Source organism: Ambystoma mexicanum, chromosome 2p (genome assembly GCF_040938575.1).
Source record: "Ambystoma mexicanum isolate Mex_15411 chromosome 2p, UKY_AmexF1_1, whole genome shotgun sequence".
NCBI classification, from domain to species: domain Eukaryota; kingdom Metazoa; phylum Chordata; class Amphibia; order Caudata; family Ambystomatidae; genus Ambystoma; species Ambystoma mexicanum.
The window spans coordinates 1304822823-1305399538 of record NC_090923.1 but is presented as its reverse complement, the minus strand read 5'-3'; the positions used below and the strand labels follow the sequence as shown (position 1 = coordinate 1305399538).

At 46.1% G+C, this 576716-nt stretch overlaps 1 long non-coding RNA gene across 1 annotated transcript; it reads right to left on the bottom strand.

Annotated features, from left to right (window-relative positions):
* Nucleotides 1-117639: 117639 nt before the first annotated feature.
* Nucleotides 117640-542480, bottom strand: LOC138567447 (uncharacterized). Its single transcript, XR_011302209.1, has 2 exons — nucleotides 542265-542480; nucleotides 117640-121088 (listed from the first exon to the last, which is right to left on the bottom strand). It is a non-coding gene; the product is annotated as an uncharacterized lncRNA (long non-coding RNA).
* Between the last annotated feature and the right edge of the window lie 34236 nt (nucleotides 542481-576716).

The window sequence follows — 576716 nt, the reverse complement described above, 5'->3', positions numbered from 1 at the left end:
TGACTTGGTCTTCCTTTTCTCTGCCTTTCTTTCCTGGATGAGGAAATCAATCTGTAGAGCAAGATCCATAAGTGCCTGGTAAGAACTAGGACGTGCTACCCTGGCTAATTCATCCTTAGCATCTTCATTTAGCCCTCTTCGAAAGAGGGTGAAGCAAGCTTCAGAAGGCCAACCCGCTTCTTTAGCCAATTGCTTGAATCGAGTTACGTAGGTGAGCATGTCCTGAGAGCCTTGCTGGAAATCGAGTAAACGTTCTTGAGCACTAAAGACCTGTTCTGGGCGGTCAAACATAGTCTTTAGTGTTTGAATGAATCCATCATAATCATCCAAAAGGGAATCTCCAGTTTTAACTAATGGTGTGGCCCAGGCTAAGGCATTCCCGGAGAGGTGAGAAATAATAAAGCCCACTTTAGCCCTGGGGGTGGAAAAATAATAAGGTTTAAAGGTAAAGTGGACCAAACAAGAGTCCAGGAATCCTCGGAGGGTTTTTGCACAGCCGTCATATTTGTCAACAATGCCGCCCAATAGCACGCTGTCCTTTGAGGCAGAGTCACGTGAAAATACCAATTGTTTCAGCACGACGTTCTCCGCTTTCAAGTTCTGTACTTCGGTCGATAGTTCTTGCTTGCCACGCATAAGATCCTGGATGGCCGCCTCCATGTCTGTGTCGACTTCGGTCAGGTGGCGTCTCAATCTGACACAGGTTTCCCCCCTTCTCACCTGTCTATGTTGTCTGATGTCCTCTTTAGGTGGAGTCTTCTTTCGTATGGTTCGGGACTTAAATAAGCCCGCTCGGCCGTCCTCGGCTTCCAGATTACGTTCAGCTTCGATGTCCAGGATCACGGGAAACTCCGGGAGTATTCAAGAAGGAGTTGGGGGGCACGCGGAAGCGACGCAGGGATTCTGGGAAGTTAGGAATTAGGGAAGAAGTCGGGAGAAGGGAATCCAGGGGCCAGGAGATAGCAAGTAGCATTAGAGAAGGTTCGGAGCACACGTCCGATCACAGCTAGTAGCAGCGTTGAGACGCACAGGGCCGCGGGGGTGTGGCTTCTTTATAGAGGACGGTGTGTAGAACGTGAAGACTGGCGAGCAGCGTTCTGAGCTGGCTGCCATGTTGGTAGTATTATGGAGTGTAAGGCCCGACGTGTCAGGGACCAGGAGGCCTAGAAGGGGTGAGTTTGATGGTTCATGACGCATGCTTTAATACTGCCATTTATTGTGGCATATACTGTTTGTAAAACCATCACGAAAAGAAGTTGGAAAATGCTTGTATGCAATGTTGGTGACTTTGTGCATCTTTTAGATTTTTTCCTGTGTCACCCTACAAAACCCATTGCAAAGTGAAGCTTTTTACCCACATTTTCACAGAAAGTATGCTGAAAATGCACGATTTTAATCCTATTTTCTATTTAAAAAATGGTCTCGGGGGAGCACTTCCCCAAATCCGTCTTCATTGGTCAGGCTCCCTCGTTGCATTCAGCACGTTTGCATCTTCAGGGAAAACATTTACTGTCTGCCAATAAAAAAAGCAACCAGCCACCACTGTGCTATAGGCACTTGCCTCTTCTGTGATGAAGGTGGCTAGTGCAGGGTTGAATAGTTTAAAGCATGGTGGATTGCGGGTTCGTTGACAACTTTTAATGCTGCTTCCTGAAGAGTCCTCCATGCTGCTCCATTTTGTAGTAGTGACCTTAGAGATTCGGTCCTTTCTGAGAATGTCGGGACAAACCTGGCAGACTATCGGCCAAACTGAGGAAAGACTGGAGTTCTCCCTTGCTTCTGCGAGCTAGGGCCGCCGCTATGGCTTTAAGCAGGATTTTAATTTATTTTATGCTTTCAACAGTTATGGCGTCTCCACAATGTTGGACAGATTCTGCTTGGAATATACCTTTTTTTGTTTTCTCTGGCTAATATCTGCAAAGCGGAGTCTGTGCCGGCTGGCTCTGGGTGCATTGTTGTGTCTCTGATACGTTTGTCGGTATATCATTATATCATCCTGGAAATAGAATATGTTCCAGGCGTCTTGCAGGAGGGAGCCCATCATGCCCTGGAGGATGGATGAGACAGAATTAAGTCCTGAAGGCATCCTTGTATATCCGCATTTTTTTAAATGTCTTAATGAACGCTGTCAGCGACTTGGACCATTTGTGTACTTTGATATGGTGCTGGGCATCTGTCATGGCATTATGGAGAACTTCAGATATGCTGGGCAGTAGATAGCTGTAATTTACTGTGTCGTTGTTAAAACTTCTCAGGTTGGCACACAAATGAAGTTGCTCGGGAGACAGTATTTTGATGGGAACGATTGTTGAATAGTACCCTGCTTTTTCAGCTTCCGTAGCACATCTTTGCAGACTTGATGGGCTGTTGCTGCTGCATGGTGCAATTTGTGGTTCACTGGTATGGCTCCTGGGCGGACGTCTCTTTGGTGGGTGTATTTCCTTACACAGCCCCATTTTTCTGTCAATATTTCATTGTGTTGGTCAACTATGTTTTTCCACATCTGTGCATCCAAGTACAGAACTTGCTATTCACTACAAGGATCAAGGGTTATGTTTAATTTGGTTTGGTCATGCCATCCTGGTACCACCAGTCAATAGGTGTAAGTATATGTTTATTTTGGCTACGCAACCTTTCAATTCAATGCGCATTGGTCAATGTCCTTGAAACTTGACTGGTGTGCTACGTAGGCTGGAAATTCAATTTCTTTACTCTGATCTGTTCCTTTCAAAACATGGTTTTGTGGGTCGGTACTGGAATGATGGAGACGTTTGACCCAGAGTCTATCTTTAACTTTACTTTATTTCCATTTACTTTTACTCTGCAGTGGGGCAGTGATCGCTTGACATATGCAGTTCCTATCGCAAGGATGAGGTGGCACTTATCATGACCAGGGTCATCAGTTCATTGTGGTAATGGAGTTCTCTCTTTTCTGGTAGCAAACCTTCTTATAGTGGCCCAACGTTGCACAGTTGGTACATTTACTGGCACTGCATCCGCAAGCTTTGACGTGTACATATCTATGTTGTGTGTTCCCCCTTGACTGTCTTTCCTGGAGGGATCTCACTATTTGTAGTGCTTTGTCTAAGGATATGTCTTTTTCAGTTATGTTGTATTTTTCTTGTACTTTGTGATCATTGGTGGTATGTACCAGGATCACTGGATCTGACAGATATTTGAAATCAACGAGGATCGCCATTTCTGTTAAGATGGCACTGATTTGTTGGGGGTTTATACACTACTATATATTTTTATTTTCTGAAGTAAAATGTTAAATCCGTTTTTGAAACGGATTTCACTTGAATCCAGTAATATCAAAGACATACTAGATTTCTAAACCTGTTAGCTGCGCTAATCTTTAACTTTCAGATATATATTTATATATACATTTGTGATGTCATCTTGGATGTCCTGTGTGTTAGTCTTAGCAATGCACGTAGATGGTGCGAGTTATGGTTGCTTAGTTTACAATAATTGGGGAATGTGCAGTGTTTTTTGGTTTCACTGTGAAGTATAACATCTCTTTAACAACGTTTTTTTTTACTGAATGTACATATATATATGGCAGGGAACGAAAACAAGGGGGTTAAACATGTGATGTCATCAGTGATGTCATCAATGACATTTGTGATGCCATCTTTCGTGTTCTGGGTGTTAGTGTTAGCAGTGCACAGTGGTGATGGCAGGTATGGGGGCTTAGTTTACCATAACTGGCAAATTTCAGGGGTTTTTCGGTTTTAATTTGAACCATAATGGGGAGGTTGACATTTTTTTTTAGTGAAGTGCACAGGTTTTTGGTAGGGAAACTTAACCATAACGTCCCCTCAACAAAGTTTTTTTTGTAGTGAATTTTACAGGTTTTTGGAAGGGGAACTTAATCATAACATTGTGTCAATGAAGTTGTTGTGCTGCATATACACTGTCATCATGTGATGTTGGAAGATATGTAGTATAATGTACGTACTTGATATACATTTAACATAGAACATACAGAACCCCTCCCTATTGATATTATAAATGGACGGACTGAGCGCCTGTTTGCGGAGGGGGGCGGACGGGATCAACATTACCCAAAGAGGCAGGGGGTATCTGAAAATGTACTATTGTCTTACACAAAAAATGTGCAACGTAGAAGAAGGACATACACACATTATAAGTAGTAATAAGTAAATATGGAAACCTGAACGTGTGAAACGACACATTTAATAACCATGTAGAATGAAATGGATGGTACCATAAAAAAAAGGATGCCTCCATCGTAATCACTTCACAGAAACTCTGCAGCCTGGACTGACAGTGGACGGACGCAATAGGACGAAGGGAAATTACATCAAAATAGTGAGTGAAGGTTATTTATTTGTATGTGTGTGTATTTCTTTTGGCATGTGGTGCAGAAATAATAATTTATTTATGTTGTTTTGACACAGAAATGGCTAGTACTTTGGAGTGGCTGGAGGAGAATTTTCCACCTTGGGGAAATGTCTGAAGACAGTGACAATAATGGTACACAGTGTTCTGCATGTGCAAAATAATGATCAGTATTTTATAGGCATTTAACATATGCATATTTGTTTTGTACAGACCAGGAAAGAAAAGAAGAAAGGTCAACAGACGAGACAGAAGAAGACAGGATGAAAAGGATTGAGCAGAAAATTGACATACTAAATGAGAATTTTAAAAGTTTAAGGGAGTTTGTGGAGCACTGTGTGAGAGGAAAAGTATGTTACCACTGTCCCACCTGTACCTGCCCCGCTTCTCCATTCCCTAGTGAACCATCCCCAAACCTTCAAGAAGAAAATAGACGTTTTGACGAAACATCCATCCCTTCTTCCCCTCACATATCTTCTCCTCATAACCAGCCCATTTTGAATCCTAATTCCCCTATATTTGTGTCAGTATCTGCTTCCCCCGCTATTTCTTTGGGTTGAAGTGTGTGTGAGTGTGTGTGTGTGTGTGTTTGGAATGTTTTTGTATAGTAGTTGTAGTTAAAGAGTTTGAGGAAAAAATGTTTCTTTAAAAAGACTTAAAATGTTCGCGAACAGCACGCCTGTTCGACCTATCCGTAAGGAATGGAATGTGGGTGTTGTAAAGGCAGTACACCTACCCTTACTAATGTCAAGTAAGATGGAGTTGATGTTTGACCGCACCATCTGTTCAAGTTGTGCGTACATAAACAGAAAGGGGCGTCCTAAGGACATTATGCCTCACCGTACCGCTTACAAATGAGATGAAACATATTCGTAGAACACACCAGGTGTCCGGGATGGCTGTATATGAGCAAAATGGGAGTGTGTTAAGGACAGTATACCTTTCTGTATCGTCCGCAGCCAAAATGGTGCCGTCCGTAGAACAGGCGCGGTAGCCGGCAAGTTCGAAGTCAAACAAAATGGAGTTATCCTAAGGACACTGGACCTGTCCGTACAGTGAGCATATCATGTAAGCACATGCGCAGTACAACCGTAAGTATAGCGAACATCGCGCCTGTCCCTAACTGTCCGTCTCACTTGTGTCGCACTTTGAATTAGTTTGAGAACCAGAACACGGTCCGTAGGACACTTTTGCGCATGCGCAAGTTTGTTACTCTGCATTTGCTGTCCAGCGGACTCCCATTTCTGTCGCGGATGTGTTCAGGACGTCATCATGTGCATGCACCCACGTTGAGCGTGTGGACTAATTTGCGCAGTTTGTGTTCTCCCGCAACAGTACAAAAGAACTTGTAGACACAAGGCAAATTATTGTAGAGTGTAAAAATATCATTTCACATATCCCAGACAATAGCTTACCTGAGGACTTGTTGTGTAAAATTTTCGTACCGCTTTGCAGTGATGAAGACGGTCACGAGGCACATCCCTCCACCCCTATAAATGGCCACACCCCCGAGTGATTCTTGATTGTCCTTCTAGATATAGAAGATTGAGGTGTACTGCTTTTACTGCTGTAGTGACCAAAAGGAAAGTAATCGGGATGGCTTGCATGGCTGCTGTTGGTTCATTAGCCTCTGCACCACCCCCAAACCCGCCGCCACCACCACCACCTTCCCAAGGGCCTACAGATAGATATATGGGTGAGGATGTAGAGAGCGAGGAAGAAGAGGAGGAAGAGAATGAGGTGGAGGAACTCTGCACTACGAGCACTCGCCGGGAGTTGTGGGTGTGGCTGTTGTTTTCCGTTTATGGGAACGTACAAAAAGCACGTGCGAACCTGGTGAGGTGTAACCAGTGCCAGGTGGTGCTGAGTCGCGGGAGACTTGGTGTGTACAGCTTTGGTATGACAACCATGAAGCGACACCTCACTAGGTTCCACGCTGCGGACATTCGCAAGGTAGTGCCATGTGAAGAGCGTAGTCGATTGAGTTCCTCCACAGCATCATCCGTGTCCGATCCTCACACCACACAAGACACTCCTGTGGGGGAGCACCTCCCTCCAGTTGCCTCGCAAACCATTCACAATGCTGTTGACCCTTACCTTTCAAAGGTGACAATAGTGTGTATGTATTGTGACGCAGTACTCTGCAGGGGGAGAGTTTTCAAAGTGCTTTTGAGGCTACGGTCACGAAGCACCAGAAGATCTGCTCCTTACCTAAGTAAAGCTCACCCTATATCTTTCTCTGTCCACTTGCCATTTCTTATCCCCGTGGCTGGTGTCCCTTCCTTACCCTCCTTTCCTATTCCCTCCTAGTGTGTCGTGTGCTGAGAAGCAATAAACGTGAAAACAACAAAAATTACAGAAAAGGCTCTTTTCAGAGCCGCCTTTCCCAGTTTAACAATAGAAGTATGAAGTGACCGTTGTAGACCCCCGCGGAGTTGTGGAAAAGTTCACGAACAGTCGTAGGGAAAAAAAAGGAGGGTGCAAGCGGAGAAAACACAATGAAGTGTACTCTGGGAGTAAGTGGTGGCTCTGAAAAGAGCCTTTTGGTGGTGTGTTGTGTGGGTCAAAAACTGTGGATTGGAGAAAACGGATTGTCACATAGGTTATTGTGAATTCAAAAGAGGTTGCAATGCATTTTGTACATTGCGAAGAAAAATCTGATTGCCAGCATATGTGAGATGGACTCCATCTCTGCGGAAAATGAAAGAGCTGCGAAACAAAATGTTTTCATTGTGGAATGAGGACATGCCAACATCTCTTAAAAAGGCACAAACAGCCTTATTCACATTGTGTCTCGCTTTCTCCATTTGTGGACCAAAAGCAGAAGAACGCAACCATATTTGTCTTTGTGCAATACGGAAAAAAAGCATTTGACAATTTGGAAACATGTCCATGAGCTTTGCAAGTCCTTCCTTCATTGCAAATTGCAAAGAAATTCGCCCTGCCAGTGCACTTCCACATGAGGAAATCCGAGATCTACAGATAAACTGCAGCTTTCTGCATGCACCTTCAACCAATGTATCCATGAGTCTCCCAAACTCCAGATAGTCTGTTTTCGAGCACGCAAAGCCATGGCTGTGTGGTCTCTTGTCAGGGAGAAGACAGTCTTACTAAATCTTGCCGTTCAGAACACTACTGAACTTTATTGAACAATCCCTAGCTCCGCTCATTCTCATTTGCATGTGTCTCCACCCCAGAATCCCCTTTGGTGATATGCGCTGGCTGCAAACCACCGCCATGTCTGCGGACATGTATAGGATCAGAGCGTGATGACGGTACATTAAAGTAATATTCCCCTTTTGACCCTTTAAGGCGGGCTCTGAAAAGAGCGATTTTTTTTTTTGCCCAGATACCTTACAGACATCTGTTATTTTGTTTATTCTTTTTATATTTTTTGTCCTTACTCTACTCCTACAACCATTACATAGCGTTCTCTAAAGCAAGCCTTACGTTCCAAAAGAACATCGCATTTCCAAAAGAAGATAGCGCAACACCATCTGCTTCAAAATAATCTGTATTACTTGGAACAATGTTTTCGTGGCTGCAGAAAAACATACCAGCTCGTAACATAAAAGCATGCATGCCGCGATTAATGATACATCTCCCAATACTTTGATCTGGACAGAAAAAATAATTGTTGTCCCATTTTACTCTAGGGAGTAAACCAGAAAAAAATATTTTCGCAGTTGGAAAGATGTTCATGAGTGCTTGAACCAACTGTTCCAAATCTGCCAACAAAGTATGTGAACTGACGTAGCCCAAATGGCAAGCACCGTAGGCAAAATTACCACATGAGGAGAGGTCATCGTACGTATGTCTCTGCAAACTTGCAGAATTGCCGCAACATTGGCATCAGTCTCAGCGTTCCACACCACCTCCACTCCTCTCACATCAAAATGGTGTGCCACATGCCTACTCTCGGCATAGTGTTGTAAGCCATGGACAAAAATGTCCCCAAGCACTAAAACCCTGACCCTCTCCACATCTGCCATCTTCAGTGTATGCACCGTCTTTCGACACAAAACAGTAATGTGAACATCTAATTGGCTGATGCCTACAGTCCCCTTTCCATGCAGGATTTGCTGTAGAAACCAGTATGTGACACGCCCTACCTGCGGATAAGCGTTGCCTACGTGCGGCACGTTACTCTTACCCAGTCCTTCCACCCTTTACACAGCGGTAGCAAATCGAGTCCCTCATTGGACACAACTAAGCAGTCACACAACCATCCACCAATCACATTGAACATCGCTAAATCTAACTCTGTCATCAACATTGAGCACTTCACAATTACTGTCGATAATTCTGAATGGAAATCACATATCATTGCAAAGCACCTACTTCACAAGCTACTGTGCAAGTGTTGCGAATTTCTACATACAGCTCCATGCATGCGCACATGCATGAGTATAGAGTACAGGTATGTATATTTTAATCAGAGAACATGTGCAACCCTTATGATTTAATTTAAACAAATTAATGCCGCTAAATGTGCATAGGCAATAGATACCAATGCTCCCCCTTTTAAGTGCAAGATGTCCGATTTATCATTGACAAATCGCACGACTTCTTAATGTCTTCCGCATAACCTATACATACGTTGCAAGCATGCCTATTTAGGGTGAAACTCGATTTTGTATTAGAAAATGTCGGAGTTGTGTACTGTGTACGGCCTACAGTTATGCTACTTGCAATGTTATCGCATAAGAAAAGTATGCATGCTTTTAATTTGCAAGTAGAATTTTTTTTCCTATCTACTACTATGCCCTATTGCTTACAAACCTCTCTCCTATAGATAGTACACCTTGTAAAGAACAAGTAATTTTCATAACCTTAAAATTGTTAGCAATTTTGAAGGACTTGCAAGTAACATATTGCAAATACCATGCAAAGGCGGCAGAGAGTGAAGTCAAATGCACACATGCACTGGGTTGAAATATGAAAGGAGGATGCTCTGACGAAAGATGCACAATTAATGTGTGCAGTATCATCACTGCTGTAAACACACAAAGTAATTCATTTTGTTTTTTTGAATCACAGTGAAGACTACTCTCCTGAGAATCAACAGCATCTACACTGCAGACGACATATCTGAAGAAACCTGGTCATTTTGCAAAAAAATAGTAAGTACAGTACAACCTTTAAATTGTAACTACTCCTCAAAGGGGCTGCGTGGGTTATTTGTTTAATTTGGGCACCAAAGCAAACATTGATTTTTGAACCATTTTACTTACAAATATCCATTCATTGAACAAAGAATAACAGGCAGAATGGCTCACAAATCCCTGTGTGTTTGGAAATCAAATAACATACGTAATCCTTAGAAGGCTAGATTTAGAAAAGAAGTTGCTGTTGCAAGTTTATGGCATTTCGTTTATTAATAATGCTTCTTGTCACCACTAGCCCACTTTGTACTCTCATCTGAAGTACATTGTAGTAGTATACAAACAGTAAAATAGCCTTACCAAATCATTGCAAGAGTCCAATGCACATTCATACACCATGACAAAGAGCTTCCCCATCAGACTCATGCACGCATGCACACAGCACACATACATTGTTCAACAGACTAAAGTATGCCTTCTTTTTTTCAACAGACACCAAAGAATGCCTACCAAAAAGCAACTCTGTAGAAAGGAACACAGAAGAAGAGCAAATAAAAATAAAAGTGCCCAATCTAAGCATCAATCTGTTGTAGAGTTTGTAGAGAATGTTGGAACAAACAAGCTAATGCAGTCGGTTAGCAAAACAAAGGAAGCTTCAACTACCGGAACATTACCTCCTCCATCAAAATGTGTCACAAAACACAAAAATGTTGGCAAAAAATCGGCTACCAGTACACCTAACAATACCCCTAATAATCCTGATAGTGTAACAAGAACCCATAGTAAAAAGAGTATTTTATCAAAAATGTTTAGTCAGCGAGTCCTTCAGAATCTACTAAGAAGAGGACCGAAATCATCCTCACCCCTTAAAACCTACTGTAGAAAGTTAATCCTACAAGCTCTCGTGGACAGTGCATTCCTTCTCAAAAGTAAGTTGTTTATATTAGTGTTAAATAGGATGAAAGCACTAACAAAACTAAGTACTAAACTACAAAAGAAACTCAGAAATAAACGGAATGTGAACAAAAAATAATTTCTTAAATGTTTGTGGTGGAGTCACACAACAACCACAGAACCATATTTTAATGAAGAAGCATACATACAAAATCAAACAAACACAATTGCCATCCATAGCAGTGGACGAGGGTATGTGAAAATCAATACTACCATCATGGAACAAGAAACGCTGCTTACAAAAGTATCCCCTGAAAACTCAGAATTACCTCTCGATTCAGCAGAACCACACCGTCCAGTATACAAATGGCCGTGCACATCAATGTGTTCCATTCTAAACAAAGCTTTCAAATCTTTACATCAGTTTCTCAACCAATATGTAAAAGGTAAAGACAAAAGTAAAATGAAAGTGCTGCAAAATATGGATATTTGTCCAGTGCGCAGATACACAGGACTACAAGGACATTCATTAGCCTGCATTTCTGGGCCTATTTGCAAAAGCACCTTCCATGATATCAAAAGGATATCAATACATCATTCAAATGTAAGAAATCTAGTGTATAAAATATACTATGCAAAAAATCCAGCTTCAGAATTAGGCAATTTAAATAACACTCTTCTGCATGGTACACCCAAATACTTACTCGAAGAAATTGACCGTATTCAGAGAAAGTATTTTGGAAGTGAAAGCCACTTACAAAATGCAATAGTTCTAGAACATAGTAGCAACAATTCTGCACATAGCAACCTTCTATTACACACATACAGAAAAGAAATAGTAACATTTAAAAGGTCATCGGCTGAAGTACCAAACCATGTGTGTGTGTGTTGCCGCAGAATAATTTACAAAAGGAACACAAAAAATGTAGACATAGCATACAAAATAGAAGACAATGAAGATTTTAAATGGTTTGAATTAGCTCTCTACCTTTTAGCAGAAAACAAATATGAACTAACTGAACGCCTAATTTGTTGCAGTTACTGTACTACAAAATTAGACAACAACCACACTCCTTCACGTGCTATTACAAATAATTTGGAATTGTTCCCACTACCAAAAATTCTGTACCAACTCAATTTGTATGAGAGCATAATAATTCAAACAGTTCACCCATTTCAAGCAATTATACGTCTTCATCCAAAAACAGCAAAATTACCTACCTCTGAATTGGTGAACGGCATTTGTGGCAAAGTAGTTTATTTGCCATTAGATATAGCGGAAAATGCAAAAAGAAAGGGTAGTAGGCGCCCCTCTCTCAAAAGAACAAGGCATGATAACCTGTTCAGTGGTTATTAACCACATTGAGAGTTCGCAGCCATTGCTTTTTGCTCACTGTACCTTCACAGATGGGAAATATCCATTTGCATATCAGTCTTTGTCCCGCCCACAAGGGCAGTCCAGCACCGAAATGCTATGGCAATTCCTCTCTGAACAAGAGTACCATCAGCAACCCCATACACGTGTTTCAGCCTTGTTGGGCATCATCAGTGAGGTGAAGCTGAGCCTCTCTAAGCACAGTGAGCAGGGAGTCCACGTCTGGTTGCCCCCAGGTAACATAGGGTGACCAACCACAAGTTCCTTTCAAAAATACAAAAAAAAGGGTAGTAGGCGCCCCTCTCTCAAAAGAACAAGGCATGATAACCTGTTCAGTGGTTATTAACCCCATTGAGAGTTCACAGCCATTGCTTTTTGCTCTAGCGGAAAATGTACACACTCTAGGAGTGCAACGTTCAATAGAGCATTCTTTAATAGTCTTGGTAAATGGTGTACCAACAAAAGACAAAACAATTTGGCGACAACTGGTGGACTAACATAAAGTTAGACAAGCATTGCAATATCTAAAAGACACTAACGAGTACTACAAGGAAATAAATATTGATGAAAGCTTAAGGGAAACAACTGAAATAATTCAAGAGCCATCAGAAACTGGACAATTCGAACTTCTGGATCCTGCTACAGTATCCACTCTTTTGGACCATTACACAATTCATCCATTGCATTCCAATGAAAGCATAGATGATGCACTAGAAACTTACCAAATGCGACAAACCAAAGGGACACCAAATAGTATATGGGAAAAAAGTATAGAAGCAAGTGCTTGTCCACTGCTATTTCCTACTGGCAAAGGTAGAAGATACGATGATCGACCCACTCAGATTGGGGCATCAGAATACCGCTCATTACGAATGTATTTGCAAGATCCCAGATTTAGACAAAATGTGGAATACATATTCCACCTACTCTATGAATATGTCAGCTACGTAGTTAATACAAAAAGTACAGGAAAAAGAGGAGGTTTTACAATCAACTATAACAAATTTGTTGCAAACATGCGTGGTAGAAAGGAATACTGGTTCCGAGTGTGTGCATTGTATGATCAGAAACCTTGGACCACCGACTTGGTTTGTTACGCTAAGTTGTGCAGAATATGCATGGGAAGATTTACATGAGTTCCTTCGCATAGCAAACAGCATCAAAAACAACATAGATATATTAACACCGTGAGAACTTTGCTCTCTAGATCCAGTTAATGTGTCAAGATATTTCCATCATCGTTTCATTGCCATGCTACACTTTATTTGCAATAAAACTGTTCCTCCCCTTGGAGAAGTGCAACACTTCTTTTGGAGATAAGAATATCAAGCGAGAGGAGCACCACATATCCACATGCTGTTATGGATCAAAGGTGCACCGAAATTTGGTCACGACAGTGATAGCACTGATTTTGCAGTTTATCCAAAAATATGTCACTTGTGAAATCCCTTCAAAACAGACATGTATGTTACGATTTGTTACTGCATGGGCAGATTTTACAATTTCAAAGACACAAATGTGGCAAATATTGTTGCGCAAATACAAAAACAAAGGTAAATACTACACCAAATGCCGCTTTGGTTTCCCTAGACCAGTTACAGAAACAGGTGAAGTAAACAACTTCATGTCTTCAGTTCAACATAGTGTTAAAGGTAAATTACCTTAGAACACGTATTACAAAAAAAGAAGGGAAGGGAAGAATCAAAATATATCAATGATCACAATGCAATCATTGCCCTCTTATGGAATGCAAATATAGATGTGCAGTACATTGCAGACAATTCAACTGCTGTTGCACGATATGTTAAAGCCTACTTAACAAAAGCAGAAAAAACAGAGCTTCAAGACCTCTGGGATGACCTAGCACCAGACAAAACATTATCACAGAAATTGTACAGCCTAGGCATAAAAATGCTCTCTCATAGAGAATGTGGCCCCTATGAAGTAGAAGATTGTTTAACCGGTACTGCTTTTTATGGAAAATCAGACAACATAGTATGGCTACGTCTTGGTCCTGCAAAATCTAGAAAAAGAGTGCTGAAATCATATGAGGACATACAAACAATTGCCAGAAAGGATCCCAACAGCCAAGACATTCTAAAAAACAATTTACTGGACACATACTATCTGAACAGGAGTAGCACTTTGGAAAGCATGTGTCTATACCACATAGCTCAAAACTTTGCATACAAAAATAATGTAAAACCCGATGAAAGCAAACGTAAATATGGAGTGACCGATTGTGAAGGGAGCTTAGTGAAACTTACCAAACAAAGCTTAATTAATCATGTAAAATTGTCATTAAAAACTCCTCAACAGAAAGAACTATATTACATGTCTCTGTTACAACTTTTCAAACCATGGAGAAAAGACGAAGACATACTAGATAACTATGACTGCTATAAAGATGCTTTCAAAGCAAATGAAAGCGCTATCACCGATGTGAACTTTACGCAGTACAAAACAATGTTACACAATGAACAGCAACACGAAGAAGAACTTCAGGCTCAACTAGATAAGGACACTTCCGACAGTAGTAAACCTTCTGTAACAGGAAGCCAAGAACCACTAGGACAGCCACTAATAGCAAATGAGGCAGAATTAGCTATCGCAGAAATAGAAAACACCATGTATCACTATCAAGAAGATACAGAAGCCTTAACTACAACAAGCAAAACTTAACAAAGATCAGTCCACCATTTTTGAACACGTAACAAAACAAATTGTACATGGTGTACAACACGAAAATAAATAATGTACCTGCCAAAATTACAAACCTATACTGCTGTACGTGAGTGGTGAAGCTGGATCAGGGAAAACATTCTTAATCAAAATCATCAGCAATTTCCTTCAACAATTGACAAACAACAAACTGTCAGCTGTTGTAACGGCCCCGCAGATTTAGCTGCCTACAACATAGCCGGTGTCACTTTACACCGATTACTACTGCTTCCAGTAGAGCATTAAAATAAATTAGACTATTACAAACTTTCTGCAGAAGCTGCAATGGAATTGCGCAGAGTATTGAAACAAATGAAAATGCTACTAATAGATAAAGTGAGCATGGTCTCCAACCTAATGTTGGCTTTGATTCAGCTCAGATTGCAAGAAGTACTTAAAAGTAACAACGAAGAACTCTTTGCAGGGAAACACATTATCGTTTTTGGAGATCTTCTACAATTGACACCAGTGAAAGGTGAACCTATTTTTAAAACCTTAGGCCACAAACTGTGCCGGAAAACTGTTGGTAGCATAGGTAATGTCAACCTTCGGCAACATTTCCAATACAGAGAATTAACTGAGAACATGCAGCAATCTGCAGATCTCACTTTTGCCAACAACTTAAAAAGTATTAGAGTTGGTGTACTATCGCAAGAAGCACAAGTTGTATTCAGACCAGCACATTCATGCACTTTATGGCAATAATGCATGTGCAACTGATGTTATGGAACAAATAGCGCACACAAATGTCAATTGTATGGCCTTAATGCCAACTCTTGCAAGCTGTTTCAAATTCAATGAAACTGTCACGCCTGTGCCACTGGCGCACACATTGGCAACCATCATCGATGATACGGTACTCGTTTATCATCATAATACTCTTTAAACAACCCCTATTCACATTTTGATCATTAATTTCCATTTGTACAACATTGGTACTTTTCTATTCAATTCAGCAAACTACATGTACCATAATGCACCTTACTTCAGCTATCAATTCCTGGCCATTCACATTCGTCTGTATTGGAACCACAATCCCCAGAAGCCCTAGCAATCAGTGCTGCTTCCACCATCTCAGGACGAGAGAGGGAGGAGGCAGATTATCGTCAGGTGTGCTGCTCCAGGTGCTGCGAATTAGGCTGCCTCAGTACAGGGCAGGGCTGTATTTAAGCAGCTGCCTGCAGGAGCTCAGTCTCTTGCATCAAGAGTCCTCCCAGCCCCTTTTTGCCTGTGCCTCAAATTTGTATGCTGTTCCTGCTGCTGCATTTTCCTGCTTTTGATCCAGTGCTCCTCTGGGCTTCCTGCCTTGCAGCCTGCTACACTCTGCTGCCTACAGCCCTAGCCTTCTGGGCTCCCTGCCTCACAGTCCTGCTCCTCTGGGCTTCCTGCCTTGCAGCCTGCTAAACCCTGCTGACTACAGCCCTAGCCTTCTGGGCTCCCTGCCTCACAGCCCTGTTCCTCTGGGCCTCCTGCCTTGCAGCCTGTTACACTCCGCTGCCTACAGCCATAGCCTCCTGGGCTCCCTGCCTTTGCAGCCAGCTATCCTCCGCTGCCTATAGCCCGGGTCCTCTGGGCTCCCTACCTTGCAGTCTGCTACTCTCTTCTGCTTCCAGCCCTGACCCTCTGGTCTCTCTGCCTCAATGCCCTGTTCCTTTGGGTTCGCTCCTTGCTGCCAAACTTCTCTGGGCTCTCTGTCTGCCGCCTACTACAGCTCTCAGTCCTGCTCCTCTAGTCTCTCTGTTTTGCAGCCTACTACAGTCCTCTGCAATTCACTACAGTTTTTCTGCACCTTGTGCCATCCGGTACTGCAGACCTGCTTCATTGTTTGCAGCCCCCCTATTTCCTGGCTGCTGCTCCCTTGCTCTCTTCCTTGTTTGCAACCCCTTGTTCTTGATCCCTGTCCTTCTCTTTCTTGAGTCTTCTGTCCTCCCCTTTAGTTTACCCATTTCTATTGTACTGTTTTTTCCTTCTGCTAGATTTCTCTTAGACTTCCTTTTCCCTGGTTATTTCTGTTCTTGTCTCTTTTGTGTCTTATGTTGATCCTTTGTACAGAGCTTGACTGTTGGTTTCCGGCAGTCAACCTCTGCCCCTTCCCTTGTCGCGTATTCTGTGCTACAGACACCCACAGCTGTTGTTCCCAGCCATGAGCAGACAGAGTGGGCACCTGTAATAGTAATCTGTGCAGAAGGCTGGAGTTTCCAAAGGTCTGTGGAACACTCTTTTCCATTTCTGCATACACCCCAAGAGGGAATCCAGTTTGTTTGTATCTTTGTATTTTCCTGCCCCTTTCTGTTCACAACTACAGTTGCCTACTTTTCTTTCTTGTTGAGTTTCCTGCTGTGTGTGTACTTATCTGTCACCTTACATCAGCACAGCCACCCAAACCCTACTGGGGGCCCTGTGCCACTCTTGACAGAGTGCCATCATTGAAAGAAACAATGTTAAATAAAGAAATGCAACCAATAATGGAAATTAGCGCCACAGACAAACTAGACGTACATGGTATGACAGTACCCATGTGTGAGCAAGCCACAACAAGGCTAAATAGTTTAGAAAATTCAATCTCCAACACAGCTGGGCTGGAAAAAATATTAAAATTATCCTTAAATTGTAGAGTAATGCTTAAACCTAACCTTGACGTCGAGCAAGGGCTAGTTAATGGAGCACTGGGTACAGTTGTTGGCTTTCAATCATACCCACGTGACAGCAACATTCAGTTTGTCAATATTCCCTTTGATAAAGTTTCAGAAGTGAAAAGGATAGGACGCTCAATTGCTCGATTCCTTCAATTCAAATACATGCATGTACGTAGAGAGCAATTTTCTCAGTTACCATTCATAAATCCCAAGGTCTTACCCTAGACAAAGCATTGATAGATATAGGAAACACAGTCTTTAAGGAAGGCATGAGCTACGTAGCATTATCACGCTTACGTACACTTGACGGTCTTTTGCTAATGAACTTTGATGCAAGTAAAGTCAAAGCTGATATTCCTTGCATTCTAGAATACAATAGACTGCGTTCACTGAACACCCCTCATCTGAAACAATATCCTGTTCCAGATAATGTAAAACGTGGTAAAAGAAAACTAAATGAAACAGAAATGCAACAGAATCCAACAGCAAATTCCTCAAAGAAAAGAAAAGAAGCTAAAGTTTCATCAATTACCACAAACAAAGAAGAACCTATTAGGGAATGTAAACCAGGGACGTTGTCAAAGAAGGAACAGAAATTCCGAAAAATGCACTCAGATACAGAACTAGCTGGTCCATTCAAATTTACAAATGAAAGTGGGGTAAATTGCTATGCAAATGTAGCAATGAATATTCTATTGCAATTGCCACCAATTGTTAACAATATTTACTTGCACAGTACAGAACAATTGTGTTTGCAAATGTTAGTGCTTCATAGAAATGCAACAAGCAATCCTGACAACACATACAGTGTTCATGGAATAAGGCAAGAATTGGACGACTGTGCTAGAATGGTGAGATTCACTATGAACTCACAAGAAGATTCACAAGAATTTCTAATGTACTTACTATTAGTATTGGAAAACAAAAGCATACCTGTAAATGAAATCTTCCAGATTTCATACATGTGGAAACATACATGCACTCTCTGTAGCAATGTGTATGTTTCCATACCAAATTGTGAAAGCATTCCATTTCAGCAACTTGTACATAATGCAAACCATGGCAGATTATGTACTATTTGCAATTCAGAAAATCGCTCCACCTTACTGATACAATCACATCGTGCCTACATAATACTTATGCTTCTACGTTATAATGCAGATGGTACCAAAACAACTGCAAACTGACTGGATTCACACACGGTCAAGTGTCACTTGGAAAGAAAACCTTTACAACAATAGGTATAATCTACCATGCAGGAGCTACAACCAATGCAGGTAACTACACTGCATACATTAAAAAGAAATGCGGATGGTTCGACTGTAATGATAGCACCATTACTCTAAAGCAGAGATTGTCAGCTAATCTTACAAATGCGTGTTTAATCTTCTTAAAGTCAAAATTTAATAAATAATGTGTACTTCAAGATTGCCAAAAAATTATGTGAAAGACTACAAACAATTAGAATAGGCCAACAGGTATCTAACTGCCCAAGAGGATATGACAACGACACAAATAAATGAATATCACAGATCTGTAGGAACAAATGCACAGTTAGAATACCATAGCAAATTAAGGTTTTTTTTAATCCGACAAGGATTTATTTTCCCCAGGCCCAAGGATTAGAAAAGCAAACACAGAAACTGAGCACAATGCACAGTACACTGGTTTGTAAACTAAATATGTAAACTAAATTATTTTATCACAGAAATTACAAAAAGTGATACTTGTGCCAAGTACGCAAGGCATTTCAAAAATATATGTGGGTTCTGAACAAAGTAAGGAGTAAGTATATTGGCAGTCATTTTCTACACATGCAAATCTACACGTCTAATCTATGGTAGTAATATGCTGCCGTGGCTGTAGGCTGGCCCTTGCATCTTCGGTGTGTCCTACCATCTAGGCCTTATGATCAAGGTACAAAGAGTATAGTTCATAGCCGCAACCATCGCTGCATATCAAAACCATGGTCCTTGTAAATTAGCTACTTATAAATTAACTTTTGGGACCATCGTCTGCAGCCATGCAGCCAAGACACTAGGGCGTGCACACAACTAGCGCATTACACCACACCCATATTCACTTATAACTCTACTGCTTATGACTTCAGTCTTGGGTGCATGGCCTTTGGGCATGCAGTCAAGACTCTGGATCCTGGCCAGAAACACCACTGCATGTCGGAACCATTGTGCCTTGTCATTTCACTATGTACAAAATTGGTTTTGGGAGCATGGCCTTTGGGCATGCTCCCAAAACGCTACCCCCTCCCCACAGCCATCTTAATGATGTTGCATAGTACAAGTGTACCAATAGCTGTGATATGGTGCAGTAGTTTGTAGGCACAGGCTACAGACGTGAGTTTGATGCCATAGAATTATCAATGTATGGGTATACAGTATATAAAATTCATAGTTGCTTACAACTGCAGTGCTTATTACTTTGTTCAAATACTCTGCATCCTGGCCACTACTACCACACCATATGACATCCATTGTGGCATATAACCACACTACGTACAAATGTGCTTTTGGGGGCATGGCCTTCGGCCATGCACCCATGATTGCAGCCCCTCCCCACAGCCGCCTGAGTGATGCACTACCACATCATATCACACCCATTGTGCCTTGTAAGTATACTACATATAACTGTGCTGTTGGGTGCATGGCCTGCGGCCATGCACTCATGACTGCTGACCCTCCCCACAGCCACCTGACTGATGTTGAATACTAGGGGTGTCTCTGTAGATTTGAAATGCTGCACTGTTTGTGGGCAGGGCCTAAAATCTTAGGTGTATGTCCATACATTTCAATATATGGTTGTGAAGTAGCTTAAAACTCGAGTGCTTACAAGTTTCCTTTTCGGTGCATGCTTGGGTGTATGGCACACAGCCTGCAACCATGCACCCAAAAGTACACATCTTGGCCACAACCACCGCACTAGATAAAACCCATGTGGGCTTGTAAGTGAAGAGGTTATATTCGGCTATGCAACCAAGACTGCACACACTCCCCACAACCAGGTAATCGATACGCATTACTACGGGTGTATCCATGGGTGTGATATGCTGCAGTGTTTGTGGCCAGGGCCTAGAGTTTTGGAAGTAAGGCCTTTGGCCTTCGGCCGACGGCCATGCATCCAAGACTCTAGGCCCTGGCCACAACCACCGTAGCATGTGACACCCATGGCGGCATACTAATGAATACAATAACCATAGGAAAAAGTAATGCAATTATGGCATGGTGTCAATTCAATGTTCCCTAACAACACACGTGTCCTTACAACAGTTACAAGTTCCCTGTGCACTGCACGGACTGAAATACTGCCCTTATTGGACCCCTCATTTTCTGTTCGTACAAGGTGGCCATAGAAAATACAGGAGGTTATAACTTTGTTATTGGCTGCATGGCCTTCGACCATGCACCCAAGAGTGCAGGGTCTCCCCACAACCAACTCAGTGATGTGTGGTAGTGGGGGTTTTTCTATAGGTGTGGTATCCTTCAGTGCTTCTGGCCCGAGGCTTCACTCCTAGCTGTATTTCCATAGATACTACATGGGATGGGTGTGCAGTGGCTTGCACGCCCAGTACTTATAACTTTGTTCTTGGGTGCATGGCCTTCGGCAGTCGATATGCAATACTATGGGTGTATCCATAGGTGTGACATGCTGTGGTGGTTGTGGCCAGGGCCTACAGTCTTGGAAGTAAGGACTTCGGGCGTCGGCCATGCATCCTAGACTCTAGGCCCTGGCCACAACCACTGTAGCATGTGACACCCATGGCGGGGTACTAATGAATATAATAATACCCATAGGAAAAAGTAGTGCAATTATGGCATGTTGTCAATTTCAATGTTCGCTACCACTACGCGTGTCCTTACAACAGTTACAAGTTTCCTGTGCACTGCATGGACTGATATGCTACCGTTGTTACACCCATCATTTTCTGTGCGTACAAGGTGGCCATAGAAAATACATCATGAAGACCGACCCCCAGAACAAATGCAATTCTTACTGTCTGAACCTTTCCCAACGCTCTGTGACACAGCAAAAGAGTTTTATAAATATAGCATGTGTACGTGTCACGACCCTCGCCCAAAACCCCCTCTGGCAAACCCATTGGCCAGGTGGAGTCAGGACTCGGGCCTCTAGAGCCTGGCATCCTCTTCAAAAGCCCTCACAGGGCCAGTCCTGGCGCCTATGGCGCCAGGCTAATATACCATGAAAAACAATGTGCTTGGGAACTACTTTATTGTATTGCCAGCCAACATGGAGGCATCCACATATCGTGGGCCCTAAGAACCAAGCTATGCAGGCTAGTGTTTTGGGTGTGGTAGCCTAGGGACTACTTTACCTGGACTATTTTGTTGGGACTATTTAAACCACACCCGAGCAAGACAACACGCTTCGCGTTACTTTGCAGCTTGCAACGTGACACTCGCCGTGTCCAGCTATTCCCTCGAACCTTCGAGAAGCAGAACCTGCAAGGAGACAAAAGTAACATCATTAGCAGCAGCATCTTACCTGCAGTCTTGATCTTTAAACACTTGCAGCTACTGAGAACAGCTTCCTCGAATCTGCACGCCTCCCGGACAGAATGACCTGAAAGAGGAAGATAGAGGCAACAGTAAAGAAAGCAGTAGAGACATTTACAAATTACGAACTGCTCAAAAGGCTTACCTGGCTGGTCTCCTCTCAGCTGGCACCACTCCAGACATTCCACTCGCGCTGAAGAACACTGCGACCTACAAGGAAGGAAAACACAGGTTAGCAAAGGCAAGACTTTGCAGCGCTGCGCATAGCTCTTACTTACCGCATCATAGCGCTCTTAATGCACCATCATTTACCAGCGGGGCCCAACCAAGCCGGTTTGCCGTGCTGAAGCTCTGCATACCTAAGGGAGAAAAAAGAGACATTTTAAACAAAGAAAGGCATGCAGGATAGCAACAAAACTAAAGAACAGCAATAAGACCAACCTGAACAATATCAAACGGCCCGGCGTCAGTGAAGTAACTGGACCACACTCGCCCATGAAAGACAACGTGCCCCTGCAAAGAAGGCAGGACGGAGAGCACGCCTAATTCTACCACAAGGCAGAACCTTCCCCGCAGACCACATCAGGACAAAGCTAAGAAGCATACCAGCGAGTAACCCGGCTGGGTGGCATCCCTGTGGATACCAGGTGAGCGTAACAGTACGCTGGTTGTTGCTCCGCTATCGGCGGATCCAAGATTTCGGGCGCATCCAAACGATCTGACGCAGAACACGTCTCGCAGCAGCCAATCGGCAGAGACGTCACGTGTCTGCGGTCATGACGCCAGCCCCTAAGCCAAACGGTATCTTGTCCGTGGACCGAACAGGGAAGTGTGACCACGAAGCGGACATAGATATTACACATTTTTTCAGACCTACTTTTTGGTCATTTTAATGAAAAGTACTGCATGGAAGGTCACCAAATTTACAAAAGCACGCTTTCTGCACCAAGCCCATGTACCTGCCGCAAATTTCGTGAAAATCCGTCCAGCAGTTTGACCTGTAGCCGTGCGCAAAGTTTTTCCCCCATTCAGTCTATGGGCAAAAAAGACGTTTTGGGACCCCCCCCTATAGCTTTTGTCCCCCTGGACCAAACATCTCCAAACCATGCAAAACAATTCAGAGTGGCCCATATATTTTTTCTGCAAAATTTTGGTGACGATTCGTCCCAGGGGAGCGGAGTTATAGGCCGCCCAAAAAGTGCTCTTCCTTTGGAAACAGCAACTTAACCATAACTACACGGCCACTACCGTAGCCGTGTAATATATATATATATATATATATATATATATATATATATATATATAAAGCAAGTGGTATTTAATGCCACTGGTGCAGTGGTAAAGGTGTACTCGGGGGGGGGGGATTTTCAGATATACCACTGGCAGTAGTGGTATTTCCTAGTGGTGGTATTCCTGCACAAACCTCTACACCCTAATGAGGCCCTTTCTCTTTATTGTTATTAAGTTCCTGATAGTCTGTGCTGCTTCTAATATGTGTACTTTCTTTTTGGAAGTCGAGCATGGACAAACATGTTTTTGACAGTCTATGGCGGTGGCAGCATGATTAACCATCTCCAACACCTGCTTGTGAAATGACAGCATGTGGTCCAATTAAACCAGAAAGGTTCTTGACAGTTGCAGCCGTTGTGGAACATGGACCCATGATTTAGGCCCTATTGGATCTAGATTAAATGGCTGCCCCCTCTTCAGGAAATGTCATTTAGCACCCCTGCAGCACCCCACCCCTCTGGCAGGGCTTTGAAATGGAACATGGTGCACCTCACGTATCAAGGATCAGGATCAGACTTCTCTAGCTGCCATTTATCATCTTTAAAGTGCTCCCACACATGTATCTACTCTCTTCTCCAGAATTCATACTCTGAAAGTTATTGGGCCTCATTATAAGTCAGACGGTAAGGGGTTAGCGGCGCCGGTAAAGGTGTCGGCGCTGTCAAACCCGTACAGCCTGATTACGAGGCCCCCATGCGGGACCCGCTCTGCACGTCTGGTTTTACCAGACGTGCAGAGCGGGTCCCGCGAGGGGAAGAGGGAGCAAACAACGGCCCGCTCATAATCGGCCCGTTGTTTGCTCCCTCTCCCATTCCAATTCAGCCCTATGGGGGCTGAAATGGGAATGGGGAAGGTCCGGGCCCGGGTTCCTGAAGGGAGGAATTACCGGGCCCTCCGAACTCGGAATGGCCCAGTAATTCCCCATTCTGGGAACACGGACCCAATTTTGGTGGCAGCCATTCCACCAATAGCAGCATGGCTACCGCCAAAGTCGTAATGACGGCCCATGTGTAAAGCACCCGACTCCTCACTGTACTCTTCTGCCAGTTAGCAAGAAATCCCCTCTTTGAACCCTTTCCCTTCGAGAAGATATACCCTTTTCATTTTCTGCTTCACTTTGTCATCACCATGCATAGAAGATTGCTTCCTGTTTTTAAGTGGCATCCCTTTTGACCACGCCCCTGTGCACCCCTAAGCTTTCACTCATCTTCGTCATGGAGCCACAAATCTCACCCCTCTGCTTTCTCCATATCCTGCCCAGCTTCACCACTTTTCTTTCTTTCTCCATCAAACGCAGCATCCATCCTCCACCTGCCCAAACATTTACACATTACGCACGCTCTTGCCCAGCTCCACTGGCTCCCCATTCCCCAGAGCATTGCCTTCAAATTACTCTGCATTGTATTCAAAGCCATTCACCTCAAAACTCCATCTTACATTCCTGACAAACTCAAAACCATGACCCACACAAACACAAGACAAGTCAGTAAACTCATTCCACACATCCCACTCTGCAAACTCACATGCACACAAAAGCAAATATTTACCCACTGCGGACCCAGGCCGTGGAACACCCTACCTCTCCACATACGCAGTGCATCCTCCATCACCACTTTCACAAAGAGCCTCAAAAGAACCTGTTTCCCCAGCACCCCTCCACTGCTATCACCTGTCTATCCTAATCTTCCTATCCTTTCCTGAAAACATTTTGTAACTTCTTTTTTTCAGCTACCACCCTTTTCAATATTTGAACCACGTAAGGCACTCTGAGGAGCCAGCGCTAAACATAAATGAAAATAAATCAATCTTTGAAACATACTGCAGCTGAACTACCAACTACACCTCAAGCCATATCTGTTTGCCTTATGTAAGCCTAATCATTTGCAACAAGTATCAACTAATACCAACCACTTTGCCCCTTCCTTCATCAACCTAACAGAAACCTGCAGTTTGTAGGTTTGTTTGTGTGTTTGTTTTATTTATTTTAAAGCGCAACACACCCATAGGCCTCAACCCGCACACAAAACAGGACAATACAAATGACACATTAAATAATACAACATTATAAGGCAAGAACAGATCGACTAAGAGTCAAAACCCAATACAGGACAAGGGTAAATACTATCCAGGATCTATAATGAGTTTTAAGTTCAGTTAAGTTGTTCATAAAATAATTGCAGTTAGTTAAAAAGCTGGAAAGGTTGGTACGACCATAACCAATAATTATACAATCCCTATTAGCTTGAGTACACCATTAACCGATCTTCATCCTCCACAGAGCCTTTAGGTCAGAGCTTCTAACAATCCCTAGTCCAGTTCTTTGTTGCAGCCAAGCCAGTACCTTCATTCTGAGGGCGTCCTTAGGTTCAGGCCCTGATGGAGAGGTAACCTTGGTGATAATAAGGTTTCTTTGGTCAAAGACCAATTCTCTCTAAGTCTTATCATTCACACATCCTCAGACCATAGACCCTTAATATAAAATGCATATTGTTAACCAGTGACCCAAGCACAAGCAAGTGATGCTGCAATAGCGTTCTCATCTTCAACAATGCCTTCTTCCCGTGTGACCTGACATACCGCCACCGCTTTTGGCAACACAACCCTTGCAGCCATCCCAGTAGCTGCCTTTTAGTAATTTGTTCACAGAGCATGCCCTCAGTGTAAAGCACACCAGGAGCCTCCCCTGAAACGCCTAATTCTCTTTAGCTCCAAACAGTTCTCCACTTCACCAATAAGCCTCAGCCCCTAGAAAAGTACCCTCCTCTATGTGACCATCACAGGCCTCCACAGCTCCAGCCTCCCACCACACAGCAATATCCAGGTGCAAATGATCTCCTGAATCGGTCGTTCACTAGCATTACTGGGTCCACTAGGCACCCTCAGCCCTAGAAAAGTAAAAGTACCCTCATCCATGTGACCATCACATGCCTCTGCAGCTCCCACCTCCCACCACACATCAATATCCAGGTGCAAATTAACTCATGAATCAGTCCCTCACTAGCATTACTGGGTCACTAGCATTACCTGGTCTACTAGGCACCCTCCACCCTAGAAAAGTACCCTCATCCATGTGGCCATCACATGCTTCTGCAGCTCCAACCTCCCACCACACATCAATATCCAGATGCAAATGATCTCCTGAATCTGTCGCTTACTAGAATTACTTGGTCCACTAGGCACCCTCAACCCTTCCTACCTCTCCCAAACCAGTTGTGGTGATTAATTCACCTCACTACTAGTGCTTCCTCTCCACCTGCCCCCACACCACCCTTCTATTCAACTTGCTCTTTTTTGGCACCCTTTGCCATACACAGTTGTGGGGCGAAGCCATGCAGGGTGAACGCGCTGCAGGCCAGGACACCAGGAGAAGGGAGACCCGACGTCCGGTGGCAGGAAGTAAGACATCTGAGTGCTCCTGCCGAGACCAGACGTACAGTGAGAAACCAGCATGGTAGAACCAGCAAATTCGAGGAGCAGACCGCGAGAGCCAAGGGGAAGCCTGAAAAGCTTGCTGGTGTGGCCGAGGACTGGGACCCTTTCGGACTAAGTTAGAAGGTACGGGGAGTGGATCCAGGAAGGCACTGGGAAACCCTAGAGGCTGTGATTGGGAAGAAGTACGTAACCAGCTTGCTCATCCAAGTGGGGCTAAACAGAGAAATGAAACATACTGGTTGAGAGAGCACCCCAAAGAAACAAGAAGAGAGATAAGGGTCTGGGACCCAAAGGTTAAGAGGTTTGAAGAATTGTACATGCAAGACAATGCCTGGCAGGGTAGTGAACCAGGCCAGAGAAAGAGAACACCAAGGGGGGATAGAGAAATCCTTTGGAAAAGGTCAGAAGATGACCAACAGAAAAGAGAAACACTCTATAGTCAAAGTCAAGAGAAGACCAGGGTAAAAGAGAAATATCCTTTAGCAAAAGTCAAGAGAAGACCAGAAGAGGGAAGATCTATCCTCTGGTAAAAATCCATACATCATTGCGACTGTTGAAAGAGAGCCTGGAAGAGACTTGGGGAAGGGAGACACTTTTCCCATCTTGGTGGAACTGTAAAATAGTTGCCTGGAAAGACCAGGGGAAGGGAGATCCCCTACCCCCATTTGTGTGGAACTATATAGAAAGCCCTAGTGTTGGCCAGGGAAAGGAGGATATTCCCCCATCATTTATGAACTGCCTAAAACCATCCAGAAGGAAGGAGCCACACTTCAGGAGTTAGGGCGAAACCTGTTATATAGTTTTTCTTTTGAAGTGTAAAGGACGGAAATAGGTTTGGGACATAGGACAGTGGACTATTTACTTTTGACAGATGTTCTGACATCATGCTTAGTTTTATTTGTGGTAGGGAAACCCCTCTTAGCTATAGGGACAGGTAGAGGTCTCCTCAATATCTGTTAAATAAATGTTTATGCAAATAAGCATGCCACCTTAAAAAACCCAGAACCAACATTTCTGATAGCTAAACTGAGAAGGCAACAGCAATGACAGACCTCGAGCAAGGCGGTAATACAGCAGCCGTAGGACCCAATGCAGTGCTATTATGAGCTAATGATAAGTGCTGTGTTTTGGTGTTAATACCGTTAAAGCAAACTCCTCTTGTTTCTGCTAGTAAAGAATGAATGATTCTATGGTCGCCTAGTACTGGGCCTAGTATTGGGGCCCTTGAGAGCGTATGTTTGATACCTGTAAATGCTTATTCAGCTTTCAAAGTGTCCAGGTGTATCTAAGCATGCCATGTTTGGTAAAGCCTTTACAAGGGCAGCATATTTAAAGATCCACTGCCGTATTTTCGGAAAGGCTGCAACGAGAGTGTCTGTTAAATGGTCACCACTTGTGGAAATCTCAAAACCCAAATATATTCTCTTGTTTGACACAACAGTAATTTCTGATTGGAGGATTTGTGAGATTTGTTGGCTAATGCAATTAAAGGTCCCAAAGTATCTTGTTAACATGCTTTATAAGCGGTGATGCTAGGGGGAATACGAGTTACATTTATGGGGAACATAATATGGTCTAAATCTTTCTTTACAATATGGGAACATAATGCTAGGCTTTCTGTGTATCCCTGTGATAAGTGTGCCCATCTGTACATAAATGGGGATAGTTAAAGGCAGTAAAATATTGACAGTCAGCAATCATTGGGATAGAAAAGAAAGCAGAGCACAAACCAACAAACGTAATGCTCAAAGCTGAAGGTGGGATGCAAGCTAGAATAGTTGCAGTATATGGTACCACTGGGAAGGTAGGCAACACTACAGAGTTTATAGCTCAGAGATCCTGAACAAATCGATAATTGTCCTTACCTGGTTTCTTCACAGGAAGGGTAGGGGTATTACAAGGGCTAGTGGTTGGTACAATTATACCTTGCTTCAACAATGATTCAATAACCGGTGCAATGCTCTTTTGAGCTTCAAGGTGTAGTAGATACTGGGGAAGACTGGGTAGTGATTTGGAAGGATTTGGACAGGCCCTATGTTGTGTATTCAAAAAGCCTCATTAGCATGATGGGACCATAAACAGCTGGGAACTATAGATAGTAATTCAATGAGATCTTTGCTCAGTGAACCTCCAGAGGGGCCAGGAAGTGTGATTGATCCTTCCTGTAATGTGGCTAGAAGAATGTTTGTATTTTCATAGGGGACATATAGAAACACACAATCAGGGGTCATTGAATAATGCAATTCTGTTTGCATAGCAAATCATGTCATCAGAAATTAACAGGTGAAAAGGGACTTTAAAATGCATGTTGATCTGAAATCAGTCCCAGAGATAGAGAAATTTGATTCAGTTACAGCATGTACAGTGGGCTATTTTGAAATACCCGCAGGTTTTACAATTGCAGAAGCCAGGGGTGCAATTGGGAATTCTTTAGACCAGAGAGCTGAGTGACTGGCTCCAGTATCTATAAAACATTGTGTAGGTGTCCTTTGATCACACATTCAATGAACAATCTTCTTGATTAATGAGAATTGAGAGGTTAATGACAGTATCATATTATCTCAGGCTGTCCTAATACGAGTTTGCCATTTGTATGGCTGCCACTGCGTGCAGCTGGAAAGGTGAGGTTATAGAATTTTGGAATTGGGGCAGAGGTGTAAGGGTTTGCTGAGGTCTGTTAGAGCATTCCAATATGCAACATATCTCTTGTTTAAAAGCATTAGAGAGAGTACTACTTACTTGGGCTGAGCTTTGGAAAATTCTTTCCCTGTCCCACCCTCTCCCACACTCACCTCACCCGGATGCACTTATGCGCCTGCATTTGCTCCTGCACACCCCTGCACATGCCTCTTCCCTGATAGATTGCATTTATGTCATTATTTTCTTTTCTTTGTTATTGACAAACTCGGGAAGAGTAACTACTCCTGCTAAAATTTTTGTTTGCCATCGTACACAAATTAATTTCAATTGTTGTTGCAATTTCAGCTTTGGCCCTTGGCCAAACACTGTAGCGCCCTTCTCTTGTACGGATCTCTATAGGTCTTTCAATGTCCAAGTGCAGGGCAAGGGCACTTTCAAATGATCCATTTAGTCAGCTTTCAATTCACCTTGATTTGTTTGCAATAGTTAATTTTAGACCAATCATTTTCTGTGGAAGTTCCTCTGGTATATTTGCTATTACGCTATCTCTGGCTTGAGGCAAATCTTTACCCGGTTCTTGTGCTGGCCAGTTTTGATGCTCAATGAGCCACTGATGCACCTTCAACAGCACTATAAATGCATTAACTGATTCATATCTACCCAAGATTGTCGTAAATCTCCCCCCGTCACACCTGGGATCGCTTCTTGCTCTGTTCCGCGGGAGGATTCCTCTTGTGGACGGATCGGGTCTTGTATAGACTCACTCGAGTCTCGTCCGGCTGCAGATTGCATTCAGAGTTCCGGGAAGGCCGCTGTTCCAGGATGTGCAGGAAAGTAGGTAACAGTTGCTAAGAATGGGAATTCCAGGAGTCGAAAAGAGGGAAGGGAGAAGAAAGGAGGAAGAAAACCAGGATCTTGGATAGAAGATTCGCCGAGTCGCACACACACGTCAAGTCACTACCTAATGATAGCGTTGAGATGCGTGGGGAGTGGCCAATTTATAGGACGTGCCGTGTGCGACGTGAAAGCTGGTGTGAGGCAAGTCGCTTGTTGCGGCCATGTTGGGAGTAACAAGGAATACAAGCCCCGGCGCGATAAGGACCAGGAGGTCCAGAAGGGGCAAGTTCTATGGGTCATGACAAAGATAAATATGGCATTGGATCAGTGACATCACTTCCAGTGGCCATCTTGGATCAGTGACATCACTCCCTTCCTGCGGCCATCTTGGATCAGCACAATATCAAGCCGAAGGCCACAAGAGACTCCTCTAGTAACATCAATGAGGAAGAAATCACCTCATCCTAGCAAAACCAGGTACAAAGTCAGAGAGTAAAACCACTGATGGACTAGGCGATAAGGTGATGAGAGCGTGGGTCATCCCTTCTGAACTCACTCGGGACGTCCAGCCGTGGGCGTCCCAGTTAAGGGTGAAACAGCAAAGGGTGAAAATCATCCGTTGACCAGCCTGTTTGGCTCTTAGCCTATGAGCCTTTACTTTGCTGTGTTGTGTTTCTTGTCTGTAAGTACCTAAGTACCCATTATTGCTTCTTTTGAGCTTCAGCCTCGTCATGGACTTGTCATGCAATCTCTTCCTTTCCCTCCAACTTCTCTCTTAAGTCTCCTCCACTCAGAACTATCTCAATTTTCTTCCTATCCATATCATCTCTTCTCCTCAACACCACATCTCTTCCTGCTCCACTTATTTATTCCCAAAACCTACTCCACCCCTAACTTCCATTACACTTCCTCTCCTAGCATTTACCTCTAGCGCCTCTCTATTTCTCAGACACAACATTGCTATGTTTCTACATCTCACTCTCTTTCTATTGCTCTTTGGAATGGGCAGACTGTCTGAATAATAAACTCCTTTACCTCTGACTTCTTCTTTTCTCATTCTCCTTAGCTTGACCTCATTATCCTTACTGAAACCTGGGTCCCTCCCTCTGACTCTGCAACCCTTGCTGCCCTTCATGCCTCTGCCTACACCATCACTCACTTTCCCTGCTACATTTGCAGGGGTGGTGGTGTACAAACTACCTATCTCTCCTAATCCCTTTTCTCCTGCTAATTCTCCATCATTCGAATATGCTATCTCCACAATCACTGCCCCCCCCTTTGGCATACATAATATCTCTCTCTACCAACAACATGGTCCAGGTGGTCAATTCTTTGACCACATCTCCCAACTAACTGACTCTCTCCCTCCTGCTAAGCACCTCATTGTCATTGGTGACTTAAACCTCCCCTCTCCCTGTTGCTCTGTCCCCTGACTTTAACTCTCTTCTACTTAACCACTCACTCTCTTCTGTCCTCTCTCTGCTCACCCATTCAAAAAGAAATTCCCTTGACCATCTTCTTATCTCCTCTCAACTCACTGCCTCTAATATCTTCACAGATCCTTCTCACTCCGATCACTCTATAGTCTTTGCCTCAATCTCTAGTCCTGCTTCTTCCTCACACTCCATCTACTATAACTATTAATAAGTGCAAGTTTCCATCTTCCAAACACCATGACTACCTCTCTGCCCTACACCACTCTCTCTCCTCCTATGCTGAACTCACCTTTCTATCCACTGAAGAAGCCTTCATTAAATTTAACACTGCTCTTTATGCTCCCTTCTCTGCTCACTACCCACTTACTACTCACTCGTAAATAATCCTCTCCACTGGCCAGAATAACACCTCTCATCCGCACCCTGAAAACAAAACTGCAGAAAAACCTTTGCATTTGTTAAAGATCAAGACACCCCTATGACCTCCAACTCTATCTCACTGCTCTTCAGAACTATTCCTCTACTTTAGACCCTGTTAAACGTGACTTCTTTCTCTCTCTCATTTCATCTCAATCTCAACCTAGGTGCCGTCAAAGGTCTCTGAACTCCATTCTGTCACATTCTAAACCCACCGCCCTCTCCTATACTCTTTCTGCAAATTATCTTGCTCTCTACTTTACTTCTAAAACTTCAACCCTTCACAATACCTTCAGTACTTCACTTCTAACCCCTTCTCCTGCTCATTTTTCTCTGCCAACGCTACCCTCCTCTCCCGCTACTATGTCTGCCTTTGCCCTACCAAGCCTGATGTGATTCTTGCCCTACTCCTCAAAGCTAACCCTTCCTGTGCACCCACGGACCCACTGCCCCCACACATTTTGAAGCACATAGCTCCCAGTGTTGCTCCACATCTTGCTTCTCTCTTCAACCCCTCTCTTGACAATGCCACTTTTCCCTCATCCTATAAGACTGCTACTGTCATCCCTCTCCCTAAAACACCTTGTCTGGATTCTAACTGTCATGCCAACGTTCACCCTGTCTCTCTTCTACCACAGTATAGCAAAATGCTAGAGCAAGTAGTATTCAATTGACTCACTGAGTTCCTTGATAATAACAACCCACGAGACTCTCTTCAATCTGGCTTCCAATCTCTGCATTCATCTGAGACAGTTCTCCTCAATGTCAGCAACTTCATATCTTCTGCTCGTCTTGCAAACCTTTCATCTCTTCTTATTCCTCTCAGCCTCTCTGCTGCATTCAATACGGTGGACCATTCTGACCATCTGTCTACATTATCTCTCCTTGGCATCAGAGATAAGGCCCTCAATTGGTTTACTTCATACCTTGCCCCCAGACACTCTCAGGTGTCCTGTAACAGCCGTACCGCCCAACTTACCCCCTTACTGTTGGCGTTCCCCATGGGTCGGTCTTTTGTCCACTTCTCTTCACTCTCTATCCTTCAGCTCTTGGCACCCTGATGTCCTCTAATGGCTTCTCCTATTAACTCCTCGCTGATGACAATCAGATCTTCTTCTCCTTTCACTCCTTATCCAACAAGCTGTTGTCAAACTGTCTCTCCGCCATTAAATACTGCATGACGTCTCACTGGCTCATGCTCAACTCCACTACGATGGATGTTCCCTACTTCCCAGCCAAACAGGCTTTCTTTTCATCTACCCCTCTTCTTCTTTTCTCTCCAGATTACCTTCTTTAATCTGCTTTCGCTCGTAACCTTGAAGTTATCTTTGACCATCACCCATCTTCTCACTCTTCATATCCAAATCTGCCACTGCAGCCATACTCAATCTCCTCAATATCCCAAAAATCTGTCATCTTCTTCCTTTCAATACTGCTAAACAGCTAATATCCTCCCCAATCCTTTCTAGATCTGACTATTGTAACAGTCTCCTATATGGCCTTCCCAACTATGCTTTTTCACCTCTGGACAAAGTCCTTAACTTCATGGTCGACACAATGTTCAACTTTTCTCGCCTTTACCTCTACATCCTCTGCCCATCGGCAAATTGGCTGGATATCTATAACAACAAAGGGACCATCACCTTCAAAACTATTCATGGACTCACCCCTCCCTACCTATCTGCTCATCTCTCTCCTTACTCTCCTCCTCGCTCGTTATGATCATCCTCAGCTTAACTCATTTCCACCTCTGGAGTGCCCCGTGCTTCCTCTCTATTCACTCCCCTACTCTGGAATACTCTTCTTCTCCCACTCGGCACTACTGAAACTCTACCACTATTTAAATACAATCCCAAAGCTCTCCCTATTTCTGAAGAAACTGTTTCGTAGCACTCCACGCTACTGCATCACCCTGTTTTCCTCCCACCCTACCCTTCATGGACAACCCTATAGCACTTTCCCATCACCCCTCCATAAGTAATTCAGCACTTCCTCCACCATCCCGTTCCAAAGTCTTTCTGCCCTATCCTCATGCCTGGTTTATGTTTCCACCTTCCCCTGCAACATCTGGGGCCTCATTAGGACCCAGGCGGTAAGGGGTTTACGGCGGCGTAAACAGCACCGACCCTTACCGCCTGATTCCGAGGTCCCTTAGCGCCATGGCGGATTTAACACCTGCTTTTAGCAGGGCGCTAAGGGACCTTGTTGTTAATTACGCCACCGTAATTTACGGTGGCGTAATTAACGCCTTCCCCACTCCCATTATGCCCTATGGGGCAAAAATGGGAATGGGGAAGGGTAAATGGGTTAATGGGGACTTACCGCCCCGCCAACCTCGGAATGGGGCGGTAAGTCCGCCAACCACCATGGCGTAAACATAGTTTACGCCATGGCGGTAAAGGTACGACCCAGGCGGTAACTTACCGCCTGGGTCGTAATGAGGCCCCTGGTCTTTAAGTCACATTCTCTCACCCTATTTTAAAGGACCAATGTCCTCTGCTCTGTTATCAATGGTACATTTCGTAAGCGTTTTTGTGCCCAAAATGTATTGCTTTCCCTATGGTTTTTATAATAAAATACATTAAAAAAAATAAAAAAAAAAAAAAATATATATATATATATATATATATATATATATATATATATATATATATATATATATGGTCTCCCACTGTCCAGGGAGTATGCAGTGCAACTAAATGTCCTCCCTACCCCAGTCTGCTGCAACCCCTGGTAGCTGCCTTAAAGGGATTTGCAGTCGGGGTGCCAGGGGGGTCATGTAGGAATCCTGATCTAGTGTGCTGAGGGATAAAGGTTGAGGCTGTAGCACTGCTCAGGGGATATGCAGGAGGGAGCACCTGTTGCTGTGAACCGATCCATTGGCGTAAGAGAGATTGCTTTGGTGTTAGAGCTGCGGGGACTATTTCAGTGGCTTGCTGCGGTTGGTTCTTTGGCTGACGGGCAGTTGGTGTCAGGGCATTGCTGAGAAAAGCCATTACATCCTCCAGCCCTTTCCTTTCCTCTATTGTATTTAGGCATCAGGGGACAAGGAGATAGCTTGATGGAACTGCTCGCAGAGGCGTTAGGGAGAGCAGGTTCATTATTTGTTTATTTTTCAATTCTTTAACTTTATTTTTCAGCTTCTCATTAGAATCTTCTAGACCTCCAACGCGGGACTCGCTACATTTCTTAGAGACTTCTCCGTACCAAGCAAGATACACTTCCCATATGCGTTTTTTTGGGGTGATTTTTGTCCCCCGCCTCCAATTTTAAGGAAGCTGGGGACAGCTCTGCACCCCCAAAATTGCAAAATATCAAACATGGAGAGCGGGGGACACCCCTGCAGCCCCCTCTGTCCATGGTTAGTATTTCGCAACACATTCGACCAAATTGCCCCAAAGGCCAAATTACCCATGCAAAATTTGACTAAACTGGTCAATAGGTCAATTGTTTTAGGCCCAATAGGCTAATACGCTGGCCGTATCCTGCCCTTTTTGGATTCAGGAGCTTTTTTCAAATGCATACTTTGCATTCAAATTAAAGGTATTTTTTTTCCCACTGGGGATTTCTTAGATTTTTCCCACTGTCATATGGAATTCCATTTCTGTAAATACTTGCACGTTTCATGACTATATCATTATGAGTACATGAAACGAACGTGAGTGGCTTTGTTCAGGGGGGAACTTTCCCTTGACTGTGCTGTTCCCATTCTCATGCCTGCAGCCGGGGAAACTCTGCTCATCCAGGTGGCCCAAGGGAGCAATGAGATATCAGCCATTCAGGAGGGCAACTCTTCCATATGGCAGCCTAACATAGGAAGGGTATCACCCAAGCCGCTGGGGCATGAGGCTTACCTCCGCCTCCCCTGGCTTTCAACACTCCATCACGCGAAGGATCCTTGGTGTGGCAAGTCCCATTCCTTGGCAGCAGATTCTTTCATTCACTTATCATCTTTCGTTCATTTGCCCTGTTTATTCCCCACTTCTGTAACTGAAAGGGCTTTGTCCAACTCCAGGCCTCCAGTGCTGGAAACCTGACGGCTTTTCAGGCTTTCCCTCATTAATATTCATGAGCACAAATGTGCATACATTTAGAATCATTGTATGCAAATTTAACTCATGAATATTAATGAAGGGTATCCTGAAAATCCGGCCCTCGCGGCCTGGATTTGGACAACCCTGCATGACGGGTCCCAATTCAGATTTACAACTTTTTTCCCCCAGTTACTTCAGACTTTATTATGTATTGTGTACTGTTGCTATAATTCTGTGCACACTTTTAACAGGTTCCCGACATAAGGTTTACTTCGTTTCTGACCCATTCCTGCTGCCACGCTGTGTCTGCCCCTGCAGCTCTGAAAATGCGCTTATCACATCAGCCCAACCTTACTGGCAGTTCTCAGATGAAATCCAGACCGAGATTTCGAACGTTCTCTTACACCCCAAAAGTCATTGCTAGGGTGACAGAGGGGAGCGGCCCACAGCAGATGCTGCTGTCTCAAATGTGCTTTGCAATCCAAGGTCGCGGCATCATGATTGTTGAAAACAAACTGCCTCATCACGAGTTTGGTGGTAACCCTTAAATGCAGCGGTAACGCTATTACTGACGCATTTAAGGGTCCGCCAAATCACAGGTTTGGCAGGATTTATCCCCAGATCAGCTCAGAGCTGGTGGTAAATCCGCTGTGAATTTGCCAATTTTTTGAGTGCTATTACCACACGCTAATACCGGCAACAGTAGTAGCGCCGAAAATTCTCCATTGGGTCCAATGGGGAATCGGAAATTCCCGAATGGGCCCAATGGGGGAATGGGGAATTACCGTTCCCCATTTCCCCCATTGATGTCATGAGGCCCAAACACTTCAGAACTCCTGTTTAACAGCAGCAGGTAACAGAGTCAGTTTGATTTCATGCAATGCATTAAGTAAATTCCGATAGAGTAACCCTGTATGACAGGCGACGCTTCGCCTCCATGAGATTCAAAATATTTCTGTGGGTTATTCTGGACACATCTGGGGGTGTTACACATCACACCACATTCTTGTACAGTTTCACAGTACTCTGAGCCTGAAGGAGTTATGAACATCCGGTCTCTCACGCGCACCTTTCTACGTAGCGTGGTCACATGACTCTGCTTCCATCATATTGTATCCCTGCTTCATGGAGTCACCTGGTTTGTACTGGAACCATCTGCCTGCTTATGTATCACTATATCACGTGCCATATTTTTCTCACACTGACTGAAGCAGGGCCTGTCACTTTGTAATCACACAGCCTTATGTGTCTGAGTAGCAACCAATCCTCGGGCTTTGCGGCCCTGCCTCCTATGACGTTGCATTCAGACATGGCTACTGATGTTTATTCTTACTACCTTCCTACATTTCATTTAGACAATGCAGGTGCTTAGACAACCGTTCCCACATTGCATGGTAATGCTAGTGAGCAGTCATACATGTCACATCACACAGATGTGTTCCTCATGGCTTAGTCATGGTAAGTTCTCACCTTTTCATGAGTCCCTTGAGCATTCTTGACATGTCCCTCCGTGATGCCATTTTCTGTGATATCACTTCCCATGGTATCAATACATTCATTTAATCATTTGTATAGCGCCTTTCACCGTCTGCAAGGTATCAACACGCTGTAGCTTGAAAGCCCTCGGAGGGAACAAAGTTCAGAGTATGGGAAAAATAGGAGGTGCTAAATGCGTGATTAGGCAAACTAGGGGGGGCTTGGCAGCTCTCTCAAGAACTGGAAGGCATGAACAAATGCGGCAGTGTTGAGGCACAGCATGAACAAACAAGCTCTGATGTGTCATGCACTGCCATGCAATTTGCTGCTGTGAGTCATGTTACAAATATCTGTGATCGTCATGTGTGAGATTTATTTCGCAATTCAGTTGTTTACCGTAAACGGTCGCTACGAAGGATTTGCCAAACATCAAAATGTGTTGAATGCATGATACATGTAAACTGTGTGATTAGTATGCACGCCAGTGCATTAATCACCCGGTAGTTGCCTGAAGGGCAAGTACTTGTATAGCTTGCGTATGTCGCCGTGATGTTGAGATCATGCACACGTTTACATGATTTAATTCTCTCGGATGCAGCTGTGTATTTTGCTTAATGCTACTGTTCCACATGTAATATCTATGGGGTTAGGTCATAGGTTTGCTAATACACGACCCGGATTCCATCGAATTACAGGTCATATATCTTCAAAAGAAATAATTTAAAAGTATTATACACCTGCATGTTTACACCCCGCCAAGGTGTTGGTCGGTCGCATGGTAAAACAAAAGAGGTGATGGCTGGAAGGTTCAGAATTAATCTTAACCTCTGGCATTGCTTTGGGCAACCCCACTGACCATCGTTCTTCACCTGCCAAGCCATTACAGAAGGGGAAGACTGTATGCAAATCAGGCCTGGTCCCACCCCAAAAGGGGCAGGGCAGCCCGAACTGCTTGGTCACATTCCTTCTGCACGAGACTGCAAGCATCCCTAGCCATGTTTCGATCTCGTTGGGCCTCATCAGGGAGAAGTAGCTGAGGTCTCTAGGCCCAGCAGGCACGGGACCCATGTCTGGGCAAAACAGTCCCACTCGGGGTGACTAAAGTAAAATCAAAGAGGTGATGGCTGGAAGGTTTAGAGCTAATCATAACCTCTGGCATTGCTCTGGGCAACCCTCCAGACCATCGTTCTTCACCTGCCACGCCTTACAAAAGTGGAAAGTCCATATGCAAATCAGGCTTGGTCCCACTCCAAAAGGGTGACATATTCAGAAATATACAGACCCTCCTTAATGAATAGATTGTGCCTTACAAGCCAATGTACAAGACCACCCCCTGGTGTGATTCAGAATATTACTTACACATTTTCAAGTAGAATGATAGAAAGGGGTGTGTCATATAATGAAACAATATTTAAATCCTAACCATGGAACCCTTAGAAGAGGTGTAGCTGATGTAACCACGGGAGTGGTCTAAACACCCAGGGCCAGTGTCTCAAAAATGATCATAAATGAAAGGAGTGCAGACAATGCACTTGTTTCATTTGCGCTCATTGCTGAAATGCTCAGATCACCTTATTCTCCAACCATTTCAAGAGAGGCTGGACACTAGCATACAGATGTGCTGTCCAGCCCCCTTGCATACATTAGTGCCTGGGTGCCTGCTGCAGACACTAATGAATGGCAGCCTCCCAGCAACCACCTGCTTGCTGGGAGCACATTTCACTCAGACGGGCCATTAAAGGGCCCATGTCAGTGAAATGCTTGAGTAAAAAATAAAAATACCATTTCCATGCCTGTTTGGCAGATGGGAGGCACCGGGGGGGGGGGACGCGAAGCATTTCCCCGGGGGTTATTTTGGGCGCTGCACAGGCCAACAAGCTGGCCTGCGCATAGTGCACCCCCAGGGGTATTTAAGGGGACAGGCAAGGTTCGGGAGCAGGCGACGGTTAGGACGAGCGTTTGTCCAGGTCGCCTGTTACTGAGCCTTCCCTGCGGGCCCTTAGTGGTAGCGGTTAGCCAAGGTGAGGTAGAGTTTTTTTCGTGTAGAGAATAGTCTTGGGGTGTGGTCAGGAAGATAGTTAATTTGTTATATAACATTTTTTTTTTAAAGAGAAACGCTTTTTACATTCCTGTAGTGGATGTACCATAAATAAGGACATCCTTCTCACCTGGGGTGCGGCGTCAGCCGCCGGGTGTCTGATTGGGTTGCTTCCAAGTGGAGCGCCGCCGCGGTCTCGTGGTGCATTGCTGGGGACTTCGCGGGGTTTATCAGGAGCGGCTGCCGGTCCCAGCGCAGCGTGCTGCAGGGTCAGAGGGCATCTGCACCCTTCATCAGGAGCAATCAGGGGCTCATTTGGGCTCCGTGGGCGTTGGCCTGTGTCTAGGAGGGGGGCTGGCTGGGGGCCTGAAGGGTTCAGGTGGCTCATCAGGAGCGCATTGACTCTGTACCTCCGTTAAGGGGTATGTCAGATTTAGCTTGACAAATTTTCCCAAGAGAAGGAGCTGCTTCGCGCGCATTACTGCGCGGTAGCAGGTTGCGGCCAGAGGGGGCAGGGGTGATCAATTAAAGGGGCCGCGCTATTATTAATAGCGCATGACTGAAGGGGCGGCAGCCTTTCATTGAAAGGGCTGCCAGTGCGGTGCCTGGTATGTGCCGCTAGGTGGCGGTAGGACTTTTGCATCGGTTTGGTGCTGGGAGCAGGGGCAGCCTCTCTTTTAGGGGGCCTTCCCAGCCTCTCAGTGGTAGCGGTGCGGTCAGGATTTACAGAGGGTATTTTGGGAGAATTTTCAGGTGGGAAAGGATAATTAAAAAAAATAATAATAATAAAACTAAGAAATAATTAATAAATAAAACAAGGCACTCCATAAATAAACAAGCAATATAGGGAAATAATAGATAGTAGGAATTTTAATTAATCATATACAGATCTTTATAGGATAGTAATTATATGACAACCATTTGCTGTTAGGCTTATAGCAGGTAGCTGTCTACAGTAGTTTAAGGTCAATTTTAGGGTTCCATTTGGCCTGGGGAATTTTTCTGGCCTCCAATAGGTTTTTCCTTCCCTGTGCGGGCAACGTGCTAGGGGAATAAAGGCTTGGGGGCTTTGCTAGCAAATATTGGTTTTGGTAGAGCGGTGGGACAAGGGGCAAACAGAAAGGGGCTCATTGATGCCAAGGCACTAAGGGAAGCCCTGGCGATCATCAGCAGGGCATCCAAGGAACAGCTTGAGGGGGCGGTGGTGGAGGTTACGGGTGTAGGGGTGGCGGTGGAGAAAAGCCGCAAAGGAGAGCAGCGGCAGACGGGGTACTCGCAGCGGTGGTGGCATGTAGCTCTGCAGCTGGCAGAGGGGAGGTCTGGGAATCTAGGGGTAGGAGGATGAGGAGGGAGCGTCCAAGGAGGGAGTGGAGTTAGGAGAGGGGTTGGGAAGGGGTTCGGGGGACAGAGACCAGGTGGAGGAAGGGGATGTTAGGAGGGAGGAAAATACCTGCAAAAGAGTGTGGGTGGGAGGAGGAGAGAGCGGTCCCCTTTGATTAGTTAGGTTAGGGAGGGGTGTGGAACGGCCCCCCCCCGGCTAGGAGGATTTCGGGCGGAGGGCACAGAACAGCCCCTGCTATTGCAGAGGTGGAATATGGAGAGAGTTTAAGAACGGCCCCTCCACGAAATTCGTGAGGACAGTCTAGAGGGCACAGCAACGCCCCCAAGCGAGGAAGACCACAGGGTGGTTGAGAGGACCCCTCGCCCGAGAGAAGAGGACCAGGAAGGGGTTTCTGCAGCCCCGCAAGAAGTTGCAGACGGAGTGGCGGGGCGGACGCCCCAGGCTCACAACAGGAGGACCTGCCCGGCCCAAGCATGTGCTTGCAAACAGCAATGGTATTACATGGCTGATGATGAAGGGATGGAAGAATATGTGGGGCAGTGGGAGGATGAAGGGTACAGTGCTGTAAGGAGGAGGGGGAGGGCGCGTAGGGGGCTAAGATGGGAAGGGGAAAGACGGGAGCAAGAAGGGCTGAGGGGCCAGAGGTCGGGGGGATAACTGGCTAGGTGAGACTGCTGACATGCTTTGTTCCTGCAGCAGGAACCCAGTAAGGAAGGGGATGAGGAGCATCGGAGTGGAGGCCAGGTTGCAGACGAGCGATGGCAGGGCAGAAAGAGGTGAGCGGGAAGGGGATTGGTCAGCGGCATGGCAGAGGGGGGACACGAGGTTGGGGCCAAGAAGGGAAGGGTCAGGGTTGCAAGGAGTGAGGAGAGAGATTGGCGTACAGGCTACGGCAGCCTTGGTGGGGGAGAAGGACATTTCTTCGGTGGAGGTGCAGACAGATAGCGTGATTGAGCCCTTGGCACCCGAGGTACAGGTTACAGAGGAGAAAGATGCAGAAGGAAAGGGCAAGGAGAAAAAGCTGCCATACATGGGCATTACGAAACCCCTGGGAGCACATTTGATGACAATGACAAAGGATAAGATATGGGCAGGGGAATTTGTAGACGTGTTCAAGCTGCTTCATAGGGAGGTGAGAGCCAAAGAGGGTTCTAAAGAGGAGGAGAGGGAGCTGGCCTCGTGCCCAAAGGTACCGGTGACAATCGAGAATTGGACATCGGCTTTTATTGTCTATGCAAGTGTCTATTGTGAGAAATGTCCAGAGAGATGTGTGGCTCTGCTAAAGTACATGGACGTGATTAGAAAGGCATTCAAGGGTTTTGGGGGCTTTGCATGGGTAATGGTTCTGTGGGAAATGGTTTTGGGGTTTCCAGCCGAGCGATGGGGAAATGCGGAGCAGAATGTTAGAGGGATGTGCAAGGGAGAGTAAGAGGGGGAAGGATAGTAGGAGGCCGGTATCAGCAGCTCTATTGGGTAGGTTGTGTCGGGCTGTGGAGGGGTCTGCTGGTCTGCGTGATGTTTGCAACTTGCTTTACATGGTTGTTCTTTGGGGCCTTTAGGGTGTCTGAGCTGGTGGGATGAATGGGTGGAGTAAGTGGCCTGCGTTGGGAAGATATTTATTTTTCAGAGTTGGGCCTGGACATCAGGATTAAGAGGTCAAAGACGGATCTAAAAGGAAAGGGCTGTTGGGTGTTGCTGGGTTGGCAGGGTTGAATGAGCGCTATGGGTCTCCAGAAGGGGTGATCATTCATGCAGGGGAGAATGACCTAGTAAGAGAAAAAGCTGTGGCGCTGCTGAGAAAAATGAAGAGGGATTTGGTATAGGTCCGGGAAATGTGGCCCAATGCAAGTATAGGTTGGACTAAGCTGTTGCCACGGAGAGTATGGAGGGGAGCGAGAAGAGAGGGAGCAATAGAGCGGGCGAGGAAGGGAATAAATAGAGAGATGGTGAAATTTTGTGGCTTGGCGGCAGTGAAGGTTTTGGAGCACAAAGAAATAGTATATGAGGGCTTCAAGATTTTCAGGGAAGATGGCGTTCACCTATCAATTTATGGGAACAATTATTACCTTTTGGATTTGACTTTGCAGGTGCACGAGATAATAAGGAGTTGGAAGTAGAAGGAAGTTGGTAGGGGTGGGGCAGAAAGAACACCTCGGTGGAGGGTTTTTCTGTTGCCGGGGGCATGGCCCCTTTAGATGAGGGGGGAGTGAAGCACAATGGGGGAATAGCGTGGGAAATGATGGGGTGGTGCTGCTTGCACAAACGGGCTACCCCGGGGGAACAGGTATTGAAGATGGAGGGGCATGGCCCCGGGGAGAAAGCAGGATGCCTTGAGAAGATAGTAAGAAGACGGTAGGGACCAAGGGATAGGTAGGGAGGAAGTGGAACTAATTAATTATTTGTTTGTTGGGGGAAACTGAAAGTGTTGAATTATGAAATTGGTTGTTAAAACATTTTGTGTTAGTCTGCAAGGCCAGGGAGCCAGGTTAGCGGTTATTTGTGAGCTTTGACCTGTCACATTAAAGCAACCTTTTCCACTACAAGCAAGTCTGGGTGCTTTTGTGCAGTAAGCCCAAAGGGGGGGGGGACCGGGGGAATGCAAAGCATTTCCCTCTGGGTTATTTTGGGCGCTGCACAGGCCAACGAGCTGGCCTGCGCATAGTGCACCCCGAGGGGTATTTAAGGGGGCAGGGAAGGTTCGAGAGCAGGCGACGGTTAGGACAAGCATTTGTCCCCGCCCGCCCACTCTCTTTTTCTAGGTCGTAGGGGGTTTTTGTGGCCAGTTTTCTTGTGACAGGCTGGAGCATTAGTTGGGGAAGTTGTGATGTAAAGTTTTTGTTGCTAATGTGGCAGGTCAGCCTTGCAGCAGGTCATAGGAAGAAGGAGTTTAGTGTAGAGGGGAGTCCTAGGGTATTGAGGTTGTTGGTTGCGGGGGGCATGGCCCCTTTAGACGAGGGGGTAGTGAAGCACAATAGGGGAATAGCGCGGGAAATGATGGGGGTGGTGTTGTTTGCACAAACGGGCTACCCCAGGGGGAACAGGTATTGAGGATGGAGGGGCATGGCCCAAGGGAGAAAGCGGGATGCCTTGAGGGGATGGCAAGGAGACGGTAGGGACCAAGGGATAGGTAGGGAGGAAGTGGAACTAATTAATTATTTGTTGGGGGGACTGAAAGTGTTAAATTATTAAATTGGTTGTTAAAACATTTTGTGTTAGTCTGTAAACCCAGGGAGCCAGGTTAGCGGTTATGTGTGAGCTTTGGCCTGTCACATTAAAGCACCCTTTTCCACTACAAGCAAGTCTGGGTGTTTTTGTGCAGTAAGCCCAAAGGGCTTGCCAGTGTGATAGGCGCGGTTTAAACCGCGGCTGTCACACTTTAAAAGAATATCATGACAGGGACAGAAATAACTCGGTCAGGATTTACAACTCCTCTGCCCCTTGCACCTGTTTTAAAAAGCACAGGGAGATGACCCACATTTCTGGGCATTTAAAAACGCTTCCTGTTTGTGAATTCGGGATGTGCTTTCAAATGCCCAGAAACGCCCCCTTATTTGCAGAAATACACAAAGGGGTAAAAAGGACATCTAAGATCTGCTCATTCCGATGCCCCCTGGGAATTAGGCTGCTAATCGTTTTGGTGCAAGTGAGGAGGACGTGGTAGCACATCACCTGATTTGCACCAACAAAAAGATAGAATCTGGCCCCTAGTGTCTTGGTTGGCTAAATTCCTAAAAAGAAAGTACGATTACAGAAAGATTAGCAAATCAGTAAAGCAGTGTAGTTCACAGTTTATTGAGATTGGTTCATGCTACAATTGGCATCTTACATGCATTTAAATTAGAAACCATTTAGCATATCCTAATGGGTGCCTGGGGCCGTGGCTACTATCAAGGGTTCTTTAGGTGGTGGCTGGCAGGACAAGAGAAACTGGCATGAGGTCGTGCATCTGAAAGGGGCACACGGGAAAGCCTTAGATGATACTAACATCTGGGGATTTTGGGGGATTTTTCATGTGGGGTCATGTCGAAAATGATCCCCCTCCCTGATTCCGCCAAGAGAGATTGCAAAATGTGAACGTGCCGCCATCTTGAATAATATTTTAATGAATTGGGTAGCGTTGTTGTAAACACATTTAAAAAAGGTCAATTAACAATATGATCGCTAATACCAAGCTAGAAAATGCTCCTGCTGGAGTTGCCTACACTGAACATTTTATTCTGCTAAAAATGCCTCTTTGTGACCAACTCACAACAAAATTTCAAATCCTTAGCAAATTGTGGCTGCGTAGCTTCCATCTCCGCTGGCGTCCGGCCTGAAGATTCACAAACAACCCCCTGCTCACAGAGAGCAATTGTCGCTTGTCGCACATCGCGCCGGAAATAGCATTGTGATTCACCACGGAGATGCAAGGTTCCTAGGAGCAACGTCCATGGCAGAGTAGCTCACGCGGAAGTGAAATGCGAAAGAAGAACTGGAATTACACATCCAATGGCAGTAGCCGTGTCAAACGGGGGAATAGAAATGCTTTCAGGAAACACCGTTCAACAAAACCTTTAGAGTGTTCTGGAAGCCTTGCCCCAGTGCGAAATTCTATTTAGGTCAAATTGGAACAGGATCAGGTTTCGAACAAAGCAAAATGGACCAACTGATTTTCATACACCTTTTAAGAATCTGCCACAATTTGCACTTTTTTAGCGGAGCAAACCCATTTGACAAAAAAAGCTATGTGAATCAAGCCCTCTCTTCAGTTTGCAGCATCTGTGGCATATCAGAACCTTAAATGGAATATTCCATGTTACCTGGGAAACATGGTGTGATAATTAATGTGTATTATATCCTCAGAACATAGAGGGAGCATTTCCATTGGCTAATCATAGCACCGGTATAGCCCGGAGAGGGTTACATGTGATTTTAATGAATCACAAAACAATAAATTCATTTTGAATTAACTAAAAACACCTATAAAATAAAAAATGAATTCTTTGTATTTTGGGAGGTAGGGGGGGGGGGGTGCGCACGCTCCCCTGTTTTTTATTCATAGTTTTCCCCCTCACCCCCAAAACTACTATTCCCATTCTCATCTACATATATATATTCTTTTAACAAATTCGTTATTTTTCTTTTATAGATGTTTTCGGTTCATTAAAAATTCAATTCGTTGTTTTTTATTCGTTAAACTCACTGCATACCCCCGGAGAGTCGCAGATAGCTGTGCTCCCTCAACATTGTCTATGCAGTGTCTGGTGAGCAGGCTGGGCACTCAACCCTGTCGTTGCAGGGAGTATCGGAATGAGCCGTGCTTCCCGCACCATCCGCAGCCGGGCCTCTCTAGGCATAGAGTCCCAGGACTTCATTCTTGATCGGCCTTTCTGCCGGCCCTGTACCCATCCTCACCGGGCCGCTCCAGGCAGACGCGGACCGGGACTTCAATCATCATCGCATCCTGCGCCAAAAACGACTCGCCTACAACCTGGGACACAGCAGACAGATGTGACCCGTGGGTTGACTCTGCTCCCTGACACTGCCCTCATCATTTCCTGGACTGCACCTGGCAGATATGTTCTGGAGCTTTAAATGCAGCACAGCCTTTTGTCCCGGATCGTTCTCAGGTTGCTAGCTGAACGGGCTCCATTGCCCCAGCCAATTCCCTGCAACCCCCATGTCCCGCCCAGGCAGACACTGCTATCCTCAGTCCTGTGTTTCTAACATGGTTTTTAATCTCAAATTTGCTTTATAGACATCTCATGTGGGTTGTACCTGGAGTTAGGGACCCATATAACATGTTAAATGCCATTGCTGAGCTTGGGCCTCGTACCCTGTCTTCAGAGCCGATAACTCCTTGTACAGCCCTCATGCTAGGTTTAGTCATCTTAATTTTGAAAATTGAGGGAACACAACCATTGGCTAATCTGCAATTGCCCAAAGCTCCGTCAACGTTCCCTATTGGGCATTGCGCAGGCATGGTTCTTAGCACTGCACTCTGTGTTATCACGGAAGTGCCGTTATAAACCCTGGTGCTGGCACTGGCCCATCTACACCCTGGTAGCCACAGGCAGACATGGCCCGGGACGTCATTCTTGACAGACTCAGAGCCTATCTTCACCCAGGCCACTCCTACTCAACACTGCCCGGGACTACATGGACTTCATGGACCACAGGCTCCCACCACCATTCCTTACCTCCACCCGGGTCGCTGCTGAAAGATGCAACCCAGGGCCTTGACTCTACCCCACCACTGCTCCGATCCTTGTCTGGGCCTCATCTGACAGACAGGGCCGCCTGCTTTTAATGCAACACAGCCTCTTCCTCGCTCGGCATCCTCACATCATTGGCTTTATCTGCTATCTAGTCCCAGCTGATTCGTGCATCCTCCCAGGCAGACGCCTCACTCCCCAAATTCTTGTTTGCAACATTTTTTTTAATCCTAAATTCTGGGTGATAACTGGAGTTAAGGGCCTTTATACCTTGTCAAACACCTTCGCTGAGTTTGGGCCTTTGACTCAGGTTTCAGTGTAAAAGAACCACACCGGCAGTGCTTATACGGAAAAAGCCGTTAGAGAACGCCACATGTGCGGGCACCTCCTTGAGTTAGCATAGATTGGTGGTAGCATTTACTCTGAATGTGAGGCCATCATTTCGCTCTGCTAGCTCGCCGATGGCAGACAAGCTGTAGGTTCCCTGCATCCAGATGTGGAAGAGTTACAGGATAAATAGAATTCCAGTGGAGTTGTTACCGTTTTTGAAAGAAAAACAGACACATGTATATGTTTGCCCAAACAATTTGAGGTACCTTCCTCCCCTCCCTCATGTTTTTGTTTTTTTCTTTTCCCGAGGCACTATTTGGCCTTTTTGTAGATGTGACCACAATTGGAGCTTCGCTCCCCAATTTTAACAGGCTGTGTTCACCACCCTCACATCAAATAGAATCTTGCATTGAAGAAGGCTGGGCTTACTGCCTATTTGAGAGCCCTTCCGCCGAAACTCGCGTAGGCCAACTAGTAATGGGAAGCCAACATAAGAAGACATACTATTCATTTAAGCCATAGTGATGCAGCTTCATTGGCTAACGAGATATATCAGGCACATTGCACTTTTTCATTGTAGACCGGTCAATTTCAGTCATCAGATTCTAATAATTGTAAATATTTGCACCTTAATTGCGCTGTTTGCACCAATGGCCGTCATTTGCACCTTATTTGCGCTTATAGCTGTTTTTGCACATTCATTTGCATTACGGTTTGCTATTTGTATGTGGTGATGTCTTTAGGTAGTATGCGTGTATGCTTGTAAGACTATGTTTAAGAGTTGTGATTGATGACATGATACATGAATTGGTTTATGGTAATCAAATATGTTCTGTATTATACTGTGGTTTTTAATTGAAAAAAGTGAATAAAGTTGTCATTCTGACACTGCAGCTAATTTGAATTAACGTGGCATGGGTGATTCCTTTTTGTGTTGGTTCAGTGCCCATTTTGCCTGGTACGTCCATCAGGCTATGTTTATAAAGCGTAGTTGGCAACCTGGATGCAATGTTAGAATCCTGGAAGCAAATGAAAATCCATGGCTTACGGGCACTAATGGCCGATGTAGCCATGGATCCTGGTGGTGGTCAGGATTCCATGTGCCACTCCCTCCCAAGGCTGCACTCCTACCTTAGGGTTGCCCTTCTTCAGAGTCCTGCCATCTCCAACCTCCTTCCGCCAACCTGTCTCCATCTTCTATTTTGCTTTCTGCAGTGTCTGCTTTTGAAGTAAATGGTCCAAGGACATGGTTGTCCTCCTCCATGAGAAGAGAGGAGGCTAGCCCAGGACGTTGATGTCCACCAACTGCACATTTAAGTGGTCAAAGTAAAGAGAAAATGCACAACAGCTCTAAATGTGAAGAACACACATACCAGCCAAGGCATAGGGTGCGTCTAACCCAGGAATTTGTGTCAAACTGTTCCAAAAATTTGAAGTACATTTAGAACCTCTGTCTGTAATTATGATGGAAGGTATTCCAAAAAAGCAAATACATTGCTGAACAAATAGTGCTGCTAGGTCTATGGCTGATGCAATCCCTAGGGATGGTATGAGTTGTCCCATCTTGGTGGGATAATCCATCACGACCCATATAGTATCATAGGCCTCTTTTGTTGGAGCTCTTCAATGAAGTCCATAGGGAGGACATACCTGTCAGGATTAGTCAGGCGAGTACAAAGGCAGCGAATATGGCAAGGGAAATGTGCACCCAGGAACAACGACTCAGGTATGCTAGAACCCAGGAGTGCAAATAGAGTGTGACATCAAAACCAATATATGAAAAGGGATGTGGGGTAAGCACCTGACCGCGAGGAAAGTCGGCAAGCGCCTTACCCCCAATTGCTGTTACAGGTACTGACAGCGCTAAACCCACGTGGAGGGCAAGCAATGACAGGATCTGTGTACTAACACTCTTGATGGTATTACATAAGGGAACTTAAGAACTGTACTCACGAGGACGAGATACACCTCTTGAATGTCAGCTAGCCCACGAATCCTGTTGGTGAATCTGGGACCCAGAAAGGCTATAACAGCAATGGGAGAAGTAGGGAGGTCCAGAGGACAAGGGCTGAAGGCAGCCGGAGTGAGGCAGGCTGCCGGGCAGGGCAAGGGCATAGACTGGAAGGCAGCAGAGCGTGATCCGCTGCTATGTGGAGAGCCCGCAGGGCAAGGGCGGAGGCTGGAAGGCAGCAGAGTGAGATCCGCTACAATGTGGAGAGCCCGCTGGGCAAGGGCGGAGACTGGAAGGCAGCGGAGCGTGATCCGCTGCAGAAAACTAATACCTAAGTTGGAATAGGGATTACAACTTAGAGGGGAAAACATAAGCATTCACACAGGAGCTAGCTACCACCACACACCACACCTAATGATCAAATGGGAAATGGATGCAGAAGTGCAATGGAAAACATGGAATGGATCCTCTAGAAAGTAAGGATCAGGAGCAGGAAAAAACGAAATAACCTATGCAAACTTTTCCCTACCCCTCCAAGGAAAAGACAGGAAACTAAACTAAGAGGAAGGCTAAGGCAAATGGGTAACAGCAGCAAAGGACAGAGTCAAAGAAATATAGAACACAGACAAACTGGGCTGCAGCTAAAAGGGGAAAGCACTGAGAATTGCTGCCTGCAAACAGGGGAAGACAAAAAGGGAAATCAAGGGAGCAGAAATCAATTAGCGCATGAATCCGAAATTCAGGGCGGAGGAAACAAGAAAAACAGGAACTAGGAAGTAGGTACAAAGGCAAGGAACCAGGAACCAGGGACTAGTCAAAAACAGGAACACTGCAATCGATGACCAGCGCTGGACTGAAGTGAGACTGAGGCTTTTAAAGCTGTTTAACGAGCACACGCCCTGGTGTGCTGACTGCTGCACCTGCAGCCACAGGTGTTGCCTATCCTCCACCCAACCTTGTCCTGCAAGGGTGGAGGTGGAGCAGTGGGCCAGGCATTCTGGGAAGCACAGTCATTTGGTTAAAGAAGCATGCTGGCTGCCAAAAACCTGGAATGGATCCGGAAGGGAAGTAGTTTGGAAAATAGGGATTTAGCGCTCCCAATTCATTACAGCACTGTGGCATTAGGTTCGGAGGAAATGTCCAGCAAGGAATAAGCCCCAAAACATGCCCCCAAGTGGCGGGAACGGGAGCGAAGGGAGCGAGTCGTGACAGTATACCCCCTCCTACGGCCCTCTTCGGGTGCCCGCCACCCGTACGAGACTTCTTCTTTCCATGATGGGAGTGCTTTTTCTTTGGAGGCGGCACTGATGGAAATGGTGGCTTGTGGGCAAAGGCAGATGGGCTTCCATGATAGGAGTGTGTTGTCTTTGGAGGTGATACTGATGGAAACGGTGACTTCTGGTGAGGAAGAGACTCATGGTTCGAAGAAAAGCATGAAGAACTTGCAGGACCTGGAGCAGAGTTGGAAGGTCCAGGAAGCTCAGTCACTGGGAGTGGACCCTTGTAAGTCTTTGAGGAGGGAGGCAGGCTGGTGCAACTTGCCTTAGACGATGGTAGAAGTTCTGTTAGCCTTTCTGCCGAGAGCGGACATGCGGGAGGTGAGGAAGTTGCTGGCTTCAGGGAATGTTCATGTTCAGCCATTAGAGAAGGTTGCGGCTGAGGTAGAGGTTCAGATCTTCTTCTGTCATCCATCTGGGAAAAGGCTTGTGGTTGAAAATGATTAAGGTTTGACTGCACATATTCTACGCCTGGGATGCCTGGAAGTCCCATGGGTTGTACGAGGCTGGTACTCCTGGTGACAGTCGTGTAGCCACTTTGTTGCACGTTGGATACAACAGCAGGGACGTTTGGCATACTGATAGGAGTGATAGACACAGTACTTGGTATTTCAGGCACACTCGCAGAAGGAGCAATAACAGACACATCTTGAACTGCAGCAGTCATTCCCTTCCTTTGGCTACTAGCACCCAACTGGTGCTTCTTGGCGGAATTCTGTTGCACAAGTTCTGTAGGTAATACGCCGGTCTGCACCACCCCCTGTGCACACCCAGGTGAGTGGTTCTGACTCACCACTTGGTCCAGCTTGATGACTCTGAAGCGGGAGCTGGCAAAAGTCTCAAACTCTGATGCTGCATCTTTAGGAGGCTCTGATGCTAAAGTGAAGCAGTTGGGAGAATCGTCTTGTGGAAAAGGCAGGCATTCTGGTGCTCCTCCTGAAGCAAAAGAAAGGCAATCTAAACGTTCATCGACAGTAAATGTTTGGGATTCAGGAGGACTGTCTGGAGCAGTAGAAAATATAGCAGGATCTGATGGTGCAGACAGGTATACCTCTGATGTTGGAAGCGAAGTTAAGCAGGATACCGGTGTATCATGAACTGAAGGCAAACAAGCAATAAACTCTGGAACTGAAGACATGCATATATGATGGACTACCGGAGGCTCTCTGGCTGAAGGATGATCTTCTGGATGAGTCACTGTAGCTGAAGACAGGCAGGCCAGAGGAAACTTTGAAGCTGAAGGCATGCGAGTTGGAGCCATCTCGGTAGCTGAATCCAAACATGTCAGGGTCTTTGGGACTAACCCCGTGCATGGTGGAGGCTCTTGATTAAATGGCAGACATGGCAGCGGTTCATTGATTGAAGACACGTGTACCAAAGATGACTGCAGGGCTGTGGATTGGATCCTAGAAGAGTCAATGGTTGTAGGAGGACACACAGAAGTCTCAGAAGTTGATAGACACATTAGTGGCTCAGGAATGGAGGGCACCTTTAGGGCATTAGACTCCTTGGCTCCAGTAACCAAGGACTGAACTGTACCCTTGCAGTCCTTTTCTTTAGTGGGTGACACAGAGTCTCTTTCTTTGTGGAAGTCAAAATCAACCAGTGGAATCACCATAGTAAAGTCTCTGTTAATCAGGATTTCGTCAATTGTCCATTCCTCTGTCTTAGCTTCTGAAAGAGGCAGATTAACAATCAACAGTTCAGGAATCGCCTGCTGGTCTTTTGGTTCTGTATACTGTGGAATGAGTTCATCAGAACATGAAATCTGTACTGTCTCTGACTGTTCGTATTGATCAGAATTGGCAGAAGGAAGAGTGAACCCAGAGGTAAGATCGTCTTCCACATCAGCTTTAACATCTACTTCAGTCTCAGCAGCTGTATCAAGAGCAGGACCTAAGCCTACTGTAGTGACTGAATCTGTGTATGCCACCTTTGTGTATTGTGTTTGGAGATCAGAAGCTTGTATGTGTGCTAGCTCAGAATTATGACAGACTGCTACACAGGAAACTTTAGGTAAAGGAGTGGCTTGTACCTCTTCAGCTAACTGCAATCCCTGACAATCAGCAGAACAATTGTTAGAAACTGTGCCCGGATTGAGCGCTGTGCTAGACGAAAGACCTTCACTCCCAATAGATCTAACATCTCGACAAATATCATGGTTTACCAAAGTCTCTACCCTCAGGGGCTGAACAGTGTTCACTTCCTCCACATCAACAGATAAAGTCTGAGGTGTATTCAGTAAAGAGTGTAAGGTTTTGTTTTCCTCTTGTGCAGAAATGAGTTTTTGTCTTAACTCCTCAAGTTTAGCTCTTAGCATGCCCTGCATTAACTGTACATCACTATCAGTAGGCACAGGGGGAAGCATAGTGGCATCAGGGCTGGATCCTGCACTAGCAATCTGGATGTGCATCGATTGTACATTGTCCTCTACTGCTTGCAGGTTCTGTGATTTATAGTTCCTCTTACCAACTTGGTCTGTGTTTCCCTTAAACAAACTATTGACATTAGACCTCTTGGCATTAGGGACTACAGTATGTACCTGTGCAACGGAGTATGCGTTAGACTGAGGGTAGAAAACAGAAGTTATGCAAGAAACCCCTCTATTCTTTATGTTGGTATCAGGAAACTGTTCCATCTGAGGTGAAGCACAACTGGAATCATGGGGTTCAACAACCGAGGTACTCTCGTATAATAAGTCTAACAGTGTGTTGTTTTCTGCGGCTAAGGCTTGTGCTGACATAGAATCGGGATCAAAACCAAAGATAGAACTAGGATCAGGCCATGTAGGGTGTGCCTTCCTATGGGAAAAATACTTTGCACGTAAATGCCCATTCGTGACAAGGAGTTCATTGGAGTCAGGCCTAGTGATTTGATTGTCACAGGTAAATGTAGGGGAGGCCTTCTGTACAAACTTGTTAGAGGCCTTGCTGCCTTTCTTTCTTAAACTTGCCATATTCAATGGGAATTTTGGGCTGGTCATTCTGTCAGGATTAGTCAGGCGAGTACAAAGGCAGCGAATATGGCAAGGGAAATGTGCACCCAGGAACAACGACTCAGGTATGCTAGAACCCAGGAGTGCAAATAGAGTGTGACATCAAAACCAATATATGAAAAGGGATGTGGGGTAAGCACCTGACCGCGAGGAAAGTCGGCAAGCGCCTTACCCCCAATTGCTGTTACAGGTACTGACAGCGCTAAACCCACGTGGAGGGCAAGCAATGACAGGATCTGTGTACTAACACTGTTGATGGTATTACATAAGGGAACTTAAGAACTGTACTCACGAGGACGAGATACACCTCTTGAATGTCAGCTAGTCCACGAATCCTGTTGGTGAATCTGGGACCCAGAAAGGCTATAACAGCAATGGGAGAAGTAGGGAGGTCCAGAGGACAAGGGCTGAAGGCAGCCGGAGTGAGGCAGGCTGCCGGGCAGGGCAAGGGCATAGACTGGAAGGCAGCAGAGCGTGATCCGCTGCTATGTGGAGAGCCCGCAGGGCAAGGGCGGAGGCTGGAAGGCAGCAGAGTGAGATCCGCTACAATGTGGAGAGCCCGCTGGGCAAGGGCGGAGACTGGAAGGCAGCGGAGCGTGATCCGCTGCAGAAAACTAATACCTAAGTTGGAATAGGGATTACAACTTAGAGGGGAAAACATAAGCATTCACACAGGAGCTAGCTACCACCACACACCACACCTAATGATCAAATGGGAAATGGATGCAGAAGTGCAATGGAAAACATGGAATGGATCCTCTAGAAAGTAAGGATCAGGAGCAGGAAAAAACGAAATAACCTATGCAAACTTTTCCCTACCCCTCCAAGGAAAAGACAGGAAACTAAACTAAGAGGAAGGCTAAGGCAAATGGGTAACAGCAGCAAAGGACAGAGTCAAAGAAATATAGAACACAGACAAACTGGGCTGCAGCTAAAAGGGGAAAGCACTGAGAATTGCTGCCTGCAAACAGGGGAAGACAAAAAGGGAAATCAAGGGAGCAGAAATCAATTAGCGCATGAATCCGAAATTCAGGGCGGAGGAAACAAGAAAAACAGGAACTAGGAAGTAGGTACAAAGGCAAGGAACCAGGAACCAGGGACTAGTCAAAAACAGGAACACTGCAATCGATGACCAGCGCTGGACTGAAGTGAGACTGAGGCTTTTAAAGCTGTTTAACGAGCACACGCCCTGGTGTGCTGACTGCTGCACCTGCAGCCACAGGTGTTGCCTATCCTCCACCCAACCTTGTCCTGCAAGGGTGGAGGTGGAGCAGTGGGCCAGGCATTCTGGGAAGCACAGTCATTTGGTTAAAGAAGCATGCTGGCTGCCAAAAACCTGGAATGGATCCGGAAGGGAAGTAGTTTGGAAAATAGGGATTTAGCGCTCCCAATTCATTACAGCACTGTGGCATTAGGTTCGGAGGAAATGTCCAGCAAGGAATAAGCCCCAAAACATGCCCCCAAGTGGCGGGAACGGGAGCGAAGGGAGCGAGTCGTGACAATACCAGGGACCTATGAGAAATGCAGTTTTCATAGAAGACCCATGGCTTTTTGATGGCTCCTCTTCACTTGGTCATTGAGGGCCACCAGCACCATCGCCTCAACAAGTTTATTGTATTATGTTGTCCAGGATAACCTGTCACTTTGGTGTTGTGGAACCACTGAAGAGCAATACGTTGATGCTCCTGTGCAGGCAGATACAAGCCCCATTCTATATAAGGCTGTCTGTCAAGCATTCATAGCTTCACGCACCATGGATGCACATTTGACCATTCTCGTACCAGATCCAACAAGGAAGCAGATGGGATGCAAGCACATGCCATGTGTTTTCCGGGGATAGGATTAGCTCAGGATTGACTTGCCATGTGTTTCCTTCCCGAACTCGAGACAAGGCTTCTAGCTTTCCAAGCAGTCCCCACCCCCTGGCCAATAGGTGATGACAAAATCAAATTAAAGAGAAGAACATGTGCCATCAAGCCTGATGTGTGTTGGTACACTTCATTAAGGCTAATGCCTGTAAATTGAGGTGATCAGAGTACCCTAGCACCTAGTGTTTGGCCCCCTGCAAATGGTGTCTCCATTCCGGGAATGTCATTCACAGAGCAAGGAGTTTAAATTCTGTAAAAATATAGCAACGTTCTGTTGGATTGACCTTGGGTGACATGCACGCAACTGGAACCGTTGGTTCGGATCTATTTCTTTCTTTATTTATTTTTTTACATTTTCTTCCCCATGCTTTATTTCAACTGAATTTAACGACCTTAAGCAAGAAACATTTAATGAAACAGGAACATAACTGCAAAGATGTTCACAATGTACACTTCGGATCGTGCAAAGATGTTGTTGTCACATCGAGTCGTGATTGGCAAAGGTTCAAGCACTATGATGAAAAGTAGTGGTGACAGCAATGATTACTGCATTGTTCCCCAGTGTAATGACAGCACTGCCTTTAGTGACCCATCTGTATACATTGTTTGCTTGTACCAGAACAGAAGGTATGGCCTGAGCGCATTATGTCGTGCAAATATTTCCAGCACCTGTCATCGAAAGCCTTCTAACCATCGAAGTGGCTCCATGTCATTTCAACAAAGCAAATTATTTCAATGTAATTCACTTTGTTGAAACTACTTTGCCAAAGCACGAATTTTCTTTGGGGGTCCCACCATTCGCCAACCTTCATTATAACCCCCACCCCACCCCAAACCTCTTCCCACTCCTTTTATGCCTTACCCCCAAATAGATATATATATTTCGAAGTGTTGGTGAACTAATCTGCATGAAGTAAAGTACATCAAAGTAATTTACTTTGTGGAAACAACGGGATACCTTTAAAGTTTCGCAGAAGCTGGTGCTCCGCCCGTGACCTGGTGTAGCGGACTGCATCCAGGACCATGCACAACTTGCAGCTCCCATTTCTGTGCTTAACAAACCCATGCAGCACCTCTTTTGCTGCCAAATATACCTGTTCCATCCATCTTATTTTCACAATCTGGGAGTCTCCGTTGATCAGTGCGGCTGGTTTTGATGAATGTCCTCTTTTGGCAGAAGAATGATATTGGAATAGTTCACGGAATCCAAAGTTTTTCCTGATGGGATCATGAACAATATGATGTTTGCAGAAGAGGCATTATTTCAGCTTCATATGTTTTGTAGAAGTCCTGTTAGTTGTCGAGCCCTCAGACCTTCCTGCGCTCAGAGAAGTTATGGGTCTGTCCAATTCTTCCATTCTTTTTGGTTTAAATAATTTATTATTAAATACATTGGCATACAAGGCTAATTTGAATCATACATAAATCAATTCTATATAAATATCTTATGAAGAAAACAAACTATCTGATACCAATATATAAAGTAATAGAGGCCTAGCATGCCAAACCAAGCAGGATGAATCTTAATGCATAAATGAAACAGTTATACAGTATTTCAACATAAACTAATAAGTGCATATTATATATATTACGAAGATTGATACCAGACAAGACAAATGTAACGCTCACCTGACTCCCACGGAGGCGCTGGCCTGGTTCGCGCTGCTGTGACCTCTTCTAAGGTGATGCGCAGGGTTCGGAAGACGGACTGGACCGGGCCCCCAAATCTGGCTTGTCTGGCTCGCAGAAGTATACTTCTGTAGGCGAAAATAGGGGATTAACTGTCTGCGGGGTAATGCAATCAGCCTCCCACTTTCCCCTCTCACCCTCCTCGAAACCCTTCTGTGATTCCTCGTAGCGTCGCACCTTAGGGTCTGGAAGGACGAGCTCTCCATCCTGCTTCTGATGCAGGGGCGCGTTGGTATCCAGTTACTTCACTGGATTTTCGGATTGGTGAGAACCAAACTTGCTTGGCTTCCAGGTAAGTTTTTTGATAAGAGGTTCCCCGTGTGTCCATGCATTAATGTACTAATGCTAGTGTCTTTTTCCCCATAGGGGCCGGGGAACGGAATGCCGGGGAACAGGCACCGACCCGAGATGAGAGGTGAAATCCTTGTAGAAATCAGGTAAGTCTTTAATGAGCATTTTCTTTGGTAATGTCTTTTCATTCGCTCATTAACGCTGATGTCTCTTTTTCCCCTTAGGGGCCGGGGTCCGGAAATGCCAGGATGCGGCACGGACCCGAAATGAAGAGGGAATGAATCAACAGGTAAGTCTTAACATGGAGATTTAGCTTTCCTTATTCCCTTCTCTCTCTCACCTTTTGTTCTGGTCTTTTTCTCCCTAGGCGCTGGGGCGTGATTGCGAATCCGGATGATCGCTGCTGAACATGGAGGCGCCCTGTAAAGGTGAGTGGAATGCGGCGCTGCAGCGATCGACACGATGAGCTTTTAAATAAAAGTCTTCCTTTTCAGGATTGTCGGCGAGATGTCTCTGGGATGCGGATTTAGCAGGTAAGGACTTTTCCTTCTTCTGTTCTCTTCTTCTCTTCCTTTGCAGGTGATCCAGGATGCTGGCAGGCGTGGCAGCAGTCAGGATGCAGGAGCAGACACGGTGAGCGTCCAGCTGCTAGATGCAGAACAACGCGAAACACGTGTGGCTGTTCGGGTGGGGTTTAAATAGCCTTGGAAGAAGTTCCAGGTATGTATCCTTCCTCCAATCAGGTATATATCCTTCCCCGACCACGCCCGGATGGTAAATTAGTCCCACAGGTAAAGTAGTTCCTTTCAGGCCTCAAGGAGGCCAGGATCCTGCAGCATGGTCTGCATCAGGTAAGTGCACCCAAGCACTTCCATAATGAGCCTGGCGCCTATGGCGCCAGGACTGATGTATTTTATGAGCCTGGCGCCATAGGCGCCAGGACACTGTCCAAAGGGCCCCTATATGGGGTTGCTGGGTCCTTCCTTGGGGACTGGATGTCCGCTTTCGGGGACACAGGGCTTGAACCGTCTCCCTGGGTGCGGGCATCATGACAGCACTCTCCCCCAAGGCCCCTCCCAAGGTTGTTCCCTCCGGGGGTTTTGGTTTGTCTGGGAAGAGTCGGTGGAATTTCCTGACTAATCGAGGTGCATGCACATGGTCGCTGGGTTCCCACGACCTCTCCTGAGGTCCGTACCCCTTCCAATCAATTAGGTAGAACAGTTTTGACCTAAACATTTTTGGGTCTAAAATGTTCTTCACTTCGAATTCGGGCTCCCCATCTATTAGAATAGGTTCTGGAGGTTTGAGTAGTCGGGTTCCGGGTACCACTGGTTTCAGAAGTGACACATGAAAAACAGGGTGAATTCGCATACTAGCTGGTAAATCAAGTTTAACAGCCACTGGGTTAATTATTGCCGTAATAGAATAAGGTCCCAGATATTTTGGGTTAAAAGTTCGAGGCCCTTTGAGTGGTAAATGCCTGGTAACTAACCACACTTGATCCCCAATCTGATACGGAGGTGCTTCACTCCGATGTAGATCAGCATTCTCCTTGTATTTTCTCTTGGCTTGTTGTAAATGCAAAGTTGCCTCTTTGAAGGCTTGGGTAATTGTAGAATGCAGATGTTCTACTGCAGGCATTCCGAGGTTCTGAGGTGAGTCAAGGTTTGAGGTTCGAGGGTGATGCCCAAACAAAGTATAAAAAGGACTGTGGCCAGTTCCAGAGTGTATCGAATTATTATATGCGTATTCGGCTATCCAAAGAATGTCTTTCCAGTTGCTTTCAGATTGCTGTAACATACACCGTAAGTATTGCTCAAGGGTCTGATTTTGTAACGCTCACCTGATTCCCGTAGAGGCGCCGGTCTTGACTGGGCGTATACCGTATCTTCAAAGGTGATGTGTAACACACGGCTGGCTCTTTGGGCTGGACCTCTGTGCACTGTATGTCTGACTCGAAGGGGAAGATGTCTGCAGATAGAAAATATGGGATTAAGGAACTGGGTTATTGAATGTCTCTCTCTTCTTCCCTTTCTCTTCTCCTGTATAACCCCAAAGGTTAACGCTCTCACCTTAGGTAAGTGAACGATGTGCTCTCCATCTGCCTCGGGGCAGGGTGCTGTAACCAGTTTCTTCACTGGATAAGGGGAGCAGGCCTCTTGACTTCAGAGGACTGCTGTCCGTCGTTTACTGCACGAACGGTAAGTTTCGAGTAATTCTAATGTCTTTAAAGTCTTTAGTAATGATGTCTCTTGTTTTGCAGGGTTCCGGCGATGGCGGATGACGGGCTGAAGTGAGTTGAAGATGGAGCCCGTGTGATGAATAGAAGTTCCTGGAAGCACGTAAGTAAGCGCTTGTTGCCTGCTTCACGATGCGCTCTAACTGTCTTTTTATTTTGCAGTTACAAGTTCAGAGCGGCTGCAGGGTGCCGGAATACCCACTGGGTTAGATGTGGAAAGGAGTAATGGCACGTGAGTATTAAAGTTCCCCAATGTCTTTAAACGCACCTTGTTTTGTTTTTCAGATGCGGGATGCAGCGCCGAAGGCCTCCGGAGCGTGCGAAGAGTTGGTAAGCTTTTGTCTTTCAGATGCCGGAATGCAGTGTGAAGACCTCCGGAGCGCACGAAGAGTAGGTAAGCCTTTGTCTTTCAGATGCTGGAATGCAGCGCGAGGCGTTGGTGACAGCCGATGGACCAGGTAAGTGAAGAGCTGTCACTGAAGACCGTAATGCTAACCTGTTCTTTCTTGTCTTTATAGGTGTTGCTGAAGACTGGATTCAGGATGGTAAGCCTTTTTCCTTAGGCCGAGGATCAGATGCAGAAGACACGATGAGCGTTCTGCTGCAGAGGATGCAGAATAACGCAAAGCAAGATTCATCCATCGGGTGTGGTTTAAATAGCCTCCTGTAGTGCTTAGGTGTCTCCTTCCACAGCCACGCCTAGGTAAGAAAAGAGTTCCTGCTTTCCAGAAGAGTTCCAGTGTTCTGAATCTAGGGAGTGGCTCCTGCCCCACCCAACAGGAAAAGTAGTTCCAAACAGAAGAGGATCAGAGGCTCAACTGGCAGGCAAGTAAGCAGCATGGTCTGCTGCAGGTAAGTCCACCCAAGCATTATGAGCCCAGCGCTTCCAGCGCTGAGACTGGGCATATTTATGAGCCTGGTGCCACTGGCGCCAGGACTGGGTCCAAAAGGTCCCAATTGGGACTGGTTGGCACTCGGAACCTGGGTTATGGATCTGCTTCCAAGGGAGTTGGGAAAACCCTGACCTTTTGGAAGCAGAGATCATGACAGTACCCCCCCTCAAGGCCCCTCCCAAACCGGGCTTCTCCGGGGGTTTTGGCTTGTCACGAAATGTTCGGTGAAATCTTTTGATTAGGCGAGGAGCGTGGACATATTCAGCAGGTTCCCAGGATCTCTCTTGGGGGCCGTAGCCTTTCCAGTCAATTAGATAAAATAGTTTAGATTTGGAGATCTTGAAGTCCAGAATGCTTTTGACTTCAAACTCGAGTTCTCCATCAACTAGGATAGGTTTTGGAGATTTAGGGTTTGAGGTTGCACGGGTTTTAATAGAGAGACGTGGAAGACCGGATGTATCTTCATGTGCGGGGGCAAGTCCAACTTGACCGCTACTGGGTTTACTATGGTAGTGATGGAATAGGGACCAAGGTATCTTGGGTTGAATGTGCGTGGCCCTTTTAGAGGTAGATATTTGGTGGATAACCAGACTTGATCCCCTACTAGATATTGAGGAGCTTCCTTCCGATGTTGATCTTCTCCTTTCTTGTATTGTTCTTTAGCCCTTTGAAGGTGAGAAACAGCTTCCTTAAAGGCTTGGGTGATTGTAGAATGCAGGTAGTCTACTGCTGGTGTTTCAAGATCTTGTAGGGGATCCAACTCCGAGGTTCGAGGGTGACTGCCGTACAAAAGAAAAAACGGGGTTTTCCCAGTTCCCGAATGGACAGAGTTATTGTAGGCATATTCGGCTATCCAAAGGATGTCTTTCCAAGTTTTTTCAGTTTGTTGCAGCATGCAGCGTAAATACTGTTCCAGAGTTTGATTGGTCCTCTCGGTTTGTCCGTCGGTCTGAGGGTGGTGACTGGTCGATAGTCTCACATCAATTTGAGCCGACCGACAGCAACTTCGCCAAAAATGAGAAATAAATTGACTACCTCGATCCGAAATTAGAACCGAAGGAAAACCGTGCAGTCGGACGATGTTTTCGAGAAATTCTAGGGCCAGAGTTGCTGCTGTTGGCAAGCCTTTGAGCGGAATGAAATGCGCCATCTTGGAGAATAAGTCCACGATTACTAGAATCGTATTGTATCCGGAGCATGGAGGTAGATCGGTGATGAAGTCCATAGAAAGCGTATGCCAAGGGCGAGGTGGGATGTCAATAGGGCGTAAGAGGCCTGCTGGTCTTTCCTTTTGACTCTTGTTTTGGGCGCATACTCCACAGGACATTATAAAGTCTCTGATATCTTTTTTCCAAGACGGCCACCAGAAGTAGCGCTTGATCTTTTCTGAGGTCTTGGCCATACCGGGATGTCCTTCCATTAAAGAATCGTGATAACAAGAGATTACTTTTTTCTGTAAATCTGTGCTGGGTAGGTATAATCGTTCTTGGAAATACAATAAGTTGTCCTTTACTGCAAAGTCCTTTCCCTGCAGATGCCAATTCTGTATGTCTGCTGGAGTTACAAGTTGCCTGGCTTTATCCTTAACTTCCTCTATGGATTCTGTGGCGATTACAGCCAGAATTCTTTGTTCGGGAATGATTGGTACAGGTTTAGGGTTGATCAAGTGTTCTTCCACTCCCATCCGAGAAAGGGCATCAGCTTTACCGTTCTTTGTACCAGGTCGATAGGTAATTATGAAGTCAAACTCGGCAAAGAATAATGCCCAACGGAGTTGTCTAGAGGATTGGGCTTTTGCGGTTTTCAAATATTGCAGGTTTCGGTGATCCGTAATCACAGTAACGGTGTGTCGGGCCCCCAGCAGATAATGCCGCCAAGCCTTAAAGGCAGACTTGATAGCCAGAAGTTCCTTGTCAGTAATCGTGTAATTGATTTCAGGAGGCGAGAATTTGCGGGACCAAAATGCCACGGGATGCAACTGATTGGTTACCGGGTCCTTTTGTGATAGAACTGCCCCCATGGCAAGGCTTGAAGCATCAGTTTCCACGATGTAGGGGAGTTCGGGGCGAGGGTGTTTTAAGATTGGTGCAGAGATAAATTTAGTCTTCAAATCCTGGAAAGCTTGTTCCGCCTCGTTAGACCATTCAAAACGTTTGTTTTTCTTTAACAAGGCAGTGATGGGCTGGACTATTCGAGAGAATTCGGGGATAAACCTGCGGTAAAAGTTAGCGAAGCCTAACATGCTTTGCACACCTTTTACGGAGGATGGTGATGGCCATTTGAGAACTGCATCGACCTTCTTTGAATCCATACGCACTCCGCCAGGTGATAATATGAATCCCAAGAATTCAACTTCAGTCACGTTGAAAACACATTTTTCCAATTTAGCGAAAAGTTTGTGTTGGCGCAATCTTTCGAGGACCATTTTCACGTGTTTCCGATGTTCAGATTCTGATGAAGAATAAACGAGGATGTCGTCAATGTAAACAACAACACACACATCTATGAGCTCTCTGAGGACATCGTTCATAAAATATTGAAAGGCGGCCGGGGCATTGCAAAGTCCGAAGGGCATGACCTGATATTCAAATAGCCCATACTTGGTGCGGAAGGCCGTCTTCCATTCATCGCCCTCTTTTACTCATACCAAGTGGTAAGCTCCTCTAAGATCCAGCTTTGTATATATGCATGCTTTTCTGACTTGGTCCAGGAGTTCAGGGATCAAAGGTAACGGATATCTATTCTTAACGGTGATCTGGTTCAGGGAGCGATAATCTATACAAGTTCTAAGGTCTCCTTCCTTTTTTGGAACGAAGAACAAAGCTGAAGAAGCAGGGGACTTGGAAGGACGAATAAACCCATTTGCCAGGTATTGATCCAGGTATTGTCGAAGGTGAAGGTTCTCAGGTTCGGTGAGGGCATAAATTCTACTACAAGGAGGAGTAGATCCAGGTATCAGGTCTATCTGGCAGTCATAAGACCTATGAGGAGGTAGAGAGTTAGCCTGATCCTTCCGGAAAACATCTTGGTATTCTAGGTATTCGGGAGGTAACTGGGGAGTCTCTGAAGAAATTGCTGCCAGTGCAATACCAGGTGGAGGGTGACAAGTAGAGACACATTCTGGAAACTGGACCGTTCTTGCTCGCCAATCGATCAGAGGATTGTGTTTCTCTAACCAAGGTATTCCTAGAATAATCTGAAACTGAGGGGCCTTGATCACATCGAACACGATCTTCTCATGGTGTCCATCTTGACTTACTAGCGTCACCTCTTGAGTGGTATGCGTTACTGGCCCGGAGGCTATCTCCGTACCATCCACCGTAGTAATGACGTCCTTTACAGCCTTGGGACAAAGAGTTAGATTCATCCTCAAAACCATTTCATGATCCACATAATTGCCAATGGCACCGCTGTCGACGTAAGCTTCAATTGCATGTAATCGATCCGGATTATCAGGGCTAATGAGGACCATAGGTATCACGAAATGCGAGGTCACGGAACTGGTTTTCACGCTCGGCAAGAGGACCTCTATTCTTGTCGGGCGAGGTCGTTACCCTGCTCAGAGTTTGTAACTTTGGTAACTGCAGCTCCTACTGCCTTCTTGGCAGGTTTCACCGGACAGTCTCGAAGAAAGTGCCCTGAGTTTCCGCAATAGAGGCATAATTGCAACTGTTTTCTCCTTTCCCGCTCCTTTTGTGTTAGAGGACCTTTCAGACCCCCTATTTGCATGGGTTCCCCGGAGTCTACTCCTTTGGAAGGAGTTGGCGGTTTGGAAAATACTCGAGCATCAAACTTGGAACGATCGGCCTTCCTGTTCTGCAGTCTGTGATCTATTTGAACGACTAAGTCTATATAGTCCGAACAATCTTGTGGGGGATTCACTACTTGGGCTAACACATCTTTGAGCTCTCCACGTAGACCTCTATAAAACAGCGTAATCCTTTTGTCCTCAGGCCATTGAGTTTCCACGATCAGTCTGTTGAAAGACGCAATATAAGCCAAAAGGTCTTGATTACCTTGTCGCAACGAAAGAAGCTCATTGTCCAAGGCCTGCCCCTGTGAATGTCTTGCGAACAGTTTTTCCATACTGAGCTGAAAAGCTTGAAAATCATGGAGGACCGGATCATCTTGATTTACTAGAGGGATCGACCAGTCTGCCGCATTGCCACTAAGGTACGAAAGCACGTAAGCTACTTTAGCTTGATCAGTTGGAAAGGCTGCTGGCCGGCATAAGAAATGCAACCGGCACTGATTGATAAATACTGCAAACCTCTTTGGGTCACCAGAAAATCGTTCGGGCGGAGCCAGAGGTACATTCCCAGGTAGGTTGATCTGCACTGGATTCATAGAGGATGTAGAAGGAAGATTTCCCCCAGATGCGGGTAACGGGGTCTGTCCGGCTTGTGACTGTAGCAATTGTCTAGCGAGATCATCTGTTCGCTCCTTGGAAATAATCAGTTCTCTTCTTAGAGCGTTCGTTTACTGACGGGCTGCATGCACTTCTGCCCTTAGTTCCCCAAGTAACTGGGCTAGCTGGTCGGTATCCGAGGTTTCCATAGCGCCTGGACGGGAGTTTTGTGGAAGGCTTTGCGTTCTGTAACGCTCACCTGATTCCCGTAGAGGCGCCGGTCTTGACTGGGCATATACCGTATCTTCAAAGGTGATGTGTAACACACGGCTGGCTCTTTGGGCTGGACCTCTGTGCACTGTATGTCTGACTCGAAGGGGAAGATGTCTGCAGATAGAAAATATGGGATTAAGGAACTGGGTTATTGAATGTCTCTCTCTTCTTCCCTTTCTCTTCTCCTGTAGAACCCCAAAGGTTAACGCTCTCACCTTAGGTAAGTGAACGCTGTGCTCTCCATCTGCCTCGGGGCAGGGTGCTGTAACCAGTTTCTTCACTGGATAAGGGGAGCAGGCCTCTTGACTTCAGAGGACTGCTGTCCGTCGTTTACTGCACGAACGGTAAGTTTCGAGTAATTCTAATGTCTTTAAAGTCTTTAGTAATGATGTCTCTTGTTTTGCAGGGTTCCGGCGATGGCGGATGACGGGCTGAAGTGAGTTGAAGATGGAGCCCGTGTGATGAATAGAAGCGCCTGGAAGCACGTAAGTAAGCGCTTATTGCCTGCTTCACGATGCGCTCTAACTGTCTTTTTATTTTGCAGTTACAAGTTCGGAGCGGCTGCAGGGTGCCGGAATACCCACTGGGTTAGATGTGGAAAGGAGTAATGGCACGTGAGTATTAAAGTTCCCCAATGTCTTTAAACGCACCCTGTTTTGTTTTTCAGATGCGGGATGCAGCGCCGAAGGCCTCCGGAGCGTGCAAAGAGTTGGTAAGCTTTTGTCTTTCAGATGCCGGAATGCAGTGTGAAGACCTCCGGAGCGCACGAAGAGTAGGTAAGCCTTTGTCTTTCAGATGCCGGAATGCAGCGCGAGGCGTTGGTGACAACCGATGGACCAGGTAAGTGAAGAGCTGTCACTGAAGACCGTAATGCTAACCTGTTCTTTCTTGTCTTTATAGGTGTTGCTGAAGACTGGATTCAGGATGGTAAGCCTTTTTCCTTAGGCCCAGGATCAGATGCAGAAGACACGATGAGCGTTCTGCTGCAGAGGATGCAGAATAACGCAAAGCAAGATTCATCCATCGGGTGTGGTTTAAATAGCCTCCTGTAGTGCTTAGGTGTCTCCTTCCACAGCCACGCCTAGGTAAGAAAAGAGTTCCTGCTTTCCAGAAGAGTTCCAGTGGCACTGGCGCCAGGACTGGGTCCAAAAGGTCCCAATTGGGACTGGTTGGCACTCGGAACCTGGGTTATGGATCTGCTTCCAAGGGAGTTGGGAAAACCCTGACCTTTTGGAAGCAGAGATCATGACAGTTTTGTCCTCTCGGTCTGACCATCGGTCTGAGGGTGGTGACTGGTCGATAATCTGACGTCGATCTGCGCCATTCGACAACATTTGCGCCAGAAGTGGGAAATGAATTGGCTTCCCCGGTCAGAGATTAGTATAGATGGGAATCCATGTAGCCGAACAATATTTTCGAGGAATTCTTTGGCTAGGACAGAAGCTGAAGGTTAACCTTTCAAAGGAATAAAGTGGGCCATTTTGCAAAACAAATCCACAATTACCAGAATAGTATTGTACCCCGAACAAGGAGGCAGGTCTGTAATAAAATCCATTGATAGGGTGTGCCAGGGTGCTGGCGGTATGTCTAGAGGTTGAAGGAGACCGGCTGGTCTTTTCTTTTGACTTTTATTTTGGGCGCAAACACCACAGGACATCACAAAAGATTTAACATCTTTTCGCCAAGAGGGCCACCAAAATTGTCGTTTCACCTTTTCCTCTGTCTTGGCAATACCGGGGTGTCCCTCTATTAATGCATCATGATAACCGGAAATAACTAGTTTGTGTAATTCCTTATGTGGCAGGAATAAGCGTCCTTGGAAATAAGGTAAACCATTATCTATGGTAAAGTCTTATCCCTTTTGTATCCAATCCTGTAAGGTTGTAGGGTCCAGGAGTTGTTTCACTCTGGCTTGAATGTCTTCAAGCGTCTGTAACGAAGTCATGCCTAGAATCCTCTGTTCGGGAATTATTGGTACTGGTTCTGAGTTTGTATCAGATTCTCCCATTCCAATTCGGGATAAGGCGTCTGCTTTGCCATTCTTGCAGCCAGGTCGATAGGTAATCACGAAATCAAATTCAGCGAAAAACAAAGCCCATCGGAGCTTCCGTGATGACTGAGCCTTGGTGGTTTTCAAATACTGTAAATTCCGGTGATCAGTGATCACTGTGATGGTATGTCGAGCGCCAAGCAGATAATGCCGCCAGGCTTTAAAAGCGGACTTAATGGCTAACAGTTCTTTGTCCGTGATTGCATAATTAACCTCGGGTGCTGAGAATTTTCTGGACCAAAATGCTACGGGATGCAGTTGGTTGGTTCCGGGATCTCTTTGGGACAGGACAGCTCCCATGGCTAGGCTGGATGCGTCAGTCTCGACGACATAGGGAGATCTGGACGCGGGTGTTTCAATATAGGTGCGGAGGTAAACTTAGCTTTTAAATCCTGAAAGGCCTGCTCGGCTTCTTCAGACCATTCAAAACGTTTATTTTTCCTCAAGAGTGCAGTAATGGGTTGTACCACGCGTGAAAATTCCGGGATAAACCTGCGATAGAAATTGGCAAAGCCGGGCATGCTTTGAACCCCTTTTACAGAGCTAGGTGATGGCCATTTGAGGATGGCATCCACTTTTCTTGAGTCCATTCGGACTCCTTTGGGTGTCAGGATGAAACCTAGAAACTCGACTTCTGTGGTATGGAAAACACATTTCTCCAATTTAGCAAATAGTTTGTGTTGGCGCAGTTTTTCAAGTACTGCCCTGACGTGTTTTCTGTGATCAGATTCAAAGAGGAGTACACCAGAATGTCATCGATATATACGACAACACAAACATCGATGAGTTCCCGAAGGACATCATTCATGAAGTATTGGAAGGCAGCCGGCGCGTTACACAATCCGAAAGGCATCACCTGGTACTCGAATAATCCGTATTTAGTACGGAAGGCAGTTTTCCATTCGTCGCCTTCTTTAACTCGTACCAGATGATAAGCCCCCCGGAGATCTAACTTGGTGTATATGCAAGCGTCCTTCACCTGGTCAAGGAGTTCAGGGATCAGAGGCAGAGGATAACGGTTTTTAACCGTTATCTGGTTCAATGCACGGTAATCGATACAAGTTCTAAGGTCGCCTTCTTTTTTAGGCACGAAGAACAAAGCCGAGGATGCCGGGGACTTTGACGGGCGAATAAAACCATTAGCTAGGTATTGATCCAAATATTGTCTCAAATGCAGATTCTCAGGTTCGGTAAGGGGATAAATCCTGCTACAAGGGGGTTGTGAACCGGGCACCAGATCGATTTGGCAATCGTACGATCTGTGAGGAGGTAACGTGTTGGCCTGTTCCTTTTGGAAGACGTCCTGAAAGTCTTGGTATTCCGGAGGTAGTTGCATGGAGGCAGAGGCTACAGATGCTAGATTAATCTTCAGGTTTTCTGGGTAGCAGGTTTGTGTACAATCCGGGAAGGTTATTCTCTTAGCTCACCAATCAATTCGAGGATTATGTGTCTCTAACCAAGGGATTCCAAGAATAACCTGAAACTGTGGAGCCTTGATTACATCAAACACAACACCCTCCCGATGGCCGTCGGGACCAATAAGAGTCAGCTCAGTAGTGGAATGTGTTACCGGTCCAGAGGCAATTTCAGTTCCATCGACTGTGGTGATGACATCTTTGCTGGTTTTAGGACGGAGAGGGACGTTAATCCTAGAGACCAATTCACGATCCACATAGTTTCCAATAGCCCCACTATCGATGTATGCCTTTATTGCATGCAACCGCTTAGGCTGTTCTGGATCTACGAGAACCATTGGCACAATGAAATGCGAGGTCTGAGAGTTAGTTTTCAAGCTCGGCAAGCGGACCCCTACACTTGTCGGGCGGAGACGTTTCCCGAAACAGAGTCTTCATGGTTTTTATCAGCGGCTCCTACCGCCTTCCGGGGCGGTTTTGCTGGGCAATCTCGTAGAAAGTGTCCAGAATTCCCACAATAAAGACATAATTTTAACTGCCGCCTCCTTTCACGTTCCTTTTGAGTTAAGGGTCCTTTAACCCCTCCAATTTGCATAGTCTCAGAGACATCAACTCCCTTGGGATTAGCATGGGTCTTGACCAACACCCGGGTCTCAAACCTGGACCGATCTGCTTTTCTGTTTTGAAGTCTGTGATCCGATTGGACCACTAAGTCTATATACTCTGTGCATTCTTGGGGCGGATTTACAACTTGGGCCAAGACATCTTTAAGTTCTCCGCGTAGGCCTCGATAAAACAACGTGACTCTTTTATCCTCTGGCCATCCCGTTTCCACAATTAGTCTATTAAAAGTTGCAATATAGGATAGGAGGTCCTGATTGCCCTGTCGCACGGATAGAAGTTCGCCATCCAGAGCCTGCCCCTGAGAGTGTCGAGCAAATAACCTTTCCATGCTTGCTTGAAACCTTTGAAAATCACGGAGAATCGGGTCATCTTGAGTAACCAGTGGAACTGACCAATCGGCAGCGCAGCCGCTGAGATATGACAATAAAAGGCTACCTTGGTCTGTTCATTAGGGAAGGCCCCAGGTCTGCATAGGAAGTGCAAACGACACTGATTCATGAATACGGCGAATCATTTGGGGTCCCCAGTAAAGCGTTCGGGTGGGGCCAGCGGCATGTTTCCAGGTAGATTAATCTGCACAGGGTTACTGGAAACCACAGGAGTGGGGTTCCCTCCGGAACCGGGTAGAGGAGTTTGCCCAGCTTGACCTTGCAAAAGCTGTCTGGCCAGGTCATCAGTTCTTTCCTTTGATATTATTAATTCCCTCCTGAGGGCATTAGTCTCTTGTCGAGCGGCATGTACTTCGGCCCGTAATTCCCCCAGTAATTGGGCCAACTGATCAGTCTCAGAACTTTCCATAGCGCCTGGGTGGGAATTTGTAGGAAGGCTTCGCGTTCTGTAACGCTCACCTGACTCCCACGGAGGCGCTGGCCTGGTTCGCGCTGCTGTGACCTCTTCTAAGGTGATGCGCAGGGTTCGGAAGACGGACTGGACCGGGCCCCCAAATCTGGCTTGTCTGGCTCGCAGAAGTATCCTTCTGTAGGTGAAAATAGGGGATTAACTGTCTGCGGGGTAATGCAATCAGCCTCCCACTTTCCCCTCTCACCCTCCTCGAAACCCTTCTGTGATTCCTCGTAGCGTCTCACCTTAGGGTCTGGAAGGACGAGCTCTCCATCCTGCTTCTGATGCAGGGGCGCGTTGGTATCCAGTTACTTCACTGGATTTTCGGATTGGTGAGAACCAAACTTGCTTGGCTTCCAGGTAAGTATTTTGATAAGAGGTTCCCCTTGTGTCCATGCATTAATGTACTAATGCTAGTGTCTTTTTCCCCATAGGGGCCGGGGTACGGAATGCCGGGGAACAGGCTCCGACCCGAGATGAGAGGTGAAATCCTTGTAGAAATCAGGTAAGTCTTTAATGAGCGTTTTTTTTTGGTAATGTCTTTTCATTCGCTCATTAAAGCTGATGTCTCTTTTTCCCCTTAAGGGCCGGGGTCCGGAAATGCCAGGATGAGGCGCGGACCCGAAATGAAGAGGGAATGAATCAACAGCTAAGTCTTAACATGGAGATTTAGCTTTCCTTATTCCCTTCTCTCTCTCACCTTTTGTTGTGGTCTTTTTCTCCCTAGGCGCTGGGGCGTGACTGCGAATCCGGATAATCGCTGCTGAACATGGAGGCGCCCTGTAAAGGTGAGTGGAATGCGGCGCTGCAGCGATCGACGCGATGAGCTTTTTAATAAAAGACTTCCTTTACAGGATTGTCGGTGAGATGTCTCCGGATGCAGATTTTGGCAGGTAAGGACTTTTCCTTCTTCTGTTCTCTTCTTCTCTTCCTTTGCAGGTGATCCAGGATGCTGGCAGGCGTGGCAGAAGTCAGGATGCATGAGCAGACACGGTGAGCGTCCAGCTGCTAGATGCAGAACAACCCGAAGCACGTGTGGCTGTTCGGGTGGGGTTTAAATAGCCTTGGAAGAAGTTCCAGGTATGTATCCTTCCTCCAATCAGGTATGTATCCTTCCCCGACCACGCCCGGATGGTAAATTAGTCCCACAGGTAAAGTAGTTCCTTTCAGGCCTCAAGGAGGCCGGGATCCTGCAGCATGGTCTGCATCAGGTAAGTGCACCCAAGCACTTCCATAATGAGCCTGGCGCCTATGGCGCCAGGACTGATGTCTTTTATGAGCCTGGTGCCATAGGCGCCAGGACACTGTCCAAAGGGCCCCTATATGGGGTTGCTGGGTCCTTCCTTGGGGACTGGATGTCCGATTTCGGGGACGCAGGGCTTGAACCGGCTCCCCGGGAGCGGGCATCATGACAACAAACAAGACAAATAGTATGAACATTGACAGAAGTGAAGGAGGGGGATACAATTAGTTTTCTGTTGCAAATTAAGAGCTTGTGATATATGTTCTAAATAGTCCATGAACGACCTGCATTTCAGTTCATGTTTGCTTAGTAAAAGTGGGGATGAAGTATTACATTTCTCCATTTTATGAATATTACAAATAGAATTCCACCATATTTTACAATGCAGTTGATTAAGGTTTTCCCACTTGGAGGTAATAGTCTGGATAGCTATTATGTTAAAGAGATCAAACAAATATCCCTTATGATCACAAATGACTGGCATAATGGCTGCGCTTCCTAGATACAGAAATGAAATACAAAGTTCTTGAAGTAAATGAAAAATGGATGTTAACACACTCCATACAGCTTTCCAAAATATTTTTACATAAATACAGTCATATACTAAATGTCTGAACGATTCCTTTGTGCGTGAGCAGCTCCAACAGTTTTCATCTTGTGAATAAGATAGACGGGGTTATAAAGACTCTGTGGTGAAAGAAGTACAGAGTTTGAGCAAATTTGCCGAAACATTCACCATGGAAATTTCTTTCCAGACCAAGGGCCACTTCATTTGAGAGTCTATCAAAGAGCAATCCCGTTTCCATTCTAATTGGCTTTTCCATGGAGCTATATTGTCTGACGTAGATATAAGTATTTTATAAAACATTGATGCTTTAAGATTTTGATTAAGATTATGTTGCATCTTGTTATCTTGATGCATATTACCACAAAATACATTAGCAAATCATAATGACCAAATTTAAGTATTGCCGCAAAAAAAGTCCTTGGAATATGATATTTGATTACCATCTCATTGAAAGTGAGAGGTATCTCTTTAATAAACAGTTTTCCCACAAATGTAATACCATGAGAGAGCCATGGTTTCCAGCATATGTTTTTTGTTGATCTTGATTAGTGGATTCATCCAAATATATGGGGATACAAATTGAGATGCTTTAGAGATATATGGTAATAAATATGCTCGAAGATAGATGATGGTAGTATGAATACTGTTACAGGTTATAAATCTATTAGATTTTTTGATGTACGGGCAATCCGCTAGGATGTGGGTGGGGAAACCATTTCTCTCTCAAAAAGAAGCCAATTTTTTGGGTTCAATAAGGTGGGTATAAACCAAAGCTGGTCCTGACCTAGAACAAACGCTATGCAGTATTTTTTTTTATCCGGGAGACCAACTCCATCATCTGTTCTGGGGGTTTTGAGTTTATATGCTGAAATTCTACGCTTTTTCGTTCCGCAAAAGATCTTAAGAATGCATGAGTCCAGAGATTAAAAGAACGTAGCAGATTTAAAGAATGTAGCAGGAAGGGAAATAGGGAGCATATATAATAAATAAAAGACAATTGGAGCAATTGACATTTTAATAGATTCCAACCTTCCCCACCATGACAAAAACAAAGGGGACCACGAGCTAGTGAGATCTTTGACTCTAGTGAGGATGTTCGTGATATTTTTTTTCATAGTATCTTTAATAAACGGGGTTATTATAATACCAATATATTTAATCCCTGGAGTTCTGATTTTTCAATATTGAGTTTATAGCCAGAAGCTAAAGAAAATTGCGAGATGGTGGTAAGTGATTAAGGCAAGAGTCTGTGACATGTATTAGGAGTAAAACATTGTCTGCATAGGCAGCCTATTTTAACATGAATATGATCATGTTGAATTCCAACAATGTTTTCGTTTTGTCTGATTGTTTCTAAAAAAGGTCTATTGCCAAGATAAAAAGAGCAGGAGAAAGTGGGCATCCCTGGTTGGAATATAGTACTTTCACTATTGAAATAAAGGAATCAGGGTGGCCATGCCATAAGAGCGTTGAACAGAAAATCCTACTCCACCCTGTCTGAAGCTTTCTCAGCATTGAGTGCAATGGCTGTGTAAGGATTTGTGGATGTTTTAATTATGTTGATGATATTCATAAAAAGTCTAACATTAGCTGAAGATAGTCTTCCCTTGACAAAACCTACCTGGTCATTTTTAATGAGGTTTGGGAGAACTAAGATTCTGGCTAAGATTTTGGCTAGGATTTTACAGTCTGTTTTGCTCAAGGACATAGGTTTATAATTTTGGATTCATTCTGGATCTTTATTTGGTTTAGGAAAGACTATTAACATTGCTTCTGAAAAAGAACCCATGACTTTTTCATTAGAAATAAGGGAGGAATAGAGTTCAAGGAGTTTCGGAGTTAAGAGCTCCTTAAAGTGAGCAAAAAAATCTATCAGGAATCCATCTGGTCCAGGGGCTTTCCTTTTTGAAGATCTTTTATAGCATGATACATTTCATTAACTTGTAGGGGTGCATTTAAAGTTTGGAAATCAATTGTGTTATATGAATCTCGATGTATATTTCTGAGTATTATAATTTCTGATAAAATGTGGAGAAGGACTGGAGAATATCTTCATCTTTGAGAACTCTGTTTCCTTTTGATCTTTTATAACATTAACTCTGGTTTTATCTTTTTTAAATTTGAGGTATGAAGCTAATGATACACTTGAATTGTTGGACAATTGGTACATTTTTGATTCATACTTTAAAAGGTTAGCGCAGGAGTATTGCGTAATCAAATTGTTATATTGAATTTTTAATGTAGTAATTTGCCAAATAATTGAGCTAGTGTTGGTACGAATATAATTGTTTTGAGAATATCATCAGATTCTTGTTAAAGTCTTTTCCTTTTTTGAGCTACATAGGAAAAAATGTGGCCATTTAATACAGCTTTATAGCAGTCTCAGTTGTTATGGATGGAGGTATCATCATTAAGGTTTGCAGCAAAATAGTTAGTGTGTTGTTGTTGGATAAATTCAGTGAATAAATTGTCTTTTAAAAGGGTAGAGTTAAATCTCCATCTATTCTGTTGATGCACACCATACGAATTAGATAATTTAACGTGAACAAGGGCATGGTCAAACAGAATAATGGGTTCTACTGTAGCATCTAGCAGCCTATTAGTCAAGGATTTGGATATAAAAACATAGTCAATTTTTAAAAAAAGTGTTGTGTGGTGAGGAGTAGAAGGTATATTCCAGGTCTGTAGGATGAACTAGATGCCAGGCATCTATAAGACCTAATTCAGATACAAAGTTAGTGAATTGTATGTGGGAGTTTGTATTCTTAAAGCAAACATTCGACGTTTTGTCAAGATGAGGGTCAACAATCTCATTACAATCTCACACACTATGAGTTTAGTTGGACTGGATTTAAGTATATGGTTTCTTAATTGAGTCCAAAAAGTGGGGTCCTCATCAGTAGGACCACATACATTTAGAATGGTATATTCGATGGAGCGAATAAGGAGCTTGATCAGAACCCACCTGCCAACATCATCAAACTCTGTCGAAATAACTTTACATTGGAGATGTTTACTAATAAGGGTAATAACCCAATTTTTCTTCCCACATACTGCATTCGCAAAGACTTGCCCTACCCATAAACGTTTCAATTTAGCAGCTTCCAATTGGGAGAGGTGGGATTCTTGTATGCATGCTATGGCCTGTTTAGTCCTGTTAAAATGGGAGATCATTTGTTGCCTCTTGATTGGATTATGGAGGCCTTTGACATTCCACAAAGTTATGTTAAGTGACATTGGAGGCATTAGAAAGAATACAAATAATCACAAGCCTGGAGTTACAAAGTATTGTGAAATATATATGGGTGGCGATGAACTCTCTTTTTTGTTATAGGGGGGCCTGACTCTAGAGGGTGAACAGGTACTGGAAGAACAAAGTGCATAGTCCAAAGGCTACCCCTTTCATAGATGCATATGAGGTGCAGACTGACTTCCGAAGGCTAGGTTAACATATACTAGCCAATAGATCACAGAGAAGTATGTTAAAAATAAATCAAAGTTTAATCATACTAAAGAGATCATGTTAAAAAGGTCAACGAAGGTTGGGGCATTGGTTTTACATAAAGAAAAAACAATCAATTCTGTACGTTGTGTGGGTTAGTAACAACAAAGGTACAATTTCATGTACTGCTGGACTATTAACAGTACGTAATTATTGTCGATACAGCTACTAGGTGTTTCTGGTTCGGGTGGTGATTAAGACATCAAATTTGCGATGTAACACAGTTTATCTGATGTTCCGAACTGTCGTCAGGACAGTAAGAAGTGTTATAGACATGGACAGCTGATACAGTAGATTGCTCTGTTCATTTAAAAGGTTAAAAATAAAGTGGTTTTTAAAATGTGATCAAAGCCCTGACAGGTAGGTTTGGGAGAAATCTGTAGATGGTGACCTACCTAAAGTACTGTGTAAATTTAAGCCTTGTTTAATGTTACATATTTCCTTCTCGTGTGAAGTGTAGACTTTGTGCTGAAGCAAACGTGCTTCCCAAGCTAAGCGGAGAATCCAGGTCGCGCCCGCCGAACAGCTTACTCGTCGTTGCAGCCTCCCTTTCAACACAAGTCCGGTGACGTGCAGGCCGTGCCTCTGGAAATACGCACCTTCTTTGCACCGCTTCTGTATCACGGAAATATGCAGTTTCAGCCTCCGGAATATCGCCGATATCATCGGGAGAAAAAAAGTAGTATTTTTTAGCAGTTCACAGCATGTAGGTACCGCAGGAATATCAGTTATGTTTTCCAAGACGGGAGTTCAGAAATCAGGCTGCCATCTATTGCGGTGCTTGGCCACGCCCCGGTTCAGATCTAGTTTAGAGACAATACCGTGCCCATAGTGATTACAGATGCATCCGTCTCCATGATGTAATGGTGTTGGGATCAGGGTGCTGTAAAATAGGAACAGTGGTAAAAGTAGCTTTCAGATTTTCAAAGGTCTGCTGTGCCTCTGAAGACCAGCAGAAGGGGAATGGAGGTTTGTGTTAATTGCTTGAGTGGAGTGGCCATGGTAGATAAAGAATGCATGAAGCACCTATAATAGGTTGCAAAGCCAAGTAAAGTCTGTAGAGCCCGATGATATGGCAGAATGGGCCCGTCCGGAATCGTTTGTACTTTCACAGTACACATCTGTACTACCTTAGGGGTGGGCCAGAAACCCAAGAAATCAGCTTCTTGTAAATGAAAAAAACACCTCTCCAGTTTGACATGTAGCAGGTTCCCATGCACTCTTTGCATAAGTGTTTTAACATGCACCACATGTTCTTCCGGAGTGTCAGATTAGTTCACAATATCGTCAGGTAAATGATCATGAAACAATCAAGGACATCCTGGAATACCTAGTTTACAAAATGCTGAAAGGAGGCAGGAGCATTGCATAAGCTGAAAGGCATCACAATATACTCATATAAACTATATCTAATGCAGAATGCAGTCTTCCATTCATCCCCGTGACATATTGTGACTAAATTGTAAGCACTATGTAAGTTAAGTTTTGACAAAATTGTTGCCAATTGAATTTGATCTGGAAAACTGACATCAGGGACAATCGGTAGTGGCTCTTGATGGTCATTGTGTTGAGAGAGGGATAATCAGTACAAGACTTGAGATCACCTTCTCATTCAGAAACAAAAATAACTGCGACATTGCCGGGGATTTGCAAGGTTTTATCAAGCCCTCCTTAAGGATGAATCCAAATAGTCCTTCAATCCTTCATCCTCTTCCCTGCTTAATGAACACATTCTGCCATGGGATAAACTGCCCCCCTGGAACTAGATCAATGGGACAATGGAACCTTCAATGTGGAGGCAGATGTTTGGCTTTTTGTCTTGCTAAAGGCATCATCAAATTCTTGATCCATTTTAGGGAGTGTGATATCCACTGCTCCGATAATGTGGAGACTCATCCGGAGCTGAGACCAATGTACTTTGACTGCAGGAGATGGAAACATGGTCGAACAGTATGGAGAAAAAACTGAATGGTTTGCAGGATCCAATCGAAATCCGGATTGTGTTGTCGAATCCAGTTGATTCCCAAAATAACCGAAAAATGCGTAACAGATATGAGATTGAAAAAGATTTGTTCTTCGTGTGCCTGACTGGTGGTCTTAAGTAATTCACAGGTACAGGACGTGATGAGACCTGAGACTTGATCAGAACCATCAACTGTCCTAACGGTTTATAGGCGTTCTTTCTCTATGGCTGGAATGCTGTGTTGCTCGGCAAAAGTATCATCCATTTCCTGAAGTACCAGAGACAATCAAAATGGAGGTACTAGCCTGTGTGTTATCTGGTAACAGAAAGGTTACCGGTAGGAAGACAAGGAATCTGTATTCTACAGAGGACCGTATGTCAACCAGACTCGTCCAGACAGGCCCTAATCAGGATGAGTATGATAATTTTGCGACAGTCTTTTTTGTCTTTTGAGACAAAGGTGAATGTAATGCCCTAGTTTGCCGCAGTACAGACAATGATTGGGGGAGCACCGGTGTTCGCGTTCCTCATGGGATAGGGGTCCTCTGGTGGAGCCCTGCTGCATAGGCTTCGAGGTGTCATCAGATTTTCCTTTACTGCCATTATCAGCTTTGGTTGTCGAACCTAGTGAACTTTCTTCCCCCATGACATTCTGATAGACGTGTGTTGATCTGAGAACCAGAAGAAGCAATTCTGGATAAGCATTGGGTGTAACGGAACCACTGACAGGGCAGCTGTGGTGCAACAAAATGAAGTCGGCCCTTGTGGTTGCATCCAGAAAAGCTGTTGGGTGACAAATACAGTGAAGTATGCACTGATTTACAAATGTCCCGTATTTCTTTGGCTCACCAAAGAACCTCTCAGGGGGTGCCAAAGGAAAAGGCGGAGGGAGATGCACATGAGGCAAAGGGGGCGCAGCAGCCGATTGCGGTTGCTGAGCGGCTGCCATGTCATCTGGTGCAAACTCGAATTCTAGGAGAACGGAATGGGCGCTACTCTGTTTCGTGTCCATACGTTGATTGATGTTGGTATTGGCTGCCACCATATTTGTTCTGCGTGCAGCTATAGCCTGCACTAAGGAGGCCAAAGTGTCACAGGCACCCTCCATACTGTCGCCTTAGAGGAGCAGGAAGGCTTTTCAATATGTTATGCTTGTGGCCAGCAAAGCCCCTTGGAGGTAAAAGACTTTCCACCCTATGTGTAAAGGTGGAGGAATGTCCAAAGGCTCTTTCCATAGCTGAAAGGGAAGGATGAAGAATGATTACTACCGGAAGCAGCAGATACCAAGGATTCCACTGCTCATCCCCTCCCTTCCCTATCTTACCTCTGTTTAGTTGGATAAGGACCTTGGAAAATGGGTGAAGTCCAGAGACCAAGAGTCCCGTTCTCCCAGCACGGAAAAGAAAAAAAAAACAAGAGTCTGGCTGGACTTAACCCCAATGGCACAAATGGACAAGACTAGGGAAAGGGCCAGGTGGGAATAAACAACAGTAGTAGTTCAAGATGAGTCCCAGGTATCAATACTGAGAGTCCAGAGTGTGTTAATTCCAAAGATATGCAGTGGATATGCTGCAAAGATAGATTCAATATACCAGTTCCAAGGTAGTGTCAAAACCAAAGTCCTTTTCATAAAACCTAGGCTCAAAATCCCAGAAGAGCCACATGGGTACCAAACATGCCAAAACCAATAGAACACATGAAAAGGCAGAATCAAGAAAACAGACAGGATTCCAAACCACAATACAGAAGAACAAGGCAGGCAGAATCACCGGAACGCTGCACGTGAGCATCCAAAGAGAGCACTGAGAAGCCCGTTGTGCTGGCGAGCGCGGCTATTTACTTTCACTTCTCGGCCGATGTAAAGCACCATGATTTCATCACTGCTTTGGTTGTCATGAGGTATATTCCACGACCCCAGGAGCGATTACGGATCGCCATGGAAGACTCCGGCAAGACCGCTGGAGCTCATGCATGTCCGGCGCTGTGCGGGTTGTAGCATTTACTTGTAAAGAATTAGCAATATACCTTCACAAGGCTTCCACAAAGCTTTGCAGAAAGGCTGGCCCTCTAGTCCCAGATGTTGCCATTGCCATCGCCATTGCTAGACGCATATCAGCAAGGTTCTCTTGATATATTAACTGCACTTGCTCTGAAAGGTCAAAACGTTTCTAAAGAAAAGCCCCAATTGTGTCAATCCCAAGTTCGTTACTTTGGGCATGAAGTTGGCGGTCTGAAGCTTGTACAGGTCGTGGGTCCTCATTTGGGTTTTCCAAACAATCCCCCATCTTCTGAGATAAAAAAACTGGACGCTATCAAGTTGTCCTCTCCTGCAAAAGATCTCCTCTGTTATGAAAACCAGGGCACACAATTTCTGGGTATTAGTAAATGTAGTCATATCATATCAGCCACAAAGGAGGTCACTACTAATGGGGTTCCATTCTTTTTCAAAAAAGGGTTTTCCTTTATTGAGTCAGGTCATACCACATGCCAGGGAACCTACTTCATTTCAAGGACTTCCGCTTGCAGTTGGGCGTCCAATAGACTGGTCAGGTTCACGTTAAATGAGTTTTGCTTTGCCTACTTTTAGACACTACATTAAATGTTTATGACACTGTGACAAGTCATGAGAAATGATTGTTAATCAAGGTGTCTATAGAATTTCCACTGGGGGTAATGATTGCTACTTGGAAACGTCGATTTAACATTTTAAGTAATGCGGGTAACTGTGAGGGAACCTGTTTTTGGTTAACTGTGAGGGAAAAACAGAATTTGATGTACACTATAATGTAAGTACTTAGGGGCTTGACATGAACAGCAAAAGGCCCATCTATGCTGCACTCCATCTTGAACTGATGCATTTTAAAAGCAAGAGAAAATAACAAAATGTATTCATTGCATTTTTTTATTCTGCGGTGTTTGCACAATAAGAATTGTAGACGGCTTCTTGCCATGGATGGAGGGAGAACACACACTGATAACAGTTCCAAGTTAAGGAAAATACAAATGAGCGAAGAAACACAGCTGGAAACAAAGGGAGCATAATATGCAGTTAACATTACAATAATAGAAGCCTAGGATTACGAGATTCGAGGAATGGAACAACGAGGAATGGAACAACAGGCAATGGAGCGTGGCGGCAGACCGCCTGCAAGAAAAAAATACATTTACTGCTGAGGATAAGCTATGGTCTTGCCGATAACATTGAAATAAAACTTTTGATTGGTAGTTTTTTTTTTATTGGAAGGTAACAGCTTTGGAAACTTAGGAACTACATACATGCAACAAATGAAATTTATTTGTACTGTTAATATATTTTCCTAGTTTCCCTACAGTTTTTGGTAAGTCACTGCACTGTTTCCATGCACCTCTGCATGCTACATGTTTTTTGCAGGGTGCCTTTATATTTTATTAAGTGCTGTGTTATTTGGTGGAAAATATGATCATGCCTTAATTTTGTTCATGTTGTGATGTTTTTACTTGGAAGTGAAAAGACTTTGAAACCTGCTCCCTATAATATATATATATGTTTTTTTTTAGACTCATTTATTTTTCCACTTCGTGTTATGATGCTTTCAATAATATTATGTGAGTAAAATTACTCCCAAGGGGCAAACACTGCAACTGCCTCACAATATTTCAGGTACATTATTTGAAGGATCCATGTTAAAAAATGTGTTTCATGCAGTACCAAAGAAAACACACATTTGTCAGTGGTGTTTATTTTTAGGAAATGTGGAAGTTGTGGATGCAGTTTTTATTCTTTAGTCCAAAAAATAAATATCTCTCAAAAAATAAAAAGAAACAGCCTGAAAATTGATCCCAGCTGTACAAAAAGGAAAATACATATTTGCTTTTTTAATTGTATTAATGTGAATATGGTATTTTTCATGGCGATCCTTAAATAACTACTACCACTGAAAAAGCGACACATTCAGAGTAAGTAATCAGTATTAAATGATGCATAAAAGATCCTGCTTTTTATTTGGCATGCCCTGTGGCCTGTGACAAACCGAAAGTAACACTCAGACCAGAGGACATACTTCAACTCTTCTTTATTTAACTAAAAAAAGAAAACGCCCCCTTGCCCTACGGCTAAAAGGCAATTCTATTCCTAAGAAACTAAAACTAAGGTGCTCGCAGAATGTCAGAGTAACCAAAACCAGCCGTATGTCCTAACTTGTCTAACTACCTGGCCCTACCACTAGATAAAACAAAACAAAGCAAAGAAACAGACTTTCACACTGGGGTTTGTCAGCGGCTCCTATCTGACCCCATCTGCTTCAAACAATCTTCAACATAAATGTTTCTCACAGGAAACGCTTCCTAGCCTGGGTCTCCAGAGCAGATCCTACGCAGAGAAATAAATGTAAAGGTAAAACGTCACTCAGTCCTTGTAAATGTTCCTTTCAGAAAAAGATAAAACATCACTCAGTCCTTGTTAATTCAATTCACCAAAGCTTTATTTGCATGCATCCAGTGGGTTATTCAACCTATCTCTCTCCAAGTCTGTCATATTCTTGCTCCCTCGTGCCTTCCCAGTGTGGGCTAGCGTCAATGCTACACTTTTCAATTCAATGTTCTCACGATTCTCAGTATTATCAACTCTTCCTCGTAGCTTTCAGCCAGCATTTGCATCCCTTTCTCCTCTCCGGACTTGCCAATCTGATTCTATTTACTTTCTCTACTCTTTCTAGTTCTGCATCACTTGGGACTCAGAGTTTGGATTCCCCATCGTAGCAATTAACCGCCTGTTTCCCTACTTCCTGCATGGCCCATGTACCTGATTTCTCATGGCGCTCCCGGCAGGGAGGGTCGGTGATGCATGTGTCAGCAGCATTTGCCTCTGCCGGCCATTTGGTTTCCTCTTGTTGTGGCAGTCTTCTCTGGGCCTCGCCAGTGCTTGTGGCTCTCTCTCCTTCTCGAACTCTCAGAGCGGGGGGCTGAGGAGCATTCGCCCCAACGTTCCTGGACTTGGTGAAGTTGTGTCGGCTATGAGTCCACCACATCCTCTCTGTAGTCTCGCCTCCCGGGTTAAGTATGCAGAAAGTCGAGGGTTGGGTTAGTGGTGTCTGTATCCTGATACCAGGTTTGATGTCAGGTACTTCTAGTTCTGTTCGGGCTGTATCCCTGTGGGTGGGGTTGTTGCTGGCTCCTTATGGGCCGTTTCGCTGTGGTGGTGCTGCGCTGATCCAGCTTTATCGTAGTGAGTATTGTAAGGAGTGCCTACCATTTCCTACCATGGAGCGATAGGTGTGTCTGAACCTTTTCTTCTGGTGTGGAACTGGGTTGGTACTATCTATTCTCTTGTCTAATGTGACCATGGTCGGTTGAGGCTTTGAATGGTTCATGGTCGGAGTGCTGGTGATGGGGCGTCCTAGTGTATCTGTGTAGGTCAGCCTGTATATTCAGTCGTTAGTTTCCTCCTGTCATGACTATCTTTTAGTTGGTTCTTTGGTTTCCGTGTGGTGACTTCCTTGGGTTATTGTTTAGTTGTAGATTCTGTGTGATGGTGCATTGTGCTTCCCGCTGTATCTTGGTGGACATTGTGTAGTGTGGGTGCTTATTCTGTTTCTCACCCTCTGGATTGGTGCTAATGGTACAGGGTTTCCTGTTCCCTTGCTACCTGCCGTGATTAGGTCTGTTGAGGGTGGTTATAGTTTAGGGTCATGGTCCTATTGATGAATCGTCCAGGTGTTTCTGTCCTTTGTCTTGCTATTTAGTCGGTCTTTGGTCCTATTCCGGCTGTCTCCCGGTAAGTCATTTAGTATGTCGTGGGATATTTTCCTTAAGGTTTTTCCATTGATTGCTTGGGATGGATCAGGGTCTGTCTCTTCGTTCATCGATGTTTTAGTTGTGTGTGCCCCTCTGGCCGGACTTTCTAGTTATGACGTGAAGAGCCAAGTTTTGAGTAGTTTCCTGAATAATAGGTGGTTTCTTGTGTTACGGATGTGCTTTGGGAGGTCGTTCCAGGTTTTTGGCGCTTGGTGAGAGAAGGAGGATCCTCCAAGTTTTCTTTTGTGGTAGGGTTTCGGTTCCAGGCGGATGTCAATGCTTGATCTGAGCGTTCTTGTTGGTTGATGTAGGCTCAGTTTGTTTCTCAGGAACTCGGGGCCTTGGTTGTGTATTGCTCTATGTGTGATGCACATTGTTTTGAATTTTATTAATTATTTTATTGGTAGCCAATGTAGAGTTTTCAGCGCTGGTGTGGTGTGTTGTGTTCTCTTCGGGGTAGTTTCAGAAGCAGTCTGGCTGCCGCATTTTGTATGCGTTGTAGTTTTTTTAAAAGTCGTTGAGGCATGCCTAAGTACAAGCTGTTGTCGTAGTCTACTCTGGACATTATGAGGGCGAAGATGGTGGTTTTTTTGTTGGCGAACTATAGGAACGGTAAGATGCTCTTTGCCGCTCGCAGGAGGAAGAAGCATTTCTTGAGAAGAGCGTTTACTTGTGGCTCTAGCGTGAGATTATTGCCCATCAGAACCCCCAGGTTTTTTACAAATCCAGTAACAAAAAGTCATCTGCATAGGCGACCCACTTAATTGACAACCTGCTGATTTTAGGGGCAATTAGACCGCTCTTGTTTAAAGCACTTCCTGCTTGTGAAACATACAGATGAAAAAGGGTTTCAGCCAATCTGCACCCTTGTTTCAAACCATTGTAAGTTGTGATTGCATTCGACAGTAGATCCTTATTATTCAGCCTGAGTCTCATCACTGTGTCAGAGTAGAGGTATATTATTATGTTTAACATGCCTCTGTCTATCCCTAAATCAGACAGCTTTTCCCATAAGGTGGGCCATTGTTAGATCAATTGAAGCAATATATAATGGCTGTGTCGATTGTACTTTAGCAGAACTCTGTAATTGGGACACAAGTAGCCTGCCAACATCTGTCCCCATCGCTCTCTGGAAACCAATTTGTCTGCAATCTAATATGGAATGTTCATAGATCCAAATAGTCAGCTTCTCTAATACTATTGCTGTAAAGATTTTAGACTCAACATTCACCAGGGTGATGGGGCGGTAGTTTTTGGGACACAAACGGTTGCCCTTCTTGAAAATCAACAAAACATAGGACATTTTCCATGACTCTGGTGTCCTCCTGTTTCTACAAATGTCCTTAAACATTATATGTAAGCTACTCTCCCTCCACTCCTACATCCTCCATAGCCTATGTTGCCTGCGCATGCTGTGCCCTCTTTCTTTGACTCATTCACTCTCATTCCTCCCCAGCACTTAAGGCACTACCCCTCATAACCCCCACCCCAAAACACCATTACAGTCCACTCACCTCCTTAGCCTAGGAGCACTCAACTCCCTGCTGAAACCTCCACTCTTCCATGCCCAACCCGCAGCTCTAGCCACTACATTTAGCCTGTGTACGTATTCAGAGCACTTCGACTGTCAGTCATGGCCCTGGTTCATGCATCTTGTATTCTATGACTGACTAGGGAGAATTTTCCTTTCTGTGCTAATTTCCTCCCACCTTAGAGACCCTCAGCTCTTTTGCTCTTTTGCTGGACTTGGCACTTTTTTTTTACTCCTGAGTGAGTGGGACATTTTTCTCACTCATGTGTTTTTCCCTCATGTTTTCACTGTTTTTGGAGTCTGAAACGCCATAGGCATCTGCTTTTTGTATATTGACACAGCACCCTCACCCTTTGGATTTCTCTTAAGGTTTAAATACCTTTTCTTGGGTGAACTACGGTTCCCAAGAATAGTAAGGTGAAATTGATCTTACTTACCTTTTTACTTTGTATCTCCAGCACACACCATCTTATTTGGAGTGCTGGTAGGTTACCTAGTAGCCACTTATCCTACTTTCTCAGGTAACATTTTTTATTACCCTGACTACTTTAAATGGCTGGTGGCAGATGGATCCATTCTCTTTGCCTGATGGCTCCTAGCTCAGTTGGGTCTTTAAGTCAACTAATGGAATGAAGCGGGACAATTATTGAAAAGTTACCTTTACAATCTCTCTCTAGGAATAGTTTTGTGTTTTTTTAAAGCATGGTTGTTGCTGTTATTTTTTCTTAAAGTAAAAATGTGAAGAAAGCTTTCTTGCCGACAGATGACATCTGAAAAGTGTGGGTCACTTTAATGAAACTAGTTTATATCAACATTAAGTTCACATAACATTTTTACTCTTCAACACATTTTGCCTCGTCCAGGGCCAATGGTAATCTGGCCCACTTAATGCTGTGATGACCAGTACAATGAAGAAGGTTAGAGTAAAGCATGATGACCCCTGACCTTCTAGCTGATGGGTTCCAAATGAATGCGACATTGCATAGCTCATGAGGTAGTGGCATGTGCAGCGGCTGGGGGGATGGGTCACCTTCACAATGGCTAGTCATTTTTCCTAGGATTCAGAAACCTAGATCAAAACTGCCCTCAGAAGTGCACCAGCAAAAGCAAGGAATATCAAGCCACATTGGAGAATCTACAACCCCCATCTCTGCTTTATATCATTTTTAATTTGAAAGTTCTTTGGCGGGTACAGGAGCAACACTGAATCTGGTATTATATCCAAAAATGAATGTTTGAACGGTTAATGCTTGGGAAAAACAAGTTAGAATACAAATGCGTCTGAAAACCAAAAGTGAGAATAAATTGGAAAAAAGGCAACTTGTAACAATTATTGGGAGACAATGTAACAGATACAAAACCATGCCTCTTAGAGCTTTCATTTTCAAGATTCAATTTTCAATCTTTGCTTTTTCAAACGTTAAGCTTTCAAACAAATGACCTACGATCAGAAAAAAAAATCAATGCTCTACTTTAGTGTGAGTGATGATCCCTGCATCTCTAATGAAAGGGGCATCTGGCAGGGGGTCGCAACACAACGAAAAGGCAAGGCTTTATGTCGCAAATGCTACTTGTGTAATATAACATTGATGTAAATATTCCCCGAAAAGTCAAAACGGTCATCATGTTACCTTTTCCCCACACTAATTAATTAGATTGCCAGATCATTTAGGAGAGCACTATATAGAGCACTCTTTTTATATACCAACATACATAACACATTCTTCATCCACTACTCACCAGAGCCAACGTGTGCTGAAATTTAGTTGGAACTGCATTGGGAAATAATTTGCGAAGGTGTCTGGGGCGATGCTTTTTATTGTAGTGGGAAGCTTCGTACATATCGTCTGAGAAGTGCATGCAGAAGACGTGGAATCTATTGCCCCTGACGTCTTCCAAGACATCCTTGGCTCTGCTTTCAATCTCGGTCAATGGGAATCTGCAATTTGAAAGCCATCTTCTTATTAAATCTAAATCATTTGGGAGCACATGCAGGACTGTGCCAGGTGTTTTGACATGGCTCACAGTAGGGCTATCAAAAACAGATACATGAAGGCATTCTTGAAATGTCCATAAGATCTGTTGAAGAAATCTAAACAGTTATTACAATGAATAAAGTATCACTGTGAGCAAAGCAACAATCACATTGTTGTGAATCTCCCCCCGACTCACCTGAGATCGTTTCTTGCAGGGATCCGTGGGAAGATTCTTCTTGCGGGCGGATCGGGTTTTGTACAGGCCGGCACGAGTCTCTTCCGACTCCAGCGTGCATTCAGCGTTACAGGATACTCGTGGGTTCAGGACGTCTAGGAAGGAAGAAGCGGTCGTAAGGATAAGTGGATTCCAGGAACAGGTTGGAAAGAAGAGGGTGGAAGGAGTGGGAATAAGGGTCCAGGAACTTGGATAGCAGAAGGGTTCACCAAGCTGCGAAGTACACGTCTAGTCACTACCTGTTGATAGCGTTGAGACGCGCAGGTCCGCGGGGGCGTGGCATATTTATGGCACGTACTACGTCCACCGTGAAGGCTGGTGCGAGGCGTGTCACGTGATATGGCCATGTTGGGAGAAACAATAAATGCAAGCCCCGCCGCGATAAGGACCAGGAAGTCCAGAAGGGGCGTGTTCTGTGGGTCATGACAGCATGCCTCCTCCGAAAACCTGTTCCACCAGGTTTGCCCGGGTGTATGAGATGATATCTTCTGAGCAATCGAGGGGTGTTCAGGTTAGAAAGTGGTTCCCAGGTTCTTTCACTAGGAGGATATCCTTTCCACTCAACCAGGTATTGAAGTTGACCCCGTTTATACCTGTAATCGCATATTCTGGATACTTCATATTCCAGTTGGTCGTCCACAACCACGGGACTGGGTCTGCAGGATTTCCGGGAGGATCGGATGTAGGGTTTCAATAAAGAAGTGTGAAAAACTGGGTGAATTTTCTTCCAGGATTCTGGTAGCTTGAGCCGGAATGAGACTGGGTTGATGACTTCTTTTATGGAAAATGGCCCATAGTACCGGGGGCCAATTTGTTTGGTTTGTAAATGTTGTGGTAGTAGTTTCGAGGACAACCAGACTTGATCACCGACTGAATAAGAAGGCCCTGGTCTTCTCTTGGAATCCGCATAACTCTTAGTGTGTGTTTGGGCCTTTTCTAAATGTTCTTTGGCTTCCTTGTGTATGTTGATGAGAGTTTCGATCCAGGAGTCGACGGTAGGTACTGGTGTAGGATGTGGAAGAACAGAAGGTAAAACTGATAGGTGGAATCCTTGACTTCAATAGAAAGGGCTGGTCTTGACTGCTGAGTGATCAGAATTGTTGTAGGCGAATTCAGCCACAGGTATAAGGAGCGACCAGTCATCCTGTACCTTGGTGGCGAAACAACGAAGGTATTGTTCCAGGGTCTGATTTACACGTTCCGTAGCTCCGCTAGTTTGTGGTTGATAACCTGATGAAAGAGCATGTTGGATTCCTAGAATGCGACAGAGATGTTTCCAGAATTGTGAGATGTATTGAGGTCCTCGGTCTGATATGATCTTGGAAGGAAGTCCATGAAGGCGGAAAATGTGTTCCAAGAAGATTCCAGCGAGTTCTGATGAGGATGGTAGTTTGTACAGGGGTGTAAAATGAGCCATATGAGTGAACAAGTCAATGGTGACCATGATAGTCGTGTATCCCCTGGAAGGTGGTAATTCCACAATGAAGTCTGCAGCGATGAATTCCCATGGCCTTGTTGGTAGTGTAGGTTGCAGTAGGAGACCCGCCAGTCTCTTGTTATCGTGTTTCTTTTGACTGCAGATAGAGCAGGCTCGGATGTACAGTTGTACGTCAGTCTTCATTCTAGGCCACCAAAATTGTCTTTGTATAAAACGGAGAGTGTTGGTGATGCCACAATGTCCGGAGTGGAGGGTATCATGGCCGAGGTTTATTATCGTTTGTTGTAGTTTCTGTGTGGGAATGACTAGAGCATTATCTTTGAACAAATATCTGTCCTTGGTTCTCAGATTCCATGGGTTCTTCCTTGAAATATCCTTCCAGAGCTCAGAGGATTGGGTTTGCATCCGGACTTCTTCCAAAAGACTGACTGCTTGAGCTACAAAAATCGTGTGGGGAAACATCTTGGGATAGGCCCGATCTTCAATAGTTTCGTAATCAGGATGTCGAGATACAGCGTCAGCAATTATGTTTTGTGATCCAGGAACATGACTGATGTGGAACTGGTATTGGGCAAAGAAGAAGGCCCAACGGGCCTGACGACTGTTCCTACACGCCAAGGATTTTAGAACTTGAAGGTTTTGATGGTCCGTGCGGACCTGGACTGGAATTCTAGCTCCCAGAAGTAGATGTCACCATTCTGTGAAGGCTTGGCGGATGGCTAACAGTTCCTTTTCCAAGACGGAATAATGTGTCTCACTGGGAGTCAGGGTTCGTGAAACGTAAGCAATGGGGTGTTCCAACTTGTCCTCAAATTCTTGCTTCAAGACTGCTCCTATGGCGTAGTTAGAGGTATCCGTCTCTACTAGGAATGGCCGATTAATGTTGGGTTGGGCTAGGATGGGGGCTTGAGTAAACTCTGTCTTTAGGCGTTGGAATGCCTTGTCTTGAGGTGCAGACCAGAGAAAGCGAGTGTCTTTCTTCAAGAGAGCGATGTTCGGTTGAACAATCTCAGAAAAGGTGGGTATGAACTTTCGGTAGAAATTGGCAAGCCCCAGGAAGGATTGAACTTGTTTCATGGAAGTGGGAGCCGGCCAAGATAGTATGGCCTTTACCTTTGAATGATCCATACCAATTCCTTCTGGACTCAGGACAAATCCTAGATAATGAACAGAAGTAACGTGAAACAGGCATTTCTGAGGTTTGGCTAGGAGTCTGTGTTCACGTAGTCGTTGAAAGACTGCCTTTACATGCTCTTCATGCTTTAAAAGGTCTTTGGAGTAAATCAAGATATCATCCAGGTAGACGATGACGAAGAGAAACAGCATGTCAGAGAACACCCTATCCATGAATCGTTGAAAAACTGCAGGGGCATTAGCAAGTCCAAAGGGCATGACAAGATATTTGAAGTGTCCAAAAGGTGTTCTAGAGGCTGTTTTCCATTCGTCTCCTTCCTTGATACGAATCAGATGATAGGCACCTCTGAGATCCAGTTTCGTGAAGATTACAGCTCCTCTCACCGCTTCCAGGATATCCGAGATCAAGGGTAAGGGGTAGCGGTCCTTGAGGGTGCATTGAATTAATCCACGATAATCGAGGCAAGGTCTAAGTTCCTTGATGTCCTTCTTGGGAACAAAGAACAGCGAGGCTCCAGCTGGGGATTTCGATGGTTTTATGGTGCCATTTTCAAGGTTGGCATCCAAGTATTCTCGGAGGGCCTTTTTTTCAGGTTCGGATATGATAAACATCCTCCCAAAGGGAATCACTGCTGAAGGCTCTGTGTCTATGGCGCAGTCTTCAGGTCTGTGAGGGGGTAGAGCCTGAACTATGCCAGTTGAAAACACATCAGCATAACTTTGATAGGCCTTTGGGATCTGAATGATATTGGGAACCATGAGTGCCTCTTGTTGATCTGCTGGATTACTTTCAGACGATATTGAGGAGGGATCCAGGGATAAACAATGAGACAGACAATACTCTGAACCAAGAAACAAGGATCATGCTGTCCAATTGATGTATGGATTGTGTTTCTGCAACCAGGGCATGCCTAGTACCATGGGGTAGTGGGCTGATTTGATAATATCAAACTTGATCAATTCCTGGTGATGGTTTATTGAAAGTTTTATTTCCTTGGTCTGCAAGGATATGGGTCCTGAACTGAGGGGTCTTCCATCAATTTCCTCCACAGGTTGCATTACACCCCAGGCTTCATATGGAATGTGGTGCTTAAAGACCCAATCTTGATCAATGAATACTACCATAGCCCCACAATCCACCAAGGCCAGGATGGAGTAGGTCTCCTTCTTTGATAACGATAAGAAGGCTTGTAGAACCGCTTGGTTGTTCTGCCCAGGAGAGTTCAAGGATGGAATAGATGTGGAGCAAACATCTCTCTCTGGACACCTCGCTCCATCTAGGATCGGGAGCTGGCGTTTCCCGAAAGCCGTGCAGGGGCTAGAGGACATTCTATAACCAGGTGTTTATCCGATGCACAATACATGCACAAGCCTTCGTGGATCCTTCTCATCCTTTCTTGTGGGGAAATAGGTCCACGGAAGGCTCCTATTTGCATGGGTTCCAGGTCAGTGTCAGTGGTTGGAACAGAATCAGTTTTTACTGAATTTTTCTGGAAGGGCATTTTGGTCTTTTTTCTCTCTGCCTTTCTTTCCTGGATACGAAAGTCTATCTGCATGGCTAAATCCATAAGAGCCTGGAATGAGCTAGGACGAGCCACTCTGGCTAATTCATCTTTTATATCCTTGTTTAGGCCCCTACGGAAGAGAGTGAAACTTGCTTCTGAGGACCAATCTGCTTCCTTGGGCAATAGTTTGAATCTTGTGACATACGTTACCATGTCCTGGGATCCTTGCCGAAAGTCAAGTAGGCGTTCCTGGGCACTATAAACCTGTTCTGGGCGGTCGAACATGGTTTTGAGAGCCTGTATGAATCCGTCATAATCATCTAGGAGGGCATCTCCAGAATTGACTAAGGGAGTAGCCCAAGTCAATGCATTTCCTACGAGGTGCGAGATTATAAAGCCCACCTTTGCCCTGGAAGTTGAAAAATAATAGGGCTTAAAGGTAAAATGCACCAAACAGGAGTCCAGGAATCCACAAAGGGATTTTGCAGACCCATCATACTTGTCTACGACACCACCCAGTAACACACTCTCTTTTGTAGCGGAATCGCGAGACAAAACAAGTTGCTTTAATGCGGCATTCTCCGCTTTTAAGTTCTGCACCTCGGTTGTTAGTTCTTGCATGCCACGCATCAGATCCTGGATGGCCTTTTCCATATCGGTTTCAATGTCGGTCGTTTGGCGTCTCAAACTGTCGTGAATCTCCCCCCGTCTCACCTGAGATCGCTTCTTGCAGGGATCCGCGGGAAGATTCTTCTTGCGGGCGGATCAGGTTTTGTACAGGCAGGCACGAGTCTCTTCCGACTCCAGCGTGCGTTCAGCGTTCCAGGATACTTGCGGGTTCAGGACGTTCAGGAAGGAAGAAGCGGTCGCAAGGATAAGTGGATTCCAGGAACAGGGTGGAAAGGAGAGGGTGGAAGGAGTGGGAATAAGGGTCCAGGAACTTGAATAACAGAAGGGTTCGCCAAGCTGCAAAGTACACGTCTAGTTACTACCTGTTGATAGCGCTGAGAGGCGTGGGGCCGCGGGGGCGTGGCATATTTATGGGACGTACTACGTCTGCCGTGAAGGCTGGTGCGAGGCGTGTCACGTGATACGGCCATGTTGGGAGAAACAATGAATGCAAGCCCTGTCGCGATAAGGACCAGGAAGTCCAGAAGGGACGTATTCTGTGGATCATGACACACATAGCTTTGTTTGTAAACTTTGTTTTACATTTTTTAAACGTGTCTAATTATCACAGCGATCAAATTAGTCAGATAAGTAAAGTAGTCAGTTATGGTGCAAATTGTAATGTATTACTAGTCCATTCAATAAACTTTGAGCCACCAAAAGAAAACATGCACTGAAAAGATGGACTACAAAACATTAGATTCTGATACAATGCTCTGCAATGAAATGTGCTAATTCCATAGATAAAAATACATAAAATGTTCGATAATGGTGAACTCTTTGATGTCAATTAAAATGAGAATACAGTGTACATTGTGTATAAAACAATACAACCTTTCCGAGCAGCGATCGATGAAACTATAGAACAAAATAGTTGACAAACCCTTAGTTGAATGCACAGATGAGCCGATTGAGCAAGCCTGGTAACAAATAGATTGATGGCGATATACCTTGTGTATTGCAGAGATGTTCCCTAGTTAACTATCAATGTGTTTATAAAGGCTTAGAAAAGTGGGTGTGTATGTGAATGTGTGACGTGTTTGTTGACACCCACCAAGCATCAATGCCAATACTTGACATCCTCATACCCATGCACCCAGCCCACTCAGGAGCGCACAGTCATAGGTGCAAACTGCCATTTATACTGGAGGGGATGGATGGATGGGCGTGAGGCGAGCATACTAGGCCCAGAACAATGTTCAAGGGATACACACATATGTTGATTGCAGGGACTGGGTCTTCAAAGCGTAGTCTGGAGACACCGGGTCTGGGGAGGCCATGTGAACAATGGTCTCAGTGCGGCAGACCCCTTTGAGGTGTACATGGTGTTTGACACCTTGAGTGTCCCCATGCAACCAGCCCCGTCGGGAGCGCATGGTTTTTGGTGCAAACTGCCATTGATACTGGAGGGGGATGTATGGGCAAAAGTCGAGTGCAAAACACCACCCATCTACTTTCATGAACCTCCTAGATGGTTGGGTGTGTTGTTGACTTACTGAAAAATTCTAACTATTCATATTAACTCTTTTTTTTTATTTACTTTGATAATGTAGATAGCACAAACTAAGTACAAATTGTATTGATGCGGTTGCTGTGCTGTGTGTAAAAATCCCTTGTACGGTCCGCTGTCACTGGGGAATTTCACAGGAATGGCTCAAACGACACAGGCCGGTATTGCTTGTTGAACGCAAAATCCAAGCCTTCCATGAATCCACCATGAATCCACCATGTAAACGCACGATAGGCCACAAGCCTGTACCACCTGTGATAGAGAAACAGAAATATTTTACTAGAATGAACCACATAACTGTACTTATTTAGTTTGAAATGCCATTTAAAGTATCGAAAAAATTACAAATGTGAACATCCACTGAAGCAAGAACGGTTTGGGATCTAAGGAAATATTGTTTTTAAGTTCAAAGTGAAAGAAATCTAATTGTTCGGATGTTACATCTAGTGATGAATACCCTGGTGTTACATTAGTACGAGAACTCTATTCAAATTACCAAAATGAGACATTTGTCAGTGATCAATGGAAGTTACAATGATGTAGGAGAACAACATCAAATGTTAGTCGTCTCAGTGGTCATATGTACATCAGATCTAGAGTGTATTTACTCGTTACTTGGATTCCGAGGACGAACAGTTGCGCGAAGTTCGTGCATAAGAACCATCATCATCCGCAACACAGACCTCGTGAGGCAAGCTGCCCTGAAGTCATGCAGCTCGGTAACGCATCGCAGTGACGTGTCTTCTTCAGCTATGTAGGCCAAGCAGCCAGAGTTTTCTCGGCAGCAGCAGTTCTCCACCTTGGTTGGCATAACTTTATAGTAGTTTCTTTGCCTTTTGGGGTTCTGCTTTTTAGTGTCAGAACGGCCATTGATATGTTGGTTTTTACAATATTTGTTTTTAATTAGCTCATATATTGTCAACAAACACCCACATAAAACATTATATAACCTCAATGCAAATTTTTTACATTTATTTTATAAAATGTAAAACCGGGAGCCTTTGAACAGCAGGGTAGAAAGAAATACATCAATACATAAGAGCAAATAAATAATAAATACAATTTAAGATATGCAGAGGACAACACTTTATACTTTTATACTGTGTGTTATTACATCCCCTACACACAATATAATTCCATAGAACACACATATTTTGAAAAAATATTTCTTTGTATAGTAGTTTGAAAATAATGTGGCTTTTGGGTACTAGCGACATATGTCGCAATGGTCTAACAAAAGCGGTACACTTCTAAAGCTGTTTTCTTGAGGACTTTTTTTGGGTCATTTTCCCTGGTTGATCAAGTCAATCCTTGCCCCCCTCCCCCTTGCCTTTCTGGTGGCGGTGCTCGCTTCGAGTCCTGTTATGGGGAGGCAATGGAGGCTATTGCTCAGATGATCACGTAGAAGATGTTCCTTGATCGAATTCCCTGGTGGACAGACAATATCCTGATGATGCAGATTTACTAAAAATCAGAACTCTTGTGAAGTCTCGGGCAATCAGAAACTTTTCTGCTGCTCAGCTGTTGCCGCTGATGGGCACATCTCATACATCACAGGCTCCTTGTGACGAGGCACACATTCTTTGGGCCGCAACCCCTTGCTAACTTTTGCAAGGGAAACAATGTTTTTGAGAATTGTGAAATGTTGCTTTGACTTGATCATTGTAAAGCTTCTTCCATTCATCTCCCAATTTCTACTGGCAAATATGTAATTCATAGGCACCCCATTTTCCTTATGCAAAGTAATCAGCAAGTACAAACCACATCTTCTGCTTGCCTGGTTTGGCTGAAAAGAAAATGGAAAAATTGAGAAATAGCTCTGAGCAACAAACGCTGATTAAGTGCCTCATTCTCAGCTCAGGCTGAAAAAAGTGCCCTTTCATTGCACTGACCTACAAGAGTAAATCAGTGACTACAAGGAAACATTTTTACTGCAAAAGACGCCAGTATAAAAACAAAAACACTAACGTGCACTCTCATGAACATGAGCGCCTGTGACTCTTCTGACTCTTCTGAACACCAGTGGGTGGAGCCTAAGAGAAATGGAGCCTTGGCCAAATATGGGTATCCAAATATTCTGTTTACTGCTTGTTTAAGTTTGCGTCTTTTGATACCATGGCCGTGAAAGCCTCCAAAACACAGGCTGAAGAATTTTACTCAACTGGAGGGAAGACATCACACCAACTCAAAAATCGCTACATTGGCTATCAGACAAAAAAAGATAATACATTATGCATTGCCCACCGAGCTCTCCAAGGGAATCGCTCCAAGTTAATCCAAGGAAATATCATCCGATACCAAACAAAATGAACACTGCGATCCAACAACGATGTACTGCTAAAAACCCTGTGATACATCAGAAAGAGACTTTGGGGATCTGCCTCCTCCTACATAAAAGCCAAACTCCGGAGCTTACTTCCAAAGTGCATTCACACATTCCAGGATCACCCTTCAGCCTGGAGAACAATAAATACCTGTTTTCTCTACATACATTAATCAACCAAGGCCCACCATTAAGTTTATATGGGACTGCGCCCTAAGGCACCACCATGACAGCAGCAAAACAACACTTTAGGCCTCTTATTTTCCAAATGGAGGAGAATTTAACAACTTCAACAGACATAGAAGCGGTGTGTTTTTTGGCAGTGGGTCCACAAAGCCGGCATATGCATTGTGCTTTTTTCTAGATCTCGAAGGAATAGGATGTTGGTTTGTTGGTTGTTGGTTTGTAGGCTAGTTGGCCAGGTGGCTCGTTGAGTCCCTGCGATAGGTGACCACAGATGCGTGGCGCTCCACAGCATTAGGGTTCTTGGCACTCCCAACATTGAATTTAATAGTGCGGGTGTGTGCCAGGAGCACGGAGTCTGTGGAATCTATTAAGGATGAGAGAGTGGGCACATCGTAAGTTCTTCACTAACAGTGGAGAGCCAATTGTGAGGAGGGCCTTGCAATGCAGAGAGCGGTCAACTGCTGAAAGTCACAGGTAGAGTGGCAATGAGCAGCAGTACTGCTCTGATGGGCTGTGTATAGCATTCAGCGCTAGTGATGGCTCTGGGGTTGAGTTCAGTAACCCAGAAAATGCATCTCCAAACTTCCTACTAAGTGCCCGGAAGTGCAAGGAAGGTCCATTATATGCAATTCGGTTGAGCGCCGTAGGGGGGGACCTGAAATGGCACGTATAAGGTGAAACTTTATTGAGTGTATTGAGTACTGTACCATTTAGTACCATGAGCTGTTGAGTTGCAGGAGCCAAGGGTGCATTGCCTTCAGGACTAGCTTTTGCTAGGGTAGTGCTTGGTAGTGCAATTTTACATTGCTGCTGGCAATTATTTGCTAATTGCCTTTTCGAATTTACTCTGCATTTAACACTCTTACCTCGACTAGAGATCCTTGCATCAGGTTTAACTGGCCAACCATTCAACAATCGTATCTGCTTACCTTACAGTTCTAACCTTATTAGTCTATTACATCACTACTCCATTACACATGTTGTGTGGAGGAAATAGCAAAACAATTGCGTAAAACACGGGAAATCAGAGGCTTTGGAGAAATCAAAGGTACATGTGGTGTGATTAAAAAGGCTGCGACCAGCCGTTACTAAGATGGATATTGACAAGCAATTCTTCGAAGCTAAGCCAGGTGCCTACAATAGCAGGCAAAACTGAGGTGGTGTGAGCCCCTCAAATTTAGACCTACTTTCAGAATTTATGGTCGATTTGTCTGAGTCTGAGGCAGCCCTGATGGAGCTGTGGAAAAGCTGAAGCATTTAGTGTCTGATTTTCAAAGTTATTAGAGCTAGGAGAGCCATGGGAACCTGCCACCCCGGAGCTAAGTAGGTCGATGACTGGGAGTTGACTGAGGTCAACGTAAATAAGCCTATTTAACGTCTGATTAATTTAGAAAGTTTTCCATTCGATGGAAGATCGATTATATCTGTGCAGACTTTGTTGGCTGCATCAATGAGGCGCTATTCTTATTCAAAAGAGTTGGGGTAAATGTTATGTCATATTGACTAATACCACGCATCGTTACCACTTCAGGGGTGGTATTCAGGTGCTCATGTGGCTCTGCAAGAAAAGAGGGCGGAGGAAGTTAGTGAGGAAAGAGTGATTGGATAGGTTCAGAACCAGGAGAAACTGGCATCTGTGTGTGTTGTCTTGCACGACCTGGCTTGCTGTAACCGTAAGTTTTCTTGGTTTTAAATTTGGGTTTATGTTCGGTATGTGTATTATGTGTGGTTTGCCATGTAGTGTAATCGTGCAAGCGTGCGCACTGGCTTGTTGTATCCATAGTGGGAGTGTCCAGTGTCATGGCAGTATGTTTTGTGCAGGATAACGTGATGTTGGTGTGTGCTTTTAGTGCGTTATTATGTGTAGTTTGTGTATGCACTGGTTTGTTCAGTCCGTAGGGTAGGTCCAGTGTCCGGGATTTTTATTGTGTGCAAATGTTAGTTAAGTTAGGTGAGTGTTTGTGTAGTTTGACCAGGCCATACGAGGATATAGTATTTGTGGATTATGTGGGAGGAGCAGGAGTAGAGTGGAGAAGTAAATGGAGAAGTTTGAGAATACCGTATGACTTTGGGGAATATTTCTAAAGATATTGGGCCTCATTATAAGTGTTCCAGTCTGGGAACTACGGCACCAGTAAGCTTGCCGGTACTGTAGTTCCCGGACCGGCAAACTACGAGTTGTGCTCGCGGATGTCTTTATGCCTGCCAGGTCAGACCTGGCTGACAGAGCGGTACCCGCGAGCACAGCATGTCAGATACACCAGCACCGTTATAAACGGTGTCGGTGCATCCGACCTCCCCATTCCCATTCGGCCCTATGGGGCCAAACGGGAATCAGGAGCATCTTTTTTCCGGCACCCGCAAATGGACAACGGGTCCGGCAGGGCCGTAATGACCCGGTAATTGCACATTTGTGGGCGCCGGAAAAAAATTACACCAGCGGCAGCCGTGCCTGAATTACAGGCATGGCTACGGTCAATGTCATAATGAGGCCCACTGGCTTTTTTCCCGAACCAGACGGGGACTCACAGGAAGGCTGCAAAACTCTATATGAGAATGGATTTAAGTGTATGCAGATTGTGATGGATGTCTTGTCTCCGATAAATAGCTCCTGCAGCCAAGGAAGACCTGCAAGTAGGTTTTCTCCAAAATAAAATAATCATAGGGAAATGGTTGGTTCTTATCATGATGAAGGGAATACGCTGAAATCAAGCAGACACATCTGACAATTTAGTGTCACAATGGAATATTGAGGAGATTCTATGGCTTATGGTTTTCTTCATCTATAGGTACTGTGACTGGAAGTGTCTGTAATGGAGCTAAAAAGTACTGTAGTATTTCGTATGGAAGCAATCATGGAAAATCAATTTTATTGGAAGAAAGTCTCCACATATTAGAAAACGCCTTACTCAAGGTGGGATGAAACATAAACAAAGCTTCCAAAGAAGAACCTAGAAACCCGAAACCCCTAGGGAAAGGAAAGACACAGAAAAAAAATCAAAGTCACTGCTTACACAGGATATGCATTTAAAAAATATTATGGGAGCAGCGAAGCATTTGATGAGGGATGTCACCATTTAGACTGCAGGTTTTAATAAATGAGCCAGGGTTCCAAAAGAAGTCCCTTGGAATTGTAAAGGTTGTGCAAGCAACCCGGGAGTGGGGAGCAGGAGGGGCGGGGGCATGAAACCCTTACCCACGTTTGGTGTAGTCATCAGATGAGCCAGTGACTATTCAGCGTTTATCAGGTGAAGGTATTTTAGTTCTTAAATTGCACGGATTGAATCACCTGAGAAATAAGGAAGCTATAAAACATAATATATTGGTAGGATGCAGAAAGACAAACTAGGGATGTACCCTAAAAGACTGCTTTCATGGGAACAGAAATTCTTATGGACGTGTTTGGTCAAATTGTTTGCAGCGATTTTGAGGGTAAATGTTATCTTTGTCAAAGGAATGCCATTGGTAAGACATCTTCCAGACCGTATTTACTGTGATGGATGCAGTATCAGACTCTCTTTTGCATACTCAAACATTCGTAGAGTGGTGTGGCATACAACAGAGGAATTTTCCCTAGCTTGGGTCGAGGTGTATCTAACTAACGTAGTAATTACATTTCATCAACATGATGCTTGATATACTGGCAAAAGGGCACATCGTCATATGGGCGGTGGTTCTGTGCTATTCTGGCAATGGCGTGGGCGGGAGAGACAAAAGGTACTAAGCAGGATATGCCAATTATAGACATGAATCAGAGATTAGAGCAGGGGTTTGGCCTCCCCACAAAAGGTGACAGTGGAGTTACCCAGCCACGCCGAAGAGCCCGTTTATGTGTTGTGGGCTGCTTTCAAAGGCCCCAAACTGAAGTCCCTTTCACATAAAAAGCAGGATTGTTCAACGCTGACACAAAAAAAGGCGTTTTGTTTATTGGTTAAAAACAAACCTTAGACAGAAATTGATTAACCAAAAACAATATCAATAGCATTAAAATTAAGACTAAAATTATGTTAAAATTACATTTCATTTCAGTATTTCTCAAAGTTAGCAAATCACAGCTCAGAAAAATTTAAAAAAGAATCTACAAAAATATTTAAGAATCACTGATTCATGCACATGCTTTCTTCCATACATAGTATGCTGCGGCCATGATAACAACTGATTCTGCTCCCAACATAGTGTTCCAAAACTGGCCACCTTCTCTGTTAAAGTCATTTGAAATAAAATCGGCATAGCCTTTTGCATAGGACGTAGACATTCCTGGGCATTGCGTGAAAATATGACTAGCAGACTCTATGGCCCGGTTACAGAGGCAACAAATTCTTTTCTCCCTCTGCAATTTCTTCCATCTCCCTGTATGTTGAAGAGTGGGTACGATATTCATCCAGAGGTAAGTAATGAATCTTCGAATGGGGGCTGAATCGAGTTTCTCAGATAGGTACAGGGAACACTTCTACTGAAACCCTGTGTGCTGTATTCAGCATATAGTGTCATAGAGGATAGGCAATCAACCTTATTGCAATGATCGAAGACACAGGCCTTCTTCTTTAAGACAAGGGCCCAATTAGGAAGGGTTATGAATTCATTTAGGGAGAGATTCAGGTCAGTTAGCTGGGTATCTGCGTCCACACAGAGATGCAATAGAAACTCGTTCTTCCAAGACGGTGTGCTTGCAGAGGCTAAGTAATGTAAAAGAATGCTAGACTTGCTCATTGCCCGGAATCTTGTGATATACATGCTACTAGGCTGCATAACATAAGCCAACAAGATCTTAAAGATTGTAGGCCCAGTTCACACCGAAGAGCCTCCACTGGTACTGACTGCGGGACCCCAAGAATAGATCTTAATATTTTCCCTTGCAGTCTACTCACCCAACTCATCGGATGCCCTGGAACAGCAGCAAGGCAACATAATATTCCTGGCACTATACTTTTCCAATAAAGGGCCACCGGCCCCGCAATACTATTACCTCTCTTAAGACAGATTAATTGTTTTAAAAAAAAATGTTCTTCATTATCTTAAAACGTACATAATGGTTATTAAATTCCAACATAGGTGAATTACATATAGGAAATCCCAAATATGTATATTTGTCTACAACCTCTAAGCCGGACTGATTCATGTACCAGGAAAATGACAGCCTGCTAGAGCGCATATCAACTACCAAGATTTTAGCTTTGCAAACGTTAATGGTTATATTATTCCTGTGTGCAAATATGGCCATGCATTAGTGGATCGCTGCAGCCCGATTGGTGTATGATTCAACAGTACCATGTCGTCGGCATAGCCGAGCCAGAGCACTGGGTGTGTACCAATTTTTGGGGGAAAATTTTAGACCGTTTGAATAGATGGCCCCATATCACTCACATATAAATCATATAGCAGGGCCCAGAGAATGTACCCCAGCTTTATTCCAATATTAACCAATATTTCAGAAGTGGTATGCCCCTCCTGATTTCCTCAGACCACCACTGAATTATCAGAGTGTACTAAGATGATAAAATGTAATCATGAATAACCGATGCCCCATTGCCGCAGTTTATTTCAAAGCAAGGGGCGGGACACAGTATAAAAAGCTCGACTAAAATCAATGAAACACAGATGAAGACTGTCCTTTGGCATCTGTTTGCAAGATGAGATTACATATCCTAATGCACAGATGTTATGCATAGTTTTGCACCCCTTGCGAAAACCAGTTTGACAAAGTGGCAGCAGACCCATATCCAATTTCAATTTTGTACATTTTTTCAAAAGGATGTTCGCAAAGATCTTCTGGCAAGTATGAAGCATTGCCAAAAGGCGATAATTCGCAGGGTCACTGCGATCACCCCTCTTATGTACAGGGATCAATATGGACCGCCTGCAACTATCTGGAATAGCCCCTTCAATTCATATTTTACTAAGCAGTTTTTCCAGGACAAATGCCCAAAATTCCAGGTTTTTCTTTAACACTGCATTTGACAATGTGTTGGGCTGGCTGCTCGTGAATTATTCAAGGAGTTAATTTAAAAAATAATTTGTCTTGTGGCTGAAAGTGAAAATTGAAGGTCCCTTTCACTTGAAAAACAGGATTTTTAAACACTGACCCCCAAAAAACGGCTTGAAATGTGTATCTACAGTTTAAATGTGAAAATATACCACTACTAATAGGAAAGATTTCAGGGGAAAAGACATGGAGGCTGATTCATGGAATTTGTGCGCCGAAAAACAGAGACTTGTGCCACATTCTGCCCGCAAATCCCCATTCATTAAACAAGGATTTGTGGGCATAATGGCACACAAATCCCTGTTTTTAGGCGCACAAATTCCATGAATCAGCCGCATGGTGCGTGTTGATAAAAAAGTAATGTATATTGTGTTTCACATACAACATACCAGTGACATTTGAAAATCCACTTTGTTTTCATGGAAAAATGTCAGCCAAGGCAAACCCTTTTTGCTGGCTGTGGGCAAACTTCACAAGGAAATCCCCCACTGCCAGTCTAGATGTTACATCTCCCATCTAATTACCAACTGCAATAAAGTGTCCTGCTAAAGGTGTGGAAGACCAGTGTTCCCCCAGACAGGCTGGCTGTGAAGGCAGTTACTGCAGGACAAGTTCCCCTTGGCTGGAGCATGACCAAAAGGTGTGAAAATGGAGCAACCAACTTCAAAGCGCAAGCTGCAAACACAAAGAGAATAATACAAACTCTGGTTACAGGCTGGCCCAGTGAAACCATATGTCCTGGAGGCAGGGGAATAGCCATTTGTCCCACATGAAAATTCACAATTAATTTAAAAGGACTATTATCATTTAGGCCTTTTTTCTCAGAAACCATAAATTGTACTGATTGCATGTAGGTGTTATTTATTATGTAATGTCCAGGTGATTGTGATGATATAAAATTAATCCACCTGTGACTCCGGGAACTGTAATGGCCATCTAAGATGTGTATCTGGCTCATCTGACAAGGTTCCAAATATGAGAGTTGGTGAACGGGTGGAGATAACAATTAGGAATATGGGTGATAAATTACATATTCATTACTATTATGCTTTTTGTGAAAACAGCAGGAAATTGCCAGATAGTTGTGCAACAGGGATGTCATTTAGGGGTTTCCAGGGGTCGCACTTGCGACCCCTGAGGTCTCTCTTGCTACCCCTAAAATAAGAACAAAAAAATGTTTTCTTAGTTTTTTTCTTTAAATGAGGCTCTTGGGCTGTGGCCAACAGCATGTAGCTCTTTGTTTCTGCAATTGCTGATTTTCTGATAGCTATAGCCGGTAAAATAGCTTACTGGGGTGAGCGCTGGCTGCTGCACTGTGTGTGATCGTCAGGTTGCAGGGTCGACTCCCGGAAAGGTCAGCTCCACTTTTCATTCTATCCTGCTGAGGTTGATAAATGAGTAACAGCATAGGTTGGGGGATATTATATGTATTTTTGTTCTATATGAAGCGCTTAAGCATAAGTGCTATATAATAGCACATCATTATCATATGGCCTTTGATGTCTGCTTGCATTCATAGTCATTGGGCAATATGGGCCTATTCGCGCTGATATTAACAATACATATGGTGATCCATTCTTGTACGAAATATATATCACTGAACAGTGATATCTTAACCATATTTTTCGTATTGTACTTAGAAACAATGCTATGTGATGTCACTCACTGTTTTGTGTAGGGGTAAATGGTTGTGTTCCATCGCTTCACGTGATGTCACTTTGGGGTGGGGTCAAATTACATCACTTCCTGTAATGCCATCAGAGATCAAGATCCTTAGCCTATTTAACAAAAAATATTAATTTAATTAATTCCCCATTTGGCAGAACACTACATGGTGAATTTTGTTAAAATTCAAAATTAACAAAGCTCACTTCCCAGTGTGCGCTGAAAACTATAGCCTATATATTAATTGGGTAATCCTTTTTGTCCTGCTGACCCTGACTTCTTTAAGGAAGAGGGGTGTCTTTGTTCTTAAATGAGTCCAACCATGTTATCCAGCTTCGCCAACAAAGGCCTGTCAATGGAGGGGTTCTGAAATCCAAATTTCTGCAAATCATTTCAATTTTTCTGTCCGGCTTTCCCAACACAGACCAAAGTGGGGGTGGGGCGGTGTCTGAAAAACAAACCACTAAATCACAACCAAAACCAAAAGTGTGGTTGAAATCATAACTGCTATATGTATTTGTACCAATTTTGAAATCCTACTGCTAGCCTTTTAAGCCTGCAGGAAAATCAAAATCACACAACTCTACATTTATAATTATTTTGGTTATTGATCAGTCTAATTATTTCTTGAAGTGAAATTTGTAGAAAGCAAAGAATTGAGATTGTGTTCTTTTCAACTCACTTTTGTGATTCATTTATGCAGAGAGAAGTTGATTGTGTAGTGCCATGGATAACGTGGTGTTTACATTTACGTGCACATTTCTATTACTTTTAATTTAAATAAATACCAATATATTTCCTGTACACCGGCCTGGTTCCTGGCTCATTGTTAGCCCAGGGGAGGGATCCAAGGGGCATGATATGCGTGTGAAGTAGGGCTAAAGAAAATAATCTGTTGAACAGTTTGTTGTGTAACACCTTGAGTGGGGAGCGAAGGAACTCCCCGTGTTGAGGGTGGCTTCTCAATAAACTGTAACAAATGGTGGCTCCTGGCCAGTATTTAGCTGCCTATTTCTGACCCATGACAAGTACGTTGTGACAGACTATTCATTTTGATTCATATTGATGCAATTGCATTAAGGTGGAGGGAAAATCATCTTTGTCTTGTTAAAGTGCAAGGAGGACTTGACCCCTGAGTTCCAGAGTTGTATAGGTAAAAAATTAAGATTGGGTAATCATTTATTTGTGTGAGGAAATCAAGCAGGCTGACCACAAAAGTGATGGGTGGAAGGTTTCGAATGAATCTAAACCACTGGCAATTGCTCTGGGCAACCTTCCACACCACCGTTTTTTAGCCCGTCTGCGCCATTGCAGAAGGGGATCAGCCGTGTGCAAATCAGTCAGCAGCTGCCGCCACTGAAGGTAGCAGCCCAGCCCAAACTGCTAGGCCAGGTCCCCTCTGCACAGAAAACCAAGCAACCCCAGACATGTTTCGGCCTTGTTGGACCTCCTCAGTGAGGTGCAGCCTGGTTCCCTGTGGCGCAGCGAGCAAGGGACCCACGTCTGGGCATACCCTCTCTCACAAGGAGAAACAAACTGACCACAAAAGTGATGGGTGGAAGGTTTCGAATGAATCTAAACCACTGGCAATTGCTCTGGGCAACCTTCCACACCACCGGTTTTTAGCCCGTCTGCGCCATTGCAGAAGGTGATCAGCCGTGTGCAAATCAGTCAGCAGCTGCCGCCACCGAAGGTAGCAGCCCAGCCCGAACTGCTAGGCCAGGTCCCCTCTGCACAGAAAACCAAGCAACCCCAGACATGTTTCGGCCTTGTTGGACCTCCTCAGTGAGGTGCAGCCTGGTTCCCTGTGGCGCAGCGAGCAAGGGACCCACGTCTGGGCATACCCTCTCTCACAAGGAGAAACAAACTGACCACAAAAGTTATGGGTGGAAGGTTTCGAATGAATCTAAACCACTGGCAATTGCTCTGGGCAACCTTCCACACCACCGTTTTTTAGCCCGTCTGCGCCATTGCAGAAGTGGATCAGCCATGTGCAAATCAGTCAGCAGCTGCCGCCACCGAAGGAACAGGGTGATTTCGCCCCTGCATAAAGAACATTTTTGTAAGGTGAAAAAAGCCATTGTGACTACTGTACTAATTGGGGAAGCCAGGCAGCATCTCCTAGCAAAATTATTTCTTAAAGGAGAATGGGTTGATGACGATGCTGGAAACTGGCAAACTAGAATTGTGTGGGAGGTAAACTCAGTAAGCAATGATCTTTGCTTGAAGGTGGAACATTGCACAAAGCTCTTGGGGCACTTTCTATGACCACAACTGCTCGTGATGAACAAATACAAATGGCTCAGCTAACTGCTAAGTTATATTTTCATTTGCTGTTAGTAGAAGAACATTGGCAAAATAGTGAGCCTAGTAGGATGAATCAGGCTGGAGACCTGTCACAGGCGCAGGATCTTGTTCAACAACTCAGAGATGTGCTCGAAACACTACAGCGAGAGAGTGCAGAGCATGAAAACAATTGAAACCTGAAAATAGTCAATTAATTATTAAAGGGGTTGATTCCCAAAATGACCTTGATCAGGTACATCAGCAGGTAGATATTCTGAAACAATAGAGGACACAGTTGATTCAGAAAAAAGATCACTTGAATCAGGATAACAGCGTCCTATTACAGAGGATAAATCAGTTGGAAATGGAGGTGGAAAAGGGACAGTCAGGTTCTCAGGAACTGACCAGAATTAGAGAAGAAAGGAATGAGCTAGTAGAGTGAGTGAGGCAAATAGAAGCTGAACTATTAGAGGCAGCAAAATGTAGGGATGAACAAGAGAAAAAGATTATTCTCCTGAAGTAAAAGCACCTTGAATATGCACACAGCATACAAGGCTCACAGAGGGACAATGAATCACTACAGCACGAGGTGCAGCAAAGGATCGGTAGCTCAGAGCAGGGTGCTAGAAACCAATCAGGCCTTAGTGTCAGAATTAAAAAGCCAGCTCTCTGACTACCAACAGCAAATAAAAATAGGGAGACACAGGTGTGAGACCCTCATCAAGGAAATCAAAAAATATAAACAGGCCTTGAGGCACCCTTACCAATTAGGATATGGGACAAGTCCCACTGATCAAGGTGAGGCACCCTTCCCAACAGGAGCCTCATGCCAGTCATATACAACCTCTCATGCACAAAGGGGAACTGACCTCATGCATGGCACCTATCAGGAACAGGGTGACATGAGGCAGTTAGACTTACCCAGGCCTAGCCCAACTGATCAAGAAGGTCAGTCCCTGACTGATATTGATGAGTATTAATCTCTAACACACAGAAGGGAAAGTGGCTGGACCAGTGTGTCCCGGGAAGTAAGGATTAATACTGTAAGTACTTCAGACAATGAAAACTCTTAGTCAGGGAGTTAGATTGGCTGAAGATACGATTACAAAGAGACCACCTTGCCCGCTTCTCTGAAGGAGAAAAGCCAGACCCTCAGCCTAGGAAGGGCATTCTAAAAACCTCTGTATATTCAGGGGAATGGGGGGAATTCCCCAGACTGCCTGGTTGGATGGATGAGGAAGCTGGGTTCTATCCTAGGCTGAAAAAGAAATCCAGGGAGAGTGACCCAGTTGGTTCACTTTGGTCCAGGTGAGAGGAGTCCAGACCCCGTTGTTCTGGAGATATTCCCAGTTGTATAGAGATAGGGAGCACCTAGAAGACAGGGAATGGAGTACCAGTAGCAGCTCTCAGTCAGAAGGTGAATCGACTGTGGTGCAGAAGAAGAAAAATACAGGGAAACAAAGAAAGGGTTTTCTCAAAGTCCCAATAAGACAGATTAAGGCCATGCAGAGCTTTCTGACTCAATACCACAAGAATGCCAAGTATTTGGTATGTGAGCACCTGGAACTTTATAAACAGATAATGGCATCATTCCAGATTGGGAATGATGTGAATTGTATAGCATTTGCAGAACTGGAGGACTAGGATCATCATAAATGGTCCACCTATAAGGCAGCCATATTGAAACATTATTCCACCCACCGGAACCCACAAGAGGCCCGTAAGGCTGCATATAACTTGCATTGTGTGGAAGATCTTGCGCCTAGGGAGTTTATGCAGGAGTTAAAGCCAACATTTTCTCAGACTTCCTGGCGGGTCAACACCAATAGTAGGGAGTTCATAACTACATATTTCCATGTGCTCCTCAAATACATAATGACTCAGTTGGTACGTGGCTTTCACGAGCATAGGACCCTGAATTGGGTGATTGAACAAGCCACTAGGATTTATGAGGTCCAGAAGCCTGCTGAGAGCAAAAATACAGCCAAAACACCCAAATCATCTAACACCTCTGATGATGCAAAGGTGGCAGAGGTAAAAACTACCCCTCCATTAGCTCTGGAGATGGGGGGGCCTAAAAATAGCCCTCCTGCCAACAAGCAAAATAGAAAGCCGAAGGGACGCCCCAACCCAGCCCAATTGAATGGTAGTCAGGCAGGGGCCCAGAACAATGATCCCTCTGACCCTGCCACCTATATAAGTCCTAGGTAAAAGGATACTAAACCAATCATGGGCTATGTATACACTACCCCGGCCCAAGGGGGGACTAATCAGCTAAGTACTGCCCCAGGAAACTACCCTCCAAACTTCCCTCAGGAGAGAGGTATCACTCCACCTCCCAATTTGAACTTTTCCCCCAGATGTCCCCCAAACCAGAACTTCCAAAACAATCCTCCTCTCTCTCCCCGGGTCCAGGACAATAGATCCCTGAACCTGGGAGAAAGGAGATTCAGGATGGAAAATCATGGGGGGAATTTCCAGTACCCAAGCTACTCCAGGAGAAGGGACAGTTGCCCTTTTCGGGAGCAGCAGAGAAATGACTTGAGACCTCTCAAGGACCTCCCAGACACGGTCCAGCAACTGACCGATGATCTGGGGCGCATGCTTAGGGCTCAGTCCAACTCTCAACCTAACCCTGATTCCCAAAATATCCCTACACCCAGGTCTGATGCCACAGGGGGGAAATGATGGGAGGAAAACTCAGCCAAACCACAGGTTCCTGAGGAGGGGGCCCGGGTGGAGGGGAGATGCCAAGCCCTAGAGGAAGTTTCCATTCTCACCCAAACAGGACCCCTAAAAACCTCTCATCCTGAAAGAGCCTCTTCTACCCCCTGAAATGTTAGAACCCAAAGAGCAAAGGGAAAGTAGGAGAGGCCAAAAAAGAACCCAATTTGTGGAGGAACTCCAGATTATCCCCTTTGAAAGAGAAGAATCCCTGGAGGATTCAGGTAAGCAGACCTTCTCTTTCAAAAATGGGGGATCCCTCCCAACGAAAAATGGGTCTAAAAAAACCCTGACTAGGACGGAGTGAGCATGGAGACCGACTCAGAACCAGAAACTATTCAACCCCAAACATGTGAGCCAGACAGAAGGGTAAACGGAGGGGGTGTCGGTTCTCCAAACAGGTTCTGAGAACTGTTGCCAGGTAACGGGGGACAGCCAAGGAGCCAGAGAAAAGGAGGACTCCCCAACAACACCCATTGTGAGTTGCACCTTTTTTTTTATAGATTCCCAAACTCTGACACAGAAAACTGCACAAGATCACACAGTGTAAGAGGTCATTATTACGAAAATTACTACTGGGCTGTCAAATAACTCACACTTCCTTTGCACCTTGGAGGAGAAAAAAGGCTGATTGTATGCATTGATCAAGGTGCAGGGTCAGTGTGAATTATCAGCTCTGGTGGATACTGGACCAAAAACCACCACCCTGTCAAAAAGGGCCTTTGACCAACTAAACTCAGGATTGGGGAGGGCCACCAAATTCCACTCACACCACTTACAGGACAACTCCAAAATGTCAAAGGGAATGATATTTCCCTGAATGGTACATATCACATAATTGACCAACACTCTGACAATGTAGAGTTCAGTTTCAAGAATATCCAAGTCCCAGACATCACTGTCATCTCTGTAGGAGAACAAACTGGTGATGAGAACCCTCCTCCATTCTTGAAAATCAGCCTTCCACACAGTTTTAAGTGGCAATGCACACTGGAAGGGAACACCCTAAAATTTGACACCAGTCCTAAACCAAAAGAAACTTTGAGTCCCGTGAAACCCTACACGGAAGAGCCTGCTCAAAGTCTGATGGACATTCAGAAAAAGGGCGAGCTGTTGTTTTTTCCCCATTCAGTTAAATGAGGCAGAGGAGCTGATGCTTGCCAGTGGATGCAGTGGCGTAACACAAAATGTGGGGGCCCCCCTGCGAGCCATGCTGAGGGGGCCCCCCAACTCGGCAACAAATCACGGGTTGCGCCACACTCTGGGCCGGCCTAGACTGTCACGCTTGCACAATACGCATGAACGTGCTGCTGAAGGGGTATGCCGCACACTGCACTAGGAAAAAGATATAAATATGTGTTTTAATGCAATATACAGCACACTTTCTGAGATAAATTGGCTATAAAGCCAGAGTGTTTGCAATTGTTTTGTAGGGTAACACAATCCAATACATGCAAGTCACCAACAGTGCACAGGAACATTAATGCTTCCAACTGGCTGCACAATGTAGACCAGTGTAAACACGTAATAACATTATAGTACAGAATGCCAGGCCACATTTAGACAAACCTAGACTGTTTTCAGCAAAATGCCAGTCAAAGCAATAACACTCATCAAGAAGAGAGCACACAATAAAGCATGTGTCTCCATGGCCTCGAACAACATGGCCAAACTCTTTAAAATCTGCAAGGAACTGGTCAATCCTGTTGTGGACTATACCTCTTCTGTTCCCTCCCATGCCCTCTGTACAGCTCTGGCCTCTCATTTCTCTGCTAAATCTCAGGACATCCTGTCCTCTATGTCCTCTTCCTCTCTCGGCCCATTTTGGCCATCTCTTCTCTCCTCCTCCTTTTTCCTCTTTCTCTCTGACAACACCTGACAAGGTTTCTAGACAAGTCCGATCTATGAAAGTGTCGTCCAAACAGGTGCTCCGCTGCTCCTCCAGAACCATCAAAGCCCATATTGACACCCTCGCTCCAGCCTTGGCCGATTTCTGTAATCACTCTTTCGCCACTGCAATGTTCCCCTCTCCCTTTGAGCACTCCCTTGTGCACCCACTCCTCAAGAAGCAGTCTGCTGATCCTACCTGCTGGAAAACTATCGCTCAATCTCCACCTTTCCTGAGCAAACTCTTGGAAAAGCTTGCCATCTCCCAGCTTACTCTCCACACTGAATCTGTTGGTTGTCTCCATGACCATCAGTCTGGCTTCAGAGCTGCCAGAGGCATGGAAACTGCTCTCCTTAACACCTGTGCTGCTCTCTAACCTTGATTCCAGCATTCCTTCTATTCTCATCCTTCATCTTTCCTCTGCTTTCGACAGGGTCAACATCGCCATCCTGATCAATCGACTCTGTGAGAACCTGGGCATCACAGATCAGACCCTAGAGTGACTGGACCGCCACTCCGCTCCCAGGTCGATCGTGGTCCCATTCTCTCCGCCACCTCTCTCTACCTGTGGCATTCCCCAGGGCTCTATCCTCTCACGCTGGTTTTTCAACCTCTACTTAGCCACTTTGGCCTCCCTGATCTCTACCTTATCCTCTAACTTTCAGTGTTGTGCAGATGACTCAGCTTTCCTTCAGGCTCCCCTCATCCTCCTCTCCTCTCTTGCTCATTCCTGACTGTCTATCCACGATTCAGGATTGGTGCGCCTCCAACAATCTCTGCCTTAATGCCAGTAAGACAGAGATCCTTCTCATTGGGACCCTTGCCACTGTGTTTCCTCTCTCACTATAGCAGACCACCTTGGGCCCTCTTCCTTTGCCTTCCTGCGAGGCAGAAAACCTTGGTGTCATCTTCAACGCCACACTCTCTTTCTCTCCTAACATCTCGGACATCACCAAGAAGTCCCACTACCAGCTGCTCCTCCTCAAAGGGACTCTTCCCTTTCTCACTCTCCACCAGAAGCTCACTGTCTCTAAGCTGGACTACTGCAACAGCCACTTTCTCAATCTGTCTTCCTCTAGTCTCCTTCATCTGCAAATAATCCAGAACAGGACTGCAAGACTTAGCCTTGGCCTCAAGCCCTGGGATTGTATTTCTCCAGCCCTGAAATCTCTCCACTGGCTGCAAGGATCAAGTTCTGGCGCAAGGCTTTCTGGGGCCAGTGCCAACACTAAATCCAAAGCTCTCTTCCAAAATACCTTCTTTCTCTAACCCTTCACTCAGCTACCTCCAACTCTCTAAGGCTTAGACATTTCTCCAGGCAGAGAGTGGGGGTAGACCTCTCTCCTCTGCTGGTGCCTCCAACTGGAATGGCCTCCCTGCCCCTCTCAAACTTGAGGCGGACAACCTGAAGTTTCGGAAGCAGCTAAAAGCTTTCCTCTTCTCTGCTGCTTTCTCTCTCTCTCCCCCCCTGCTGACCTACCTGACCTACATGTCTGCTGGCTGGCTGCTTCTGAGTCCAGGCTCTTTCTTGATTGGTCACCCTTGCACTGCCTCCGGGCCTACCATGCACTTAGGGGCTGTAACTGTAACCCTGCAGTCCATTGTTCTCCTTGCACAACCAATAGCTGCTCTGCCCTGGCTGCACTTACTGAGAGCATTGCTGCCCTGTTTTCCCCTCCCACTTGCACTTCCCTGCTCCCTTTTCCCTTGCACTTCTCGTTCTCACAATGACACAAGGCCTAGTTAGATCGTTTGTCTTGTCCTCCCTCTATCATCCCTCCCTTGTGTACACTTGTGTACAGGCGCATTATAAATGACTTGAATCACATCATATCATTTTATCACAGATGCCCAGAAAAATATACAATGCTGCAGTAAGAAATGGCTAGACTGGCAGCACCCAAATGCCAATCTAGCCAGGTAATTAAAGTTAGCAGGACTACTTTATCAGAAATGTCCAGTTAAAAGAAAGTCATACCAAACTGAGGAATGACTAGACTGGCTAAATCAAAATGCCTCTCTAGCCACTAATACCACATATCATGCCTGCTTAGCCTGGACATGGACAACCATTATGATTTATCACACAATCCTGCCCCCCCACACATCCACTCTCCCTCCCACCCACCACCCCAACCTCCACAATCAGCTCCTTGGCCCAGAATTACCTCTGCGTCCCTCTTCTTTGTCCCAGAGCTTTCGTATGAGGCTCCTTGCCTCATAGGTAAGTACTGGGATGAGGAACTGCGGGACTAGGAGTGATGAAGATTACAGGTAGCTAAATCAGGCATTACCTTCATGTACCTCTACCTCTTCCCAGTACTTTTGTATGAGGCAGAGTGCCTCAAACACACATACTGCCTCGTCTATAAGTACTGGGACGAGGAAGAATAGGGCTAGGAGTAAGCAAGGCATTAAACACAAGTAGTAGCGCAACACCATTGAGTTGACTGGGCTTCAGCACTACCCCCCCTGACATTTTGGGCTATATTGACTCAACTTGGCTAACCTTTAGAGCAGTTGCCAGACCGAACAGAACACAGATTTTAAACGGCACCTGGTTTTTGCTGTTAACAAGAACACAGCAATTACCAACGTAAAGCATTTCACTGTTAGTACCTGCATTCAAATTCCACATTGTTTAGGCGATTGAAATCGTGATGTGGGTTTAGTACTTGCATGCCAGGGGAGTGATTGGAAGGGTTGAGAGGGAACAGGAGACTTATAGGAGAGAGTTAACTGCTTGTAACATTGAATCTGCACTAGAATAGTCTCATTAAAATGCGTAAATAATTTGGATGCGCCCACACAAATAAGTTTCCCCCTCCCCACTGCATGTGAAGTTAGCGCCTCTCCCAACATTTGAAGGGTTAGCCCCCCCGAAATGAAGGTTTTCTTGTGCCCCTGTACACAAGCACACACACCATTCACCTTATACACACCCAGTCATCCACACATTTAAGTGTGCACCCTTTCACCATACACTCACACAGGTAGCCACCTATACATTTATGTGTGCACCCTTTCACCATGCAGGCACACCCCCACAGCCACCCATACATTTAAGTGTGCACCCTTTCACCATGCAGGCACACCCCCACAGCCACCCATACATTTAAGTGTGCACCCTTTCACCATACACACACAGGCAGCCGGCTATACATTTGAGTGTGCACCCTATCACCATAGACTCATACACGCACACCTCATGGAGTTGAGGGGGGGCCCTATTACTTAAAAAAGAAATTGGGGCTCATTACGGGTCCAGCGGTAACCGTGCCGGTACTACCGGCGGGTTGCCGCCAGGCCCATAAAAAATTACTATGGCCTGACTTCCCGGTGCCACTGTGCTATTTCAAGTCCGGCGGCTGGGAAATCAGGTGCCGGTAATTTCGTTAAACCCCAGACTCCACGGGAATGGGGACACAGAAGCACCTGCACCATTGTTAACGGTGCCGGTGCTTCCGTGACAGGTCTGCCTACCGTGGCTGCTGTGCCTGGCAGGGTCAGACCTGTCGGGCACGGCAGCCCCACCAGGCAGACCTGTAATATGCCGGTCCGGAAACAACAGTGCCTGTAAGCTTACCAGCACCGTTGTTTCCGGACCGGCATGGTCAGAATGAGCCCCATTGTTTCTTTTTTAAGTCACTATAACTTCATTAAGAAATTATTTCAGTTAAGGACCGAACCATAATCAAAATAATTTCTTTACGATGGCTGAGTGGCTTCAAAAACAAACAATTTCTTTTTGAAGGCATAGGGTTCCCCACCCCCCCCCCCCCACCCCATGACATGGAGGCCTCCAGCCTAGGGTCTTCCATGTCATGGGGTACGGGGCCCTCAGACTTCAAAAAGAAAGTTTCTTTTTGTAGTCACTCTGCCTTCATAAAGAAATTATTTCTGTTACAGAAATGTTCTTTATGAATGTAGAGTGAATTTCAAAAGAAACTTTTTTTTTTTTTAGAATTTTTTTTTTTTTTTTTTTTTTTTACTGGGGCCCCCTCCCAGCCATGTGCTGGTGGGGACCCCCACACCGCGGGCCCCCCGCACCGCAGGGGCTGCGGGGGCCCCTGTTACGCCAGTGAGTGGATGCCTGAAAAATGGAAGGAGCTATATTAGCGAAGAAGTATTCAGGAAATTCCCAAAAGATCAGACCATTCCCACATTTAAATTGATTGACAAATGGGAAGTAGGTCTGGAAACCCCATATTGTAAACATCTCCTAACTAGCAGGTGCATACTGAAAAGTTCAATTGGCAACAAAAGCGTAGAACATAATTGTTGGTTTGTGAGAGATGTCCCTTCCACTTTTTATCTGGGAAGTGACATTCTCAATCAATTCGCAATCAATTTGGACCTGATTAACCCTAAAGCCTTGTCCTGACTGGGGGTGAAGGGGGTGGGTAACCCCATGGGCTTTGACAACATTGAAAAAGCATTCCGGTCAGCTCAATTGCTGCATTATGCCGTTTAAATTCTAGTGCGAGAAGAGGTTACCATCCCATGACAGGTGCAACAATTTACTCTCCCCTCAAAATTAAGCGAGGACAGAACCTCAAACATCAGGACGCATATATAAATCTAAAGTCCCATCTCCAAAAACAAGGTTTGTATTTAAAGCCGACACTTCTAGTAGACCTAGAACATGACACCATTCGAATATTGGTGGATAACAGCGACCCTCGAAGTATCACTTTGGGCATGGACACCTTTATTGGAATGGCGGTTCATGCCCAGCATTATTCTATTGATTTAGGTAATGTAATCATGGGACCAATCCCCCAAATGACTGTTTCGACATCAGCAACAGTATTCCTCCAGAAAAGATTTTTACGAGTCATGGAGGGAATTTTCCAGTGTACTCTTCCTGCCCCTACGGTGTGGAAGAGTTGAGCTGTGACATTAGGAGGGAGGAGGTAGTGTTCAGAGTCAAGGGCCACTATCTCGAATCCCCTGTGCAGGTTAACACCATCAAAAGAGATCTCTCCACCCAACTGGAGGATACATATGAAATTGCAAAGCCCAAGGTCTTCACAGGTTTCAAACAGATGGGTGAGGAAAGGATCAATATTGATGCCTCTGAGACAGAGGAGCAAAGACAAAAGCTAAAAAAGGTCTTCCTGGAATTCCAAGATTTCTTTTCAGTGGACTCATATTACTGTGGACGCACATCCATTCATTCAACCACCATTGCAAATATTCATGAAGCGTTGCTAAACAAAATCACTACCCTCCAAGCTAAAATCGAAGTAAAACAAACTTCCCTTGAAGCCCCCTTCACCTTGCCTGTCACTACCCACCACCAAGACCCAAGTACCCTTCAATTTCCACCTGTCACTGAAATGGAAACACAACAAATATTAAAAAACCTAAAACTCTCCAGATGCAAATGGGACGTCTGCCCTGCATCAAAGACTGTGCAGATACCCTCATACTGTTTATCACCACCTTCATCAATGCCTCCTTTGCCTCCAGCAGGGTCCCCATCTCGCTGGAAGAAGCATGGATCTTCCACTACTAAAAAAACTTTCACTTGATCAGGCCTCGCTGAGTAACTACCGGCCCATTACAACAGTGCCACTCCTGCTAAAAATACTTGATAGAGCAGTCAATATAAAAATTCAGCACTATCTAGAATCCTACCAAATCTTAGGCCATGGACACCTTCAAAGATGAAGGCAAGCTCTCTCCTTCTCCTCCTAGATCTCTCAGCCGCCATTGATCTAGTGGACCATAAAATCCTCTGCAGTCACCTTACCTCCGCAGCCAACTTCCTCTGCCCCCCTTCACCGATCACATGTGGAGTCCCCAATGCATCTCCCCCAAGCTTTATAACATATTCACTAAACCCCTCTTCGACCTCTTGGAGTCGCGTATACAAACTGCACTGATGACACACAGATCATGCTTCCCCTCTCAGGCAACCACACAGAAGACTCACTTACCTTAAACACAATCTACTCTACTATCCAAACCTGGATGGCCTTAAATGGCCTGCGTCTAAACGACAATAAAAATGAGATCTTGCTTGTTGGTTCCCCTTCAACCCTAAACAATATCAGTCCACTCTGCCAGTTTCAGCATCGATGAACTTAACATTGGTGTCTCAGCCTCAGTAAAGACCTTAGGTGTCTACTTGGACTCTTCACTTTCCATGACACGCCAGGTGTCCTACAGCACACAACTCATTAATGCTGCCAGACCTTTCCTAGCTCCAGCCAATTGCCTCACTTTTTCCAGAGCCATCATCGGGGCAAGACTTGACTACTGCAATGCTCTATATGAGGGCACATCCACTCGCAATCTACACAAACTACAAATGATCCAAAATAATGCCATCAGAGCGGCCCTCAACATCCCAAAAAGAGAGCATATTTCAGAAGGAAGAAAAAATGGACATTGGCTGCCAGTCAAAGAAAGGATCATCTATAAAACACTGGCTATCAGCCACAAATGTCTCTCAAAGACAGCGCCGCCCTATCTGTCTTGAAGTCTTGTCAAAGCTCAATCCTCTAAACCAGTAAGGAAGGCTTATGCGCACAGACTAGTCATCCCAATAACCAAGAGAGTAAAATGTGGAAGCTCAAGCTTTCCCTCAGTTGCCGCTCTCCAATGGAACGCCCTTCCTTCACACTTGAGAGCGCAACAATCTTATTGGATTTTCAGAAAGACCCTGAAAACATGGTTATTCACCTAAAAACGTCCTAACCATCTCTACTCACTCTGGGAGTGGCCCTCATATGTACAAATTCTATACTTCTGAATCTTGGAATTTATTTTTTTGTCGTTTTCCTCTGGTTTCACTTTTTACTTGGGTGGGGTTTTGATCCTGAATCTCTACTCACACTGGCAGTGGCCCTCATTCATGACTTTTTCTACACTATGCTTGTTACTACCATACATTTATTAAGACTTTAAAAGCATGTCTCACATAATTGACAAATACCTAATTGGCCATTGTGTAGATATATAAAATCTGATTAAATGTGAATATGTTATGTCATGGATTAATAAAAATTGAACTGATGGATTGTTAATTACTTTTTTAGAACCGTGAATTTGCACCTGATGAAGGTATTGTTTTCCCGAAACGTGTTGTGCTGAAATCTACAATTATAAAGAACCAACCTTTCTTTTACAAATTGGATTGTGTTTGAATTGTATAATTGGAATTATATTTTACATCATCATATGACATCCAATTGAAAAGTTGTAACACTACTATTTACATTTTGGCTGATTTATTAAGCAGTAAGGTGTGCAGGGGAGAGGAGTATCCATCTTCTTGGAGACTTTTTGGACTGTCCCAGAAAACTAGGAGTTTTTCTATTAGAAACTGTAGAAAACCGAGTGGGATGTAGGTATACAGTGTTATCGGTATGATGTGCAAGAGTATTTTTTTGTCCATAGATTGATCATTTTGAAACACAAGAGGACAGATGTTATTTTTTAGTAAGCTCTCACTTATAACCAAAGGGTCTGGAAGAAACTGCCCTATTTATGGAAAGCTATTTAGATCAGCTCTTGGGGCCTCACTATAGGTTGGGTGGTGTGGTAAAAATGCAGCGGTAATAGTGTTGTTGGGGAGAAGTTGGACCCCCACCAGGGCTTCTGGGGGTCCGAGCTATGGGAGACCCCAACACCTCCCATTTTGCCCAAAAAAAAATGCAGCAGAGTCCCAAGCAGGCAGCAACATGTTCCAAACTGCGTTTATTTCTGGGCAGCAAAAAAAGAAAAAACACACAGAGAGCTTCGTGCACAGCGAAAGTCCCGGCACTGTTTACCCCAGGGCTGGCTTGCAAGCCAGCTTTGTAACACACTGAAGGCTGACCTCACAGAATTGGACCAGCTCCCAGAAACCTATCTCGTCCTACTATTGGCTGCTAAGTGATAGGTTACCTATGTAGCCCTTATAGGAAGCCTGATAATTGGACATTGGATTTTAGTGTCAGTGGGTTGGTTTAGCTGCACCACCCCCATTACCTAACTCTGAAATTGTTGCAGTATGAACCTGTTCCCATCACTTTTAGCTGAACCAGGCTTTTCGCCCCTGGGCTCTCAGTGTTCATTGGCCAGAGCTGAGCCATTCTTGTTACAATTATGTTTCAAATGGTGTGTGAGTCTTGCAAAAATGTCTTTCGTTCCCAGGAAAAAACACTGGGCTCTGGATGTTCTGTCTGCCAGAGTTCACTGTCGTTCAAAGAAAGCAATCTCATCTTACTGTGCAAACTTGGCTGCTCCTGGGTTTGCGAGGAGCATTGCTGAAGTCAGCACGAATCCCCACTGCGGCTGGTGTTCAATGAGACAAATGCACTTGGCTGCTGGCTGTAATTTTCTTAAAACATGGCTTTACACTGTGCAATTAGATCAGGTTAATTCATATAGGCATCTGCAGCCTTTAAACAGGGATTCTTGTGTTTTGTAGATTCTGGTACTGCTGCATTTAGGCTAATGTAGCATGTAGGTGGCAATGTTGTGAAGTGGGTGTCTTTCAGCATATTTGTCACCCATGGGTGCGCTGGGGCCTGGTTCAAATGATAGGTGTGCTCCTTATTCTTCCTGCTGTTCTGTCTGTCGATGTGCCTGGGGTGAGGGGCAGGAGTTTGATGTCGATTCTCCCTCTTCAGTACTCCTCGTATGGGTAAGTTCTTAAACCAGGGTATTTTGTCATCTGGTAAGTAGACAAACTCCTCTCGTGGGGGGTGTCTGGGTCGTGATCCTCTAGGCCATGGTCTGGATGAGATTGGGGGGAGGGTCGTGTCCCATTCTCCCACTTCAGTCCCCCCTCTGGTCGACTTTGTCAACCACACCACCAATCAACATTCACCTCCTTCCATTCTTCATATCTTTGTCAATTCTTTGAAGTGTCCATAATTGTTCACATTGTTGTCGATGAACAGTACGTGTAGGAGTGTTCTCCTTCTGCGTTCCACCACGCTCACTTCCCTTCATACTTCCGCTATCTTCTCCCTTAGTCCGGCTCTTCCTTTCACCATGTCTCTTATTTTCATTCCAATCTCTTCTTCTGCTGTTCTCTCGCATCTTGCAATGTATCTTGATCTTGCACAATGATGCTGCGCTCGGTAGTAGTGCTTCCGTTATCACCTTCAATCGACCAGCCAGTAATGATGGCATCCATTACTATGGAAACGCTAGCCAGTTCTTGTCTTTCTGTGTTCACATGTGTATTCTGCTGAACAGTCTTTTGTGTGCTGGTACTTCATCCAATGTTGCTTCTGTCACGCTCGAGAAGTAATTCGCCCCCTCTTTTCACTCCTCTGCCTGTTTCTCTTCTTCCTTTGTTTGGGCTTTTGTTTCTTTGTTTAGTCACTTCCACTTGCTTCCGTTGTTTTCCATCTTGGGGAATGTGTCATGCTTCACATCATCCTTGGGCATCACCAACAAGGGCATGCTGATACGCACCAACGAACAGTCGCCTCCGCAATTCGGTGGTAGTTCCTCTTGATCTTTAGATGCATGTGCTCAATAGTAGTCCATAAGCAGTGATGTTGCTGCTCTCATCTCCCTACTTTCCTCAACCTTCTTGCATCCAACATTTTCGTCCACTTCTTTTCACTGTTGTGCTGGTAACATAAGGCTGGTGCCTTCACAGTATACGTCCTTCTTCATTCTCCACCCAAGTCACCATCTTCGCTCTGTGGTCCCACCATGTTAGGCACTTATTACATTTTCTTTCTTTATTTTTTTTTCTTCTCTCTTTTGTTTTTTTCTTTCTTCTTTTCTTTTTCAGCTTGCTCACTGGTGCATTTGCTAGTGGTTTCTTCTCTCTCTGGCCATTTGCTACATACAGTTGTTCTTCAATGAGCTGCCAGTAGTTGTTCATCATTGGTAGTGTCTTTATGTAATCTTCTTTCATAGGGGATTGCCTCCTTTTTTTCCATCAATCTCAATTTTGCTCTCTTCCCTTGCAATCTTCTTCACTTTTGGAACACTTTGAGATACATGGGCGTCGTGTTCTGCTGTAGTAATTGCTGTTGTAATCAATTCTCTCAATGCATATGTTATTAAAGAGCAGTCAGGACAGCTCTCCCCAGTGGTGTCCCTACCAATTTTGTACATGTGTGCATGTTGTTTGTTACTTCTGCTATGTGTGTTATGTGTATGTTTTACTCCCTTTGTGCCTGCGCTTACCTCTCCTTACTTTTGCAGCAGCTTTTTCCTTACCCACTGACACCGTAAGTCTTCCTGCTTGGGTTAGGGAATGTTAGTAGGGGATACAGCGGTAATGCTCACTTTTACATATCATTTTTAAATGACCACACCCCATTATTTTGTTCATCATTAACAGTCCCATCATGAAGATAATAGTCCTTATTGGCTGCCCATAACCACTTACGCTACTGGGTCCTTGCAGCTGATGAGATGATAAAGTTGCCTGCCTGAAAATCGCAAGAAAGTCGTTAATACGTTAGTACTTGTTAGCAACCTCAAGCTTTGCGAACTAAACAATCACTAAGGGCAAAATTGAAAACTCCCCCGGACACTTCTTGTTGAGGGTTTCTCAATGTTGGTCAGACAGTATATGCACTGTATTCAAGTTGGGGAAAAGTTTGGGCTTTGTATTCAATGTAAGCAAGGAAATATACTTCAGGGAAACGTGATCTAAGGGGTCTGGGTTTTCTGACATAGTGGGCAAATTGAGTGGGAAACTCTTCAGAATGGTTCAATGAGTAGGCCTCAGGGTGACTAATGGAAGATAACATTAAGGACATTTCCTACACAATTCTAACAGCATAAATACGCAACAACCTGCATGTGCGAGGAAAAGAGAAAGAACAAAACAGTGTTACAGCTGTAGGTGCACAAAATATAATATGAAACTCAATTAAACTTTGGACATGGGTGTGTCGGTCCCTATTCTAGTTGCTAGTGTGCGTTGGACCATAGGATGGCCATGTTTCCCTAACTCGGGAGTGTTCGTGCTGTTTTGCAGTTCATGAAAATCTCTTGGCCCTGTTGATCGTTGCTCCCTCGTTGCCAGGGTGGCCACCGCTTTGTAGGGTTTGACGCCTTACGTATTTAACAAAGTCTGTCAGGAGGGCAAAATGTCCCACTCTAGTCCATAGCCATTGGGTTTTAGTCGTCCGTTGTCTTCAGGCCTGCCCTTGTTCCTTTGTATCTGGCGAGAAATGAAAAAGAAGCGCTTGAGACCTGGAAATTTACATATTCTTCAATTCCTTGACCTAACCTCTATGCGCTACTCTTGCACTATTCAGTGTCCTAGTGGGAGTAGCCAAGGGTACATTTGTGCACCATCCTGTCACCACCTGGTGGCGTTCAATGGCAGTCTGACCGTAAATTGTTACACAATTCGAAATTTACCTAGAAAAGGGGTAGACAACCACTGTCCTGTAGCTGTATCCTTAACACATCTGGATCATCTGTACTTAATTTAGGTGAATATACTCATGACACACTTGGATCATATATACATAATTTAGGTGGTGGTGTACAAATGGGCCTTTGAGTCTTGTATTTACTGTACTTTACTTTAAGCTATTTATAGTGTGCGCGTTTTGTCCCGGGGGGGGCAGTAGGCACTGACAAGCTAAACAGGGAAGCATCAGGGTGGTAAAGCTGTCATATAGGGTGGCTGTGTGACTAAATTAAGAGGATCATGTTACTTAGTTAAGATAATCACAGGGTTTTTAAATCTTTTTTTCTATGGCTCCTCACAACTTCTCAGGGCATGCCCCGCAATGAACCTCAGGCACTTTAAGCTGGTACTAATGAAATTTGCTACCAATTATTCGCTACTTGTCCCTCTCCACTATTTTATTTATTTATTTATTTATTTATTTATTTATTTATTTATTTGTTTGTTTATTTCCTCTTTTCTTTCAATCCCAACCATCACAATTTACTCCCATGTCCTGTATCCCACTACATTTCCACTTGTTAAACCCTAGTCTATTAACTACTCATGTATTTAAGCCTAGCATGGTATTACTCCACTACTTTCACTATTGTTACATTTAAAAAATATATTTCTACTCCCAAATACAACCATTATTCTCCAATTCGTGCAGCAATGACCTCTTTCCCTATGTGTGTTAGCCAATGCATTTGTGCCAGTGCTGTGTTCAAAAGTGCTAGTGGCATTACCACTTGCACTGTGTTATTTTGTCACCAAAGGGTGTCTGTTGGGAACATGGATCATCCACCCTTTACCCGCACTTCTCTCCTCCCGTAGTGAACTGTCAATAAGATGCACGCCTCCCCCCTCAAGTGCACTTTTCTCTACCTTGTGTGTCACATTCAAGTGCCCTGTGTTATTTTTGTATGTTTGGGCCCAGTCTCCTCGCTGACAGATATGTGCTCAGAATGGAGCTGAATTTACTCTCTTGTAATGACTATCTTTATGCACCCCCCTCTATACCGTGCACCCCCAACATACCTAAACAATCTTCCTTATTTCCAACATGTGTATGCCTGGTGTTTAACAAGTTATAGCTTTCTCTGTTAATAAGGTGGTCATATCCACTCTGCTCATGATGTCACAAATGTCTCTTCCCTAATGCATGGCCTAGTCGCCCCACTGTCACCCAGAAAAGAAAATGTTTTGTTACCAATCACAACCCCTATGCAATTGTCCTCTGCAGTATTGAGTGTGCGTGAGTGTCGGCATGCGTCTCGTCCGCTCTGTCGCGGATGTGGAAATCAAGTTGGTCTTGGGCTGTCCTATTAAGGGTATAATGTCAATCTATGTCCTCTTAAATGTTTGTTCACCATCAAGAAGACCCCTTCCAGTCATGTAACCGGTACTGTTGCTATTGTGTCAGTGTTGTGTATGGGTGCTGGCTGCTGTGCAGTGCCCCTGGGTTGTGATGCTTGTGAGTCCTGGCATAGTGGTGCTGTCATTTGTTGTGTCTGTGTCTGTACATGTAGTGTTGACAGTGCCTGCGTTGGTGCTTGTGGTGTCTGCTGAAATGATCCCGTCCTTCCCCATGTATCCTCCCCACATGGGCGGTGCATATTGTGGTGGTTGTTGATACTGTTATTGTGATGCTTGTGCGTGTGAGTCGGGGCTGATTTTAAGTGCCCCTTCAATTGCATACTTTCATAATTTATTTTGTGCTGACTTGGCCTCATCTGCCTTTCTCTGCCTCTGCCGTTTGTTCAACCGTCTTCTCTTGCCACAATTTACAATGCACACAGTCAATTTCTAGCGCGCTATACTTCCTGTCTTCCTTCCATAACCCCATGCATGCTGCACCACCCCCTACTGAGCCTCTATCATATTTTGCTATTATGTCTTATTCATTCCTTCTCTCCTCCTCCCATCTCTTCCTTTCCCATTCCAGTGCAACCCACTCACTTATCACTTTTATGGCTCGTTCATCCTCCTGTTTTTGTATCCATTCCCTTGCCATCTATCCCTTCTCCACGCTCTTTTCCCATAAGCTCCCTCTCATCCATCCTCCTCCATTCCCTTTCTTCCTTTTCCAGTTCCCCCGCTCTCTTCCTGTCTCTCTCGCCTCGCACTGCACTTTCTTTTCGTGGTCCCTCTCCCGTCTCTCTTCTCCCTCCATTTGCACTGCCCAGTCAAGCTTTTTGTGCTCCTTCTCCCCACTCTCTGTTGCTCTTATTACTCCTTGCACCTCCCCGTTATCTTCCCTTTAAATTTAATTCCTCTGTACCTGTGCCTTCAAATCTGCTTTCATGCACTGCAGCCCTCCCTTGCTTGCTCCTGTGCTGCTAGTGGGTTGTTCTGCACCCTCCTGTTTGTTCTCTTTAGTGTATTATGATTGTTTGTGTGTGGTGTTTAAATGTCCTTCTGCTGCTTTAAAATCTCTCATAGAATGCATTCCTTTCTTACCATCTGTGTCCTCAAATATTACACTCCCGGAGGTACAGAAGGGTGCGACCCCTCTTCCCTCTGCTTGTGCTAGTTCAGCATCTGCTGACGCCTCGCATCTTCCCTTTCCTTCATGCGCACAGTTCAACTGTAGCCAGGTGCTTTTAAGCCTCTTCCTGTGTAAGTGCTGTGTATGGGTGTCAGTAGCAATTGCTGCACGCCTCTGGAAAAGTTGCCTATGGCAGCCATGGTCTTTTTTTATTTTCCTTCAGTACTTTTGAATATTTGCACACTATGGGCCTCATTCCGAGTACGGCGCTAACCAATGGCGCTATTAACGCCTTGTTTGACGCCGTACCCGGACCGGCAGAGCCTTGGTGGATGGCGGAATCACCGCCCCATTCCAAGGTTGGCGGGGCGGTGATTCCCCATTCACCAAGGCTCTTCCCCATTCCCAAATGAGCCCCCATAGGGCTCAATGGGGAAGATGCAAATAACGGTGACCGTTCATTACGGTCACCGTTATTGGCTTGCAGGCCCCTTTGCGCCCTCGACTTTAACACCTGCTCAAAGCAGGCGTTAAGGGCGAGGGCGCAGAGGGAACTCGGTGTATGGCGGTAAGGGAATACCGCCACCGGTCTCGTTACCGGTGGCCGCTATCCCTTACCGCCATACTCGGAATGAGGCCCTATGTTTTTTACTAATTTAACTTGGCATGGGGCTGTGTCCTACATAACAGTTGAAGGGTAGTCATTTCTCTATTATGTGATACCTTTTACCTCACCTCAAGTTGAAATTATCAATAGTCCGCTGTTCAGGGAGCAAAGTTAAAAAATAGTGTAACATTTCTCTCTCTTTTTTTTTTCTTAAATTTCTATCAGCCTTCTTGGCTCTACACCTTAGCCAGTGCACTCCTTGTGCAGCCCATCTTCACCAAACCATTGCCTTCTCCGGCACACCCCCACAATCTTGCGCATGTGTCTTCCACACACCGCCTCTTGGTCACCTCTTCTTCCTCTCCAAATCCACACCACTATCTCCTCACCATCAAAACTCTGTGTCCTATGCATCAATCTGAAGGTGACGTCACCATCTAAAGACACAGTACAAATGAACAGAGAAATGTGCATGCACAGAACAATAACCCATTGCTTCCAACCCCACAAAGATCCCAAAATAAAACCCCACAATCCCACAGCTGTCTTCCCGCTTCAACTGGAGCAAGGTAAACCACAATAAACTCTTATAATCGGACTGCGCACGCTGCGTCGCCTCGCGTGTGATACGCCCCTCACCAGGGGAGCTCAACCAGCCAATTATCTTCCACACTTGGGAACAATCTAGCTACCTCCTGCGGGGAAACATCATCCACTCACTGAACTACAACGCTCAATCAGCAGGGAACCTCATCTACTCATTGATCTACAACGTCAATTCATAGGAAAGCCATACCCCCATACATGTAATCGCCATCCAGACCAACCAGCGCGGCACTCCGTCCTATATGTGGGGAGTCACTACCCCACCCAATAGCCTCATAAACACAAGAAGGGACCACTGCAACCACTCCAGTCCCAACTACAATTCACGTGCCGATCACCACCAATACACCGAATTTTTGCGACAATGTACAATCTCCCACCACCCAATTTACAATACCTCCCCCCAGTTTCTACCCAAACAAAACAACTTAACATTTCTGCAACATACTGATCAACAATACATCATAATACTTGAAAGATTTGCCCGTTGTTACCCCATACAATCACACCCCTCCCTCAAAGCCCATGTTGCTGGTTGCTTGAACCTGTACTTACATTTCCTATGCTGCACTGGCACTTGCTCTGCTACCAGACCCCCCATCAAGGCACTTCACCGGACCCCTTCTCCTGCAGGGCTCTCACCTGCCCTCAAGCGGGGTATTTCCGAGTGGCCCCCGATGCCTTTAGCCGGTTACGCGTTTTCTGGTGTACTTCAGGTGCAGGCGAGGGTCCCACAGCTTCCTTGAGTCGGCGACAGGGAGTGCAGTTCAATGCAGGGCTTGTGCAGGCAGTGCCCATTCACCCATGTCTTACAATGAGCAATGAGCCTCACAGAGGGCACCAACATGTTGGGGAGAAGTTGGACCCCCACCAGGGCTTCTGGGGGTCCGAGCTATGGGAGACTCCAACACCTCCCATTTTGCCCAAAAAAAATGCAGCAGAGTCCCAAGCAGGCAGCAACATGTTCCAAACTGCGTTTATTTCTGGGCAGCAAAAAAAGAAAAAACACACAGAGAGCTTCCCGCACAGCTAAGGTCCCGGCACCGTCTCCCCCGGGGCTGGCTTGCAAGCCAGCTTTGTAACACACTGGAGGCTGACCTCACAGAATTGGTCCAGCTCCCAGAAACCTATCTCATCCTACTATTGGCTGCTAAGTGATAGGTTACCTATGTAGCCCTTATAGGATGCCTGATAATTGGACATTGGACTTTTGCGTCAGTGGTTGGTTTAGCTGCGCCACCCCCATTGCCTAACTCTGAAATTGTTGCAGTATGAATCTGTTCCCATCACTTTTAGCTGAAACAGGCTTTTCGCCCCTGGGCTCTCAGTGTTCATTGGCCAAAGCTGAGCCATTCTTGTTACAATTATGTTTCAAATGGTGTGTGAGTCTTGTGAAAATGTCTTTCGTTCCCAGGAAAAAACACTGGGCTCTGGATGTTCTGTCTGCCAGAGTTCACTGTCATTCAAAGAAAGCAATCTAATCTTACTGTGCGACCTTGGCTGCTCCTGGGTTTGCGAGGAGTATTGCTGAAGTCAGAACGAATCCCCACTGCGGCTGGTGTTCAGTGAGACAAATGCACTTGGCTGCTTGGCTGTCATTTTCTTAAAACATGGCTTTACACTGTGCAATTAGGGATTCTTGTGTTTTGTAGATTCTGGTACTGCTGCATTTAGGCTAATGTAGCATGTAGGTTGCAATGTTGGTGAAGTGGGTGTCTTTCAGCATATTTGTCACCCGTGGGTGCACTGGGACCTGGTTCAAATGATAGGTGCGCTCCTTATTCTTCCTGCTGTTCTGTCTGTCGATGTACCTGGGGTGAGGGGCAGGAGTTTGATGTTGATTCTCCCTCTTCAGTACTCCTTGTATGTGTAAGTTCTTGAACCAGGGTATTTTGTCATCTGGTAAGTGGAAAAACTTCTCTCGTGGGGGGTGTCTGGGTCGTGATCCTCTAGGCCATGGTCTGGATGAGATTGGGAGGAGGGTGGTGTCCCATTCTCCCACTTCAGTGTCACTGACACATTACCGCACCGCCCAATTCTGAGTTTGAGGTAAAGTACGAGGATTCACTTCCAGCTCTGAGCTGGAGGTGAATGTGCCAGCATTCTACCTGTTTTTGGCACAATTATTGCGGTGCAATTACCACCATGGTAATTGTGCCGAAAATGCCCCATTGAGTCAAATGGGGACTTACACTATTGCTGCCACTTGTGATCCGGGCTGAATACCGCCCGACTAAGTGGCGGTAACAGTATTTGCGTTGGGCAGTATTCCGGTGGATTTATGGTTGATTATAGCGAGGCCCTTAGAGTCTTCAAAGAACTGGGTAATCAATTCATTTCGGGCCTCTGTGAAATTTTGGAAGCACCTCCTTCAGCTCCTTTAAAAAAGAGACTAAATGTTCAGTGTAAACTCTTGAATATCATTATAGCTATACGTTTTTTGTGATGGTTAACTGGTTGTTTCCATGAGGGTAGACCTGCAAAATGAATTTTCCTTCTGTGTTAGGGCACTCTATTATAGATTATAGTTTTGTTCCAGTGTATTTAGAGGACAACGTTGTTAAGTTTGAAGTCAAGTTCTGAACGGTGTGCGACCATAACACCATAACTATAGAAGCTTTGATTCTTGTTGGGATGTGGAATAGTTGTCGCAATGGAAATAGGTTTTCCAGCGGCATAAAAGTCTATCCTAGACATCTGTGATGAGCAGAGAACTTAATAAAAGAGAAGGTGGTGGGTCAAGTCATTGTTTGCCATTTCATATGTGAAATCTCCTGAGGAGGTTATTATGACTCTTGATTAATTAAATATGAAATATTAAGTACAAAATGAAAAAGACTGGATACATGCTGATTTGATGCAGCGTGTCGAGTAGCCAAGTATACACAGAATGCAGCAATAAATGGCTAGCTTGGTTCAAGTAATAAAATTTGTATTCTGATGAAGTAGTATAGACATTTTCTAACATTGAAAAAACAAATCTATATCCTGAGGCAATCAGAGGTGTTAGCAGAGATAGTAAAACATTGTGATAAACCTGCCTTTTGTTGTACGGTTGCCAAATGCACGGCTGATATTAGTCCAATGTCTGATTGTTGATTCCATCTTCACGCTGGTTGAAGCATTATGCTTTCATATTTGCAAAGCACAGTCTGGGGCAAATGGAAAAGATCAAGGAGGGACAAAATAATATTGGACAAACTGAATGAGGGCGTATCTATATGTTTTAGGGTAATAAAACCTGTTGGAGTACAGACAATTTAATTATAGATAGTTTTACTTGTGACCCAGATTAGCGATCCGCAGTAATAAAATCAATTAAATTATTAACTTAATGACCATCCCTGCTTCCTGAACACAAGGCACTATTGTACCAATATTAAAAAATATGATAATTTTCATACATTTTGATATCAGCCAATTTCGCTTCTGGAATTTTCTGGTAAGACATTTATGAAATGGTTTACTTTGAGGGTGCAGGAGTATTCTGATGAGACCAAAATACGTCCATCTGCCCAGGCAAGTTTTCATGTTAGGTTCTGTGCAATAGATAATTGTATGACCGTGTCCAACTTAATTGAGAAGTACATTAGTATTTGGGCTGTTGATGTGCATGTTGTATTCCTGGATTTGAAATAGGCATTAGATCCCGTTAACATAAACATGGTCATCGGTAAATGAAGGAAAAGAGGCATAGCAGCTACATTTTGTAGGGTGATACAATTAGCATATAGCATAATATGTATAACATTACTGTGTGATAGAGGGACAGTAGAGTCATTCAAAGATGCCAAAAGACTATGATAGGGATGCTCATTGACCCCGCTATTACGTATTTTGCATTTGTCAGACTTAGATGTGGCTCTGGCGAAAGTCTTTGTTGAGCCTCTGAAGTGAATTGCCCCTAGCGATAGGTTACGGATCTATGCTGATGACACAGCTTTGTTCGATTTGACGCGTATGGTTGGCAATCATGTTTGATTAACGCCAGAGATTACTTATCTGAGTATCACTTAGAGTCAAATTTGCAAACAAAAACAAGGTTGTTTATTATGGTAAAAGTACTTAAATAGAAGTGATTTTGGTCAAAAAGTATGATTACCTAAGTATTACTTTTTCCAAGAATGTGCTTTGGAATGTGCATAATGCTAAAATGCTAAAATCAATCCAACAAAATAGAAATGATCATCTGCAATTTTATGATAAATACTATGCCTGGATTCCTAGGAAGTGTTATGAGCATTATAATATTAATGTGACATCTGCATTGCTGGACTGTGCAGAAATATGGAGATTCTCAAGAATTAATGACTTGAAAGTTCTGCATAATGTATTTATTTATTTATTTAGATGTTGATATATTGGAAGGAACAATACTCTTTTGATCACAAAGGAATGTACAATAGATAAGTAATCAGATTTGAACGAAAGAACGTACAGTAGATAAGACATAAAAATGCATTTTTACGATTTGTTTTCGAGAATCGTAAGTATTCACCCGTTTGCAATTTATGTTTGGAAACAGGTGTCTGACTGATTGCCTTCCAGGTGAAAATTATAATTTTAGATTATGCTTCTCAGATGTTTTCAGGGGACTAGTCAATCAAAGTAAAGCTGTCACGCACTCACCCCTCAGTGTTCCCAGTGTCCCCAATGCCCGTCCCCGTACCTCCACTCCGCCCCATCCTCTTGCCCGGTTCCGGGTCTCACGTGTGCTCTTCCCGAATCCCCATGTGCCAATGCGTGTGTTTCAACTTGCTGCCCACTCGTGGAGACGCCCGCTCCATTGGCGTGTTCCTTGGCGATTGCGAGACCGGCTTCACACCCCACTTCCGTGTCACGTGACCAACGCCTCACGCTCACGTGTTACTAAGGCACGTTCACGTGATGCAGTCGCAGGTCACGTGACGGTAAAGTAATATGCAGCGCCGGTATTTAAACAGCCGCATCGGAACACTCGATGCTTCACAGCTGTTTACCTGGACACTGTTCGGCGCTTTGCTTACTCACATTTGGCTTGCTTGGAAACTGACCCCGGATTGGATTAAGCGCTGCTATTGGATTCCCCTGGCTTCTGGCTTCTGGTTTATTGGATTTCTTGTTACGAATCACGGACTGCTTTCTGGACTACTACTTGCTTAATCCCTTTGGTACAACGTTTTCTTGGTTTCCTTGTCCGGACTTTGGCATCAGGTGGGCCCGGCACACGCACCACCGCCTGATCTACTGGGCTTACTGCCCTGTGCTGGGAAAGAAGCCCTGGTGGGTCACGGAACCCCTATTGGTTCAGAAGAATCACCACTGTCACTACTTGGTAAGACCGTTCCACTTGTTTGTTGCCTTGTTTGTTATTGCTGTCTGGGCTTGATACTTAACCGGTGCTTTCTTTACAGTGGTTCGGGGTTCCCAGAGGTCCGCGGTTCCGGAAGATCATCTCCCACCTGTGGCCTCAAAGGTTGTACAGAGAGTGATTTGGACTCTCTCTGTGCGGCACTTGTGGACAGGGGACTCTTCTGACTACACGGCAGTCAAGACACAACAAAAGCAAATATTTGTAATGGGTTTTTGCGATTCAGCAAAATCGAGTATTGTGACTTTTACTGGGATGAAGTCCTTTGCTTGGCTCTGGGGAATGGCAGGAACTTGACTCAGAGGGCCGGGTGCTAGCCAGTTGATTTTGGGCCTGGGGGTTGTAAGGGGAAAATTTAGCACATTACAAGGAGCTGTCTCATTGCCTCAACAAAGGCCATTTCTATGGGTCCAGTCTCTAGCCATAAAGCTGGTCCATCAGGAAAGCTCGACCGAGGCTCCTATGTGCTGGTAATAACTGACAAACTAATGAAAACCCTACTGCTCCCTTTCCCTTTATGAAACACCTGTTTTCTATAACTGACAAAGGTAGCAAATGCATTGCTACTGTTGCCAGTCACCAGGCACATCAAAGGAAGTAGATCGGATGTCTGTAGGAACACAGCCGCTCCAAAGACAAAATGTTTCAAGCCTATTGCTTCCCGAAATGGGGAGGAAACGGACACGGAAAGCAATGTTACAATTCATTGTCCACAGGCAAGTGAAGCGCCTGCAGCGAAAACAATGTGTCTCTTTGCCCAACTCTCTCATTGTTACAATGAATTCCTTGATGTTAAAAAAAAAACATACCCAGGGCATTTGCAACCTGCAATGGCAATGCTGGATGCGCAATGGCCCTCCGCTCAATGCAGGCAGATTCCGGGAGTGTCAGAGGAGGACATTGTACATTCAAAATGTTGGACAGGCCAGATAGAGGCTTGCTCCATCCCCAAGACCTAGATACACTCATAGGTTCAGACCCTCAGTAAAAAGATCTACCATGGGGAAGAGGAGGCAACACAGTTAAAATGCAGCCAGCCCCAGTTTCTGAGTGCGGTCTACTTGAGCAGGGTGGGGCTGGTGTTTAAAGGAGTTTTTAGCACAATACATGGACTGTGGGGAGTGAAGGCTGGTGGAGGTCAGAGGGAAGAAGGAGCCAGGAAGAGGTTGTGATTTTCCAGAGGAGGTGATAATATTAGAAGCAGGTGGGGCAATCAAGTGGTAGAGTCCTAATAGGAGGTGGTGGTAACATCAGGAGGTAGTGGACATATTTGGAACAGGTGGTCATATAAGGAAGAGGTGGTGAAAGTCTAGAGGAAGTGTTTTTTCAGGAACAAATTGCCAAGAACTGGAGGTGGTGGTTATAGCAGGAGGAGTTTGTAAGGGTTTTTAAGAGGAGGTACCATCAGGAGGAGGCAGTGAGCCCAAGGAAGAGGTTGTAAAAGATGGAGTAAGTGGTGACGAGGTGGTGACGAAACAGTAAGAACAGGGAGGAAAAGGGATGCTGCCTTGGCCCAAGGCAGTGTGAGAAAGCGGGTGGTGAAAAGATACCCAGGCAGGAATAACAGAGTAGTAGAAGATAGAAACCTGAAAGAAAGGAGCTCCAGGGGCACAATCGTGAAAATGGAGATTGATTCTGAGGACTAGAGACTGGCTTTGGGAACTTCTGGCTCTAACTTGAAACCCTATAGAAACTCGAATTGTACTTACAGCTGCTAGAGGCAACACAGTGATGCATCATTAAGGGTCTTCAGGAGGTGGCCTCTGGTCTGGATGTGTGGAGGTAATAGTGCTGGACAGCCGCAGGTGCAGGACCCCAGAAAGCCTGCATCGATCTAGGTCAGAAGGATTCGCTCATCAACAGGGGCGTTGCTAGGGGGGGCTAAGGGGGTTATAGCCCCTGATCTTTTGGTTGTAGCCGCGGATAAAATCTCAGGATCTACAGCCAAAAGATTAGCTAGCCCCCAGTCCTAACAGTTCAGACATCAGCTTAGCCCCAGGTCTTTTCCAGACCTGGCAACACCCCTGCTCATCACGAGAGGACTTGGCAACCGCAGGGTAAGAGACGTTGCCTGATTGGCACTGAAGCCTTTCTGTTTACTAGTTTTACTTTTGTGTTGCCCCTTTTGGCCCTTAAAGTAAAACACTGTGAATCTCACCTGCTATGTCCAGTTGTCTGTGCATCCCACCTGGCCTCTGTGATGCAATGCCTTACATGTGTAAAGGACATTTATGAAGCTACTCTAGCTTTCCCCCTAAACTTGGTGGTGTGTCTGGGGGGAATTAAAGCAGAAGTTTTGTGTTGATGCGGACCAAGAATAGCAGTTGTAGGACTGGGATAGATTTTAGAAATATGAGTACTCTTGTATTCCGGTGAGCTGGTCGAACTTTCCATTCTTCCCATTCAGCGTAGCGGGCCACTAAGGTCGGGGCTGGTCCGGCTGCTAACCGGTGTACCTCCTTGAGGTTAGATGAGGTGTGGTCCCAAAGTCGGCTGCTCAGCAGGAGATACTGTAACACTGGGTGAACAATATAGGGGGTTTGAAATAAACATGGTAAACTACAGGTCCCAGAATACACACAGGACCATCTATGTTATCTGGAAATCACCCAAATGTTCTGTGTGCTCAGTAAGAAACAATTGTAGAGAATTTGAGGGATAAATATTACCAACGCTGTAATTCTGCAGCACTTCCTAACACCCCTGGAATCCAGGTGAAGACTATTATGAGGGCCGTGAATTAATGGCATTTGCAGCATTAATTTTAGTCACCAGCAAGGGATAGCTGAGCAAAAACTAGGAGGCAGAGATTCACCTGAACCTCATGGAGGAAGTCCTGGAGAGACACTGGGGCTGGCAGGACCAGGAAGAAGCAGTACTGAGTTCTGCGTCCAAGAGAGTTCCGAGATGGCACGGACTGCTTAACGCCTTGCAGACCCACATTAGGGCTTATGAAACCTATCAAGACTTTATCCATTTGACACAACAAACTGATAATTATTTAAAGAAGGGGGTAACATGAACACAGGGAATAACCAAATAAGAACCCCAGATTCAAGTAAAAATAGGGAATAACCTATGGGAACAGAAAAGAACACTGATCTCCTTTTGAGGGAGGGGGGGAAAAGGCTGGGAGATCCCAGAGAGAGAGATCATTCTGAAAGAGGCAGACATGCCTGTCCTTGAATGGTAATACCTGACCGAGGAGATACTCAGAAATACGGCAGGATGAAAGGATCCTACTAACTTCTGGGGAAGATTGCTAAGGACTGGAGCAGAAGCTACCACAAGGGGAAAGGATGAAAGGGCGAATCAGGAGGTGGCGATCCACATCACCTGACCTTGAGGGAACTGAAGGGCCAAGAGCCTAGGATCTCCACAAGTATCCTTATAGAAAAAGGATTGGCACATGGCAGAAGGGCATTTTATTATTGGCTGCCTGAAAAGGACCAAGATGAGAGGCGTAGGAATACCTATCATCATGAGTAAGCCAAGGTGAAAGACCTACTGTGAATCCTGCACCACGGTCTGGTGGAAGAACAGGAGTGAAACCTGAAACCAAGGTCTAGTGAAAGCCGTAATGTGAATCCTGAACCAATGTCTATCTAGCAGAAGACATGGAGAGAAACCTGAAATCAACATCTAGAGAAAGGCCTACTGTGATTCCTGAACCCAAGGTTTGGCAGAAATCCTGAAAGATAACCTGAAAGGAAGGTCCCTACTGTGAAACCCACAACTAACGTGTGCTGGAAGACCAATTGTGAAGCTCGAAGCCCCTGTCTGGTGGAGTCCTGATGGATAATTGGAAAGTCAAGGTCTGTGGAGAACCTTACGGTGGGTTGGAACCCACAGTCCAGAAGAGCTGACTTGTTGTACAACCTGAGAGAAATCAGAACTCGGAGGTAGTCCTGATGTCCCTTGTAAAGACCAGTGAAATTTCGACAGGAAGTGCGGAAAACCAAGAGAACCAATGCCGGTAGGGGTCCTCAAAAGGACCATGAGCAAACAGGTGGCAACCTAAGTCCTGTTTCCAGATCAAACCTGTGAAGTCTGAAAGAAACCTCAAACAGAGTAACCACTATGAGAACATTTTCCAGACAAATCATGTTGTTTGCTGCTTTTTAAGAGTATGTTTTGGACTATTTATTTGGCTAACTATTGGGACTTGTGTTGTTAGACTAGAGTGGCCAGAAGGCTAAGGACTTTGTAATGTTAGGGTTTGGATTTTCAATTAGCCACCTGTTTCAAACCTTAGTTCTTAAGAGTATGGTGTTTCCATAGGAGACAAGGGTAAGAGTAGGGAAAGGCACAATATAGGGGAGCAAAAGCCCTATGTTGAACACTTATTTTTCATTTGTCCAGATCCCCACATTCTTTGGTTATAGCACATTATTTATTCTGTAGTGAAACCACTGGGCCTAACAGGTGTTAATCCCAACCTGTCTTGTATAATATAAAAAAAGAAAATACAAACTAAACATATTGAGTCACAGGACTCACTGCTCGGACTTCCACATTATACTAAAGTTAAACATCCCTTTATTAGAGAGAAATAGTTAACCAAAGTGACATCGCACACATTAGAAAGATAAAAAAAGATTTAAAATTGGGTACTAAAGCAGGGTCGTACTGGGACAAGAAATAGCCCCGGACACCCAGAAAAAAGTGGCCCACCCTTTGCCTCATGACCCTTGACCTCTGATGACATCACCGAAAGTGATGTCATTTGACTCCACCCCAAAGTGACATCCCAGGAAATAATGAAACACAACCTTTCACCCCTCGACAAAACAGCAAGTGGCATCAAATAACATTATTCCTAAGTAAACTATGAAAAATATGGTTATGATTTCACTAATGTGATATATATTTAATACAAGAATGGATCACCATATGTATCATTAATATCTGTGTGTATAGATCCATATTGTCAAATTACTGTGAATGCAAGCAGACGACCAAGGACAAATGATGGTATGTTATTGTATAGCACTTAGGCTTAAGCTCTTTTTTATAGAACAAATATGCACACAATATCGCCCAACCTGTGTTGGTACTCGTTTATCGACCTAAGAAGGATGAAAGGCTGAGATGACCTTGCTGGGATTCGAACCTGCAGATCACACATACATCGCAGCAGCGAGCGCTCCACCCACTGAGCTATCATATCGGCTACAGTAAAATGAGCAATTATTCTGTAGCGGATACCATTAAACTGGTAACTGAGATTTAACAGCAAATCAGTTAAGTTCATCTGCAGGTCTGGTGCAAAGTTGGCCGCATGTCAAGTCTTCATGCATCTACTTTCAGGCTTCAGAGGTTGGCAAAATAGGGAAAGCAGCGCACCTACAGGACATCCCATTCTCTGAGCACTTGTTACCTCATACATGCAAACAAACATCCTCAACAGCATGTCAGAGGATGGGAAAGATAGACAAATTACAACAAAGCATTCATTGTGGCACAATGAAGTCAATGGCCACTTGATGTACTATGGTCAAATATTTCTACACTGAACAGAAGCTTTTAGGCACAAGGATTTTGTCAAGTGACCGAGGGCACCAAGATGGAATGTCTTGTGATGATCGTAACGGAGAAAACGGCAGAATAATAAACATGCTATTACTGCAACTTGCGAAAGGCAAAATACATAGTCCGAAATGGATGCTTATTCTACTCTAAAATTGGTAGTTTATCACTAATACATATTTATCACTAATACAATAGCACAGCCACTCCAGGGGGCACTTTGCCCCCTGGAGTGGCGGCACCATGCCCCCTGGAGTGGCAGCAGGGTGACAGCCGACGGACCGGACGCGGCCCCGGGCCCTCAGCTTCACATGCTGCAGCAGCATGTGAATGATGCAGCAGCATCATGCATGCAAATCAATCATCAAAGCAAGGTAAGGTGTTACCTTGCTTTGATTAATCATGCCGTTGCAGGTGGTTTTTTGTTTCAAATATTATTATTTTTTTCAAATTTTTTTTTTTTCTCCTTCAAAACCGGCCCAGGCGTGGGCAGAAACTGCCCCCCAGCCCCAGGGACGATTTCGGCCCAGCTACGGGCATGGAGGCCGAAGGGCCAATCCGACCCTGTGCTAAACCCAGAAGCTGGAGGGATGTTAATGATGACGGGCACTGTTCAGCTGGACTGTAGACGATATCCCACATTTTAGGCCCCATCACACTTGGTCCATGTATCTGAGGAGGTTTTAGTTAAGACCACTATTGTTGAAATATGTAACTTCTCAGTTAACAGCATTGGAATTATTTTTGAAAACTGAGTATACATTAGTGAGATGAATTATGTATTTGCCACTTTTGTAAGACAGGCACTATTATTAAGGGGATAGTTTGTTACTTTGCATGTTTTTCATTTTGTATTCATTGTTTATAAGTTATTTTGTTACCCAATCTTAGGTGTTACATAGTTTGTATGTTCATTAGTGTCATTTTAATGGAGAAATCTGGAACAAATATCACATCTGTTCCTAAAAACCCTGTGATATATCAGTAAGAGACAGAGAGGATTGCCTTAGGTAACGCTATAGCCAAACACTGGATTTCCGCCAAAATGAAATTCACAAAATCAAGGATGACCTTCCTTTCCATAAAAACACTGGATACTTGTTTTTACAACACACCTTAACTAGGACTGTTTAAAGTTGGGGGACTTTGCCTTCGGACTTCTTGTAAAGTTTACCAGAAAACTTTGCAAACTCCACAAAGTTGCAATGTTTTCTGCAGCCACCATTTAATGCCCACAAATCGGGTTTTGCAGGTATTTAAATATGTATATGTGATTATTAGCATGATAAATGGTGCATTTCTTACCTCTGAAAATAGTTGTAAACGAAGAGCAAATTTCCGATAACTTATATCGATTGTACCAAGGAAGTGGGTGAAAGAAATGTTACGTTCAGGCCAATAAGAATGATAGAGACAAGCGTCACAGATGGCTCAAGGAATACGCCAAATCCTCGAGATGGTTCAAGGGTTTTATTGACAGCGTCGCCGGCCCTTTTTCTCTTGTCACGCTGTAATATTTTACACCCTAACCCAGACCTCCCTATTCCCTGGGTAAGTAGACAGAGAATATGGAACCCCATTGCCTATTCTCTAAATAGCTCTTCTTGAGAGGTGAGAGCCTAAAGGCCGTGCCTACTCTGCCTTAGCTCCTGTTGGAACTTCCTCTACTCTCCCTACGCTATCAGCGGGTTAGTCACTAAGAGAGGCTCATGATGTGCCTTGCCTGACTTGCTACTCCCTCCTCCACGCTACTACTCCAGCATCCCACTGCTACTCCTGTCTTCACACTACCACACCCTCCTCTGCACTGCGACGAGCGAACCCCCAAGTTCTTCTCAGTCACCCCTCTTTCACTCTCACATTCACTTTACATGTACTGCCTACACTCCCTCTCCTAATCACACTTTCTAGTCTTTCACTCACACTTCCAACACAGTACCACTTGCACTCACAGCTGCTTCACCTGGTCTACAATTCACCTCCACATTTTTCTCCACCATTGTTCCTCCTACTGATCTCTTGGTCTGCGACCTCTTCCTGCTCTGACCTCACCTCAAACCCCCTCACAACTTCCTGCTTCATGTGGTCATTTTGATCTCCCTTCCTATTGCCTGATTGGTTCTCTGTTGCTGGCCAATCTGGCCCTGCCTTGGGTTCACAATTACAGAAGGTATCACTGAGTGAGTTAAGCCACGCCCCTTTCTTCTGTTCAGGGCAGCCATGCTGCAACAATGGCCGCCTGCGCAGTTGATTCCTTAGGAGCGCGTGTTGCTCTGCTTTTAGTCCGGAGTGGTCTGGGCAGCCGCAGCAGTTCCGCTACTATTCATGCCAAGGCTCAGATTAGATGTGCGTCATCGGACACAGACGTGTACAAGCTGCAACTCCTCATTCGCTTTTCTCTCTCTCTACAGGTGGTGTTGATACGTGGCTCTCATAAGGCTGAAAGCCGGAGCATAGGAGCTCTACCACTCTTTCTGCAAGTTCTCTCTTCGCAGCTGACATTGGATTAACTGGCAGGGCATCTTTTGTCTGTGATCTATAGATTGCAGGCAAAAGAGGCTGCTATCCGAGGGCCGCAGACCACTGACGAAAACCCGCCATACGTCATACACGAGTGCGATAGGGGCGGACAGGCCGGAAGAGGGAAGAGGTGTCCGTGGACAGCAGGTAAATATGTATGTTAAATGTTAAATGTTAAAGGTATTCGTACCGCGCACCGTCACCAACGGAATTGGTCCCCAGGCGCTGTGGCGGATCTTTAAACAATAAAGGTGGGATGGGTTAGTAAGGTGAAGAAGGGAGTAGGATAGTGAGAGGAGTGGTGTTCTGTTGGCAGCTTCAAATCAGTATACACCGGGTGCTGAGCTTTGGTGCGGGTATCGGATCGGGGTCAGTCCGCGTGTGCTGTTGTTTCGGCTTATGTCTTGTTGCGGTGTTGTGAAGTGCGTGCGACTTGTTGTGCGAGAGATGGTTGTGTGAGTTTTTTGAGTGGGATAGGTATGCAGAGTTAGAGCTTATATTGGTTAGTGGGTTACCTGACCTTTGCCATGCTAACATTCATAGTTCTGTCTGAGTGTGACACCTGTTGGGCCTCACATTCCCATCTAGACGCGGCTGCAGGTCAATGTTTGGGACTCCATCCAGGTGTATGTATGTATGTATGTATGTATGTATGTTTATGTCTCTTTGTGTCTATGTGGAGGAGGAGGCTGCGCTTTGTGTGTAGTTAGGAAGGGAGGAGGGCGGGAGGGGGAGTGAAACCTAATTGAAAGTAAATTTCACCAATGCAGGTCGGACGGGATGTTCAGGATGAAAGCCTCACCAAACCGGCCTAAAGACACTGCCTTTTTGTTATGCAGCCTTCAACAGGCAGGATTTAGACATAGAACTGATTACTTGGGGCGCTAATGGGCTGGTGTTCCATAGCTCTCAACTCACACGCTTTTGGCGGGTGTCACCCGCCTTATAAAGGGCTGACTCACCCGCCAAGCCTCCTGCACGCCCATTCATTCCAATAGGGGCTCTCACCCGCCTTTGCAACACAAATGGTTGAGAGCTATGTTGTTCTGTGGGCAGTTCCCTTCATGATCGCGGTTTCTCTGGCATTTCTGACTAGCGCTTCTGTTAACAGGCATGGGCTGATGCAAATTGTTACTGCACATATAAAGGCTGACAGTCGGGGAGGGGACAGGAAATGGGGCCATCCCAACTGCCTCTGGAGTAGGACTGGCTTTGGATTCCTCTCTGGTAGGCCTCACATCATAGGCTGAGAGGCAGTGGCGGAGCCAGGGGAGAGCGGGGGAGGGGGGTCGACCCCACTGGCTCCCCTCTGGTGCCCAGAGCGCCCGCTGGCGCCCTATTGGCAGCCCCACCGGCACCAAAAGCTGCCTCCGTTACTGCTGAGAGGGGTGCCTGTGCCCTCTTGACAATGTCAGATTACAGACCTTGTCACATGAGCATGCCATGCATCTGCTGCAGCCAATAGAGGCACACCACTTTCACTTCCTAATTTTCACTTGTGACTGCCCTGGGAATAATCTTTCTTTACACCCTTGTGGCTGAAAGAATCTGGACGCATCCTTTAGTCTGCTCTGTGGTCATCACATTTCTTTTTTTTTACATTAAAAAACAGGTCATTCATATTTACATAAATTACAACAAATTCGTTTTTTGAGAACTTTTTTACATTTCAATCGGAGTGCTGGAAATGTGCAGATCAGATGAAAATATGCTTATGCCTGTTTACAATTCAGCTAAATGTACTTTAATTGTAATAAATGTAGGCAAATGTGGTTATGCCTGTTTTGCTTTCCACTAAATGCACTTATATCTAATAATTCACGTTGTAAATGTAGGTGATGCTTCTCTTAACAATTATGTTTTGTGAAATTCACACACATGACATGTTACACTTATACAGTAACTTGTACAGGGAGCTTTAGCTACAAGGATTGGCGAGAAATGTAATCCGATAAATTAATGGTGCTGGCAAAAAACATTACTGTCAGCATAGTCGGAGTAAAAACGGGAAACTCTTTCCACAACCGTGACCAATTAAGGTCCACCATTAACTTCGAACGGCACTACAAGTGGCCGCCATTACAGCAACATAACGACAGAAGCTGGACATAGCACTAAACCCTCATGAGATCTCAGAGTGGATCCCACCGCCCACCTTCGGCACTTTGCACTCGCCGACCCACATGCGACGTCCCTGCACCCTGTGTATGTGCCACAAAGCCACCTGACGGCACACAATATCCACTGCTGGACTACCCATCAAGCAGGTGCGACTTTGGCAACACACAGGACAAGGCAGGATTTAGCACCAAACCATCAATGAGTTGCCAGTGCCACCTAACTGTGTTTCGCCTTCCGGATGACAGCACTGACAAGCTGAACGCATGGTGCCAGCTTTCAGCAGGATATAGCACGGTGTCACTGGACAATCCCACAAGAGGGAGGGAAGCGCCTCTCAGAACCAGTCCCAAAGAGTCCCTAGGCATATCTACTGGTACTGAGATTCTGCGCCTAGGCCTCCAACTCGAATTCATACTCTATTTGACTCCCTGATGCCCCTGATGCCCCAGTGTCATTCGTGTAATTTGCTCCTACCTATAACACCGGGACCTTGAGGATGACAGGGTTCACAAGGGACCCCCAGCAGGATTCTGCCCTCTGTGACTGGCTTCTGCGGGCCCTCCCCTGGATCCATTTTCATCTGCTGTTTACCTGGTACCCATGGCTGCCTGCTGCGCATGGCTGCCCACCTCCTGGCGTTCTCCCACTCTGACTCAGTGTTGCCATCACTATGGTGCCTCAGGATGTCTCCTCAAAATAACCTTGCCCAAAGGCCACTATCACCACAATGTCGCCAATGAGGCACCCTTAACGAGACAGCGCCATGCCCATGCGCCAAGTTGCTGCTCAGAAACTTCCACTAAACTCTGCCCACACTAACATTCTGAACCACTACATTCAAACACGCCATAATCACACTAACTGAGCTGTTCACACATGGCAATTGAATACCCACTCCAACAGACCTCTAATATCAGAACCAGGGGTGGACTGGGAACGAAAAGAGGCAATGGAAATCATTTTCAAAATGGCGCCATATCAGCAGGCGCAACCCTTTTCCTATGACAACATTTGGAAATTAAACAGGTTACCACACAAAAGAGGTCCAGGGCACAGAGATCTCCTGAGTTTTCCATAGGCCAGTCTAGCCTTGATCAAAACACAACAGCTATCCAACCAGCGTACATATTACTCAGAACTGTCTCTCTATAGCCAGAGCCACCATTGGGGCAAAACTTGACTACTGTAACGTCCTTTTTGCTGGCACCTCGGCATAAAAAATCACACCAGACTACAAATCATTCAAAATAGTGCGCTCAGAGCAGCTCTGAACCTTCCCAAAAGGGAGCACATCTCCCATGCCAGGCGTGATGCTCACTGGTTCCCGGTCAAAGAACGTATCCCATCCAAGACCCTAGCCATAACCCACAAGTGCCTCTCACTCACAGCCTCTTCTTATCTTTCAGAAAAAGTAGTCTGACCCATTTCCTCCAGAACCAAGCAATCACACTTTTCCAATCAGCTAAACGTCACCACCTTCAAAAGGGCCAACGCTGGAGGCTCCAGCTTCCCAGTCCCAGCTCCTAAACATTGGAATGCCCTCCCTACGAACCTAAGGAATGAGACCTCCCACTTATCCTTCCTTAAGGCACTCAAAACTAAGCTCTTCAACTAGCCCACTCTACCCTCGTAGGCACACCCAGACCTATGTGCTAAGAAGGTATTGAGTTATCTCCGGCTCCCCTGTAACCATGGAACCATAGAGACCCCCTTTTTTCACTGTAACAATGTCACGACTAACCACGAACTGTCTGGTATCAGGCTCACTGTAAGCACCAACCACAGACAGGCGGTCTTGCTGTTTCATGTAACCAAGTAAGCCATGTTGTCTTTCAAGTAACTAAGTAAGCTTCGTTATAACGGCGCCACGATGCCCAGGGCCGCTTTGTGCGCTTTGTAAATGTAAAAAATAAATAAAATATCACAGTCCCAGCCAATGCATCCTAGCACCAAGAGCAGACAAGGCTTCCCTGTGGATACAAATGCCTCAATGCCTTCAACTCAAAACACCTGGAAAAAGACCAGCACACAGTACCCAGTAACTTCCGAACTGCACACATCACCGGAACAGCAAAGCTATCTGGCATTTCCCCCCGCACCCCAATCTAACCTCCCTTCCTCGCTTCAGATCCACCAACACCCCAGGCGACCATACAAATGGCAGCGGAGCACTGTACAATCCCAATAGCATGAGATATGAAAACACTGGGCCTCATTACAACTCAGGCGGTAAGGGTTTTACGGCGGCGTAAACAGCGCCGACCCTTACCGCCTGAGTACGAGGTCCCTTAGCGCCATGGCGGACTTAACACCTGCTTTTAGCAGGTGTTAAAATCCATGGCGCTAAGGGACCATGGAGTTAATTACGCCACCGTAATTTACGGTGGCGTAATTAACGCCTTCCCCACTCCCATTATGCCCTATGGGGCAAAATGGGAATGGGGAAGGGAAAATGGGTAAATGGGGATTTACCACCCCGCCAAGGTTGGAATGGGGCGGTAAATCCGCCAACCACCATGGCGTAAACGTAGTTTACGCCATGGTGGTAAAGTCACGGCCCAGGCGGTAACTTACCGCCTGGGTCGTAATGAGGCCCACTGACATTTACAGGATATGAATAATAAGGCAACTGCGCACCAAACACGAAGAGCAGTGTTTTTCCGGAAATCAGGTGTCAGAAAATGGGTTGGTCTTCTATTGCAGATTGTACAGGGTATATATATTTAAAGATCTGGATTTACCATTATGGAATTTTGCTCATTTGGCAGTGGCAGAGATCACTAAAATATTATAGGGGTCAGGGGTAAGGGGCATTCATGACATAACTCAGGAGGGCTGTTAACATACAAAGGAATATGATTGAAAACTTAAGTTGTGAACCTTCCAGGCACCGGTCACATCTGCTTGTGCAGGTCCATAGTTGTGATGAGCCTGCCCTTTGACTTCAAGCCATTGCAATTTCAGATTCAGATCCCCCGCCATCATATGAAGGCCATTATTGGTCTTCTCTTAGCGAATCAGAACGCTTGGCGCGCAGTCAATAACTACTGGTATTGACTACATTCCAAACATTCTGACTTCAGAACCAGACAGGCAAGCAGAAAGCTTTTATATGCATTACACTCAGGAAACAGCCGTGCAATATACCAGCAAGAATAATTTTTTCACTGCACCTTCAAGATGGAAGGCAACTTCCAGTTTAACAGGGTGTCCACAAATTAAAAATGCTTCTGTTCAACCAAGTTTCCAGTTAAATGCTTAACTTATAATGTCAAACTTGTTAATGAAATAGTGTAAAATAAAAGCAAGTTTACAAACACGTTTTGTCTATTTGCTTTACGAACTATTAAACTAACGTTTTTTTTTTCTTCACCACAAGTCTATTAATTCTATCTGCTACTAGTCTAATGCAATGACCAATCCTGAACCTATGGTCCTCGGCTTCACCCCGACCAATAACCTGTGAGCGAGTCTTTGGGCCTCATTACACGGATGGCCGTTAATGGTAACGGTGACCGTTAACCCTTATCGCCGTACTACGAGGTCCCTTTGCGGGTTGGGGAAGTTAACACCTGCTTTTTGCAGGCGTTAAAACCCAACCCGCAAAGGGACCTTGCTGCTAATTACGGCACCGCAAATTTGCGGTACCGTAATTAGCACCTTCCCCGTTCCCATTATGTCCTATGGGGCAAAAATGTGAATGGGGAAGGGCAATGGTGGAAGGGGGAATTACCGCCCCACCAACCTTGGAGTAGGGCGGTAATTCCCCTTTCCGCCAAGGCGGTGCCGGTAATTTACCGGCATAGCACCTTGGTCCACCGCCTACCGTGTAATGAGGCCCTTTGTCTTGCGATATTGACCCACTCCACTCCCTCAGTCTACAAGGCTGTAATACTTTATATGAAACATTATAAATACGCAATAGCATATATAAACTACACAGATAATAAACTATATACAAGAAACATAACATACAAAATAAGGAAGGTTTGTATTTATATAGGCAAATGGATCAATATTTTTCAAGAGAGCTAGGAGGAAATACAAAACGTGTGGAAAGGATGGACGGATAAACCCATCCAACATCTCCTCTCCACACTCTGCTTTCAATTCTATTGGGGAGGCATTCCTGATTCGCACCCGGTAAAGGCAGTCTGGCCAATCATAATTCCCCTTTCCTGGGCACGATTCTGCCATCACCGCCTGTAGCAGCGCGGAAAAAAAGCCATCGCCATTAAAATAGAAAAGAGACTAGGTCCCTTTTTGGATGACATGCAGCTATTTTTAACATGTTTTCAATGCCCGCTGACTTAGTCCCTCTTCCATTTTAATGGCAGCAGCCATTTTTTAAATCATTTGTTTTCTCTAATTGGAGATGCGCTCGCGCAGAGCACATCTCCCGTCGGACAAAACAAAAAAAAAAGAAAACTATCCGCACCCCGCACCGCCTCCTTTGCTCAGGCATACAAAGCTCGGGGTGGCGGGCTGTTAAACTCCAGATCTGCCCAGGCAGCAGGGCGTGAAAGCTATATTCACCTTGGTATTGCCAGGCTTTCAGCAAAAGCTCCTGCAAAGTATTACTTGAACTCATCTCTGAAGCTCATACATCTAAAAAGGGTATTCAAACCTTACACACTTATAAGCAGACCACCAGAGATCTAGATATTCAGGCAAGGCTGACTCTGCCTTTCATCGATATGCAGTGGATGACACGTGTACCATTGGGTTGGGCAATAGTTACATTGCTATTTACAATGCTGCGAAGCAGCTGGCACTCATTGGGAGCAGCTGGCACTCATTGGGAGCAGCTGGCACTCGTGAGGCAGTGAGTTTTGCTTGTGGCACCATGTACTCTGGACTGCAGTGGTGTTGATAGAGTGGGGAGGGTGAGCCCAAGGAGATGGCTGGTTAGTTTTCACTCCCTTCCTTGACCCCACATTTGGAGACCAACCCCCATAATTCTCCCAAAAAATATTTTGGGATGCTTTGTCCAGGTAAGCCCCACCCCGGTCATTTGTCATGGTGCATACTGAAGTAAGTATCGGAGCGACAAAACTCACCCACCCATTGCATAACAAATAAAATGCATGGCAAGGGACCTCACAAAACCAACAGCAAACCTGACGTGGACCAAGTTCGCCAACCCTGAATGTGGCCACGGTACTGACCGTAGCCAAATTTAATGCAACTGTCAACTAATCCTACTAAAAATTCAATATTCTGCATACTCACCCTCAAACTCTAAACAAAACACGCCCCTACCTATACGCACCACAAACTGCACGCACTCCACTATACCCAAGTTGAAACCAAACACAAGTACACACAAAGCGCCCATACACAATGATACCTCAACCAACATCACAAGAAGCCTAACAACCAAAAACAGACGAACTGTCAGTGACCGGTTTCCCCAAACTGAACCTGCCAACAGCACATCAAAGCTCCCTTGATCTTTTCCCTCTCAATCCTACTAACAACCCCCACTTCCCCCGCATCCTCAACCCCCTTCCATTGCAGATCCGCCAGGGTGTCAAGAGACCCCCCCCACAGGTGGCAGCAGTGCCTGGTGCAAGAGCAGACAACATAACATACTGCACTGATTGAGGTTAATCCAGGATTCATTCCACGTGCTTGTTGCTTGTCTAGTTCCCCCATCACGTTTGAATAATCGTGCTTTGTTTTTCGAGAATTATTAATAATTGTTCACGATCATGTGGAGCTGAAGTGTATTCTTTCATAATCAAAACTCGCTTATCCGCTCTTGCTCCATACCAAACAGGTAAATGCCCTTTTTTTTTATCTGCATACGAACATGAGTTGCCCTTTCAGGAATGCTCTCATCCCCTTGCCAACCATTTCCTCATTTCCCTGGCAACGCGCCTAAAAGCACAGCCTCGTGAATCATCACTCTCTTTCTTCACAAAGGCAGCAAAGCAAGTAAGCGAGGGTGATGTTAATAAAAGGCTTTACAGTTGCACTTTGCATTCTTTCATAGGGTGACAGTCACATTGCAATGACGTGGACTCCAAGGGTCATAAGCAGGGAAAATTGCACTCACGTCCTTATCACAGCCCTCTGATGAGAAGCAGTGGTGAAAAGTAAGAGCAGGGTGTGGTTTGTGGTCTCTAGAGTAACGCGCACACTGCATGCATAGTTATAAACCACTCCAACAAAAGAAACGACAGAAATAACACAAACGTCTGGTGTGTATTCTATATATGTATGAGAGGCTGCGGTGGCGGCCGGTCATTTTTTTAATTGGAGGGACGTAAAGGTTTGCTGCGAAGAATGTGGCGATAACTTTGCCTCGCAAGGGTCCCCGACACATCAAAGGGGTATTCGGAGGGTAGGCTCCCTCCAATACATTTTTTAAAATAGTGTGTTAAAATGGTGCATTTTCCAGCACATTGTCTATGAAACAAAGTAAAAAGTGTACAGAAACCCCTCAACAACCACACCAGAAAATATACAACCCACTAGGGAATAAGGCCCAGCACACCTCTTGCAAGGAGAACAAGTTTTATTTCCACAAAGAGTAAAGATGCGCCAGCAAAGGACTCTGCTGCCATGGAGCGCTCTGGCAAAATCAGGGCAGACAACACTTTGAAAAGGCACACCGCGTCATCAGTGACGTAAGTTACATAGGTTACAACTCCGAATGGCTGGTTGACGCAACCCTATACCTGCTCCATAAGGGACGCCAGGTCATTGGTCCGAGCCCCTTCTGTCCGTCTTCTTCCACGTGGGCTCCTCCTGGCGTTTTTGTTCGTGCGCAAAGCAGCAGTTAATAAGCCGAAGAACAATGCATTCTCTATCTCCACTATAACGAGCACCTGGTACTGCAGACATGGGCTAGGAGGATACTTTCAAGGTCACAATGCTTTGCAACCCCAGCTTGATCTCAGACATGTCAACACCCTTCCAAAGCTCCACACCCTGGTTTTTAGGTTTGTTGTTTTGCACTTCTCAGCAAAAATCACACGGCCCAGTTGTGGGAGGAAGCGGTTCCTGCTTTCAGCTCATTTCTGATCGATTGGTGATACATTCACGACCTGTGCCTACTGTCCTGGCTGCAGCACAGCGTTAGGCCCCACTTCAATATGGCTGCTATTTCTTAGACGGTATTTCACTCCAGTACACCCTATGCCCCCATATGCACTAACTCGCCCTTGGTACATCTCTTAACACCGCCCCTGCCCCTTATGGCCTGCCCAAGCATCTACATCCTATTCGGAGGCCTCCGCTTCACCCTGGACCTCTTGGGAGCCTGAAACAATCACCCTTGCTTCCCAACAAAGGCCACAGTTTGCAACCGATCCTGTATCACATGTAGCACATGAAAAAATCGAATGGATGCAAGTTACCATCAGTGGCAATTTTCATTTTCCAACAGTTTCCAGGTTCCTTTGTCCACAACATATGCCATTATAAAAAAAACATCACGTTGGCTGTACCCATACATGTCTATGCAGAATGCACCGATATATGCTAGTATTAACATATAAGAACTTGCTTCTGTTGCCTTTGCCACTAAAGAAATGCCAAGTCAAAGTAAGAAGACATTTGCAAGGTGGCAGCACTAATGCTGGCCAGTCCAGCAATGTAATAATTATTCTGTTTGCTTAAACCTTGATGGCCAGTAGCAAAATGCCATACACACTAAGAATATATGGCCAGACTGGTGTCATCAATGGAGTCCAGTTTAGCTCTGTAATAGCGTGCATTTGCTTTAGCCTTTTTCCCCCAGTAAACAATGCCATGCCACAGTAAGAAATGACATCCATACTTGCTGCACCAATGAAGACTAGTCTAGAAACATAGTAATATTTATCATGCTGACTTTACCTGTCCTACCATTACAAAAATGCCATCACACAATAAGAAAACATAACTAGAGTGGCTGCACCACAGTTGACCAGTCTGGCTACATAATAAGGCTCATCATATTTGCCCTACCATTGATGCCCAGTACAACATGCGATGCCACAGTACGAAAGTAGATCCAGATTGGCTACACCAATAAAAGCCAGTCTAGCAATTTAATAACACTCATCATGCTGGCTTTACACTTCATGCCAGTAAATAATGCTGTGCCACAATAAGAAAACATAACTAGAATAACTGCATCAAAGTAGGCCAGTCTATTAGTATAATAACATTCATCATGCTTGCTTTACAATTGTTGCCTAGCCCAAAATACCATACCACAGTAAGAAAGTCGATCCAGACTGGCTGTACCATTGAAAAACAGTCCGGCAACATAATAACACTCATCAAGCTACCTTTACCCTTCGCACCAATAAACAAATGCCATGCCACAGAAATGTCTGGGCTTGCAGCACTAATGCAGGCCAGTCTAGCAATATAATAATTATTCTGTTTGCTTAAACCTTGATGGCAGGTAACAAAATGCCATATGCATTAAGAATATATGGCCAGACTGGTGTCATCAATGGCGTCCAGGTTAGCCCTGTAATAGCCCAGTACAACATGTGATGCCACAGTAAGAAAGAACATCCATATTGGCTACACCAATAAAAGCCAGTCTAGCAATTTAATAACACCCATCATGCTGGTTTTACACTTCATGCCATGACAAACTGCTGTGCCACAATACGAAATCATAACTAGACTGACTGCATCAAAGTAGGCCAGTCTAAAAGCATAGTAACATTCATCATGCTTGCTTTACAATTGTTGCCCAGCACAAAATACCATGCCACAGTAAGAAAGTATATCCAGACTGGCTGTACCATTGAACAACAGTCCAGCAACATAATAACTAACACTCATCAAGCTGCCTTTACCCTTCACAGCAACAAACAAATGCCACAAAAAGAAAACAAGCATCACTAAATGGCCTGTACCAAAGCAGGACAGTCTAGCTATGTAATAACACTCATTATGCTTGCTTTACCATTGATGCCCAGGCACACATGTCACGTCACCATAAGAAAGTCGATCCAGATTGGCTGCACCAATGAAAGCCAGTATACCTACTTAATAGCACTCATTATGTTTGCTTCACCCTTGATGCCCAGAATGAATGTCATGCTACGGTAAGAAAGTATAGCCAGACTGGCTGCACCCAGTGGTCGAAGTGAGTGGGAGCTGTCAGGAGTGGCACTCCTCTACTTTTTTAAATTACCTTTTACAGCTCCTATACTTTTATTTTAAAAAAGAAACCGTTCCGGAATGGTTTCTTTTTAAAATAAAAGTGTAGGAAGAAGTTGAAACCTTCACTTTCAGTGCACTGCACTGAACCGTTCCCTTATACAGCAGGTACAAGTGTTTTGGGGGTATATTGTGTGAGGGAGGGGTTGTGGCATTGGGGTTTGTGGGGAGTGGGTGCAGGCCAGCAGGGAACATAGTTCCACTACTTCTTTTCGTACACTTCGACCATTGGCTGCACCATAGGTATGTCAGCCTAGCTATCTAATAGCACTTATCATGTTTGCTTTACCCATGATGCCCAGTATAAATGCCATGCTGCCAGAAGTCTCCCCCCAAATAAATGGAGACCCACTCCTCTTCAAACACGCAGTGAAGACACACATACTCAAAGCTCATGCACTCTCATTCTCACAGCATACACTCTCTCCTAAATGTAATTCTTATCATTTTAAGTCATTGCCATTGAATGGGGGAACATAGTCCGTTTTTACAATGCTTTACGGCTGCTGATAAAATGTAGAAATTCAATCTTTTGAATTTGAACAAACATGTGTGGTGGGAAAAGGTTGTTATAGGTCTGGACTATGTCCAATTCAAGTTGGTGATATCGCTGACATATATCAACCTTTAAAATTTTACAACATTGTTGAGGTGTACTATTATTTCTTCTATGTTTGGCCTCCGATGGCACTCTATATGGCCACATTCGGAATGCGCATTTCAATTCAGAGTCAAATGCGTCCCCCTTCTTTGGGACCACTACCAGTGGAGAAACTGATGTCATAGGCAACTTGGATGAAATTGCATTGAAGCAAGATATCAAGCTCACGGGATACACATTGTTGCAACTGGATACTTGTTCTCTGTGGATGTTGAGACACAGGTTTCATCACCTCCTCAATGTGCAGTTTTGCAAGTGTGTCGTTTAGTTCACCTAATCCCACAAACAAATGGTAAAAGAAGATCTGATGTATCTGGATAGTGGCGCGTGACATTGGTATGAGAGTTTTGGGCATTTTAAGATTTGGGGAGATTATTACGATCTCAGAGGTCAATGGGCCTCATTACGACTCATGCGGTAAGGGTTTTACGGCGGCGTAAACAGCGCCAACCCTTACCGCCTGATTCCGAGGTCCCTTAGCGCCATGGAGGTTTTAACACCTGCGTGTTAAAATCCATGGCGCTAAGGGACCTTGATGTTAATTACGCCACCGTAATTTACGGTGGCGTAATTAACGCCTTCCCCACTCCCATTATGCCCTATGGGGCAAAATGGGAATGGGGAAGGGAAAATGGGAAAATGGGGATTTACCGCCCCGCCAAGGTTGGAATGGGGCGGTAAATCCGCCAACCACCATGGCGTAAACGTAGTTTACGCCATGGTGGTAAAGTCACGGCCCAGGCGGTAACTTACCGCCTGGGTCGTAATGAGGCCCAATGAGACTGAATTCAAGAGCTCTTAAAAAACTAAGTAGGCAGCGTCCTGTCATCGAGCTTTGGTGCACATGGATAGCAGTTGCACCCTACTGGTATATACTTGCAGTGGAGGGTTTCTAATGGAACATGACAGCCTCTAGTTGAAGTTCATCTGCACTAATGATATTTACTGTAGCACCAGTGTCAACGATGAATGATTGGGTATACGATCCCATTGCTAGCGCCACTCCAGGGCCGTTTCCATCAAATGTTTCTTCCCTAAGGTATGCATATTCATCTGCCAGTGTTCATCATGCGCAGACAGGTTCTGAAGCTGTATGGTTTCCATGGCATCATTTGATTCGGTTTGTGTGGCGTGTGCACAGGTTGCCACCATGGGGGAAATGGTTTTCCTTCCCTGCAAACGATCTGGAAGTGGTCAGTCATTCCACATTTTGCCGTGCTGTCCGACTGCAGGGTAGAGCTTGTTGTGTGGAATCACAAATCTACACCTGAAGCAACAGAGTTAGCTATTCCACCCTTCCATTTGCAGTTGATGCAATTTCACTCAACCTAACAGCATAGGGACTAGGTATTAGCTTGATCTATGCAACCAGCTACTTCAAGAAAAACGGTCTAAATCGAAATCTTTCAAAGACCAAAATAGTGGCCTTTTGGTAGCAGTACACCCACATGTATATGGTTGATGAACGAAGTAAAGATCGAAGTATTGGGTACCTACTGCCATTTGCGGGTGGTTTTCGTAGGCAATTGTTCCTGGTTGCGGTATTTTGAGCTTGTGGAAAACCGTCTGTTGGCCTGACAAGGTTTTATTAGAAGTTCGGCGGGAACCGGCTCGATAAATGCATTCCGGTTGTGAATGCCAAAGTACACTCAGCCGTCCTATAAAGCAGTGAAATCTGGGGCAGTGCGAACCGCTGTGCCCTGGACTGTATTCAACATGTGTTCTTTAGGAAGCTAATGGGTCTGGGCCGAGTGCTCTTGGGGCGGCTTTAGAAATCGGTACTCCATGTATTAGTCTGCAGGTAGAATTAAGATTCCTGGAATATTGCCGGAAATTATTCTTAGGTTCCTCAGCAAACCCAAATATCGGAAATACTATGCATGGAAATGATGTCAAAAGGTACTGAGGCTGTCTATCCTTGGTTTAAGAGGTATGCCTCCATATGCAAAACATTGGGCTTTGCTATTATGCAGCTCCAGGTGGGCACAATTTACAAACAACAGCTTGAAGATAAAAGCCAAAGATTTGGAATTTGAACAGGCCATGATCAGTATAACGAACCTGTGCTCATTGAGACATTTAGCTACTGCCTGCAGCTTTATAGTTGTGGGTATGCCAGTGAGCACAATTCGTTCGCCAGCCCACAGGCGTAAAGTGGCCATGGTTAGACTAAATATCTTACCATTAAGCGACCCTCTTGGCTTTTCAAAAAAAAGCATTGCTCTTGAATAGTGGGGCCATCGAGGACTAAACCCACTTTTTGTTAATTTGTAAGACGCAGTTGAATTTAAGGAGACGGTGGTTGCGCTGCCACTTCGGTTTGTTTTGTCATGTACCGAGAATTGTTGTGTATCTGAGCTGTGTGTATACATTAGTGCCTCTTTTAAACGTCTGAGTAGGAACCTTTAATGAGGTTTTCTACTTGAGATGTACATTTAATGAACTCCAGCAGAATGTACATTTTTAACTGCCACTTCCTTTGTGCAGTTGGACTGCATTGTATTTTATTTTGTATTTATTATATTGCATTGTAAATGGTGGAAGCCGAATAAAGTTTTACTGACTGACTTCTGAAGCACAGCCATTGCTGAGACTCTTCAGAGTTGTTGCTAAATACGGCAGGAGGCAACCTTGTATCAAGGCAGCCTGTTTGCATGGCTGCTATACTCTCTTGTTTCTTTGGAACAGAAGCTACTTGGGGATCCACTTTTCATAGATTTATGCTCGGTCAATAATATCATCAAGGGGCAATAGTTTCTTTAGTAGATGTTCCTGGAAAGTGGATGTCATGCAACCCTCAGTAATGTAGTCTTATACAGGGATGCCATTTCACCAAAATGCCAGGGGTAGCGGAAGTGACATCACACGACCCTTGACTTCTGATGACATCAGAGGAAGTGATGCAAGTTTATCCCACCCCAAAGTGACATCGCGGGAAGTGATGGAACACGACCTTTCACCCTCTGACAAAGCTGGATGTGGCATAACATAGTATTGTTTCTAAGCATACTACAAAAAACATTGTACAATATCACTGTGAAGTGATATACCTTTATACAAGAATGGATCATCATATGTATCATTAATGTCAGTGCATAGAGGCCCATATTACCAAATTACTGTGAATGCAAGCAGACATCCAAGGCCAAACGATAATGATGTGTTATTATATAGCACTTAAGCGTTTCATATAGAACAAATATACATACAATATCACCCAACCTGTGTTGGTACTCATTTATCAACCTTAGCAGAATGAAAGGCTGAGTTGACCTTGCCAGGAGTCAAACCTGCAACCTGCAGATCACACATACTTTGCATCAGCGAGCGCTCAACCCACAGAGCTATCTTAATGGCTATAGCTATCAGAAAACCAGCCATTCCAGATAGAAAGAGCAACATGCTGCTGGCCACAGCCCAGGATCCTTGATTTAATTTAAAAAAAAGTAAAAAAAATGTTTTAGGGTTAGCAAGTGAGACCACAGGGGTAGCAAGGGAGACCTCAGCGGTCGTAGGTGCGACTCCTGGAGACCCCTTTATGACGTCCCTGGTCCTATGGCTTTTTTAATAATCCCAGCACCCACAGATTGATCCACACTGCATCAGAGCAAAGTTTCATGAAAGGATTTATTTAAAATGGGTTAACGGTCAGCCCATCCTCCTCTCTCTCCAGCCGACAGTCACCTTCCTGCCATGCTCACTCCCGCAGAGTCCAGTGGATCTTTTTGATGTGAGCATGCCAGCCCCACCCTCACACACCTTCTCTGTCAATGGCAATGTGGTTCCCGTCAGGGTGGATCCTCCTCCAAGCTCCTCTGATACCTGCCGCATACTGCAGCATCTCACACCACCATCCCACTTTATCACACACTCACTCTCACCCTCCAGTCATCCACGCAAACACCCACTCTGTCACGTACACACGCATTCCCAATGCACAAGACATCCACACCAAATCCTGATGACAACACACTCCCTTTCTTTTGCACCCACATGACTTTGACAAAGTGATGTCACGCCATTCCTTTCTTCATCACTTTGTTGCACACTCTTCCATCGTCCAGTCTAACTGCACTCCCTAGAACCTCAGCAACAACCATTTCCTTGGAATACTTAAAATTCCCATATGTACCCCTCTCAGTAATAACACTTTGACCTCACTCCCAGGCAGGAAATGTCTCTACTTAACAGCATTGAGCCTGTCGAGTCTCTCCTTGGCCTTTAGTTTACTTGTCATCATTCTCCTTGACACTACTCCCTCTTCCATCACTGTTAATCTAGCCGTTTCCATCAATGAAAACACAGCTTTGTGTTGGGCTTCCTTCCCCGCACCCTCACATACAGTGACCTCCTTGTTTTGGAGTATGGCACCAACCAACATTGATTTACTCTTGCCAGAACACCCTCAAACCAAACTCCCGCTACCCCCATCTCAAGTGTATGGCATTCATCAGCATCCTGTTAAATCCCATTCCTTTGTGGGTGGTGCAGAGAGGTTGCTGCATGTTGGATTCCGAGCTTGGACCGAAATCCTTCCAACTCCTTGAATACGAACTCTGGACTCCCTGAAATGAAGCTGAATGAGAGTGAAACAAGTTTGGGGATGCTTGTGGCCTTGTGCAGAAGGGATGTGACCTAGCAGTTTGGGCTGGCCTGCCCCTTTTGGGGTGGGACCAATCCTGATTTGCATATAGTCTTTCCACTTTTCTAATGGCTTGGCATTCGAAGAACTATGGTCTGGAGGGTTGCCCAGAGTAATGGCAAAGGTTAAGATTAATTAAAAAACTTCCAGCCATCACCCCTTTTGTTTTTCTGTAAGCACCTAGGGATTCATCACATACTGTCCCCCTAATGCTGCTGGCTTACCCATATAGAATTACATTGGGGTTATGGGTTTTCTTACTTTGTTCAATATTATCCCTGGAGACTCCATACCAGGTCCAGACAGGAGTATTGTTCTTAAACCCTTCCTCTATTAATTTCTTCAATTTGATTTCCAAACTGAGGAAAATTGGTTCCTATAATGGTATCATCCGGGAGTCCGGGTACCACCTGCAAATTCATGAGTGTTTCTCTACCTCAGATGTTAATAACAACAGGAGTTCTAGGGTATATTTCTTTGTCTCCATGCACACACGTTATTCTGACCAGTTTCCCCTTTGGCATCTCATCCGCATTGACTAAGCCTGTCTCACAGCTGTCTGCTTACTACCAGGGTCAACTAGAGTGGACACTGGGACTCCATTTACATTAGCTGGTTCATGTGTCTTAAATGGGGTGGATAAACAGAGACAGTTGCTAAGGTTCTCAATATCTGAGTTGTCTTGTTATTCTAGGACCTCCCACTATTCCGCAGCCATCCATCCTGTTTCCATAGGTTCTTCTTTTCGATATAAACTGTCTAGCCAAGCAGGCCTTCACCCCACATGAGAAGGAAGTTATTATTATTATTTTTTATTTATTAAGTGCATTATGGTTTTACAAAGAAACCTTTTTATATTATTAAATATACAAACCAAAAAGAGCATAAAACTTTACATCACAAAAACACAGAATTACCAGCAATATCATTGATAAAAGAATCATTGAAAAATCATGGAATAATACATTGTAAATCATCTTTAGTACTCATAAAAGGAAGCTAACTATCTATTGTGTAATGCTTTTTTCTATCAATGCTTGCTAAAAAAAGAGATAGTGCTATCAAAAAGAGTGAAAGCACGTTGTCGGAAAAGCAAGTTTAATTACATGCAAATGGCCAAAAGGGGTTAGTCATCTGAAAAGTAACAATTCCTTACCATGCCCAACAATGTTACAGCTTTTATACACAAAATGAGATCATTTACATAATTATACATATCAGTTTCAACGTCATCCCACAATCCCCATTATCTAACCCTATACAAAGAAATCTAATCATCCCCTACCTTCTCTAATCCCATCAGATATATTTACTAAGCACAAACCCCTTTCCACCTGGTCTCCTTCTAATCGGTTATGACATCCTGAAATATAATTAGTTTCTTTACTCAAAACAATTCAACAGTTGACTTGTGCCACTTCTCAGAGAAACTTTAACCCAGTATGTGATGTGCATGGCCTCGACAGGATTTCCTAAATTAGAGGGAGGAGAGAAAACAGTGACCATTCCTTTTGATTGCACAATAACCTTGTTATCACCCCCAGACAAACTGGCGTCCCAAACTGCCCCTTCAGCATTCCTTAGCCTCTCCTCATTGCGACTTCCATCTTAAATCACATGGCCTTCTTAGCAATATCCTGCTTATCTTTCTGAGAATCCAGATGGAACCATAAAACACTGGTTAAGCACTGCCCTTGAGTATCCATTCCATGCATTTATTGCCTAACCCCAATTCAACCTTCATAACCTAACCGGACCCCACTGGTCATTCAATTACAAGGCTTTGTGTTCTTAAGAAGTTTGTCCTTCACATCTACACATCCATCTGGCCATAAAAATCCAAACTAATAGTAATTCATTCCGTCCTTACCTCCAGAGACCATTTAGCCTGCTATGGTCTGCTTGACGTGGTTCGCTTCCTCCCACATTCTTGACCTGGTCATCCAAATACCCTGAGGCTAAGAAAGACGCAGCTACTGCAAACTATAAACTCTGCAGCCTAAAGCAGACTGTAATCTTTGAAGTGCTTACGTACAGACAGTAGAACTTATAACACCATGATATTCTAACTGCAGATTCAACGTAAGTCATCTCAAGTCCCCACATGTTCACATAAGATTACTGCTTCTTTGTTGTTGACAAACCCCTTCTCTCACAAGTGCGGAACCCCTCACAATTCAATTTAGACACTACAAAGTTGTTCCCCACAGATAACATTGTGATTACATTGTTGCTTGCTGTGTTGCTACTTGATGCAAATTAAAATGCATTCAAAACTAAATACAAAGTAACCCATATAATAACACATATACCAGATCCTCTAATTAGACAGAACACATTGTGTTTAAAAAACCCGCACCCTAGGCTAATACAACTCAGTAGCATAAACCTCTTTTTCCCTGTTGGGACATTGTACTTGTATCCCAACAGTCCCCCTTCAGTTAATATATTAACTAATCTATTCACATCTCCCTCTCTGTTAAAATCATCTTTGGGGACCCACATCCTACACATATCCTGCATACTCTTCCCACTATGAGCATACTCCTCTGGAGTAGAAGAAAAAAACAGACAACCTCCATTTCTCACACAATCTGCCCAATGCTCCTCATAATGATCTAAATCAGGTGGAGGATACAAAAAAGTATCTGGAGGCCCAATTTGACTCAGATTCATCACTGAATCTGTTTGTATGCTGATATGTTTTAAGATGGGAGTGGCCTTACCTGCAGTCAGAGTAACCGACATCATATGGTGGTTCCAGGTAGTTGGGCAGAACAGCACCTCAAAAGTACCAGACAGGAGCAAATAATCACAAGCAGGAATCCAACAATAGGCACTAACATCTTGACCGTTAGGCTTAATCAGGATGGGACCCAAGAAAACAAAGAGTCCAGCCATGTTTAGCTTTGTCTTCCAGCTTTGTTTCTCCATACCTGCACAACGATCATGCAATGCTCTGATGGCGTGACACAAATAGCCAATATCCAGTTCATTAGGAGGAATGTAGATGCAACTAGAGCTGCCAATTTTCTGACACACCCCTCCCTCTATAGCAGTGAGATCGAGCATATATCGATTTTGAATTGTCATCAGACGCATCTTCTCCTTAATGGATTTGAAACCATTTTCTGTGTGATTAACAAACTGAAACATCTCATAGTGGGTCCACTCGAGCCATTTGACATTTGCAGCAGCCTGAACATGAGGAGCCAGGAGAGAAGCAAAGAACGCTGCTGTTTTACTGAAAGGTTTATATAAATCTGTAATGTTCCTCAAAGTCTCTGAAGCAGATGATACAAAATAGTTACTTCAAGTGTGTCTCTGCAAAGTCCCTACCATTGTGTGTCCTTTGAGAGTCTCTAGTCCATCAGCACTTTGTAGGAGAGGGGGAAAGAGGACACAAATGTAACTTGGAGTGGCATATTTGGGACAATGAGATGAGCATCAGGCACTATAAAATTCGGCATATGCACTGTAGAGAGACTGCAGACACCTCTCCAAGTTGGTGGGAGCTGAAGATAGGCCAGTACCCACATACCCTGTATGCATCCATAGACGGCCCACCTGCAAGATCTGCGATTTGCATTAGTGCCCATGGGCACAGTTCCATCGCTCCTGAAACATAAGGAAAAGTGTGCTAGCAACTGGATCTCAGCAGGTTTTTTTTTTGCTTCAGACACATTCGTTTCTTGACATACACATTCCAAATCTCATAACAATTGACTTTCATTTGTACAACCATTTGTACAACTGCTTCTTCCGTGGGCACCCTCATTCCTTCTGCTCTGCAACTCTTCACCCCCTACTCCCTTCGATTGTGCGAAAGCATGGAACCTTCAAATTTTAGCTGAAAACATAGACTGCAACTCACATCTTCCTGCTCCCTTCTGTCCTTTTTGACACTTTCATATTCATCGATTGATGTGACCATAGTTTGTACTGATTGTCCTTGGAATAGGCCACATACTCTGCATAATGCTAAATGCACTAGACATTGCGCTATTTGAGGTGGCATATGTGATGAATCTGATGTGATCATCCCAAAGAATCTTGCCTGTAACCCTTCTCATATGGCCAGGGAAAGGCAGACGCTACGTAATCCTGACCATGGGGTTGGTGTTCGGCGGGAGGATCTCATTGGAGGGGACTCAGGTTAGGAAGACTCGGAGTAACCTCTTAATAATTTCCCTAATGTCTGCACAATATTGAAGGCTTATTGACGAATTGAGGATATTCATGTTAATTCAACCAAGAAACATTATGGACTTCTCATCCCATAATGCTCTTAGTACTGGGACGAGGAATAGAGGTCTGGAGTTACCATTACGTACTATGCGGTTGTCACTCACCGTACAGGGGTGGCCTGGATTGGCGACTACGTCTGTATGGTTGGTGATTTGCTTGAAGAGCTCGGGTTGGAGCCTCCACCCGAGCCTCCTCTCTGTGAGGGATAAAGATCTTTTTTATGATATGGCCCTCTACTGGTGAACAGTACAAAGGACCTGATCACTCAAAAGAGCGGGGAGAACACACCGCCACGGTACCAGCTGCAAGGAAAAAAGAGACCGTGAGTAACGGGAACCGGTAAGATGACAAACTATAGTCTTGCTCTGGTGTATACCTGATAAGTCCTCCCCCCTGATTAGTGGCTAGAAACACATAGACGCCTTCCTACCTAATGGTACAAAACAAAAGAAATACCAATGTGATAAGCTGGAATATAAACTCTTGATGAAGTACCCAAAAAGGATGATGTCAGATCTTACCAATGAAAGTACTGGCTCGACTTCCAGGGAAACGACGACAGGTATAAAATAAAAAAAAGGGAATTAGTGATTAGTAGGGAAACTAGACCCGGGCGGCACGAGGGGCGCTCTAGTTCCGGGTTGGTGCACAATCAGCGTAGCGTCCCAAGTGCACGTAAGCAATTAACAGGAGAAATGCCAGTACAGGTTGGAAAAGGGAAGTTTAGGATAGGCAGTCCAATAACAGCAATAAGTCACTAATTAGCGAGTGGAAAATTAACCTCAAAGACAGGAAAAGGAACACTCACATTACCGGAGGACCCAGATCCAGAGGATGTATAGCGAGTAGCCAAGGGTCTGGTACACAAGCTGACAAGCCAATAACAAAAATCGTAATCAGAAGCAGTCCATGGGAGTAACAGGGTCTGGTACACGGTACGGGAAGCCAAGGACAGAATCGTAATCTAACTCAGTCCGTGAGGGTAGCAAGAGGTCTGGTACACGAGTTGAAACGCCAGGAACAGAATCGCAAAGCAGGGAAGTCCGTAAACGAAAGCAGGAATCAAATTGGCACGGAAGCAAGGAAGAAGTGACTTCGGGGAGTAACTTCAAATAGAAGCAGCGAAGAACGTTTCACAGCTGCTTAAGTAGGCGGAGCTTCTCCATGACTGGAAAACATAGGTCACCTGACACAAGCATGGCAGCTTGGGAGATGTAGTCCCAATACAGGCACCTGTTGTCTAGTGACGCTGAAGACACCATCTAGCAAAAAACGGTGCAACAAAACGGCGCACACCATGCGGGATGGCCACAGTTCTGTGCGCAGTCCCACGGCGCCCGCAAGAGTGTTTATCCAGGAGCACGGGGAAGCCGAACCGCCGCATGCGCACAGGGTGAAGTGTGACAGCGATCTAGTGGTTGTAATGTTCCTCACCTGAGTGAGACCTTTAAATATTTAAAGGACCTTCAGGTGTGGGTTGAATGAAGGCAGCAGAAGCAGGATGAAGCAGAAGTCGGCGTTGCTGCTTTGCCAGAAAGCGGGATGCCATGTGGAGACTGTGGCTTGAAGTTGAGATGCAGAGGACACGCAGCGGGAAGCAGTGCTGGGGCCAGCTCTCCTGATGGAGAGAAGCACTCTCCACATTCTACATCTGTCTCTGGTGTACGGACAGCACCGGAGTGCATGTGGTACAGAGGGACATCATTGACAAACAGCACGGCCTGCTAGAAGCTGACCGTAGCTGTCAAACATGTGGACCGACCTAACGAGTAGTGAAGCAGGGGAAGAGGGTCCGGAGGAGATGCTAGCATCAACTGGTGAGTTGTCCTAATTGAGTTAACCCCGGGGCACTCCAAAACTGACCACTATACCAGGAAGTTAATTTTGAATACTGAACAGTTAAACATGTAATGAGTCAAAAGAGAGAGGGCGAACAGAAGCAGACTGTAAACTTTATTGTCCATACCAAAAAGGGACAATTCTGAAACAAAGTGAATATGACTTATGTGAAAGGAAAGGCCCAATAAGAGAACACTATAACCAGCATTGCCCAAGCCAAAGAAGGACGATATAAAATGGAATGGATACCAATTTCCCAAAGAGGGATATCCAAATAAAGGGCTTTGTTTCCTGCATTGCTAAAGCCAAGCGGTATCAAGGCAGACTGAATGTAGCAAACATAGAAGTTGCAAATTACATTGTCAACAGCCAGTAGGCTGTGTGTAAGAAGTCAGAGACAGCAGGGGAAAAACCTTCCTTGTAGAAAGGATCGAGGGGGAGAGAATTGCAACCTGCATTGCCAATGGCAAACAGATCAATGTAAGAATCATCGTCCTCTTGTGTATGAAAGAAGTTATAAGCCAATTGTGTTACAAGTCAAAACGCTTATTCCAGAAGATGTTGTTGGTTTAATTTCCCCATAAAGGAGTTAAATGTGGAATGTTGTGAACAAGCCTTACCACATAGTACAAGTATTAGTAGTAGGAGCATTATCCTCGTAGGTGAGTATACCAGGAAAGGGACAATTAGTGGTTAGTCCTGGCAGGCGAGTGGACCAGGAAGAAAAGAAGTTGAAGTACTATACCTCTGGTTGAAGGTTGTGGTAGAAGCAGCAGGCTGAAAAGAATTGCAATTCCACCATTGGGTTGTGCTGAACTGTTGCATAACCATCCTGACTAAAGTAAATCTTTTGAATGATTTATCCCAATTAAGGTGCTGTTCATGAAGAAGAAATGTAAAGTGTTGAAAACCGATTTGTTCTCACGAGAAAGGAATCTTTTTGCCATTGACTTTTCAATTTGATATATGAAGAAAGAGACCTTTCAATTTGTCATAAGAGTGAGAAACCTTGTACATGCATTTATTACCAAACCACAATTCGACCCTCACAACCTAACCTGACCCAACTGGTTATTCAATAACAAGGCTTTGTGTTCTCAGGAAGATTGTCCCTTATATCTGCACATCCATCTGGCCATAAAAACCCAACCTAATACTAATTAATTCTGTGCTCGCCTCCAGAGACCATTTAGGCAGCTCTGGCCTGCTTGACGTGGTTAGCTGCCTCCAACATTCTTGACCTGGTCACCCAAACATCATTGGGTTAAGAAACATTCAGCTACTGAAAACCAGAAACTCTGTGGCCAAAAGCAGACTGCAATCTTTGAAGTGCTCATGTATGGACAGTAGAACTCATAACACCATAATATTCTAACTGCAGATTCAACTTAAGTCATCTCAAGTCCTCACATGTTCACTTCATAAGATTACTGCTCCTCTGTTATCAAACCCCCTCTCTTTAAGCGTGGAGCCCCGTACACTTCATTCTAGGTGCTACAAAGTTGTCCCCCCCACAGATAAAATTGTGATTAATATTATTATTATGGCATTTAGTAAGCACAGACCTAGCTTCGAGAAGCTACAGACCGCTTTACAGAGGTATACACCAATACAAATACATAATTACATTACATTGTTGCCTTTTTATTTTGCTACATGATACAAACTAAAATGTATTCAAAACTAAATACAAAGTAACACATACGCCAAATCCTCTAACTACACAAAACTCATGCTAATTGCAAAATTGGGACTCATTACAAGCTTGGCGGTAGCCTTGCTGGTAAAACCGGCAGGCTGCCGCCAAACTTGCGATTTTTTCCGGCACCCGCGAACGGGCAATTACTGTGTCATTATGGCCCCGCTGGATCCGGCAATTGCCCATTCGCGGGTGCCAGAAAAAAATGCTCCCCATTCTCATTGAGCCCCATAGGGCTCAATGGGAATGGGGAGGTCGAATGCACCGGCACCATTCAGAATGGTGCCGGTGCATCCAACATGCTCTGCTCGCGGGTGCCGGTATGCCCGCCAGGCCAGTCCTGGCAGGTGGGCAGGCACCTGCGAGCAGAACTCGTAGTTTGCCGGTCCGGTGACAACGGTACTAGCAAGCTTACCGGTACCATTGTTACCAGACCAGCAAACTGATAATGAGGCCCATTGTGTTTAAACAAGCAACACTATAAGCTAATACAATGGAGTAGCGTAAACCTCTTTTTTCCTGTTGGCACACTGTACGTGCATCCCAACAAACAGGCCCCAGTGTATTTGAAGGTTGGTGAAAACATTTAAACGTAAATACATTATATATCGTTTAAACTCTGTAGTGCAATGTTTAGTCAGGCTTACTGGGGGAGAAACCTTGAGTGGCATATTAAACATACCTTTTTTATTAGACAATTCCTAAAGATTTTGAGAATGGTCCCAGTCCATAGTTTTAACGTTAAGTTTAGAAAGGAACATATGGATAACTCATTCACAGGGAAATCTAAATCAGGAACCTTCGAAAGAATCCAAACACGACTCTCTTATCACACAATAAATGTGATTATTTTGATTGTTTATAAATGTTATTAGCAATAAGACCAAACAGGGAATTCATGTTTTTCTTTGCCCAACTCACCCTAGAAAACAGCTCATAACGTTGAATCATCCAAAGAGCATTGAGAGATGTTAACCCCTGCTCATACCTTAAGGCCTCCACATGAACTGCTCTAGGTAGGCCCAACAAAGGAACATAACAATTTCCCTTCAACAGTATTAAGCCAAGGAACAAGGAGGCAATGGGCCTCATTACACGGTAGGCGGTAAGGGATTACCGGCACCGGTAAGGGCACCGGTGCCGGTAATCCCTTACCACCCTACTACGAGATCCCTTAGCGGTTCCCTTCCTTAACGCCAGGTCTGACCTGGTGTTAAGGAAGGGACCCGTTAAGGGACTTCAGAGCTAATAACGGTACCACAAATTGAGTTGGGGATTTACCGGGTCCTTCAAGGTTGGAATGACCCGGTAAGTCCCTATTCCGGGAACACGGACCCGGAATGCGGTAAGGGGGTAGCCATGGCTCTAATAGCGCCATGGCTACCGCCTACCATGTAATGAGGCTCAATGTCTCTAATCCATATAGGATTACAGGGATGATTCTAATATTATATATTTCAAGAACACCCATGAAGCTATGGCACCCTTTCCTGGTTATAAAATGTTTTATCAACCACTATTTCTTGAATTTCTTCTGAGACATTATTCTCTCATAAAAAGAGGTAGTCGGATGATTTGTAAAAGGAATTCTTGAGTACACATAGTTATTCACCACCTCCAAAGTCTCACCACCCAACTCCCAAGTGAAACACCTGTTACCATGAATGTTTCCCAATGATCATGATTTTGGTCTTCTGCAAATGTCTCTTCATGTTATTTGCAGAGGCAAATGAGTACAAGGCTTCCATGTTTCGCTGTAATACTATGAGGGTTCAATCTAACAGCACTGTGTCACTGGTGTTGGAAATCCATGGTATAGATTCCTTGGCAATATTGGGAGGGTGCTTCTGACAAGCTCTAAGAGACACATCTGTCTGCCATGTACACATTCAATAACAGGGGTGCCAACATGCACCCCTGCTTCAAACCATGGTTATTGCTAAAACATCTAGTTGTCCGGGCACCCTGCTCTACCCGCACTACAACAGTCGTGCTTGTGTACCTTTGTTTCATGAAATGTACCAATTTCCCCCATAAAATCAAACTCACTGGCATAATCTACAAAACATAAACACAGCTTTTTATCTGGATGATGTGAGACAGCCACCATTAAATACTGCAGTATCCAAATGGTATGTACAGTGTTGTGCTCTTTTTTGAATCCCGTCTGTTGCCTTTTTATTAACTTGTTCCTTTTAGCACATAAATTAAACTTGATAAGTAATAATGATGAGAACATTTTGCAACTCGAGTCAATCATAGTGAATAATGTATTGTTCCTGGGGTCAGTTCTAACTCCTCTTTTCAAAACCAGGATCAGAATAGATTCCCGCCGGCTATCTGGTATAACTCCTTGCCAGAGAACCCCAGTGAATACCTTATGCAACAGCTGAGCCCAAACACAGAGATTACTTTTGATCACAATGTTGGCAAAGCCATCAGGACCTGGGGCCCGAGAGGTCTTGATTATCTTGATGACACACATCAAATGCTCAATCTCAAATCCGTCACTTACATTGAGAGGCTGATACATGTGCTGAGTCAATAGGGCATCATTGGCATTAGGGTTATAATAATAATGACTGCTAATATGATCAATCCAGCAATCTCGGTAATGGGGATAACCTCTTATGTATCTTCCGCTAAGAACTGTCGGTAAAGTTACTGCATTTTTGTACTATCATGCATTTTGAGTAGGGTGAATAGGAACTTCAAGTTGCCATTATTGAGGTCCTGTTTGTAATTTTGGAGAGAATTTGTATACCAAGTGCATCATTTTATCGCGGGCCTCTTCTTGGCTCTCATGAATGGCAATTCCTGGATGGGCTGATCTCAGCGAGCAATTTTATCATGGTTTCCGGCAAACAATCAAGTCATAGCCAATCACCATTGGTGGGGAGAAATGTGCACAAATTAATTCCACTATGATTGGGGAGATGTATTTCACCACTGCCAAGTTTTGGGAGCAATCAATATCAGGAAGATCAATGTTTACTATATCAGACGTAGTAATAGAAACAGAGTATGGTTAGGAGATGTAAAATATGGCCACGGTTCAGAAAAGCGCTATCAGCCGTTGGGAACAACTCCACAGAACCTAAGGGAGAGACTTCTGCTGCATCAAACTAAGATGTCAGATTGGATAGAGATTATATTGTTTTCATAATACCTTCTTCATTCAGTACTCTGCCAATAGCCGCCAAACCCAAGGGGATTGAATATGATAGAACCAGAAGCAAAGCCCCATTGCAGCATCAATTGTCAGCTGAGATTCCTGAGCGGGGGAGAAGCTTTAAGTACCGCATTGCCTTTCATAAACTTCTGGATCCACATATACAACAGGCCTCGGGACCTATGATCCTGGCTATTGCCCCCTTGAGCGCCCACACAGGAAGGCTCTTCCCTCAGCAAAGGAAATCGGTTTGCGGTACTGACACAAATGACGCTTGCTTTATAGTTTCAGCAGGTACCTGTTTGTTTTCCTTCATAGTTCTTCCAAGCAGAACCTGCTTGCTTATGCCCCTCAATTGACTCTGTTTCTGATTCTGGGTTTTATTGCATTTACTGGGCCTTCTTTTCCGAGCTCCCCTTGAGGAGTCTACCTGAAAGTCTTCCATTGCAGCAACTGAAGGAGGAGTATGAGATTAGCTATAAGCTACCCTATCCCTAGAGTCTTCAAAATGTCTTGATTGCTCCGTATCCAAAGGTGCCAGGCAAGAGCGATGAGGACTAATAGTGCGGGTAGAATAGCAATCCCAACCATGCGCTCAGAGTTTGGTTTGAGTCACCACCACTATTGGCGAGTATAATGGCTACCACTCTGGCCAGTATTTTTTTCAATTCCAATTGTTCTTTGGCCATGTTACAGCATAGTCCAAAAACTGCGTTGACAGTTCTGGCTACGGCATTCAAGCTTGGGAGTGAGACTTGAATCATTTTCGAAAGTTCGTTGGAGCAGAGCGTCAAATCCAAGTCACTGTCAGAGATCTCTGAATCAGCTGCAATTTTTTCGAAATCAGGCAATGCCGACAAGTTACTGTCAATAATGCAGTCATACTCCTTGGAATTGGCAGCCCACTGACTGAAGGTGGTGGCACGCGCACCTAGTGACACCCTCTGGAGATTGAAGCATACATCTAGTAACAAATTGTTATTATCTCTGGTAGGTGACAAAGTTACTGCCTGAGAGGGAGGGGGCATATCAAGCCACAGAGCCTGAGAAGTGACCTCAGCTGCTAATTTTGGCACAATGTCCACCAGAAAAAAAACAGTGATCTTTGGCTGCTGTGCCTTAAGAAATTCTCTTTTATCCCTCTTCGAACTGGGGCCTGCACTGGTCACTAGAGACTCACTAGTGTACAGTAATCTCGCTCCTGACACCATATATAAGGGTGCAGAAGAAGGAGACAGAAAAGGAGGTGGCATGGTTGTTTGCAAAGATGTTTGGTTTGTATTCAAATAAACCTACCTCTAAGCTGTGTTTTTACTGCCACAACATAAACTAAAGGGGCTATCAGAATGTTGGTCACAAAACTTAAACTACACTATCCTGCGTCAAAACCCTACTTCTATCCCTTACACTCTACAACTAAGATAACTCTAAATAAATACAAACTTCCTTCACCAGGAGGATGACCCCCTCCTCCTGGGTGGGTGATGGAGGCACAACAGAGTTTTCTTGACAGAAGTTGGTCAGGGGGAATGACTCCTTTCCCCTGAAGTCAGACAAGAGTTTGCTTACAACATAAATGGCCAGGGGGAATGACTCTCATACCCTGGCGTAGAACAAATGTCCCTTTAAACTCAACCTGTCAGGAGGAATGGCTCCCTGCCCCTGACATAGGCACAAGTCCTGTTAGGACATGAGAATTACTCCATTCTCCTGTCTTGTTTAGCCTTTTCTTGAACACAACTGCACCACAGGGAATGACTCCCTTCCCCTAGTATTCTCACGACTTGTCTTTCAATAAATGTCTTGTTCTCTTTGCCAGGAGAAGGTCTCACAATGTCCACAAATTTGACACCCTTCCACTGGTTTCTGGTACAGGAGATGTACCCCCTGTTGGTCATTCACTCCTGACCTTTCACTTGGGCTCTCTTTCCAGATTTTGACAATGTCCCAATTCCTTCTCTTGGGTTCAGTGAATCCTGGTACACTATGCAGGTGAGGATAGATTCCTCGAGCATACTGTTCTCCTCGGTCAGGGTCCCAGAAGCTTGTTTAGGGGATAGTGGCCTTAGGCATGCCACTGAAACAAAGACATTCTCCCTCTACGTATAGTTCATGCTTCATAGAGTCTCTGAGCCTTCTCTGGTGATCAGTGGTCTTGTGCACGCCACTGAAGTAAGGACATTCTCCGTGAATGCACATTCTAAGTTTCTTAGGGTCCTCTACCCTTCTATGCTGGTCAGTGATCTTTTACATGCCACTGAATTAAGAACGTTCTCCTTGAATGCATACTTTAAGCTTCTTAGGGTACTCAACCATTCTCTGGTGGTCTTGTACACACCACTGGGACGAGGAAGCATTTCTTGGATGCTTACCATGGCGGTGGTTTCCTTTGTGTCCCCACCAGGTCTCCCATGCCCCCCTTTACCTTCATGCAGGATCATGCACTGCTCCTGTTCTTCTGGGGATGGGTTTTCCGCTTTGCTGCTTCCTGTCATCTTCTCCTTCGGTCAGTGGGCTCCACGCTGTTCCCACAGATCTCCCACCTTTGCGGTCTCTGCGTCTTTGTTGGACCGGCTGACCAGTGTCATGCCCCCACTCTTCTCTCCATGTCGGGCAGAGGGGTCCACTCCTCCAGGGGCCCCTTTTGACTCTTGCAGTGTTTTACGGTGTCGGCTGCTCCACCTGCTTCCCCTTATGACAAGATTCAAATCTCCTGGGTTCCTCGCTCCTCAAAGACAACATTGAGTATGTTTTGAGTTTTCTTTTTGTAGGGCTAGCTCCGCCTCCACCTATCATCAACATCTCCAGTGGAGATCGCGGGCACTCTTCATGATTCCGGTGAGCCACCTCGTGGCAGTACTTGATGGTGTAACCTTCATGCTATGATGTTCTTCCTCGTCCTAGTCCTTCCTACCTGGCTGGTTTCTTCAGTATCACAATAATACATGTGTCTGTTCTCTAAGGAAGACTTAGAGGGTGGATGTAGGACATGGGAATGTGTGGGGGTGATGTGATTTCCAGGGCTGCATCCTAGGTGATCGTCTTTGTCCGCAAGGAGGGAGTTCCTTCCCATGAGGTTCTCCCGCATTAAACCACCTCCAGGGGGACTATTGCATAGCGGCCTCATCTCTCTGCCTCATGGGAAGGGGTTCCCCCTTGGCGAGATGTGACAACACATAGTGATTCACCACAGTGTCCATACCTGGCCACCATATATATTCTCTCACAAACACTTTGATTTGGGTAATTCCCAAGTGACCTTCAAGTCCAATCTGAATTACCTCTTTCCTCACTCTTTCCTCACTCTTTCCTCACTCCCTCCGGAACTACCAACCAATATCCTCTATCTATCCTGTCATCCATGACACTCAACTCCTTCACCCAATTGTATGATTTAAATTCCACACCCAACTCCACTTCCGACTTTGGCCAGCCTTCTGATCAAAATTCCTTAACTCTCACATAAACGACATTATCTGAACAACTCTGCATTCACCTTTCCTTTACTACACAACTATCCACTACAAACCGCTCTCCCATAATTTTTAGAGTCTCATCCTCGGCATCCCCTTCATCACCTCACTCAAACTTGTCCCATTCCTTGACAGTGCATCTGCTACCACATTCTCTTTGCCACACACATGTTCAACCACAAAATGTAGTCCTTGCAAAGCTGTGATATTTCTGGATACTTCTTCTGTGCCTTTACTATTGGTATTTGACACTAGTGGTTTATGATCAGTCTTAAGCTTCAAGAACATTCCTCAGAGATACATCTTGACCATGTCAATCATCCAAAAGCATCCCAATGTTTCTCTTTCAATCACGGAATAGGGTCCTTCCACCCATTTGAGTGTTCTTGAGGCAAACGCTGCAGTACTTTCTTGCACTCCATTCAATTGCACCTGGCCTGTTTCACTTGCACCAGTGTGGATTATTGTCTCTGTGTCCTCACAGAAAGGTTTCAGTACTCTCACTGTAGCAATGTCTTTCTTATTATTGGCAAATTCTGCTTCACACTCTAGGGACCATTAAACACCCACACCCTTCTCAGTTAACTTCCTCAAATCTTGTGTTTTATCTGCCAGGTTCCTTACAAATTTTGCAAAGAACCACACCAATCCTAGAAATGATGAGACCTCCTTTTTGTTCCACAGGGCAAACATTTCTTTGATGGCATGGTTAGACTCCATCTTAGGTATAACACCATCCATTAATTTGTGAGCCACATTTGTCACTCTCCTCTGTTGGAATTTGCATTTACCCACACCGATTGTCAATCCAGCACCTTCCAATGCTTTCAGTATTTCCAATAACCATTGATCATGCTCTGGTTGGTTGCGACCCCACACCACTATGTCATCTGGCACACTCTCACTCCTTCCAACCTTCCCACCAGCTTGTACATAATTTCTTGAAAGGCGCTAGCTGCAGTAGTCAGCCCAAAAGGCATTCTCTTGCATTTACAAAGTCCCCACAGCATTATGAATACTGTCAATTCCATGGACTCTGGGTGCGAACAGATCTGATGATACGCTGACCAATTAATGAATATATTGAAGCTCCATCAATGTCGTGATGATTTCAGAAAGTTTTGGGAGTGTGCATTTTCCGGCTACAACGTTCTTGTTCAGGCTACGTAGGACAATGCACAGTCTGATGTCACTATTGCCTTTCCTCCCCACCACAATGGGGCTAAACCACTCTAAGGAATCAGTCTTAGCTATGATGCTTTCATGTTCTATCCTTTTCAACTCCTTCTGTACATTTTCTCGTAGAGCCATAGGCACCCCTCTTAACTGGGGTATTACTGGAAAAGCCCCATCCTATTGTTTGATTAAATGAACAAACACCTTCAACTTTTCAGATGTTTACTGAAAACTTGTAGTCAACATTCCTCCTCACAGTGCCTTAAGTGGAATGAGAAATTCAGGAGGGCTCTACAACTTCTCTTCATTTGTATTGGGGGCATGATCTAAATAGTGCTGGGCGGGGCCTAGCAAATACCCTTGAATTAAAAATAAAATCTCCCAAAATACATGGTTCAAGATTGCCTGTCATTTATATCAATGTACATATTTTACAATCTGATCCAAGCAAATAATGCTATTTGCTTAGCTGCCTAAACAACGCATTGGCGAAGGAATGGCAAGAGTGGGCAGTAATAGACTCAAAACTGTTGGAGGAAAATACATTAAAGGCCCAAAAGAAATGGGAGGAAATGGACTGGATTAAGACCCTTGAGAAAAAAAGATCAGGGTCACACCTAAATCCCCTACAAAGATCGGAAAGAAAACTGGGTTTCCTTAGCAAATATCTAATAAAATGCCCAGACTGGAGACTAAGGAATAGGTTTTTCAGACTGAGACTGAACATATTACACACTGGGGAAATCCTGGCGAGAAGAGGTTTGGGAGCCTCTTCAGTAAGTCTATGTCAGTCGTGTGCCAAGCCAGAAAACCAATCAATCAAACATCTGATGATAGAGTGTGAGGGCACGAGAAACTCCAGGCATCCATTTCTTAGTAGATTTATGTCTGATGTAACATACTGGGCAAATGACCATTTCTGGGAAAGCCTGATCGATGGTCACTCCCATCAAAAGAAGATCGCTGTTGTCAAGATGCTTGAGGACTGTAAGATAGATCTGTAAAATTCTTTTAAATATTGTTTACATTTTGTTTGAACTGGTTTGGATGCGAATGCTTTGCTTGTTAATTGTTTAAATTCTGTGTTCTTTTTTTTTAATATGTATTTTGATTTGAGATTTGTGAAAGGTTATATTTTTTTGGTAACCATATACCATAAAAAAAAATATATATATATATTTGCTTAGCTGCCTAAAAAAAACATTTTCCTCATATTTGTCAGACAGCTTGACAAATAACACGCATTACCCACCGCTCAGCCCCCCCCCCCCCAAACAGCAAAAACACACATTTTCTTTTCTTTTGCTGTGCTGGGGATTAAAACCCGAGCCCTGCCAGTATCACATAGCACTGTGCTATTCGTTAAGTGCTGGGTTTTGTTTGTTTCATTGAATAGACAGCTTGCCACGTAAAGCCCTGTTATGGGCTTTATGTGGCAAGCATTCTATTGAATGAAAGAAAAGAATTCCAGTGCCTACAAAATGGCGCAGCAAAGTGCTATTTGGTAGGTGCTGGATTACCTTTGTTTTCGTCAATACACTGCTTGCAGCAGAGGAAGCCTGTAACAGGCTTTAGAGAAGTCTATTTAATGAAACAACCAAAGTCTAGCATCTACCAGTGCAGTGGATGTGACACTCACTTCTCACGGACAGGGCTTCAGTTTAAATGACGGCAATAGGACAGGAAATAAAACAAGCATTGGCAATGCCAATTGTTTGAGCTTTTTTGTAGGCATTGGAAAGGCCGTTAGGTATTAACTGGCCATTGATAGTAGTAGATGCAAAATCGTGCAAATACATGGGCATCTAATAGCAGTGCCCGTGAAATACCTAACACTTAAACACAAGCCAAACATGGCAATGCTGGTTTTTAACGTGAATTCAGTGAAGGACACACATGGTGCTTATAACTAGTGGACTAGTGGCTGAATGCAGACCTGCGAGCTGAAAGAATTCCCATGAGAAGTGTTTTGGGCATGGGGGATGCAGGAACTGGGTGTCAATGGCCATAAATTGCCAGGCTGTGATGTTTTTGACCTTATTAACATTTACATGTTACCCATATGCCTGCCCCATGCAGTGCCCGCAGAACGATTTTTGTTAGAACTGAGAAATCCTAACCTATTTCATTTCCCTACAGAAAAACCTCCTGCATTGTAAGTGTATCTTCATGCACAACTTTGTAAGAAAGATCTTTTGTTGCACAATTTTAAAATAGCCATGCCCTCTCAAAATAATCGTGCCCTCAAAATCTGTTCCTAGCTATGTTGCATTTGCCATTACGCAGTTGCACTGTAGGATAAAGTTTCATTCCATCATAGCATTTCACCTTCTAGCGAGATCTGGTTGCTATGGAAACTGGTTGTGGCCCGGCATTAATACCGTCCTACAATGTACTGAGATATGATACAAAGACATGCAGCCGTACTCCTTTCTTACCAATGTAGCAAAACGTACGCTATTGAAAATGCACCCTATTTCTTGTCTTTTGATAAGGCCATGCAAGCTCATCTCTGTCTCACTAGGGGGGAATACAAAAAAACACCAGGTGACTGATAATTATGCCTCTGTTTTTGTATTAAACGAGAGACGGACAGGAACAGCTGTTATATATGCAAACAGGTTTTCGTCTGCATGGTAGCTTTAGCTGGGCAAGGTAAATGTTGTCAAATTAGGAAACAATGTACACATGTTATTTTTATTGAGGCCACAAGTGTGTACTTAAAATAAATTCAACCTTTATTGTTTGAGAATCTGTTCCATTTTTAATAAATTGTCTTCACCCGCATAGCTGAACCTTCACATGCATTTAATGATTAATTTACTGGAGGAAGCCTCATCACCCAAGGTCAATAACCTTCTCTCTAGTACCGGCCGCTTATGTTGTTGCAGAGGGGTGGAGTTGGTGGCGTGGTGCAGAGACCCACAAGAACCCATCCCAGCCAGTTGCAAATGTTAACGCAGCACACACTCATCACTTTCTCATCGTGAACACCACCCACTCAATAACACCACTGACCTTCCCAACATTTTTGGATCCCTTCACGAGTTCGTGCCTCTTAGGATAGTGCCCCGTCCCAACCCATGGTTAACAGAAACTACCCAGAATAATTCCAGAACCAGATGTAGACATACAGACAAACAACTTACGCAATCGTAGGAAAGGTAATGCCTAGTTCCTATTCGAGTAACGGACCTTAGCAACGCATCTTTTAAATCACTTGACTTGCTACATTTTACTTCCTTGCAATTTGTGTCTTACGTTATCTGGTCACCTATTCACTAGTGAGTTCTACAGAAGGTGTTGGTTGGCAAAGCAAGTACATTCTCTAATTGGCATTGAATGTGCTCGAAGTCGAAGGAGCAGTAGATTTATTGACACGCATCAAGATCGGGAACAAATGGTCCATATAACATCAGTTCCCCTGGAAACGGAGGCTGGGCACTCTGCACTATACAGGGATAGTAAACCTGCTGAAGTTTCTATTGCAACATTATCTTCATTAGTTCAAGCTTATTGGTTATATATGGAAGGCCAATGAATTAGAGCCACGAATCAAAGCAAGCTCACAAAATGCAAATTACTTCAGCTATTTGAAACAATTCATCATTTTATTTGGAAGATGAATGGTATATTTTCCATTCAAAGATGGCCGGCTTGTTTCCAGAGAGCTTCCTTTGTCAGGAAGGTCAGTAGACTCCTCTTCTTCCTGTGATACCCCAGACTCCCCTTCCTCCCCTTCCTCCTCACCTTGAAGTCTCCGGCGTTGAATTAGCGTTGGATTGTCCTTAGTTCGAGTCTTCACCCCTTTTTTTTGAGGATAGGGACGACCAAGGTAGGACGCCACAGTGACACCCTTTTGGGTGATCTGTGGCAACCCTCCTCGGGCGCAGTTATTCGGGGAAAAAGCCAATGGCACAAAAAACCCCGGAAGAATAAGATCTTCAAGCGTAGAGAGGTATTGGTTATACCTTCCGGAGGCTGCAGTAGAAGGAGAGGAATCGGATGAACACGGTCCAGTTATCGAAGAAATTCCAGGAAGAATCGGGTAAGATCCAGATCAAAGAAAGTTCCAGAACAATAAAACAGAAGAGGACTAGGCGAAGCAATCCAAATGGCAGGCAGAGGTCGGTACACGGGAATCAACAGGAGGTAACTCTGGTACAGATTTAGCAGACAAGGGCTGGACGAGGCAATCCACAAGACAGGCTGAGGTCGACTCCGGGATATCACTGATAGGAAAGAAGGAGGATAAGAGGAGGAACAAGAGTGGAGAAATCCTAACGGGGAGCAGACTAGAAAAGACGGAAAAAGAATAGAAGGAAAAACTCAAGACGGAAGGGAGGAAGGGTGATTAGATGGGAACGGAACCGACAAGGAGGAGAGGGCAAGAAGGCGGGGAAGAAAAACCTAGATGAATGGTCGGAGCGAAAGAAAGGGAAGAAGGAGTGAAACAAAGAATATGGAAGGGAAAATGTTGCTACTCAGGAAAATGACAGCGGCGCAGGAACAGGACGAAAACACTGTACGTTGCAACGCACCTGACCCCGGAAGTGAAAAGGCTTAAATACCGAGTTCAGGTACGCCGCAACGACAACTAGACCTGCACTGCACGCTCAAAATTTACGTGACGGAACCCGCTAGGGCGGGCGCAGCTTCCACTTCTTCCAAAGCCGCCAGTTTCCCTGCGGCGTGACATCATTAGAGACAGTCATCCAAGATGGCTCCCTCCATGGAAGAGCTCACACAAAATCAAAGAGTTCCGAAATGGGCAGGAATGGATGGGATTAGCCATAGGGATTACATTAAGTAAGGGCAGTGAATGGGAGGGATTGCAACTGTGTGAGAATATGGGCCTTTGGGTATCATGCATGCAATGGAAGGGGATGCAGAATAACTCTTACACCAAATAATCAAACCAACTCAGGAAGATGGCAAAGGTGTGTTTTATTAGCAATGATCTAAAACAGGGAGTTACAATGGACATCAATGGACGTTCGCTCGAGCTCTCGGTGCCTTTCTCATATAAACATCCTTATATGCAAAAAATACATCAGACGTGACTTCATACTAAGTGGCAAAAAAGAAAAACCTACGAAGGATTGTGATACGTTCAAGGGAACATCTAAGTATAGTTTCTATAAGGGCTTGGATTGTGATTTGCTATCTAATGTCATGTGGACAACGTATGCCTACCTCTAAAACATGTCATTTTTAACACTATTAAGTACACAGTATATCATTGGTCTTCAAACTATAAGGCCCTTCGTTATACAGCCCTTTATAATTGGTTGGCACACTCATGCCATGTCTGGAACATTCTGTTCACTAAGCAGGACGTAAGCTCAAACCCAGGAGCCATGAGGTGGACTTGACTTTACCTTCCCATCCAATTACCCCAACATCTCTCATCACTCATGCCTTCTGCCATGAAGATTGTCTTTAAACTTTAAACAAAGTATTCTTGTCTCTGGGAATATATGGGAGTGCAGGCTTTCACTATTGTTGTTCTAGGACTCCACGCTCAACTCTATTTCCATCCTTGGCTCACGTGACAGGAGACCACGATTTGGTTCATTTTGCAGCGTTTAAATGCCCTAAATGAATACAACTTGGCACGCTTGTTGTTCTTTCTTTGCACCTTAACAAGGGATGATTCAGCTTCTCATGATCACTGCCTTCAAGAATAGATAACTGACCATGGCTGCTTCAGCTTCGACACCAGGCCAGACAGCCTCGCCAGTTGTTTCCACAATCTCACCTTATTCTTGTTGCAACACAGTTCTCGCCCTTCCTCACCTTGGGTCCTGGCTTCCTAAATTCATGACACTGATGTCTAGTTTCTATTCAATGGTGGCTTTGTCTGCAGTCTATTCACTAAATATAGCCAGCTTCTAAGATTACTTAATCTACTTGCGTTACAGCATCTGTACAGTTATTGAATGGCTTGCAATCCTCTTTTCGCATATGGAAGTTTACTTGATCCTTAACTTCGTCATCAGTTTCTGTAAGATCCATGCATTCTCTTCAGCCAGTATTCTCAGGGTGTCACATTCGTCTTTCGTGACGTCTGCAGCTCCTCTTTTTGCTCCTTTTCATATTCCTTCAGGGAGTGCCTTCATCAGATTGTTGTCTATTCGGGGATACATTTGATAGGGTTTTCTTAGTGGGTACCTTCTTTCGAATACTCGCCGCGGGGTGCTCACAATTGCTTCTGTCAAGCATGGCCAAATCCCAGGCTTCTAACATATAGGAGGAAGGGGGGCAGATTTCCTGCAGAGGAATATAACTGCTCCTCTGTATTCCCCCCTCTGTTGGAGTCATCGACCACCTCTTCAATGACCTCTACGTCTTGATATTTTTTTTAAAAAAAGGCTTCTTTGGGGTCCAGATCTTCATCACCCCTCTCAGGTTGCCGGCTGATTTGACATGCTCATCTAAACTCCAGGTCACGTAGTTGCACTGTCCATTCGGATTACAATAGACCCATCGTCCCACATGCTTCTTATGATTCTTTGGATACAGGAACTTCGTTCCTTCAGGTGCTATGATGCATCGATCATGATCTTCATTCCTACTGCTTTCTTTGCTGTCTTCTTGCATTGGGCGATCACTATCCTGATTACACAGAATCCAAACATCACAAAATTGATCCAAAGGCTGATGCTGTGGCGGTAACGTTGGACACCCAAAAAGCATTCTACATGGTTTCATGGCAATATTTATGGGCATTGCTAACGAAAATGGGAGTAGGACCCAACATGATCTCCTATATAAAATTACTATACACAGAGCCTTTGGCTAGGGTGCTGGTGAACTCTATCCCCTCCTCTTCCTTCACGCTACCCAAAGGCACTCGCCAGGGATGTCCATTCTCCCCCATCCTTTTTGCACTCGCAATTGAGCCCATGGCTGGTCACGTGAGGGATCGACACACCAGCAAAGGTATTTGTTTACAAGACACGCCGGAAATTAACTCATTGTACGCAGATGACGTACTTTTATATGTCAGAAACCCCTCCACTTACCTAGACCCGATCATCCGAGACATAACAAAAATAGGCACGTACTCCGGTTTCGCCATCAATTATTCCAAATTGGAAATCTTTCCGCTCACTGTAGCAACTCAACAACCGGCATGCGAATACCCCCTATGCTGGTCCGCGGGTGGCATTAAATACCTCGGGGTTCAGGTATCATTATCCAAAGCCTCCTTATTGGCGGAAAACTATGAGGCAATGGCAACACACGTAGAATCCAATATGCTCAAATGGCGCAATCTCCCATTATCCCTTGCGGGCAGACTCTCCCTAATAAAAATGATAGTGGTTCCCAAGCTCCTCTACATCTTTGGTAACATACCAGTGTGGCCCGGGAAGCAATACTTTAAGAGACTTCTCTCGGAGTGCGCTCAATTTTTATGGCACTCTGGTGCGGTTCGGAAGAAGTGGCAGCACATGACCCTACCTTATGAGAAAGGGGGGTTTCACAGCCCCCGATCTGTTATTGTACTGGAACGCGGCGCAGGCCCAACATGCTGCCCACTGGTATACACACCTGAATCCACCCCCACACGTAAAGTTAGAAAAACTGGCTGGGGATTGTACCAACGTCATGATCTTACTACTACACCACACGTTCCAGTCAGATGCTCCGTCAGACCCAGTGGCTACTACGTTCAGGGCCTGGAGGAATATACTGCATACTAGGCAAAAACAACACCCATAATATAAGTGGCTTCCCATATGGCAATTCCCCGGACTCCCCCCCACGCACGACGAGCATCTCTTGCGGCACTAGGAAAACCTGGGATATCGGGCTCTAACTGACCTATTTCCCGATGGTACGTTTATCACTCCTCAAACATGGCGGCCCGGGCATTCCAACTCCGCGCTCGAGATGCTACAATATTATGGGCTGAAAGCAGCGGTACGGATGTTGTGACCTTCATTCCCGGACGAACCCCCTGATTCACCTGAACTCCAATACATATCGAATTCCGCAGGAAGCAGGGCATGATATCCTCACTGTACAAAATTCAGCTGGAAAAGATGGAGTTTATATCCCTTAAACTACGGGAGGCTTGGGCGGGGGAGCTGGAAACGGAAATCACTGATGAACTGTGGAGCAAAATGTGTGCACACACACGTAAAGTCTCTCTTAGTGCCAGATTCCGCTGCATACAATATAAACTCCTCAATAGGCTCTATTACACGCCGCACAGAGTGGTGAAATTTACACTCACCCCGACCCACAAATGCCGAAATGTAAATCCAGCGAGGCGGTCATATACACATGTTTTGGTCCTGCGCCGCGCTGAATCTGTTCTGGAGGGAAGTGACTGAGGCGCTCTCAGAGATAATTGGGTCCCCAGTATATCTAGACCCACTGGCCTTGCTGTTCGGAATCTGGGTAGGAAAAAATGAGAGGAAAATGTCAACATTTTTAAAAGTAAGTGCAATTGTCGCCATGAGATGCATATTGCAAGGCTGGAAGCGCCGCATCCCGCCCCCACCTTTAGAATGTGGTTGAAAGCCCTCACCTGGGTGCAAATGTGTGAAGAAGCGTATATCGGATCCCTACCCAAGTCATCCCGCCCAAGAAATGTATGGTCTGAATTCTGCAGCTACCTGAACAATAGAGATGAGGGCGAATGGAGCTCTACCCCCCCACTGGTCCAACCCAACTCTTTATAAGAAACGTGACATTTGTCCCCTTCTGTGCCTTCAAGTCTCCCCCGCCTGAAATGTCTGTAATAGTTACGATGTACTGTTATTTGTGCGCTGATATGATGTCTGTTTGTCGCTGTGCATTCTGTGATGCACCTGTCTTGACTTCCTGCCAATAAACAAAAGTTAAAAAAAAAAGAATCCAAACATCACCATCACCAATTGCTCCACGAAACATGAAGATGTTTGCCATCCACTGCAGAATCCATGAGAATATGGAAGCAAACAACTGTCATCCGTAAAGTCCTCTGTCTCGTCTTCCATCTTGTTATGCAGATTCGTTAGAAATGTTATGGCCTCTGTCAAGGTCCCATTCTCGTCATCGTGAGAAGGTTTGAATGTGCCACATGATGGCCCAGTTTTGGCAGAAACTCCTCCTTCTATTGCTGTGATCATGTCAAGGACATATCTGTTCTGCAGGGTCATTATTCGTATGGCCCACAGCTCTTCCTTGATAGCATTGAATCCCTTTAAGGTGGTGTTGATTGTCTGCAAAAGCTCCCATCTCATAATCTGCAACCACTTGGGATTGCCCCTCGTCTGGATCCCAGGCATGAATATAGTCATAAATATTGAATCAGTCTTGCTGAACAACCTGTGTTCATAAGGAATGGAGTCATATGCTTCTATTGACTTAGCTCAGAAGTAATTCTCTCTTCTGGTAAGATTGAGAAATTCAAGCAATCTTCTTTTTCTGAAATGGGCATCTACTTTTGGAAATTCTCCAATATTCAGGTCGCTCTGAGGAATCACTAATGCTGGAACATGGATGAGCACCAAGGAGTAAATCTCTCCCCAATCCTTGGGCAGCTTTATGTAGGCCCTAGGCCCACAAGCTCAATATCGATCCACGAGGACAGCGGTCCCTGTAGTTTTGCAGCCTTTGTTATCTCCCACATGCTTCTTTCCGTGTCTTCGGAAGCACATTGTCGCATTCACCAATGGGATCACAACCATTCAACCTGATTCATCTTCTACCCATGACAGTAGTTTGGCATGTTTAGCCCATGACTTCAATCATCCATTGTTCACTCTTTATACCTCTTGCACATATTCTGGCTTTAGTAGATGAGCTGCACAGGACATCAGTCTTCCTTCCCATCCCTTCTAAGACTTGAGTTCATTCGCAACATCCAGGTGATCCAGCTATTTCTGTTGTATCACGGAAATCCATTATCTTCATTTCTTCTACGACTACCGCTTCCTATCCTGTTGCAGGATACACAAGCATCTTGCTCTCCCATCCAGGTTCCTTTCCATCTGAGTAGTCTTGATATAATCATCCTGGAATGGAAACAACCATTTCGATCTCCATCGTAAAGTAACCCAACTACCCTGAAATTGTCCTCTGGTCATACATGTTGCAAGATTAATGAGGCACCTGACATTGTGTTCTGGGACTTCTCTGTGGATTAAAGTTTGCACTGTATTCATGGCACAGGGGATGAGAGCGCAGACGTAGCAACTCTCCTTAGAGGCTTTTTCCTCTAATTCCCTCATGTGCTGGTACCACATGTTATTACCCAAGCATGCTGCATCATCTAGATAGGTATTTATCCCCTCATTATCTTCCTCTGAATCTCTCCTGTGTCTTTTAGAAGCCTTGTACCATTCATGAAGTATATCAAAGGAAGTTCCCATAGTGGGAAGACCCATAGGGACCTTTGCCTCAGAGGAAGTACTAACATGATAGAGACTGTGAAAAATGAGGAACAGAAAGACAAAGAGAGTAATCGTACAGGCATATATTATTTACAAACTCATAGGCATCCATTTCTCGCACTACCCTGGTACTGTTGCACGTGTTCATTCTCCAGAACTGTGCCGGCTTCTACATTTCTCATCTTTAATACAATTATCAAATTTCTTTATACTTGCAACTGTAAAACCTGCTCAATTATTGCGATCAGAAGCTTTCTTATCAATGGGCCATTTTTAGGATCTTGTAAAAAGTGCGAATATCAATGTCTCTTCTGACAAGAGCAGGATAAGTTTGAAGTATAAACACAAAAACAGCAAGGATGAACATCACTGTCATTTAGTAACATATGTTTAACTGTTTAGAACAGGTATTTACCACGAAATGAATCCGGATACTGATCTCCTTTGCAATTTCTGATAAACTGACATTTAGGCATAGCATGAATGCTTCAATGCATTTCTAAAAGTTAATTTTTCAAAATTCCTGAAACTCTCGGCAAGTCTATGCACTCCTGCTAAAATATCTATGAGGAGTGTCCTTTTGAATTTCAGTTCAAGATAAATTTGTATCATCCACTGGTAGTTGCTTTATTGTCCTTCTTCTTTGTAATCAATCAAGTCTGCACACGCTGAAATTCTTCTTCTTGCCTTGCTTCTGGATCCGGAACGGTGGGAGGGTGGGTCTCACCTTTATAGGCTTTTACATCACTCAGGTGATGCCAAAGTGGTCTTCCTTGGACCTTTACAGCTGAAGGGGTTATATTCCCAACGCAAAAGGGACCATGCCACATTCTAGCAAAGTTTTTAATGAGATCTAGGTCTCCTACATATAACTTAGGTGCCGATTGTAGTTGGCTTTGGTTGGTTGTTGAATTGTTCTTCTTCTGTGTTCTGAGAACAACCCCCCTTGCGCTTCACTTGATCTGAAATGAGAGATATGCTAGAGGTCATACATGTCGAATAGTCGTGCAATTCATCACCTAAAGTTTTAGCTACACTCTGGGCATCACTTCTACTCCTAGATTAAGGTGTAAGTGACGTTCTCATACGCCGTCCTATCACTAGTTCATGAGGTGTGAGGTGATGGTCTGATCCTGGCTGATTCTGAAGGGCATATAAAGCTAGGGGTCGGCAAAATAGCCATCCCTTCTTCAAAGTAAATTTAATCTTAGCAATCCTTTCTTTAATGAGGCCGTTGAGTCTCTCACATATCCCGTTCGCTTGCAGGTGATAAGCTGAAGAAAATCTAGGCTTAATACTCAATAAAATACCTATTTGTTCAAATAGCTCATTAACAAAAGGTTGCCCAATGTCGGATCTCAGCACTTCACATACATCCCATCTCGGGAAGACTTTGCGCACTAAAAACTTTGCTGTGCAAGTGGTATCAGGGTGTGTACACAGACCTGCCTAGATCCACCTAGAGAGGGGGCACACCACCACTAATAGATACCTATATCCATTACATACCTGCAGCATATCGACATAGACAATAGGTAAATGCTGAAATGGACCATTCAGTCGAGGTATTACACCTCTAATTGTTCTCAGTGTATGCCCAGCATTAAACTTTTGACACACAATGCAGTTTAACACAAACAGTGCAATATACTCCAACAAATTCGGAATGAACCAGTCCTCCGCAATTGTAGCAGCAAGACTCCCCAAGCAAGGTAATGCAACTGTTCAAGCGTGACCTTTAATAATGCTACTGGCATCACCGGCTTACCAGGGCTGTTGTGTCGTCATAATGCTTCTCTGGGGATAAAGAACACTCCCTTCACTTCCATAATTACTGCTTTTCCTGCGGCGCATTTCCTTGAATCTCCATTAGTTGGGTTATCGATAATTTATTAAACCCTAATTGCACTAACATGGTTGTAACTACTTTTTCTTTAATACTCTCAGTATCAAAACTCGAAATATCTGGGGAATTTGCAATCCTTTTAGCTTCCTCGTCTGCGACTACGTTCCTGCAAGAGATGAAATCTGTTTGCTTAGTAAGTGCTGCGCATTTAACATCCACTATGGCCATTGGGAGTTGTAGTGCCTTAATAAGCCTGTCCAATAAGGATGCGTGCTGCACTGGAGTGCCGACTGCACAGAGGTAGCCCCTCCTTTTCCAACATGCTAATCCTGCATGTACGGTTGACATCACAAAGCAGGAGTCATTGTACACCGTCACTTCCTGCCCTTTGTGTTTCTTAAGTGCGACAATAAGCGCTACTAATTCTGCTCCTTACATTGAAAAGTGAGACGTTAGCCTTGCACTTACTACAACTTCAAATTCTCCATTTAACCTGTGTCTTACTACTGCGGCGCCTGAATGCCTTTCCCCACTAATCTGATCAATATTCGAAAAACCATCAATAAAGACAGTGCACCCTCCCCCAAAACATTCTCCTTAACTCTGGGTATATCATCATAAAATTCAACACAATTAGCACAGTCATGCACATGATCACCTTCATCTATTGGCTCAGCTATAAACATATATGGCAGGGTTCACCATTTTATATCTTACAATTGTAATTGTTGGATTAGAAATCATTACCTCATAAACTGAAGCTCTTTGCAATGTCAATGGGCCTTTGGGTTTCTCTGAAATGGCAAATACAGCATGCTCCACAAACAGATTCATGGAGCAGCCCATAACAATACTTGTAGATTTCTCAACTGCGAATGCGGCAGCAGCCAGTGATTGTTCACAAGGGAAGTGTTCTCTCATAAATGGGGCTAAAATCCCACTGTAATGCGCCAGAGGCTTGTACCCCAATGTAGTTCTCTGCATAAGCACTGCTGTCATGACTGTCCCATTTGTGTGTGAAAACAAATAAAATTCCTTAGCATAATTGGGAATTCCTAAAACAGATTGCTTTTTCAGCTCCTCAAACCCTTCCTCCATTTCTCCAGTCCATTCTATTTTTACTTCATCCACTTGTGCTTTCTTTAAAGCTTGCAAAAGGGGTCTTGGGCATGTACTGTAATCAAACACCCAGCCTCTAACATAGTTGCATAACCCCACAAACTGTTGCATCTGTTTCACTGTATTTGGCTTTGAGGTTTTCATAATCGCCTCCGCTCTTTCAGGTGTCACCGTCTTTCATTCATGTGAAATCAGCTGCCCTATGTATAACAACTCTTCTTGGTAGTATTGTAACTTCTCCTTGTCTACATTATATCCCTTGTCTTCTAGAATAGCCATCAACTGAATAGAATCTTGTCTGCACTCATCTTCCGTCGTGCTACAAATTAAAATGTCATCAACGTATTGTATCACTGCACTCTTAAGATCAATATTGCCTAAATCCATCTGTAGGACTCTGTTAAGGATTGATGGGGACTCACAGTATGCCTGGGGCAAACGAGTATGTTTCAGTCGAAATGTAAGGGAAGTCAAGTCTTGCGAGTCTTTGTGCAATGGGATCGTGAAAAATGCATTTTTTAAATCGATCACCATGAAATATCGAGCTGCCACCGGGATAATGCATGTTATCATCACCGGCTTAGGAACTAGAGGAAACTCTGCATCTACAATCTGGTTAACCGGTTTCATATCTTGTATAAATCTCCATGACCCTCCTTTAGATTTTTTGATCGGATACACCGCAGTATTACATGATGATTCCGATGATCCCTTGTTTCATCAATGCTGAAAATGGTCTGAAATATACCTTCATCAGCTTCTTGAGACATGGGGTACTGTTTTGCTCGAGGTAAAACTGCTCCTGGCTTAAGCTTTATTTTAACTTCCCCTATTCCCTTTAATAAACCTACGTCATGAGGGCCTGTGGTCCAAAGGACGGTTTGCACCTTCTCCAAGGCTTCCAGAAAAAATGCTGGATGCTGCTGCATTATCTCCATTTGCTGTGGGACTTATCTCTTTTCTATCCTTATCCAGTATGTGATACTTATTAAGAACACCACTTCATCATCTGTTTGGTCTTCCCGGAACATGTCATGATCATTGATTTCATTCAATATGTACCCTTCCTCGAGAGCTATTACTGTTCTCCATGGTCTACCTGCATTGTCTACTCCTTCGAGCATTGCCATTTCTCTTTGCACTATGGCTGCTTCTAATTCTATCAGGATAGTCTGTCCCCCTCTTCGCCCATAGGTATTTGTGGTCTAAACAAAAACTCATCAGGTATCCTCACAATATTTCCCATTCAGGCAGGTAGCCATGTCAATAGAATGCTCACTTCATACAGAAACGCCTCGCAGAGCCACTTGCCCTGTGAATACCAGTATACATTTGCCCACGTTTAAATATTGTATTCCTGGAGTGGAGCACACTATTCCTTGATCAGTGAATGAAATCGTCATGTTAAGTTTTTTCATTAAATCTCTTCCCAAAATGTTAACCAGTGTCTGTCATGAATATAACAAAGGAGAAAGAGGGCGCTAGAGAGCCAACCAAGATGGCGGCTCCCTAGCGAGCTCCGACGCCGCACCTTTAATGAATCCTGACATTTATTGATTCCAGGCTAAATCCATATAAAATTTGCCCCCACACGCCTCCCCGAGCAGCCAGCAACGAGGCAACTTGCCCCAAACAAAGACTCCAAATCTTTCCAGCGGTCCTGCCGTTCCAGCCAGCGCCGGCTGTCCTGGCCTCCTATGCGCGGGAGGGCCGCTGCTCCTTCGCTCCAGTGACGGATTGCCAGCGGCGGAGCCCAGCCCGGATGGGGATTGGTGCAGGGATGCGGAGCGGCGCTCTGTGATCGCAGCAGCGATCGGGCAGGACCACACAGCGGGGTATGGCCTGGTGCCTTCTGGGGCACGACCCGAGGTGAGCTCCATCTGAGGGGAGAGGCAAGCCCCAGGGACAGACCCACACCCATCGCGTCTGACCTCTGGTGGGGGCTCGCCCAGCCAGGAGACGCGGCAAGAAGAGAGGAGGGGCGGAAAAGAGACATGGGCGGCCGCACGGTTGGCTGAAGCCGTGCCGGCCCTGGGCCCCGGATAAGCAGAGGGAAGACGCGTGCAGAGAGGCCCGGGAGAGAAGCTGCTCACCAGCTGGCGCCATTAACCCAGAATAAACAAAGCACGTACCTCAAGTTGAGAGAGACCTGGGCCCCCACTCACCCCCTTGGAATCACCTGGTGGCCACTAAAGTCCACAGCGGGGGGCTAACGGCAGTCATCGCCTGAGGGGGGCCACCATTGTGAGAGCAGAGCAGCGACAAGAGGCAAACCTCAGAATCCTCTGAGAGGCCCCCACTGCCACAGAGGCTAACATCAGGGTCATCAAGTGGTGGGCCCCGACCCTCCGGGCCCCGAGGAAACTCTGCTGCATAGCACACAGTGAGGGAACTAACGGGAGCGGTCTCTCGGTCACCCCAGTCGCCGACCCCGGCCCAAGCGGGGGGCACCCCTAAACAAAGTGCAATTGAACCAGCGCACAGGTACTCAACCACACAGCACCACCTACTCCCACGAACGCCAGGCCAGGCGAGTGTCCCACACCACTGATAGCGCAGCCTTGTGCAGTGCCAAGACCCGCCAATTGAGACACTCTGCACCAACAGCCGTTCTCCCCCCCCGACCACCAAGAAGAGACAATTGCATCATGACCTGAGCCGGCAATCCTCCCCACTCCACAGCCTCCGTCACGTGCGGTTGACCCCAATGGCTGGTGAACCCCCTCAGACCTCCTCTAGACTCGAAGTTTCCCTACAGTGAACAAGGCCAAAAGCAAGTCGAACAAGCCTACACAAATGGGGAAAGCCGAAAAATATCAAAGGAAACTCACATTCGAATCAAGCTCAGCAGCCAAAACACCCCTATCAATCGATCAACCAGCCGATCCTGGGGAAACTCCACACCATGATAACGACACTGACCAATCCATAGACATCAAAGGGATCCTCCTGGAGCTAAAATCTGGCATCAGCAACATTAACAGTAAACTCGATAATCTATACGCCAAGGTTGACCAGATCCAACACTGATTAGACAAGCACAGCGACACGGCCGAGCAACGGATCTCGGACCTAGATGACCACACGCACCCCCTTGCATCAAGGATGTCAACAATGGAAACGCAAATGAAGGCCCTGGCAGCCAAAAATGAGGATCTTGAGGGGCGCTCACGCCGAAACAATATTAGGATCCTAGGGGTGAAAGAACACCAAATTGCAACAAAAATTGAGGACTTTGTAGAGCAGGTCTGTACAATACTGTTCAGAGGCTCTGCACTCTCCAACTTGTTCGTGGTAGAGCGAGCCCACAAGGTCCCGGCCAGTCGCCCAATCCCTGGAGAACCACCTCACACGATCATAGCTAAGCTTCTCAACTATAAAGACTGTGACACGTTACTGCACCTGGACAGGGAGAAGAGTGTTCTAAATTTTGAAGGAGACAGCCTACAATTCTTCCCAGACTTCTCCCCATCAGTACAGGCACAACGAAGAACATTCACTGGGGTGAAAAGACGGTTGCAAGATAACCAAATGCTTTACTCTATGCTATACCCAGCCAAAATGCGCATTCATCACGATGGGAAGTCCCACTTTTTCAATACCCCCGAGGAAGCAAACTCCTTTCTCGATACTTTGGGATGTAAATCCGGGATAATCAATCCGAGACCCTCAAGGAGAGACCGACCTGGAAGAGTCCCTCCATGACATCGCCTACCATGTGAAGGGGTCCAGTCCAACTCCACACGATCAACCATCTGGAATCTTCAAACAGCGCACTAAGGGAAGGTGCAACGGCTCTTGGGAAGCCACTAGCGCCCCAAGCGCAGCAGCGTTATGTGTTGGGTTTTTTAATGGGGGAATCAGTCAGGCGAGTTTGGGGTTGCCTGCGAGTGGGAGGCATACTGTTTGCCGTTTATGAGACGCGCCCACCGGGGACTCCTGCCCCTCTGCCTGCATTCAAGCTTTCCGGTCAGAAACTTCAAAAACGCCCATGGAACCGAAATACCCGCACCCACACCCCACTCTACAAATGAGCAGAATCACGCAAACATCATCTTAAGGGCTCCAAAACTAATCAATTGTGCTACCGTTCCGCTAAATTCAAGCTAATCACATGGAACATTAGTGGGGGCAACCACCCTGCAAAAAAACAAGGAAAATAACCCAATACCTCCGCAGACACCAAATTGACATTGCCCTGATCCAAGGAACTCATCTTCTAGGCAAGGAAAATCGTTGGGCATTACTCTTCATACTCCAGAGGGGTGGCCATCATGATAAGCAAAAACCTAAAATTCAAGCTCCTATCATCCAGCAGGGACGAAAAAGGCAGGACACTCCTCGTGCAAGCGGTCCTAGAAGGGACAGAGCTCATCATAGTGAACTCCTACGGCCCCAACGTCGATGGTGAAAATAACTTTGATTGGGTCATGACACACCTTGAGGAAGCTGGGTCAGCTCCAATAATCTGGGGCGGTGACATGAACACCACAATTGATCCTCAAAAAGATAAATCGTACCCAACATCTACCCAGCTCCGCAAGGCAGCACTCCAAATTCACAAAATATGCAAAGCATACGGCCTGGAAGACGCATGGAGATGCCAACATGGCTCCACCCGGGACTACACGTTCCACTCCTAGGTCCACAAAACAAGCTCTCAACTAGATTATTTTCTGGTATCCACTCAGAGTAAGCTGCAATGGAAACAATGCCATATACTTCCAAGGACAATATCGCAGTCACGCTGGAATGCACCCTCCCTGATCAATCAAAAGGAGATCATCACTGGAGGTTCAAACTGGGAGCGCTACAAGACCAAGTGTTTGAAGAGGAACTCTGCAAGAAGATCATCTCCTTCATAGAAATCAACCAGGACTCAGTGACATCTGCTGGAACACTATGGGAATCACTGAAATGCTACGTAAGAGGGGCTTGCATTTTCAAAGAACAGGGAATTCTGAAACTCATCAGGAGAGAGCTCAACGCCAGTGAATCCCATTTGAAAGAATTTGAGCATCAAAACCCAGCACCCACGGACCAGTCAATATTAGTGGCTTTAAAGAAGGAATTGGATATATTCTCTGAGGCAGCCAATTGTGAAATAAGATTCCTGACCCAAGGTCACTGTATCCGTCAATATGGCGAGGGGCAAAAACCAGGGGCCCTCCTAGCAAGGCTGATAGCAGCGGATAGAAAACCTTCACAGATAACGCAAGTACGTGACCCCAGAGGCCACTTTATCCACACGGACAAAGAGATAGCAGAAGTCTTCCACGACTTCTACCAAAATTTATATGAATTCAAATTCTGCGCCAACCAAGATGAGCTCCTGAAATACCTAAATGATATCGAACTATATTGGGTGAACACTGAGTTAAGAGAACCTTTGAATCAGCCCATAGCACTAGAGGAAATCCATCTCGCAATAAAATCCCTTCCGAGCACCAAAGCCCCCGGCCCTGACAGTTTGATCAGGGAATTTTATAAATAAATTCGCCCCCCTACTGGCACCTCTGCTATTGCAAGTATACAAGGAAGCTCTCGTAAAAGGAGTCCTCCCACCAACCCTTCGAGAAATGAACATGATCCTGCTACACAAAGCGGGGAAACCTCCAGAGGAGTGCGGCTCCTATAGACCTATCTCGTTGATCAATCTCGACAACAACATTCTAGCCAAGATACTGACTACCAGGCTACTCCCCTTGATGCCAGCCCTGGTACTCGCAGACCAGGCAGGATTCATCCCAGGCCGCAACACGACATTCGGTATTAGGCAAATGTTTGGAGTCATGGAGGCCCTGAACCCTTCAAGCCAAGCGGTGGCGAGCCTGCTGGATGCAGAAAAGGCATTCGACCCCGTCGAGTGGCCCTTCCTTTTTGAAGTCCTAAAGAGAATGGGTCTTGGGAACCAATACATTAAGAACATTACACTTCTGTATACTCAACCCCACTCACAAATAATTCTGGGGAAAACCCACTCACCACCTATAAACCTGATGAGGGGTACCCGACCGGGCTGCCCTCTGTCCGCAGTCCTATTTGCGCTGGTAATGGAGCCACTAGCATCAGACCTATGAGCCCGCCACATACACAGAGGCCTATACTTCGGCCCACACAAATTAATTGTATCCCTCTATTCAGACGATATCGCCCTCTATATCCAAGACCCCTCCGAGAACCTAAATCCAGTCATGCGGGACATCATCAAATTCGGCACTTTTTCCAGCCTGAAAATAAATAACAGTAAATCAATAATTTTCCCACTGACTCGAGAGACCCGGGAATTCCAAGATGACTTTGGGTTCAAATGGGAACACACCAAGATTAGATACCTAGGCATACAAATGGCCAGGTCCCATCAGAAGCTCTTCGATGACAACTTGGGCACTGCTTTAGAAACCCTCCAAGAGAAGGTAACCAGATGGAAAGCATTATCACTCACTCTTTGGGGCCGGGTATCCTTAGTTAAAATGGTGATTCTCCCTAAATTTTTGTACCTCTTCACGAATCTCCCTATATTAGTGCCCCAGAAATACCTCAAAAAACTGCATAGCCTGATTGTAGAACTATTGTGGGTGGGCAAACCAGCTAGAATGGCATATAAAACTCTGATCAACCAGTACAAAAAGGAGGTATGGCGCTCCCAGATCTGGAACGATATTACTGGCAGGCACAAGCCCAATTCCTTGGCCTTTGGTACGCCATTCACTTTCTACGACCTCACATCCAACTCGAAAGAGCATTAGTGTCTCCCAATAAGTGCGGTCATTATAGGACAAACTCGCATACCACATGCAACATTGAATACAGTACTCTCCACGATCGCAGTCTGGAAAAGAATAGCGCTAAAATGCAACATAAAGGTTTCCCCTCTACTCCCAACAAGATTCATCCCTGGGATCCCCTAACCCCAGAAAAAGTCTACCTGAACTGGACCGATAAACTTCAACTACGTACCATGGGAGACCTATTCCAGGATCAAAAATTCCTCACACCTGAACAAGCTAGGGCACGTGGCACCACCACAGCCCTCGACACATTCACTTACTTCCGCCTTAGAGTCACCCTCCAGGCCAGTTTCCCGTCGTTTCCACAACAGCCGCCAACATGGCAATTACAGTATCCAGTTAATATGTCTAAAAAAAAAATTCGAATGACAAAAATGTCAAAAAAATGTTACCGAATTTCTTTTTCTCAAATGTATTCTTTTTTAATTTACATGTTTTTTTTGTTTCACGAGTAAAAAAAAGGGTTAAAGAACAGGGGTTTGGGGGGAGAAACCCCTATTTCAAACAAAAAATAAAAAAAAAGACATAAAAAAAAAATTGGTAACATTTTTTCAACATTTTTGCATTCGAAATAATGTCATTCGAAATAATCACTATAAACCGGCAATTACTACACAGAGTGGTCCAGTCTCAGGGGGAGGGTAGACTAGTGTCCCTAATCTACAAAACCCTATTAACCGACACGGCCCCACTGCCAATCACCCCGAAAGTCAGACAAGAAAAAGCCCTGCAGTTAAACATCTCAGACGAGGACTGGGACTATATACTAGCTCAAACCCAAAAAGTATCACTGAACACGCGGTATAAACTAATACACCTAAAATACGTGCATCAAGCATATTACACCCCCGCCCGATTACATGCACATCATCCCACGTCACCAGCATCATGCAGCCGATGCAATGCCCCAGTGGCGGATTTCCTTCACCTGGCATGGTCATACCCGGCTATACACCAATTCTGGAAGTCGACCCTGGAGAAAACAGCAGCAATTATTGATACCCCCTTGGAACCAGATCCCAAGATCACTCTACTTGGTCTCACTAAATATTTACCCTCCCCAATCCGTAAACTAGCAGGACTGCTGCTACTGCTTGCTCAGAGAAGGATTGCAATGTCATGGGGGAAAGGTCCGATACCGACAATCCAACAATGGCAGATGGACATAACATATTGTCAAACCACTGAAGCGAATTTTATTAGGCTCCTGCCCCTTCATGCCCACCCCCCTGATATCTGGGGCCTGTATATCACCTATTTAATGTCAGCACCGGACCAAAACTCCTCTCGAGACTCCTCCCCAGGTCCCAGGGGCGGTGAGACGTCTGACATCCTTCTCCAAATCTGAACATGGCGCGATTAATAACATTAATTGACTACAAACCCGAAGCATGGTGGGTGGGAGGTGCGCTATGCAAGAGGAGGGCGGAGGGCCGGAGTGGTGGGTGAGGCATAGTCTCTTTTTTGGTTGTTTAAATTCAACTATTTGTGTTGTTTGTTACTGTATTTACGATGTTAAAATACCAAAAATAAAATAAAAAAAAATAAAAATAAAAATAAATGAATATAACAAAGGAACAGACATGTCACACTCTCCTATATAGACTGGTAATTCATTAGTAAAAGGAACGTGACTCATGGCCCCAGAGAACCCCTGAGCATTCATGGCATTCCGGACATTTGATATTTTCCCTCTCGTATACATGAACGAGTAGCTCCATTGTCTACTAGAAAAGAAAAAGATTTGCCTCCTATCATCACACCGACCCTTGGTTCCTCTTGGGAGTCTGGTGTCACAGATACTACTGAACACATCAAGTCACCCTGTGAGCTGTCCTATTGTGGGTACATCCCCGTCCCTGTGAAAGGATTTCCTCCTATCACAGTGACACCTCCTATTCTGGGTGTCAGCACCTGTCCTGTGTTTGCATACTGCTGTGTCTCCATAGGGGCTTGTTGCGACTGCCCTTGTTGTGGATTCATTTGCACTTGCTCTTGTTGCTGTACCTGCTGTAGTTGCAGCACTTGTATCTGATAAAATGTGTGATCTTTGGCGAACCCTTCCCTAGCTTGTGTGCTATATGGCGGAGGATAAGCAGTCCACCCTCTTGTAAATCGGCCATTCTGTACATTCCCTTTACTCCCACATACACGTGCAGTGTGCCCTGTCATCCCACAAGTCAAACATACTGGGGTGCCCATCTGACAAGTCCCCCTTGGTTAGATCCTCCCAGGGTACTCTGATTCTCATTCTGTGTATTCTGAAACCCACCTTGATTATTTTGGAATCCAACTCCTCCTCTATAGCCCATACATCTGATCATGGCACAAACTCTAATGCACCTTTATCCATCGGGCGCTGATTACTCGCCTGCGAAGCACCCATTGCTTCCTGTATTCGCAATCCTTCTCCACTTGTGAATACTGCTCCTTCTATGACACATTTAGACCATTTTTTCTGAACTAACTTGGCTTCCTCGATTTTCCTAGTCTCATCTTTCTTCTTATTTTTCTCTTGTAATAGCCTGCAATGGTGTACTATTGTCAACTGTATCTCAGCCCAAGGCTTCGCTTCCATCCCCACTTGTTTTTTCATCTGCCTCTGTACTGGCTCAGGCAACCCCTGGCATAAAATGTGGTAAAATAATGCCACTGTCTTTTCCCATGGCTCGTGAGTTTCAAGTTGCCATTTCTCCAGAATATCCTGAATATAAGCAATAGGGTCTTCATCTTCCTTCATTTTACATGTCATAATTGCACTCATATCTGATGTATTGGGGTACTGTACCCTGAGAGCCCTCTACACATCTGCTCTAAAATTATGCTCCATCATGCGCTGTATGTTTGTGCTGTCACACTTGAATATCCTGCTCTCCTCCATATGTCATCAGCTCTTTCCCCAAGAATATCTGCCAGGAGACATGTATGTCCCCTATGGCCAACGTGTTTCCTCCTGTCATTTTTTCGAGTTCATATATCCATTTTCCAACACCCGAACTCAAACTCAGGGGCTTACACTTTAAATTATCCTTGTCCCTTTGTGGCCATGGGATATACTGTGGTCTCGCTCCCCCTTTTTCAATAAGGCAAACCGCGTGAACCCTAGCCCAGAGTTGGCTCCCATCATTAGTTTATCCATAGCAGGGACAATCATCCCTGTCTGCCTCCTTGTTGGTAATGACCTTAACCTGCTCACATATGGCAGCGACTCTCCCTTCTCACTATACGATCGTCCTCTGGGATGCTCTGGGTATGCTATGGGATCTGGTGTCCTATCCTTAGATTGTTCCAGATCCGACCATCTTACTTCTTTATCCATTTTCAGGCTTCCTTCAGGGGTGCACACGCTCCCACCTTCTACCCCAAGACTGGATTCCCTTTCCTTGTCTGACACCTCTTGTCCCCAACTAGTGTACCTATTATCTTTCTCACCTTTGTCTAGGTTCAATCTGCTTAAAGTCAATGCTCTATGTCTGTGACTGAACTGAATTTCTTCTTCGCTTCATGATTGAAATACTAGGGATTTATCCCTCTTCCCTCGAATTCCATACTTGCTATCTTCCTTTAAGTCTTAATAGGCCTTATCGATCTTTTCTCCTATGCTCACCGCATCAAAGCTTTCTTCTTCCAATACTACTCTAGATGGCGTTGGAATTGCTTCCTTCATCACAGGAATCTCCTCTATTCTGTCCCATCATATTTTTGGGCTTGGCCCTACTGGTTCCTTACAAATGAGACTGGTATCAAGACCCCGCTGTCTTCTTCTTTGTTCTATTTCTTCATCTAGTTCTCTTAGCTTTCTCACATCCCTTCTTATTCTATCTTCCTCTTGCCTTTGTTCTTCTCTCCTTACTGCTTCCCTTCTTTCCTGTTCTTTCATGTTCTTCCTTTCGTCTCTGTAATCTTTTGTCCCTTAGTCTTTGTGCTTCCTCCTCTTCCCTCTTCCTTTCTCTCCTATCCCTATCTTCTATCGCTCTCTGTCTGTTGTCATACTTTCTTTGTTCTTCTGCCTGTTCTTCTTTTTTCTCTTGCTTCTCCTGCTATAATGTTCTCGTCGCTCCCTGCACTTCCCTTTCTGCTCATCTTCTTTCAATCTCTTCTCAAATTTTTTGTCTTTTCTTTCTTGTTCGTCCTTATCTTCTCTTTCCTAACCTCCTCGATGCTTTTCCCGTCTATTTTAAGTAATATATGTCCTCCCATCCATTAGTTCTGTACAAGCGCTATCTTGTCAGCTTTATCCTTCTCTCCTTTCCATCTCTTAATCTCCCTGTCTATTTCTGTCAACAGATTCGACTGTTCACTCATTTTTGCTTTGTCTTGTATAATCATATAGATCTCTTCTTTTCTCTTATTCTCCTCTGGACTATCATCGCTACTATAAGCGGGGGTTCGTATATTGGATTACTATACCCTGTTACTGCTTTCAACTCCTTTAAAGTGTGTAACCCTATTTCTTTCATACTAGCACCTTTTACTCTGGGTGAGGTAAGGGGATCTGAGGGCTCAACACCTTCCTCCTTACGCTGACTAAGAATCCACGCTTCAGGTTGCAGGTCTTCCCTTTCGTCCTGGTACATTTTCCAAAGCTCTAGAATCACAAATCTTTTCTCTAATTTCTTCCCCGTGTACACAGCGTGCAAGTATGTAGTCATGTGTTGCAATACCGCTTTTGACAATGATCCCCCTTGTGGCCATGGCATGAAAATTGTATCTGCCATGCCTTTCACCCATTCCGCACTATACTGTTTGAGCTTGGGCATATGCTTTGGTAACGTTTTACATAAGTGCACCAGAGGAGTATCTCCTATAATGACACGTCTCAATTGACTGTCAATACCAGATTTATGAAATAACATTTATACTTTTGCTTAAATCACCACTTTTTCAATAGCTACCTTTTGTACCAATCACTTTGCGATGCTTAATCACTATTGCTCCTCAACTTTTTCAATAACTTCACAACTTCTATCACTCTTTGATATTTTTGCTCAACAAACAACATACATGCTAGTCAACATTACAAATTAATAAACACTGTGATCACCTTTTTGTCTCTCACCTTTTCTTTTTACCCTATACAGGGTCTCAGACATCACCTTACGTAAACCTGTTTACGCATTATATGTTTATGCTGTATCCCCATTGGGATTTGAAATGTCTCCTTCTGAAATTCCCTTGAGCCAGGACTCTAGGTGCTACCTTTTCTTCATACAATATTTCCTGTTACTTAAAATTCATCACAATCCCATCCCCTTCATTTGCCATTCCCCTTAGTCTACTCACCATTTGTTCGTTAATCGATTTGAGGCCACCTCTCCTTTCGTTCGCAGAGCACCCATGGGAACCAGGTAGAGATTTAGTCAAAGGGGGACCTGCCACCATCTCAATTCTTCTTGCAAGTTTATTTCTATCAGCTGCTCTCCATAGGAAATCCAGCGATCTTCCGGCTAATTGTGGAGGATGCCCGATCGTCTGAAAATCTGGAGACAAACTAGTTTGGATCTTTTCCAACCATCCGCACTGCTACCTCATGAGCATATGGCCCTTTGAGTATGGTGCATGCAATGGATGGGGATACAGGATAACTCTGACACCAAATAATTGAATCAACTCAGCAAGATGGCAAAGGTGCTGTTTTATTAACAATGATCTAAAACAGGGAGTTACAACAGACATCCACAGACTTTCGCTCGAGCTCTCAGTGCATTTCTCATAAAAACATCCTTATATGCAAAAAATATGTCAGACGTGACTTCATACTATGTGGCAAATAAGAAAAACCTATGAGGGATTGTGATACATTCAAGGGGAACATTTAAGTATACTTTCTATAATGGCTGGAATTGTGATTGGCTATTTACTGTCAGGTGGACAACGTATGCCTACCTCTAAAACTAAGTAATCTTTAACACTATTAAGTACCCGGTATATCATTGGTCTTCAAACTATAAGGCCCTTTATTATACGACCCTCTATAATTGGTTGACATGCTTGTGCCATGTCTGGAACATTCTGGTTACTTAGCAGTACGTAAACTGAGACCCAGGTGCCAGGAGGTGGACTTGACTTTACCTCCCCACCCAATTAGCTCAACATCTCTCATCACCCATCCCTTCTGCCATGAAGATTGCCTTTGAACTTGGTCTTGCAAAGTATTCTTGTCTCTGGGAATAGATGGGAGTACAGGCTTTCACTATTGTTGTTCTAGTACTCCACGCTCAACTCTGTTTGCATACCTGGCTCACGTGACAGCAGACCATGATTTGGTTAATTTTGCAGCATTTAAATGTCTCAAATGAAAACAACTTGGCACGCTTGGTGTTATTTCTTTGCGCCTTAACAAGGGATGATTCCACTTTGCATGATCACTGCCTTCAAGAATAGATAACCGACCTTGGCTGCTTCAGCTTTGACACCATGCCAGACAGCCTTGCCATTTGTTTCCACTTACTCAGCTTATTCTTGCTGCAACACAGTTCTCACCCTTTCTCTCCTTATGTCCTGGCTTACTAAATTCATGACACTGATGTTGAGTTTCTATACAAATGGGCTTTGCCTGCAGTCTATTCACTAAATATAGCCAGCTTCTATGATTACTTAATCTACTTGCGTTTACAGCATCTGAACAGTTATTGAACGGCTTGCATTTTCTGCAATGCTTCGCACATGTGCAATCTTCTTTTCGCATATGAAAGTTTACCTAATTCTTAACTTTGTCATCCGTTTCGGTAAGATCCACGCATTTTCTTCAGCCAGTATTCTCAGGGCGTCACGCTCGTCTTTCATGGCGTCACCAGCTCCTCTTTTTGCTCCTTTTCATATTCCTTCAGGGAGTTCCTCCCTCAGATTTTCATCTCTTCGGGGATACATTTGATAGTGTTTTCTCAGTGGGTGCCTTCTTTCGAATACGCGCCGGGGTATGGTCACAACTGCTAGTGTCAAGCATGGCACAATCTCAGGCTTCCAAAATATTAGAGGTAGGGGGTGGAATTTCCTGCCGAGGCATGCAACTGCTCCTCTACAGGCCCCCCCCAGCTCTGAGGAGATCTAAACATCCAGCGTGTGCCCTGCAGAGTGATTTGGGCCAGAGGGAAGAATAGAAATAGAGAGTCTCAGAGGTCGAAAAGAGTCCAGAGTAGGGACAGGAAGCATCCAGGTGGATGTCATCTCCATTAGAAAAGCATTGCAGTCCCTCATTCACAGTCCATATTTGAAGCTCTTATGTTAATGAGAATAGTTTTGACTTTTAAGGTAGCGATTTCAGCGCCACCTAATAGCCCAAACTAAAAATAAAAATTGCGTTAGGCTGGTGGGTGTGGAGGGAGCTCCGGCTCAACTGATGTTTTGGGAGACTGACGGGGCTCACATGGGCTAACCCGAGCTCACCTAAAGCCCTGCCTCGACATCTCCACTGCATGTCACTTGCTATTCCGGCTTTTCAACTGTGAATAACTGCACAACTCCATCTGTATCTAAAAAGAAAAAATAAGTTCCACCTGTCATCCCATGGTAAAATATGATTCCCCTTTTATGCTACAAGCACTGTAGCGCTGGCCTAGCTTCTTTTGAATTTTATTTCTGCTTGAAATTGTCCAATTAAGTGAATGGGTACTTCTCCATAAGAATGTACTTTCACTTCTGTCTCCAACAGGGTACAGCATCTGATCTGCTGCATGCATGTCATTGTGCTTATCAGTGTTATAATCACTCCACTATCTATGAGGAACTCTTGTGTGCACGCCATTCACTTTAATACTAGCACAAAGCTTTCTTCTTTTATGTTTTCCTCAAACTGCACTGACAAGGTTTGTCTCGGGAGGATAGCTCAGGGGCAACGTCACAGAGCAAGACAGGTCCGATCCCCGGGTCCGTGCTTAGAAACCCCTGGGTGCGTTATAAATAATCATATATCACTTCCTCAGGCTCATGAACATTCTATTCACTGTTGAGTTGTGATACGTCTTGAACTCTTCTGCCTCTTCTCCGAACAAACTTGCAACAACGTTCTAGGCGGCATTTATGCACAATATGTTCACCACACAGCATTCCTTGTTGTAAGCTAGATGTATACTAGCCACACACCTTAAACATCTTTTAATTACTGACTTTCTTTCTATGACCACTTCGCGTTCTGTCCACTTTCCAACTTTGCTCACTCCTTCCTTCCATCTTGCCTGACTTCCTGCTTGTTTTGAAGAGTGGAAACAAATCAACTACAGTCTTTTGATCATTGAGACATGACTCAGAGAGTTTTCCCAAGTTTTTTTGCTACTTCAATGGCCCTGTCCAATTAAGAATCTTTCTCTCTCCACAATGCCAGGGGTAGCGAAAGTAACAAGGCAGTCAGCCTGTTTTTTGGATAAAACTACTGTGGTTTAGGGCAGAGTTATTTTTCAAAGTAAAAGAGAACTGCTGAGAGTTTCACCTCTCGCAGTGACAAGGCTGTGAGGGAAGACAGACAAGGATAGAGTTGAATTTCTGAGTGTCCCTTCCTCCTACCCGCGTCTGTCCCTATGTGGCGCTGATGTGCCGCCTACAAACAGGGGACAGGATAAGAAGATAAACTATTTACTTCTAGTTATTGTAATACTTTCAGCCTTTTCTAAATCGTGCCCATCAACTACTCTCTTCCACTATGTGTCTGTATTGGAAGAGACGAATAGCCAGACAAAGGTCAGTGTCTTAGTGGTTAAGGATACAAACATCCACTGGGTTGAACAAAACTTTACTGTCCCAGGGATTGTGTGTAAACCACATGCAACGAAGTTTAAAATTTAATATTTAAAAGAAAGACACAAACACAAATGACAGGAACTCAAAAGTTGAGTTTTGGACCAACAAAAAAGACAATGCCACTCCACTATGCGTTTTCCTAGATTTTGTTATTGCTGCATCTAGAGAGGTGAGGTAAAAAATTGCTCATATATAAAAAGTTTCATTGGTGTCTATAAATTGTTAAATTGTAGCAATTATTGTCTACCAGTTTCAGCGGCAACATGGGTGTTGTGGCCACTTTCTTCAGGACAGTCTTTTGGTGTTCAACAGTAAGGTAGGTCTAGTCTGTACATACCAAAGGTTGAAATTCAAGCGGAGGTCAGGGGTATACTTTACTGCCTCCTTAATGTGTCTTGGGGCTTGGGCAGACGGGTGACCCTGTGTAGTAAAGCAAAATATACACACGTCACCTTTTGGTTATTAACTGCCAATTAATGGCTGATGAATCAACAGTTATGTTGGTGTTATTCATTTTTCTTATACACAACGAAAGGCATGGTATGGTTCTTGCCTCTTATTATCATCCTCACTTTGATACTTTACATGTTTGCCTCTAATCCGTTTAAACAATGGCCATCATCAAAAGAACTTTCCTTGCATGTTTTAGCCTGTACATGTTGTTAATAATTTATACGTTCTACCTCATTTGGTTTTAACTAAATCACACTACAGTTGACAATTGCCCTACCTTTGTCGTGTTACTAAGTATATGGAGTAAGGGCAGTTCCCTGAAAACTCATTTCTCTGGCCCCCCCAATTCTTGTGAAGTAGCGGAAGTAACATCACACAACCCATGACCTCTGATGACATCACAGTGTCATTTGACCCCACCCTGAAATGAGATCGCGGGAAGCGATGGAACACGACCCTTCACCCCTTGACAAAACAGGAAGTGACATCATATAGCATTGTTCCTAAGTACACTACGAAAAAGATGGTTACAATATCACTATAATGTGATATAGATTTCAAACAAGAATGGATCGCCATATGTATCGTTAAGATCAGTGTGCATAGGCCCATATTACCAAATTACTGGGAATGCAAGCAGACGTCCATGGCCAGATGATAATGATGTGATATAGCACTTACGCTTTAGGGTTTTAAATAGAAAAGAAATACATACAATATCACCAAACCTGTGTTGGTACTCATTTATCAGCCTCAGAAGGATGAAAGGCTGAGTTGAGGTGTTTAAGAACAAACTAAATCATTGACTCACCCCCTGAAGTTAGGGTCACTGCTCAAAGTGTTAGACTTGTGGAACCCCTGTTTTTTAAAAAATGTTTAAGAGGCCTGAACAAGAAAGCCACTCCAGAAGCAAACACAGGCCAGGAGCTTGCATTAAAAAAAATTAATAATAATAATAATAAAAAAACACTTTTTAAAATGTTTAGGGATAGCAAGGGAGACCACAGGGGTAGCAAGGGAGACCTCAGGAACAACATGGCTAATGGAATATTTTCCATTTTAATATCTGTCCCATTCAACTGAACTCTCTCACTGTTTATACATCGCATTAACTTACTTGAGCAGCAGATTACAGCATCTTTTTCTGAAGCAGTTTTTTCACTTTCTCTTCTGAACGACTGCACCTTTGTGGCCTTATGGATCAGGTACAGGCTGGCAGCACTCGTTGCCAGTTTAATGGTACCAGTAGCCAGAGGCATTGCTAGGGAAGGGCTTAAGGGGCTATAGCCCCGGATCTTTTGGATTTAGCCCCGGATAGAATCTCAGGGGCTACAACCAAAAGGCTAGCTAGCCCCGAGTCCAGACAGTCCCGACATTGGTGTAGCCCTGGATGTTTTCCAGACCTAGCAAAACCCCTGCCAGTAGCCATGGATTGATCTGCACTGCACCAGAGCGGTATGCTTCATCAAATTATTTATTTAACACTGGCTGTAGATCGGCCTGAGTAGGCTGCACAGCTGGTCAGGCCCCTGTTGCCTTCACCTTCCTCCCCACATCCTCCTCTCTCGCTCCAGCCGCCCATCCATCACCTTCCTGCCGTGCCCATGCCTGCTGAGTCCCGTGTACCCTGCCGAAGTAGGCACTCCGGCACGACCCTTGCGCACCCTCTCTGGCAACGACATTGCTGTTCCCGCCACGCAGCATCCTCCTGCAGCTCAGTGGCTGCATCAATGTGGAGCCCTCTCTGAGCTCCAATGCTACTTGCCACTTACTCTAGCACCTCACACCACTCATCCCCACCCCAGCACATTCTCACTCTCACACCCCAGTCGTCCTCGCAAGCACCCACTTGCCAGAGGCAGAGGCAGCTTTTGGGTGCCAGACAGAGGCTGGCATCAGGGCGCAGCGCCCCCCTTCCTGTCTTCACCACTGCCACTCGCACACAAGCTCACAAACTTACTCGCAACGCACAAGACATCAACACCAAATCCAGACCACAACACTTTTGCCCTCATTCCGAGTTTGGAGGTAATCATGACGCTATTTGCGCCATGTCTACCTCCAATACCGGTACTGAGTCCACCCTGGTTCAATGGGGACTTACCGGTCTATTCCGACCTTTGCGGGACCGGTAAGTCCCCATTGAAAAAGCCATTCCCCATTCCCATTTCAGCCCCATAGGGCTCAAAGGGAAGGGGGAAGGCGCTAATAACGGTACCGCAAATTGCGGTACCGTTATTAGCTCTGAAGTCCCTTAACGGGCCCCGTCCATAACGCCTGGTAAAACCAGGCGTTAAGGAAGGGACCCGCTAAGGGACCTTGGAATAGGGCGCAAAGGGATTACTGGTACCGATGTCCTTAATGGTGCCCGGTATCCCTTTGCGCCCAACTCGGAATGAGGGCCTTTGTCTTCAGAAAAACATGCAAATTGCCAGTATGCGACTGTCTTCTGAAGTCTGTTGCCGAACTCAGCCATAGTCTTGTGCTCATGTGGATTGCATTGACTGAACACACATCGCTTCTAGTCACAGTTTGGCTGTACAGAAAATGTCTTAACGGGGGCCTCAGTCAGTGAGAGTGGTGTATGACTGTCAGATGCTGGCAGAGTTGTGATAATGGTTTTCACCACTCTCTCCATGGGATTTGTGACAATATCTGCCAGCCCAGGGTCTTTATCACAACCTTGAAATCTGTGAAGACATCAACTCATTGAACCCACCTCAGGTCACAGTTCTACTTGGGTTGTAAGTCAAAAGTGGAATGCTTTATCAGGAACAAAGATTGAGATATAAACGCAGGATGCCAACTAGTCCTGCGGCTTCCTCATTATCATTCATTCTCACGGTGCCATGACGTTCGATGGAGTGCCTGAGGCAGGGGAATATGAGCTAGACTATAATGTGTGGAGTCTACAGAAGCATAGCCAGGATTGTCTTACAAGTGGGGCCTGAAGCTAATGTAGTTGGGCCCACCACAGTGACATTAATATCTGTAAAAGCCCCAAAAGCGCTGCTGAGTGGGCAGTTACACATTTTGGGTGGGCCTTGCCCGCTCAGGCCCTACCCTGTCTGCGCCTCTGGTCTTGAATCTGGCTAGACGCAGGTGAGCAGCACCAAGTCCATGGGAAGGACAGCAGTAAGTAGCAACACAATGTCACTCCTGTGTCTTGAGCCTAGAATAGTAAGCAAAGAGCAGACGTGGGAATGCAGCTGCCAGGTCCACTTCATCACCAATTGTGATGTAGTTTAAACAGCGGTTGCACTGTCAAGGATAACATGCTCTCTCTATCAGCTTAATGCATTTTAATAGGAAGACAGTTTTCTGATATCAGGAAGCATGTGCTCACTTCCCCTTCCCCCGTGCCTCGCCCTAGTTTACCCTTCATCTTCCGCTTTTCTTGCCACTGTGGGAACACATAATTCACATGGGTGAGTCTACCGCAGCTTCCGAGGGACACAACAAATGGGAAAACACAAAGAGCTGCACGTGTAGGGTGCAGGGGTGGCAGAGGGAGCAGAGGAGGGCTGCAGTTCCAGAGGGGTAGATTCTGTTAACACAATCTCAACCAGAGGTAATGCAAAAGGCCACTGGAGAGTCAGGCTGTTTTAGGATGCCATAGTGACGTGAGTGAGTGCACCAGTGTTCATTTGGGTTTGGTAAAATGCAGCTTTTTTTTCGGGTGGATTAGCGTAACCTTCCACAAAGGAGTGCATGTGGCATGGTGGTTAGCCTAAGGCCCTTTAGTAATGTGCATATATAATGGATGGGATCACACAGATACATTCTGAGTACAAATAACCAAACCAACTCAGGAAGATGGCAAATAACTGTTTTATTAACAATTATCTAAAACATGGAGTTACAACGAACATCAACAGATGTACGCTCGATTTCTCTCAGCGATCTTCACACAAAACATAGCTTTTATATAAAAAATACGTCAGAGGTGACGTCATACTACGTGGCAATAATGAAAAACCTACTAAGGTTTGGGATTGGGTTAAGTGGAACATCTAAGTATACTTTCTATAGGAAATAGGATTGTGATTGGCTGCCCACTATCATGTGGACAACATATGCCTACCTCTAAAACATGTAATCTTCAGAAACATTAGATACACAGTTTCTCATTGGTTTTCAAACTATAAGGTCCTTAGTTATATGTATCACTTCAATTGGTTGGCACGCTCGTGCCAGGTCTGGACATTCGGTTCACTTAGCAGCATGTAAGCACAGACCCAGGTGCAAGGAGATGGGGAATGACACTACCCCCCCTCCAATTAGCCCAGCAGCTCTCATAACCCATGCCTTCTGCCAGGAAGAGTCTCTTTGAATTTGGCCTTGCAAAGTATCCTTGTCTTTTAGAATACATGGTCCTCCCTATCGTGTTCTGAGACTCGAAGTTCAAACTCTATTTTTATCCTTGGCTCATGTGACAGGAGACCACGATTTCGTCCATTTGGCAGGTTTTAAATGCTCTAAATGAATTAAACTTGGAACTCTTGGTGTTCTTTCTTTGCACCTTAACAAGGAATGATTCATCCTTCGCATGTTCGCTCCTTTCCAGAATAGATAGCTGACCTTGGCTGCTTCAGTTTTGACTCCAGGCCAGACAACCTCATCTTGCAGCTCCACGATTCTGCTTATTCTTGCTGCAACAAAACTTTCCCTTCCTGCTTCATGGGTCCTGACTTACTAAATTCATGATACCGATATCCAGCTTCTATACAATGGCGGGTTCACCTGCGTTCTAATCACTACACATAGCCAGCTTCTATGATAACTTGGTCTATCTTGCGTTTCAGTGTCTGTACAATTATTGAACGGTTGATTTTCTTCAGCACTTTGTGCACGTGTAATCTTCTTCCTTTATATTTCAGAGTTCACTCGATTCCTTACTTCGTCATTAGTTTCTGTAGGGTCCATACATTCTCTTTAGTCAGTATCCTGAGACGTTGTGCGTACTTTTTGTGACATCACTGGCTTATTTTCTCTGCTTCTTCTCCTATTTCTTCAGGGAGTTCCTCCCTTAGGTTGTCATCACTTCTGGGATACATTCGGTAGGGTTGTCTCAATGGGTATCTTTTCTCGAAAACATGCTGCGGTATTGGCACAACTGCAGGTGTCAAACACGGCACAATCTCAGGTCTCCAACAAATGGGAGGTAGGGGAGCAGGGTTTCCTGCAGAGGCATGCAGCTGCTCCTCTACAGTGGGAAGGCAGGAGACGTGAGCTAGTCATTTGCCTCCCCAATGACTGTCTGTCAGACGCTGCCTTTCCTGAGCAAGTCGGCATCTCCACCCCCCATGACCTGTGCAAATAACTGGTCAATCCCCACAGTAGTTGTAAAAAACCACAAGCTACCCCCCTCTCCTGTTTCGCTAATTAGTAGTTTGCTGAGCTGCTAGGTAGCTTACTGTGCTACAAGCTCCAACTATTTTGAAACCAAAAACACATTTAAAACCATTTCTTATTCCTGGCGACTGTAAGGAAGGCATGGTTTCAAAGTAAGACAGACGTTTGTGGAAAAGATTACACTCAATGGGCTGTCCGGAAGGTTTAATATACTACCTTAGATTTCTGCATTCAAACAACTCAGTTAAATTGAAGTTAGATCAAGAAGGCCACACAACTGAAAATGTCATGCAAAATAGGGGAGTTGAACAAGGCTGTGTAACAGCACCCCTAATATATAACTTATATGTTTACGATATCCCAGATGCAATAAATGATGTCAGCAATTGTCCACCGATAATTGGAAAAGCAAGTTGCCCAGTATTAGCTTATGCAGATGATTTGGTGGTATTTGACCATACCATCATATACTAAAAAGAAGGCCTCACATGTGCAACTTACAGTAGGGCAAGTGAACATTTCTTATGTCCCTTGGTACTGCTATTTAGGCATAGACTTTGAAGATTCTGGAAATGATGTTGCCTGCAAACAAACGCGCCGTATTAAAGCAGCACAATTGACCGCCTTGTTCGATAGATTTACTATTAGGCAAGGCGGCTTTACTTTGTGGGGGACCCGCCAAGTTTATATCCAGGTTTTTGCTCCGGCAGTAATATACGGCCTGGAAGCCCTTTTGGAGTCTGATCTGAAATGGCTACAGGTGCTTGAGGGCAAATTCTGGCGACGCGTCTTCGGTCTATCCCCTTCCGGTCCTATGGCCATTATCAGATTAGAATTGGGCCTGACTTCCTTAAAGGCTTTAGTATTGAAAAAGGGGGCCTTGTTATATCTTAGAATGACCCGAGATGCAAATAATGGACTATTAACAGCGGTCCACCAGGAATTAGAAAAGGAAAGTTCGATTGCCTCAACCGTTGACCAGATGAACAATCTATTTCGCGATATAGGCTGGCAACCAAGAGATGGTAAATACTCAGAGGAAGTAAACAGAGCATTGAACAGACTGTAACGCTCACCTGACTCCCACGGAGGCGCTGGCCTGGTTCGCGCTGCTGTGACCTCTTCTAAGGTGATGCGCACAGTTCGGAAGACGGACTGACCGGGCCCCCAAATCCGGCTTGTCTGGCTCGCAGAAGTATCCTTCTGTAGGCGAAAATAGGGGATTAACTGTCTGCGGGGTAATGCAATCGGCCTCCCACTTTCCCCTCTCACCCTCCTCGAAACCCTTCTGTGATTCCCCGTAGCGTCTCACCTTAGGGTCTGGAAGGACGAGCTCTCCATCCTGCTTCTGATGCAGGGGCGCGTTGGTATCCAGTTACTTCACTGGATTTTCGGATTGGTGAAAACCAAACTTGCTTGGCTTCCAGGTAAGTTTTTTGATAAGAGGTTCCCCTTGTGTCTATGCATTAATGTACTAATGCTAGTGTCTTTTTCCCCATAGGGGCCGGGGTACGGAATGCCGGGGAACAGGCACCGACCCGAGATGAGAGGTGAAATCCTTGTAGAAATCAGGTAAGTCTTTAATGAGCGTTTTTTGGTAATGTCTTTTCATTCGCTCATTAACACTGATGTCTCTTTTTCCCCTTAGGGGCCGGGGTCCGGAAATGCCAGGATGCGGCGCGGACCCGAAATGAAGAGGGAATGAATCAACAGGTAAGTCTTAACATGGAGATTTAGCTTTCCTTATTCCCTTCTCTCTCTCACCTTTTGTTCTTGTCTTTTTCTCCCTAGGCGCTGGGGCGTGACTGCGAATCCGGATGATCGCTGCTGAACATGGAGGTGCCCTGTAAAGGTGAGTGGAATGCGGCGCTGCAGCGATCGACGCGATGAGCTTTTAAATAAAAGTCTTCCTTTTCAGGATTGTCGGCGAGATGTCTCCGGGATGCGGATTTAGCAAGTAAGGACTTTTCCTTCTTCTGTTCTCTTCTTGTCTTCCTTTGCAGGTGATCCAGGATGCTGGCAGGCGTGGCAGAAGTCAGGATGCAGGAGCAGACACAGTGAGCGTCCAGCTGCTAGATGCAGGACAACGCGAAGCATGTGTGGCTGTTCGGGTGGGGTTTAAATAGCCTTGGAAGAAGTTCCAGGTATGTATCCTTCCTCCAATCAGGTATGTATCCTTCCCCGACCACGCCCGGATGGTAAATTAGTCCCACAGGTAAAGTAGTTCCTTTCAGGCCTCAAGGAGGCCGGGATCCTGCAGCATGGTCTGCATCAGGTAAGTGCACCCAAGCACTCCCATAATGAGCCTGGCGCCTATGGCGCCAGGACTGATGTCTTTTATGAGCCTGGCGCCTATGGCGCCAGGACACTGTCCAAAGGGCCCCTATATGGGGTTGCTGGGTCCTTCCCTGGGGACTGGATGTCCGCTCTCGGGGACGCAGGGCTTGAACCGGCTCCCCGGGAGCGGGCATCATGACACAGACGTATAGATCTCTGGGATTGGCTGGAGAATTTTGAACACCTTAAGAGTCTGAGTAGTTACCACTTTGCGCAGTATAGATTGTTTAATATTAGGAAAGCTCAGAAATACTTGAATATTTGTCCATCTGCCAGACTTAGACGGTTTGTATTGCTGCTCAGATTAGAACAATTACCTACGCTTATGATCACGGGGAGAAAAGACATGATTGCTACTGAGAATCGTATATGTCGTCTATTTAAAAACAAAGAGCAACTGGAGACGGCAAAGCATCTATTGACTGAATGCCCCGAGATGGCTAGCGTATTTTCCCCTCTCTTTGTCAGTTATGTCCACGAAAACACGCATATTGGGGAAGCTTTATTTTGACATCATTGTCTCAATTCTAACAGCATACATTTACTGACAGTCCTGTACACTATTTGGTTATAAATTGAAGTTAGATTGGGTATAACTCTTTAGATGACTACATTTATCATATGTAGGTAAATATTAAATAGATTGTATGAAATATATGTATATAAATTAGTTATTTTAATCTATTTTATTAATTCAATTCTGTTTTCTTTCTTCTTTTTTTTCCTGTGAAAGTCATTAATTATCTGTATTTAGATTGAATTTGGAGTATGAATTATTTGTATTTGAAATTGTATTTGGATTTTATATGTTATTTTAATGTTAAATTTGTGTAAAGTTTATGATTTAAACTATAACACAATAAAAATTAAATTAAATTAAGGTAAGACAGACACAAGGGACCACAGCCAAGGGTGTTTATTAAACTTTATCAGTGGTGTGAAAAACACCTATCTAAACATAAATCTAAGATGGGAGCAAGCTACGACCATCACATAATAATAATACAGTCCTAGAGGAGTCTAGTCAAATTAAAATGGCCAAACTAAAAAGAAAACGATTGCCAATCCTTACCGCTATGCTACAAATAGTGTGGGATAATGTTTACAAAAATGAAAAAGGTTTTCACAAAATGATAATTCAGGATGTTTAGGCCATTGGTCTCCTTTCCCCATGTTCCTAGCACAGGATAAGGTGGGTCCCTCGAGCACAGCACACTCTTGGGTTTCTTCGGCACAAGGTCACCGTTTCTTTTAACAACATCAGGGCCTTCTGTGCCCGAGTCTCTTTTAGTCAAAGTCTCTTGCCTCAGAGGGCCTGTTGTACCAGAAACAAGGAAAAAAAGGTCCTTTCCAAATATTCAATTTGTCCAATTTACTCTTCACCCTGGATCCTCCTCAGCTGAGCTCAGGTCCTATTTTCACAATTAGCTTCTCTCAGTCGGGTTCAGATCAACTTCATTCACAGGCATTCCTCAGTCGGGTTCACATTTGTCACTGCAATATCTTCTAGAGTGTCTTACTCTTCACCCAGGTTCCCCCTCTTCCGTTCTCAGACCCCTTTTCAACAATTTGTCCCCCTCAGCCGGACTCCAATTTCAGTTTGTAGTCAAAGACTTCAAATGTGCACGGGATTCAACTTAACCCGCTGCTGGACCATTTCGATTTCACAGTTCAATCATTTTTACACGCTTGGGGGGGTACCACACAGAGACCTTTGAGAGAGAACCCACGTGGCGCCAGCCCACTCTTTATCTGGTACCTCGGTGTCATAAAGTTCAATCGTATACAAGTTCTCTTTCTTCATACAATGTTACTGCTTGCAATCTTGAGCATAGCACTGTCCGGTCTGCTATCAGTTTCTTCAACTCACTGGCTGTGTTGAACTTGCTAGTGTTGCTTTGCTGCCAGAGTCAAGGACAGTATCATAGTGGCAATCGCTTCTCCCCGCCTTGGCTATCAATGCGACAGAGCCCTGTGTACCTTTGACACACACTACACCGTTCGGCAGCTGCAATTCCCGGTCTTGTGTTTCTTTTCCTTGAGGCTTCTTGAAAATCACAGTCCTTTGTAGAAAAGGACAAGGGTAGTTCCCTCCTTGTCATCCTTTCTGGTCTCATCGCCTTTCTCCTCGGTTTAAACGGCCATCTCGGAATTGCTGCTTCCTGGTGTGTTTTGCCTTGCTCATTTTGCTTTCGTGCTCCACCTTTTATCCGTGTAGAGAAGTGTGATGGAAGACACTCCGAGGACCCATCCTCCATTTTGCGCATCACGGCTGCGAGTCTCTGTGACAGTAATACTGATGCAGAAGGTGCCGGCGACGATGCAAAAAGTCAATTCCTGAACTCTCTTGACTTCTGTGTTGTGTAGGGTAGAATTGAGGTGGCATCCCTGGAGGCATGTCTGCCATTGACTCACTTCGTATGGTGACATTGTGCCCCTTAAACTGAACCTCTCCATTAGTTAACATAGTCACAGCTAAAGTGGTTGCTAAATTTTGCAAAGTATGCAGCTGCATACCCTCTCCCCACATATTTGGGGGCACTGGAGACTGAGGTAAGTGTGATATTGATGACACTGTGTCCACATGTGAAATGGGCGGAAGGACAGTTCCTTCCACAGAAGGGGAAATGCAGTATTGTGTCCCACCTTCCCGCAGGCAAGGGGTAACTGGAACTTGAGGCAAAGGTAGAGTTAGAGGCACAGTGTCTGATGGTGTCGGAAAAAAAGTGGTGATTAAATTCGGACCGTCACTCTTCTTTTTCAAGGTTTTTTTCCCTTTCAATGATGAGGCAGACTTGGAGTAAAACAACTCTTCCAAACAGATATTATAATTAAATGGAAAGGTAAGATTATTTCGAAAAGGGAACATAGAATATCATTTTTGTGGTATAATAACCAATTTCTGAAAAAAGGTTTTATAGAAAGCACAGAATCACATAATACAATTCTATTCAGCTTGGTCACATCTCTTCTGCACACGGCCACAAGTATCCCCAAACATGTTTCAACCTCGTTGGGCCTCATCGGTGAGGAGTAGCTTGGGTCTCTAGGCGCAGCAGGCATGGAACACACGTCTAGGCATACCGGTTCCACTCATGGCAACTATAGCAAAACAAAAGGGGTGATGGTTGGAAGATTTAGACTTAACCTCAACCGCTGGCATTGCTCTGGGCAACCCTCCAGACCATCGTTCTTTGCCTGACAAGCTATTAGAAAAGGGGAAAGACAATATGCAAATCAGCCTTGGTCCCACCCCAAAAGGGGCAGTCAAGCCCAAATTGTTTGGTCACAACTCCTCTTCATGAGGAAGTGGCTTTTTTTTAAATAATAAGGAAAATTAAATTGAAACTTTTCTTTTCGAGAATTGAATTTGAAAGTAGCCAGGGTGAAGAAGAACCTTTGTATAAAGAATTTTCCCATAATAGCTGTTTCAGCCCTGAAGTTCCTAGTAGTACATTCAAATGTTTCCATAAACCTGTCTTGAAAGACCTCAGGAAGATTACATTTGTGATTAAAAATCGAGATAATTTGTGGCAATCAGAGAGAATTGCCTTGAGTCATTTACAATCTAATACTGATATAGTTATGAAACCGGCAGATACGGACAGAGCCCATGTTATATTGAACTTGACAGACTATGAGCAAGACGTTGACCAGCAGTTGAATAATAATTCGACTTATTTGACATTGGATAGTAACCCCACCATGGAAGCACACACTTTGATTAATGAGACTCTGGATATGGCAGAGTCCAATGACTGGATAACCGAAAAGATTAAGTGCTTTTTGACTAGAGAATTTCCATTGATGCTGGTCTTTTATAATTGACCAAAGATTAAAAAAAGCTTGGATAGACCTCCAGGCCGCCCCATTAATAGTGGCTGCTGAGAGACTTTTGGAACCTTTGAGTAAATATATACATGAGATTGTTCAGCCCATAATATAAGGAACATGCACTTCTCTCAGGGACCCAGGTCATTTTGTAAGAATTTTTGACACAATGGAAAATTGGTATTCGTAATACATTATTGCGTTTACAATGGATTTTGTAAGCTTGCATACTTCCATCCCACATGTACATGGACTGGAATCCATGGATTGGTTTTTATTACAGTTTGGAGAGATCGCTGCCATCAACGTTTTTTAATTACTTTGTTGAAACAAGTTCTCATGAAAAACTTTTTCCAGTGTTGGGAAGCAGGGGCGATCATCCCAGGCCCCCAAGAGGTTTCGAATGTGACAAAGACCCAAGCTGGTGTTGTAGATACCTGGGGAGCACGTAGGGTGCAGGGTGAGTCCGTAGGAGCGGTGTTTGGGAATGAGATATAGCGAGAGTAGGTGAACAATGCACTAGATGCAAAATGCCATCTTTGAAAACAACAGATATCTTTGAATCAAGGCCTGGGTCTGCGCTGCAGCCAGGACAGTAGGCCCGAGCACAGAGCACCGACTGGGGTGGGAGGGGGACAGGCTAGGCTCACACAAATCCATAAACCTTTCTGTCTCATATTAGCAGCGCATATAACCCAGAAAGAATTTACCCTGCAAGGTCATGAGGGGGCCGAGAACTTCTAGCGAGCAGTTATCCAACAAGAAGGGGGCATGAGCCCCTGGCCCAGTCCGGCCCAAAATTTAAGACCACCAGACCATATAGCTATTTGAGCATGCATTCCTCACCAAGAGCACAAACAGAATATTAAACCACTGTGATTAATGCTGCAAGGTGCCAGAGAGGTAAAGTAACAAATTTAGTGTGCAGGATGGGAAGGCCTGGAACGGGGTTGATGCGTCTGGGATCGAAGTGGGGTTTGCTGAGATATGACTTCGAATGTAACCTTTGAGCCCAAGTCTGCAGTGCCAGGTGCACATCCGGCCTCGGATAGGGAACGTTATGAGTTGTATACTTAATCGCTAATTATAGAGCCCAGCACCAGATGAGGCCGAGAAAAAAGCCCCACGTGGAAGAAGATGGATAGGAGAAGCTGGGACCAATGACCTGGCATTCCATATGGAGCAGGCTGCCTATGTACAGGGTCGTGCCAACCAGCTACGTGCATCTGTACCCTATGTGATGTACATCAGTTATGACGCCTTTTGCCCTTATAAGTTGCTGTCCATGTTGGTTTCGTTAGAGCGCTCCGTGGCAGCAGAGTTCTTTGCTATCGCATGCTTGTTTTTACGAGAATAAAAACATGTTCGCCTTGCAAGAGGTGTGCTTGGCATTTTTCCCTAGTTGGCTGTATTTTTTCTGGTGTGAGCGTTGAGGGGCTTCTCTACATTTTGGTCACGCCGACATGATCCCATATTTTTCTGCACAGGACGGGGGCTTTCAGGCCTCATCTCTGGAGAGGCCACACAACTAACAGTGGTGTGCAGGAGCCGGTTTTACAGAATTCCTGTCTGCTCTTTTGAGCGGGATGTGGCTCCTAGGAAGGTGCAAGCCATTATTAGGACCCCGTGATGGAGGAGCTCGGGTGAACATGCAGATGTAAGTACACCCTTTGCGGGTGACAATAATGAGAGGGGGTGTGCTAATAGGGAAGGGGACGAAGGGGAGATGGATTGAGTGCAGTGCACGAGAGAGGGAGTGAGGGTGAAGAGTGTGTAGGTGTGTGTTGATATGATGTGATATGATATGGCATTTATAATGTGCCTATACACAAGTGTTTCGAGGCGCGACGATGCAAGGGAGGGGGAACAGAGGGAAGACAGACAGCAAACTTACTAGGCCAGGTGTCATTCAGATCGCGCAAGTGCATGGGAAGGTGGAAGGGGAAGTGCAATACATGGGAGAGGGGAAAGTGCATCACATGGGATAATAGACTATTAAGATAAATAACGGCCGGATGGTGGCAAGTGCAAGGTAAGAGCAGACATAAGTGTTTGTGGGGGAATGTAGGGATACAGAATACAGTCCCCAGGTGCGGGGGTTGCCAGGGAGGCAGTGCAGGCGTGCAAATGGTGGGGCCTGGGCCCAGGGTCACAAAGGGTGGCCAGCTAGCCAGTGCAGTTTCAGCCAGGAATTCAGCAGGGGAGAGGGGGAGAGAAAGCAGAAGCAAAGAGGATGATTTTGAGGTGCTTCCGGAACCAGAGATGGTTCTCCTCAAGTTTCAGGGAGGCAGGAAGACTGTTCCAGAGGGAGGCCCCTGCCGAGGAGAGAGATCTACCACTAACTCGTTGCTTGGAGAAGCGACGAACCCTGAGGGAGTGGGAGGCGGATGAGCGAAGAGCTCGAGAAGGAAGATATTTGGGAAGAGAGAGTTGAAGGTATTGCGGTCCCAGGCCCGAGAAGGCCTTGAGGACAATGAAAAGTGTTATGAACTTAATCCTTGCAGCCACTGGGAGCCAGTGCAGAGATTTCAGTCCTGGAGAGATACAATCCCTGGGCTTGAGGCCAAGGACAAGTCTTGCACTCCTGTTCTGGATAAGTTGCAGAGAGCAGAGAGTAGAGGCAGGCAGATTTAGATAGAGGATGTTGCAATAGTCCAGTTTAGAGAGAACCAGGGCTCTGGAGACTGTGAGCTTCTGGGGGAAGGAGAGGAAAGGAAGAATACCTCTGAGGAGGTGCAGCTGGTAGTGTGACTTCTTAGTGGAATTGAGTAGCGTGTAATGACCACGTGGGAATTTTTTGTTATGATTTTATTTTTATTGGTATAAGGATATTGTTGTTGGAATACGAGGATAGAAATAACAGTGTAGGATCCTTTCAGAGCTGTATTTTGTATGCGTGATGATAAGATACAAAAGTAGGGGCTCTGAATTATTAGAGAGCTTGGATTCCTGTGCCCAGTATATTTCGGGTGGGGGAATAAGATAAAGTAGTGTTTGTTGTTTTAGTTAGTTTTTTAGTTTGTTGTGTTTAGTGTAATGAAATATTTGTTTTTTCTTTCATAATTGTTGGGGCCCAAGGGAGGGCCTGCAGAAGAAGTACGAGTGGGGAATGTGAGGAGTGAGAGAGCGTGTGGAGGATACAGAAGAAAATGATGAGTGCAGACCCCAGGGTGGCAGCAGCCCCACCTCAAATACCAGTCAATTACCAGTCCCCGGGGCAACAGAGCAGCAGGCAACTAGAGGAGGTCTTTACCCACTGACCACCCACCAAGCCACAGGATATTCCAACCCAACATATGTGCCCACACCCGCTACACTGCCATCCCATACCACACGGATGACACAATACTTACTATCACAACACAGCAAGATACCAAGCCGCAGAAGGACCTAGAGAATGCATTAGAAGCAGTGCAAGTGGAATTGGCGAGTTTGAGGACTCTCAGAGAAGGGGAAAGCAAACATGGGTTTGGGGCTGGATAAATGGAGGGCCGGAGATATTTTGTTCAGGTTGGACAGCACTGCCATAAAAATTGTCTATGTCGAGAAGGGGAAGGGTAGTGACCGAGGAGCGGAGAGTGTAGGTTATGTGACAGCGAGGTCGGATAGAGATGCTGGCAGGGACTTGTTACACTGAGAGTGGGACACCATGGATGGGTTGGATGATGAAAAGGAGGTATAGGAGGTACTAGAAAATACTCGACGAGTGGAGAGTTAGTGTCCTGAACAGGCGAGGAACAGGTTTGGACGGATAGCTGTGGCACAGACGAAGGAAAGTGACACATAGAAAGGAAGGCGAGGAGTGGGCATGCAGCTGTCGCTGCTGCACAAAGGCTGCAGAAGGGTGCAATATGTACCCCGGGCCAGATGGATACAAATAATTTAATAAAAGCATTCCCGCCCCTCACTTCTGGGGCAGGCAAGTGGATATACGTATTCGAGAAACATATAGTAGGGATCATGTTAGCAGTAGGAGACATGAAAAGTTTGCTTGTGGCCATCGTGGGAGATCAGGCTGCAGATGTATGGGTTAAGGCCGGATACCCCAGAGTTAAACTAAACCATGACACACATGATGGGCCCCCTTTAACAATATTAGAGCACAGGTGTGAGATACTCTGGGACGTACACACCCCGACACGCCAGACTTGCAGTCCATTATGCAGTACATTATGGGGGATGATGAGGACGCCACACAGTACATTTTAAAGGTGTAAGAGATGTGGAGAGCGGAGACAGGAGATCAGTGGGACTGATTAGTTCCTCTTTTATATTTTGTCATTAAAAGGGAATTGCCCTCCAGCTTTCAAAAAAGGGTATCGAGGCAAAGGGGTGGGCCGAAATACAAACTATAATTATACACCATTGCAAGTTTGTTTGTTTGTTTATTTATTTAGTAATGCTCACCAACCCCTTAGGTAGCCGGCGCAACAGTATACACAAGAAATCTTAAGCTTAGTTATAGTACTTGGCACAAATATATACAATACATAGGCAAAAATATATATAAGAGTGCAGGGCATATCTTAAGATGTCCAGGGAAAACTAGCATGTTTATCTATATAGACCAATATATAATCAAATTTGTGAATCAATCTCATATTTCTCTATAGCATATAGAGCCTTGTAGGTAAGCATGCTCTGTTACCTAGTGTACAGTGTAGTTTGCGGATGCAAAGGTTCGGTATGGGCCAGCTGTGGTAGGCGTGTAAAGAGAGGGAAAATGAAACAGCACAGCGACTGCAGGCTGAGAAAGCGAAACTGGTTCAAAGGAAACTAGCTAAAATAGCAGTTGAAAGGGTAGCCGCAGCAGTGACACAGACAGACTCCGTGGAGCAGGCAGCAGCATGGACGGACATGAGGATAGCAGCATTTTGGCCCAAAGTGGGACAAAGCCAGTGGGGCAATGGGCCACAGCAGCAAAACCCTGAGGGGTACCAAGAAGGTCAGCAGTGGGGGAGAGGAGGGTTTTGAGGGGACAGAGGAAGGTTTGGAGGTATGGGGCCAAGAGCGGGCTAGGGCCAGTGCAATGTTGGGCATACAGGAGGTGGAGCCCTTTGCAGGAGAATGCAGGAGCAGAATGGGGACCAGGGCTGCAACCACAACCAGTTCAATTCCTGCCCCCAATGGCCACTTCCATCCCATACAAAATTCATCAAGCATGCACACAACTACCCCTAAGGCCTCCAAATGCACAACTGCCGGCACGCTCCAACACCCAAGTGCAAGCACCTCTGCAACACCAATCATACAGCAGATCTACACCTACACCCAGTGCGGTACCAAATGACAGTGGCCCCATACAGGGGGGTGATTGTGATGTCCGTAGAAAGCAAAAGCGAACATTGGAGCGCTTTTGTAGAGCATTTTTTGGGATTCATTTGTGGTAATATGGCATTAGACATAAATACTAGGTTAATGACACTATTTGCCAATAAGTCCTTTGGACGAGGCATGTTAGATGTATGTATACATGCACACGAATATACAAAACCTTACAACCTCGATGCACAGAAGGGGGACCGCTCCCCGCTAGCTCGCTAGACAGCGAGACAGCAACCACTTAGGCAATTGACCTGAGCAATGCGCATGCGCGTTGCGCGTGGAGAGCAGATTATCGGGGCTGCTGGGAGTCAAGGGGGCGCCCACTCTGGAATCAAGGAAATAGAAAATGGTGTTAGGAAGTAGAGTAATTTCTTGAGCGCTTCCCTCGTGACCCTCGATAGCAACTGACACAATTGCCAGGGGCAGCAGAGTTCAATCAGTAGTCATACCAGGCCAATGAAAACTGTCCGTGTCTGTGCCAGCAAAGTAGCAGAAACAGAGTCCTGGAGGCCTGGAAAGCATCCACACAACGCGGTGCAGTGAGACAGCAACCACTTAGGCAATCCACTTGAGCAATGCACAGGTGTAGCTTTTGTTGGGGTGGACCTTTAATCACTTTAACCAAAAACAGGCCCACCACTTAAGAAGCGAGTATACGGTTGTACATGAAACAAGTTTATTGTACAAAAGATTCGGGGAGCGGTTAGATGATGTTTCAGAACCAACCTAACCCAAGTCTCAACAATACAACATTAGTTGGCATTTTATATACTTTTTTGCAACAAAAACACTCCCAGATAAATGTTGTTACTCTCCGCTATGATTGGACAACACCTCTTCAAAGAGATCCCATCTTTCCCCAATTCTTCCATTTTCATTATTATCTTCAGATCATATTTGAAAACACACCTCTTCTTGGAATTGGTTGTAGTAGCTCATTACGTTAGTGCATCGTTTAAACATTAGCATTGAAAACATAATTCATTGCTAGCAGTATCTGGCCCAAAACCTTTAATCTTAAAGTATGATTGCACATGGTATTGCTGACTTATTTTAGAAAATAGAGCAAGGTCTGCTTAACAATTATTTCCCTTGAACTATAAATAGCTATCTCCATTCCGCAGACTTCTGGCACCTTTAAAAGACCTTCTAAGTTGTGCGGCTACACACAACCTCTGATAACCTGAAAAAATACTAAATCGAACAAATGACTTATACCCTATAATTATTTTAATACAAAGGGTAAGATAACGTCTGTTCCCTTGCAACTTTCCAATCTACAATGCTCCCACTTTATCGCACAAATTGAAACTCCTAAATAGCTTTCGCCATTTAGCTTATCCTGTGTTTTACTACTGACCAGAATAAACAAAAAACTCTTTTGGTTACGCTTTCAAACGTCAGGAGATTACATCCACTACATACCACACTTATCAGACCATAACCTCAAAGCCTTGAGTTTATGGTCTGATAAGTCTCATAGGTAGTAGATATAAACTCCTGATGTTTGAAAGCATCACTAAGAGTGTTTTTTTTATTTGGGTCAGTAGTATTTCTGCTGATGCCGACCGCAAAAGTTTGGGATTACTCATTTATCTGCCTTCTGTGTCTGAAAACCTGTTTAGAATTCAAACAAGCATTTTGCAAGAGAGCCATAACACCTATGTTCTGATTCATTGTAAAAAGGCACTTATATTGAGATTAATGAATTGCCCATGTATTTATATTTAAGGTACATGTATGTTTTTACATTTGGTAGATTTGATACTTTATCTTTCTGCACGCATTCTATCTAATTTTGTATCAGGTCTGAACAAAAAGTAAACCGCGCTCAGTTTGCGATACCCCCAACCATCAATATGGCACTCGCAACATGAATTCCTCATAATAGAAGGGACCCTCTTTGACAACCCTGCCAGTTTTACTACTTTACCTCTTCTCTGCCCTGTGCTGCACCAAACATCAAATGTTCTGTTGGGGGAAGTGTGTGAGGGGTACTTGCAATAATCCTGCCTGTGCAGCAATGAATGTTATACTTTGTTAGCCAGGCACTTTTACCGGCAGGCAACCCTTCAAGGTTTGCAGTTGTGTGTCAGTGGGTTAGGGGGAGCGGTCGACAAGAGTGAACACATAACTACATGACACCTTTTTTCCCAGCCACTTTTAAGCCCTGAAAATATCCCAGTAGTCTAGAGAAATGGCTATGTGTGTACCCGACTAACCAACTTCTGCTTTTTACATGATCTATACTATTAACATGCATTAGAAAGTTGTTGAGTTTTGCCCTGTAAAGATTCAAATGTTGAAATCCTTGCTTTCAGCACACTTCATTCTATGTTCTTGAAAAGTAATTGAAGTTTTAGTTTCAAACTACAAAGCCAAGTTTATAAGTACCAAAATGCAATTAGATGATGAGAACTGGTTTAGCATCTGACTACTTACATGCACTAATTTTAGATGTCTTTTATCTCCTGGTGGGTTATACATGTGATAGTCACCTGCTCTTAGTGGTCGTTTGATGCAGACATGCAGCTTGTTGTTATGCACAATGTACATTCAAACAAGAGACAGCATACCTTTAATGAGAAGATATTGCTCCTAAATCAACCATCTAATACAATGCCCTCGGTAAAAGACTGCATGCTTTTAATAAACACAGACATCACTCTCAGATCATCTTCACATAATAAATAGTTACAGATGGTGATTAGAGGAATATACATGACACTCAGCTCAGTTTAAAATAATATGCATAAAAAACACTCTGTTCTGTTTCAAATGATAGGTAGTTAAAGGCAGTCTGCTTAACACATGAGAAATGACCCATAGGCGCCAAGTAAAGGAGGAAGAGGGGGAAACTGCCCCCCTAATTATTTAGCAATGTGGGCAGGGGCAACACTTTGCCCCACATAGATGTTTACAGATTTTAGATTCTGGGTGTACCTCCTAAATGATACTGTGCAAGGTGCCTCTATGGTTGGAGATGAAACCGTGCTGGCTTTAAAGTGATGTACATGAGCAGCACTGTAGGTAATGCAGTGATTCTGAGCACAAAGAGGGATCCATGTCGGATGCTGAATTATTTGAAGGTAGACTGGCACGCCCTAAAGTAGAAAGCTACAAAGGTAGCTCAGCATGTGGAGTGGTAGTTGCTAAGACTTTATATGTTGAAATATGTCTGCAAGTTGTATGGCTTTTTGAAATTCCTTGTACAAAATAGTTGCTTTAAAATGCATGCTTCGGTTAGAGGGTAGGTTGGGATGAGGGGTTGCTCATATTCAGGGCAGCAGTGGTGGAATTTCTACCCCCATAGTGGAACTCAACAGTTGGCACACATGCACGCACTGATCAGTTTCCCAATAAATGCTGGCGGCACAACAGACGCATTAATTTGCTGGGGGGCAGTTTGACAAACAAAAACTTATTTGGAAGTGCACCATGCAATAAAACTGAAAGGAAGGGACACCACGGCCATAGGGTATTTGTGGGGGTAGTCTGAAAATAAAATAAACACTATCCAAGGAAAACTGGTGTATTGCAGTTTAATGAACCATATTTCCCCACGACACAACACAAAATGAGCAAGTCTAGTGCAACATTTCCTAAACGGCCGCATGTGACGGGTCACCCTTACCCATTCCTAGCCTTTTAGTCGACACCATTTGCATGGAGTAAAGTATAGTTTCAACCAGGTTTGGATAAACGCTGCTGCTGATTTTAAACCAACAAGAGATTTTTTGGCGCGCACACCCCACAACCTCTGCACTAAAATGACTGCATCTAACTTCCTGGTCCCAGTCCTAAAAAAGGAGGGACTTTCACTGAAGTAGCAAGCCTCCACTATCCCCAGAAGTAAAACTTCCCAGAAGCCCTACCTTTTGTTCTCATGCAGTTTCCCTCCTCAGCCTGGTTTTGTACCCGTCTCACGGGCACAGCTGTGCCATTTCATTCAGTAAGGTTTCAGCTAAGTCTTTAATGTTCTGTTTCAACGCACTTCCGAAAGGGTCTTTTTTGTTTTTTGCTATGACATTCTAAGGTGCACAATTATATAACAATAGTGTGCCCATCATGTGGGATGCCTGCTTTTCACCTAGATGCCCCCCCACTTCCTGTGATATTCGTGGCCCATCCAATCCTGTGGTGTGTCTGTTTAAAGGCCAGAATAAAGACCCCACTCCACAAGCAAAGGGCATGTAAACACGGAATTGACTGCTGGCCAAAGGAGCACCTTTACCACCCGGAAAGTGAATTATGCCAGGAGGTGTGGAGTGGCAGGGTACCAATTAGGGGGAGGGGCAAAGGATCAAATAGGGAGGGGGCACTTGCCCTCCTTTCCCGTCCCCTAGGGGCGCTGTGATTGTGAGTAAAGAGGGTGCCTTTAGGAATGCACCTAGCAAAGCACGGTACTCTCGTAGATTCTCGTCTTTGTTTCATAGCCTTTGTTTCATAGGCTATCCTGGTACAAAGGTTCCTTCTTAAGCAATTCTCCTGGATGCATATTTTTGTCCTGATGCTTTAGGCCTTGCCACACCCCAACGCTTTCCATCCCACTTAGAGCGCTGACCTGATGATATGCCGGACTGCTGGACCAATTCTTTCTGCCAGTGAGAAATATGCACCCCCACCCCTCATGGTTTGAGCACCATTGAGCTCCGTGTGTGATCCCCCACTGCTAGAACGCCAGGGGACCACTCCGGTGGTGATAGTGCACGGTACAAATATCTTTTAACATTAACTGGAGGAGCCATCACGGAACAACTGAATTGGGCTCCCGCCTACACACCCTGCACAGCCTTCCTCTCCCCAAGTGGATATTGATTCCAACGTTCGTAAACACTCTGGGTGACATGCTCATTGGAGTCACCGTAGGCACACTTGTGTGGGCTCCAAAGCTGGTTTCAAACAATTCTTCATAATGAATCACGCTGGAGCAGGATGCAGCACTGGCAGCCACTTGTAGCTTCGCCCCCACCGCCGCGGTTTATTGGATTGTGATCTGCCAGGAAAACAACTCACCAAACATATGACAAGAATCATCTGTTCTTGTCATCACTCTGTGCAATTGCTGGCAGGCGGCAGCGTGAAGGTTGGGGGCTTCACTAGCAGGTCCATTTTTATTTCCCAGCCTTTACTTCCTCCCTCGTCACAGTCCTTACTCTATGTCAAGGACAATGACGAGGAAGACCTGGACTTGGAGTAATAAAGATTACCAATAAGTAATTGGGCCATTAGCCCCTTGTCAGCCTTCCCCGTCACAGCCCTTGACATAGTGTAAGGACTGTGAGTAGGAAGACTTCAACTTGCAGTAATGAGGATTACCGACAAGTAATTTGGCCAACAGTCTATGCTTCCGGGTTAGAGCGATGCTCGAGCTCGAGGGTGCATGTATAACTGCAGAAAATGTTTAGTTTGGCTAATAGGTGGCGCTGTGTTGCTAGGTCTGGAAAAGATCCAGGGCTAGGCTAATGTCGGGACTGGGGGCTAGCTAGCCTTTTGCTTGTAGCCCCCGAGCATCTATCCGGGGCTACAACCAAAAGACCCGGGGCTGTAGCCCCCTCGACCCCCCCATCCTCCAACTAGCGATGCCTCTGGCATTACAGTAACTGCCACCTATAAGCCAAAACTATTGCATTGCAGTACAGGTAGGAGGGAGATGACATGTGAGAAGGGACACACAGCTTGTGGGTGTTGTTTGGTTATTTATTCACCCATTGACTGCCCTTGGCCATGCTAATCCCTATTGCCATTCCCACTTGCTATCTCTGCCCCTCCTTGCCCAAAACACCTCGTCCTCCTACTCTATCAAGCAGCCACATCCAAATGTAGCCTGCCAGTTTTTTTCTAAGCATTCTTCTGAGAGATAATGGCTTACTTGTTGCTGTAAATGGCTACTGGTGTAAGAAACATGCCTTAACCAAGTGTGCCTTCAGCCACTTCATTATTACCTACTCCTTGCACTGAAGTCCTGGTAAAAAAAAAAACAGCATTGACAAAGCCAGCAGTTGCGACTTATGTAGAGGTATTACAAAGGGTTCCATGTCATTTCATCGGGGGATGTTTTTTCGTGGGGTTTTTCACCGTGATTTTTTTTACAAAAAACCCATCAAACTTTTTTTTACAGTATTTTTGGGGGGGTTCCCCCAACTCCCCCATTTTCTTTCATTTGTATTTATTTCCAAACACCCACACCTCATTTATATAATTTGCTTACCTCCCCCTAAAAAATGTGATGGTTTTTTTCCCCAAAATATTTGTGGCAAAAAAAACATCCCGTGGTGCCTTACAAAGGCATTTTTCAAGCACTGCAGTCTTATGTCCAGGTTCTCAAACCATTTCCAGCTGTTGCAATCCTATGGCCAGGTAGTAACACATCAGTGCCGAGCAACTGCTGATCGCATACCCAAACAAAAGCCCAAACTGTTGGCTTTCCAATGCTTGTTATCAAATGGTTGGACGTGTCTGATTTCTCAACACGAGGCTCTCCGAATCAGTCCATCCACGATGCACCGTTTCCGTCTGCCTCCCCCTGCCTTTCAGAGAATACACAGGAAAATGTGTGCTGATCCTTGTATGCTTTACTCTAGAACAGAGGTCTGCAACTTTTGTCTCTGCAGATGTTTTGGACTACAACTCCCATCATCCCTGGTTCTATGTAGTTTTACTGACAGTCGTCTTTTTTAAATTTGGGGTTCCCCCCCCCCAAACTCCCCATTTCCCTATGTTATTAACCCCACCTGACACCTCACCATCCCCTTTAATTCCTTACCCGCCCCCCCCATATATGTATTTCAATGAGTTTTTTCTATGGAATTCTTTCAATAAAAATTCCATGGAAAAAACTACTGTCTGCAAAAGGATGTTGCACCCTAACCAGCATAGTCAATAGACAGAGATCATGGTAATTGTAGTTCGAAACATCTGGAGAGTCAAAGGTTGCAGATCCCTGCTCTAGAGGAACAAGCAATGTCATGTACACACAGAGAGGAGTTGTCATACTTCCATGTGACACAAAGGAGTGTTAGGAGCAGGAGTACAAAGTGATTGAAAAAGTGATGCAGCTGTGATGGTAGGAAATCTGCTAGTGATGGGCAATTATTACAATTTGTTCTAAGAAGACTTCCTGCTCTTTGCATATTAATACCATCTTTCTAGTCTGTGATTGTCAGTTTTGGCTAAGAGCTGGTAACATAATGTTGTAACTGGTACTTGCGCCATACAATATTTGGCCTTGCTGTTTCCATCCTGTTGTGCGCTCATGCTTCCAAGTATCGTTGTTCCACTCCTGGCTCTGTCAACTTCCCTGTCTGCGGCTGGAGGATGCATGCCATGCCCATCTCCCACAGAAAAACGACTAGGGCACATCTTCAGTGGTCTCCCTGGGCCGTTCCCCGACCTCTGCAGCACTTCACCTAAACAGCCTAGTTTCCTGGCATTGCTGTCAAAGTCCAATGGCGTAGAAAGTATGTATGCAAAAGAAGTACAAGGACTCCACTCTCCCAGCCTCCCCTACTCCCTAGTGTCCATCAATGGTTTCCAGGATGTAGAGCGGGGCAGGCCGGGCGAAGCAGAGGGACATTGGTTTTCTTGACACTACGGCATGAGAGTGGATCTTTGAACGGTATTGTTGGGCGGACCCAGGCATCTTCCAGTGAACCCAGTGCAGTGGATGCCTTGGCAGTCTGGCATGTGCCCTTTTCCCCTTCTGACAGGTCGCTTCTATGGAGGGGCTGAGCCACCACCAGACGGTTGGAGTTGCTGCTGGGAACATGCATGTCCAGGAGCCTAAAGTCCACCAGAATTCCTGCAGAAGAAAGGTCCATTACGCATTTTGAGTACGCCACGTGCCATAGGGCTGATCCGGCATGCATTGTAATCTGCCTTGAGCCAACAGGAAATTCAAGATGGAAGCGGCTTCTTCACACATCAACCTATTGGCTGCTGGGAACGTAGTGAGCAGTGAGTGATTGAGTTGCAGGAATTTCCATGGGGTTCTCTGGGTGTCGTAGGGCAAGACTATAACAGACTTGGAGCACCATACTATTCTTGGCACTTGTGCAAGGACGGCCTATTGGACACACCTTACTGTGCTATCTTGGCATGCTTGAATCTGGCCTTCCTGTACTAAATGGGTACTCTGAAATTTGAAATTACTGTGGTAACTGGGCATCATTGAATGTGGCCTTCATCTGATAAGTGGAAATAATGGGTATCTAGTCAATTCATCTAAACCCATTGCATCTAATGCCCCACCATCGAATTATATTCAACGAAAAGCACTACCATTGAATTACCTTTTCAATGACTATAATTCAATGGTATAATCGAAACTGGGGTTAGGGTTAGATTCCGGGTTACATTAGGGTTAGGGTTGGGGTTGGAGATAGGGTTATATTAAGGGTTACATTAGGGTTAGGGTTGGGGCTAGGGTTAGGGCTAGGGCTAGATTAAGGGTTACGTTAGGGTTAGGGTTGAGGCTAGGGTTAGATTAAGGGTTACATTAGGGTTAGGGTTGGGGCTAGGGTTAGATTAAGGGTTACATTAGGGTTAGGAAAGGGGCTATGGTTAGATTAAGGGTTACATTAGGGTTAGGGCTAGGGTTAGATTAAGAGTTACATTAAGGTTAGGGTTAGAGTTGGAGCTAGGGTTAGGGTTGGGGCTAGGGTTAGGATTAGATTAAGGGTTACATTAGGGTTAGGGTTAGAGTTCGAGCTAGGGTTAGGGTTGGGGCTAGAGTTAGATTAATGTTTACATTAGGGTTAGTGTTAGGATTGGGGCTAGGGTTAGGGTTGGGGCTAGGGTTAGATAAAGGGTTACATTAGGGTTAGGGTTCGGGCTAGGGTTAGGGTTGGGGCTAGGGTTAGGGTTAAATTAAGGGTTACATTAGGGTTAGGGTTGGGGCTAGAGTTAGATTAAGGGTTACATTAGGGTTAGGGTTGGGGCTAGGGTTAGATCAAGGGTTACATTAGGGTTAGGGTTGGGGCTACGGTTGGGGTTGGGGCTAGGGTTAGGGTTAGATTAAGGGTTACATTAGGGTTAGGGTTAGGTTTGGGGCTAGGGTTAGATTAAGGGTTACATTAGGGTTAGGGTTGGGTCTAGGGTTAGATTAAGGGTTACATTAGGTTTAGCGTTAGGGTTGGGGCTGGGCTTGGGGGTTGGGGAGAACCCCCCCAACATACCAAAAAAACATTAAAACATTACAAGGAGCCGGCCAGTGCTTATGCTACAGGATTGGAAAGTGTCTGATCAAGAGAAAAGATGGAGAGTAATAAAGGTATTGCGAGGACCCGCACTGCAGAAGGTACAGTTTTGGCAAGCATTGAGTCATGATCCAACTTCCCGGCAAGTGATGGATGCACTGGAGGGGCTTTTGGCACTACTGAGTCAGGAGGGGATCTAATGATGAGGTTTCATGCCACCTCTTTGAAACTGGGAGAGAAGGTGTCGGATTACCTGGTGAGGATTGAGCACATTTTTCATCTGACACGACATAGAGGAGGAGTAGAGACTTCCTGATTGAACTAGTGTAGATTGAAGGACCTCATCCTATGAAGAGCTACTAAGGTCAATAAGGGCACTGGAAGAAGAAACCGGTGATATCAATGTCCAGAGCCACCATATACAAGGCAGGATTCCAGCACCCAACAATGCCATTTCTCAGCATAAGCAGATTGAGGAGCTGCAACAGCTAGTTAGGAAATTACAGACCCAGTTCCTGATCAGGGAAAGCCCGAATGCAAATCAACATCGAGGCAGAGAAGTTTTCCCTTCATCTCGAGAAAGGGAGCATCAGGTATTTCAACGAGCACAAGAGCCTTGAGCATATTTACCCCAATCCTCTGCACCGTTACCACCATGGACATTTTTTTGCCATCGATGTGGGGATGGCAGCCACTCAACTCGACTGTGTAACCAAGACCTAGCGAACTGTTACAGACTACGGACTCGAGCCCGTCTTCCCCAAGGCATTCCATCTGGCCTCATTGGGCCCACCATGACCATCCTGGTTGATCTTGAAGGGCGAAGGACTGAAGCATTACTGGACAGTGGCTCACAGGTCACCATTGTATATGCGCCCTATTATTGTCAACATATGTCACATCTGCCCTTAGAACCACTGGAGGGGCTAAATCTGATTGGAGTCGGAGATGCTGCTTACCGATATATGGGGTATGCCTGTGTGAAGATCCACTTAAGTCAAGACGTAGCTACAGTGAACACCACCTTGAGCACCCTAGCATTAGTGTGCACCATGAAGAACCAAAATCCGAAGGTACCCCTAGTCATGGGCACCAACTCTGCCCTGTTTGGTAGGCTAGCCAAGATCTGTATGGAGATGGCAGGGTCACAGTTTGCACAATCCTCGACAATGCACCTGGCTTGCCAACAGGCCTATCTCAAGCAAAGCATGAAGAAGGCGGAACAACCTGAAGGGCCAGTGGGAGATGTGACAACCACCAACCACGTTCAATCTGACATACTACCCAGCCAGACAGTGATGGTGCCTTGCTGTGTGCACCTCCAAGGGCAAAACCGTTACAGGAGATTAGTGATGGAGGCTCCTGAAAATGAAGAACTGCCTGGAGGTCTGATGGTCCAACGGACTCTGATCAGTGACACTGGGCAAGGAGTAAAAAACATTAGAGTCCCTATCACTAATATTACAGACAAAACAGTGCACCTGCCCAGAGGTCTGACCATCGCCCAGTTTCACCTTGCTGACTTGGTGGCCCAGGCAACTGGTACCAGAAGCATATATCCTCCCTTGGATGTGGGAAACGATAATGCTTAGGGAATCCCTATTGTCCATTGTCGGAATGTGAAAAATATCATCTACAAGACCAGCTGTCCATGTGGGCAGATGTGTTTTCAACCAGTGACTGGGACTTGGGGGAAGCCAAGGGAGCATCACATCAGTTTGAAAAATGACACGCCCTTTTGAAAAAGGTCACAAAGCCTAGCGCCTTCTTATATGATATGATATGGCATTTGTAACGTGCTTATACACAAGTGTTTCAAGGCGCGACAAGGCAAGGGAGAGGGATCAGAGGGAAGACAGGCAACGATCTTACTAGGCCAGGTGTCATTCAGATCGTGCAGGTGCAAGGGAAGGGGGAAAAGAAAGGTGCAGTGGTAGGGGGAGAGGAAAGTGCAGCACATGGTAAAATAAATAACAAGATAAATAAAAGAATGGCCAGCTGGTGGCAGTGCAGGGTGAGTGCATACATAATTACTGGTGGGGGGACTGTAGGAATACAGAAAACAGTCCCCAGGTGCAGGGGTTGCCCGGAGGGCAGTGTAGGCGTGCAATTGGCAGGGAGGACATTGGAGGACTGATGTGGAGGACTTTAAGTGCCATCTTTCAGAATTCCTGCAGGAAGGTATCATCCAGGAGTCAAGAAGCCCTTATACTTCACCCATCGTGGTGGCACGAAAGAAGACCAATGATGTGCGGCTGTGCATTGATTACCGGTGTCTAAACAGTAGAAACCTGCCCGACCAATACACCACCCCTCGAGTGCATTAGGCTCTTTACTGTCTGGTTGGGAGCAAGTGGTTCTCAGTCTTAGACTTAGGAGTGGATACTTTCAGATCCCCATGTCACCCAAAGACAAAGAGAAGACTGCCTTCATCTGCCTTTCGGGTTTTACCACTTCACGTGAATGCCACAAGGGATATCGGTAGCTCCGTCCACGTTTCAACGCTTTATGGAAAGAACTGTGGGTGACATGAACTTACTTGAGGTGCTAGTCTACCTAGATGATGTGATTGTGTTTGGGAGGACCCTGGAAGAACATCATCAAAAGTAACTGAAGGTTTTGGATCATCTCCAGCAGCAAGGACTGAAGGTGTCATTAGAAAAGGGTCTGTTTTGCCGAACCAGTGTAAAGTATATTAGCCACATGGTGTCAGCCGGAGGAGTGTGTGTGGATCCTGACAAGATGGAAGCTCTTGAAACTTGGCCCGCCCGCAGAATCTGCAAGAGATTAGAAGTTTCCTGGGGTTCTGCAATTATTACCAAAGATTCATGCCAGGTTTTATCAACATAGCCAAACCACTCACTGATTTGACCAAGGGCTTTCCAGCCCCAAAGGAGTCTGCAGCCACGAGTGGGGAACGCATTCCAAGGCCTTGTACCATCCCAAAGAGAACTTTGGTCTGCGATGGAGTGCGGAGTGTGAGCAAGCCTTTGCCCAGCTAAAGAAAACTCCCTCAGACACGCCTGTCCTAGTGTATGCTAATGCTCAAATGCAAGATGTCCAAATGTAGATGCCAGCTACAACGGGTTAGGTGCAGTACTTTATCAAGACCAGCCGGGAGCAATCAGACCTGTGGCTTTTGCAAGGTGTCGGTTGAGCTCCTCTGAGGTGCACTATCCCACACACAAGTTGGAATTCTTGGCCCTGAAGTGGGCAGTGGCTGAAAAACTGCATGACTATCTTTATGGAGCAACTTTCACTGTGAGAACGGAAAACAATCTACTGGCATATATCCTCAAGTCCGCCAAGTTGGATGCTACGGGACATTGATGGTTAGCGGCTTTGTACATTTACAACATCCAGTTGGAATATCGCCCTGGAATCAATAATACTGATGCGGATGCCCTGTCCAGGAGACCCCCCGCCGATGACAGTGCAGAGTCTATCCAAATTGAGATGGCTTTTGTGGCCACTGCGAAGGGCATTGGTAGGACAGCAACTTTCTAGCAAGCTGAGCCAGCGTGTTTTATCGACTGTCTTGAGGGAACAGTTAAGGGGGTCCCCATGAGCTATTGCAATGCAACCAGTCTAATGGCTCCTGAACTGCCGCCATTGACCTAGGCTGAACTGAGACAAATGCAGTTGAAAGACTTGGAACTATGCAAAGCGCTGCACGCCAAAGAAAATGACGCTGAGGGACCACCGGACAGCAGAAACCTGGCCAATCACCAAATCTATTGAAAACAATGGAAATCTCTAGTGATGAAAGGTAGAGTGCTATACAAAGAGAGTCAAATCCAAGGGCGACTCATACACCGGCTTGTGCTCCCACGCTCACTGGCACTGCATGCCCTTCATGATCAACATGGGCACCTGGGAAGTGAACGAACACTGGAGTTGATCTGAAGCCAATTTTACTGGCCTCGCTTGGGCCCAGAAGTAGAAGAATATTGCCATACCTGTGCCAGATGCCCGGACAACTCTCAGCCATCCAGTCGCAGCACTTCAACACCTACATAGCTCTGGACCCATGGATTTAGTATGTGTTGACTTCCTGAGGCTTGAAATAGACAAAAGCGTGAACGCAGAACATTTTGGTAGTGACAGATCATTTTACCCGGTATGGCCAAGCATATCCCACTAAAGATCAAAAGGCTGCCACCATAGCCAAGGTACTTTGGGACACATTCTTTGTGCATTATGGCTGGCCTGCTTGCCTACATTCCGACCATGGGCGAGATTTCGAACCCAAGCTCATCAAAGAACTCATGTAGTTGATTGGGGTAAAGAAAACCAGGACATCCCCCACAGGGGGATGCGCAAGCTGAACATTTAAATCGCACATTGTCGGGTATGCTGGGCACGCTGCGTGCCAAAGAGAAACTGAAGTGGAGTGAACATGTGTCCACTCTAGTTCACGCATACAATTGTACGAGGAATGACAACACTGGGTTCACACTGTATCCGCTGATGTTTGGAAGAGATGCCAGGCTACCAATGCACTTGAGTTTAAGGGTCTACTGTTGTAGGGAACTACTGCAAGTATGTGAGAGACCTTAAAGACCAATTGTCCCTAAACCTTCCAACTGGCACACGCAGCTTCCAAAAAGAATGCGCAGCAAAACAAGAAGAGATATGATGATACAGTCAGATTCCATAATCTACAACCTGGTAATTGGGTGCTCATCAGGAATTTGGGGAAGAAAGGACAAACAAGTTGGGAGACGGTTGGGAATCTCAGGCATACCTTATTGAACGACAGTTCACAGGGTTGCCTGTATTCAGACTGAGAAGGGAAGGCACCCCGAAGGATGTAAAGACCCTCCACCTGTCTTGACCCTTACCCCTGTCCCTCACTGGCAAGTCAGCCTCCCAGCTAAGGCCAGTTTCTGTGCCTCCATTATAGCCTCAAAGCTCTTCGCACCTTATCCAAGACTCTCTTGGAGTCATTGCTGGCGCCTTTGGCGCCAGGCTCATAATCATTATGGAGACCAACATTAGGATGGGATTATTTACATAGGACTACTTTATTCGCGGACTTCAGCTAACATGCAGGCACTCACATAGCTCAGGTGCAAAGAACTGAGCTATGCGGTATAGTGTTTAGGGTGTGGCTGGGCCTGGGACTACTTTATCTGGACTACTTTATCTGACACTATTTAAACCACACCCAAACAGCAGAACATGCTTTGCATTATTCTGCTGTTTGCAGCGTAACACTCACCGTGTCTAGATTGGGTCTCCAGTGTTCCTTGATGGCCGCTTATCCTGACACCACAAACCTGAAGAGAAAGAGAACATTGTTAACATAATCTTACCTGTGAGTAGCCTCTTGTCTTTGACTCATCTCCGAAAGCAGATCTCGCTTACCTGAAGATACTCGACCCAGCGAACTCCATCATCCCGGCGCCGCCGGTCTTCTGAATACAGCAACCTGGAAAGAAGAGAGAGAAAGGCAGCATTAGAGAGTGTTTAATCACATTTCTTCCCAAACGACGAAAGCCACAAGATCCTTACCTGGTTAGTCGTCTCTTGGTCAGCATTATTTCGGGAACCTCACGCCGCTCGACGAGGAACACAGCGGCCTGCAAAGAAGGGAGAAAAACACAGGTTAGCAAAAAAAGGACAAAACAGCGCTGCGCACCACGCATTACTCACCGGACAGCATCGTGCTCATGACGCCTTCACTTGCTGGCACGTGCTCATCACCAATCTGCATGACCACGCCGAGACATCTTTCCATACCTAAGGGGAAGAGAAAAAACAGACATTATTCTTTAAATACAGAAGGACAAGAAAGAAAAGAACTAAATACAAAGACTGTAAAGCAGCAAACCTACCTTGTCAAAACAGAGTTGAAGCAGGCCTGAACTCCAGCAGGGCTCATACCAGTGAAGCAACTTGGTCGCTGCATGCCCTCCACAACTATACCCCCACTGCCACGAGGAGCAGGACGCAGAACGCACCATAAAGAATCAAGGTGAGGAGAAGGCCCCGGGGGAGGTTTTGAATCCAAAGGAGGTGGGAAGACACACTACAGGAGACAGTCAAGTCTGAAACCCAGTTCTCCTGTATTTCAGGCCTCACCTTCATCTGAGACATTACCCAGGGATCGGCGAGAGGGTTTGAGGTGCAAGTCATCCAACCAGGGCTGACTGGCATCCCTGTGGATACCAGGTGAGTGTAACAGAATGCGATGCCTAAACAAATAACATCCACCCGGGCGTCATGGAGACATCAGAGATTGACCAATTGGCTCAGTTGTTGGGACAGTTACGTGCCAAAGTACATTCAGCCAGGCAAGAACCCAACGCTCTCAGGAGAGATTTAATTGTTACTAAAGAACGTACCGAGGAATTAAGTACACAATTACTCCAATCACAGGCAGGACAGACCCCATTGCTTGGAAATATTCTGTCAGTACCAGCACCAACTAGCCTAGTACAAATAACCCTTCCTGGGGCAAATCCTTTGGCTCCACCTGAATGATTTACGGGGGATCCCAGGAAGTATGCAACGTTCATGGACCAGTGTCGTCTTCATTTCATTTGCAGACCAGGGGCCTTCCCTAATGACCAGGCGCGGGTTGCCTTTGTTTTATCATATCTGAGCGGCAGCGCTGCAGATTGGTTGGTGCCATTAGTAAGTCAGATGATCCATTGTTACATGACTTTGGGGGTTTCCAGATGAAAATGGAGAAACTCTTTGCTCCCCATACCCAAGGACAAGCATTAGACAACAAACTTTTGTCACTCCATCAAGGAAGTCAAGACTTGTTAACATACAAGAAACCTTTAACAGATTAGTCGTTGAATTTGGGTGGCCTGAAGATAAAAGAGCCACGCTATTTCATCTCCATCTGAAATCGTATCTAAATCAGTACCTGGCAAATGGATTTATCCGCCCGTCTAAGTCACCGGCAGCCGCTCCCTTATTCTTCGTACCAAAGAAGGAGGGAGATTGGAGGACTTGCATTGACTATTGCGCACTAAACCAGATCACTGTGAAAAGCCGCTATCCACTGTCCCTTATTCCCGAATTATTAGATCAAGTTAAGGACGCCCAAATCTATACCAAACGAGACCTTAGGGGGGCATACCATCTTCTTAGGGTGAAAAAGGGGGATGAATGGAAAACCGCCTTCCGTACTAAATATGGCTTGTATGAATATCAGGTAATGCCTTTTGGACTTTGCAACGCTCCCGCTGCTTTCCAATACTTCATGAGCGATGTCTTGCGGGAATTAATCGACGTTTGTGCCCTGGTGTACATTGATGACATCTTAGTGTATTCTGCTTCAAAACAGGACCATGTCAAGCATGTCTGCTCCGTTCTTGCAAAACTCTGCCAACATCACCTGTATGCTAAACTTGAAAAATGCTCTTTTCATGTCACCGAAGTGGAGTTCCTCGGTTTTATCCTCACACCAAAAGGTATCAGAATAGTTATACACAAGGTAGATGCCATTTTAAATTGGCCATCACCAACTTTGCTAAAAGGAATCCAGAGTATGTCGGGCTTTGCAAACTTTTACTGCCGATTCATCCCAGATTTTTCTCACATAGTGCATCCCATTACATCACTGCTACGAAAAAACAATAAGAAGTTCCATTGGACCGACGAAGCAGAGAAAGCTTTCCAAGAACTTAAGAAAAAATGTACTTCCGCCCGGGTTCTACGGCACCTTCGCCCAGACCTCCCTTATGTAGTAGAAATGGAGGCCTCCAGCATGGCTATGGGAGCTGTTCTCTCACAAAGGGACTGTCATGATTCCTGCCCCTCATGTCCCCAGCCCTCCAAGATGTCAGACTGGAGCCAGGCCACGGTCACCTACATGGCCCTCAAAGGCCTCTCCATCCCTCCAAAGACCCACTTGGAGTCAGACTTGGCGCTTGTGGCACCAGACTCACTCACTCCCATAGGATAACATTGGGGATTGGATTTGTAGTGCATTGATGGGGACAAGATGGATGCCCCCACATATTTCGGTTCCCAGAACTGCATGTGCAGTCTAGTCTTTTGGGTGTGGTTCAGCCCAGAGACACCTGGGATACCCAGAGACTATTTAAACCACGCCCAGACTGAGAAACATGCCTTGTGTTTTCTGCACCTGCAGCGTGACACTCACCATGTTCAGATCAGTCTCCAGTAGGCCTGCATCTTTCTTCTGCACTCAGCTCCTGCAAGAACACCGTTAGGAACAGCCTAACTTTGTGCTTCTGCCCATCATTCATCGCTTCTTTTGTTCTGCGGGCATCTTCGGCGGAGTCATTCCCATCCCGGCACGCCGTTTCCTAAGGAAAGGGGAAAAGAACAGAAAAAAGGCATTAGTAAGCATTCAGCAAATCTTCGCTTATTTTTAAAGACTGTACGAGCTTCAAACGCTTACCTGAATCCCTGCCGCTCTGGGAGAACTCTGTCTCTGGAACTTCTCATCCATCTGCCAGCACCATCAGCCAATCCCGTTCAGATAACCCTTCCTGGGGCAGTTCCCTTGGCCTCGCCCAAACGATTTACGGGGGAGCCCAAGAGGTTTGCAACGTTCATGAACCAGTGCCGCCTGCACTTCCTTTGTAGACCAGGGGCCTTTCCAAATGATCAATCACGGGTCGCTTTTGTGCTATCCTACCTGAGTGGTAGCGCCGCAGACTGGTCTGTACCCTTTGTGGCCCAAGACGATCCTTTGCTGCATGACTTCAGGGGCTTTCAGCAGGAGATGGAAAAGCTGTTCGCCCGTCGTACTCATGGGCAGGCATTAGACAACGAACTTCTGTCCCTACGCCAAGGGAATCAAGACCTATTAACATACATAGCCACGTTCAATAGACTCGTAGTTGGAGCAGAATGGCCAGTGGAGAAGAGAACCACATTATTTCATAGGGGATTGCGGGGGGAGCTCAAGGATGTTCTCGCACAAGTAGGGAACCCCCCGAACGACTGCTCAGAATTCATTGATCTTGTTGTTCAACTGGATCATAGGTTGCATGAACGAAGAGCTGATCGAACCAGACCGGACCCTCGCCCTATGTATGTGCGTTTAAAGGACAATATTGCCCGCACAACGGAAGGTTCAGGAGAACCAATGCAAATCAGGGGGGGTCAGATACCCCTTGACTAAAGCAGAAAGGGATAAAAGGAGACAGCAGCAGTTATGTCTGTACTGTCGAAGGTCAGGTAATTTCCTTAAAGAGTGCCCTGTGAAGCCACCGAGGAGGATGGTAGGGGCTACGGACAAGGAAAATACCATCAAGGAATCAGAAAACTTCCCAGCCTGGCAAGTGTAGGGGTCCACTTGTCGAGCGAAGAAAGTGAACTACAGACCTCCCATTTTGCACTATCTGAGGTCTTGATCAATCACCAACAACCATCTCAGATGCACGCAGTAAGAGCGTACATTGACAGTGGAGCCGTTGGGAATTACATTGACCAGGATCTTGCGGCAAAGACGGGGCTTCCGTTATGCCCTAAATCAACCACCGACACTGTTACCACTGTCGACGGCACGGAAATAGCTTCTGGTCCAGTTTCCCAATGCACTGCAGCTTTAACCCTTCTATGCCAGGATGGACACCAAGAATCTATCGTTTTCAACCTCATTAAGGCACCACAGTTCCGGTTGATTTTGGGAATGCCATGGTTGGTAGCTCACACTCCTCGAATCGATTGGCGAGCAAAAGAATTGGCCTTTCCCGAGACTTGCGCCCACACATGTTATCGCCAAGAGAAACAACCAATAGACACCAGAACCTCCACACTTGCGACTGTGGCAATCGGCACCCTACCAAGTGAATACCAGGACTTTCAAGATGTCTTTCAGAAAGAACAGGCTAATACCCTGCCACCGCATAGACCATACGATTGCCAAATCAACCTGATACCCGGCGCACAAATCCCTTGTGGGTGAATTTACGCACTCCCGGAACCAGAAAACCAGCACCTGAAGGCCTATATTGACCAATACCTGCCCAACGGGTTCATCCGTCCCTCGAAGTCTCCAGCAGCCAATCCTCTATTCTTCGTACGGAAAAAGGAGGGGGACTTGAGAACATGCATCGACTATCGCGCACTGAACCAGATTACCATAAAAAACCATTACCCCCTGCCACTGATCCCTGAATTGCTTGATCAAGTCAAAGATGCCCAAATCTACACAAAACTAGAACTGAGGGGGGCATATCACCTTGTTCGCGTAAAACAGGGGGACAAATGGAAAACCGCTTTTTGCACCAAATACGGCTTGTACGAATATCAAGTAATGTCCTTTGGCCTTTGCAACACACCTGCAGCATTTCAATACTTCATGAACGATGTCCTACGGGAATTGATTGATGTCTGTGCTCTAGTGTACATCGACGATATTCTAGTATATTCCGCATCAAAGCAGGACCATGTTAAACACGTCCAATCCGTATTGGAAAAACTCCGTCAACACCAGCTCTATGCCAAGCTCGAAAAATGTTCATTCCACGTCTCCGAGGTGGAATTCCTGGGCTTTATTCTCAGCCCGAATGGAATCCAAATGGATGTACACAAGGTAGATGCTATCCTGAACTGGCCAACCCCAAATTCATTCAAGGGGGTTCAAAGTATGCTGGGTTTTGCAAACTTCTACCGCCGGCTCATCGCAAGATTTTCACAAATCGTGCATCCCATCACGTCATTGCTAAGGAAAAGCAACAAAAAGTTCCAGTAGACAACAGAAGCCGAGGAAGCTTTCCAGGAACTCAAAGCAAGATTCACATCTGCCTCAATCTTACACCACCCTCGCCCTGATCTCCCATACCTGGTGGAAACGGATGCCTCAAGCATGGCTATGGGAGCCGTCCTCTCACAAAAGGACCCCGAAACTGGCCAGTTACACCCTGTTGCCTTCTGGTCGCGTAAATTCACACCCCCTGAACTCAATTACGCTATCACAGACAAAGAACTCCTGGCCTAAGTCAGCCTTTAAGGCATGGCGGCACTACCTCTTGGGCGCCAGACACACAATCACCGTAATAACTGACCACCCGAACCTCCAATGCCTAAAAACGTCAAAGGCCCAATCCTCACGACAACTACGTTGGGCTCTTTTTTTTGCTGAATATGACTACGTGATTACATTTCGACCAGGGGTGAAAAACGGGAAGGCCGTTGCCCTTTCCCGTATGGGGGTGGAAGAGCAAGGGTATCAGACCCCTGACCCAATAACAATCATCCCGAGTGACAAGCTCCTAGGAATCACAGCAACCATAACTCAGAAAGAATTACATGAAGAAATCCAAAACCTGATGAGTCCGGAGCAATTACAAGCGTGGAGTGCAAAGGATAACATTACATGATAAAAGATCAGTTGCCCTACTTCAGGAATCGTTTATTCTTACCAAACCAAGAACTACAAGAACAAGTCATGTCCAGTTATCATGATTCTTTGATCTAGGGCCACCCCGGAATCACTAAAACCCTAGCCAAGGTAAAATGAAATTATTGGTGGCACACGTGGTGTAAAGACATTATCCAATTCATCCTATCTTGTGGAGTGTGTGCTCAAAACAAGTCATCCAAGTAGAAACCAGCTGGGCTATTACAACCATTAGAAATCCCACCAGCACGCTGGCACACGTTGTCCCTCGATTTTATTACTGACTTACCACCCAGTCAAGGGTTTTAACACTATTCTTGTGGTCGTGGACCTATTTTCAAAAATGGCACATTTCATTCCTCTTAAGGGGCTCCCAAATGCTTCCACTCTGGCAAAGGTATTTCTTGAAGGCATCATACGGCTCCATGGGTTTCCTTCAGTTTTTGTCTCAGACCGAGGTACTCAATTCGTATCTAACTTCTGGAGAAAATGCTGCTCTATGGCCCTGATCGACATCCAGCTATCCACCAGTCACCATCCCCAAACAGATGGCAAAATGAGAGGACTAATCAGACGCTCGAGCAGTATCTGCGTTGCTTGTTACACCAAGCTGAAAGAAGCTGGTTCGACCTATTATGGATAGCTGAATATGCTTATAATAATTCCCTACACAGCAGCACTGGGCAGACACCCTTTTATACCATGTATGGCAGGCACCCACGTACTTCTGAGTTGGACGTTCCTACAACCCTAGAAATGCCAGCAGTCAAAACCTTGCACACAACCATTTCTCAAACCTTTAAAAGGGCAGCTGAACACCTATTTCAAGCTAAGAATCGCCAAGAGAAGTTTGCTGATCAACACCAAGCAAAGGCCTCCAACTACCAAGTGGGAGACAATGTCTGGCAGGCGTCTAAACACGTGTCCATTAAAGGAACCCGAACTTTCCCTCCAAGATACCTGGGTCCATTCACTGTCACCTCTGTGATAAATCCTGTGGCGGTCAGACTAGCTTTGCTGTCAAACATGCAGATTCATCCTGTGTTCCACGTGTCTCTCCTTAAACCTGTTCAACCTGGGACCCGGGTAGCAACGCCACCGCAGCCAGTAGTAGTCGCCAGGGAGCCAGAATTCGAAGTCAAGGACATCCTGGATTCAAAGTACGTCAGATCCAAATTATACTACTTAGTAGACTGGAAGGGGTATGGTCCACAAGACAGGACATGGGAGCCTTGTGAGTACATCCATGAACCTCGCTTGCTTAGACAATGTCATCAAAACCATCCAAAGAAACCAGGACCAGACAGAAGAGCCACCTTGAGAGGGGCGGCCTTGGGGGGGAGTGCTGTCATGATTCCTGCCCCTCATGTCCCCAGCACTCGAAGATGTCAGGCTGGAGCCAGGCCACGATCACCTACATGGCCCTCAAGCGCCTCTCCATTCCTCCAAATACCCACTTGGAGTCAGACTTAGCGCTTGTGGCACCAGACTCACTCACTCCCATAGGATAACATTGGGGATTGGACTTGTAGTGCATTGATGGGGACAAGATGGATGCCCCCACATATTTTGTTTCCCAGAACTGCATGTGCAGTCTAGTCTTTTGGGTGAGGTTCAGCCCAGAGGCACCTGGGATGCCCAGAGACTATTTAAGCCACGCCCAGGCTGAGAAACATGCTTTATGTTTTCTGCAACTGCAGCGTGACACTCACCGTGTTCAGATCGGTCTCCAGTAGGCCTTCATCTTTCTTCTGCGCTCAGCTCCTGCAAGAACACCTAGGAACAGCCTTACCTTGCGCTTCTGCCCATCATTCATCACTTCTTCTGTTCTGCGGGCATCTTCGGCAGAGTCATTCCCATCCTGGCACGCCGTTTCCTAAGGAAAAGGGAAAAGAACAGAAAAAAGGCATTAGTAAGCATTCAGCAAATCTTCGCTTATTTTTAAAGACTGTACGAGCTTCAAACGCTTACCTGAATCCCTGCCGCTCTGGGGGAACTCTGTCTCCGGAACTTCTCATCCATCTGCAAGAGGGAAAAGACACTCCAGGTTAGCGTGGAAACATCTAGAGGCGCCGCATACCGCGCTTACTCACCGCATTTCTTCTTCATAACCGGCATCCACGCTGACAACGTTGCAGCCCCTAAAAGACACAGAAAAAGAACTCAGTTCAATACAAATACGAAAGGGATGTATTGCGCATCGTGCTCTCACTCACCTTCAGCGCTACTCATCTAAGCAGCACGTCGCCATCCCCGAACGCCGGCCATCATCTAAGGAAGCAAAGGAACAAAGTTAGAGAACTGTTCAAAAGACTCATTATACTTACCTGTCGGACTCTTGCCAGTGAAGTAACTAGGCAGCAACGAGCCTGCATCAATCAACGCGCCCCTGCGCTGAAAGCAGGATGGAGAGCACACTTTCCAAGAAAACAAGCTGAGCTGTGGATCAAAGGGAAGGGTTGGACCCCGGAGAAGAAGGCGTTGAAGCACAGAGAGACAATAGGGAGTTAAACTCGCGGTGGACCCTCTTCTTCGCTGAATATGACTATGTGATCACATATCGACCAGGAGTCCGAAATGGGAAGGCTGACGCCTTGTCCCATATGGGCATTGATGAAAAGGTATATGTAACTCCAGATCCAGTAGCCATCATTCCAGAGGACAAACTCCTGGGCCTTACAACAACATTGACACAGAGTGAACTGCAAAACAAAATTCAATTCCTAATGGATCCCAAGCTCTCACAAGAATGGTGTGCTCAAGGAGAACTCTACACAATTAAAGATCACCTACTGTATTTTAGGGGCCGTTTATATCTGACAAGTAAGGACTTACAAAAGTAAATCATTTCCGGCTATCACGACTGCCTGATTGAAGGTCACCCTGGAATTTCCAAAACTCTAGCCAAAATAAAACAAAACTATTGGTGGCCCACTTGGCGTAAAGACATCATCCGATTTATCCAATCTTGCAGTGTGTGCACAGAACACATCTCAAAAGCAGAAACTAGCTGGTCTTCTTCAACCATTGGAAATTCCTCCCGCACCATGGCACACGCTTTCTCTTGATTTCATTACAGATCTAACTCCCAGCCAGGGATTAAACACCATCTTAGTGATCGTAGACTTATTCTAAAAAATGGCACACTTTCTTCCTTTTAAGGGTCTTCCAAATGCATCCAGCTTAGCAAAGGTATTCCTGGAGGAGATCATACGGTTACATGGCTTTCCATCGGTCCTGATCTCTGATTGAGGTAGTCAGTTCATAGCCAACTTCTGGAAGGAGTGCTGTTCAATGGCCCAAATTGACATTCGACTATCCACAAGCCACCATCCTCAAACAGATGGCCAAACAGAAAGGACAAACCAAACCCTTGAGCAATACTTACGTTGCATGTTACATTAGGTGGAAGGAAATTGAAAGGACCTGTTATGGATAGCTGAATAAGCCTATAATAACTCGTTACACACTAGCACTGGACAAACCCCTTTCTACACCTTATATGGTAGGCATCCATGTACATCTGAATTAGATCTCCCATCCTCTTTGGAAATGCCAGTGGGTAAAACCCTACATACGACCATATCCCAGGCCTTCAAAAAGGCGTTTGAAAACTTACTCCAAGCCAAGAACAGACAAAAGAAATTTGCTGACCAACAGCGTAGAAAGGCCCCCGACTATCAAGTTGGAGATAAAGTTTGGTTAGCATCAAAATATGTGCCCATAAAAGGAACACGGACCTTTTGTCCCTCACATCTAGGACTTTACTCTATTAAATCCATAATAAACCCAGTAGCTGTTAATCTAGCCCTACCACCAACTATGCGGATTTATCCTGTGTTCCACTTATCACTCCTGAAACCGGTGCAACCTGGTACTCAGGTTACAAAACCACCAAAACCAATAATGGTCGGCAGGGAACCAGAGTTTGAAGTAAAGGATATCCTGGACTCAAAATACACCAGATCTAAACTATACTACTTAGTTGGTTGGAAAGGATACGGTCCTCAGGACAAATCATGGGAACCTAGTGAACACATCCATGCACCACGTTTGGTTAAAAGGTTCCATCAGAATTATCCCACCAAGCCAGGACCAGGTAGAAGTGCAACAGTGAGAGGGGCCTTGGGGGGGAGTGCTGTTATGACCCTTCCCCTGACCCTCACTGGCAAGTCAGCCTCCCAGCTAAGGCCAGGTTCCGGTCCTCCATTATGGCCTCAAAGCTCTTCACACCTCATCCAAGACTCTCTTGGAGTCAGTCCTGGCGCCTTTGCCGTCAGGCTCATAATCATTATGGAGAACAACATTAGGATGGGATTGTTTACATGGGACTACTTTATTCGGGGACTTCAACTAACATGGAGGCACTCACATAGCTCAGGTGCAAAGAACTGAGCTATGCGTTATAGTGTTTAGGGTGTGGCTGGGCCTGGGACTACTTTATCTGGACTACTTTACCTGAGACTATTGAACCACACCCAAAAAGCAGAACACACTTTGCATTATTCTGCTGTTTGCAGTGTAACACTCACCGTGTCTAGATCGCGTCTCCTGTGTTCCTTGATGCCCGCTTATCCTGACACCACGAACCTGAAGAGAAAGAGAACATCGTTAACATAATCTTACCTGTGAGTAGCCTCCTGTCTTTGACTCGTCGTCGGCAGCAGATCTCGCTTACCTGAAGATACTCGACCCAGCGAACTCCATCATCCCGGCACCACATGTCTTCTGAATACAAAAACCTGGAAAGAAGAGAGACAAAGGCAGCATTAGAGAGCGTTTGATCACATTTCCTCCCGAACGTCGAAAGCCACAAGATCCTTACCTGGTTAGTCTTCTCTTGGTCAGCATTATTTCGGGAACCTCACGGCGCTCGACGAGGAACACAGTGGCCTCTGAAGAAGGGTGGAAAACACAGGTTAGCAAAAAAAGGACAAAACAGCACTGCACACCGCGCATTACTCACCGGACAGCATCGCGCTCATCGCGCCTTTACTTGCTGACTCATGCTCAATACCAATCTGCACGACAACGCCGAAACATCTTTCCATACCTAAGGGGGAAGAGAAAAAACAGACATTATTCTTTAAATACAGAAGGACAAGAAAGAAAGAACTAAATACAAAGACTGTAAAGCAGCAAACCCACCTTGTCAAAACAGAGTCACAGCAGGCCTGGACTCCCACAGGGCTCAAACCAGTAAAGCAAATTGGTCGCTGCACGCCCTCCACAACTACGCGCCCCTGCAACAAGGCGCAGGACGGAGAACGCACCTTATAAAGAATCAAGGTGAGGAGAAGGCCCCAGGGGAGGTTTCAAATCCAAGGGAGGTGGGAAGACACACTACAGGAGACAGTCAAGTCTTCAACCCAGTTCTCCTGTATTTTAGGCCTCACCTTCATCTGAGACATTACCCAGGGATCGGGAAGAGGGTTTGAGGTGCAACTAATCCAACCAGGGCTGGGTGACATCCCTGTGGATACCAATTGAGCGTAACACCACCAGTATCACCTGTTACCCATAGCGGATGGGGTGGAAATTGATCCGACAGTTGCCGGAGTTCCTCTTTCCCCCAGTAAGAGGATCACCAGAACCAATCAACAGGAGTCAATCCATGGGGATGTCTTATACCCTGCAGATCTCAGTACTGTACCGTATGTAGCATCCGGCTCAAAAGAGAAGGAAAATGATGAGGATGGAGAGCATCCAAACCTAGCAGCAGCCCAAAGGCCCTCAGACATTCAGGCCGGTCAAGAAGAAGAGTAAGGAGATGAACATTCTGAAAGTTTAGACATAGTTTACTGGAATGAAAGTGAAGATAAAACTCTGGGTCCCTCAGGCCTGTCCGAGAACAGGAGCGAGGTATCAACTTTCGGGGCCACAGACATTTTCGTCCCACCACAAGAGGAATACATATCCAGGCAAGACTCTGTGACTGTGGACAGGCCTCCAACATCAGTAGACCATCAAGAAGCAGAAGCTGAAGATCCTTCACAGACATATGGTGGGCTTCGGCGATCTCAACAAGAGGTCAAGCCAGTCAAAATGTTGAGCTACGATGCCCCTGAAACACAAACTGAAGCTATCCGAATGGGATTTCCTGTTCAAGCTACTACATGTACAGATTCATATGCTAATAAGCCAATCTGTTTTGCACAACAATGGTGAAATGTTCCGTTGTTATGGGATGGTAACTGTCAGTTTTTATGGTTTGTACCTCAGGATAATGCAAAAACCCTTAGGGACAAGGGTTTTGAAGCACCAGGGGATGAGTGTAAACTCGCATTTATTCAGGGTTTCTGTGTGAAAGGGACTGTGTGATGCGCGTTTGTTAGGCGGGCAATTTTTCTTTCCCTTTCGTGCTCCCTGCATGTGGGTTTCCCTGTTGGACATGTTATGCTTCACCAGTAGGGGGAGCGGGCGTGTGGTTGACGTGATTCCACCTCAGTTCCTTTCAGAAGTCCCCCGCTGGTTAGCAACAGGTGGGCAGGACCTAGAAAATATAAGGTGTCACTGTGTGGCGTGAAGAGACAGAGAGCTCTGGGTTCATCACAGAGGACAGCCAGGCTCCCTGCTGTGAAGGGACGACCCCTGAGGCCGTCCACATTCTGGGCCGGCATTTCTCTCTTCCCCATTCAGGGTCGAGGGCGTGTGCTGGTTTCGAGGACCGAGGGAGAAAGCTGGCAGGTGCTATCAAAGTGCCGCCTCCGCTCTGTGAGGGACAGAGCATAGTCGCTTTCTCCCCTTGCCGTGTGTTGACTGCGAGGTAGGGGGGGAAAGTGTGAGGGAGAGGAACTTTGGATTGGCATAAGTCGTTGCTGTTAATTTCCCTCATTGTGTCCTTTCCGATATACTCGACGGGCTGGAACCGTTCTGGTCCGCGTGGGACAAAGAGTGCCTGTTTTTGCTGTGGGCCATGCGTGACGTGTGGCTGAGGGAGTTCACCTCAGCCCAGTAAGGGGTCTACCTCAAGGGTTACTGGGGTAGGGTAGGAGGCCCAAGGAGTGAGAAGGAGGAGAGAAAGAAGGGGTGGTCACCGACCCGTTCAGTGCCTCAGCAAGGTTGCCTTCAGGGGTCATTGTTGGACCATGGATTTTGGTTGCGGAGTCCCTCCTTGAGTTCCCTACTGTGTCCGCCCTGGTCCGGGGATAAGCGTATTGCTCCTGAGTTGGAGAAGTAGTAAAGGAGCTAGCACTACTGCTTGTCAGGCTCTGTTCAGTTTACCGCATCGCACGTCTGTGGGGGCGCAGCCTCTCTCATAAGCAGGGTCCGTTCTGTCTGTTTAACAGTTAAGCATGAGGTGAAAGACAGGTGATGAAGGAGCATAACAGTTGGCAGGACTCGGGCCTGGCCCTCCATATTTGAACCTAACCCTGGGCACCTCATGGTGGTCCATGCAGTAATGGGGGGAAGACAGTGTTGGCTCTACTCAGCCTCAGATTTTATTTAAGAGTGGGTGCTCCCACATATATTCTGTTCTTCATGGACATAAGACCCGCAGCACCAGTTCCAAGGTATAAAAGGCTGAATATAATTCTCTCGGTTTTAGTCGCGTTAGTGTATATGTTTCCCAGTATTATAGATGCTGTGTGTCTTGTAGTAGTTTGCAGCTACTAGGAGGCTTAGGAATACTGGAGTGGGTTCAAGGGAGTACAGAGGAAACAGGAGGCCAGTACTCCTAAACTGATTGAATTGGTGCTATTTAATTATTTATTTGTCAAAGGTGAATGAACTTGCGACCAACACACATCCTCCAAGAGTACTGAATTGATGCTATTTAATTATTTATTTTTCAAATGTGTATGAACTTGTGCCCAATAACACCCATCGTCTGAGAGTACTGAATTGATGATATTTAATTATTTATTTGTCAAATTTGAAAGAATTGCACCCAACACACATCCTCCCAGAGTATTGAATTGATGCTATTTAATTATTCATTTGTCAGATGTGAATGAACTTGCACCCAACACACATCCTCCCAGAGTATTGAATTGATGCTATTTAATTATTCATTTGTCAGATGTGAATGAACTTGCACCCAACACACATCCTCCCAGAGTATTGAATTGATGCTATTTAATTATTCATTTGTCAGATGTGAAGGAACTTGCGCTCCATCACCCCTCCTCCCAGGTGACCCAATTTATGCTATTTAATTATTTGTTTATCTAAGGTAATGGAATTATGTCATTTAAGTATTTTTTTATTTCATGTACCAAATGAGAGTGCCCCTTTTAGAGGCACAGTGGTGTAATATTACTCATGTGATACCGAGAACCTGTTCTTCATATTCAGTTATATTACAAAAACTGTTCAAGTCTATCAAATGAAATAAGACTGTGACTGTTTATTTATGTGCACAAGTACAACTGTCAGTCATCAGGGCTGACCTGACATAGGAGAGGGCCAAATCTCCCTCAGGGCAGCCGGCATATACGGAAGTCTGCCTTCATAGGCGGATTCGTAAATCATCCACCTGGGATTTCATTTGCACATGTGTGCAGTAAGGTGTAAGTATCCCATGCTCAGGTGTCCTATAGGTTGCTGCTCACCCCTTCATACAGAATCGTAGGGAGAAACATCTTATAGGAGCAACACGATGCATAGACTGAATAGCAATTGTAAATCGGTTGAAAAAGAACTACATATGTGTGTGCTTATATGTGATCAGTGAAATATATCTGCTTTGACATAGAAATATCTTATTTTCAATAGACAAGCACCATCTTTAGATCGTACGACTGTACCGATGAATTACGTGTGTTCAGAAGTCCCTTACCTTGTTGGCAAGGGCAATTGTGTTGGTTTGGTCTCCGGAGGATAGCTCAGGGGCAACGTGCTCACCTTGAAAACAAGACGACATGGAGTACCACAGGTTCGATCCCCGGGTCCGCACTTAGAAAGTTTTGGATATTAAGCGCATTATAAATAACCTATCATATCATATCATTAATTTGAGAAGGCTTTAAGTCATCTATAGAGTAACAAGGCTATGAGGCATCTAGGATGGACTAGAGGATAAGGTAGAAAGATATTTCTCCCGTCATTGACCTCTAGATATCAAGTTTGCTTTTTAGGTAGGAAGGACACAATGGATCGCCACCCTGGAACAGTGATCGTAGTGAGGGGAACGTTTGGGAGCGGTGTTGCACTGGCGTAACAGGGGCCCCCGCAGCCCCCGCGGTGCGGGGGGGCCCGCGGTGTGGGGGCCCCCACCAGCACATGGCTGGGAGGGGGCCCCAGTAAAAAAAAAAAAAAAAAAATATTTCTAAAAAAAAAAAAAGTTTCTTTTGAAATTCACTCTGCATTCATAAAGAACATTTCTGTAACAGAAATAATTTCTTTATGAAGGCAGAGTGACTACAAAAAGAAACTTTCTTTTTGAAGTCTGAGGGCCTCCGTACCCCATGACATGGAAGACCCTAGGCTGGAAGCCTCCATGTCATGGGGTGGGGGGGGGGAGGGTGGCGAACCCTATGCCTTCAAAAAGAAATTGTTTGTTTTTGAAGCCACTCAGCCATCATAAAGAAATTATTTTGATTATGGTTCGGTCCTTAACTGAAATAATTTCTTAATGAAGTTATAGTGACTTAAAAAAGAAACAATGGGGCTCATTCTGACCATGCCGGTCTGGAAACAACGGTGCTGGTAAGCTTACAGGCACTGTTGTTTCCGGACCGGCATATTACAGGTCTGCCTGGTGGGGCTGCCGTGCCCGACAGGTCTGACCCTGCCAGGCACAGCAGCCACGGTAGGCAGACCTAGTCACGGAAGCACCGGCACCGTTAACAATGGTGCAGGTGCTTCTGTGTCCCCATTCCCGTGGAGTCTGGGGTTTAACGAAATTACCGGCACCTGATTGCCCAGCCGCCGGACTTGAAATAGCACGGTGGCACCGGGAAGTCAGGCCATAGTAATGTTTTATGGGTCTGGCGGCAACCCGCCGGTAGCACCGGCACGGTTACCGCTGGACCCGTAATGAGCCCCAATTTCTTTTTTAAGTAATAGGGCCCCCCCTCAACTCCATGAGGTGTGCGTGTATGAGTCTATGGTGAAAGGGTGCACACTCAAATGTATAGCCGGCTGCCTGTGTGTGTATGGTGAAAGGGTGCACACTTAAATGTATGGGTGGCTGTGGGGGTGTGCCTGCATGGTGAAAGGGTGCACACATAAATGTATAGGTGGCTACCTGTGTGAGTGTATGGTGAAAGGGTGCACACTTAAATGTGTGGATGACTGGGTGTGTATAAGGTGAATGGTGTGTGTGCTTGTGTACAGGGGCACAAGAAAACCTTCATTTCGGGGGGCTAACCCTTCAAATGTTGGGAGAGGCGCTAACTTCACATGCGGTGGGGAGGGGGAAACTTATTTGTGTGGGCGCATCCAAATTATTTACGCATTTTAATGAGACTGTTCTAGTGCAGATTCAATGTTACAAGCAGTTAACTCTCTCCTATAAGTCTCCTGTTCCCTCTCTACCCTTCCAATCACTCCCCTGGCATGCAAGTACTAAACCCACATCACGATTTCAATCGCCTAAACAATGTGGCATTTGAATGCAGGTACTAACAGTGAAATGCTTTACGTTGGTAATTGCTGGGTTCTTGTTAACAGCAAAAACCAGGTGCCGTTTAAAATCTGTGTCCTGTTCGGTCTGGCAACTGCTCTAAAGGTTAGCCAAGTTGAGTCAATATAGCCCAAAATGTCAGGGGGGGTAGTGCTGAAGCCCAGTCAACTCAATGGTGTTGCGCTACTACTTGTGTTTAATGCCTTGCTTACTCCTAGCCCTATTCTTCCTCGTCCCAGTACTTATATACGAGGCAGTACGTGTGTTTGAGGCACTCTGCCTCATACAAAAGTACTGGGAAGAGGTAGAGGTACATGGAGGTAATGCCTGATTTAGCTACCTGTAATCTTCATCACTCCTAGTCCCACTGTTCCTCATCCCAGTACTTACCTATGAGGCAAGGAGCCTCATACGAAAGCTCTGGGACAGGGAAGAGGGACGCAGAGGTAATTCTGGGCCAAGGAGCTGATTGTGGAGGTTGGGGTGGTGGGTGGGAGGGAGAGTGGATGTGTGGGGGGGCAGGATTGTGTGATAAATCATAATGGTTGTCCATGTCCAGGCTAAGCAGGCATGATATGTGGTATTAGTGGCTAGATAGGCATTTTGATTTAGCCAGTCTAGTCATTCCTCAGTTTGGTATGACTTTCTTTTAACTGGACATTTCTGATAAAGTAGTCCTGCTAACTTTAATTACCTGGCTAGATTGGCATTTGGGTGCTGCCAGTCTAGCCATTTCTTACTGCGGCATTGTATATTTTTTTGGGCATCTGTGATAAAACGATATGATGTGATTCAAGTCATTTATAATGCGCCTGTACACAAGTGTACACAAGGGAGGGATGAAAGAGGGAGGACAAGACAAACGATCTCACTAGGCCTTGTGTCATTGTGAGAACGAGAAGTGCAAGGTAAAAGGGAGCAGGGAAGTGCAAGTGAGAGGGGAGGGGAAAACAGGGCAGCAATGCTCTCAGTAAGTGCAGCCAGGGCAGAGCAGCTATTGGTTGTGCAAGGAGAACAATGGACTGCAGGGTTACAGTTACAGCCCCTAAGTGCATGGTAGGCCCGGAGGCAGTGCAAGGGTGACCAATCAAGAAAGAGCCTGGACTCAGAGAGACTCTGAGGGTAGCCAAGCAGCCAGTCAGTACAGCAGACAGGTAGGTCAGGTAGGTCAGCAGGGGGGGAGAGAGAGCGAAAGCAGCAGAGAAGAGGAAAGCTTTTAGCTGCTTCCGAAACTTCAGGTTGTCCGCCTCAAGTTTGAGAGGGGCAGGGAGGCCATTCCAGTTGGAGGCACCAGCAGAGGAGAGAGGTCTACCCCCACTCTCTGCCTGGAGAAATGTCTAAGCCTTAGAGAGTTGGAGGTAGCTGAGTGAAGGGTTAGAGAAAGAAGGTATTTTGGAAGAGAGCATTGGATTTAGTGTTGGCACTGGCCCCAGAAAGCCTTGTGGGCAATGCAAAGGTTCTTGAACTTGATCCTTGCAGCCAGTGGAGAGATTTCAGGGCTGGAGAAATGCAATCCCAGGGCTTGAGGCCAAGGCTAAGTCTTGCAGTCCTGTTCTGGATTATTTGCAGATGACGGAGACTAGAGGAAGACAGATTGAGAAAGTGGCTGTTGCAGTAGTCCAGCTTAGAGACAGTGAACTTCTGGTGGAGAGTGAGAAAGGGAAGAGTCCCTTTGAGGAGGAGCAGCTGGTAGTGGGACTTCTTGGTGATGTCCGAGATGTTAGGAGAGAAAGAGAGTGTGGCGTTGAAGATGACACCAAGGTTTTTTGCCTCGCAGGAAGGCAAAGGAAGAGGGCCCAAGGTGGTCTGCTATAGTGAGAGAGGAAACACAGTGGCAAGGGTCCCAATGAAAAGGATCTCTGTCTTACTGGCATTAAGGCAGAGATTGTTGGAGGCGCACCAATCCTGAATCGTGGATAGACAGTCAGGAATGAGCAAGAGAGGAGAGGAGGATGAGGGGAGCCTGAAGGAAAGCTGAGTCATCCGCACAACACTGAAAGTTAGAGGATAAGGTAGAGATCAGGGAGGCCAAAGTGGCCAAGTAGAGGTTGAAAAACCAGCGGGAGAGGATAGAACCCTGGGGAATGCCACAGGTAGAGAGAGGTGGCGGAGAGAATGGGACCACGATCGACCTGGGAGCGGAGTGGCGGTCCAAGTGGAAGTAGGTCAGTCACTCTAGGGTCTGATCTGTGATGCCCAGGTTCTCACAGAGTCGATTGATCAGGATGGCGATGTTGACCCTGTCGAAAGCAGAGGAAAGATGAAGGATGAGAATAGAAGGAATGCTGGAATCAAGGTTAGAGAGCAGCACAGGTGTTAAGGAGAGCAGTTTCCATGCCTCTGGCAGCTCTGAAGCCAGACTGATGGTCATGGAGACAACCAACAGATTCAGTGTGGAGAGTAAGCTGGGAGATGGCAAGCTTTTCCAAGAGTTTGCTCAGGAAAGGTGGAGATTGAGCGATAGTTTTCCAGCAGGTAGGATCAGCAGACTGCTTCTTGAGGAGTGGGTGCACAAGGGAGTGCTCAAAGGGAGAGGGGAACATTGCAGTGGCGAAAGAGTGATTACAGAAATCGGCCAAGGCTGGAGTGAGGGTGTCAATATTGGCTTTGATGGTTCTGGAGGAGCAGCGGAGCACCTGTTTGGACGACACTTTCATAGATCGGACTTGTCTAGAAACCTCGTCAGGTGTTGTCAGAGAGAAAGAGGAAAAAGGAGGAGGAGAGAAGAGATGGCCAAAATGGGCCGAGAGAGGAAGAGGACATAGAGGACAGGATGCCTGAGATTTAGCAGAGAAATGAGAGGCCAGAGCTGTACAGAGGGCATGGGAGGGAACAGAAGATGTATAGACCACAACAGGATTGACCAGTTCCTTGCAGATTTTAAAGAGTTTGGCCATGTTGTTCGAGGCCATGGAGACACATGCTTTATTGTGTGCTCTCTTCTTGATGAGTGTTATTGCTTTGACTGGCATTTTGCTGAAAACAGTCTAGGTATGTCTAAATGTGGCCTGGCATTCTGTACTATAATGTTATTACGTGTTTACACTGGTCTACATTGTGCAGCCAGTTGGAAGCATTAATGTTCCTGTGCACTGTTCGTGACTTGCATGTATTGGATTGTGTTACCCTACAAAACAATTGCAAACACTCTGGCTTTATAGCCAATTTATCTCAGAAAGTGTGCTGTATATTGCATTAAAACACATATTTATATCTTTTTCCTAGTGCAGTGTGCGACATACCCCTTCAGCAGCACGTTCATGCGTGTTGTGCAAGCGTGACAGTCTAGGCCGGCCCAGAGTGTGGCGCAACCCGTGATTTGTTGCCGAGTTGGGGGGCCCCCTCAGCATGGCTCGCAGGGGGGCCCCCACATTTTGTGTTACGCCACTGCGGTGTTGCACTACTTTATTTTTTTCTGTTTACCATTCCTCTACTGTTTACGACCATATTCACCATTCTATATAGAGGATTTGCCCGTCCATGTTCCTGTTTAAGTGTAAAGTTGAAATAATAATAGGTTACTTATAACGCGCTTAATACCGAAGAGGATTCTAAGCGAGGACCTGGGATTCGAACCTGTGTTACTCTGCATCGTCTTGCGTCCCAGATGAGCATGTTGCCACTGAGCTATATTAACTGTGTCAGACTTAGTTAAGGAGCGCGTTGCCACCGAGCTCTTCTACCCATGTCAGCCTTAGTTAAGGAGCCTCAGTTACTAGTCACTTTGACTATTGCAATGCCGCGGCCGTAACACCTTGTCACATGTTGCACTAGGCTTCCGCCTACCCACTCCCTTGCCAAGCCCACAGTTCCACTCCTTTTTTTGGTACACTTCTACCACTGCACTGGAAGCCCTTCAGCAGGGGTCCCACGGAAGCGGTAAAGGAGAGAGTAATCATTTTATGGGAGGTCACGGAGCTGGCGCAATAAGAAATGCATCCATCACACCATTTGCGAGTAGCCAGGAAGAAAGAATTCAAGCCAATGCATTGCGCCCTTTGAGGCCCTGCAGGCTTTCTTGCAGACTTCATAGCAAAAATGAAGGGTTCTCACCCACTAGTCCATGGGGATCAGTCATCCAGGTGGCCAGGAAACGGCCATCGCTTTTGGATCCAGTTCCTGGGTGTGGACCAGTGTGGGAGGATCACCTGGGTGAGAGGACTTTGGGGAGTGCGAGTGGGACATGCGGTATCCCCTTCCCTGTAAAACTTTTACCCCATCCTACCAGGTAGGATACATCGGAACTCAACCACAGCCCCCTTTCGCAACATGAACACTTTCTCACAGACAGCCCACTATGAGAGAAAATGGAGAAACGGTCAGGTTCCGACCTGGTCAGGTGTCTATTCGTTCTGCTTCTCGAAGAAATAAACAACAGAACGTGAAACAACACTTTCGCCATAACCGAATCCATAAGATCAATGGATACGGGTTGCCATGGTGACTTTGGCGTCCATTGCATCCTCCTCATTACGGACGGCGTTAGTGGCGTGATTTCCATGGTAACCTATTTAAACACTTCCGGGTTGTTCATTCTTCACTTCTGATTTTGTAATCAGCCACGACTATCTCTTGTGTGTACTTGTATCCTGTGTGCTTCTTGCCTTGCCTTGTTCTTTCCCACTTCCTTGGTATCCTTGTGACCCAGACCACTTACTGACTTCCTTTGCCTGCTGAATTGGATTTGTTTGTTTCCACGTGTGCTGAACCCGGGACGCTTCCTTACAGTCCCTTGCCTGTTGATTTGGAGTTGTTTGCCTTCACGTGTGCCGATCCCGGAACGCTGACTTACAATCCTCTGCCTGCTGATTTGGATTTGTCGCCTCCACGTGTGCCGAACCCGGAATGCTTACTTACAATCCCTTGCCTGCTGATTTGGATTTGTTTGTCTTCCCGTGCACCAAACCCGGAACGCTTACTTACCATCCCTTGTCTACTGGATTGGATTCATTTTCATCTCTTCAAGGAATACCTAGTATTGTCCTGAACCTTACCAGTCGCACCCTAGTGTACTCAGAGGAAAGGCACTGAACTTGAGACTGCCATCCTGCGCTGGGTCGTTAGGCATCCTCCTGCCGGCGGGATAGGATTGGGAATAGAGACTGCCTCATTCCGTTTAGGCGTCCTTGTGCCGTCGGTTCAGGTAGTAGTACACTGGGTGTTGCTTGGCATCACGTCTACGTCAGGACAAGTGGTAAGTCTCCCGCTTCATTGCATTCTACTGTTCTTACAATCTTTTCTAAAGCCTCAACTCCTGTCTTATGTTTTCTTAGCCTACATCTTGACCCAGTCTTGCTCGTTCTCTCGACCAGAACACCCTGGAATTCTTTGTCATCTGGTCAGTTATTATTGACTATTTTCTTCTTACCTACTGTATTGTTGATTCACTCTGAGGTCTAAGTTGTTCATCTTGTTTCTCTGAAGACCCTGGTCATTCGTGTGGTGTTTCTTATCTTTCAACTAATAGATCCCTCTGTACTTACATTGTGTGTTCAGAGGGTTACATTTGTAGAAAGAATTCTCTGGCTACACTACGGGTCCAAGTTTGGTTCCATCATTATGGATCCTGAGAATTCTGACACTAACACCCGACCCGTACACCTGGCGTGTCCCAATGCAATGGTCAGGCAGGGTCAGGCAATTACTGACCATCATACAGACCTGACTTCCGTTACACTTCCCCACACTGATAAAAGGCGGAGCACGAGAGCACACTCTGAGCGAGAAAAAGCACACAAGGAAACAGCAGTTCCAAGATGGCAGTTTAACACGAGGAGAAAGATGGCGAAACCGAATGGGAGCACAAGGAAGGAAGTTCTCTTGACCTTTTAGACAAGGAACCATTACTTTCATGAAGCCTTGAGAATAGAAAGCGTAAGACCAGGAAACCAGGTTTGAGAAATCCTGCATTGTGTGTTGGATGTACCCGGTGCCCTCCTGCGTCGATAATCAAGGCGGGGAGAAACGCCAGCTGCTGTGGTACTTTCCTTGGCTCCAACAACAGAGCAGCATCAGTGAAATCAACACAGCCAGTGAGTTGTGGAGACGATACAAGATCAGTCTGTGCTGAAGCCAAGGTTGCAAGCGGCAATATTGTATGGTGAGCGCTGGAACAAACATTGCATGAAACGTGTGTGATAACCAACGCGAGTAAAGTTGAACTGCAGAAGTGATTTAACTTTGAACTTTGAAACCAAGATATATGATACCTTTGACAGACTTGTCCGGCACTGCGCACCTGCTCAATCGAAGGTTTCTGTAAAGTGTCCAGCTGAGAGTTGACAAAAGTGAAAGAGTGGCAAAGAATTGTGAATAGAAGTGGTTCTGCAAAGGGTCAAGCAAAATTCTGTGTACAATCGAAAGTCTTCATTGTTGATCAAGTAAATAAGTTGATGGCAAAATAGATAAAATTGGTCCGAGCCCAGCAGAGGAAGATCATTTGAAAGCTTTGTGTTAAAGCAAGTTTGTGTTACAATAGATACATTGGTCTGAGCCTGGCAGAGAGAGACTGATTGAAGAATTTGTGTTAGAACGGATGCCGAGCCCGGTAGAGGGGAGTCCGGGGTGAACTGTGAATCACCGGAGAAACTGGATACGTGAAAATCCTGAGAATTTTGTGTTGAAGTGGATCTGAGCCCGACAGAGAGGGATCCGAGGTGAACAGTAAATCACCTAGAAAAGTTGTGCATAGGAGAATCCTGAAAAGGAAAGGAACTTTATTATTTGTTTGTTGCATCATGCCCTCTGAAAGAGACTTTGAACGGCAAAGAGACTTTGGCACAGAAGGCCATGATGTTGGAGTTTTGAACTGCACCCTCGTGCTAGAGAAGTGCTAAGCTCGAGTCTACTGCCTTATCCCGTGCTGAAAATGTGGGGAAGGGAAGCCAATGGTTTCAATATTATGACAGATCATTTATTGAACACTTTTCTTTTGCATAACATTGTTTCCCACACTATTTGTATTTATAAGTAAGGCTTGGCAATAGGTTTATTAGTATAGGCCCTTTTATTTTGACAAGACACCACTAGGATTGCGTTATTATTATTATTTGATGGTCATAGGTTGCGGCCATCTTTAGATTTAGGATTAGGATTAGGCATTTCTCAAACCGAATTGAAGTTCAATAAACACCCTTGAACTGTGGTCACTTGTGTCTGTCTTACTGTTGATACCATGCCATCCTTACATGAGACATCATACTTAAAGATAACTGTTGGCTTGCCAGTCCTTTTTGATAGCAAGGTTACATTACAATGTGCCCATTATTTTAGCATTTGTAAAGGGCAAAATCACCTAGTAGCACTGTCGGCTTGTCTGGAAGCATTGCAGCTCACTGACCGATATGTTGGTACAAGAGAGAGGGAGTAATCCTGTGTTCAGCAGTATACTGTAAAAGTGGTGGTAATGGAATTACCGGCACTTTTACCATAATGCTGAATCACAGCCAACAGTATTAACGTTGATGGTATTGCTGCTGACGGTATTACCGCCAAGATCCAAAAATGGTATTACCGTTTTATCACATGTTGGGATATGGCAGCAATACTGTTGAAATTGGGCAGTAACACTGCCAAAAACACAGCACAGTTACCTCAGGTGGAGGTACATGCATACAGGTGATGGAAATTAGGCTACAGGTACACCCAATGCACTCAGGAAGGGCACATAGGGCCCACTGCTTCCCAAAACACACTTTACTTTTCAACACCATCATGCTGCCACTGACTTCTGTGCACATGGACATGCAGCTGCTCCAGCTCCGCACTGAGCTGCAGGGGCTGGAAGAGCAAAATAGGGCAAAGGATGCAGAGGCGAGGAGGAGCAGTAGGAGGAGAGGGAGGAGGAGACACCATGCAAGTTGAGTGCCCATACCCCGAGTCAGGCCCTCACCCTGGACCTTCATGGACAACCAACTACTCACCCTGTGCCGGATGTACAGGAAGACCATTTCTGAGCTGCTGACCCTGATCCAGGATGACATAGAGAGCAGGATAAACACGAGGACAGCCTTACCACTGCTGCTGAAGTTTGTGTCGGTCCTGCATTTCCTGCCAACTGGCACCTTCCAGCAGACCGTGGGCACACTGCATGGCATGTCCCATCCGACATTTTCCAATGTGCTTGTGCAGGTGCTGAAAGCACTTCTGAGCCATGTCACCCGGTACATCTCCCTGTCCACCACCCTGGTCCAGGTGAATGGAATGAAGACACGTTTTTATGCATGAGCCCACAAGCCCAATGTCATTGCTGCTGTGGACTGTACCCTTGTGGAGTTGGTGGCACCCCGGGCATTGGAAGAGGTATTCCGCAGTGGGAAGCAGTACCACTTCCTCACTGTCCAGGTCACCTGTGATCCTGACCTCATCATCACACACAATGCCATGGTCCTGCGGAACAGCACACTGCTGGGATACATGGAGAGGCACAGCGGGCAGTGGACGTGGATATTGGGTGAGTACAAGTGCCATCACACTATTGTCGCAGTACAATTGACATGCCGTGTGAGTGGGGGATTACCACAAATGAAGATTGCATGCCTTGTCTAGGCCCTGTACATGCAGGACTTGCCCTCACATATGAAGGACTAGAACCCACAGGACTAGGACATGAGTGACAATGCTGCAGTAAATGAACAATGCCATTTCACCCACAGGCCAACAACACACACATTGGACTACAGGAACCACAATACAACCTTACACATCCCTATACATCTGTGTTTTTAAACTCTGGCCTAGTCCAGGGTGGGAGGTGGGTGTGGCAAGAGTCCTCAAAAAGGATTAAGATGATTGTTCTTAACATAAAAAAAGATGAAGGTGACTGATATTAACAGAAAAAATAAGCAGTAGAAAATCTGCACATATTTCAAAGAGCCTGGGCCCCTGTACATCCTTTGGGCCTCCTAAGCGGGGCTGATTCCTAAGTGGTGGCCCAGAAACACCATTTGAACTCCAGGGGGGCTCTGTATGAATACATTTGAAGAGCACAGCTTTACATGGAATGACACGCTTCTCAACTGCAACTAAGAAATGTGACACTGGCAGATGTCATGCATTGTATTCCAGTGACCATGGATGTTAATCCATCATTGAATAGACGGAGACAACCTGCACAGGAAAAGCTAAACACCCATCAGGGCATATACATAGGAGCAAACACACAGGCCCAACACAGGCACCATGGCATGCTTCCCTGCCAATCACAGACCCTGAAAGCGACGAGTGCTGACTCTGAGGTTTGTGCATGATGTACCCCCAGATTGAATGACTCCATATACAAGTACTCGAATGGGGAATCATGTTGTATGGCAATACTTGTGAAATGCATGCACAGACTGTCTATCAACATGCCATTATAACAGGTAACATGTCCACAATGCAATGACTGATACCTATGACCTTTGCCCTGGCAGGTGACTCTGGATACCCCCAGCTTCCATGGCTGATCACACCAGTGCAGAATCCACAGACGCCACAGGAGGTCACCTACAACAAGGCACACATCCGGACCATGCTCTGCACTGAACAGATATTTGGCCTGTTGAAGGCTTGTTTCCGGTGCCTACACTGCTGTGGAAGGGCCCTAATGTAGGGGCCAGATAAGCTTGGACAAATTGTTTTTGCCTCTGCTATGCTGCACAACATTTGCATCAGGCGGAATGTTCCCTGGCCCCATGATGAGGATCTGCCACACCCAGAAGAGGAGGACTCAGAACCTGCTGGTGCTGTGTTGCCACACAGTGAGCGAGAGGAGGGTAGGGATGGACACCTGGTTCTGCAAGAACTGATTGACAATTTCTTTTGATCACAATTGATATACACTTGCTACACATCTCTGTATATAGTCACATCATTAATTACACACGTGCACACAATAAGGAATGCCCTAGCATTGCTTTAAGTGAATAAATATATTTAATAAGGAAATGTGAAACAACCCTCCCCAAAATCCCTCCCTAAACACACTCTCCAGCAACCCTTCCTAAACGCCCTCCCCAAAAGCCCTCTCAATACACCTTACCCAAAACACCCTCCCCAAAAACCATCTCCTGAACACCATCCTCAGAACACCCTTTCAGTGTCTGACAGTTACCCTCGGTGCCTCTTGGGCATGGAGGCCTGCTCCGGCTCCTTGGCAGTGAAGTGGCACTGTGAGCAGCGTCTTGAGGTGCTGGGTTGGGAACCCTCTGTGGGTGCTCTGACCCCTGGGCCCGGATAAACTGCACTCTGTGCTGCATGCACTGATTTAGTGTCTCAGTAGAGGCTGAGCTTGCCTCTGTGTGCTCCCTTACTCTCTGACCTACTGAGGTCATTACAGAGGTGGCATGGACAAGGGAAAGGAACATCCTGAGGCTACACCACTACAGGCAGTGTCACATGGCCTGCATGTGTTGAAGCTGCTGGCCTGCCAGTGCCTCATTAGATGTCTGCCGCCTCTCTATGACATCTAGCCTCGCCCATACAGCTGCCATATTGTGCACGAGCAGAGATGGTGGGCTGTGCGCAGGGTTTGGGCTAAAGCATGGAGAATGGAAGCCCATGTCCTGCTGCTCCTCATCTTCCTCCTCCTCCTCATCGGTGGTGTGGACAAAGCCTGTGCAACGATGGACTGGTGGCTGCACTGCCCATGATAGAGAGGTGGGCATGCTGCCACCCTGAGGACTTGAAGTCAGAGCAGCGGCGGCAGCAGTGTGTTCCACAACAGTTGCTGGCTGTGGCATTGCAGTGGCAGCTTCAGTGGCAGCCGTGACACCTATCTGGCGGGGGAGGAGCCACTGAGCACCAGCCTGGGGATGGTGACATCCTCCAGGCCTGCTGGAGTTTCTGCTGCAGTGGTGGTGGTTGTGGAGGTGGCGGTGGTGGTGCTGGAGTCCTTGCTGCCCTGCTCCACTGCTTGCTCCCGCTGCCAAGGTATCTGGTTTGTGCAGGGGTAGAAGTGAATGATGTGCCAGCAGTGGAGGCTCCAGCTTCGTCACTGTCTGTGGACTGTGTACCTGTCGGTAATAGAATTACCTGCTCTCAGTTCTCTTGCAGACATGTCTGCAGGATTGCAAGACACCCATGCAACATTGTGTGTGTTCCAGAGACACACATTTTGTATGATTGGCATGGGTGGTAATGGTCTAAAGGGTGCTGCTACTTCTAGGTGGTGGTAGTGCTTGCTGAAGGTAAACAGGGTGTATGCATTGTACAGGGTGTATGCATGTGCATATTGCCTGTTGGCATGCCAAGGTGGCTTGTTGTTGTGGGTGCAGTGGGGCTTCACTTGCCAGCATGGACTATCATGGTACACATGGGTGCTTCTCATGTTTCCATGTGTTGGCATGCATGTTTTACCTACAGTGCATGTGCATTGCTACTTGTCCCTGCCTCCCTGGCACATGTGTGAACTCACTGTGCATTTGCTGAGATTGCCATGTGTTAGCCCATTCCCTTGCCCATTTTGCACATCTCTGCTGAGGGACGCATGCTTTTGGCCACTGCATTCACACATACGTGGGGCCAGATAGACTTACCACCATTGTTGTAGATCCCTGCTCCGGCCCGTGCACTCCTGCTCCCCTCTATGTCCTCCATGTGGAGGATGGATCTGGCCTTCTCCTCCCACGGCATGAGGATGAGGGGTTCCAAAGTGCCACCTCCTGTGGCGGCACTCTCCCTCCTCAGGTGTGCAATGAGGCTCCGGACTCTGCATTTCAACTCATTCCATCGCTTGCGACAGTCCTCTGCATCATGTGGAACAGTGTCTACCGCAGCCACCTTATCACTGACGGACCCCCATATCGCTGCTTTCCTCTCTGCAGAGGTCTTCCTCTGCCTGCTGTCAAACAGCACCTCTGCGTGCATGATGACCCCATCCACTAGGGCATTCAGCTCAGATGCGCTAAATTTGGCTTCCTTAGGCTGAGGTCTAGGAGGCGTCCCTTACGTGTTCCCTGAGACATGGTGAGTCTGGATGTTTGCTTTCAGATGCCAACAGGAAATGGGAGATTCAGTATGGATTACGTTTTTCAAGATGGCCGCCCCCATGCTTCCCGTTCTGGCAGTGATGTTATTTCTGCCAGCGGTAATACCGCCAGCAGTGGCAGCTGTAACAGTAATACGGCAGTAATTCCTTAGCGGCTGTAGCGCCCTAGGGAGCAACCAAACATTTGGTGCTCCCCCCTCGCTCAAGTGAACCCCCCTCCCTAAAGAGTGCCAAATGTTTCAATAGGCGTTGATGCTTTGCTTCAGCTCCCTATTTTTATTAAACACTTTCCGCCAGAGAGCGGAGTGCATTTAATTTCAGTAGGGCGCCTGCCACGCATTCTCCCACCACGCCAGCTCAGGGGAGACCCTGAAAGACTCCCCAAGCTGGCGTTGTGGGGGGGCTAATGGCAGGGCGCCCCAGGCGATCGCGCAGGTGGCCCAGCCCTAAGGCTGGCCCTGCATGCACGCTTATGCTTTAATGCCCCCGCACAGATGTAGTAAGCAGAACCCACGTTTCCCAAAGTTTTCAAACACAGCTTGTGCAAATCTATTGAGAATACGGTTCTGGCTGTGTGGTGGGAAAGTCCTTCCGGGTTCAGTTTGGCTAAACAAGTCTATTCAAGATTGCACAGCTGCGGCGTTGTCTTTGATCTCCAGGCAACGTCGAGGCGGCTAAAGACAAGGGTTGGAAAATCGGATTCAAGCCGAAGACAACCCGCCCGCTGTACGTGACGCAAAATGACATGACAATGTGCTAGTTACAGCATTAGGCTCAGACAGAAGATGTGTGACTTTTGTCTTTCCGTGTCAGGGACACCTGCTGCCTGGTGCTAATGTGCTAATTGAAGAACATGGTGTCAATTTATGTGCATGGCAATGTGATAACGCTGTTGCACATAATAGAATATATGCTGCCGAGGAGTTAACTAATTATGTCTCTGTTGTCTTAACATAATAGGCATCCAAATGTGCGCGTCGCCTTGAACTGTATGTGCGCGCGGTTACATGACTTGTGGAACAGGTGTGTTTTGACTTTTGCAGGTCATTTGAAAGTCAAAGCAGGAGCGGACACTGGCCAATAAGTAGGTAGGATGGGTGATGTGACGTGGCTTGGAGAGGTTACATTTGGGGTTGTTTTAAGTTTCAAATATTTTTAATAAAAAATACTGGCATTTATTATTTAAATACCGGTACTTGAAGTAGAAACCGTTTTAGGGTAATTATAATGTCTGTGGGAACGGTGAATACTGCATGCTACATGCACAGTACTAGTCATGGACATTTGCAATCCCTGGCAACACGAAATGTGCCCTTTGCGTGATATCCTGCCCTTTGATGACCCACCTGCTGTAGGGAGGATATTAGACAGCTACTTTTTTCCTATCCTGGATATGTCTGAAAGAAAACTAAATGCACAACTCCACTCTCTCCATGCTGTGGGCTTGAAAAAAAGGCATGTGGAGCGCTTCAGCCATGCCCCAGATATCACCTCATATTCTATCCCACAACGTTGGCACTTAACTCCCTCCCCTAAGGATATCCTGGCACTGTTCCTTGAGTTCATGTGTGCCTGTGGGCACATCACAGCCAGACCATTGGCAGCGTCGAGCTTTGGATACTGGACTTTGAAAAGGTAGCAATGAAGGGAGCTGGGTTTGACCCGCTCCGTCAGTCCACCATTTTCTTTTTAAGTTTTCATTTTCATTAACAATAGGTAGCGGTCTATGTTGCTTGTTGAGTATTTGTTGTAGCTCACCTGCAGTCAATACAGTATTTGCTATGTACTGTATATATTGTACATACATTCAAATGATGTACTGTACTTTATACTTATACTGGGAGAATGTAGATAAATAAGTATAGCTGGCGTCATGTTACATTTTTGTATTTAATTTAGTGACCCAATACTATAACTCATCAGATGCATTTGATGGAGAAATGAAAGCCCGGGATGGGGCTATTGTGCCAATGCTGGCATGACGTCTTGTGGGTAAGGTTTTTGAGGGAGACACAATAGGTGCCCTGTAAGGTGTGGAATTGCAACTAGTCCGAATGCAAAAGCCATCTGGCCCTGATTACTGGAGCTCCCTGCCTCCACTGCTGTGGGTAATGCAGGGAAAAATGAAGCAGTGGCCCGCCGAACTATGCCCCTCCCTCTAACTCCTCCGGCACCATTGGGCCTTTTAAAGATGTAAAATGTACAAGCAATAGATGCTAAACACAATTGAAACTGTCTTGACCACACTAGCCCTCGTGCCGCAGAAGACCTTGCCTGCGTGTAATGCTTTTTGTCAGTTTCATGAGTAGTAAATAGGAATGTCAAGATATTGACATCGGAAGCAGCATAGGCACTAAGCATCCTTCTGTTCCCATTGTGTTATCACGTCACGTGCAGTCAGTTCAGATTCTTCCTTACTACTCCCAGCAACCCAATAAATGTGGATTACTTAGCTATGCCATCATCCTTATATGGACCTCATTTTTTTCTTGGTTTTTCAAAGTGGAGGTAATTGAGCAAACAGTTCCAGAGAGATGTTCCAGATGTCGAGCACCTCTGGGTCCTGGAATCGGAACGTCATTTTTTTCAATGGGTGGGAGGTTAAACATCCCCCTTAGCCATACGCCTATTCGAAGGGGGATGTTACTTTTCCGGGTTCTGATTATTATTTATTTGCCACTATCAAACCTTTTTTTAATCCAAAAACGCATACATTCTTTTTTTTTTTTTAACACTTTGGGCAGGTTGTTAAAGAGTATATTTTCTTGTCAGCTTTAGTTCGATGTTGCCATGACGGGCAATCTTTCCCATTTCACCAACGTTTGATTTTTTCCAGTCAAAAAACTCAACACTGAGATCAGTCTCCCCTGACCACATTTACTAGCCCTGCTAAGCGATGATGAGTGCATCTGTTTCTGGTGTTCAATATGTCCTGTGATGGGCGTCCACAGAGTTCAGGCACTGATTTAGGTAAAGAGCAGGTCCGATAGCACAGCGAGTATAGCGCTTTGACATCTGTGCAGAGCCTGCTGATGGAGGCTCGAATCCCGGCGGGGTCAAACTCAGCCTTTCCTTCTTCCGTGGACGATAAATGAGCACCACACACCGTGGGTAATAATAAGCAGCGCTCAGATGCCTGAGGGTTCGTAGTGCTATATAAATGCAAAATTATTATTATTGAAGAACAGCCTTATTTTAATTCAAATATTCCTCTCTGGGTAAACTCAGGCATAACATTTCAGGACAGTCTTTTGCCTTTTCCCTCAGTTCAAATATTTCTCTTTAAAGTTCACACCATTTCAGAGTACACCCCTGTCACTCACAGTCTCCAATGTTCTTTAGCCAAAGTCCTGCACCTGTTGATAGTGGTATACAACCACAGCGATCCTTTCGCCAGGAGCCATAGGTTCAGCTGGAATTTCAGTTCCAATGGCAGACAGAGCTAACTGGGGGTGCAGGCTCCAATTTTCACAGAGTAACTTAAGAACACCTGACTACCTACCTTTCCTTGGTTCCTGATCTCTACCTCTGCATGACCTCTCTAGTCCTCCTCGGACCCTGATTCATCGGGATGCCACATCACCTGCTTGTTCCTCCTCTCACCATGGTTTTAACAACTTCTGGCCAGGGCTGCAACTCTAGCCCTTGTCTTGGGCTAGGGAGTCCCTCTCGCCTCTGACTGCTCTCCCTTGCTGCCACCTCCATAGCCCATTCTGCTTCTCTGGGTTCCCAACCTCTTCCCAATATCTTTCTCCAACCACCTCCTGCAGTCTTCATCCCACACTCTTCTAGCAACCATCTCCTGGTATCCCTCCTGCCGCCTCCTGATGTCTTCCTTTAACCACCCCCTGATATGTTCCTCACACGAATTCATGATCTTTCTCCTCCTACCACCTCCTGACTTTTCCATCCTACTAGCTCCTCTTGTTTTTCTCCTACCACCTCCTGATGTTGGTTCTCCCCCTATAGCCTCCCGCCTCCTGTTGGTCTGTCTCCAAACTCCTTCCTCTGCCTCCGTCCTGAATCGCAACTCACTCCAAATTCCTGGCACAATGCACAATTGTCTGTATTCTGTTACTTGGAAAGACCTGCTTACCTCAGGTTTGTGTTAGGCATCCTCGTGCCAGCGGGTATAGGATAAGTGCTGGACTAGAGACTGCCTTTGCACTTTTAGGCATCCTCGTGGCGGCGGGTATAGGATTGGTGCTCGACTAGAGACTACCTTGGCATCATAGACGTCCTCGTGCCGGCGGGTATAGTGCCACTGGACCATGAATTGACTTGGATGCTGCCTTCCAATTAACCACGCGGATAAAGCACACTCCAGCTACAACTCCTATAACACACACTGGTAAGACTTCTCACCCTTACTTTTCTCCTGTCTTACACAGAAATCTTTGATACTAATATTGCTCCTTATTGCCTACAGACTCCACCCTTATTGGAGACAGTTATTTGTTACAACTAACCTCCTAGGCATATTCCGCATTTACTTCAGGTTGGTGTAGTGGTTAATTTTGGTATCTGTTTATGCTATGTATTACAACTGGTAACTGCTTGTTCTTTCCCTACAGCCATCGGGGTTTCCAGTGTGTCCATATCATCTTTCGACCAATTGGTTTCTCAGTCTGTCCTATTGTACCCCTGAGAATCACATTGGTAGAAAGAACTCGTTTCTTCACGACGAGTTCAACAGTATCCGATTCTTCAGTATTCTGACACTGGTGCAGTGTATGTGTGAGTAATCCAAATGGCATCTAGACCATAGCAAAACAAAAGAGGAGGTGATGGCTGGAAAGTTTATAACTAATCTTAACCTCTGGCGTTGCTCTGGGTAACCCTCCAGATCATTGTTCTTCGACTGCCAAGTCATTACTTAAGGGGAAAGACCATATGCAGATCAGGCTTGAACTCAACCCAAAAGGGGCAGTCCAGCCCGAACTGCTTGGCCACATCCCTTCTGCACAAGACCACAAGAATCACCAAACACGTTTTGGACTCGTTGGGCCTCATCAGTGAGGAGTAGCTTGTGTACCCAGGCCCAGCAGGCATGGGACCCACGTCTTGGCATGCCTGTCCCACTCAGGGTGACTATAGCAAAACAAAAGGAAGTGATGGCTGGAAGATTTAGAATTAATTCTAACCTCTGGCATTGCTCTGGGCAACCCTCCAGAACATCGTTCATTGCCTGCCAAGCCATTACAAAAGGGGAAAGACCACATGCAAAACAGGCTTGGACCCACCCCAAGCCAGTCTACCATCTTGGATTTCCCAGCTGCATGTGTCTGTTCATGCTAGTGGATGATCACAAACTGCAGTGGTGCGGGGTCCAGGGATGTAATTTCACCAAAATGCCAGCGGTAGTGCAAGTGACATCACATGACCCCTGACCTCTGGTGACATCACAGGAAGTGATGTCATTTGACCACACCCCTACGTGACATCATGGGGAGTGATGGAACATGACCTTTTACCCCTTGACAAAACAGCAAGTGGCATCACATACTATTTTTCCTAAGTACACTACGAAAAATATGGTCGCCATATGAGTGTAATGTCATATACATTTCATACAAGAATGGATCAACTTAATCGTCAATATCAGTTTATATAGACCCATATTACTGTGAATGAAAGCAGATGTCCGAGGCCACATGATAAAGATGTGTTACTATATAGCACTTACGCTTAAGCTTTCTATATAGAACAAATATACATACAATATCATCTAACCTGTTTTGGTACTCATTTATCATTCGAACCTGCAACCTGCAGATCAAACACACATCGCAGAAGCAAGCGCTAAACCCACTGATCTATCTTATCAGCTATAGTAAAATGAGCAATTACATGTGTTAATGTTCTCAAAGTCAAAAAGCAAATTACACTCTGTAGTGGATACCATTAAACTTGTAACTGAGATTTAAGAGCAGGCCAGTTCATCTGCAGGTCTGGTGCATAGTTGGCCACATGTCAAGTATGCATGGATCTACTTTTCAGGCTTCAGAGGTTGGCAAAATACATACCATTGGGAGGGTTCATAACTGTGTATTAAAGAATTTAGAGTAGCGCAGGTTTAGCAGAGCACTCACATGGCATCCCGTATTCTGGGCACTCATTACCCCATACATGCAAACAAACATCCTGAACAGCATACCACGGAGATAGGAAAGATTGACACATTACAACAGTATTCATTTAGCTACAATTAAATCAAGGGTCACTTTATAAGCTATTGTCAAACATTTCTACACTATACCCAAGCTTTTAGGCACAATGATTTTGTCAAGTGACTTGGGACATTGAGATGGAATGGTTTGTGATGATCGCAAGAGAGACAACAGCAGGAGAAAACATGCTATAAATGCAAAACACATAGTTCGAAATGGATGCTTATTCTACTCTTATTTTTATACTAAGGGTACCTGGTAGGCCTTGATCTTCCAGGCTAATCACAACAATTACATACCAAAATGAACAAGATCTTTATGTCACCTCAGATTCCTCTAATCCATTTCTCATGAACGACTGATAATATATTTGTATTTATGTATCACACAAAGTATTTAAAAGCAACTCTTATATACACATTTTCCAAAACCACATTTAGGCATTCAAACACATTTCTATGACAAACATTAACAACTCGTTTGCTTTGCAGACACCAACACAGACCCACCTGTTCTAACTAGAGACCTATATCCAGCATAGATCCAATGAAATCTGAGAATGAGAATCCCTGATTTGTAACAGGGTTTTTTCAAATGCTTATTCTTGCTTGATCTACCCTTTCTTTACAGGGTCGTAATGATTTCAAAGAAAAGTCAATGCAGTGTGTTTCGGCCGTTTTATGAACCATAGCTGTGGTTCCAAACATTTGCAGCCTTCGTCAGGACGTGACCCATTTTTTTCAAATACAGCAATGTGTATTCTGTTCCTGAGGAAGTAGCCAGACAAAGCAAGCGGGGGTCCAAGTAGACCACTCAAGTTGATTAGGGGTGAGTTTGTAGTTTTCCCAAGCCTGAGGGATGCAGGCAGTTCCCTTCAATGGCTGACCTTTAGTTCTAGGTACATGCTCCCACGGATCTAACGGTCAGGAGCTTCCCAGTGGATAAATCCTTCCAGAGTGCCATGTATCTCTGCGTTCTGCCGGTTACAGTATATCATCTGGAACCTAACTATGTCAAGGGGCGGTGGGGACCCCACTCAAGCTGGGAAACGAGGCTTAACAGGGTGTTTGCCAGAACCAGTCCTGTCCGAGTGACGGGGTAGGGATTTGGGAGGGCGCCAGTCTCTGTACCCTCCTTATGTGCCTGGTTACAATTGGGAAGTACCCCTTCTAATCATCCCAAGCTTGCTTTACAACTTGCTGGACAGTGCTTTCTTGCTCCCATTTCAGAATGACGCATCCCAGAAATACCTGCGGCAAAGAACAGAGCATGCAACAACACCAGGGAGAGGTGCAGTGATGAACAAAGTGCTTGTGGAACATTGCTTGCTGTGGACTGACAGTCAGGATGCTTAATTCTGCCCAATTACGAACTCTGAATTAGAACTTTGCTGTATCACGTCCCCACTGCAAAACACCAGTGGACATATGCGTGAAAAGGGGTCAGGGCTTAAAGGGTTCTTGATGGATTAACACCGGTGTAAACCAACCCCTGGGGGAGAGCGAGATAGAGATTGGGCCAGGGAACCAGGTAAGCATATTGGGCATTTCAAAGAGAGGAGTGTAAAAATGGACACGAAGGACAGTGGAGCAGATCATCGAGGAAACTAGCAGAGCGAGAGTTGAAGGTGAGGTATTGCTTGGGTGTGAAAGTTCTTGTATGGTGAGGTAGGTAATTGAGTGGGACTAAGTGGGAGAGTAGGGGAGTAAGTGAAACTGAGTGAGAAATTTGAGAGAGAAAGGAGTGTGAGAGAAGAAGGAGTGGAGCATAGTGTAGAGGGGAGAGTAGTGGTAGTGCAGAGTAAATTGGAGGGTAGGATCAGTAAGGAGTAAACATGAGACACGATAACACCAGATGGGTAGACAGAGAGAGAGAGGGAGAGCAAATAGAGAGCAGGTGGAAGAGAAGGAGGAGAATAGGAGGAAGAGAAAGGCGGCAATTGAAATCGGAGTAAGAACAAGAGAGACCTCAGCAGTTGAAAGCACCAAATTCCTGTTTAGAAGACCATTGAGAACATCAGGTTAAGATCCACCTAGAAGACCCCAGAGGGAGTCAAAAAGATAAGGCTGTTGCCTTTAGGCTCTCACCCTTAGAATGCAAGATTTTACATAGTAGGGGTTACCGATCTCTGCTGACCATCTTTGGGATCAGGGAAGCCTGAGATAGGGTGGAGGGTGCCCACGAACTGATGAGAGAAAGAGGGATGGCCCGTAGATAGCCCCTTTAATCTGATAATAAACAAACGTGAACATTTCTTGAGAGTTGGTGCATTCTTGAGGCCATCTGTGACAAATGTAATGAGTAATAAATAGCACCTGACATTCTTATTGGTTTATTTTTAGACCCTTGATCTCATTATGTGAGCGTACAGCTTTTGCTAGGGTTTCCAATACTTTGATGATACTACAAAATGATCGGCAAAGGTAATTTGGTGGAGGACTTTCAATAGGTCGTTCATGTCGCATTGATTTATTTTTGCATTCAGATACTTATTGAACATTAATTCATTATTGACAAACATTGATGATGTATTATGGATATATACCTCCCAAATCCCCCAAACCCGCATGGTGAACAGATCAATCCTTTACAACTCCAAAAACCTCCTCCAAATCTCTTTATGAAGGTTGTTTTTCTTATTCCTGCACAAAATCACCTTTTCTAGCAAAGATATTCTATGCAAATCTTCCAACCATACAGATGCAGAAGGCAATTTCTCACTCTTCCATTCCTGCAAAACAATTTTCTTTTCAGACAGAGATGCCTTGTAGAACCAACACCTCTGCGGGAACGACAAATCTTCTATCAGACTATCCTCCCCAAAATAATGGTAGAAAAATCATAATCAACATCTATCATCAAAGCCTTGTTCATTGTCGTTCGTTCCAGAATACCCTTAATCAGCTACATTCCAAAATCATACACTCAAATGAACTAACCCTATGTTTACATCTCCAACAAGTTTTGAATTCAAGCAAACCCCTTTTGAAGACCTTCTGTGGTGTCTAGTACACTTTGTTCAATATTTCGATCTGTCAAACCATTTCCCCTAAGTTTGGTAATGTCAAATTCACATTTCTGCACACATCCTCCCACCTACATATGTTAATTTCAGATCCAATAACTTCTGACCATTTATCAAGCAGAATATCATTATCCTTTTTGTATTCCACCAGATGTTTGTAGACGTTTGACACTATATGACCATCCACTGTGAATTCCATCAACCAGTCTGCAAGATCCTTGTTCTGTCCTGGTATCCTCTCACCTACCACCCTCCTCAACTTTCTGTATTCGTATCTTTGCAATCCGGCAGATCACTTTCTGCAGTCAAATAATTGTAAGTGATCCATTGCCCATCAGCAAACAGGTCGACAGGCCACCCAATCTGACACAGGAACCAATTTGGCCAGAATATCGTCTTCCCCTAAGAAAAGCGATCTCATGCGTCAGCCATATTGATGATTTTGAAGAACAAAAGACTTCCTCCTTCATTAACTCTCCAAGTTTACACCAGCATTGCCTCAAGAACTTGGTTGGTGGGGAAGATCTACTTCCTCTCGCATCCTCCGATGTCAGGAGTGCTTTGGGTATCAGAGGGGTATACCTACCTGTCTCAGTTTATGTCCAAACATCTATCACATCTTCAATAAAAGGAATCAAGTGTCTCGCACTGAAGGCCAGATGATATCTTATAAAGTCTGGGACTCCCAATCCCCCTTTCTCACACAGGAGCTTCAGCTTCCACAACTTCAAACAGGGTTGTTTTCCATCCCACAAAAAAGGTTGTAACATGCTGTCGATTTTCTTCATTTGCTTTTTCTTAGCCATTGGCAGGATCATACTAAAGATGTCAGTGATTGCATTTTGTTTTCCCCGACAGACTCATCTTCATTTCAGACCATATATCTAGATCTATCTTCAACTTCTCAATTATACTTTCCAAGTTAACTTCCATCATGCAATTCACCTCTCTGGTTAACCAGATGCCCAAGTACTTCATTCTCTCTGGGCACCAACTAAATTGATGCTTGCTCAACTGTTGACTGGTACAGAATTCTGATGCAGCCATTGCTTCTGATTTTGTCCTGTTTATTTTATATCCTGAAAAATCATGAAAGGTGTCAATTGTTTTAATTGTCGCCGGAACCGACGTGTGCATATCCTGAATCTCCAGTAACATATCATCAGCATATAGCCATCGCTGTTGCAATGCCTCTCTAAATTGAACTCTCCGAACCTTTGGATCCCTTCTGATCTTCTCGGCTAAAGGTTCCATTCCAAGGACAAACAGCAACGGAGAGTGGACAACCCTGTCTCACCCCCCGCCCCAATTCCAACTCTTCTGATGACAAACCGTTTGTATTCACTGAGGCAGTTGTTTTTTAATACACTAGCTGTATCCGCTATATTAGATTGCCTCCAAAGCTGTAGCCCTTCAAAGCTGCCACAAGGAAGTTCCATTTTATTCGATTGAAAGCCTTCTCCGTGTCTAAAGAAATGGAACCGCCACATCTGAAGACAAATTCTGGCTTTCGAATAGGGTCAGGATCAACTTGCGCATGTTCAAACAAGCATGTCGTTCCTTAAAAAAATCTGCTTGACCAGGGCCCACAATCTAATACAAAGTGAGGGATGTCTTCTATGATGGTGTACGTCGGCCCGGTGTGCTTGCTATGGGGACATAGAGGGAAAGAATCATTAGCAAGCATGGTGGTGTGACGGTTCTGGTCCTGTGGAGAAGGTATGGTGAGTATGGCATGGGCGCATTGGGCAATGCCCTGCTCCCATGTGTATGGTTGTGTAGTGATGTGGCAGAGGGCCAATGCACAACAGGAGTTGGGGTAGGTGGCTGCGCAGTGCGGTGGTCTGTGTGGGCAGCTTTGTCCTGGTGTTTGGCAGTGCTGCAGAGCCCCGGAGCTTGTGCGTCCCGGAGGCTGGGGTGGGTAGGTGGTTGCCCATTGCTCCAGCGTCAGACCTCCACCAATGGCAAGCAAATGTACGTATTCATGGGCCATGAAAATTAGAGTGATTATTGGCATGCTGCACCTTGACCCGTTAATATATCTAGGATGTGCAATCTCACAGTTACACAACATACTTCTACAGTGGTCTGCGGGTCTGGGTTTGGCACAGAGTTGGATTACACTATCAGGTGTGATGGTGGCTCATATTACAAAACACAGCAGCATTAGAGGGCCTTTTGGTAAAACTAACCCATTGTTTTCCTTGCTATCCAAGTCCTGTGGGTTAATGGGCTCTGTCCAGAAATGTGTGTTAAACCAAGGATTAGTGATACTTATAAGTGCTTTGGTAGGTTCTTAAATCCGAGGCAGCAGTTTCCATCACTTATGGTCATTGAGATTGTGGCAGTCCCGTGTTATAGGGCATTGTGTTCAATCCCCATGTGTGGTAGATGGGGTCTGAGTGCCAAACAAACTACCTACTATAATTACTTTGTATTAGAGGAAGGTGCCTTATCTTTCAATCGTTACAATGCACATACCTAAACTGTTCAAAGATTGATTATTGGAAGTAGTGGATCCTGAAGAAGACTGTCAAAGTAAATAGGGCAACACAAAGTCGAAACATGTAGATCTCTGTCTAAAGTTATGAATGTGAAATTGCAAAATTAGAAAAATGTTAAGAAAGTCATGAGACTCTTATTCGGATAAAAGCATGTATCCAATACATTCATTTCTTTAACTATGACATTTCATTTGGACAACTTTTAATAAGAAATAACTATATGAGTGAGTGAGTGAATGTGATACAATTGGTTATGCATTTACAGAATGTTGGGTCTGACTTGAATTACAATTTGTTTGAAAAGTTTTTTGAAATTACAATTCATTACTCTAACAAAGCTGTACATTGTTGTTGTACTATCTATGTGCACTATGCCAACAATTGGCTGTATCAACCACATCTTGATTTAAATCTAAATATTTATTTGTACATATTGTATTAGTTTTGTGATTGTTTTTATGTGTTCTGCCTTTATGGCTAAAGCCGATAATAACGCTGTTCAATAACAGCAATTCATTAAAAATTCATTAAAAAAAGATGATATTTGCATACAGTATTGTTTTCTGCTTCATACAACAGGTGGCCACTTAGAATTCCTGACAAAGATTAATTTGAGATGTGTAAGAAAGTTGAGAGTACCTCATTTTTAGGCATGATATTAAGCATAAGCATTTAGATACCTACTGTGTATTAAGCTCTTTATTCAGAAGATGAGATGAGCAGCAGTTAAGGTACTGTAGACAGGAGTTATGTTACTGCAAACAGCTTTTATAATGTAGCTCAGGCAATCCGTGAAATACCCCTGCTAGAGATACCATATTTGAGTCCTTGTCTTTGCTATCACTTGAGTCCAATTATTCAATTGAATTGAACCAAGACTACAACTCCTAGAATGGAATTGATAAAGAAATGTAAGTCGAAGCTTGAGAAATGTCCTTGGTGAAATGGAGTCTTCTGTTAACCTTAGTCAGGGCTGGGTGAGAGATGGGACATGGGGCGGGCATTGAGTTAAGTGCACAGCTGCCTCTCAGTCATACTTAAACTTGAGTGAAGGTGTCAAGCAGCAGTGATTATCCATGCCAAGCCCTGAGTCTACCTTAATGTTGGTCACAATGTGGGAGAGGAGGAGAGATGAGCAGCAGCTGGCCACCGTTAAGCCACTGCACAAAGCACTCAAAGGGGTAATTATGGGGAATACAGTAAGAAAATTCAGGACTAAGTAGGAATCTGATACCACACGAAAGTAGAAATGGTACTATTTTGCAAGAGGGGCCTGTTTCTAAAATGATAATGACTAAATAGTTACCAAATAATCAGTATTACTGGAAATGTGTGATAATACTAACATTATTCTGATCAAATTTAGAAAAATTGACTATCATTGGTGGGGAGTATCGAACCCACACCTTCATGGGCTGCTCATTTTCAAAATGAGTGGTCTACTCTGTAGTTCACTATGGCACTGTATATGAGGTGGGCCTGAATGCTTAAGTGTCTGAAAGCAATGCTCCTGTGTGCATTGTGGACAGAGATTACATGTGCAGTTGTGAGGGCCATGTGAAGTCTTCAGTGATGTAGGGAAAGTTCTGTCGGATATGATTATTTTATTTTATTTTATTTTTTTATTTTGTATTTATCAAAAACAATTTGATTTTAACAAAAACTTAGATGACTTCTTCTTTTTCAACAAGGCATAGGCAATCTGTTTAAAATGTCTTACTTTACATGCAGTCATTTACCATTTGCTTAATCATTGTCCTTCTCTTTTCTTTATCAGCATAAAGGCATGTTATAATATTTTTAACGTAGCAATTGACCAGGCCGTTTTTTCCCCGCTTATTAGGCGAGGCCACCAAGTCTCTTCCTCGTGAAATGTATAAGGTTCTAGGAGGGTTGCCAGATAAGATTGTCTAATGCCTTGTAGTACTGGACATGATGTAAGTAGGTGTCGGATTGATTCCAGGGCATCCTCGCCTTTGCACAGCCTGCAGATGTTTGTTAAGCTTTTGCCTCTGATGTGTAAAATCTCATTTGTCAGCAGTAGATTTAGCCTTGCTTTTATGAAAAGCTGTCTCAGCGGCCTGCTTGGGAATTTTTTATAGATTGTCCCTGGATCGTTATATTTCTTTTGTAGAGATGGTAAGTGGGACAGAAGTTTGTTCTTAGCGGCCTTCTCTTGTGTAATGATCCACTCCAGTTCCTTTAATTTCCTTTTTACTTTAAGTGGGTTTGACAGCAGATCTTCATGAGAACAGGCAATGGCATTTAATTGCTCCTTTTTTCCTGTTCTCCTTGATGTTAACATTTTGGAACCTCCAGTTCTGATTTTGTTGGCCATCAAATTATACAGAATTGAGGACTCTGGAAGGAGGATTTTTCTGTACAGAGACATGCTGTTGTTGTCGACCGCTGTTTTTAAGGAGATCAGCCCCAATTATTTCCTCATTGCTGGTAAAGAGGTTGATTTGGGAACCGATAGCAGTGATCTCCAGAAGAAGCCTTCAATCATTGGCCAGATTTTGTCTGGTAACGTGGGCATAGCTTCAACACCATATGACAAGCATGGAATGACTTTTGTTTTATAGAAGTTTAGTGCTGGTAGGAGCGAAAAGCGCCCACATTTATTGTCTAGCATTTGCGCTTGTGTGGTCAAGGTGCGCGCTTTCAACCAGATAAAGCTTTGCATGCTGGATTCTTGCCTGCAGTTATCCAGCATGACCCCCAAATACTTGAACTTGGTGACTGTTTCAATCAGTGAGTTTTCCAAATGCCATGCCTTTCTAGGGACGAACTTGTTCTTTTTGCCCATGATCAGACTCTTCGTTTTACCTATGTTAATCTGGAGCTTGTTTTTGTTGATGTACTCCGCTAGATTGGTTAATTGGTGTTTGAGCTGATCGGGGTTTGGTCCATCACGGTGATATCATCTGCGTAAAGGATTCTAGGCACTTGGATTCCTCCAACCTTTGGTGGGAAGGCCTTCACGGCTTCTGTTGATTTCTTGTAGTCCCCTATAAAGGCAATGAATAGGGCCAGGGCCAGGGGGCATCCCTGCTTTACCCCCCTCTTTGTTAGAATACTTTCTGATAAGGCACCATTTCCGTTTAGCTTTACCCACATAGAGGTTTCCGAGTAAAGAGCTTTTATCGGTCCCATGAGTCCCATGATGTTGTTTGGGCAAATTGCCGCTTGAAGTTTATCCCAAAGTATCGGCCTTTCCACCTTATCGAAAGCCTGGGTGAGGTCTATGAAGGCTAAGAAGATGTTAGAATTTCCTTACAGTGACTTGCTCTTCAGAAGGCTGAGGATTAAAATGTTTATTGAAACTCCTGAGTTTTTCTGAAAGCTGACCTGAAAAGGGTCGTGTAGTGGAGCTCCCTTAGCCCATTGTTGGAATTCATGGAGGAATAGCAAGCCAAAGACTTTTCCTATACAGTCTAAGAGCGCAATCGGCCTGTAGTTGGATGTATTCGTTCTGTTGCCCTTTTTAAAGATAGGGACCACCACAGATGAGGTCCAAGATTGCGGTACTTTTTTTGCAGTGACGCAGATTTCAAAAACTTTACTGATAAATGGTGCCCATTCGTCCAAGAATGTTTTGAGGTCCACATTTGTCACTCCATCCGGCCCTGGCGCACGTGAGGCTTTTAGTTTCTGCATGACTGATTTTATGTCATCTTCATTAGAGAGATTGCACCATGAAGTGTTGGATTCTTGGGCTGCTGGTTGAGTCAACACCTCTGAACTCTGAAAGAGTGCTGAGAAGTGCGCTTTCCAAGTTTCTTCATGTACGCAGTTTGCTTGGGATGGTGAGGGGTGCGCCCCTGAAGTTTTGATCAGAGACCAAAATTCTCCCGTGTTTTTACTCACCAATTTGTTCAACATCTCTTCTGAATCGTTTTGATACATAGACAAATGATGGTTTCTCAGCCACGCTCTGTATGATTTGGCTTCCATACTTGCTTCTTTTTGAGCCATTGGGGTGTTATTATTTTTTTCCGTTCTTTTTAAGCGTCTCACCAAGGCTCTTCTTAGGACTAGTACCTTGTCATATTGATGGGTGTTGTATTCCGTTCTGGTAAGCTTTTTCCTGGTCTTGACTCTGTACGGGCTCAGCAGTGGCTGGTAATCCAGCGTTATTGCTGTTTTCAATCCGTTTCTCTGCATTTTTTTGGATAGTTGACCTTTAAGGCTCTTATTCTTTCTGCTGACAATTTGAGGCGGTTGCCTTGCACGTTGGATTCTATTTGAGATTCACAGTAGAGGGTCGCACTTTTTTGAATTTCCCATGTGGCCTTCAGCAGATTATGGTGGCTGGCTTCTGTCTTAATGATTTCAAAAGATGTTGCCAGTTTTAGCAAATTCTCTGAAGCAAAGATATAGTCAATCGTGGCATTAACGGTATCTCTTTCCCAAGTTGGTAATCGATTGGGATTAGGGAAAGCCTTATCCAAGTTGTGGCAGCCACGTGAAGCCATTAGGCCAGACCATCTCTCCCCTCTTTTTTCGGCTGGGGTCTTTGGTTGTTGTTTTGTGTCCCTGGTGGATGGGCATCTAGCATTTAGGTCACCCCATATTATTATGTGGTCCACTTTTAGGTCGGTGAGAATATGATCCAAAGTTTTTTCAATCAACCCCGAAAAGTCATTGTCTGGGATGTTCAAGGGGTTCCAGTACACAGAAAGGATTGCCACTGTTGTCTCTTTTGTAGCCTTGGTGTTCTGATCAAACATAGACCAGCTAGTCAGTACTGCCAGATGGTTTAAAGATGCCGACACCATTTTCTGAATGCAGACCCCACTCCCTGATTGGACAGCCAACAGGATCCCAGCCGATGGGCGGCCCAACACACCCTTTTTGGCAGGCGAGAATTCCAAGTGAGGTTTTTCCAGTAGCCACGTTTCCTGCAGAGTCAAAATGTCAAAATTGCCCAGGTTTACGTCGCCCTTTTTCAGCAGATGTTGATAACCCCTTGTATTCCATGAACCCATCTGCAAAAGGTAAGAGGCTGTGTGTGTTCCTTCAATCTCCCCTTTACTTGAACCTCCTTGCCGTGGGTTGCGGGTTGCTATTTCTTGCCGTATGCTGATAGTGTTTTGGGTAACCATGCCCATAGTTGTTTCATGGGAGATAGTGCTATTTCAGGTTTGGTCGACTGTTGTGTGTTTGTAGCTGGTATCGGTGAGTTGGCTCGTATTTTAAGAGCTCTTGACACAGATGACACCCTTTTCTCCCTGCTTTTTGGGCTCGTGTTCGTGGTCTTCAAGGAAGCTATGGATCCCTTTGATGGAACATTTCTGTTGCTCGTCTCTTTATACCTTTGTGCACTTAAATCTGATGGAATTCTGATTTCTTTAGTACTTCTTTCAGAGGGCTTTGTCATATGTCGGGGTAGCCTTTGCAAGCTATATATCTCTTCAGTTTTGGATGTGAATTGTGTTGATTTACTACAAGGGGTCTTCGCCGATCCCTCATCTCTTCTGTTCTGTTTAAATTTGGTATTGGCCATGATGGATAGGTGAAAACCAGGTTGTAGAAGCTCTTCTAAGGCCGTACTGATTGAATGGGGCAAGGCCGCCACGTTTATGTGGATATAAGCCTTTGCAGTCGATCCTCTGTGATACGGTTCTACCCTTGTGTAGTCCTCTGCTCTGAGACGTTTCAATGTAGTGATATTACTGAAAATCTTTCTTACCATCCTCCTGTTGAGCACCATCTTCTCATGGTTTTTGTGCGACTGCTCTAGTTTCAGGGTTAGAATTTCCAGAACTAGCTCCTTCTTGCTTGATTTGTGTATAATTTCTTTATCCTTTGATGAATATCTGCCATTTCTATGTTCTCTCTCAGTCAAATCGGCCTCTCTTTGCTGTTTTCTTCGCGCCTGTTCATGGTAGGACGATGAACCTGAAGCTCTTTATTCTGTTCATTTGGATTCTGTGTTTCCATATTCTTTGGGGTTATCGGTAAGTTTGCCTGATTAAAGTGCTCTCTAATTGCTAGCTGTCTTCTCTGGTGGTGTGACGGCTTACTGCATTTTGTCACTTTTTTCACTATGAAGGTCTTCAGATTCATCTTCCGACTCGCTGTGCGAGTACTGGGAATAATTCATGGCTGATTGATCCGCTATAAAGTCATTGATAGTTCTTGGAGAATTTGTCACAAGTTTTCGCTGGTATTTCTCCTCAACGATATCCTCAATGTAATTTCTAATTTGAGGCTTCTCTTTCTTTTTTCCCTTTTCTTTTTCTGTTTCCAAAAGTGAGTTTGTATTGCTTTCTGGTGTTGAGCGCAAAGACTTCTCCGGCTTCTTGGCAAGTTTCAATAGGACTTCCTTATTTGTCGTTTTTGGTTTGCCTGTGTCTCGGTTTCCCTTTACTTAAGGTAGTTCTCTGTTTTCTATGGTTGAGTTCTTTCGTGTAGTAGTTCCTTCCCTCTGGCTCTTGGCCTGTGTGGTGCTCTTCTTTGGAGAACTTGCTTTGAAAAAGAAGCCCTCAGGTAAGTTTAGCTTGGCCCCTTCATTGTTTAGGGAGGCATTGAATATGCTGTAGTTGCTTCCATTCAGGTCTTTGAGAGGTGCTGGTTTACCTTGAGGTTGCTCCATTTGTGTGGTTTGCGATACCTGCACCACCTTTATTGGCAATTCTTTGTTTGCATTGAGTGCGTTGATTTTAGTTGGCCCCACCAATGCGCATCTCCCAGTCGGGGTCGGACTGGCCCTTTCGGTCTTTCGGCCCGTGGCCGATCAACTTTGGGGTCCCCTGGGGCCGGTTTTCCGGCAGCCACCTCTGGGGCCGTTTTTTTTTTTTTTTTTTTTAAATGTCTTTTTTTTTTTTTTTGGCATGCCGGGCCAGCGGCCCCGGCCTAGTGTGTGTGCGCTGCTGAGCTGCGCCATGTGGAGCTCGCGTTGCGAGTATTCGTGGCCGGCGGGAAGTCAGATGGGGATGGGGGGAGGGGGAGGGGGAATTGGAGGGGTAGGGGTGGTTGAGCCACCTGGGATCAGGGCTGGGCTGCGCAGCAGGGCATGGCAGGGAGCCAGGAGGGAGAGGCGCCGCGCGCCGGCAGCACTGTCTGACTCTGCAGCACAATCATCATAGCAGCAAGGTAACACTAGATGTTACCTTGCTTTGATGATTGCATCTGCATCATGCATGCATCATAATTTATGATGCATGCAGATGCAGATGCAAGCATGTGCATAATTCATTCACGCCACGGCGTCGGTGGGCCTGGGCCACCAGGCCGGCGGGCGGCGGCGATGCCGCCACTGCAGGGGGCGGCGGCGGCCGTGACTAAGGCGTGGCAGGCAGCCGCAGGCTGCAGCCACTTAACTCCGGGGCTGCTGTACTCGCCTCGGGCTGGCTGGCTGCCCCGCTTCAAGTGTTACATATTTAACATCTACTGGCTTGGCTTGGCTGCTTCCTGTGCCTGCTGCTGGGCTGGGAGCTGCCCTGGGGGTGGGCTGCCCCCTTCCCCCACCAAGAAAGAAGTTCATGCCATATAATAACAAGTTGCTTTCAACTTTGCACTTTACAAAGTTGAAAGCAACTTGTGCCTGGGGGCTAGGGATGCGGCTGACGGCTGAGTAGACTCTGTGCCGCCAACGCAACGCCAAGTGGACTACCACGTGACTCTCTCTCTCAGACAGAGCCAGAAGATAAAGTTGGGCCTCTTCCTGGCCCTGACATGATTTTGGCCAGCGGCAGCCACCCACAAGACACAAGTCATGACTGTGACACCCGCCGTCCAGCACAGCAGCAGCAGGCCTTGGCCCTTGGGCAGTGTGCAGCAGTAGGACTAGGCAGCACCACTGGTAGTGGGCACACAGGGCACCGCACCGACTGCAGTGTGGCTGGCCTGGCAGTCAGAGCCAGGCACAGTCTCTACCGGCCCGCCTGACAGCCGCCCGGCTCAGCACTTGCTCCTCCACCTCTGAGTCCGAGGTGCAGTGCAGCCTCCGCTCAGGTTGGCCCGGCCCCCAGGCACACAGGCAGCCAGCAACAGCAGTAGAGAGAAGGAGAGAGACCCCCTGAGGCAGTCTGGATTGGCACTACTAGGTAAGATAATCGTGCCCCCATGATCTCTGACCCATGTGCGTCTGCCCCCTGAAGCAATACATTGCCAGCCAGGAACCAGCCCTTTGTTTGTAATTGTAACCCACATCTGTCCTCTGCATGCGATCTGCTCTGCACCTGACCCTCATAGTTTCTTTCCATGGGTTGGGGACATTTAAGCTCCTTTATTGCACAGTTGAGTGAACGTCCAAGGAAAATGATTCAATTAGTCAGGCTGCCATGCCACACAATCCTGCCGTTCCTGTTAACATGTTTTTCCTTATTAGATCCCGCGTGAATAGGCAGGCGGCCTGATCTACCAATATTTCTTCGAGTTTATCATAAAATAAATGTGCAATGCTGCACTGCAGACATTATCATCACCACGCCCACTTAAACACATTGCGCTAGCCTCCCGCCTCCTTCCAACCCTCCCCAGAGAGCGCCCCGATTATTCTTGCCCAGCCCATGGTCCAGGGATCTCTGCTGCTCATCACATCAGAATGTACAGATCTGCGTGACTGCGTCCTCGACTCCCACCCTCTGAGTCTGGCCCCACACCTCCTGGTAGGGAAGTACGGATGGATGGGCTGGGAGTTAAGAAAAAGCAAGTGGCCACCTTAATGTTGCAGAACGTGAGCCATCCAGACATCTACTCTGACCCGAGAGTCCCCCTCGTCAGCGTCCAGTGGCAATTATTAACGTAGAGCATTTTATTGTTAGAACCTGCATTTGTATATATTTTCAGGCCATGAAGGAAGTGTGCTATGCATATGGTGAGCAAAAGTAATTGGACGGGACCCATGCTTTGAACTGTAGGGTTGGTGTGTGGTGCAGAGCAGCACCGCCCTTTGCGCGGGCAGTGCCAGTGAGGCGCCCAACGTGCGCTATCGAGTCAGCAGATACCCCCATAAGCCCTCTGTGCTGTGCGTGCCCCGATCTCGCAAGCTCATGCCCCTTGCCAAGTTGCCAGTAGCAGTCACACTGCCTTTAAGCCACCCTATAGGCTATGTGATTGTGCAGTGCAAGGCATATCAGGTGATCCATCCGATAGTGTCAACTTGATACTCTCGGATGTTTCATATGCTGCTTGTCAACTCAATGCTTCATACCATAAAAAAGTTGCCTCTGTTATGCTGACGAGAACCCCCCGCCCCCCACCTCCACCCAGAATATAAGCAAGCTGCTGGTGCCTACCCAACCCATCCCCTGGACTGTGACAACGCATTTTTCTTTTTAATATACCCCCTTGTTCTAATATCAAAAGTCATAGAATTAACCAATTTCCCAACATATAACCTCTCATCAACAGTCGGTCAACCTGCTGGGCGACCATGGTAGCCCGAAACTGCAATGTTCTATTGATCCCTTATTGCTATCCTGCCTACCAATGGTGTGTCTTGCCTTGGGCACTATATGTGAGGATGCAACATGCCACCCGGTTTCGAGCGCATCTACCCTCGGCCAGCTGCAGGAAGAACACCTTTTTTTTTGCTGTAGCATTTAGAAAGTGGGCCACTCCTCCAAAGTTTGCCCTGCCCAAGTGCCTGCTTATTGGAATGTCTCTCGCCGCCCCACACAGAGTAGAAAATGTAACGTTGCCACTGCGCTTCTCTGTGAGTGATGGTGGTTAGGAGAAGGCACAGTAAACTAGTCCCAATTGATGTGTATGGAAATAGCCTGTCCTCGATAGACACTGTCATGTGCGCCATGTGACAGAAACCATGTTCACATCATTTAAGAGATTCGCTAATTCTAGCTATGTGATCCGTGTGTTATAGAAGCATCATTTGACATGCATTTGCATGCCCAATAGTTATCATGCTTCACATTGCAGGACTGTGTATTTAGTGATCTTTATTCTGCACTTCGATGCACATATTACAAGAACGTTACACAGTTGCTTGCAATGCAAATGTTTGCAGCAGTGCAAAAAAATGTACGCTTGCTGGTTTAATAATGCACAGCAAATGCTAACTACCTTTATTAATAGGGACCTGGTGAGTTGTTGCTCTACCTCTGTGTACCGTTGATATGTTAGTTGGCATTTGCATAGCACACATCTCCAACTGGTTTTGCTTCATAGCACTGTGATAAACAAATACACCATTATGAATGTGTCTTGACGCCAAGCACTTGTTTCATTACTGCAGGGCTGTCACTAATGTTAGACATTTAAGCCACCGAATTTCCAGCGCATTACTTTAGATCCCTGCCAGCAGAGAAGATTCAAAACCAAAGGTGAATTGTTAATTCTCTTTTTTGTACTGCCCACCACGGCTGCTGCTGTCTGAGTTTCTCTCTCAGTGGCAAGGGTGTTGCATTCCAGGAGAGTAATAGTGCCTCATTAGTGCCTGGGGTGGGTGTGGGAAAGCTGCATGCGTAATGCGTTGTATGATCTGAATTTTCTGGTACAGCGCATAATGGCCTGTACTCACCCATTGATTGCACAAAACCATGCTAATGTATATTCCCACCAAACTCAATCCTGGGATCTGAGCTAGCTCTACCAAGCAGTAACATCAAACGTTGGCCGGCTAGTGTTATCTAAGCAGTCTGCTGAGAGTTAATGACTCAATTTGTGCTGTAAAAGAGCCCCTGTTGTAAAAAAAAGTCTTAACCAGGTGTGCCTTTAGCTATTTGATGTATAAGTAAAATGTTTGTCCTTGCAATTGTTCCTTGATCTGAAGTCCTGCTAAAAACAAGCAGTGCCAAAGCCAACAGTGCTGGCTTGTGTATTGGTGAGGCATTTGCCAGGCACTGACATCAAATGCCCAGGTAGTACCATTACGGCAATGCCTGCCAAATGCCTATTCCATGCCAAAACGCTTGGCTTTGCCAGTGCATGCTTATTTTAGGTCGATCCCAACCACCCTGCACACATCAATGTTAACTACTACTAGGTGAATCCAAGTCATTGTATGCCAACATGTTATTACACTCAAATTTAATAATTCATCTCATTCTCCCTGCGATAGAATTTCATATGGGCAATACAATGGCAGCCATGAGGTGGAATTCGAGCAGGGATAGCAGTTTTCAGCAAGAGTGACATGGGTGGGGCAGAACTGGGACAAGAGGCAGGCAGCATGAAAATGTGTTACAGTGGTAATGTGTTGTAATGTAACAGACACATGAACCCTCCATGAGTACCATTTTCTGTAAAGTCGTGAATTGACGCGATTCACGGATGATGGTTTGAGGGCCACTTTTTTTGAGGCGAAGGGTGGGCCACTTTTTTGAGAGGGGTGGGCCATTTTTTTGGGGGTGTCCGGGCCTATTTCTTGTCCCAGTCCGACCCTGCTCCCAGTTAGTACAAGATTTTCCTCTTCTGCTTCACCAGCTTTTTTTTGGTCAACGGCTGTTATATACCCTTCTAGGTATATGAGCTTGGTGTGTATCATAGCTGTCATCGTCACCTGATCTTTTAAACTTTCGTTTATGGTCTCGTAGAGTTTATAGAAGGGGGTAATTGCTATGGTGATTGCAGACATTATTGTGGTAATATCGGGTTTCTTTATCGGCGTTTCCTTAGCCATTACTGGCCATTGGTCTCCATAGCTCTGACGCCGCTGGAATGAATTGGTGGAGAGTCATGGGAGTTGGCCCTCATGGGCGAGTCATGTTTTGATTGATTTGTCCCACTCTTGCGTGCTTGCAATCCCATATCCTCTAAGGTTCTTTCCCTCCTTTGTCTCTGTGGAGTGGCAGGTTCTCTTTGCTTATGCGTTTCTTCCGCATATTGTAGATTTTCATTACTTCTCAATGCTGCTCTTATCGAAACGGTCTTTGGCTCTAAAGTTTCGCTGCTGCTGCTTGTAGCCAGTTGAGCATCGCCGTATGATGGTTCATGAAGAGTTGTTGGATTAGTTAGCCCACCACCAGGCACAGTTTCTTTTGGTGAGAGGCCTTGAATGCTCCTGCTTTCCCTATTTGGCATCTGTTCTGAGACCACCTCTAAAGGATTTATAGTACGCATATCTTGAGGACTCGTCCTTTTGCTGCTTGACATCTCTTCTAGGGACGCGTCTGGTGGATTTGTGAACTTAGTAGGGCTTTTTTTATTGTCTTTTAGAGAAGAGGGAATTGCCTCAGCAGGCAATGGAGTGGCCCTACTCTTCTTTATTATAGTTTGTTTAGGAACTGAAGGAGCACCTGTTTTCTGCATTTTTGGTGCAGGTGGAGGTTCCTTTATTGCTTCAAGAATCTCGGCGTCGGAGAGCTCATCAAGATGTTCATGGTTTCTCTTTCCCTGACTTTTAAGGGCAGAATTCGCCAAGATGCGCTGCGTCGCCTTTTGAAAGAATTTTCTAGTTGAGGCTACTTGCAGTTTTTTGTGTTTAGACAATCGCCTGTGGGCCGAGTTTATTCTCCCCGGCGCCCGGGCACTTGAAGCCAATGTTTCTGATGTTAAAGAGTCTTTGCTATTTTCCTTCGATTGATCCCTATTCCCCATTACTGGATCAAGTTTCTTTTGGTTGTGTTTTACACTAACCACCTCCGGTGTCGATGCTTTCGTTTTTTTTCCTCCTCTGTCCGCATCAACCCTTTCTGAATCGCACTCCTGCAGTATCAATCCCTCAGGAGCGGCTACGCAACCATTTCCTGATGCCCTTGAGCCGTTCCGGAGCCGCTCATCCCTCCCCGCGGGCTGGAGCCACGCCCCTCGGGCACACTCGCGGCCTGTGGAGCAGCTGCGAGGGGCCGCAGAGCCCAGGTCCGTGCCTCGATGACCCAGGGGCACCCGCTGGTAAGTGTGGCTTCCACCTCCATAGTATCCAGATGTGTTATTAGTTGTTTATCCATAATCTACGACAATAGCAGTTGTTTTGGTGGGACGTCAAGTAGAGCGGACAGTTTAGGCGGAGGGAGTTCCTCGTTGATCTCGGAAGTCACAGGAGTCTTAAGCGGGTCCGGCGCTGGGTTCCTACCTGGCGTCAGCCCTCTGGCTGCCGATGGGGAGGGTGAGCTCACCGCCAGATTCCGCTGACCCTCTTTTGATGTTTGAAGTTTGTCCACCTCGTCCTCCTCATTCCCTGCATGCACAGGCTTTGGCTGGTTTTCTCCAAAGCAGTCCGTGGTGGTGTTGATCTGAACCGTAACTTGCAATTTAGTGTGCAGCTGTGTTGGGAGCGCGAGTCCTCCGTTCTGTTGATGTCGATTTGCACATAATTTTGATGGTGCCGACTGAAGTCTATTTCTTGCCGTTTGCAGACCCACTGGCGCTTCTTTCATGTCCAGCTGCAGTTTTGAACTACGTAAGCGCCTTTTATCGCCCTCTTCGGCGAGTTGGCTCTACGGGGTACTCAAAATCGTACTAGTAGCCAGGGTTAGAGACATGTCTAGCAGTCCTGCCGGCCTGACAAGGACTGCAAAGACTGCTCCAACCTCAGCGACAAGCTCCATGGCCGCTCTGTGGTTCACAGGGGTATTTATGGGTCCTCCCACAAATGTTGAGGTAGACAGCAGACTCAGTAGCTGAAGCACAGGAGAAGAGAGCTGCCTGCAAAGACTGATCCAACCTCAGCGACAAGCTCTGATTATTTATTCAGAACAAAGACAAAGAAAAACAGCATCGTCTCGCGAGTATGCCCACATCTTTCAAAGGAGTATGTCCCACCTTCTTTCTTCTTCAGATGCAATATGTAAACCACAAATGAACATTGATGAGTTTAAAATGGGAGTTTAAAATTCAGTCAACATACAGGGACGATGCAGACGTGATTATCCAAGGTCTTGGACTTCCTATAGCTTTCTCACATAATATCGCCATTCGCTGCTCATTCACTGCTCAGTGAAAAATCAGAATACCTATAAATACCTGTAGTAATACCTGTAGCAATACCTGTAGTAAGCCTTTACAGCAAACTGTTGAGCACCGGTGGCTCATTAGAATGAGGGAAGTACTATTTTACAAAAGGGGGATGGTCTTTAAAGAAACAATGGCTAAGCACCTGACAAATAGTCCATATTGGTTTCAGTGTGTATGTGACAATCCTTTATTGTGGGGTTAAAGATCAGGACTGCGGGACTGCAGGGGTCAGGCAAAGTTGCCTACTCTGTGATGTGACCTCTTGAGGTTCTATATGGTGCATCTCTCTTAGTCCAACCAGTCCCCCTGCGTCTATCCCATGAGGGGCCCCACAGCCGTCCTCACAGAGAACCTAACTCTATAACCCACCATGTGTTGCAGAACATAAGCAGCAGAGAGGGGCCCTTTACAGGAGAGTCCCTTGAAAGTTGAGGTCTCTGCAGACAGGCATGTGTTCTATTCTCTGTTCCCACCTTTTCCCACCACTACACTGCGTGTGATGCATCCCCAAGTACTCGTGTGGCTGAAAAAGGTATGCCTGTGTGCATTGTGGACAGAGCATGGATGTGCAGGCAGAGGGCATCCACTATTATTCAATCTCCACACACTGCTGCAAGTACACAGTGCAGTAATGCTGCAAGCTCGTGACATTGCCTACTCTTTGTAGGAGAGAGGGTGAGTGAACAGCGGATAGCCTCACTTGAGCCGCCACACAAGGCAGTCAGTGGGTGGATTTGTTATAGAGGAATGCTGTAGGCAAACCCTGAATTTAGAGTAGGAGGTCCTCAGAATAAAAAGTGACAATGCTTGCCTGGAGAACATTGCTTCAAAAATATGTAATTAGACGAGTGAGCAAGAAAAAAAGGGGGGAGGAGTTAGTTAAATAGTTTGGTTTTGAGGCCTTTGCGGAAAGCAGTGAGGGAGGTCTCAGCCCAGAAGAAGCAGTCTGTGTGCGAAAATATGTTGCCTCCAACAATAAAAATAGAACAATACTATTTTAGAACAACAGGTTTTAAACAGATTGGCAGAGTTGAACAAAACAAAAGAGGCTTGGACATCTAGGTGGACACCAAACCTTGAGAGGGTTGGGATTACATGGATGTGCTTTGGCCAGTTCCCCAAGGCTACCCAAGATAGCAGAGCTGCACCTCAATGTTTAGACATCTACTGTGCATGAAGGACTTTACCAGAAGAGTAGCGGAGCAGCAAAGACTTCAACTGGAGACCTGCATGCACAGGCCTGGGAAGGGGTTATGCCCCTCGTGACACAGAGACAGGTGGTGACCTTAGTAGTAGACCACCAGACCAACCACTAGGATGTTCACACCTTACTGAAGAGTAATTCCTGATCTACCCCTTACGCAGGATACCTGGACATGAGGGGGCCCGGGTCTTGTTAAGGCTGACGCAGGATGGGCATTGGGGATTGATTGCGTTTGATGATTTACTAAATTTATAAAGTAGAGACAATGACCAGAAATCCAGCGTCACGGCGCTGGTGAAAAGAGCAGAAAAATCACAATTCCTCATGCAATGCAAATTCCAGAAATGATGTATTACAATATAATCTTCATGAATGGGGTTAAAGTGCAAAGTGAGGCCATAGCTCCATCCGCCTAGGCATCCCAAAAGTGACTTCCCCAGTCCTAAAGATGACCACGCCCACAGGGATCCATCCTTTTTTCTTGCTGGCGCTGGATGTCTGTCAGCTGACCCGAGGGTTCCTCCTGACTCCCTAATTGTGCTGCTCCCCAGGGTAGGAGCACTCTTTCCCATTCCACTTGTGGTTTACACTCAATACGTGGCCAATATGCTCCTTCTTTTTCTTCCTCTTACTATTACTATTACTATTATAATTCACAGATATGATATATGATAGGGAGGGGGAAAGTGGGAAGGAAATGGAAAAAGACAGGTGACTACCGTACTAGGCCAGATGACATTTTTGGTAGAGCCGGAGAAAACAAAAGGTGAGGGAGAGGGGTGCAGAAAGGGAGGAGAGGATCAAAACAAGCGACTATCGTAGTAGGCCTGATGACATTTCAGATAGTGCTGGAGGGGGTGGTGGGCGGACGAAAAAAACAAGTAAGGGGAGGGGGGAGGAGACAGACGAGGTTGCCATCATACTAGGTCCAGGGACAATTCTGATATAGTAAGTGCATAGAAGAAAGTGAGGCAAGGAAGGGTGGAGATAGGAAAAGGGAGAAAGGGAGAGGTGGAGAGAACAGAAAGTAAGCAGTGAAAAGAGTGGAGAAGCAAAAGGGGAGAGCGAATAGAATTGCAGAAGTTGGTAATAACACATAATGTCGCAAGCCTGGATGCAAGATGAAGATGGGAGCAGCATGATTCAGGGCCACCATGAGAAAGGGTGGCGCACCGTGAATCAATGAAGTCCATAAAAGTCAAATCCAGCATTGACCACAAGACGGTGATGGTGAAACCAGAATGGATCAGGACAGACTCCTGCAGAAGTAGGCTGGAGGTGGGGAGGGGGAGCCGGGTAGAAGAATCAAGCAAAACAGGGAACACCTGTGTGTGAGAAGGGGAGGCAGAAGGGAACATCATGGGGGGACCAGAGGGGTGGGGATGGCCTGTGGGGACAGAGGGAGTAAACACATGTTGGTGCATGCTTACCTGCTGTGTGAGCAGAGGTTCGGGCCCTGGATCCTCCTGGTCTGAACAGGAATTGCCCTTTTCTTTGACGCCCCTGATCTAAGATTTAAGAGCAGGAAGGAAGAGGCAGGGCTAAGAAGGTGGGTGGTGCTTAGGCCATGTGACCAAGATCCTCTTACACCTGCTGCCCATCTGCAAAGGAAAAGAGTCTGGAGGGCTCCTTACGTAGGGAAAAAGGGCAGCAACCAGGAAGGCACCAGGTGGGCGGGGCTTGCTAAGTGGGGACAAAGAACAGCAACCAGGAAGGCACCAGGTGGTCGGGGCTTAGACCAGGAGATCCACTTGCAGTTGCTCCCCATCTGCAAAGCAAAAGAGGCTGGAGGGCTCCTTAAGTAGGGAAAAGGAGCGGCAACCAGGAAGACACCAGGTGTGCAGGGCTTGCTAAGATGGGAAAAAGAGCGGCAGCCAGGTCGGCACCAGGTGGGCAGGGCTTAGGCTAGGTGACCAAGATCCACTTGCATTTGCTCCCCATCTGCAAAGGAAAAGAGGCTGGAGGGCTCCTTAAGTAGGGGAAAAGAATGGCAACCAGGAAGGCACCAGGTGGGTGGGGCTTGCTAAGTGGGGAAAAAGAGCGAACACCAGGAAGGCACCAGGTGGGCGGGGCTTAGGCCAGGTGACCAAGATCCACTTGCAGCTGCTGCTCATCTGCAAAGGAAAAGAGGCTGGAGGGCTCCTTAAGTAGGGAAAAAGAGTGGCAACCAGGAAGGCACCCGGTTGGCGGGGCTTGCTAAGTGGGGAAAAAGAGCAGCAACAAGGAAGGCACCAGGTGGGGGGAGGGCTTAGGCCAGGTGGCCAAGATCCACTTGCACCTGCTCCCCATCTGCAAAGGAAAAGAGGCTGGAGGGCTCCTTAAGTAGGGAAAAAGAGTGGCAACCAGGAAGGCACCCCGTGGGCGGGGCTTGCTAAATGGAGAAAAAGAGCAGCAGCAAGGAAGGCACCAGGTGGGGGGAGGGTTTAGGGCAAGTGGCCAAGATCCACTTGCACCTGCTCCCCATCTGCAAAGGAAAAGAGGCTGGAGGGCTAGTTAAGTAGGGAAAGAGAGTTGCAACCTGGAAGGCACCAGGTGGGCGGGGCTTGCTAAGTGGGGAAAAAGAGTTTCAACCAGGAAGGCACCAGGTGGAGGGAGGGCTTAGGCCAGATGGCCAACATCCACTTGGATCAACACTATAGTCATCATAGTCTATTAAAATGTCTGCATACAAGTATTTATTATAGCTCACAATGAACTGAATGACTTTCCTCTGAACCCCCTTTTGTCAGATAATTTAACTATGCACAGTCGGGGCAAGGGTTGAGTGCAGAATCACATCATTTGATCGAGTTAGGAAGCCGGAATTTGATCCCAGGTTCCCTCATGAAGTAGAACACAACTCTACTATATTATCTGTAATTTTAAATCCAAAGTACAATGTTTTCTGCATAGTTGTCCGTCAAGAGCTAAACTAGTGTTCTGTTTAATAAAGCTGACTGGAACTCAACTTGACAATATATGACAAATCATTATAGAAACATAGTAGTCACAGCAAGTAGGATTACCTCCCAGCGGTGGAAAGAGCACATCTGAGCTTACATATCTGCAAATTGATTACAAAGTCAGCACCCAGCAACAAATATATATATATATATATATATATATATATATATATATATATATATATATATATATATATATATATATATATATATATATATATATATAGAAATACACTATTTTGTTCTCCATAGGACAACTTCAAATGTTAGGAATGACAACTCTATATATTACAAATAGAGAGCGTCACTAATTTACAGTAAATGTGAAGTTTGCATTCTTGTTCAATTGTTGAAAAGACCAGACCAACAGAGGTGACTATCTGAAAAAATGAGACATTGGGCCTCATTACGAGGTTGGAGGTGCCTTGCCGGAAAACCGGCAAGGCTATCTCCATACCGGCATGAAAATCCGGCACCTGCAAATGGGCAATTACTGGGGTATTCCGGCTCTGCCAGACCCGGTAATTGCCCTTTCGTGGGTGCTGGTATATTCCTATTCCCATTTCAGCCCCATAGGGCTCAATGAGAATGGGGATGCCGGTGCTACAGGATTTCTGTGCTTGCGGGTACCTTTTATTCCGCCAGGGCAGGAATTGCATTTTTTCTGGCACCCGCAAATGGGCAAGAACCGGGTCATGCCGAGCTCGGCGGACCCAGTAATTGCCCATTTGCGGTGCTGGAATCAAGGGCCTCTCGATCCCCATTCTGCCCCATAGGGCTGAATGGAGATGGGGACGTTGGATGCACCGGCACATTCAGAGTTGTGCCGGTGCATCCCACGTGCTCTGCTCGCGGGTGCCATTACACCCGCCAGGAAAAACCTGGTGGGTGAGACGGTAATGGCGACCAGAGCTCATAGTATGGTGGTCTGGGAACTACGGTACCGGCATGCTTACCGGTACCGTAGTTCCCGGACCACCATGCTCATAATGATGCCCATTGTCTTTTTTTCCATGTGAGTATCTGGATCTTGGCCTTCCCCATCAGTTTCATTCCAGCATGGAAAGGGTGACACGGGGCTGGGACTGGCTAAATGAAATAGGTTTTCTTCCACTCTGTTCCTGGCTCTGGAGAGTGCCAAACAGGACAAGTGTAGAAGGTTGGCCACTCATAGCGTGTCTGGGCTATTCAAGGGGCTGGTACTGCAATGAGGGAGCCTGTGGTTAAAGATCCCGCCTCCTTCGTCCCACACCCCCTTCTCACTTAATCCCAGTCTTATATCCTATCAAGGAGCTCATATCCTCCCTTCATCCATTGCCTGTTTTCTGCTCTTCCTGGGTGTACGTAAAAACAAGGATCCTGGAATGCCCATCAAAGCTGAAGAGTCTGAGATGCACAAACTGCTTGCCCGCTATGTATTTATCTATTTATTTATGCATGCATTTATTTATATACAGGAGGAGCAATGTTCTTTTTGATCACAGAAGAAAGTACAATAGATAAGAAATCAGATTTGTCATGAAGCAGTGAGCTTATTACAGTGGGGTGAGTTATAGGGGCATTCTGACCTGTTGTGGAGGGGAGTAAATGACACAGTCACCGGGGACAACATATAAATGGGCATACATCGATTAAGGACAATGAACATTAGACATTATAAAGTGCAGATAGGCGGTACGTCCAGCTGTGCTCTGGATGTGACCATGATGGGTTAAGTGTTAGAGTGGAGGCAGAGAAAGTGAGGGACAGAGCCAGGTTAGAGGTGAGGGGATCATTTTGAGCTAGCAGGCAGATGAGAGGTAGGTTGAGAGGGTAACTCGGAGTCAAGGAGGTAGGCTTTAAGTTTGGTTTTGAACAAATCCATGTGGACTGTTCCTCGGATGTCCGGGGGAAGAGAATTCCATGCAAGTGGAGCAAGAAGAGGGAAAGGGCGGAAGTGAGAGGAAGCACAGGGAGGGCAATGAGCTACAAGCATAGTCAAGGAGGCAGAGCAGAGATTACGAGAAGGCTTGCAGAGTTGGATAGAGGAGGGGCAGATACAATGGTGCCTTACCATGGTTAGATTTGTGAACCAGGAGAAGAGATTTAAGTCTGCCCCTGTTTTGTATCATCAGCCATCCATCCTGGTGACTGCACAAAGACGTATGCGTGAAGTGAGGGAGTTCAAAGAGAGTCTTAGTAGCAAAGTTAATGATCTTGTCTAGACGACAGAAAGCATAGTTGGGGGGGGACCAAAAAGGATGCTGGCACATTAGTCCAGTTTAGAGAATACAAGATTGGTTGAGAGATGCTAGGTGATGTTGAAAAGAAGGAGGGCCCAGATTTTCCTAATATTTAGGAGGTTGAGGTGAGCTGCTGTTCCAGTTTTGGAGATGAAAGTAGAGAAGGTGTGAGAAGGATCATAGATGACACTGACATTTCTAGCGAAGAAGAGTGGGGGAGAGTGTCAGGTGGGAACTGGATATGCAGAGGAAGAGATGAGAGCGAGCTTTTGGCCGGGAAGAAGAGCACCTCTGTTTGAGTAGGCACACTAGCGGCATTGCAACAAAGACTAAAAACACATCTGATAAATGTGACACAAGTACTCAAAAAGCAGGAAGCCCCAATACATGTGGCCTGGCTAAACATGTGCTGTTTTCTGTGATTTTTTGAGTATTGATCTAGTCACTCTTAATGTACTCATTGAATAACAGGTTAAATATCGAAATTGCTTGATACCAGTGCAGAAATGAAGACCTTCTTAATTAACTAAAGCACCTCGCATTGTTAGTGTTGTTTCTCCTCCTCACTCCTCACTCATTGTAAGCATGCTCAAAAGACTGCTTTTTGCTCCAGACAATTGTCTTTGTCTTCTAGGGCTTCATTATTTTATGCATAGCTTTATGAAAAGCATGCTTTTGAGCTACTTTGTATATCCGCAATATAATGCTCAGTGGCGATGATCGGGAGGTGAACTTCCAGGGATGACTACTGGGTGGGAGAGTGTCAAATTTGGCTTGTTAACCAAAATGGCCTATTCTACTCACACATTTCATGTAGAAGCAGTTGCTTCATTGTGTTTCTGATTTAGATGCTGACCCACTCGCTCTATACTGAATCTTTGCCCTTCTCCCAACTATGCTACTCGTTGTCCCTGTCTGCCATGATGCCTTGGTTTTGCACTTTGATGCCAATAAATAAATACAAAATAAGTTGGGTAAGAAATTGAGGGGAGCCTCTGGAAAGGTGGGCCTGGCCAATTTGTGCTAGTCGTGGTCTAGAGGAGGATTATGGGTGCCTTAGACAAGGGCCACCTGCCCCAAAAAAACTATGCATCACAAGGCCCTGCAAACACGTACTGTGGGCCACACATCATGGTTTCGGGCTGTCTTGTTTGCATTCAGGCGCATACTGCACATAAATCTCCCTCTGGTTCCGTTTTCAAATAAACTGCTATTTGTAAATAAAATCCCTTTCTGACTTACTATATAATCAATTCAATTAGCCAGTAAATCAACTTCATTCTGTAAATAAATGACAGGCCGGGGGTGCTTAACAGTTCTTAATTGCTCGTTTAGGGTTTCATCTCCCTTGCTGTCTGCCTGTTCCTTGATACTCTGTAGCTATTAATGCCCTGCAAAGAGGGGCTAATAGTATGCACATATTCCCTAGGGAGGCACCGGTCTCCCCAAACTAAATGCCATATCACTTTAAATGTGGGTATGCTGTCCAAAAGCATACTCAAGGTGCAATTTAGCCATGACGTCTTCAGTCGGCCCTAAAATCCCCCTGTGAGAAAGGCGAGGAGGACAAATCGTACCAATGTAAACTACTTTATGGTTTGCATACAATCAAAGAGCATTTTGGAAACATAAAAACAAATACAGAAATGTGTATATTTGACATATCTGTGACAGTAATTCAAGCCTGTAACCCTTCCGATCACGTAATTGACAATGGATTTTCTGTATATTTCATTATATTACAAGGCCCGCAGTAGCGGCCGTGTAGTTATGGTTAAGTTGCTAAACTCATACGGAGAGCACTTTTTCGGCAGCTTATAACTTTGCTCCCCCTGGAGGAATCTTCACCAAACTTTGCAACAAAAGTATATGGGCGGCTTTGAATTTTTTCGCCAAGTTGGGCGAGGTTTCGTGTGGGGGGGGGGCAAAGTTATAGGGGGTCCCAAAAATTACGCTGACCCATTTCCCTGTTTGCTCCGCGGACTGAAGTGTCATTGGCCCACGGTACGGCGTGATGCTGCCGAACATTGGACGCAGCCGGTGGTTGGCTGGAGGGAAGCATGGTGTGCATCAAAGTTTTTGGGAATCGCCACCATGGTGTATCTGAGGACAGTGCGGCGGCGGAAGTGTCTGGAAAATGTATTGTACGGCATGTGTTGGCGGTTAGAAGGGAGGGAATGGGTTGGGGAGTGAGAAGTGGTGCATGTGACATACGTAAGTAGGAGGGAAGAAGCCAGAGTGCCTGCAGTTTTCGCATGTATTGCGTCAAGTCGCGAAAGGCGAGTACTTTGTCTTGTGATTGGAGGCAGGTGTCATAACGGCCCAATAGGTTCTGCGCAACCTGTTTGCAGCAACCTCTTTCTGTGGTGAGTGGTGGTACAGCAATTTTAGAAAGGAAATGAAGTGTACATGACATAGGTTAGATGGGAGCGCGGGTGGCTGTGCTATGCGCTTGGAATGCGGTAGTTGAGCACATGGTGGCATTCATGGGTGTAGGAAGTTGCGTTGGGTCTGTGAAAGGATTACACTATTGTGTTCATGGGCGAAGGCCGTAGACCGTAGGGCATGCACTGAAGAGCGTTGCCCTTTAGCATACCCACTGCAGTAACGGAAGTGTGGGTGTGCATCCGGTACAGGATGGTCTTTGTATAGTGCGGTGTGTGCACATTGGTTGCAGTAGGGCAGTGTTGCGACCCGATTGTGGGCAGTGACACAATAGTTTGGGAATGGAAGTGGGGACGGCCATAGTATGTGAATGAAAGTGCAGAGGGGTGCAGGGGAGTGTTTTCTTTGTACATTATGGTAACTGGTGTAATTTGTTGATGCATAGTTAAATGGCTGTGCGCAGGATGGGTGGGATTGCTGGTGGAGTGCTGTGTATGTGGTTAGTCGAAGTTGGTGACATGGTGAAATGGAAGGTGCCATTATATAGCAGTGAGAGTGTTGAAGGCCTACACTGTTGGGTGCATGGCTGAAGGCCGTAGGCCATGCACTCAAGAGGCTAGGACTTTAGAAGTTGGTGACATGGTGAAATGGATGGTGCCATAATGTAGCAGTGAGAATGTTGAAGGCCTAGACTGTTGGGTGAATGGCCAAAGGATGTAGGCCGTAGGCCATGCACTCAAGAGGCTAGGACTTTAGAACACACACAGCTGTAATGCATTTTGGATTCTGCAGACCTGTAAAAAATGGCTGTGTAGCACATTTCAGACGCAATAGAGCAGGAAAAATGAGCTGCTATGTGTGCATGGTTGGTTTTGCAGGTGAGGACAGTTACAATATGGTAACATTTGTTATGAGTACTTGGTGATGGTGCTTTGAAAAGTAATGCAGTGTGGGCACTGGGTGCTGGGTTTACATACTGCTAGTATGGAATAGGATATGGTAGAAGTGCACCTTGCTTGAGCTTGGTTACCACGGTATGTGCTGATTTGTTGCAATAGGGTCAATGTTGTAAAACAGATGCGGTAGGTTGGTAGTGAGACAATACTTTGAGAATGGGTGTGGGTAGGGGTGGTGGAGGTTGTGGTATGTTTGTGGATTCTGTTGCTAGGGACCTGTTTTCACGAATGGGTACAATGGAGAGGTTCAGTATGTGATTGGTGGATTTGTGTGTACGTTGGGTAGGAGTGGTGGTGGTAGTGGAGTGTATGTGGATTGGGGTAGTTGGTGATATGGCGAAATGCATGGTGCCATTACGTTGCAGTCCGTGTGTTGAAGGCCTAGCCCATTGGGTGCAATAGAGCAGCAGAAGTGAGCTGCCATGCATGCATGTTTCTTTTCGCAGGTGAAGCCACTGTTACAAGATGGTGAAGTTTTTGATGTACAGTTGACGATGGTGAGGTGAAAAGTCATGCAGTGTGGGCACTGGGTGCTTTGTTTACATACTGTCAGTATGAAAAAGGATATGGTAGAAGTGCACCTTAAATGGGCTTGGCTACTATGCTGTGTGCTGATTTATTGAAGTAGGGCCAATGTTGTGAAAAGGTTGTCGGTAGGTTGGTAGTGACAATACTTTGTGAATGGGTAGGGTTGGTGGGGGCTCTGGTATGTTTTTGGATTCTCCTGATAGCAACCTGTTTTCGTGAATGGGTACAATGCAGAGGTTCAGTATGTCATTGGAGGATGCGTGTGCATGGTGGGTAGGAGTGCTGGTGGCAGTGGTTTGTATGTGGATTGGCGTAGTGGGTGATATGGTCGCATGCATGGTGGCATTATGTTGCAGTGCCTGTGTTCAAGCCCTAGCCTATTGGGTGCATGGCCGAAGGCCGTAGGCTGTAGGCCATGCATTGAAGAACCTAGTACTTGAGGAAACCCACGCTAGTAAAGCAATTTTGATTGTGTATCTGGTAGAGGGTGGTGACCTGTAGGGAATGTATGTGTAGTACATTTCAGACGCCATAGAGCAACAGAAGTGAGCTGGCAGGTGCGTGCAGTGTGGGCACTGGGTGCTGGGTTTACATACTGTCAATATGGAAGAGGATATGGTAGAAGTGCACCTTAAATGTGCTTGGTTACTATGCTGTGTGCTGATTTTTTTGAAGTAGGGCCAATGTTGTGAAATGGTTGTGGGTAGGTTGGTAGTGACGCACTACTTTGTGAATGGGTGTGGGTAGGGGTGGTGGAGGCTCTGGTATGTTTGTGGATTCACCTGATAGCAACCTGTTTTCGTGAATGAAGGCGTACCTGCGAAAGGGAGGCGGAACGGAGGCCACACAGAGACATAGATTCCTCTAGGCCAGCTGACATTGAGAGTGCACAAGTGAATGAGAAGGGGGAGGGCAAAGTGCAGTACATGGGAACAACAAAAAATAGAAATACATGCAACTACGGCCGGTGCTGGCAAGTGCAAGGATAAGTGTAGACATGAAGTGGTGGATGGACTGTTAGGGTTATAGAAAACAGTCCCCATGTGCTGGGGTTGGTAGAAAGCCAGTGCAGGGGTGGAACTGTAGGGAGAGAGGTGGCCCAGGGCACAAATTATACAGTGGGTAGGAAAGTATTGCACAATACTTTTTAACCAGGAAGTGAGTAGGGGAGAGGAGGGGATAAAAAAGAAGCGCATGGAAAGGTTTTCAGGTGTTTTCAGACCCTACGATGCTTCTCCTCAAGGTCCAGTGAGACAGAGAGCGTGTTCCACAGGGAGGCCCCAGCAGAAGAAACACATCTACCACCATCTGGTTGCATGTAGAAGCAACTGACCCTGAGAGAGTACGAGGCGGATGAGGAAGAGCTGGAGCAAGCAGATATTTAGGAAGGGAGAGCAGGGACCAGAAGACCTTCTGCATAACGCACAGGACTTTTATTTTACTGTTTGCAGCCACTGTGAGCCATTGTAGACCTTTTAGTCCAGCACAGATACGATCCCTGCCGTTCAGGCCAAGGACAAGTTGCGCACTCCTCTTATGGATGAGATGTTGAGGGTGCAGAGTGGAAGGTGGCAGATTTAAAAACAGCCTGTGGCAACAGTGCAGCGTACAAAGCACCACAGCCATGCAGACACTGACCTTTTGAAAAGTGACTGTAGGTTGCTAAGATACATTTAGTGGTGGCGGTAGTGCCTTCTTTTTACGAGTTATGTTGTAGGTGGGTTAGTGGGGAACAATTTTCATAGCATTGTTGGAAGGAAAGAACAGGGTTCCTGTTTCGCTAATATAGTGTATGAGATGGGTAAATGAAAACATTGCAAGCACATACCAACAAAATGGCACTTTATGGTAGGAGATAGAAGGAACATCAGTATGCTTTTTAAACATGTGGTGGATGCTTAGAGGCAAACATTGTGCGCGGAGGCACTTATAACAGAATTGTGAACATACTGCGAAAAACTGTTCACACCTTTCTTTTCTGGTGATGGGTGTTTATGTGGATGAATGTGCATGTATAACTCCTGCAATGTTTCACTGCACTTTCAACTGGACGTGCTTACCAATAACAGCACAAGTGCAGGCTGATTTTGTAATGGTACATCTGAAGTCTTGTGGAGAACTGACATTGTTAGATGCTGAAGTCTTGGAGGGCACTGGTGGATGCGTGTGTGAGTACTTAGCACTACCCAATAAGGACGTGGTGGGAAGAGGTTAGTGGAAAGGGAAGAAGGACTGTGCATGGTTTACTGGGGTGCGGTCCTTACGATAATTTGCGCGCTGCACATGCTACATTCTGCGCTTTTGAACATGGTGGCCAATGGAAATGCGATTGTTGTAATTGTCCAATCAGGTGGTTAGAGTGTGCGTCACACTAAAGGGCGGCCATATTTTGTTTCATTACTCTGTGTAGTGAGGCTGGTAGAGATGGCCAAACGCACAGTTTTCATAGTGGGTGATCGCTTTGTGCTAGAGCTGCTCCAGTATGCCGTGGAAAGAGGCCTTAATAGCAATTTCAATTTGGTCGAAGTGGAGACTTTGTGGTGTGGTGTTGCTGTCCGTACTTTCGACCATTTGTTTGAAGAATGTCGACGAGTAGCCACTTTAGGTACTGTACACATTGTGGTAGTGCATTATGGAGCATTGCTTTTGGGTTCCATAGCTTGTGCAAGTGTGTACCGTCAACTCAAAAAGATGATGAGTGCATCACATTTTTGCCACTGCAAAGGTGCTTTTCTCATGCATACCATTAATAACTATCCTAATGATTGTTGTCGGCAGCCAGAGGTGGGAAGGCGTCTTATCAACAGAAGCATGTGTAACGTTTCGCGTGCTGCTGGGATGTACTCATGTGACAAGTACAACATTAGTGATCGATATGTGCACCGTCTCAATGGAAATGGCATTTCATTGTCGCCCAGTGGCAATGCCATTTGGTTTTCCAATCTACAGGCTGCACTGAACACCGTATTGTTAGAATGTGAGGCGCAGTGCAACAAATAAAAACAAATATAATTTATAATTAACAATTATAAAAGCCAGAAAAAACAGTTATTACTGTGGAAGCTGTTTTAAAAAATAAAAATAAAACTTCTTTTTTAAGAGCCACCATTACAAAGGAGATCCCTTGGAAAAGTCAGTAGAAATCGCGACAGTTGCTGGGTTGTACTTGTAACATATGCCCCTTTTGCACATAGCCGCATTATATTTGGGACTGTGGAGGACACGGGATTGTGCACTATGCCTTCTGGGTGTGGAGTGCACGCACAGACTGTGGTAGGCGGTATATTTGCCGACCTAAATGCAGAGGGTGAGCTTATGGGTGTGTGTTGTATGAGTCACAGTGTATGCTTTGTGGGTGAATTGCATATATATTACTTGACAGTGAATGGAAAACAGAGTCCGGTGGGAGTTGTGTGGAGTGTAGCATGTGGGTTTGTACGCGTATGGAGCACCTACAACGAAGTGATTGTTTTTGGTTTGTCTTTGTGAGACTTTGGTGCCGCTCAATCACAACAATATCATTGTTGTTGATTGTGGAGGGGCAAATGAACACCATGCAACACAATTTTCTGTGCCGTTTGTGTTGAGGGAGGCAGTAGGACAGGTAATGCTTCTGTTTCAGATCTCCTGCATAATTGTGTATCCCATTATGCAGACACCCATATACGCACGTTATTTTTTGTTTGGTCCGAAAATGGAGAAAGTGCAGTATATTGTGAAGAACTGTATTTGTGTCTTTTTCTAACTTGTGCCATAGTAGTACTGTACAAATGGGAATCTATCGTTTCACAGCACGAACAGTTTCCCCCACAAATAGCGTTCCTATTGATATTACTGCATTTCCGAATTCTGCACTCTGTACACACATTGCTTTGCTGTTTCTACCTGTTTCCACTTGAGTGTTTTCCACAGTACCATGGTTCCTTCCATTTACCATACAATTGTATAGAGGGTATACGATGTGCGTCGCACTGCCTCCCTGCATTGCCACTTACATTGTGACACTCTGAAAGGAGCTTTATATCATAATCAGCCACAAAAGAAATTGCTAAAGGGACGTTATGGTGAAGGTGCAGTACTACAAATATAGCATGATTTTTAACTACACGATGCTAAAGCAACCTTATGTTTATATTGCCCCAATAAAAATCTATGAAACTCACTAACAAAAAATGTTGTTAAAGGGACGTTATGGTTATGTTGCACTCGTAAAAACCTATAAAATTCAATGGAAAAACGTTGTTACAGGGACGTTTTGGTTACAGGTAAACCCGAAACCCCCCAGAAATTCGCCAGTTATGGTAAGGTACCCAACCATAACTCACGCTACCACTGTGCACTGCAAGGACTAACACCCATTACCTCAAAGATGACATCACAAATGTCATTGATGACATCACTGCTGCTATCACATGTGCCTTTAGTTTTAATAACAAGCCTCCACAAGGGATTGTCAATATAATGTTGCCATACAACTATCAGAGGTGTTTGGGAGAACTATCACGAGGTACTAAATTCAGCACACAATCCATTGCTATAAACACCATTGCATTACAGACTTCTTTCCAGTATAGCAACCACCTCATGCAGAAACGTAGGAATTGTCTGCAGCATGCACCATAGACGTCCAATATTCAAACCCCCACCCTCTGTTTTATGCCTTTTATGTCTGTAAATAACTTTTTCTTCAACCGTATTGTTTTTATAATACAAAAATATTTATTGTAGCCTATTCTATGCAGCGTTTTCATTCAGTGGGAGCCATTTCATCGTTAAGACTGAGCAGGAGAGACTTCTTCCTGCGGGGAGGGTGGTGGGAACATAGAGCATATATAAGGTCAATTGGAGACTGGGACAGGCTGATATCTGGAATTGCCCACTATCAATTTTTCTGTTGCACCAACAAGCCTGAAGACCTCAGGCGGTCACAAGTTATTACGACAAACTCATGTAGCACTATGGTAAGTAGCCTCAAGTGTATTTTAGTCAGTTCCATTGTAAAAAGAAGGGTTTACAAGCCTTTTTTAAATTGAGACCGATGGAATGGATCAAAGTGCACCGTGTAGTGCATTCAAAGAAATGGGGGGGGGGGGGTGAGCCAAAACTGGACCCTCCAATCTTCTTCAGTGAAAAACGAGGTTGAACCAGAAGATTATCCTTATTTGAATGCAACGTGCGCCCAATAGGGCCACTCTTGATCTGAGAACAAATAGAGCGGGACATCATTAGACTAACATTTGTAGACCAAACTAGAGGTCTTAAATTGTATTCTCTGTGAAACGGGAATCCAATGCAATTTCCGATGGGCTGTAAAAATTAGCCTTTCAGTGAAGTCCAAAAACTGCACGCACTGTTCCAGTTTGCTTGAGAGGTGCCAGCTAAGAGACTGTTCTGGAGTCCGTGCTAATTCTTTCTGCCGCCTAGTTATTTGGACCTTAATTTGCTTCATTTACCTTCTGTTTGCATGTGAAAGCAGAGCTCCCAATACGATTTTGATGTGGGAGTATTTTACTCCCTATGTTTTTAAAGTTGGGAGTAAAATTTATTTTTTTAGGGAGTAAAAAGGTTGAGTGCAATCCCCAATTTTATAAGAGAGTAAAGTTTTAACTGGAAAATGTGATGTTTTGTAGTAATAATTAGTTCTTTGGACCCAGTTATTCATGCACATTAAATGTTGCCGTTTAACTCTGTATCAGGCAGTAATCGTAGTGCTTTCTTTCTGTGGAACTACCTACACTACTGGTCCAAACACATCCATGGAGCTGTGTGGATAAAAGCCCGGGCATAAGGTCATATGCGGCTGCTTGCCTATTTGTAGGTTGTAAAAGTGGCCAATACACAACATCTGTTGGGCTCTGTGAAGTATTATTGCATCACATGTGCCCAGAGTAGAATTTATGTGATTGGTTTCGTTTGATGGTGAAATGCTGCTAATAGTCCATGCTTGCCTCTGTGCTAAATGTTGACTTCTGAACAAGTATATTTTTGTATGGTTATCTGCCTTCAACATGTTTTTAGGTCCCACAGGCTGTACTCTAAATTGTATGCATAGATGTGCAGCTACAGAGTTGCAGGAAGGATTGTTCACTCTTGACTAAATCCTTGTGTTCAATGTCATTGTGTTGGTTGCAGCGTGATGTGGTTGGAGCTCAATGTTGTTCTGTTGTATAGGGAAGTTCTCTCAGGAATCTTATTGGTCCAGTCTATACGGCATGTATGTATGTATTTTTGAGCATATATGGGTGGATCCGAATTTTTCCAATGAGTCTCATTTTCGATTTTCAGACATTTGGAAATGTGAACTTCGCAAGTCATAAACCGCTATCTAGTGATCTTATCTGTTGATCAAGCGCCCTAATTTCAAGTGCCCTCGCGGCAGTAAGTCATAACACTGTTGACAATGACATGTCAAACCGATATGCTAGGCCTATTCTCATGACGGTGCACAGCACAGCCAAACTTTGGTATTTGCTTTGCCTGTGTACCCTGATCTGATGCACCCCCATTGCTTGACTCTGAATAAGTAGACTTAACCTGTTTTAAACTCATTAGCCTGCATTGCTCGTACAGAGCACGCACTGCCTAGCCAAATAGTGCCTGTAACGCTTACCCATAATTGCCTCACAGACCCGGCGGCCCTTCCTCTCTAATCTCGGTAACATGCTACCACGCTGGTCCTCCCTAAGGTCACTGCTCTCCTCATTACAAGTACTATTCTCAGTGTGGTCAATTACTAGGTCGTCACACCTACCACCTCCAAGTTAGCTGCAACTAGCTCCTTCACACCTCACCCATGGCCACCTCTGACAGATCTCCTGACACCTACCAAAGTACTGCACCTCAATACCACAACATCTACCTCAACGATCCGGCCCTATCGCTCGACCATTTCGCCAAAAAACCCTCACCCAACCAACCATGTCCTATCACTCTTAGAAACCTAAGATTAGGATCTAGACTTATGGTTAAGAAGGGACATCCCATGTACTTGAGCCCATACCTCAAAACTCATACGCACAGCCCGCCCCCACAAACGGTCACCTCACCCACGCCTCATCACCCTCAAATCATCACAGCTTCATCAAGCAACGTTAGTTTAATTAAAGCTGCCCTGATTAACGCAAGATCCCTAGTTGCGCACACTCTGGCCATTGCTGATCTTATCAAAACTCAGGAACTCGACTTCATCGCCATCTCCGAGACCTGGCTGCACGCGGCTTCCGGCCCGGCACTCTCATTGGCCATCCCCACTGATTACTCCATCATCAGATGTGATCGCACCTCGAGAGGTGGAGGAATTGCTTTCATCGCTAGAAACTCATTAGGACTTAGAACCATCCCAAGCACTAAGGTGGAAATTGCAGAGTTACTCTCTGTTAAGCTCGGACTCTCAGCTAACCAAACGGCTACCATCCACCTAATATACAGACCCCCTGGTCCACCCACATCCTTTGTGGATGATATCTCTACATTAGTACTCAACAATGCTAAATCCAACTCCCAAACCATCATTCTTGGCAACCTCAATCTAGGACACAAAGACCCTAATGATCCTGCGGCCCTCGACCTAGCTAATACCTTAACAGATTTAGGTTTCACTCACCACATACAGCAATCCACCCACATTAAAGGGCGGTCCCTGCTTAGTGACACCAATTGCAATATTAGCGTAATCTCCAATGCCCCTTGCTTGTGGTCTGACCACCATGTCATCACTTTCATCATCGAAGCAGCCCCACCACCCAGGCCTTTGGTCGCCCCAGCCACCTTCACTAGAAATAAAAAGAACATTACAACAGGAAAACTACTCCCCCTATCCTTCCCACACTAAATAACGCTCCTGACACTTGCTCAGACCCCACCAACCTAGCCGACATGTATAACCAGTCACTGCTTGCAGCCATCAACTCTATCGCCCCGCTCAAACTGAGGAAACCCAAACAACGAGCACACCTTAACTCGTGGTTTACTCCCCAGTTTAGAGTGTTACGCAAAGAGAAACGCACAGCAGAGTCACGCTGGAGAAGTCACCACTCCGACGCCCACAAGGACAGTCTTCTGATAGCCACCCTTAACTATAAAGAAGCTGTACTCCAGGCAAAAAAAGATTCTTATAATAACCGCATTATGTCAGCCCAGTCCAGTACTAAAGAACTCTTTAATATCCTTAAGGAACTCGAGACACCTGCAGCCCCCCATGACTCTTGCTCCAAAGACAACACTTGGTGCACCAATATTTAGTCAGCACTCCTGGGTAAAATTGCTACCCTGAAATCTAAAATCAGGGACAAACAGAAATCCCTACAGCTTGACCAACCACCGACCACACCTACACTTAATACACATTTAACCTATCCGCATAAACCTTTCTCCTTCTCCCCACTCACTACTCTCGAAGTAGAAAACATCATTAACAATTTAAAACCTTACAATTGCCAAGGCAACCCCTGCCCAGCACCTATTATCAAGAAAGCATCGCATGAGCTAGCCCCGTTCATTACAGCATTCATAAATGCTTCTTTCAAGACGGGTATTGTCCCCGACAACCTAAAGGATGCATGGGTTATCCCACTCCTCAAAAAACCCTCCCTTGACCCTAATATCCCAACTAACTTCAGACCTATCACTACAGTCCCATTCCTGCTCAAGATCCTGGACGGTGTATCCTACCTGCAGATTCAGGATTACCTCGAACTAAACAATCTCCTGGGCTTAAGACAATCAGGGTTCCACCCTAAACATGGCACGGAGTCAGCTCTGATCGACCTGAAAACTCAGATGGAGTCACTGAAGGACAATGGGAAGCTAGCTCTTCTCCTTCTCCTCGATCTCTCAGCGGCTTTTGATCTGGTCAACCACCAAATACTCTGCCAGCATCTCAAATCCACAGCCCACTTCTCCGACTGGCTGGATCCACTCATTCCTGAGCAATAGATCCATGAGGGTCTTCTCACCGCTGGCATCAGCGGATCCCTCCCCTATTCACTGTGGTGTTCCTCAAGACTCGTGTGTATCCCCTACGTTGTATAACGTATTCACCAAGCCCCTCTTCGATGTGCTTGACTATCTGGGTGTCTCCTACACTAACTACGCGGACGACACCCAGATACTCATCCCTATCATCCCTATCACAGGAGACTGACACCTGACACCAAAGGCCTTAACAATGTTTACTCGGTCATCCAGGCCTGGATGGCACAGCACAAACTTTGCCTCAACGATGATAAGACTTAGCTCTTACTTTTAGGATCAAATCATCGGCTCAACAAACTAGACCAGACCTACAAGTCCTTCATTATTGACGGCAATGACATTAAAGTCTCCAAAGATACTAAGACGCTAGGGGTCTATCTTGACTCCTCGCTTTCTCTGAACAGACAAATAAATGCAGTTAGGTCAGCTTCCGCCTATACCTGCAAACTTATCACTGCTTGTAGATCCTTCCTAAATTCCACCAACTGTATCACACTTGCCAGAACTCTTGTTATGGCCAAAAGCGATTACTGTAGTGCTCTCTAACTAGGGACCAGTCAGTCTACCCTTAATAAATTGCAAACTGTACAAAATAATGCCTTAAAGGCATACTCTAGTAAAAAAAATTATTTCAAAAATAGATAGCCCACATTAAAAAAAAAATACTAGCATCCTCCGTTTTAAAACTTCCTATGTAAAATTTTGAGATATTTAAGCTCAAAAGCAAGCACAAGGGCGCCGCCATTTTGTGAAATGGAGGCCCTCCTGTGCTGGCTTTTGCTGCACTAATGAAGGAAAAGCCAGCCAGCTGTAGTAAATAAAGTCTACCGCTGGGTGGCTTTCCCTTCATTAGTGCCGGGACTCTGAGGACGCGGACCGGAGACCAGAGCAGGAAAGCTGCAGCTGAATCTCGGTAAGTGCTATTTATTTATTTTTACAAAAAATAAGCACTATCTGCGTTTTTTTTTCTAAGTTTTCCGGGCTGGAGGAGCCCGGAAAACTTAGAAATAAAACTGCAGCTTTAAAAACGTTGTATTTATGTTTGCGGTCGCTTTTTAAGCGACCGCAAACATAAATACAACGTTATTGTGTTGGAAAACGCTGCGGTTTTAAAACCGCAGCGTTTTCCAACACAACCGTGTTGTGTCTGCCTGAATCTGCTTTACCATTTGGGGCTCTCGGGCTCCGGGGAGCCCGAGAGCCCCAAATGGTAAAGCAGATTCAGGCAGACACAACGCGGCGTTGCGGAAAACAACCAAGTTGTGTCTGCCTGAATCTGCTTTTCCATTTGGGGCTCTCGGGCTCCCCACGGGGAGCCCGAGAGCCCCAAATGGAAAAGAAGATTCAGGCAGACAGCGTAGCATTTCCCATTTGGGGCTCTCGGGTTCCCCACGGGGAGCCCGAGAGCCCCAAATGGAAAAGCAGATTCAGGCAGACACAACGCGGCGTTGCGGAAAACAACCGCGTTGTGTCTGCCTGAATCTGCTTTTCCATTTGGGGCTCTCGGGCTCCGGAGCCCGAGAGCCCCAAATGGAAAAGAAGATTCAGGCAGACAACGTAGCATTTCCCATTTGGGGCTCTCGGGCTCCCCACGGGGAGCCCGAGAGCCCCAAATGGGAAATCAGCTGCAGGTAGAAACACTACGCGGCATGTAAACACAACCGCGTGTGTTTCTGCCTGCTGTGGCTTTCACTTTGGGTCTCCGGTGCTCCACTGGGAGCACCGGAGACCCAAAGTGATAGCCACAGCAGGCAGAAACACACGTGGTTGTGTTGGAAAACGCTGCGGTTTTTCTTTCCAAGTTTCTCAGGCTCCTCCGAGCCGGAGGAGCCTGAGAAACTTGGAACGAAAAACCGCAGCGTTTTCCAACACAATAACTTTGTATTTATGTTTGCGGTCGCTTCAAAAGCGACCGCAAACATAAATACAACGTTTTTAAAGCTGCGGTTTTATTTCTAAGTTTTCCGGGCTCCGCCAGCCCGGAAAACTTAGAAAAAAAAACGCAGCTAGTGCTTATTTTTTGTAAAAAAAATAAATAGCACTTACCGAGAATCAGCTGCAACTTTCCTGCTCTGGTCTCCGGTCCGCGTCCTCCGAGTCCCGGCACTAATGAAGGGAAAGCCACCCAGCGGTAGACTTTGTTTACTACAGCTGGCTGGATTTTCCTTCATTAGTGCCGCAAAAGCAAAAGCCAGCACAGGAGGGCCTCCATTTCACAAAATGGCGGCGCCCCTGTGCTTGCTTTTTTCGAATTTTGAGCTTGAATAGCTCAAAATTTTACATAGGAAGTTTTAAAACGGAGGATGCTAGTATTTTTTTTTAATGTGGCCTATCTACTTTTGAAATAAAAATTTTTACTAGAGTATGCCTTTAAGGGCAACCTTAAACATCCCGAGACGCTTTCATATCTCCTCCGTCAGATCGGACTTACGCTGGCTCTCGGTAAGACAGAGAATTGCCCTGAAAACCCTAGCTTTGACTCACAAATGTCTGAGCAACAACGCCCCACTTTACCTGTCCGCTCGCTTCTCACGCCACATCTCCACTCGACCTACCAGAGCAGCCCAAACTCACAGCCTCATCGTGCCTAGATGCAAACTCCAAAAAGCTGGTGGGGTGAGCTTCCACGTCCTAGCCTCCGAACTCTGGAACACCTTGCCCACACCTATCAGAATTGAACCATCATTCCACTCCTTCAAGAACAATGCTATAACATGGCTGCTCTCCCAAGACTCATGAGACCTTGACACAGTCCAGACTCCATGTGGGGTACAGGACTGAATATACATTTTCTCTCCGCTCTGTCCCTGTATTATACGCTGTTAATGGTACCCTTCGGTACATGTATATATGCTGTATATTTTTGTAACTCACTGTAACTACTGCTTTTTGTAACATGTTTAAGAGTATGTACATGTTTATATCTGGTATATTTTTGTAACTTCTGTAACTACTGCTTTTTGTAACATGTTTAAGAGTATGCGCATGGTTGCCCCTGGGCCTGTTTTTTTGCGCTTTATAAATAAAATAAAATCAGCAAAAAAAATGTTTGCCATGTTACATGGTATCATGATGAATGCTTTATTTTCCAAGTTTTGCTTACTGTGAAAAATGTAATAAGTAGCTAATACCCCCTCCCTTACTACATATTTGTACTACTACAGAGAAACCATAAAGAGACCACAACGCACATAAATATGCCTATATACCGGGAAAGTAAAGTAAGCAAAAAAGAAGCAGTATTACCAGAACGTTTTCCTAACCTAACTGATTATCTTAATGCACACAAGTGATTGCTGTGTTTCAGAGCTGCTTCTTCCACTATGTACATGTATCACATGATGTGAATGAACCCTTAGGAAAATAGTGTAAGGGCATATGAGAAGGGTAAGGTCTACAAATATAGTACCCTTTGAATGGTCATTTTCTGCCTGTCAGTGAAGAAAAGCACCTGCCCTACATATATTAGTGAACGAAAAAAGAGGGAGCCAGAGATGTGATGGCATCAGCAATGTCATCAATGACATTTGTGATGTCATCTTTGAGGTCATGGGTGTTAGTCCTTGCAGTGCACAATGGTAGCACGACTTATGGTTGGGTACCTTACCATAAATGGCGAATTTCTGGGGTTTTTCGCTTTTACCTGTAGCCATAACGTCCCTCTAATAATGTTTTTCCATTGAATTTTATAGGTTTTTACTAGTGCAACTTAACCATAACATCCCTTTAACACGTTTTTTGTTAGTGTATATATACATATACTAGCTGTCCCCGGCCACAAGTTGCTGTGGCTCAGTCTGGTTAAATGGAAAAGAAAGAAACGAGAATGTGCACGTTTCTAATATGTTTCATTTGACAATGCTTGTGGGTAGTTTTTAATCACTCTGGCGGTTCTCCAAGTTGCGGCAGTTTACTTTTCTTGGCAGTGCAACACATTCCTTTGTTTTTCCATTTAATTTCAGAGCCTTGAAATAAGGACACACTTCAGTCATGGTGCCGATGAGAACATGCCCACTCAAAATATAATCATCAGTTGGGTTGTACCGGAATGCAAGGTGATTGTAATCGCGTGATTGCCGAGCATGTAGTCGTGTTTGACGCTGGCTGCTGTTTCTCGTTGACATCTTTTAGCCACTCTCTGCCTGTCGCGTTCATTTTGTTGAGAACGAAGTAGATCTGAAGCTGCAGAATGGGATCGCTGTGCTCGCAACCATGCATCCTAAAGTCTGGCTTCACGTCGCTCTGCTGCTTCCTCAGCACGTATTTGAGCCACCCTAAATCGGAAACATTGAAATGGAATCGTAAAATAGCGTGTGTTGCTTTACGTCCAACAGATGGCACTGTTTTTTCAGAAAAATCTGTTTTTACCTGTCACAGGTGTGACATCTATGTCTGTTGGGTATATAAAAACAAAGCGCCTATTAGAATGCAACGTTGTATCAAAATTTCAAAGCAATCAGTGAAGAACTTTCAGAGATTTAAGATTTTGAACAAACGAGCATTTACATTTTTATTTAAATAAGAATAGATATAGATTTGGAGAGAGTTGCCGTTGGGGTGCAGGTGCTGGCTGTCCTGCTTTAGAGTTAGATGGGCTCCCTGCAGGAGCGGGCTGGCAATTAGTGTAAGGTGGAAACTGCCCCGCGGGATGGCTGTGTTGTCGCTCCCATGGCACGGGCTGCAATATGCAAAAAGAAAATTAAAAAGAGAAAATCCTTTAGAATTCACCATGCCAGGAAGTGACAGAGCCCTGCAAGGCCTGCTCAGCGTCTATGTGAGTGGGATGAGGCACCTGTGGTGAGAGGGAGGAGAGCCTAAGCGGAAGAGGCATGTTCAGACAGCCCAGTGGTAACATACGCTTTTGAATGACAGATTCTGTGACACTGGGTTATGTTAGTAAGGAGAGAGGGCCTTCCCACCCCCTAGGCGATACCCGACAAGAACTAAAAGCAAATAGAGCATATGCAGCGAGCAAGGGGGAGGTGGTGCACATAAAGGAGGGAGCGCAATCACTTTAGTGCATGCATTACAAGCCATTTGGCAGACATAGGTGTGAATGGCATCTTGGCGTACGGCAGCCATATTTGAATTTAGGCCCAAGCACGGCGAACAGTAATTTGTGTGTTACTATTAGATCCCTTACATGAGTATGAACACCACCCCCACCCCTGTCATGTCTCACAGAGTCTAAAAGATCCTTCATTGTCCTAGAAGTTACAGGCCCTCGCGCCCTGGATAGAATGCGCCCTGCAAAGTCATGAGAAGGGAGCAGAGCACCTATTGGCAGTACCATCCCATGGAACAAATAGCAAGGCCCTCCTGAATCCAATGATCCCCCAGAAAAATATAGCTTTTCAATGCTTTTATCATGAGACCCCTGCATACCACAGGGCCATCCAAACCCAGACCACCGACCATAAACGTTTTACACCCCTCGATCGATCACTAAGATCAGAAGGCAACGCTATTGCGCTTTCATTAATGGGTCATGTGATTTGTGCAGTGAGGTGCAGGGTGGCAACAATTTATAGCCAAAAACGAAGGTGGAGGACCTTGGGAGTTGCTGGTCTATCTGATAGTGTGTGAAGCATGTGAGTTCGTGTGACCTTGGCTCTCTCCACAAGCCCATCCCTGTTTCTCCCAGGTGCTGTTACAATGATAAAATAACATTGATTGTGTTAGTAGCCAATTAATTGTTAGGCAAACTTCACCTCGGATGAAGAGACCAGCAGTGCCCACGTGGAAGGAGATGGACAGATGAAGGCAAACCAATGGCGTGGCATTGCATATGGAGCAGGCCCTACGCGTATGGGGTCCCTCCAATCTGTACTGCAGAATTGTACTATATATCATGATGTCATTAGTGACGTCTTTTGTGCGTACAATGGGCTGCATGTGCCTACGGAACCCAGAACATTCGGTGGCAGCAGAGTTCTTTGCTGATGCATTTCTATTTTGTAGAAATAACTACTTGTCATACTTTCAAGCTTCTCTTTGGCCTTTTTCCCCAGCGGGCTGTATGTTTTCTGGTGTGAGCGTGCAGGGGTGTGTCTTCATTGGTAATGCTGGCATCACTGCGGCCCATAAACCAATGGCCCCTCAGTAGCTTTTCACGATACCTTCTTGCTCAGGAAGTAAGGATACCTACCTTGTTAGAGTTTCTCCTCATTTCCATCTTGTAAGAATGCCTCCTCTATGTTCAGATGAATGTTTTGACCACTGACAAATGCATTGCAAAAAGAGTTTAATAGAGTTTAATAGAGTTTAATAGAGTTTAATAGCACCGTGAATAGCACCTGTGGATGTTTCTATATGTTGATTATAGTAACGCCTGTTTGATTTATTGTGGTGCCGACCTTTGCCAAAGTTGACAAATACGCACATAAATATGTACAATTCAGGTTTTCATTATTAGTGGACTATTAAGTGAGTCTGTGATCATTGTTCATTGCCTTGTCCAGAAGACTCTCATATGAACAACACAATACTCACACGCAAATCAACATATAGAGGTACAAAGTTGCAGGACACAGATACATACTTCCACATAAACTTTACACAGTCACAAATGCAGTGAAACAGGTAGCCATAGCCACACAGACTGAAACAAAATTACACAAACACATCCACACACACCCACCACTCCCTTCCTTGTCACCCTTACTGGCCCTCCCATTGCCAGCTCCCAGGCGGACTCTCCATGCAGTTCCCTGAACCCCATGCATTGAAAAGTACGTAGCCGACTTTTCACGAAAGTGCAACTTGGGAGCAGAATGAAAGCCAAGTACACTTAGCATCTTTAGCTCTGCATTGTCCAAATGCAGACCTAGGTGCCACGATTACCAGCAAGACCCTAACCACAACAGTGTGTCATGTCTGGCAGAGGCTGGCTGAAATATTAAGGCAGTCTAGCATCTGCATGTGAGCGAAGGAAATGGAAACGAATGAGAGGTAAACAATGGGATGGGCAATAGAAAAGGGGGCGTGGCAAGGAATTGGTGACTGAGCAATATGGGCACAGGAAAGGAATTAGTGTGAGGTAAGGGAAGGGTTAATGGATGGAGCAGAGGGGGGTGGCGGTCAGAAACCTAATTATAAGGGAAGAGGGGGACAAGGGGCTTAGAACATTTGGTGCAAGGGGAGAATTCCAGATGGTGTTGGGCTGAGAAAATAGGATAAATGAGACGGAGGTACCAATCTGGAAAGGTAGGTCGGGTGATTGAGCTACTGTTTCTGAAATATGTGCTTAAACTGAATGCTACTGCACTCGATTGTGTGACTGGCTTGACCCCTAGAATTTTTCTGATAAAGGGGTTCATATTTTCTTTTTGAGCGTATGCTTCTATTGGGATTTTGCTTATATATTTTATGAGGTTGCTTTATCATGTGACTTGGAGATTTGTACTACAGATGTATTGAACTGTTTGAAAGTAAGATTTAATGACCAATGTACTAGTTTAGTTCTAGAATAACAACTTTGCAGAAAATGTTTTCTTGGTTACAAAACTGAAGATGGAATAGGAGAAGATCAAGTCTCCTCTGCTGTATAAATTGTAAACCCCCACCTTCCATACTTCACACATGATGTGGTATTGAGCAAATTAATTGACCTCACTTTTCCTCTTTTCCTTATTTTTTGTGACTATCAAAATTAGGATTACCCAGCAGGGATTTTATTCTGTAGGGAAAATCTCATATTGGTTTATAATCTATAGTTTTACCCCACAAATAATTATCACATTAATTATTTATATAATGCGTACCGGTGGGGAGGCAGGATACCAAGTGAGGTTCTTATGTTATGAGGGTGGAGGGTGTGTTGTGGGGTGGCGAGGCAGGAAGCCAGGTATGGGTCTTTTTCCATGCCATCTCTTGTTTGACTCTTAGAGCGAAGCCATACCCCCTGGCTCGGCTCTAACAATTAATTCTCTTCCCTTTATTTTTACATTGGTTTAAAAATAAAGATGGGGTTGAATGGGAGGAGACGTAGCCTGCTGTCAAATTGCAAAGTGTGACACCATGAAACCTGGGCTCGAATGCTAGCTTACCAATTTCACCAAATGATATTATCCTGGTGAAATCATTTTACTATGTTTGGGATGTAAGGGAGATTTCCTGGGGGCCAGGAGTCTAAGAAACCACGAAAACAACTGAAAGATATGGTGCATCCTTTCTTCAGATTATAAAAGGAGAGTAACGTCAATAATAGATATAAAACAGTGATTCTTCAACGGAAGACAGACAGCTATCAAGGATTCAGCGAGCGTTAAACATGTTTCACCTTTATTAGGGATCATCAGTCCAGTCTCAGATGAAGCATTGTGGTTGGAGCATTGCACGTTGAGCAAACACCAGCAAAGATATACTAGGTATAAAATACTTGATAAATAGCCTGAATAAAGTAGGAGGTAAAATATGGCGAACAGTACTTTCATTACCGCAATGTTCACCAAGTATGTACTAAGCCGACACGTCAACTGTTACAAATACTTGCTCCAAGGTTTGGAACATACAAATCTCTTAGCTGTTTTAAACAGATAAATGAGGATTGTTTTTTAAACTGGGTGGTTGACAGGCATTTTGATTTTATTAATGTAAAAGCACCAATGGTCAAAAGAGAGAAAATATGGGATTGGAGACTACATTTTGATCATGTAAATAAGTTAAAGACATTTAAAAACATATACTGACTTTGCGGCTACTATTCATGTTTTTCTCCAACCACAAAAGTACATCTTGATGTTTCATTCGCACAAACACAGAACAGCTTTTATGAAATTGTGTTTTCAATTTATGGCCATTTGAGATCCTATATTAGGCATACCTTACTAGACTCTAATAAAACCTGTTGTCTCTGCAAAAATTCATCTTTTTAAAAATGGATTTATTGAGCATTAGTATGGCACCTATACAGCAGAACATATTTCCAGGTGTCACAAGACAAAAGGGGGTGGGGGGCAGAGGAGAAACAACACTAACGGTCCCACTAGGCCTTGTGACATTCAGATCGTGCAAGTGCAGTATCAAGAAGTGTAGGGGGGAGGGGCCAGGTCAGGGCGAAGGGTTGGGGTAGTGAGAGGGTGAAGGAGGGAGAAGTGCAGGGGGAGGGGGGAACGAGGGGCTGGACAAGTGCTAAAGGGAGCTCAGGGCAAGTGCCACGGGGAGCAAGGGGGTAGGGCTAATGTTAAGAGGGGGGGATCAGCCTAGGGAGGCTAGTCAGGGAAGAATGGCCGAGGGCGAGTGCTGGTGGGGGCGAGAGTGGGAAGACTGGACAAAATGGTTTCCCATGTTCTGCCAGAATGCACTAATCTTTTGATTTTACATATGCAATGTTTAGGTAGATTTGTTCATACTGTGGAATCGATGAAAACATGTTCTTTTTTGGCTTCGCTGGTTGGCAGGTACACAGGTGTCTCTGATCCTGAATGTGTGGCTTGCAGTTGAATGTAGACTCTGCTAGAGTAGGAATAATGTGTGATTTATTTTTCAATGATGCCGGGCTTTTAAAAATATTTAACAGATCATTCAATTGCATAATTATGAAATCGTATAATGAAGATAATGTGTGGATACTATTAATTGGAAATTGATATTCTTAATGGATTTTATGTAGTGCAGAAACTATAATGTAAACGGAAACACTTATATTTATATATACATATAAATCATTTGCTAGCTACTAAGACCACAAAGGTTAACGCACACAATATGCGTTATCCTAATGTCATGTGATATGATATGAGAGTTTATTTATATAGCGCCTATACACAATGTGTTTCAAAGCACTTCAAGGCAAGGGAGGGAACAAGGGAGGATACAATGACAATCTTACAGGCCATGAACAGTAAGGATGTGAAATTACCTATCGTACTCGGCCTGACGACATTTCAGATAGTGCAAGAGTGAAGACATTGATAAGGAAGGGAGGGGGAGTGTGGGAAGGAAATGGAAACAGACAGGCGACTACCGTACTAGGCCTGGTGACATTTCTGGTAGAGCCGGAGAAAAACAAAAGTTGAGGGAAATGGGTGCAGAAAAGGAGGGGCGGAACAAAACAAGTGACTATCGTACTATGCCTGACGACATTTCAGATAGTGCTGTGGGGGGGCACAACTAAAGAAAGGGGGGAGAAGGTTGCTATCATACTAGGCCAGGGACAATTCTGATTGAGTAAGTGCATCGAAGAAAGTACGGGGACGAGGGGAGGAGATAGGAAAAGGGAGAAAGGGAGAGGAGGAGAGAACAGAGAGTAAGCATTCAAAAAGAGTGGAGAAGCAAGAGTGGAGAGTGAATACAATTGCAGAAGTCATTAGTAACACATAGGGCCTCATTACGACCCAGGTGGTAAGGGGTTAACAGCGCCATAAAAGGTGGCGGTGCCGTTAACCCCTTAGCACCAAATTACAAGGTCCCTTTGCGGGTCAATACCTTAACGGCTGGTTTTACCAGCCGTTAAGGATTGGACCCGCAAAAGGACCTTGGAGGTAATTACGGTACCGCAATTTGCAGTACCATAAGTACCGCCTTCCCCATTTCCATTGAGCCTTATGGGGCAAAAATTGGAATGGGGAAAGGTCAATGGTGAATGGGGAATTACCGCCCCGCCAACCTTGGAATGGGGCGGTAATTCCGCCTTTCACCATGGCGGAATTGGTAAAATACCGGCGGAAACCATGGCGCTACTAGCGCCATGGTTATCGCACGGGTCGTAATGAGGCCCATAATGTTGCAAGCCAGGATACAAGATGAAGATGGGAACAGCATGATTCAGGGCCACCATGTGTGCAAACCTTTTATCATGTCCGCAAGATCACACATTTGTTGCTTTGTTTTTTTGGGGCAAACTTAAGAGGATGTACATAATGAATCAGTAATTCATGTTGTTATAATCATACATGCACCCCCATCCACCTCCGTTGTGCACCTCTGTATAATGTTAATCAGCTAACGCCCGCTGTAAGCTAGCATCACTCTGCAGACAACCTTTCTGCACAAAACACCAGATAAGTAAATAAATCAATACACGGTAATTGTTCAATAGGTTTGCCCTGCCTTCTCATGCAGGTTTGGATGGGGTAACAAACATAGTATTCCTGTTTTTTGCTGCCGGTGTCCATTTTAAAGCCTCCAACCTCCAGTCCTCGTCAGCATACCTGTCAACTCGCCGGCTTTTGGCAGCTGACACCCGTAAAAGTCAATTCCCTCAACCGCCAATCCAGTTGCCAGCCAATAGGCGTCAATGCAGAGCACACCCGCGAAGCATGTCTACACGTTGACGGTACACAGCCTCAGGCACCTGAAAGTTTGAACTGTAACACGCATGCAGTGGGTTGTTTACACATCACACTCATGACCCTGCTATGCACCTTAGGCCTGCTTCGTAGACGTGCGGTCTTAAATTTGGAAACACGCGAGCACGTGCATTTGGAAACCGGAGTCTGACGAAGTCGGTGCACTAACAGCTGTTACTGCTGAAATAGAAAAATACTCTGCGCCCTAAATATAGCCTTATCAGACAGTGGTATGTATACTCCGGCCTCCAGCGTGAACCGAATGACGTAATCATTTCTCCAATGAGCCTTCAGTGAATTCAGAACTTGAAAACACTCTGCTTCAATTTGAATGCGTGCGAGATTAAACTATCTGCCGAAACCGCGTGACAGGTGGGAGGAGTTGTGCTCTGTTTTGGATTTGAGTTGAGACAAGGGACGGTGCTTCTACCAGTGTACTATAGTAACAATATTAGTCAATAGGTATTTGACTGTGAAACCACAAAGTCAGCATTTTTTTTAAAGATCTTTATTTAAGCTTGACATATATAATTATTCAAAATTGTTACAATGACGAGTTCTATCATTACTGGACCTGACAATAGGTAACAGAGCTGCTGCGATGAATAGCCATACAATTTTGGCTTACATTTTAGTAGTTCCGAAAGTCGGACCAAATATCCTTTGTTCTAGATAACACTGGCCACATAGTGACGAATTATTCTTCACAATCATTAGCTCACGTTAGATCTTTTAACCACTCGCCTCTCCTAGGCACAGCTCCCTTCCACTCCCTCAAAATACATCTCGCTGCGTGTATACACTGGTGTTTTGATCCTAAATCCTGCACTTGCTCCTCCTCCCCTTACCTCCGCACTTTCCCCTTTCCTCTCCCCTGCACTTGCGCGATCCCAATGTCACTGGGCCTAGTAAGATCGTTGTCTTGTCCCCCCTTGATTCCCCTCCCCTGCCTAGTCGCGCTTTGAAACACTTGTGTATGGGCTCGCTATAAATAAAATATGGTTCTAGGTCAAAGTTTCGAATGCAAAGGATCGAATGACCAAAGAGTCGAATGAAAAGGACCAAAAACCAAAGGGTCGAATTTTTTTAATTTTTTTTTTATTTTTTGAGGGGTCCCCAAACACCCTTTTTTGTGGTAAAAAAAAACTTTTTTTTCCAAAATGGAAACCCAAAAAAAAATATAAAAAAAAAAAATTCGACCCTTTTTGTTTTAGGTCAAATTGACTCTCACCTTTGGCATTCGATCCTTTTGAATTCAGTACTTTAACTGGACACTATAAAATATATATCCTCCCATATTTAGATATCTCCTCTTACGTTTTTCTGGTATGGCTGCCCAAATAAACGGCCCATGGGCATCGCCTCGATAGGTCTGTCAGTCATCTCAGGGAATGCTTCACACACCTGACCCCAGAAACACATTAGTCTGGGGCAATCCCAGAGCATGTGCGTGCATTCTGCCTCCTCTTCTCCACAATGCGGGCATGTACCATTATTTTCGGGGTATGTCTTCCTGAGTTTCGCTGGGGTGTAATGTAACCTATTCAGTAGCTTGAACTGTATGAGTTTTAATCTGGTATTCATTGACGCATCTCGAGTGAGGTAACACATTTTATGTCAATCTTCATCTGTGAGTTCCATTTCCATATCAGTCGCCCATTTCCCTCTTACTTTGGATATTGTTACTGGTGCTGGAGTAGTGGGGGCCCACAACCCCCACGGTGCGTGGGCCCCGACACCACATGACCTAGGAGGGGGCACTCTCGAACTTCAAAATGAAATAGTTTCTTTGTGAAGTCGCTCTGCCATCATAAAAAAACATATTTCTGTTGCAAAGTAACGGAAATAATTTATGAAGGCAGAGTGACTACAAAAATTACCTTTTACTTTTTGAAGTCTGAGGGCTCCCCCACCCAATGACATGGAAGCCTCAGGCTGGAGGCCTCCATGTCATGGGGTGGAGGCAGCCCTATGACTTCAAAAAGAAATCGTTTCTTTTTGAAGTCACTCTGCCTTCAAAAAGACATTATTTCCATTATGGTTCAGTCCTGTAACGGAAATAATTTCTTCATAAAGTCAGAGTGACTTCAAAAAGAAACCATTTCTTTTTGAAGTAATAGGGCTCCCCTCCGTCCCCAGGCATGGAGGCCTCCAGATACTCTGCAGATGACAGGAACACACATTCCTGCCTTCTGCTGGTAAAGGCCTCGTTCCCTGGATCAACTAATTAAAGGTAAGAAAATGTATTTTCTTTAAATGTGTGTGCGTGTGTGCATGCATATGTATGTAATGTATTGTGTGTGAATGAGTAAGTGCATGATGTATGGGTGGCTGCCTGGGTGTACCTTTGTGAGTGTATGATGAAAGGGTGCACTCTTAAATCCAAGGGTGACTGGGTGTGCGTCTGTGAGTGGATGGTGAAAGGGTGCACACTTAAATGTATGGGTAGCTGGCTGTGCGTGTGTGTTTATGGTAAATGGTTTGTGTGAGTGCTTGTGTTCAGGGGCACAATGAAACCTACATTTCAGGGAGGGGGCTGACCCTTCAAACGTTGGAAAAGGTGTTAACTTCAGTGGGTGAGGAGGGGCAAACCTATTTGCATGGGGGGAATCTAAATTCTTTACACATTCTAATGAGAATATGCTAGTGCAGCTTCAATGTTACAGGCAGTTAACTCTCTCCTTTCCTTCTGAAAGCACCCATTTTAAGAACTGATGTGAGAATGAGTAGTCTCCCGTCTCCTCTCCACCCTTACAATCACTTCCCTGGCATGCAAGTACTAAACCCACATCACTATTTCAATTGCCTAAAAAATGATGCATTATACTAATAGTGAAATGCTTTATGTTAGAAATTGCTGGGCCTTTGTTAATAGGGAAACCCAGGCACCGTTTAACATCTGTGTCCTGTTCTGTCTTGCAATGGCTCTGTAGGTCAGCCAAGTCGAGTCAGCATAGCCCAACATTCCGTGGGCGGGAAGGGGCGATTGAAGCACTGTCAGCTCAATGGTGTCGCGCCACTTCTTGTGTTTAATGCCTTGATTACGTATTGGTAATCTTCATTACTCCCAGACCTAGTCTTCCTCATTCTAGTACTTGTGTGTGAGGCAGTTTGCCTCATACGCAAGTACGGGGATGAATTTGAGGGACATGGAGGTAATGCCTGGCATATTTACCTGTAATCTTCATTCCTTCTAGTCCCACTCGTCCTCATCACAGTACTTAGCTATGGGGCAATAATCCACATACGTAAGCACTGGGGCAAGGAAGTGGGACTTAGAGGTAATTCTGGGACGATAAGCTGATTATAGGTGTTGGAGTGGGGGGTGGGAGGGACAGTGGATGTGTGGGGGCTTGCGGTGGGGTGGGGATTGTGCGATACATTGTAATGGCAATCCATCTCCAGGTTAAGCAGGCATGATATGTGGTATTAGTGGCTTGAGAGGCATTTTGGTGCAGCCAGTCTAGTCATTTCTCAGTTTGGCTTGACTTTTTTTTTAACTGGGCATCTCTGATAAAGCAGACCTGCTAAGTGTAATTACCTGGCTAGACTGCCATTTGGGTGCTGCCAGTCTAGTGCTTTCTTACTAAGGCATTGTATATTTTGCTTGACATCTCTGATAAAATTACCATGATAAGTGTTATTGCTTTGACTGGCATTTGATGTAACCAGTCTGGGTATGTCTAAATGTGGCCTAGCATGTTTTACTGTAATATGTTATTACGTGTCTCGATTGTTCTAAATTGTGCAGCCAGTTGGACATGTTTTCACTGTGGCATGGCATTTTTAATAGCAAAGCATTACATTCATTAAAGTATTAATGTTTGTGTGCACTTTTGGCGACTTGCATGTATTGGATTTTTGGATTGGTGTTACCCTGCAAAACAATTGCAAACGCTCTGGCTTTTTAGCCAATTGTTCTCAGAAAGTGTGCTGTATAGTGCATTAAAACACATATTTATATATCTCTCCTAGCGCAGTGTGCGGCGTACCGCAGAAGCAGCACATTCATGCGTATTGCACAAGCGTGTTAATCTAGGCCGGCCCAAAGTGTGGCACGACCTGTGATTTGTTGCCGAGCTGAAGGAGGCGGGGCCCTCAGCATGGCTTGTAGTGGGGCCCCAAATGCTTGTTACTGGGGTCCTTTCCACAATTAGTTTGTAAATGTTAGCTACTATTATACGGCAAACACATGCATTTTATATGTAAACTACACAAGCATTGTCAGATATATGTGATTATTTGGTATATGAAAATTTTGAATCTGAAAATTATGAATTCTAAATTTTCGTAAAGGAAAAAATCTCTCACATTGCCACCTCCCATTATCTCTCCATCTCACTTACCCTTAATACTACCATACTTACCTCTGGCACCCAACTTAACTGTTCTCCTTCACTGCTATGCTCACCCTGAAACGTGAGTTCCGCCTGCCCATTGAGAGGTGGAACATCCGCCGCAGGGACCTTTTCTTCTTTTATTTTTACACTCTTTGTCCCCCACTTTCCTTTTAATATTGTCGATCAAGGGGAGCAGGGGACAACCCTGCAACCCCAGCTCCCCTTGATGGACAATATGGATTTAGTTTTTTTTCCAATGGTGAATTCAGCATTTTTGGCTGTACAATTTTTCTTTACAACTTTTTCTACCTATTCTGCATTCTGTGGTGGTTCTATCAGGTAACAATGACATTTTTTTGAGACGGCAGCCCGTGTAATATCTATAAGGATGAGTCACTATGACTCTCCTTCCAAGTCTGCATCATCAATAACTGCCCCTATGAAACAGGTCCCCAAGTGTGTAGTATCTTAATTTCTCTCAGTGCTGTCTAATCGCTGCATCCCAAGTAGGTGGGAGATCAGGGAACTTCCATAATGCAGCCAGTGTCATGGCCACTGGGCAAGGACCACTAGTTACATCATCTAAAGGATCCAGGTGGACCCAGTCCTGGCGCCTTTGGCGCCAGGCTCCTGAGAAAGTGTGCTCTGCACACTTTATTTCTGTTTCATGTGTTGTTTCCTTTCCTGCAGGGTCCCCACGTGCATCCAGTTCGGGCGTGGCCATAGGAAGACATTGGAGTGGCAAGGTGGGGCCACAAAGTGGAGCCAAGGAGGCGTGGCTGTGACCAGGCTATTTAAGCCTGCCCCGCCTGCATGCAAGACTTTGCGTTAGTATGCTTATAGCAGCGTAACGCTCACTGATGCCTGAAGTGCTCTTACCTGATTCCAGCAATACCCTCGGTTGAAGCGCAGTTTACCGGACTCCAGCAACATCATCTCCAGCACGTATCTTACCTGATTACAGCAATACCATCGCCTGAAGCGCATCTTACCTGATTCCAACAATCCCATCACCTGCAGCACATTTGACCTGATTCCAGCAGTCACCGCAGTCTCAGCGCATCCTCACCTGTTACGGGTATCTAAGCTACGTGGGAGCTCCTCCCGTCCACCATCCTAGCGGATCCATCCATCCAGCAACCGCCGGTAGGCCTTTGGTTAGCTGCCTCTCGTCAGATGTCGCCAGGCCATCCCTGCAGGAGAAAAGAACAAACAAGGTTAGAAACAACATAGAGACTTTACGCTAAGGTCGCGCGCAACACATTCCTCGCGCTTGACCTTAGAATCAAACTTACCTTCTATTTGGGACATTGTAAACCCCTCGGGCCCCATTTGGACTCGCTTCCAACACCGTGACTCCGCTGGGCCCTTCACCACCTATTGGGGGAGAAGGAAAGACATTACAAGGGTTACAGACAATAATCACAACAAAAGACATTGCAAAAGCATACAGACAATAATCATTGTTGAGAAACACTTACTTTTGAAGTGGATCATCCACAGCCAGTCTGGGCCGCCACGCACATGGACCAGTGAAGAGACTAGGTACCATTAAAGGCGCTCCTGCAGTTGAGAAGCAGGACGGCAAGCTCATCCTCATAAATAAACAGGTGAGACTATATGGGTAAACGCATGCTCACCTCATTCTGGGAAGAAGGGTTTGAGGGAAATCACAGTCCAACCACAGCATTCTCACAGCCTCTCGTATTCTCTCAGGGGCAGTGTCAGCAACCAGTGCGGTCCACACTACAGGAGCAGGGGAAGAAGTCTGATCCAGGGGAGCCATGTCCAGGGAGGGCTGCAACCATGCCCCAACGTCCCCGCAGAGACCAGGTGAGCGTAACAGAACGTGGAACCACTCCGAATCTCTGCCTGGGCATTATGTACACCTCGGAAACTGACCAATTGGCCCAATTGCTGGGGGAAGTACATGCCTCCAGACAAGAAACTAATGCCTTAAGAAGGGACCTTATTGTAGCCCAAGAATGAACTGATGACTTGGCAAGGCAGATGCTTCAGACTCACGCAGGGCAGGTTCCATTACCTGGAATTGCACAGACTCCTATCCCGCAGCCATCACCACCAGTTCAAGTGGCGCTTCCAAATGTTTTACCAGCAATCCTAACAAGTATGCCACAGTCATGAACCAATGTCGCCTTCACTTTTTGTGCCGTCCTAGGGCCTTTTTTCTAACTATAGCACAAGAGTCGCCTTTGTACTTTCATACTTGGGAGGCAGCACAGTGGACTGGTCTATACCATTAGTAAATCAGGATGATACCCTACTATGAAACTTTGGGGAATTCCAATAGGAATTGGAGAAATTGTCTGCTAGACACACCCAAGGACAAGCCCCGAACCATTGTCCCTCAGGCAGGGAAACCATGATCTGCTGCCTTATATTGCTACCTTTTAATCGTCTCAAAGCATGGACAAATTGGCCAGAAGAGAAGAGGACCACACTATTTTATCGGGGATTACGTGGTGAACTAAAGGATGTTCTAGCCCAAGTGGTCAATCCTCCTGAATGCTGTGCGGAGTACATCAATCTGATGGTACAGTTGGATCACAGGTTGCAGGACCGAAAAATGGATCGCACAAGAACTGAAGGGAGGTCTGCCTATATGCAACCCCAGGACAATCAAATCAAATCCCATGAACCAACCGAGCCTATACAGATTGGGGGATTACGGGCTCCTATCTCTAAGGCAGAGAGAGAAAAGAGGAGACAACAACAACTCTGTTTATACTGTGGAAGAGCAGGACATTTCCTCTGGGAATGCCCAGTAAAACCCCCCAAGAGAATGGTAGGTGCAACGGATAACGGCAACGAAGAAAAAGAACACAACCTGGAAAACTCCAATGCCCAACAAGCGTAGGGGTCCACTTGTCGAGCAAAAAGAAGGAATCTGTACAGACCTCACATCTGGTCATCCCGGTACTCTTAGTCAACCACCAACAACCGTCAAAGGTACATGCCTTGGAGGCATATATTGATAGTGGAGCGGTGGGAAATTATATTGATCAAGATATGGCTGCATGAATAGGTCTTCCCTTCCAGCAAACTCTACATTTAGAAAACGTCACAGCAGTGGATGGTTCTCAGTTGTCATCCGGCCCAGTGATGCAACATACTGACAAAGTCATGCTGATGTGTCAGGATGGTCATCGGGAAGACATCTCTTTCGATCTTATCGGGGCTCCTCAGTTCCAGATGATTTTAGGAATGCCTTGGCTGAAAACCCATAACCCTAGGATCGACTGGCGAACACGAGTGCTGATCATTCCTCAAGAATGCGCCAATAGCTGCTATCACAAAAGCATGAAGAGCCAGGAACTCAAGACAATGGGCCTCATTACGACCGTGGCGGTCCGGAAATAACGGTGGTGGTAAACCCGCCGCCACCGTTGTTTCCGGACCGCCTGATCCCGACCCCTGCAGGCGGGAGGTGATGTTCCCGCCAAGTCTGACCTGGCGGGTTTAACACCGCCCGCCTGCAGGCGGACGAGGAAACACCGGCAGCATTACAAGATGCTGCCGGTGTTTCCATGATCCCGATTCCCATTGAGTCCCATAGGACTCAAAGGGAATGGGGATTCACACCATTCCGTCTCCGTGATTCCCGGAAAACCGGGGTTGTGATGCCCCGGTAATTCCGGCAATCACGGAGGCGGAATGGTAATACGAGTCCGGCGTTAACCAGGCGGTTTTACCGGCTCGGTTAACGCCGGACTCGTAATGAGGCCCAATATCTATCCTAGGGCTCTCTGGTTCCCTACCCCCTGAATACCTGGATTACCTGAATGTTTCCAAAAGGAGCAAGCTAACTGTCATGCCCGCGCCGCTGGCACACGCATTGGCAACCATCATGGACTACTTGGTACTCATTTATCCTCCTAATACTCCTTGAACAACTCCTTTTTACACCTTGGTCTTTTATTTCCATTTGATCAACTTCGGTTCTTTCTTATTTTATTCAATTAACACATTTACCATAATGCACCTGGCTACAGTCCTCAATTCCTGGCTATTCTCATTCATCGTTATTGGGACCACAATCCCCAGAAGCCCTAGCAGCCAGTGCTGCTTCCACCTGCTCAGGACCAGAGAGGGAGGAGGCAGATTGTCTTCAGGTGTGCTGCTCCAGGTGCTGTCAATTAGCCTGCCTCAGAACAGGGCAGGGCTGTATATAAGCAGCTGCCTGCAGGAGCACAGGGTCTTGCATCTTGAGATCTCCCCGCTCCTGTTTGACTTGACCCTCTACTTTGTTTGCTGTTCCTATTGCTGCATTTCCCTGTTTTGGTTCCAGTGCCCTGCCGGGCTCTCTACTTTGCAGCTGATCACGCTCTGCTGCCTTCCAGCCTCCGCCCTTGGCCTGCCGGGCTCTCTACATTGCAGTTGATCACGCTCTGCTGTTTTCCAGCCCCTGCCTGTGCTCTTCGGGGTTTCCTACCTTGCAGACGATCACGCTCCGCTGCTTGCTACCTACCTTTTTCCGCTGGGTTCTCAGCCTGGCAGCCTACTACAGTCCTCTGCAGCCCTCTACAGTCAGTGACCCTGCTCCTCTGGGCTCACTCCCTGCGGCCCTGCTCTTCAGGGCTCCCTGCCTTGCAGCCGATCACGCTCCGCTGCCTTCTACCTACAGCCCTTGTCCTCTGGGCTTCCTGCCTTGCAGCCTACTACAGTCCTCTGCAGCCCTCTACAGTCAGTGGCCCTGCTCCTCTGGGTTCACTCCCTGCTGCCCTGCTCGTCTGGGCTCCCTGCCTTGCAGCAGATCACGCTCCGCTGCCTTCTACCTGCAGCCCTTGTATTCTGGGCTTCCTGCCTTGCAGCCTACTACAGTCTTCTGCAGCCCTCTACTGTCAGCGGCCCTTCTCCTCTGGGCTCACTCCCTGCTGCCCTGCTCTTCTGGGCTCCTTGTCTTGCAGCCTGCCTCACTCCGGCTGCCTACAGTCCTTGTCCTCTGGGCTCCCTGCCCTGCAGCCTGCACCTCTTCGCTGCCTACAGCCCTTGTCCTCTGGGCTCCTTCCTTGCAGCCTGCTCCCTCCGCTGCCTACAGCCCTTGTCCTCTGGGCTCCTTCCTTGCAGCCTGCTCCCTCCGCTGCCTACAGCCCTGCTCCTCTGAGCTCCCTACCTCACGGCCCTATTCTTTTGGGCTCTCTGTCGCCTACTACTAATCTCTCTCTGTCCTGTTCTTCTGGACTCCCTGCCTTGCAGCCTACTACAGTCCTCTGCAGTCCACTACAGTTTGCCTGCACCTAGTGCCACTCTTGACTGCAGACCTGCTTCCTACATTGCAGCCCTTCTGTTTTCCTGACTGCTGCTCCCTTGTTCTCTTCCTTGTGTCCTCTGTACTCCACCTTAGGTTATCTACTTCAGTCTAACTGCCTTTCCTTCATTTCCTTCTGCTAGATTGCTCATTGACTTCCTTTTCGCTGGATATTTCTGTTCTTGTCTTCTTATGTGTCTTATGTAATCCCTTTGTACAGAGCTTGCCCGTTGGTTTCCGGCAGGCAATCTCTGCCCCTTCCCTTGTCGCGTTTTCAGTGTTACAGACACCCACTACTGTTGTTCCCAGCCATGAGCATACAGCACGGGCCTCTGTTATAGCAATCTGTGCAGAAGGCTGGAGTTTCCTAAGGTTCGTGGAACACTCTTTCCCATTTCAGCATAACCCCAAGAGGGAATCCAGTTTGTTTGTACCTTTGTATCTTTTGCCCCTTTCGGCTCCCAGCTACAGTTTCCTACTCTTCTTTCTTGTTGAACTTCTTGCTGTGTGTGCTTATCTGCTACCTTACTTCAGCACAGCCACCCAAACCCTAGCGGGGTGCCCTGTGCCACTCTTGACCGAGTGCCATTCCTGACAGAATGCAAGACCCAAAAGATTCCTGGTCCATAGGCAGGAAAAGCACACACAGACCAAAGATGCCTTCTTTTCAGTTCAAGAAACCTCTACAAAGATCTAAAGTTTTTATAAGGACAGCAAACAAGAACCCTAGTTTAAAAGACAGACTAGTCCCAGTAAACAAAGGTTTACAAGCACAGTACTACACTCACTGGCACTCTGACGCTTCTATGCATAACTACTATGACATTTGCAACTATGATCCAGAGTCTCTATCTGTAGAAGAACTACAGCTAGATAACGAACTCTTGCAGATTTTGTTAGCCCAACCAGTGGAAGACACTCATGCGCTTTCTGGCATTTCTTTTGACACTGCTTCAACCAAAGGTGTTCCATTCACTGTGGCAAACTCTCAACCAGAGTACTTTATTGCCAAAGTGACATCCTCAAGATCAGCTTGGCAAGCTACACAACCTCCCCAGACTACCAATACCACTCATTTAACAGGACGAGACATTCAGTATCCTGAAGTTAGAGCTGCTAGCCCTGGGTACAAAAGACCAATACTGACCATCGGTTGTCCTAATGTTTCCCCTGTAACTACTAACTACGATAACTCTAAGGTCAGTCTTCAGATGGTAACACCTGGCTTTTCTGCTACATCAGATTCCGAAGTTGTAGAACTGGCTAATGGAACATACCAGTTTCAAGAACAGCTCTTGCGCCTTAAAAGACAAACCCAAGACCTCTATGATGAATTTGTCTATCTGCATTATAAGAATCTAGCAAAGGGACACAATTTACCAGACCATCTGACACTATGTCCAACACCCGACATTCTGTCTTTAGAGTTTAACAGATTAAGGCCTGTACTGGTAACACAGAAGAGGATACAGACTTATACAGAGCAGATGGAAGACCTGAACTTGGCATATACATACCAGTTACAGCTTGACACCGCTCATTCACTTACTAGCCACAGTAACTCAGGCTGTCGTTCAGATGGTGAAGAATTGACTCCTCCAGTGGGCCAGATCGCTCACACAGCCATTATGCCAAAAATCAGGTGTAATCATCTGACTGAAGATTCAGCTGAGTCAAAGGATTGTTCCGTTCTTGCCCTTGACGTCGGTCCTTTACTCCCACTTACAGCCTCTACTGAAGTGACCAGATCTGAGATGTATTCTGCTTCTATGAACATTGGCACTCCTGACCATGAGTCAGATCCTGAAACATACCCATTACATGTCTGGAATCCAACTTTGCCTACTGTCAATACCCCAGATCCATGTATCAACTTGGGCACACAAGACTTTACAGGCCAGCCTTCGGAAAGCTTACCCTTTCCTGGTCCTACATCCACCATGCTACTTGTTACAAGATCTGCAAGCCCAATCTCTGCTGCTCCCCCTGCTAGTACTCCTGAATCTGCTACTGATGCCACATCTCAAATCACTCCTACTGCAGTCGAAGCACCCCCTTCCTCTCTGCCTGTAAGGACAGTACCTGTTGCAAAGCCAGTTAAAAGCTCTCCTATTAAGGCTACAACTCCGGTAGATCCTGTTGGTGCCTCTGCAGCACCTAAACTACCAGTCATGACGCCATCAGTCTCAGTTGCGTCCCTGTCCGCTTCTGCTCCTGTGACACATATACTTCCAGCTGTTACAGCATCTGAACTTCCTACTGCCATTCCTGGTCTCCCTACAACTCATGGAGTTCCTGCAACATTTGTTACTCCTGAAGTCTCTGTCGCAAATCTTAAAGTTGCCATGGCTGCTTCTGACTATTTGGACGACCGTCCTAGAGCAACCACTTCAGCTGAATCTCTGGTTCCACCTTTCAGCGCTGTACCATTGCCAGTCCTAAGGAAGACCACTTCTTTCAAAGCAATATATGCCATGGAGCCTGCAGCACATCTCCATAGTTCCTCAGTTCATGAACGCAGTGTTGGGTTTCGGGTCCCTAAGAAGTTGTCTTTTCTGAATTCTACCTCAAAGGTTCGAAACATTGGTAATGTCTCCTCCCTTCAAGACTCTCACCTTGCAGTATTAAACAGTTTTTGGTGCTTCATGATGTGCCTTTTTGGTATAAGACTCTCTCGCGGTGTGACAGGCCTTGGACGTGCTCTTCTTGTTGGTCAGTCTTCAGGGCGCCCGGAGAGGGGCATGGAGAGGGGCATACTGTCATGCCCGCGCTGTTGGCACACGCATTGGCAACCATCGTGGACTACTTGGTACTCATTTATCCTCCTAATACTCCTTGAACAACTCCTTTTCACGCCTTGGTCTTTTATTTCCATTTGCTCAACTTTGGTTCTTTCTTATTTTATTCAATTAACTACATTTACCATAATGCACCTGGCTACAGTCCTCAATTCCTCGCTATTCTCATTCATCGTTATTGGGACCACAATCCCCAGAAGCCCTAACGGCCAGTGCTGCTTCCACCTGCTCAGGACCAGAGAGGGAGGAGGCATATTGGCTTCAGGTGTGCTGCTCCAGGTGCTGTCAATTAGCCTGCCTCAGAACAGGGCAGGGCTGTATATAAGCAGCTGCCTGCAGGAGCACAGGGTCTTGCATCTTGAGATCTCCCTGCTCCTGTTTGCCTTGACCCTCTACTTTGTTTGCTGTTCCTGTTGCTGCATTTCCCTGTTTTGGTTCCAGTGCCCTGCCGGGCTCTCTACTTTGCAGCTGATCACGCTCTGCTGCCTTCCAGCCTCCGCCCTTGCCCTGCCGGGCTCTCTACGTTGCAGATGATCATGCTCTGCTGTTTTCCAGCCCCCGCCTGTGCCCTTCGAGGTTTCCTACCTTGCAGCCGATCACACTCCGCTGCTTGCTACCTACCTTTTCCGCTGGGTTCTCAGCCTGGCAGCCTACTACAGTCCTCTGCAGCCCTCTACAGTCAGTGACCCTGCTCCTCTGGGCTCACTCCCTGCGGCCCTGCTCTTCAGGGCTCCCTGCCTTGCAGCCGATCACGCTCCGCTGCCTTCTACCTGCAGCCCTTGTCCTCTGGGCTTCCTGCCTTGCAGCATACTACAGTCCTCTGCAGCCCTCTACAGTCAGTGGCCCTGCTCCTCTGGGCTCACTCCCTGCTGCCCTGCTCGTCTGGGCTCCCTGCCTTGCAGCAGATCCCGCTCTGCTGCCTTTTACGTACAGCCCTTGTCCTCTGGGGTTCCTGCCTTGCAGCCTACTACAGTCCTCTGCAACCCTCTACAGTCAGCGGCCCTGCTCCTCTGGGCTCACTCCCTGCTGCCCTGCTCTTCTGGGCTCCTTGTCTTGCAGCCTGCCTCACTCCGGCTGCCTACAGTCCTTGTCCTCTGGGCTCACTGCCCTGCAGCCTACACCTCTTTGCTGCCTACAGCCCTTGTCCTCTGGGCTCCTTCCTTGCAGCCTGCTCCCTCGCTGCCTACAGCCCTTGTCCTCTGGGCTCCCTGCCTTGCGGCTTGCTACACTCCTCTGCCTTACAGCCTGATTTACACTTAGCTGTCTACAGCCCTGCTCCTCTGGGCTCCCTACCTCGCTGCCCTATTCTTTTGGGCTTTCTGTCCGTCGCCTACTACTAATCTCTCTCTGTCCTGTTCTTGTGGACTCCCTGCCTTGCAGCCTACTACAGTCCTCTGCAGTCCACTACAGTTTGCCTGTACCTAGTGCCACTCTTGACTGCAGACCTGCTTCCTACTTTGCAGCCCTTCTGTTTTCCTGACTGCTGCTCCCTTGTTCTCTTCCTTGAGTCCTCTGTACTCCACCTTAGGTTATCTACTTCAGTCTAACTGCCTTTCCTTCATTTCATTCTGCTAGATTGCTCATTGACTTCCTTTTCACTGGATATTTCTGTTCTTGTCTTCTAATGTGTCTTATGTAATCCCTTTGTACAGAGCTTGCCCGTTGGTTTCCGGCAGGCAACCTCTGCCCCTTCCCTTGTCGCGTTTTCAGTGTTACAGACACCCACTGCTGTTGTTCCCGGCCATGAGCATACAGCGCGGGCCTCTGTTATAGCAATCTGTGCAGAAGGCTGGAGTTTCCTAAGGTTCGTGGAACACTCTTTCCCATTTCAGCATACACTCCAAGAGGGAATCCAGTTTGTTTGTACCTTTGTATCTTTTGCCTCTTTTGGCTCCTAGCTACAGTTTCCTACTCTTCTTTCTTGTTGAACTTCCTGCTGTGTGTGCTTATCTGCTACCTTACTTCAGCACAGCCACCCAAACCCTACCAGGGTGCCCTGTGGCACTCTTGACAGAGTGCCATTCCTGACCCTAACACCCTGCCTCAACATAGAACGTACGACTGCCAAATCGATCTGGTGTCCGGAGCACAAATCTCCTGCAGTCGAATTTAAGCTCTAACAGAGCAAGAAAACCAGCATCTGAAGTCTTACCTGGATCAGTACCTAGCTAACGGATTCATCTGCTTGTCTAAATCTCCTGCCTCCTCGGCTCTCTTTTTTTTTCGTACCAAAGAAAGAGGGCGACTTAAGAACTTGTATAGATTATAGGGCACTGAACCAAATCACAGTAAAGAACAGATATCCCCTGCAAAACTGGACCTACGAGGAGCCTACCACCTTGTGAGAGTTAAAAAGTTAGATGAGTGGAAGACAGTATTCTGAACCAAATATGGACTTCTCGAGTATCAGGTCATGTCCTTCGTGTTATGTAATACACCGGCGGCGTTCCAATTCTTCATGAACGATGTGCTTCATGAATTGTTGGACGTTTGAGTTCTCATTTACATTGATGACATTCTTATCTAGTCAACGTCCAGGGAGGATCATGTTGGCCATGTAAGGACAGTTCTGGAGAAGCTTCGTCAGCACCGGCTGTTTGCCAAATTGGAAAATGCTTCTTCCATGTCACAGAAGTTATTTTTGGGCTTCATGCTTACCCCACAGGGAGTTCTCATGGACACACGCAAGGTGGATGATATCCTTCAGTGGCCATCACCAGCAACCACAAAAGGATTACAAAGTGTGCTTGGATTTGCCAATTTTTACTGACGGTTTATCCCAAGGGTTTCGCAAACAGTTCATCCAATCACCTCCCTACTGAGAAAAAATAAGAAATTCTTCTGATCCCCCGAAGCATAAAACGCCTTCCGGGAATTGAAATTTGCCTTCACCACAGCACCAGTTCTTGGGCATCCCCAACCCAACCTGCCATATGCTGTCGAAACAGAGAGCTCCAGCGTAGCCATGGGAACAGTATTATCACAAAAGGACCAGGACATGGGGCAATAACATCCCATAGCATTTTGGTCTTGTAAGTTTTCTGTGCCGGAATTAAACTATGCAATCACTGACAAGGAACTACTAGCAATCAAAGGAGCCTTCAAAACCTGGAGACACTACCTTCTAGGGGCAAGACACATGGTCACAGTTATCACAGATCATCGAAATCTGCAATACTTGAAAACTGCCAAGGCCCAATCTTCGTGCCAGCTCGACTGGGCTCTCTTCTTTGCTGAATACAATTTCGTCATTACTTACAGATCTGGAGGACGAAATGGGAAAGCAGACACCCTGTCACACATGGATGAGGACAAAGAAGCTTTCACAACATCTGAGCCAGTGGCTATTATTCCCGAAGAACGGATCCAAAACCAGATCGCTGCAACAGCCTGTTGGGAGGACTTAAAGACAGATCTCCAATCTCAGATGAACCAAACCGCTCAACAGGAGTGGATGGTTAAGGGAGACCAATACTCCATTAACAATGACCTACCCTATTTTCAAGGAAGACTATATATTCAGGAGAGGAAAATGTAAAACCAAATAATAGCAAATTACCACGAATCATTAGTGGAAGGACACCCAGGGATTGCCAAGAGTCGGGCCAAAATTCAAAAGAGCTATTGGTGGCCAACCTGGAGAGAAAAGACGTTGCCCAATTTATTGTGACTTGTGGCGTCTGCGCGCAGCACAAATCCCAGAAGGTAAGTCGCGCAGGGTCACTGCGTCCATTGACTGTACCACCAGCACCATGGCATACGCTGTCTATGGACTTTATCACTGATCTTCCTCTCTGCGACAGGGTTAACACAATCCTGGTCATTGTACACTTATTCTCCAAGATTGTAGACTTATTCTCCTCCGCTGAAGGGCCTTCCCACTGCTTCCGCTCTTGCCACTGTATTTTTGGAGCAAATTGTCAAGTTACATGGTTTCCCATCCATATTGATTTCAGATTGCGGAACACAATTCATCTCAGCTCTCTGGAGGAGGTGCTGTACGATAGCCAAAATTGACCTTCGGTTATCCACGAGTTACCATTCCCAAACCGATGGTCAAACTGAATGGACCAATAAGACCCTGGATCAATACCTGAGATGTATGTTGCAACAAACTGAGGAGTCCTGGAAAAGTATCATCTGCTTAACCGAATTTGCCTACAATGACTCTTTGCCACTAGCACCGGACAAACCCCATTCTACACAATGCACGGTCGGCATCCTCGAATGTCCTCCTTTGATCTGCTTGACGAACTGGAAATGCCAACAGTTACCACATTGCATAAGACCATTACTCAAACCCTTAAAGAGCCAGCAGAAAACCTGACCAGAGCCAAAGAACAACAGAAAAGGTTTTTAGACCTACATCGAAGAGAGGCCCCGCATTACCAAGTCGGAGATAAGGTATGGTTGGCATCCAAGAACATTCCATTGGAAGGACCCCAAGCCTTCCGTCCCAGGTACTTGGGACCCTATCCCATCAAAGCCATCATTAACCCTGCTGCCATGAAATTGGATTTACCAGCCAATATGCAGATCCATCCGATATTCCATGTTTCTCTCCTGAAACCAGTGAAACCAGATACTCGGATTAAAGCACCACCCGAGCCTGATATCATAGAAGGAGAACCGGAATACAAAGTCAAAGCCATTCTGGATTCCAAGATAGTGTGATCTAAACTGTACTACCTGATCGACTGGGAGGGTTCTGAACCTCAAGACCGCACATGGGAACCTGTTGAATTTGTCCATGTCACACGGCTAATCAGACAATTCCATCATAACAATCCCGCCAAACCATGATCAGGGGGAAGAGCGCCCGTTAGAGGGGGCTTGAGGGGGAGTGCTGTCATGGCCACTGGGCCGGAACCACTAGTTGTGCCAGGCTCATGAGAAAGTGTGCTCTGCACACTTTATTTCTGGTTCATGTGTTGTTTCCTCTCCTGCAGGGACCCCACGTGCATTCAGGTTGGGCGTGGCCATTGGAAGACATTGGGCTGCACATGCAGCATCCTCTGGGAGTGGCAAGGTGGGGCCATAAGGCGGAGCCAAGGAGGCATGGCTGGGACCAGGCTATTTAACCCTGCCCCACCTGCATGCAAGAGATGTGCGTTAATCTGCTTATAGTAGCGTAACGCTCGCTACCGCCTGAAGCGCTCTTACCTGATTTCACCAATACCATCGCTTGAAGCGCAGTTTACCTGACTCCAGCAACATCATCTCCAGCGCGCATCTTACCTGATTCCAGCAAAACCATCACCTGAAGCGCATCTTACCTGATTCCAACAATCCCATCACCTGAAGCGCATCTTACCTGATTCCAGCCATACCATTGTCTGAAGCGCATTTTACCTGACTCCCGCAATCCCATTGCCTACAGCGCATCTTACCTGATTCCAGCAGTCACCGCAGTCGGAGCGCATCCTCACCTGTTCCGGGCGTCTATGTTACACGGGAGCTCCTCCCGTCTGGCATCCTTCCGGATCCATCCATCCACCAACCGCCGGCAGGTCTTCGGATAGCTGCCTCTAGTCAGACGTCGCCAGTCCATCCCTGCAGGAGAAAAGAACAAACAAGGTTAGAAACAACATAGAGACTTTATGCTAAGGTTGCGCGCAACACATTCCTCGCGCTTGACCTTAGAATCAAACTTACCTTTTATTTGGGACATCGTAAACCCCTTGGGCTCCATTTGGACTCGCTTCCAACACCGCGCCTCCGCTTGGCCCTTCACCACCTATTGGGGGAGAAGGAAAGACATTACAAGGGTTATGGACAATAATCACGGCAAAATACATTGCAAAAGGATACGGACAATAATCATTGTTGAGAAACACTTACCTTTGAAGTGGATCATCCACAGCCGGTCTGGGCTGCCATGCACATGGACCCGTGAAGAAACTAGGTCCCTTTAAAGGTGCCCCTGCAGTTGAGAAGCAGGACGGAGAGCTCATCCTCATAAATAAACAGTTAAGACTACATGGGTAAACGCATGCTCACCTTATTCTGGGAAGAAGGGTTCGAGGGAAATCACAGTACAACCACAGCATTCTCACAGCCTCTCGTATTCTCTCAGGGGCAGTGACAGCAACCAGTGCAGTCCACACTACAGGAGCAGGGGAAGAAGTCTGATCCAGGGGAGCCATGTCCATGGAGGGCTGCAACCGTGCCCCAATGTCCCCTCAGAGACCAGGTGAGCGTAACAGCCAGTTGTAATATTGGGTTACCACATCAGTCATCCTAAATATTTTTTGCCATGCTGTAAGTGTTGACTGCACCGGGTCAAATTAGCAATTATCTTTGTACTCCCCTCACCCCCCTCAGTAACATTTTCAAATCTGCTTTATCCACCACTGCATGTTCCAGTTTGATGTGTGGCAGAGTGTTATCAGACCTGAACCAATATGATGCAAACTGTGCCTGTGCGGCAACCCAGTACAATTTGAAATGCTGCCCGGCAAACTTACCCACTGTGGTATGTTCGTGCAATTTCCTCCCATTTTTCCGAACTTCCCCTGACTGCCAGAGAAATGGAGACATCATTCATGTATGTTAGCAAAGAATGTCTTTCTAGGCCATATATATAAATTTAAAAATAGATAAAGCAGTTTGGGCAGCATTGCCTTCTCAAATATCCCCAGTCTACCAGCTAGCGACATTGCTATATGTTTCCATGTGCCCATTTTACCTGCCAATTGTAGTTCCTGCATATGGTAATTACCTGTATATAACAAATCCCTATTACTAGAGATTATGATCCCTAATATTTAGGCCCTTAATCTGTTCTTGAGACAATTTCAAATTGCACTTTCCGTGTGGTTTCACAGTAGCTTTAGTCAAGGGGAACATCTCAGATTTAGTATAGTTTATCTTGAAGTCTGAAAAGTTTCCAAAATGTGTGATCTCATCCATAATAGGGTCTAAATTGACTTGTGGATTCCTAATATACAATAGAATATCGTCAGCATACACTAATATTATTTCTGGTGGTCCAGCAATCTGGATTCCACGGCGTATATGCTGTGCTCTTATTAGGTCTGCCATGAGCTCTATTGCTCTATTGCTATCACAAACAATATAGAGGAAAGATGGCATCCCTGACAAGTCCCTCCTTCCAGATCTAAGGGTTCAGACAACATACTAGAACCTTGGCTACAGGGTGCACATGTAATATCTTTATTTATTCCACAATTTGGTTGCAGATCCAAATCTAGTTGATGTTGCAAATAAGAAATCCCTGGACCCATGTCAAAGGCCTTCTGCGCTTCTAGTGAGACCGCCACTGCAGATACCTGAGGTGAAACACTGGACATAACGTTAAATAAGCCGCATATATTTAATGTCGTGGATCCAGCCGGTATGAAGCCCGCTTGCTCCCGATGGACCACGTGAGGCATCAACAGTAGTATTCAATTTGCTATAATTTTAGCATATATTTTGGTGTCCACATTAATAAGCGATAACAGGCTATAAGTCCTCACTAAGATTCCCTGGTTTAAGACGTACCATTATAGTTGCTTCCTCAAAGTGGTCGGTGGTTAAAATCACTGGAGAGACTCTTCCCATATTTTAAGCAAGTACAGGGAAAGGATAAAAGCATATTCTTTACAGAACTCTGCTCCGAGTTCATCCGGTCTCAGTGTTTTATTTCTAGGGTGTTCAGTTATTACCATCAAAATATCCTCCACTGAGAATGGAGTATTTATTTGATCTCTCGCATTCACTGATCTAAAATATGTAACATGGGGATCTCTTCTAGTAAAGTAAATATATTTTCTTCCCCCTTAGGGGCTGGTGCACAATAAAGGTTCTCATACAATTCTTTGACAGTATTATTTATTTCTCGATCTGTGAGTCTCCATGACCCCTGATCATCTTGTATGCCTACCACATCCTCCGGCTTCCATTCAATACGCAACAGTTTCGATGGCCCCCTTCCCGGTGTCTCTGTCTCCCCATGTTTCCTGGCTGCCCTAGGCTTTGCATAATATTTACTTCCCCTGTCTGCATGCTTTCTAAATTGGTCTATCATCGATTTCATGCCCACTAATAGGGCCAGATTCGGAACAGCTACTTATTCCATCTCAATACCTTAAGCCTTCTTTCACAGGACGTGATGTCTCTCCTAATTATTTTAAGCACTCCCATTTCTTCAGACATAGTCATCCCTCTTATTGATACCTTAAAGGCCTGCCATACTTTTCCTACTGATACCATACCATTAACATTATGAGTAAACAGATATAATATCCAATACTCACCTTGAACACTAAATCCCGTAACACTGCTGACTTGAATCTGCTTATTCCTGTGCTCACCCAGGTGTAACGGTAACTGGATGGGTGACCAATCCAAGTAGGTGCCTGGATGAATCTCAATACTGATCATTCTTCTTCTTCTCATGTCGTGGTAAAAAAAAAAAAAATCTATTCTTGAGGCCATACAGTGTACCTTGGAGTTTTAAGTATAGTCGGTATCACTACATAATATCCCCACCAAAAATATCAACGTATATATGGTTGTCTGGAACAGCCATAGGTGTCATGACCACTGTGAGGGGGCACAAGTTGTGCCACAAGCAAGCTCCCACTGGAACCCTGAGGGCCTTAAACCCACTGCAAAAGGGCTCCTGGAGCCAGTCCTGGCGCCTTTGGCACCCGGCTCATATGTAGGAAGGAAGGGCTTTTAAAACTAGGTCCCATTTATGTACATGGGCCTTTAAATCCAACATGGAAGCACCCACACAGTCTAGTTCTAAGAACCAAGCCATGCGGTCTAGTGTTTTGGGTGTGGCAGGCCTGGAACTACTTTCCCTGGTACTACTTTACCTGGGCTATATAAATCACACCCTGACTGCAGGACACTCTTTGTGTTATTCTGTAACCAGCAGCGTGACGCTCACCGTGTCCAGCTCCTGGTCTTCAGCATCTTCCTGTAATCCTGCAAGAACAAGATTATTCTGTTTTACCTGAGAAAACATGATCCAGCACTCAGCTTCTCAACTAGGCTGCAATCTGTGGAAACCGAGAGAACAAGAAACATCACTGATCTGTGAGTACTAGCTTAAGAACTTCTGGCGAACCGCTACCACAGCTGCTGTTCGAAACATTGCGACCTGCAATAACGAGAAAGTGAAAAACAATATTAGAATGCGCGCTTCCAAAACATTAAATTCCATCAGTCTTACCTGAATTCCATCGCGCTACGCCACGCTTCCATCCAGAGCACCACAGCAACATCTGCAAAGGAAAAGAGACATATTCAGGTTTGCTTTCAATATTAAACAATCGCACAGCGCTGAATTTACCTTAATGGATTCCAGAGGCCTGTTTTTCATCGCGCTCTCATCCACTCACAGCACCACAGCGGCCTGTGAGGAGAAGAAGAAGAAAACACAGGTTAGCTTTAAAAGACAATAAAGGTGCTGCGCGTCGCGCTTTCTCTTACCCAGAAACGTACCTCTCCATCTGGCATGCCAGCATCAAGACCTTCGCACCTGAAAAGGAGGAGATAAAGACATTAACAAATTCCCACCATAAACAGGGCTAAGACTTACAATGAACAAACCTACCTGCCTACCAGTAGATTTGGGGTCACAGCAGGCCTGGGCCCAAGGATGGCGAACTGCACCAGTGAAGCAACTCGGGCAGCTCGCCAACAAACGTCAAGCGCCCCTGCACAAGAAACGCAGGACGGATAGCTCACCCTACAAATAACTAAGGTGAGAAAAGAACCCAGTGGAAGGGAATCGGTCAGAGGGAGGTGGGAGATTCACCCATTAGGGACAGTTATCACAAATCCGCCCTTCTGTAATTGCAGATTCATTATTCAGCACTGGGCAACTACGCATCCAGGGTTCAAGATCTCAGAGCCTTCCAGACGGACCCAGGGATATCAGGTGAGCATAACAATAGGCAATATTTTTGGGGGGATAATTTTTGTGGTTTTTAGGAGGGAGGGTTGCGGGGGTGTCCCCCGGCCCTTCAAAAATAATGCAGGGTTTGCAAAGGGTCCCCCCCACAGATTCCATGCCTTAATATCAGCGCAAAAGTATGGCGATATTTTTGTATGCCGATATATTTGTGGGGATATAACACATGGAACCGTATAGTCTTGTGCCAGTGGATGTAGTGTTCTTCATGTGTCACACATCTGCAGGCGTTCCATATTTTTAGATATTCTGCACACTGCCCTCAAATATTGGTTGTGTAGCAGAGCCGGTCCTATCCATCTTAGAGTTTAATACGGTGTTCATATCCTCCCACCCCCTATAGAACCGGCATCAGTGGATAAGTTTCCAATAAATCTGCAGTCTTCTCATAGAACTCTGGGTCATCGACATTAGGACTATATGTGTTCACTAATAAGAACTTAGTGCCTAAAATCCTGCAGTGTGTCACCAGCTATCTCCCCTCTGAATCTATATGGTTACACAGGTGTATACATTTCAGAGATGTGTGTAATCAACCCCCTGAATTGAGTTGAGTAGTTTGTGTAGTATCCTTCCCCAGTTTTGGCGAAATTATCATTCATACCCCTTTAGTGTGAGTTTCCTGAAGGAGGAGAATGTTCATTTTATGCCTATTCACATATGCCATAATCTTACGTGATTTAGTCGGATTTCCTAAGCCCCTAGCATTCCAATTTAAGACATTAATCGCTGTCCTTTTAGATATAGCACATTTTCACTGTTGCAGTATAGTGTTACATTCTGTGTACTGTAATCTATTGTAAACAGTAACTTTAGTAATGCAGTATTCTGTGCTTGCCAATGAAACATTTTATAACTTCTGACCCTACCCGTAAACACCCACCAATCCCTCACCTACTACCCCAAATTAAGGCGATGGCATCCCTTCCATACTCACCCAAAAAATAAAAACATTTACACAGCAAACTAGAATGTGGGGAGCCAATGCTTTTGCTACAGCTTTACCTCGCTCCTTGGACCACCCACTTCTCATAAAGGATTCTTATACAATAATTTACTACGTATACCCATTTGAATCTAGAGTGGCATTATCTCCTACACTCTAGACATTCTCCGAGCTTAGACCCATAGGCACCCTACGGGACTTTATACGTAACTTCTCTCATTCGATCCCAAGTAGGGTATTACTAGTTCTAACATTCAATTTCATGAGGCCTCATTACAACCCTGGCGTTAAGGGGTTAACAGCGCCGTAAAAGGCTGTGGCGCCGTTAAACACTTAACGCCAGATTCACACTTTAACGCCTGCTTTTTGCAGGCGTTAAAGTCCATCCCGCTAAGGGACCTTGGTGCTAATTACGGCACCGTAATTTACAGTGCAGTAATTAGCGCCTTCCTCGTTCCCATTGAGCCCTATGGGCCATGGTGAATGGGGATTTACCGCCCCGCCAACCTTGGAATGGGGCGGTAAATCCTCCATCCACCATGGCGGAATCCGGCATGGACCATGGTGCTAAAAGCACCATGGTCCAACGCCAGGGTTGTAATGAGGCCCATTGTGTCCATCACCCTGCTACGCCTCTGCATCTCCATTAGGGATGGATATGTTGGCGTTAATAAAAAGGCACAGTTTCATAAGGAAGTGTAAAAAAGAATACTCTGGCATTGTGTTGACTCCTCAGCCTAGCTGGGAATAACATTTCGTGTTGTACCTCTCTTTTCCTTAGCATTCTTTTCACACCTGAAAAGGAAGTCGCTCCATTTGGACCGCTGTTGAGAAGTCTGGATAAGTGTGAATATTATTCGGTTCATGATGCAATGCTTCTTTTTCTCTGGCCAATCGCAAAGTCTTATCTTGGTCTCTATAGTTCATCAGACGTGCTATAACCGGCAGATGTGGCGCTCCCTGTTTGGGTCTTGTCGCTGGCGTTCAATGTGCTCTTTCTATCACAAAAGTATTATAAAAAACCGGGTCCCCCAGGATTTTCCAGAGCAGGCATTCTATCAGCTCCTTCATTGGACATTGCCCTATCTTCTCAGGCAAGCTGATAATTCACATATTATCGCATCTGGACCTTGCTTCCAAATCCTTGCATTTTTGCAAGGCCATTTTTATGTCTTTGGGTGTTCTGACTATGTGGTTTTTAAGAGCTTGAATGTCATCTCCCACCGTTCCGCTTCTTGTCCCAGCCTCAGTCACACTTGCGCTTTCCTGTTCCATTATAGCCTTAAGGGAACTAATGCTAATTGCAATGGCATCCAATTTGTTATTAATTGAAGAAACACTGGTCTGTATACTGTGTAATATCTGGCATAGTTTAGGGTCTGCTTGCCTTGGCAGCCCCTGTGCTTCATTTGTCTCAACAACCACCCCTGGTCTGCCATTATTGGCCTGGAATCTATAGGCCTCCATATTGCTTTGTGTTTTGGCCCCTCCTCCACCTTTAGTCATGGTCAGGCTGACCTTTATTTTTAGTTTGCCTAGGTGTGCACTCTTTATTTTCCTATGTTGTCCCACTCTTCAACTAGGTGCCAGCTGTCTATTGCCCATAGGTTTCAATTTTATATGGAGAAGAATTTGGCGTATTTCTCTATACAGCCTCCTTGTTCTGGAGAGTGTATTATTATTTGGTTGCACAATACGGGTTGGAAGATCACGCTCCCTTTCCAACTTAGCTTTCAGTTCTAGCCTCAGCAGGCTTCTTCCTCGCCCCAGACGTGCCCACAGGGCCCCGCAAAGCTCTCCTATCCACCTCGCATGGTCACACGTGCTGCTCTGCATTTCACAGGGCTCAGCGTGCGCTCCTCCAGCACTTCGCTGCCAAGTCCGCCTTTCCTATCTCCAACCAGCCTCACCAGCCCTATATCGCTTCCTCCACTCAGCGCCACAGGATCGGTGCAGTGGGAGCTCTCACCTCTCCACTCCTCCGCTCAGCATATAATGCTTCCCTCTGTCTCGCTTGGTGCACCAGCACCACTCCTCCTCTGAGCTCCAACCGTGCAGCACGATACGTCGTGTACCTTCATCTCCCCTACTGTGATCCTCTCCAAATCTTTACCAGGTAGTCTCTGCACCTTCTCACGTCACCTCCACAGTTTTACAGACGCCAAAGACTCTGTTTAATGGAGTAAATCACGGATATATCGGGTGTCAGTAACAGAGGATTAGCAGTAGGCAGCCATTTTGCAGGCTGCTCAGCGCTGCCCCCAAAAAACCAGCTTTCTAATCTCAGCTGCTGAAACTGTGTGTTTCTAGTCGAATTACTTCCTCCTCCCTGTGCCTCAATGTTCTAATATTCCCCAAATTGTTAGTGATTAAGGCCAGTTTTAACACCACTGCCTGTTGGATCCAGCCTCCACGGCTCTGCGCGCGGGGAGACTGGATCGGTGAGGGCGCCAGGCCGCGCGGACTGCGTGACGCAGTTGTAGCCGGAGCGAATAAGACACGCAACACACACTGCTCTGGTTCGCCCAGAACTGCCACCCGTGCTCGGGGGCGGGGCTTTTATTTGAACACCCTGCGTCACCGCGTAGTGGGACGCAGGGCAGATGTAACATTCCTCCTTTATTTCAAACAAATTTAACTATAACCAAACATGTGCTATGCACTTCAATTCAAATGAATGCTAACAATGTTCATGTACCAAAGACCCTCCTTGCTACCAGTCCACAGGGGGCTGACTACCATACATAGGGCCTCATTACACGGTAGGCGGTAGGGGTTTACCGGTACCGGTAAGGGCACCGGTACCGGTAAACCCCTACCGCCTTACTACGAGTTCCCTTTCCAGGACCCGACTTTAACAGCTGGTTTTACCAGCCGTTAAAGTTGGGTGCCGCAAAGGGACCTCGGAGCTAATTACGGTACCGCAATTCGCGGTACCGTAATTAGCACCTTTCTGATTCCCATTATGCCCTATGGGGGCAAAAATGGGAATGGGGAAGAGCCTTGGTGAATGGGGAATTACCGCCCCCGCTCACCTTGGAGTAGGGCGGTAATTCCGCCATCCACCAAGGCGGACACGGTAAGATACCGGCGGCAACCATGCGCCATGGTTATCGCCTACCGTGTAATGAGGCCCATAGTCACTGAGCCTGGCGGGCGGTCTCGTAGCAGTTCTCAACCCATACCGCCCTCGGCTAGGGCTGACCCCCGCTGTCCCATTGGGTGGCTCACCTTCTCTGTCCGGCTCTCCCATGTCCGGCTCGCTCCACTGCTCCCACGTCCTGTCACCCGCTGCTGCCTCATCCTGGAGGGGCGCAGGCTCTTCTTCGTTGGACTGAGATGCTTCATCTTCTTGGTGGCCTTCAAAATCGGTCCACAAGTTGCATGGTACCGCCTTGAACCACGACGCATTTCGTGTCACCTGGCGGGATCCTCTCGTCACCGTCACCATGGCCCCATGCTTCGCACTGACGGTCCATGGGAGCTCTTCATATCTGGTGTCCAGTTTGGACCTTGTCGGATTTCGCAGCATGACCACCTGGTCGCCCACATGGTGGTCGGATGGTTTCGCCCTCCTTTTTGCACTCATGTGTGCATTGGCACTCGTCCTCCTTCTCTCAGTGCGCTCCTGATCGACATCATCCAGTGTTTTGCTGGAGTGATGTGGGATTGATGACTTTATAACGGTGCCATACATGAGGTCGGCTGGCGGGACACCCATCGTGCTGTGCGGGGTAACCCGGTAATTCCTCAGAAACCGGTACAGGTCAATTTTCCACGGGCTGGCGTTTGCCTTTGACACTCTCAGTACTTTGTTCAAGGTCCTCATGAAACGTTCCACATCGCCATTCGCCTGGGGCCATCTCAGCATGATGTGGTGGTACTTGATGTTCAGTTTTTGCAGATACTGTTTGAATTCCTCCCCCTGGAAAGGGGGCCCATTGTCGCTCTTGATAGTGGTTGGTAGACCATGGGTAGCAAACATTTTCTCAATGGCGGGGATGACCACCTCCGCCGCTGTGGATTCCACTATCTCGACCTCGGGGTATCGTGAGTGGTCGTCGATAGCCACCAAGAGATGCAGGCCTTCTTGCAGTTTACAGAAATCGATGCTGATGGCACCTCATCGGCCACAACCACGGTCTGCTGACTGAATGGGTTCCGGTTCAGGCGTGGCTCCGGTTATTTGGCAGGGTAGGCATGTACTTATTAAATGTTCGACCTGCTCGTCAATCTGTGGGAACCACACCCGGTTCCTGATCCGAGCTTTTGTCCGCGCCATCCCTTGATGTCCTTCATGGGCCAGTGCTATTATTCTCCCTTGTAGGCTCAGTGGGATGACGATTCGGTTTCCCCTGAGCAGCAGTCCGCTTTCTGTGATCGACAAGTCTTGTCTCACGGTGAACATCCCGAATAGAAAAACTTTTGCCTCGACTGTCCTGTTGTGGGTGTTCTTCATGAATGTCTTCCAGTCACCTGCGAGGATGGCGTCCTTCACGAGGTTGCAACAGGGGTCTTTGTGGGTTTCAGACTCGATGTCCTCGATGCTGACCGCCTTGGGTCTCATGGCTCACACCACCTGGCATATGTGCTCCTCGGTCTCTTCGGCCACTTGGACTTCTTGTGAGGTTGCCGCTCGAGGGTGCCTTGAGAGGAAGTCCGCCGGGTTACCGCTTCCCGGCTGATAAGCCAGTTCAAAATTGTACTGCTGGAGGTGCAGCAACCATTTCGTGATCCTTGCCGGTGGGTGTGACGACGTACCCATGAAAATTGGCAGTAGGGGTTTGTGATCTGTGATCACCGTGAATCTCCGTCCGTAGAGGTATAGATGAAAGTGGCGACACCCCATAGCACGGCAATGGCCTCCTTCTCGATATGAGAATACCGCTGTTCCGTCATCGTGAGAGCCCTGGAGGCGTATGCGATGGGACTTTTTCCCCCTCTTTGGTGACCTGCATGAGGATGGCCCCCAACCCGACGGGGCTCGCGTCCACGAATAGTTCCGTCGGGAGCTCTGTATCATAATACGCCATCTTCGTGTCAACGGACATGGACTCCTTAATGTTCTCGAAAGCCACCTGGCACTCCTGCCCCCATTCCCACTTGGTGTTTAATTTGGTCAGTTCACGTAGGGGCTCCGAGAGAGTGGCCAGATTTCGGATGAACCTACCGCAGTAGGTGGCCATGCCCAGGAAACTGCGCACTTCAGTGGGTGTCAGTGGTGGGCTCGCCGCTTGAATGTCCGCGACCTTCTGGGGGTCAGGGGAGATGCCTGTACTGCTGAATTTGTATCCAAAGAATGTGATTTCAGATTTGAGAAACTCACACTTCTCTTTGTGTATGGTCAGTCCAGCGTCTTCTAACCTGCCCAGTAGGGTCCGGAGCCTTTTGAGGTGTTCTTCCATGTCGTGCGTGTGAATCAAGATATCGTTGCTCACGTTGAGGACACCGGTATGTCCCGTATGACTTCTTGGATGGTTTGTTGAAAAACTTCAGCTGCAGACGAAATCCCAAAGCTCAGGCGTTTGTACCTCCGCAGCCCCAGATGTGTTGAGAAGGTCGTGATGTAGTGAGAGTCCCTGTGAAGTTTTAGCTGGTGGTATCCTGCTTGTAGGTCAACTTTGGAGAACACTCGCGACCCTGTCAGGTCGGCCACGATTTCATCTACCGTTGGTGTGATGTGGCGCTCCCGCTTGATGGCGGTGTTCGGGAGACGCATGTCTATGAAGATCCGGACTTTTCCGGGCTGTTTGGGCTTCCTTGTTACTAACATCGGGGAGACCCATGGTGTCGGGCCAGTCACCACCTCAATTATTCCGGCTTCTTCCAACGATTTGAGTTCTTTTTCCACTTGCTCTCGCATGTGGAACGGTGTTCTCCTGTGTCTCACTGCTTTCGGCTGTACCGATTCATCAATGTGAAGCCTGATGGTCTTCCCTTTCAGGCACCCTATCCCCTTCTCCAGTTTGGGGTATTGCTTCAAAATGTTTTCGACTTCTTGCACTTCATCTATTTGGCAGATAACTTGACCAAACCCAAATCCTCCGCTGCGTCCCCACTCAAAAGGCATTCGATCCCTGCCTTCACGATGTAGATCTTTGACCATAGCTTGTTTTCGCCGTGGACTAGAGTGGTGCGGAATCTGACAATGACTGGTAGGGGCTTCCTGCTGCCGTATGCAAACAACAGTGTGTCTGTGTCCTTCAGATCCGGTTGGGGTCGTAACGTCTGGAACATGCTCATGGGCATGACGTTGACGGAGGCTCCCGTGTCGATGGTCATCCAGACCTGCTGATCTTGAATGGTCACCAAACATTTTCGCCTTCGGAGGTTCTTTCTCTGCGGTGCCTGCCCCTGGTCCAACCCCGACACTAGGTAGACCTTCCTTCTTTTTCTCCCTTGTTCCTTGCCGGCTTCATGGTGTGAGCCTGGGACATCATCGCCCTCTTCCTCGGTCGATGAGTTGGCCGTTTCGACTCGCCTTGCGCTGGCATGCTTCTTCTTTTTGTTCCTGCTCTTTTCTTGGGGACCCTGTGGGGGCTGTGCCGTGGTACCCGCTGACCGGCACACCTTTGCATAGTGGTCCTTCCTACCACACGCTCCGCATATGGTACCTTGCGCGGGGCAGTTTCGCCACCCATGTCGCGGTCTGCCACACCATCCACACTCCGTGGGACCCGGGACACGTGGTTGCCACCTGTTTTGGGCGTAGCTGCCACCAGACTCGTCTCTCGTGAATTGTCTGTTGGTGACATGGGACACCATGGCTGTGGTGAGGGCGGGTTGCAGTTTGTGTAGCATTGCCCCCATGTTGGCAGCCCTGGCGTGTGCCAGTTCTCTTTGTCGACACAATTCGAGAATCAATTGGAGGGAGATGCCTTTCGCAGCAAGTACCATTCGTCTCAGCTTTTCCGATTGGATGCCATTGATAATTTGCCTCCGGATTTCTTTTTCAACCTTTGTGAACTCACAGGACATGGCTAGCTTCCTCAGCCATGTGTGGTAGGCGTCCAGTGTTTCCTCTTCTGCCTGTATGGTGGTGCAGAATATGAAAGTCTCATGGTCCGGGTTCAATTCGGAGAGGAAGTGTGCCGTCAGGGCATCTTTTGCAGTTGTGTATGGTCCTGGCCATCATCAACGTTTAGAGAGTTGAACATGCGTAGTACCTCATCCCCCACGTTTAACAGCAGATGGGACCTCATTTTCCTGGCAGTTGTTATGTCCTTGCATTCCATCGCCATTTCGAATTTCTGGATCCATAGCTGCCACCTGGGGCCAACTGATGACGGATCTGTGAAAGGATCAAACGGTTGGATCAAACCTGAGGCACTCCCTTGCGAGCGAGCCTGTGGTGATGACATCGTCAAGTTTGCCGCCAGTCTTGATGGTGTGCCAGGTCTGGGGGTGGATGTTCCGGTCGCCATGTTGTGGTTCGCCTGCCTCACCTCGGTGTGGGTCCCTGGGCAGCCCCTTCGAGTATCCAACTGGGCAGCAGTGGCGAGATCCGCCGCACACCACGTGCCAGCGTGCCGCCGTAGTCAGCCCGGATCAGCTTTGTGCCTCCTCCGATCTTTCCAGGATCTTCTGACCCCTGGGATGCATCTGCAGAGTTTTGTCGCCTCTCCATATGGGCAGACCGCCGTATGTAAGTTGGGCCAGGTTCGGGGATGCTTTCCCCTGAATGCGAGAGGAAAAAAAAATATTTTTTTTTTTTCGTGGTTGGGGGTCACGTGCATGTGCCCCCCACCGGGTGTCCAAAAATTACAAGGCGCTGGCCGTGAGCCATCCACAGCTCATCGAGCGCGTGCGTGTCGAGTAGTTCACCTTGTCGCCATTGTTGGATCCAGCCTCCGCGGCTCTGCGTGCGGGGAGACTGGATCGGTGAGGGCGCTAGGCCGCGCGGCCTGCGTGTCACAGCTGTAGCCGGAGCAGGTAAGACACGCAACATACACTGCTCTGGTTCGCCCGGAACTGCCTCCCGTGCTCGTGGGTGGGGCTTTTATCTGAACGCCCTGCGTCACCGCGTAGCGGGACGCAGGGCAGATGTAACACTGCCTAGCGCAATATTAACAAAACAATACATGCTTTAACGTCATTGGTAGGCGAATATGACTTTTGTGAAATAGTATGATTTTCTGATGTATGCCCTGCCCTCGGTAGATTTCATTTCAACTTCCTCCTGCGGGAAAGTACAGTCACAGTGACGTGCCAATAAAGCGTAGAAAACTAGCCATGTGTTCATATCTCCACAGTGGTGGAAATTGAAAAAATGTGGAGGGGGATCCCACATTTGGCGGGCGGTGGAGGCGAAGTTTGGAGGAGACGGGGTTCAGAGGGGATGGAGCTGGCAGTTGACCACCGATCAAAGGACATTTTCAAAATACTAGTTTAAAAGCAGCGCAAGGTCTTTCATGCTGCTTCTTTTCCAAATCACAATTCCACTTTAAAAAACTTGCATGGCAGTGCTTCACCTAAAATATGTTATCATTACAATAAAACGTTTTTATAGTGCTTCAAACTGAATTCCTCTCCCTTCTATGTGTTGTAACAACATGACTCCTTTTTCACACTCACTTTATGTATGCTGTACAGGGATGTCATTTAGGGGTTACCATGCGAACCCTTAGGTCTCCTTTGCTAACCCTGTGGTCTCCTTTGATACCCCTAAAAACATTTTTTTAAAAAAAATCTAAATTAAATTGAGGCTCCTGAGCTGTGGCCAGCAGCATGTGGCTCATTGTTTCTGGAGTGGCTGGTTTCTCTGATGGCTACAGCCATAAAGATAGCTTAGTGGGTTGAGCGCTCACTGCTGCAATGTGTGTGTGATCTTCAGGTTGTAGGTTCGACTACCGGCAAGATCAACTCAGCCTTTCATCCTGCTGAGGTTAATAAATGAGTACCAACACAGGTTGGGTAATATTGTATGTATATTTGGTCTATATGAAGCTCTTAAGGGTAAGTGTTTATAATAACACATCATTATCATTTGGCCTTGGACGTCTGCTTGGATTCTCATAAATTTGGTAATATGGGCCTATACGTGCTGATACTAATGATACATATGGTGATCCATTCTTGTATAAATGTATATCACTTCACAGTGATATCATAACCATATTTTTCATAGTGTACTTAGAAACAATGCTATGTGATGCCACTTCCTGTTTTGTCAATGGGTGAAAGGTCGTGTTCCATCGTTCCCCGTGATGTCACTTTGGGCTAGTGTCAAATGACATCACTTCCTGATGTCATCAGAAGTCAAGGTTCGTGTGATGTCACCTCTGCTACCCCTGGCATTTTGTTGAAATGACATCCCTGATGCTGTATACCTCAGTTTTGCAACACTGTAAATAAAAATGCAGATTAGATTAGACCAAGGTGGGGGATCAGAGATCTAATCTGCACTCTGCGAGCACTGTGCACAAAGACCAATCTGCTCTGTGTGTGAACAGTGCGCTCGCACAGGGGAGGGCAGATTAGAACACCGAGCTGGCCACCACCTTCGTGGGCTTGGTAATGCACTCATTCCCAGCCATCCTTAAAACGACCTTTGGACTTGTGTCCTTCTATGTGACATACATAGGGGTGGTGAAGCCAGAAAAACGCTCATGGCGCCAATTGGCTGGTCTGCCCCCTCCCCCTACCTGGTAATGTAGCGGGTGAGCGTTTTTTTTTAACAATCTGGTGCTGGATCTCAGACCCGGCAAGAGCCAGCCCAATGACCAGCGCTGTATCTCCAGTGTATAACCTTTGAACACAGTGATAAAGGGCGAGTGAAAAGATGATCTTAGAAAATGCAAGACAGGCCTCATTATGAAAGTGGCGGAAAGGCAACAATGGCGCCGGTAGTGCTACGGCGCCGTTGTTACCTCTCTGCCATATTTGCCTTGACTGCACGCGTGGTCTGACCAGTTGTGCAGACCGGAACCTGCGAGCAGGACTCGTGATTGCACCGGCACCATTATTAACGGTGCCGATGTAACCATGCTCCCGACACCCATTCGGCCCTATTGGGCAGAATGGGGATCGGGAGGCCGGCCATACCGGCACCCGCGAATGGGCAATTACCGGCCCATTCATCTGTTAATGGGCCGGTGATGACCCATTCGCGGTTGCCGGGGCCGGTAACAAGGGCACGACTACCGCCAAACTCGTAATGAGGTCCATTGCATATACTATTGCAACTACAGGTGGGGTGCTACGCTTCATCTTTCTTTTAATGATGCTATTTTTTCAGCTTGTACGTAGAACCTGATTCGCACCCGGAAGCGCATAAATGGACACAAAGGGCCTCATTACACGGTAGACAGTAAGGGATTACCGGCACCGGTAAGGGCACCGGTGCCGGTAATCGCTTACCGCCCTACTATGAGTTCCCTTTGCGGGTCCTTCCTAAACGCCTGGTTTTTCCAGGCGTTAAGGACAGGACCCGCAAAGGGACTTTAGCGATAATAACTGTACCACAATTTGCGGTACCGTTATTAGCGCCTTCCCCATTCCCATTGAGCCCTGTAGGGGCTCAAATGGGAATGGGGAAGGGCCCTGGTGAATGCGGAATTACCGGTCCCGCCAACCTTGGAATGGACCGGTAATTGCTCCATTCACCAGGGCGGAGTCGGTAAGATTTTGGAGGCAGCCATGCCGCTATTAGCAACATGGCTAGCGCCTACCGTGTAATGAGGCCCAAAGTCTGCTCATGCAGTTGTCCTAGCCGTTATGGTGGGGTCATGGATGCTTTGAACAGGTGCCTGGGGAGCTGCACGGCAAACTGACTGCCTCTAAATCAGCCGTGTGAGGATAACGACCAGTAAATCTTGAAGGATTAGTAAACCATATCATAGAGGTGCACGCTGCGTTACTAAATCCACACATTTCACACAGCAACATTTGTACAGTAATATCAATGCCTCAAAGGCACATGTGATGTAGAGAGAAAAATTCAGCACTTTGAGGTAAGAGTGCTTAAGCGGTATATATAAAAAACAGCAACATGCCTTAATCAAAAAGGTAGCACTATGCCTGCCTGCCCCCACGACCCCTCCCCACTCATCCTGATCCCATGTTAAAGGAATAGTGCGCTCAAAAAAGCATACGTGATCGATCGTGAACATTTTTCCTATGCATTTTACCATGGTTTTCCTCACTTTTACACATGCGAAAACGTGCTGGGCGCAGCCATCTTGTGTTAATCTTATCCGTGGATCGATCGGCCTAAGTTCAAGTGCGCTTGCGGCAATAAATCAAAACACCTGCTCCCGAAGCTGGCCGAAGGTCCTTTCCACAATGCCAATGCACGTCTCGTTTCAACGTTCTCTTTCCGCAAGTTATTGACGTGTCTCCATGGAAATGGCGGATGCCGCTTTCCTCAAGAAGTATAAACAGACCCTTTCAGATTAGGCATCACTCTAGTTTCTTAGTCAACAGATTCACTGTATTTAGTTTAGATCCCCCCGTGTCTCGTTTCTGCTCGGTTGAGCAATTTTACTTGTACGAAGCCCCTGCGAACCGTTACTTACAGTAGCAGAACTGATTTCACTTGTTACTTGCGTTTTGGTTAAATCTTTGTTGTACAATGTCAACAATACAGCCCTACCAGTACAAGCCTGAGTATTCAGAGGAGGAACTGATGGAAATAGAAGGCTGCCGAAATGATGGGGTATCAGACAATAGTTTGCAAGATCAATCATCCGAGCATGAGCCACAGCCGAGTCGCATGGAAGACGTTTCAACGTGGTGTACCTCCAATCGTTGCGAGGTAATGCCAACCGAGGTGGAGAACTGCTGCTGCTGAGAAAACTCTGGATGCTCGGCCTACATAGCTGAAGAAGACACACCAACGCTTTGCGTTACCGAGCTGCATGACTTCAGGGCAGCCTGCCTCACAAATTCCATGTTGAGGATTATGATGCTGCTTATGCACGAACTTCGTGGAACAGTTCGGCCGCGCAATCCAAGTAACGAGAAAATATACTCTAGATCTGATGTAATTTTTACTACCGAGACCATTTGAATACTTTCTCCGAATTGTGAACCATCTCTCTATAGAAGTGCAGCTCTACCTTCCCCAGCGCCTCGCACAGCAAGCCCACACACAACATCAATTCCCCCTGTAAGCTCTGTGCGAGCACTGTTCTTACGAAGGTCCTGCCATGCCCTTGTTACAATTCTGTAGTATCATTACCGAAAGAATGTGCTCTGTGAGAGCCTGCGACCGTGACAAGCCATATCCCAAGTGTACATTAATCTCGACTGAACTACGTGTGCTCTCTCAACCCCAACCCTTTCTAGTCCTGGATCCCAACAGCCCAGACCCCCAGTTGCTTTAATGCTGATACTCATCTGACCCCCTTCCACTGACCATTCCAGAACAACCACCACTCCTCTAATGCCGTGCATCAATATATTCTCCTAAAAGCAAAACACGTCCGCCTATATCACTTGGATCCAAGCAACGCAGATGGTAGATCAAACCTCTGTGGTGTGTTGTTATTTGGGGACTTCTGCAGTAAGAGTACCCGCCTTCATTTTTCTAATGGCAACTATGCCATTGAATTTCGGATGCACTTTTTAAATTTGGCTGCTACACTTCAGGTTCATTCAATTTAAATATGTAGGTTTCTCTTTCTCAGGAGGTACAAATTTGGCTGCTACACTTCAAGTTCATTCGATTTAAATATGTATGTTTCTCTTTCTCAGGAGGTACAGCGTGGTGGCCTATTGTTTCTTTACATGGTGGCTTTAAGGGAGGCTTGGATACAGCAATCGCCGAGTGATACCCGCCTGTGTCGTTCGAGCCATTCGCCACAAATTCCCCAGTGACAGCGGACAGTACAGGGGATTTTCTCATACTGTACTTCAACCTCAAGTATACAATTCATAGTTTGTTCTTGCCATCAACATCACCCAATTAAATAAAATACAACTCAGTAAATAAGGATATTTTTTGAGGTTTTTCAGTGATTCAAGAACATGCTCAATCTTCTATGAGTGCCATGTTAGAATGGTTGTTGCCCGGGTGGACTGTGAATGAATGGAGGCACTGGATATAATTTGCAAAGTGGTCCCATATTACACATTTTGATCTAGCTCCACGCTTTTCCTATGGTATAATGTGAAAATAAAATACAAAATAGGCACAGAGTGCAGAGGCACACTGGGAAATCTCCACAGTACCCAGGAGCCAGTCCAGCCCTGGTTGGTGCAATTTTGCGCTCACCTTGTCCCCATCCATCCCCTTTCAGTATCAATGGCATTTCACACCTATGACTGTGCGCTCCCAAGGGGGCTGGATGGGTGTGACCGCTCAAGTTGTCAAACACCATTTTACCAGGCGTGCTTACCGTGTCCCACGAGGGGACCTCGTAATGTGGCGGAACGGGTTTAACGGGTCTGCATCCTTTTGCGGCACCCGTTAACCCGTTCCGCTAGGGTCGTAATGAGGCCCACAGACATCGTTTGTAACCAAAGATGTTGCTTGCCAAACCGACTTGAACTGGATGATCTCCAAACAGCCCTTTAAGATGAATAGCAGTACCCTCGAAATAGATGGGGATGCAGATTCATACTCATGCATCAATTAATCAAGACAACTCAATAGTTTGGCAAAGTGAGTCCGTTTAATGATAAGTTCATAAAACGGGGAGTACAACAAACATCAGCAATCGCTCGATCTTCTTGCTCTCTTTACTTTTAGAAAAAACAATATTTATAGCAAAAACTCGTCATTGCTGAAGTACAACCTGCGCACGTACTAGTGTCATTCTATGTGGCAATCTTAAAAACCTAACCTGTAATGTGATTGGTTATAGGAAGGTAACTTAATATAGGTACTATATCTGTATATGGTAACGGGAAGAGGGGATTGGATAATCACTGTCAGGTGGGGCAACTAAGCCCTCCCTTCAAAATGGCCACTATGAACGTCACTAAAAGTACGATGTCCCATTGTCTCTACTCACTATAGGACCCTAGATTACATGGTCCACTATGATTGGGTTGGCATCAACCCCACTCATACCTTTCCATCTACGTCTAGCAGCACACAGAAAGAACATCCAGGTGCAGAGAAGTTTGTCTGCACCCAAGCTTCCCACCAATTATGCTACAATCAATCATTACCTCAGTAGTCATGTGTCAATTACTTCTTTGTAGTTTGGCCTTGAGTCTGCTCTGTGCTCTGAGAACGTTTAAGCAGTAGAGGCATGGCGGGGATCCATGCATAGGTGTGAAAGTTTCACCCTTCCAGCCTGCCTTTGTCACATGACTGGACACCGTGAAATCAGCTTTTCTCTGTGTCTTTTCGTATATTTGATTTAATTCTACCAGTTCTGTGACGTCTATGGCTTATCTTGACCTTTCTGAACAGGATCCTCTGTTCTCTTTTCTCCTTAATTGTATCCAATGTTGGCTTATTCCAGCCAGATAATACCCCGGCTTCTTGGCATGGTCATCCTTAGCTGTGTTTTGCTCTGTCTTGATTCTCGATTATCTTGCTGTGACACACTCCATTTGAGGCCTTTTGTAACCTTTCTTCAATTCTGCTCATATGCGTAGTGGACTTGCATTCATCCATAAAGTGCTTCTTGAGGTATATACTTGTAAACGTTGGCACTTGCCGCAATCTATCGACTATTTAGCATAAGCAAGCTTCACGATTTCTTTGCCTCTTGCAGTTACTTGCATGTGTGCACGTTTAAACTAACTAAATATCTTCATCATGTATGTGGAATAAGTATCTTCATCTTGACATCAACTTCTTCACCTTGGGCTCAAGATGTCACTTATCCATGGTATGTCCTTGGTATTTCGTCTCGAGTCAGTATTCTCAGATCATTTTCTATATGTGCGTCAGTCAGATTTCTTATGATGTCATCATTCATCTTCCTTCATTATCTTCTTTGCTTCTTCGGGTATTTCAAACAACCGTCATATTGTTTAGAATGAAGGTATGGCTTTTTTAATGGATACTTACTGTCCAGGTTTTCTTAGGTGTTGGTATACTAATAGGTGCTGTTACACTGATAGGCACTGGCCAGAGCCCATGTGCTGCTCTCTGCTGATTTAACTGTTCTTCATACGTCACATAGGGCCTCATCACGAGTTGGGCGATAATGCCGGCGCTAATAGCGCTGGCGTTATTAGCCCTACCGCCAACCCCACCGGCGCTATTACCAACGGATCACAGGTTTGGCGGAACGGGTATTGCCCATTCCCCATTGAGCCCATTCTGGAATTCCCCATTCCCCATTGGGCTCAATGGGGAAATTTTGCGCTTTTACCACCAGCAGATTTCCCGCCGGCGGTAAACGCGCTGAAAATTGGCAAATTCTCGGCGGATTTCCACCCAGCTCAGATCAGAGCTGGGGGGAAATCAGCCGAAGCCATGATTTGGTGGACCCTTAAATGCGGCAGTAACAGCGCTACCGCCTCATTTAAGGGCTCATGAGGCCCATACTTTGGTGTGAACTCAATAGGCAATAGGAGGGGGGCAACTGGGGTGGTGGGCGATACTCGACACTTCCTCTTCAGATTTCACATTGGAGCAACTAACATCTCAGGAGCAGCGTTGCACAGTCAGCAAGCAGACTAGTGATGCATTTGTCCAGTGGCCGGAAAATGAATGGAATGTCACATGCAACCCTTACAAAGTCAGCCTGGACCATTGCTACTTTGTGCAAGGTCGAACACATGAAAATGAAGAAAGTGATGACGCTTTGCAATTGTTTTCTAACCCCTTTCCACAATCTACACCCGCTATAAATGTTCTACCAAAAAAACACTCAAAGTTAGCTGTTTCTCCAATTCATGTTGAATTATCACATTGTGAACTGACAGAGGTTGAACCTTCAACAAAATTGACCAATGATCTTGCAGGCTATCTCGACTTCAGTTTGCAAAGTCTTGAGGATTTGTACATCAACGTCGACTCACAAAAATCAGTACTGCAGGAATATTGGCTACAAAAGGAGCAAAAGTACATTGTGTTCGACAGCTGCCTGATAGAGATTGTACACATGCTCAAATGCGAACATACAATCAGGGCCAAGATATACGGGGAGCAAATGGTGAATGTGTCTCGCGTATTACAAAGCACCAACCTGAAAATCCAAGCAACCTGTGTCCACCGCCATAATACATTCACATGGTCTGCTCAACCGATGCTCGGCAAAGTGTCAGCTGGGAATTTACTTTGTTCAGCAGCTTTACTGTTCAGCGGATCGACTTTCAGCATGATTTCCAGCTTTTGTCAGTTTGTGGGTCTTGAGTTCCTTGCTAAAACTCAATACTACAAATACCAAAGGGAATTCTTATTCCCTGGTATTAGTCATGCTTGGAATGTTGACCAGATGTCAATTGACAGCACATTCTCTGGCAAACATTTCTTGCTAGCTGGCGACGGACAGTGTGACAGTCCAGGATTTTCCACAAAGTACTGCACTTACCACATTCAAGACCTGGAAAGTAAATAAATTGTGCTTTCTGTCGTGTTGCAGGTGTTTGAATGTTCATCGGCTGTTGCCATGGAGAAACATGACTTCATCAAATCCATTCAACTTCTCCAATCCAGGGGAATGCAAATAGACGTGATAGCCACTGACAGGCACGTTTCGATAGCGAAGGCCATGCCAGAGCAGTTTCCACACATTCAGCATCAATTTGATGTATGGCACGTTGCTAAATCAATCAATAAAAAATAACAGCTTCTGGGAAAAAGAAGGGTTCTGAAAACCTTATAAAATGATGTCAGTCCATCAGCAACCATCTTTGGTAGAGCTCCAAAACTTGTGATGGATCTGTGGAAATTCTACTTGAGAAATGGCGTTCATTGATGCACCATTGTACCAATGTACACTCATGGACAGAAAATCAAAATTTCCACGAATGTGCACATGGACCTTTGGCGAGGGACGAACGGAAGAAGAAGTGGTTGGTGCCATGTTCACCTCCACACAAAGCACTTGAAAAGATTGTGTACGACAAAATGCTTTCCAAGGACCTGAAGGGGCTCACCGATTTCTATCACACTAGAGATTTGGAGGTGTACCATAATATGTTCCTAAAGTACAGTCCCAAAAGTTTGCACTTCGACATAGACGGTATGGAGGCGAGAACGAGATTAGCCGTACTGTCCCATAACAATAACGTTGGTAGGGATCAAGCGAGAACTTCAAGAAAATTGGGGGTGCCACGTTACTATAAGGCCTTTGCAAAACAAAGCAAACAATGGGTGGCCAAACCAATATACAAGGAAATGGATTTTGAATTTGTCAAAGATCTGCCATTGTCTGTTTTGGCCATGCATAGTCATGGTCTGGAAGCTGATTTTGTTTCCAGGGCCCATACAATGCCACAAAACATTGCAAACGAGCCTTGTCCTCCAAAATCCGAAATTGTCGTAAAGCGTAGTTCTAGATTTAAATGATTTTGTCAAAGGCAATCACCACAGAGAGAGGAGTAAAACAGGGGTGCCCATTAGCACCAGCACTCGATAATGCCTACATGGCAGATTACGCAGATACAGAATCTTCAGTCAGAATGTTCCCCCCAAAACTAGATGTAATGGAAATCTCTGGTCTCTTATATACGGACGACATTATCCTCCTAGACAGGACTCCTGTAGGGATCCAGAGGCAGTCGACGAATTTGAGTGAGTATCTGACGGCAAACAACCTACAATTGGATGCAGCAAAAACAAAAGTAATGGCATGGGAACCCCCAGGGAATAAGAAATATCCACAGGTAAATTGGTTCGCTGAAGGTCGGAAATTGGAAAAAGTAAGCTCCTTTAAATATCTAGGAGTCACGATAAGCCAATCCATGAAAGAAACAGAAATGAAAGATCTGCTCTGGTCTAAAATAAAGATATTGGCAAACCAAGCCAAAGTAGTGGACCGAAAATATGGAAGATTTTCAGCAGTGACTGTTCTTAACTTCTATAAAGTGAAGGTAGTCCTAGCTGTGCTATACGGGACCGATGCTTCGTTTTCACTCCCAGAGAAACTGTGGTCTGATCTGGAGAGCTTCTTCTGGAGAAAGGTACTGAGCTTGGCACAATCAACTCTGATCGTGCTCATTAGAAGGGAAATATGCCTGATCTCATTGAAGGCGATCCAAAAGCGAAACTCATTGAAGTTATATCGAAAACTAAACTAAAAGCATTAGAGTTGGTTAGTAAAGAGATGGAAAGAGGAAATATTCTGGCTTTAGAACTTTGGAAAAGCCAAAACATCAAAATTCTAGAATCCACAAATGCATCAGTTGAACGTTTGTCAACAAATCCAGACAAAGTGATGAAAAAACTCTTTGAGGTTGATTGGATACGTACAGGAGAAATGGCAAATGAATATAAACTGACAAAAACTTTTCCAACTACTCAGATGAAAATAAATGATGTAAGAAAGTACAAAAATCTAAGTAGAACTTTCATGCGCTTTCGTCTGAACCAACTGAAAACAAATGAGATACTGTTTATACGAAACCTTTCATTGACAAACAAGTGCAGATACTGCCACTCGGAGAATGTGATAGAAACAAGTAGACATCTTCTCCTTGGATGCAAAGGGACTAAGAGTGCGAGGTCAGCTGCTCTGGGAAAACTGCTGAACTCTTTTACTACATTAACAGAAAACGAATGGTGGCTGATCCTGACAAGTGGCGATGATACTCCCTGCGTGATTGGAGTAACCTCATTCTTTAGATACATTGATTTGGAGCACCGAGGATATGAGGCACTAGAAGGAACAGTGAGGGAGGGGACTAATTTGTATTGAAGTATGAGTAATACGTCTCCGTTGATGTTGAAAAGAACACCTATGGTGACTGTTATGAATTGGACCCCTTGAGTGAACTTTCTAAGTGATTGATATTTTGTAAAAATTGTTTTTTCCAATTTAAATCAATTTAAAAAAATGATTTGTAGCTCTTTGTAAAATGCGTTTGCATTCACATCTGGAGGTGTTATCAATGCCAAATCATAAATGCCCAAAAAATAATTTTGAATGCAAAAGCAACTGTATTTGAATTTTGAATTGTATGTGAATTGAATATGAATTTGAATTGAATGTGGGAGGGGAGCTCCACAAGGCTGCCTGATCTAAACAAGTAAGATTCCTTTGTTCAGCAGACTTAAATAGCACACATCAGTATATTTTATGGCATGGTGTTGAGGCCCTAAACCTATTGCCTGTCTGTTTTGGCAAGTACATTATGCCTCGATCAATTCATCATGTAATGCTTTCTGTGTTCTCTGTGGTATATTGGGGATTATGTTGATCATGTGCAATAGCCAATTTTGAAATGCATATTGATAAATTGAGTGCCACAATGGTTCAGAAGTTAGCTCAGTGTGTTAAGCACTCATTGCAGAGATATGTGTTCCTATGCAAGATTAGAATTGCACATTCCTGTAAGGCTGGCTGACCCTTTCTTATGTCTGAAGTTTATGAACCTAACTCCATATGTACTTGGTCTTGCAGCACAACAGGTGCTATTATCAGCAATGTATCTGCAGCAGATAGCGGTTGCGATAAAAACAAACATGTCATCCTTATGGTGAAGGTCTAGAAATTGGTTTGTTCAGATGGGGTGTTGTAAAACCTAGGTAACGACTTCCAATGATGAGCATAAACTGTTAGTCCAAGAGTGGAAAAGTATCCAAATTTGGAACCAAAGCATTTGTCCTTGTATCCTGGCTTTGCCAGCAGACAATACAGTGATCCTTGTCTCTTCATCTAATAGCTTGTACATTATTGTACTGTCTTCTGTAAGGTTTGCCTCCTCGGATGCCAGTGGCATCATTTAGCCCATTACTTGATCTTTCTTCTTATGTAGGCCATTTGAGTGCAAAGGGTGGTGGACAGAAGGGAGTGGACCAGATGGTGCAGGACTCGGGCAAGCATATTTTAAAGTTTGCTCTACTCTTTAAAGTTTTAAAGTTCTGCTTTACTCTTTTGATCTCTAATGGCAACACTATTTGAAAACCATGTCCCACTAATAATCTTTTAAAACGTTTTAAAGGGATTCCTTTGGTTTGGTGGAGGGGAGCCCCAAAGATGTCTGTGCCCAGGGCTTCAAAAGTGCTTAAAATGGCCCTGCCACCCAGGTATGCTCAGCCTTCTGACACACACAGTGTGTCACACACAGTGTCTGAACATGTGCGGTTCATTGATAAGACAGTTTACATAATAGTATTACATAGGGGGCGAAATGCTACAATAGTTTTTTTGCTCATCCGTCTATTCATTGGTAGCGTGTGTAAGTAAGGATCATCTCTCCATGTCGCTAATGCTAAGGTCTATCTAACTCACACAAGTTACATTGCGAAAGACACGATAATATGCTAGAGCCGGCTACTTCATCAACAGGTAATCCGCTTGGTTGAATGAAACAGTTCTAGAGGAGCTTGAGGTTAGCTTTGGAATTTAATTTGAGGGCTGATAAACATTGGTGCGTTTCATCAACACACACAATTCGTGAATGTAGGCACGTTAATGTGGCGCAACATATCTTTAGATGGATATTTCAAGCTGTCCTTCCTGTTCTGAAACACTGTCCCGCCTCAATCTTTTTTTCCCCCGCATTCTTTGCCGAAACCGAAAGCTAAACGTCTCGGCCTTTGAATAGGACAAGTGCCTTATTGTAATTTGGCCTTGAATGCTAGGCATCAATTGCTCGAAGGACATACGTTGTGGGGAATAAAAGAAAAGATAAGATAACTTTAACTCTATTGAGAGCGGACATGTACCGCCAAGTTAGTGTGAAAGTGTGTGATAAATCGTACAGAGCGGTTGCTTGTGGAAACAATCTAACCATGGAATTTCCAGAAATTATGTAAATTGAAGTTTACATGACATTTTTATTGGAATTAAAAACGAGTAGGGTAGGGTGCTGTATGCATGATAATTAATTGATGGTGGGGTAAACGTCCGTGTGCACTATGATCACTTTTCGAAGAGTAATCTTGGAGGCTTCATTACAATTACATCTGTCCGGGGTTCAAGCTGAATGGTTGCTATGTTTGTTCTTCGTTTTCTCTATGTGGTTCTCCATCCCATTGGGAGCTATACCTACTTCACAGCGTTCAAATTGTACGCAACTCGTGGTCTCAAGTAGTATACCTTGTTTTCATTTGTATGTTAAATATTGGTTGGGTTGTGCTTATGATTAGGTTTCGAACAGTTATGAGTTACACAGTAACTTGTTATATTAAAATAAAGAACGGCTGCGGAAATGTATTTTTATTGTGTTTTGTTTGCAGATATTTTGTACCGTACTGCCTGTGCCACAGCTTCCAGATGCCAGCAGACGGCTTCTGGAATCAACAGTGGAGGATTACCATAAGCAGTGTTTTTTCAATCAGCGTTATGTGGGACGATCGATATGGCCCTATATGTTAATTTGCGTTTCCGGCAATAAGGAGCAACATGTCAGCATTCATGATATAGAATGACGGAGAAGCAAGAACGTTCGGCTTTGAAAATGCAAAAAAGACTCGTGTTCTCCCACACAGAGCATCATTGAATTGTTTTGCTGATATGCCATATGGCAAGACAAGGACACAAAAGGACAAAGAACATCGTCAACTCCAATTTACCCGCAAAATTAAAAAATCGTTAATTTCCTGGACTTTATAATTTCTTGTGAACATTCTTTGAAAAATAGAAGCACTTGCAACATTGCAGACTGTTGTTGAAGTATTATTGCAATATTCAATAAGCAAATGCTATTTAGGGAAAGACAGAGAAGGTACGCTCTGTATGAGCATCTCTGTGTTTATCTTGTGTTTATCTTCCTGTTTCTGCGGGTGTGGGTGATGACGTGGCACGTTGGGCTACGCTGGCCCGGAACGTAATGAAAATAGGTGGAGCAGATTTTTGGGACAAGTGATGTCAGCTTTGGGGCGGGTGTTTTGATTTATTGCTGCGAGCGCACTTGAACATAGGGCGATCGAACCACGGATAAGATTAGCACAAGATGGCCGCGCACAACACGTTGTTTTCGCATGTGTAAAAGTGAGGGAAACTAAGGTAAGATACATAGGGGAAAAAGTTTACGATTGATCACCGGATGCTTATAGCGACTTAACCGAACGATCGGGACAATGCAATTTATGAGTACACTATTCCTTTAAATAATTACACTTCCAGCACGGCTCCTGAATTTAAACTATGCAGCTTTAGTAATGTTTATAAGCAAGTTAAAAACAAAGGAGCTTTTGCTTGGATTGCTATTACAGGTCTTACTGTGTATCTTTTTCTGTGAGTTCTCTGTGCCACAATCATTCAATACCTGTGGTTGGTGTCTGAAGGGTTGGGTGTTTGTGTCCACCCTTAGATAAGTGATAACGATATAGAGTTAACGAACACCTTGTTTATAGCTCTCATAGTGAATGGAAATGTGAAACTTTGCAGCAGTCACCCATTCATTCTGCAAAACTGAGAAATAAACGCGCAGAATAGAAGGACCGGGGGCCTAATTCTGGGACAGTGCAGGTAAAACCAGGACATCTGGTCACTCTATATTAAAGGAATTTGCAATAAAAAGGCAGAACTATTTAAAGATGCCCCACCCATGTGCATAAATAAGGACATGACTGGGGTTTGGCTGCCAAAACCAAAATATAACCCCTGTTCTGCTCCCACATAGTCCCCAACGTCTTCCATGCATTCCCCAGCTGTGAAAAGAAAAATGATGTCCCCTTTGAGAGCCGGCCCTACGATTTGCAGGTACCTGGGTGGCAAAAGAATTGTGGGGCTCCCTTGTTTGCATAGCAGAAACTGATGGTCAAAAAATGAGTCATTAATATCTGTGTAATTGAATAAACTGACATTCAGTATTTGGATTTTAACTGTTAATATTATATATGTGGCAATATCAGGAGTGAGGCGTATTTTGGAGTAGCCGACAGAGTAAGCTGAATCATTTGTAGAGACGGGTACCTCAAAAGAAAGTACTGTGACGAAGAAGAACAGGGCACAGAGAAATGAAGCTCTCCTGTAAGTAATCAAAGCCTACCTAATGTGAATGAAGGTTCCAAGGATGTAAGAGCAGGGATGGGCCCTTAACCAGACTGGGCAAAGTGCCTTTCCTGCAGCATTTCCTTAAGCTGCAATTGAAGCAAAGCCTATTTACCAGGAAGGTACTGAGGCAGTTAGAGTAAGCAATTCTGCAGGTCTTCACATGTTAATAATGGGACCCAAGACCCAAATAAATTGGGGGGCTCAGTAACATACAGACAGGGAATGAACATATCCTAAAGTGTAATACACACATTTCATTCAACTGGCCTTTCCTAATAGAAGAAAATGCAGAACAAAAATGAGCATTGTCTTTAAAAAACGTAATTGTCATTACCTGGAAGAAAACCAGCAAGGGGACATTGCACACCTTTTAAACCCCAACATCTATATTGAAATATTCCATGAAAGGAAAATACCAATACAAGACATGGGGCCTCATTACGACCCAGGCGGTAAGTTACCGCCTGGGTCATACCTTTACCACCATGGCGTAAACTACGTTTACGCCATGGTGGTTGGCGGACTTACCGCCCCATTCCGAGGTTGGCGGGGCGGTAAGTCCCCAATCCCCATTTACCCTTCCCCATTCCCATTTTTGCCCCATGGGGCATAATGGGAGTGGGGAAGGCGTTAATTACGCCACCGTAAATTACGGTGGCGTAATTAACAACAAGGTCCCTTAGCGCCATGGATTTTACCACCTGCTAAAAGCAGGTGTTAAATCCTCCATGGCGCTAAGGGACCTCAGAATCAGGCGGTAAGGGTCGGCGCTGTTTACGCTGCCGTAAACCCCTTACCGCCTGGGTCGTAATGAGGCCCATGGGCTTTGAAGACACTTTCATTTGGTTTTGTTGGTGAGTGCCCTGAGTGCTTGAGAACCTCGGTTCAAATCCTGGTGGCCGAACACTTGAGCAAACAAGCTGTTTTTTGCATGCCTGCCTCAATAAACACCCAAGGAAAATAGCGCCCGGATGCCGTCTGTCAAAATCAGCACAGGACCAGGGAGAACGTCTTCAGTCTAGCAACCGCGTTCCACATCCATGGCCCTGGTAAAGCATCACAACCAATTTGCCCTCTGATCCTTTCCGCTCCTTAGCCCAACGTTTGGCTTCCAACAATACTCTGTTTTATAAAGAGGACTTGAAAAGTGCTCCAGCAATAAAGTAATTCTATTAGAAATATGTTTAACAAAAATAGTACAAAAATAGTATTACTGACGAAAACAGGGATTTTCACCTCCAGAAAAAAGCTGGAGGTAAAACAGCCAATTTAGCGCCCAATCCGTGATAGGGCCGGCCCTTAAATGCGGCGGTAATACCGTTACCACTGCATTTAAGGGCTACAGCCCAACTCGTGATGAGGCCCAAAGATGTGGGTGAAATGTGACATTTTACAAACAAAAAAAGTATTTGACACACCAAAAACGAACAGATGAAACTAGAGAAATAGTTCAGAACTCTTTTTTTGTTAACATATTTTTTAAAACATCTTTTTATTAATTTTCAAGATTAACATAATCAACATTTCTCCACCTCTCCCCACTAGTCCCCCCAAAAACCCCATTCCCCAGCCGGACAAGAGTTCCTTCCTTTTCGGTGGACGTTTGTCAGTCATGAGCTGAATAAGTCCAGGATCCTGATTGTGTGTGGGCACCATTGCACCATATAGTCACTTTGTAGGAAGGACTGTACTGCCCCCATTCTTTCCGTAAATGTTCTTGACTGCCCTGAATCTTATATGTTAACCATTCCATTGTGACATATGACCAAACCTCTTGCAGCCAGTCATAAACCGACTGAGGGGATTGTTGTTTCCATTTTTGCGCAATTGCCAACCATGCTGCTATCAATAGGGCCACAAAGTTACATTTTTACATTTTTTCGGCACGTCCCTGGACCGGGGATCCCACATTTGGCAGAGCCATATTTTTTCTCCCACTTAGCCTGTGTCTTTAAACATCGCCTGCATCAGAGATTTCACCTCGGACCACAAACCTTTCAAACCCGGGCAGTCCCACCAAATGTGTTTCCATTTTCCCACCCTTTTACAGCCTCCCCAACACAGGCTTGATATTTGTGGATGCATAGCGTTTAGCCTCTCCGGGGTGTAGTGCCATTGGACCATAATTTTTACCCACATTTCTCTCAGTTGTATTGCCTTTTTCAGTTTTGGAATGACCCTCTAGGTTTACTCCCGTTGAGTTCTGGAAATTGTTTCCCCTAGCGTCTTTTCCCACTTATTCATATAGTTCCATTGGATCTCCTCCTTATCTGTATTTAAAAATGTATATAGGGTTGAGACGAGCTTCTTTGTGCCTGTATGAGCTGTTAAGTAAAGCTCAAAAGGGGTTTGATCCCTGGTCACTGCCTGCGGTATGGGTGGGGTCGACAGCCAATGTCTCAGCTGTACATATTTATATTTGTCTTTAGCGGTCAGGTCCAGCAAACATTTGCAGTCCTCGAACTAACTAATTTCTTTGTCCTGATTCGTGTCCTGCAGTCTCCCACTTTTTGTATGCCCCCTTCTCTTCGCCCAGCAGGAATTCCGGCAGGGACGTCATAAGGTCTCCCTTGCGACCTCTAAAAAAATAAAATCCTTTTTTTTCCCTTTTTTTTTTAATGCAAGCTCCTGGGCTTTCTTGTTCAGGCCCCTTAGAAAATAAGAAAAATAAGTACAGGAGTGCTACAAATGCCACAAATCTAACACTTTCAGCACTGACCCTAAACCAATGTCTTTCTGGAATTATATACAAAAATTACTAGACTCATTAAAGGTTTATTTCAGGCACACTTCAGGGGGTGAGTCACTGATTTAGTCTGTTCTTAAACGCCTCATCTCAGCCTTTCATCTTTCTGAGGTCGATAAATGAGTACCAACACAGGTTGGGTGATATTGGGTGTATATTTTTTCTATATAAAGCGCTTCAGTGTAAGTGCTATATAATAACAGATCATTATCATTTGGCCATGGACGTCTGCTTGCATTCACAGTAATTTGGTAATATGGGCCTATACACACTGGGGGTCATTATGAGTTTGGAGGTAGCTATGGTGCTATTAGCACCGTGGCTGCCTCCAAAGTCGTGTCCGGGTTCTCTGAATGGGGATTTAATGGGTCATTCCAACCTTGGAGGACCTGGTAAGTCCCCATTAAAAAAAACCTTCCCCATTCCCATTCAAGCCCCCATAGGGCTCAATGGGAATGGGGAGGGAGCTAATAACGGGCCCGCAAATAGCAGGCCCATTATTAGCTCCCTGGTCCCTTAGCGGCTCCCACTAAGGTCGGCTGGTTTTACCAGCCGGCCTTAGTGGGACCCACTAAGGGACCTCGGAATGCGGTGGTAAGGGGTTAACGGCACCGGCATTCTTACCAGTGCCGTTAACCCTTTACCGCCGCACTCGTAATGAGGCCCACTGATCTTACCGATACATATGGCGTTTTATTCTTGTATGAAATGTACATCACATTATAGTGATATTATAACCATATTTTTTGTAGTGTACAATGCTATGTGCTGCCACTTCTTGTTTTGTCAACGGGTGAAAGGTCGTGTTCCATCGCTTCCCGCGATATCATTTCGGGGTGGGGTCAAATTACATCACTTCCTGTGATGTCATCAGGGGTCAAGGGTTGCATGATGTCACTTCCGCTACCCCTGGCATTTTGATGAAATGACGTCCCTGAATTCTGTGTTTCCAAACATGGGTTTATAGGGCGCCGGAGCTTACGTTGGCTCGGCTCTTTTTGTTGCTTCGTCCCTTCGCCGCCCTCATCACTTCTCTGACTAGAAGGTTTGGGTGTCTGTGCCTTTACTCTCTCCATAGGAGGTCCGACAGTTGTGTCACGACCACCGCCCTGTCCTGATTTGCCCAAATTTTGTGTGTGTCAGTCGGGACCCATTATTTTAGTACCCACAGCTGCGCCGCCCCGTAATATTTACGGAAATGTGGAAGAGATAGCCCACCTGTGTGATTTGGTGCTGTCAGCCCTGTTCTCGCCACTCTGGGGGGTCTTTTTTCCAAATAAATGCCATCATTGTTTTGGTTAGGGATTTAAAGAATGACTTGGGGATTTTGATTGGTAGCGTCTGGAAGTAATACAATAATTTATATTCATTTTTATTTAGGTCATCCGGCCCCACTATGAGATCATCAGCGGATTCCATCTCTCTGTATCCTGTTTTATTCCCCCCAGTAGGAAAGTTCTCCCCAAATAGCTGTCCCTCTCATGCCGATAGGGTGATTCCTAGGTATTTAATCCCTCTGTCTGCTATCTTTAGGTTTAGGGAAGTTGAGATTCTTTTTATTGCATAACAGTCCCCGGCTAGAATTAAAAGTTCTGATTTCTGTCTGTTTATTTTACTCTTCCAATTCCTGCATCACCGCTTTCAGTGACTGTTCTGGGTCTGACAATGTCAGCAGCATGTCAACCGCGTATGCCATAACTTTATGGGATTTCCCCGCCATTTCTATGCCCTTGATAGTCTCTGTGTCTCGTGTTCTAATTACGAGGGGCTCCAAAAATAATACATACAGGAGCAGGGAGAGAGGGCATCCTTGTTTATTTCCCCTGGTTATCCTCAGTTTGTCGGTTACCTCTCCATTTATGGCTACTCGTATGCCAGGGGTATTATCATTGGCTTGTATCATTTTGATATACTGATCCCCAAATCCCATTTTCTTCAGAATGCAGAGCAGGAGCAACCACTCTACCCGGTCGAACGCTTTCTCTGTGTCTAGAGAAAGCAGTATAGCCGGGGTCTGGGTCATCCCTATTTTTTCCATCAAGTGTATCATTCTTCTAGTGTTGTCGTGGGTCTACCTTTCTGGGATAAAGCTTGATTGGTCTTGACCTATTATTTTGTGGAGCAGGAGTGCGGGTCTATTTGTCAGGACCTTCGTATACACTTTGGCGTCTATGTTGATTAGTGCTATCGGGCGATACATGCCTGGTGAGGTTGGGTCTTTTCCTAATTTATGAAACACCAGGACCATGGCCTCGTTCATTGATGGGGTAATGTTCCCCGTCTCTTTCAATGAGTTACATAGGTTAGTTAGTATCAGAGTTAATATTTCTATATACCTCTTGTTGAAGATCGCCTTAAAGTCATCCGGGCCTGGGGCTTTGTTCAAGGGCAGTTCTAGTATGGCCTTCTTCAGCTCCTCAATTTTTTTATCTTTTAACTGCTGTCTTTCGAGTTCAGTGATCTGGGTAATTGTTATTGTGTTCAGATAGGAGTCTTGCTCTTGCCCTGCGGGGTTGTCCGATGTGTAAAGTGTCTGGTAGAAGTCTTTAAAGATTTCCCCCAAATCTTCTGTTTGGGTTTGTAGTTTGCCCTGTTTGTCTTTGATTTTTTTTATCATTTGAGATTGTTGTTTGTCTCTCAGTTGTCTTGCTAGGAATTAATCAGCCTTGTTTGCCTTTGTATATTACCAATGTTTAAGGTAAAAGAGGTTTTTTCCCGCCGTTTTTTTCCAAAGTGTTTCCTGTTGGCCCTGGACATGTCTCAGTGCCTTGTTTTGGTTGTTTGTGGGGTACCGTGTGATCTCTGTCTGTATGTCTGAAGTTTCCCCTCTAGCTCTTTTTCCAATTAATACCTCTGTTTCTCTCCAGTCGCTTTGAGGGCAATCATCTGGCCCCTCATGACCGCCTTAAAAGCTTCCAAGACTGTTTCTTGTGATGTGTCTGCGGAGTCGTTAAGGCTAAAGTATTCTAAGATTTTCTCTTTAACCGTATTCTCCATTACAGGGACATGTAATATATCTGCTGTCCACCGCCACAGCCCCACCTTCTTACCCGCCAGGGAGAGTTCCACCCACAGTGGGGCGTGGTCTGATATCGATATAGGGCCAAGTTGTATCCCTTGAATTTTCTCCATAAGGCCAGAGGACACCCAGATGTAGTCTATCTTGGACATCACCTGGTAAGCGTTTGAGAAGTGTGTGTACCCATTTTGTTGGCTCTTTCTCTCCCACCATACATCATATAATGCCAGCGTTTCCACTTTGCGACGCAGGTTCTTTGATGGAGCCCCTTGTCCCTGTGTTCTGATCCCACTTCTGTCTAATTTTGGTTGCCAGGCCAAATTTAAGTCTCCTCCCATTACCATTTCCCCCGTTGGAAATCTTTCCAACTTTTCTAGAGTATCCCTCAGGAATCCACCTTGGCCCATGTTCGGGGCATATATTTATGCTAGTGTTATTGGGTGTTCTTCTAGGGACACATTAACAAGTATGTATCTCCCTGCATCATCCGCTATAGTGTTGTGTTTGTGAACTCTCAGGTTTTTGTGAAATGCTAGGATCACGCCCGCCCTCTTCCCTTCCACATTAGCTTGGAGTATGTGATTGTATCCTCTCAGGTAGATTTTCCCCTTGTCCTTAGCCCTAACATGCGTCTCCTGTAGCAATAGGATATCGAATGTCCCCCTTTGTAGTAGGTTTTCTACTTTCTTTATTTTTGTCAAGGTCTTCATTCCCCTAACATTGAGAGTAAGTATTTTTATCCCTCCTATGTATGGTCATTTATGCCGTCCTTTCTCCTTTCCTAGTTTCTGGCTTTGTTACCCCCCCCCCGGCTCACCCCTCTCTTCTCTCTTTCCTTCCCTCCCTCTGTCCTCCCCAACTTGTTGAACCAACCTCAACCCCATAATAATCCAGAGGAGGGTCCGGGTTCCTAAGACTGTTAGAGCATGCTGCCCCTCACACCCGACCCTCAGAGATCTCAGGGAAAACATTGTGGGGATTCCTAAACCCCACTTGGACTCCAGGTGGTGAACTCCAGGATTAGTCTGTTCCCAGGCGGCAACCTGACCGTGCAGTGTGTTATCTGTTGCCCCTTATAGGGTCATATACTGTTATTAGTTGCCTCTGGAAATCTGCTTCCTTTTGCCGCCTGGCTTTCTGAAAAAGTCACTTTGTGTTACTGCTGTATTTCTTTCTGTGATGGATTGTTTTCTGTTCCCACGGTCTCCTTCTTGTTCTGTCGTCGTTTATTTGCTTTCCCTCTTGCCTTTCCTCTTCTTGTGGCTTCAGAATAAGTAGGCCTTCGTCACAGGTGGTTACTCTGTGTTGTCTGCCATCCCATGCAAACAGCAGTCCGAACGGAAAGGTCCATTTATATCAGATTTGTTTTGCCACCAATTCTTTTACCACAGGGCCCATCTCACACCGTATTTGTAGTGTCAACTGTGCTAAGTCTTGGTAAAGCTGTATTTCCACCCTGTTCATTCAGATCTGCTCCATCATTCTTGCTTTATGTACAATTTGTTCCTTTTGGGGTATGAAGTAAGTGCCACCAGGACATCTCTGGGGCGTGCGCCTGGTTCACCCGTCCGACGTGGGCCTACGTGCTGGATTCTGTCAATATGGACCTCTTCTTCTTCACTGTTGGACAGTATATCCCTGAAAACTTGCTGTACCGCCTCTTTGAGATATTTTTCTTCTACGGTTTCCACCATGTTCTGGATGCAAATATTGGATCTGCGGGACCGGTTTTTGAGGTCCACGTACTGTAGTTCCAAGTTATGTGTGTGGTGGATCAGATGTTCTTGTGTTTCCCCTGATTGCTGCGCTTCTTCCTCCACATTCTGCACAATTCTCTCCTCCAGCGTGTCTGTTCGTTCTTCTAGCTTTGACACGTGTACCCTTACTTCTTGCACTTTCATGTCGTCTTTCAGTGGTTCAGCATTGTAGATTGATTCTCTTTTCCCCCTTGACTTGGTCATGGGGTCCATCGGGCGTGTGTTTTTCCTGGTGTCCTGCGGTCGTGAAGTTTCTCTGGCTTTGCCGTACTGGGGGGATTAGCTCTTCTTTCTATGGGAGCCTTTCTCCAGTTCTCCTCTGTCGGTGCTGCTCCGAGGGTGGGGGCGTTGAATTTGTGGTCACTCCTTAGCTTTGTTAACCTGTGTCTTGCCTCCTCTTACCCCTTGAGTATATGGGGGCCTGATGCCCTTTGAGCTATACTGGTCTCTTTTTTACGTGTGAGCGGTTGTCTGGGCTGCTCTTGTCCGCTTACGTCACTGCTAGAGTGTCTATCGTCCTTTTTTGTTATACCGGGGGAAGGAGCCCCTGTGTTCAGTGGTGTGACTTCACTTCGCATGTGGGAGGATGTCAAACCCTAAGTGCTATTGCCTCTGTATTGTGCCAATGTTACATGTCTCCTTATTGCCCAGACTTCAGGTGGAGCTCCTCTTCACTGTGGTGGAATTTCAGTGTTCCTGCAGACTTTCCCCCTTTATGCCTGCTCCCCCCGTGATATTAACCTTCCCTTATGGGGTTTGTATAGGTTTGGGCCCTATTGCGGATCCTACTTGTGGTGTGTTGTTTTGGCATGCCTCCAGGGGCTTTGTTTGTTTCCCCTCATGCTCACGACCTTGCTGCTTCGCTTTGAATGCCTCCTGCTTGGATGTAGCTGCCTGCTACTTCTCCCATTCAATTGGTGTCTTGGATTGAGTTTGTCTCTGTTCTTTGGCCCCTGGTGGGTGAGGGGGGAAAGCGTCAATCTCGTAGTGGGATTGTATTCATACACCGAGGGGGGGGGGGGGGCTGAATGGGAGCCATACCTGGTTTCCCCTGTTGCCAGCGGTTGGCCCATTGTCCTGCTCCTCCTCGTTCGCTCCTCCGCTGCTGCAACCTGCTCCTGAATCGCGATGGGGCAGCTGCTCCTCTGTTCTACTCACGGCCTCTTTGTTTCGTACTGTTCTCCTCCTTTCCCGCTTCCCGGTTTATTGCTGCTCCGAACGGGGGATGAAGCCACACTCTCCAGCTGACAGGGGCCAGGGTGCAGCGTTACTCTTCTCTCTCTTTCGTTTCTGCTGACCACCGTTCTGGGTGCCACTGCTATCCCTTCGGTCCCTCATCGTTCCCGACCTGTACTGGCCTCAATGTTGCTGCGCTGTCAGGCCCATCCCCCTCATCAGGACGCAGTTTGAGAGGTCCACTTTCCATGCTGTTGTGCCAGCCGCCGCTTCTCCCTGCCGGTTTTGGACTCCCCTTTCTCTCATTTGGTGCTGCTGTCCTCTGTAATTTAGTACCGGGCGGGCCTTCCTCCACACCCGTTCATGCAACGCGGGGTCCCGCTTTCCACGGTGGAGTATAGTCCTCCGTTTCTCCAGGCCCTTGTCTCCTTTCGCTTTTCGGCTTGCGTTGCTCTCCCAGTAAATTAGATCCCGCGGGGACTCATGTGCGGTAACACGGCTCCTGAGCTTTATTGTATCTGCTTGCTGTTGCAACCTGGTGGGAGAGACGCTTACACACATCTGCTTCCTCTAGCCGCCATCTTGAAGTCCACTCTAGTTAACACTTTTTAACTGTCTTCAATGTCATCAGATTTGGGCTGCAAACTAGTATTATTGGATGCACTTTCGGAATAAAATCCTCCTTTTGAATGCCTTGTTTTCTATTTTATTTTTTACTTATTGTATACTGTTTACAAAGAAACCTTTACAGAATTAATATCACTAAATTACATCAAGTAAGAAACCTTGTTACACTGTTTTACATATAAGCAAATGGGCTTGCTCTTAAAGGACACTTTGGTATTGAATTGTTTTACATATGTCCACAAAATATATAATTTTATATAAAAGCTTTCAGTTCATAGAGCCTTGTTATCAGAATAGGTACATAGAATTCATCTATATTATCAATTAAAAAAAAACCTGAATGATAAAATCAAGTGAACTCAACTCATCATAGACAACCCCACTACAGGGATTGGCAACCTAGACAGATGACATCAATTTCACAATATCTGTCTACACAATGGAATCTACATTAAAAAACAGACATGAAACCATTACATTCCTCCCAGTTAATCCGTCAAGCAGGGCAGAAGAATCGTAACAAACATTAGCAGCGCTATTTCTGCCAAAAATACATTTCATAACAAGGAGCAGCTGCATTATTTCCTGTAAATCCTAGTTTAAAGGTCAGTGGGGGGAGAACCCACTATAAAGTATCCCAGTCATTATACAGATTCAGAGATTTAATTAATGATGCAATCGTCAGTCCCTCACAAGTATTCTGGATTTATTATCGATTAGCACCCGGACCATATATAGCTGTCATCCCCCCTTACTCCCCATTTTACAAACTTGGCAATATGGATAGATATTTTATCACGTAATTCCAAGCATGAAAGTAGTATGTGCGTCAGGGTTTTGATTTCCCCTACCTTCTCACAAAATCAGCAGAGGGAGTTTATTGTTTTCCTTCTAAATAGCACTTCACGGGTTGGCAAAATGTTCCAGCATAGTTTTAGAAGAATCGTCTGATAGTCTCGGTTTGGGAACTGCAGAAAGAGGGGAGAGATGACCCCATGTTTCTTATGCTCACACTATAAATGGGGGGAGGAGTAGGAGTGGCATTGATCTATGGTTATAATCCAGTCCTGGATTAAATTAGTGATTATTTCCAGAAATTCGCCCAATTCAGCAATTCCCCTTTGCCAATAACCTTAACACCGCCTCATATTCAATAATAGGCTTCCATTCTTCGACACCATTAAGGTTTAAGTCACTAAAGTCCTCTATCAAACCCCCAGGGAGATCCCTATAAAGATCAGAGAAGAAATCGATGCATTGGGCTTCAGAGACCGCGTTCAATTGGCTAACAATAGCAGTGAGCTCTTGATCATTAGTCAGCGCCCAGAATGCTCTTAAATCTCTTTTCACTAGAGTATGCAGCATAATTTCAGCATCCTTTTGCAGCATTGCTGCTTTTCTTAGATCTGCAATAGTTGTTACACCTTTATTTTGCCAATTTGATTCTAATATTTATTTGCAGGCAATCCCAGCCAGAGCAACAAATCGATCTCAAGTTTCGATGCATGGAGGCTTTCTCATAGGCTAGGAAATGTTTCTGTGTTTGCGACTGGCGGCCTCTATTCTCAGATTAGGATTAGCCCTATCGAATATGCCACCCAAGAAATGTTCTAATTCCGTAATTTCTAATTTCTAATTCCAAAACATTAAGTTTCCATTTCAAGGAATTAGTCCTCATAACAGTGGTTGGTTTATTATTAAGGAACTCTATGTTCCTAGGAGTCCATCTAATCTATTTTCCCTGTCCCACTATTCTCAGATTGGCTAGATCCTCTTTAACTGTTTTGTTAACAAATATATTGAAGTCCACTTTCAAAACACTATGGTCACTCCACAGATTGGGAAAAATCTTAATACCTGTATTAAGATTAGAGGAGAATGTGTCCATACATATATAATCTATGGTTGAGGAACTGTCTCCTCGATGGCAGGTTAGTATTGTGGGGTTTGCAACATCCAGTTTTCTGTTCAAACAAACCAAACCCATTGACTCGAGCGATAGGTCCCACAGATTTCCCCCAATAGTGCTTGTACCTTCCATTAGTCCCACCTGGCAGATTCTTACCCAAATCAGTATCAGTATCATCGTGTGACAAGCGGCAATCTGAATTGAGGTCACCTGCCAGTATGACTCTGCGATTTGGGACATCACCTTGCCAGTCCTGGATTAAGTTAGTGATTATTTCCAGAAATGTGTCCAATTCAGCAATTCCCCTTTGCCAATAGACATTAATAAGGAGAATTTCAAGCATAGCCACCAAGGAGGAGGCTATAACGGCAAGGATCCCCAGTGGGAGGTTAGGCACTGTCCTAGATGAAAAACCTAAAGTCCTCTTGATTGCAATCATGAGACCCAACAAGGGTCTCTCTCCTTTATTATGTGTAGCAAGTTGGAAGAAAACCTCATAACCATCTATAGATAGATTAACTAGGTGCCATGTTTCTTGTAAAAAAATACAATTACTTTCTTTCAACATGGCAACGGTTTCGGGGTTCGATAACAGATGTAAATTCCCCCTAGTGTTCCATGACAACAGCTTCTGTTATGTGTCCTCCTCTGTCAATTCTTTAAGTATGGTATTTACAGAGGGGCAATCATTTCCACTGAGCGGCTGTAATTTGAGCCCAATCTTTGTTCTGTTCATTAGAGCCTCTGACCTCTTGCCTCTCTTGCCACAAACGGTGTCCATCGAAGTGAAACACAACCTTCAAATTCCCATCATAGTTAGAGTGACCTTTGAAGGGGTTTTGCTCAACCTCCAATATTTTAACCTCAAACCCTAGTTGTCCTAAAGTGTTGGATTCACCCATGACTAGATTCATTACCAGCTGGGAGCTAAAGTAGATGTTACATATCTCCCATTGATCTCGTTCTAGGAATTGTATCCTATCAAGATCACAGGAAGATAGGGTTTGGAATTTCCGCGAAGATCCTGAGGGCATTTCCCTGGTTAAGGCAGACTGACATGTTTGAATCCCAAAGGCTTGTCATCTGTACGATTTTTGTGAGTTGGGGTTCTCTTCTGAGATTCTCATTAATATCACCAAATAACCCCCTAGCACACTATAACTGCCATGCATAGAAGACATTTGACCTTCACTTACCTTGGCCCCCTCACGATACTATGGGAACCCACCATTCCTGGGCCCTGCGGTTTCCCTTCTTGCTGACTGAAGGGGTCTTTGTGGCGATCATAGATCCCAAATTTCTGTGTAACATTTGGCACGTACATATCCCCTAGAAACTTAACCTGTTCTGGGAACTGTACATAAGCCTTGACCTCATCTATTATTGGGTCAGACACTGAATGGGGCTGGCTAGGGGGGGAGCAGTTTCTCGAACAATCGCTTGGCTGCTTCGCTGTCTGTCAGTGTAGTATCCTTCTCAACCAGAGGGACAACATTCCTAAATGGTTCTTTCTCAACCAGAGCGGCAACATTCCTAAATGGTTGAGGTGTGATTATTGATTTGTTTATAATTATTCTTGGCACCCCACCCAGGGGGATTCCATGGTCAGCTAAAATAATATTCCCACCTGCTGCCGTATCTACTAAATTGGTTCCAGAACCAATCCTCTTAACATCACCGGGTATCACCCATGTGTTCACCCGTGGATCAGTCTGGATACCAATTTCATCCCTTTAGGGTTGTGCCCCCTTATTTTTGTGTGGTTCCGGCACCCTCTCCCAACTCGGGTATTCTCTCCTCAACACTTTCCTCTAGGACCAGTGTTATCACTTTCTGTAAACATTTAACCCCATTTCCTTTTTAAGCATGGTCTCTCGTATAGTAAGATTCCGAAGATATTTACGTGATGGAATGTCCAGTTGAAAAATATTATTTACGTTTTTAGATTTCTTGGCCTTGTATCCTTTTTAATTGGTACTAAATACCTCACCTTTCTTGTTGGTCTCATCTATGGTTAAATCTATGATATTAGATTTAAACTTGGCCCCATCCAGCTCATAAGCAGGTCTACCAAGCGAGGCACACAACCTAACCTCGGTTCCAGCAATGCATTCATCAGTAAGTATAAATCCTGAGCAGCTCACGTCAGGTACTGCCTGCTTAGTTGCTACTGGCGCACCTGACTTATCAGGCCCTTCTGATCTTTTATCAATTTACGTTGGACCATCCTTTGATGTATACTCAGTCCCCGTAGGCTTTGTTGCAGAACCAACCCATAATGTTTTTCGATTCCCTCCAGTCTATTATAGATTTCTGCCAAGAGTTCCGAATGTGTTCTGACTTCAGCCTAGATATTATTGCAGAGGTTCACAAAAGAGCTAAGAACCATATTTAAGGCTGATTCAGTGGGTTGCGTTAGGTGAATTCTATCGTCCACTTCCCTTAAGGTATGATGAACTGGGGCATCTCCTGAGTAATCATCACTGACCTCTGGAAAAAAGCCCCTTTCTCTAAGCCAATTCTGTTTTTTCGTATATTCGTCTTGTGTCAACTCGGTTAGAGACCCAACATGTGAGACATCACAGGTCTGCTGCACCACACTATGGGAGAGAGAGTCAAAATTATTGTGTCCATTCTCCTCCACAGCGAGGTCAGCAAACTCTATGATGCTAAGATCATGGAGTTCATTATCACCTGACTTCATTGCTACATCAACCATCAAATATAATAGATTTAATTTCAGTGCTAGTACAGTTTTTTTCTCCAAAATATTTCATGATTTTGTGTCCTGCAATGGGTGAAAAAGCAGGGAGTTTTCTTCAAGTTTTGTTTTGTCCCCACAGTATGTACCTTTGGGGTTACATAAACATCCTCATGGGTGAAGATACAGCCTCTGGCCAATCCCACAGAGGAACCATTAAGGAGTATAAGTTGTTTCAGTTTTTTATTTAGGGTCTTACCCTTCGGAATATGGTCCACTATCAAACTGGAAAAGCGGGGGACAGTACCATTAGGACTAATCCAAAATGAGCGAGTTTATTAGATTGAATGGGTGATTTGGTCGAACTTCGGCCGTTCGAAAAATTCATAATGGCTGAAAAGTTCGACCAAATCAACCATGGAGTGCTAAGGGCTGCGGGGGTGTCTCCCGCACCTTTGCTCACTATATTGTCAGCGGGGGTTGGCCACCCCGAAAAAGCCCCAAAAAACAGAAGAAAAAAAAATAAGGTGGGCTGCGGGGCCTGGGGGAGGGACCCTTGCTCACTATATCCCAAAAAAGCCATCTGGAAAAAGCAACACAAAAAAGGAAAGGACCCTGTGGCGCCGGTTCCCGATCACAGAAGTGAAAGTGAACAGGGGTCACAGGGACACTGCGAGTCTGCGGCCGCAAGTAGGGGGGCGTGGGCAAAGTTGGAAATGTTCAGGGGAGAAAAGACCGAAGGTTATTTCGGATAAATAATCTTCGGCCTTTTCTCCCTCAAACATTTGGATCTCAGGCTTTCAACCCCGATCCGTACCATTATCTTCATATAAGACAAGTCCCACCTGATTAGAGGCATCTGCCCCCAAATTATGGGTGAGCGCTGCCATCAATCGATATTCTCAATGGGGGTTTCCACTTCCACCCTAGGTATGTTGCTATTGTCAATGTAGCCAGCAACCTAGGGGAGGGCCAATGGCTCCAAGTCGACAGCAGCATCCTCCAGTTGATGGAATGGGGCAGACAAAGTGATAACCTAGGCCCAGCATTATGGATTTGGGCTATAACTATACTATCATCTTGACAGAGAGGGCCAAAGGCATTGAAAGCCTGATGATCACCTTGATATTTCACAGCTGCCATTTGAACAGCTTCTACAGAATTAAAGGCCAGCGACAAAGCAGTAATAGGATCATCATTAGCTGGTATATATTTTATCCTAACAGTAATTGCAATATGTTTTTTTACGTCAGTTGTATCATCAATATTCAATTGGTTCCTAAGTCCCTTTCACAGCATTCTAATTAAGAATAGTCCACAAGAAAGAGGAGGAAAAGGGAGAGACCCAACAAGATAACAACTATCAAATGGGGGCAGGTGGGGTCTTCCAACAAGGCAAAAAAAGGGTTCCAGTAAAATATCACAAATTCATGCATTTACAGTTTCCATATATAAAGGTCAGAATTCAATTTCATTATAACATTTCTAAAATCACAGGTTGCTAAAATTCAGGTTAATAAAATTTACAATTTCCAGATATGAAAAGTAAAGTTCAATTGCTATAGAATATTTAACAAATCACAAATTGCTGGAGATCATAAAGTTTACAATTTCCAAATAAGAGGAAGTTAGAATTCGATTACAATGTGTGAGTATCAAAAATTGACATGGTCCTGGGATTCCTATAGAACTTAGAGATTCCAGTTCCTTTATTTTTAAGGTCTAACAATTTATAGTGTTGCGATTTCCCCAAGCTTCAGAGTGTTAACAGCAACTCGAATCCGTATGTAAAGTACCTAAAATACCACGTAGCGATATTCAGCGGTTCCCCTATAAGGGGCTCAATGAAGCAAATACTGGCAGTCACACCTCAAAAGGTAATGTGTGCTTTCAGCAGTTCCCCTATATGGAAGCTCAAAGAACCAAATCAAGCAATGAACATGGAAGAATATTGTGAGATACATATTACAGCCACAAGGGAGCTCAAAATACGAGGCCTGCAGTCACTCCCCTGTTAGAGCTATTCGTAGAATATTTGCTGTTTGCTGAATAGCTGAATGGTAGCCTGAAAGGCACGCAGGTAAATGTTATCAGCAAAATGTGCAATCGCCCGCAGGGGAGCTCAAAGGACAATGCCAACAGTCACTCCCCTATGGGAGCCCCAAAGCTGCTGGCCAGGCAGTTCCTCATTAGCCTGGAGTGCACACAGAAGAAAGGTAACAACTAATACAGATATATCCACAAGGGAGCTAAAAGTATGACCCCGCAGTGGCTCCCCTCACTGGAAGTTCCAATTCCAAGTAGCACTGCTAACTCCCCAAACACAAATTAATTAGCAGAGGGGGAAATCAGAGCCGCTGCTTTGGTGCAAGAATGTATAGCTGTTAATTGATGGTGACCCTCACAGAATGGTTGTGGAATACATTTTACTCTTCATAGAGCACCAGAAGTGCGCTGACATGCATACATTGTTGCTTTCATAGGTGCAGTCATTGTTGGAACATCCTACGGTTTTTGGTGTATGGCTGGAGATTGTGCAGTGAAAAGTCTTGCAGTGTGCCCACTGGATGCAGTGTTGGAACACTGTCAGTATACAAGAGTGTAGGGTTAAAGTGAATCTTCAATGTGTTTGGACATTCTGGTTCGTGTAGCTTCCTGGGAGTAGGCCCAATGTTGTGAGGATTGTGTGGTTTGGTTGCCAGTGACATAATACTTTGTGCATGGAAGTGGGTAGTGGTGGCGGAGGCAGAGGTATGTTTGTGGAATCTGCTAACTGTTACATGTTTCCATGCATCGCTGTGTTATGGTGCTGGGGTTGGGTAGAAGTGCAGCTGGCTATGTTACGTTTGTGGATTGTGGTTTATGGCCACATGTTCTCATGCATGTCTCCATTATGTTGTGATGGGTGTCTGCAAACAGTAGACTCTTCTGTGCATGGTCAAAGGCGTGATGGGTGCCGCTCTGGATGATTTTGGATGCTGACATTGTGGTTTTTCCCCACACCTTTGTATGGAAGGTGCTTTGGAAGTACACGAAACGTGTACTAGGAGTGTTGAACGGTAAATATGGAGTGCTGTACAGAAATTATATTGTTGAATTCAGACTTCTTGGCTGTGATTGGTGCATGCATGCATGAATATTTCACAATCCTCTATGAGGGAGTGCTGTAAGAAGAACAGTGGAGAGGGGAGAAGGAATGCCCCTGCTTTACTGGGATGCAGCCCTCGCTTTAGCAGGGAAATCACACATGCCACATCCTGCCATTCTCAGAATGGTGGGCATGCGAATGGAACTGTGGGAATTATGGAATCGTGTGTCAAAGGTGTGGTTCACAGGAAGGGGCACTACTACTTTCTCCCAATAATCTCTCTGTAATGAGGTTGGTTGACATGGAGATACGCACAGTGCTGATCGTGGGTGATACATGTGCACAAGATCTGTACAGGTATGCCATGCAAAGAGGCGTTGCTGCTAATTTCGGGTTGGAAGGAGTGAACGCTTTGTGGGCCAGTCTCGATGCGTGGAGTTTTGGTGGGATGGTTTGCCTTTGCAGATATGAGGCCTCTATCGTTACTGGTGAAGTAGTTGTGATGCATTATGGAGAGCTACATTTGGGTTACATGTTGTGTGGACGTTTGCCCCGTCACCTGAAGAAGTTGATGACTGCAGTGATGCATATTTTTCCCACTGCCAAGGTCGTTTTCTCACATATTCCCCCAAAAGGAGTATGGGACCATGCCGGTGTACTTTGTCCCCAGCCACAGCTTGGAAGGTGTCTTATGAACAGAAGCATGTCTGCATTTATGTGCACTGATGGCATGTTGTCCACCCACTATGAGAGCATGAATTTCCAAAACATACACTGCTTTCATACAAATGGCCTTTCTTTGACCACCATTGGCAATATCATTTTCTTGTACACTGTGCACAAAGCGTTGCCCTTAATTCAGTAAGAAATGAAGGAGGAGAAGCAAACAGAAAGTCATACAAAGAGAAAAAACAAAAAAGGTGGTTTGCAAGCACGTAAAAAAAAGAAAACACGTAAAAAACATAAAAACAAAGAAAAAATAACACCTTTTCAGAAGGGCAACTAAAGACCCAATCGCCTACCCTGCTTCCCAATCCCCCCCTTCCTAACACGAAAACTCTGTGGATCACGCTGTACTTTCAGGATTACATGTGCCACATCCTGCCATTTTCAGGATGGGAGCCATGGAAATGGGACTGTGGAGCGAAAACACTCCTCAATAACGTTTGTGGTTGTGGTGTGTATGCAAAGAGTGTAGTCGATGGTCTCTTTGTACAAAGAAGTGCAGAAGGCTATGGTGGAAGTGGGCAAGGTAATGGCCAGGCATCCTGGGTGTATGCTTGAACTGTATGTTCTTGTTTGAAGTTTGTAACATGAATGCAGTGCTGTTTGTGAGCTATCATTTTTGAAGAGTGTTCAGTAAGTGGGGTACTGCGGGAAAAAAAAACCTGTGCAGTGTACAAGGTAAGTGGCTGGCATCCTATTGGAATGCTTGCATTCTGTGTATGATATCATATGATGTGCAATTGTATGCTAAGGCATGCGTAATGCGCCTTTACACACGTTTAGCGAAAGCGCAACAAGACAAAGGATGGGGGAACAGAGGGGAGACAGAGACAATGAACCTACTAGGCCAGGTGTGACTTACATCGCCCAAGTGAATTGGGGGGGGAGGGGAAGGTACAGTACAAGGGTAGAAGAAGAAATGACAATAAGTAAAAATACGGGCCGATTGTGCCAAGTGCAAGGATAAGTGCACACATCAGGTGGTGCTGGAACTGTTAGGGATACAGAAAACAGTCCCCAAGTGCGGGGTTTGCTAGAAAGGCAGTGCAGGGGTTCGCCTGGTGGGTGGAGGTGGCATGGGCCCGACATCAAAGAGTCGCCAGGTAACCAGTGCATAATCAGTTTATGCCAGGCAGTCAGCCGGGGAGAGGAGGAGAAGAAGCAGATGCAAAGAGAAAGGCTTTGAGGTGCTTCTGGAACCCGTTCTCCTCAAGTTTCAGGGTGGCAGGGAGGCTGTTGCAGAGAGAGGCCCCAGCCGGAAAAAAAATCATCTACCACCACTGGTTGCTTGCAGAAGCGATTGACCCTCAGGGAGTTGGAGGCAAATGAGGGAAGAGCTTGAGCACGCAGATATATAGTAAGTGAGAGTTGAAGGTATTGTGGTGCCAGGGCCCAGAAGGCCTCGTGCATAATGCAGAGGGTTTTCACCTTATTCCTTGCAGTCACTGGGGGCTATTGCAGACATTTCAGTGCAGAGGTGATACCATCCCAAGTCGCGCAGTCCTCTTCTGGATGCATTGCAGAGGGCGGAGAGTAGAAGCGGGCAGGTTTAAAAAGAGCCTGTTGTAATAGTGCAGCCTAGACAGAAGCACAGCTGTGCAGACAGTAGCCTTTTGGAAACATGCATTAGTTTGGTAAGATACATGCAGTGCCGCTTTTGCTGGCATATCTTTATGATTTATGTAGGAGCTGGAATAGTGGGGAAAACATTTCGTAGCATTGCCGGAAGGAACGTACAGAGCTCCTGTTTCAATATTACAATGTATGATATGGGTAAATGAAAACGTTGCAAGCACATACCACTGAAGTGCCACTTGATGGTAGGGGATGGGAAAAAAGACAGTATGCTTTTAAAGAACGTAATGGATGCTCAGTGGCAGATACCGTGTGCAAAGGCACTTATAACACAGTGGTAAACATACTGCAGAAAACGTTTTCATACCTCCATTTTATTTTATTTATTTATAATTTAATGTGATATAGAATGAAAAAATTCAAACTTTACACATGTTATATTTACAAAACCAAGGAAAAAGAAAATTCACTTTTTACATTTATACAAATAGAAAAAAAGGAATATAGGAAAAAATCAAAAAAAGAAACAAAGTGAAATATAAAATACATAAGTATCTATAAGTACATAACGCTTTTACAAGATCCAAAATCTTACTAATAATAATAATAAAACCTTCCTATAAAAACACTTTCAGTCAATTTAAATAAAAATGCCTAACACTTTTTCAATCTGTAGCCATATATTGTATAATGCAATAAAAAGATGCATATTAGATGTATTTGTACAATATAGCCAGAATTGATTTTCAGATATTGATTCCAGATTGTGAGCAAATTCTCCAAGGTGTTTAACAATTGAGGGTCTCATTTTAGGGCATTCGGTTAGTAGATGCTTAGCCGTCTCCAGGCATTCCGTTAGAGCACATATGCGACATATTCGGTCAGCAGTTGCAATTTTTTCCCTCGATCCCAGATTATAGAAAGTAGGTAATTGCTCCAAACGGAAGAGAATGATAAACCGTCTAAGCTTTACAGAAGGGCATAAATGCAGATATGTCTGAGGTTTCATATAACTATACAGTCGATGTTTTACAAAAGCACATGACTTTAAACATCCTAGATGTGAGAAGTTCTCCTGCCAGTCCCATAATTCTACCTTTTTCCCCAGGGCTACTAAAGCCTCCTGGGAAACAGTCGACCCTCTATTTGTCCAACCAATATCTCTCAGTAACTGGTTCATACTTTTCTGAAGAGGGGAAGAAGTATCTTTTTTACTTACTTCTAAATATATGGTAGCCAATAGAGGATTGGGAGAACTGCTCTTCATCTTAAGATAGAAGCTCACCCTTTTTTTAAGCACCATTGCTTTAAGTGAAGGTAGACCCAACTCAAGCCTTATCAAGGCCATAGGGACACTCGGAGGTAACCCCAGAATGCGACGCCAAAATTTTCCCTCCACCACTTGTAGCCAGGCTAGATCAAATGAGGTTAGGGCTTCCAGCCCATACGTGATCATGGGCGCGAACACCTGTATATACAGGTGTCTCGTCCCCCATAGTGTGAAGCCCGCCTGCCTACGGGTAAATGATGCAATGAATGCTGTTACTTGCTGCGCCCTTATTCTCCTGCCTTGTCTACACAGGGAATAATCACCCCGTGGTTCCATTTCAACTCCAAGGTAACAATAGGAGGGGGAATATAGTATAGTATTATTCTGCACCCAAAGCTCAACACGGGAGACTTTTTTCTTCGTGAATCTTATCACTTTAGTCTTGTCCAGGTTAATCGCTAACCCATTGATCTTAGCGTACTCCCATAGTGCTTCCGCGGAGCGCCTAATACCAGCAATAGTATTGTCAAAGATGACTAAATCGTCAGCATATGCTAACACTACGCACGGTACATCCCCTATTTTAGGGGGGCAGTTATTCACCTCGTCCAGCACTATTGGAATATCATGGACATATAGATTATACACGAGAGGTGCTGTGACGCATCCCTGTTTTACCCCTCTATCCTGTCTCACTTGTCTAGTCAGGGAGCCCTCTTGATTTAGTCTGAGGCACACCGTGGTATTATAGTGCAACTGTCTTAGATAGTACAGGAGACTACGCGGGCATCCCATCGCTTCAAGTTTCTTCCATAGCCTAGCTCTTGGAATAGAGTCGAATGCTGCCTTAAAGTCAATATAGAGGGCGTAAAGCGGGGGCTGGCCCTTATTGAACGCCCGAGCTCGTAATATATCTAACACCCACAAATTGTGCGTGGTAGAGAAACCCCGACGAAAACCACATTGAAACCTACTAAGAATATTAGCCTGTTCAGCCCAGTTTTGCAATTCTGTAAGTAAAAGTGCTGCAAAAAGTTTTCCCGTGATATCCAACATGGAAAGAAGTCTATAATTATTTGGGTCCGTACGGCACCCTTTTTTATACACCGGCACCAATATTGCTGTTTGCCATGTACAAGGGATCTTCCCCTGCGCTAGGACCTTTTTAAAGAGTATGGAGAGGAGGGATGCCCAAAATGTAGGATGGTTCTTAATGACAACATTCGCTAGGCCATTCGGGCCCGGCGCTCTGGAAGCTTTCAAGGTTGTTATTTTGTTAAGAATGGCCTCCTCCGAGGGCTCAAAGGGCTGAGGATAATAATTCATCATGGTTGTAGTTATTGGCTCATCTACTTCTCCTGAATTACGATCCAAGAGAAATCTTACCCAAGTTTCCTCTCCAATGGGATTGTCCAGCTGGTCCTTGACCCTCTCTTTGTTCTCCTTCAGTAACTGCCATATGTTACGCGAATTTCCAGAGCAGATGGTTTTCACCAGCCTCTGGTTTCTAACGTTCCTCTCTGTATTTCTGATCTTTCTAATACTAGCACTATAATTATTTTTGGCTTTCCTGGCTTTCTCATAATAGATAGTGTGCGCTATATTTTGTCCCCTGAGCCCCCGCATCTCTGCTCTAAACCTTCTTTTCGCATCACGAATTTCCTTGCTATAAGGCATAATCACACCTCCAGGCTTTGTCATATGATTTTTCCTAGAGGTAGCATGTAATCCTGAAAATCCCAGTATCCATTCCTCTATTTCATTAACATTTAACTGCTCAAAATAGGGGAGAGGTCCCAGGGCCGGATGTAAAAGCGCTTCTGTAGCCTTATTAATATTTCTCTCTGACCAAATAATTCTAGAGCCTGTATAGTTAGTTTGGATAATGCCCGTATTACACTTGAAAGCAGTAGGGAGTGGGAGTTGGAGAGAGCACATCAGAGCCGCATGGTCACTCCATTTATTGGCTATTACCCTCATGTCAGTCACTGTGGATAACATTTCTGGACACATAAATATGTAGTCTAACGTACTGATTGATGTTCCATTAGACCAGGTGTGTTTCCCCGGCCTATCACCCATTGTTCGACCGTTGATCATGGCTAAATCCCATGACTCACACAGTTGTAGCCACCCCATCCCTTCATTCTCTCTTTTATCATGTGTCATCCAGCATCTTTCATTCAATGCAGCGTGAGGGGTGACCAGCTGATCGTCCTTCATATGACAGTTAAAGTCACCCATCACCACTACCGACCGATTCCCAGGTCTTTGAGTCCAAAAGGTCAATACCTCATGAATAGCTTCTTGTAGAGCTTCCCTTATAGATGTTCCCGGGGGATTATAAAGGTTCATCAGTAAAAATCTACTGTGTCCATTATCGTTGGGGTAGTCAACCTCGACCGCCAAGAGATAATCAGTGGCGTTGACCTGAATCTGCCGTGAGTTGACCGTATTGACCACCCCTATAAAAAGTCCCCCGTAAGGACGACCTTTGTCCCCTCTTTTGGCGAATGTCTGATACACTACAAAACCGTCCAGCAATAAGAGGTTTATTGCCCAAGTTTCCTGAAGACATATACAGCTATTTTGCAGCAAAAAGTCCATAGACCCATCTGGTCTTAGAAGGTGGGCAAATCCCCGACAATTCCATGAAACAAAAGAAAAGCTTCAGAGATTCTGTGATATTCGTGGGAGAGCTTCCAGCAATGTTTTGAGAGCTTGCTGTATTTCTGATATCGCCATATTTTTTGGAGCCACTGTATTGTTCATATTTTCCGGCACCACTAGACTGGCCAATGGAGGTTGTGACTTCTCCATCATGGCTACCTCAGTTTCAGTGAGGTCTCTCTCCTGAGGATCTACATCGATGGCAATATCTACAGTTCTCAATTCTTTTTTGAATTTTCTGATCAACTGTGCTGAAGCTAAAAAAGTGCAGTGTATAGCAGAGACATGAGGATTAGGAACCTGTAAGGGTTCGATATACGAGAAATCATCAGATTTCATAACTCTCAGTTGTGGGATGTGATGCAGTCGGGTTAAGAATTCCGAACGCGCCAGCCAGGGATTTTTGCCACTGGGGTACAAATTCTTAATGTAACAAATGCGACTGGAATTACATTCCCCTTCCGAGCAGGTTTGCACGGTCCCTGTAGGCTCAGATGTTTCTGCTATGCCAACTAGGCTGATTTGGTCATCTGTGTCAGCTATAACACTTTCACCTTGGTCAATATCTTCCTGTGTGATGTCCTCTGTTTCAGCCATTTCATACTTTTCTCCTGGCACTAACCAATCAGTCAGTGGTCCCTTTGTTTTTGCGGCTCGTGCTACTGCTCGCGCCTTTCTTTTTCTGATTTTTTTGGAAGTTGGTTCCATAGCTGCTTTAGGTCTCCCACTGGGAGGTATAAATTCTATTGCTGCTTTCTTGTTTTTCAGGGCCCTTTTAGCCAATCTACGTTGTTTCCGCGTGAGATATTTCCCGGGACTATGCACAACTTCTACGTCCTCTACAGTTATTACTGACAAATCTTCTACTGGGGGGTTGTCCTCTGGGACCAGATTCGAGGCCACATCTTCGGTGGCTGCTTCCATTATCTCTTCAGCTTCTTTCATCTCCTCCATAGTTTGAAGGGCATCCGATAGATTTGCTTCTGTCTCATCCCGCGGGACATCCGTTCGCTCTAATGCCCTCGTGATGATATTAGTGTTTGTCAGTATGCTCCCTACCATTTGCAAAAGTATTTTAAGAGCAAATTGTAGTGAGGCCACAGACAATTGGAGCTCACTTATTGCCATATTGTTGGAGTGCGGACTTAATTCTTCATTATCCTCCTTTTCCGGATCATCCTCCATTGAGGCCATTGCAAGGTTAGGAGATGCAGAGAGACGTCCACAGCTGGGCACAAGATTGGCTTCTTCCAGAGAAGTATTAGTACTTTCTGTATGGTGGATGGAATTGTTATTAGCCTTTGCCAAGTTCTGCGTTGCCATCCCTCTCTGGATACTCAAACAGAGGTCCAATAATGAATTATTGTCAATATCCTCATAGTTTGTAGAATTTAACGAGATACTCTCCTTATTCCTTGATTCGGCTATTTCCTCGTTTATGGTTGAGTTGATCTCAAGTGGTGGATTCACTCCAAAAAAATCTGTGATGGCTCCTTGTACCACCGGCGTTGTTTTTAAATTCTTTTTGCGTTTATTGCCTTTCTTCTTATTTTCCTTGCCGTCACTCAATGGCCTAGTCTTGCCTTTACGTAGGTTATACATTGTCAGGGGCGCTTTTCTCCCTTGCTGGATATCCTCAGTGTGTTGATTCCGTACTGGGGTGGATGCTGAATTACCAGTTTCAAGTCCTCCTTCCGATGTGAGGAGTACTAGACTGTCCGCTACCCCCACTAGGTCAACACTACACTGGGGCTGGGGAAATGCACTAGGACTGCCCCGGCTTAGAGCTTAGAGCTTACCTATGGGGACGACTGTGTCTCGTGCCTGCATATTGCACCTATGGGGGCTCAAATGGGAATGGGGAATGGTTTTCTGAATGGGTACTTACCGGGTCCTCCAAGGTTGGAATGACCGGGTAAGTCCCCATTCAGAGACACCGGACCCGGACCCGTGTTTGGAGGCAGCCATGGTGCCAACAGCACCATGGCTGCCTCCAAACCCGTAATGACCCCTATTAGGCCTCATTACGAGTCCGGCGGTGGCCGTGCCGGAAAAACCGGCAGGCTGCTGCCGGACCGGTAATACCATTCCGCCTCCGTGATTGCCGGAATCATCGGGGCATTACAACCCCGGTGACCCGGTAATTCTGGAAGCGGAATTCTGTAAATCCCCATTCCCATGGAGTCACATAGGACTCCATGGGGATGGGGACCATGGAAACACCGGTTCCGTCTCTAACAGAGCCTGTGTTTCCATGTCCTCCTGCAGGCGGGTGGTGTTACTCCCGCCAGGTCAGACCTGGCGGGAGTGACACCTCCCGCCTGCAGGACTTGGAATCAGCTGGTCTGGAAACAATGGTGGCGGCAGATTTACCGCCACCGTTGTTTCCGGACTGGCTGACTAGTAATGAGGCCCATTGTCTTGACTTTGGGTGATGCCTTTCTGATAGATCTGCACAAGTATGCCCTGGAAAGACACTTTGATGGCAATTTCGGTTTGGAAGGAGTGGACGCATTGTGGAACGCTGTCTACGAATGCAATTTCGCCGACTTGCATGCACTTTGCAAAGACCTGGCCACTTTTGCTACTGCTGATGTCTTCGTCAACCACTATGGCGGCATGCATATGGGTTACGTATCTTGTTTAGGTTTGTTCTGTCGACTGAAGAGGTTACTAAATGTAGTGAAGAGGCTTTTTCCCACTGCCAATGTGCTTTTCTCATCCATAACACCACGAAGAGTATGGGACAATGCTCCTAGATGTTGTTCCGAGCCAGAGGCAGGAAGGTGTCTCATCAACAGAAGTATGTATACTTTTTGTCTGCTGGTGGGATGTTCTTCTGCAACAATTACCTCATTAGTTGTGGAAATGCTGAGTTTTTCCAAGCAAATGGCATTTCGTTGTTGCCCATTGGCAATGCTGTTTTGTTTGCCCGTCTACAAGATGCAGTGAAGAGTTTACTGTAACAATGTGAGCACAAGAAAACACAAAATCAAATAAAAACAAAAAAAAGGTGTTTCTCTACAAGTATCTAAAAAAAATATGCTCTTTTCAGAGCCGCCCTTTACAATGAACTTCCCCTACCATGGTTGCAAGATCGAATTTGAATGGGACAATACTTGCCAAGAGGCATTCCATTTTATAAAGGCGGAGCTCATCAACAACCGCAGACTAGCATTACTTCAACCCATAGAGAGAAAAACTGAGATAACGTTTGATGCCACCCCGGTGGGCCTTGGTGCCATACTCGCCCAAACCAAACCCAACCGACAGCTGAGCAGGCACATTTTCGTGCATGCAAGCAGAGCTCTATCTTCCACTGAACGTGCATACTTCCAAACTGAACGAGAAAGCTTAGTGGCCGTATGGGCATGTTACAAATTCCACACCTTTGTCATCGGACGGACATTCACGCTCATAACTGACCACCAAACGCTCATCTCTATCTTTGGCACCCCGAAAACCAAAATGCCTCCACGCATTGAGAGATGGGGCATCAGGCTCCAGGAATACTTCTGCATCATCCACAAGCCTGGAGGTGATGCAAACCCGGCGGATTACCTATCTCAGCACCCAGAAGGGCAAGGAGAAGAGACAATGGAAAAAGAAGCAGAACATTACATCAGGTATCTGTCAGAGAACGCACTTCCACTGACGCTCACCATCACACTATTTGCTGCCAAAAGCAGAGCAGACCACGCAATACAAGCAGCAGTGTGACTCACCAACACTAACAGGTGGAAGTATTACTGTAAGGAACCATTTGAGAATCGGGAAGTGGACCGAAAGGAGCTAGAAAGGATGGCCAAAATACATGGAGAGCTATCCACCACTGAACAAGGCATCCTACTGCGAGTAAGTCAATTAGTAGTCCCCAAATGCCTGAGAAAGACCATAGTAAATATAGCACATGAAGGACATTGAGGGATTGTAAATGCGAAAGAAATACTACACAATCAAGTATAGTTCCCATATATGGACGCAGTGGTCGAGGACATTTTAACACACTGCCATGCCTGTCTTAAAACTGAAGCAAACGCTCTCCCGTGTCCCCTGTGAATTGTAACATTACCACAAGGACCCTGGCAGTAATCAAACAGGTGCAGTCCACAGCTTTTCACAACATAGTGAGAGTAATAGACAAACATTTCAGCAAATGGGGGTGCCACTCATCGTGAAGACAGAAAATGGGCCCCCATTCCAAGCTCAAGAATTTAGGAAGTTTGCGGCCCACTTAGGATTTCAGCATCAAAGAATCACACCACTGTGGCCACAGGTCAACGGGATGGTGGAGCGATTCATGTCCACCATCAAGCGGACCAGACAGAAGTCCCTTCTCGATCAAACACCCCTTCCCCCAAGCGGTATGCCAAATGCTGAGAAGCTACCGGAACACACCGCATGAAGCCACGGGGAAGACACCAAAAGAGAGGTTATGATAAGATACAAACCCTGAAAGCGCTGAAAACAACTGGAGGACTACACCCCGGAGCAAGATGCAGAGATAAGAGAACGAGACGCTGAGAAGAAAATGAAAGCTAAGGAATCGGCAGAGCAGCGAAGAGGGGGGAAGGAACAGCAACTACCAATTGGATAGCCTGTCCTGGTACGGCAAAGAGAACAGAGAAAGACAGACTCGAGATATGACCCAGAACCATTCCCCATGACTGAAGTCAAAGGGTCGATGGTCACCGCGACAGGAGATGGGCATGAAATAACTTGGAATGCTTTGTTCTTCCGCTGGCTCCACACGTCCGAACCGGATACCCCTACCCCTGAGCCAACACAAGGAGAAGAACAAAAAGACAGGGAGGGCCAACTGGACGGGGATAGACAGGAAGCAGAGGAAAGACCAGGCGAGACCCGCAAATCACCTGGAATACCGGATTGAATGGTGAAGAGGCCATCACGCTGATCGAGAAAATGTGAGCCCGAGAACTCTCATGATAAGCAAGGGGGAGGTGTTGTGGGGCAGGAAAAAGTTTAAGGGCATTCCACATGACCACGGGTGGGCGTGGGATCCGGGTGGAAGGGGAGCAACAAGGGAAGGGAAAGTTTGTTTCATGATAGGAGAATAAAGGGAAGTAGCACACACTTCTGGTTCTGTGTAGTTCATGGCCGCAGGGCCGACCTTCACCATAACAGAACACTAGTGTGGGCTCCTGTTTTCCAGCAGGGATAAGACAACACCTGCTAATTCCCATGGTCTGCCGTTGCTCCCTGCCCCGTCAGAGCCACTGTGCCAGCATGGGAAGAAAATGACGTGTCCTCTTGGAGCCTAGGAAAAAGATCCATTCCGTAGTTTGCCCTCTGGTGTTTCCTCTCATGTCAGCCATGTCCCATGCTGCGTGAGGCAAGTATTATATAAATCAAAGAAAGCACCTGAAATTAAATAAGTGGCCGGAGTGGGTCCCATATTTCCTGGCAATAATTAGTGCTACTTTTCCAAGGAAAAAACAAGAAAAACCTTAACTGCAGTCCATAGCCCACAGCCCGTTAGTTTGGCCTGTGCTGTAGTGCCTGTGCCAAGGAAAAGCCCAGGATGAGCCCCGTCTCTCCACTCTTCACATTCACTGCAGTCTTAGAAGAGCCTAGTGTGCCTTTGTTTCTGTTGTGGACGAAATGGACGCTGTCCCCTTAAAGGAGAGGGAACAAGAGAACGGGGGAGGGAGCTGGGCAGGGAAGCGGAAGGGGTGGGGGGACACAAAGGGAGGCAGTAACGAGCTGAGGAATAAAGGAGTAAGACGTGCAAGCCTGGTGTCCTGATTTATTGAGTGAATGCATGTGTACTCGAGAGCAACAACTGGCGACGAGCCAAGGCCCACGCTCGCTGTCTCATGGAGGAGGTGACGCGGTCCAGGAGGAGGTTAGCAACTGCTCGCGTGCAGTGAGACACACGCTGTGGCAGGAGCAGGTGGCCAGCACCCAAAGAAAGAAGGTTGGCAGGACCAGCAGAGGTGATCGACGCCCACGGCAGACCAAGTGGTGAGGAGGACTGCAGGAGGATGCAAAGGCCAAAGGGGGTATCTGACGCGGAGAAGCGGAAAGAAGACAGGAGATGAATCCAGACGGCGCGCAGCAATAGTGAAGACCGTCGCCAGTGACAGAGAGGCAATGACACCAGCGGTGTGAAGCACAGCCGCTGGGAGGCAGTGAGGGGACCCCGCTCAGCCAAGAGACGGAAGGCCACGAGGAACCACGGAGGCACAACCACCATATTACAGCCCTGTATAATATACACCACACGGCCTTCCTGTGCACACCCACTAGAACGCGAGGATATGAACGAGAACGTTCACTACAGCCACACCCACTAGAACGCGAGGAATAGAATGAGAACGTTCATTGCAGCCGCACCCACTAGAACGCGAGGAACCAAACGAGAACGTTTGCTGCAGCCACACCCACTAGAACATGAAGATCTGAATGTGAACATTAACATGACCATCCATGAGGATGCACACCCGCTCATACACACACAAACGCCTGGACCATTTCCACAAGTGGGTGCACACGACAGCCAGTGCACCCACCCTGCCAGCAGGAAGTGCCTATCAGTATACAGGACCACAGAAACCTTGCCTCGCACACCCCGGAGGGCTGAAATAAACCACTCCACCAGCTCACACATGAAGGTGACCTACAGTGCATGAACCACCAGGCTCACCAACGCTCCCAAGAAGCACCTGAAGTATCAAAGAAAGATACAACGCAAAGAGTCACACCAGAAAGGTAAACATGTCCTAAGGAGGAGCAGGAGCAGCAGACCCAGCAGCACAGATTGTGGCAGGAGTAGCTCCCACAAACCCAGTAACATTCCTACACCGCCCGAACCCTTTCACCCTAGAACCACAAGACGACCAAGGCCAAAGCTGGCAGGAGTGGATGGAGGAGTTCGAAGAGTTCATGAGGACGGTAGGAAACCAAGATGCGCCCAACAAACTGGACATCTTCACGAATCTTGTAGGGAAAGAAATGAAAGGCATCATAAAAACCATGCCTACTCAAGAAAAGGTGACATACCAACTCCTTAGTGCCACGATCAACGGATGACTGGTAGTGCTCCCCAACCAATATGCACAAGCACCTCATGAGACATTTGGACAATTAATTCTGCGCCTCCAGAGGAAGATAACATACAGCGACTTTGGAAAATTCAATGACGACAAAGCCATCAGATTAAGGGTGATAGAAGGGTGCATATCATCACACTTCAGGAAACATCTACTAAAGAAACACCTCCAGCTGCAGGAAATAGCAGACCTCGCAAGGGTATACGAAAGAGTTGATGCCCAAGCAGCCAATATAGAAATCCCCAAGAAAATGGACACTGTGGCCACCATAGCTATCAACCCGCAGGGGCAGGCCCGATACCCGGTTACAACGATCCACCAGGATACGTGGAATACCAATCGCCGAGCCCCGCCAGAAAGACAATGCTACAGGTGCGGTTTCGAATTTCCCCACAAGGACCAGTGTACAGGCATCGGCCAAATGTGCATGAGGTGCACCCAGGAGAACCATTTCAAGATCATGTGCAGAGAAATAGCAACACTGTTGCCGGCATACAGACCGCCTCCACAACCGACTCCCAACAGGAGATATGATTCAACAAGGATGCCCAACCCATGGCCATACCCGGAGAGGAACAGTGGGAGAACCACCCACCCCCAACAGAAACACAGCGGTTTACCCACCACATCCAGGGTTCATACGCGCCGTCAAAAATCTATAGATGCTTTTCGATGCCAGGCTTTTCGAAACCTCAGAACACCTCTTCCACGCACAGCAAAACTAGGTGTAAAACCAGAGACCAGGACAAGAACTTTCCATGGAAGACCCGTACGAGAACCCCCCGGTGGAGGAAGAAACATCAAGCATGGAGCCATATTAAGAATATGACAGGAACAGCAGGGTCGATGTCTAGCTCATATACAAAACCTCTGATGATAGCACCACCCTGAAAGTAACAGTACAGGTAGGAGGACTCCATACCCCGTTCCTCATTGACACAGGAGCCACTGTGAATGTGATGAATGAAAGAACATATGAGACCATGGTGAGCACCTACCCGCTGCAACTGTCCCAGGCTTGCATCTTTCAGTGGGGAGCAACCCTTCCGCTACAATCCAAGGGCCAGTTCTACTGTGACCTGGTGCACAGAGGACAATGCATCCCAGCGACAATACACGTCATACACAACCCTGTGACGGGGAGATGCCTCCTCAGCTACAAAACAGCCACCACTCTACACCTCATCAACATCCAATATGACCAATACGAGAAAATCCAGGGCCTCCAGCCCCATGCGCAGAGCCTGTAGGCGATATCACAAAGGGAATTAGACATCGAGGAACTGAAAGTGATATTCCCCAACCTGTTCGAAGGCGTAGGTATGCTGAAGGACACTGTCATCCGACTCTATATCAACCCCACGGTACGCCCCATACCACAGCACCCAAGAGAATTGGGTTTCACCTACAGGCCCAAGTGACACTTGAGCTGCAATTATTGCTTGACAATGATATCATTGAAAGAGTCGATGGACTCACCCCGTGGGTGTCCCCCCATGGTTGTGGTCCCCAAATCGGACGGACGCCTACGTCTCTGCATAGACATGCAGATTCCAAACACCACAATCCAGAGGGAGAGACATCCCGGACCCAACATTGAAGACATGCTGGTGAGGTTTAACCAGGCCACATGGTTCTCCAAGTTAGACCTGGACCAAGTCCACCACCAGCTGGTCATCGACCCTGCCTCAAGGCCCATCACCACCTTCACCACACACGAAGGATGGTTCCGTAACAAGCGGCTCAACTTTGGAATATCATCGGCAGCTGAGATATTCCAGGAAACGATATGCCGGCTGATAGCACTAGCCACCAACGCTTTAAACTATAGCGATGATATATTAGTGTTTGACATCACCCAGAGTCAACAAAATGACGTGCTAAAGCAGGTGTGCATCATTCTACACAACACTGGCCTCACGCTCAATGGCCCAAAATGCGCCGTTAACAAACGCAGCCTGTGCTTCTTGGGACATACATTCTCTGACCAATGCATCAGGGCAGACCCTGACAAGAGCAGTGCCATCGTGAATCTGGAGGCCCCAAAGGACGTGACGGAACTGCGATCCTTCCTGGGAATGGCAGGCTACTGTGCCCGGTACCTACCACACTATGCAACACTTACCAACCCACTCAGGCAGCTCCTCAAGAAGGACCTCCCCTACGCATGGAACGAAGAATGTTCAAGGAGCATTCTGCACCATCAAACGTCAACTGGCGAACAACCAACAACTGGCATACTTCAACCCCGACTGGGATACCAAGATCCCGGTTGATGCCAGCCCGGTTGGGTTGGGTGTCATCCTAGCCCAAACCTACCCTGGGAATAAATCCGACACGCGCATAGTCACGTATGCCAGTAGAGCGCTCATCACCATCGAGCAGGCCTATTCCCAGGCCAAATGCGATAGCCTGGCTGCGGTTTGGGCATGCGAGAAGTTTCACCACTTTGTCATTGGGAGAACTTTCATCCTGATAACGGACCAACAAGCACTCCTTTCCCTCTTCAGGAATCCCAAGGTCAAGATGCCACCACTTATAGAATGGTGGGGTATTCAATTACAGGAGTACGACTACACCGTCGTTCACTAGCCAGGAGGTGAAGCCAATTTAGCGGACTACCTGTTGAGGCACCCCGAATGTGCACCGAAAACAGCATGCAGCTGGAAGCAAAAGCCTACATTGCGTACCTGTCTCTCAATGCCCTTCCCCCGGCTATCACAAAGGACCAATTTGCAGAGAGGAGTAGAACTGACCCCACCATCAAAGCGACCAAGCGAATACCAACAGGTGGCGAAATCTGACCACAGAATGCTTTGAGAACAGGGAGGTGGACAAGAGTGACCTCCAGAGAATGGCGAAAGTACAAAGAGAACTCACCACAACAGACCAAGGGACACTGCTGTGAGGAAATCAACTAGTGGCACCCAAGAGTCTCAGGAAAGCCCTAGTCATCAAAGCGCATGAAGGCCACAGGTGAATCGCCAATACGAAGAAAATTTAGCAAAACCAGGTGTGGTTCCCGTACATGGGGCCTCATTACGACCCAGGCGGAGGACCATGGTGCTAATAGCTAATAGCACCATGGTCCTCCGCCTGGGTCGTAATGAGGCCCCATGTACCATGGTCCATGCCGGTGTCCGCCATGGCGGAATGGGGGATTACCACCCCATTCCGAGGTTGGTGGGGTGGTAATTCCCCATGCCGCCATAGCCCTTCCCCATTCCCATTTTTGCCCCATAGGGTTCAATGGGAATGGGGAAGGCGCTAATAACAGTACCGCAAATTGCGGTACCGTTATTAGCACCAAAGTCCCTTTGCGGGTTCCTACTTTAATGGCTGGAAAAACCAGCCGTTAAGGTTGGGTCCCGCAAAGGGACCTTGTAATCAGGCGTTAAGGATTTAACGGCGCTGACACCTTTTACGGCGACGTTAAACCCTTAACGCCAGGGTCGTAATGAGGCCCATGGACACCATAGTAGAGGACACACTAAAACACTGCACACCGTGCCAGGTAACAGCAGCAGGCAGACCTCCGTGCCCACTCCAAACAGTTCCCCTACCTGATGGACCCTGGCAAAGGGTGACAATGGACTTCTACGGGCCCTTAGAAGAAGGAGGCCATCTTCTGGTGGCCATTGACGAATACTCTCGGTTTCCACTAGTAAAGCATGTCCCGTCCACTGCATTCCACCATGTTTCGGCAGTAGTAGACAAGCTATTCAGTGAATGGGATGTCCCCAACATACTAAAGATGGACAACGGCCCACGATTTCAAGGCCAAGAATTCAGGAAGTTTGCAGCACATTTGGGATTCCACCACCAAAGGATGACACCACTGTGGCTGCATGCCAATGACATGGCAGAACGAGTTATAGCCACCATAAAAAGGACACGCCAGAAAGCAGCCACAGATCTAATGTCCATGCCCCAAGCCATATCCCAAATGAGCTACAGGAGCACACCGCATGAGACGACCGGATGAGCACCTGCCGATCTCATGGTAAAATATAAACCAGCACCAGGGGGCGCAGAGATGCACTGATGCATCCGCACTGGTCTCCCCCGTAGGGCGCCGTCAGAGGGACTTGAGCCCCCCCCCTGACCTCCAAAAGTGAGACACTGACCCCCCCGCGGCCTGCGAATGCCCTGGAGCCCCCGAGCGCCCCAACTCTGAGCATCAGGCGTGCAGTTTTCGCCGAGTTCTGGCGTTTGCAGAGTGGAGGGGGAAAGGGCCCCGCCCCCACCCGCGCCGCAGCTCCGCGATAAATCAACGGAGAGCCGCGGCCGAGCTGGGGCCCAAAGGAGAGTTGGCGAGGACAGCGTTGGAAGTCATAGCGGCTGGACTGGCACCCCGGGAGAAGCCAAACCGGAGCACGTATCACGGGAGGCTGAGGAGCTGCAGCGGGAAGGAGAGCGGGCTCAGCGGCACACTAGGCGGCGAGGAGCCGGGGTCCGCTTCGGTGCCGGACGACGTGCGAGCGTCCCCTCCCCCGCTGACACCCAGGTGAGGGCTGGGAGGGACTTGGGTCCCCTTTGTTCGCCCGGACCTGCCACCTGGTGGGGCGGACAACGCTATATAGCCAGTTCCCTTACACAGAGACTCGAGAGATTACCAAGCAGGCACACGCTGAGGGCTCGGAAGGCCCCAACTTGACTGTTGACACCCGCCCGTCTAACCCTCACCAGGCGACCCCGAGAGCGCGGGCCTCTATGTGTGGGGTGAGGGAGCCGGAGCACCGCCCCCCCCCCCCAGCGGACTATTCGTCTTCTTTCCGGCGGACTCCCCCCTCCCCCGGTACTGCCGGGGAGCGGAGAACTACAACCCGGGGACCCTCTGCGTCTAGAGGGGAGGGCCCCAACTCACGAATCAGCATTCAGGGCGGAGGGGGATTAACCCGGCTACCTGCCGCCAGCTGCTGGGCCCCACCACAGTGGCCACCTCCAGGAGAGCACTTTAAGAAAAAGTACCCCGATAGAAGGCGGAGGTGGAGAGTGACTGCCCCCTGCAGTCCGCGGCCTGGAGATGGGCTTCCAGTAACCCCCCGTCCGAACAGTGTACACGAAGTTTAGGCATACTACTGTGTACACCCCTAGTTGTCTCCCCTCTGGAGTTCCAAAGTGGCACAGCGAAACGGCTCACTTAATTTGAACCGTTCAGGTGGAGACCTACTGGAGATGGCTGGGGTGAGCCCATGAACTGGAAGGAAGCCCTCCAGAGATTTCGACGTCAAGCTCTGAGCCCGCCGCCCGGCCCCGAGATGGCTGCCTCGACTCACCAGGAATTGTCTGATACTAGTTCGGTCACTAAAGGTATGGCAGCCCTATTAGAGGAAATAAGAGGATTCAGAGCGGACATAGCGATACGGCTAGACACCCTCGATAAAAAGGTGGACAATATAGACGATAGGGTCCAAACGCTCGAAAATAACATAGCCTCTAATGACATATTTGAAACTCAATTTGACATGCGCCTGTCGGAGCTCGAGAGGAGAGAAGAGAAATGCTCCCTAAAGCTTGACGACTTGGAGAACCGGGAACGCCACTGTAATCTGCGCTTCCTGGGCTTTCCTGAAAGGGAGGGGGAAACGCAAATGGACATCATCAAAGCTGTGAATGCGGTAGTGGGAACTCTTTTTGAGGGTGCAAATACGAACGAGCCAACTATTGACAGAGCCCACAGAGCGGGGGCGGCCAACAGAGGACCAAGGTCCATTCTCGTGCGATTCCATTATTTCGCGGAGAAAAGCAAAATACTAGAACTGGCACGTAAGAAGGGCCCGGTTGACTGGGAGGGGGCCCGGATATCGGTGTATCAAGATTTGTCCGCCCTCACCCTGGCGAGGAGGCGAATGTGCTCCCCACTAACGAAAATGCTCCAGACCAAGGGGGTTCGATACAGATGGGGATACCCCTTTTCACTTTCCTTCGAGCTGGAGGGATACAAATACGCTCTGGTTACGGAGGATGATATTCGCAGGGTGTCGGGAGAGCTCCTGGGTGAACCGAACAAGGACTTGGGAGAGCAAGAGAGTGTAAGAGACCCGGTCGGCCCGAAAAGGATAAAGGCTTCACAGGAGAGACGTAAAGTCCCAGGTCACAGGAAGTTCAGGAGAGTGGCCCCGGCGTCCCCTGGCCAACCTGACACTTGAGGAGCCAAGGGATGCTTCATGGCCAAGTTTGTACTCTAATCTGAAAGGGGGAGCGCTGTAAAAGTGTTTGCGATTTGGACGCATGAGGGGGTGGGGGGGCTCAAGTTGTGGGTATTTGGAGAGTTCAAGAGCCCGGAGGGGGGAGACATTGGTGGCCTGGCTCAGCGACAGGATGAAGCCGCTGGTTTACCAGGCGTTCAGGGGGGAGGGGGGAGGGGGGAGGAGGAAGTTGGGGTGTGTTCATCGGGGTTTGAGTTGGGGCAAGCCAAGCTCTTGGGTTGGTTACGTCACTATAAGTTGGTCTTTCAAGTATAGCGGGGGACGGAAGTACTGCGGGAGCACTGAAATTAGTTGCTCTGTGGAGAGAGACATGAGCTTTTACCATCGCTATAATGGATGACTCTCTACAATTTTTGACAGTGGGCTCGTTAAATGTACGGGGGCTTAACTCCCCCGCCAAGAGGTCGATGCTGGTGAGGGAGTTTACAAGGTTCCGACTCCATTTTCTTTTTGTGCAGGAAACTCACTGGGTTAGGGGCAAAGAACCGAAATTGAGAGCTAAGACGATTGAACAAACTTATTCAGCTTCCTTCCCAACTAAGAAGCGAGGAGTAGCATTACTGGTTTCCCCGGGGGCACATTTTGTACTCAAAGCCCAGAGGGCAGATCCGGAAGGGAGATATCTCATGGTCAAGGGGGAGGTGAGGGGCCGGTTGTTTACCCTGGTTTGTGTATACGCCCCAAATGAGGCCCAGGATGGCTTTTGGATGGGAATGAGAGAGAAAATTATAGCCTTCTCAGAGGGCACCTTAATGGTTGGAGGGGATTTTAATATGGTTCTTAGCCCTGAAAGAGACAGGAAATCGCCCAATCCATGTCCCAACCAGAGACTCCATTAAAAAATGGCTGAGGTATTCCAAACAGTTAACGAAGATCTAGGTTTGAGTGATACACACTGCACTAAGCAAGGACATGACCCTGAGTTTACATTTTTCTCCAGACCACACGCTACATTTTCCCGCATTGATTATATTCTAGTGGATACCACGCTCCGGGGAGAGGTCACGGACTCAGGGGTAGAGGTTGTTCCCTGGACGGACCATGACTTGGTCAGAATAAAACTTGGTATCCCCCCGGCCCCGCCACCTGGCTCCCTATGGAGATGTAACGATCTCCTACTGCATGACAAAGAGGTACGCCAATCCCTCCTAACAGATATTACAGAATATTTTTCCATAAATGATAATGGGGAGGTAGGGGTAGAGGGTGTCTGGGAGGCATTCAAGGCAACCATTAGAGGCGTTCTCATTGCAACAGGCTCGAGGAAAAAGAGGGAGAGGGACCATGAGGAGAAACTATTGAAAGGAAAGATAGAGGCCATCCAACCGGGAGGGAAATTAAAGATGCAAATGTTCCCCGGACAATGGGAGGAGCTTCAAAGGCTGCGCGCAGAGTTGGCCGATCTCCAGATGGGTCAAACGGAAAGAAAGCTGGCCTTTCTGAAGCAGAAATATATGGAAAAAGGGGAAAAAGCGGACAAAATACTAGCTTGGAGGCTCCGCGAACTCAGAAACAGTAGAAGGGTGAACTCCATCCGCTCTCCGGAAGGGGACTCGACGGTTAGAGACAGTAAAATTGCTGAACAGTTTCGGCTCTATTATCAGCACCTGTATTGCTAGGAGTACGCAGGAGACGGAACCGAGATAGATAGCTTTTTGGACTCGCTCCCAATTCCCGGCCTCACCCCAGAAAAAGCAAGCACGTTAGAACTCCCCATAACCCCGGAGGAGATAATAGACACCATATCCTCCTTGAAAAGTGGTACAGCCCCTGGGAATGATGGGTTCACAGTCAAATTTTATAAGACCTAGCGGTCTACGTTGGCCCCGTTTATGGCCAAGATGTTTAACTCGGCTATGGATCGTGGCAGCCTCCCACCCTCGATGATGTCCGCATTGATAGTGGTGATCCCCAAGGAAGGGAAGGACCCCTCCCAGTGCCAATCGTATCGACCTATATCCCTCCTTAACGTGGATGTTAAAATCCTGGCTAAACTTCTGGCGAGCAGATTGGCAAAGCTCCTCCCCTCCTTAATACACGGTGACCAGGTAGGCTTCATTCCGGGACGCCAGGGCTCGGATAATATACGGAAGACTCTGGACCTCATGCACGAAGCATCAAGACAGGGGGTGGAGGGCTATTTGCTGGCACTGGACTCCGAAAAAGCCTTCGACCGTGTCGAATGGCCTTACATGGGCAGAGTTCTTCAGAAAATGGGCCTGGGGGAAAACTTCTGTAGGTGGGTCTCAGCACTATATAATGGTCCTAAAGCAAGGGTTCTGGTCAATGGTGGCACATCGGATCCCCTGGCACTGTCCAGAGGAACCCGACAGGGCTGTCCCCTCTCACCTCTTTTATATGCTTTGGCAATGGAGCCTCTGGCAATAGCGATCAGAGCAGATCCAGAAATCTCAGGGATACGCTGCGAAGACTGCGACTTTAAACTCTCATTATTTGCAGACGACATCCTGGGCTACTTGACCAACCTCCAGGTTTCACTGCCCAGATTATTCAAGCTCATAAATTATTATGGGGCATTTTCGGGACTTAAGGTGAACGCGTCTAAGTCAAGCATTATGCCTATGGGTCTACGGGAGCACGATATTGGGAACAGCTCTGAAATATTAGGGGTAAGAATAGAACGAGTGTCCACTGGGTATTTGGGTACTTGTATTCCCAGGGACCTCTCACTGCTATATCAGTGTAACTTCCCTGAAATTTTGGCCAAGATTAGCAACGATCTCAAGCGCTGGGCACCACTCACTCTCTCCTGGTTTGGGCATATGGTCACGGTCAAAATGAATGTACTGCCCCGCTTGTTGTACCTCTTCGCGGCCCTCCCTGTGGTGATCCCTGAGGCCTTTTTCGAGGTTTTGCAATCTCGAATATTACAGTTTATATGGGATTGGAAAAGAGCGAGAGTTAAGTTCTCTACCTTGACCCTCCCGAAATCACACGGTGGGTTCGGTCTCCCTGACTTTAGGTTGTATTATAAAGCGGCTCAACTCCGGGTGATGCTGGAACACATGAGGGAAGACATGAGGACGTATTGGACGTATATAGAAGACACCCACACACACCCAAAAAAAGTCAGAGATCTGTTATGGGCTTCTCCCAGAACCCTACCTTCCCACCTTAGAACACACCCTACATTAGCGGTCCTATGGGCAGCTTGGAAGCCAAGTAAAGACAACAAAGTACTGTCATCCTGGCCGTCCCCCCTGACCTCCCTGTGGGGACCTCCTGTTAACCTAGACACCAGAGGTTTCCGAGACACTCAAGCGTGGTCGGACATGGGTTTGGAGAGGGTCTCCCACCTATCCCGGGAGGAGGGTTTCATAGATTACGACCAACTGTGTGAGGCGCTGGGCGACAAGCCGCCCTCGATCTTTGAATATCTTCGCCTAAAGGGAATCCTGACACACCCACGGTGGGCTGACAGCCTGAAACGCCCCCTTACCCCCTTTGAAGATGTTATAGCTAAAAGCGCCACCCGGAAGGGCTCCCTGTCTAAGTTCTACAGGGCATTGATAACGGCTAATTTGGAGGGCAGACAGCCCTTTAAGCGAATCTGGGAGGAGAGGTTAAATATGACGCTGGATGATCACACATGGAGGGCAATATTTAAATCAATATTCACGGGTTCCCTGTACACTGCTGCCATGGAGCACACTCCTGGCATCGCCCCCCGGCTACCCTGTCTAAAATGTTTGTAGAGGTCTCCCCCTTCAGCCCGAGGATGTGTCTCCAGAGGGGCACGTGGCTGCACATGTGGTGGGGATGCCCGGTTATTCAGGTGTATTGGTCGGAACTCCTCAGCTGGATAAAAGACATAGAGGGGTTCGCCCCTTCCCTCCTCCCCCTGGAGATCCTCCTGGGCGTCCCCACGCCGGAGTTGGAACAGAACGCTTTCCCGAGGGTCATTGGGGCCATGCTGAGGGCGGGGAGGCTAGCGCTGGCCCAAAAGTGGAAAAGCGCGCTTGCACCATCCAAGGAGGAGTGGCTTTGTAAACTACGGGCGATTTTCACTTATGAAAAGCTCACAGCAGTGAGAAATGACACAATCTCAGATTTTACCCAGGAATGGATGGCAGTGCTCCTTCACGATGACTGTATTTCGATGCGTTTATAAAAAGTAGGCTTTCTTATGTACCCTGTGTAGCCCTATTGGTACTGCTTCTGGAGTTGGTTCTTGACCCTCAGTTTGCCTTGACTCAAGCAGACCCCATGATGTCAACATTTGCAACAATGTATATAGTAATGTTTAAAGGTGCTCTCGGCGATTTCTATACCCCGCAAGACCTCGAGACTTGGTATGGTGCAAAAGTTGGCGGGGTGGAGAGGGAGGGGGAGGGGGGTGGGATCATAAGTAAAAAAAAAAAGAAAAAAGGTTGACAATGTTGTTCGTTTATTATATGGCAGGATGGGACTGCGAATGCACCCTTCCTTGTATGTATACTGTCAATAAAAACAAAGTTAAAAAAAAAATATATAAACCACAGACCCGACTACCGCAGCTAGAAGACTACACCCCCGCAGAAGATGCAGAGATCAGAGAACGGGAGGCCGAGAAAAGGAAGAAAGCCAAAGAATGGCTGGATCGAAAGCGGAAAGCCGAAGAACACCAAATCCCAGTGGGTGAGGTCGTTCTGGTCAAGCAAAGACAACAACGGAAGACCGACACAAGATACAAACCCAAGCCACTTGTGTAGTCAAAGGACCAATGATTTCAGCCCTGGGAGAAGACGGGGAGATAAACAGGAACACCTCGTTCTTCCGCAAGCTGTTTCAAGAGGACTCCGATGAAGGGACACACAAGGTGGATGAAGAAGAGGAACCCAGGGTGGATCCACCCGAGGATCCACCGCCGAAAGCGTGTGATGAAGAGGCCAGTGACCCCCAGAGTTGGCCACAGCGAACCATACGCAGCCCCCCGCCTCATCGAGGGGGGGATGTTGTGGATGAACTGGACAGTGTCCCCTTAAAGGGGCGGGAGCTTGAGAGGGAAGGGGACACAAAGGGAGGCAGTAACGAGATGAGGAATAAAGGAGTAAGACTTACGAGCCTGGTGTCCTGATTTAATTGAGTGATGGCACGTGTGCTCGAGAGCAACAGTTTCCTACTAGGAGCAGTATAAAAATAAATAAATCAAAAGGCACTGTTGCCCACAAACTGCTCTTGGGGCAGCCACAGGGAGCTCTGTGTCCTGCTGTGGAAAACCAGCAAACTATTGTCTGATGCCCCAGAAGGAAGGAAAATGAAAGCCCAATTTCATTGCATCTCCAAGCTCAGAAGTTCACTAACAGCAAGAGTAGAGATTCTCATCTGGGCGTTGCCAGCCCCACTGGCTTCTTTTTGTGCGTCATCTTTGGCAGATAGTTTAGCATCCACTCCATGGATGAAGATTCACCACTGGGAACCACACCCAGCCCATCCATTATATCAACAAAAGCCAAAACACCAATGATCAGGCTGGAAGAAACAAGTATAGTCACGGCCTCGAACCATAGCAGCCAACAATATCGTAACCCGCCAAGACCCACAGAAGGAACAAGCCCACGCTCATCTGGCCTCGCAATGATGCAAAGAAAGCTGGCTGAGTGGATCAGCCCTTCAGCTATGCCTGTGATGGGTGGGGCACTTATCTTGCTGCAATCCAGGCACTGTGAGAGGCAGACATATTGCCAAGAAAGAGGCTGAGCACTGCTCCGATGCACTGACTGAGTGAGTCACCCGCACCTTTCACAACAGGCCACAAGAGGCGTAAGAGAGGTGATAAGGCCTGCAATGTAACCTAACCTGTTCGCTGCCGTGTTTCAGAGGCCCAGGAAGAAAGTGGATTAACAAAGGAGGAGGCTCCCCCAGCCCCTCAGGACGCTCGATCTATACAGCCTGCAAAATCATACAGTGGGCCTTGTGCAGTTCGGAATCGGAACCAGTGCACGGATACCGCAGAAGATATGGAAACCGGCTATCTTGTTAGTTTTCATTTTAATTGTGGGGTGACCTATGGTTTCTGTTGGTTTAATTTTTCTTTTTAGCCCGAAGCTCTATTTTGAGTAGAAAAAGACAGCACGAATAGGGTTTTGAATCATTTGGTATCCGGGTGAACATAAAATGCCTGTTTAAATGACATTGGGTTGGCATTGCAGTGCCTTCCCACCATCAGGGAGCCGCGTCTGATACATCACAAGAGGCTCTGCAGGGACAAAGAAAAGAGTGGACGCTTCTGCATTAGTTCTCTATTCACTAAGACCTGTTCCTACAGTCAAGTATTTTTTCATCCTTGCTCAGGGATTTTCATATTCTTACCCACCAGCCACTGGCTGCCCAACTGATCCAAAACCTGAAACCTCTCACAGGCCTTTGATTTTCCTTCTTGGCCTCTGACCCTTGCCATGGTCTGACATGCATCCCTCAGCAGGCTTGCAGCAGTTTGTTCTCCCTTGATCATGATCTTAGCCAGTATCTGAGATATGGTCCCAAGGAGACAAGCATCTTTATTACTTCCACTGTTTCTGGTCTCTGCCAAAGTCTAAGGTATGGTCTTCAGCAGGTGTATAGCTCTCTCCCCTTTTGGCTTTTTCTCCACTCTACTCAGCCAGTATCTGAGATGTAGCCCTAAGCAGGCTTGCAGCACCTTGTTGTCCTTTGATTCTGATCTCCGCTAGCATCTGAGTTACAGCCATCGGACGGTTTGCAACACTTTCTTCTCCGGTGATTATAATCTTAGCCAATATCTGAAATACAGTCCTCAGCAGGCTTGCACCACCTTGTTCTCCTTTGGCCCTGATCTTAGTCAGTTTGTGCGATATAACCCTCATCAGACTTGCAGCACTGTGTTCTTCTTTGACCCTGATCTCAGCTAATATCTGAATTATAGTCCTCAGCAGGCTTGCAGCACCTTCTTCTACTTTGATTATGATCTTAGCCAGTATCTGAGATACAGTCCTCAGCAGGCTCGCAGCACCTTGTTCTCCTTTGATCCTGATCTTAGCCAGTATCTTGAGTTGTAGCTCTCAGATGGCTTGCAACACCTTGTTCTCCTTTGGCCGTGATCTTAGCCAGTTTGCCTGATATAGCCCTCAGCTGGCTTGCAACACCTTGTTCTCCTTTGGCCGTGATCCTAGACAGTTTGCGTGATATAGCCCTCAGCAGGCTTGCAGCACCTTGTTGTCCTTTGATTCTGATCTCAGCTAGCATATGTGTTACAGCCCTCAGACGGTTTGCAACATTTTCTTCTCTGGTGATTATGATCTTAGCCAGTATCAGAAATACAGTCCTCAGCAGGCTTGCAACACCTTGTTGTCCTTTGATTCTAGTCTCAGCTAGCATCTGAGTTACAGCCCTCAGACGGTTTGCAACACTTTCTTCTCCGGTGATTATGATCTTAGCCAGTATCAGAAATACAGTCCTCAGCAGGCATGCAACACCTTGTTCTCCTTTTATCCTGATCTCAGCCAGTATCTTGAGTTGTAGATCTCAGATGGCTTGCAACACCTTGTTCTCCTTTGGCCCTGATCTTAGCCAGTTTGCGTGATATAGCCCTCAGCAGGCTTACAACACCTTGTTCTCCTTTGGCCGTGATCTTAGACAGTTTGCGTGATATAGCCCTCAGCAGGCTTGCAGCACCTTGTTGTCCTTTGATTCTGATCTCAGCTAGCATCTGAGTTACAGCCCTCAGACGGATTGCAACACTTTCTTCTCCGTTGATTATGATTTTAGCCAGTATCAGAAATACAGTTCTCAGCAGGCTTGCAACACCTTATTGTCCTTTGATTCTGGTCTCAGCTAGCATCTGAGTTACAGCCCTCTGACGGTTTGCAACACTTTCTTCTCCGGTGATTATGATCTTAGCCAGTATCAGAAATACAGTCCTCAGCAGGCTTGCAGCACCTTCTTCTACTTTGATTATGATCTTAGCCAGTATCTGAGATACAGTCCTCTGCAGGCTTGCGGCGCCTTGTTGTCCTTTGATCCTGATCTCAGCAAGTGTCTGAGTTATAGCCCTCAGGTGGCTGCACCACCTTGTTCTCCTTTGGCCCTGATTTTAGCCAGTTTGTGCGATATAGCCCTCAGCAGACTTGCAGAGCTGTGTTCTCCTTTGATCCTGATCTCAGCTAATATCTGAATTATAGCCCTCAGCAGGCTTGCAGCACCTTCTTCTACTTTGATTATGATCTTAGCCAGTATCTGAGATACAGTCCTCAGCAGGCTTGCAGCACATTGCTGTCCTTTGATTCTGATTTCAGCTAGCATCTGAGTTACAGCCTCAGACGGTTTGCTACACTTTCTTCTCCGGTGATTATGATCTTAGCCAGTATCTGAAATACAGTCCTCAGCAGGCTGGCATCACCTTGTTCTCCTTTGATCCTGATCTCAGCCAGTATCTGAGTTATAGCCCTCAGAAGGCTTGGAACACCTTGTTTTCCTTTGGCCCTGATCTTAGTCAGTGTGCGCGATATAGCCCTCAGCAGACTTGCAACTTTATTACTTTCACTGAATCTAGTCGCTGCTAAAGTCGAAGATATGGTCCTAAGCAGGTGTGTTACTCTCATCCCCTTTTGGCTTCTTCAGTTCTCCTAACTCGAAGTCAGCAGCCTATACTGTGTCACTCTGCCGAAAAACATGGGCGTCTAGACTCCTCTTGTTGATTCTATCGATAAACTAATATAGTTTCTGGTTGGTGTTTCCCTGGGCTTTTTTTATTCTTGCTCAGTGAATGGCTTACTCCTATTGGTATGCATGTTCCATAAGGTCTTATTATTTCTCTTATTGGCATTCCTAGCTGACACAAATCATTCACCCTCCCTGCGTAATTGGTTTCACCTAACGTGTCTCCAATGGAGCCAATTCTTTAAAAGCCTTGGTCATCATATTGAATTCATGTGGAAGTGTTGCTGCAGCCAGAGGGGTCCACAGTGGAGTGTTCTGTTGCAGCAGTGGCTCTTCCTTGAGCTGCGCTGATATTCTTGCTCACGGAGTGAATGGTAGCTGTTCACAGGAGTTAGGGTTAGGGAAAGAGTGAAGCATGACGAAGATATCCACAGTGACATGTAAGCTCTTGCTGCCTGTTTGTCTGTCTCTCTCTCTCTCCAGACCAGACGTCCTTTGCTGGTCCGGCGAGGGGACTAGCATGCTAACAACAGGCCCGTCATTAATGGGCCCGTTGTTAGCATGCTCCCCATTCCCATTGAGCCTTATGGATTCTCAAAGGGGAATGGGGATTTTCCGGGTCTGGGTTCCCTGAATGGGGAAATACAGGGCCCTCCAAAGTCGGAATGGCCCGGTATTTCCCTATTCAGGGACCATGGACCTGGACCCGAGTTTGGAGGCCCATAGAGTGCATGGTATATGTTCTTGAACCTCAACATTGTAATCTACTAAAGCACATTAAAAATACTCAAAATTTAATTATCTTAGAGCATGGAAATTAGAGATACAAAACTAGAACAAATGAATAAGCCAATCAGAAAAGGTAAACGCTCTTTGAGTTGACCAGAGCATTAAATCTTGCACATGTTTCAGCAGGCTCGTCTGCAGTGACAACTTACATACAGAAAACCTAGGTTCCGATTGAGAAAACAACAACATCACCAATGGAAGTGCAAACATAATCATCAAGGACATAATTACAAAGAAAAAAACAACAAATGACAAAGAGAGGTGTTGTAATATATTGTGTGGGCCTGATCTATGTACATTTACCTGTGGGATAAACTAGTGACCACAACCACCTCTGCATGCACACATGCACACAGACATACCATTATAAAATGATGTGAATGGGGCCTTCCTTAAACATATGCCTTAGTCTAATGGAGCAGACACCAAAATAGCTTGCCAGGCTATGGGTTTTAAAGCCGAGTCCAGGCCTTCCTGGACCAGAAGAGTGCCATGGTCCCTTGTTCAGACCCTGATGTTCTTGTCTTTCCAGATGCCCCTTTTACGCAGGAAATGAGGGAGTACGCACCTGAAAGTGCCACATGATTTACCTCCATCCAATGAAATTAAATGTAGGCCTGGGCTAATTTATATATGAAGTTGAGGGAGAGTATGGGCTTTTCTGCTGACAAGAAGTGAAAGAAGGAAAGAAATCTCACATGAGACCTCTGTCCTATATCATATCTCACTGTGTTCCCTAACTTCTCACTCGCTGTCATACCTTGCTTTTTGTCACTGTTACTACAGATTTCTCTTCAAACCCCCTTGCCCTGTTCTGATTTCCCACTATTGCTCCTCTTCCTCACTTTCTCCTCTTCGCATAGCATTTTAATATTACATGCAGTTGTTGTTAAGCGTGATACAAGAAATCGGCATACATATATTCAGGAGTGGACATCAGAGTATTCCTTTCACGACATGGAGCTGGGAACAAAATCAACATGACCCCCTTTACCTCGGCACATGGAATAGGGAGTCTTTACTGTCATGAATCCTGCAAAGCCATCACGGATCCCCAGCCTAAAGTCTCCTCCCATGTGGCATGGGGAAGACCGCCGCTACCTGACCCTGACCCTGGGGATGGTAGTATGAGGGAGGATAGTATGGGGGGAGATGGCTGTCAGGGAGAAGTGGTGACCTCCCTGGGGGAGAAACTGTGTTCTTCTTATGAGGATGAGGATACCATGATTCCCAAATATCTATGGCATGCTGTCACTGCTCAAATCCCTTTCATGAGAAAACCCAAGGAACATTCTATGAAAAGCCAACTACACAGAATGGGCCTCATTCCGACCCAGGCGGTAAGTTACCGCCTGGGTCGTACCTTTACCACCATGGCGTAAACTACGTTTACGCCATGGTGGTTGGCGGACTTACCGCCCCATTCCGAGGTTGGCGGGGCGGTAAGTCCCCAATCCCCATTTACCCTTCCCCATTCCCATTTTTGCCCCATAGGGCATAATGGGAGTGGGGAAGGCGTTAATTACGCCACCGTAAATTACGGTGGCGTAATTAACAACAAGGTCCCTTAGCGCCATGGATTTTAACACCTGCTAAAAGCAGGTGTTAAATCCTCCATGGCGCTAAGGGACCTCGGAATCAGGCGGTAAGGGTCGGCGCTATTTACGCTGCCGTAAACCCCTTACCGCCTGGGTCGGAATGAGGCCCAATATGTTTTATACCTGGGGAATTCAGAAATCACATGTGACATCCACCAAGTATCATGATTCTGTCTTAGGTAAAAGTCTTAACCCTAATGTCAAAAAATCTTCCATTCACATAACATATCCCAGCGGTGATAACTTTCAGTTCAACAATCAGTCAAAATAAAATAACCATGGAAAACCTAAAACTATTATGGACTTCAAGACTCATAATGCCTATGGTACTGGGATGAGGAAGAAGAACAAGGAGTAAATGATGATCAATGGTGCTACTAAGAAGACTGCACGTTCTAGTTGCTGCAATTCAAATCACCTAAGTGGGACATTTAAATGTCGGAATCATCCACAGGTGATGGAGGGAGCAGCAGAAGCAGAGGCAGTCAGGAGAAAAACCAATGAAGACTGGAAAGCCACTGAAGACCGAGAAGCAGTTGAAGCAGAAGCAGAAGTGAAAGTGCCAGTAGAAGCTGATGCTGGAAAAGAAGGTGTGCAGTTTTGCAAAATATGTGCAACAGGAAGCGGAATCATGGAAGACAGCAGTGGGGAAATAAGACCAGCTGATTGGGAGAGGTGCTCCCGACCCACACAGAGTCGCTCAGATGTGCCGGAGGACGCAGAGACCTGACTGAACCTGTGGAGCACCAGAGAAGGGCTGTGCAGGCAACAACAATCGCAGGAGAGCTGCCAGCGGTATTGCCACAACTCAGAGGGTTTGACAGTTCACCAAAGTCCTGCCCACACCGATATTGCAACGGAGCACCACAGAGTGACACAGAAAAGCCTAAACAAACCAGTGAGTTGGTCTAAAGAGAAAGTTAAACCTGAGTCTCTCCGAACAGAAGATTTATCAGTAAAAGGCACTTTAGAATATCGTACAAGTAGAAAAGAAGGGCAAAAGGGGTGCAATTCTACTTTCATGAGATATCAATTTGTGGAAACCTGTAACCCACATTGCCAACAGCCAAAAGACTATAAAGAAGAGATGAAAAGGCAAAAAGGACGCAATTCTCCTCTTATAAGATATAATTTAGGGGAAACCTGTAACCTGCATTGCCATCAGTCAAGAGACTTTAAAGACAGGCAAACATTGCACAAACCTCTGCATATGAGATATTGGTATGGAGAAACTTTGAACAAACATTGCCACTACCAGAAGAGACCATTTATAGTTTTTATGAGGTTGTAATCCTTCTTTTCAGGTGAGTAAACGAGGAAAGGAACAACCTTGTGTGAAGTAGAAGTTAATCCTGGCAGGTGAGTATAGCAGGAAAGGAACAGTTGCTTTAAAGAAGGAATCTTGGTTGTGGTAAAACGTGTTGTGGAAAGAAAATCTTGACTTTATCATCCTGACAAAGTATTGCACAGAAATAATGGTTGTTATGATCTTATAACCACTTTACATATTTGGAAGTATACTTTGTGGAAGAAACAGTACTTTGGTTTTTAAACAAGTGCTTTGTGAAAGGCACATTTATTTACCAATTTGAAAGACATATTGGATGGAAAAGACAAATTGTGTTGAAATGAATAGAACTTTGTTGACACCAAACTCTTTCAAAAGTGTTCCTGAATTGATTGAGGGGAAGGTAATCAAACCCTGTATGCAAGGATTGTTTTGTGGAAATTATAATTTTGAAGTTTTGCACATTTTGTTTGAACTGAAAACTGATACACTAACACCTACAACCAACGTGCATAAGGTAAATGTAAGGGTCGGATAAATGTGGATACAAGGTCATCTTTATTTAGCTTTAGTTTGCTAGGAAGGAACATTCTTTTTAGGATAGGGACAGATAGGCCTTTACCTCACCCCTATTTACTTTTAATAAATATGACAAACATTGAAAAAACTACAACTTTGTATCCGTCTCTCATTTCTGATCCCTCACATTACACACATCGTAAAACAGATGTACACCAATGTCTAGTCTATACGGTTTTTACCAAAATATCGACTGACATTCAAAAAACATACATAGTCATGACAGAAATAAGCAAGGGAAATGTGAGACTGTGATATATACAGACACAGGTCCAATATGGACAACTAAGAGGATATTGCTTTAAAACTTGTATATCATCAAAGATACTTAAAGGAACACACACAGCAGCAGCAGCAGCACAAACATGCATTCTTCAATGTCAACCTATCTGCATGGACGCCATGGGACTGGCCATGTAATGAAGAGCTATGTGGATTGTAGAAGCAGAACCCACCTCCAACTGGCACAATTTAAGAAAAGAGCAAGTGTTCAAATGAGTTCACCTTACAAGATTCTGCAACGTTTGACTCTCCATGTTGAGGAATCATGGGAGTCATAGGGGTCATTACGAGTCGGGCGGTAAGGGGTACCGGACACTGGTAAGGAGACCGGTGCCGATAATCCCTTGCCGCCCGATTCCGAGGTCCCTTGGAGGGAACTGTAAGGAATGTGTGGTCTGACCACACACCCCTCATGGGTCCCGCTAAGGGACCAGGGCGCTAATAATGGGCTTGCCGTTCGCGAGCCCGTTATTAGCACCCTCCCCATTCCCATTGAGCCCTATGGGGGCTCAAATGGGAATGGGGAATGGTTTGTTCAATGGGAACGCACCGGTCCCGCCAGGGTCGGACTGCACCGGTAAATCCTCACTGAACAACACCGGTGCCGGACCCGGTATTGGAGGCAGCCATGGTGCAAATAGCGCCATTGGCTACCTCCAATCTCGGAATGAGGCCCATAGATCCACAAATCTGGAGAGCTACAGGCTGCTGACCCCTGCCTTGGAGCAATGGCTGTAATTTACAAATGAACACAGCTTTAAAAATAAAGTAATCTCCAAGCGTGCAATAAACAACATTGACTGTGTGTATTATGGACTGACAGCAACACTCTTATATGTAGAAACATGCACTTTACCCGATATAGACAAAAGGAAATACAGTTGTACATATGGTAACCCCTTGTTGAATGTTTTTTAAAAGTCGCTTGCTAGGCTATAAATATTTACGGATTTCTGGTTATTAAAAAATATGGGGCGGATATAGTTCTTATCACTGCCACAGGATGAATCTTTACATAATTTATCTCTTTTCCTCTTTTGAGTGAAATATAAAGTCATTCATATTATTGTGTTAGTTTTATGTATGTATGTATCATCGAAAACAGATGTGGGATTCGATGTCGGGTGAGGTTGGTTTGTCAAATATGTAATAACACAGACAAGAAAACTATATGGACCTACTGCAGTTCCAGAATGTGTTAACCAGCCCCACATCTCACCACTCTTTATACACTTTTCAGTAATTAAGTCACAATGCAATAAATGGAAAATGTCATGACCACACCAGGGAGGATTTCAGTTTTCCCCAATTAAGACTATAGCTGACTTTGTAGAGCGGGCAAACTTAGACACTCAAGGTCAGTTTCAAGTCTATGTGAGATAACCCACACAGATGTCCACCTCAAATACAATTAAGCTTTAACACTCTTCTAACAACACTCATTTGATGTAAATTCATCAATGTGCTCTAGTACATGTCTGGCAGTGTAAACATTTCTATCAAAAATGTTCTAGTGCAACAGATCACAAATGTATGAGTAAATACATTTGTAGCTGCCTTTCTCCATTCTGCCTGTAGACACATACTTTTAAAATTAATTCTTTCTTCAGCTGCTATCGGCCTCACACTAATATTAAGGGGTAGTCTTTCTCAAATCAACATACATTTTACAGTTGCATTAAATTCATGTACACATAATTTCGCATCAACATTCTTTAATTATACATTTGCATTTTTGCCTGAGAAATGTATGTGATTTTTGAAGCACAAACGTAGCTGGGAAGCAATAAAATGCTGTACATTTGGGAAGCACTCTGGTGTGTGGGTATCAAAGGTGCTCAAATGGGTACAGGGATTAGGGATGGAGGTGAGGTTTGGAGAAGTAGAACTAGGGCTGGGTGGAGCAATCAGCAACTGGCAAGATTTTCTTTGAAGAGTTGGGGCTACAAGTCCGTCTTGAAGTGTAGGATGGAAGGGACCAGTCTTCTCTATGTTGGAAACGTGTTCCACAAACGAGCTACGTAGCAGGCAAAGGCCTGTTATTTAGGTTTTGTAAATAAATTACTCTTGTAATTCTTTTTTTCCAGCCTGTCAATGTTGTGGCTTCTGGCTTTTCATTGGCCTACTGATAGGGTGAGTTCCTCTATGGCCATGCTTTTTGCTCATCACCTCATTCTTTCCTGTTCTCCTGATTTGGACCAAGTACTGTCCTGTGCCCCTCAGTAGCCCCTGTTTGCCTGGCCTTGAAATACTGGCCTTATTGTTAGTGGTGTCGCCCATCGGCCCACCTCACTAGGTAAAGACAATATTCTCTGGGCCACAGGAGGGAGAACTAAAGAGGAACTACAGCAGGGCCTCTCCAATTGTCTGCTCCTTATCTCCACAGCACCACTAACTTGCTTGCTTCTAGACCACCTACCTGAAAGTTGCCTGCCAGAGCCTGCCTGCTCCATTCGCTCCTGCTACCTGGACACTCCTGTCAGGGGTGCTGGTCCACTTGTGTTCATGACACCTTTGTGTACAGCTCTTATTGTTAGTAGTGTTGCCGCTGGCCCACCCCACTAGGTAAGCAGGGACACAGGAGGGAACAACTAAAGAGACAATAGAGGAGGCCATGCTAATGATATGATCCTTGTCTCCTCGACCCCACTCGCTTACGGTTTTCCATGAATTAACCGAAATAAAAAAAACAAATAGAGAAATTAGCAAATTTATTTGGTTTAAAAAAAGAAAATTCCTATTTGCTTTTTGCACTTTTCTTTTAATAATGCAGGCAGAGGCCCCCGGATCCCTTTCATCCCCTTACCTTAACTAATACCCTTACCCCACACCTATATTTTAATAAAAGTGTACCAATATTTCAAACAAAATCGGTCAAAATAATTTGGTCATTTCTTCGTAGTTTTTATGGGAGAAAGTCATTTCCACGGATACACTCGCTTACTGCCTATCCGCTCCCAGATGCTCAACTTGAAGGTTCAAGCACACATTTTGCCTGTGCCACTTGTTCCTGCTTTCTGTACATTCCTGGTTGCAGCCCGGCAAAGGCTGGGCCTTTCTTCTCCTTACCCTGTGAAGGACGTGGTCATGCTCAGGTGCCTGGCCTTGTTGTCATCAATCGCTGTACAAAGCCTGGTGAGTCTGCTTCTCATAAGAGCATTGGTATATCCTGAGGTCTGCATTGGTGAGAAGTCCCCCCAGAAGTTCCATATAATCTTCAAAGGTAACAGGGTGGAGCTTTGTGACGCTGCAGGTTATTGGGCGGTGTTGCGATCTGCTGTGGGTCGTATGGGCAAATTGGTCACTCTTGGAGAGATGGGAGACAAACTACTGCACGGCTGCTCTGTCCAAGCCCATACACAAGGAGAGGGTTTAAGGAGGACTTTATGGTGAACAGTATTGGCAGGCCAGTAGGAAGAATAAGCAAGAGTCCCTTTTGTCCAGGATGTGCAGAGTGTCATCGATAACTTGGGTGGTAGTGATCTCTGTGCTACATCATGGTCAGAATCTGGATTGAAAACCCTTTAGGAGATTGTGCTGAGGGATCCTTTCATGCATCTGAACGGCCAAGGTCTTCTCGATCAAATTACGATAGATGTGTGACGTGCCGCTAATTGGCCAAGGTGTCTCTAGCTGTGCTTTTCTATTAACATGATTGTACCATTTTTATGTGAGATGATGAAATAAAGCAAATTAATTAAAACCTAATAACAAAAAGAATAGGACAAAGCAAAAGCCTTAAAAGGAGAGTACTGTTTCAGAGCTAAACCCTTGCCAATATCTTTCTCATCCCATGGAGACCGCGGTCAATCTCAGAACACTGTCCTGAATTTTAAGAAACGTTTGCTACTGTAGATTATTAAGTGCCTTTGGGCTTGGCATGAGCAATTCTGCAGTTATACAACATTGTGCTAGCCTTTCATTTTTTTTTTAATGTTCATCATTTTTAATACGGAAAGTTATTTTGGATTGCCGTAAACAGAAAGGTTTGACTTTCTTGCCCGGGCTTGCTTAAGTCTTTAAAATTATGAATAGCGTTCTTGCAAAACTTCAAAGAGTTTGAAATGTATCTCGTTGTATCCAGTGGGAATCCCCAGTGTGATGAGATTGCAACGTTGGGTCACTTTTGGATGGAGCCATATTGTCATAAAAAAGTGACGGCTAATGTTTTACGAAAAGTAGTTTGATGTGTGACGTAAGATCCAGTTCTAATATGGTAATTTAAGAAGACTCAAGAAGCATTGTCCTTTTGCCATTCCGAGCATTTTATTAAATGTGTGTTTCAATCAATTGTGAATACTTTTAAATCAACTTCGTCTTTTTTTACTTTTCCTGGCACATGTTGTGCCGTGATGCACATGTTACACGTAAGCATGTTCGGGTATTGGTCTCTGAAATGCTTGACCTGCAGAGAGTGGCATGTATGGACCCGGTGAGCAACCCAGATTGTCAAATCTCCCATGATGCATTTCTCAAATGTATCTGCACGTACATTTTCCATGCACTCTTCCATATTTGTTCCATTTCATTGGCATTCAGGAAAGCCCACAATTCATATATTTTTCTGTAATGGTTGGGGGGTTGGAGCTTTAAGGAACTGTGGATCTCTGCACTGGAGCACAAACGTTGGTTTTAGTAGTGATCAATAAATATTTTCTTTCTGTAGCTATATTTCCTGCTGCCTGTAAGTGGGGTTCCAATGGGACAGAGCTCTTGCAGTCCCCGTTTTTAGAATTTGTATTTGTTTCCGAAATAGCTGCCACTTGTATGACGTGCATTTCTGTGTACATTTGAACTTATGTCATAAGCTGTTTGCTTGTGCTTACAGTGCCGACACGTGTTTCAACCATAGGTTTTTCTCAAGGCATGAACAAAAATACATCTGGCACTGTGGGTGTCTGGGTCAATTAAGGGCCTATGAGGGTAGCTGTGTATCTTCCGTGCCCGGCGGGGTGGTGAATCTGCTTCTCCTTGTCACAGTGATCGTCTGATTAGCCTATTTTGGATAGAACGTAAAACTAATCATATGGTACAATAAACTCATCTATTCTTAAGCACAAAATGGTGTTACTTATCATTGAAGGCTGAACTTTGAGTACAAAAAATCAAAACATTCTATTAAATTAAAAAAAAATGTAAACCAAAGGCTAACACCGGATCCAGCACCATTGTACAAAAGGGTTCCAAACCCCAAAACAAATATATTTTTCTGCCTGGTGCAGCTTTCAAAGTTGTGAGGTCCTGCAACATTGCATTGTCCTGGCAGCAGAACCTTTTGGGTAGCTGGGCCTTGTGAGCCTTCGCGAACCTCAATATCCTGAGCAAACCTGATAGCAGTGTATGTGATTGGAAACTGTAAAAATGATAGGTTTTGTAGAGAAATAGCCATGGCTCACCTGAGGAGACTTATAGGAAGACTTCTTCTTGGAAGGCAACTTGGTTTTCTTCTTTGCTGTGTGGATTTCATGAAGAAAGGGGCGAGCTTTCTCTGATGCTACCATGCTTAGTGGTAGATAGCCCAAGCAGGCTGACACCTGGGACACTGCCCAAACAGGAAAACCCAAAAAAAGGGGAGAAAAACCTGTAGATGATGTAGGCGAATGCAGCAGGCAGCGAAGGGTTAAGGCGTCCAAAAACAAGGTAAGGACCAGGATCAGAGAGAACAATATACGGAAGAAGGAACCAGGAGGGGCATCAGAAAAATGGGACTCCAATGGACAGCAAGCAGCCAGGAGAGAGGAGGATAAGGCAGAACGATGTGGAGGAATAGCAGGAAAACAAGGATTAACGGTGCACTGAGCCAGGAATGCACAAACCAGAAATTAAGAGCAACCGAGTGCTGAGACACGAAGTCACGGGCTCCTCTGGTGCATAAATAACTGCAGCTGGTGTAGCTGTAGCAACTAGACTGCGGCTCTGCGTTCTACTCAGGCTCGCACCGGGCATCTTGGGTGGAAAAATGGCCCCTCCGAGCCCCCCAGAAGGGCCGAGCATAGCGCGGCATGTCAGTATGCCCCCTTCGAATGATATGCCCGTGTGAAGGAGGTAACAGCATTGGCCTATACGAGGGGCATGCAAGTTGGAGACCGGCTCCCAAGAGCATTCACTGGGAGGATACCCCTTCCAGTCCATGAGATACTGTAGACACCCTCGTCTGTATCTAGAGTCACATATCCTGGAAACTTCAAACTCCACTTGGTGGTTGGTTGCGATAACTGGTGGAGGACATGCAGCAGTCTTGGTTGATGGGTGGTATGGTTTGAGGAGTGATGTGTGAAAGACTGGATTAATTATTTTCCAGGTGGCTGGTAACTCAATTCGGAAGGCCACAGGGTTAATTACCTTGATTATAGAAAAAGGAACATAATACAGGGAGACAGCTTGTTTGGTCTTAGATGTATGGGAAGGTACTTGGAGGATAACCAGACCTTCTCTCCGACGTTATATAATGGTGAAGGGCGGTGCCTTAAATCAGCATACTTTGTGGTGTTCTCCCTGGCTACTTGCAGGTTTTCTCTGACCTTCCTATGGGTAGTAACACGGTCGCTGGTCCAAGCATCTACTGAGGGTCCACAGGCAAGACAGAGGGATGAAACCCATGATTACAAAAAAAGGGCTGATCTTCATGGAGGAGTGATCGGAATTTGTTATACGCGAATTCAGCACAGAAAGCAAGGTGACCCAGTCGTCCTGTACTTGGGAAGAGAAGCAACATAGATATTGTTCCAGGGTTTGGTTTACCCTTTTGGTTATTCCATTGCTCTGTGGGTGATCACCAGAGGACAAGGCTCGTTCTACACCAAGCAGATGGCACAACTGTGACCAAAAGCGGGATGTGTATTGGGTTCCACGATCTGAGATTATAGTAGACAGAAGCCTGTGAAGGTAAAATATCTCAGAAAGAAACACATTTGCCATTTCACTGGCAGAAGGTAGTTTCGGAAGCGGAGTGAAATGAGCCATGTGGGAGAACAGGTCTGTAGTCACCGTTATAGGAGTACATCCTTTGGAAGGTAGTAATTCCACGATAAAGTCCATGGCAATGACTTGCTAAGGACGAGAAGGAAGGGCTGGCTGATGCAGTAGTCCTGATGGTTGTTTATTGTCATGCTTGTTTTGAGCACAGATGGAACAGGCCTGTATATAGGTCCGGACATCGCTCGACATCTTAGGCCACCAGAAATGACTCTTAAGGTTCCACAAGGTGACTTTGACTCCTCGATGTCTGGAGAAAGTAGAATCATGACAAATGCTTAAGACCTTTTCCTTTAATTCCTGAGAAGGTATGTACAGAGCGATGTCTTTGAAGAGCTTACCATCTTTGGCCACAAGATCCCACGGGTTACTGTGTTCACAGCTTGTGTCTCTTGTTGTATCTTGTCTAGAAAGTCCTCAACATGACCGACAAACACTGGTTCCGGAAACATTTTGGGCAACGAGGCAGGTTAGTCTTTGGAGTAGTCCAAATGCCGCAAAAGGGCATCTGCGAGAACATTGGAGGATCCTGGAAAATAGAAAATTTGGAACTGATATTGAGCAAAGAAGTATGCCCAACGTGCCTGTCTGCTGCTCCTGCATTCCAAGGAATGTTGGACCTGAAGATTCCGATGGTCAGTTCTGACCTTTACTGGAAATACCACGCCTAACTGAAGATGACACCATACCACGAAAGCTTGAGGGATGGCCAGTCGTTCTTTCTACAGGATAGAATAATGTGTTTCGCTAATTGAGAGAGTTCTGGAAAGGTAGGCTATTGGGTGTTTGCAGTTATCTTGTTGTTCATTTTTAAGAAGAGCTCAAATGATGCACTCTGAGGCATAGGTTTCAACCAAAAAGGGTTTAGACACATCGGGTTGGCAAAGCACCAGCCCTTCCATGAACTTTCTTTTCAGCAGTTTAAAGGCAGGGCCTTGGGAGGAGGACCAGACAAAAGGTGTGTTCTTTTTGAGGAAAGAAGTAATTGGTTGTACTTTCGAGGAAATATTAGGAATTAATTTCCTATAAAAGTTAGCCAACCCAAGAAAAGATTGGACTTGTTTCACTGTTGCAAGTGCTGGCCAAGACATGATAGCGGATGTTTTGGAGTGATCTATAGAGATGCCCTGAGGGTTGAGTACAAACCCTAGATACCTTACAGTGGTAACGTGAAACTGGCATTTCTTTGGTTTAGCCAACAAGCTGTTGTTGTGTTACAAGAAGTCATTGTAACGCCCTTGTCACATGTTCTTGGTGCAAGGCCGGGTCCTTGGAGAAAATCAAGATGTCGCCCAAGAATACTATCACAAAGATAGGCCAACATATCAGAGAAAATCCTATCCATGAACCGCTGGAAGATTGCAGGTACCTTTGACAACCCAAATGGTATAACCAAATACTCATAATGGCCAAAGGGAGTCCGGAAGGTGGTTTTTCATTTGTCACCAGCCCGAATGCGAATAAGGTGATAGGCCCTCCTGAGATCCAGTTTAGAAAAGAGAACCACTCCTTGGAGCACCTCCAAAATGTCAGATATTAGAAGCAGGGGTTACCGGTCCTTCTGAGTAACTTGATTGAGCCCTCTGTAGTCAAGACACGGGTGGAATTTATCAGAGTCTTTCTTGGGCACAAAAAAACAAGGAAGCCCTGGCTGGAGACTTTGATGGTCGGGTAGTACTGTTCTCCAAGTTGGTAGTCAAGTAAGCCTTGAGAGCCATCTTTTCTGGAATGGATACTATAAGAATCCTCACAAACGGAATTATGGTGTCCTCTGCTGTATCGATAGCACAGTCCTCAGGATGATAGGGGGCAAAGACTGGACAATGGCACTGGAAAAGACGTCAGCAAACTGCTGATATGCCTAAGGTACCTGATTGATGTTTGACACTGAGACATGCAGATTCCTGGACTGGGCTGGTAAGGATATAGTCTCGATCTCAGGTTCTCCAGAAAAACAGTGAGAGAGACAGTATTCCGAACCCAAGAACAGAGACCCAGCAGCCCAGTTAATGTAAGGATTGTGGCAGTAGAGCCAGGGCATTTCCAATACCACAGGGTAATGTGCCGCCTTGATAATGTCAAAGCTGAGGTATTCCTGATGATTGTTTATAGACAAGGAAAGACCCTTGGTCTGTTGAGTAATGGGACCGGAGGACAAGGGTGTCCATCAATGTCTTCCACTGCTTGTACTTGTTCTTTACCCTCTCTGGGGATCTGGTGTCATCAGGACCAATCATCGTCTAGGAAACTGCCCATGGCACCACAATTGACCAAGGCAAGGGCTGAATGAAGTTCCCCTGAGGATGATGACAAGGAAACCTGAAGAACCACCAAAGAAGAGCAAAGGGCAGGACCCAATGAAGCAGAGAAAATGGAGCAGGTGTCAACCTCCCGAAACTGGGATCCATTCAGGATCAGGAGCTGGCATTTCCCAAATGCCTAGGAGGAACAATGGGCCATTTACAGACCATATGTTTCGATGAAGCACAATAGAGGCATAGGCCGTTGTCTATTTGTCGATTCCTTTCCTCCAGAGTGAGAGTCCCTCACAAGGCGCCCATCTGCATGAGTTCAGGTTCCCTCTGAGGGGATTGCGGGGCTCCCGAGAACTCAGGTAAATGGGAGTAGGCTTCTGAGAGAGGGAGTGGTTCTTCTGCTTTTCAGCCTTCCGCTCCTGAAGACGGTAGTCAATTTGCAAGGACATGTCCAGAAGAGCTTGGAAAGATCTTGGGCGGGTGACACGTGACAGTTCATCCTTTATTTCTTCATTTAAGCCTTTTCTGAACAGAGTAAAACAAGAGTTGGCTCACCAATCTGCCTCTTTAGCCAATTGCTTAAACCTAGTAAAGCATATCCTGATTACCTTGCTGGAACTCGAGTAATTTTTCTTGTGCAGAAAAAAACAATTTGGGTCGGTTGAACATAGCCTTAAAGGATGTGATGAATCGTCGTAGTTATCCAATATTGGGTCCCCCGAGGCAACCATAGGGGTGGCCCAAGTAAGGGCATTGCCTACAAGGTGGGAAATAATAAACCCCACCTTAGCCCTGTTGGTAGAATAGTAGTAGGGCTTGAAGGTAAAATGCACCAAGCAGGAATCCAGAAAGGGACGTAAGGTTTTGGGTGCTCCGTCATTCTTTTCCACGACTCCCCCTAATGAAGCACTTTCCTGCATAACTGACTCCCTGGATAGCACCAATTGTCTTAAGGCTGTATTCTCAGCCTTTAGGTTCTGTGCCTCGGTAGATAGTTCCTGCATACCCCACAACAGGTCCAGTAGTGAAGGATCCATGTCCTCAGATGTAAGGGTTTGTGGGATTCTCAAACCGACAGGTTTTGTAGACAAAGAGCCAGGGCTCACCTGAAGAGACTTTGAGGAAGACTTCTTCTTGGAAGGCAACTTGGTTTTCTTCTTTGCTGTGCGGTTCTCATGAAGAAAGGGCGAGCTTCCCTTGACGCCACCGTGCTTAGTGGTATATAGCCCAAGCAGGCTGATGCCGGGGACACTGCCCAAACAGGAAAACCCCAAAAAAGGGGAGAAAAACCTGTAGATGATGTAAGCGAATGCAGGCAGCGAAGGGTTAAGGCGTCCAAAAACAAGGTAAGGACCAGGATCAGAGACAACAATATACGGAAGTAGGAACCAGGAGGGGGATTGTTACATTTACCATGTCTCTTTAAGAGGCTAGGACCGTGTCATGTGGGCGGAGTCACATGACGCGGTGACGTAAGCGGGAGGGAGTGTGAGAGTTTTCACTTTCGTTTATGTATGCAATAAAGGAAGACGTATACTACTTCGCGGCATGTCTGTTCTTATATTAGCGGGCCCCCTCCAGGCCTAACAACTGGCGACAAGGTGTTTCCCAGACCGCCACCTCCTCCTCCTCCTCCTTTATCCTTCGGCGGCGATCCCGCTCGTAAGCGCACCACCGGCACCTCCAGCCCGTGGATCCTCGCGCCTGATCCCTCCTCCTCCTCCTGCTTCGCATGAACCGATCCCGGTTCACGCACAAGTGCCAGTGCGTGTGATCCCACACCCGCCCCCCTCCTCCTCCTCTACACAGAGACCTAACCCCAGGTCCATTGTCCTTCCTGAAACACTCACGGCCACGTGGAGGATTACACGTGCACCATTGACGGCTCACCAACGCAGGGGCCATTCTCCCTCTTCATACACACGTGCACACCACGTGTGCTACAGCGACAGCTGCAGCACGCCTGATCCCAGGCCCTTCTGCAAGCACCAGCACGCCTGATCCCAGGCCCATCCACCCACATCAGCAGCAGCTCGCCTGATCGCAGGCCCTCCTGCAGGCACCAGCACGCCTGATCCCAGGCCCATCCACCCACATCAGCGAAGCCAACCCCTCCAGGGCCCACGTGAAGTGCCCCAGGCATCGACTGCATGGCAATCCGCCAGCGGTTGCATCGGGAGCTCGACATTCTCCAGTACAAGGTGGGTGACACCCGCGCCGACGCCCAGCCCCTGCTCAATCCACGGCCTACAGCGCCATACCCATCACCAACAGCATGAACTCACCCCAAGATCAGCAAGCTCCAGCTCCCCCAACCCCTACAGGGAGCACTGCAACCACAGCATGGTGCATGCCCCCCCTTCTCCATGATGGCGCAGGAAAGTCCTGCTGAAAACCATCCCAACGGCTGAACAAGCTGACTCCACAGCAATGATCGCGGCACTGAACAGACGGCTAGTGATTGAGCCCAATAGGGACTATGAAAGATACATATTTAACCAGTGCACACAAAGGATAGACGAAACCGTGGACAAGTTCATCACCCGCCTACGAATAAAAGGAGTAAACTGCCAGTTCAATGCCTTCTCACTAGATGAGGCCATACGATTGAGAGTGATCGAAGGATGTGTATCCCAAACCCTGAAGAAACAACTTCTCAAGAAGCCCATCACCATTGAAGAAGTCAGCCAATGGCAAGAATTTTAGAAAGGGTTGAAAAACAAGTGACACAGATAACAGACACCATCTCCACCAAACAGACAAGAACGAAACGGTAGCAGCGATACAGGCTAACACCGCCAGAACAATAGAAAGAGGCCCCAATTCCAATTACACAATGACACCAAGAACCCAATGCCAATGTTACCGCTGTGGGATGGCTTTTCCCCATGCAGGGACCTGCCCCGCACTGTCCCAGAGATGTGGCAACTGTGGCAGAGAAGGACACTTTCAGTCGGTTTGTAGGGAGGGCAAACCATTTCCCACGCAAGGACCACCTGTTGCGTCCCAGTTCAAAATACCCAACAGAAGCCCACAAGCACAAGCCTACCAACCAAGGCCATATCAACAAAGCCCGAGAAGATACATCAGGATGGTTGAAGACGTCTACCCTCCAGAGGAAGCACAAGGAATTGAAGGATACGAGCAAGTATCTCACATAAGGGACGAATACGATGGGCCCCCAGAGCCCCTCGCGCACTACGAAGTGGACCCACAAGGTCTCGAAAATGAAGCAGATCAATACGGCCACTATCCGCATGACGAATATGTCAACCTCATCATGGACGAAGGACAAGCACGTGAAGCACTCAAGATACCAGTGGAGATAGGAGGAAAACAATTCTGCTTCCTAGTTGACTCAGGAGCCACTGTTAACATCATGGGCGAAAAAGAGTTCCACCTGATCCCCACAAAACCAGCCCTGACACCATCCGACTCAAAGATATATCAATGGGGCGCTGCCAACCCCCTGCAAACAATTGGTTCATTTGGCCGTCGCCTCTTCCACGGCAACCACTCCACCACAACAAACATCCATGTCGTTCGCAGCCCGACCAAGGGAAGGTGCCTCCTCAGTTACAGAACTGCCTCCAGTCTAGGACTCATAGACATACATGTACAAGAAGGAGACAAAATCCTCTCAGCAGAACCAACACCAGAGATGAGAGAGTACGTGTCTAACGTCCGGTCTGGCCCCACGGATGCAGAGACGATGTCGAAAGACACCATCATGAAAGAATTCCCCCTCATCTGCAAAGGCCTAGGAAAATTAAAAGGGCCCCCAGTAAAACTTCACATTGACCCCACAGTCCGACCTGTCCCGCAACACCCACGAAGAGTTGGTTTCCATCTTCAGGCTGCAGTGTCAGCTGAACTCAGTCAGCTCCTGGAAGATGGAATAATTGAGCCTGCGACGGGCCCGACCCCATGGGTCTCTCCTTTGGTAATCATGCCGAAAGACGGAGGATGTCTCAGACTCTGTGTGGACATGCGAGTTGCCAACACTGTGATTCAGCGTGAACGACACCCGGGTCCCAGAATCAAGGACATGATTGTCCAAATAAATAAGTCCACCATTTTCTCAAAACTGGACCTGAATCAAGGGTATCACCAGATGGTGTTCCATCCAGACTCGCGAGGCATTACCACCTTCACCACGCACGATGGATTATTTCGATACAAGCGCCTTCATTTTGCCATATCATCAGCTGCAGAAATGTTTCACCAAGCCATCAGACAGATCATTAGGCCAATTCGAGGAGCACTGAACTACAGTGATGACATTCTCGTGTACGGAAAGTCGAAAGATGAACGCCCTCCGTGCCACATGCAAAGCCATCCAAGAGGCTGGCCTCACTTTAAATGTTGATAAATGCCGGTTTAGCAAAACCAAGTTAACATTTTTTGGTCATATATTCTCTGCTGACGGAATGACCCCAGACCCTGACAAGGTTGCAACGATCTTCCACCTGCAGGAGCCGAGGCAAATAGCAGATGTACGATCATTCCTAGGCATGGCGGGATACTGCGCGAGATACATACCACACTGCACCATGATCACCGAACCACTCAGAAAGCTCCTCCAGAAGGACATACTCTTCGCATGGACTGCAGAATGCCAAGGAGCATTCGACACCATCAAGCAATCCATAGCGGAAGCCAGAAAACTTGCCTATTTCGATCCAGATTGGCACACCGAAATCGTGGTTGACGCCAGCCCGGTAGGTCTGGGTGCCATTCTTGCTCAGACAAACGGTGTTGACACCCACCCGGGACACTTAGTGGCCTATGCCAGCAGGGCTCTGGCACCCCCGAGTCTGCATACTCTCAAGCAGAAAAAGAGAGTCTAGCGGCAGTTTGGGCGTGTGAACATTTTCATAATTTCATAATAGGAAAGAAATTCACGCTGATCACGGACCATCAAGCCCTACTCTCACTGTTCGGGAACCTGTGGGAAAGAGTGGCAGTAGACTTTTATGGACCCCTAGAATCAGGAGAGTCCCTACTCTTGTTCATTGATGAACACTCAAGATTCCCCATCATAAAGAAATCGTCATCGACAGCCTTTGCTCAAATCACAGCCGTCTTCGATGAAGTCGTGAGTGAATGGGGCATACCCAACGTCATTAAGTCAGATAACGGCCCACCATTCTGCGGCCATGATTTTGCAACCTTTGCCAAACACCTAGGGTTCAAACATCAGAAAATAACACCCAGATGGCCGCAGGCCAACGGGATGGCTGAGAGATTCATGTCATCGATCAAAAAGACATTGCAAAGAGCCAGACTGGAAAACGTGGACCCTCACCAAGCCTTATGCAGGATGCTTCGAGACTACCGAAACACACCTCATGAGGCCACCAATAGGACCCCGGCCGAACTCATGGTAAAGTACCAAGTTCGCACACGAATCATACGACATCCTACCAACAAACCAGAAACAGATCCAGAAATCCTAGAGAGGGATGCAAGTTGGAAAGAGCGAACCCGCATCCAGACAGATGAAACAAGAGGAGCATGTCCAAAAGACATTCAAGATGGAGATGAAGTGCTAGTACAACAGTCAAGAAGACGAACCCAAGGTTCGCCCCAGAGCCACTCCAAGTCACCGCAGTCAAAGGAACTATGGTGACTGCTGAAAATGAAGAACGAGAGATAACTCGGAACTCCTCCCAGTTCAAACTCATGGCAACTCAGGGAAATGAGAGACTGGAACCCCCAGATCCTGAGCCCATAGTACTGGACCCGCGAGATACACTATGGACACCTCCAAGATTCTCGCCTCGCCCCAGGAACAAAGAGGACAGAGAGGCCAGAAGAGGATCCAGGAGAAGCCACCAGCAGCCGGCCCCAATGAGCCGTGAAGAAGCCAGCTCGGCTGGTTGAAAAATGTTGAGAGGGTTGTAAGGACATCTGTCCGGGGGTGATGTTTCCCTCGTGCTCCCCACCTCCCCTTTCTCCCACCCCCCTTTTTTTCCATCTGATCCCTGTGGTTTGGGACAGAACAGTGTGGAGGGAGCACTGCGCTTTCATGGACAGTTAGATTAAGGGTAGAATCGTAGGCTATGAGGAGTGCCCTCCTGGTGACACGTAGTTGTGGGAATGAGTGCTGCATATAATTATGTTTCCTCATTTCTACTAGGTTCATCGCACTGAACGCGATCGCAAGCAGCACCCTGATGTGTCCAGCAGTTGATGAGAGTTGACTGCCGAATTGTTTCGTTCCTCTCCTCGTCCTTCCCTCCTTTTGGAAATCGTGGTTGGAACGAGTACTAGGCTTAGGTACTATACCCCTTTGATATGGAATCAAAGTCTCTAGGCGTTTAATGCACATGTTATGGCTGTGCGACATTACATGTTAAATCATTATGGTTTTTTCTTTTTGCCTTTGTTTGTCCTTCCAGCACTACTGCGCGGCTTGGGCGGCTTGGTTTGTGCTTGACAACGCCCAAACAACTTACATATGCTTGAAACAGCTCCATTACTAGTAATTGGTATTGGGGAAGGTACGAACATGTGAACTAATTAAATAAGCTGTACATCCAAACAGGCGCTATTTGAACTTCCGTGTTGATTTCACTCCGCATGGCAGTATGTGGTTATGCCTGTGCTTCCAGGTTTTGTTAAGAAATATGGATAACTTCTTGTGTACTCCCCTAAGAATATCTTGCATAGTTGTCAAGTGCGTGCCCCATATTGTGTGACCTAAGGAATGCTATGTGGTCTATAGCCCGGTGTTAAGTAGGGGATGTAGAAGGCATAGGGTGGTCATTAATTCCAGTAATAGCACTATTGAGCTATTGCCTATTTAAAACTTTGGGCATTTCCCCAGTTCTTTCCTTTTTTCATTTTTTAAATATTTTTCTTACAGATTTTTGGCTAATTAATTCGACCGGTGTTCTGGCACGGAGTTCTTAATGCATTATGGGGGTTGGAGACACTAGACACATGCAAATGGGTACTCCGCAGAATTGTTATTCAACAGTCTGGTGGGTTTAAGGTATTAGTGACTTTTACCCACACCCTTTCTTTCTTTATTGCTCACAGGTGGACAGCATCTCTCTTTGGCAGTATCAGAAATCGAGGTGATGATGAAGATAGCAATTTGGATGCATTGATCATCTCCCTTTATTGTGTAACCACGGCAACACACTAGTAGTGCCCTATCGTGGCGGGCTGTGGTAGTGACCACGATCCTCTGCTAAATTGTTTTAAAATAACAGCGCTTTTAGTCTGTGTTTTTTTAGCCTTCAAGGCTACATGAACAATCATTGTTTTGTGAACAGTGTTTATGTTTTGGAATATGAGCCCCTGATGAATTTCCCGTTACTGTGTGTGATTGGTTGTAAGAGGAATGAAACATGTTGGGTTGATTGGGTATGATACAGTGTGAGTACTTTGGTGTATTTGAGTTTAGAGCACATTGTGGGTGTTTGAGTTGACCCCTTTGAGTGTTTCTTCTGATTAGTATTATAAATAAGTTTTTTTGAATAGTGATTGCCTCTCTATTCTATTTGGGACATTACTGAATATAGTCCCAAGCATCGCCACTGTTCCCTGTATAGCATTCTGTTGAGTTAGTTTTTTGCACTTTTCACAATTGTATTGTATTGTGTTGTTAAACATGAATTGTTCTATTGAAGGATTTCTCCTTTTTTAACCATTGTCAATTAAATTTAATAAAATATATATGTTTTGATAATTGCTTGCCTTGAATATACATTGTATAGTATCAATTTGTTTTTTTGTTTTCTCACCTTGATTGGTGAGTTACATGCTGGCTCTTTTTCTCCTTTGAAGAGTAGACCCAGCCAAAGTTAGATGCCCTACCTGGTGAGTACACTGCCCATCTAGCTTTTTGTATAAATTGTAAAGGGTTTCCCTTAGTTTGGAGGCTTGCTTGGTGGAGCAGTATAAATATTCCGTCCTCCTACCTCTCTTAGTATTATGTGATGTTACGCTCACCATGTCTCTTTAAAAGGCTAGGACCGTGTCACGTGGGCGGAGTCACGTGATGCGGTGACGTAAGCGGGAGGGAGCGGGAGAGTTTTCACTTTCGTTTATGTATGCAATAAAGGAAGACGTATTCTACTTCGCGGTGTGTCTGTTCTTATTGAATCTGGCCCCCTCCGGGCCCAACAGGGATCAGGAAACAGGGACTCCAACGGACAGCAAGCAGCCAGGAGAGAGGAGGATGAGGCAGAAGGAGGAAGGAGGAATAGCAGGAAACCAAGGAGTAACAGTGCGCTGAGCCAGGAATGCACAGCCCAGACATTAAGAGCAACCAAGCGTTGAGACGCAAAGTCACGGGCTCCTCCGGCGCATAAATAACTGCAGCCGGTGTAGCTGCGGCAACTAGACCGCGGCTCTGCGTTCTACTTAGGCTCATGCCGGCCATCTTGGGTGGAAAAATGGCTGCCGCAATGACACGACGGCCCCTCCAAGCAGCTCAGAAGGGACAAGCATAGCGCGGCATGAGAAAAAATGTACCCTCTTCCATCATCACTCTCTTGTCATCAAGCAAGGCATGGCAGAGTGGGCAATAGCCCTAAATTGATGGAGCGGTACATGATACATGATACTTGAGGGGGAAAGCTGAATAGATACAAACGTGCCAGGGGTTAACCCCTTGTCATGCAGAATAGCTCATTTCCATTGACATAGGATCGATCAGTGTCAGTGTTCGTATAGCAATACACTTTTAGGTTTATCATTTATAATCCAATGCAGATGCAGTGGATGACAAAAACTGGAGAATTGATGTGTTACGAAAAGCCTTGCAAGTAATTGGCGCTGTTCGAGATATTCAGTAGCTGACTAATTCAACCTGTTACTATGGCAACTGGTCAAAACAGGAAGGTGACAGTCTGCCGACAAACTGCTCGAGTGCCATTTGGCAATTCTCGTTTGCGAAGGGACGAGGACTCTAACTGGTGCGGTTTTGATTTCTTGCATTTTACCTAATCTGGTTCTCACCCTTTCAGTGACGTTTTCAACTTGTGAGACGGAGATCTATCGGAACGCGTGCGCGACCCCGTGCTCACCAGTGGAACAAGATGACACGCAGATGACACGCAGCAACCCTATGCCTGCCACAAAAGGGTACACTTTATTATGTTTTACCTGCTATTGGGGCTATGGGCAGTAGTATCACAGTATTGATTCAATTTGCTCTTTATTATTGCAGCATGCCGTCGGCGAGAAGTTCACCACAACACGTTTTGTTGCAATTGTGAATGATTTAAACACACCAGACAGACTGCAATACTGCCTAGTTTGATCTACATCCTGCCAATCTTAGCCATTCCCAGTGCATCCAGCATTGTTGAAGGTATTTGTGCTCCTATTTTTGTATATATAGCTTTTGCACATATTTAATCTAGAACACGCACAAGGTGTTATACATCAGACCTCGTGTTAATTGAGGTTTTCCTCTGTTTTGGTTCATTAATGACAGAAAGCATATCAGCGCATCTTGTAAAAACAAGAGCGGGTGCAGCTGTGTAACACCTGCTTCGTCCGAGCCTCTTCTACACTAACAAGGCAGGGACGTCATTTTGGCTTACTGCACAAAAACCCAGACTCATTTAAAAGTGGAAAAGGTCGCTTTAATGTGACAGGCCAAAGCTTACAATTAAACGCTTACCTGGCTCCATGGCCTTACAGACTAAAGAAATATTTAAACAACCAATTAACTAATTAAACATTTTCATTTTCCCCCAACAATTAAATAATTAAATAAAGCCACTTCCTCCCTAACTGTCCCTTGGACCCTACCGTCTCCTTCCCCTTTTCCAGGCGTCCCGCTTTCTCCCCGGGGCCATGCCCCTCCAGGCTCAATACCTGTTCCCCCGGGGTGGCCCGCTTGTGCAAACAGCACCACCCCATCCTTTCCCGTGCCATTCCCCCATTGTGCTTCCCTCCCCCCACATCAAAAGGGGCCATGCCCCCGGCATCAGAAAAACCCTCCCCCGAGATGTTCTTTCTGCCCCACCCCCCATCACTTTTCTTTACCTCCAACTCTTTAACCAATCTCCCAGCCAAGAGCCCAGGTCCGCCAAATAGTGATTGTTCCCATAAATCGACAAGTGTACACCATCCTCCCTAAAGATCATAAAGCCCTCATACACTATTTCCTTATGTTCCATAACCTGTACCGCCACCGAGGCACACAACTTAACCATCTCTCTGTTGATCCCTTTCCTAGCCCGCTCTATCGCCCCCGACTTCTCGCACCCCTCCACACTCTCCGCTGCAACAACTTAGTCCACACTACAGCTGCTTGAGGCCACATTTCACGCACCCAGACTAAATCCCTTTTCATTTTCCTTAGCAGAGCCACCCCCGTATCCCTTACCAGGTCCTTCTCTCCAGCATGAATAATCAACACCTCTGGAGCCCCGTAGCGTTCCCGCAACCCTGCCAACATAGGCAGCAAATGGTCCCAGCGCAGACCCCATAACCCGTGCCATCTTACAACCACATCCTTATAGCTACACCCCAGTTGCCTGCCCATAACCCTTTTCTCCTCTTCTTTCCCTGCCCACTTAACAATTGAATGGCTGACAATCCACACTTGCGCCAACTCCCCCTCCTTTCGCACAGCATCTGAAAAGGAAATTACAAAAATTACTACAACTCAATACATTCTACCAAACGCTGTTGTCAACCAGGTCCTCTGCCACCTTCCTTCAAAATTCCCCTTTATCAAACTCCCTGACATACCCCTTGTATCTCCCGGACCTCCAACGCCCCAAACTTTTCACCTTATCCTCCGAAAAACCCAGCCTATTACCCTCAGATGCTGCGCCCATCCTAAAGGAATGAGTACGAAAATCCCCTGCCTTTTCTCCTACCGCTACCAGAGCCTTCCGCAATACCCCCAGGACTTGTGCCGCTGAAACCGGCGACCCATCCTCATGCTTAAACACCAAGCCTGTCCTACCCCCACAACGCTCCTTCCACAACCTGCCTGTCTGCACTGGGCATAAGTCCTTGCTCCCCTGACCCAACCAAACCCAAGAACCCTTTCCCTTTTGGTCCGTTTTAGACCTATTAATCTTGATGTCCAAACCCAATTCTGTAATTTGCACATCCTCCCACTGCAATCCCCCAAACCCCCATTTTCCCCCCACCAACTCCGAAACCCGAAAAGCCCCGAAGAATAACCAAGTAAAACAAGTCGCAAACAGCTCCCCTTCCCATACCGACCAGCAAACTCCCCCCACCGCCTTAATCAACCTCTGCAGCAATTCCGCCGATATCGGCCTCCTCTTATCCTTGTCCCTCTTACTCTCCCTTGCCCATCCTTCCAACATCCTACTCGCCATTTCCCCCCCACTCGGCTGAAAACCCCAGAACCATTTCCCGTAGAAAGCAATCCCGGCTAACTTCCCTGCTATAGATGCTCTTGACCAGCCCCTGTCTATGCACCTCAGGAGGAAGTTCATGACATCGTCCCTCCTCCGCTCTTCCGCATCCCATCTACCCTTCCAACTACAAGCTCCCCCTCCAATAAAATCCTCCCAGGCCCTCCTGTATGATTTCTTAGATGCCCCGGCCAATGAACCCTCCACCAAAGCAAGCGCTCTCATCTTCCTATCTTCCACAGCTCCTCCGGAATCTGCTGCCCCTCCTGATCCGCATCTGGAGCCAATCCACGGAATCTTTGCCATTGAAAACGAGATAATGCATCAGCGATGCCATTATCCTTCCCTGGCACGTGTTGCCTTAAACACAACATTCCATTCCATGCAGCGCAGAACAAACTCTCTCATAAGTCTTGCCACCCTCTGATCCCTTGCTGACTGCCTGTTCACCACATGGACCACGCATTCATTGTCAACATTGAAATTCACTTTCCTATTCTGCAAATCCTTCCCCCACAACTCCAATGCCACCAGCAAGGGGAAAAATTCAAAGAATGCTATACTCCTTCCCTCTTTCAACCACAGAGCTGGCCACTTCTCCACACACCATTCCCCCCCCCAAAAAACTCTGAAACCTCCTGCTCCTGCTGCATCAGAAAATATCTGTACTTCCCATGTAAACGGGTCTCCCTGCAACCACATTGACACCCCGTTGAAACTGTCCAAAAAGCGCAGCCAAATTCTGCAATCCTCCCTCACTGCCCCTGATACTCTTATCCGATGATGTGGGCACTTTGCTCCCGCCATAGCCTTCGCCATGTTCCTACAAAACATCCGCCCTGGGGCCACCACCTTGCATGCAAAATTCGAATGCCCTAACAATCACTGCATTTCCACCAGCATCATTTATTTTCTTGGCCCCTACCGCTCTCTCCAGCAGTACCACCCGTTTGCTCACCTTGTCGTGCGGCAAGCGTGAGGTCATGGCCACTGAATCCAGTTCAATTCCTAGAAATGTCAACACCAGTGCCGGCCCTTCTGTTTTGTATTCCGCTAATGGCACACCCAACTCCTCCATCAGCTCCTGAAACAACTTTAGCATTTCCTTGCACTCCCCCTCTCTTTCTGCCCCGCTAATGAACAGAAAATCATCCAGATAGTGCAGCACACTTTCCCAACCCGAGTTAAATGAAAAAAACCACTGTAAGAAGGAGCTGAACCGTTCAAACAAAGCGCAGGAAATTGCGCACCCCATTGGCAAGGCTTTGTCTATGTATATGCGGTCCTCGAACTGCAAACCTAACAACCAAAAATCCTCCAGGTGCACCGGCAATAACCTGAAAGCCGCCTTAATGTCACACTTGGCCATGAAGGCCCCTCGCCCTTCTTTCCTTACCAGCTCCACTGCCTGGTCCACACTTGCATATACAACCCCACATTCTTCCGGGGCAATGAAATCATTGACTGACATGCCCTCTGGCCATGACAAATGGTGTATTAATCTGAACTCCCCCGGAGCTTTCTTGGGCACCACCCCCAGTGGGGATATAACTAAGTCACCCGGCAGGTCATCAAATGGCCCTACAATCCTCCCCGCCACTATTTCTTTGCTCAATTGTTGTCTTACCACCTCAACATTTTCTTTGGCTGACTTCAGATTTTCAGCCCACCGGCGCACCCTTGGGCCCTGGTACCCCAATCTGAAACCCTGACAAAACCCCTCACTCAAAATCTTAGCCCCTTCCCTGTCCGGATAAAATTGCAACCATTTCTGCAGCACCCCCACTTTAATTGGAGTAAAAGCTTTTCCCCACAACCCCTCTACCTGAACCTCTCCCCCTCTCCCTGTCTCCCTGTTGGAAACACTGAGTAAGAGGGTGTTTTCCTCCACACTTGCTACACTCGTGCCTGAACCTACACAGGGTCCTTGTGCAGCCGTCCTTATTAAACGCCCAACATGCTACTGAGGACTGCCCTCTGCCTCCTCTCCCAGCCCCCTCATGGGCGGGGCGACCAAGAAAGGGCCGGAAAGGCACCGGCAGCCCACTTGCTGTGTGCAATGTCGGGGCAGGCCTCGTCGGAGCCATCCATTGCAGCCAAAGATCCATGTCTATCTCCCCCCAGACCGCCTGACTGTCCTCCGCCATTCTCGCTCTGAATTCCTCATCATACCTTACCCAGGCAAAGCCCCCAAAACTCGTGAAAGCCTTCCTAATTACGTCCATATATTTAAGCAGGGCCACACAACGCTCCGGGAATTTTTCACAATAAACACTGGCATAAATGATAAATGCCGACGTCCAGTTCTCAATAGTCACCGGGACCCTTGGGCGCGAAGCCAGTTCCCTCTCTTCTTCTTTAGACACCTCCTTAGCTCTCACTTCCCTATGGAGCAATTTAAAAACATCTACAAATTCCCCCGCCTGAATCTTCTCCCTAGTCGCTGCCATCAAGTGCGCCCCCAACGGTTTTGTTATCCCCATGTATGGCAGTATTTTCTCCTTGCCTTTCACTTCCAACTCCTTTGCTTTCCCAGCTTGCCCCTCGAGCACCACTGGCTCCACCACCTTGTCCGTTTGGACCTCCACTGAGCAAATGCCCCTCTCAACCCCCAAGGCTCCCATGGCCTGTACACCAACTTCTTTCCTTACCCCTTGCAATCCAGACCCTTCATTTCACATCCCCCTTCTTGTGACCCCTCTCTGCCATGCAGATGACCATTCCCTTTCCCGCTCCCCTCTTTCCACGCCGGCCGTCTGCGGTCTGGCGTCCACACCGATGCTCCTCATCTCTTTTCTTAGAGGGCTCCTACTGCGGGGACAAAACATGCCAGCAGACTCACCCAGCCAACAGTTCCCCCGACCTCTTGGCCCCCGACCACCCTGCACCTGCCTTTCAAGATCCCACCACAAACTTCTTCTCTCCTCCCCCCTTTCCCCTACCGCCCTATAACCTTCCACCTCCCATTGCCCCACATAATCCTCCAATCCAACTTCATCACCCCTCAAATACCATTGTGGATGCGAGCTCATGCCCGAGTCGAGTTGATCTTCCTCTTGCGAGCCCGGGGCGTCCGCCCCGCCACTCCTCTGACGTCTTCGTGGCGAGGCCGCAGAAACCCCTGCCTGGTCCTCTTCACTCGGGCGAGGCGTTCCGTCCTCCACCCTGGAATCCTCTTCGCTAGGGGCCGTGCTGCACCCTCTAGGCTCTCCTTGCGCTGACCGAGGAGGGGCCGTTCTTAAACCCTCTACCTCCACTTGACCGGCGGGGCTTCGCAGCCCCCTCTGCCCTCACTCCTCCTACCCAGGGGGGCCGTTCCGCACCCCCCTCTGACCTCCTCCATTGATGGGGACCTCACCCTCCTTCTCCTACCTGCACTCTTCTGCAGGTATTTACCCCTCTTCCCCTCTGCCCTATCACCCCCTTCTGCGCCCCCTCACTGGCCCCACTGTAGTTCCCTTGAGCCAACTCCATTTGAGCACTCCCTGCTTCTATAGGGCTATCCTTCCTTCCCTCCCTCACTGGCTGCCCCCCCGAAATCATTCCTCCCCCGGACACCCTCCTGTCTATCTCCCTCCTCATCTTCCTGCCCCTGGATTCCCAAACCCCCCCTCTTCCCGCCGCGGGGGTGCAAGCCACCACTGCCGCGAGAGCCCCATCTACCGCAGCTCTACGCTGCGGCCTGCCACCACCTACCTCCCCTTCTTCCGTTACTTCCCATACCAGCCCTTCCAATTGGGCCTTAGATGTCCTGCTAATGATTTCCAGGGCCTCCCTCAGAGCCCTAGCATCCACCAGATCCTTCTTGCTAGCTCCCTGGCCCAACATTGTGCACCAATAATTTGGGTGTGCACTAAAAATATGCCCCCTGAAAGTTAAGCTAGCTAACTAAGCCCCCAAGCCAAAACCTACCCGTGGACCTATACCCAAAATGCCAAAACTGCTAACTTTGAACAGCATAAAAATACACCTCTTAAAAACCCACTGGTAATATGTACCAAAATAGTATAATTATTTATTCATTTACTCAATGAAAATTGTTTTTTTTAAATGTTTTTATTTTATCCTGCCCCCCAAATACTGCCCCCTCTTACTGCCCGAGCCCTCCGAGACCCCCCACTCCAGCTCTACAGTGCCCAAGAAAAGCCCTGCCCCCACCAGCCACACAATCCACTTAAACAGAGATCCACTTGAGCACAATACCTCCCACACCGCCCCCTGGTGGATCGCGAGATGCACCGCACTGTCAGGGAATCAATGAAAAAATGAGCGCTGTCCCTTTAAGGAACCGCACTGCCCCCTCTGTCCTTAGCCTGCTACCGCGTACACTAACACACACCGTCTCTTCCGGCCGACCCACACACCAGGAGGACCTAGGAAGCGCAGAACTAGCGCTGCGTTAACAGGGAACCTGCGCTGACCTCTCCCTCACCGTTGCAGTGCAGCGCACTGCTTCCCAACCCAAACACCCCGCCGGCAAGCGACCATAGGAAGGATGTGCCCCACTCACCCACGGCGCCCCAGAGCCCTCGAACCACCCACTTCCTGCACTTACCAACGGCACGCACCAGAAGATACGGACCCTCCGGTAAGCCGCAATGGGTGTCTTATCTACGGCACCCCTAATATACGTTAAAACGAAATAACTATATATATATATTTATATATATATATATATTTTTTTTTTTTTAAACTAGTAAAACTACCTAACCGCCCACTCTAACACTCCCCTACCTCACCTCACTATCTTGCGCACCTCTAGGCCCAGCTACTACCAGGGAAGGCTCGGGAGCAGGCAACAGGACTTGACAATCGCCAAGTCTAACCGTCGCCTGCTTCCCGAACCTTCCCTGGACCCTTAAATACCCCGGGGAGGCGCTCTGCCCCTCACGGCCACTCACTGGCCGTGTGCATCGCGAAAAACCTCCCTGGGGGGAAACGCTTCGTGTTCCCCCCGGGGTCCCCCTTTCACCAAAATGCCAGGGGTAGCGGAAGTGACATCACGCGACCCTTGACCCCTGATGACATCACAGGAAGTGATGTAATTTGACCCCACCCCGAAGTGGTACACGATCTTTCACCCGTTGACAAAACAGGAAGTGGCATCACATAGTATTGTACACTACGAAAAATATGGTTACGATATCACTATAATGTGATGTACATTTCATGCAAGAATGAATGGCCATATGTATTGTTAAGATCAGTGTGTATAGGCCCATATGACCAAATTACTATGAATGGAAGCAGACATCCATGACCAAATGATAATGATGTGTTATTATATAGCACTTACGCTTAAGCGCTTTATATAGAAAAAATATACACCCAATATCACCCAACCTGCGCTGGTACTCATTTATCGACACCAGAAGGATGAAAGGCTGAGTTGAGGCATTTAAGAACTCACCCCTTGAAGTGTACCTGAAATAAACCTTTAATGAGTTTAGCAATTATTGTATAGAATTCCAGAAAGACACACTATTTGGTATTCCTATTCTTTTTTTATTTAGGGTCAGTGCTGAAAGTGTTAGACTTGTGGCACTCCTGTTCTTATTTTTCTTATCTTATTTTTTTTAAGATTCCTGAACAGAAAGCCAGCCACTCTAGAAGTAAAGAGCCAGGAGCTTGCATTACAAAATATATAATATATGTATATATATATATATATATATATATATATATATATATATATATATATATATATATATATATATATATATATATATATTTATTTAAAAAAGACCAGAGGTCGCAAGGGAGACCACAGAGGTCGCAAGTGAGACCTCCGAGGTCACGGTTGCGACCTCTGGCGACCCCTAAAAGACGTCCCGGTAACAAGGAGGAGCTCCACTTGATTTGACACCCATAGCATCCACAGACATTGTGTGAGTTTCAGCATTTATTTCCTCCTTCTTAAATTTGGGGACGTCTGTCTGTGCAACTTCAGTTCTAACATCATGGCAAACAAGTGCTGCAGCACGAGTGGGGAGGCTTATAAATAGCTTTGGTTTAAATTAGATCTTAATTGTTCCCACTTGGTCATTGCTCAACAGTCTGTATCTTGAGATGGCTATGCACTCCCTGCCAATATTCATTATCATTTTGGCAACATTTGACAATCTAAAATGCCTTTTTTCTCAGACAATGTTCACCAACATTAGGCCTGTGTTTTTCTTCCTTTCTCACTGTTTTAGCTACCCCCCCCTCGTTTATCTTTTAGTAATTGATGAGTGAGGACTGGGTAGTTAGGTACATTTGTCACGTTATTTTTATTTTGACATATTCGTCTTTTGTTTTTATTTCCCTTCTCTTCAGGGGTCTTGCCCTTACATATCTGACTTTCAGTCCTGAGGAAGGCGGTTAATTGATCTACACACCGAAAAGTATTTTACCACGCCACCTTGAGCTTCCAATAATATTTGGGGTGGGATGCCTGTGTAAATCCAGTCAAGCTATTTACAAAGACTCTGAGTCGACCGGTAAGACTAGTGTGATATTATTTGCAAAATAGATTATCATTTGATCTTATTTGTTTCTTTGCTTATACATAAACAGATTTGTAAAAATAATCGGATAGTTATCCCCATGTATGAGTTTTCTGACTCTTAGGGAGTCTCTATACTTATTGCTGTTTTTCTTTGTTTTCTTTTTTTATGTCAAATATTAGTATTGAATTTATTTAATTATATCACCCCTCTGTGGCATACAGATAATTAAAGCTGCTGTAGCACAGATTATACAGCAAATGTCTACAACCAGCTCACCTTGACAGATCGACGGCTTCAAATGGGAGGACCAATGCAGCTGGGAAGGCTCCCCTGCGAGAGCTCTGGCCTCTCCACCCAGGGTAAAATGACCCAGGGGAGAGGGCAGGACTCCCAGGGAAACCCTCTAAGGGAAGAAAACCCTGGACGAGTTCCACTCGTGCGGATCGGGAAGAAGTTTGAAGAGTAAGCGTCTCCGAAGGCAGAACCAGGATGTCACTCGGGAGGCTTCTTCTAGGTACACGGGAGAGGAAGAAAATAGAAGAAGGTTAGAGGAGAGATAAAGGGGAAAGAATAGAACGGGAAACAGAAAGTAATTCTCTCACCAACGAAGGAACGAAGTTGGAGGAATAATGTTCAGTGCTGGAGATCGGAGGAGTAGTGAAGCTTTGGGAGACTCTGGAAGGAAAGTAGCAAGTAAGAATCCTAATCGAAAGGAAGGGGGAGCCCTCACGGATCTGAACTTACTCTAATGGAAGTCTGGCAGGAACGGGAATCAAATATGTCTGCCAGCAATGGCAGACTGAGAAAGAGGTGGGAGAATGCTGCAGTGTGAATCTGGATAGGGGATGCAAAACAGGGTTAGAAGGAACAGTAAGCACAAGAGGAATTAACTAGCAGAAGTGAGAAGGAGGTCTCAGAAGCAAACTCACGGAGCGCCAAAGGCAGAAGCGACGCGAAGCACTGTCTGCTTCGATTCTGGATAAAGGATCACGTGAGCAGTTGGCCATACGTCAAATAAACGTATAACAACTGGACCGCTACAAGCAGAATGGGGAGAATCACGGGCATCCATCTTGGAACTGTTCGTAAGTAGAGTGCTGCACAAGCGAGTCCGTGCCCACAAAGACCACTTGCAGCGATGTGTAACAGTATGCCCCATCCTCCGGGAGGGCGCCCCGGGTTTACCCGGATGAAGCAAAAAGATACGCCGCACCAGACGAGGTGCGTGAACCCCAGAAGCCGGCTCCCAAGTTCTTTCCGCAGGCAAATAACCCTTCCAGTCGATCAGAAACTGCAACCGACCACGTCGGAAGCGTGAGTCACAGATATCCGCCACTTCAAACTCGGGACCACTGTCCGTAAGCACCGGAGGTGGTAGAGAACCCCCATTTCGGTGAAAGCGATCCCGCACCACCGGTTTGATCTGAGACAGGTGGAAAACCGGGTGGATCCGAGACCAGGAAGCCGGTAAGGAAAGCCTGACAGCAGCCAAACCTATCTTTGATAGAACTTGAAATGGTCCAAAGTACCTGGGAGACAGTTTAGATGGAACCAAATGACGAGGAAGGAATTTGGAAGCCAACCAAACCGAATCGCCGACGGTAAGTTCCATAATGTCACGACGGTGCAGATCAGCATTCCTTTTTGCTCGATCCTGAGCCTTCTGTAAAGACTGCTTAGCCAGTTTCTGTCCTTCGTGGATGTCAGCAATTAGTGAATCAACACCCGGGCAGCCAGAACCAGAAGGTGACACATTCGGAGCAAAGGACGGATGATATCCATAGGAACAAAAAAAAGGGCTGGTCTGGAGTGCTGAATGCTTGGCATTATTGTATGCAAATTCTGCAAACTGAAGCATTTCTACCCAGTTATCCTGTGCTGCTGAAATAAAGCATCGTAAGTATCCTTCGAGGGTTTGATTTAACTGCTCGGTTTGACCGTTAGTTTGAGGATGGTATCCAGAAGAGAGGGCACGTTTGATGCCCAGAATGCGACAAACATGTTGCCAAAAGAGAGAGGTGTACTGGGTCCTCTATCCGATACTATGGTATCTGGCAAACCATGGTGAGAAAAGATGTCAGAGAGGAAGACTTTCCCCATGAAAGGTGCACTGGGTAGTTTTCGTAAAGGTGTAAAGTGCGCCAACTTGGTGAAGTAATCAATAGTTACCATGATCGTAGTCTTGTTTTCTGATAGTGGTAGATCCGATACAAAATCGCTTGAAATGATTTGCCAAGGCCGGTCTGGAATGGGCATTCTTGCTAATAATCCCAACGGCGGTGATCGAGGAATCTTGGCATGAGCACATATTTTGCAGGCTGCAACGTAGTCCCGGGCGTCAGATCTTATGGATGGCCACCAGAAATGTCGTTGGATGAGTTCTAAGGTGGAGAGGACGCCCCAATGTCCTGCAGCTCGTGAGTCATGGCAGATCTTTAACACCGCCAGTTGTAAGGAAGAGATGGGAATCAGTACTTGAGTACCATGAAAATAATATTCGGTTTCCTTGGTTAAATGATGGGTAGTTGCAAGTCCTTCACAAAACGCTCTGTTAAGGTTGGTGGCCATCCGTACTTCTTGAAGGAAATCGGTCAAAACTGCAACGAATCGAGCATTGGAAAACATCTTTTCGGAGCAGAAAGAGGAAGTTGGAGAATCCTTACGGGATAAGGCATCTGCTCTCAAATTGTGTCTGCCAGGCCAGTAAATAAACTCAGTCCGAAAGGGCAAAAAGAAATAAGCCCATCGGGCCTGTCTACTATTTGTTGTATAAGCGTTCTGAAGGACTTTGAGATTTTGGTGATCCGTGCGCACCCTAACTGTAACAGGAGATCCCAAAAGTAAATGTCTCCATTCCTCGAAGGCGCGTTTGATAGCCATCAGTTCCTTCTCGAGAAAAGAATAGTTTAACTCAGCAGAATTGAAAGTCTTGGATAAGTATGCTACAGGTCTTTCATCCCCCTGTTCTGGTAGCTGTAATAGAACGGCTTCCAAAGCATTCTGAGAGGCATCCGTTTCCACAATGAATTGTTTGGATTGGTCAGGGGTGATCAAAACGGTTTCGGAAGTAAACATTTTCTTCAACTTGTCAAATGCCTTCTGAGCCGGTTCATTCCAGGAAAATGAGACACCTTTTTTGAGAAGTCGAGTCAAGGGAAGTATGATTTCTGAGAAGCAAGGAATACATTTCCGATAGAAATTAGCGAATCCTAAAAACCTCTGGATGTCTTTTATCCCAGCAGGTACAGGCCAGTCCACTACAGCAGAAACCTTTTTTGGATCCATGGAAATTCCCTGGGAGGATAACACAAACCCTAGATAGGTTACTTGTTTCTGGTGAAATTCACACTTGGAGGCTTTACAGTAAAGACAGTTTGATTTCAAGCGTTCTAGTACAGTATTCACATTGTGAATGTGATCTTCCTGGTTGTTGGAATAAACAAGGATATCATCAAGATAGATGATAACAAACTGGAACAGTATGTCAGCAAATAGATGGTCCCTGAACCTCTGGAAGATAGCTGGAGCATTTACCAAGCCAAATGGCATGACATGGTATTCAAAATGACCAAAAGGAGTACGAAGGGCGGTCTTCCATTCATCTCCGGGTGCAAAACATATGAGATGGTACGAACCACGAAGAGCCAACTTTGTATACCAAGAAGCCCCTTGAAATGCTTCCATGATGTCCGTAATGAGTGGCATGGGATACTTGTCGGCTGTGGTTATTTTGTTGAGTCCTCTATAATCAATACATGGACGGAGTTCATCCGAGTCTTTCTTGGGAATAAAGAATAACGATGCTCCCACTGGTGACACAGATTCAGTAATTAGACCATTCCGTAAATGGGTTTGTAGATATTCTTTCAGTACTAACTTTTCACGTTGCGAAAGAACGAACATACGACCAAAAGGGATGGGTTGATCAGGAAGTAAATCAATGTGACAATCATCCCTTCTATGAGGAGGGAGAATAGGAAATTAGGGGTTTTCAAATACCGATCGATATAGCATGTGACAGTCAGGAATTTCGAGTTGGCTTATGGAGGATAAAACGGATTTGAGTGTCTCTTCGGAAAGGTATGTGGATCCCCACTGACTCTTGAGAAAGACAATGATGGACACAATACTCCGATCCTAGAAAAAGGGTTCCAGCTGACCAATTTATGAACGGGTTGTGGAGTCTCAACCAGGGGAGCCCTAGAATGATAGGGTAATGGGCCGTCCTAATGACATCGAAGACTAGGGTTTCCTCATGACTTGCCAGCATGCAAGTGAGCGGAATGGTCTGTTCTTTAATGGGACCAGAACTTAGAGGACTACCATCCACTCCCTGAATGGGAGTGACAATAGTTTTTGGCACCTGAGCGATTCCATGTTTCTTTGCCCACTCCACATCTACAAAATGTCCAGCCGCTTCGCAGTCAATCAAAGCAGGGATTCCTGGTATGATATTTTCTGATGATATAACAGACAAAGAGACTACCACCACGGACTGGTGTGTTGGAGAATTATCAAGAGACATACTTGTCTGACATGGGGAAGAATACTTCTGTACGCTTACCGTTCTTCCCCTAACGGTAAGGCTTTGAAGTTTCCCGACTTCGGGTTCGGAGAGCGGTGTGGAGAAACCAAGTGGCAATCTTTCAAAACATGAGAGGATGATCCGCAGTACATGCACAGCTTTAGAGTCCTTCTCCTCTCCCTTTCAGTAGCCGAAATCGGTCCTCGAAGGGTCCAGATTTGCATGGGTTCTTCGGTCTGAGTCAGATTTTTTTGGATTGTAGGGGTAAACTCTAACTGAGGTCGTGTTCCTTTGCTCTTTTTTCTCTCGTATGTCCGTTCATGCATACGGTAATCAATTTGCATGGTTAAAGTGATCATATCTGCTAAAATAGCGGGGCGAGGGACCTTAGAGACCTCATCGTTGAGTTCATCCGTTAGGCCTCTCCGAAAAAGCGTGAGAAGGCCTTCATCTGGCCAGCCTAGTTCGGAGGATAGTTGTTTGAATTGAGTAATGTACCAAAGTAATTCTCTGCTTCCTTGTTTTAGATCGAGTAACCGTTCTTGCGTGGCAACCAAAATTTCCTTCCTACCGAACATGGTTTTGAGGCTGTTGGTGAAGGCGGAGTAGGAGTCAAGGATTGCGTTGTTGGAGGTAACTAACGGGGTAGCCCATGCTAAAGCAGGCCCGGAAAGATGTGAAATAACATAGCCCACCTTATCTTTATCGGTAGGGAAAAGCAAGGTTTTAAAATGAATTGGACAGTGCAGCTTTCGAGAAATTCTTTTAATTTGTACGGATAACCATCGTACATAACAGAATGTAAGGACGACGGGGGAGTGTCAGAAAAGGCTCTAGCTACTTGATGCCGTAGTTGCGCATTGTCCTGTTTTAGGGATTGCATCTCTGAGGACATGGCCTGCATAGCCGCCATTAGCTGCTGCATTTGTTGTTCCATTTGGGACATCGGCTGTCAATATCTTCGGAGTCGCTTACTATTACCCCTCTATGGCATACAGATAATTAAAGCTGCTGTAGCACAGATTATACAGCAAAAGCCTACAACCACCTCACCTTGACGGATCGACGGCTCCAATTGGGAGGATCAATGCAGCTGGGAAGGCTCCCCTGCGAGAGCTCTGGCCTCTCCACCCAGGGTAAAATGACCCAGGGGAGAGGGCAGGACTTCCAGGGAAACCCTCTAAGGGAAGAAAACCCTGGACGAGTTCCACTCGTGCGGATCGGGAAGAAGTTTGAAGAGTAAGCATCTCCGAAGGCAGAACCAGGATGTCACTCGGGAGGCTTCTTCTAGGTACATGGGAGAGGAAGAAAATAGAAAAAGGTTAGAGGAGAGATCAACGGGTAAGAAGAGAATGGGAAACAGAAAGTAATCCTCTCACCAACGAAGGAACGAAGTTGGAGGAATAATGTTCAGTGCTGGAGATCGGAGGAGTAGTGAAGCTTCGGGAGACTCTGGAAGGAAAGCAGCAAGTAAGAATCCTAATCGAAAGGAAGGGGGAGCCCTCACAGATCTGAACTTACTCTAATGGAAGTCTGGCAGGAACAGGAATCAAATAGGTCTGCCAGCGATGGCAGACTGAGAAAGAGGCGGGAGAATTCTGCAGTGTGAATCTGGATAGGGGATGCAAAACAGGGTTAGAAGGAGCAGTAAGCATAAGAGGAATTAACTAGCAGAAGTGAGAAGGAGGTCTCAGAAGCAAACTCACGGAACGCCAAAGGCAGAAGCGACGCGAAGCACTGTCCGCTTCGATTCTGGATGAAGGATCACGTGAGCAGTTGGCCGTACGTCAAATGAATGTGTAACAACTGGACCGCTACAAGCAGAATGGGGAGAATCACGGGCATCCATCTTGGAACTGTTCGTAAGCAGAGTGCCGCACAAGCAGGTCCGTGCCCACAAAGACCACTTGCGGCGATGTGTAACAAATTATTACGTTTTTATGTAAAATGGTAAAATTTGAGTTTGTGGAAAAATGATATTTTTTGTAATAAACTGTGGCCTTTTTTACTATTAGGTTTCATGTTGAATACAGTTGACAACATCGCAAAAAATGGTTAGCTAAGATATATGATTGTGTCTTATATGTATGTGATATTATGTTGAGCAAATAGGACACTACCCGAGGTAACGACTAATAGCACCCAGCTAGTAATGATCCTTTCTCTTTCTTTCTTTACTGTTTTTGGAGTAAGATAGGCTGCAGTGAATAATTTAACTGCACCTTCTATAAGATCATTTTCCTGGGGGGACAATTCTTGTTGATTTTCAATGAAAAGCCTTGCCTGGTAACAGTGTCTCCTTAACCCTTGATTTGCCTTATTTAGAGAAAGCAGATCAGCAATTTCCCAGGTAAATGGTTGAGGTTTTTAAATGAGCTTAATACAGAGTGAAGTCTAATGCTGACATATTAATTGTATATAAACTGACATTATTGACCTTAACCTGTTGCAATCTATCAAATAACTGTCCTTAGAAAAAGCATTAAGTGTTTATATACTATCACATGAATTCATAAGATAATGTATTGCTGAATTTTATTGTAATTGTCATTTCCATTGTAATCAGTTTTATGTTGTGAGATGTTTATTTTTGAAAGGCTGTATTTTACAGCTATATCAAAATAATAATAATAAAAAAAGTATATGATTATAAAGGCATACACAGCACCCAGTGTGCCATCACCTTCCTTTCTACCCAACAAGTAGGTTCCACAGATTTAGTCCTGTAAAATAGGTTATAATGTATTTAGTTCATGTGATGAAGTCAATGAATTTGGACCTCAGCATATGCCCTTCCAGTCATCCATGTAGGCACCCTGAGTGTTGTCATGAGCATCTACTCCATCCACTGAGCAGCCGTAAGCAAGGAGCGGACTGGACTCTTGCATTGTGGTTGCTTCTGCCTCACAACAAGCCTGGTTCTTCACCCAAAATCAGCCGTTCTTAGCCCTTTCACAATGCTATGGGATCATCTCCGTTGGTGCGCACCTGTCCCATTTTGGCAAGGCGCAGCAACGATAGAGAGCCTGAGTACCGTGCCCCATTAACCAGATCCTTTCCCAGTTAAGAACGGGAAATTTGATATAAGTTCCTGTGTGAACACTTCAAAACGGCTTGGGATAATTTAGGACAATATGTCCATCCTTTTAGCTTATCTGCGCCATATCAGTAGAGGAGCAACGTTCTGCCAAGGGATCTAACCTCAGCCCAAAAGGCTGCCACCAGGTATTTCAAATACTTTAATGTGCTACCTCAAGCACTCCAATCCCACTCCTTATCTCTGTGGGGTAGGTTTGTGCAGGCATATTTAAGTTCTTGCCTTTGACATGGTGGAGCATGCACTTTGTTAGTTAAAATGCTGGAGCCGGGTCATCTCAGCTCTTCATTATCCCAATGTGGGTGTATATACTGAGTACAGTAATATGGGGGTAAAAGTGATACCCGTCATTATAAGCAGTTAGAAGTTGGAGTACAATGGTTATTTTATCATAGGTGGATCCGTAACCCGCAGCTCGGAGATTCAAGATACACAGCACGTATGAGTCTTAATGAAGGAGAACCAGGTGTCAGGCTGTTGTCGTCTTGTGCAGAGGGCATGTGGCCAAACACCTTGGTCCAGAGTACCCCTTATGAGGCAAGTATGGGACCGATTTGTATTGGTTTGGCCCTCTTCTTTGGTGGTAGAGTCAAGCTTAAAATAGTGGCCATGAAGCCTGGATGTACTCATAGTGTTCTTCCTCACATTGTGTGCTCTCTGTTATGCTTCCTCCAGTGGAACCACAGCCAGGGGAACCTAGGACACAGGACAAACCACATCAACCAATGTTATGATATGTTAGGTTATTGGGTCTATTATAATGTGACTTCTTCTGTTTGCATGGCCCTTTGGTGATTTGGTTCCGGTAAGAGAGGGGCTGGGTGGATAGTGCAGTAGAGGGAGGAGATCAAGGTTGCTATTGCTGAATGAGGGTGTAAGGCACATCGGACTAACATTGCTCTTCAATCAGATATGGGTTTGCGAATTGCAAAACATCTGTGTGCTGCAGGGTGAGAGTGTAGGATGGCTGAGACACTTGATGATGGTCGGCGCTGGAGGCCTCACCCCGGCCTGCCTGAGCTTGAGTGTGGGACAGCGGGTGGTGTGTTTCAAGTATGCCAAGGTGTTGGTGGTGTTGGGTGCGAGAGGGTTTTTTTCTATACTTGGATGGTAGAGTGATTCGAGGCTAAAGATGGGTGGTAGAGACGAAGAGTTTCTAGAGTGCGGTAGCTAGCGTAGAGGAACGTGTGTGTGTTCTCTGTCTCTCCCCAGGTGACCGGTTTTTCCTCCATAATGCTTGGGCATGATAGCGTCGTTCATGTAGCCGATGAAATGGAGGATTGAATAAAGACATTTGTGATGGGGAACTTTTCGAATGTGAGGGAGGCCTGGTAAATATTGTTTGTGCTTGGCGATTAATAATTGCCTTTCATTCTGGAAGTAGACTTTATATATGAGTGGCCACGTGGAGCATCTCCTGCAATCTTTCATTTCCCTGGAGAGATATTAGAGATGACAGCTCCTCATATGACATGTGTTTCTCTAGAGCTCTCTTGGGGAAAATGGCTCCAATAAAAACTCTCTGACTCCACTTTTGTTTGATGAAAGGTCACGTTATTCCAAGGTAGTTCCGCTTACAATCATAGTCATATTCAAAATCAATTTGTCATTCTATTCCAGCTTGTAACATTTTTATCTCACTTCACCTTGTTTTTGTCCCCTCCCAACTGCCCTCCTATCTCTCCCTCAAATCATTGACACTCTCGTCTTCCCCGCTGGTTCTTTCCCAGCCTTGCCTAAAATGTTCGCTTTGGCCATTTATTGCCTCAATTCTTTCCTTTTCTTTCAGCCTTGGTGGACCTGTGTGGTCTAGGTCCAAGGGACCTTCTATCTTTACCCCTTTTCCTTCCACTTTACACACCAGACTGTAATGTTTTCACCTTTCAACTCAACTTCTCTTAACATTTCTTTAATCTGCCATGCTCCTTGAGTTTTGAATCTGGAAGTTGCCTCACTGACAGTCACTACTAGCAGCGATATTCATCATAACTATGGTAACATAAACCGCTGCCTCGCATCCAGCCTTTCCTTCCTATCATGTCCCGCCAGGTCTGACCTCAGTGATGTCATAAGGTTCCCCATTGGCTCTCTGTTTCTTTGAGCGCTGCAGGGGCAATGCAGTTTCCGCACCTTGCCAGAGATCTCTAGCAAAGTGATGGTCCTCTGGCTCTCTGGGACTATGTGCTGCCAGTTTACATCGGTGGGTTCATTGTGGGCACCCATTTCCATTGCTGTTTCCTTCGGGTCTGGTGAATCAGAGATCAGACTGTAGACCCGTAGCTCCCTTGAAGTTGTCATTCACCATGGAGTCCTATTTAGTCATCTTGCTTGTGATAGGCTGGGCCGCTCTGCTCCCTCCCAGTGAGAGTCAGATTTGGCTCTTCTGAATGCACGCACTCCCCACTTGGGCTGATTGCTGGCCATGTATCCAACTATTTGCAAGGAACCTGGTGGCGGGGCCCAATTGTATCTTTATGCCATTGCATTGGTGCATTTGCATCTGTGCACACACGGGGCTTGCTCGCAAGCACAAGATGATAAGAGGAGTATAAACAAAATATAATGGGAGAGATTGACAGAGGGCGCTCCAAATGTACAGATGTAGATGCACCGATGCAAATATATAAAAAATGTAAATGCACATATCTAGAGACATGGAAACGTCTGACAACGTCATCTACTGTCTTCCATCCCTGACCGAATGCTCAGCTCTATGCATTCATAGGTTTCTGATAATGCATCCTCCCCCTAACCCCATCCTCTCTTCATCATACCATGAATTCACTTTCTTTCTTTTCCACCTCTTCTTCCTCTTATGTCCACCTTTGTGCTAGCTCTAGTTTTTCATTGCTCTGCAATGTTGGGATCTTCTAAGACAAGCACAGAAGCCGCTGAAATGGCATGGGAGAGTGTCCTTTGGTCGGGATTCTCTATTGGATGGGCCAGGGGTATGGACTGTGTGTGCCTCTCAGGCATCTGTGTGGGAGGAAGCACTTCTCTTTCTTCGATCCCCTGTCTTGGGCAAAAACGCTGTATCCTTAGGGTTTAGGGCGATTACAATTCGACATGCCTTCGGCAGGGGAAGTTCTCTTGAGGTTGGCATAAAAAAGGCAATCACTGAGATGTTACTAGATCAGTTTCCAAACCACTGGCTGAGACCTACTGGCGGCTTAATAGAGTCAGGAGATTAGAAATGATCCCAGAACAAGATCTGGGTCAAAGTCTAGGTTAGGGGTGAGAGTAGGCTTGGTGCCATCACTTTCCAGACATGGAAATTGTATCCATCTATGAAGGTCTATGTAGGTTGCCGGCAGGTTGCTGGTAGTGTATAGTTTCAAGAGTGGTATTAAGAATGGCTTATTAGAATGTGTTTCATTGAGTAAAAACATCAAGTTTGAAGGCTATAGGTATAGAGCAGAAGTAAGGGTTTTACATGATAAATGCTTGTGTCATTGTACGAACAAATAAGGAACAAGAAAGAGGATGTTAGAGGGCTAGACAGCTAAAAGTTCCCTATTCCGTGACTTCAACAATTTCACCCAGTAACCCTATCTACAGGTTGTCACATATTTGATTATGTGACATTCAGCACAGTACTACATGCCTTGGGCTGCCTCTCATCTGCCTAAGACACCAGTGACCTGCACCAGACTACAGCTCCAAGCACCGCCTGCTCTCGGGTCCCTCTAATACCAGAGCCCAGACACACACCATGTGCCCGAAACACTCTTTAGGCCTCCTCTCCTTGCAGTAAAAAAGTATTATTTCGCGGTCCTCCGCAAGAGATTCCAAAAATAAGACAGTGTGGATGTTTTTTAATTCAAGCGTATATTGCACAGAGTGGATCGCCTTGGAGTGAACTTTTGCATTGTTTGCACTTTTATTGAAAAGGTCCCCTCCATGCAATTTTCCTAATCTGCACCACTTAGTGGAAAGGTGAGCAGCAAAACATAGGCAAAACACATGGGGGCACATGTTCAATTAAGCCATAATATGGAAGACATGCCAGACAGCGGTTTCTTTTCATTGTGAGCACTGCTTGCCATGCGCGTGTGGTAAGCAGTGTTCCCAGTTGAAATAAAACCCTCCCCGACATGCGAGCACAGCAAGCGGTGCTCAAGAAGGGACCTAAAATCTAGCAACAACCTACAAATAGAGGCAACACATTATGACAAAGGGAAATTCAGCAGAACAGCATTCTTACGTCTAATTGCCAACCTATGGAACACCATGCCAGCAATAACATCACAGAAAAACAACTAGAGAGGAGGCGAGATGGGCCAACAAACCACAACCAAGAACATGGGTAGATATCATCAAGCAGCAACAAAAGAGTCACACAACAAAAGAGTCACATCAGAAGCTACAACAAACCGAATGACTTACTAACCCACCTCCCCTACCTGCTCCTCCAACATAGCCAATGCCACTACACCAGAGCTTGGGCTAGCCACACTACACATAAACACACCAGGAATCAATTTTATGTTCACACCCACCATAGCTGAGATGCTGAAAGCACACCTAGAGTGAACCACACCACATAGTCCATAAAACCGTCAACAACGCAAGTACACATTAAGACACCAGATAGTCTCACAGCTAAGGCCACCCATGACTCTGGATCCCTCATTGTCACTAACCAGTGCGCATAACCACAACCCACCCCAACCTCACACAACACACTAACATCAGCACAACCACTGGCACACATCCTAGACACTCAGTCTTACCAATACAGTTACAACGCACAGAGCCTTCCACACCAACTCCTGTATGCAAAACAACACTCACAGATGCCAATTCCTCCTGGTTCTGAACTTATCCTCTCACCCTATGCTCACTAACCTCCCCATCCCCCGCTCTTCCAGAGCCATGCAAGCACCTGGAGACTGCCCCTGGGTGGTAGGGGTGCGTGGTATAAATCAACATAACATGACATAACATAACATAACAATGAAAAGTAAGTGCTGCCTGGCAACCTGGCATGCCAGCATAGAAGGCAGCATTTACTCACTTTGCACTGTGGAGCGCAAATGTGAAGGGCAAAAGGCGGCGTACCCACTTGTACGCCACATTTTGCCCTGTATATATTCACCCAGAGTGTAAATGATGAAAATGTGGCAGCTTCGACCTGGCTATGCCTGAGTGCAAATGTACCATGTCCCTGCTGTCAAATGACGCTCAGGACCAACATCAGCTCCCTTCACTTTTCACTTTTCCACTATATTGGTGGAAAAGTGCAACTACCTCCCCCAATCAACAACTGCGGCAGGCATTCACAATGGACTCTTACCGAAAACACCTGCTTTTCCTGGGATGTATTTTCAGGTGGATTCCATACGAATCTATAGCATTAACCCTCGCGCGAAAATCCATGCTGGTGGTAGGGCAGACGCTTTTGTCAGGCGGAGCAAGAAATCGAGGCAGACACGATCTGTCCACCCCCCTCCCCAACTGTGCCTGACAAGGAGCCAAAATGAGGTGGATCAGTAAAAGTGGCAGAAAGTGTCTTTGCGTTGGAAAATGACCCCGCCTCCACCCCCCAGGGTCTCCTGCATTCAACAGCACTAAACATATGAAATACGGATGAGAGGTGTTGCAACGGATACATGCATATGCCTGCATATACAGCCATAGGCTTGGCCATGCATGTAGACTTTGAACAATTTGAAGAACTGGCATAATACATTAAAAAACTGTAAAAGTGTTGTTGGATTTGATGCATTTCCTTTGAAGTTTCCCCTATACTTTGCTTCATGACATATAATTAGTCATATCTTATGAGGGTCTGCCGTGCTGTGCTTCCATGAAAGTTTGCAGACCTCGGCTCATTGATAACAGGCTTTAAATTCACATTTTAGTCATAAAACATCAGTGTTTTGAAATGTCACAACATTGACATTATACTCGTCTGCTGATGTCAAGTGCCAGTCAAGGTTGGTTGCGGTATGCGTGTGATGTTGTGGCGGCCGGGCCGCTTCCGTGTTTGTTCGGCTCGCGCATTGCGACACGCAGGCGTGGCATGAAATGTGTCAGAGTAAGCTGAAGGTGAATACAAAGATTTGAGGTGTGTGTGTACAGAAGGCGCAGCCAATACAACACTATCTATCTGTATTGGAAGTCTCCCAAGTTAGGCCATGTGTCTCTGGAAACTTCCGCCAGTTGACTGTTAATGCGCTCCGCTCACCAGAAAAAATGTGGCTTCTGTCATCTGGGGGCGCACGCCAGCTCCTTCCCGCCATCGTTTTAACAAAATTGCAACTCTTGGAACTGTCTAGGAAACTGAACATAGCAAATACCTAAAAACATTCCCGATGGGTGGAACCACAGTCTAGCACATAGAAATACGTCACTGTAGACCCACTTTTTCTCTGTTTTTGTTTAGGGCACAAAATATTCCAAAGAGTGCAGGAAAGGACAGATGTTAGACAGGGTTAATTTGACGGTTCACGGGAAAAAAAAGGAACTTTTCTGACAGCAATTAGTTTCCTCTTGCTTAAGCCGTCCACCGACCGCAGTGTCCATGTTTTAATTATGGTTAAACATTTCTAATTACTGGAGCAGCAGAAGCACCTGGTCCTAAGTCAGCAAACGCATCATCGGCAAAGTCAGCACAAGCCTGGTTATGAAATGGATGACAGAGGAAAGAGTAGTGCAATGCTCCCAGCTTGCCACCTCTTGCAGTGATCAAATATCGGTTTGTCAAAGTGGTCAACCCCCAACATGAGACCAAGTTTGTAACTTTGAACTAACATCTCTTGAGCATAGGATCACTCCAGATAGATGATAGCTAGCGGATCCAATCCCACATCCTGCGAAGTAGATCCTGTGCAGAGACATCTGTGCAGTCAGAAGGCTTTACTTACCGGGTGCAGGATCCGGCAGATCCCAAACTAGGCAAAGATAGTCCAACTACTGGACCTCACTTTGGAGAATTCATATCCCTCGAGCTGTTGACTCCTGCGATTCCCCCTGCCCACCGCCGCCATTCGTATGTCCATGTCTTTGGCATGCGTCGCTATGGGGGCATTTCTGAAGTACCACATGTAATAGGTTGTAATGACGTGATAACAATGACGCCATTGGACACTACTATCCCCCGCTGCACTTTCTAGCTTGTCAGAAAGAGTAACAGGTGAGGTTGCGACCTGACTGGCCATCATCAGAAGATCCCCACTGCGAGGGGCAAACTGCATACAGTGGGGAATCACACCTTTCAAATAATACCTCTGCCAAATCCTTTTGTGGGAGTGGTGGATCACAGGTAGGAACTCACTTGTCACTCGAGTTGGCCGATGGACCGAGAGGGGGGCTTCCCAGTGTCTGAGCAATTTCCACTGCCCCGAGAAGGCACAAATTGCAGACACAGGGCCTCATCATGAGTTGGGCCTTAGCCCTTAAAAGAGGTGATACCGCTATTACAGCCGCATTTAAGGTCCGGCCCAATCATGCGTCGGGCGGTAAGAGGGAGTTTTACCTCAATTTTTTGGCCGTGTTCGGAGCTATTACTGCTGGCACAATTACCGCTGGCAGTAATAGCATCCCCCAACCCCACAATGGACCCATTGGAGAATAGGAACTTACTGCTGTACCACTACTCGTGATCCGGTGCTAATAGCGCTGGACTGAGTAGCAGTAACGCTATTTGCACTGGCGGTATCCCGCCAGACTCATTAGGAGGCGTAAAGTTTGGTAATGGGAATGGAGTAGCTTCAGACAGCTAGAATTCCAGTGTTTGCTGAATTCCGTTCGAGGAGCATATTACTCATCCCCTCATTTGGTGAGAATAGGCTTTCTGCAGAGAGTTTACGCTGAGAGGCCAAAGACAGAGATTTTAGGTCAAGTACTGTCTGGGAGTCGTCAGCGTGGTTGACTAAAGCACAACACCTTCCAGCCATCGCTATAGTGTTTTGAATTATTCACCTGGAGTGGGGCAGGTATAACCCGATGTGGGCCCTGTTCTTGCTACACTTCATTGATGCCACCTAACAAGGGCAAAACATGTCTGGGTTCACTGGAGGTCTTGTGCATAAGGGATGTGACCTAATAATTATGGCTGGACTGCCCATTTTAGGATGGGAACAAGCCTCTTTTTTATATGATCTTTCCCCGTCTGTAACTGCATGGCAGGCTACAAAACAATTGTCAGGTGGGTTACACAGAGCACTGCCAGTGCTTCTGATTAATTCTAAAGCTTCCAACCATCAAACTTTAATGTTGCCAATGTCACCCTGAGTCAGGCGGGTATGTATAGATGTGAGTCTTGAGATTGCTGTGCCTAGAGACCCAAGTTACACCTCACTGATGATGAGGGCGAAAACATGTTTGTGATTGCGTGTGGTCTTGTGCAGACGGGATGTGAGCTAGCACTTTGGGCTGACCTGACCCTTTTGATGCAGGACCAAGCCTGATTTGCATATGGTTGTTCCCCTTCTCTAATTGCATGGCAGATGGAAAAAGAATGGTCTGGAGGTTTTCCCAGAATGATGCCAATGTTTATGATTAATTGAAAACTTTCCTTCCATCAAATTTCAGTTTTGCAAATGTCACCCCAAGTGAGATGGGTATGTGCAGACGTGGGTCCCGAGCCTGCTGGGCCTAGAGACCCAAGCTACTCCTCACTGATGACGCCCAATGAGGCCAAAACATGTTTGGGGATTCTTACGGTCTTGTGCAGAGGAGATGTGGCCTAGCATCATGGGCTGACTGACCCTTTTTTTTGGAGTGGGACCATGCCTGTTTTGCATATGGTCTTTCCCCTTCGGTAATGGCTTGGCAGGCTGAAGAACGATGGTCTGGAGGGTTGCCCAGAGCAATGCCAGAGATTAGGATTAATTCCAAACCTTCAAGCCATTACCTCTTTTGTTTTGCCTGAGCCTGCTCTACCTAGAAACCCAAGCTACACCTTAATATTAAGGGCATGGTCTAGTAAAAATGTTTATTGTCCCTACGGGTCGGCCATGTTTTTTTAAGCCTAAGTGGCTCGATTTTAGAAAACTTTCCTATGGACCTTACCCGAGTTTTCGTTCATTAAATGCACGTGAAAACATGCACCAGGGAGCTGCCATTTTGTGATAATCCTATCATTTCCCCCATCGCCCTGGCTGACCTGCTTTTGCGGCACTAAATCAAATCCCCCGCCCCTGAGCCTGTCATCAGCAGACTCGTACCGCCCATTTCCCAACGCCAAAGCATGTCTTGTGTCAACATTCGCTGCGCTTCAGCTAATGACGTGTCGCCATGGAAATGGCAGGACGCCTCTTTCCTCAATAAGTATAAACAGACCATTTCACAACACACAGCAGCAGATTTTCGATTCCATTCCTCTCTCTGTGTTACTTTGAGTATTCTGTGACTCGTTTCAGTGCTCTGGTCAGCTACCTTTGTTGCTTGTAGCCCGTGTGAACAGATACCAGTACCACCGCTATAAATTATTTTAGTTTGTTTAACACACAATGGCTACAATAATGCCCTACATGTACGAGCCCGAGTATACCGAGGAGGAATTACTGGAAAGGGAAGCACGTGAAAATGATGGGGATTCGGACGGCAGTTGGCAGGACGAATCAACAGATGAAGAGCCTGGGCCTAGTCGCATGGACGGCGTCTCCACCTGGTGCACATGCAATCGGTGCAAGCTAATGCCGACCGAGGAGGAGAACTGCTGCTGCCTTGAAAACTCGGGATGCCTGGCCTACATTTCGGAAGGCGAGCCACGACCTCAATGCATCACCGAGCTGCCAGACTTCAGGGCAGCCTGCCTCACACGGGCCGTGTTGAGAATAATGATGGTGCTTATGCACGAACTTCGAGCAACTGTTCGTCCTCGTAATCCGAGTAACGAGTAAGTATACTCTGCTTGTCATGCCACTCCTATTTCATGTTCTTCTACTATATCCAAAATTACATCTACATATCATTGTAACGCATGTAAGTCTTTCAATAGTGTGCATTGTCTAGATAGCATTTGTCCGTGTAAAATGCCATTAGTTACAAGAATTGTCATTGACAACAAACATTTATTAAACTTATCTTGGTCATTTAAAAGCAGTTTGTTTCATTCCTTTTCACAGGTGATACAGGCTGGTGGCCTATCGTTCCTTTACATGGTGGCTCCACGGGAGGCTTGGACACCGCGTTCGAAGAGTGATACCCGCCTGTGCCGTTCGTGCCATTATAGAAACGTTCGCAAGTGACAGCGGTCAGTACAGGGGATTTTCTCTCGCTGTGCTGCAACCTGACCTGTATAATCTTTAAAGTCTTGTATTTTTGTGTCATGAAAATAAGATACAAAATAAAACACCACATATATTTTAACAACAGTTGTTTCGATTTTTTAAATTAATCAAGTGTGTCTCCATTGAAGGATGGACGTCAGACATCTGTGCTCCGAATGGGTGAAGGTCTGGTCGCTGTGAAGCAGGGTGGTCACTATCTAGCTAGGCTAACATAACATATTCTCGATAATGCATGCACTAAATAACACTTGTTCAAAGTCTTTCAGTAGGTTATGTCTCTATAAAAGTCACACATATATCTATACTAACAATTACCATTGGATTATACAGGCCTTAGGGTCTTGACCACTATAATACACCGGTTGAAGTGTGGGTCTGTGCTCACAAGAATCTCCGGTATGTGGCATTTGTTATTGATAAGCAACGATATACTATCATTGATATAAAGGCGATATACTATATATTGATATAAAGGTGGTTCACGCCAGTGGGTGAGCGCTGGCATGGGGGGCTGTCAGGGGCGCGAAAGGCCAAGGTGCCAAAGTACATGTACACTTCAAAAGGTATCCCACGCCAAGGGGTCATCGGTCACATGGCCTCCTCAGACCCCGTGTCTCCAGCCAGGTCTCCCCTTGAAGCAGGCCGCCCCCCTGCAATCCACATAAGTGTGTCTCCATTCAGCAGTCTTCCTGTGCCTTATCTGCACGCCCCAGGCCCATCCATCCCACCCCTCTCTATCAAAGGCGGTTCGCGCCAGTGGATGAGCGCTGGCATGGGGGGCTGTCAGGGGCGCGAAAGGCCAAGGTGCCAAACTGCATGTACACTTCAAAAGGTATCCCACGCCAAGGGGTGATCGGTCACATGGCCTCCTCAGACCCCGTGTCTCCAGCCAGGCCTCCCCTTGAAGCAGGCCGCCCCCCTGCAATCCACATAAGTGTGTCTCCATTCAGCAGTCTTCCTGTGCCTTATCTGCATGCCCCAGGCCCATCCATCCCACCCCCCCTATCAAAGGCGGTTCGCGCCAGTGGATGAGTGCTGGCATGGGGGGCTGTCAGGGGCGCGAAAGGCCAAGGTGCCAAACTGCATGTACACTTCAAAAGGTATCCCACGCCAAGGGGCCATCGGTCACATGGCCTCCTCAGACCCCGTGTCTCCAGCCAGGCCTCACCTTGAAGCAGGCCGCTCCCCTAAAACCACGACATACATACGTCAATCATTCACAAACACACCCCTGTTTCTAATACTTTATAAACCACTTGATATGTCTCATGAGAACATCTTTGTGCTTTGCAAGTCAACTCCTGAACGTGTTACCTGGCAACCACTGAGATCTACGCTTATCTGCTCGTCGTCGTGCTATCCGTGAACTTCTGTGACCGCTTAGAGCAAACCCATCAGTGTGCTACCTGTGGCCACCCACCTATTCTCCTGCAACATACTGCTCTGCTTGCTGAATCCAATTGTGTGTTGGTCAAGGTAAGGCCATGTATCCTAGTCATATTTCGCAGATTTTTAAATTTCTATCTATTTGCGAGTAGAGTACACAATAGTGCTATGTTCATTGGTCTCATTGCTATTGACTTGAGTTTCCATTGCTATGCTATCAATAGATCTATTTATTTTCATCTGTGTCTATTGTCATCGAATTGCATCCTTCGGGGGTTCAGTCTATAATGTAAGCATGTTTCCTTCTCGTGCAATACAGAACATCCAAGGGATGAGTCACATGTTCAGATTTTAGTCACATCATTTATACGTTTCTGCAACTTATGCAAATACTAAGCCGCACATAATGAACTGGTATAGTTCCTGCGACCAAAACAAACCTTGCATTGATCATTGTATGATTCATTTACTTTTGTATCAAATCTTTATTCTTGAAGATTGTATAATAATGTCGATATTTACTTTTCAGATTTATCAACAATGCCTGCCTGTTCGATTAGCGTTTGCCCTTGGAAGACCCATGCGAAATCTGAAGGCACTACAATGCATGTATTCCCGAAAACTGTTGATCGAATAAGAGAATGGGTCAGACATTGCGGATATCCACTGGATGAGCTGGAAAGTAGAGTCCAACAAGTCTTACAGGACAAGAGGGGTGATCGATACCGCATCTGCAGCCGGCACTTTTCCTTGGACATGTACACAACATCTTGGGTAACAAAGAAGAATAAACGGCGAACGACACGGAAATTGCTCGAAAACGCTATTCCCACTCTATTCGCCCACATTCCGCCATCGGTGAGTCAAGTGTCCGGATTTAGCTTTAGGCCTTGCGGTAGTGTGTAGGTATCCGAACTGATTAATTGATATTGTAGGTGTTCTATCCCTTGTAATAATTTCGATATTGATATGAGTGTATAGTTTTTTGAATAATGACATTTATCAATATATTCTTTTTCGATTTCATAACCCACAAACGCAAAGTATATATATGGGAACAGGGAACTGTGCTGTATTGAGCATTTTTCAAGTATTCTGTCGCCTTACATGGCTATTTTTAATATTGGCCTTTCATTATCAATCATTAATTTACCTTTACAACTTCTTGACTATCCCTTGAATCTGAAGCAAGAACATTCTACATCCTTGACGTGGTCGCAGTTATCAACCACTTCTAGCGCGTATCAGGTAATCTTACTAGGCTAATCCGTTACAGACTTGTTTTCTGCATGTCAAGTAATAGTTTTATTTTATCGTGTAATTATTTTACCAAATATTTGGTTAGTGCTTTCCAATTGATATACACCTTAGTTATCGTCCACTGGTGTTTGTTTTCAGTTATAATTAGTGTTATCCATACTAATGCAAGTACTGTCTTTCAGGGAGATGCTGAAGCGTCCTCCACATCTACAACATTTCTAGATGTTCTTCACCAGCAGGAGGTATGGATACTGACAGATCCATCGAGCGTCATCATCAGAGCTGGAATTCTTGTCGTTTGATTGTTCTACACAATGTTTCATTCGTGGTTAGCCGTTGATATGTACCTGTGCTGTCGACCCCAGGTGTGTGTTATGTTTTCACTATTGTAATCCTCACTAATGCAAGTACTATGTTTCAGGCAGTTGATGGAGCGTCAACCCCTGCACTTGATGCAGAGCATGACATTCAAGTAATTCCAAGGGAAGTGGAAGCGGGACCATGCGTATACGAATCGGCGCAACAGCTTTCGGAAGTGCATACTACATTTGCAATATCCATAGATATTCTTCAGCAGCACGAGGTATGGATAATGACAGCTCCATCATGCGTGATCATATAACGTGATTCCATTTGCTCTACTTTCTTCCCTATTAACGCAAGTGCTGTGTTTCAGGGAGACGACGAAGCTTCCACTATAATCACAACATCCAATTTAGATGATGCAGATGTAAATAAATCGGAGAAATAAGTCGATGAAATGTGATCATATTTAGATTTTCCTTGATTCTTTTGGACAATGCATCATTTGTGGTTATCTCTTTATATGTACCTGTGCATTCGACCCCAATTGTGTGTTATGTTTCCAATATTGAAAACCATACTAATCCAAGTACTGTATTTCAGGGAGACGACGGAGCTTCCACCACAATCACAACATCTCATTAAGATGATGCAGATGTAAAGGAATCGGAGAAATAAGCCGATGAAATGTGATCATATTTAGATTTTCCTTGATTCTTTTGGACAATGCATCATTTGTGGTTATCTCTTTATATGTACCTGTGCCGTCGACCCCATGTGTGTGTTGTGTTTCCAATATTGAAAAGCATACTAATGCAAGTACTGTGTTTCAGGGAGATGCGGATGCCTCCTCTCCAATACAACCATTCATGGCAGTCCATGACGAGCCAGAGGTATGGATACTGACAGCTCCATCGAAATAGATCATCACTGGTCGAATACTTGTCGTTTGATTGTTGCACACAATGTTTAAATCGTGTTTGGCTATTGAGATGTACCCGTGTGTTCGTCCTCACGTGTGTTTTATGCTAACAATATTTTGATACATAGTAATGAAAGTACTATGTTTCAGGGAGACGATGGAGCCTCATTCCGTGCTGTCTATGCGGATTCAGAAAATATAGTCATTGCAGCGCAAGAGGAAGGGAGGACATGCGGAAACGAATCGGAGCTACAGCGTGCAGATGTTGAAGGTCGAGTCAAAAAAGTTGCAAAGAAAAAAAAACAAAAAAGGTTAGTTACAAACAGTTCATAACTTTAAAAAAATGTTTGTGCTGGGGACTATTTTATGTTTGTTTCAGGTCAATTGGACTACAATTTATCTTGTGTTTAAACTGAACATCCCTTTTCCAATTTCTCCTCCAGTTACCCGTGGGTGTCAGAACTATACATACACAGACAGTGAAGCGAATGAGAGATGTTGCTTGCCAGACCGTGTACACTATGGAGGAACTATTAATTGAGGCGAGGCGTGTTCAGGCTCGAGATGCTCATGTCCAATGGCCAGAACATGAATTAACTGTGTTTGGAGACTACAGCAAAGTTGCATTGGACCATAGCTACAGTGCAACCGCACCACCACAAGAAGATGTTATTGAATGTATTGAAGATAGCTCTGAAGTAGTTGCAGATCAATTCACAAAATCTACACCCGCCAAAAATTTGCCACCAAAAAACCTGTCGACATTGTTGTGTTCTCCCATCAATGTTGAAGTAATAGATGTCGAAATGACAGAGAATGAACCAGCTGCAGCATCCATTGACGCATCAGAACTTGATATCAGCGATATTACTTTCCAATGTGTTGAAATCTCCACAACGTCACAGGCCAAAACAACGTTGACGCAGGATGACAGTCTAATGAAAGAGAGCAAATACATTGTATTCAACAGTTGTTTGATGGAAATTATAAGTATGCTGAAATGTGTGCATTCCATTGGAGGGAAAGTTTGTGGGAAGCCATTGATTAATGTGACCCGTCAAATAAAAGGCAGTAACGTCAAAATAAATGCCGTCTGTAGACTAAATCATAGGTTCTCATGGTCTGCACAACCGATGCTGGGGAAACTGCCAGCAGGCAATCTACTGTGTGCAGCTGCATCACTTTTTAGTGGCTCCAGTTTTAGAAAGTTAGAGGCTTTCTTTCAGTTTGTGGGACTCCATTTCATTTCTAAAGCGCTGTACTACATATACCAACGTGATTATCTATTTACGGCCATTAGTGATGCTTGGAAAATTGAACAATTGTCTCTAGCAAGTACATTCGAAGGCAAACGATTCAGGCTAGCCGGCGATGGACAGTGCGACAGCCCTGGATTTTCTGCCAAGTACTGCACCTACCACTTTCAGGACATGGATAGTAAGAAAATTGTGAGTTCGGTGGTCGTGCAGGTAACACAATGTACATCGTCAGTGGCCATGGAGAAACTAGGATTTATAAAATCAGTGGAATATCTACAATCAAGGGGAATGCACAACGACCTCATAGCCACGGACAGACACGTTTCAATTGCCAAGACAATGAGAGAGCAGTTCCCACATATTAAACATCAATTTGACGTATGGCATCTTGCTAAATCAATCAATAAGAAAATCTCGGCTGCAGGGGAAAAAAAGGGTTTGAAAGTATTTTGGAGTGGTCCCATTCTATCACCAACCATCTTTGGTGGAGCTCAAAAACTTGTGAAGGGTCAGTGGAAATACTACTTGAAAAATGGCAGTCACTGATGCACCACTGTACCAACGTTCACCGCTGGACAGCAAATCAACATTTCCACCAATGTGAACATGGCCCTTTGTCCCCAGAGGAGGCACGGAAGAAGAAGTGGTTGATTCCATCTTCACCGACACACAAAGCCATTGAGAAGATTGTTTTCGACAAAACTCTATCAAGAGATTTGAGAGGACTGACAGAATTCTGTCACACAGGAGATTTGGAGGTGTTCCACAATATGTGCCTAAAGTACAGGCCAAAGCGCTTGCATTTTAACTTTCAGGGCATGAAACATCGCACTCTACTAGCGGTCGTGGCCCATAACAGCAATGTCGGACGTGAACAATCTAGGACTAGGGGTAAAGTAAGGATGCCTCGCTACACTAAGGTGTTTTCAAAATGAAGTAAGCAATGGGTGATCAAACCAGTCTATGATTAAATGCAGTTTGACTTTGTGAAAGGCCTTATTGTTGCTGTGTTAGAGAAGCACAGATATGGAATTTTGGACGTTTCTGTGCAGAGCAGTGATCCATTGCCACCGAACATTGCGACTGTGCCATGCCCACCCGAAGCACAGCTGGTTGTGAAGTACAAATCCCGGTTTAAATAATTGCAATACGATTGTCTTTTTGTAAATAAATGTTATTGTACAGTGTACCTGTAACCCTAACCCCTACCTTCACCATCATGGGTGGCGAAGAAGCTGGGTGTCATCTTTGAATTCTCTCTATTCACCTCACATATGTTTATGTATATATTTTTCTCATGTCTCATCTCATGTAAATGTAAATGCTACGCACTGTTAACGGAGGGGAGGCTTGCATATTGCAAATAATAAAACAAACAAACAAACAATAAATCTCACTTTTAACTCAACTCCTGTGGTACTTTATACTTTCCCTGATCTTCCGCCAAAAATTAAATGTCTCAATTTGGGCTGCAAAGCTCGCAGACAACGGGGACAAAATTGGGGCACTTAGAACGCGCCAGCCAAGTGGGCCGTGGCATTTGGGAGAGAAGCCAGTTCGCATTTGCACATTGAGGCGCACTACATAGACGGATTCTAAACTTCAAGTTCTCACAGATGCCTATACTACGTGATGTTGCAAATAAAGAATGCGAAGGACAGTGGCTTTGATTTTCAGATCGCTCCCAGATGAGGCCCACAAGTCGCACTGGTCGTATAAGGGTCTATTGTTTTTTGACCTTGAGACAGGGACCATGCCGAAAGAACTACATTTGAAGGGGGTGCGCAATAACGTAAGAGACGATAAGGCAGAAAATTCAGAAACTAGACCGAGTTTCATTTTAGTTCAGTATACGAAAAATCGTTGTCAAGAGCACGGCCGGTTTTACAGACTACATTACGAAGAGACACAATGGAAATTTCAAATATAATGTAAGTAAATCTTTACACGCTTTTATACCGGAATGAAGATTTAATGAATGGATGCATGAATAAATGAAGAGCTAGGAAAAGCAAGGAAAACGTGTTCGTAGTGGGCACATAGGCATGCAGGTCCACTGGTCTCACCGATCTCGGTCCTTGGCCTAGCCACTTTTCCCTGCACTGCCTACCTGCACTACGGGACTGTCTCTGTATCCTTCAGCCCCTTCTCCCGGCATTTACCTTGCACTTGCCACCAGCTGGCCCTATTATTTAATTTGTATTCAACTAACCATGTACAGCACTTTTACCCCATCCCCCTTTCCCCATGCGCGATCAGAAAGACACCTGGCCTAGTCGGATCGTTGTCTGTCTGCCCTTGTTCCCCACCTGCCTCGTCGCGCCTAGAAACACTTGAGTATAGGCGCGTTACAAATGCCATATCATATATCATATCATTCCTCGCGCATGTAGACTAACTGTCGTTTATCATTGTGTGTTGGCCTCGATTTATTTAGTTACTTTTTGCATTGATTTTAGAGCCGAACATACTCCATTGAACTATCCTTGCAAGCAAATAGTTTCTGATCGGCTGTAATAAATAAAATAAGTAATATTAATGAAGATCGGCTGGCGAGACTAATTATAATTCTTTTGTTTTCATAACAGGTATTTGCTCCCCTTCTGCTACTGCCATCGGTTTGAGACACCAGCAGATGGCTTTTACAGTAGACACCTGCAGCTTCGTGTGAACAACTGGAGCACACTGACAATTTTATGGGACGATCGCCAAGGGCCCACATGCCCTTACGCTGTACTAGTGGCTAGAAGCAACATATCGCCCTTTACGATGGACTAGTGCCTAGTTGATGGAACAGCCTTGCGGTTCACCATGCTTCCAAAGTGCTTCTTTTAACGAAAAGCAACACCCTGTGTACCATGGCGGATACAGATAAAAGAAAATAAATGGCTTTCGGAGTTCATATGGCAATTGCTGAATATTCTCTAAACATTTAATGTAAAATAAATGTACTTTACCAAATGTACCGTGTTGCTGTTTGATTTTAAAGTACAGTTTCATATTCCGAATTGTGGCGCGCTGTGTTGTGAGATGGTCTGTGTTGGTTTCCGGGTTCTGTGTGGAGTCGCGTAGAAGACGACTGGGCGCATTTGCCTACGCAGCACAGTAACGTCACGGAGAGAGGCGGGGAATATGAATATTTGGATAATGTTAGGCTCAGGGGCGGGGGAATTGATTTAGTGCCGCAGAAGCAGGTCAGCCAGGGTGATGCGGCAAGTGATAGGATTATCAGAAAATGGCGGCGCCCTGGTGCTTGTTTTCGCGTGTGTTTAATGGACGAAAACTCGGGTAAGGTCCATAGGAAAGTTTTCTAAAATCGAGCCACTTAGGCTTAAAAAAACATGGCCGACCCGTAGGGACAATAAAAATGTTTACTAGACCATGCCTTTAACGCTCAATGAGGCAGAATCATGTGGGTTGGAATCTGATCGTTTCTTGCCATCATAGCTAGATCAGGCAAAGATTTCTTGGATTATACTGGCTTGACCAGTGGTCCAGGGAAGAAATGTCATGTTTTGGTTCAGCCCAGGAGGCCTGGCTTCTCGCAGTGGCTGAGAGTTGATATGTGGGCAAGCACCAAAGGCAATCTTCTGACAGTCTTTGATTGTGGGTAGCATAAAGATGTCCCAGTTAGCATTATGCCGGAAGGGTGCCAGGTTTGCGTGTAATGTTCCGTTTTGATAGGTGGCTAGGTTGCCACGCCAAATTAGAGGGCAATTAAGGGGAAGGTTTTGATTCTTGTGTGACAAAGTTGTCAACACGTTACGTGACAATGTAAATGAGTTTTCAACTTTTACTATAAAAATATATACAAAAAGAGACAACTGAGGCTCCTAGTGTAGGGCGGTCCTTGCATCCTTACCCTTTACCTTGAAGGGGATCTGACCTGCCTAGCCCAGGCTCCCTCTTTTTAAAAGGCTTGTTACCAGATTGATGTACTATAGCCAGGGCACACCTAGTATCTAGGCTGTCCCTGCTCGTGGGAGACCCAAAGTCCATAGCGTTGTCCATCTGTCTCCCTCAGGGACTTCCTGGGTGACCTAAGTGGGGCAGTATGAGCGCCCTGGAACACCTTTCTTCTGTGTGACCATCTTTCAACCTTTTCCTCACTCGCCTCTCACTACACATGTCTTCATTCGTCCCCAACCTCCTCTCTGTCTCCAGTGGCAGCTCCTCATAATGCATGAGGGGGTGCTGGTCCACCAGTACCCTCACCCATTATGAAGGAGCCGAGACAGACTAGTGTTTCTGCAGCTGAGGAGCTGAGGGAGCGCTCTTGGGCTAGCTTAAACTGTAAAAGGGAAACCACAGTGGGGCAGTACCCCAGCTCGCATGCCCAATGAGCCAAGCAAGGCCAGGGCCGTTTTGCTTCCCCAGCCTTGCATGGCCCATTGGGGATGCAGACTGGGGTACTGCAGGCAGTAATGTGCAAGGTGTGCTCTTGCACCTCCCACCATATCCAAGGGCACAGGGGCAGCGAGATGGAGGCACTCCAGCTCAAAGCGCATATGCAGGAACTAGTAAACACTTTCTGGTGTGGGAGGTAGAGGGCCTTCATAGCAGGCAGCAAGAGGTTGAGAAGACCAGAATCCACACCAGACTGCAGGTAAGAAAAGAAAAAAAGAAATTGTGTGCGTGTATGCAAGGCTTTGTATTTGTATTTGTCTTACGCTCCATTTCCTGCCTAAAAGTTACTCTACGCTCCCATTGGGTACTCGAGTCAGCTGCTTCCCTGGGCCAGTGTTTTCTTTGCCTACCCCAAACCCTTCCCTTCTGGTCTTGTACCTGCAGTCTTTTGTCTCTGGATGGCGCTGACTCCCGGGATCCATTAGTCATTCCAGTGGTGTGAGAAGTGTGGTGTATGCTGGTAGCTGCAGTCTCTAGGGAACAACCCGAAAGAGTAGAAAAAGGGACCTGCAAGAACAGAGCCTGATAGGCATTGGGTCAAAGAAAGGGGCATCAATATACAGGCATGGCTGAGCGCATAGTAGGGATATGGGGTGGGGGATTCTCCTCAACTCTCCCACGCCACCTCTGCAGTAGGTCAGGCTCTGGTGTTGCCCTGGTAGGCCAGGTTGGGGGGGGGGGTTTGATCCCCCTCTTTAAAGGGTCAAATCCATAGCCTGCCCCCACAAACACAGTAGCTGGATCACTGGTGGCTGTTGCTGGGCGACTAGGGGGGCTAATCATTTAGGCGACAGGGGTAGTTTTTTGTCCCGTGGAGTTCCTTTCCATGTGCAGAAGTTATTGCTGGTGTTTTCTCATGTCTACTCACTCTTTAGGTAAGATTTTGGTGGTGCTTCTTTCATCCTTTCCTCTTTGTAAGGGATTCTCTGTGGTGCATGCACTGGGCCATCACGCTTTGGGTGCCCATTGTTCTTTGCAAACAAGGCATACTATTGGTCAAGATGATTTGATGATGGTGAGGTTGGAATTTAGTAGAACAGTGTTGCAGCATGCTTGAAAGCCTCAGGCAAGTGATATGTTGTGTTTGGCTGCTTTGCCGAGAGCAGATGCAAGGGACACATGTTGTGTGGGTTTGGCTGAATGTAATCATTTCTGGAATGTGTATGAGCAGAATAAAGAGGATTTGGAATTCCATGATTTCAATGTTGAATCCTTGATTGAGATACCAATGAAAGATTGCATTGAGAAACCTTATAATGAGACGTGTTCAGGGCAGGAGCTAGTGGTGTGGTCCATGATTTCAATGTTGAATCCTTGATTGAGATACCAATGAAAGATTGCATTGAGAAACCTTATAATGAGACGTGTTCAGGGCAGGAGCTAGTGGTGTGGTCCATGATTTCAATGTTGAATCCTTGATTGAGATAACAATGAAAGATTGCATTGAGAAACCTTATAATGAGACGTGTTCAGGGCAGGAGCTAGTGGTGTGGTCCATGATTTCAATGTTGAATCCTTGATTGAGATAACAATGAAAGATTGCATTGAGAAACCTTATAATGAGACGTGTTCAGGGCAGGAGCTAGTGGTGTGGTCCATGATTTCAATGTTGAATCCTTGATTGAGATAACAATGAAAGATTGCATTGAGAAACCTTATAATGAGACGTTTTCAGGGCAGGAGCTAGTGGTGTGGTCCATGATTTCAATGTTGAATCCTTGATTGAGATAACAATGAAAGATTGCATTGAGAAACCTTATAATGAGACGTGTTCAGGGCAGGAGCTAGTGGTGTGGTCCATGATTTCAATGTTGAATCCTTGATTGAGATACCAATGAAAGATTGCATTGAGAAACCTTATAATGAGACGTGTTCAGGGCAGGAGCTAGTGGTGTGGTCCATGATTTCAATGTTGAATCCTTGATTGAGATACCAATGAAAGATTGCATTGAGAAACCTTATAATGAGACGTGTTCAGGGCAGGAGCTAGTGGTGTGGTCGAATGTTGTTAAAGTGATTCTTGTGGGTGGTGTTTGGAGTTTCCCTTGGAGAATGTAAAAATGGCAATGGATGAGAATGGTCACGGTGGGTTCAAACATCTTCCCGACTGGTATTTTGGGAGCTAATTGTGTCCTTGCATATTATAAAGGACAGTCAAAAGAATGACATACATATGGTAGAGTGGATAGGTTATACCAGAATGCATAAAGATGGTTTGCTCAATTTGTAAATGGGGAGGCAAATATGGTCAACGATATTAACGTTTTCAGGAAGTGCAACTTGTCATATCATCATGTGAGATTCACAAAGAGACTGAACCGAAACTTAGTTAATACTGTTTTTTCATTATTTTTAATACACAAAGGTTCTCTTCTGGGGCAAACAGAAAACATAAGATGATAGATAATATCTTCTCAACATTTCCACCAGTGGCTTTAAATAGGCCTGTAAGCCCTCCCTCCCCTGTGTTGGGTTTACAGCAAGAGTCTGCACCGCTCAATGCAAATGGTTTTGGGGCTCTAATTGACTTGCTTCATTGATTCACCTGTGTGTGCTTTGTGACGTCAGTGCTGGGTTTAGCCTTTAAAAGTTTGACTCACCATTTGGAATTTCTTGCCTCTCTCTTACACTGCCCCAAGCCTCTCATTGGGTCCCACTGGTGTATCAAGATTATGGGGCATGTGTCAGGGTTCGGCAGTGATTCTACTTGAAGGTAAGCAGAGTGAAAACATTTCCGAACGAGCCACTGCTTCCCTGAAGGAGTTCTGTGTGCTCTCTCTGCAGAGAAACAAATACAGCACCAATGTCTGCAGCAGATACGCTGACGCTGCACAAGTATCACCGTAGAGCACGGTATATTCATGCTGTCTGCATGGGCTTGTCATGTGAGTGCCTCCGATGTCTGAGTGGGTGTTTGGAACTGTGACAAAGAGATTTGTCTCCTTTTCCAAGTGCTTTCCCTCGCTTGCAGTGTTAAATTATGTTTATAAAATCCTGTACTTCAGGAGCACATGAAGTGCTCCTTTCTGTCCAAGGTTCCATGTTGTTTCAGATCCTCATAGTTGCGAGCTGTCACCCTTAAGGGGACAGCAGCCTTAACTGTCGTTATGTGACTGTCCTCTGCCCTGAGACAGGAACTAAGTGGGAGTGACCAGAAGATCTTCGGCAAACAATCCTCTGGATCCATCATCCACCAGCTGGGCAAGGTACTCAGGCCCCTTGATCACCCAACTAGTTTCCCCAAAGGAGACTTTGTCAAATATCTTCCCATCTTCTTTTGGATCCCCTTGATGTTCAGCCATGAGGTATCTACTTAAATAAGGTTTATGGTCATTCCATCGAATTTTTACCATCAATTGACCATTCCATCTAAAGAAAATGCATTGAAAACTTCCCATCAAATGCATGTTTTTTCCTTTTTAAAAAAATGGGCCCCACCAATCCCCTGTTTTTTACCGTTTAAAACCCATTATTAATAACACTAAACCCTTTACCTTGAAATAACGTGCATTCGATGCATATTTTTTTGATGCAATTTTGTCAATGGAATGGCATTCGATGGTAATGTTTTAGATGAAATGACCAGATACCCTTTAATAATTCACACTGGAGCTTGACCTTCCTATTGACAATGGAAAAAGAGTAGGGCCGGAGGGCAAAGAGCCACCTCATGACCCTGGTGTTGCTGTGCTCTGTTCTTGACAGCTAAGTGATCTATGGCGAACATGAGTCTATGTCCTGTCAGGTAATGCTTGGGAAACTCTATAGCCCACATGAGGAGGCACTCTAGTTCAATAGTGGTGTAATTCGTCTTAGAGAGCTGGTGCTTCCTGACGATTAAAAAGGATGGGTTGTCCTATATTGTTCTGCACTATGGACTCGAGAGAGTGCTGCCCGCAACCCCACTTGGGAGACATTGGTTTGCAGGATGAACAATTGTTGGCCATGATTAACAGTAGGGTTTGATAGAAGAAGCTCTTCAACCCATTGTCCTTCTCTGTACTCATAATCTATTGGATATGGTTACATTTGGATCCATTCAGCTAGTCTGTCAGTGGTCCTACGATAATCAAGAGGTAGAAATCGAAGTGCCATTAATAGCCAACTAAGCCAAGACAAGCATGCAACTCCCTCTTCATCTTAGGAGTCTAAATGTTCTGGACGCTTTCCATCTTCTCCTTCTGTGGTTCAATTGTCCCTCTCCCAACTTATAACCCTAAATAATTGCCTGAGGGCAGGGCAAGGTAACATTTAGCTGGATTGGCCTTGAGCCAATTTACTCACATTGGCATGTCATGCTAACCTCTCTTCTATTCCTATTCTGCACGGCCTTTCAGCCACCTTTGACACCATGGATTACCTTACCCGTCTTAACACACTCTCTTCTCTGAGCTTCTCAAGATCGGTCCTACAATGGTTCTCTTCATAGTTGTGTGATTGCGCCTTCTTAGTCTCTTAGGCTGGAACCCGCTCCCATTCCCTCCCTCTTCATTTTGGTGTCCCTCAAGACTGTTCTTAGCCCCCTCCTTTTTACTCTGTACATCGCTCCCCTTTCCTCCATCATTGTTACATTTGGCTTTTCTTCCCACTTCTAGGCCAATGGCCCTCATTACGAGGAAGGAGGGAGCCATGCCGCAATTTGCGGCATGGCTACCCCCATTCCGGGTACTGGGTCTGGGTTCCTGGAATGGAGAAATACTGGGCCATTCAGACCTTGGAGGGCCCGGTATTTCCCCATTCCAGGAACCCAGACACTGTACATCCCCATTCTCATTCGAGCCCCCATAGGGCTCAATGGGAATGGGGAGGATGCAAACAACGGTCCTGTTAATGGCGGGCCCATTGTTTGCATCCTGGTCTACTCACGGGACCCGCTAAGGACGCCTGGTAAAACCAGGCGTCCTTAGCGGGTCCGGCGAGGAGACCTCGTAATGAGGAGGTAGGGGGTTAACAGGGCCGGCAGCTCCACCGGCCCCGTTAACCCCTTACCGCCTTCCTCGTATTGAGGCCCAATGACTCGTAGATCTTAGTATCCTTCTCTGCCTTCTCTGACAATCTCCACTGCGCTCTCTCTGTTTGCCTTCTAGAAATTCAAACTTTGGTGCACTGTCACTTTCTCCATCTAAGTGCCTCTAAGACTAAAGTGCTTTTCTTCCCTTCCTTGTCTATTTCCCATTCATCCACCCCACCCCTTCTCTCCCTTCCGACTGCTTGTCTCCACTTCTCTTCCTTTGCTCCTAATGTTGGTGCCCTCTTGACTACATCTGTTACCTTTTTCTCAAACATCTTCAACATTTGTTGTATCTTTCACTTGCAACTGTTCAACATCCTCAATATCAGCTTCTTGTTTCTTTCAATGCGACTAAAAAATGTATCTCTGCGTTACTCTTCTCTCATCTACTGTTCTGCCATGCTCATAGGCCTCCCCACCTACCAGCTGGCCCCTCTTCATTCTATTTTCAATTTGTAAAATCCAAATTCTCTTTGGCCTTCCTCCATGCTCCTCAATTTCGGCTTCGCTTCTCTTGCTGCCCTGGCTTTCTTTTGAGTCCTGCCTTCTCTTTTACACTCTTACTATTGTCTTAAAGTGTCTTCATGGTCTTGTCCCTTCCTAAATGTCTACTCCTGTCTCTCATTATTTCCCGCCTCTTCCCCTATGATACCAATCTCAATTTCTTCTCACTGTCCCTGAGCCATCATGTGCCCAGGCTCACTTTCCTTCCTTTACTTGCTTCCAAACATTGGAATGCTCATCCTCTCTCCATTCGTTCTTCCACTTCTTTACAACTTTTCCGATCTTAACTAAAATCTTTCTTGTTACCCTCTCCAGCCTAATACAAATTACCAGTGTAATCCTTGTTCCACTATCTGTCTACACTGCAAAAAATAAACAAATCTCACCGAAAAATACCGTGGGACAGATTTAATACATAGAATCCACAAAAAACAAACTCTGTGAGGTAACCAGGACTGCCTACCTATACCTTTCTAGAGGTGCTGGTTCACCTCTACCGACCTGTGACCTTGCACAGATATATCCTGATTATAAAACTAATGAACAGAGCTCAAGCTCAGCGCAGGATTGTACACATCTAGAGCCCAATTTCTTCCTCATCCTCGTATCTTATATTAGGTAACCATGGTTTATAGTTATAGTTTCGAATGTAATATTTCGGACACAAAAGTGCCGAAAATAAAAGTTTAGATTTTTTTTTTTGGGGGAGTGGAAGGGGTTCCCCCCAAACCACCGTTTAAAAAGAAATCACTTCTTTTACAATACCAAACCAAAAAAACTAATATTAAAAAAAAAATGTAAAACTTTTTTTTCCAGCACTTTTGTGTCGAAACTTTTGACATTCAAAACTATTGTTTCGAAACTTTGACTGGACACCGGTAACCCTTTAACGGCTCTTTAACAGACAGCTCATTAAACATTAGGAGAAGAACATCGTACCAGGCAGCTGTCCATGGGCAGCACTTCCTCCATTGTTGTAATATTATAAAGTAAGTGAAAGTAGGAAGGGTTTTAAACAGCCCCCTCAAGTTACACTGCCGCCATGAGCCAGGGCACTGCAGTTAAAATAATGTAGCCCTGGCTAACTTGCATTGGCATATCCATTGTGTGTGGCATACGGGCTAGCAGTAAACGAGCAGCTCCAAAATTAGAGGGTACATTCCTGGCAACCTAAAGAAGCTTATGGACTTTTTTGCATTTAGCTTTCTATTTTTAACTGTGCAGATGAAACGTTCAAGCTATTTTATGATATGTTATATTGGCTTTTCAATTGAACCGAACACCTGATTGCTTAAGCCATACCGCCTATAAATTGGAGGCTCGATTAAAATATTGATAAAGCCACATCCTTGGGCAAGATGGATGTGGTGGTATGAATGGAATTGAGTTTTGAAAAATCTAAAATGTGCTGTTAAATATGGTTTGACTATTTTGCCCTCCGTTCATTGGCTGACAAGAGGAATAGGGCAGTGGCTGAATGCCTTTCCCTTCTGTATGCCCCACTGCTCATCTAACGACTGATGCCGATGTGAAGACCGGCCTTCCTGGTCTGGCCTGAGCTATGTGCGCTTCAAAGAGAACTGCGTGCAGAAGGTGGGTGGGCTTAAAGAAGACAATTGCTGAGGTCACTAAATTTAGGAGTAGCAAAGGAACAAGTGGCACAGAAAAAAACAAACACCCAACAAGACCAAAGGAAAAAAAAAACATATGGCATATTTGACAGAATTTAGGCTGTACGACAATCTTGTATTTCCTAAAAATTGTAACCAATATGCCATACAAACCATTACAGTGAAGAAGGGCAGCGGGGATTGCGGAGGTGTCCCCTGCACCCTTCTTCACTGTTATGTGACTGAGGGTTGCGGGGATGTCCCCCGCTCCTGTCTCAATAAATTGAAGAAAAAAAAAAGGAAAAGTGGACCTTGGTAAGCCAATTCCCATACACGCAAGTGAAGGGAACTGACGTTGCAGATGGATGCTAGAGACAGCGGCACACAAGCAGCTGTGCCGCCGGTAAGTAAGGGGGTGAGGGGCAAGGGGATAGTCTGAAATGTTCGGGAGGAGGGGGGAGAGAAAACCAAAAGTTATTTCGGTAAAAGAACTTTCAGTCTTTTCTCCCTCGAAAATTTCAGCTTCGTGAAAATCACGGTTAATCGAAAAGAAACCGTCTTCCATTTTGAATTATTCCCTGTATCACCTCCTACTACGCCCACGTGCCTTCCTGCAGACCGGTGTCTCGTGGCATGACAGAAAACCAGAGAGAATACTTTGTTAAAAAGTGGTGATCAGTGGCCCCCAGCAGAGGCCTTGCAAATCCTCCAGCAACAAGTCAGTGCAAGTGTTGGTGGTCACGTGCATGCAATTAGCACACAGTGTACAATGATTCTTAAACCCAATGGCATTACCCCTGGCCTGACTGGTGCACAGCGTTGCAGCCTGACCTATACAAGACACTTCTTGTGAGCCATTGGCAAACTGCCATTAAGATTTAGACACTCCCCGGAACGGACCACCACCTGTGCTCTGAGACCTGCATCACTTCGCCAATAAGCCAACGACCCGCCAGTCAAGACAACTGGCTCAGAGCCTCTTCATCGCTCGACCTCTCAAGCTGACTCACTGCGTCGAGGTGCTGTTGCCTAGGGATCTAGGCCCAAATGAAGGACGCACACACGGAGAGATAAGAGGAACTTCTTTATTCTTGATAGCTTCCTCTAACGAGAACGCATCAAATTGGCAGTTCGCCCCTTTCACCCGTAGACGTGTGATGAATTCGTCGACGGTCTCTTGCGGGAGTTGGGTGCATTGATTGAACAGGTATCTTTCATAGTCCCGATTGACTTCGATGATAAGCAGTTTGTCCAAAGCGCCGATCAGCTTGGGAAAAGTGTCCTGGTCTGTGGGCGGAATGGCCTTGACGACCGTTTTGATCTCTCCCCCTACCAGGTTAAGGAAAATGTCTCTCATATTGGGGGAGTCCCCGTCGCCGGAACCTCTCACGAAGTGTCGAAAATCGTCCATCCAGTCGGTCCATCTGGGGCCTTTGGTGGCCTGAGGAGTCATAGTGAACGGCGGGGGCAGTCGTAGTTGAATCGACTTCGCCACCCGTGGCAGTTGAGGCGAGCCCTGGCTGGACCCCGGGTTGGAGGTGCTCATGGCGCCTGGGAGAGAAGGCCCACGGGTGCGCGGGCGGGGTCGCTTCCGCGGAGGTTCGACGGAGGAGGTCCGGCAAGGCGGATTCGGCGGAGTGCCGTGTTGCGCGGAGGTGGAGCAGGAGGAGGGGGCTCGCTGGATCGGCCACCACAGGCGGACTGCCGTAGGAGGAGGACTCCGGTGCGCGGGAGAGATCCTCGTCGCCAAATGTTGCCTAGGGATCTAGGCCCAAATGAAGGACGCACACACGGAGAGATAAGAGGAACTTCTTTATTCTTTCACAACCAAACTGGAACTGGCACTCGCAGCGCACGTGCCCCATAACCCCCTTGCCCAGTCAAACTCCGCCTTTCCAACGGAGGGGGCTCACGAGCGTTAACCCCTTGAGTCCCGGGTAACAGGTGCAGGAACTGCATGGGCTGCTTTTCTACATGTAAGACACCAATTGCACAACTGAATAGCGACTCAAACCATAGGAAATCTCCAAGTAGACCCTCACCACCTGGCCTTTACCTTGGACCCTAGAACCTGATTAGGGTCCCTTCCCTTACCCTACCCTACAGGCATTTCAAAGTAACCATTTTTGTTTTGCATGTTCACTGTTTATTAATTCCTGCTTGCATTGTTTCCCTCCAGCATTATGATACCCAAAATGGACAGTCAATAGCTAGCAGGCCTGCATTATATGTGCTTGCCTTGCAGCCTTACAGGGGTAGATTTTTAGTGTTTTTTTTTTTTAAATAGTTGTCTGTGTTTAAGTAAAGTACATATTCTTATAGAAGCTTTCTTTTTTTAACATTCCTTCTATTTTTATGCCGTACGATTCTTGTTTGGAGGCATTGGCTTCTGACTCACATCTCTGAGATTATTGCCTGCCCTCTGCTCATGGTCACAATATAGAGGCAAATGAGGCATGCAATGCCTTTTCTCTCTGTTTTATCTTTACGGCTGAAAAACCACTGAGCTGAGCTATGGTACAAATTCTGGTATTACACATATGGAAATGAATGGAGGAATTAGGTATGTGTTTGTCTTCAGAACATCAATTGCACTGTTCCACTAAAGCAATGGAACCCGAGGAGGGGGTGTATTACAGGTTGAGTAATGCCCCCAGGGCGATAGTTACAAGCCCGGGCGAAATGAGGAATTTAACGTAGACCCAGGGACATTACCGGCCATCGACGGTTCTATTGCTATTAGTACCCCGGCACGTTGTACAGGGGTACCAATATTATTTTTTCTCAACATGTGAAACGGCGTGTGAACCGTTTCTCAACTTGAAAAAGAAAACAAAATGGCCACCATGGATCTGGTAGAAGGGACTACCTGTAGTCCCTTCTCCCTTTCTATGGTGGCCATTAAAATGATATTTTTTTTAAAAAGAAAGAAAGAAAATGACCACCACCACAATCTCCCTTTCCATGAACAGTCAGTCGCAGCAAAGGAAGGAACTAGGAGGAATGTGGCATGCAGAACCGGAGCAGGTGAGTCTTTGTCAGGCTGGTAATGACCCGGCGAGGGACAATCAGATCGACTGTTACAATCTGATTGCCCCACGCAATGTAATAATATTGCGTAATTTAGAAAAAGCTAATAAAATTATGGAAATTGTGCGAGTTAAGCGCTTGCTTCAGAAATCTGCTGCAACCTGCCGTCAAGGGTTCAACTTCGGCCAGAGACAAGTTATTCCTTCTCCCTTCAGAGGTGGTAAATGGGAAATAACAACGCATACACCCTCATTTTAATGGTGAGGAGTCTGAAATGAAGACATAAACGTGAGTAGAATGCATTTAGTCTACATTTTCCACTCTGTCCAATTTTCTTGCTGACACAAAGCTGACATCTCCATCATGCTCACCCTCGGCATCTCGTTGCAGTACTTGGTCTTACGCCTACAGGTGATTTTGTGCATGTTAGGGAGAATTCTCCAGAATGGCTAATTTCCCTTACCTACTGAGTCCCTCAGAAGCTTTGCTGGATCTCTAGGATTTATTTTTTTCACCTGGTAAGAGTGTGAGCTTTTTTTCCCACTCTTAAATGCGTTTTGCTCTGTGTGTTCAACATTTTTGTGTTCAAGACTGTGGAACCTCACCTACTCCACGGGCATCATCTTTTTACTGTGTGTTACACAGCACCTTCAGTGCAGTGACACAGGGTTGTCTTTTAGACTTCCCAACTCAGACTCCATTGTCTGGGACTGTCACTGTCTCCCAGAACATATAAAGTTGCCATTAACTTTATTAGCCTCTGTGAAACCACAGACCCAGTACACCCTATCTTACATAGAGTATTGGACAGGGTTAATACTTATCCCTTTTTGTCTGTTTCTCTTGGAACGTTGTTTCGCCCCCTTTTCATCAAGACTTTGCTGGTGGCAGTGGTAACTACCCTATTTTTTCTACCACGGTTATCTTAAATAACCTGGGTATTGTTTTAGGCTATCTTGGTTGCCTCGAACTTAAACCCGCTAGACCATATATGTTTTATTTCAGTTCCAGCTGGGTTTATTCGCCATTTCTTTTTGAAAATGTCTTTCTCCTGTTTTACTCTGCACGCCAAACTAGGTTTGGTTCCTTTGTTCACTGTCTTTTCGCGGGCTTCTACGCAGAAGCCCTCCTTAGGCGCCTATATGTATGGGGGAACAGGATGTGAGGGAGGTGTTTGGGACTCCCTGTACAGGGTCTCCTTGGAGACCCATGTCACACTCTGAAACGATTGGCTTTGGTGACTGTTCTGGCGGGGCAGTCACCCTGCTGTGTGATTGACTGCCAGACTGTGTGAATGGGGGAAAACTGCATAAAAATCAGGTCTCTGGGTCCGGAAAGGCAGAGTCGCCACTGAAATGAAAGAACCGACGAGAAGCTGACGGAAGTGGACCCCTACCATGACTGAATCGCCCGTTGAAGCCCTGCTGCAGGTCCGAATCCTCGAACTCCAACGACAGAGAAGATCCTCCAGGAATCTTCTTCCCCTGAGCTGGTGGGACCAACCAGTTCGGCCAAACTGCAAGCCAGGACCCCTCCTCTGGTCAAACTCGCTGTACAGAGCTACAGTGGTCCGGATAGCCAGGAAGGTCGGACCCTGCTTGTGTTTTAAGGAGCGCACCTTTTATTTGTTGCTTTGCTCTGCTGCTGATTTCTTCCCTGGGCAGTGCAGGACCCTCCAGTCTTCCTACTTCATGTCAGTCTGACAGTCGCTTCAGGAACCGTGAGCCTGCAGGAACTGCCAGGAACGCCTGCCTCAGCTACAGCTTCTTCTCCATTGAAAGGCGTTTAGCCGCAGTGAAAGTGTGTGACATCTTTCTCCAATCTGAGGGCTTGTCCTTCTCTACTCTTTAAACTAACTTTTCTGCCAACCAACTTCATCCGGAACTCTTGGCAAAGACTTAACCGTGAACTACCCGAGCTGTGTGATCTTGAGAAAAAGACTTCTGTCTTATTGACTTTGGCCCTAAGCCTTTTTGATTTGATTCCATCACTGTAGTTCCTCTTTCTAGATTACTGCTTACTTACCTGTTGGTGCTGTTCCATTTCTGCCTAACTTTGTCTTTCCCTCCCTTTTAAATTTATTGAGTGCCATTTTGCTCCCACTTCATTTGTGAGCCTAACTTGTCTTGAACCTATTGGGAGTGGTGTGGTGTATTAAGAGTGTGATTTTTAAGCCGCTTTACTTTAGTGAAATGTTATACAACTGATGTGTAAATACATGTATATTCTATTACTCAGAAACCTTGAGCCAGGGTTTGTTTGAATCATAGTAATTGCTGTCCTTTGTGTAACTATTGATACTGCTCACTTGCTCATGAGATAAGTCTGGCTGCTCAGCCATCGCTACCACTTTTACTGTGTAGTACAGGCGTGTAGCAAAGGTGAATTTGTACTGTCACTTGTAGTCCTAATTGTTTGTGGTGTTCCCAAAGGGTACTGCATATAATTCTGCCTAACAGTGCTGACGTAAAACAAATGGAATCCACCTCAGTGGTGCACTTGATCATGACCAGTTGTATGTGATTTCACAGCGGCCAAAATACTGCGGCAAAAAATAAATGTTTGCATTTTATATGAAGGGGAGACCCCCTGCAGCTCCCCCTTACTTCTCAATAAATACATACTACCCTAAACCCCCCTCTGCATATAAAATGCAAAAAAATGTAAGTGCTAACTTTGGTGGCCCCTGTATTCAAATGCCGCTTCTTGTAAAATGAGGCTGATATTCTTACAATATATGAAGGTGCGGTACATCTTGTATGAAACACTACAAACGATAATAATGCATAATTCCATATATCCGGTTTGCTTCCTCCTGTATTCCAGCCAACCAAAATTACAAAAATGTAAAAATGTATGATCATCACATTTCTAAAAGTGCCATCTAAATATTCAGCCTCTGTGTTATGTTCTTGTGATTTAGACCGCGCACTGCTGCTATTTTCATGGTCTCCGTGCAAAAGATCAGCCATTTTAGGAAAGACATGTGTAGTGTACTGTGGCCTGTTCGTTTTTAAAAAACACTGATCATTTTGGGGAAAGTGAATTTTACATTTCTGAAGGCTTTTCTTTTTCGCTCTACCCACATGTTACTTTAGCCCGAAAGACTACAAAAGGCTTCCACGCCTCTCCAGCTTCAGCTGCACAGTTTCAACTCAATGAACTGTCCTTCACTTTTACTAACTAAACTATCAACAGTTCATTTTCAGATGTTCTCATTTGCCACCAGCCTGTCGCACTACCACACCCACACCCATTTATTTGTATACCTCGACCAGAACATTTTCATTGCCATCCCTTCAATACCAGTTGGTGTGTTCAGGGTTTTATGACCTGGCAAGGGAACACCAGGTGCTTTTTTTCCCAGCATTGGAAGCCAGGGACATTCCTGTATGCAAACACTGCCAGGTAATCTATAAAAGAGGTCGCTTGTTTAGTAACATAAATTGCTCTAACCGAAGACACCGAATGAGGTCAGCTAGGTTGACAGAACTTGGAGCCCTTTTACCGAGGGCATTGGCAGGGCAGTGAACGGGGTATGCCGCATAGTTCTAATCACAGATAACAAACCCTTCCTTTGGGCTTACTGCACAAAAACACCCAGCCTCGCTTGTAGTGTAAAAGGTTGCTTTAATGTGACAGGCCAAAGCTCACAAATACTTGCTAACCTGGCTCCCTGGCCTTACAGACTAACACAAAATGTTTTAACAACCAAACACATTTAATAATTAAACACTTTCAATTCCCCCAACAATTAAATAATTAAATCAGTTCCACTTCCTCCCTACCTATCCCTTGGTCCCTACCGTCTCCTTACCATCTTCTCAAAGCGCCTCGCTTTCTCCCCGGGGCCATGCCCCTCCATCTTCAATACCTGTTCCTCCGGGGTAGCCCGTTTGTGCAAACAGCACCACCCCATCCTTTCCCGTGCTATTCCCCCATTAGGCTTCACACCCCCCTCATCAAAAGGGACCATGCCCCCGGCAACCAACAACCTCAATACCCTAGAACTCCCCTCAACACCACACTCCTCCTTCCTATGACCTACTGCCAGGCTGACCTGCCACATCAGCAACAAAAACTTTACATCATAACTTCCCCAACTAATGCCCCAGACTGTCACAAGAAAACTGCCAACAAAACCCCTTCCTGCCATTCACTCTAAGCATAAAAAACCCATGAACCTCTTGAGGGGGAAAACAAAACAAAAACTCCTTATTTAAAACCCACCTCCCCCAAACTTTGCACCCTTGCCTAGAAAAAGAGGGTGGGAGAGCAGGGACAAACACTTGTGCTCAACCATCGCCTGCTCCCAAACCTTCCCTTCCCTCTTATGTACCCCTGAAGACATGCTATGCGCAGGCCAGCTCGTTGACTTGTGCAGTGCCCAAAATAATCCCGGCAGGAAATGCTACGCGTTCCTCCCGGAGCCCCCCTTTGGGCTCACTGCACAAAAACACCCAGCCTCGCTTGTAGTGGAAAAGGTCGCTTTAATGTGACAGGCCAAAGCTCACAAATACCCGCTAACCTGGCTCCCTGGCCTTATAGACTAACACAAAATATTTTAACAACCAAACAAATTTAATAATTAAACACTTTCAATCCCCCCAACAATTAAATAAATCAGTTCCACTTCCTCCCTACCTATCCCTTGGTCCCTACCGTCTCATTTCCATCTTCTCAAGGCGTCCCACTTTCTCCCCGGGGTCAAGCCCCTCCATCTTCAATACCTGTTCCCCCCGGGTTGGCCCGTTTGTGCGTACAGCACCACCCCCATCATTTCCCACGCTATTCCCCCATTGTGCTTCACTCCCCCCTCATCTAAAGGGGCCATTCCCCGGCAACAGAAAAACCATCCACTGAGGTGTTCTTTCTGCCCCACCCCTACCAACATCCTTCTACTTCCAACTCCTTATTATCTCTTGCACTTGCAAAGTCAAAACCAAAAGTAATAACTGTTCCCATAAATTGACTGGTGAACAACATCATCCCGGAAAACCTTGAAATCCTCATGTACAATTTCTCTGTTCTCCAAAACCTTCCCTGACGCCAAGCCACAAAATATCACCATCTCTCTATTTATTCCCTTCTTCGTATGCTCTATTGCTCCCTCACCTACCGCTCCCCTCCATACTCTCTTCGGCAACAGCTTTGTCCATATTACACATTCCTTGGGCCACATCTCCTGGACTCATACCAAATCCCTTTTCATTTTTCTCAGCAGAGTCATGCCTGTGTCTCGGACTAGGTCATTCTCCCTGCATAAATGATCACTCCCTCTGGAAACCCATAGCGCTGCTACCCCACCAACAAAGGCAGCAGCTGATCCCAACAAAGCCCCCCTAAACCCGACCACCTTATAAGTGCCACTTTGTAGATGCACCCCCATTGGGTACCAAAACCCTTTTCTCCCCATCATTCCCCGCCCACTTAACAATAGAGTGGCCCACAATCCAAATCTGCGGCATCTCCCCAGGCCTCTGCACTGCATCTGCAAAAGATATTACAATGTCACTTTCCAGTCACGTCCACCTCAAAACATTCAGCCCTCCTCTGCGCCCCTGTCCCTATTTCAAAAAGCCCCTTTTCCCAAGTCCCTAATATACCCTTTGTACTTCCCGGACATCCCCATCCCATACTTTTCATCCTCAGCTAAACCCAACCAACTACCTACAGATGCCGCACCCATCCTAAACTAATGAGTTCCAAACTCCTCCTCCTTTTCCCCCACCGCTACCAACGCCTTCCTCAGAACCCTCAATACTTGGCTGCTGATACCGCCGCCCCATCCTCATGCCGAAAAGCCAAAACCCGACCTTCCCCCACATAGTTCCTTAACAACCCATCCTAACCTGACCACCTCCTTACTCCCACTACGGAAACACCCCCCGGTCCTTTCCTACCCGGCACTCCTATAATTTGCACCTTTAAAACCCATCTTCTAAACAATGCACCTACCCCACTCAGACCTCCTTCCTCCTCTATCCTATTACCCTCCTGTTCACACTTGCCGTCCACCCTCCAACACATTCCTACTATTGCACTGTGTTACCCACCTGCACCAGAGGCCCACGTGCACCCCCGTCCATGCAGGCCAATATCCTCATTACTCCTCTCCGCCACTGCACCAGGGACCAAACCTGCGCCCCCGTCCATGCAGTCCAAACCATATGAATTGCTCTTCCAGCACATTGCGTCCATTACACCATGTTTCCCAACTGCACGAGGGGCCCTTGTGCACCCCCGTCCATGCAGTCACCTCTCATCACTTCCCCCTGACTGCACCAGGGGCGCTCCCACACCCCCATCCATGCAGTCACCTCTCCTCATTTCCCCCACTGCACCAAATGCCAAATGAGCCAAGTTCCTCCCGTGCTATGCGTACTCAAATCCCGCCCTAGCGCGTGTCCTGTCTCCTGCCCCTCCTGGGAACCGGGGCTACTACCGTACACTCGAAGTTGCGATAGCCTCTTAACCTCTGTGAGTCTCACATATTAACTCTGTGCCGCTATAACCCTCTCACGTCCCCCAAAGCTTGCTCACCTTGTCGTGCGGCAAGCGTGAGGGCTTTGCCACCGTCTTCAACACCCTCCCAATGACGGCCACCACCCCCTATCATTTTTCAAGTTACATCCCACGTGCGACCCTCCCCGCCCTATCTAAACTCCTTCCTCCTCACCCACCTCCTACTCCCTTGGGATCACCCCCAAAACTTTTCCCCAACCTTTGCGCCCCCCCACCCTTTCCGATAAACTGACGTCCCACCTACAGAAACCCCCACTTTAACTGGCATACGGTCCTTCCCCTCCACCTCCTTGCCTCACCCTTTCCCTCTGTCCCCTGCCTGAAAACAATGTGTAATTGGATGCCAACCTGCGCATCTGCTGCACCCGTGTTCAAATTTGCACATAATCCTCGTGCAGCCTTCTTTATTGAAAGCCCAACATGCTACTGAGGCCTGTCCTCTGTCTCCTCCCCCGCCCCTTTTTCGGAGTGGGGCAACCAAGAAAGGGCTGGTAAGGCACGGGTAACGCACTTTCCGTGTGTACCTTTGGAGCTGGCCTCACTTATGCCATCCATTGCAACCAGAGATCCATGTCAATCTCACCCCAGAACGCCTGACTGTCCTCCGGCAACCTTGCTCTAAACTTCTCATCATAGCAAACCCAGGCGAAACCTCCGAAACACGTGAAATCCTTCCGAATCACGTCCATATACTTCAACAGAGCCACGCATCTCTCAGGAAATTTTTCACAATAGACACTCGCATAAACAATAAAAGCTGACGTCCAATTCTGGATAGTCACTGGCACCTTTGGACGCGAGGCCAGCTCCCTCTCTTCCTCCTTACAACACTCCTTTGCTCTCACCTCCCTATGTAGAAGCTTGAACACGTCGACAAATTCCCCTGCCCATATCTTTTCCTTTGTTGCTGTCATCAAATGTGCTCCCAGTGGTTTCGTAATGCCCATGTATGGCAGCTTTTTCTCCTTGCCCTTTCCTTCTGCATCCATCTCCTTTGAAACCTGTACCTCGGGCGCCAAAGGCTCAATCACCTTGTCTGTCTACACCTCCACCGAAGAAATCTCCTTCTCCCCAACCAAGGCTCCCATAGCCTGCACGCTGATCTCTCTCCTCTCCCCTTGCGCCCCTGTCCCTTCCCTTCTTGGCCCCAACCTCGTGTCACCCATCCGCCATGCCGCTGACAATTCCCCTTCCCGCTTACCTCTTTCTGCCCTGCCATCGCCCGTCTGCAGCCTGACCTTCACTGCAAAACCCCTCATCTCCTGCCGTACTGGGCTCCTGCTATGGGGACAAAACATATCAACAGTCTCACCCATCGAGTTACACCCTTGGACTCTTGACCCCCAGATCTCTTGTTCCTGGCTTTCCCCTTCCCACCTTCTGCTCCTTCTCGCCCTCTCCCTTCTCCTTACAACAATGTACCCTTCGTTCTCCCACTGCCCCACATATTCTTCCACCCATTTATCATCCCCCATGTAATACCATGGCTGTTGTGAGCACATGCTCGGCCCGGGCAGATCCTCCTCTTGTGAGCGCAGGGCATCTGCCCCACTGCTCCGCCGGCATCTTCTCGGCGGGGCCGCAGAAACCCCTTGCTGGTCCTCTTCTCTCAGGCGAGGGGGTCCTCTCCTCCACCCTGTGGTCCACCTCGCTATGGGCCATGCTGCGCCCTCTAGACTGTCCTTGTGAATTTTGCGGAGGGGCCGTTCTTAAACACTCTTCATGTTCCCCTTCTGCAATAGCGGGGGCCATTCTGTGCCCTCCACCCGAAATCCTCCTAGCCGGGGAGGCCATTCCGCGCCCCTCACTTTCCTCACTAATCGAAGGGGACCACTCTCTCCTCCTCCCAACTGCACTCTTCTGCAGGTATTTTCCTCCTTTGCCCCTTCGCCCTGTCGGCCCTCTCTGCACCCTGGCACCCCCACCTTCACCCCCCACCCGCCCTGCACCTTTCTGCAAACTCCTAACGTCCCCTTCCTCCACTTGGTCTTTGTTCACCATACCCCTTCCTCACCCCTCTCCTAGCTCCACTCCCCCCCTCTTGGCGCTCTCCTGTTAATCTCCCTCCTCTTCTTCCTACCCCCCCTGTCTCCCAGACCTCTCGTCTACCAGCTACGGGGCTACATGCCACCACCGCGGTGAGAACCCCATCTGCCGCTTCTCTCCTCTGCACCCTTTCTCCACCGGCCTCCCCTTCTCCCGTACCCTCCCCCACAGCCCCCTCAAGATGGGCTTTGGGTGTCCTGCTAATAATCTCTAAGGCTTCCCTCAGGGCCTTAGCATCCACCAGTCCCTTCTTCTTAGGCCCCCTGCCCCACCATGGCGCACCAGTAATACACCAACTGTGTGCAAAGAAAAGCCCCTTGCTGCTCTGCCCCTGCCTACTAGCCCCCGAGCCAGTACCTACCCGAGGGATTGCCTGCCGAGTGGGAGGGGCTCTGATTTAATAGAAACCCAATGAACACCCCCTAACCCACTTAATGATCCACAGCCAAGGGGTCCATGCCCACTTATAGGCCAGATATATCTAAAACAAACCTAATTTATTCCAGTATATATTTTTTTTATATTGCTAAGAACTAATACTACCTCCTCTTTTAATTCAAGTTATTATTATTTATTTTATGTATATATATATGTATATATATATATATATATGTATATATATATATATATAATTAACGCCCACAATGCGGCCACAAAGTTCCTTACTGCCGCTTGGGGAAGCAAACTCTGCCCTGCAGCGCTGCCTGTTACTCGCGACAGCCTCTCTCCACTTACAGAAGGGAGGTTGCCTGCTTCCGCCCCGCGTGCCCCAAGAGACACCTTTATGTGCCTCAGATGAAACTACGCACTGGCCCTTTAATGCTGGAACACCACCACCTGGAGGCGTAACGCCATCACCGCACACAACGCGGAGCCGGGCCCACAACAACTACGCAGAGGGAGCTCCAGCCTGAAACCAATAGGTCCTATGCCTGCCCCACTAGCCCCCACTTCACCCGCTCCAATAACCGCTGTCCCTCACTAATGCCAGAGCGCTGCACCAATGCCGCCGCACCGACGAAACGTGCGCAAATGACCCTGCCCCCCTTCCGGACGGCGCCTACCAGCCGCTGAAGTACTCACCCGCTGTGGGAACCGAGCCGGGGAACCCTAAAAAGGTAAAATTTACAGTGCCTCCGGCTATCTGGCAACTATGCCTCAAAATGTATTAAAATAACCACCCGCCGCAAAAGCTACCCAATATAAGACCCCCTAGTTTTACCTCACCGCACAATCTACCCTAGCTGTCTCTGACCGAAAAGGCCCTCAGTCTGATATGCCTCACGCAGGGAAGGCCCGGGAGCAGGCGACCTGGACAAACGCTCATCCTCAACCGTCGCCTGCTCCCGAACCTTCCCTGCCCCCTTATGTACCCCTGGAGACGCGCTATGCACAGGCCAGCTCGTTGGCCTGTGCAGCACCCAAAATAACCCCGGGGGGAAAGGCTTTGCGTTCCCCCCGGGTTCCTCCTTCCGGACTGAAAAGCATGAACAGTTTTTAGTTTGGGCAAACATAGCAGAATGGTGTCTTTCAAGAAGTTGTTTAGAATCCCAGTAGGCCCACCTATACCCCCACCAAGTTATCAACAGTACTATCGTTGATATTTCCTTGCTCACATGATGTGCACTCATTATTTCACAGGAAATGGTGGTGGCAATATCGACCGTTAAGCTGCTGATGAAGAAAATGTTTGGACTCAATGAAGATTGCTGTCTGCATTCTGTGCATTCTGCTTGGTGAAGAGAAGGTCACTATACCATTAAAGCCCACTTCTGAAGGCTGCACTAACCATTAATGCCCTCCCCACAAGGTATGGATGTAAGGATATTAACCACTTCTCTTTCCGGCAGAAGGAATACAATGCTATTATTATATTTCATCCAATGAGGGTAGAGGTTTCTGTTTAAAACAGACAGAGACAAAGGAAAACACTTCTACAAGCCTTTATTGCTCACTGCCAATGTATTGTCACCCTGGATGTTCTGATCTCCTGGGACCTCCCCTTCTCTAGCCCTCTCACCACTCCTCTCTCTTGGCATGATCACTTTCTCCCTTCTTCCTGCCTCTCTCTCCCTTCCCCGCAGGTCAAGTCGACTCCAGCACTGCCACCTACCTTCTTGGTCATTCGACCCATAAAGCATGTGTCAGTTGATGCTTTTGCTGCTACCTTCTTTCCTCCTCCTGCACCTATGTCTGACTCACAACCTGACACAGCCCTCTCTAACCTTCATCTCTCTATCTCTAACACTCTGGATGTCCTTGCCCCTGTCATGAGGATCCGCTTGAAGCCCAAATCCAAGTGCAACTCTTGGTACGATTCCAACCTTGCCGCCCTTAAATGCAAGTGTAGGGCTGCAGAGAGGAGGTGGAGGGCCTCGGGCGCACCCCCTGAAAACTGGCCTGCCGCCTGCTCCAAAGGCAGTACAGACTCTCTGTCCTCTCTAAGAAGAGAGCCTACACCCAAGCCTGCATCTCTTCAGCATCTGACAACTTGGCCGAACTTTTCAAAATCTGCAAAGAGCTGGCCAATCCTGCTGCAGTCTCTACCTCTCCTGTTCCCTCCCAGGCCCTCTGCACGGCCTTGGCCTCTGTTGTCACTACTAAAACTGAAGACATCCTATCCACCCTCTCTTCCTCCACCTCCTCTTCCTCCTCCTCTGCCGCTCCTGGCCCTTATGGCACCGGTTCTCCTCCTCCTTTCTCCTCCTTTCCTCAGTTCACCCCTGACAGTGTTTCTAGACAAGTCCGATCGATGAAAGTCTCATCAAAGCAAGTTCTCCCCTGCTCATCCAGAACAATCAAGGATCACGTTGACACCCCTGCTCTTGCCGTGGCCGATTTCTGCAATGACTTCTTTGCCACTGGAACTTTCCCCTCCCATAAGCACTCTCTTGTGCACCCCCCTTCTAAAAAAGCCCTCGGCCGATCCTTCCTCTCTGGCTAGCTATCGCCTGATCTCCATCACTCCTTTCCTGGGCAAACTCTTGGAAAAGCTGGCCATCTCCTAGCTTAATCTACATACTGAATCTATTGGTTGCCTCCATGACCACCATTCTGGTTTCAGAGCTGACAGAAGCACGGAAACTGCTCTCCTGAACACCCGTGAAGACTTGCTCTCCAATTTAGACTCTAATCTCCCTTCTGTTCTCATTCTCCTTGACTATCCTCTGCTTTTGACACGGTCAAACATGCCATCCTGCTTAATGGTCTCCGGGGCAACCTTGGTATTACTGATCAGGCCCTGCCCTTCTTGACCTCCCTTCTCACCGACCGACCCTCTCAATTCCAACTGGGACCTTGCCTCTCTTCTATCCCTCTCTCTACTTATGGTGTCCCCCAAGGGTCTAATCTCTCTCCCTGGCTCTTCAACCACTGCCTGTCACCTCTTGCCTACTGCATTGCTACTTTCTGATCCAATTTTCATTGTTGTTGGGATGACACTCAGCTCTCTTTCAGGCTCCCCTAATTCACCTCTGCTTCTTCTCTCATACCAGACTGTCTGGGCGCAATTCAAGAATGGTGTGCCGCCAATGTTCTCTGCCTTAATGCCAGTAAGACTGAGATCCTCCTAATTGGGACACCCCTCCCTCCTTTCCTCTCTCTCTCTCTGGCTGCTCACTCTGGGCCCTCTTCCTGCTCCTTCCTGTGAGGCTAAGACCTTGGTGTTATCTTCGACTCCACCCTCTCCTTGGGCCTCATTCCGAGTTTGGAGGTAACCACGCCGCTATTTGCGGCATGGCTGCCTTCGAACTCGTCCAAACTCTGGCCTGGTGAATGGAGTAATTACCGGTCCATGCCGAGGTCGGAGGGACCGGTAATTCCCCATTCACCAGGGCCATTCCCCCTTCCCATTTGAGCCCCCATAGGGCTCAATGGGAAGGGGGCAATAATGGTACTGTAAATTACGGTACCGTTATTGACCCCGGAGTCCCTTTTTCAGGTCCCGTCCTTAACGCCTGCTAAAAGCAGGCATTAAGGAAGGACCCTCAAAGGGAACTCGTAGTAGGGCGGTAAGGGTTTAACGGCACAGGTCTCGTTACCGGTGACCGCTAACCCTTACCACCCTACTTGGAATGAGGCCCTGTCTCCTCACATCTCTGACATCTGTAAGAAGTCAAATTACAAGCTGCACCTCCTCAGAGGTATTGTTCCTTTACTCACTTTCCCCCAGAAGATCACTGCCTCCAGCGCTCTGGTCCTCTCTAGGCTGGACTATTGCAACAGCCTCTTTCTAAATCTTCCTGCCTCTGCTCTTTGACCTTTACAACTTATCCAGAACAGGACTGCGAGACTTGTCCTTGACCTGAAGCCCAGGGATTGTATCTTTCCAGCTCCCTGTGGCTACAATGATCAACTTCAAGACCCTCTGCATTGTCCACAAGGCTTTCTGGGTCTGGGATGGCGGATCTGTGTGATCCAACCGTGGCTTCTTTTACCGCAATGGAAAAGTTTGCATGAGAAATGCACAAACACAAAATGTTCGTACATTTCCGATGCAAACATATTATTAAAAACACTACAAAACCCACACCCCCCACCCACACCCACAACACACCCCCACTCACACCCCCACGCACACCATACTAAGCTTGCACCAGTTCCCTTTCACTTTTGTGAACGGGAACCGGCGCCGCAGGTTCCTTTTCTTTTCTTTCTTTTTGCGGGCAGCTGCAGGGGTTTCCCCCTGCAATCCCTGCTCACTATACTTTGTAGTTTAGTGAGCGGGGTGTTGCGGGGGACACCCTTGCAGCCCCCATTTTTTTTTTTCTCGGGTGTGCTGCACAGGTGTCCCCGCAACACCCACTCACCATACTGTACAGTGTAGTGAGCGGGGTGTTGTGGGGGACACCACCACAGCCCCCATTTTTTTCCTTGTTTTTTTTTCCAGGTGTGCTGCGGGGGTGTCCCTTGCAACACCCACTCACCATACCGTATAGTATGATGAGCGGGGTGTTTTTATTTTATTTTAAATGCATGCCACCAAAGGTTCAAACTTTTGGTGTTCGAACCTTTGGTGTCATGCACTTACAACCTTTTTGTATAGGTAAAACTTTTTTTTGGTAATTTCTACCGATACCGGGACGGCTCTACCTCCAACATTCTCTTCCAAATCATCTTCCTTCTCAAGCTGTCCACCCATCCACCTACAACTCTCTGAGGGTCAGACGCTTTGCCAAGCAGAAAGTTGGGGGCAGATCTATCTCCTCGACTGGGGCCTTATTCTGGAACAGCCTCCATTCCTCTCTCAAACCTGAGCAGAACCACCTCTGGTTCTGGAAGCAACTCAAGACCTTCCTTTTCGCTTCCACTTTCTCTCTTCCTCTCCCCTGCTGATGTACCTGACTGCTCCATGCACTGGTCACCTGGTCACTCTCTGAACTCGGGCCCAGGCTCCTGCATGTCCAGTTGCCCTTGCACTGCCTCTGGGGTCCCCAGCACTTAAGGGTCTGTATCTGCAACCCGACAGTCCCTTCTCTCTGCACTTATGAGCCAACCGCTGGCTGCACTTGTGAGTTAACTGCACTTCCCCCTTCGCCTCCCCCATGGAACTTCTCCCCTTCCTTCTTCCCCGCACTTGCACGATCTCAATGATACAAGGCCTAGTAAGATTATTATTTTGTCCTCCTTTGTTTCCCCCTCCTTGTCTTGTTGCGCCTAGAAACACTTGTGTACATGAGTGTTATAGATACTACATCATATCATATAATTGTCTGCAATGGAACTGCGAACATTTCAATTCATTTCACTCCATCTGCAGACAGACACCAACGACTCCTTGAGAAGGAAGGAGACTCTCACCTACACTTGCTACTGCAGGAGCAGCGTGGTGTCATCCGACACAAAGAGGTAAGCCCTGTGGGCTTTGTAGAGGCTGCTACATAAAAAAGGAAATCATTTTTGCTTTTAAAAGAAAAATGTTATTGAGTGACTCCAAGCACTGCATTTAGCGCAGAGAGGAGACTGTGTTGTCTGTGCGTGCAAAGTGGGGCTGGTGTCCCTGTAGGTGCACAAAGCTACAAAAGGCACTGTGCTAGTAATCGCTTTTGAATCTCAAAAAGAATCCTCCAAAATGGCCGACGCTTTTTTGTTTCTGCAAACAGCCATGCATCCTGAAACTGCACCCGAGTGATTGGCTGGCTACCTCAGATAATGGGCAATCACATTACCTGAGGCAAAAGCCAGCACCCTCACTCCAAGGCCCTGAAACCAAGGCTCCTGTCTGTGCATAATTCTTCCACTCGATCTTCAGACAGGCACCGAAGACTGCTTGTGAGGGAAGGAGCCCCTCACCTACACTCGCTACTGCAGGAGCAGCGTGGTGTCATCCAATACAAAGATGCAAGCCCTGTTGGCTTTGTAGTGGCTGCTACATACAAAAAGGAAAAATGTTTTGCTTTTAAAAGAAGAATATGATTGAGCTACTCCAAGAACCGCATTTAGCGCAGAGTGGAGACTGTGTTGTCTGTGTGTGCAAAGTGGGGCTGGTGTCCCTGTAGGTTCGCAAAGCTGCAGAAGGCACCATGCTAGTAATAGCTTTTGAATCTCAAAATAAATCCTCCAAAATAGCTGACACATTTTTGTTTCTGCAAAAAGCCATCCATCCTGAAACTGCACCCGAGTGATTGGCTGGCTATTTCAGCTAATGGCCAATCACTTCACCAGAGGCGAAAGCCAGCACCCTCACTCCAAGGCCCTGAAACCAAGGCTCCTGTCTGTGCATAATTCTTCCACTCGATCTTCAGACAGGCACCGAAGACTGCTTGTGAGGGAAGGAGCCCTTCACCTACACTCGCTACTGCAGGAGCAGCGTGGTGTCATCCAATACAAAGATGCAAGCCCTGTTGGCTTTGTAGAGGCTGCTACATATAAAAAGGAAAAATGTTTTGCTTTTAAAAGAAAAATACAATTGAGCTACTCCAAGCACTGCATTTAGCGCAGAGTGGAGACAGCGTTGTCTGTGCGTGCAAAGTGGGGATGGTGTCCCTGTAGGTTTGCAAAGCTGCAGAAGGCACTGTGCTAGTAATAGCTTTTGAATCTCAAAAAGAATCCTCCAAATTAGCCGACACTTTTACGTTTCTGCAAACAGCCATCCATCCTGAAACTGCACCTGCGTGATTGGCTGGCCACCTCATCTAATAACCAATCCCATCACGGGACGCGAAAGCGGGCCCCCTCACTCCAAGGCCCCGAAATCAAGGCTCCTGTCTGGGCCTGGCTGGGCTCTGTGGGCCCCCACTTTCCCAAGCCATCATCATGCACCTTGGTGCTGGGGACCCTATCTGGCACTCTTGGTCTATGTGATTGCCCCCTCAGCAATCATGTAAGTGTGGACCATTTCTATGCTGCCGGCATCATCCTCTGGACGTCGAGCCTCTCCTGACAATCTCTATTAACTATTCTCTGAAGACACTTTTTCTTTTTACTTTTATTTCAAAAGCACCAAACCTTAAAACCCACGTCTTCCTGGACTTTTACCTCCATTGCTACACCCCTATACCATCCTGCTTATATACCGGATGACCTAAAAAGGAAAATAATGTTTTAGCTGTGTGCACATCTTCATTGTGTTGCTGCTGCTTAAATTCGTTTTAGCTGTGTGCACATCTTGATTGTCTTGCAGCTGCTTAAATTCATTTTTAGCTGTGTGCACATCTTCATTGTCTTGCTGCTGCTTAAATTCGTTTTAGCTGTGTGCACATCTTGATTGTCTTGCTGCTGCTTAAATTCATTTTTAGCTGTGTGCACATCTTCATTGTCTTGCTGCTGCTTAAATTCGATTTAGCTGTGTGCACATCTTCATTGTCTTGCTGCTGCTTAAATTCAATTTAGCTGTGTGCACAACCTGCTTTTCATAAGAGTGTTTTGACAATTCCACTCCCTCTGTACTCTGTCTAGTCTGCTACCTGTTCCCTCACCCTCCCTCAGTTCCCATTGTCTCTCTGTGTTGTTATTACCCTCATCCCAGCACCCGCTACCCCCTTTCCTTTGTGTGTTCACTGTTTTTCTGTGCATATTACCTCCCCCCAGCTCCCAGTGTTTTTTTCCCAGTCTTGTGCCCTGTCTCTCCCCCCTACCTTCTGCTCTTCCTGCGCCTCTGTGGCCTGGTTAAGTGTACCTCACGGTATCTGATCTTTCCATCTAATGTCATTGCATCTAATGCCATTCCATCGAATGTTTCTAAAAACTTTGCATCTAATGCATATTCTTGGGGGGTAAAGGGATAATTTTTATTTAGGTACATTATAAACGGTAAAAAACAGGGGTTGGGGGGTGACCCCCCCAAAAAAAGAAATAAATACATTTTAAAAAAATGCATTAGATGCAAAGTTTTTAGATGGCAAACATTTGATGGAAAGGCATTACATGCAATGGCACAAGACCATAAACCTACCTCACTCTCTGATGTTTGCTATGGCAGTCTCTATCTCCTCCATCTTCTCAAAATGCTTTCTATCGCTTATCCTTCACCCCTCACCACATCCAACAGGAATAAACTCAAGAAGGACATACTGGGCTCTAACCCAGGCCTTCCTATTCCAGACACCAACATCACTGCCTCTGCCAGAGAGATTCTCACAGACATCCTCTTTGTCATTCCCTCACCTGACCTATGGACACTCCACATGATCACTCTTCTCTCTCATTTCTCTTCCTCACCCATCAATGGTGGCACCCGCTGGGAGGTCCTTCTTGCCTTCTTCTCCACCTCCAGGGTCATCATCAATGTCTACCATAATAGTACCATCATGGTACAGGGTCCTCACCCCAACCTTCTACTCTTTGATAGGCTCCTCCCCCACCTTATCAACCTCCCTTCTCCTTCGGCAACAGCTCCTTCGGCATCCCTGGCTTCCTTGCCAGCTGTGCCCATCTTAGCTCCCTTGCCACCTCCTAACCACCCTTCTACCCTCACCACGGCCTCGTTGCTGCCACCCCCCACATCAACAACCCTGTCAGCCTCCTCCTCTTTAATGAACCTGCCACCTACTAACATTGTGTCTTGGGCTCCTTTGCCTGCTGCGGCCTCTCCCGTACTGGCTTCCTTCTCAGCCACTATGCCCTGGCTCCCTTGCCAGCCTTGGCCCCTCTGCCCCCTTCTACCTTTGTCCCTCAGGCACTCTCGTTACTTATGGGGGGACGACTGTCCCCTGCTCTACCCGTAAGTCTTTCACTGATGGCAATATTCTCCACATTGCCACGCTTAACACTCGCTCAGCTGTCAAATGCTCCTCTGACATCTGCAACCTCCTTGAACTCTTAGATCTTGATGTTCTCGCCCTCACTGAAACCTAGTTCAAGGGTAGCTCTGTCACAAGTTTTCACACACTTCTCCCAGAAGGGTACAAGATACTCTCTCTGCCTAGACCAAATGGACCAGGTGGCGGAGTAGCAGTGATCTTCCCTGAGTGGATGCCTGTGTCTGTCATTCCCACTCAGGCCTACTCATCCTTTGAGTGCCTGGTTTGCAGGCTCTCCCTCCCTGCGAGCTCTTCACTCCTGCTCGCCACTTTTTATCTAATACCTGGTCAGCCCTCCCTCTTCCTTTTGGAATGGGCGTACCAGACCTCCTCTCTCTTTTCCTCCTCTTCTGAACTCCTCCAACTGGGTGATCTCAACATCCATCTCGACTCACCTGATTCCTCAGGACCTTTCTACAACCTTTGTGACTCTCTCTCTCTCTTTCCATCTTACCCTCTGGCGCGAACACACAGCAATGGCCGCACCTTGGATGCTCTCATCTCAACTGACATTCCTCTTTCTATCCCTCTTACCCCAGAGGGCACCCAGGAGACTCAAAGGGAAAGCTGTCGCAGTCAGAAATACAACGTTGTTGTATTTGTAAATGCCACGGGTTTCTTTCTACGTTTCCAAATGGCCGGGAAACGTAGAAAGAAAACTGTAGCATTTATAAATACAACAACGTTGTATTTATGTTTGCTGTGGCTTCAGCTTTGAGTCTCCTGGGCTACCCCAGGGGAGCCAAGCAGACTCAAAGCTGAAGCCACAGCAAACATAAATACAATGTTATAAATGCTGCAGTTTTCTTTCTAAGTTAGAAAGAAAACTGCAGCATTTATTTTGCAGTGCTTTGTAAAAAGAATGAAATTTAAAGCACTTACCAGCAGCAGTTTGTGTTAAACTCTGCTCTCCGGCAATAATTAAGCAAAAGCCACCTGCTAGTAGCTTTTGTTTATTACAGCTGGCTGGCTTTTGCTTCATTAGTGCCGCAAGGGCAGAGATTAACACAAGCACAGGAGGCTCATCCATTTCACAAAATGGATGCCTCCTACTGCTTGAAATGTGTGATTTTGAACCTCATTTGCTCAAAAGTTTACATAGGAACTTTCTTAATAAATTGTTTTTATATATATTTTTGATCATAGCCCAACTTTTGAGCCAATAACATTGCTGAGTGAACTATTCCTTTAATGCTGCTGCTGCATGTCCATGTGTCCATGCTTCTGACACCAAGTCTGGAGGCAAATTCTATGTATTTTTGTATTGATTTACTTAAACATATAATAAAGCACAACATCTAACCATGAAGGCTGATGGAGCGCTGTATCAAAAATTCAATAATTGGCAAAGCCAACAGTTCGGGCATTTGTGCAGACATGTGAAAGGCACTTGCAGGGCACAGCCATAATGGTACTAACTGGCCATTGATGGTAGTAGGTGCAAAATGGTGCAAAGCCAGGAAGTTTGAAGGCTTTGCTATTGCAAAATACTTTGGGACAACACTTTTCAGCTGGGCTTTTTCTTTTCACAACATCTTCTGTAAGACTCTAAACCCCTACTAATTCAGTATAGTTTTCACTCTGTATCACATAAAATTCTTTTGTTTGTATTTTCAATCTCTTCTTTAGCATTCTGGCCTGACTTATACCATACTTGTAACATGTTTATTCTGTGATTTTACAATTTTTCATTAATTTGGGCTAGCGACACCTATAAGCCGAAACCATTCCATTAGATTACAGATAAGGAGAAATGGCATATGAGGAAATTTGGTTATGAGGATATTGGTTATTTGTCTGCCCATTGGCTGCCCATGGCCATGCTGAGCCCAATGGACATTCCCACCCACTTCCTGCTCCCCCCCCCAAAAAAACTCTTTGATCAAACGTTGCACTGGAAGTGCGTACCAGTGTTTTTTAAAGCAGTTTTCTGAGAGTTATTGACTTAATTGGGTATGTAAAGGCACTAGTGGTGTAATAAACATCTTTTAATCAGATCTGCCACCATGTCTGCCTTCAAACCTTATTGCTAAATAACACACAATTATGAGTTATACATTAATATAAAAAAGTGCAACACCACATGGCTTTTTGTAATGAAAATGTAATCGTCTCTGTAAGATTGAGAAATATGAATTGGTTGTCATTGAAAATGGAAGACGGATGTTAGATTACGTTACGTAAAGCACGTTTGATGACGTCAAGCATCATGTTTGGAGACAATTGATATTTTAGATACAGATATTAAAACAATACTTTACCCACAGGTGAGAACCTGTTTGGAATGTAATTTACTTTTTTTCACATGAACATAAGAATGTGGACATGACCGAATGAGTAAGAATAACATATATATTTGTTATAAGAGACTAGTAACATAAATTATCAAAAAAAGGTGGAATTTACATTAGTTGTGATATAAATTCCTTATTTTTTTAGAAGATACAGCAAAATTGCAAACAATGGAGGAACAAATAAACTGGGAGGTCAGTACAGAACATATTTATTTTAATTAGTAGATATTAACAATGTATGCTGTTTAAACAAAAGTAATTAATAACAATTCTTTTTTATAATCGTTTTTTAGGAAGACAGTTTTGTGATACAAGAGGAAGAGAGAGGTGAGGCTGTTCTGAGCAGGACTACCACTTTAAATTGTTATTGCGGCAATTTTTGTAATTTTCAACGTGTGATTTTAACTAGTGCTACTTGCCTTATTGGTGAGAGTGTTAATTTAATTCTGCTTTTGGATGCCGTAGCTTGGCTGTTTCTTTTTTTGTAATTGGCCGTTACTCTGCCTCATTTTGATCACGCTCGGCAACATATGTGGCGGAGCGTTCGCCTGCGCAGCGGGTACACCGTCAGTGTGCCGGTGCACTGAACCGGTGAGCCGGTCTGTGCCCATCCGTGCTAACACCGGGCTGGGGGGGTTTCTGACTATTTCACAACACAAAATGTTGGCTCTAGCACCTCCTAGCACTCAGCTCCCTAATGGTTGGCACAATCATTTAGCACCTTGATTGGTCACTAACCCTCAATCCTCATTAGTGCAGCCTTTGAGGTTAGCTGGGCTAACACCTGACCCAACATTACTGTTATTTAATACACGTTCGCTGCCAGCACATGTAGATTATCTCAGTTATTATCTGTTCGGCAGCCTGATTTGTTGGTTTTAACCAAAATATGGCTACAGGAGTCAGCTTCGGCCCTGGTTCATGCCATACCAGCCGATTTTGGAATTATTCATGTCGACTGCCCTATTCCGCAAATTGGGTGGTGGGGTAGCAGTTATTTTTAAAACCACATTAGCGGTTACTGGATTGGAACTCATTCACTCTATGCTAATGGAAGCTCTATTATTTTATTGTGTTTTCTCCCCTTCTTATATAGGCCACCTTCTGGTCATCTCTCGTCCGCCTGGTCCACATGTTGGATTTGTCAAGCCCTTTTTGGATATAGTGATCGATTTACATACTCAATTTTCTCACCTTGTTGTCTTGGGAGACTTTAACAACCCACAAACTTCTGTACTCAGCCTTTTCTTTGACAGTTTGCCCGATTTGGGGTTGACTCAATTGGTCACAGGCCCTACCCACAAGTTGGGTAATACCCTAGATGTGGTTCTGGCTCATGAAGCTTCTCTGACCACTCTTCCGCCAGAGCCAGTTCTATGGTCCGATCATTATTTTGTAACCTGCCTTCTTAAGGTGGTCAAAGTACAGCACAAGGCTGTGCCTTTGAAGAGGTGGCAAAGTTGCTGGCGTTCAGTTGATCAACTGGATTTTGTTTCACTGCTTAAAGGTAAATGCAGCGAGGCTCCTACAACATTGTTGCATGTAATCACTTGAGCATTGATTGAAGCTGCAGATAAGGTGGCGCTTCCCAGTCTTATTCAGCCACGTAGGCTTCCCTCGGAACCATGGTTTTCCGAGGATCTTAGGTCCCTGCATCTCGTTTTGAGGCAGGCGGAACGTAAGTGGCAGAGAGTATATGATTCTACTCTCAAACAACATTATAAATCTTGCGCTGCTGCATATTCAGCTGCGATTATGTTAGCTAAGAAAACCTTCTACGCCCAGAAAGTTGAATCGTCCCTTTGCCACCTCAAGGCTCTTTTTTCTGTGGTTAGATCTCGTTCCTCTGCAGTCAGACTGATCCCGTCTGTTAGCCCCACGCAGGACTTTTGTGATTCATTGGCAAATTTCTTTGTAGAAAAATTGAAACAATACGTGCCAACATTGCATCTACTATGTCTACTCTTCCCTCTGTGGCGCTAACCCAAGCTCCCATGAGCTTGGCATCTCCAGATGGTTGGTCCTCCTTTCCTGTCTTTTCTGAGACTGATGTACTGGCGGCTATTCAGCATGTTAAGTCGGGGACCCCTTCTGATGCTATTCCCCTAGCAGTGATGAAAGAAATTTCTGCCAAGCTGCTGTGTGAGATTACGGCAGCAGTTAATGCATCCTGCCAGTCCAGCAGCATTCCACCTGAGCTTAAGGCTGCCACAGTGATTCCTCTTCTTAAGAAGCCCTCACTTGACCCTCTGCAACCTTCTAACTACCGCCCGATTTCACTTTTGCTGTTTCTTATGAAACTTCTTGAATCACTGGTTTCTCCTCTTCTTTCCTCATTTATGGAATCCATGGGGCTCCTCGACCCCTCCCAGTAAGGTTTCAGGCTGGGTCGGGGCACAGAGAGCGTCTTGGTGTCGGTTCAGGACGACATGGCCAAGCTGGTGGATTGGTCGATTCAGTCAAGGTTGGTGGCCTGATCTTATTAGATCTTTCCGCAGCTTTTGACACAGTTGACCCCCCCTTCCTGCTCGCCCGCCTGGCCCAAGTCGGAATATCGGGCCAGGTTCTTGCCTGGCTCACTTCATTCCTGACTGACAGAACCCAGTCTCTTTCAATCCCTTGTTTTTTTCCTGGTGTCTTCTGCTCTCTGTTGTGGTGTTCCGCAGGGCTCTGCCTTGTCTACCATTCTCTTCAACATTTATATCTGGCCTCTTGTGTGTCTCATCCGCTCCTTCGGCATCATGTGCTATTCTTACGCCGACGACACTCAGAACCTGATCCGGTTGGATCATGATCAGGCTGAGGTGTTATTGTGCTTGAATCGGTGCCTGACTGCCGTGGGGGCATGGATGGGCCACAATTGGCTGAAGTTGAATGGAGACAAGACGGAGGTGTTGGTGGTGAGTTCCCACCCTGATCCTTTACTTTGAGTGTCCTCCTTTTGGCCCTCTTCTCTTGGCCACCTGCCAGTTCCAGCAGCTAAGGTGAAGAATCTGGTTGTGGTTGTTTGTGCCTCTCTTTCGATGGAGACGCAAGTGTCTGCAGTCTTTCAGGCAGGCCATTTCAACCATAAAAAAGGTGCTCCCTTTTATTCCATCTCACTTACGATCTCCTGTTGTTGCAGCCTTAGTACTCAGCCGTTTAGATTACTGCAACTAATTATATCTGGTACAGCCTAAAGCTCTAGTTTAGCGACTTCAGAGTCTGCAGGATATGGCAGCTAGGGTGGCTACTGGTTCTCCCATGGGGCCCATATTTCGCCAGTACTGCGGTCTTTACATTGGCTGCTAGTTTCGCAGTGCATTGTTTTCAAGAGAAGAAAGGGGGAAGTACGATCAGGGCAGCATGGCTCTGAGTAAGTGCAGCCAGGGCAACGTGGCTCTGGGTAAGAGCAAGGAGTCAGGGGAGCTGTAGGGGTTACAGTTACAGCCCCTAAGTGCGTGGTAGGCCAGAAGGCAGTGCAAAGGAAGGCTGGTTGTGTAGGAGCCTGGTACCTAGTGAAACTCTGAGGGAACCAAGCAACCAGTCAGTGCAGCAGACAGGAAAGTTACCTAGGGAGCGAGAGAGAGAAGGCAGAGGAGAGAAGGAGGGTCTTGACCTGCTTCCAGTACATCAGGTGGTCCGGCTCAAGTCTGAGAGGGGCAGGGAGGCTGTTCCAGAGGGAGGCACCTGCAAAGGAGAGAGATCTACCCCCACTCTCTGCGTGGAGAAGCGTATGACCCTCAGAGAATTGGAGGTAGCTGAGCGAAGGGCTCTAGAAGGAAGGTATTTCGGAAGAGAGAGTTGGATGTAATGCAAGGCCCAGCCCCGGAAAGCCTTGTGCATGATGCAGAGGGTATTGAACTTGATCCTTGCAGCCACCGTGAGCCAGTGGAGAGATTTCAAGGCTGGAGAGATAAAGTTCCTGGGTTTGAGGCCAAGGGTAAGTCTTGCAATCTTTTTCTTGATAAGTTGCAGGGGACAAAGAGTAGAGGTAGGCAGTTTGAGGAAGAGGCTGTTACAATAGTCCAGCCTGGATAGAACCAGGGCTCTGGAGACAGTGAGCGTCTGGGAAACGTGAGAAAAGGTAGAATACCTCTGAGGAGTTGCAGCTGGAAGTGGGCCTTTTTGGCAAGGTCCGTGATCTGAGGAGAGAAGGGGAGAGTGGAGTCGAAGATGACACCAAGGTTTTTTGCCTCAAAGGAAGGCGATGGTAGAGGACCCAATGAGGGCAGCCAGAGTGAGAGAGAGAAAGCAGCAGCAGGGATCCTAATGAGAAGGCTATCCATCTTACTGGCATTAAGGCAAAGATCATTGGAGGCACACTAATCCTGAATCACGATACAGTCGGAATGAGCGAGGGAGTAGAGGAGGCTGAGGGATACCTGAAAGAGAGCTGAGTGTCATCCGCATAACACTGAAAGTTAGAAGAGGAGGTGGAGATCAAGTGTGCCAAAGGGGCCGGATAGACGTTGAAGAGCCAGGGTGAGAGGATAGAGTACTGGGGCAAACCACATGTGGAGAGAGAGGTGGGAAGAGACAGGAGCCAAGTTGGACCTGGAAGAGCAACTGTATAGGAAACTCTTTGTGTTCCTGCATACATCAGTGTCTGATAAAGGAGTGCATGTGTACAGTAAAGTTTGCTGGAGTAGGTGTTATGGACATTCTGCATGCACTGATCTGTGTGGTTGTGTAGTAGTAACAATATACAATGGCCACATGTATCATAGGAATGTACCTGTATAGTATTTATCAGTGTTATATGGGTGTTACTACACAGATGTGTGTGTGCATGCATGTGTGTGACTTTTAATGCAGCTAAGTATACTGCTTTGAATTCACGCGTGTGTGTGTATTTATTTTAAATACTTGAATGTGTAACTTTCAATCTATGTATGCCTGCACAACTTTAATGCATCTGTGCATAGGACTCAGCAAGCATGGTACTTTCAGGCTGGAGATATATTATTCACCAGTAACATGCACAAATTAAAGATACAAAACCTACACTTCCACATTACACTTGGGGGTTCTGTTTGTGCATTGAAAGGTAGGGGATTAAAGGGATGTGCACTTCACATAATTATTATTGAATTGAATTAATTCCCTCAGCATGCATTTTGTTGCACAAACACCTAATCTATGACTATGGCCTCCCTGACCACATTAATGCATGTTAACAATACCATGACCTAAAGGCCTCTACACCAGTTTAAGCCCCTAATTATTTTTTAAACAGTACTTAATTTGGCAAAGGCAATTCCGCATTAAAGTCTCACCAAAATGCATTCAGTTTCAAATTTGATTTCTCACTATACAGTACACTGTGGTTTTAAAGAAACTCACTTTGTGTTCAAGATAGATGGGGATGCACATGACAATGCATATCAACACCTGTGCTCCTTTTCTCAAAATGTTCTTCCCCAGAGTCCTCTTGCCTTTGTCTTCGCATATTCTACACTGTCTGGTCTATATGGACAGTTTGCGGTTCATTGGGGATTAATTTACCTTTTGAGGTGTGACTTCTGATATTTGGAAAGATAGCTAGAGACTCAGACAGCCTGGAATAATTCCTTCAGCAAACCCTCTCTTACAGTGTCTATTTGGAAATCAATCTCCAAATATAAATTGGTCATTTTCTCAATGGGTTGGTCTCCAGTCTGCATGGGGCCAGTGCTTCAAGTTCTGTTTTGCCATCTCAAGTTCATTCCAATTCTTGATGTTAATCTACACATATTCCATAATCATCTTCTTCTCCTTAATAATTCCTACATACTGTGTGCATGCAATTATATATCTGTCTAGCTCCACCTCTGCCTTGTGACAAAGGGGTGCTTTTTCCAGTCCCATGACCACTGAGGTGGGAGGGAAAACATCTCTTGTTAAAGAAAAAGCCAGTTTTTTTTTTGGGCTTTTAAATTCTGATAAAAAATATGCAAGATTAATAAAACATACATAATCTGATTCTTTAATTTTGAGCACACATTTAGAGACTTAAATTACCGCTTTATGATAACATTTGGCGCAGCTACACATTTGAACCTTTTTTCACCTATTCATAATGTGGTATGGCATATATTGTTTAACATATTCTGATAGATATTACTTCTATCTACAAACTGTCAACATGTATTGCATGTCGATCCAAGCTTGTATTGTAACGCAGTGATCAATTTAGTGATTAAACATTATAATGTCAAATTTCTCTCATGTTAATATGAATCAAGTTTTCCATTGTGGCATTGCAGATGTTTTTTCTGAGGGCGACAATAATGTAATGTAATGTATAGTGGTCTTATATAGCGCCCTTCTGCCAATAATGTTGGCCTCGCTGCACCTGGCTCTGTAAAAAAGGAGGGCAGGGTGTGTTAGTCGGACAGTGGGAAGACAGATGCAGACATCTTTGGTGTTGACTGATGCAGGTTGGAAGTACCTGTTACCTGTGTGTCGATATGAAAATATATATGTTGTTTGTGGTTGATACCGCCCGAGCAGGTTAATCACATGGGCAGCCCCCGGATTGTGGAGTGCAACAATTAACAGCATGGTTGTTGATAGAAGATGTATAGAGTCTGAATCTGTTAAGTACACTATACCTAGGCGGTCGTCTGTAGAAGTGTGGTCCATTTAAGGATGCAACATTTTAGTAGTGAAGATTTAGTTGAGGGATGAGAGGGTGGAGAGTGGGGGTGACGGTGACGTCACTTCCTGGTTCATAGTGGTAGATTCACTGAGATTAAAGGTGCAGACCAGTGGCATTCAGGAGAGACTCAATGAGTCAGCGTTGTTCCCACAGATGGTAGTGTCAAGAGTTTCAAAATATGCTTGTCATAAATTAGCCCAAGTTTCTGGTGCACAGTTTTTAGTCGGTTGCTATTAATTTCATTTTCTTTCAAAGTGGTTGGTTGAAAAGTCAAGTATTGAGCGGTTTCCTGAAAGTCAGGTGGCTCTCCTCCAGATGGAGAGTTTTGGGTACACTGTTTCACAGTTTCCCTAATTACTAGGGATGTAGGCACATGATAGAGCTATGCAGTAGTTAGGAAGGTGTAGAAGTCAGTTCATCTATCATGCAGATGTTATGAGCAAAGCACTCTGAGAAAGCTCCTATTGTGTGTTTATACAGGTAAGTACACAGAATCAAATATGGCTGAGCACTACGTGTATTGATAGTGAGTTAAACAGTTGTTATAGACACTGTATAAATACAATCAAGTGGAGTAAACAGACTTGGAAACACAATAAGGAACCCTCACTGCTTATTCTGATTGTGTAAGTCAACCAGGTGGTTCATGGAATAGTCCTCAATGATGAGTGTGTGCTACTAAGAGAATGCAAATTATAATAAGTTACTCTAGACATTACAATGAAATAATAACAGTGATTTACATTATGTCTGTTATGTAATTACTCCCTAGATAAACGACACACTGTGAAGAAGTAGAATTCACCAAGTTAGTTGCTCCTGATGAAGGGTGTGGCTCGAAACATGTGGAGCTCAATTTTTAATATGATTTGATTAAAAATGTATATATACAGTATTGCAATACAAAATATTAATGAAGAATGAATATTGGAATTATCTGTTGGCTATATAAATCACTAAGAATGTGTTACTTAACAGACTAACTATTGACTGACTTGCTCGGTTAAGAAGGTGTACAGGGGACAGGAGTGTCCACCACCATAGGACACTTGATATATCAGTATTATAGTTACACCGAAAGACTCATTAGAGATATTTTTTTGAAATTGCATTTGAGATACCTCTGGAATTTGGTGTGCAGGCCACACTACTTTGTTTAATAGGTAGCAGACCAAACAGTGAGTCAACTACGCAGCAGTGGTCAAGTAACATTTTGACATATGCTAGATATCCATGGTTGTAGTGTAAACGCCATAAAAGTGTGAGGTCAGCAATGTTTCAAACTAGCTCTGTGTTGTGTATATGTGTGCACCAACAAGTCGATATGGCTATGTGCTTGTGTGCAGGCAATTGCAAAGAGTGAAATGTAGCTATGTGTTAGTTTTTTTTATTGTGTCATGCAGTGAGCAGTATGGTGAGAAGCAACATTGTTGTGATCATTAACTCAATGATTAGCAGCGTATGTGTTATGTATTCATGCAGCAATACAGATGTAGTGGATAGTAAACGCAGATTTGGTCTAGACAATTGCTAGCCATGCAGTCTAACCACAGTGAGCCAACATTTTTAGCTAGAATGTCAGGCAAAAACAGAGTCAGTTTAGCTATGGACTATGGGGGTCAGCAGTATAATTAGCTATAACAATTAAAATTGTTGTGCAGGCGCACACAATGATTTGATACAACTCAGTGGCCCTCATTACGACCCTGGCGGAAAGTGACTGACCGGACCGCCACAGCGTAAATAGCGGTTCCGCCATTGCACGATGGAGCAAAGTGCGGCCCATTCCGACCCATCGGGCACGAGCACCACGGCATGGCGGAAGTGCAAAGTCCGCGATGGCGGAAATGACCCCAAAACGGCCCACACCGCCGCCGTACGGCGCCCTAGGTGCAATACCGCCACCCATCATAGCGGACACCGCAGTGAGCGCCAACCGGAAAGTACGGTGACCGTAAATATACGGAAACGGAAGTAAAAACATGGGCCCGGAACGGGAAACAACCAGCCGTACACCTATAAAACCACAAAATCCACACAACCACTAAAAACACTACCCTGAGACACATCCCAACCCGTCATCCACCCTAGTGAAACCAAGAAAAATGGGAAAAGTAGCGAAGAAAGCGTGCGACCGCAAGCGGCAGGTCCACTTCTCCCGTGAGGAACTCACCGTGCTTACAGAGACCCTCCAGGAGAATGCCGCCGCCGTCTTCTCCACGCAAATGACCAGGACGGCACTTGCGAACAAGAAGGCCATATGGGCCCTGGTGGCACAGCGGGTAAGTGCGGTGGGGACCGCACCCCGCAACCCACAGCAATGCAGAAAGCGATGGGACGACCTGCGGATACGCGTCCGTAGCATACTTTCTGCCAACCGCAACATTGCCACAGCCACCGGGGGAGGATCGGAATCACCCATCAAGTTGACCCCCTGGGAAGAAATCTGTGCCTCCACCATTGGAATGGAGAGCATAGAGGGAGTCGGAGGGTTGGAGAAAGGAGTGCAGACATCCGGAGAATCAGGTAGGTGGCCCAAATAAAACCATGCCAAATCCACAATGTCCAATCATGTGAATCACATGTGTCCACATAGCGCAACAGCAACACATGGCCAGGAGAACGTCCACACACATTGGCCTGATAGCGCACTTTAAAACTCACAATAAATACATAAATAATTAAAAACCCCAAAAACACCCACTACACGTGCAGCAGGCACACCCTAACTGCAGGGGGCCAAACAACTGCACCCTCACTCCACACACAAATGAAAGCACCTCCAAGGCCCCGACCCAAATCACCCTCAGGTACCACCCCAATGCATGTGATACATTGCCATTCCAATTCCCACAGACCCATTAATAACGCTCGCCCTCCTTTACTCCACCACAGGGTCCGATCCAAATGACGAGCTTCAGGACACCCCTACCAGCACACCTGCAAAGAGGGCCAAGACCGACGGCCAAAGACCCTCCACCTCAGCTGCACGCATCAAGACACGGCAGCAGCACAAATCAAGTGGCAGCACAGAGGAGGGAACATCAACAGGCACCCCAGCAGCCAGCATGCCCACAACAGCAGCACCACAGGTCCCCCCAATGGATGCCACAGAAGGCACTGCCTCTCGTGGCAGCAGCACCATAGGTGACACCGCATTAATGGCAGCATGCTCCGACACAGAAGACGGGGATGTCGAAGTCAGATCCATCCATGACCTGTCCCAATCCCCCTGTCTGTTCCATCCCGTACACCATGAGGATACCACGCAGGGGCACCCACAAGACGACGACTGGCCATCCCCCACAAGCCCTGTGGCAGGGCAACATGAGGCGAACAGCCACTCTGTGACACCACCGCAAATGGCCATGGCCCAGCAGAGGCAACAGTCCCTCGACCAGTTAATCGTGCAACAGCAGCAACTGGCCACGCTCCTCAAGGACCATGCCGATGAATGTGGGGGCACTAAGGCAGACATAGAAACATCAACTGAGACACTTAGGGCAGAAATGGAGAGAAGTACAGAGACATTAAGGGCACAAATGGAGACTAGCACCAAGTGCCTGAGAGTACAAATGGAGAGTAGCACCGAGAGCCTGAGAGTCCAAATGGAGAGAAGCACCGAGAGCCTGAGGGGGGAACTGCATGCGACGTCCAAAGACGTATGTGCCGAACTTGCCGCAGTGCGCCGTGTGCTCACTGAGCTCTCACAAACCCTTAGGGACATGCATGGACGTGAGCAGGCAGAGACATCATCCGTTGCAAGTTCCGTCCAGGGCAGCCCCCAACGTAGATCTGGGAGGAACCTGCGCTCCACAGGCAGGGGTGCCCCTGATACCCGCAGAGGGGGCTTGCAATAGCGACTGCCCACTGACAATGAGCATCTTTGGACACTGGTGTTCGGGGGGGAGGTAGGAGGGTGGAGGGGGTGTGTTGGGCTCACTTGGGTGGCGGGTCGATAGGGTGTTCAACATGATATCACATATGCCATAAACAATGCACGATCAACCAATGAGATGTGTGGACAATGATCTTTGTGTACTAGGCCATCATAGGCGTACAGTCCATATTGTGCATGTACCAGACACACACAGTGCCAGACATCACCAGCACCCGTGAGGAGGAGTGGGCTGGAGCCCCCCCTCCCAACATCAGGCATCACCAGCACCCGTGAGGAGGAGTGGGCTGGAGCCCCCCCTCCCAACATCAGGCATCACCAGCACCCGTGAGGAGGAGTGGGCTGGAGCCCCCCCTCCCAACACCAGGAGATTCTGCTGCCTGCACAGCTGATCGTCGGAAGAATCAGCTGTTCTTCGATCATTTCCAAAGCGCGGCCCATTCCAAAATGGCCGGCGCGAATCGGGCCCATATCGAGGCTCGACCAGGTTGCTAAGCGACCAGCCCGCTTTTGCCCCAGCAAGCACCGCCGGCAGGCGGAAGCCGTCGGAGGAAGGCCAGGAGAAAGGCCCTGTTTGCCTCCTGTAGCCACAGACATCACCAGCACCCGTGAGGAGGAGTGGGCTGGAGCCCCCCCTCCCAACATCAGGCATCACCAGCACCCGTGAGGAGGAGTGGGCTGGAGCCCCCCCTCCCAACATCAGGCATCACCAGCACCCGTGAGGAGGAGTGGGCTGGAGCCCCCCCTCCCAACACCAGGAGATTCTGCTGCCTGCACAGCTGATCGTCGGAAGAATCAGCTGTTCTTCGATCATTTCCAAAGCGCGGCCCATTCCAAAATGGCCGGCGCGAATCAGGCCCATATCGAGGCTCGACCAGGTTGCTAAGCGACCAGCCCGCTTTTGCCCCAGCAAGCACCGCCGGCAGGCGGAAGCCGTCGGAGGAAGGCCAGGAGAAAGGCCCTGTTTGCCTCCTGTAGCCACAGACATCACCAGCACCCGTGAGGAGGAGTGGGCTGGAGCCCCCCCTCCCAACATCAGGCATCACCAGCACCCGTGAGGAGGAGTGGGCTGGAGCCCCCCCTCCCAACATCAGGCATCACCAGCACCCGTGAGGAGGAGTGGGCTGGAGCCCCCCCTCCCAACACCAGGAGATTCTGCTGCCTGCACAGCTGATCGTCGGAAGAATCAGCTGTTCTTCGATCATTTCCAAAGCGCGGCCCATTCCAAAATGGCCGGCGCGAATCGGGCCCATATCGAGGCTCGACCAGGTTGCTAAGCGACCAGCCCGCTTTTGCCCCAGCAAGCACCGCCGGCAGGCGGAAGCCGTCGGAGGAAGGCCAGGAGAAAGGCCCTGTTTGCCTCCTGTAGCCACAGACATCACCAGCACCCGTGAGGAGGAGTGGGCTGGAGCCCCCCCTCCCAACATCAGGCATCACCAGCACCCGTGAGGAGGAGTGGGCTGGAGCCCCCCCTCCCAACATCAGGCATCACCAGCACCCGTGAGGAGGAGTGGGCTGGAGCCCCCCCTCCCAACACCAGGAGATTCTGCTGCCTGCACAGCTGATCGTCGGAAGAATCAGCTGTTCTTCGATCATTTCCAAAGCGCGGCCCATTCCAAAATGGCCGGCGCGAATCGGGCCCATATCGAGGCTCGACCAGGTTGCTAAGCGACCAGCCCGCTTTTGCCCCAGCAAGCACCGCCGGCAGGCGGAAGCCGTCGGAGGAAGGCCAGGAGAAAGGCCCTGTTTGCCTCCTGTAGCCACAGACATCACCAGCACCCGTGAGGAGGAGTGGGCTGGAGCCCCCCCTCCCAACATCAGGCATCACCAGCACCCGTGAGGAGGAGTGGGCTGGAGCCCCCCCTCCCAACATCAGGCATCACCAGCACCCGTGAGGAGGAGTGGGCTGGAGCCCCCCCTCCCAACACCAGGAGATTCTGCTGCCTGCACAGCTGATCGTCGGAAGAATCAGCTGTTCTTCGATCATTTCCAAAGCGCGGCCCATTCCAAAATGGCCGGCGCGAATCGGGCCCATATCGAGGCTCGACCAGGTTGCTAAGCGACCAGCCCGCTTTTGCCCCAGCAAGCACCGCCGGCAGGCGGAAGCCGTCGGAGGAAGGCCAGGAGAAAGGCCCTGTTTGCCTCCTGTAGCCACTTGTGCCACTAGCCCGGCAGTCTGGAGCTTCTTGCTAACTCAGAGAAGTAGCTCACATTCTGCAATCGCCCAACAAAACCCGTGAGTACATATGTGCTGCTAATTTCTATTCACACAGCAAACAATCATCATGGTGCACCTCCATATTCAGCACTATAACCTGACTGATCTTCAAATCTAGCATCTGCTAAACTCTGAACTACCACCCGGACCCATTGCTCTCAGTTGGTTCCTAATTATGCTACCCTGCCCTGTCATTCCCTATGGTCGCTAACAGACCACTGCTATTGTGTTGTGCCCTATGGTCGTTAATGGACCATTGCTATTGTGTTGTGCCTTATGGTCGTTAATGGACCATTGCTACTGTGTTGTGCCCTATGGTCGTTAATGGACCATTGCTATTGTGTTGTGCCTTATGGTCGTTAATGGACCATTGCTACTGTGTTGTGCCCTATGGTCGCTTACGGACTATGCATTCTTATGCCACATTGTGATTCTTAAATATCATGCTCTATTTTACTTGGTAAACCTGACTAACAACTAGCCACCTGCTATCTACACTGTCCTACTCTAGCTAGACATCCTAGCAAAGTAAGGGAAGTTATTAACGGTACCAGCTAACCATACTAACTACCATGCGTAGTAACCTGACCTCCCTGACCTTCATAACTATAACCATGGCCTTTGCTACCTACAGCACTAGCCCCCCCCCAGACAGAAACTTAAGACTTAGGGCAAGACTACCTTGCATATACGAACCTAAAAGAAACAGCACCAACTATACTGCCAGACCCTTAACCACACAGACGCACTTGGACAAGCAAACTCAAACTACAACACCTTTAGTTCCGACCCCAAACCCCACGCGGTATCACAAAAAAAAAAAACACTTGAGTCATAACAAGCTCACTGATAAACCGGTAAGCTATCCCACCACTAAGAACACCTTACCTCTTACAGGATCCTTGATTAATGCAAGATCCATGGTAGCCCATGCAACTGAGATCGCTGACATACTAAACACTAGTAGCATTGACCTCCTTGCCGTAACAGAAACATGGCTCCACGAGGCAGCAGGACCCTCCCTGATGCTAGCCATACCTGAGAATTACCAGATCCATAGAGTAGACAGACCTAACGCTAAAGGCGGTGGCTTAGCCATCATTACCAAAACTACTCTGCCCATCAGACTCACCACCTCTCCCCCATGTACTTCCTGTGAAGTACTATCAGCTAAAGTGCAACTTTCCAATAACCGCACGCTATCCATTCACCTGATCTATAGGCCCCCTGGCCCCATGGGAACCTTTGAAGACGATCTCACTACCCTCATAGCAAACAATAACCAAAATCATTCGCAAATGCTGATGCTGGGCGACTTCAACATCGGCTTTAATGAGCCAGACAACAAAAATGCCCTCGCCATAACAGCTATTCTAAATGACCACGGCCTTACACAAAAAGTCCTCTCCCCCACACATACTAAAGGACGGACCCTTGACTGGGTATCTGAACTTAACTGCAACATAGTCATTACTGACATCACCCCTCAACTATGGACCGACCACCACCTAATAAACTTCACTGCCACACTTGACCTGCTCAGCCCTAAAATTATCAAAATGATACCACCACTTCCCACTAGAAGTAAAAAAGACATTACCACAGAAAAACTTATCCCCCTTCTCCTCCCCACTATCAATGGCCTGAAAGACAACACTGACCCAGACACCTTAGTAGACACCTTTAATAAAGCCATGTCTCATGCTCTAGACACGATTGCACCCCCAAAACTACGTAAAGCTAAACAAGAAGCCCACCTTAATGCTTGGTTCACCCCCCAGCTTAAAGACCTGAGAAATCAGAAACGAAAACTCCAAACTATCTGGCGTAACTCGCCCACCGACGACAACAAGGCTAACTTAACCCAATTTACTAAACTTTACAAGTCTGAAATTATCAACACTAAAAAAAATGTATTCAATAACAGAATTACCAATGCCAAATCTAATACTAAGGAACTCTTTGCCATCCTCAGGGAAATGGAATCTCCCATCCAACCTACTGATACAATTCCCAAAGACAAGATATGGTGCACGAATATCCAGAATGCCCTATCAAATAAAATTGCCACCCTCCAACTTAAAATAACTAATAAAAAGGACACCCTCTCTCCCACTGTTCAACAAGTACCACTAGTGACTGAACCCAATACTATCCCCCCTTTTAGCTTTAAACCTATCTCTATCATCGACACTGAGAAGGTTATACTCTCACTGAAGCCTTCCAACTGCAAGGGTGACAGTTGCCCTGCCCAAATAATAAAGGACGCAGCTAGAGATTTAGCCCCATTTATCTCGAAGCTCATTAACTCCTCCTTCAAATCCAACACAGTGCCAGCCAACCTAAAAGAATCGTGGGTCCTCCCCCTTCTTAAAAAACAAACCCTTGACCCTTCCATCCCGACTAACTATAGGCCTATCACCACTGTACCCTTTCTACTAAAAATCATCGATAGAGTGGCCTATCTCCAAATTCAAGATTACTTAGAATTCAACCATCTACTTGGCTCACGCCAATCGGGCTTCCGCCCCCTCCATGGCACCGAAACAGCCTTAATAGATCTTAAAACTAAAATGGATGAATTTAAGGATAGTGGTAAAACAGCGCTGCTGCTCCTACTGGACCTGTCAGCAGCTTTTGATCTGGTGGATCATGCAGTCTTATGCAACCACCTCAAGCTCGCTGCCAACTTCACAGGAGAAGCTATAGCATGGGTACAATCCTTTCTAGCCAATCGCACCATGAGAGTGTTTTCCACATCCACCTGTGCCGACCCCATCCAAATTACATGTGGAGTCCCTCAGGGCTCTTGTGTCTCACCCACCATGTACAATATCTTCACCAAGCCACTGTTTGACAAGTTGGACAGACTGGGTGTCACCTATACAAATTACGCAGATGACACCCAGATCCTCATACCCCTTTCGGGCAACTATGGAGCGGACCTGGCTTTGGTGAATAAAATCTACATCCTCATTCAGGCATGGATGGCCACCCATGGCCTCTGCCTGAACGACGATAAAACTGAAATATTGCTCCTCGGCTCAGACCATAACCTTTCTAAACTCACCCCGGACTATGCCTCATTCAACATCGACAATAATACTATTAAGGTTATGCGCGAGGTTAAAACTCTAGGTTTTTACCTCGATTCAGCTCTCTCCCTCAAAAAGCAAGTGAACTCCCTAGCCTCCACAACCACTTACACGTGTAAACTTATCCGTGCTGCCAGACCCTTCCTGTCAAGTGCCAGCTGCCTCACCTTGGCCAATGCTCTTGTCATGTCCAGACTGGACTATTGCAACGCCCTATATTCAGGTGCAAACAAGGCGGTCACAGACAAACTACAAAGATTACAGAATAATGCTCTTAGAGCAGCCCTGAATATCCCACGTAGAGAGCACATTTCCAAACATCGGACCGAGGCACACTGGCTCAAGATCAAGGACAGAATCTTCCTCAAAACCATCTCTCTCACAGCCAAATGCCTTAACAACCAAGCACCCCCATACCTAGCTGAAAGAATCCTATGGAGGTCCTCTAACCGATCGACAAGATCTGCCAACACCTACTTACTTGAAGTCCCTAGATTTAAACTCACCACGGCGGGTGGATCTAGCTTCCCAGTCAGAGCTGCCCAAGCATGGAACACACTCCCACTTGACCTTAGACGCCCCCTACCTTACACTAGATTTAGATCTAATGCCATCAAATGGCTGCACAACAACGATTGCAACACCTGTTAAGACAACATTCCTCTGCGCTTCCTCCTGCTGATCCTACATGTACTGCCTCACCTGTATCACCTGCTGTAAAGTATCACTTGCTGTAAATTACCACTGTTTTTGTAATAGGCTGTGTTCAGGCCTCTGTAACTAAGTTTCGAATCTACTTGTTTTGCTGCGCCCGACTGCCCACGGGCTTGGAGCGCATTAATAAATAAATAAACAAACAAACAAACAAACGAGTCCCGTGTCCATGTATCAGCCACCAGGCGTGAGTGCTAGAAGCATGCATCAATGAGATGCTGACGAATGTCACGGCCCTCCTGTGCCTCGCGGACTCCTTGAGGTGCTGCCACATCCCCACCCTCATCATGACCATCTTCAGGTGCTTGCAGTTCTGCGTCAGGGGGCATGGGCACATTTCTACGTACGCACATGTTGTGTAGCATGACACATGCCATCACCATCTTTGCAACCTTCTCATGGCGGTACAGGAGTGCCCCGCCAGACCTGCTGAGGCACCGGAAACGTGTCTTCAGTAGGCCGAATGCCTGTTCAATGACTACACGGGTACGTGAGTGGGCATGGTTGTAGTCCTCCTCATGCTGGTCCCGTGGGTTCCGGACTGGTGTGAAGAGCCATCTCTTCAGTGGATATCCGGCATCACCTGTATGTGGACGATAAACGAATTATGTGGAATGCCATTGCTACGTACGCACCCCCCCCTTCCTGCCAGGTCATTGCCGCATCACATACCCCACATCATCATGCATGAAATGAGACTCACCGAGTAGCCAGGATCTGTACCCTGCGTGTCGCTCCATGTAGCGTGGTATTGTTGAGTTCCTCAAGACCATAGAATCATGGGTTGATCCAGGGAATCGGGCACAACAATGTGTAATGATCCTGTTGGAGTCACACACCATTTGTACATTCAGAGAATGAAATTGTTTTCGGTTGCGGTACTGGGCCTCCATGGCATGTGGGACGACCAATTCCACATGGGTGCAGTCGATGGCACCAAGGCAACCCGGTATGCCGGCAAGTGCATGGAATCCCACTTTTGTGTTGGTAATTTCCTGCTCCGAGCGTGGTAGAGAGATGTAGTCGTCTGCGTGCTGCAGGAGGGCATCGAGCACTTGCAATAGTGTCCGTGAGAACAGTGGCTGATAAATGCCATGCAACTGTCCGACTGTGTGCTGGTAGGTGCCTGTGGCCAGGAAGTGGAGTACAGACACCACCTTCAGTAGGGGTGGGATGGCGGTTGGGCTATCTATCATGCTGACAAGGTCAGCCTGTGTCATGTCCACAATGGCGGCTATGGTGTCCCGGTCCAAACGGTAGAGGGTGTGGATCTGCTCATCAGTGAGGTTGAACGGATGTGCTCGGAGGCGTGGGATTGCGGGCTGCCTGCGTGGTGGTAGTGGCTGTGCTGGCGGCCCTTGCTGGCCCTGCCTTGCCCTCCTCCTCCTCCTGCGTCTCCTCCGTGCGGCCGGTTGTAGTTGGTGTTCGTCTTCTTCTTGGAGTTGGAGTACTTGCAGTGCTATCAGGTCCCCCAGGGCCAACATCGCGAGTCCTGCCGGTAGCATTTCGGAGTGGGTGTGGTTGTGGGAGGAGACTGGGTGTGCAATTTATGTGTTTTCAGGCTGTATGGCCTCCACCTGTGGTGATTCATTCCACCTGTGCAAGCTGCTCTCCCCTTTGGCCGAGCACGTCCCGCACACAACGCTGCAATTCGAGGAATGTCATCTTGCTATTACAATCATGTATTTGTACCGGATGGCCGTGTAACATTGGTTGATATGTTCATTCGGCTATGGTCCCATTGTTTCACATACAATCTTTGCAGTCGCGAACAGACTTGTGAAGGGTCAGTGGAACGTAGTACTCGAGTAACGGTGGACCCTCATGCATCACTGTACCGAGTTTCAACGACGGGCGGGGCGTCCCATTTGTGAGTGAAGGCAGTTGCCATTTTCACACACAGCCGCACTAGATGGATTAATTTGTGATTTCAAGCGGCCACAGATGCCTTTTCAACGTGATGTTGCAAATGAGGAATTCGAAGGGCGGCGCTTTCGGTCTTCAGCTAGCGGCGAGGAGATGCCCACAGGTCTGACTGCAAATATAACGTTCTATTGTTCAATGTCCTTGGGACAGGGGCCATGGCGAGGATGCAATGATTGATATGAATAGTTTGGGATGCGCAATAGCGAAGTGGACGATGAGGCCGGACGTTCCCAAATACATGTTACTTCACAACACTGGAATTACGGGCTGGGGCACAGTGGATTTTGCAGGCTGCATAACGCACAGACTCAATGGAATTCTCACATGTTATGTGAGTATGGAAACAGGCGTTATCATTACGGGATGAGGGAATGATGAATGGATGCATGGACAGATGATTTGATACAGTTTTTGCATGTACAGGGCTTCTTGGAATCTGTCCGCCTCCCCTGCGCTATGTGATGCAGGGCTGCCATAGTGGGACCATCGTCTATCTGGCCTTGTTGCGCCCTCCCTGTCTCGACGCGCCTTCAGACACTTGTGTCCATGCACGTTACCAATCCCATCTGATGGATTCTGTTTTCACAGACGCATGCACAGGTACACTCGTTTGTGATGGTGTTTTCACCTCGATATAGATAGTTATGAGTCGCAAGTGGTTTTGGGGTGGTGATGATCCTTTGGAGTGGGCTAGCATGTATATGGCTGTGGATTTAGTGTGATCATTGAAGTGAGTTGTTCGAATGTAGTTCTGATGGCCATTCTATTCTTTTTCTTTTCTTTTGGTTGACAGGTATCTCCTCCCCTTTTGCCACTGCCATCTGTATGCCACTCCTGCAGATGGCTTTTACTCCCGACACCTGCTGCTTCGTGTTAATCAGTGGAGCAGCATTACGATCTTATGGGACGATCGCCAATGGGCCACATGCCCTTATGCAGTACTAGTGGCTAGGAGCAACATTTCGGCCTTTCAGCTGGACTAGTGCCTCCCTATTGGGACGGCCCTGCGGTTCTAGGCGCTTCCATGTTGCCTTTTCGTACGAGAATGTAGCCCCTGTGTACCATGAAGGAACAGGGCGTCACACAAGAAGTAGCTGGTCATTTCTTGCGGATGCAGCCCACAATGGTGAAATGTGTTTTGGAGTTCATGGCCTAATGGCTGTATGGGCTTGGTGAATTTGTTGTGCATTAAATTTCTATTCTGATATGGGCCGTGTAGCGTTCTTCTTTGCAAGTGATGTGGCATATTCCTATTTGGGGTGCGATGTATTGTGAGGAGATCTGCATTGGGTTCCAGCTTCGGAGTATAGTTGCGTGGTACTGTGCTGGGCGCGTTTGCCTACGAAGCCCAGTGAGTTCAGGGATGAGGGCTGCCAAAATGACTGTTTGAATGATGTCATGCTCAGAGGCGGGGGATTAGGTTTTGTGTAACAGATGCCGGTCAGCCAGGTGGACTGGTGGAATGATGTGATTTTCGGAATATTGCTGGTCACAGGTGCCTGTGTTTGCGTGCGTTTCTTGGTGGGGGACTGAGGTCATGTCCATTGGAATGGCTTCTGTATTCGTGCCATCTGTGCCCTGCAGCTCCCATTGGCCCCTCTTGAGATTCTTTTGTTCGTTGGCATGCATGGGTGACTTGTACATTTCACTGGTTGCATTGTGACTTCGTTGCACCTACGGGGGGGGAGTTGTACTATGTGGCCAGGGAGCGGTGTACAGGCACTCAGTGGGGCCGTTTACGGTTGATTTGCGATGCCGTACTTCTCACCATGGCGGAATGGTACTTTCCGCCGTGCTTGATGCCGTTAGGTACATGTCCGCTAGGGTCGGAATTCGCGTACCCTTGCGCCATGGTGCAATTTACGGTTTGGCATGGCGCGCGCGCGCGTACTTGGTGCAGTTAGCGTTGGCGTTCACTACGGTGTCGCTAATGGCATCGTACTTTGCGGTGACGGGTCATAGTCGCACCGAGCGCTATTCGATGGCGGTATTGCATTTCCGCCATCGTTTTTCGATTTCCGCCAGGGTCGTAAGGAGGCCCAGTGCTATGTGTTCATGGGTATACATTACAAGATAAACAGTTGTGGTTGGCATAGACAAAAACAATGAATCTAAAAGGACTATGGGCCTCATTACGAGATTCGCGGTAATGGAAAAACAATGCCGGTAAGGGAATACCGGCACTGCATACCGCTCCGGCCTATTACGAGTCGACAACCCGGTATCAGCGCCACCGCTGAGACCGTGCGCCCCTCGTACCGGCATACGCACGTGCACGCGGCTCTTCGGGCCGGCAATACCGGGATGCTGCTAGCAGGAGGATATCACAAGTCACGCGGACAAGCAACTACTGGCATCACGAAGGCGATAATAAGGGATACCGTGATGCTGGTGATGCCGGCATCGCAGAATCCCTTATTACCGCGTTCGTATCACCCGCTAACAGCAATGTGCACTGTTCCCAACTGCCACAGGTGCACACAATTAGCACAGGTGGAGGCAATGGAGGCTGGTCCAGCACAAAAGGAGCACACCCACACCCCTTCCCACACCAAAATGATCCCACTTGCAGTTGCGATATTGGGTCTGGAGGACATGCTTGCATTGCTACACCATGAGCAACAACTACAAAAGGCACCACAGAGGAGACGCAGGAGGAGAATGAGGGTGAGACAGGCGCAGCAAGTGCCACCACTGCAGCCAATGGTACCATGCAGGCAGGCTGCAATCCCTTGCATCAGAGCCAGTCCTTTCAACCTAACCCCTGAGCAGATCCACACCCTGTACCGCTTGGACCGGGACACCATCACCACCATTGTGGACATGATACACGACGACATTGTCAGCCTGATTGAAATACGTACCGCCATCCCCCCTCTACTGAAGGTAGTGTCTGTGCTCCACTTCCTGGCCACAGGCCCCTACCAGCACACAGTGGGGCAGATGCATGGCATATCACAACCTTTTTTTTCACGCATGCTGAACCAAGTGCTGGATGCCCTCCTGAAGCACTCAAGCGACTACATATCCCTAGCACGGACTGCTCAGGAGATCACTGACACAAAAATTGGCTTCCATGCACTGGCAGGCATGCCAAATCGTATTGTGCCCTGAGCTGCACCCATGTGGAATTCGTGGTCCCACATGCCATGGAGGTGGCGTACCGCAATTGTAAACTATACCACTCTGTCAATGTGACTCAAGCAAGTTCATCACACATTGTAGTGCCCGATATCCCGGATCACCTCATGATTCAATGGTCCTGCGGAGCTCCACGCTACCACGCTACATGGAGCGACATGCTGGACGACGTGCCTGGCTGCTTGGTAAGTTGCATGACAGGCACATGGCAGTGTAATGGGGGGGAGAGATGCACACACCACCCGGGTGTGATTGGGGTGGTGACTGGACAATGCCCATACTGCAAAACACTGTGCTCCAAAGCATCCAAAACTGAACGTGACACCTAAACCTCATAGAAATGATGGAAGCTGCACACCAATGACAATATGCCTGACTTGCAACCAGCCCACATCCCACAACACGTCCACTGCACATCATCAAACCTTACCCTCAGTAACACAATGCAGCAACATGCTGTGAGTATGCACAATGTAAATGACCGCAGCAAAACACAACACAGGACATGCATCGATGAGTTCGCACAAATCAATTCCACCAAGGGAATACACTGCTTGTCACTGGCCCACCACCACCACAATAGCGCTGTATGTCACCATGGGAATTATAAGCGCTGAATGACTAATCATAATGAGACTTGTGCCAATGCTGCTAGTAAAAAAACATACAAATTACTCCACATCACATAGATGATAGCAAATACAGCGGTAGGCATCCACAGTGCATGAACACCAGCAAGGAAGTGGACACCCTGCATCATCTGGACGACACAACTCACACCTGTAGACCATGGGACAGCACACATTGTGGCAAGTTAAAATGTGTGCATACATCCAGGACATGTGCATGTGAACAACAAGTATCTTCAGGCATGAGAGTGATAAGTACAGGTGTCATGTTAGGAATTGACTCACACATACCTTATTTTGCACCCATGCAGGTGATGCTGGCTAACCCTTGAAGCCATGGCTCCTCACCCCTGTCCAGAACCCACAGAACAGGCACGAAGAGGACTACAATCAGGCCCATACCCCTACCCTTGTGGTGATCGAGCAGACCTTTGGCCTGTTGAAGGCACGGTTTCGCTGCCTCAGCAGATCGGGTGAGGCACTCCTGTACGGGCATGAGAACGTGGCTAGGATCATCATGGCATGTGCCATGCTGCACAACATGTGCATCTGATGGAACGTGCCTGTGCCCCCTGACATTGAACAGCAACCACCAGGTGAGGATGAAGATGATGAAGAAGAAGGGGTTGCACATCAGGCAGGTGGCGATGCACAGGAGGGACGTGCTGTGCACCAGTCTGTGATAGGCCAATATTTCTAAGACACATGGATGCAGAGGGTGCCATGTATTTGGGACTGTGGCCACTGGGTGTGGGGGTAAATGGAAACTGTGCATTGTAAACCAATAAAGCACACATACACAATAACCAATGTCCAGTCATGTGATTTTTTGGTACATAACAGGTGTTTTGAACTGGTAATATGAACAAAGTGCTTTAACCCTCCTAACCCTCCACCTCACACACACACCCTTATTGCCTCTGCTCCAGGCCGGTCGAGCGTGGTGCTGTTGGGGGTGCTCATTGGGGTATGCTGGGGGGTTTGCCTGGGGCCGGGTGTGCCTACCACTTCCGTTGACAGGTTGCCGTCCTCAGGAACACATACCTCATCCTGCCACTGTCCTTCATCGCCACTCTGGGGCGCTGTGGCAGCTGCCTCCCCTACAGAGCTGTTTGCAGCAGACAGGGTCCCATCTGCCACTGGCTCTGCCACTGGCTCTTGTTCAGTGGATTCCACCGGTATAGCCACTGTTGGTATTGTGGCTGTCCTTTGCCGCCCGGCCCGCCCCTGTGCCTTGCCATCCTGTGTTGGCTTTGCCTTCGGTAGCTGTTGTTGCTTGCCTAGGCCCTTAGATGTGGAATGCCTGTTGCCGTCTTCCCTGCCCCTAGCCTTCTTTGATGGAGTCATGGCCTGCGCATCTGTGTCCCCAGCATCGCTGTCGGAATCTGAGCCTGTGGGGGACCGAGAGTGGGACGGCATCAGTGATGGTTGTACATGCATCATGCATACATTGGTATTATAGCAGTTGTACACATTTGATTATTTACTGTCTTGGAGTTGTGACATACAGGTTGCTTGCTATATGGGGGGGTTATTCAGGCATACGTCTGGTTCACACATGTGTAAGGTGGTGTATGCTGTGTGGCATGCCTTTGTGTTGTGGACTGCGTGCAGTGTGACACATGCCGTTTAGCTGTTTGTGGGTATGGCATTGGCATGCTGCATGCATGTAGATGTAACGGTGCTGGGGACAGCATCTAGGCAGGCATGGTGTGTGATGGCCCATGCATTGGCTCATGTCACTTTCACATTTGTGGCCCATCATCATACTTTACATTCCAGTGCTTTGTGTGGACACTCACCTCCATCTGCCGATGACGGCACTCCATGTCTCCCACTCCATCTATCGCCTCCATGCCAATGGTGCTTGCACAGGTTTCTTCCCATCGGGTCAGCTTTATAGGGGAGCTGGACCCGCCGCCTGTAGCCAGACCCTGGCTCCGATTTGCAGATAGGATTTGCGCACACAGAGGCGCAAGTCATCCCACTTTTTTTTGTCATCCTTGACGGTGCGGGGGTGGTGCCGACCGCACTGACCTTCAGGGCCACTTCCTCCCATACTTCTTTTTTCTTTAGCTGGGCAGCTCGCCTCAGGTCTGATGCAAACACCACGTCTCCTATCTGGGCCAGAGTGTCTGCCAACACTCGTCCTCGGAGAAGCGCTCCTTTCGCTGGCGGGATGCTCCTTTTTTAATGGCCTTTGGCATTGTGCTGGAGGTGGAGCTGGAGATGTAGCTGGTGTTGTGTGGATCCAGGTCCTATGTCTCAAGGATTGCAATGGATTGTGTTTTTCAAGATGGCCACCGTAGCATTTCCTGTTCTGGCGCAATGACGTTACTTCCGGTTCTGGTATTGCGGGGCCCGATATTGCCGGGTCCGGTATTGCTGGTGCCCGTTATTTAGGGGTGGACCAAGGTGGAGGAGGTGTCAGCGCTTTGCATGATGCCGCTAACGGGGGTTTTAGGGTCATTTACGGCATCCCGGTACAGACGATTCCGGCATGCTGCTACGCGCGTGCACGCATTCTCGTAATAGGCCGCTGTTAGCTATGTGCTAAGGTGTTCAGGCATAGATATCAGGATCCAAACAGATTTACTGATACAGATGCACACAGTCAGTAGATTCAGTCAAGTTATGTGTTAGGAATGCAGTGGGAAATTTAAGTGTAGATTCCCTTTACCTCTATGGTGAGTTTCCTCTGCCCTAAACAGTGATGGCACTATGGATCGACTGGGGTGCAAGGTGAAGAGGCTAACAGAAGGCACCCTTTACCACTGTCCTTTGCCGGGCTGCCCTGCAGTGGCTGCCCTAGGAGCAGTGCTGAAGAAATGACGAGTGGGAGTGGGTAAAGAAAAAGGACAGAAACAAACAAAGGACTAGACAACAAACACAGTGCATTCTTGGAGTAGGCCAGATACAAAAAATGGGCTGTAAATCACAGTAAAAACAAAGACAGACCCCTCCAAAAAAAGGCTCCAAACAGGCCCCAAACTCCTTACCAAGTGGTTGTTGTGCAGGATGGCTACAGATTATAAGCCGGTGCGAGCAGTAATGAGGGCTGCAAATAAAAGTCTGTGGATACCTGACTGCCTCGGCCAATTGCTATGGGGATGTGAGGTGGTGTGCAGGATGGCTACAGATTAGAAGTAGGAAAGCGGGGTGGTGCATTGCATACATGCTCCTTTTGTATAGTATTTATGTGTTCAGGGCAGATGTCTTTTGCTGTGCACGCAGTTCTTAATCTTTACGTGACTTCTTAATTGTGCAGTTTTTATGGGATTACTGGACTTTAACAAATCATGACAAGCTTTTGATATTCACCGGCCCAGAACCACTACAGACACCTGGCTTGAATGTATTGATATAATTTTTGGCGGCAGCTCAAACAGGCCATCAAGGCCCTCTGTATGTAGGCTCTTCATGTTTTGCTATTGTGAATTCCACTCATAAGCAATTTCAAAACTTCCCCCTTCAACCACCAGACTCAGGCATGTCCCTTTGAATCTCAAATGCAAGGACTCCAAGTGAAATATATGTGTGGTATAATGAATTCACCTTTCTATTAGTTCCTGTATGGCTCTTCATCATACTTTTGTAAGTAAATGAGACATCTACAAATACAGTAATTGAAATTATATACCGTTTTCTATGCCACACAACTGTCATTTAGATTTCCTGTGCTTGATGCTGGAATAGCCCTTATAATTTACAACATTCTAACAGATATTGAAGATGGCCCTTGAATACAAATCACATTTACATTGCATACACATTTTCTCTACAGAGGGCATATTTGTAATATAAATTGCTCTTCTTTGTATAATGGGAATCCAGGAACATTTCACTTGTGAAGATATCGCAGACTTTCCTGTATCTGCGTCCTGTTCTTCCACAAACATTCTGATCCTGATAAATGCTTTTGGGAGGTAAACTCACACAAAGTTTTGGGCCTTTATAAATAAAGACAGTTTCTGTCTAAAAACACTCCATTCCCAATATATTATCAGCTCAATAACGATTGAGGAATGTTTTGATACTGTGATGTATTGAGTTCTAGGTGAACATAGTTATCAGCATTTCTTCAGCACTGATTGGCCAGTCTCTCAATATTCTTGAAAAGCACACACAACCTTGGAAATATCATTGTGTGCATGACTAGGTTGATCTTACATGCTTCTACGATCCTATGTTTGTCATAACAGTGAGCAAGTGGCGTAGGTTTCCAACAAGTGAGATAATTGGTGGCTGGTGCCTCTCTTGCTCTTTCAGGAAGGCCTTTTTTCAATGTACCTTATTTTAGGCCCTTATGCTTTGCTCCAATGTTTTTCACAACTCTCTGCCTGCTGGTCTTTCCCAGATAGTTGGAGAGGCAGACTGTAATCTCTCTACCAGCCGTCCTCTGAGCCAGTAGAGAGGAGAATTGGGTTTATGGCCCCTCTGCCTGACTAGCCGAAAGCCCCATGAGTGATGGGCTCTGGCCTTCCCACTCAATCAGGCTGACCACAACCTTGCCTGCCTGCCTAGAGCCTTTGAGAGGAGGACTCTGCCCGTCTCTAGCACGATGGCCCAGTCAGGGCTGCTAGACACCACCATTTCCTCTTTTCTAGCATGGCCTTATATGGAGAGCCAAAAAGTGGACATTGTCCTTGGCTTCTAAGCTCACCAGGCCGGCTGAAAGCAGCAACAGAGGTAGATACTGTCTTAGGCTTTTAATAAAAAAATGTATTTTCGAAACTAAAATCAGTACAGAAAACAATCCATCAAACTAAGAAAATCATTTCATCTGGGGCAATTGCATTTTAGCTATGTCCATAAAGAAATCCCCCAAAGCAAATTCCATCATCTCATAAGAACAAAGTCAAACCTGGCCCCCGCATCTCCAGCTCTGTAATTGTGTTTGTTTACCATGTTCAATTATCTCCTTCATCAAGTTGTCCCTAACTAGGGAATGGGTGAGTGTGCAAGAATCACTGGAGAGAAGTCCACTTCTTTAAACAAAAGGTTTCAAGCTCTCCACAACACATATTTCCAAACAATTCACCCTCACCCCATATTTTTGACCTGGTTCTTAAGATCTAATCAGTCCATATAAGACAACATTGCGAGAATGAATAACTTCTGCATTAAGTCATTTTACCCATAGATCCATCAAAGCACCAAACCTGCATGTCTACACTGCCGGGCAAAAAAAGGTGTGAAACGGCGTCCTCTGACAAATAGCCTTTTCTAACATGCACAGGGGAACACAACATCCCACTTTGAAAAAGGAACCGGCGGAGAGGCAGACATCCATGAACAATGGAGCAAGCAAGGTCCCCAAAAATATTTAGGCGGTACAGTGCAGAAGCTGCTTTCCAAATTTCAGTGCTTCCCTGATCTGAGAAGGAGGCAATTGGCGCCAACCCCTCTACCCCTCTTGCAACCTTTTGAATGAGAGGAGTGGAAAGATTATCTAAAGGGATCTGGTTTTATTTGTATTGAATGATACATTTTCGCACATAAAAGTAGAATAAAGGGCATGATTCTGAATGGGGGATATTCTTAGGAATTTCCAGTCCCCAGGTTCTGCAAACAGAAACACCTAACCAAGAAACAACAACGATTGACAACTTCCTTTCTTCCTTAACTGGACAAACACTACCCTCTACCATGTTGCACACATAAGAGGACTGCATGCTCAGCCCCATATTAGGTACATGTTTCCAGCCAACTTGTAATGGTTTGCATATCGTAACATGAGAAACCTTTGCATGATTACTTCCCCAAAAGGGCTGACGAATCCACCCCTGGAGCGGAATGTAGCAGTGTTGAAGAATAGGAAAAACCATCTCCACATACAACAGGCCTGAGTGCAGTTTGGCTTTTGCCACTAAGATTTTCCCAGACAATGTGATCTCAGTTTCCAGTATGCAATTTTCTGCCTAATATTTGTAATATTCAGCGTCCAATTCTGAGAGTAAAAAACCTCCCCCATAACAAGCCTAAAACCTTATTTATTTATTTATTTATTTATTTATTGGACATTTGTTTTTCGCCTGTACAGCAGACATTGTTTCCAGGTGCCTCAAGACAAAAGGGGAGGGGGAACAGGGGAGGATAAACAACATAAAATGGTCCTACTAGGCCTTGTGACATTCGGATCGTGCAAGTGCAGTAAACACAGTGCAGGGGGGAGGCCGCAGGGCTGAGTCAGGGTAAGTGCTAGGGGAGCCCATGAGGGGCAAGTGTGCAGGTAGAAAGGGGTAAGGGGAAAATTCAATTTCAGATGTCTTTATTTATCTCTCTTCTTTTTGTACAATAGGGCAACATTACCACCCCTTAAAGATTCAAAAACAAAAATGATATCAGGACCCACCAGATCACAAAAAGCATAATAGAATCCCATATGTAGGCTATCAGATCCAGGACTTTTCCACTTAGGCAGAGATTTCATAGCCATTTCCAAATCCTCAAAGAGGAGATCTCACTCTAAGTCCTGCCTATCCTCCTCAGCAACCAACAGCTGTAAATTATGCAATAAGACAATTGTTAGATTCTGAGTTTGTGGCCTTATGGCAATATAGTTCAGTATACGAATCAAAAGCACATTGCCTCATATCATCATTGGTGGAGCGCTCCTTCCCAGAGTGGTCTTAAAGGTCCTCCATCTGCTGAGTCTTGATAATTTCTTGAAAAAATACCTTGAACCTGTCTTATTTTCCTCCAAAAAGGTTGTCCTGCTCTGCTGCCCACTGGGTGTTTGGTAGATGATCAGGGTCCACTCATATGTGCCCAATCTACCCTGCATACTATTGGCCAGAATTTCATCTTTACATTCTTAGGGTAATAGTTTTGTTTGGAAGGTGTTTATAGATAAGGCTAGCAATTCTGGCTTAGCAATGAGGTCAAAGATAGTGAACGAGAGTGTCTGCCTCTTTTGTTTCCTAAAGCAGGCAGATTTAGCATAGAAGCCAAGAACAGTGTCCAATAATTTGCTCCCCACATAGGGTCTTGTCAGTAGAGCAGCAATGATAGTTTCTGCCTTTCTAGCTTGGGGCTTAACCTAGCCAAGGAGAGAGGGAAAGGCAGAGCCCTTCTCTCAAGCGTCCTTGGTGTGGCTAGGCAGGGCAAGAGAGTAGGAACTGAGTCCTTCTCTAAGAGCCTCCATGGTGTGGCAAGGTTAGGCGCCTGTCTCTCCAGCTTCCCAGGTGTGGTCAGGCAAAGTGATAGGCTAATGCCAGAGCCCTTGCCTACAGGTGCTCATTGGAGCATTCTGAGAAACCAAAGGTTGTCTCACCTGCTAGTCCCCAGGATATCTCTCTCTCAGGGCACAGCCATCGCCTTTGGATCCAGACCCTGGGAGTGGACCAGTTCGGGAGGATCACCTGGGTGAGGGGTCTTCGGGGAGTGGGGGTGAGGCAACTGATGGTGAGACGTGGTATTCCCCCCTTTCCCGTACCCATGCCCCATCCTTTTTGATGGGATTCTCCAATATCCCAAATCCCCCCACCCCTTTTCTGCACAAACACTGGGCCAAGGAAGAGGGCGACTAAGAGTAAAGACGCTATCCCTTACATATCTTCTCGGACACGTCCCGCTAATCGGGTCAAGCAAAGTCAGGCACTTGACTTTAATCACATACATCCGATACACATTAGTTCTCCCCACACAACATTAGCTCTCCCGACACAGATAAAAGGCAGAACATGGAGACACACTCTAAGCAAGGTAGAACAGGAGAAGGAGCAGATCCTCTGAGGCGAAGGTGAACCCACTGTAGCAGAACAACCGATCGAGGGACGAGAGAAAAAGGTAGGGAAACCCAGGACAACCCTGCAAGAAGTTCATGCCTCCGAAGAGACGTGAAAGATATGCAGAGAAGGCCAAATCCCAGACAAGAAGACTGCATTGTATTTCAAGGACGCCAGCGACCCTCTCGGGTGAACGACAGAGTTGTGGAGGAGAGGCCAAGCCTGTGCTATTAACTATGACTCGTGAATTAAAGCTGCGAAGACAAGAAAGGAATGCACACTTCCGGTGAGTTAGCCAACGATATGGAAGGCCGGTGTGTGTTAGGGAAAGATTGAAGTTGCAACAGTATGGGCCTCATTGAGCTATTAGCGCCATGGCTGCCTCCAAAACTCTTCCGACTCCGGTCTGGTGGATGAAGCAATTACCGGTCCATTCCGAGGTCAGCGGGACCGGTAATTCCCCATTCACCAGAGCCATTCCCCATTCCCATTTCCCATTCCCATTTGAGCCCCCGTAGGGCTCAATGGGAATGGGGAAGGCGCTAATAACCGCAAATTGCGGTACCGTTATTAGCTCCAGAGTCCCTTTGCGGGTCCCGTCCTTAACGCCTGGAAAAACCAGGCATTAAAGGAGGACCCGCAAAGGGAACTCGTGGTAGGGCGGTATGGGATTACCGGCACCGATGCCCTTACCGGTGCCGGTAATCCCTTACTGCCCACCTCGTAATGAGGCCCTATATCTCACAATTGAAGGCTGCGCGCGTTGTGAGAAACCAGAGGGTGTCTCACCCATTAGCTCCCAGTGATCACCAGTGACCCTACCGGTTGAAAGGCAGAGTTGGGGAGGCGAAGCCAACCCTGTGGTACTAACCTTGACTCGTGAATTGGAAATCGTAAAACCAAGAAAGGAATACCCACAGCCGGTCAGCTGGCAAGCGACCCGAGAGACAGGTAGGGTATTAAAGAAAGTTTGAAGTGGCAACGTTATATTGCAAATTAAGGCTGAACGCGTGTGGCTTCGCCTCGCTCCAAAAAAGCCAAAGGAAATGGACGATCTTTTGATGTCATTATGGCCCTCTCATGGAATACACTTCCCAGAAACTATGCCTGGAGAAATGTCACCTGACATTCAAGAAACAGCTGAAGACCTGGTTGTTTGAATAACCCGCCCACTCTCATTTGCCCCCTTAGTTTCTGACTGTTCACGCTATGTTAACTTTTTTATCCAGTGTCTGAGTCTCTGCGCCCTGATGCCTGCAGGCTTTGCACAATACAAATAAATTTAAAAAATGAATACTGGGGCAAATAACACAAGAGTGTGAGCTGAAGAGAAAGTCGAAGTGGTCCTGCAGAGGTCTATAGTAAAAGCCTGCAGATTTGAACGTCTTCGACATCCATGAAAAGGTCTGAGCCTAACTGAGGGAGACCAGAAGTGTGATAAGTTAAGGGAAGGGAACTCCTAATAAACGTGAATAAAGTTTAGGGGAAGGGAACCCCTGTTAGTGCTGTGATTACAAGGTCCGAGCCGAATTGAAGGAGATCTACATTGAATCAGCTACTTTTTGGTTGAAAGGTCCGAGCCCGACCAAGGGAGACATATGCAAACTTTTTGCTTTGAGAGGTCCGAGCCCGACCGCGAGAGACTGGCATGAACTTTTGTTGAACTGTGAAAGAACCTTTGAAAGTTGGAATAAGTGACATTAACGTGGAGGGCCAAGTGGGCCTCAATCCACGTATTGAACTGCCTTTGTTTTGAGAACCTGAGCCAGAGTGTGTCATCCTGTTTACAGGGGCCACCTTACTCTGTGCTGTCCAACGTGGAAAGGAGAGCTGAATCAGCCACATTGATTATTTATGTTGTAACACTGACTTTCCTTTGCATACATATTCTCCATTTCACACTTTTTGTTTAAGAGATAGCGCAGGCATTGGGTTTTGTATAACCCATTTTGATTTGACATAGACTTACTAGGACTGAATTTTCTTTATTATTTGATTGTGGAGACTACTCCCATCTTTGCTATAGGGCCGAGTAGGAGTTTCTTCAAAACCCCCAAAAGATGAAGGTTTTGAAACTTGTAACTCTTGTGTCAGTGTCATACTTTTTACACCATGCCTCCCTTACAGCATAGTCAGGTACAGCTTGAGGTTTCTTTCTCGGGTAAGGCCATCTCTGCAAAGAAGACATTTGCAGAGTCCTAACATGTTTCAACTGCCCAGAGGGTGTTGAGGCAGAAATATGCCTTTCCCCTAACTTTTCTTCTTCCTCCAGGTCCTAGCTTCCAGATCGTTCCTGTGCACCATTAGTTCCCACTTGAGTGAGGGCATGCACAAACTCTGGAGATGCTGGAGACTTAGCAAATGCATGTTTGAACCTGACAGAGCAAAAACTCATTTTTTATTTTGATTCTAACTCCAAAACCATGTGCACGTTTTTTCTTTGCTGCGGACAACATTCCCTGAAAAGGGTGCTATCAGAAAACATTCTCCTTGACATAAAGGGCCTGATTCACAAAGCCTTTTTCAATAGGGAAAGGAACATTTCAACATCTGGGCTATAGGGAAATATATACTGAAGAAAAGTATGCAAAAAGAAAAGCGCAAGTTTTAAAACAAACATGTGAGCTGCAGTCTGCATACAGCAGCTGAAAAATTACACAAGCGAGAAATGTGCAATGTTAGCAGCCTACCTATTACCACAGCATATATTCCAAGTAAAATGTAGGCACACAAAGGAATCTTTTCAGTTACATGGCAGAATCCAGCAATCTTTTGTTAATTGGAGAACTGTTCAATCTGAGATGAAAAGCACAGCATTTCATAAGAGAGTAAACCGAAATCGAGTTTGGTCCTTGCCTTCTGTATATTGTCCTTTACGGGACTAAAATATATAAAGAAACAAAGAAATATTAAAGACTAGCTGATATACCCAGCTTTGCCTGGGCTTTCATTCCCTCATAGGTACAGGTAACTGTGCAACGTTTGGAGCACATTGGTGAAACAGTGTGGAATTGTATAAGCAACAACGCTTCGCCAAGCCACAAACCCACAAACACATTTTGACTTTTGCTGAAATCCAGGGAAATCGATGGGGTATCCAAATCTCATGTAGCCAGTAATGTCTGGAGGGTCCTAACAGGTGACTCTGCTAAATTTGGTGCAGATTGGTGAAACGGTGTGAAAATGTATAGGGAACCTACGTGAAGCCACAAACCCACCCACACATTTTCACTTTTGCTGAAATCAGGGAAAGGGGTGAGGTGTCCATATTTTATGTAGCCATCAATGTCCGTGGGGTCCTAATAGGTGACTGTGCACAATTTGCAGCAGATTTGTGAAATGGTGTGGCATTGTATGGGGAGCATATGTGAAGCCACAAACCCACACACTAGCACCAAAATGTGTAGTCTTGCTGAAATCTGGGGACAAGGGTGGGGTTTCCAGATGTCAGGTAGCCAGTAATATCCGGAGGGTCCTAACAGGTGACTGGGCATAATTTGGTGCAGATTGGAGAAACGGTGTGGAATTGGGAATTGTATAGGAAACATACGTGAAGCCACAAACCCACAAATACACACATGTTCACTTTAATATATATATACATATATATATATATGCATATATATATATATATATATATATATATATATATATATATATATATATATATATATAGAGAGAGAGGGAGAGAGAGAGAGAGAGAGAGAGGGGAGATAGATATAAATGGTGATAGGAGTTTCATTGCAAAGATGTTGTAATGTTGTTCTATTTAGATGACAATTGCAACATGGAAAATAAAATCACTTTTAATGGCTGCATTGGTGGATCAAACAGCAACCTTCGACCTAGAAGGCAAAATAGCAAACCTCCCCCAACAAGCTACAGGACATGGAGAATGCTTTCCCAGGAGAAATTTGCAAACACAAGCTTTTTAAGCTGACCATAAAAGGGCATGGATCTTTTGTTCTGGGAACAGGCTAGTAAGCAATACAAATGCTCCCATTTACAACTTGCATCTGTCTCTTATTTGATGGGGAAGTGGTCTGTAGTGGTCCTCCATCAAGTAATCAAATCCCCCATCTTCCAGAGGGAAGGAAACGTTGCACCTTTGGAGAAATGTCTGACACCAGAGGCAGCCAGATCCCAATATCACTCATAGAGGCTGGAATTATTTGTAAATGGCCCTGCCAGCCCTGTACTTCAAAGGACTTTACACCATGATGACCAGCATTCACACCAGGCATAAATGCCCTAGCTCTGAGCTAAAAGGACCTGATGCCAGATGTTCCGTTCCCAGGAAGAGAAACTGGAGATGTCATGTACTATTTTGGAAGTAAGAAAAAATAATGTCTATGTGAATTTTTTTACATTTGGAACCAATATTGCTTGTACTTTTTGACAAAAAGTCATAGAACCTCATCATGAGTTGGGTGGAGGGGTAAAATGAGGCAGTAACGCTATTACCACTGCATTTACTGCTCCGCCCAATCTTGAGTTGGGCAGAAAGTGGGACTTTTACCTCCACATTTTTGCTGGAGGTAAAAGTCTCCCCTTTCTGCCTGTTTTCAGTGCTATTACTGCAGCGCTAATTGCGCTGGTGCTAATAGCGCTAAGAAAGCCCCATTGGGTCCATTGGGATTTATCTCCCCACTGCAACTCGGGATCCAGCGCAAACTGTGCCGGACCGAGTTGCAGTAACGCTAATATCGATGGGTGGTATCCCGGCGCAATTAGCAGCTGCATACCTCCCAACTCCTGATGAGGCTCATGGAGAGCTATTTTTTTTTAAAGAATGTTCCTCTTTAGGGTGTAAAGCTCTATCAGCTGAATGTAAAACAATATCATTTTTTGGCATTATTTTCATTATGTAAATTAGGCAAATGTGGATATTTTCACACAGAAATAGAACACATTGGTGGTTTATATATCCGAGTGTCCGTACTGGTGAGCAATTTACTCTGAGGTGGAAACATAATTTTTGTATAAAAGAATCAGTGCATGTAAAGTCAACATTTATAACACATACATCTTACGTGTTCAGAATCACAACATTTGACTCCCCTTTGTGAGAGTAATCTGATGGGCTGATTAGTAATATGATCACATCTGAGGAATATGATGTTTTACAAGGTTAAACTTGTTTAATGTAGAAAGCTCCAAGATGACATCACATCAAATGGGAAGGAAACTGGGTTTAGAAATCACTCCCATTAGACTGCTCAATAATATGCCCAATGAGCACGGAGGGATTGGTCTGGTCTAGTGTGATGTCACTTTTGGAACACCGTTCAATCACATACATTGGGCCTCATTACAAGGTGGGCAGTAAGGGATTACTGGCACCGGTAAGGGCACCGGTGCCGGTAATCCCTTACCGCCCTACTACAAGTTCCCTTTGCGGGTCCTTTCCTAACGCCTGGTGGCGTTAAGGACGGGACCCGCAAAGGGATACCGGGGTCAATAACGGTACCGCAATTTGTGGTACCGTTATTGCCGCCTTCCCCCTTCCCATTGAGACCTATGGGGGCTCAAATGGGAATGGGGAATGGCTCTGGTGAATTACCGATCCCTCCGACCTCGGAATGGACCGGTAATTGCTCCATCCACCAGACCGGAGTTGGTACGATTTTGGAGGCAGCCATGGCGCTAATAGCGCCATGGCTGCCTCCAACCTCGTAATGAGGCCCATTGTCTCGCTGGATTAGAGAAATGAAACACCTTTAAGGGTAGTGGTTTCTGCTCCATAAAAATTCAAACCATAGATTCTAGGGACAGACAATTACTTGCTCACTCATTGACTGGGATGAACTGATTGATTGACTTAAAGAAGGAGAGAAAGATGAATTGTAAACAACAGAAAGGAAAAAGGAATAGATTGCTTTCTTTTGGACCCATTTTGGATTGCTAGCATTATACTGCAGGAAAGGCCTACCTGCAATTAAAGTCCAAAGCCTTCTTCATCAAAAGAGACAACAGACATACACCACCTTTCTGACTGATGCCAACCCGTTTCTAGAGGGGGAGAATGGAAACAGTCCTTAAGAGGGTGCACATCTGTCTGTGAGAAATTCCTATGTAATTATAATATTAAGGGAAAACAATCCTCAGGCAGTGATAATCTAAAGGGGTATAGATTAAATCCCAGCATGTTTAGTTCGTGAAAAGATCAAGGGGAAATTAATACATTTTTCAGAAGTGTATGTGCTTCTGGAATTATAGATTTTATAGAATAGGGCCTATGGTGTTTATAGTGAAAGATCCCCTGCCTCCTTTTCTGTGTAATGATCAAATCCACTGTTTTGAACCATTATAGAATTAATGTCTTGTTTTAAATCAAATCCTGAATTCAAAATGTGATGCAACCTTTGTAAGTTTATTTGAAGACCTGCCTGTGTTTATGTTTCAGGAATGCTTTCCTTTTCCCTACAGTAAAATATAACGTTTTTAATCTTTCTTTCAGTTTGTTAGTCAAAGATGCACTGACTTCCATCCCTCATGGTCCTTTTAAATAGATGTTTTACTTTCTCATCTTCTAACAGTTGGATGTTTAATTTCCACACCACTTTGCCATATGAAACCAGATATGTGACAATGCATTTTATCTTAAGCAAGTAATGATCTGAAAAAAATACTGGCACAACATCACATTCACAATATTCAATATTTTGTGAGACAAAGATAAAATAAATTCCTGATTTCCTTGAACAGACTAGCGGAAGACCACATGACCAGGCACTCTTGGATTAAAACTCCTAAAACGGTTTGTTAGTTTAAAATCTAATAAAATGCCCTTTAAAAACTGCAGTTGTATCTAAAGGTGCTTCCGGCAACTTATCACTTTCAGAGATGCATTCATTAAAATCCCAATTTAAATCAATATCCTCCATGTTAAGAGGATTGGTTACATTATTGCCAACAGGTCATTCTTGTCATGATCAATATCGCCAACCCATCACTTCGATCCTCATTCGATCCAGCCCAAACGGAAGCACCCCAATTCCATTTCTTTTTTTTAAAAAAACACATCTGCTGGAACAGACTTCAAATGTCTCAAAAACTTATCAAATCATGCCAGACTGTTCAAAACCATACATTCAACATCTCAATTTGTAGAGCCATAGAAACTAACCCTATTACCACCGAAAACCTATACATCAAAATGGTTTAGGAGAAGCCATTAACTGAACCACTTCTTCTAATTGAGCTGCATTTTTCATACAAAAAAACACAACCCCAACTCCCTGGCCACCAGAACTATGAACCTATTCAGGCTCAGAGGGCTTAGGAAATGCCCCTAATCTTCATTTCCTTTCACAGTATTCTTAGTTTTATCCCTCACCAGGTCCTGGTGATCTTCACCCGATTCCGTATTATCCATGATTGAGCATCCTTCCTTATTTTCTTTTAACCCTTTTTTAACTGTTACAAAATCCTCCTTTTCTTTCTTTTATCTGAAACACCAGTCACTTCCATTTCATCATCCTATTTTCAATTTGAACAAATAATGTCCTCGCAATCTGCAACCACATAACAGCAACTTCCACAAATACAAAATATTTTAGGCAGGCCATTATAAAAAAAAACACCCCTGATGCATCGGCTACATAAATGAGGAGAGAATATGTTGCAAACCTCTTTGTCCATCTTTATGCTTCGCCAATTTTACATAAGCCCTCCAAGAGCAATTCCACATTCCATCATTATCATAAACCTTATTCATGGTATTAACTTGCTCCACATTACTTCATACCCTTACAAACAAGTCATTTACTGATACAGTTTTCTTAAAAACCTTAAAAATCACCATCTTCATTCTAACATGAGTAATCTATTCTACATTAAAATACCATAAACCAATATAAACTTCCCTCCTCTAATAAATGCTCAAAAACAAATTAAACACTGCATACTCCATGAAACCTACATCCCATGCAGTACTAATAGGCAGAGCAATTAAACAGAAAAGGTTCTATCCATCCACACTCAAAATCTTCTGCAACACATTTCGTACAAGCATCTGTACACGCAGCCTTCACTCACACAAGAGAATAGTCTGAAGGAAAGAAAACAAAAAAACAACCAAGAAATACAGAGCGGGTCATACCATTGTGAAGATCACTTCCACCAACTCCCTTTCTGTAAGAAAGCACGGCACCCACTGTTCCCATACCCACTCGGCTAACAACTCCAGCTAACCAGTTGTTGCACCTCCTGGGCAAGGAACCTAGAACCAGAGTTTATGGAATTCTACCACAACTGACAAACACTCAAACTGAGATCCTGTACCAATTCACCTTTAGTAACAGCACAAACTGATACCAACATCCAGACAAGGCACCCTTTAGAATCACATTCATCTCTCCTCTCTCCACCATCAGCCAAGTACAGTGTGATCCACCCCATCCACCACAGTGTCCAGACAAGCCACACTAACCAGGCGGAGGGGGCCTTTAACTATAACCAGCACCTGTCAAAGGACTGAGCAGGCCTGTCAGCAATGGAAGACACTACATTTGTACTTAACCCAAGGGCTCAAAGAGCAGTTACCAAGCCAGCCAAGCCAGAATTGCTACAAATACCCTGCCTTATCTATAATTGTCCTACTAGGCAAAAATCATCTCTTAGCAGGGTGGCTTATCTTTCAAGTGTAACTAGGATAGCTTTGCAAAATGTGAGTGGTCTGTCAAACTTCCGGTAGCCAGCAGATGATTTGAAATGGCAGCAGAACGCAAAACTGAAAAAGAAGAACGTTTATCCACATTTTCAGAGGGTATTGGCCAATAAGGTACTGTTATTTGAAATGAGGAGTTCAAAAGCAAGCTGTGGGGGACTTTGTGTGCACACAGGATGGCCTGCTCTGCAAGGAATTGTGTGTGTCGAGAAGCAAACATTGTGTACATGATGGTCATTAGAATCAGAACAAAATGTTGCTGTTTGCTCTGTCAGCTTAAAATACACATTTGCTATGTCAGCAGCAGCTCCAGGGCTGAGGCATTTGCTCACCCAAGTGCAATCTAACTATGTACAGAAATATCTGGAACGTAGGACTTGGAGGAAGAAGAAAGGTCCCTCAGAGAAATTGAATTTTCCAACCTTTCCATTATCTGGTCAGCAAACATGTATGGGACGCTCTTTCCCTGGGCTCCTCAGGACTGCCTAAGCTCTCTGTATTTGTATTTTATTGAATTTATTTAGCCCTTTACTCCAAAGTGCTTTGCATGAGAACAAGTAACATACAGCAAGCACAAGATGGCAATTGAACCACAACCTGAAAACAGTATAATGAACAACTTTTAATATTGCAGAGGTGAGGAGGGTGAAAGGAGGAGAGAGGTGTGCTAGGGAGTAGTAGATGTTAGAGGAGATAAGAACGGGGGAAAGAGGGAATGCAGGAATGTGAGGGAAGAAGATAGGAAAAAGTGAGACTAGAAGCGAGCGGGGGGAAGGGAGGAAGGAGGTAGATGGGAAGGAGAGGGAGGGAAGAGCAGGAGTAAGAGGTGAGAGTAGAGGAAAGGAATTGTGGGGTGTTAGGGAGGTGAGTGGAAGAGATAAGATTTTAGGGAAGAGCAAAAAGAAGGGTAGGAGGGAGAAGAGCAGATGTGAAGGGGGAGGCGGTTCCAGTGGAAGGGAGCATGGAGTTGGAAGGAGCGGAAGTGGCTTGTACTTCTCTGCTGGCTTGTACTTCCCCAGTTAGAGAGGCAGACTCTGCTTGTGAGCTTTCTGCCGGCCCTCATCTGAGCCACTAGAGAGGACTTGGTTCCTGGTCCCTCTGTGTGCATGCCCACCTTCCTGTTGAGCCAGTGAGCTACTGCAAGTACCCACTCTACATGGTTGCTGTTCTCCTCATACGCCAGCCAGAGCCACCCACCCTGCTGTGGCAGTGCTGCAAGTCACTACGGTAGAAGTGGCATCAATGCCATGAAGGCTACCTCCGAGTAGTGTGCTGGAGTGACAGGCACAAGTGCCCAGCTCTGTCACCTGCCAGCTCATTGTGCTTTGCGAATCCGAATATCTAGCGCACCAACGCTGGTATGGCTCACACCGTTATTGCTTGCAGAGTGACTAAGGCTGACTTACAGTTAAACAAATAAACTTTCCGAAACACCATATCATAATCCAAGATAATCTGAAAAAATATGTGCCGGGGCGTAGAGAAAATCTGGCACTCGGCCCTGGAAAACAGCACCACAAATTAAGCACTGTTCAGAAGCCTTTGAGAGGGGGACTCTGTTTCCATCTCATGCTGGGAGGCCTAGTCAGGACTGCAAGAAAGACATCCGTGCCTCTCTTCTGGCATGGCCGTATTAGAGAAACAAAGAAGTTCTACTGTCCTTGGCTTCTATCTAACCGCACACAACCTGCTGAAAGCAGTAACCAACAGGACCACTCATTGCAGACCCAGCCTTACGTGCTAGTCTGCTCTATAATTGTCCTACTGGGCAAAATCTATCTCCTAAATTAGCGAGGGTAACTTCCAGGTCAAGTGTAGCTAGGATAGGTTGGCAACATGTAAGTGGATCCTTGTCACCTGCCAAACTTCAAGTAACCAGCAGACGTTCAAAACTGCAGCACAATGCAAAACAGGAAAGGAAGAAATGTTACGCCAATGTACTGGGGGTGCTGGCTGATAAGGTGCTGTTATGCAGATTACACTTCAAAAGCAAGCTCAGGAGATTTTTGGGTCCACAGAAGAGGGCTTTACATATACATTTGCTATACCAGCAGCAGCTCCAGAAATGAGGTATTTGCACACCCAAGTGCAAACTAACACTGTACAGAAAAAAACAGGAAGCTAAGTCTTGGAGAAAGAAGAAAAGACACTCAAAGAAATGCAATCTCTCAATCTTTTCATTATCTGGGGGGCTCTCTCTCCCTGGACTGCTAGGGAGTGCCTACGCTCTCTGCCTGCTTGTAATTCCGCTGGCAGCCATTTTATGATCCTCTAGAGAGGAGGAGTGGTTTCCTAGCACCTCTGCCTGCTGGGCAGAGAAAGGGTCTGACCTTCCCAGATCCTTTGGAGAGGAGGACTCAGTCCTTCAATCTCTAGCTGGCTGGCAAAGTCAGACACCATCCTTGCCTCTCTTCTGGCATGGCCTTATTTGTTGAGCATGGGAGTTGACACTGTCCTTGGCTTCTAAGCTCAGATGGACTGCTGAAAGGAGAAAGAGCCGTAAAAGCTAATTTCAGACCCAGCTTCATTAGTAAGCCTTAGTTATAAATGTCCTACTAGGCAAAGTCCTTCTCCTCAACGTGTAGCTTCGATATCTTGGGAACATATGAGTGGATCCTTATCATCTGAGAAACCTCTGGTAGCCTGTAGACAGTTTGAAACTGCAGCAGAAGGCAAAACAGAAAAGGAAGAAATTTACATTTTCAGGGGGTGCTGGGCAATAAGGTACTGTTATGCAAAAGAGCACTTCAAAAGCAAGCTGTGAAAGCTTTTGTGTCCACACAAGAAAACCTAGGGTAGCAAGCAGGGGTATCAGGTAATAATATCCCTATATATATGGTCGCCATATATAATGTTGCCGGGAAAAGGTTGTGGCGACATTATATAGGTCACCATATATATAGGGACAGGGGCAGTGGGGATTACGGGGGCGTCCCATGAAAAATAAAAAAGGCTTCGGGGGTAGCAGGGGTGTCCCTCGCATGTTCCATGTAATAATGTCCCCACAAAAAAAACGGCAATTTTTCAGACATTTTTTTGCATGGTGATATTTTTGAGGTAGGGTGACCAGATTTCCAAAACGAAAAACCGGGATGACCGACAACATAAAAGCGGGACTACTGCATCGCAGCCCACCAATTACCGACCCTCCCCCAACACGCCCTCACAACCACCACCCAATCATATTCCCAGCACTTCTCCTTTCTATAAACTCCATTTGATCTCATTTGTGCAGTTTTGTCTGTGAATCTTGGCCTGTTAATTCAAAACAAGCGCTTGCTCTAATTGATATTACATGACTTGCTGTACAATGATTACCAAGCCAGCCTCTGTGGCACAGTCAGTAAGTGTTGTGACTGTACCTGAAAGGTTGGGGGTTCGAGCCAATCCTCCAGCTACAAAATTCTGAAAGTGTTGTGAAAAATAATTACAATTTTAATTACTGTAGCCACCCAACCATGCCAACCTCGGACAGGGTTTCTAAAATTAAAAATCTCCCTGGACCCCGGGACGGAGGGTGATTTCCCCGGACTGTCCCGGAAAAACCGGGACGTCTGGTCACCCTATTTTGAGGGGACATTATTACATGGAACCCCAGCAGGCAGTTTCAAACTGCAACAGAATTCAAAACAGAAAAGGAAGAAATGTTATACAAATGTTTAGAGAGTGCTGACTAATGTCACGAATTATGGGGGACGTGTGGGAGTAGTCTGCGCCAGAGTTAATGGGAGCTGCTGAAGGCTGGCGCGGAACTACATTTCCGAGAGATCCTGGGGGTTGAAGTCACGTGCTTCAGATCGTGTTTGTGATTAGCACGTGAAGCACGCACACCACGCCGCCGCCATGAGGAATTGCCCAGCTGAACGCCAACGTGGCGTTCCCAGAGTCCAGTAGCAGGAGGAGAGCCCAGGCCTGTAGCAGTGAATGGGAGCAGCACATACCTGCCTAACCTGTCACGTCATATTCTCCACCTGATTGGCTTTCAATCCAATGACATGGATTGAAAGCACTATTATTTTGGCAGCGGCGCCGCCTTCATTTTACTTACTATAGCATTGAATGAATTATTTTCAATGCTATAGTAAGCAAACTGAAGGCTACAACAACCGAGTTTACCTTTTTGACAGGTGGGCGGGGCGTGTGGGCGCAGCCGTGTGCAAATGGGCGGAGTCTTGTGTGGCTGTGGGCGGGGCACAAATCTCAGGAATTTTGATTTTCAAATGTAGGCAGGTATGGAGCAGCAGCAACAGAATCTTCCTTCCCAGGGCCGCAGCGTTGATTGCCCTGTGGGAAGGGGAACAGCCTGACTGCGACACGGCTAGCAGAGGCACCGTATGTGTGGGTTCCAGTTGATTGGGCAGAGTCATCAATGCCCCTTAACTCGTTCGCGCGTTCAGGGGCTTAAGTTAATTGCTCTGCCTGCGCTTGTGTACCATTTATTTTCAAATCGTGTGCCAACTATTATAGTTCCATTTGTTATTTCTTTTTACAGAGAACGTGTGCACATAATTCACATGGCCGATTAATAATATTCAAGGAGTGCACAATTGCCAATGACTAAGCACGAGTGCACAATTGCAATGGAGACAAATACACACTGTGCATTTAATGAACTGAGATTGTAGAGTTCCTGAAACAGGTCAGAATGTGAAAAATAACTATCAAATCATAACAGATAGTACAAGTGCATGGACCAATAAGGGAGAGGTGAGGGGGGGAAAAGGAGACAAAACTAGCAGTAACATTACTATGCCCGACGACAATTGTTGCAGTGCAAGAGTGACAAGAGGAGGAGGGGAGGTAAGGGGGGGGGAATGGAAAGCAGTAAGGAGAGGAACAAAACAAGTGACTATCTACAAGATAGTGCAGGGGAGGGAGTGGGAGGAGAAGACAAGAAGGGAAACAAGGAAGACACTGGCGGGGGCAGGGGGGACAGGAAAACACTGGCGGGGGCAGGGGGGACAGGAAGACACTGGCGGGGGGCAGAGGGGACAGGAAGACACTGGCGGGGGGCAGAGGGGAAAGGAAGACACTGGCGGGGGGCAGGGGGGACAAGGAGATACTGGCAGGGGCAGGGGGGACAGGGAGACACTTGCGGGGGCAGTAGGTCAAGGCAACACTGGCGGGGGCAGGGGGGACAAGGAGACACTGGCGGGGGGCAGGGGGGACAGGAAGACACTGGCGGTGGGCAGGGGGGACAAGGAGACACTGGCGGTGGGCAGGAGGGACAAGGAGACACTGGCGGGGGGCAGGGGGGACAAGGGGACACTGGCGGGGGGCAGGGGGGACAAGGAGACACTGGCGGGGGCAGGGGGGACAGGAAGACACTGGCGGGGGGACAAGGAGATACTGGCGGGGGCAGGGGGGACAAGGAGACACTGGCAGGGGGGACAAGGAGACAGTGGCGGGAGGCAGGGGGGACAAGGAGACACTGGCTTTGGGACAGGAAGACACTGGCGGGGGCAGGAAGTCACTGGCAGGGGGCAAGGGAGACACTGGCGTTGGGACAGGAAGACACTGGCAGGGGGCAGGGGGGACAGGAAGACACTGGCGGGGGGACACTGGCAGGGGGCACAGGGAGACAAGGAGACACTGGCGTTGAGACAAGGAGACACTGGCAGGGGGGACAGGGAGACACTGGCAGGGGGCACAGGGAGACACTGGCAGGGGGCACAGGGAGACACTGGCAGGGGGAAGGGGGGACAGGGAGACACTGGCAGGGGGAAGGGGGGACAGGGCGACACTGGCAGGGGGAAGGGGGTCAGGGAGACACTGGCAGGGGGAAGGGGGGACAGGGAGACACTGGCAAGGGGCACAGGGAGACACTGGCGGGGGGAAGGGGGGGACAGGGAGACACTGGCAGGGGGCACAGGGAGACACTGGCAGGGGGAAGGGGGGACAGGGAGACACTGGCAGGGGGAAGGGGGTCAGGGAGACACTGGCAGGGGGAAGGGGGGACAGGGAGACACTGGCAGGGGGAAGGGGGTCAGGGAGACACTGGCAGGGGGAAGGGGGGACAGGGAGACACTGGCAGGGGGAAGGGGGTCAGGGAGACACTGGCAGGGGGGCCAGGGCGACACTGGCAGGGGGAATGGGGTCAGGGAGACACTGGCAGGGGGAAGGGGGGACAGGGAGACACTGGCAAGGGGCACAGGGAGACACTGGTGGGGGAAGGGGGGACAGGGAGACACTGGCAGGGGGCACAGGGAGACACTGGCAGGGGGAAGGGGGGACAGGGAGACACTGGCAGGGGGAAGGGGGGACAGGGAGACACTGGCAGGGGGAAGGGGGTCAGGGAGACACTGGCAGGGGGAAGGGGGGACAGGGAGACACTGGCAGGGGGAAGGGGGTCAGGGAGACACTGGCAGGGGGAAGGGGGGACAGGGAGACACTGGCAGGGGGAAGGGGGTCAGGGAGACACTGGCAGGGGGGCCAGGGCGACACTGGCAGGGGGAATGGGGTCAGGGAGACACTGGCAGGGGGAAGGGGGGACAGGGAGACACTGGCAAGGGGCACAGGGAGACACTGGTGGGGGAAGGGGGGACAGGGAGACACTGGCAGGGGGCACAGGGAGACACTGGCAGGGGGAAGGGGGGACAGGGAGACACTGGCAGGGGGAAGGGGGTCAGGGAGACACTGGCAGGGGGAAGGGGGGACAGGGAGACACTGGCACGGGGAAGGGGGTCAGGGAGACACTGGCAGGGGGAAGGGGGGACATGGATACACTGGCAGGGGGAAGGGGGTCAGGGAGACACTGGCAGGGGGAAGGGGGGACAGGGAGACACTGGCAGGGGGACAAGGCGACACTGGCGGGGGGCAGGGGGGACAACAAACCAGAACGGGACTCGAGTTTAAAAGCACCCGAATGCTCTGCATAACCACTCCCCCACCCTCAGGTGCTCCTTTTCCTACCTGTCAGCTGAAGGGGAAAAGGGAGGGGATCAAACGGCATCGCCTCTGCAGAGTGTAAACATAGGCGGTGAACCAGCTTCCTCCGGCTATCTGCCAGTTCGCTTCCCCTCGGATTTGCCTCCCTCTCACTCTGCATCTCCCTGGGAGGGAGGGAGATCTCTTAACAGGCCCGTGTAATGTCGGAAAATGGGCTATCAATGCGCTATCTTGGGCGAAATTGCCCGTCGAAAAATGCTTTCCTGCCAGTCGTTACTGCGCATGCTCACCAACACAGCGCATGCGCAGTAGCACCCTAAGCATTTTTCGACGGCTGAGCAGATTTCGACGTTACACCGGGTGTAAAACTCACGTGAGAGTGCTGACAACTTTATGTGGGTTGGACCAGGGCACTTGGGGCATGGCTGCAGGCAAATGTCACTTGAAGTGAGGATAAAATGGCAGGAATATGTTAATTGATGTATGTTTCCATGTGGGAGGTTAAGGTTAAGGAAAAAAACGTCAGGTGTGCTGCGGTCAGTGGCAGGAAGTTCTGGGTGTATCAGAAAACCAGTGTTTATCTGTGTGTTACCCTGTCCTACCTCTACACATTCATTTCATGCTTCTTACCCTCTTTCCAGTTAGCCTAAATACTCATACCTACCCACAACCTCTTCCTAACCCTCTTCCCTGCATTGGTTGCTTGGAGGTAGTCTGTGTATTCAAAGAAGGCATCTCCTGTCAATCAAGGCGGGAGGGCCGTGTACCTGCGGCTTCTGTGGTTGGATCAAGAGTGCGGATATGCAATATTGACAGCCAATAAGGTGCTGTTATGCAAACAAGCACATCAAAAGCAAGATGAACAGGCTTTTGTGTCCACAGAGGAAGGCTTGCTTTGCAAGGAATTTTGGTTGCTAAGAAACAAACTGGTTGTACATGTTATTCTTTGGAATCTGAACCAAACTTGGTTGTTTGTTCTGCCAGCTTGAAATATACATCTGCTATGTCAACAGTGGCTCTAGAAACTAGGCGTTTCCTCACCCAAGTGTAATCTACCATTGTGCAGAAAAGATCTGGAAGCTAGGACATGGAGAAAGAAGAAACGGCACTCAAAGAAATTGCATCTTTCAAGCTTTACATTATCAGAGCAGCAAACATGTACTGGACTCTATTTTCCTGGACAGCGACGGAATGCCTCACCTCCCTAGACTGTTAGAGAGATGTTTATTTATTTATTTATGTATTCGCATTTGTTAAGCGCACAGGCAGCCCAGAGGGCATCGTGGCGCTTGTTACAGATATGAACATGACTTGTTATACATACAGAAAAGTCATTACTTAGTTGCAAGAGAAAAGTAGTAGCTACAGGAGAGGAGGAGAAGAGAGGAGAGGGTCAGAAGACATGACGTTGGAGGAGTTAGTTGAACAAGGTGGTTTTCAATTTTTTTTACGGAAGGCAGTGAGAGAGGTTTCTGCTCTGAGCGTGCTAGGTAATGCGTTCCATAGCTTAGGGGCGATGTAGGGAAGCTTATTCCACCTGCTCTAGCTCGTTTGATGCGTGGGACCCTAAGTTGGTTGGTGTGGCATTGTCTCGTTGGTCTAGTGGAGTGAGATCTGACTAGCGTGTCAGACAGGTATGAAGGTGCAGACAGGTTAATACATTTGTGTGCGTTGGTAAGTATTTTGAATGTAATGCGCTCTTTAACAGGTAGCCAGTGTGCTTCCCTTCTGGCTTGTGCAATGTGGTCCCTTTTAGGTATATTGAGGGCTGCTCTTAGTGCATTATTTTGTGTTGTGTGGAGTTTATTGAGATTGGAGTTGGAGGTGCCAGCCAATAGGCCATTACAATAATCTAGTTTGGCTCCAATGGTGGCTCTGGCAATGCATAGGCAATTATCTTTAGTTAGGAAAGGTTTGATTGCATTAATGAGCTTAGTGCTCAGGGCGGAGGCAGAGACAATGGAGTTGACTTGCTTGTCCATGGAGAGTGATGCGTCAATGTGGACTCCTAGTGTTTTAACAGAAGGTAGAACTAGGATGACACAATTGTCTATGCAGAAGTTGGTGAAGAGTGGGTCGAGGTTCGTGAGAGTGGATTTTTGGCCAAGGATGAGAATTTCGGTCTTATCTCCGTTAAGACATAGACCGTTTGTGGCCATCCATGCTTGGATGGTGGCGTATATATTCTGGAGGGTGGCTGCGTCCTGGTGGTAGAGTCCTGTGAGCGGGAGGAGTACTTGGGTATCATCAGCGTAGTTGGTGTATGTGATCCCGAGTGCGTCCAGTTTATCAAAGAGAGGTTTGGTAAAAAGATTATAGAGGGTGGGAGCCGTACATGAGCCCTGAGGGACTCCATACCTGATGGTGGTAGGCTCTGCGTTGGCTGTATTGGAAAACACTTTCATCACTCTACCTTCGAGGAAGGAGGTGATCCAATTTGTGGCTTGTTTGGAGAAATGTGCGGCCTGAGTGAGATGGTTCGTGAGGATGGCGTGATCGACTAAATCAAATGCCGCCGGGAGGTCTAGGAGGAGCAGAAAGGCCGGCTTGCCTTTATCTAAGATCAGGGTAATTTGATTCTTCAGATCTAGTAAGGCGGTTTCAGTGCCATGACCTTTGCGGAATCCGGACTGCCTTTTACCTAAGACAGAGTTGTTTTCCAGGTAGGCCTGTATCTGCATGTGTGCAGCTTTATCTAGGATTTTTAGGAGAAATGGAACCGTAGTAATGGCCCGATAATTATTAGGTTGGGCAGGGTCCAGGGTTGGTTTCTTTAAGAGTGGGCGCACCCACGCCTCTTTAAGGCTGTCAGGGACTTTGCCCGTCTTGAATGAGGCGTTAATGAATGCTGTGATGATCGGTGCGAGGGGTGCCGCACACTCTTTAATGATGTTGGGGGGCATATATCGCCTTTGCATTGAGATGGTTTGAGCTGTTTGAGGATGTGGAGAGTATCCGACTCGGTGATTGGAGAGAAATTGAATTTGGAGGTGTGCTTATCTTTGGCGGTATTGACGGAGAGGGTCTGTTGGGGGTGCAGAGCCTTAAAGTGTTCTGCTATTTTATTTTGAAGAAGGTCTATTTTATTTAACATTGCTGTTTGAATGCTATTGCACCAGGCCTCATCCTTAACAATCTCATCTGTGCAGATTGGGGGGATAGTGAGCTCTTTAAAGATGGTGAAAAGCTCTTTTGAGTGTGAGTTGGCTTCCATGATACGTTTATTGTAGGTTTCTGATTTTGCCTTGAATATGGCATTTTTGTATTTTTTAGAGATACTGAGAAAGTCTACTTTGGTGGCATCACAGGGATTGGCCTGCCATGTTTTGAGGGCTTGGCGCTTGCATTGGCGAAGATTTAATAAGTCCCCCGTGAACCATGAGTTGGAGTGAAACGATTTATTTTCTTTTTTGTTTTCAAGAGGGGCTGCGGCGTTGATGGCATGGGTGAGGGTGTCTTTGAAGATCTCTGCTAGAAGCTGGGGTCGGAGGAGAACGGGGGTGCTAGGCAAGGGATGTTGAGAAGGGGACGTATATTGTCTGCTGTAAGTTTTTTGGCACTTCTGGCTAGCATGGCCGGTGCTGGTATAAGTGGTTTGGAGTAGGAGGATATGGGGATGCAGAATTGAAGGCAGTTGTGATCAGACCATGGAAAGGCTGTGTTGGAGTTGAGGGTGGAGCCACATCAGCCACCCAGTCTAAGATACGGCCTTTATTATGGGTTGGGGCAGTAACTATCTGTGTGAATCCTAGATCTGTGAGGTTTCTGGCGAGAGTGGTAGCTTCTTTGTCAAGTTTATCATTATATCCAAGGTTTAGGTCTCCTAGAAACAATGTTTTGGAAGTTTGTTTGATGTTTTTCCAAGAAGATGGTTGACTATGCCTTTGAAATTATTGGCGCGGCCTGGGGGTCTATATATGACATGAATGTTTACTGTGTCTTTGGGGGAGAGGGTAAGTTTGGCTGAGAGGATGTCAATGGAGTCTTCCCCTGTGGTGGGAGTCTGTCTTAAGGCTAGGGTGTCTTTAAAGATAAGTGCGACTCCACCTCCCATTTTAGTTAATCTGTCCTGTCTTAAGATCGAGTAACCTGATGGTACAGCTAAGCTGATAGTCGGGCCAGAGGCAGGGTGCAACCATGTTTCTGTTATGGCTCACATGTCTAGGTCTTGGTTGGTAATAATATCATTGACTTCTAAAGCGTGGGGGTTGAGTGAGCGAACATTTAATAGAGCACATCTAAGGTGTTGGAGCTTTTTTGGTTGTGGTGGCTTGAGGTTGGTAATTGGGATAAGCTTTTTGGTAGCGTGAGTAGGCTTATTAGTCAAGTGATGTCTGACTTCATATTGGTCATGTGAGGTTGGAGCTAGCGTCGGAGCCCTGTTAAGGTGCTTGCGGGTAATAGTGTATGGTGGGCAGCAGGTCTTAGCGTGAGTGCGAGAGCCTAGGCGTGAGTTCCTAGGTGTTACCTGCATGGGTGTGGAGAGGAAAGCCAGAGGGAGTGTGCGTGTTCTGAGTCTGTGCTGTCTGAGTATGATCTCGGGAGGAGTAGCGTGTGTGGTGGTGTGTCTGAGTTCCATGAAATGGCTGTTGGGTTGCCCTGTGGGCACGGAGTAGTCAATAGTACTAGTCAGTAAGGTCTAGACTAGACCTATGAGGAGGTACAATGTGTGGCAGGTGTACATGTTGAGATAAGTTAGCGAGAGCTGGTGGGTTAAGGTCTCTAAGCGACCATAAGGCGCAACACAATATCACAGTGGTCTCTAGGCGACCATAAGGCACTACACAATATCACAGTGGTCTCTAGGCGACCATAAGGCACTACACAATATCACAGTGGTCTCTAGGCGACCATAAGGGATGGACTCTGTTTGTAAGCGCTCTGCCTGCCTTCCTCCGAGCCATCAGAGAGGCGGACTGGACTCCTCGCCCCTACTCCTGCCTGCCTATCTGCCTAATAACCCCAAAGCCCAGTGTGTGAAGGGCTCTGACTTTCCTTGTCCACCTGCCTGTCTAGCACACTTGCCTATCGTTCTTGCCTCTATTGTGGCATTGACCTTATTTCTGGAGCAAATAAGTGGACGCTGCCCTTGCCGTTTTAGCTGGCCCTGCCTGCAGAATGCAGCAAGAGCATTACAAACCCAATGCAGGTCCATCCTTAGTGACCAGCAATGCGTATAATTGTCCTACTATGCAAAACCCATCTCCTAGGTTAGCAAGGCTGGCTTCCTGCTCACACTAAACTATGATGGCTTGTGCACAGAAGAATGGGTCCTTATCATCTATTAAACCTCTGGCCTCCAGGAGACTGTTCAAAACTGCTGCAGAATGAAAAACAGAAGAAGGAATTCTATGGACACTTTCTGCAGGTGCTAGCTAATAAGGTGCTGTTATGCAAATTAACACTTCCAAAGCAAGCTATGGAGGCTTTTGTGTCCGTAGAGGCAATATTGTGTAACAAGAAGCAGACTTTTTCCACATGGGTTTCATTAGAACCAGAAGAAAACGTTGCTGTTTGATCTGTCAACTTTCAGCAGCCGCTCCACAAATGAGGCATTTGCTCACCCAAGTGCAAACTAATGCTATACAGAAAGGATCTGGAAGCTAGGACTTGGAGGAAGAAGAAAAGGCACTCAAAGAAATGTTATCTTTCAATCTTTACATTATCTGGGCAGCATAAATGTATGGACTCTCTTTCCCTGGACTGCTAGAGAGTGCCTAACCATGCTCTCTGTGTGTCTTTTTCCAGACAGTTAGAGAGACAGGCTCTGTAAGCTCTCTGCCTGCCCTTCTCTGGACCAGGAGAGAGCAGTACTATGCCCCGGGCCCCTCTACCTGCCTACCATTAAGCCTCATGAGAGAAGGGCTCTGGCCTTCCCACTCCACCTGGCTGCTTTTTTAGCCCACTTGCCAGCCTACCCAGAACTCTTTGAGAGGAGGGAGAGTCCTCCTCTCAAAGGCAGACACCTTCCTTGCCATCTCTTCCTACACAGCATTATTTGAGGAGCAAAAAGGGGGACACTGTCCTTGGCCTCTAAGCTTGCCCACCCTGCTGAAGTAAGCAAGAGAGGCAAAATCTCTTTTTAGGCCCAACACATCGGTCACTATGCAAAATTAATCTCCTTAGTTAACAAGGGTAACTTCCAAGTCAAGTATAGCGAGGAAAGCTGGACAACATATGAATGTATCTTTATCATCTGCCAAACCTCCAGTACCCATCATACAGTTCCAACTGCAGCAGAATGCAAAACAGAAAAGAAATGTTATGAACATGTTCAGAGTGCGGCGGACCTCGCCTCACCTCACAAATCATCAGGCCCTTAGAAATTCACCAGACCAGATCCATTAGTGACATCTGGCATTGAATTTGTTGATAGAATATTTGGAGCTAGCTCGAACAGGCCCTAAAGGCCCTTTGTACTTAGGCTTTTTATGTTTTGTTATTGTGAATTTCTAGGTGGGCAAGGACTCCAAACGAATTGAAACTTTTATATTTGTTCCTATATGACTATTCGTTATATTATTTTAAGTAAATGAAACATTTTAAAAACGGTCATTGAAATTATATACAGTTTAATATGCTGCACATGTTTCATTTAGAATTCCTGTGCTTGATAATGTAAAATGCCTTGGCCCTCATTACGACCCTGGCGGAAAGTGACTGACCTGACCGCCATAGCGTAAATAGCGTTTCCGGCATCGCACGACGGAGCAAAGTGCGGCCAATTCCGACCCATCGGGCACGAGCACTACGCCATGGCGGAAGTGGAAAGTCCGCGATGGCGGAAATGTCCCCAAAACGCGCCTCACCGCCGTCGTACGGCGCCCTAGGTGCAATTCCGCCACCCATCTTAGCGGTCACCGTAATGAGCGGCAACCGGAAAGTACGGTGACCGTAAACATACGGAAACGGAAGCAAAAACATGGGCCCGGAACGGGAAACAGCACGCCGTACACCTATAAAACCAGAATTCCCACACAACCATTAAAAATACTACCCTGAGACACATCCCAACCCGTCATCCACCCCAGTGAAAGCAATAGAAATGGGAAAAGTAGCGAAAAAAGCGTGCGACCGCAAGCGGCAGGTCCACTTCTCCCGTGAGGAACTCACCGTGCTTACAGAGACCCTCCAGGAGAATGCTGCCGTCGTCTTCTCCACGCAAATGACCAGGACGGCACTTGCGAACAAGAAGGCCATATGGGCCCTGGTGGCACAGCGGGTAAGTGCGGTGGGGACCGCACCCCGCAACCCACAGCAATGCAGAAAGCGATGGGACGACCTGCGGATACGCGTACGGAGCATACTATCCGCCAATCGCAACATTGCCACAGCTACCGGGGGAGGATCGGAATCACCCATCAAGTTGACCCCCTGGGAAGAAATCTGTGCCTCCACCATTGGAATGGAGAGTATAGAGGGAGTCGGAGGGATGGAGAAAGGAGTGCAGACATCCGAAGAATCCGGTAGGTGGGCCAACTAATACAATGCCAAATCCACAATGTCCAATCATGTGAAGTACCATGTGTCCACATAGTGCAACAGTAACACATGTCCAGGACAACGTCCACATACATTGGCCTGACAGCGCACTTTAAAACTCACATTAAATACATAAATAATTAAAAATCCTAAAAACACCCTCTACACGTGCAGCAGGCACACCCTAACTGCAGGCTGCAAAACAACTGCATCCTCATTCCACACAAAAATGAAACCACCTCCAAGGCCCCGACCCAAATCACCCTCAGGTACCACCCCAATGCATGTGATACATTGCCATTCCAATTTCAACAGACCCATGAATAACGCTCGCCCTCCTTTACTCCACCACAGGGTCTGATTCAAACGACGAGCTCCAGGACACCCCTACCAGCACACCTGCAAAGAGGGCCAAGACCAACGGCCAAAGACCCTTCACCTCAGCTGCACGCATCAAGACACGGCAGCAGCACAAATCAAGTGGCAGCACACAGGAGGGAACTTCAACAGGCACCCCAGCAGCCAGCATGCCCACAACAGCACCACCACAGGTCCCCCCAATGGATGCCACAGAAGGCACTGCCTCTGGTGGCAGCAGCACCATAGGTGACACTCCATTAATGGCAGCATGCTCCGACACAGAAGACGGGGATGTCGAAGCAAGATCCATCCATGACCTGTCTCAATCCCCCTGTTTGTTTCATCCCGTACACCATGAGGATACCACGCAGGGGCACCCACAAGACGACGACTGGCCATCCCCCACAAGCCCTGTGGCAAGGCAACATGAGGTGACCAGCCCCTCTGTGACACCACCGCAAATGGCCATGGCACAGCAGAGGCAACAGTCCCTCGACCAGGTGATCGTGCAACAGCAGCAACTGGCCACGCTCCTCAAGGACCATGCTGATGAATGTGGGGGTACTAAGGCAGCCATAGAAACATCAACTGAGACGCTTAGGGCAGAAATGGAGAGAAGCACCGAGAGCCTGAGAGTACAAATGGAGAGAAGCACCGAGAGCCTGAGAGTACAAATGGAGAGAAGCACCGAGAGCCTGAGGGGGGAACTGCATGCGACGTCCAAAGACGTATGTGCTGAACTTGCCGCTGTGCGCCGTGTGCTCACTGAGCTCTCACAAACCCTTAGGGACATGCATGGACGTGAGCAGGCAGAGACATCATCCGTTGCAAGTTCCGTCCAGGGCAGCCCCCAACGTAGATCTGGGAGGAACCTGCGCTCCACAGGCAGGGGTGCCCCTGATACCCGGAGAGGGGGCTTGCAATAGCGTCTGCCCACTGACAATGAGCATCTTCGGACACTGGTGTTCGGGGGGGAGGTAGGAGGGTGGAGGGGGTGTGTTGGGCTCACTTGGGTGGCGGGTCGATGGGGTGTGTAACATAATCTCACATATGCTATAAACAATGCACGATCATCCAATGAGATGTGTGGACATTGATCTTTGTGTACGAGGCCTTCATAGGCGTACAGTCCATATTGTGCATGTTCCAGACACACACAGTGCCACAAGTCCCGTGTCCATGTATCAGCCACAAGGCGTGAGTGCTAGAAGCATGAATCAATGAGAATCTGACGAATGTCACGGCCCTCCTGTGCCTCGCAGACTCCTTGAGGTGCTGCCACATCCCCACCCTCATCATGACCATCTTCAGGTGCTTGCAGTTCTGCGTCAGGGGGCATGGGCACATTTCTACGTACGCACATGTTGTGTAGCATGACACATGCCATGACCATCTTTGCAACCTTCTCATGGCGGTACAGGAGTGCCCCGCCAGACCTGCTGAGGCAGCGGAAACGAGTCTTCAGTAGGCCAAATGCCTGTTCTATGACTACACGGGTACGTGAGTGGGCATGGTTGTAGTCCTCCTCATGCTGGTTCTGTGGGTTCCGGAGTGGTGTAAGGAGCCATCTCTTCAGTGGATACCCGGCATCACCTGTATGTGGACAATAAAGGATGTTTGTGGAATGACATTGCTACGTACGCACCCCCCCCCTTCCTGCTAGGTCATTGCCGCATCACATACCCCACATTATCATGCATGAAATGAGACTCACCGAGTAGCCAGGATCTGTTCCCTGCGTGTCGCTCCATGTAGCGTGGTATAGTAGAGTTCCTCAAGACCATAGAATCATGGGTTGATCCAGGAAATCGGGCACAACAATGTGTAAAGATCCTGTTGGAGTCACACACCATTTGTACATTAAGGGAATGAAATTGTTTTCGGTTGCGGTACTGGGCCTCCATGGCATGTGGGACGACCAGTTCCACATGGGTGCAGTCGATGGCACCAATGCAACCCGGTATGCCGCCAAGTGCATGGAATCCCACTTTTGTGTTCGTAATTTCCGGGTCCGAGCGTGGTAGGGAAATGTAGTCGTCTGCGTGCTTCAGGAGGGCATCGAGCACTTGCAATAGTGTCCGTGAGAACAGTGGCTGTGAAATGCCATGCAACTGTCCGACTGTGTGCTGGTAGGTGCCTGTGGCCAGGAAGTGGAGTACAGACACCACCTTCAGTAGGGGTGGGATGGCGGTTGGGCTATCTATCATGCAGACGAGATCAGCCTGTGTCATGTCCACAATGGCGGTTATGGTGTCCCGGTCCAAACGGTAGAGGGTGTGGATCTGCTCATCAGTGAGGTTGAACGGATGTGCTCGGAGGCGTGGGATTGCGGGCTGCCTGCGTGGTGGTAGTGGCTGTGCTGGTGGGCCTTGCTGGCCCTGCCTTGCCCTCCTCCTCCTCCTGCGTCTCCTCTGTGCGGCCGGTTGTTGTAGTAGTTGGTGTTCGTCTTCTTCCTGTAGTTGGAGTACTTGCAGTGCTATCAGGTCCCCCAGGGCCAACATCGCCAGTCCTGCCGGTAGCATTTTGGTGTGGGTGTGGTTGTGGGAGGGAGTTGGGTGTGCAATTTATGTGTTTTCAAGCTGTATTGCCTCCACCTGTGGTGATTAATTCCACCTGTGCAAGCTGCAATCCCCTTTGGGCGAGCACGTCCCGCAGACAATGCTGCAATTCGACGCGTGGCATCTTGCCATTGCAATCATGTATTTCATCCCGATGGCAGTGTGATATTGGTTCATATGTTCATTCTGCTATGGTCCCATTGCTTCACATACTATCTTTGCAGTCGCGAACAAACTTGTGAAGGGTCAGTGGAATGTAGTACTCGATTAACGGTGGACCCTCATGCAGCACTGTACCGAGGTTCACCGACGGGCGGGGCGTCCCATTTGTGAGGGTAGCCAGTTGCCATTTTCACACACTGCCGCACTACATAGATGAATTTGTGATTTGAAGCGGTCACAGATGCCTTTTCGACGTGATGTTGCAAATGAGGAATTCGAAGGACAGCGCTTTCGGTTTTCAGCTAGCGGCGAGGAGACGCCCACAGGTCTGACTGCAAATATAACGTTCTATTGTTTAATGTCCTTGGGACAGGGGCCATGGCGAGAATGCTATGATTGATATGAATAGTATGGGATGCGCAATAGCGTAGTGGACGATAAGGCAGGACGTTCCCATATACATGTTACTTCACAACACTAGAATTCCGGGCTGGAGAACAGTGGATTTTGCAGACTGCATTACGCACAGACTCAATGGAAGTTTCAAATGTGATGTGAGTAAATGATCAGGCGTTTTCATACCGGGATGAGGGAATGATGTATGGATGCATGGACAGATGATTTGATGGAGAGTTTGCCATGTACAGGGCTTTTTGGAATCTATCCACCTCCCCTGCGCTATGTCATGCAGGGCTGCCATAGTGGGACCATCGTCTTTCTGCCCTTGTTGAACCCTCCCTGTCTCGACGCGCCTTCAGGCACTTGTGTCTATGCACGTTACTAATCCCATCTAATGGATTCTGTCTTCACAGACGCATGCACACAAACACTCGTTTGTAATGGTGTTTTCACCTCGATTTTTATGGTTGTGATTCGCAAGTGATGTTTGGGTGGGTATAATCCTTTTGAGTGGGCTAGCATGCATATGGCTGTAGATTTAGTGTGATCATTGAAGTGAGTTATACAAATGTAGTTCTGATGGCCATACTATTCTTTTTCATTTCATTTGGGTGACAGGTATCTCCTCCCCTTTTGCCGCTGCCATCTGTATGCCACTCCTGCAGATAGCTTTTACTCCCGACACCTGCTGCTTCGTGTCAATCAGTGGAGCACCATTACGATCTTATGGGACGATCGCCAATGGGCCACATGCCCTTACGCAGTGCTAGTGGCTAGGAGCAACATATCGTCCTTTCTGCTGGACTAGTGCCTACCTAATGGGACGGCCCTGCGGTTCTAGGCGCTTCCGTGTTGCCTTTTTGAACGTGAATGTAGCCCCTGTGTACCATGATGGAACAGGGCGTCACACAAGCAGAAGCTGGTCATTTATTGCGGATGCAGCCCACAATACTGGAATGTATTTTGGGGTTCATGACCTGATGGCTGTATGGCCTTGGTGGTTTTGTGGTGCATTAAATTTCTATTCTGTTTTTGTTTGTCTCATTTTTCTGCTCATGTTGCTGTACTTGGACCTTCACATGCCTGTGCTGCATCAGTGCGGCAATGGTGCCATGGCAGATATGGATGCCCACTCACAAGGCACTTGGAGCCCCTGGATTCATTTGTTAGTTGGCATGCATGGGTGACTTGTAAATTTCACTGGTTGCATTGTGTAACTTCATTGCACCTACGAGGAGTTGTGCAATGTGGCCAGGGAGTGGTGTACAGGCACTCAGTTGGGCCGTTTACGGTTGATTTGCGATGCCGTACTTCTCACCATGGCGGAATGGTACTTTCCGCCATGCTTGATGGCGTTAGGTACATGTCCGCTAGGGTCGGAATTCGCGTACCGTTGCGCCATGGTGGTAATTACGGTTTGGCATGGCGCGCGTGCGCGTACTTGGTGCAGTTAGCGTTGGCGTTCGCTACGGTGTCGCTAATGGCATCGTACTTTACGGTGACGGGTCATAATCGCACCGAGCGCTATTCGATGGCGGTATTGCATTTCCGCCATCGTTTTTCGATTTCCGCCAGGGTCGTAATGAGGGCCCTTATAATTTACAATATGCTGCCTAACACCTAGTGGAAATGGCCCTTGAATACAAATCACATAAAATGCAGACACATTTTCTCTAGACAGGGTATATTCGAAATACAAATTGCTCATCTTTGTATAGTGGGGATGATATAATATGATATTTTATTTATATCATGCTCGTACACAAGTGTTTCAGAGCACGACCAGGCAAAGGGAGGGGAACAAGGGAGAAACAAAAACAACAATCTTACTAGGCCCAGTGACATTGAGAACGCGCAAGTGCATGGAAAAGGGAAGAAGGGGGAAAGTGCATGGAAGGGGGCAAAGTGGAAAGTGCAGAACAGAGGAGAGAAACAGAATAAATAATAAGTAAAATAAATAAATAAATAACGGCAATGAACAGTGGAAGTGCAGCCAGCAACTGGCAAGTGCTAGATGAGTCAGATAGGGTATATCTGATGAGTGCAGAAAGAAAGTGGGAGGGGGGGCTCTATGGGTAAAGATACAGGCCCCAGTGCAGGGGTGGCCCAGAAGCAGTGCAGGAAGGAGACAGGGTGAGCAGGTACCTGGGCCCGAAGGACAGAGGGTGGCCAGGTGCACAGTGCCGAGAGAGAAAACAGATCAGCAGGGGAGAAGAGAGGCAAAGGCGGAAGCGAAGAGGAAGGTCATGAGGTGCTTCTGGAACTGGAGATGGTTCTCCTCAAGTTTCGGAAGGCTTTTCCAAAGTAAGGCCCCATCCGAAGACAGAGATCTACCCCCAGCTTGTTTCTTTAAAAAACGACTGACCCTGAGGGAGTTAGAAGAAGAGGAGCGCAGGGCTCGAGAGGGGAGGTATTTACAGAGGGATAGTTGAAGGTATTTTGGACCCAGGCCCCAGAAAGCCTTGTGGACAATGAAGAGGGTTTTAAATGTAATCCTTGCATCCACAGGGAGCCAATGAAGGGATTTCAGAGCTGGAGAGATACGATCCCGGGTCTTGATGCCGAGGACAAGTCTTGCAGTCCTGTTCTGGATTAGTTGTAAAGGGCGGAGAGTGGAGGCAGGTAGATTTAGAAAGAGGCTTTTACAGTAGTCCACCCTAGAGAGAAACAGAGCTTGGGAGACAGTGAGCTTCTAAAGGAAGGAGAGGAAAGGCAGAGTACCTCTAAGGAGGTGCAGTAAGAAGTTTGACTTTTTAGAAACATCAGAAATGTGTGCAGCGAAGGAAAGTGTGGAGTCAAACATGACCCTGAGGTTCTTAGCCTCACAGGTATGGGTAGGACGAGGGCCCAGGAAGGCCGGCCAGAGAGTGAGAGGAAAGGATGGAGAAGGTGTACCAATGAGGAGGATCACATTCTTATTGGCATTTAGACAAAGATCATTGGCAGCACACCAATTTTGAATGGCGGTTAGGCAATCAGAGATGAGGGAAGGAGAGGAGGTGGCTGAAGGAAGCCTGAAAATGTGTTGGGTGTCATCAGCATAACACTGGAAGTTTGAACAGAAAATGGGAATGCAGTAGGCAAGAGTAGCCAGGTATTGGTTGAAAAGCCAGAGTGAGAGGTTCGACCCCTGGGGTACACCACAGATAGAGAGGGAGATAGAAGATAGGAAGGACCCAAGTTGTACCTCGGAGGGTCACTCAGAAAGGAAAGAGGTCAGCCAGGCCAGAGCCTGATCGGTGATACCCAGGTTGTCACAGAGACGATTGAGCAGGGTGGTGTGGTAGACTGTGTCGAAAGCAGAGGAGAGATCAAGTAGGATGAGGACAGAGGGAGTGTTAGAGTCAAGGTTAGAGAGCAGGTCTTCACGGATGTTCAGAAGCTCTGAAACCAGATTGGTGGTCATGGAGAGAGCCAACAGATAGCCAGCTTTTCCAGGAGCTTGCCCAAAAAGGGAGTCATGGAACTTGGGCGATAGTTAGCCGGACAACAGGAATCAGCTGAGGGTTTCCTGATGAGAGGATGCACAAGGGAATGCTTCAGAGGACAGGGGAAAGATCCAGAGGCAAAGGAGAGGTTGCAGAAATCAGTGAGGGCCATAGCAAGGGTATCAATGTGGTCCTTAATGATTTTAGAGGAACAGGGATGGACCTGTTTTGATGAGGCGTTCATAGATCAGGCTTGTCTAGTGACCTCATCAGGGGAGAAAAGAGGAAAGGAGGAGAAAGAGGGAGGGGGTATCTGAGGGAGGGTCAGCAAGCCGAGAAGGAGAGGGAAGGGGAGGGGGAGCAGAGGAGAGGGTGGACAGGATGTCCTGGGTTTTAGAAATAAAGTGAGAGGCAAGGGCATTGCAAAGAGCTGGGAGGCGAGAGGAGGGGTGGAAACTGCAGCAGGGTTGGCCAGCTCCTTGCAGATTTTAAAGAGTTTGGCGAAGTTGTTAGATGCCGCAGAAACGCAGGCTTGAATGTGGACTCTCTTCTTGGTGCGGACAGCGAGTAGTTATTGTCTTTGGAGCAGGCGGCAGGCCAGTTTGTCAGAGGATGAACAAGAAGCCCTCCATTTCCTCTCAGCTGCCCTAAACTTACATTTAAGTGTAGCTAGGTCAGAGTCATACCAAGATTTGCACTTGGCTTTGGACTTCAAGCGGATACTCATGACAGGGGCCAGATCATCAAGAGTAGCAGAAATAGATGAGTAGAGAAGGGACAGGGCTGTGTCAGGGTATGAGTCAGCGAGAGGTTGAGGAGGGGGGTGAAGGTGGCAGCGAAAGCCTCGACTGACACACGCTTCATGGGCCGGATGTCCGAGAAGGTGGGTGCCAATCTTGGGGTAGGCATGGCTTGATGGGAAGAGATGTTAAGATGAGAGGAGAGGAGGCATTGATCACTCCAGGAGAGAGGAGTGGTGAGGGGGGTATAGAGGGGAGGCCGGAGGAGATCAAGACATCAAGTGGTTGACCAGCAGAGTGAGTTGGGCTGGAGGGGAGGATAGAGAGGGAGAGTGAGTCTCAGAGGTCGCGAAAGAGAGCAGATGAGGAACAGGGAGAATCAAGATGGATGTTGAGGTCACCAAGGAGGAGGAGTTGAGTGGTAGAGGCCAGGAGGGAGGAGGAGAGGTCTGCCCACTCAGAGAGAAAAGAGGTGATTTGACCAAGGGGCCTGTAGAGGGTAGCAACAGTAAGAGAATGGCTAGGAGAGAGAGAGAGCCTGCAGACAAGGCATTCGAAAGAGGATTAAGTCTGAGTGGGGATGATAGAGGCAGGAATCCACTCTGGGAAAATCAGGGCTACACCACCTCCTGGCAGGCTGGATCCAGGGGTGGAGGGGATCTTGTAGCCATCTGGGAGGAGAGTATCAAAAGCTGTGACAGAGCTGGCCATTAACCATATCTCGGTAAGACCGAGGACGTCAAGGTCAAGTTCTTCGAGGAGGTGGTAGATGTCAGAGGATTGTTTAACAGCCGAGCAAGAGTTGAGAGTGGCAAGAATCTAGGAACATTTCACTAGTGATGTCCCAGACTTTTCTGAATCTGTGTCAAGTTCTTCCACATTCTGACAGTGCTACATTCTTTTGGGCGGTAAATGCACTCAGGGTGTTGAGGCTATCTTGGTATTGTTACATGAAGGCAGTCCTGTTTAAATACACACCATTCTCGAAATTTCATCATCTTAATAAAGCAGCGATTTTTTGTGTGTTTGTTGTCTGTGTGAGGTTGCTGTGTGAAATACTGAATTTTAGACCAAACATTGATTTACTTGTATTGAGTTTGCTTTTTACTCTGTATTTCAACTAGTGACTTTTATTCTCTGTGACCTGATTCTTTTTGTTAAAATTGACAGAATTACGGGGGGGCGCTGTTGCGCCGAAGCAAGATGGCCGCCTGAGTGTGTAGCTCCGGACTACGAGGGCCCATATCCTTTGATATAACCTCGTAAAATACATTTGGAACATCCATTGTTGCCGTGGCTGTGAGATTGAACTGCATTCCACACTCGAGCCAAACTTGGGATCTGGAGATCCCCTGTGAACCTCACTATCGCCACCGACTATGAGGTGCTGCTGATGGCTGTTTCGCCCGGGGACAGAGCTCCGTGGAGCTCGGACCAGTGGAGCCACCCAACCCCTCGGCGCTAGTGGCCTGTGTGGGGGATGGGCATCGGAGAGCGTGTCCTGCGCCGAACAGCCGCGCAGCCCAACAACTCTCCTGGCGGACCTGTGGCTGCACTACCATCGCGGGCTGGTGCCCGGAGCCTGAGACCTGTGCTCCCCCTCTCATTCGGAGCCGAAGCTGCGAACGACCGGAGCTGCCGCGGCTGACCCGCGTTGCAGTGCGGCTCGTCTGCCCGTCTCCCTCGCTCCCCCCCTCCTGTGGTGCTCAGCCCATGGTCCAACATCAAGGTAAGGAGGGCGGGTAACGGGGAGCGGGCTGCCTTCCTCCAGAGCAGGGATCCTACTGCTGTGGCCGTGACGGGCCTGGGCCCTCTCCTCCCCCGCCGGCGTGCGGCTCTGCAGTGTCACTCGGCTCTCCTGCCACAGCTACTTAAGCCACCCACAACTCGAGCGCCCCCCAGGGAGCGACTCAGGGCCTGAAGCCCTCATCAGCCCGGACACTGTGGGGGCCTCCACTCCCCCCCACCTCTTCATACCCGAAACACTAACTTCCTACTGAAGGACCAACGGGGGAATCCCTGCTAGCGCGCTCTCTGCCCCCCCTGGGCGGCCTGGGCTTGGCGTGGACGCCCTGACTCCTGAGCACCCCCACTCTAATCCATGACCACTAGGCCGGCAAGACCACCTTATACCAGCGCTGCAGTGACTCGGTTACTCACTGCACGCCTTCTCGGGGTGAGGGGTTGCCATCCCTGGGCTCCAGCGCCCGCCTTACACTGAGCTGACCCTGCCATACTGGACCATCAGTGCCTTAATCCCCCATCGAGTCTGCCTGAGGTGTCGCCCTCCCACAGTGACCGTCACGTGTCTGAGTCCTGCACATTTGGGGACACATACTTGGCTTAACAGGAGAGCTTGAAGCACACCTTTGCTGCCTAACTGGACTCTGACACACAGGCCCGAAAAGGTACATTGACCCAGATATCCCTAACACATGGTTGTTACCAGGGGAGTCACACTTCCTCTGTGGGCCCACTCTTGACTAGTCCCGGAACCCGAATTATTTGCCTAGCGTTTCCTACTCAACCAGGGGATCTGAACTCGTTGGAGACACCCGGATACTGGATCCCCCCTAGACTACAGACCCACCAGGTCGGCGAATCCAACCCTGCGAACCCTACACAGCATTGATCTCGGTACCTGCCATATGCCCACTTTGTGAGGGGGGCGCCGCCCCGGCACCCGTCCCATACTAAACCGGTCCTGATGTGTTGAACCACTGGTGCCTTCGCTGCCACAGACTCTACCCTGGGGGGCCCCACCGCTGCCGCCACAAGGGCAGGCCCGGCCCATCGGGGCACGCTCAAATCACTTAGAAAGAAGATTGGGAGCATAACCCTGCCATAAATTGGACACTGACCCACAAGCCCAGAAAGCTACGTAGCTGTAGGCCCAAGTAGCCCTAATCTGCAACTATTATTGTGGGGATCTCACTACCTCTGAGTGCCTACTTTCGTCCGGGGTTCCGGACCCTGAACCCGACCTTCAACATGACCAAGAGAGCTGTTGGTGGGAAAAAACAAAGCTCATTAAACATGTTCACTAAAACGCCATCCAGGCCTGTCCCAGATGACCCCGAGGGGCAACCTACTGCCTCTGCCCTATCGGCTTCAGATGACTCGCAGAAGATGCTGGAATATATTCGGGATGGCTTCACTACACTCCATACAAAACTGGATGACATGAATGGGACCATCTCCTCCATTAAAGCCCATATCGAAAAAACAGATGGAAGAGTCGCTGAGGTTGAAACCAGATTGGGAGCTGCCGAAGAAGAACTGGGATCTCTACGCGCTGCAGTCTCCACACTCACCAACCAGGTGACAGCGGTGGAGAACAAAAATGACGACCTCGAATCCCGCTCAAGACGGAACAATTTGCGCATTATTGGAATACTCGAGGACAATATTTCAGAGCCCATGGAGGACTATGCATCCTAATGACACTCCTTGATGCCCCTAAACTCTACTCGCAATTCGCCATTGAGAGGGCACACCGCTCCTTGGCCGCAAAGCCCAGACCTGGTGCACCACCGCGACCCATTATAGCCAGGATTCTAAATTTCCAGGACCGCAATGCCCTTCTACGAGCGGCCAGGATCAAGGGAGAACTTCTCCTTGGTGCGAATAGGATCCACCTCTACCCGGACTACTCAGTGCCGGTGCAACGGGAGCGCCAATCGTTTATAGCTGTGAAAAAGAGACTTCGAGACTTGGGAGTCAGGTACTCCATGCTGTTCCCTGCAAAATTACGCATTGAACATTCCAACAAAACTTTCTTTTTTACTATCCTGGAGGAGGCCTCAAAGTTCCTCGATGAGCACTTCCCTGGCTGATCCGCTGCTGCCACAGGCCCAACCTGTTATGGTACCCATTTTTTGGTTTGGGGCAGTGATGGGCCACATTTATGCTCACTCATAGAGGTTCTAGACCATGAGCCCCTACTCTGAATGTTCTTCTGGTTATTCCTGTTGGGTTGACCCTCCGTGCTTGGACCTTCCCAAGGGGAAGAATCTCACTTTGTTTAACTATTAGTGATACCCTACGATCACTCTAGGGCTTGTGTTGGGCCGGCTCCCCTGAAGGGGAACCAGTCTCAACGAAATGCTCGCAAACATGATGTGTCATGGCTGGAATCAATGGTAATGCATAAACATGTTGCGGTGACCCATCTGTCTTCACCATAAATCCTCCACTCGTGTAATCTAAGCTGAACAAACTTGTTACTCCTACTGTATTTGTACTATCCTCACCCTCCTCCAGTCCGTCGCGCGTTAGGACTGCTAACAGGCCCCCAGGCACTGATGCCGAGTTGTTTGTTGATGATTTGTTGGGTATTGGGTTTCATTCCTCAAGTTGGGGGAGGGATGTGGGCGGGGGGCGGGGGGATTGGGAGTTATGTTGGAAAAATCTTGGCAACCACCAGAGAGGTCACACGTGACATACTAATACTACACAGGACCCCAGATGGGGTAACGCATTGGCCTAAGCCGAGAAGGCGTGGACCAACACGAACCCACAGTACAAAATTCAGACCACTACTCCACGTAGATGGCGGATAACACCATAACCTTCATGAGCTGGAATGTTAGGGGTCTAGGCAACTACAGAAAGATGCGACAAATACAACTCTATGCGGAGCGGCATGGTATACAAGTCCTATGCTTGCAAGAAACCCACGCACGCTCCGAACAGTGCGAGAGATTCGCTAAACATTGGGGACCCCAGAGGTACTACACAAATGACTCCACTCAAAGCAGAGGTACCCTCACCCTAATCCATAGGAACCTTAAATTCAATTGCTCTCATTCGCATGTAGACCCCCTTGGGAGATATGTACTCATTGTTGGTAAATTACAAAATCAAGAGGTAGCTATCTTGAATATATATGGGCCTAACATAGACGACCCTGAATTTTACCTACAACTGGCCTCGATTCTTGAAAGTTACCCCCAGACCCGATCATATGGGGTGGAGACTTTAATACGATTTTAGATGTTACCCTAGATAGGTCGGGCTCCAGACCACGCCAGCTTTCAAGGGCAGCCTACACGATCCTCACAACTTTACCCTGACTGGTTGTGGTCGACGCTTGGCGCTTAACAAACCCACACTCCCGCACGTACACCTATTACTCCTCGGTACATGATTCACATTCTAGAATAGATAGATGGCTAGTGTCCAACATACTAATAAGGTGCCTATCTCACCTGGCAATCCTCCCCAGAACGCTGTCCGATCACTCCCCGGTGGTCGTCTCTCTAATGTGGGGACATGACTCTGAAAAAGCGAGACAATGGAAAATGAGGCCCTATGCCCTCCTGGACCATACCTTTGCCTCGGAACTCGAGTCCTCCATTGAGGAGTTTTTTGAGGTCAACACAGATTCCGTACCCTCACTAGCCACCCTTTGGGAGTCATTCAAAGCATACGTCAGGGGTATAGCCATATCTAAAGGTTGTGGCATTCTAAAACGTATTCGAGAAGATATCGCTGACTGTGAATCATCCCTGGCTGACCTGGAATCCCAATATTCTCAGGACCACTCTTCCACAGCGCTTGCAGCACTGGGTCAGGAGCTGGATAGGTTTCGTGGCCTTGCAGAGCGGGAAGTTAAGTTCCTTGACAGTCCCCGGGCGGTTAGACGGTACGGGGAAGTTGAACGGCCGGGCCGAGTACTGGCCAGGCTAATTCGACACGAGTTTGGCACTCCCAACATCCCGGCAATTGAAAGGGCCAATGGCACTCTAGCTACTTCATCTCAGGACATCAACACAGAGTTCCTCGCATTTTAGATTGAGGCCTACCTAGAGGAACTCCCTCTTACGGCTCTATCTTTTGATGCCTCCGCATTCCTAGATAGACCTTTCACCGTCGAAGAGCTGACTGAAGCCATCGATGCACTCGCTGCGGGTCCTGACGGTCTCCCTATGGACTTTTACAAACGTTATAAATCTATCATGGCCCCACAATTACTAGCATTATGGGAGGAGGCCTGCGAAGTAGGCACCCTTCCTCCCTCTCTCCGTGAGGCCATGATAACAGTACTCCTCAAACCTGGCAAACCCCCCACCCGGTGTGGCTCATATCGCCCCCTCTTGCTAATAAACTGTGATGTTAAAATATTTGCGAAACTACTGGCCAACCGCCTAGCTCCACTCATGCCTCACATCATACATCCCGACCAGTCAGGCTTCATCCCAGGTAGGTCCACATCCCTAAACCTTCGGCGGCTCTTCAATGTGATCAGTAGAATTAATCCAAACACACAGGTGGTAGCAGCCACCCTGAACATGCAGAAAGCATTTGACTCAGTGTCTTGGGAGTACTTGTGGAGAGTCATGGTAAAATGTAGGTTTGGTTCCAACTTTCAATCCTGGGTCTGACTCCTTTACACCAACCCAGTCGCCAGGGTCCGCACCGAGGATAAATGTTCCACCCTCTTCCAGATAGCCAGGGGGACTCGACAGGGATGTCCTTTTTCCCCATTAATTTTCGCTATAGCAATTGAACCCTTCGCGGACATGATGCGCCAATCACATTCTCACAGGGGCTTACGCACAGCGGGGCAGGCAGATATCGTCTCCTTATACGCTGACAATGCTTTGCTCTACATCTGCTTCCCAGAAACCAACCTAGCTCCAATCCTACATGACGTGACCCGATTCGGCCAGATATCCGGTCTCAAAGAAAACTACTCTAAATCGACCTTATTTCCACTCACGGACAACCCACAACCACCCACCGACCTTCAGGGGTTCACGTGGTCCCATTCCACCTTCACCTATCTGGGAGTGGCGGTCTCCCGGCACGTCGAGAAGTTGCGCACCGACAATTACCAGAATTACTTAGCTAACCTAACGACCAAAACTGCAAGTTGGACTAGACTCCCCATTTCCTTAGCTGGTAGAATCAGTATCCTTAAAATGGTTGTGCTGCCTCAACTTCTATACCGCTTTACAAACATTCCACTATGGCCGGGCGACAGCTTCTTCAAGAGGCTTTGTAGTATTACTAATACCTTTCTATTGCACTCCGGTGCAGTCCGGCTCAAACTGACTACACTCACCACTCTCAAAGAAATGGGCGGGTTCGGCGCCCCCGACTTCCTCAGATACTGGGTAGTTGCTCAATCCCAATTCGCCTCCTACTAGTTCAGTACAGAGGACCCCCCCTCATGTCTGACTTGAAAAACTAAAAGTTAGTGAACGCACGATTGGTTCCCTAATTCTTAAGCCCGTTCCATCTGATCTCGACTCACCGGACCCTGTGGTTAGCACGTCACTTGCACTCACCAAAATATGGGTAATGTTGCAACACCTAATCCGTTCCATGGTGACCTTCCGCTCTGGAATTTTGTTCCTGATGTCCCATATATTCCTCAAACTATAGTTTCCCGCTAGTCGGAAGCTGGCTTCCTGACTCTGCGCGATGTATTTGAACGGGACAACTTCCTAGAGTGGTCAGACCTTCCTCCACCCCTTAGGTGTAAGCCATCAGCATGGCTGCAATACTCCTCGCTTCGGAGGGTTCTCAAAGCCAAATATCCCGAGTTTCCTGCAATCCCTCTGGATGACCCCATAATAACTGAACTGTGCTCTTCCGATGCCTTCAGAGGGAAAGTATCTAGACTTTATAACATGCTGCAGAATAGAGCCACCCCCTCCTTTGTCAAGCTAAAACTCAAATGGGAGGAAGACCTCGGAGTCGGGATCACTGATGAGCGCTTGGCCCGAATGTGTTCGCGTACCCAGGAAGTGTCCTACAATTCCAGGTTTAAATTAGTACAGTTCAAGATACTGCATAGGTATCACCACACACCTGCTAAATTCCACCGCATGTTCCAAGAGTATTCACCTCACTGCCCCAGATGTGGAAGCGACCGAGCTACTTATCTTCATATGATCTGGCACTGCTCTCACCTTACACAATACTGGAAGGATATATGCTCTTCTATGTCAGACATACTAGACTGTTCCATAGATCCATCTCCTATGCGCTGCCTCTTTCACGAGCTATACAGTCTGAAATGTGACGCCAGGAAATTGGCTGGACTCTGTATGTTGCTGGCAGTGTGCTGTATTTTGTTGTGTTGGCTTCGCCCCAACGCCCCAGTGCCGGTTTGTGTAAGGTTTGGGAAAGGACCCCAGCTGTTTCTTCAGTGAAGGAACTTGCCCTTTACTTCCCCTACTTCACACATGGTATGAACCTTACCATCTGTTTGCGTCACCGGTGGCCCCATACCAGCATCTGCGTACAGTATGTCTTGCCCTGCGAGAACCCTCTATCAAGTAAAACAGGCTGCAATCCAAGCGAAATATCAATCGCTGGGACCCCACACTGTAAATGAAATGGACAATGTAGCAATTGATCCCCTTCATGGCTCTAATAACATTACTGACTTTAACCTGACTAGATTCCTTTGGAGAGAGACCAGTTTTCCAAACCCTTGGCTCATACCAAAGAGAAGGACGAGACGCAGTCATTATCTCGACTTAGTGCGCACATTGTTAACACCTCTCCCTCACCGGTACAAAATGCCCAAAATAACCCTTTAATTATTCAGGCAAAACTCAAAAATGTCTCTGAGAATTCTTTTTCCATCTCTGCTAAACACCTGATCATTATGCCAATATGGGATCGAAGTCTCCGACCACGTTTCCATGCATAAAACAGATTATGCTTGCAGTAACCGAGACATGGCTGCACAACGCTGCAAAGGTATCAGCAGAAGATGCCACCCCCTCAGGATATAAAATCTACAGAGCATACCACATCAGGTAAAGCTGTGGAAGAGTGGCACTCATTATGAAGGAACATCTCAACTGCCACTCTATAAACATCCTGTATCTCGAGGTATGTGAAAACCTGCTAATAAAAATTAAAGTTAACCATAACATCTCACTGACTATACTAACCCTGTATAGACCTCCACAGAATCTCCCTATGTTTGAGGAACAACTACTTTCATTATTAAATAACTTCATGAAACCTAACTCCCCCAAAATTGTACTGGGTGACTTCAAATGAAGGTCCGAAGATCCCAATGATTCTAAAGGCATCCTCTTCACTATCCGCCATTGAAACCATTGGTTTTATCAAATGGTAAAAAAACAAATACACCAATTTGGTCATAACTTTGATTGGATTCAGACCTATAATCTACCTGACACCCATGTTGACACCGAGGTGTGTCCCTGGTTTGACCATTCCTTGGTCAGCCTGACATCTTCATTACCTGCAGATCCTTCCAGACTCAACAGCAATGTAAGGACCGTCATTAAATGTAGGAACCTGAAACATTTTTCACCAACCGATTACTCCACTCTCCTGTCCTCTAGATTGGACAGTGGAGAAACATTTGACAACTCCTCTGACTTGGTGTGTCACCTCTCCCAAGCTATCAAGACCACCATTGATACCCTGGCCCCCGAAAAGATACAGAAAGTGAAAGCAGAAACCATTAAGAAATCATGGTTTTATGATAACATCCTGGATGCAAGAAAAATGAAAAGAGCGCTTGTGCGCAAATGGTTAAAGAATCCTGGCCCAACCTCCTTAGGAAAATATAAAGAATCTGTACATGCCTATAAAAACAGCATTGAAGCTAAGGCAAAAAACTACAATTCATGTATTAACAAAGCCAAATCTTCATCCAACAAATTATTCAAGATTCTCAAAGAATTTGAAATTCACACCTCCCCATTTCCTCCAATCACTAAAGATTCTGCTTTGTGCCAGACAATTCAAAATTCATTTTTGAATAGAACCACTGGTCGCAAACTGAAAATTGCTAATCAACAGGCCCGTCTGGCACTCCATCGAAATCAGACTCTTACCCCTAAATTTGAATTTCGCGATTGTAATGAACTAGAATTTCATGCAATTATCACAAACCTCAAATCCATCTCATGTCTAGGCGACTCATGTCCCACCAATATCCTTAAAGACCCGTTGGACATCCTCACCCCCTGGATTACCAGGATGATCAACATGTCCTTCAGGGATAGCATGGTACCCGCCTCATTGAAAGATGCCTGGATAACTCCCCTACTAAAGAAGAACACACTAGACCCAGCCACTACCAAACTACCGGCCAAAAACCAATGTGCCATACTTCCTAAAATCATTGATAGAATAGCCTATCCACAGCTGCAAAACTTTGTAGAAGACAACAACATCCTAGGCACCCATCAATCGGGTTTCAGGGCTCATCATGGGACTGAGACAGCACTCTTAGACCTTAAATCTAACATCACAGCCATTGTAGAAAAGGCCATCCAGCATTACTAATGCTGTTGGACCTCTCTGCAGCATTTGACCTCATCGATCCCAGCCTTCTCCAAGAAAGGCTGAAAAACATTGTAAACTGCTCAGAGAAAGCATCCCTATGGATTTAATAATGTTTGTGCCCTAGAACATTGAGTGGCCATCAAGAATGCCAAGGTCTCTCCCATCTCCACTACATGCAGGGTTCCACAAAGATCTTGCCTATCTCCTACTCTATTTAATATTTACATTAGGCCATTACTCAACCTACTTGATGGACTGGGTGTCCAAAATGCTCATTACTCGAACTGACTTGAACATATGCATATGCATATGACAATAAGATCATGACAATAAGACTCTGAAATCCAAACATAGATGGCCTGCAATTCGCTTGCATTAAATAATGAGAAGACAGAGCTTCTTATTGTTGCCTGTGGCCATCACCTAAAGAAACATGATGCCACGTATTGCCATGTTTCCATCATGGGCAATCATATCCCTGTCAGTAAAAACGTTAGGAGTCATTTTTGACTCTAAGTTGTCAATGAAATAATACACCTCAAGTATACGTTCTTCTTGTAGTTACATGACCAAACTACTCCATCATATCAGGCCCTACCTTAACATAAAAAACAGATCCTTACTGGCCACTGTTTTAATCAACTCACGGTTGGACTACTGTAATAGTCTGCTCACTGGCACACCACAAGCCAACTTGTCTCATTTACAGACTACGTAGAAGGGTGTCATCAGAGCAATTGTTTCAGACTGGCCAAGCATGACCATGTTTCTGAGTTTAGAAAGAGCCTACATTGGCTACTAATCAAACTGAGAATCAGGCATAAGATCCTGCCTCTCACTCACATATGCCAGAACCTTGTGGCCCCTCAGTACCTGATTAAAAAAGGCTTGTGATTAAACAGCCCGTGAGAGTGGTGCATTCTAATGAAAACCACACAATGCATCAAACCTGCTTACGGTTGAAACAATTCTGAGGCACCAGCTTTGAAATCCATGCCCCACAAGAATGGAATGGAATGGAATAACTACTAGAAGCCATGGACAAAGGCAAATCCTCACTCCTCCTACTTCTAGATCTCTTGGCGGCCTTCGACTTGGTGGACCACAAGATCCTGTGCAAACACCTCATTGTCACTGTTCACTTCCCCAAAGAAGCCACAGCATGGATCACATCCTTCCTGGAGGGCCGAACTATGAGAGTCTTCTCTGACCAGGCCTCAGCCTCTCCATCCCCCATTGGGTGTGGAGTCCCTCAAGGATCCTGCACATCCCACACCCTTTACAATCTTTTCACTCTTCCCCTCTTCAGCGACCTTGAGGAACTCGGCCTAGCCTTTACCAACTATGCCGACGATACACAAATCCTACTCCCCATAACAGGTGACTATGAACAAGACCTAAAAACTCTCCAGAAGACATATGCTCGCATACAGGCATGGATGGCAGCCAATGGCCTATGTCTAAACGGGGGAAAGAACAGAAATCCTACTGGTAGGCCCCAAAGAGTCCCTAAAAAAACTAGATAATAAATACAGCTCCTTCAGTATTGAGAACACTGTTATCACAGCATCTGCTGCAGTGAAAACGCTAGGAGTTTACTTGGACTCCACCCTTTCAATGAAAAGGCAAGTCAGCGCCTTCTCATCATCGGCTGCACTCACTACTAAAATCATAAAAGCAGTGAAACCCCACCTATCCTCAAATAACTGCCTCAACATTGCCAGAGCCACCATTGGTGCAAAGTTAGACTATTGCAACATTCTACTTCTAGGCACTTGCGCAAATAACATCAACAGACTTCAAACCGCGCAAAACAACGCCCTCAGAGCTGCCCTCAGTATCCCAAACAGAGATCACATCTCCCAGGCGAGGAAAGATGCCCACTGGCTCCCCATCAAAGAACGTATAACATTCAAGGCCCTTTCGATCATTCACAGGTGCCTCTCTCAGACTGCCCCAGCCTACCTAGTAGAAAGAATACACCAGGCTCCAGCCCACAGACCAAAACGAGACCAATACTCTCACCTACTCTCAGTCCCAGCTTTTAACAGAGCCAAAGCTGGCGGCACTAGCTTCGAAATTCTAGCCCCAAAAGCCTGGAACACCCTCCCGTGCAGTTTAAGAAACGTGGAATCTCTCAGTGTTCAGAAAAAAGCTAAAGACTGAACTTTTCAACTAGAACACCGAACATATTGTCTCAAACTCTGTTCCGCTGTAACCTTGGTACGCCCTTTAACAATGTTCTGTGTTCTCTGTTTTTTGTACTATTGCTTTCTAATGTTTTGCCCTAAAACCTGCTAAGTGAACATTCTGTAACAGCGCCACAATGCCTCCGGGCCGCTGGGCGCTTTATAAATCCAAATACATAAATAAATAAATAATGTTCTCCCTTTGGCCATGAGATCTCTCTTCTCTTTGGCAGTGTTTAAGAAAGTTATCAAAACTCTTTGTAAGGATAGCATTTCAGTAAATGTACGTACACAAGGTTCTGTAACCATAACAGCATCTTCGTGTATGGTTCCAGAATGTTGATGGAATCATACACGAAGATGTTGCAGAAAGAGGTTGGCCTCCCTGGGCTCCTTCCATTAAACTCAAGATTTCAATCTAATATATAACGTGAGGTTGTGTACTTAATCGTTATAAGAATACACAACAATTGGCGACGAGGAGTTACTGCATGGAGAGAGCCCTGGGACAATGTGAGCAGTTAATAAATGCTCTGAAGATTGCTGCCGCTGGTTACGAGGAGCGGCGATCGTTGTGATTGAAGGAATGGAAAATGCGCTTTCATGAAACAGGTGAGCGGCGCGATTAAGGGAGAAGAAAAGTCCTTAAAGAAATAGACTCACAGGGAGCGGCAGCATACGAAGGACATGCGCGAGCGGGCCAACCGTCAAATGCACTAGAGGAAAGGACCTTAGTGCGTGCTGTACGTGCCACCATTTTGGGACAAAACTAATGGTGAATAATACGAGAAGTGAAACTGCATATAACATTTGTTCACTCTTAGTGTCATAGAGGTACAAATTGACACGGAAGTTCAAACGAAGGGAGAGAGTGATATGGAGGTGCCGATATAAAAAAAAAAAAAAAAAAAAAAAAGAAAATTGTTTTTTGGGGGGATTGCACGTGCACAATTTACGAACAGTATTTATGGAGGAAAAATACTAGTAGAGAGAGAAGCATATGAAGTGAAGCCTGATACAAGAACAAAAACAATATTTAATTGAATTTTAGAGCATCATGCAGACCATAGCTGCCCCAGTAAAGTTTTTGCCATTGCCTGGGAATCCAATATGCCCCTGGGAACAATGGCAAGATAATTTTCAAGTATATCTGAGGGCAATAGGAGGTTCAAGGTACAGTGATGATCAGAAAGAGGCTACACTTCTAAGTTGCGTAGGTGCTGAGGCACTAAGGATTTTCAGGACATTACCTGAATTGGAACATGATGAAGTGAGCTGGGAGGAATCTTCGAGTGGAGCTAGAAAATATGAGACAGCGATTGCCAAACTTAATAAACATTTTGGAAATAAAACTAACATAGTTTTGGAAAGATATAGATTTTTCACGAGAAAACAAGGTAAAGAAGAAAATATAGACTCATATTTAGCTGCATTAAGGGGATTGATGGCCACTTGTGCTTTCACTGGAGTAGCAGATGAATACTTAAGGGATCAGATGGTGTTGCATGTGGCAGATCCTCGGATTCAACAACGTTTGTGGCAGGCGAAGAACCCCACATTGGAAAAGACTATTGAGATAGCCAGGTCAATTGAATTGGGTGAAAAATGTATGAAGGAAGTCCAAAATAAAATGGAGAATGTGGAAGTCAAATCAGTTCAAGATATGGAGGATGGGCAGCATAACAGTCAAGAAGATGAATTGATTGCTATGGTCAAGAGATTGGTCAGGTCAGACATGAATAGTGGAGCCAGACAAGGAAGAGCAGGCATGTTCAGACAAAATAACAGATGTTTGAATTGTGGATGGTATAAACATGTCAATGCAGAAAGAGATTGTCCAGCTGTGTCAGCAGAGTGTTACAGATGTGGTCATTTAGGACATCTTGGAAAAATGTGTCACAACAGTAGAGGAAGAGGAAGATTTAACAGCCGGTTTGGAAGAAATACTGGACGATACAATAGAGGCAGAGGTGCAGCGATGACAAGTATAAAGGCATTGGAAGATATGGGTGGTCCAAGCAATCTCTTGGCAATCAAGGATCAGTTTGAAGACGAGGTTCAAATACTAGCTGTCACGCCAAGTGGAAAAGGTGTGGGACTGTGGGTTGCCATGGAGATAAATGACATAACGCTACAAGTGATGGTGGACACTGGCTCTCCTTATACGATGGTTGATGTGGAGACATATGTCAATGTGTTAAAAAGAAAAATGGAAGAACTACAGATGACAAAAATCAAGGCAACTGGGTATGGAAAAACACCCATCAACATTATAGGGTTTGTTTGGGTACATCTGAAATTTGAAGGGAGAAAGACATGCTGCAGATTGTATGTGGCTGAGAATGGGTTTTCAATAGTAGGATGGTGCGAGCAAGCAGCTTTGAAAATCAGAATTCATCCTGGTGAAAAGGTGCCCATTTTATGCATTACGGAGAACAGTTGTGATACTGCAGAGAATTTGGCAAAAGCTTTTCCCAAAATATTTAATGAAGAAATAGGTTTACTCAAAGGATTTCAACATCGTATCATACTCAAAAGAGGTGCAAAGCCAGTGGTACACAGAGTGAGGAATATACCCATTGGTACCAGAGAAGCATTGAAGGCTGAATTAGAAAGGTTATGCATGCAGGACGTCATCGAACCTATTGAAAGCTCAGAGTGGTTATCCCCAATTGTAATTGTAAAAAAACAGGATGGATCCATCAGAATGTGCGTGGATCTAAGAGACTTAAATGCTAACATTTGGGTAGATCGCCATCCTTTGCCGAACATTGGGGAAATGTTGACTACCATGAAGCCAGCAAAGTATTTCACAACGTTAGATCTATCGTCGGCATATCACCAAGTAGGAGAGTAGACATTTAACGTCTTTTGTAACACCATTAGGAGCTTTTCGATACAAGAGAATGCTTTTTGGGATGGCTTCAGCAGCCGCGGTGTTCCAGAGATTGATGCATCATTTATTTGAAGGTTTACAAGGAGTACATTATTTTCAGGATGACATCTTGGTGTCAGGAATGTCTCAAGAAGAACATGATGCAAAGTTATTGGGTGTACTACAGGTACTACAGCAGAAAGGAATGACACTAAAAATTGAAAAATGCAAGGTCAAGAAAAATGAGGTAACATACTTGGGTCATCGGATAAATGCTGATGGTATAATGCCAAAAGAATCATTAGTAGACACCATTTTAAAAATTTCTGATCCCAAGAATAAGGACCAACTTAGGAGTTTTATGGGTTTAACAGAATACTACTCGAAATTCATTGACCATTATTCGGACAGAACTGAGAAAATAAGAAGTTTAATGTGCAAAAGTGTGAAATTCAATTGGACTGAAGATTGTAAAAAAGAATTTGAGCAAATCAAAACATTGATCAATAGAGCACCGGTGTTGAAGTTGTTTGATTCAAGTGCCAAGACAAGAATATCTGTGGATGCAAGTAACATAGGACTGGGAGGAGTTCTAGAACAAGTTCAAGCTGGTGAAATTGTTCCCATTGCCTTTGCCTCAAGGACATTAAGAGGTGCTGAAAGACATTATTCGACAATAGAAAAAGAAGCTTTGGGTGTTAAATGGATATTAGAACATTTCAGAAGTCTCATTTGGGGCATTCCAGTGGACATTATAAAAGATCCCAAACCACTCGTACATGTTTTGAACTCAAAAAATCCTCACATGACATCTCCACGCATAAGAAGGTGGACACTGATCATCATGCAATTCAATGTGATTATAAAATACACTGCAGGAAAGAACAATGTGGTGGCGGATTGTTTCTCTCGCCTACCGTGTGAGGGTGTAGCGGGTGATGGTGAGGACAACGAAGCATTGATGGAAGAACAAAACATGGATTGTATCATAGCTCAAGTACATCCAAGTTTCTCAAAGGAGGAATGGATAAGAGCCAGAGAATGTGACCCTGAACAGGAAATGTTGAGAAGGGCCATTGAGAGTGGTTGGAGAGACATTGATGACAATGTAAGATACTCAGAAAAATTTAAAGATGAGCTGTCTAGTGATAAGGTATGTGTATATCGAGGAGAACGCATCATACCTCCGACAAACTTGAGAAGGAGGATTATGGACATTGCCCATGAAGGTCATGTGGGGAGAATGTTGACGAAGAGAAGAGTAAGAACAGCTTATTGGTGGCCTAACATGTGGGGTGAAATGGAATCTCTAGTCAGAGATTTACCGCATGTGCAGTGAGTGACAAGAGTAAATTAATAAAGACAACCCCATTACAGCCGGTGAATATTCCTAGTACAGTATGGACAAAATTAGCTATTGATATAGCTGGGCCTTATGAGACATTGGGATCACAAAAAGTGTTCCTCATAGTGTTGGTAGATTATATGTCCAAGTGGGTGGAGTGTGGTATTGTCGAGGACTCTGTATCAGCTATCAAAGTGGTGACATTTTTGGAAGAAATCTTTAACAGAGAAGGAGAACCGCAAGAGCTGGTGTCGGATAATGGAGCTCAATTCATGTCTGTGGAGATTCAAAAGTTTCTGAAGTATAGGGCCATTAAACACAGCACCACGGCCTTATACCATCCAATGGGGAACGGTTTGGTGGAGAGGATGAACCGTTTCATAAAAGGTATTATTCAATTGGCCATTATAAATGGTCTACCTTGGAAAGAGACGCTCAAAGAAGCTCTCAACACATACAAAGTTACGCCAAACTCAGTTACTGAGGAAGTTCCATTCACGTTGATGAGAGGAAGGACACCTACAAATACACTTGGGCCTGCTTGGATGATAAAAAAAGGAAACAAAGAGATAAATTTGGAAGACATTGTCAACAAAGTAAAAAGAAAACAAGAAGAGTATAAAAGATACTATGACAAGCAAAAACATGTTCAAGAAAATGAAATTAAAACAGGTGATTGGGTAAGAGTGAGAGAACCAAAACGTGTAATGAAAGGAGAATCAAGATTTCGTCCTCCTCAAAGAGTGAAAGAATGTTCAAAGAAATCTGTGATTTTAGAGGATGGCAGGAAATGGTCATGTGATGATGTAATTTTGGCAAAGGAAGGGGAGATAATGAGAAATGAAAGGGAACAAGGCTGGTATGGAGAAACATTGCAAGACAAGACATCCAAGGATAATGTTGGTGAAACAAATATAATGTGTAAAGGTAATACACAAGAAGAGAAAACACAAGGAAAACCACATGAAGGAAGGAATGATAATGCTCAGACAATACCAAGACACAGGATAAGATTGTGGAACCGTAAACAAGACTATGGGCCTCATTACGACCCTGGCGGAAATCGAAAAACGATGGCGGAAATGCAATACCGCCATCGAATAGCGCTCGGTGCGATTATGACCCGTCACCGCAAAGTACGATGCCATTAGCGACACCGTAGTGAACGCCAACGCTAACTGCACCAAGTACGCGCGCGCGCGCCATGCCAAACCGTAAATACCACCATGGCGCAACGGTACGCGAATTCTGACCCTAGCGGACATGCACCTAACGCCATCAAGCACGGCGGAAAGTACCATTCCGCCATGGTGAGAAGTACGGCATCGCGAACCAACCGTAAACGGCCCCACTGAGTGCCTGTACACCGCTCCCTGGCCACATTGTACAACTCCCCGTAGGTGCAATGAAGTCACAATGCAACCAGTGAAATGTACAAGTCACCCATGCATGCCAACGAACAAAAGAATCTCAAGAGGGGCCAATGGGAGCTGCAGGGCACAGATGGCACGAATACAGAAGCTATTCCAATGGACATGACCTCAGTCTCCCACCAAGAAACGCACGCAAACACAGGCACCTGTGACCAGCAATATTCAGAAAATCACATCATTCCACCAATCCACCTGGCTGACCGGCATCTGTTACACAAAACCTAATCCCCCGCCCCTGAGCATGACATCATTCAAACAGTCATATTGGCAGCCCTTATCCCTGACCTCACTGGGCTTCGTAGGCAAACGCGCCCAGCACAGTACCACGCAACTATACTCCGAAGCTGGAACCCAATGCAGATCTCCTCACAATACATCGCTCCCCAAATAGGAATATGCCACATCACTTGCAAAGAAGAACGCTACACGGCCCATATCAGAATAGAAATTTAATGCACAACAAATTCACCAAGCCCATACAGCCATTAGGCCATGAACTCTAAAACACATTTCACCATTGTGGGCTGCATCCGCAATAAATGACCAGCTACTTCTTGTGTGACGCCCTGTTCCTTCATGGTACACAGGGGCTACATTCTCGTACGAAAAGGCAACATGGAAGCGCCTAGAACCGCAGGGCCGTCCCAATGGGGAGGCACTAGTCCAGCTGAAAGGCCGAAATGTTGCTCCTAGCCACTAGTACTGCGTAAGGGCATGTGGCCCATTGGCGATCGTCCCAAAAGATCGTAATGCTGCTCCACTGATTAACACGAAGCAGCAGGTGTCGGGAGTAAAATCCATCTGCAGGAGTGGCATACAGATGGCAGTGGCAAAAGGGGAGGAGATACCTGTCAACCAAATGAAAAGAAAAAGAATAGAATGGCCATCAGAACTACATTAGAATAACTCACTTCAATGATCACACCAAATCCACAGCCATATGCATGCTAGCCCACTCCAAAGGATCATCACCACCCAAAAACCACTTGCGACTCATAACTATCTATATCGAGGTGAAAACACCATCACAAACGAGTGTACCTGTGCATGCGTCTGTTAAAACAGAATCCATCAGATGGGATTGGTAACGTGCATGGACACAAGTGTCTGAAGGCGCGTCGAGACAGGGAGGGCTCAACAAGGCCAGATAGACGATGGTCCCACTATGGCAGCCCTGCATCACATAGCGCAGGGGAGGCGGACAGATTCCAA